At 42.9% G+C, this 576716-nt stretch overlaps 4 protein-coding genes and 4 long non-coding RNA genes across 16 annotated transcripts in view; 4 read left to right on the top strand and 4 right to left on the bottom strand.

Annotated features, from left to right (window-relative positions):
* Positions 1-35057: 35057 nt before the first annotated feature.
* On the top strand, positions 35058-102590 carry CD82 (CD82 molecule). Of its 4 annotated transcripts, none has more exons than XM_083752746.1 (10): positions 35211-35378; positions 47365-47432; positions 68081-68162; positions 80801-80873; positions 82788-82912; positions 84327-84401; positions 94243-94350; positions 97999-98187; positions 99038-99121; positions 100464-102590. In XM_083752746.1, exons 3-10 carry the CDS (start codon positions 68100-68102, stop codon positions 100539-100541), a joined length of 795 nt encoding a protein of 264 aa, XP_083608872.1. In that variant the 5' UTR covers positions 35211-35378; positions 47365-47432; positions 68081-68099; the 3' UTR covers positions 100542-102590. The 4 variants fall into 4 exon arrangements, with proteins under 4 accessions (XP_083608871.1, XP_083608872.1, XP_083608873.1 ...); XM_083752747.1 differs by having other exon boundaries at positions 35244-35378; positions 47365-47444; XM_083752745.1 differs by lacking the exon at positions 47365-47432 and having other exon boundaries at positions 35058-35378.
* An 11339-nt stretch (positions 102591-113929) lies between these two features.
* On the bottom strand, positions 113930-114815 carry LOC310846179. The gene is made up of 2 exons (XR_014565182.1): positions 114782-114815; positions 113930-114379 (listed from the first exon to the last, which is right to left on the bottom strand). It is a non-coding gene; the product is annotated as an uncharacterized lncRNA (long non-coding RNA).
* Positions 114816-202320: 87505 nt separating this feature from the next.
* On the top strand, positions 202321-376401 carry TSPAN18 (tetraspanin 18). 4 transcript variants are annotated; one of them, XM_083752865.1, is made up of 11 exons: positions 202321-202455; positions 240854-240941; positions 299359-299442; positions 340906-340983; positions 348205-348297; positions 349488-349682; positions 353113-353187; positions 362774-362872; positions 364303-364482; positions 366407-366490; positions 367710-376401. In XM_083752865.1, the coding sequence occupies exons 5-11, from the start codon at positions 348235-348237 to the stop codon at positions 367755-367757; spliced, it is 744 nt and encodes a 247-aa protein (XP_083608991.1). In that variant the 5' UTR covers positions 202321-202455; positions 240854-240941; positions 299359-299442; positions 340906-340983; positions 348205-348234; the 3' UTR covers positions 367758-376401. The 4 variants fall into 4 exon arrangements, with proteins under 4 accessions (XP_083608991.1, XP_083608993.1, XP_083608994.1 ...); XM_083752867.1 differs by having other exon boundaries at positions 240854-241100; XM_083752866.1 differs by lacking the exon at positions 202321-202455 and adding an exon at positions 203408-203426.
* TP53I11 (tumor protein p53 inducible protein 11) lies at positions 374428-425024 on the bottom strand. Of its 2 annotated transcripts, none has more exons than XM_083752944.1 (7): positions 424706-425024; positions 388341-388504; positions 382865-382923; positions 381557-381605; positions 380818-380914; positions 378503-378604; positions 374428-377184 (listed from the first exon to the last, which is right to left on the bottom strand). In XM_083752944.1, exons 2-7 carry the CDS (start codon positions 388467-388469, stop codon positions 377051-377053), a joined length of 570 nt encoding a protein of 189 aa, XP_083609070.1. In that variant the 5' UTR covers positions 388470-388504; positions 424706-425024; the 3' UTR covers positions 374428-377050. The 2 variants fall into 2 exon arrangements, with proteins under 2 accessions (XP_083609070.1, XP_083609071.1); XM_083752945.1 differs by having other exon boundaries at positions 424502-424963.
* A 4123-nt stretch (positions 425025-429147) lies between these two features.
* Positions 429148-446951, bottom strand: LOC310851377. The gene is made up of 3 exons (XR_014567734.1): positions 446904-446951; positions 433230-433337; positions 429148-429218 (listed from the first exon to the last, which is right to left on the bottom strand). It is a non-coding gene; the product is annotated as an uncharacterized lncRNA (long non-coding RNA).
* LOC310851366 lies at positions 431286-442575 on the top strand. The gene is made up of 3 exons (XR_014567727.1): positions 431286-431417; positions 437137-437239; positions 442509-442575. It is a non-coding gene; the product is annotated as an uncharacterized lncRNA (long non-coding RNA).
* Positions 446952-483270: 36319 nt separating the features above from the next.
* Positions 483271-507862, bottom strand: LOC310851143. The gene is made up of 3 exons (XR_014567589.1): positions 507796-507862; positions 485784-485883; positions 483271-483518 (listed from the first exon to the last, which is right to left on the bottom strand). It is a non-coding gene; the product is annotated as an uncharacterized lncRNA (long non-coding RNA).
* Positions 507863-565230: 57368 nt separating this feature from the next.
* The window catches only part of PRDM11 (PR/SET domain 11), a 45722-nt gene continuing 34236 nt past the window's right edge, over positions 565231-576716 (top strand). Inside the window, exon 1 of one of the 2 annotated variants that reach the window (XM_083749623.1) lies at positions 565231-567139. The gene's annotated coding sequence lies outside the window, so the exon portion shown is untranslated. The remainder of the gene's footprint in view (positions 567140-576716) is intronic. The other variant, XM_083749624.1, reaches the window with a different exon arrangement.

Below are 576716 nucleotides of genomic sequence, written 5' to 3'. Positions count from 1 at the left end.
GATATAAACGCAATAAATTAAATGAAATTAAATTAAATGATCTGAAGTTTCCAGAATAAGGTTGCTGTTTATCTTACAGGGCCTATCCTGGAAATATAGCCAGCAGGAAAATGTGGAGAGAGCCTAGTACTGCTTTCTATTGGCTATGCTTCGTGAAATGTGATCAGTTCCAAGGCATTCCCGGAAGTGTAATCCCTGGAATGTTGTGGAGGGAACCAACCTTCCTTCCTTCCTTCCTTCCTTCCTTCCTTCCTTCCTTCCTTCCTTCCTGTATTTCATAAAATTTATCTGCAGAAAAAATTCAGAGGTTTACAAACCCCCCCTTTTCTGAATTTTGCAAACCCCCTTTTCTGAATTTTGTTAGAAAACCACGAACCAGTTCTGTTCACTGTTGTTGGTTCCCCTATTTGCTGCTTCTTCTTTGGGGCCCCTCATCCAACCCTTATGGCGATTGCTTCTTTCTAGTTTAGTCACAGTTAACGAGCTAATGTCATGAAGCTACTTAGCTAATAAAGAGTTGGTAACGCACGATGACATCACCAAAGCCTATTGAGAGAGAAGGCTACAAAGAGCAAGGCAAATGTAGTTAGGAATAGCTGGAATATTGTTGAAAGAGGAAAGGGCTTTTTGGCATTGCCAAAACGTTCCTGAAATACAATGTGTAAATTTGGCTCAGCCCTATTTTCAACTATTCACCTTTGTTTCAGCACAAATTTAAGTTCCTCTTGTGGTTTTCCACCCTAGTTTTACCCACCCCTTTTCTTCACTCTGCTCTGGGAACAATTCAAACAAGCGGTGGGAGGGGGGAAATGGGGCACCATTCATGAGCACGAGAGGAGACCACCCACATTAGCTTCTCTGGGCAAATCCTTGGCAGGATTCCTCCTTTATTGGGGGGAAACACACACATTTGGTTCCATTAATTGGTACCAAACCTTCTATTTGAATTTTAAATGAATCTCAAGATGTAATCAATGAAGATGTACATATATATGCAAGAACTGCATGAGTTTGGAAGTTCTGTTGTGTCTTTACATAGTTATTGTGGGAAGCAAAGTGCCTCCATGGCTGGAGATAAAATGATGAGGAAAGCTTCAATTTTTGTGCACTAGGCAGCTGTGCACTAGGGAAGCAGTTCAAAAGAGGGAAATGCCAAGTATATCCCCTCAGTTTCACAGTCATTCTTGCACCCAATCTAGTGCAGTGCAGTGATGTGCAGTGCAGATAGGACAAGTGACAGGAACTCATCCACTTCTCCAGTGGTGATGAGTAGGATGGAGAACTGGGGCCCTCAGATAAGTAGGCCGGGATGGGAGAGAAATTTGATTTTGTTTCCATAATAAGAATAAGAATAAGAATACATAATTTGCACTTCTTGACACAACAGAAAAAAACTGAAACACAGCTGTGTTTATTAGGAGACATTCACTCTAAAACACTCACATTTTCATGAGGATTTTTTTTATATATTAATTTTTTTTTCAAATTGTTGCAGATACGTGGAGAACTGAATTCAAGTTGGGAAAAATGAGAAATGCAAATTCACAGATCTGGTCCATTCCTTTAAGTGGGACAGATGAAAGAACTGCAGCTTCCCCCTTTTTTTACTTCCATTTCTCCCTGTCTGTCAAACTTCAAACCTTTAGCTAGTGGCTGCATAACTATGAAACACAACCAACCCCTGAAATCATTAGCAGGCAATTTTCACATTTAATGTACATCTTCATTCCAAATTCTTCCTTCACATGCTGCATGGTTGCAGACAGGAAATTCAGACAACATTTCAGAGAAGCATATTCCCACTCCAGATGAACACACATGCAAAAAGCAACACAAACCCATAAACTTTATGACATCAAGAATTCAAACTCATCAAAACGTTAACCATCCTGACAAAACAGCAGAACGGCTCCCTCCTCCACCAGATGCATATGAATCCTCTAATAATGGAGACATGTTTGCAAGCTGCTATTACAAGAAGTGTGCAGAATTCCATAATGATCTCCACTGTAGGAACCCATAAGATCAGTTCAGACAGGACACATCTTAACTGGCACCTCTTGCCTTTGGCATCTTTTCTGTTGAGTTTGATTTAGTGCTACACTGTTAAGTTGATTGTCGTGGAAGCTGCTACTAGTAAGAAGTTCCTCTGTAGATCAAACCAGAAGCTATTATATATCCAATTATAGGATTTTCCTGTTTGTTGCGAATACATCATATGAATGTTGACGTTCCTCAGGCTGGCCTAGTCTGAAAAGTTCTGATTTGCCTCCAGACTGACTTGAACATCCCAGGTAAACATTTTAGTTCAGGTTTCCCTCATGTCCTGGGAATTAACTGCACCACAATTCTTTCAGTTCCCGATCCATTTCCCAGATCCTGCTTGATCCTGTTATCTCTGTATCAATATATCCCTCCTGAACTTGAACTTCTTTATAAACTTATAAGCATTCTGAGCATGCCAAATTCTTATTCCTTCAGATCAGTCCTAAAAGCCAAGACTCAGACTGCCAGATCCCATCCTCAGAACTATATCTGGGAACACTCATGATTGCTTTGAAACAAATCCAAAGATTTTGAGGGGGGTGGGGAATGGAAAGCTGGCTTTAGGAGAACGTTCTATGATTTTCAACATTGAGGTGAAGAATAAGATTAGGACAAGGTTATTGAAGAGCATTTGACTTAGACAACTGCAAAAAAATGGCACTCTCAGGTCTGACAGGACATAAGTATGTTTTTGTCTAGCAGCCAAGAAAATTTAGGGCTGGATTCAACTTAACATTTGCGCTGGTGGAAGCCAGTTCAACAAGCACAATGGGGCCTCCCCTCCAATGCCCTTCCCCCAATTGTCTCTGTGGGGTCAGAAGAACCCATAGAATAGTGTGATGGGTGAGGATACAGACAAAATTATCCAGGGAGCTTGGAGTAGCAATGCAGAACACTGAATTTCTCTCATACACAAATAAGGACACAAATAGCAACAAAGTCAACTCTAGCGCCAAAAATTAATTCTTGGAAATATTCATGCTCTGAAGCTAGTATGTATAAATTAGAACTTTGGCTATAACATTTCATCCAGGTCAAAGTCTTAGTTTCTTATTCTAGAGTAGATCAAACAATGTCTTTCCTGCCAAATAATCACAATTCCTCTATTATTGTTATTATGAGATTTCTGATCTCCATGTAAGGGTTATAAATAATGGAACAGGACTTAGTAATTGGTCTCACCAGTTATTCTGTGTTAGCAAAGTTACTCAAATAACAAAGGAGAAAAGAAATCCTGATAAACCTGTATTTCGGAAAAGCTGAACAAAAATAGTGTATAATTTGGAAAGGAACAGAGAGGTGTCTTTCTTAGTTCAAGCTTTGCATTTAGCAGGGAGACATTCAACCAAACATACAGGGGTGGGGAGATATCCCACAGAACTGCACAGCCAATTAGGGCATGTGCCACTTCAGCAAAGATCGCCTTACTCTCCCTTGTTGCTACTCCAATTTTGGCTAGTTGACATAACCCTAGTGAATGAACCCTTTAATTGTGCACAGGGTGATCTTCTGCTGTTGCACTTCTGCTGTTGTGGGTGGGCTGTCCAGTTAATATCATAGAGCGCTAGAAAGCAATGCAACAAAAAGAGGGAGCAAGAAGTGCATGCCAGCCGGCTGTTGAATGAGCAGATTCCAGAAGCATTCTGCAAGAGCATCCAGTCCCTCTCTGGTGGAGGCTGAGGGACTTTAAACAGAGAATTTGCAGCATCTACCCAGATTATCTGGGAATCTGAATTCCTTAGGAAAAGCCATGACAGTTTTATAAAACCAATAATTGTATAATATGGGTATTAGGATATTCACATGCTTCAATGTGTGTATTTTGGGGTTCACGTGAGCCACAGATGGGTAACCAGAGTTATAATGTTAAATCTTAGAAAATATAGGGTTAAAGAATATTCAAAAGTGCCCCCCTTGGAGTCCTAAATCAAATAATCAGAGTCAGGGTTTAGAAAACTGCAGTTATTTTATTTCAGTTGATTTATACTTCATATTTCCTCGCCAAGGGAATCCAGGGCAGCTAACAAATCTGTAATTTTAATGATACAAAATAACAAAAAACCTTTAAATCCACTTTAAAACACCAATAAAAACACACATAACAACCATAATAAAACAGAACAAACTAGACTCTGCTATTTGCTTTGGGCTTGCCAATCTGAGACCTTTGTAGACAGAAGAGTGAGACCCAAAGGGCAATGGACCATCCTTATTTTTTCGTGGCTGCAGTTAACGCTGTTATTTGGCAGTGACAAGGCAAATCAGAATGGCAGTGCCCTTTTGCCACAGAGAAGACGCATCCCTGTGCTTCAGAATGCCTCTGTGTTAAGGGCCCTGGAGTTAATGTTTACCTGATGCTGCATACACTGCAGCAAGAGCAGCAGCAGCACACATGACACCCACATTGATGGCAGCCGAATCTCCAGCCGTCAATTTACCACACACATCATAAGTCAGGGAGACCTCCAGTGCGCTGCCCTCGGAGTGCTGGCTCCAAGCCGCATCTCTACTCGGTTTGCACCATAATCTGCATATTTAACAGTTCACTACAGAGCATAGCCAAGCCATAAATCCCTTGCTGGGAGCGGCACTAGGTTCATTTGGCATGCTGCACAGACAGCTTGAAGCACTTCTGCTGCCCCGGGCAGTTGGGAACTGCCTCTCCTTCCCATTTCTCAGTCACGTAGTTGCACATGAAGGAAGCAGACAGGCGACACTCCCTGTCCCTACTGTTTTGCTGTCACTTCTTCAGCAATTACTGCAGACCCATCCTATCTGGGCCAAAGCCATCGACCACACAGCATGGCCGCCGCTTTGTTTTTGTTCCTTTTTTGTGTGCCTTCAGGCGCTGACCACGTCAGACTCTGGAACTCTTCACAACAAATCTTTTTTAAACAGGAAGCACTCCCAACATCATCAGTCTGCCTTGGACCAAGACTTTCCCAGTTGCCAGAATAGTACAAGGTTTGCCATCAAATATATGGGTTCTGTATCAGTGCCTTTTAGCCGGCTGTGCTTCATGGTCTGTCTTTTGGTTAGAGGGCCAAAGGTTGGAAAGTACTTTTTTATGGGGTAGTTTCAGCTGATGGCTAACAGGAATTGCTTCATCTTCAACTTTGCTCATCCCAGCTTCTCTTTGGCTGTAAGTTCACATCAGCGCCAGTAAAAGGAAGGAGGAACAGAATATGAAAACCAGCTCAACAGCCCCAGTAGAAGACTCCATTGCTGTGCCACAAACCCACTCAATGTCTAGCTCTGCCTTCCATGACGCAACCCTGCTCTGGACTTTAGCTTTCCTCCTCACCCATTTATATGGCTACAGTATAGCCCTTGAGAGAAAAGCTTGGCCATATAGCAAAGAAAGAAAGAAAGAAAGAAAGAAAGAAAGAAAGAAAGAAAGAAAGAAAGAAAGTAAGTAAGTTAGTTTTCATGTCAGGGAAGATTTGACAAACCTTTGCTCTTGAGGTGCCCCCCAAATACTCACATTTTCCAGATGTCAAGAGAAGTTTCTGAGAGTCTTGTCTGAACCTTCTATGCCTAGTTTTCTTATCAATGACCCAATTGTCATAGGAACAGATGAAAGTTCCTTATACTGAGTCAGATTTGGTCTGTCCAGCTCAGTATTGTCTATACTGGCAGACAGCTCTCCAGAGTTTCAGGCAGGAATCCCTCCCAGCCCTAACCTGGGGATGCTGGGGATTGAATCTGGGACCTTTTGCATGCAAAGCAGATGCTCTGCCGCTGAACTACCACCCTTCCCCTGCTTCAGACGTTATTTTGCGCAGCTTACTTGCCCATTCAATTGCTGGTAGCAAGCGTGGCAAACCTTTGGTCCTCCAGATGTTGCTGGACTGTTCCCATAATTCCTGACTGTTGGCCATGTTGGCTGGGTCTGATGGGAGCTTGGTAGCTAATATAGCCAGTAACTGAGCAAAAGACTGGACAACCACATGTTGTGAGGTTAGATAAGCTGGGGGTACTGTGAATTAAACACTAGCTTCCTGCACCACTGGAGTTGCTAGTCAGAGAAAAGAACTACAAGCAGTTCCAGCAGGGACATTCGGACAGACCTGCTCTGGGAAATCATGTGACACTAGAGGACCAACCAAAGGATAACAAAACTGCTGGTTTCCCTCACTGTGGGTCATTTGTTGTTGATACCCAGATTCTTTCTCTGTGCCATCAGATTGTTGGTATTTGACCTGCCTGCCTCCCAAGATACCAACAAACTGGTGGCACAGAGGAAGAATCTGGGTATCAACAACAAATGCAGCGCTCAAACGATGGAGGTAGATGGGCGGGGAGCTCTAACTGCGCCCATTCCAGAGACTAGCAGAGAATGCCAGACCCCTTATCTTCATTCTTTAACACTTGATTTAACCACACACAAAAATTAAGCCCTGTGTAGATAGAAAAAAGATAAGATAGTGATGTCCCACTGGCTCACGATCTTAACAGACACACTGAAAAATAAATAGAAATAGTTCATCATTAATACACATATACAAGCATACAAACATACATTTCATACAATTTTTAAAAGTGTTCAAACATACTATGTGTATTAATAATGAAATATTTTAACAATAAAAACTTATTTAAAATAATAAAAAATAAAGAAAAATAAAGAAAAATAAATAGAAATAAAGAAAAGGGAGAGAAGAGAAAGGAAGAATAGGAGTGGCTGTTCTTCCACTGCCTGGTGGATGGTGACAAGCTGTCCCTTCCCCGCCATGATGCTGTTGGGATACTGCCAGGGAGACAAAGTCCATCATGCCCCCACACCGATGCCGGACGATCCATCAATCTCCCGTAGATACAGTATCAGTCAATTAGCGACACAAAGCCTCAGAAATAGCATGCCACATTCCAAGGCTGGTGCACGCTCTTTCAGCAGAGTTCGCACAGCGAAAGATGCACGCAGAAGAGCATTATTTACAACTTTATTCAGCGTTGGTCAGAACAAAGAAAAAAACATGACTGTCTGTTTCGATGTCTCAGGCACAGAGAGAAAACGAAAGCATATACAAAAGCATAAACTTCCTGTGAACAGGAAATACGCAGGCTGTGACACAACAACCTGCTCCCTTTTTAAGGTGGAACGGAAATATCCTAACAGATGCAGCCCCTCAATGTCTTGTTTCCCCTGGCTGGTGGCAGAGGCCAGAGCATATTTCCCTTGAGATCTGTAGTCCCAGGACTGTGCCTTACTTACCTCCAGGCAATACAGGACTGTGGTCATCGCAGTCCTGTGTTTTTTCTGTACGGTGGTACCTCAGGTTACAGATGCTTCAGGATACAGACTCCGCTAACCCAGAAATAGTACCTCGGGTTAAGAACTTTGCTTCAGGATGAGAACAGAAATCGTGCGGTGGCGGCGCAGCAACAGCGGGAGGCCCCATTAGCTAAAGTGGTACCTCATGTTAAGAACAGTTTTAGGTTAAGAACGGACCTCCAGAACGAATTAAGTTCTTAACCCAAGGTAGCACTGTATTTCATTTCCTTCTGAGTGTGCATTTGTGTGGAAATCTGATCCAATGTTTGTCAGCCATGAAGAACTAGATGGGCAGAGAGGCCGAAACTTGGAAGACTCTGAAGAGAGAAGAGGGAGGTGTTGTTTGTGAGGAGGTTGTCTGATACGTGTGTGCAGACCATCATGAGTGGTTTTACTCCTTTCCTAAAATACCAGATAGTAGCTTGAAGGTGCTCCTTGACCCAGCACATAGGTATTTATTATACTTTATTTGAAAATTTGTAACCCGCTCTATCCTAACATACACCGCAGCTTGCAACATATAAAATTTGACAAAATCATAATATACCGGTAAACATCTACAAGGTGCATTAATTTGATTTAAACTGATTTTGTAATGAATTGATTTTAGAATGCTGTATTATTTTACTGTTGTTAGCCGCTCTGAGCCCGGCTTAGGCTGGGGAGGGCGGGATATAAATAAAAAAATATTATTATTATTATTATTATTATTATTATTATTATTATTATTATTATGAACACCAGTACATACTGAATGGTGAAAAGAAAAAAATATATTATGAAAGCCCACCTAAGCAATACAGTTGTCAGAAAGATGTCTGAAAAGTGATGTTCCTCTACTGGTAGGGAAATATTTGTGTAAATATTTGTGTTCTTTTATCACATAGGTTCTCCATATCTTTCTTTCTTTCTTTCTTTCTTTCTTTCTTTCTTTCTTTCTGTCAGAGTCGCTGCTTCAAATTGAACATCGCAGTGATGACTTGCAGGGAATTATCCCATTATCCCAACCAAACCATATTTTTTTTCTGGCAGAAAATGCAGAATTTGTCAACAAATAACATTTCACGGGAGTGGGGGAAAGCCAGCCCCATATTTTCAACAATTCTTTTGGGTTGGCAAAAGAATCCAGTTAATTGAAACAAAATTTTAAATTGACCAAAAAGAGGGAAATTGATGAATGAAGGCGTCCTCATATGAACAATATCAGTGATTTATTGCTGAGGGGTAGAAGGGATGCTGAGCACATGTATCTTTGCTCCAGTTTAGGAAAATAACTCCTTTGTTCTCTTACATCAACGCTAATGAAAACTATTGTTAATTGTCAGATGTTTTCAAAAAGTTTAAAAATAAATTTTCGATCTGGGTGGCCTTTCAGAAGCCTTGGCTGCAATACCTAAATTGTGGCCTCTGAATTTAAAATAAAGGCCTAGGTTGCTGAGGCAAAAGGGGAGACTCCAAAAAATGCTAACAATGGAAACATATTTTCTTTAATAACTTAAAGGACTTTTGGTAACCAAAAATTGCATACATCCCAACAAAATGAATTAAGGGTGTTCAGCTGTCAAGTTTTAAAACCCCTGTAACTCAATCATAGTTATGTTACTTGGAAGTAATTTCTCTCTGCTTTCAGCTGGGTCACCAGGATGGTGAAAGTTGTGGAAACCAATCTTTATGAGGAATGGTGGAAAGAGTTGGGAGTTGGGCATGTTAAGGGGGGATATGATAGCATTCTACAAGCATCTGAATGGGTGTCATGCAGAAGACTTTTGGTCTCTGTTGCAGAGATTGAACCAAGGAGTGGGAATGGCAGGGAAGCAGATTTGGGCTAAATAGGAGCAGAAACATCAAAATAAGAAGTCCTCCTAGTGATGCACCAATAAAACTGCTAGCACATTTGCAGAGCTAAGCAGGGTCCTACATGGTTTCAAATTGGATGGGGGAATCACATGCTGAGATTCCTTCAATATTCTACAGTTTTATGATTCTAATAAATAGTAAACGATAATGGAACAGACTGCCTTGGGATGGGAGGTCAGCGGAATCTCCTTTGCTGGATGTATTTAAGCAGTCTACTGTAGTTACACGCACACCTTTTTATTATGGTCCAAAGACCCACCAAAACATGTTTGGAAGCAAAATACATCAGAAATACAGGGAGAAAGATTCCAAGGCAGTCACTATGTTTTATCCAGAGCACGTTCATTTCTATTTCTTATTACCTCTGAGAGAAATCTTGCCACGGCCAGGGTAATTAACATGTGACTTATCTTTGAAAAGATACTTGAAGATTTCAGTTGCACCCTGTATTGGAGACCTTGCTCTTTGCAGGGTGTCAGACTAAACAACTTCCAAGGTCCTTCCTAACTTTTTAATTCTATGGTTCTAAGCCCGGTGAGGCAATACTTCTCTGAACAACTGCCCACCGATCCTGTAATGTGCAATGATCCAATATGTACAGTGGCATATTTATAGTTAGAGCAGAGCAATATCAAAGGATATATGGAAGGCTGCAGATGAATTTGCAATAATAGCAACAGTGCATTTGCTAAATAAATAAATGTGAAATATCCACGAGGGATGCTGATGCAAAATGGCAGACTGAATATACATTGTAGTGTTAAATTGTGTGGATGTTCAGAAGTACAATAACATTAATGTGCACAGAGAAGAAGAAGAAGAAGAAGAAGAAGAAGAAGAAGAAGAAGAAGAAGAAGAAGAAGAAACACTTGATGCTGATTGCTTTATATTTATTTCTTTTATTAACTCTCACCCAGAGGAAACTAAACCTCCTGTAACTCATACATCTTTGGGGCATGGTTATTTAACTAAACACGCTGCTATGATTTTCTGCCTTATACATGTTATTTCACTTTGTAACTAATACCCATACCAATACCCATGATTTGTTGTTTGTCTTGTTTCTTCTGTTTCTTCTTAATAAAATTTATATTATTATTTTTTAACAACAACAATTTTATTTATACCCTGCTCATCTGACTGGGTTTCCCCATTCACTCTGAATTGCCTCTGTTAGCTTTGTCAGTTGTTAATCTCCTTCTTTATACTCTTTAGAAAAAGTATAAAACTCTCAAGAATCTTTTGATATAGGATATTGTAAAGACAAAGGACGGATTTTTGTGTGTGCTTTCATCCCATTCCCCTTGTTGGGGCCTTTCCAACATTGCAGCCACAATACAAAACACAATAATTCACACACAGTGGCCTGCCTCATTCTCGACAATGTCAAGGAATGCATCTTGCACACAATCCCGTTGTATGTGTGCAGAACATTTCCTGACATTTAAGAGAAAACAGCAGTAAGTATATACGGAGCACTGCTGCTGAACTGGGTGCTTGCTAAGCAAATGCACATGAAACTGCTTAGCACAAGTCAAACCAAATAGGACTGGGGGCTGATGAACTGCTTAAAGAAAATAAAAACCCAAGAGAAACTGATAAAGCAAATTCGGTGGAATATACCAGAATAACAGAACATCATCACTGTGAGGGTCATAAGGACTATGGTGATAAAATCCAGGGCCTTCTGAATAGCAGGTAGGACTGCAGAATCCGTCTTGCAAAACCACATAGCTTGCAACACCAACTCTCATATTTTCCAGCCCTAGCTAGTCCATCAAAGTGTGTGATGATGGTTGGGTGAATTTGTACATTTTGGTTTCCCTCAGTTTCTCATTTTTTTACAGTCCTAAGAAAACTTACTAACATTCTCACTTAAAAAAAAAAATGTCCTCATGAAAATGTGCCAGCAATTTAGTGTGCATTTCTTTTATGATACACTTTACAGTATATGTAATTTTGCCTAATACAGTACCGGTATCTACATTTTTGTATGCACTTCCCCTAATATATGCATTTTGCATGCTATTTTCACTAATGGATGCACAGATGTTTTGTTGGGAAACAACAGCAGTAAAATCGGAAAAGTGCAAATTTCAAAGGATAGGATTCCGCTCTCACAGTGTTTGCGTATCTTTCTGAAAAGAGCAGATTTACCAAGTGCTAACTAAACCAAGATATCCCTCATTCTTAGGGTCGCCATATTCCCAAAAGTGAAAATCCAGACAAAGTTGTTCAGCCTTTTTTTGGTGGGGGGCATCTCTCCCCCAAAAACAAGTCTTTGGTCTTTAGTGGGATTTTAAAAACATTTTTTTCTTTTAAAATCACCTTAGTTGACATTTTCTGGGTTTTCCTGGACATTTTGCCAATTTGGTGAAAATCTGCCGGGACGCCATTTTGACCGTCTGATTCCCGGACATGTTGGGGAAAACCCAGACATATGGTAGCCCTACTCATTTTTATTTGTGAGGTGGATTCCTAAACATTGCAGAGAATAAATGTGCATTATTATGTTTTGTGTTGGAAAGATCCTGAAAAGTGAGATGGATGGAAACAGCTCAAAGTATTCAATCCTACTGCACCAAAAGAACCTCTGGTCATTCACTGTCTAATCACAAAATTGGCTTTGCTGCCATGTTGTATGTAGCTTCTACTGGCGTGTATCACTGACAGAGCTTTGTTGAGATCTGCAGTCCTTCAAGTGGATTTTCAAGGTCTTAGAGATGAATAGAATGGAGATGGAACGCAGTGTTCCATTCAGCTCAATCAATGGAAAGTTGCTTTGTTTTATATTGTATTATTTTTATTGTATATTGTGCTTCATATATTATAACATCTCTTCTAGGGCCTTCTCGGTAGTAGCGCCCGCCCTGTGGAACACCCTCCCATCAAATGTCAAAGAAATAAACAACTATATGACATTTAGAAGACATCTGAAGGCAGCCCTGTTTAGGGAACTTTTTAATGACTGATGTTTTAATGTACTTTTAATCTTTTGCTGGAAGCCGCCCAGAGTGACTGGGGAAACCCAGCCAGATGGGTGGGGTAGAAATAATAATAATAATAATAATAATAATAATAATAATAATAATAATATATTATTATTATTATTATTAGTTGTGAACTGCCATGAGACATGTGGCTATAGGGTGGCGTACAAATTGAACAGATAATAAGACTGGCAGTGTAATGCTGAAAACACCTATTTGAGGGCTATGATGTGGACATGTCCTATTTTATTTCTGGTGAGAAATTACTATACATAACTGTGTTTTTGGCAAAATCCTTGACATTTGTGGATGTTCATTCACTCTTCAACTGTATTCCTGTGGTGTGGGGACTAATAGATGGATAACAAAAGTGGTTTCTCTGAGGCCTTATGGCAGCTGAGTGACTTATACTGCAAGGCTACAATATTCACCATCTAGCATCCAGTGGTTTGTGCACATGGCTTAGAATAATCAATTTCATTTCAAGACCTATTGGGACATTAGGGCTGCTATCTATATTAATTTATACATTTAAATCAGGATTGATGGGCTCTTTTTATAGTTTATGTCTTCTGGAAATGTTTTTTTTAAAATAATAATATAAACAAATACATTTTCAGTTGCTTCTTGACACCCACCACAACTGATACTGTCCAAATTTACCAAAAGTGGACAGTTCAGAGAAATCCTGCTTCTGTGATGATATAAGGTGACATAAGTCCATGGATTACAGTAGGATCAGCAGACTCTTCTCTGAAAATTGTAGTGATCAACTAGGTCTATACAGTGGAAGGCTGTCTGCCAAATATCCTGGTTCCAAGTTGTTTCAGTTCAGCAGCAGGACTCTGAACATGGCCCAGTTAGAGTGGCCAGCACAGTTCTTTCAGCACAGGTGAAATATTTGCATCACCGGGTGCCCCATTCAGCACCCAAACTGCTGGGTTCTGCACTAGCTGTGACGCCCAGACCAGGTACAAAGGGTAGCCAATGTGGGGGTGAGGCTGTGCCAGACTTGGGCTTCTTACAGCATAATGTGCCAAATATCTCAGGGATAGGAAAAGAAATAGTAACTGCGTTACTAAGACTGAAGAATGAAAACTAGGTGTGGACCTTTCTCACATGCCCCCCCTGGATGTTTATATTTTGTTTTTGCATGCGATGTACCTGGTTCTCCCCTTTTGCATTTTACTTCTGTGAGGTAAATTAGGCTGAGAGACAGTGACTGTTCCAACGTGACCCAGTTAGCTTTGTGGTGGAGTAGAGCTTTGAACCCTGGTCTCTCAGGTTCCAATCAGACACTTTAACCATCACACCAAAGCAGCTCTTCTCAGAAGGGTTAAATATGAGTCTTCTGTGCAAGTATGTCTATAGAAATAATGGGAGGGGAAGAGCAATCCAAAACACATGAAGTACATCAGCACAACTGACTCAGGAAGGGGAGAGAGCTTTGCATGTCAAAGTTTTCCACAAGGCGTCAGCTGTTCTTTAACCAGAGTGGCGCTTTACAGGCGTCATCCTAGTTTCTTTCCCACTGTGGGAACTGAGCCTTAAAAAAAAGAAAAAAACCTGTTTTGTCTGTAACCAAGGAATTAAGGAGATGGATGAAGGCAGCCAAAAAGTGTGACAATCTCCTAAAGACTCACAGATGGAGAGCAGGCTCTGTGAGCCGAACTACTCTGAATGTTCACTTTTGAATGAGGGATTCTACATGATCAATACACATTTGAAAACCCCAGATTTTACTACTATTTTCCCTTCCCTATTATGTTCTGCTCCCTTCCCCGACCTCAAAATGTTTGACTTTGGGAAAGGAAATAGTGCGTGGTTAAAGGCTCCTTTAACACACCAGACGACCCACACAGCCTCCTCCTTAGGAGCAACTGACATGCAGAACATCTCTTCCCACAGTGAATCATGGGACTTGACTACAAGTCCCATGATCTCTGACAGGAAACAATACTCTCTGTGTTATTCCCAGCGAATGAGAGATTGCATGGTGCCTTCTCTTGGGTAGCAGTTGACATGCGGAACATCATTTCCTGTTGGAGATCGTGGGGCTCATCCCAGGGATATGCACTGAAGGCACATGAGTTAACATCTTGCTTAAAGCTAAGCAGGTGCCAGTGTGGTTGGAGCCTGGATGGGTGACCAGCTGGAACCACACGTATGCCACCCAGATGCAAGAAATGTGAGATAGAGATCTATAACTGTGTACAATCAAATGGTATGTAATTTTTGCTAAATAAAAAGAAAACAAACCCTGCAAGGTTCATTCAATCCATTTCTGTAGAGGAGGAACCCTGTGGCAGCTGTCCTGTGTTGAGGAAATCTGCTGTTGGCTGTCCTCTCGACCTTTCTCAAGGTGAGGCTTGAGAAGTAGAAGGAATGGCAGGGAGAGTGGACTGTGAGCTCCAATTCTCTCATAGTAATAGCATTCCTGGTCATCCAATGGAGCTCAATGTTGGAAGATGCAGGACAGACAAAATAACATACTTCTTCATACAGTGCATAGCTTAACTATGGAATTCGCTCCCATGAGAGGTTGTGATGGCCCCCAATTCAAATAGCTTTAGAATATTAGACAAATTCATGGAGGGTAAGTCTTATCCATGACTAGTAGCCAAACACCCATTACTACCACCTTCACTGTTGGAGGCAGTATGCCTCTGAATACCAGTTGCTGGGAACTGAATGTTCAGAGAGTGCTGTTGTACTCAGGTCCTGCTTGCAGGCCTCCTGTAGACATCTGGTTGGCCACTGTGAGAAGAGGATGCTGGACTAGATAGGCTTTTGCACTGATCCAGCAGAGCTTAGAGGTGGGGCTGTGTCTTCCTCATACTGAAGCTGCTCAATAACAGAACATATTAGGGCCCCACCACACTTTGGGATATTCTCCAAGTACTTCCCCTCTGAATAATTGCTCTGTCCCTGGAGACCACATCTCCCATAGTTCCCAGGTCACTCAGATGAAGTATGCCTAATTACCTTGTAAGATGGGGAAAGCCTTCTTTGTGGTTACATCCCCCTCTCCCTTGAGCATTCAGCTCCAACTGAGCAGAATGTTTGCAGATCCAGTGTTGCATGTAATAGGCCTTTTCATGCTGTTCTCCTCCTCAAGGAGCCTCTGCTGGTGGCAAGGGAGATGGGAAGGCTGCAAATTGCCTCACCACATCTAAAGCCCCTTTCTTAGCAGCCTGGGCGAGATGAGGAGAAGTTAACAGCAGTTTATAATTGCTGGCATATTTGGAGTGTGTAAACACCAAGGAGGGGAGAGAGGATTGTTTAGGGTGGTCCAAGTGAGCAGAACTAGGGCAAAGGGAAGGGAAACCAAGAAGACAAACAACGCAGGCTGCATAAAGTGGACAGATTCTGCAAAGGGAGGTTGGCCATTTCAGACAATCCTTCATCACTTCTACAGCACCCAGGCACATCCGCTTTAGGCCTTTTGCAAGGAGGCTTGTGCAGATGAAGCCACCAAACAGGATACCTGGCAGCATCTATGCCAGCCTTCACCAGTCTGGTGCTGTCATTGTTTTCCAGACTACAACTCCCATCAGTCCCAGCCAGCATGGCTGTTATGTACTGAGCTGAATCCTAGAACAATAGGATCCAGAATACAGCAGTCTGATTGGTCCGCAGGAGCCACCCAATCCAGCTCTAGGTAGAAGTGAATCAGCAACCTGATTGGCCTACAGGAGCAGCCCGGAATTAGCCAATCACGCGGGGCCCATTGTGTAAATAATGCATATATAGCTAGATGTTATGAGCTGAATAAAGAGCATGAAATTCACACTCGACTCCGAGTATATTTCAATGGCCATGCTGGCAAGGGTTTCTGGGAGTTTTGGTCTAGCACATCTAGAGGACACCAGGTTGGCGAAGACTATAAAAGAGCCCAGCTGGATCAGGCCAAAGGCCCATCTAGTCCCGCGTCTAGTCCAACCCCATGCCTATGGGACAGGGGTGGTACATCCCCCGTTCGGGCTTGAGGCTTAATGGGGTTTGCTACCCTGCCACTGCCAATGCAACCTACCCTGCTGCCTCTGCCACCAGCACTGGAAACAATTTCAGGAGAGAATGTGCTGAAATTGTGCGAGATCGCACATGATCTGCAAGATCTCATTGGTACTGGCACCACTTCTCTGCCAGTGGGGCAGGGCCACTAGTGTGCTGCCTTGGGGGCTTTTGTCACCTGAGGGAACAGCCTCACTCCGCCTAATGGCTGCACCAGCTCTGCTATGGGAAGCTCACAAGCAAGACATGAATGCCACAGCACTCTCCCTACTTGTGATTCGCAGCAACAGACATCCTGCCTCCAACATAACCATCATGGACAAAATTAGCTTCTAAAGAGGTTGACTGCGTCACCACCAAGCCTCTCGGGCTTGCCAACTGGAAGGTCGGTAGTTCAAATCCACACGACTGAGTGAGCTCCTGTTGCTTTGTCCCAGCTCCAGCCAACCTAGAAGTTCCAAAGCATACCAGTGCGAGTGGATAAATAGGTACCGTTGCGGCAAGAAGGTAAATGGTGTTTCCATGCGCTCTGGCACTTGTCATTGTGTTCTGTGCATTTAGTCATGCTGGCTACATGACCCAGAAAAGCTGTCTGCAGACAAACACCGACTCCCTTGGCCTGAAAGCGGAGATGAGTGCCACACTCCATAGTCAAATTTGACTGGACATAACCATCCAGGGATCCTTTACCTATACCTTTAACCTTGTAAATCCCATGGTGTGATAATATGAAATAACCACTAGATACAGCCTGAGTGGGTGGTGCTCCCTGGAAAATCCCAATAACTCATTCGAAGGTCAATAACCCACTGACCTGAGGAAAGAGTTCACTCACTCCAGAAAACGTAACACAGAATTTGATACTGTAAGCAATCACATTGTCTATAAGCATAGTCTCAACTGTTCCAGACCACAGTGCAACTCAAAGGTAAGTGTGCTTAAGACAATTGATTTCAAAGGACTAATGCGCTGGGTTGAACTGTGGGATTAGATCCTAGTTTGTCTCATGATTGTCTGACACTGAGAGGCCTTGCAGAGCATGTGCAAAGCATTTCTATTATCACTGAGTAAGCACATTCACATTTTGTGGAATTAGTGGCTTGGTCTTCCAAGTCAGAGATGGCTTCCAGCTTGAGCCCCGGCAGTTCTCTTTTTAGAAAAGAAATCTGCATTGTAAATTACAGTGGTACCTTGGGTTAAGTAATTAATTCGTTCTGGAGGTCCGTTCTTAACCTGAAACTGTTCTTAACCTGAAGCACCACTTTAGCTAATGAGGCCTCCTGCTGCCGCTGCATGATTTCTGTTCTTATCCTGAAGCAAAGTTCTTAACCCGAGGTACTATTTCTGGGTTAGCGGAGTCTGTAACCTGAAGCGTATGTAACCTGAAGCGTATGTAACCCGAGGTACCACTGTACGTGGGAGGATAGAATATACAGGCAGTGACTGATTTTCATGGTGTTTACATTCCAGACCCCCATGCATGTTGGCGGGACCCACATAGAGCCACCCTCCATCGTTCCACCCCTACTCCATTCTGCCCCCTTTTGTGACATTTTTAGGTCACTTTGGGGTTCAGCACAATGTGTGTGTGTGTGTGTGTGTGTGTGGCCGTGCACATATCGGTTGCATTTAAAATGGTTGCTGCCTGTAATTTAAAGCAGCTCATATGTTTGGTATCCTTACCCTTTGGATAACCAGAGGTTTGGATAAACAAAGTATTTTCAAAGCATCACATTGTCATCATTGATTGTTGATGGCTTTGACTGAATATTGGATAGCTTTGATTGAATGTTGGGTAACAGAGCCGTTAACTTACTGGCCCATGTCTGCCTCGGAGCTTCTTATGCCATATTTACTCCAAAAGTTGTCAATCAACCTTGTGGTTTTCATCACCTGGATGAATGAATTGGCTCCAAGGAAAATGGGGAATGAGAAAACTGCTTAGCATCTGACTGAATTTCAAATTGCCATGTCTGTTACCATTTTCCTATTCGTGGAACTTGACCTGACCAGGAACCTCTCTCATAGGTTTACAGCTGTATTGGATTGAAGCTGAGCAGCTGAATCTTGATATTTTGCAGAGTGTTATCCAACAACAGGCTTCTCCTTTCAGCAACTTCTCTATCAGCACCGGGTCTCCCTATCTGTGACTCTCTTACGTTAGACAAATGATTATTGCTGGATGAAAGGACGTGGGCAGTGTGGAAAGCAGTTAGATGGGTGGGATACAAATAAAAAAAATATTTTTATTAAATAAACATGTACAAAAATGGAGTGGTATTCCTGACTGAGGTCTCTATATGCCTACAAAACATTGCACACATAGAAACATTTTGGTTTTTCTATAGGGTATACATAGCTTGAGGAGGGTACTTTCTACCATGAGGCCTACATACATTTCTCTTACGGAGAAAGCTAGATGAAATATAGGAGGCCGTTCTTGAGATTAAAAAATAAAAACCCCATTCCTGAAAGTCATATTTCAACAACTGACTGTGGAATCTCATAAAGGAAAGTCAACTTAGTGGCAAGATAGTTTAAATGCTTGTTCCTCAAGGAGCTCAGTGCAGTGTTTTACATATATGCGATTCATTCTGTCCTCTGACAGAAACCATGATAGGATATGTGTGAGAGAATATCTTGCCAAAACCCAGTCAGCTTCCCACAGGCATCTGGTTGGCTACTGTCAGAGCAGGATCTTGGACTAGATGGGCCATTGACTTGATCTAGCAGGGCTTTTCTTACGTTGATGTTTTCTTATGACAGTGATGTTTTAGGACCTGATTCAAAAATTGGAATCAATAGCATTCATTTTGCTCCTGTTCTTCACAGAGTTAGGCCTGAACCTAAGCACTTTGTGTTTAGTTTGTTGTTTGTTCCAATGTTTTTAACATCCCCCCCTTGTAAGTTGACTTTTGAGGGCTTGCCTGAAAAGGCACAATAGAAATATGGAAGGAGAGACTAAACCACAGAGATTTCATCTCAACATCTTAACAAGGCCTTCTTTCTTCAGATATTCTCCATTGGCAAAGTCACCACTTCCATAGTTGCATCTGAATCATCCCTCCCCTTGCTGAGGCAGCCCCCTACTACTTCAGTTCATAATTTTGGCACCACAAAAATACAGCAGTTCCTCTTGATCAGCACAGCAAAAACTATAGTTCATACTCCAGTCACCTCCCTCATCTTCTCCGCCCTCTGGCCTTCAATTATCACACCCCTTTGCTCCCACATCTATCCATAATTTTATCACAAAAAAATCATTCACCCATTTCCTATAATTCAGACCATGCTATGTCCTGCTCTCAATCTCTGGTGTGCTTTTGAACTGCTAGGTTGGCAAGAGCTGGAACAGAGCAATGGGAGCTCACCCCATCGCAGGGATTCAAACTACCGACTTTCTGATCAGCAAGCCCAAGAGACTCAGTGGTTTAGACCACAGCACCACAGGTCCCTATTACCTTTACCTTACACAAGTAGACACAGGTTTAAAACACTATAAATAAGTCAGAAATTAAATCATTACAACAAAAGAGAGAAAAAAGCCTATGTAAAATTCCATTAAAATGCCTTTTTTTTTGCTCTCTGGCACCATCTGGTGTTTCATGTTCATAATGCATATAAAACGTATTATTGTGACACATGTCACTACAGGTGAGTCCCTATCCAATATATTCCTTTCTCTGGCCTTCACTTTGCTAATTCTCCCACTGACACAACTGCCAGAAGGTCTGTTAAAACCTCAGTGGCTGACTTGGGGGTCTCAACTTTCAGCAGTGCCCTTTGTGACCCAAAAATTTGGCACGCACCCCTGCCTCTCACACTCTGTTCTACAGCACTGTGGTGGCACCCTCTGTGGCGCAGAACCCAGTTCTGCCACACTGATCTCTCCATCCTAAAACTGCCTCTGATAACTCCATTGCTTCCACTTATGTACAGAATGCCCTCCAAAAGCACCTGTGCTATTCCAAATTTCTTCCCTCATATCTTCCCAAGTCCGCCTCTTCTGTGAATCCTTAGCCTCAAATCCTCAGTTCTCAGCTCCTACTGAAACTCTACCAATCTCCCATACTTTCCCTCAGTTGTGTCCCTCTCTATCAAATTATAGATTGCAAATTCTTTGGGGCAAGAGCTTCACTCCATAAAGTGCTGTCCATGTTGATGGTCCACTACCACTGCAGTAAAATATACCGTACATTTTGTGATGGTCTTGGCCTGAAGTTTCTTGTTGTGGTGGTGGTGGTTATAAATTTGAAGTTCATTCTCATCTTGGTAAGAATATCCCACAATTAGACTCAGAGCAGGATGGATTATTATAAAACTTAGAGGGTTATTTTAATACAGTAACAAAATTATTTAGCTTTCATCCAGCCAGCTGTCTTCACTAGCAAGCCATCAATTTAAAATAAAATCCAAGACTAAAGGCTGACACCAGCTGGCCATTTGGTAGATTACACCTATTGGTTTTATTTTATCTGCCAGGTTTCCCCCCCAAATACAGCACAGATTTCATTTAAAGATGATAACGTAATGAACAACAACACAGCCAGGGATCAAAACTGATAGGGAAGCCTCAGACTTTGTGCCCTGGACAATTTGGCTTGCGGTGTTAGAGATCCATAAGACACTGAAATATTGTTATATTTAGATATATGAGAGGAAATATAAAAATTTCAGCCTGGGACTGCAATATGCAGTTATTTGGCTACTTAGAGAAATGATTATTAGTACTTTCTCCTAACCTAATCTCCAGAGCTCAGTCAGTAGAGCATCATCAGACGCTTAATTTCAGGGTCAGGGGTTCATGCCCCACACTGGGCAAAAATATTCCTGCATTGCAGGGGGTTGGACCAACTCTACAACTCTATGGCTCTATGATGTTCAGCTTAACATGCATGCAGGTTTAGATATGACCAGAAGGTGGCATATGTTTACTAACTTGAAAGAGCACAAAAACACGCTTTTCATTTATGTTGTGGCACAAACACAAGTTCATCCTGTGCCCCTCACTGGGATCCACTGAGATGAAGGATGGGCTATATATCCTCTTAATAAAATGCACACATTTCCATAGCTTCCAGACAACTTCAGCAGCCAGCATTCTCTGCTGCCGCTTCTCCTCTCCCTTGCCTTGTTTTCTTCATTACCATCACTTGTTCTGCTTCCACCATCATAGAATCATAGAACTGGCATCCAGCTGGCCTTTGTGAGAACAGGCTTCTGGACTAGAGGTCGGCTGTGTATTTTATTTGTGTTTATTGATTTACTTATAAAAGTTTATGTAAGGCTCGGCTTCTTGTTGCTGTCAAATGATGCTCGCCGACTCAGAACGCGACCAATGGTGCTCCTGAGCTTGATCGCAGTGATTGAGCTGGGATAGAATAATAGAATCCTAGAGCTGGAAGGGACCCAAGGGTCATCTAGTCCAACCCCCTGCAGTGCAGGAATCTCAGCTAAAGCACCAATCCAACCTCTGTTTAAAAACCTCCGAGGAAGGAGAGTCCACCACCTCTCATGGGAGTCTGTTCCGGGTTCAGACAGACACTTATTGCCTGATCCAATGGGCTTTTCTTATGTTTATTTTATTTATTAATTGAATTTATATCCTGCCCTATACCCGGCAGCGGCGTAGCTAGCCGCTTGGGTGCCAGGTGCGGCACACATGTCCTGCAGCCGGGGGCAGGTCAAGCCACCCATGGGGGAGGTGCTGCATGGAACCTCTTCGCCGCCTCCCCCTCAGCTGTAGGGCAGCTGAGGTAGAGGCGGTGGGCAGACACAAACCCTGTCAGGAGTTCAGCCTACACTTGAGTAGGACCCTGGCAGAGACACATGCCCAACTGGCATTTTCTGTCCCTCCTGGTTGATCGTTTGGGAGCTTCATAAACTTTCTTCAGCCCGAACATCACAGCGACCGATGCCAACAGACACCGGCACACTTAGGGATCCACAGAGTTTGTGCACCTTGCATGACAGACCTCAGCAACTCAACATAATCTACTTTATTTACAGCAACTCAACATAATCTATTTTATTTACATATAAACACACACAGAGCACTGCAACATGGCTCCCTCTCTCTCTAGCATCAGACAGCAAAGAGAAAAGGACAAAGGACAATAGCCCCACTCCACGGAACACAGCAACACAAACATCCTGTCTCCGTCACCTCCCACTCTGTGGAGTCAAAACACATACTATCATGTGAAAGACAAAAATCCTATGACTGCAGCCATAGATCAGGAATTCTAACACACCCCACGCTGCCATTTCAGGCAGCGCGGAGCCTGCAGGCGCCTAAGCCACCACGTCACTCCCAGGAGAGACTGGGGCACGCTGCAGGCAATGTGGCGCCCAGTGCCAGCCGCGTTTTGTTACATTTCTTGACTGAACTAAAATGTTTCATGAGGCCATTTTTTTTTAAAAAAAAACCCTCCTCATATTTTTGTCATTTTGTCACCCCCCTCAGTGATGACACCCGGGGCAGCCCACACACACACCTTCCTCCGCCACTGATATCCAGAGGTCACACCTGCTCTACACTATCTGTTCTTTCTACCCATTTTTAAATCATGGTCTTGATTCTCCTTTACCACTAATTTTCTCTCCCTCTACGTTTAGTCTGCTAAGCAGCTCTAAACAAATGTTAATATCTGCCCTCATAGTTCACAGTCTCCCTCTTAGTTCAGCTTTCTTTTTGTTCAAATAACTGCACAACTTTGTAGCCTAGAACCAAATTATCAATTTTCCGCCTTAACTCCCTAATTACCCCCTCCTTTCCCCTTATATAAAAATGTGTATGTGTGTGTGTACACAAATGCACACACGTACACACACACAGAAAATCATGGACCAAGAATTATAATTTTAAAGGAGACTCATGAAATAAAATGCGGATTTCATACTTATACAGTTTTAACGCAGAAACCTTGACAGCTTTTGGAATGCAAGCCATACATAAAATACTTAGTGATGGTTAGCTAAGCCAAAGAAAACAATTTGATTCCCAGAACTGTGGCTATCTTGGGATGTTTTGAAACATTATCTCATTGCAACATGGTTTTTGATATCTAGTGATAAGGCCATAATGTCAAACAATGCAAGAAACAAAATGCATAGCTGTGCGTTTGTTGATTTGCTAGTCAATATCCTAAAAAGGTTTCTACATCTTTAAGAAATGGATAGGCTCGTGTGCAGTTTCTCCCATTATTGCAGTGGTGCGATGGGAAAGCTTACATTGCATTTTTGGAACTACAAATTCATCATCCCACGTGCAAGAATGTAAGAATAACTTAATATATCATAAAGTTTGTAACAAGAAGAGACAACCTGGCAGCTCTGTCTAGCAGATTCTCTGATGAATATTTAGCTCTTTGTTCACACTCTCTTCACATTATATCCACTTCACCTCAGCAAGCTTGGTGCCACATTGAATCATGTTCTCCACACTTGCATACTGACTGTCTCCAGCAGTGTACAATCAGGGATGCATAGAGCCTTCCTTCTTAATTTGCATCACTGGAGTCAGGGGTGGAAGTCCAGCCAATAGCTGAAATTGTTGGCATGCAAATAAATCTGTTAAACTGTAGACAGGAAAATCTGTCAATTTTGGTATCTCTTATTTTTCCAATCCACACATTTTTGCATCAGTTTCCTTTAAAAAAAGTCTGCACAAAAATTCATCAGCATTTTAGTGCTTACCTCTTAATATGCACATTTTAAATTCTGCCTACTATGCATATTTTTGCAAGCAATCTTCCCTAGTGTAAGGCATTTCTTCTATTTTATTTCCACTAATCTGCTTTTTCATTCACACTCTCCTCAAAATGTACACATTGGTTGGAGAACTGCATTACAAAATTCAGAGAAGAGTGAATTTTGAAGGAAAGCTGTATTTTAGTTTTTGTATTGCTCAAGTGTGAATTAAGTATGAAATCAAAATCTCTCCTATTCCTAGCTTTAAATCACAATACATTACTGTAAAATACCACATAATACAGGAGGGGGAAATTGCGCCAGTAATAAATCATGCTTTTGAAGGCCAAAGATAGCCATTGAATTAATATTAATATTTGCATCTCTTACCAGCCTCTGTCAGGGGACGCGGGTGGCGCTGTGGGTAAAACCTCAGCGCCTAGGACTTGCCGATCGTCAGGTCGGCAGTTTGAATCCCCATGGTGGGGTGCGCTCCCGTTGCTCGGTCCCAGCGCCTGCCAACCTAGCAGTTCGAAAGCACCCCCGGGTGCAAGTAGATAAATAGGGACCGCTTACTAGCGGGAAGGTAAACTGCGTTTCCGTGTGCTGTGCTGGCTCACCAGATGCAGCTTCGTCACGCTGGCCACATGACCGGAAGTGTCTTCAGACAGCGCTGGCCCCCGGCCTCTTAAGCGAGATGGGCGCGCAACCACAGAGTCGGACACGACTGGTCCGTATGGGCAGGGGTACCTTTACCTTTACCAGCCTCTGCCAGTCCTGCCACCAAGGCTCATTATAGGCAGCTTTTAAAGGAGGCACAGAGACACACCAGAGCTAGGAACGAGACCACATAACACGGTCCTGAAAGACCTACATTGGCTCCCAGTACGTTTCCGGGCACAATTCAAAGTGTTGGTGTTGACCTTTAAAGCCCTAAATGGCCTCAGTCCAGTATACCTGAAGGAGCATCTCCACCCCCATCCTTCAACCCAGACACTGAGATCCAGCGCCAAGGGCCTTCTGGTGTTTACCTCACTACGAGAAGTGAAGTTACAGGGAACTTGGCAGAGGGCCTTCTTGGTAGTGGCACCCGCCCTGTGGAACGCCCTCCCATCAGATGTCAAGGAAATAACTTTTAGAAGACATCTGAAGGCAGCCCTGTTTAGGGAAGCTTTTAATACTGGATGAATCATTGTATTTTAATATTCTGCTGGAAACTGTCCAGAGTGGCTGGGGAAACCCAGTCAGATGGGCAGGGTATTAATAATAATAATAATAATAATAATAATAATAATAAGGTCCCAGCCAATGGACAGCCTAGATAGGTGGAGCCACTCCAAAACCTGAAGATACTACCCAGAAGATGATGAAGTTCTAATAGACTGAAGTCTCCCAGCTCTAGCCCTGGCAGGTCCTGACACCAACTTCAATGTTCCCTAGTTTAAGGGCATGTCTTCACAGGTTTCTAACATGGGGCTCTGTGACAGATCAGAAGAGGAACTCCCCCCAGCAGTTTTCAAGAGTTCTTCCAACGAGAATTGTGATCATCAGGACTCATCTAGGCATCTTGGCACCTGGGATAAACAACATGAACCCCCCCCCCCCCCATAACCCTGTATTTTATGATGCAGAAAAGGAACAACAGTTGTAATAAAATGATAAGCATGAGTGAAGCTGTTTTGTTTTAATATAAGTTCTTGAATGCCTTTGTACACGGCAGACATATTTGCCCATTCTCATATCCTTGGCCTCTGGCATTTTTAATATTGATGTCATCCTGTTTTAATACGTGATTTTGTCCTCTAAACCGCTGCCTGTTTTCTATATTGTTTCAATGAACTCTGCAAAACTTTCCTCAGTCAAAATGTTTCTAGTATCAACAGGGACATAATCTGATGCATTTGTTTGTGGTGAGAAATGTCTGGAGTATAATAAAATAGCAATGGAAAATTACTTTTTTTTAATCCTAGAATTCAGCTCACCACAAACATTTCCCCCAATAATTCAAGACATTCATTTCATACTTTATGTGGCACTTTTTATGATTTAACAAATAATTTTTAACTTCACTATCGTAATGACTAATCAGTACAATGAGATTTAGAAGAATCCTGTATTAGGACTGCTAAAAATCTCTATAGCCTCTAAGAGCAGAATAATGTCCAAAATAACCTTCAGAATGTGCAGCCACTTCTCTTTTTCTGTCTGAATTGCCTTTTGTAAGGAATCATAAATAAGTCCAACACTTTCCCTTTTTCTATTCCAAGTTCTTCCGTTTATAAAAAAAAATATTGGTGGCCTGATACATTTTCATGATCATTAATTTGACTGAAATGCTTCTTCCAGTCACTGAAAGCCTTTGATTTACTGCGAATATTTGTATATGTTTCAGAGATGTTTGTTGCAAATTTACAAGGAAAGCAAAATAATGTCTTAGAAATTTTTTTGAATATGTTTTGATCAACATATTTGTCATTAAGAATCGTATTTAAAAACCAGTTACCAAAAAAATTGCAACAGTCCTCTGATGCAGATTCTGAAAAATCAACATCTTCAAATTGTTGGGGTCCATGTTCAATTATTATAAATCTTAAATTGTCCATATTGAACTGAAAGAAAGGCAAGACCCAAATCGAGCTCATATGCACACAGGACTATGAACATTGTAAGTTTACTAGGAACAATGTTTGTATATGATACTGTGTGTTGGTTGGGCTTTGTTTTGCTGCAAACATGCTCTTGCTTGTCACACACGTACATAAGAATGTAATATGAGCCTTCTGAATCAGCCCAATGCCCCATCAATCCAGCATCCTGTTCTTAGAGTAGCCAACCAGATGCCTGTGGAAAACCTGCAAGAAGAACATGAGTGCAATAACACTCTGCCCACCTGCATTTCCCAGCAACTGGTGTTCAGAGGCACACTGCATTTGACAGTGGAGGCAGAACAATAGCATCAGGGCTAGTAGCCATTTTTCAGCTGTTGATGTATACTGAGAGCAGGAGTAACTGTGGCTGTATCTCCTGCTTGCTACCCAGTTTCTGAAATCTTTGTGCAGTTACCAACCACCAGACTTTACACGTTGTTTTTGCTGCTGCTGCTGCTGCTAATTGAGTTTATATACAGTGGTACCTCGGGTTAAGAACTTAATTCATTCTGGAGGTCCATTCTTAACCTGAAACTGTTCTTAACCTGGGATACTACTTTAGCTAATAGGGCCTCCCGCTGTTGCTGCACCACTGCCGCACGATTTCTGTTCTCATCCTGAAGCAACGTTCTTAACACGAGGTTACTATTTCTGGGTTAGCAGAGTCTGTAACCTGAAGTGTCTGTAACCCAAGGTACCACTGTACTGCCCTATACCCAGAGGTCTCAGGGCGGTTCACAGAAAAGATCACAACATATATAATCAGAATAAAAACAACAACCCAATAATATCCATAACCCGCCCCCCTTAGAAAAGAGCCACATTTTTAAGAGGGCATAGGATGTTAATCAAATCATCCAAAGGCCTGGTTAAAAGGGAACATTTTTGCCTGGCGCCTAAAGGTGTATAATGAAGGCGCCTGGCAAACTTACCTGGGGAGAGCATTCCACAGACAGGGAGCCGCTGCAGAGAAGGCCCGTTCTCGTGTTGCCACCCTCCAGACCTCTCGAGGAGGAGGCACACGAAGGAGGGCCTCAGAAGTGAATCTCATATGAGAAGAGGTGGTCCTTGAGGTATTGCAGTCCTGTGCCATTTAAGGCTTTTGTTATTGCTGCATCTCCCCACCATAACATTCCTTACTATCCATTTCCAATGATCTCACCTCACATAGAATAAAAGTGAGCAAGTTTTGTTCTTGTAAATAATGTGTATAATGTTTGTCTTCATTTGGGTGCCCCTTGGAGTGTCTAGGCTGTCTGAGTAATGGGTGGCGGTTCTAAGCTGAACTGAAAAGGGCCCTTCCCTTAAGCCCAGCTCTAGGAATAATGAAGGGGTGGGGGTGGGAAGAGGGTGCTTTAGATTTACTTGACTGAAGGCTAGAGGATGTCAGATCTTAGAGAACTGAGAATAGAAAGCATAGCTTAACCATCACATGGCATGTGGGGAAGATTTCAGAGAGAAAAATATAAGAGAAAAGCCTTTTAAAATCAGCGAGTCCAAATATTGAAGCATGTAGAATTTTAGTTGGGGGGAAAGGAAGGAAATGGGAAGGCAACTCTAACACAACACAAACAGCTTTGCATATATGTATATGTATATGTCATTCAGCAAAATTTCTTTTTGCCTGCTTGAACAGACGCTCAAATTTCAGAGCACATGCAGAGATGCAGAGTTTCACACAGAAGAAAGGTTTGGAGAGAAAGAGCATCTTTGTTTTTAATTATGTTCCATATTGATAAACTGTTATATTTGTTTGCAGCTATATTTTGAATTGTTATAGGTAATGCAATTTTGTTATGCACTTTGTCATTTCTGTGGATTATGTTCAGGAATGTGGAAAGGCAGTATATCAGTCTAAAAAGAAATTAAACCTTTGGTCACCTGGTTGGATAGTTTCCAGGGAGCCTCACATATTTAGGAAACTGAGACAATTAAAAGTCGGCCTCTTTATAGAGCTAGATCAGTGCTTGGGCCAATGACAAGAAGAGCTCAATCTCGGATGTAAATGGTCTTAATGATCAATCAATTAAGAGGCTGCTCCCACCTCATTACTGTAATGTTTTCAGACTTGCCTTATAAAAGAGATGTTGAGTTTTCACCAGAGGTGTTATTGGGGGAAAGGGGATTAAAACAGAATGTCAAATGAAGATGAAAGTGAAGATATTTGGTTACAGTATCTGGTATTCTGGGTTCACCACAAGGGTGCAAAATCACAAGACACTCAAGGGGGAGCTCTTAGCCTACATCAGGGTTCTCCACAGGCTCTCATACAAGGGCACTTGATTCCTGCAAGCTTTAAAAGTAGGGTGGCCAACGTTTAAAACCAACTTCTGTAGCTGTGTCTAAGAGTAGCCTGATGGGCAGACATTAACAGGTGTCATGGTAATCTCAATGCTGTTAGATGCTTAATCTTCTAATTTCTGTATAAGGTAAAGGTAAAGGTACCCCTGACCGTTAGGTTCAGTTGTGGCCGACTCTGGGATTGTGGTGCTCATCTCGCTTTACTGGCCAAGGGAGCTGGCGTACAGCCGGGCCATGTGGCCAGCATGACTAAGCTGCTTCTGGCGAACCAAACCAGTGCACGGAAACGCCGTTTAAATTCCCGCCGGAGTGGTACCTATTTATCTACTTGCACTTTGATGTGCTTTTGAACTGCTAGGTTGGCAGAAGCAGGGACTGAGCAACAGGAGCTCACGCTGTTGCAGGGAGTTGAACCGCCGACCTTCTGGATGGCAAGCCCTAGGCTTTGTGGTTTAGACCACAGCACCATATCAAACTGCAATTAGAAGCAAAAGAGCAGGCCAGGCCTTTTTTTCTGATCAGTTGACAACCCTAGTATCAAACAAAGAATGCAGGAGTTCTTCATGCACACATATTTTTTATATTCAAACCTTAGGGGGAGATTCTATTTATATGCATTCATAGCCTGCCTTCATTATGTGGTCTCAGGACTCTGTATGGCTCTGTATGGCTCTGTACAAACATGAAGGTTATGATAGTAAATAGATGTTTGCAAGTGTTAACAGGAGTTAGGACATCAAGATATCCCACCCCATCCCCCAAATGAGAGGGAGAGCCAAAATTATTTTCAATGTACATGTCCTAAGGCTTTTGAAATTTCTGCGGCAAGTATTAATGCACTAGTTTACACCCAAAAGTTTACCACACATCCAGTTGGCTCTGTATATTTAATGCAAAATGTGTGGTGAAAATCAAATATGAAATGCATTTGAAGGCTTAAAATATTTTATGCAAATATTTAACTACAAGCCTCAGCAAAGGACAAATCCCACATACATTAAACACCAAGCACTTTTTATTAGTACCACACCAATGCCAAGCACGTTTGTTTACAAGGGGAAGGTTTCCATTCTGCGAAATCTTTGTCTTTCATGTTAAAAGGCGACTTTGTTATTAATCCTGACATGTTCTGAACGTTCACCTTAAGGGAATTCTCACAAGTTCAAGTGAGGACGTAAACCCGTTTTCTGGATTGCAGCGTTTCAAAGTGCCACAGGTAGGAGATTAAATAGGGTATTTAAAGGAGGCAGGGGAAAACTTTATCAAACAGATGATCAGTGTCTTCAGTCTATCTTCCTCCGCCAGTCTGCACAGTTCAGGGCGGATTCTCCCAACTATAAAGGTCACTACTTTTCCCCAGTACTGTACTCATAGTCCAGAGAGGGCCCAGACATTCTGGATACAGATTGCCTCATGGACAGGGCCAGCCCACCATGGGTGTAGCCAGGATCTGGGGGGGGGGGGGCGGCGCGGCAGCATTCTCTGTCTGGTTCTTGTCTAGCAGATATAAAATGTCTCAACAATTGTTTTAGATTACTTTCTTTGGACAGAAAAACCTGTTAAAATCTTTCTATGATTTCCACTTTTAGTTAAGTATTTATTTATTTATTTACTTGATTGGGGAGGGGGCAGCTGCCCCACGCCCAACTCTCTGGCTACTCCCATGAAGCCCACCCATCAGATAAGGTGAGGCGATCACCTCAGGTGTCAAGATCTTCAGTAGTTCCCAATGTAGATCTTTTTTTTGTGGTAGATCTTCACTCACCGGCTTCTTCTGTCATTTTGTGGTTTGCTTCAAGTGCCAAAATGTATTGGACCAGCCGTGCTCATGGATACAAACTTACAGGAATTTGCATCTTTCTAAGCCAGACTTTCTGAGTGGGCTGGGACCCACCAGTAGGCCTTGGAATAGTTTAAAATCATGTCTGGAGAGTTACACTGTATGTATCTCTATCTTGTTTGTGTTTACTTGGGAAGTAAAGTTCTATTAGTCTTCAGCAGATCCTCTTCTTACCCAGTAAGTGTGTACAGGATTCTGTCTTTATTGTCCCTCTCAGTGAAAACAATCTCTGGAAGAGACCAGTCAGATTCCTTATCATTTACTCTGTAGTAATTCCTTTCAGATAAACAAGCCTACTTTGGAATAAGAGATTCAAGGGCCAATGCCTTAACACCACAAGCATTAAGCAGCTTTGGAGTGAGAGAAGACCAAGAGGCAACACTTAACAATGGCTTTAAAGCAGGAAATGGAATATAAGTATTACAGCCAAATAAGGAGGGAAGATGGAAAATAAAGATTTGTGTTTGAATTTGGCAAAAACATTAAGTTTGGCTTTATATCCTCTCCAAACAACTGGTTTAACTCAACTGTTTCCTCGATCTTTTTATGAGACATCCCAGACACGTATTATTAGCATTCCTGTTATAAATTTTAATAAGCAATTGACATCCTAATAATAACCCCAGTTATATCAAAGGAGAAAGTTATGCACACATTAACTTCTCTTATATTGCATGGGATTTAAAAACACTTAAGCATTGCTGGATTGTACCAAGTTTCTGTTTGGCTGCAATAGCCAAATCATTTTTACTCCAGCAGAGGGTAAGGCTTAATTAAATCTGCTCAAAGGCAAGTTCTATAGTGGAGTTAAACTCTCAGGTAGGCATTGTAATCTTGCAATCTGATCCCATGATTTTTTATTCAAATTTATTTCTATTGATTTCAATGGAGCGTACCCCCTGATAAGTATGCGTAGGATCGCAGCCTTAAAAATACTGGAACAATTCTGGAGTAAATGAGGTAGGTCTCTAGCTCTTATTAGAAGAAGGGTAGCAAAGAGTCCTCAGATAAAGCAGAAAACCTAGCCCATTTTAGCAGTTTCCCTCTGTTTATTAGTAGGCACACTAATACGGTGAACACAACAGGAAGTGAAGAAAGTAATTAAGTAATCTTACAAACCCAAGCATTTAATCATTATAATAAACACTCAGTTAATGACAGTTATATTCAGGGCATTTTTTCAGCTGGAGCTCACCATTCAAAGAGAAAGAGTTCATAATGTTCATAGTGAGTTACAGTACCTCATTTTCTAGAAAAATAGCACTTGTTAAAAGAGGTTACCATGGCCAGGTGTGCAGAAACATTTAGACATACAGGTTTTGCTCAACAAACAAACATTCAATTCCAACATATTTCTTCCAAGCCAAATTACCCTCAATCTGAGGAATGTGCTTTGCACATCAAGCTTTAGAGCTGGAACACGCAAATTGTCTATGCCTAGAGGAAACTAAGAATACTCCCACAGGCTTGGAGAACATGGGTTGTATCCAGTGCTGCATGAGCAGAGTACTGTTCATGCAATGGGAGCTTTCCCTTCCTCTCCCTGGGTGCCCCCCAAATCTGCTCCAAATTGTCCTCCCCCAATCCTCTCTAGGGCAGATTTTGGGGGTGTGCAGGGGAGATTCTGTTCCCAGCCACTGCACGCAGCAACAGGATATGTCCCTTCTGTTCTCCCACCACCCCCTTCCAGCACCCAAAACTGTGCACGTGTCAGCAGTCCTGACCCCATGCAAGTGGGGAGTTGCCTGTAAGCTCTTTATCCAAAGTTCCCAGGGCAGGGTACAACATTAAGAACATAGTTTATGGAGCATAATATTAATAAATGCAATACAGAGCACAATAATAGTCAGCATAATGATAAAATAATCACATTTAACAGGCCATAGATTAATGGCTTAAGGCCTGGATAATGAGGAATGTTTTTGCCTGGCACCTAAAGATATGTAATGATGGTGGCAGGCAAGCCTCTCTGGGGACAGCATTACACAAGCAGGGAGCCACCACAGAAAAGGCCCATTCTCGTACAGTGGTACCTTGGGTTAAGAACTTTATTTGTTCCGGAGGTCCATTCTTAACCCGAAACTGTTCTTAACCTGAAGCACCACTTTAGCTAATGGGGCCTCCTGCTGCCGCCGTGCCGCCGTCATGCTATTTCTGTTCTCTTCCTGAAGCAAAGTTCTTAACCCGAGGTACTATTTCTGGGTTGGCAGAGTCTGTAACCTGAAGCATCTGTAACCTGAAGTGTACGTAACCTGAGGTACCACTGTATTGTCCCTCCAAGCCTCTCAGGGAGTGGAGACACAAAGAGGGGCCTGACGACAGGGTCCAGTTTGGTTCTTATGTGGGGAGGTGGTCCTTAAGTTACTGAGGTCCTGAGCCATGTGAGGCTTTATAGGTCAACAGCAGCACTATTGAATTGGGTACAAAAACTAATTGGCAACCAGGATTTTATATATATATATAATAATATTTATTAAAGTTTCAAAAAAGTTACAAAAATGAGAAAGAAAAAATGAGAAAAAATAAAAAAACAAAGAGTATAAAATACAGAAAAATAAAAGCAATTAAAAACATTTCCCTCTTTCCATGTCTTATCTTTCATTTACTTATTTCCCTGACCTCCTCACACCTCCCTTTTTTGTATTCTAGTTCAATTAAATATTCCAGCAAATCCTTTCCAACTTGGTTTTTATCCTAATAGTTTATCCTAATATAGTATAATTTTACATTCTCGTCTTTCAATAGTTAAAAAATTAATTTTTACCTAATCTTTTGTATCATTTCTGCTAATACCACATTACTTCATTCCAACATCCTTCTAACATTCCTGAATTTTACAATGTTTCTGTAGATAAACTTTAAATTTTCTCCAATCTTCTTCCACCAACTCTTCACCTTGGTCTCGGATTCTGCCAGTCATCTCTGCCAGTTCCATATAGTCTATCACTTTCATCTGCCATTCTTCCCGGGTGGGTAAATCTTGTGTCTTCCAATACTTTGCGATGAGTATTCTTGCTGCTGTTGTTGCATACATAAAAAAAGTTCTATCCTTCTTTGGCACCAATTGGCCGACCATGCCCAGGAGAAAGGCCTCTGGTTTCTTCTGGCAACCAGGATTAAACCAAGAAGAAACCTTGGTTAAATAAAGCGAGATGAGTCACGACTGGACCTAATGGTCAGGGGTCTCTTTACCTTTACCTTTATGTGTCCCAGCAATGTTGGCAAACCTTGTTGGGGTGGGGGTGGGGAACACACCAAAAATTGGATTCATTTTGGAGTCTGAGGGGTGTTCATTCTAAGAACTTCGTGGGAGTGGAGGCCTTGCCACTGAATGTGAGGTGATAAATGATCTTTCTTTTTTCTCACAGCCCACTGAGGGCCAGATTCCACTCAGGGGTTTTTCACATGCCGATCCCAAATGCACAGATCATCTCCAATATGGGTTTGTTTGTTTGAACATGTTCCACTGCTGCTGTTTGAGGATTCGTTCTCTCTTTTCTTTGCTTAATTTTGCTTTTCGTTTCTGCGAAAAGCTTGCTGTTGGTTCCCCGCCTCCGGCGCTGACTTTGCACTTCTCCTTGAACAGAACTGATGTTTGATGCGCTCCAATTCTCACACGATGCTGTTTCTTTGTGGGCTGGGTGCTGCTGGGGCTGGGGTGTGTGTCTCTCTGTCTCTTTCTGATTTGCTGACCCCCCCACCCCTAAATTCTGCTGCAGATGGACTGGGGTTTTTTTTTGGGGGGGGGGGAGTTCCTTCCGATGTGTCTTGGGTGCCACTTGGCTTTCCTCGCTTATTTTCCTTTCCGTTGACGCGGAGATGTGGGTGATTTTGGCTTTTTCCACTGCTGCCTCCGCTGGTCTCCACTGTCCCTCGCCCACTCATTTTCCTTCCTGCATGTGCGTGTGGGGAGTTCTCCTAGCTTCCCGCATCTCGTGCTCCCTGCCTGAGCTTGCCCCGAGGCTTCGTTGTGCTGCTTGCTTTCCACCTTCTGCGACGAGCAAGCTTGCAGGTAATCGCCCTGTGTCTTGAGGAACACCCCGATACTAGATCCTGACTTTCCTTCCGCGTGCTTATTATGCGCTCCTTTGTTCTCACCCTCCTTGTGCTCAGCTCTGACTAGTCAGCACTTTCCCAGAAAGGTGCACTTGGCAACCCTGCGGCAGGAATCGGGGAGCCTGGCTCCTCTGCATGGCACGGCGCCCCCCTTGCTCTCAAGGTTCCGCGCAGGCCCCTCCGGCCTCGCTCTCACCGAGGCTGCAGAAGCACATTCCCGGCGAGGTGCACCTGGCAGCCTTCCCTGTGCAAAGGCAATTGGGCAGCCTGAGCCAGTGCGGCTGGCATGCTGCTCTCAGTCCTCATTCCAGCCAGCCCACCACCCACCTCCCCAGCCTTGCTGCACAGGAGCTTGCAGAAGGCCCGGGAAGCCCAAGGTGAAAGGAGAATTCCCTTCCTCGCAGGATGGGCGGTGCTGCTGCTTCTGCCTGCTTCCCTCGGGCGAGCAGAGGGTTAAGTGTGAGAGGCGTCTCTGGGCTGCCCCAGGGGGTTGGCCGTTGCCGCCGCCGCCGCTGACTCCTCCTGATCAGGAGGACTGGAAGCAGCTGGGGCGGAGAAGAGAAGCCAAGTCTCGCCGAAGCCACATCGCCTTGCATTTTCCGCGGCACGCGAGGCTGGGCAGGCGCTGCGCGTCGCTTCTTGTACGTCTCCTGTTGCAGGTAATCGGGATTCGGCTCCTTCCTGGCGGTTCTTTACGACCAGATTGCAGGAGTCTGTGAGAGGGGTGTGCGCGCGGGGCGTGGGGCTGCTCTGCGGTGGGTAGCTAACGCGCTACATTGAGGAGCGAGGCGGGGGAGGGTCGTTGCTCCTTTCCCTTCATTATCAGGAGGAGGAAACGTCTTTCCCCCTCTTCCGGATCTTTTGCTTGTTGGGGATACTTCTCCTTAGTGTTATTCTCTTCCCTCCCCCCACCACTGTCCTCTCGAAATATTAGTTTTTGGACACGGCGATCCCACTGGGTTGATCGCCCCTCTGGGGTTCCCACGTGACGGGGTTCCTTCCCGCGTCGAGTTGTTATTAAGGGTTGATCCGCTTTGTGTGGGCACCTGAGGATAAGGTTGGCGCTATTGATTTGGGGGTGGGGGTGGGAAGAGGGGCCACGTCGTCACAGCGGAGAGCCAGCTTTGAGAAGTAATATTAAAACAGGAGTCGTCCGCCTCAACGATCGCTTCATTCCCCCCTTTGCCTTCCTCCCCTTAATTCTACGCTAATGATTAATCTTTTCTGTTCCATTTCCTGTTGGCAGTGGTAGGTTTGCTGGGGGCATAAAGCAGTGGGAGGGGAAAGCTCTGGGTTGTGGGTAGATCTGCTACTGATTTCTGGCAGAGTTCCTGCTCCTTTGAACGGCAGGTAGAAGTTCAATAGGTGAAGACTTCCTCCTTTCACTGAGGCAGTGCTGGGAAATGTTTCCCTTGAGAGTGAAAGGGACTTTCCACTTCAAGGCTGTGTTTTTTTGTCTAAAGCCAGCTGGTTTCAGAGCAGCCAGCACCTATCTGGAATCAAAGTTCAGAGTCCCCCGCCCACATGAAGCCAGGCTGAGTTTCTTTTCAGTCCTACAGCCCCTTTCTTGATCCGAGTCGCATTCTGGCTGAAATTGCCCTGTTAATCTAGAAGATTGAGAAGGTGGCATGTCCAGCTGTTAGAAAGCACCTCTTGCCGCATGGCATACCCCCAAATGTTGTGTTTTAGCTAGAAGGCAGAAGTTCAATATATGGCCATACTCCTGAGATGAATGAAAAGACACCAGCTTGATGTGAGATGCGAGCAGCAGTGACGCAGCTGTGTGTCAGGCATGAGCATGAAGTGGTGGTGTCCTTAGACCTCAGAGTGGAAGAACTAGCTGTGGGCATGGAGTATGACTGGGGTGACAGCTGGCTTCATGGAAATTTTTGAGTTGGCTTTTTTTTTTGCAAGGGAAGTGATCTCAAAAATAGTCACTTTGGGGATTCATTGATAGAGGCTGGAGAGCAAAAGTTGACAAATCAGACTGTCTTGGAAGCAGTCAGAGCACCCCTTTTGCAAAGGCTGCCAGCATGTGGCACTTAAGATGGACAGAGCTGCTGGTGCTGGGTGGACACAGTGATGGATTGTGTTATCTGTAAAACGATACCTTGGTCATCTATAGGCTCCCTTGAGAGCAAGCTCCTGTGGCAGTTGTGCTTAGCTTGGGGTGTGTGTATGTGTGTGTGCGCGCGCCATTTGTGTTTGGAGGGATGTGTGTGCAGGCATGACTCACCCAAGGAACTTGGGGTTTCTCGGAGTGTAATCAGAAACGTGTATTGTAAATAGAGGTGAACTGTTGAGAAGCCTTTCTGGTGTCGACTGCAGCTGTTGCATTCCAATGCGCTGCCAAGTCTTTAGCACAGAGCTGTATTCTGGGCATGTCGGCTCTGCTGTGTTGCCATTGTATCGGAGAAGGAGAGAGCTTCTGAGCCCCTCTGCTGCCAGGATGTGATTTTGACTTATTGTGTTCTACAGTGGAGGATGTCAAAGTGACTGTGCTGTGGATGGATCTGGCCAAAGTAATTGACCTGTTGGTTGGATGTTCAAGCATGATTTGCAAACATCACCCTTCCAGTTCCTTCTGAGATGGTACCATGTGTGCTGTAGCTTGGGAACTGGGACACTGTGGTACTGGCATACTTGAGGAAATTCTTGGGCAGGGCTGGGGAATCTCTGGACTATGGGCTAATCTTGCCCTGCCTGATAATGGCAGGGCTTCAGTGGGTAGCTTGAAATGGGCTCCCAATTGTTCCTTTGTTGGGGCAAGGAATGCTCTTGCTTCCCCTTCAGCTGATGGCCAGGAGGAGTGTGCCTTGCTGAAGGAGGAGGAAGCAGTTTTCCTTGAATGGAGACTGCTTCTCCCTCTCTGTGCTGCTCTTTGAAGCGGCCCCTTTCAACTTCCAAAACCAGGAGTCGAAAGGAGCAGCTTGCATAGCACCCAGCTTGGCACACACAGCCAACGAAAGCAGCTCATTTTGGAAGCGGTTGCATTTTGGAAGGGCCGACTGTGCATGGGAATCCTCCTGCAGACAGCTGGTCCATCCAAAAGGAATAAAAAAAAAATCCCAGAGGCTGAAACAGGAGCAGGGGCTGCGTGGGTGTCTGAAAGCCCATTGCAAACCGCAAAACGCTTTCAAACAGCCTTGGAAGTCCTAACAATTGGGGCTTCAAAGTGCAGCATCACCTGATGTCATAGTGATGTCAGGTGATTGACAGGTGCGCAACCTGGCCACCTGTTACATTTGGCCTACATAGCAGTGGGGAGACAACCAAAAATGCTCCTTGGACCCTGCCCCTGTTCTATAAGTGCTTCACATGGATTTGGGATGGCAAATGATTTTTCCGTCAAGAAGACTGATGTTTTTGAATGCTGGTTAATAATATAGGGTGGTTGCTTGCACAAGGAAATTTCTGAAGTTCAGTATGCCTCATCCATCCTGATCTCTGCTTGAGGCATACAGCAGTCTTGATGGGGCATGAATATGATGAGTAAAACTTGGTCATGGAAGTCTGTGTCTTGTATGAGAGGAAACATCTCCATATAAACTAAGTTTCCTAAAGGCATCTGGCTGGTCAAAGGATGCTGGACTAGATGGGTCTTTGGCCTGATCTGGCAGGGCTCCTCCTCTTCAGAAGTCCACTGAACATCTTACTTCCTTGCTCGGTTACATACATTCTCCTAATATGCGGGATCATGTGTTTTGGGTTTTTTTTTATTTCCCCAGCCCTGGTACATACCAGGTTTTATCTTTCTCTTCCAGTGAACCCATGCCTTTCATTTGTGGCTGTACTCAAATCTCCATATGTTTTTTACTTGCTATGCTCTGGTGCCAGGGACTGAATTATCTCCTATGAATGTAGTGGTGGCTTGAACTGGATGATGATGAATCTTCTCTGCCTCTCATATGGTTGCTCTTGTAGTCTTGGGTGCTTCTTGGCTGAGAGGTCCAGTGTGCCACGGAATCATAAAGCTGAAGTGGAAACTTCAGGAACTAATGGCTGGCTGCGCTGTTTTATGGACAGACTTGGGCACTGGCCAGTGCTGGATGCTTCCAAGGAAAGTAACTGCTGCATGTACATCACGCAAGGCAGAACTGTACTATAAAAGCCCATGCAAGGCTTCCAGACTACAGAAACTGTTACTAGATGCTGCCTGGTGAACCTGCTGTTTCAGGTGGCCTGCATGGGCTCCTGGTGTTTGATGGCATGCAGGACTCTGCATTAGCAAGAGGGGTACTACATGAATAAGCACTCCTCCTTTACTCAAGCATTCCTATTGAGATACCCAGTTATTTTGGAAACATCCCACACTCCTGTGCATACTAGTGTCACTATTTTCAGTTTGCACTGAAATAAATGGAAATGTGTTTCCTGCAATGCATGTGTCAAATAAAAGTTATAGTATTTGCTGTAATCTTGCTGAGGAGGAGTTCCAGACATCTGCACCGAATACAGTGTACCTAAACGGGACACACATACACCGTGCTTAAATTGCTTCATTCTCTTACAGCAGAATATATTACTCCTAAATGGAGGAATTGGAGCTGCACTCTGCAGCATTTTGAACTCCAAAGCTGCTGCATTTTTTAAATAAAAAAAAAACCCGGAAGTAGCGCAAAAGTGAAAAATAACGCTGCAGTGTCTTTACTGATATTAAATGTAGCCTCAAATTGATCCAGTGTCCAAATGTAAGAGAGATCCCAAGTGACTTAATCTGCAGTTTGTTTAAGCCCATCTGTTTTTGAGTAAAGAGATCCTTAGCACTTCTGCAGTGCTGTATGCTATCAAATGGAAAGCGAGTTCTCTCCAGTTCTGCTCCCCCCCCCCCCATTGCAGCAGCCTGGATCTCTATGCAAGCACAGATTTGTCTGCGACGTGCACTTGACCAGAGAAGGGAGGGAATAATAAACTGCCTAACTTCAAGAGTTCACATTAACATGAAGGTAGCTGAGAGATTCTGGAAAGTTTTTATATTCGTCTACTGTGTAATTTACCTTTATGCCTATTGTGTGTAAGGAAATCTAGGGGGGAGGAGAGGGGGTCTGCATACCTCAAAAGGGTTTGAGATCTCACAACATTGCTTATGAACAATGGTGAGCTAAATTACCTGTATGAGAAATTGTGTGAACAAGTCCTTAGTAGATTTGGCATAGGTCCTAACTGCTGCCAAGTATTAGGTCTTTACAAAGCTTCAAAGTCCCAGGTGAACCCCTGGCATCCTTCTTGATCGATTCAGCACAGTGATTGGCATTCTGATTCCAAGAGTGAGCAAGGCTGCTGCCTGTGGCCTCAATTTCTCCCTATGTATTGTTGAAAGATTCATGGACCTTATTGTATCATCTTTACCTTCTTTACCGTGCCCGGTCCCTTCTTCCAGTCAAGGGATCCTGGAAAAGAAACAGTGAAGTACCATGACGGAGAGGTTCTGCTTAATGTTCATTCTCTTCCAGTAGGTGTTGCTTTAAATAGAATGAGAATTCTCTCATCTTTTTACCAGCCGGGGTAAGCTGGTAAAAAAAAAGAAAAAAAAGATTTGTACTGTAGGAGGTGACAAGTGAAGAACCACAGGACTGTTGTGCAGTGCAATATTAGATTATGATGCCCAACTGGACCTTGTCAATGGGGGAAAAAACTGCTTATGCCTCTTTCCACAGCATGGCGCCCTTGATGTTGTACTAAAAATTCCACCAATTTTTCCATTGTCCATGCTAGCTTGGACTGATTGAAGTTCAAAGCATCTAGAGGACATCAGGCTGGGGAAGGTTTGCCTGCGTTGCATTAGCAGCATTCCACAGAAGAATAGTTAAATGTTTCCTCAAACTGTGTGTGTTCTTTGCCTCTCCCATTCCTGTGTTTCAAGGATGGTAAAGGTCTAACTTCCACTACATGGAAAAACTATCCTGGGAATGAAGCGAGAGATCATCTCGGCCCCTTTAGGGTCAGAGCTCAAGCTGACTTTGGCTGTTCCCCTGACTATTGTGTGCTGAGCCCTCTGAAGGCCAGCCAAGGCCGTACCTAATAAAATCTATAAACATTTCCTGTGTATGCAGTTCTCTGGCTTAAATGAGGACTGTTGGATTGACATGGGGTGGGGACATTTTATTTTGAGCAAGGTGGTTGTTGTGTAGATCTGGAAGAAGCTTTTGCTTAATCCTTTGGGCCTTATGTCTAGAGATGCAAAGGCCCTCCATATCTAAAGATACTAAAATGATTTCTAAGCACTTGCCCCTTTCTTTGCATACCACCTGTTTAAAGGTAAATTGTGACCAGCTTGGAGCAGGGACCAGTCTTCTTGCTTACACACAAAGAATTAATTTGGATCCTGTCTTATTTCAATAATAATAAATCATACTTGAGTCAGCCTTTCCCAACCTTCCAGATGTTGTTGGACTACAACTTCCATCAGCCCTAGTACTGCCTACATGGACTAGCAGTGGCTCTCTTAAGTTTTCAGAAAGGGGGCGTTTCCAACCCTACCTGGAAATGTCAAGGCTTAATCCCAGCTCCTTCGGCGCACATGGCGTGTGCTCTGCCACTGAGCTACAGCCCTTTCCCATTGAGTTTAAAGCCTTGGCTTGCAGTAGTTCTTCAGGCTGGTGTCATTCCTATCACTTGCTTCCTGGCCTGTTTTCAACAGGAGCTGCTGGGGAGTAAACTGAGGACCACTTGCATGTATGACTGTTTAATGCCTGCTTGCAGTCTCCTATGAACATTTTGTAAAACAGCTTAGCAGTCTTGTGGTTGGCTGTAGCCATTCCTATAATATGCTTCAAGAAAACTCAACCCTTATTTGAAACACCATGTAAACTGCAAATGGTTGAAGTTGCGGAATTATCGTTCAGCTTTTGCAGAGCCAGAATTAGCATACATACAAACAAAGGAGCAAGGAAGGAGATGAGATATAGCATGACCTGGGGGTGCCAATTTGAATAAAATATTGGTGGGTGGCCAGGAAAGCCCCACTCTACATAATTGATCGTATGACACAGTGCACACACACCATTTGAATGGCAATGCCCACTAGCTTTGAGGGGATCTGGACCCCTCAAATATTTTATTGAGGCTGAAGTGACCTTGGCCCCATGGAGTTGGCTCCTATGGCATGCCCCATTCACATGTGCCTACAAGGCAATGTGGAAAGGTGTTGAAATCTGCAGGAACAGTGTCATGATCTCACCATTTGTTTACAAGAACTTGCACTGGCTGGTCCTAAACCTTCCCATCAACCTGGTGCCCTCCACATGTTTTGGACACCTAACTCTCACCAGTACCATCCAGCATGACTACTAGTCAGGGATGGTGAGACTTTTGTCTTTCAGATGTTTTGGTTACCATGCTGGCTGAAATACGTTTACGCAGGAGTGTGCTGTCTGGGCCTGTATTCTGAGATTTAACATCTCCAAGCCCTTCCATACCCATCTCTTCCTTGTTAAGCCTAACCACTCATGGGAAGGCGAAGTGAATTCAGAAGTCTGTTCACTTCCCACCAGAAAACTTTTTGAGTTTTTGTGGCTATAGAACTTAAATGGAAATACAGTGGTACCTCGGGTTAAGTACTTAATTCATTCTGGAGGGCCGTTCGTAACCTGAAACTGTTCTTAACCTGAGGTACCACGTTAGCTAATGGGGCCTCCTGCTGCCGCCGCGCCACTGCTGTGCGATTTCTGTTCTTATCCTGAAGCAAAGTTCTTAACCCGAGGTACTATTTCTGGGTTAGCGGAGTCTGCAACCTGAAGCGTATGTAACCTGAAGCGTATGTAACCCGAGGTACCACTGTACAAGTGTTCAGAGCTGTGTTAAGAACTTGTCTAAGCAACTTGGATTGCTTCAGAATTCATCAGTGCTAACTTAAGCCCAAAGCACCTACTGAATAAGTTTTAAAGAGAAGAATGCAATAGATCACGAGAGACGCATCAACGGATGAAGGATTTGCCCATGGATGATGAGAAACACCTGTGCATAATCTGCATGTGCTCATTTAGGAATCTTGGGTTGTTTTCTTTGTCCATAATTACTAGTATGATAGTTGGGGCTGTGGGCAAAATAGTGTTAAAGTCCTGTTATGGAAAGCTTCAGCACTTGCCGCATGCAGGGAAGGGAGCTTCATATGGCAATAATTAAAAGATGCATGTGTGAAAGACAGTTGGCTGTGCAAAACTTCCCTCTTCCCCTGCAGGGGAACAGTAAGGAACCATTTTAGCCTCCGCTAATTGTCTAATAACTCCCAGAACTTTTGGCTAGCTTGTAAATATTTTCCAAATGAGAGTTAAAGCAGCAGCAATGAGGAACTGTAGTGAGCTATGTTGCTAATGTTGATTTTAGCAGAGACACTTAAGTCAGACAACATTGTGAGACAACTCAGATGTCTCAAGGTAGGGTCACCACTATAATTATTAAATTCCAGATTTTGCACCCCTCTCCTCCAAAACAGAGGAGTGGGGTGCAGAGGATCGGGGTGGGAGAAGGCTGGAAAGGGGGGAAAAATGCTGGAAAAAGAATTGGCCAGCACAGGAAACCTCATTCTGCCTAGACTAAGTTGTGTAGATCATTAGCAGACGGGAGCTCTCTGAGAGTGAGCAGTGGGGCAGAAACAGGGAGGGAGAGATTTTCCTCCTGCACTATTTAGCATGTGGGTTTTCTTTTGGGCTTCTTTGAAACTGCTGAAGAATGCAACGTCCCCTATGCCTTCCATTCTTTGCTTTAGCCCTTTGCTTCCTGCATTCACCAGTATGAATTAACAATGTATTTTAATTCAATATTAAAATTAAGCTAAATGGTTTGCAAGAATTTCTGAGAATTTGTCTTTTTTCCCCTACCACCCCAAATCTGTTGGAGAATTCCACCCCCCCCCCCACCTCAGAGACTTTTTGGAAGATATGCCTCTCCCTCCCCAATTTTGCTTCCTAAAAATGGAATGGATAATTTCTGGGAAGCCATTTTGGTACACACACACACACGTGTGCTATAATGCTATACATATTGTATATATACCATACATTCAATATACAGCACTAATGTATAGTGTTGCATATGGGTGCGTGTATAGTATTCTATATTGTGCTGTTTTGGCACCATCATAATATAGCTTTCCTTTTCCTCTGTCTCTCCCTCTCTTCCCTTTCAATCTTTCTTCTTTCCTTCCACACATATAGGGCTGCATGAAGAAAGGGAAAGCCTGGCTCAGGTCTCCGAATAGTCCTGCCATTTTTTTCTCCCCGCTCCCTGACCTGTCATCAGGAAAATTGTCTGGTGTCAAACATTACTTTATGGAGAATGCAATACTCATTTGTCTGCACTATATACAGTCGTACTTCGGAAGTTGAACAGAATCCATTTTGGAAGTCCATTCGACTTCAAAAACGTTCGGAAACCAAGGTGCAGCTTCTGATTGGCTGCAGGAAGCTCCTGCAGCCAATTGGAAGCTGCAGAATCCCCATTGGAAGTTGGGTTGAAAAAATAGTTCGCAAAGCAGAACAATCACTTCCAGGTTTGCGGCATTCGGGAGCCAAAACGTCCAAGAACTAAGCTGTTCAAAACCAAGGTACGACTGTATTTCACAACCTTGTAATGTTGGCTATAGACTAAATTTGCTCCATCCTTTTCAAAACGTCTCTCTTAACGTGCAAGTTCAGTTGCCCGTTTCATAGCCATCTCATCTTAAGGAAACAAATTCTGAATATAGCAGCTCTTGTTCCACTTTCATGGGGTGATGAGTGTTTCTGAGAGTGGGGATTTCTGGCAAAGTCTCAAGTGCAGGCATCCTTATAGTGCCATCAGTTGTGAGGCAGAACAGTGGTGGGGCTCTGGGCATTGAGTCTGGGGTGGGAACAGTGGCAGCCAGCAGCTAATTAATACTAGAACTGAGGGGAGGAAGGTTTGCTTGGCTGAGAGATCTTTATAAACTGGTTTGAGCTCCAAAAAACCTCCCCTCCTCCATGTTTCAAAGGGGTGCAGAGTGTTCCCTGGATGGGAGTATGCCTTTGCAATGAACCACTGCAACTGAGTTTATATCTTCTTTCTTGTTTTGGTGTGTCCCCCATTGCTCAGTGGCAAGGGCTAGGAGCATTGACTCGAATACCAAAGTGTATTTTCCCCACCCACAAATTCCTAGTAAAGGCAATTTATTTGCACTGGTGATATCCTATAGCAAAATCTGAAGAACTGATTGGATGTTTAGCATTACCAAAGCTGAAAGCTAAAAAGGGACATTTATTAACTTCAGCTGTTTAAAAGTACAAAACACGGACTACACAGAGGTATTTTTTGTGCTCCCCAAAGTCCCCTTCTTACTCTGGAAAAAAAATATATCATGGGTGAAAATTGATGCAGCTGTGAATATAGTTTCATTGGTATTACAACATGCTCCTTTAACAACAAATGTGTTGCACATGCTCTTATATTACTGCTGTTCAAGGTAACCTTTGCCTGCGTTAAATTCAACACTTGGAATGTTATAAAACTGCTATATCCGGCTAGCTAGTAGCTTGCTGTCTTTAATAGGGCCCATTTCATATCTACATCTCCTAATGCAAGCCTGCTCAAATCACATGTTCTTGTCCCAGTCTTCACTCAGACCACTTCGTTTGACTGAACCGAACATGCTGGCTGAAAAGGGTTAGGTTCAGCTGCATGTAGTATGATCAGGGTCGTGTCCCAAAGCTCCCTTCGGCCCCATACAGCATGGCCAGTGGCCAGTGTGGATGGGAGTTGGCCTCTTACATCTGGAGTGCTGCAGGTTAGCCACCCACAGCGAGACAAAGCGCCCACCATGATACTGTTTCTACTGGCCAGTTACCATGATAGTAAAGGTGTGCGCCGGTCACTCTATGGCCAAATTATTTCTTTCCTCTGTCTTTGAACAATTAGAAACTTCAGTTTGCTCATAGCTGCAGTTAAGTATCACACGTTCCTTTTTGTACTTAGAGGGGAAGACCTGGGCCAGGGAGCTTGTGCAGCCTGCTTCTGAGGAGACCAGCACTCACCTGGAATGTGTTCTGTTTTGCCTTGTGTGTTTACTTGTTTTGGCTTGAGCTTAAATAGTAAACTGCCCAGAATGCCCTGGCAGAAAGGCAGTAAATGCCGTTAGTAAGTAAATAGGATTGGGCTATAGACGTGTTGCCTGTAACAATTGCTCTCATTAATCCTCCCACCTGACCACAGCACCCTGGGTGATGCTATTCCTGCTACGTTGTTGGTCCTCTGCCACATTGTCTGCTGAATGGAACTCTAGACTACAAAGTACAGTTGTACCTTGGTTGACGAACGCCTTGCGACTCAAATGTTTTGGCTCCCGAACGCCACAAATCTGAAAGTGAGTGTTCCAGTTTGCAAATGTTATTTGGAACCCAAACGTCTGACACGACTTCTGATTGGTTGCAGGAGCTTCCTGCAGCCAATCGGAAGCTGTGCCTTGGTTTCCAAATGTTTTGGAAGTCGAACGGACTTCTGGAACAGATTCCGTTTGACATCCGAGGTACCACTGTACATGGGGTCTCTGTGTGTGTGAACTTAAGCAGGGAGAAGTCAACTGCTGTGGATATGAAATAGCTTTAATGAAGTTCAGAGAACAAGAATACACGGGTTAAAAATGGAACTTGTCCCATAAGGAACATTTGACAGAAGAACATGATGCAAATTTAACAAAGGAATAAATATGAAGATACCTAACTTACCACTTTCTAGTTTGTAACGTCCCAGAACCAAAGTTAGCAGTGCCTGTCATTTGTTGGCAACAAATGCTCTGAGACTGGCACTGGGGGGCGTTGTGATGGGGTCCCCATTCTAAGTGTGACTTCTGGAGTGTCTTGCTTTCTGTATGGGTTGTTGGGATGTTCAAGACAGTTATAAGGGGTATGGATAGATGGACTTTTGTGCATCCATGGAAGAAGCATATTCTCCAAGACTTCCTTGCTTGTTCATCTAACCATAAATGCACCTGAACGCCTGTAGTCTTATATCTATCTCTAGAGCCCGTGAATGATCCCTTCGACCTAACTAATTATAAATCTGGCAGGCAATTCTCTGGGTGTGGGTAAAATGATGAGCCCAGCCCTTAACTTTCCCTTGTACTTGTGCACTGAATATCTTCTTCAGAGCTTGTTGACATTATTGTACCCTGCCCTCTGGCAAAAAGGTAATTTCTTCCCTGACCCCTGTTGAACTGGATCTAAAGTTTGTTGTGAGCCTCTCACTGAGGCTGGAGGACGTATTGGCATTCAAGTCTAAAGCTTTACAGTATATGCCTTGCCAGAAGCTTCTGAGTTGGGTTGAAGGAGCCAGCTCTCCTTTTCTGGATGTTGAATCAGCCCTGATTAACAGCTAGCAACATGCTTCAAGCCAATTTTTAACATGCATGTTTTCCTACACAAAGCACTGCCCACCCTGTTGTGCTGATGATCAAAATTGAAAATGGAAGCTGGGCTGAAATAGCACATGCATATATATTGCATATATATTTTTAAACCATTAATTCTGTGAGCCACCCTGAGATCTCTGGGTATAGGGTGGAATATTAAACAAATAAAAACTAGGTGATGTATTTTTATGTTTTTATATTGCTGCCCTGTGATCCTCAGTTAAAGGGTGGTATAGAAATTTAATAACAAATAAAAAAAATAACCAACCTAGTTATCCTATCCACAGGTATCCTAGCTCACTCTGCCACAGTTTCCTTCATCTGTCCCACTCGGCTCTGCAGTGAAGTGGATCAGGTTAGTGCAAAGGTTGGCCACTTCTCTCTCCCTGTGTCTATGCACACACCAGTGCTGATGCATTGACATACTCTTTTCAAAAGCGACCCCTAGTTTTCCCATTATTGGTGAAACTGGCCATGTTTCTTCTCTCCATTCCACCCCTCCCGCTCCAAAGTACACTTACATGCAGGGCGAAGGGGAGTAAACAGAGTAGAACACTGAAAATGCTCTTCAGTGTTGTTTGTAAGCGTTGCAAATCCAGAAAGACTGAAAGGGGGTTGTAAAGCCCCCTTTTGGCATGGCCAACCGGTGGATTAAAAAAAAATCCAATGCACAGGAATTTAATCTGCATTCAAACCTGCATCTCTCTCTCTCTTTGGCATGTGCACCAACAGTGGGGGAGAGTCTCAAAAGCATTTTAAGTGGAATTGTGGAATCTGTCTCAATGCCTTTCAAATGGCTGTGTTTCTTCATAAATCGCTCCCTGGCTGCCTTTTCCACTTGGCTCAGTCCAAGGGGTTTTTCCTTTTCCTTACTGTACTGAGGCACCATCCTAGATAGGGATAAGTAAAGAGGATTCCATGATGTCTAAGAGGGACAACTTAATCCTTGGCAAGTAACCTCTCTTCCTCTTTCAGACAATGACAATAACAGCTTTCATTAAAAGGGGGAAGGGATTATATTTGTCCTAAAGTTTACAGCTTGAGCTTTTAGGAAGTAGCATTGCACTCTTCAAACAACCCGGCCCATCCTTCTGGCTAATATCCTAGAATGTGCAAGAGGGAGAGGTGGGATCTTTGCAAATGGCAACAATCTTGCTTTTGAGAATTCCCTTCTGTTAATGGTCTCATTCAAATCCTGCTAGAAAGCCTTCCCTTTTTCTTCAGGCACTGAATAAAATAAATGTCTTTTTCTTTGTAATAATAATGTTCCTCTTGGCCGGGATCTTGGGTTGCATTTTTCGCCTGTCATTTCTAGCACTGTTCCTGGAAGCGGTGCTGGCACAGAACTCGATGGCAGGCTGCAGAATGAGCGCCCCCCCCCCCCACATCCCACCCCACTTAAGATGCAAGCTGTGGTGTTTTGCAGCTCTGCAGCCTTCTTCTTTCCTGGTTCTGCTATTGCCATTAAGACCCTGAGAAACAGGCCTTGAATGGAAACTCTGGGAATCTGAGAAGCAGAGAAGAATTGGAGTTGCTGAGAACAATTGTGGTGTGAGGCAGAGTGGGTGAAGAACAAAGGAACAGCAGCTAGGAAATGCCGAGACCCTGTCCAGGCAGATCCAGCCCTCTGAAAGCAAGCCTCTGTCCTTTGGGGATCACAAAAGCAGCTTCTGCCTTCATAACAATAGTGCAGGATGCAGCCTGGAGTTGAGGTGGCTGTTAATTCGTGCATGACGGAGAGGGGGCCAGGGGAGTCAAATGGCTCCAGCTATTCACACGGCACAACGGTAATTCCTGGAGGGGGAAAGTTTGTGTACTCAGAGAAACTAGTGTGAAAGAGGATTGAAGGCAAATATATATATATATATATCTAGAAATAAAAGAACTTTAAATCTCAAATATGTGAGCTTTGCTTCAGTCTCCTTTCCATCCCCTTTAGCTTTTAAAATGATGCTATGGAGAATTAGGAGTAAGGGAAGGCTAACTGTGCTGCGGCAGATTTTAGCAGTGTTGGTGCAGATTGCGCCTGCCAGTATTGGACCTAAAGTGTTCACGTTTGTGGTCCTTTATGAGATCAGGTCTCAGTGCTCACAAAATGCTCAAAGGCAAAGAAGACTCGTGAAGACTCATTTTAACCTCCTTTCCAGCTACACACCTTGTTTCGGTTTTTTTTTTTACCTCCCCATTTTGTTTCCTTTGTTTTAAGTCTTAATACACATTAGGAAACCAAATGTTCATGAAAATTAACAAGGGCAAGCCTGTTGAGTTTTCTGCAGTGACTTTCTGTTCATGTGCAAGGGGTAGTTAACTGCCCTTTTAATGTGTGTTTTCAGTAGTGTTTACAAGAAAGCCGTCCCCTTATGGTATGTTAAATGGCAGCAGCAAACCCTCTAGGTAAGCCATTAAGGTTTGTGTCCTAGAGCAAACATTGGCAAAGGTGAATGCATCACTCAAGCCCTGTGGAGCAACAGCTTTGGCCCTGTCTCTGCCAACACTAGGGACAGCGGGAGTTGTATTTTTAACTTTGGGTGAAAGCCAAAATGTGACAGGGCAGTGCAAACATTGAATGTGGTGTTCAGGAGTTTGACTCCGGCTGCTTTTTGCCTGAAAAATTGCTTATAGGTCTGTCTTATCACAAGGTAAATTGGATTACTTGCTACACTTAATATGCTTTCCCTTTATATAAGGCTCCTGGGGAATCTCACAGCTAGGCAGCTTAATACCAGAGGGACAAATCAAGGATGCAGGGCCTACGAGAGCTATGTTTGGGGAGAGATGAATATGGTGTGAGAATAGTCAAATTAAACATAGTTTAATTTTCAGTTTGCTTGCTGATACCCAACCATTTTGCAGAATGACTTTATTATACTGCCACCATAATGGCAAAACATCTTGGGCTGATCCTAAAGGGTGGACTGTAGAAAGCATTTCCAAATAAATAGCCGTTCATGCTCCTTCATGGCTTGTTACATTTTCTTGCAGTAGCTACATCTTCCTGAAGCTTTTTGCAGACACCTTCCAGGTGTGATCCAATTAGTGCCCTTGCATTCACAGGCAGATCATTGATCCAGCAGAGGTGCCCCACTAGTGGAAGTGGAAGGTTGTCATGTGAAACGAAACCCCCAACTTTCTGGAGCTGATTCAGGGTCTGCTGTGATGAGGGGAAATTGGCAAAAATTGCATCCCCTTGTCTCCTGTTAGTGGATGCTTCTGCTAGTTAAAAAGCCCCTCTATCAATGTAGGGGCAGAAGTTGATTGCACCCTCTGTGTCAAACAATCTTATGTGCTTTAATTCCATGCTTGATTGCAGTCTCTTGATAGTAATTTATGCACAGCAAATTCTGAAGTCTCTGGCAAATGATGTATAAATTTGGGGAAAGGGGCTTCTGATTTGGGCCCCATGCTTCCTGTGGATATATGTTTCTTTCTTCAACAAAAAGGGAAAATTTCTTAGTGCAGATTGCAAGAGTCTCTAAAGACAGAGGTTTCTAAAGTTGTGTAGTTAACACAACTGCATAGATTTAGGCAATCCCTTTGATGCAGAAATCCCGGTGATTAATTCAGGTGCAATATTAACCTTGCCCATCCCCTTTGGATCACTATTCGAACCTGTAGTGAGGCCACACTAGGAATGCTGTGTACAGCACTGGTTGCACTGCCATCAAAAGGTTATTGTAGAGCTGGAAAGTGGTCAACATGGGGGAACCAGAATGATTACGGGGTAGGAGCAAGTTCCCTATGAGGAAAGGTTACCACATATGGTGCTTTTTGGATTAGCGAAAAGGCCCATAAGATGTGGTCAGGGGAAAGTCCCCCCCTATTGTAATACCAGAACTTGGGTCTGTCCAATAAAGCTGAATATTGGAAGGTTCAGAACAGACAAAATGAAGTATTTCACAGAGTACTTAGTTAAATGATGGATTTTGTTTACACAAGTAGTAGTGAAAGCCACCAACTTGGATGGCTTTAAAGAAGACCAGATAGATTCATGGAGGATAAGGATGTCAGTGACTACTAGTGAAGATGGCTGTGTTGTGCCCCTATTGTCAGAGCCCCTATGCTTTTGATTGCCGGTTACTGGCAATCTCAAGTGGGAAGAGTGCTGTTGCACTGAAATTCTGCTTGCAGGCTTCTCATAGGAATCTGGCTGGCCATTGTGAGAACAGGATGCTGGACCCATGGGCATTTGGCTTGATTCAGCAGGGCTGTTAGGTTCTTACTATGTCTTTAAGGAATGGTGGTGCAGGACCTGTCAAGCAGGTAATAAGCAAGCCACATATGCTTGAAATTCCTGTTGTGTAGCTGAGGATCACTTAAGATGTGACTCTGTTGCCTTACAATGCGTGTTGGCCATCCTTTTATGTTCGTAGAGATTAAATGTTATTGTGTAAAGATCCCGTTTTTGTTGTTTTTTACAGAGTTAGGGTGGTTAATCTGATTTGGAATGAACTTGGAATAAACCCTGTATCTTTTTGTTTCCTAGAGAGTGCATATCCTTGTAAGCCACTTTGAGATGCATCTTAATTAAGCATTATATACTGTATTTTTTGCCCTATAGGACGCACTTTCCCCCCTCCAAAAATGAAGGGGAAATGTGTGTGCGTCCTATGGCGCGAATGCAAGCTTCAGGAGAGCCCCAGTGCCAGCCCCACAAGGTCGGGGGACAGCAGGGAGGCGGAACGCCGCCATCCCGCTGTCTCCCGATGTGGTTTGGAGGCTGACGGCGGGGAGACACGTGCTTCTCCCCACCGCCAGCCTCGCAAGCTCCGGGGACAGCGGGGAGGCGAAGCGCGTCTTCCCACTGACCTCAGACCTGGTCTGCAGGCGGGCGGCGGGGAGAAGAGCTCTTCTCCCCGCTGCCGGCCCCACAAGCGCCTGGGGGGGGGGAAATAAAAATTTTCTTCTTTATTTCCCCCCAAAAAAACTTGGTGCGTCCTATGGGGCGAAAAATACGGTAAATTGTTTAAATAAATAAAATAAAAACATAACCTTATCCATTCCTGCTGACTACATAGTCAAAGATTGCATTGAAGACCCTTCTCTGCTTCCCACTGCCCTGCCACAGAGCAGGTTCAGTGATTCTTGTGCTCATTTCTCCAGACACTTTCAAATTGGTATCATCAATGCATTCTTTTGTTTTCCTAAGCACAAACCTTTTCTTAAGGCAGAACAAACCTTTTCCTTCTGCAACTTGAGCTAGATCAGCCTTTCTCAACCTTTGGTCTCCAGATGTTCTTGAACTACAACTTACATCATCACTAGGAATGATGGGAGTTGTAGTCCAACAACATATAGGGACCCAAGGTTGAGAAAGTTTGAGCTAGAGGATGGAAAGTCTATTTTTCCAGGCAGTCTCCAGGCATTCCATGCTTTCCCTTTGCCATCTACTGGATGGCAGCTCTTCCCTTGTAGGACTCAAGTGCTCCTCCTATTCCATAGTTTGGAGCTCCAAATAAGGGATAATACTGAAGGCACTTCTATGCCACTTGACTATGAATGGTGGAGCAGAAGAAAGCAGATTATGGACTCTTGAACTTCAGTGCAATTAGATTCTTGCTCTCTCCTCCAGAGGCTTTGACCTGCTGCCCATATTTGCTTATTTTGAGACAAACTGCAAAAGGAGCTGAGAAATCCAGATCCTCATAGAGCTCTCTTGTTGACTAAGACAGGGACCAGTTCAAGGTAATAGGGCAGAGGATGTAAAGGTTTTGAATGAGCCCTTGAATAGTGGCTTGCATCTTTAAGTTTCTCATAAAGGCCAGCTACTACCTGGAGTCCCGTGGATTTTGTGTGTTCTCCATGATGTTCTAAGTTCGCATACATCTTCTCCACGATGTGAGCTTGGAATGTAAAGACAACTCAGCAACTGAAAGAGGCCACCCAGCTGGCCTTTGTTTCTGGTTAACCTATTTCCAGACTTATCGGTTGCTGAAACAGACTGCCAAATGTGAAATGTGAAAGTCTGGAGACTTCGGAATCTCCTCCTGTGTTTTCTCCCCCCTCCCCCCCTGAAACAAATCCAGTTCTCTTTCCCTGTTCTTCAGCTGCCAAATTCCTATGGAACGTATCCCATGTGTGTGTTCTCCCCCTGCCCCTAACGTGGCTTGTAGCAGCCTTGCCAGAACTCCTTCTGCACGGACTCTTCTGGTCAAAGTGATGAATTAGCTTTCTCATGGCTGTTTGATCACAGCGTGGAGAATGGGAAGGGTGGGGAGGGTGGAGTGATGCAAATAGTAAGTGGCAGGCCTCAGTGTGAGGCTTGGCAGGTCTGTAAATGACTAATGTCCTCATGTTGCTCTACTTAATTCCAGTAGAATCAGCTACCTACCTGGGAAATGTGCACAGTTTCTGCCCTTAATCCCAGGCATAGTACGAACCTGCAAAGTCTTTTATGTTGAAACAGTCTCTGCTGAAGAAAACGTTCTAAACAATTTGACTTGCCATGTCCTCATTTTGATCAAAAGAATTGAAACTTGCTATATAGTCAGAATTTGTATAGCTTTCAGCCAAGAGAACATTTTGTCTTCAGAATAACTATGGTAGGCATAATTTACACAGATTTTCCAAATATGAAGACTTTAGGCCAGAAGTTGGATTATTCCATGTATGGCAGTAAGAAACTGGAAAAATGGGTTGAGGTTAGGATGGAGAGCAGCAGAGGGTAGTTGGACAGAAGCAATAAGCAACGGATAGAACAAATTAGTTATTTCCAAATTCGAATGCTCTGACCACATCTAAGCCTTTAGCAGATGTTTTAAACTAACAAGGGACACTGGTGGCACTGTGTTTCCCAACCTTGGGCCTCCAGCAGTTTTGGACTACAACTCCCACCATCCCTAGCTAGTAAGACCAGTGGTCAGGGATGATGGGAATTGTAGTTCAAAAACAACTGGAGGCCCAAGGTTGGGAAACACTGATCTAAACCACTGAGCCTCTTGGGCTTGCCATTCAGAAGGTCGGTGGATTGAATCCCCATGACAAGGTGAGCTCCTGTTGCTCTGTCCCAGCTTCTGCCAACCTAGCAGTTTGAAAGCATGCCAGTACAAGTAGATAAATAGGTACCGTTGCGGCGCGAAGGTAAACAGCATTTCCATGCACTCTGGTTTCTGTCACGGTGTTCCGTTGTGCCAGAAGCGGTTTAGTCATGCTGGCCACATGATCTGGAAAGCTGTCTGTGGATGAACATTGGCTCCCTCGGCCTGAAAACAAGATGAGCTGCACAACCCCATGGTTGCCTTTGACTGAACTTAACCGTCCAGGGGTCCTTTACCTTTTTTTTTTACTTTAAACTAACAGTCCTGCACTGGTCTCATGTCGTCTCAAGCCATGAAGTTAACTTGTTGAATTATCTAGACTGAATTACCTAGGCTGTGCAGGATAGAAAGTCTCCTTTACTTCTGTCCTTGGTTGGACTTAAACCCCTGTCTTCTGCAGTAGCACCTCTAGAGGTTTGTGTTGCGGTTTGTCTATTTCAGTGACAGGACGCCAGAGTATGTGCAAATACTATAACCACATTGAGCAACTAACAGGGCTGGCATTTAATGTGCAGCTTTAAACTTTACAGTACAATTTGTGTCATGTGGAGACGCTCTGGAGCCTTGAACACTGAACTGGCGGCAGAAGCACATTGTGTACTGTTAAGGATGCCAGATGTCCCATTTTTAGTTTTAAAGAAGGAATAAATGGAGAAGCCAGGAGCAAATCTAGGAAAGGCTGCTCTTATTTGGCTTTTATACCGTATTGTCCATTGGTTTATAATCTCTTCTCATAAAGACATCTCAAAGCATTTTAACAATGAAAAATGCCCGCAATATTTATTATAGGTGAATCAAATCTCCTAGAGAATATAGCATAGATAACTTTGTGGCTTGTGTTGTGGTCTGACATTTTCTCTAGAGAAGAAAGCAGGGGCTTGCATTTCTAGATTCTTATGGCTTATTTGACTCTGTTCCACTGGGCTTGCAAATCTGCCTCTAGGAAAAGTGACTGTCATCAGTCAAGCTACCATATATCAAAATCTCCCCCCACTTTTTATTCTAGCCTGCCTCTTTTCTCCTCAATTATATATATTCACTCTACACTATTCTGGAGAATTCCGCTGTGTCTGCCTCTCTTTCACATGGTCTATTTTAATATAGTGAAGCTGGCACCACCTTGTTATAACCCAATATACCATAGGGGTAGATGAGTTACAGAGTGATATTGCCTTCCCAAAAATTGGCAGTCTGTTGTCTTTCTTTGCCAGAATGATGAGAATGAGCAGAAAGTATGAGAACACATATTCACACTATACATTTTAAGCACTATGATACCACTTCAGTCATGGCTTTCCCCCAAATAATTCTTGAAAATGTAGTTTAAGGGTTCTCAGAGTTGTTAGGAGACACCTATCCTCCCACAGCTCCAATTCCCAGGGTGACTTAGCAATCAACCCCTCTTCTTAGGGAACTCTGGGAATTGTAGTTCAGGAATGAGAATAAAGATCCTCTAACAACTCCCAGTACCATTAGTTTGCTACCATTAGCAAACTACAGCTCCCAGAATTCTTGGGTGGGTGGAAACCATGACTGATTATGTGTGGTGCTAATGTACAGTAGCTAAAGTACACATGAAGAATCACTGCTTTGATACCAAGTGAAACAGAGCAACACTTTAAGATGCCTCATTTGAAATTTGGTAGGGACACTGGGGACCAGATAGAGTTCCTTTGGGATCTGTGCTATTTGGCTATCCCTGGTTCAATGGAAAGAAGGTTGTGGCATCTGTTGTTCAAGACTAATGGCTCTGGAATGTCTTTTTATTTGCTCTGCATATGTGTAACCAGGTGACTTGCTAGCATGCAGTGTTAGGGGATAACAGGTTTTTTGAGTGTGGGTGGATTTCAGTCTTCGGCAGGATATCTCAAGTGCGCTTGTACATAACTTCGTAAGGAGCAGGCTGGGTTGAACAAGAAGACATTTGTCTCTGCGTGGCGCTGACTTCCTTTTCCCCATTGGAGACTGAGCTGCCCTGGTGTTCTGTGATTGACGGCAGATAGCATGCTATAAAATCATTGCTCCCCCGCCCCCTGCATTCTATATTGAAACCAATTCCACCAAGATGACTTCAGTAGTATTCCTTTTATGCATGTAAACTGAGATCTGTATAAATTTATGCTGGCCCTTCTCATGATGAAACTTTCTGAAAGAATTGCTGCTGAAATGAGTAGACCACATGGCACTTTGCCCTCCAGTCCGAACAGGAGAACAGACTTGTAATAACCCATAAAGGCAACATTTAAGGGACCTGAACTGCAGTGCCAAAATAGATGTGATAGGAACAAATCTTTGAATCTATATGACACTTCTGTTAGGCTGCACCTTTTCAGAAATGTGCTTCCTTTGCACTAAAAAAATGTTCATTAATGACTATTTGGAAGTGACAGTTTTTTGAGATGTTAAAACATAGTTTCCAGTTTTGAATCTCCCAATCACACTGAACTAGTTGGTGAATGTTCCTCTTAAACTGCTAGCTGTATTTTGACACTTCCACATCTTTTGTTCTTAATTCAGAGACAAAAAGAAGCAAAAAAATAAAAAAGCACCTTGCAAAATTGCTGTATGCCAAAGCAGTTGTGTAACCGATTCAATTTACCTCAAGTCTGACTTTACTAGTGCCTGAAAAGGTTGCAAAGTAGAGTTTGTTAGGCTCTGGTGAGTGGCAATTTGTAAATACAATACTTGTTACATTTAACAAACATGTTTTACTAGGTAGTGAAGCTAGTCTGTAATAACAGCATTCTGACAGCCAGTTCACACAGTTAAATCACTTTGGATTTATGCAGCCCTAGGGTTGCATGAAGAATATGTGTGAAACAAGAGGTTTACAGGTGATCGCTGTGACAGGGGAAGGTCAAAGCTGTCCCAAGTTGGTTTCACCAAGAGAGGTAAACTGGGTGAATAATCCCTGAAAAGGGCCTGAGTTATGCAGTGAGATGACAAAATAAGTTTTTGTGTAAGGCTATTGGATAAATAACAAATGAGACACCCTGCAGCAGCTGCAATCTGAAATAATCCCAGGATTAACCACTTGGGCTGGTCTTTTACCTTTTCTTCTATGTATCATTAGTGCTGGCAGGAAATTCTGATTTTAGAAACTAAAACCTATTGCCCCAGTAGGTTAGTAAAAAAGCTCTCCTAGAGAAGATTTACATTCTTATTAGAAAAGTCTCCTGCTTCATAATTGTCAAGAGCTGCCTCAGTCTTTGTAGCCTTACAGTTCTGCTTTGCAGCTAACTTCGCAAGCTAGGCCTTGTTGTGCTCTTGGGTTGGTAGGTGATGAAATAACCGTGTCAGGGCACACTTTTAATTACAAAACAGCAATGTGCTGCAGCTGCATAAATCCATCGCCCTTAGATAATGTTAACGTTGACCCTGCACACCCAGTTGAGTATAGGTGACAAACTTAACCTGATCGCTAGCTGGAGTCTTCACGAAAGATGGCCTCTAGGGAATGTGCTGACTGCTGTTAGTAAACAAAAGGGTCATTAATTCTGCCACTGCTCATTAGCTCCCTGCAGGTAATAGGAAGGTGTAGCATGCTTATGAAACAGAGCAGCATACCTCTCCCTCTGGTGCTTTCTCTACAGTAGTTCTTTGAAAAAAATGTCTTCCTGTTGCAGCACTTGGAGGTGAAATAGCAGTGCTAAGTCACTTAATATGCCTCAGCACCATTAGCTGCTTCTTATTTATCCCCTTGCTCTTTATCTCTAGCTTACTCATAATGAAATAGCTCCCTAGTGTAGGATCAACTTACAGTACAATCTCTAATGCCTGTTTCCTGGGAGTAAGCTTCCATGAATGCAAATGGCACCTGCTCCCAAGCAAAGTGTGGATGGGACTGCAAGTCTTTATTGATGCCATTATCACTTGGCCAGGGGTCAGCAGGGGGTTGGTCCACTGTCCCTCAGACCTTGTGGGTGGCTGGACTATATATTTTTTTATTGGGGGGGGGGAATATGAACAAATTCCTATGCCGCATAAGTAACCCAGAGATGCATTTTAAATAAAAGAACACATTCTACTCATGTAAAAACATGCTGATTCCCAGACCGCCTGCGGGCTGGATTTAAAAGGTGATTGGGCCGGAACTGGCCCCTGGGCCTTAGTTTGCCTACCCATGACTTGGACAATCAGCCTAAACTTGCAGTTCTTAGATGAAGTATGCATACGTTGCCACTGGCAAGTTAGATCAGGGTTATCAAGAGTTGTATTTGCTCAGGGGTAGTTTGCTAGAGCCTGAGCAAAAGGTGGAGGGGGCTCCCTCCTCTCTTTCTGCCACCCACTTTCTACAATCTGTTCCTTGCTACCTGCATGAAATTAGGCCAAGGGGTCCAGGTTGGGCACCCTTGCCTTAGAGGCACCCCCTCCTATGTAGGTGAGAGAAGGTGGTTGGGATGTCTCATCTAAAATGGTATTGCAGTTTTTCTAAGCTTTTAAAAACACACCCAAACATAGATTGCTGTCTTATCTGACCTGTTGATTTGACTCAACATTTCTATTGGTTGGCTGAACAGTGTTAGAAATTAGTCAGGCACCAGACACGTTTTGCAACTGGTGTGGATCCAGTTGAGACCACGTGGAGATCTCTGGGTGCCAGGTAGGTGATTGTGGAAAGTAAAGTGTCATCGAGAGAAGGATCTGAAGTATTTTCTTTGAAGCTTGAATTTGTTTAATTCTGGGTTGTTTCGTTTGATGTTTGTTTTTAAAAATATAAAGTAACAACCTCCATTGCAAAAAAAAAAGGCATCTAGAATTCCATTTTGGCAACCATGACCCAGGTTTGAGGTGCCATTGGCAATTAGATTAGATCAAATATCTGAGTTTCTAACGCTGGTTGACTATAATAGGATACATGACTGAACAAATCTGTATTGGCTTCCTACCTCAATGGGGGAACCTCCAATGGTTTTCACCTCATTTAATCCGTTTAACCCAGGAACAAGACTTGCTCCATTTCTTAAAACATATGGAACTTGCTCTGTTGGAATGAGAAAGGCATTCTGTGGTTATTCCACATACATCTATTGAACAGTTGTTGCTGGGGATCATGAACAGGAGAATGCTATTGCACTCAAATCGGTATTTAGTTGGTCACAGTGTGTCTAGTTGGCTACTGTGAGAACAGAATGCTGGGCTAGATAGGCCTCTAGCTGATCTAGCGTGGCTTTCCTTAGGCTTTTACAAGGTGAATGTGAGGCAGAGATCTCAATGGGGATTATCCATCAGCTTCTAACGTCTCTGGCCTCAAAGCCTGTGGGTTGGCCACCATATTGGCCACCCCTTGTTATGATGAAGTGTACCCACAAAACTGTGCCTGTGTTGGCCTGAGAGAAATAGGGCAGTGAATAAGAGGGCACTTGAGAGACTGTTCAATTTGTTTACATGGCAGGTAAATTCTCATGGCTCCATCACCAGGTGCATAATGCTGGGACCATACATCAGCCTTTGTGACATTTTCTAGTACTGTATAGAAAGCAGGAAGCAGCTGTTGGAGATTTTCCTTTGCCTTCCTCTTACCTACCTCCCGCCTGACTAACCTTCTGTAACTGTGCGTGCAGACATTAGTCACTCTTTGAGAGTAGCTCCAGCCCAGAAAATGACAAACCTGCAAGAAAGCAAAGAGAGCCACAAATTCTGAGCAGTGGAGCAGGGAAGGCACAACCCATGTTTTCTTCCTCTTGCTGCTTGACAAAGCATGAGGTATTAGCAATGATGAACAAAAAAGGCTGCTGTTGTCTGTATTGTCACATGGGAGACGTTCCGTTGAATCAGGTGGAAGTTCTGTGCAAAAACAAGCATAGGGTAAGACTGGGTGCTTGAGGTGCATGGAAGAAGCAGGAGACACGGGGAAAAGATGAGCAATGGATGGTTATCATGTTGGTCAGCCTGCCCCCCCCCCAACAATGCTACATGCTCACAGTAAACTAATGTGGCTCCAACAGGGGCAGTTCTATAACCATGTCTCTGATCCAGTTTGAAGTTGTTCTCCATTTCAGCAAAGGAAGGAGGCCGGAAGTCTGTTTTCAAAGGATACTATTTCTGCTACTAGATCTTGGCAATAAGCCCGTACAAACCTGTGCGTTGCTCTTGACTCATTTTGCCACTGTCAGACCCAGTACGGGCACAGCAGTGCTACAAGGTGAAGAAGCTCTGTGTCACTATGAGCACTTTTGAAATTATAGCTACGTTCGGGTGAATATACCTTGAACCACCCAAGTCTCTGAGGAATGCTAACAGGAATGCAGTAAATGTTGTTAGACCTGAACCTCAGAATGGCATCACATGCTGCATTCTCTGTTATTGTAGCCGTGTTATGCCGGCTTCCTAAAATAACGTTGCGTATTGTCTGACTAGGCCAGAATATCTAGTCAGGGGTGACAAGCTGTGAAGGTTGAGACTTGGGCCTACACATGTACCTTATATGAATCAAATCAAATAAATAAATACCAAAATTAATAATAACTAAAAACAGGTAAAATTCTATATGGGACAGGGTAGATTTTTTTGGATGATTTCTATAAATTTAGGGTGATACCCATTGGTGCCAGCCACTCATATAACAGCCATTCTACTAGCAGAAGCTTCATTCTTAGCATAGCACCACTTATCAGCTGTAGACTAGAGGTCATGTGTGTTGGTCATGGAAATACTGACTCCTTCAGGCCTTTAACTCTATTAGCGCGAGGTTTATGCTCATGAAAGTGAACTGAACCCTAGTGATATACCATGTGCGGCAGTTCTTGCAAAACAGGGTGTGTATGTGAAGCTCAAAAATTGGGCTTTCCTATTTGTGTGTGTTGAAGGAGTTGGGGGTTGTCAATTAACGCTCCAAACAGAAGATGGGAATACTGATTGGAGCTTGTTGTCGCTTTGTTTAATAGGTTTCCCCAGAGGTGGTTTGTAAGGAGGAGAGTCAGAAGAGGCTTTTGAAAATCACACATCATCCTTTTCCTAGTGAGAAGAGAAGCAGTGAATTTCGTCACAGCTTTCTTTCTCTTTTCCATAGTATCTTTTTACAGCTCTTTCCCTTGTGTAGGTTTTTTTGGGCTGGGGGAAGAAGTAGGATAGTGGAATGTGGCGTACCAGCCTTTATTCAGGTATCTTTCGGCCAAAGGGAAGGCTACTTAAGCTCATGTTACAGGGCTCTGCTGAATGACTACTTGGGGTCACATTACAGAACTATACTAAATGAGTCACAAGTTTTCCTCCTGCTGCCCTTAACAAGAAGACCACTGTTTAGGAAGACCTAAGACAGAGGTTTTCAACCTTTTTGAGTCCACGGCTCCCTTGACCAACTACATTCTTTCTGTGGCACCCCTGTGGGGCTCAGGAGCCCAGTGATGTCTCCCCTTGCCTGCAGTACCTATTTCAAACTCCCTCCCTTGTGGAGTATTCCCTCAGCCTCCTCTCCTCTCCCCTCTTATTGGGAGTCCTCCGGGCAGTCACTGCTGCCGCCCCTGGTCTCTGAGCAGCCCCAAAGAGAGGGGCCACCTCACACTGCACCACAGGGGCCTGGGAAGAAGATGCCCACAGCCCGCCCAACGGAGACTGGCCAAAGGTGAATGTGAGGCCAGCACCTTACCTTGGGAGGCAGCAGTGGCAGCAGCAGGTGCTGTTAAGCCTGCATGATGGAAAGGCTCCCCTTCAGCACTCAGGCAGGCCTTGCACACAGCAAGCACAAGAAAGGCCAGTGCAGCACCTGCCGGCCTGCCTGCCCAGCCTCCCACTTGTTCGTCCATTCCCAACATCAGAGGCTGGTGGACTAGCTGACTGGGTTCCCTCGCCCACTTGCTTGCTTACTCTGAGGCCGCCTCAGCTCCTGGCAACCAGCACCCCTTGGCCAGGGTGGAATCCTTTAAATGACCTTTTCACTGTTCCAGGCAAAGTAGTCTGTTGCCATCTTCCTTTCTGCTTCTTCATGGTGGATTCTGGAATCTGGGGCCAGCAAAGTCTGCTTAGTTTATCAAGATTCCTTATTTATTTCTATCTCTACAACTGACTTGCCAAAACGCCTTCCGAGCAGTTTACAAGTATAAAACCAATTATAAAAACATAGCTGCACATAGTTAAAACGCACAGCAAAACAATTTCATCACATCATTTGAAAAATACTCCCAACTCTACAATTCTAAGAAATCCATAATTAAAATGTACAATAAACAAGTCTGTTAAAACAGGTTCAAGTCAGGAACCTCAAGTAATCTTGCTTTTATAAATAGCACTCCCTTGGTTGCACTACGTACCAGCCTTGCTAGGAAGAAGAAGTTATCCAAGTTGCGCTTCTTTCCCCTCTTATTTAACTTCTTGGATGAAAGAAGATGTGCTTTTTGAAATGCCGGCAATTAGAAAATACCTGTACTGGCAAGGCAGGCTGGCTGACTACTCCAAGAACTTATCTGTACCTATCAGAATTCACAAGGCTAAAAAAAAAAATTCTTAACTGATCTGAGATCAAAGCTTTATTCATCTGCTTCAAACCTGTCAATTGTTTTTAATTGATTGCCAGTAGGCTGCACAGACACAATGGCTCCTTCCTCCTTCTGCCAAGTTTGATTAGGAGAGGGAAAATCCTTAGCTGATGCTCTGCCTTTCCAGGTGAAGTATCTTTGGTGCTGCTTCCAGTTAGAAGAATTGTGGGCATATGAAGGCAATGCTGGTTAGCTGAAATGAAATAAATATGCCTCTTAAAACTGGTTTCTCTCGCCAAAACAGCTCTGGAATTACTGTAACATTGATGATGATGATGATGATGATGATAATTTATACCCTGCCCATCTGGCTGGGTTTCCCCAACCACTCTGGGCAGCTCCCAACAGAATCTTAATAATAATAACAAAAAGCGATAAAACATCAAATATGAAAAACTTCCCTAAACAGGGTTGCCTTCAGATGTCTTCTAAAAGTCAGATAGCTGTTTATTTCCTTGACATCTGATGGGAGGGCGTTCCACAGGGCAGGCGCCACTACCGAGAAGGCCCTCTGCCTGAAGGAACCTCACTTCTCATAGGGAGGGAACCAACAGAAGGCCCTTGGAGCTGAACCTCAGTGTCTGAGCTAAATGATAGTGGTGGAGATGCTCCTTCAGGTAGCACTTTATTTTCCCAATCTTTAAACTGATAGATGAAATTTTATTAGTGCTTCCTTCCCCCTCCCAATCTAATTGTACTACTTACTTTTGGTTTACTAAATTTTTGCTTATTGCTTCAAATCTGAGAATGGACAAAAGAGCTGAGCATCTGCTTTGCATGCAAAAAGGGTACTGGGTTCAATCCTTGATCTTTCCAGGTAGCACTAGGAATACCCTCTGCCTCTAACCCTGGAGAGCCACTGCCAATCACTGTAGACCAGCCTTCTCTAACCTGGTGCCCTTCAGATGTTTTGGACCACACCCTCCCCCAACCAATCAAGCATGATGGGGGGGGGGCTGATGGGGGGAGTGGCCATTCAAAGCAACTGGAGGGCATCAGGTTGGCAAAAGTTGGTGTAGGCAAGCCTCACCAATGGTCTCACTTAGCATAAAGTAGCTTCCTGTAGCCCCCTAGGATTTTGGATGTATGCTGCTCTCTCAAATCTTCTCCCCTAAATAGGCACATCACTGCCTATATGGACATGGAATTCTTAGGCTATGACTGATCTTTGTTCAATGATTGCAGGGAAATTTCACCCAGCTCTAATAATGTGTTTGAAACCTTGTGAATAGACTCTTTTTGTTCTTAGATTTAAAAAACAAAACAAAGGGAAGCCTGTTTTCTAAGAGAATGTTCTGCATGTATATCTCTCCTAAACCTTCCTCCTCTCTCTTAAACGTGACGGTGTATATTTTAGTTTTATGACTATATCCCCTCGGCAAGAAAATAATGCTCAGTAGCTACCGTACATCATAGCACTGGAGAGCTGTAGGAAAAACCTTTTTTCTGTTTAGAGAAGGAATAAGGTGAGGGTGGGTAAACACTTGAAGAAAGGACCATTCTCAAAGTGTAAAAGATGTCTGGAGTTACCACTTGTAACTGTCTGTGAGCCTGGCCCCAAAGATCTAGCTCTAATCCTTGTGTTTGGTAAAGAAAGTTCCTGAAGGGAAAAACTGATCAACTACGTTTGCTCGGATCTGAATGCCAATTCTGAGGATAGCACCCATGCCTTTCCCACTCTGGCAATTTCTCATAGGAAGAAAAGCATGTTCTCTGAATATCTGTAGCTTGTCAGTGTAAATTGAATTTTGTATTTGTCTGCTTCTCGCGCGTAACTTTTGTTTATTTATTTTAAGCCTTTTTGCCCCATCCTTTAGCCAGAAGGCTACCGGAGCGGGCTTAACATACGATCAATGAAAATGAACAGTCACACAAGGAAAAAAGGGGTGAGGAGAGAAGAGGGGTAAAGGCAAACTTGAGCATCAATAGTCAGGTAGATTGGCAACCGTTCAGAGGGAAGAGGAGCCAAATCTATCTGTTGTTTCAGCAGAACCAATGGAATGGTCTTCCTTCCCATCTCTCCCTCTGCTGCAGTCTGCTGGAATAGCTTCTGTTTGGTGACATCCATATGTGTAACATACAAATAAATGCAGTTTTTTTTGTTAACCCTGCCACACAGTCATGGCATGCAATTGAGAATAGGGCTGTTTAGGCATGTGCTTGAACAATGAAAGGGTGCTTTCAGTGTTGTGATGTACACCATATTGATCCGATATGGGACTACCTTTTTCAGCAAGCCAAGAGTCTTGCCTTCCACCCCTACTCCACAGTGGAGGTATTTCCCGAATAATAGCTTCCAGCAAGTGCACCTGGGGCAGTCTTGAACTGACTTCCATGTTGCTTTTGATGGATGACCCTTCTACTTTTGAAGAGAATCTCTTGATAGATTCTGCAGCTCAGTAGTACAGTCCAGATCAGATCCTCTGGTGCAGCGGTTCTCAACCTGTGGGTCCCCAGATGTTGTTGGACTACAACTCCCATCAACCCTGAGCTCTGGCCTTTCTAGCTAGGAATGATGGGAGTTGTGGTCCAACAACATCTGGGGACCCACAGGTTGAGAAAGGCTGCTCTGGTGCACCCTTGGTTAAAAAGGTTTCGGTAGGAGGTGGTTGCGGAAAGATATCTGCCTCCCATAAAGAGCAGATAATATTGGGCTAGATGGACAAATAGTTTGACTGAGGTCTAAGGTAGCTTTCTTTGTTCCCAAGTGCTGAAGTCAGCTTCTTAATATCCTATTGAGTTAAGGGTGACTCTCAGTAGGCTTGTGAGGTCCTGGGGCTTCCGCTCAGGACATGATGGAAGAACGGGCACACATTCCTCACAGTTTCAGGACCAAACATCCATTTTCTAACATCAGTTTTCCAAAGAAAGCAGCATCTCTTCTCCCCTGCAGAGCTGATAATTTTTTGAGAACTGCTGCTGGTTGGCGAGAGCTATCCGTTTAGAATGATGCTCCACTTCCACCCTGATCTCAGTACTGACCTAAATATCCTAATAAGATTAAAAGCAGGCTTTAGGCTGGAAACAGAATAACTTGCTCTGTTCTGTTGCCCTTTGCTGAATGCAATCCCACTGTGATGAAGCTCTGAGCAGATCTTCTGCAGGCAGCTCTTAAGTCTGTCCAACCTATTTCCTGTTGCATTGTGAGATAAGATCATTAAGGATGTTGTCAAATGCTATTTATTCGACACTAGTTTTTATGAGAATTGTCACCTTGCTTCCTGTATTGGAGGAGGCAACAACTCATTGAGGAAAGTGAAAGTCTCCACTAGGATAGGTGAGGCAAGCACACAATATCTCTTTGGCTCCCCCTACCCACCAAGTCTTGTTCCTACCTGAAAGTATTGACATAAGATACTGCCCTTCCAGCAGATGTCAAAGCGATAAACAACTACCTGACATTCAGAAGACATCTTAAGGCAGCCCTGTTCAGGGAAGCTTTTAACGTGTGATATTTTACTGTATTTTTGGTTTTTATGGAAGCCGCCCAGAGTGGCTGGGGAGGCCCAGCCAGATGGGTGGGGTATAAATAAATTATTATTATTATTATTATTATTATTATTATTATTATTATACCATCAATTCTGCCATGTCCTAAAAAGCTTTCTCTTTCTGCATATTCATGTCCAGACATATCTGCTTATATTGGTGATGGTAAAGTACAGCAGGCCAGAACAGGGCAAAGCAGAATTCTTTTTTTGGACTTCTGTCCAAAGTGGAACATTTCCAAGGCTTTTCTGTCTTCGCAGCACTATTAATGCTCCCTTTTGAATTGCACACCTGGTGTTTAAATATCTCTTGTCTTATTAAAATGTGCGCACATAGTTTGCATATTGAGAATTAGCTCCAGGTGTTAAACTAGACAGTGGCTTCTACACTGGATTTCTGCTGAATTCCCAATTCCCCTCTGCTAAATATGGGTAACTCTGGTAAAGAATCTTGGGTGATATTGTCATTCAGAAGCTTTTAGCCACCAGAGATGTAACCCCAGGTGAAATATCTGCTGTTTCATAGCATGGGACTGGGGGGGGGGCAGGCACAGGACTGACACGATTGGTCAGTTAGTTAAGTATTTCTGTTGTTTTACATGATTGGGGGGGGAGCTGCCTCCCGCCCCCCCCCGGCTATGCCTATGTTTCATATACCCGTGTTTAATGGTGAGCAAAAGGCTGACTAGCTTGTGATTGCTGTCAAATATAGTTTTCTTGAGGCTGCCACTGCTATTTCTTCTATGGAATCATGTAAACAGTAGTGTGTGTGTGCGCGCGCGCTACATGAAGGACCATATATGAGACCCAATACTGGTGGCTTCCAGATGTGGCTAGCATAGAGGCACATGGTTGGTGCTTATCTGCCACAAGCCTTGTACCTAAAATGGGTCTTGTACTTAAATGGGCACTGCCCCTTTCTCTAGGACTTAATGTTGAGGGGAAAGATGGCTTCATTTAGGCCATTATCTGAGGGATAAAGGGATTAAGGACTCCCTGCTGCTGCAGTCCCAAGATTAAGGACCTTGCTGGTGGCTGCAATTTAGGTGACAGAAACTGACTGAAAGGCAATGCCACCTTGAAGGGAAAAGGTTAAACTGTGAGTTCACTCCTATACAAGAATGACAGACCATAGATAAAGGAAATGGCTAGAATGACTAATACAGAAAATGCTGTCCACCTGAAAATCTGCGGGGTTGCTTCACTATGCCTGATCTACGCTTGGGAAGATTGCACAGCTGTGTGTTTGTGTGTGAGTGAAGTTGTTTTTTTTTCTGAGTTCCTAAAAGAAACAGAAAGTAAAGGGAGAAAATATGGGAGGAAGGTGATTTCACGATGGTGTCCTGCCAGTGTCCTGAAAAAAGTAGTGAACAGAGCATGGGGTTCCAAACATTCCACCGTAAATGCCTCATGTGGAAGTATCCTTAATCTCCGGCGTCTCCAATATAAGGAGATTTCTGAACTGGCTCTGAAATATCTGTACCTGAGGTGCAGATGGTGCTTCACTGAAAAGATCAGAAGAGCCCTGGTGCTCCAGGCCAAAGGCTCCTTTTGACCAACATTTTGTTCTTTCAGCAGCCAACCAACCAGATGGAAAGTGGTTCCTTTGATGGATGGGGCTAGTTTGGTGAACTACAGACTCGAACTGGCAAAAACAGTTAATAAGACAAAGCTATACGTATATATTTCCTCAGTGTGGTTTTTCTAGAAAAAGAGGTGCCGGAACTCACAATGAACGCTTCACTTGTTCTCTTATAATGGCAATGGTGCACACTTGAGATGTCCTGGAACTGAGTTCTGCCTGAACCCCCCCCCCCCCCCCCGTATGATCTCCCCTGCTAAGGAAACAGCTCGTCAGAAAAGTATTCTGTTGAAATGCTTTGCTTTCTGAGGGGGTGGTGTGGGAGGGGAGATTCTGGTAAAATATTTCTTAAAATTTCCAGACCACAGTCAAGTTGTGATGCTGTAAAGGATATATGCTCATATGGCTGTCTGTTTTCCACCCAGGTTCTATAAAAAAGAGAAGATGGGGTCTGGCTGCCTGAAAGTCACAAAGTACTTCCTTTTCCTCTTCAACCTCCTTTTCTTTGTAAGTATTTGGATTCAGAATCTGGGGGATCTGTTTTTTAAGTTGAGTGCGGGCGGGAGCAACTGTATCCTAACAGCAGAACTGGCATCTAATATTTCAGAAAGCATATAACAAGAACCCTTTTTATAAAGACTGTTCTACCTCTCTCCAAAGATATCCCAAACTCGATTGTCATGTTAATTCTATTTCTAAGATAACAACCCTTTATTGCATCAAAACCGTATTGAATCTGAATCACTTAATCTGCTTCCCACAACTGTACCAGGTGGTAGCTGGTAGCTCTACCAAAGGCGTAGAGGAAGACATTGGTTTACAGCTGAAATCTGAACAAACTCAGAGCCCGCTGTACAGTGGGATGGGGTGCTTCTTTCTGCTGCAGTGCTCAACCCAAATAACCATGTGTGCACAAGACTTTGCAGACTACAGAAATGCCCCGATTGGACTAGCTAAGTGGTACCTATGATCAAGATGTCTGTTGGATGACTAAACTTTCCTGATACTCCTGCAAGGGTTCTTTGCTTTATTAAAATCGGAGTCTTGGGCACTTGGAGAAACTACTCATTTAATTATTTAACCCTCCTTGGGTGTAATTAAAGTCTGTCTTGACCTGTTTGCCTGTATAGTACTAGCAAATGCTAAAAAAGTAGAAACAGTGAGAGGCTGGGGAAATGCAACTAATTGTATAGTGTGATTCCATTAAGTGCTTTTGGGTATTGTGTGCTCCCTATTTGAGACAAGCTGAGCCAAATTACCGGCTAGCCAATTTTTAATCAAGTCCTTGGCTGTTCTCTGCAATAATTGCAGTTTGACATCCAGCCACAACATGTGTGGTTATAATCAGTGCACTGCTGAATGGATTTTTTCCTGTGAGTCAATGTGTTTCTATTTGCAGGATGCAACAGATTAGTGCCAAGGGGAGCAGCAATTTTATTTTATTTATTATTTTATTTATGACAATCTTTATATGCCACGAATTCATAAAGAAAATATCAAAGTGGTTCGCAACAACTGCACATAAAACTGTGCAATGGAAACCGTATAAAAAAAGTTAAAATCAGATGGCTTTTATGGAAAGATGTATTCTTAATAAGCCTGATAGAATAGAAGTGTTTTCAGTAGGCATTTATTAGTTGAAGCAGAAGGTGCCTGCTGAATCTCTATGGCCAGAGTGTTCCACTATACTGGGCTGATGACACTGAGGCTCAGTTACTTCTAGCAGAGAAGTACAGACTTAAAGAACAAGCTTTGCAGTCAGCCTGTGCTAACCTGTTTTCAGGATCAGCAAAGCCCTGGTACAGTTCTCTCATTAAACATATTGATTCCTTCCTTCCTTCCTTTCTGCTAAGAGTATATCTGGTGTCAGATGGACATCTAAGACAAACTTACAACATCTTTATAATCTTATATTTAGCAGAGAACGGGAGCCCGTTTTTTGTCCTTATCTACATAAATGACTGTATACACAGCTGATTTTAGATTAAAGCCCAACAAATTCATCCTGTGTTTAAAATAAAGTTTGCCCATTACACTAACTTAAATTATAATACTGCTGTACACAATCATGGGAAAAATCTAGCAGTGAGCTAGATAAGGCCGGATAAAAATCTCCTGGGCAAACAGGCAATTTTTTCATTTCCTGCTTGTTTCGTGATAAACAGAGTGTAGAAAGTTGATTCAACAACAGATTGGCTGATCAGTCTCACTTGGGCTACGCTTCATAAACTATAATCCTTTACCAACAAGTTAAATTTACAAAGGAGGAATGTGTGTTTATGATCACCTAACAAATACTAACTATGCCATAATTAAGTGATCATACATATCTTTAAGTTCCTTGAAGGAGCAGACCAAAAGCTACAGAGTCCCAGGACTGCTTGCAATAATTCCAGCGCTAAGTCTGCTAGAAACAGTCTACCTTCTACACACCCTTGGTATACTTAACCACCATAGTAGAACACGTTGCTGATAACACCAAGGTTGCAGGTTTGATTCCCATATGGGACAGCTGCATATACTCGCATTGCAGAGGGTTGGACTAGAGCAGGCATGGCCAAACTAGGCCCTCCAGATGTTTTGGGACTACAATTCCCATCATCCCCCACCACTGGTCCTGTTAGCTAGGGATGATGGGAGTTGTAGTCCCAAAACATCTGGAGGGCCAAGTTTGGCCATGCCTGGGCTAGACGATCCTCAGGGTTCCTTCCAACTCTACAATTCTATAATTTGTTGACAAACAGTACCCAAATATATTCGTATTAGTTCTCAAACATTTTGGCTCCCGAACGCCGCAATTGAGTGTTCCGGTTTGTGAACTATTTTTGGAAGCCGAACGTCTGATGGGTTCTTCAGTGGATTCCGAAGCTGTGCTTTGGTTTCCGAATGTTTTGGAAGTAAAACAGACTTCCAGAACAGATTCCATTTGACTTCCGAAGTACGACTGTATTTGAAGGGCCAAGATAACATGGTAAGGGGTACTTTGGGGTTCCAGAATACCAGGGAAACATGGATGGAAAATTCTAAAAATATCTCTCTCTCTCTCTCTCTCTCTCTCTCTCTCTCTCTCTCTCTCTCACACACACACACACACACACACACACACACACAGTCTCTATTAAAACCCAAAATTTTGTAATGGAAACTATTAAGTTAGACATCTGTTAGTTAACGTGGGCCTGGAAATGTGGGCTGCTGCATCTTTCCTGGCTAGCAGGAGGGGAGCAGTTGTTAGTGGGCTTTTGCCCCACCCAATAATTTTTCCTGCAGTCAGTTAAGTAACGTCTCTTGAATTGATGTGGCACATATACTTGGGAACCCAGATGAGAAAAAAACAATTGGAGGAGGGAGTCTTCTGCATTGGTTATCATAGGGTGTGCATGCAAACACTCCTTGCAGTGCAGAAGGAGGAGCCTAGGTTCCCAGAGCAGTGTTTGCTAGACATGTGGGCATATCAGTTGTTTAGTTCTGTAATGTGAAGAAAAAGGCGACTATAGGATTGCAGCGCTCATCTCGCTTTCAGGCTGAGGGAGCCAGCGTTTGTCCACAGACAGCTTCCTGGGTCATGTGGCCAGGATGACTAAACCGTTTCTGGCGCAACAAAACATCATGACAGAAGCCAGAGCACACGGAAACTCTGTTTACTTTCCCGCCACAGTGGTACCTATTTATCTACTTGCACTGTTGTGCTTTCGAACTGCTAGGTTGGCAGAAGCTGGGACAGAGCAACAGGAGCTCAGCCCATTACACAGATACAAACTGCTGACCTTCCAATCGGCAAACCCAAGAGGTTCAGTGGTTTAGACCACAGTGCCACCTGCTCCCAATAGTAGTATTAGTAGCTAGCTGTAGCCCCTACCAAGACAAGAACTGTTCTTATAACATTTTCCCCAAAGCAAAATATATCCCAAACCTCCATGAAGGATTGAAATGCACATGATCTTCCTGAGTACAGATCACTTGTGTAATCTTTTTTTTTTGGGGGGGGTATTTTATTAATTGCTAATAACTCAGAGTTTGTGAGGAGTACCAAGTTTTTGCTGCAAGTATTCTCACAGCTGCTAAACATAAAAAGTGTTAGTTTGTAATTTCTATGGAACTCATGTATTGTAGACTCTGAAAGACTATTTTTCCTCTTATTGCATCTTGAATAACTTTTTTCACTAAGGCTCAAAACTACTTAATCTCACTACATGACCACTAAGCATGCATCAAATACCCAGGCTTCAATTTACACCACTGAAACAGTATTTTAAGCCATTTTCCGTTAACCCACCTAGGTGTGTAATCCTTTCAGTACATAATTTTATAGAAATTCTGTTTAGTGACCATGTTCAAAGCAATAGAGGGATGTTGGGTACATAGATATTCCAGCTTTTTTTGTTGTTGCAAAAAAAGAAAAAAAAGAAGAAAGGCCAGTCATTGGGCACTCTCAACTTCCTCTCTTCCTACAGAGGACCCTACATATGTTTTTAGAAAATGGATCTTTACTCAATTGCCGCTTGATCAATGTATTTTTCAAAAGTTACTGGTTTCCATTCCTTCTGCTCTTATAAACCAAATTCCCGATTGCGTAGATTAGTGGGGGATGGGAGTAGGATTTGTCCTTGGTAACCTAATTCTTGCAGTATTCAAAGATAAGTCTTATGCATTAAACAAATCACTAATGGTTCTATCTACCGTAAAACCTTTCCCTCATATATCACAGATGAAATGATAGATTATCTTTGTGACAAATGTTTCCCCCCTTCCCGCTCCCACACTTCAGATAATTCTTGATTTTTACCTCTTTTTTTCCTTCACATTTTTTATCCGTTTATTCTTTCCCCCCAGAACAGCCATTCTCTCAGCAGGGTGTTAATGTCAAAATGTTCAGCTGACCTTTCTCCTGGCTTCATTCCCTGTCTTTTGTCAATATTCAATACTGCTTCGTGACAGTGTTGTATCTGAGGCCACTCCACCTTTTGATCTTGGTTATTGGATGGTTTATACAATTCTTTGGGTAAATGAATTGGTCGGGAAAGAAGTCTGTATTGTGTTCAATAACATTTGAAGAATATGCATAGCCAAGGTCAAGGAAATCAACTTTGACAAGGGCCTCATCTTAATAACTGATTCTTCTCATTGAGCTAAACCGTATCTATTTTTAGTGTAGCAAACTTATTTTGCAACACATATTCCAATTAATATGGACACCTCCCATTTTCCCCTTCTATTCTTTTTTTCTGGTGTCTTGTTTATTATTATTTTTTATAGATATGGAGCATCTGGTCTTTGTAACAAGAAATAATAATAGCAGGTACTGGTCACTTTCAGAAGCCTATTACCTGGAAGCCCAGAGGCTTGAAGAACTCAAATTATTTGTAAATTTAAATAATAAACTGATATGATTCACATCTTCCAGACTGATGTGCCGATTGGAACTTGGTTAATCATCAGAGTTTGCACATCCTGAATATTCTGGCAGGTTTTGACTCAAAATGTATCAAATGATGATTTTTTGAAATGCATATTTTGGGAGAAATATTTCTAAGCTATAATCCCTATCCTTTTTAAAAATTGCAAATTAATGCGGAAACATCCATACTTGGCAGTTCCGTTAAGACATGATTGCCAATTGTAGCAATTTAATTGGCAGCTGTAAGATGCCAAATCCTTGTGTTTTTAAAGTCTGCGGTGCTCAAAATACCAAGTCCCTTATAGTTTCTCTTTACTCCCATGCATACTGCATCTTGCAGCAATATTTTAATGATTTGACATCCAAAGAACCCCAAAAGTGATCTGCTTCAGTGGGAGAATGCATTTAATGTTGTGCAATATATTCAAAGGACACAATCTCCCAATCTAGAGTTAATTCCAGACTGACAGTGAACTGTCACAAGTTTCTTCTTGGGCACTTCCTATTTGTAAACTGACTGGTGACTTGGTGAGCTGTATTTGGAAATGTTTCAACTTTGAGGAAATGCTGTGTTGAAAGGAACTGGGGTTTTGAACTCAAAAAGACTCTTCCCTTTGTACAGATGGTGTTCTTATTCTCCAACTTTTATCTGCAACGTTTAACACCTAGTGTTACTCCTTATCAACAAAACCCAACTGCTTCTTTTGGAGAACTGCTGCTCTAGTTCTCTTTTGCATCTGGAGCATCTGCTGAGTCTTTTACTCTGGTGGAGGTATAAATGTAGATGCTAACTGGAATCTTCCACCTTCCTCTGAATGGATCAACTCCAAAGAACCATAGTTGAAGGCACCTGGTCCAGCGAGAAGACAATGGGGTGTAGGGTATACAGTTGTACATGAGCTTCTCTTAAAGGCCTCAAGTTCACTGCTTCCTTATCTGGGTTAGAGCATAGGAGTTGCTCCTGGCTTAACTTGTTTGGCCTTACTTCTGAAATTTGGTTTAGGAGCACCACTATCAATGAGATACAGTCCTTATTTCTTGAACCAAACTTAGAAGAAGCCTTCACACAACTAGGAGAGCCAGTGTGGTGTAGTGGTTAAGAGCAGTAGTCTTGTAATCTGGTGAACTGGGTTCGCGTCCCTGCTCTTCCACTTGCAGCTGCTGGGTGACCTTGGGCCAGTCAAACTTCTCTGAAGTCTCTCGGCCCCACTCACCTCACAGAGTGTTTGTTGTGGGGGAGGAAGGGAAAGGAGAATGTTAGCCGCTTTGAGACTCCTTAGGGTAGTGATAAAGTAGGATATCAAATCCAAACTCTTCTTCTCTTCTTCTTCTTCACACTTGCATGCTCCACCCTTAGACTTGGAGTGTTGTAGAACATACCCTTTTTCTTTCATCCATGAGACTCTCTTCGTTCCTTATTTTCTTTCCTCTAGGGTTAAAAAGAGAAGTAGATTACACCAGACAAAATATCTTTCCTTGACAGTTACGGTGTATTCTTGGGCAGCCACCCCTCCCAGTGAAATGTAAGAACCCATCACTCTGTGTTTCACCTGAAGATTAAGCTGTGTGTTAGCTTGGTGCTTCTACCACTTTAGGGTGACTTCAGATCCTAAAAAAGAAAGCAGCAGCAGAGAGACTCTCATTCTGACATGTGTGGAGGGTGCCTCAAGATGCGAGTGCCGAATCCATGTGAAACCTGTGCACAAGAGAGGTGCGCATGTTTCCCCTGGCATCTAAAGCAATGTCAGTGATACAAACTGCAGTGCCCTTGTTAGACATTCCAGGATGTTCACAGGTTGTGTTTAAATCATCACTAAGGTTCTTGCTTTCTCAAACAGTTGTGAATCTGAGTTCCCCTCCCTCTGCCACTCTTTCACCATGTGCCATGTAGAAACTGCAAGCAGGAAGGCTTGCCCAGATGTCACATCTGGAACTGGTTTTCAATTTGCTCTCTCCGCTAGCCCCCACCCCCCCAGCTGCATGCGTCGTTTCCATCTCCGAGCAATCGGCTTTCCAGTTAAGGCTGCCAGGGACCAAAGGTCGTGGATGGTTTTAGCATGCAGAGGAAGACTCTTTTAAGATCTAGTTCTACAGTGAGGTGGGGCTAAGTCTTTAAACACACAGTTAAAGATGCAGAACCCATTGAATACTAGTCTGGCTTCATCTTCAGAATTTGTTGGGGGACTGAGTGGGGGTGAATTGGATAGCAGAGCTAGAACTACAGGGTGCAATATGCTATCTGTTATTCCATAGCAGCATCACTTCATACTGGGTCTACAAGAGACAGTGTTCCATCCATTTTTGACTGTCGGAAATGATAGCTCAGTTGGTAGAGCATGAGACTCTTAATCTCAGGGTCGTGGGTTCGAGCCCCACCTTGGGCAAAAAGATTCCTGCATTGCATGGAGTTGAAGTGGATAACCTTCGTGGTCCCTTCCAGCTTTACAGTTCTATTTCTGTTGGCTCAAAGAGTATTTGTAATTATTGGCCCCTTGATGTTAAAGACTGTTTCTGCCCTTTCTGAAATGGGATACAAGCAGGGGAAAGGAAGTGGCTTTTTGCATGCTTGAATTCTTCTAGCATTACTCGAGTACTTGCAGCTGGTATTTGAGGTGGGATGTTGGTTGGCTCCCAGGGATGGAAGACATTCCAGTACGAATACTAAGGTATTTGAAGCTATGTTGGCACAAGTTTCTGGGGTTTCTGGGCCACTGCCTGGTCTGTGTGCAATCCGTTAAACTATTTTGGTGGTGCTAAATAGAGTTTCTCATTTCCCCCTTCCTTCTGTGCTTCATTGGCATCCACTAGCAAAGGGGGCGGGGGCGGGGGAAATGATGTGTACCATGTTTCATTCCAAGCGTCTTCCTGGGGAAACAAGTGGTTGTATTCAAAGCAGTTCCTTGTGCAAGCAGAATGCGTTCCACTTGCAAAGCAAGGCTTCCCCTCCTCACCCCGCATGACTTCTGTGTTTCTTTTGGGGGGTTCCCACAACCCTCTGAAGTAGATTTGGGTGTGAGGTGTGCATGGGAGAGTGGGGGAGGGGGAGTCCCATGCATGGTGTTCCTTGGTGGAATACCATCCAGGCAGGACATGAAGGTTGGCAGTGGCAAAACACCATCTGAATCGCAGCTTCTTCCCTGAATGAAGTTGAAGAGGGTGAATGGGAAGAATGATTGCACTGTCCAATAATTGTCCCCATTAAACTGTGCTCCTTTGGCAAGAGCAGGCGATACACACATCTCATGATAATAGAACTATGCAGATAAATATATTTGTGCCATGTTTTGCAGTGTTTTTGACGTGTGTCGGTGTGCAGCAAACATACTTGCTGCATAAAGTGTGAATTAGCCTTGATTTGAGACTTCAGGTGACTTGATCTGGCCCTGTCAAGAGTGCAGGTTAACTGTCTCTATAGCAACTTTTTCAGGGAAGAAGACAAAGGGCGAGAGGCTCTAAAGGGAACTTAATCTGAGTGGTGGCGGCGGCGAATCTATGCATCTACAATGGGCTGCGGAAAAGCTTTGCCCTGCAGTAACCCTGCTCGCCTCCCTGTTGCCACAGCACTTCAGCAAAGTGGATATTTTCACTCTTCCTCCGATTCCAGGCTTTCCACATCCCCCTCCTCTTCCCGCTCTGCAGCCTGTAAAGCCAAGTTATGTTCTTGGAGCCCTGATGAGATGGCTCTTAGCTGACAGGAGGCGGATCCAAGCTGCTTGGCTTGAATAAATCCAGATCTGAGAGGCAAAGTATTTTCCCACATTTTGCACAGAAAGAAGTGGAAAGTCTCTCGAGGGAGATGGCAGGCTGAAGCAAATGTCGCTCAGAGGGGTAGATAGTTGGAATTCTCTCCCAGTAGACTTTTCTGGACTTCCTCTGGCAAGGCCACAGGTGACAGGAAGCATCTGTTCTTCAAGACTCCTCTAACCCTCCTTTGTTTCTACTACCTTTTGCCTCAGGGGAAAGAGCTGCTTTTTCTGCAGTTCTATGGCATCTGAACCTTTGGGAACCTAAAGTTCAACCTGTGCATAAATGGCAGGCCAAACAAGGTTAGGCTATTCTCACATGTATAAAACTTGGTGGCTTTTGTAATAGGATGCCCACATGGTTCCCTAATAAGCTTTCTGTTTTTACCAGCGCTGGCACCAAGCTCTCCCTTTGGAATATGTTTTTTCCTAGGAGGAGCTTGCACTGCATGGAGATCTGCTCCACAGAAAACTATTCACTATGTAAACAGCTGCTACCTGGTGGTCATAATTCACTTGCCAGAGCTAAGATAGTACAAGAGGGAAAGCAAGACTGCTGCTACAATGTCTTATTGGCAAAGAGAACTAAATTTTAAGTATGAGCAGGTTGGTTTTATCCCTAGGCTTCTCCCTGTGTTTACTATAGCAAGGGGAGTTACAGATAGGTAGCCGTGTTGGTCTGCCATAGTCAAAACAAAACAAAATTCCTTCCAGTAGCACCTTAAAGACCAACTAAGTTAGTTCTTGGTATGAGCTTTCGTGTGCATGCACACTTCTTCAGATACCATGCACACGAAAGCTCATACCAAGAACTAACTTAGTTGGTCTTTAAGGTGCTACTGGAAGGAATTTTGTTTTGTTTTGACTATAGCAAGGGGAGTCCATTTTGCCAGTGCCACCTTGTCACTGTGAGCTAACTTCACAGAGACTGCATCTTCTCCACAGCTCCCTTGGAGGCAGGTGAACTATATTGGCAGTTCTTTGAATGGAACCATCACTTTTCCACTTTGTCTGGCTTTCTGTACTTTGTAGCAACAACATGGAGGCAGTGGGAGAAAATTCAGCATTTCTGCTGACAATGTTAATGATCCTTTCATGACTGATGCGAGGCCCTGACAGAATACAGTCTGTTTCACATAAGCGGGTATAATAAACATCCTGTGTACCAGATTATTCTCAAAACACTCTAAAGTTCTGGAGGAGGTTTTGAATTACTGGCCTCTAGCCAGCAAATAGGTCTGCATGCTGTGTACTGTTAGATTATTTTGTTCTTCAATGTTTACTATAGGAGCTATTTATATTCAAGTGTGCCATGGAAGTCTCACTTAATTGTTAAGTATAAAGTGTTCGGCATGCGCTTGTTTTCCTTTACTGCTGACCAGGTGGAAAGCAACCTGTAAGACACAGAAGTCCTGTCTGTGAAAGTTTCATTGTATAATAAAAATATCTGGACGTTCTAGTGCACAGCAGGGGGGCGGGGGACCTTTTCCACTCCGTATTTCCTGTGGTGCTGTGGGTTAAACCACAGAGCCTAGGACTTGCTGATCAGAAGGTTGGCAGTTCGAATCCCTGTGAAGGGGTGAGCTCCCTTTGCTTGGTCCCTGCTCCTGCCAACCTAGCAGTTCGAAAGCACGTCAAAGTGCAAGTAGATAAATAGGCACTGCACCAGCGGGAAGGTAAACGGTGTTTCCGTGCGCTGCTCTGGTTCGCCAGAAACGGCTTAGTCATGCTGGCCACATGATCCGGAAGCTGTCTGCGGACAAACACCGGCTCTCTCGGCCAATAAAGCGAGATGAGCGCTGCAACCCCAGAGTCGGCCATGACTGGACCTCAGGGGTCCCTTTGCCTTTACCTTTAACCTTTTGGGACCCACATGCCAATGTTGCGCAGGGCCAGAATCCGACCTGAGCAGAGCAACCAACGTAAATTTTATCTCTGTACTGCTGACTCGTTTCTCCTCTCTGTCCTCCACCCAGGCAGGCAAGTGGTATTCCAGCCAGGCAAAAGTACTTCCAGCCAGGGCAAAAGCAGGGCTGGTAAGAGATGTGGTCTGGAGATAGCCGAGTGGGAATATAGCCTGGCTAGCCAGCCAGTGTGGTGTAGTGGCTAGAGTTTGGGACTAGGATCTGAGAGACCAGCTTTTGAATCCTTACTCGGCCATGCAACTGAGTGACCTTGGGCCAGTCACTGTCTCTCAGGCTAGCCTTGAAGGAAAAGGTGGGCTATAAAGACAATAAATAAGAGTCTCAAGGGCCAAATAGAGGGTCTTGAAGGGGTGCATTTGCCCCCTGGGTCTGAGGTTTCCTACTCCTTGTTGTAGAACTTGGGGAAAGGCAAGTCCCTGCCCTGACCATTTGAATTCAGCCTTGGCAGAGGGGTCTGCAGAGATTTTCTAGACCTATCCTCCTTGCCCCAGGTTGGCTTTGTGATTTGCTAGATCAAATCTGCATTATGGCCCTGAAATGATTGTCCCATTCTCATCCGAGGATGAGGGCTGCCAGTTGGCTCCCACTGACGGAACACTGTTGGACTGCGACGTGTTTGCAGCTCGCTTGCCAACTGATGGCTCTGTGCCTTAGGTTTTGCTGCCATATGACTGTTGCACGACTCGTGGCTTCACTTAATTCTGGTTTGTAGGCAAATTTTTAGCCTGCGTGTTTATCACAGGAGGATGCACAGCAGAACAGGCTTCCTGTTTCTCTATTAAAGTGTGATCATATGTAAAAAAAAAGAAAAAGGTCTGATACAAGCCCTTATTCAGCTGTTTCCTTGTATTCTTTCTGCTTATGCCAAGACACACTGGTCCTATTGTGCTCTTCGCTACAGGCATCCTAACAGGGGTCTTGGTGGCCTGTTAGCAGCAGAAATAGATGTTATAATACACCTTAACCTGAGTGGTATGGCAAGCTACCTTCCAATTATTCTGCCTTTTTAAAAGCAGCTGTCTCTGGCAAGTCGGACTGGGACCTACTGCTTCATACTTCATGTGGAGGCCTGCATGATTAAGTGCTCCTCTCCAACTGTGTTTTAGCCTAGCCTTCTCCCTGACATTTAGCTCTCTATGCGGAGTGATTTTAGTTTATTTTTTGGTATGGAAAAACATTCAATCTTGTCAGACCCCACAGTCAGTTTGAAGCAATAAACCTTAAGCAGGTTAACCACTTCAGTGGGAATGATGTCCAGGTTGCTAGCTTTCGAGCCATCCTTTTTTAGATAGCTTTTATGAATTTTATTGAAGCAGTGTTTTGAAGACTGCTTAGTTTAGCTCTTTTGTCTTTCCACTTTGCTTGACTTGTGATCACAAAGCAAAATAAAAACAAACAAACCAGGCTATATAATAAAGATAACTTGCTTTTTGTTCTAAATTAACTGTAGCAAAGATGCTTGGTGCTTTGCTTTAAGTAGACCATTCTTTGTTCTAGGCAACTCATGCCTAACATATACACTATGAGCGAATCTGCTGTGTGCTGGCAGGACTCTTAACACTGTTTAGAAATGGGGGACTTAAAAGAACTGCTGTTTGATGCTGGGGGACCTGGCTACCCAGATGTTGGACTCCAATTCCTACCAGCCCCAGCCAGCATGACCAGTGGTGACAGATGATGAGCCCATCAACATCTGGAGAGCCACAGATTCCCCACCACTGCTTTAGTTTGATTGACAGCTTCACATAGCTCAAGGCTCCTGGATTACTTATATCTAGCTGGAACCTATATCTAAGTTGGAGGTAGATAATATTTCAGTAATGGATAGGAGGAAATACCCAGAAAAATAGAAGTGGATAAAACTTGTTTGCTTAAACACTAGGGCCAGTTGGGATGGATTTTATCTTTGTACTTTGCTCATAGGAGCATCAATGTGACCCTTTCAGAAAAATATGTTTGTACTAGAGGGAACTTGTGCTATTGCATAAAGTGCTTTTGAAGATTCTTCTAGTGTAAAAGTAGCATAAGAAATACACCTTTTGTACAATCTTTTTTCAGTAACCAAAACTTGTTTTCCAGATCTTGGGTGCTGTGATCCTGGGCTTCGGAATATGGATTTTGGTTGACAAGAATAGCTTCATTTCAGTTTTGCGTAAGACTGCTTTTATTATCTTTGCATTTGTTCCTTGGGTGTTTATCTGTCAAGAGAGAACACCATGTTGTGCTTACTAAATTATAAAGGGAAGCCCATCTGAACAGCAGCCCCCCTTCAGATCATAGTCCAAAGCAAAGGTGGCTTCCTGCTAGATTTAGAAGAGCTTTCTATTGCCAATCAGCCTTTTCTTTCTTGGAAGGCTATGTCAGGTCAGACAGAAAGCATTAGCCTTAAAGTTCTCCAAGGCTTGGTAACTTTGGTTCACCTCAGCAAAAGTCTAAGGGACAGATTTGGTAAAGGGGAACTGCCAAGCTAATGCATTTCCTTAAAAAAAAAACTCCCTGTGCAGTTGTGCATGCTATTTCCACTTTCCATGTTCTTTATCTGGGTCAGTGCTGCAGTGTTACTCACAAGGGAGAAATAACAAGAAAGGGCTATGCTGAAAAGTGTGTTTTAAACCAAGTCCCCCCCCCTTTTTAAAACAAATGCTTGCAGCCATTTTTAGACTGCAGAATCCTTTGAGGCTTTGCCTTGTGACCTAGTTTTCTCCCTGTGGTCTAGAACCAAAACTAATAGCTGCATGAACTGAGCAGCTCAAAAGGAGTTTTGCCCACACTGAGCCTATGGACTGATTTTGCTTGCCAAGGACTTGAAGTGTTCTGTATACGGGCTCCTTTCCTGCCCCAGCCCTGTTCCTTTCTTGCTTGTAATCTCACTGCATGCATGCAGTATTTTTTCTGCTTCCTTCCTTGAGATCCCAGATGAAGCCCTTTCCCTCCCTTTTCTCATTTCTTCCCCCCTTTTTATTTTTTTATTTTTGCTTTGGTAACCTTAACAAAGTCTGGGAAGGAACTTTACACAGCAGGGCATTCCAATCCATTGCCAGAGAGGCCTCCCCCCCCCCCCCTTGTGCTTATCTGGCTTTTTTCCCAGAAACGAGGAAAAAGATGGCGCAACAGGGAATATAAACTGTGAGCCTTTTGCCAACAAGGTTTGAGGAGCTTTCCTCCAAAATCCAAGACGTGCTGCAGGCTGTAGACTGAGCCCAGGCTGTGCCTTTCTGCTACAGTCTCTTTTTTTCCAAGGCTTTGTCTCAGTGCCTATCTATACCAGCGTTCACCAAGGTAGAGCCCTCTAGATGTTTTTTGGACTGCAGCTTCCAGTGTCCCTGGCCAGTGGCCACACTGACTGGGTCTGATTGGAATTGGAGTCTGGCAACATCTGAAGGGCACACCATTGACAACCCGTGCCCTGTACGTTTGGAAAGGCAGCCAGGTTGGGTCCATCAAATGAGTTAGTTGCCACTGCCCCATATGAGAAGTTTTGCATAACCATCAGTGGAAGTGTCTTGTGATCCCACAGTAAGATGCAACATGCAAACTCTCTCACACCCCACCCAGTAAGCTAATATTAACACCACCAGCACTACTGTTTGGCAAGGAAACAGTTCCCTTTCCTTACCTTTTTAAGGGTGTTTGCTGAACTGGGTTAGAGGGGGATAACTGGGGTTTGGTGGCTGCATATTAGAAGATGTGCATCCTTCAAAGGCCAATTCTACCTTGCAACTTAGCAGTTGTCTCAGAGGAACCTTTTGGGAGCAGCTAACTAGACTCTGGGAGTAGAGTGAATGGAGACAGGATAAAGTCTTCTTTTGTGCTCCTCTTGCTTGCCTAGTCATCAGTTCCTATTATGCAGCCTTCTCTCCTTCATCGCCCCACTTCACTTCTCTGACTGCCTATTTGTGGATCCCTCCATCACAAGCAACCTTCACATGGCCTTTGATTATCTAGGCCTGAAGTTCTTAGCTCTCTGAAACGCATGTGGCTCTGAGCAGTCTTGTTTTTCTGGAGCTAACCAATGTTAAAAGAATCCTCCTTCACTTTGTGTCCTTTTCTCTTCTGGTTTCCACAGAGACCTCATCGTCGTCACTGAAGATTGGGGCATACATTCTCATTGGAGTCGGTGCCGTGACTATGTTGATGGGGTTCCTGGGCTGCATTGGAGCAGTCAATGAGATCCGCTGTCTCTTGGGTCTGGTGGGTGAAAAGAGATAAATGCTACTTTAAGTGACTTGCTGGTACTGCCTGAGCGCTGCAGTTGAACTAGAGACCAAGGCATGCAGGAATATTGACTACAGTTGATAGGGAAGTACAGTACTTCGGAATTCTAAGCGAGACATTCCTGGCTTCACAGAAAACTGAGGCATCTAGAGAAGGGCCTCCAAAGTTAAGCAGGTGGCAACTTAAGTCTCTTTGCCTGTCCTGTCCCTTTCCCAGGGAAAACACACCTGATGCCTGTTATGTTTCTTTGATGTCCATGCAAAGCCCTTTTCAGACAAGGAATAGTGATTGCTAGCTCCTTCATTTGATTATCATGTTGCTATTTTGTTGGATAAGGTGGTGGTTTCTTTTAAAAATAAATCAGTAACCTATAATTAATCTAAATAAGGACATGTGAAAATGGAATGATATTGGGTTGCTAATAGGTAAAAAATAGGTGTGACCAGGTTTTTGAATATTGGGGTGTGTGTGTGTGTGTGTGTGTGTGAGAGAGAGAGAGAGAGAGAGAGAGAGATGCATGGATGTGAAATAATTTGTGTGTATACATATGTTTGTATAAATATTATGTATTACCCCAGGTTTCAGTTTGCACTTGACATTATGGGAACTTTTCTCCCCTGTAGGTGAGGAAAATTATGGATGGGATTAACCCAAGAAGCCTTGTCAGTGGAAGCTCTGTGCAAGGACTTCCGCTGTGCAGTGGGCTTCCCTTCTCCTACTGTGATTTTGCCCCCCTCCCATGCCCCTCAGTTGGCTCTGGAAGTGGGGGACGGGAGAGCCCCCAGAACAGGGCTTAGACAAATGAAGTTTCTGTAATAGTGTATTGTTGAATTCTACCATTTATTTTTGATTCTGATATGTATCATGAAATCCAAGTGTTACATGAGACCTTTCTGAATTTTCTGGGATGCTGTGAGCCCCAAAAGTTGTCTCGACATCTGTTGTCCTTTGTATGCTGTACTCAGCCTGGCAGCTGAACTGTCTTCCTTTTTTGCATCGTGAAAAGTGATACTCCTGTATATCGGGCGAAGCTTTTGAGCTATGCGACAATGAGTACCAGGCAGGTAGGGGGAGACTCTTGAACTGCTTCCAACTTGGGCAACTACCCTGTGTACACCCTGGCCAAGTTCTTGTTGGAACACCTGGAAGGAGCCAATTTATGAGCTTATTGCACTTGAAGAGTAGGCAAAAATGGGGGGAAATGCTTTTATTGGCTGTGTTGCATGGGAAATATCCTTATGCACTCCTAAAAAGAAAACGGGCTATCTCAAAAACCATTCTTCTTAGGCCCAACTCTGTTCCATAGGCTGTTGAAGAGTTTTTCCTGAGGTTGCTGTCTATAGTAATGGCCATGCCAAACAAGTGATGTTGTGCTATTTCTTTTTTTCAGTACTTCACCTGCCTGTTGTTGATCCTCATAGCCCAGATAGCGGCTGGCGTGCTCATCTACCTCCAGCGGGATAGAGTAAGTGACTCCTTTCCTCTCCACCTGCTTTCTTCCATGGTAACTGTGATTTTGTACCCTGTGCTTTCACCATCTGCTCCTGGTTTCTGATGCAGAACTTAGATTTGCCATTCCTCTCTGGGAAAATGCTTAAATCTGGCTCTTGCAGATTTAAGAGCTAGTCCTTGGGCAAATGCCCCTGAGGTCACATTTCCTTTCAAAATACTTCTCTTGATTGTTGTGTTCCCACACATACAATATCATGAGGTTGAGCTAAACAAAACATATGCCTGGATAGCTTAGTTGGTTAGAGCATGGTGCTGATAACGCCAAAATTGCAGGTTTCATCCCCATATGGGACAGCTTAATGTTCCTGCATTGCAGTGGGTTGGACTGAATTTCTCTGCAATTCTATGATTCTATGTACAAAAGCAGATGGTTTATGCCAAATGAACACAGTAGGCCGAATAAAATGCTTCCCTAGTGGACTTCTGCTAGCGCCATGGACTTCACCTTTCTTCCTCCCCGGGGGCAGATTTGGGGAACTGGAGGAGAGGAAGGCAAATTCCAAGTGTGCAAGTCAGCACTGGATACAACCCATAGCATTTACTCTATATTTCAGGGGTATAGGATGGTTTGTGTTGAATTTGCTTTTTGCTGTTAACATAATTAGGTTAGTGAAGAGTCTAGATAATAAATTAATTGCTCAAAGGTCAACTCATAAAACTGGGGTGCAGTCTACTTTGGGGGATTTTTTTAGAAGGCTGGGAAATTATAAACCCTTATTCCCTGCTGACACATTATGCCATGCAGACTTGGTGCTCAGTAGTAGCCTCCTGCCTCAGAAGTGGTGGTACAATTTTTTAGAATCTGGGTGAGAACCAATGTAAATAAAACTGGCATGATTTAATTTGGGGGTAGAGGAGCTCTGATTCTGTGCTGGTAATTGAATACAAACTCCCATCTGCTCCAGACAGCATGGCCAATGGTCAGAGTTTATGATAGTTCTAATCCAGCAACATCTGGAGGGCCACAAGTTCCTGGTCCATAGCCTAGTTAAAAACGAAATAGCAGCTGGGAGAAAGTTACTCTAACCACTTCCCTGCTTGAGTGCTTCCTCTTAGGTGCATGTGTTCCAACTGTGTCTATAAACCTGGAACAGTCCCTATTTGCCATCTGTCATGCACTCCTTGTTTCGTTGCTATTTTAGTGTCCTAGAGCTACCACAGGTGGCCTCCAAAAACTAAATTCTTATCTATTTTGTGAACCGCCCTGTGATCTTCTGATTATAGGAATGGTAAAAAATTAATAAATAACTGTAATAAAATTCTGAAAGGGTAGGGTTGCCCAGACATGGCATTATTTATTTCATTCTGGCATGTGGATAGACTGCCACTTCACACCTCAGCTGTATTTATTTCTGAGCTGTATTTTGAGACAAAGATGTAATTCTAGTATATAGTTTACCAAAAGGACCAGCACTGTTTTAGCTTTGGAACCAATGCAGAATAGGCCAATACTGATTATATGAATGCAGCATGTGGACTAGAACTTTTCTGGGTGGTGGTGTGTGTGAAAGAGAAAGTGGGCTCTTTGCCATCCTTGGTATGAGAATTGGGACATTTCCTTTGTATAGTGTGGGTCTGAAGCAGGGTGGTAAAAATTATGTAAAATTTGGCTTTACATAATTGCCAAATTGACATGCTTGAGCCCCTTCCTACAGTTAGTGTCCAACCGGAAGGAGTAAAGCCTTTTCTGTTTGTATGGAATTTTTAAAAATGTCTCTTCTGTGACCTTTTAATGATCTCCTGCAGTGGTTGAACCTGTTCTGTGCTTTTAACTGGCTGTTTTACATTGTAAAATAGGCAGTTAAAACTGCAGAACAAGCTCAACAACAATATTCAGGATCTCGTCTCCTGCAACCTCTTTCACTTCAGCTGAGGTTGCTGTTGCGCTAAGAGAAAAAGTCTACAAGAGATCTTTTCCCTGATGCCAAAGAAAAAGACCCCTGGCTAGGTATAATGTATAAAGATTGCAATAGCCACCTCCTTCCTTCTTCAGGCATGTTATTCCATGAAGCTCCAGCAATTTTTTCCACAGAACTCTTCTGCTGCTACCAGTCTTTGATTGAGGGGGTTTTTGTTCCCTCAAAGTCTGGTTTTCTGAGATATTTTTCTCCCTTTGATGCCTTTTTCCCTTTTTCTCCCTTAGATGTTTTGGGTTTGGCTTGTCATATTTTTCTCCACATTATAAAGATGGAGGCCTCTGTGTGGAGAAGTTGCTTGCAGGGTTGCTCTAGCAACGGAGGTTGGTCCCGAAGCCCCATTTTTCTTCTGCTTCATAATGGTGGGGAGGCATCTTTGGAAACATCACAGAACTCTTCTTGGCAGGAAGAGTCTGGCACACCAGTCTCCTCTCCCCTCATGTTGTTTGATAAAGGTGGGCCTACTTCCAGCTAGAATCTGGCTGCCAGGAGGCAAAGCCGGCAGGCCTCCATCTTCTCCCGCTCTCATCCAGTGGTCTGGGCCACAATGTTGCTGAGTGTTTCATTTTGTGCAAAGGAGAACTTTCTTTTGGTTAAATTTTAGCTTTCATATGTGTCCTGGGACCAGGGCAATTTTGCAGGTGGGATTCAGTTGCATATCAGCAAATTCAGGTTTTGCAGTTGAAAGTGGATTTGGAGCTCTTGTGCAACAAGCGCTCTTTCTCTCCTCAGACTTTTTCCCAGAAGGAAAGTGGCAAGAAAATGCTCTGGCAAGTGTTGGGGAGGATAATTGCTTGAAGCAAGGTCTTATGGGCTCAATAAACAGGTTATCTGGAAGTAAACCAGGCCTACCCAGTACACGCTGCTCCTGTCAGGAATTCCTGTTGCACTTGGGTCCTTCTTCCAGGCTTCTCATAGGCATCTGGTTAGTCACAGCGTGATATGAGAAGGTTGAACAACATGGGCCTTTTGTCTCATCCAGCAAGGATGCTCTCATGATCTCACTTTCAGTCCAGATGATGCTGGACTTCAGTTCCTATTATCTCCAGCAAACATGAGCCATGGCCAGGGATGATGGGAGTTGGAGTACAGCAATGTCTGAGGACGCCGTGTTGGCTACCCAATAATCTGAGGCAGATTATAGCGGCAAGAAGGACAGAACTGGGTGTACCACATGGTCTGCACATCTTATGTTGGCCCACTGTCCTCAGGTGCATTGGAGGATGCTGTCTCACCGCCTGTGTTGAAGTACAACTCTGTCCATACAGCTGGCTTCTGTCAATGGAATGGGGGCAGGGTGCCATCTTTGCCTCAGGTAGCAAAATGTCTTAGACCAGCCCTGCCTTTGCCTTGCCTCTTCTCAAAGATACTTTCCCCTCAACTCTCATTTACTTTGGGCCAAGCAAGGCACAATATTAAAATGCATGTCTGCATTTAATGTGCACTATATGGAAATTATTGGGAGCCCACTCAGGCAGAAACGGAGGGTGGAAGAGCCTCTGTTTCTGGAATTTGACTTGCAGTCAGTGAGGTAGTACTAAATGGAAACTTTTGACCTCTCTTGCTTTTCCATGGTATGTATGCAAACTCTCATCAAGGGGAAATTGTGAAACATTTCATTGTTCCTGTCTGATCTCATAACTGGGGCTGCCAGACAGTAACCCAGACGCCTGTACCATACATAGCTCGGGATGTGAGCTTGTGCTTCACCTACTTGACACTTGCTGGGCTCGTGCCTCAGGAGTCCTCCCCAATGATTCAGTGACACAAACGGGCCAAAGAAAAGCTGGCTGACTTCTTCTTCCAAAACCTCCAGCTGTTGGCAGTACCCTGTAGAAACTCTGTACTAGAAGAAAGGGCTTGCTCTCGATTGCTGTCCCTTTCTGTATATTCTTGACCGAGATCACCCTCCTGTGACAAGCAGGTACCCTTTTTTAGGGTTAGAATATACACCGTTAGCATGACTGTGTTCTTTGTGCCATTGGACCAGTCAGGTGTTCCTGCTCTGCTCTCAAGATTAGTTTTGTGCTTTCCTCCCCTTTTTGGTTTCTGTTCCCTCGCGTCTCCTTTCTTTGCTCCACATCCCACACAGATCCACACTTGTGACCCTTCACTCTTTCAAAGCTGTTCTCTGAATGGTATCCTGCTGAGGGTGACACACACAAAACCCTGAGATGTCATGCACATTTCTTGCTGTGACATCTTGTCCCTGGGGAAATTGCAAATATGGAAATAGAGGGAGGAGGGGAACCTGTGGTCATGAAGCTCAGTGATGCAACACAGCAAGCCATTGTTCAGGTGGAATGTCCTTGTGTTTTGTTAGGTAGCTGTGGATTCATTTTTTTAACAGATTAAGTGTGGGCTCAACATGCTAATAATCTGATTTAATATCCAGGCTATTTTAAACAAGAGATGAATGTTATTTTCTTTTTTTAAATAAATGTTTTATACTGTATCACACACAGAAGCAACTAGTGCAAAAGATATGCTTGGTGAGTGTGTGTGTGTGTTACTGTGTTATTTGGGGGACTTGGGGGGAAGACATTGAATTCCTTTGTGGCTTGTTCTTCTTTGGAGAGGAAGTCATGTCTTAACCAGGAATGACTTTTGGAGAGGGGATGCGGAGCTACAGACTGTAGTTGCATGACAAGGAAAAGGCACAGTACACATACATGTACATTGAACTAATCCATGCATTTCTAATCTCATTCACACATGACACTAAAAACTGATTCTGGGGCTAAGGTCTGGTGAGTCCACACCTAGGCAAAGAGTACAGTGCATCATGCCCACATCATTTGGGTGGGAAAGCATCACTTGCCACCGACAATCTTGAAACTCAGACCTTTTCGGTTTTCCACATTTTGAGTCTGTAGCGTGTAAAAGCGGCCTTCTCTTTTTAACACAGCAGAGGGGAGGGACAACGAAAACCCACAGGCTCCTTGCCTTCGTGCCATCTATGACTGAGGACAAAGGCAGCCAGGACCAATTGCATTAGCGGCAGGAACCAGGTCAAGTTGCTTTCCTCCTCATCCCTCCTTTCCTCCCTGGGAGGAGTTGGGGCGAGAGGCAGGGGGCTTGGCCATGTAAACTGAGTAACAGAGGGCCAGACATCAGCTGGGAGTGATTGTATGATTCTCTTCCATCTGACTGCATGGCCAGGAGGAATATATGAGCAGATGCAGCCTCCTTCGGAGCCGCTTTGCTCGGAGGCAGTCTGTATGCAGCCACCACTGAGAACAGCCTTGCTCGGTTGTATGTCTGAGGAGAGTGCGAGCTTCATTGGGGCTGAGCGGGGCTGCCATATGGAGATCTATTTGACTGGCTGCCCTGTGGAAATTTGACCTAGTTCTGAAAGCCCATTACAAATGCTTCAAGTGCCAGCTTTGTCCCCAGCGTGACACTCTCAAGCTTGTGCAGTCGAGTGCTGGGTACTTTGTGCTTGCAGAATTCGGAAGAGGAGCTTTATTTAAAAGAGCTTGACAGGGACAGGCTGGCAGTGTGGTTAAGCGCAGTAACTGGGCCATCCCGCTTAAGTGAGCTCATGAACTGGTGCAAGCTGCAGTCAGAGAGATCTCCCGCTTTACTGGCCTAGACAGGCACAGTAATCAGATCTGGGGGGGGGGGGGGAGAGAAACCTGTGACCCAGTTGCATTGCCGTCAGAGGGAATTTGCTTCATTTGCAGATCTGGAGGTTCACTAATACACATCTATTGATCATCTATCTGTCTATCATCTATCTATTTTTATTGACTTATAGAAATGTGTACAAACTTACACAAAACCATACAAACAACAACAAAACCATACACAGAGCATATTCAATGTAAAAACAAAATAAAGAGATGCAGTTACATATGGCCACATTTTTAAGATGAATTTATATAGCCCAACCGCAATGAGGAGTGAGTCATGGGAGGGGTACGTCTATGACTCTCCCTATTTATATAATAAAAATATGGGTACCAGTGTGCGTCAAAAATGTCTCATTTGGCTTTGCTCCAGACTACACATTTTTGTCTGACCAGGCGTTCAGATAAAGCAATGTTCCATATATTAGTAAATCATGCCTCCCACATAGGAAGTTTTGATGATTTCTTGTATTGGGCTATTGCCAGTTTGGCTGACAATAGTAACGTAAGCATTAGGTTTTCATAAGTTGCAGGAAAATTGACATTGTTCTCTAAAGAAAGAAGGGCTATGGAGGCACATTAGCTGCTCTGATTGGAAAAACCCAGCTTCAGAACGGTTGAATCTCCTCACATTCCCACCGCTAATACGCTAATTTTTAGTTAACATCCTCTGGGAGGATCCTGACCTGAACTGGTCTCCTTTAGCTATGATTCTTATGGCATAAACCAAAGGTGGGGAGCCCCGGGAGTGGGGGGGGGGGTGTGTGAGAGGCGGAGTGCAAAAAATGAGAGTTGAGCAGAAGATGTTCAAGATGTTTTCAAGCTGAGGCAGCCAACTGACCACTCTCTCTACAGAGCCTTCCCTCAGGAAAGGAAGCAGGAGGGGGGAGGGGAAGGATGTTTTAGGTGCTTGACCCAGTATGGTGCCCACCCAGCCCTTCAGAAAATGATGATTTGTCTGAAGAGGAGATGATCTAGGGACTTAGCCAGTCCATCCAGAAACAGTAAACCCTTGCTTGTTATGAAGCTCTGGAGTGTGTGTGTGTGTGTGTGTGTGTGTGTATATATATATATATATATATATATGCAGGTTTTGGTGTCCTCGGGTGTCTTCCCGTGTAAAAGTTGGGGTGTCTAGGCGACGTTTCGACGAGGTCTCACTCATCATCTTCAGGCGTTTCTCGTAGGTTCTTGTCAGCTGGAAGGTTTCCTCCCCGTAGAGGTAAGATATTTGCTTTCGTAGATTTTCACGGGTACAGGAATGCAGGTTTTGGTGTCCTCGGGTGTCTTCCCGTGTAAAAGTTGGGGTGTCTAGGCGACGTTTCGACGAGGTCTCACTCGTCATCTTCAGGCGTTTCTCGTAGGTTCTTGTCAGCTGGAAGGTTTCCTCCCCGTAGAGGTAAGATATTTGCTTTCGTAGATTTTCACGGGTACAGGAATGCAGGTTTTGGTGTCCTCGGGTGTCTTCCCGTGTAAAAGTTGGGGTGTCTAGGCGACGTTTCGACGAGGTCTCACTCGTCATCTTCAGGCGAAACGTCGCCTAGACCAGTGTTTCCCAACCTTTTTTGGGCAAAGGCACACTTGTTTCATGAAAAAAATCTCGAGGCACACCACCATTAGAAAATGTTTAAAAAATTAACTCTGTGCCTATATTGACTATATATAAAGTAACTCTCTTTAATAGGAATCAAATAAACACAAAGAAAGTATTTTATAATTACTTTATTATGAAATAGTAAGTAAACAGAAATATGAAAAATTATAAAATACTTTATTCAGTGCGCAACCTGGGCCTGTTTGGCTGAACACAAAGCTGCAGAATTCTGCAAGCAGAATAAATTCCACAGCCCCGATGCATTGGCACCTCGTGCCGTTTGAGTTGCAGAATTTATTCAGCACACAGAAAATGGCCTTTTGGGGGGTGAATGTGGATGAAGCAGGAAGAGAACTTAAAAAAAAAAGGCATGCATGAAATCTAGCCCCAAACACACACACGCACACTTTCCCCAAAGTGGTTGATGACGCAGGATATTTCCACATGCTTCAAAAATGCACATTAAATAAAATGAGAGAGAGGAGTGCACGCACTCACCTGCCAGCCTCGGAGCTGTGGAATGCAGCGACATGAAGCAGTCTGTGTCCTTCCAGGCGCCAACTCAGACCTGCCGCGCTGTTTCGTTCCCCCGGCGTCGCTGCCTTCATCCAGCCGGATGCCTCTCCTGCCCAAGGGACGTGTCAGCAGCCACCCGGCGCAGGACGGCCCCACTTCCTGCTGCCCACAAGGCTTTGGGGTGAGAAACACGGAGGGGCAGGAGAGTGGAGGTTCCCTTAATTGGAAAAAGCAGGGAGGCAGGCTGCTTGATGCCTGCTGAAGGGAATCCCGAAGGCGCGATCGCGCACGCGCAGGCCCAGTAGCGAGCGGCGATGGGATGTGGTAGCAGCGGCGGCACACGAAGTCCCCCAGGCAGCGGAGCAGCTCGCCCGTCGAAGCCTGCACGATCACCCGCCGCGGGGAGCCGGGGGCGGTGGCGCGGTTGCCGGGCAGCGGCGGGGGTGGTGGTGGCGGTCGCTGCTTGCTGCCCTCCTGGGCGGAGGTGGGCACGGTGGGCACCGGCACGGCCAAGGGCCCCTGCTTGGTGCCGTCGGATGTGGGAGCTCGCTCGCTCGCCGCCCCGCGTGTGCTCGCCGAGCATGCGCAGGCCCAGTAGCGAGCGGCGTTAGGATGTAGCGAGCGGCGATGGGGCTAACCGGAGAGGGCGAGCCCCCTCCGCTCCGGCCCTAAAAAGGGCAAGCCACGCCCCCTCCAGCCAGCCGATTGCCTGGCCAGGAGGCGTGGCCGGATGGGATTCCCCTGCTCTCGCGGGGGCTGAGATGGGATTCCCCGCTCACGTGGGGGCGGAAGAGAATCCCCGCTCATGTGGGGAAGGGCGTGATGCCCGCAACCCCACCTCCTGGGGCAGGCCCAGTAGCGAGCGGATGCGCAGGCCCAGTAGCGAGCGGCAATGGGATGTGGGAGCTCGCTCGCTCGCCGCACCGCGTGTGCTCGCCGCCGCCGCCCCGCCTCTCACTGCCCGACTCGCCCGCCTCCACGGAACACAAGGCAAAGTTCCACGGCACACTAGTGTGCCGCGGAACACCGGTTGGGAAACACTGGCCTAGACACCCCAACTTTTACACGGGAAGACACCCGAGGACACCAAAACCTGCATTCCTGTACCCGTGAAAATCTACGAAAGCAAATATCTTACCTCTACGGGGAGGAAACCTTCCAGCTGACAAGAACCTACGAGAAACGCCTGAAGATGACGAGTGAGACCTCGTCGAAACGTCGCCTAGACACCCCAACTTTTACACGGGAAGACACCCGAGGACACCAAAACCTGCATTCCTGTACCCGTGAAAATCTACGAAAGCAAATATCTTACCTCTACGGGGAGGAAACCTTCCAGCTGACAAGAACCTACGAGAAACGCCTGAAGATGACGAGTGAGACCTCGTCGAAACGTCGCCTAGACACCCCAACTTTTACACGGGAAGACACCCGAGGACACCAAAACCTGCATTCCTGTACCCGTGAAAATCTACGAAAGCATATATATATATATATATATATATATATATATATATGCAGGTTTTGGTGTCCTGCATTCCTGTACCCGTGAAAATCTACGAAAGCATATATATATATATATATATATATATATATATATAATTGGTTGTGCCTTTTAACTGAACCTAATACTGTATGAGGGACGCAGGTGGCACTGTGGACCAAACCAGTGAGCCTCTTGGGCTTGCTGATCGGAAGGTCAGCGGTTCAAATCTGTGCAACTGGGTGAGCTCCCGTTGCTCTGCCCCAGCTCCTGCCAACCTAGCAGTTCAAAAGCACACCAGTGCAAGTAGATAAATAGGTACCACTTTGGCAGGAAGGTAAACACCATTTGCGTGCACTCTGGCTTCCATCACGGTGTCCCGTTGCACCAGAAGCGGTTTAGTCATGCTGGCCACGTGACCCAGAAAGCTGTCTGTGGACAAACGCTGGCTCCCTTGGCCTGAAAGCGAGATGACCGCCAACCCCATAGTGGCCTTTGACTGGACATAACTGTCCAGGGATCCTTTACCTTTACCTTTAATACTGTATGGTTATCTGCACATGTTCAACATGGGCTAAATGACTTTTTGAAATCTGTCGGACAAAGAGTGAGTGATCAATACTTAACCCCCCCCCTCTTTTTTTATTCACCAGCTCAGGAAAGAACTGGATATGATTGCTGGCAACCTCATTCAGAATTACAATCCCTATGACGACAAGAATAGGACCCTTGAGAATGCGTGGGACTATGTCCAGTTGCAGGTGAGTGGTCATGCAAGAGTTGATCAGACCAGGGGGAAAGGCTGGCTAATATTCAGTGCTGTGAGGGAGCTGTTATGGGCAGTCTCTGCAGAGATACTGTTGTCCAGCCACTAGGGATTTGGACACAAATTAATTCATAAACAGTTCTGTTTGAAGGCAGCAAACTGATATAAGTTGGAGGAGGGAGTCCTTTGGGGTGGTCTTTTGCCACCCAGCACACTCGCTGTGGGTTAAAGCCTCAGCGCCTAGGACTTGCCGATCGAAAGGTCGGCGGTTCGAATCCCTGCGGCGGGGTGCGCTCCCGCTGCTCGGTCCCAGTGCCTGCCAACCTAGCAGTTCGAAAGCACCTCCGGGTGCAAGTAGATAAATAGGGACCGCTTACCAGCGGGAAGGTAAACGGCGTTTCCGTGTGCGGCTCTGGCTCGCCAGAGCAGCGATGTCACGCTGGCCACGTGACCCGGAAGTGTCTCCGGACAGCGCTGGCCCCTGGCCTCTTGAGTGAGATGGGCGCACAACCCCAGAGTCTGTCAAGACTGGCCCGTACGGGCAGGGGTACCTTTACCTTTACCTTACACTCCCTACCATATTCTCTGTGTGGCCCCTCTGGGGGATGTGCAGAAGGGTGGCCAGCTGAGAACAGTCAGATGCAACATTATTATAGCTTGATCAAAGTACTGGAGGCAGTAGCCTCATTACACTATTATTTGCTCATCTTTCTTTACTGCTATGAGCTTATGGAAAGGCACAAGCAAGAGCCACGTCACTCAGGAGTTATTTTACATGGGCTTGGGGGGGGTGAGGGAGAGAAATGTGTTTGCACGGAACACGAAGCCATGGTTTATTTTAACCAGTGCTATTTTTCTAGAAAAATAGGTGCAGGAACTCACCATGAACGCCTCCCTCGTTCTCTTATAATGGCAATGGCGCCCACCTGAGAGGTGCCGGAACTGAGTTCTGGCGAGTTTAGGCTGAAAAAAAGCCCTGATTTTAACCGTGGTTTGTTCAACAAATCAAGTGTTGCCTCACACAATGAACAAGCAAGCTTTGGCTTTGCTTGGATCACATTCCACTGAGCCCCAGAAACTTGTGATTGCATGAACCTATGACTGTTGAATTTGTGACTGCCATGGTTTGCATCCTCATAATGACTCGCTTTGAGCCACCTTGGGTTTGCAAACGATGGCAGCAATCTGCACCCCTCTCAGCTCAGTGGTGGTGCTATGCCTCCAGCTGACTGGCGTGTGTTGTCCCCAGATCAATATTAAGTGACACACATGTGAAGCAGGGGTGTGTGTGTGTGTGTGTTGCTGAAGACAGAACTTTCCTGGTATGTGATTTAATTCCATGGGATATTTCTAGATGCAGTGGAGGTACAAGTGTGTGTGTTATTTTAAAGCAAATCCTTTCAGGAATCTTGAAACTCTTTTCTTTTGTCAATTATTATATAAATAGCTAAACCTCTTGCTTTGGGGACAAGAAGGCCGAAACCCTTCTGACTTCCATCTGGTGTGTGCCTGTGTGTGTGTGTGTGTGTGTGTGTGTGTGTGTGTGTGTTTCTTGGCAAACGCTTTGCATACATCAGGCTTGCACAACTCGGGACTTGCCAGGCTGAACTTGGCTCGCCAGCCATGCAGTATAAGATCTGCCAGATGTTTGGTACCTCTCTGTGTGCTTTCAGGCCCTGGCAGGCAGAACACAATGCGTGGCTGGTGGGAAACAGCAAAAAAGAAAAACGGGATGCGTTTCGGTTATCATACTTGGCTAGTGAGCAGCAGTTGGCAGACCTGGTAGGTCACAAGTTGTGCCAGCCTGGCTTGGAGCATTGTGGCAGACAGGTCAGTAGGCTAAAGTTCTTAAGGCTTTATATAAGCATTGCATTGGAACAAACGGTTAGGTTCACATAGAGGTTGCTTCCTTTCTGCTCACCCTTCAGCCTTCACTCTTGTGTGTGTGTTCTGGGTAAGTGCTTCCATGCTCATTGAGCTACAAGTGAGCCTTCGGTCTCTTATACAAGAATATGAAAAACTGAGCATAAGTTTTTGAACTTGTGGCTCTCTTTTTTTAAATCTAGGTGCTCAGTAATATACTGGCTCTGAAACTTCATGCCCATAGTCATAATAACAAACAGCTCAACTGTTTTCCATGTTGTGCGCATACACCCCCCCACCCCCCCACCGTATTTTTTGCTCTATAAGACTCACTTTTTCCCTCCTAAAAAGTAAGGGGAGATGTTTGTGTGTCTTATGGAGCGAATGCTGGCTGCACAGCTATCCCAGAAGCCAGAACAGCAAGAGGGATTGCTGCTTTCACTGCACAGAGATCCCTCTTGCTGTTCTGGCTTCTGAGATTCGGAATATATTTTTTCTTGTTTTCCTCCTCCAAAAACTAGGTGCGTCCTGTGGTCTGGTGCGTCTTACAGAGCGAAAAATACGGTATATATACACTTACACACACACACACACACACCCTCACCCTCCAATGCAACTAAACATTCAGAGCCCCATTTGGCTCTGCAGATTTAAGTCCCAGCTCAGACATAGACATAGGCAACAAATCATGTCTTGGCCATTGTGAATAGGATTTGCTCCCTGGGCTTTCTTTCCCCCTAGGATACTAGGATTTGTTTCCTTGCTCAAGCAAACCATTGGTTGCACCAGAAATGTCTTTCTCTTGCTGCTGCTGCCCCACAATAAATCTGGCTGAATCAAGACCTCCAATCAAATATTTGGGGCAGATGGACTCAGATATTTATCTTGAGACTAATCTGACCTTTAAAGGCCAAAGGTTCCCCACCCTGCCAATAGGCTGTGGGCTAAGACAGCCTTCCCCAAGCATGCTGGCCAGGGCTGAGAGGAATTGCAGTCCAACACATTTGGAGGGTTGGGGAAAGCTGAACTAAGATTTGTCTGTCTGATAGTAGTTTGCTTTTAATATCTTCCTCCCCCTTCTCCACAGCTGGTCTTGTTTAATTTGTTGGTGATGAGGAGAGAGTAGGTGACAAGCGCCATCTTCTGGTGACTTGCTGTCTTAACAATTGGCATTCTGGTTTGAGGTGGCATGTACGAATGGAGCTGAGCTGTTGTCTTATCTTTAAATTACTAGCACTCTGAAAATTCAGAACTCTGGGTTGGATCCAGAGGCGCGAGAGCAGAATTAATTCTGGGACTGCAATGTTCTATGAACTGATGTGCGAGAGGTTGCGGAAGACAACGTGGGTTTATTAAGCTTGTGTCTGTTTCTCATTTTTACAATCTTAAATTCATTAAATTAAATTTCTGCAGCAATTTGCAATATTTTTTTAAAAATCCTCATGAAAATTCTTCAGTATTTTAGTGTGCTTTTCTCCTTTTGTTCCGGACCAATGCACACATTTTTGCAAGCTGTTTCTCCTAATATACTACATTTACGTATATGTTATTTTTACCAATATATTCCTTTTTATGTGTGTACTGTTTCCTATATGCATTTATGTAAACATTGTTCGGCTGGAGAACCACATAACAAAATGCAGTGTGAATTTTGAAGGTGGCTGTGTTTTGGTTCTCAGATTGTTTTAGAGTTTGAATTTGATAGATTTGACTTCCGTGTGGACGGAATCGAATTCCTCCCCTACCTTTAAGACACAGTGATTTCTTTCTTCAATGGCAGCTGTCTTGCTGTGGCTGGGCTGCACCGGAAAATTGGAAAAACAACACTTTCCTCCAGGACGGAAACCAGACATCCTACCCTTGCTCTTGCGGCAATGACTCGACCAACTCCCTCCCAGAAACAGGCTTCTGCTCTTTGGGTACTGTTTCCAACACCACAACGGTTGAGGACTGGCCTGTAAGAAAGCAGGTGAGTGTGTCTGACAATGGACAATCTTAATCCCATTGCAGGAGGTTGTATAAGGGCAGGTGTAGCTAAGCCTCATTTTAGGGGCCTGATCTGCCAACTCAAGCAATTTTTCCTGGCCACCCAACACCCGACCAGTTTGGTGGCAGCACCAGAAAGGGGTGGAAACAGTTTTTTAAGTAGGTGCAACACTGGAATGGGCAGAGCACGGTGCCCAGTTGAAGAGGCAGTTGCAGATTGCTGCCTCCCCTATTGTCAGATTGATCATTTGAGTGGAGAGCATGCAATAGCCCCTCTCCCCCAACTGATCCATGCAGATCAGCTGAGGAAGGGAGGGGTGTGTGTACCTCTGCATGTTGCCATGTGGGTGTCCAGGGTGGCCACACCCAGGTTTGGCCAGTCCAACCCCTGTCATGAGGCTCCCAGCGGATTTATCAAGGGTGAATGTGGCCCTTGGTCAAGAAAGTGTATCTATCCCTGTATGAGTTTTCCTGACCTTAAAAAAAGATGGTAGGCTGGAATATGCCAACAAGGTGCAGGCTATGTCACTTCTTCTACTAAGATATTGCTGTTTTCTGTATGGACCTAATTTAACACAATGTCTGGGACAGAATCTCGAAATCACGCCCCCCCCCCCCCCAAGGAAAAAGACCTCTTCCTGAGACACAGAAGAGTTGCCACCAATCAGAGTAGATAATATGAAGCTGGGTGGACAATGGTATAAAGCCTTTTCCCATGCTCCTATCTGAACAAACCCCACCTTGCTAATAAATGGGGACGGGAAGTGAGGATTATTTTGCATGGCGTTAAATGCTTGGCAAGTCATTTTTCTTCTCCTTTGGTTTACCCCCAGGGCTGTAGGGAAGGTGTGCAGAACTGGCTACAGGAGAATCTTGGCATCATTCTTGGAGTCTGTGCAGGGGTTGCTGTCATTGAGGTAAGATTCCTCCCCCCGACACACATGCTGTTTAATAGAATGCATCCTGGACGGATGGATCTTGTACTTAGAAACAAGGGACACAAGGCATGTGAGCTCCACACACCAACATTGCTCATCTGGTTCCATCATTACATACAGTGTTATGCAGTTGTGGTGGCTTCTGAGTTGTAGGTGCTTCACCATCTCAGAGCAGCGTAAGTGTGTGCAGAGTCTGGACTGTAATTGTCTCGTGCTGACAACTCCTTTCCCATTTCTTACCCAAAACACTTGCTGGAAGTTAACACTTTTAAGATTGCGTTGCTTTCTTTCCCTTTGTTTTCTCTCATACAGGGGTCTTGCCAAAACAGCCAGCACTGCAATTAGATGTAAAAAATCTAGCCTTCCCTAATTAATGGAGTCTGCTGTCAGGGACTGTGCTGAGGAGGGCTGCACTGAGGAAGAATGGTGGGAGCCTCCCCCTCCCCCTGCTCCTGAATCTTCCCAGGAGCAGGAGGACAGTATAGATTTGGAACAGTGGTTTGCAGAGGGACATAGTTCAGAAGGCAGAAGCTGGGAAATACTGGATGGGGAACAGCTAGGAGAAGCACTGAGAAGGAGAGAGTGAACAGATTCACAGTCTCTGGACAGCATTCCTCCACCACCCGCCCCAAAGTCGAGAAGAACTCAGAAAGTGGCAGAACAGAAAGCTCAGAGGGTGCAAGCTCAGATTACAAAACGTAGAAGTGACGTAGATTAATAGGGACAGAAGGGGGTGGGCTCCTTAATTGGGAGCACCGCCATTATTAGTAGATGTGTTCTTTGTTCTCTTACTGTGATTATTAAAATTTGTAACCTGTAAGAAGACTCCTTTTCCTTTGTTCTGCTTATCTACTGCCGTGGGGGAGAAAACTGATTCCCTGAAGCCTGACATCTGCTACTTATGAACTGAACCTGCAATGCTAAGAGGCTTTCTTGCCCAGTTTCACTTTATTGCAGTGCTCAGCTTAACAATAAAAGCTTTTTTTAATGAATAAAGAGCGGGGGGACTACCGATTATTTTTTATCTTATTCCTTAAATGAATAGCTTGTCTTTCCTCCTGAAAGTGGGCCGAGGCAACAAACAAAAGATAAAACAATGTCTGGTGTGGTGCAGTGATTGCAGTATTGGACTGGTCTGTAGATGTCCAGGGTTGAAATCCCCACTCAGCCCTGAAACTCTTCCGGCCAGCAGCTGCCTCTTTCAGCCAAACCTACCTCACAGGGCGGGGAAATGGGAATTAGCACAGGGATCCCTCAACCCCAGGGTGCTTGCAACCTACTGTCTCTTTGACCAGCTTCATTTTTTGCTTACTCTTTGTAGCTCCTGGGGATGATTCTCTCGATCTGCCTCTGCAAGAACATACACACTGAAGACTACACCAAAGTGCCCAAGTACTGAGACTGCTGGCCTCAAGAGCTGTCCCGGAGCTAACGGGGCATTTCCTCCCTCGTACCCAGACTGTCTTCATCACTTACCATTCCTCCTGTGGCATCCAGCATTGCTATGGATCTATTAGGCTGCACCGCGGCTATGAATTCTCTGAGGGATCAGGGGCTTGGGCAGCCCCTCCTGTCTCTTGACTGTTCTTCCATGAAGCTGGCCATTTTAAAGTCTTTCTCCGCTCGTGTGATGCCCTGCACCTTTCCTGCCAGCAGCACGCTAAACAGCCTCTTTGTTTTTATCCACTTCTGCCCCGTTGTGACTAAGCGTAAAATGCTCCTTTTTCTTTTGCAGCTGTCTGCTACCATTGCTTTGTGTATTAATTTCCACTAGGAAGAACATTTGGGGGCTTTAGCTGTTGTCGGTGGTTTGGGGGTCTCTCCTAAAGAAATACATGCAGTAGAAAGGATAATCCTTTCTCTAACCTGACACCCTGGCCTTCCTTAAACTCGCTTCCTCAGATCTGTTGAATTGTGTCTCTTGAATAGTTTTGCATAGTTCTGCTATAGCCCCCCCCCCCACAAGAAATGTTCCCTTTTCACTTACTGCACCATCTTCAGTGACTTCAATCTGATGGAGGAGTGGCCCAGGCCCAGGCTTATGATGTCACCAGCTAGTAGTTACAGGGGTGTTGACTTGGGAGATTGGATTTTTGTACAAAACAAAACAAACCTTATCTTCTCTGCCACACTCTTCCTCCTTTCTGAATCTGGTTAGCTTGGAGGCACTTTAGAGACCACACCCTATAGCATACGTGAGTCTGCGCAGGCTCACTGGAATATGTTCTTTGGTTGCCAACTTTTTTTAGAGGCGATGCGTAATAATGTGTTGTGGTAAAAGAATATCTAGGATCGATGGCTTTTTCATACCAGTGATGGCAGGGGAGCATTTGCTCTGACCCTTAACTTGTGTAGCGACTCCTTCCTGTTAAACAGAGGTTTGGGTGCCATCTTTAATTCAGAGACTCTTTGTAGCAGGAAGCCTTTGTCTCGGTGTTTCACTAGGAAATATGTTTTGCATCCAACAGCCATACTAGATTCTGCTCCAGGACTGAGAGCAGGGAGGGCAATGCAATCCCATGAGGGGAATCCCTTGCTTTGGGGACAGCAAAACTCCGGTAAGGCCTGTGGAAAAAAGAGGGGCAGGTGGTAGTCTCATCCAGATTAAGTGATTGCTGCTGAGCCACACGGCACTCACTGACTGTTGCATGGAAGGCTTCCATTTTAGCACTAAGATGGCACTTAATGTAAACTTTCAAATTTGGACAAAGGATTTCCTCTTTTTTTTTCTTCATATGCTGAGAGTTCTTAATCTCCTTGAATGCACAGGCCAGCAGGGCGCATCCTAGCACAACACAGGAAGACTTGTGGAGGGGAGAGTCTACAGGAAGGCATGAACGATTGCCCTGTGTGGAGATTTTTTAACAGGCTTGAGGTGGTCTAAAGTACAAGTCCCAAACCTGAGAAGAGCCTCGCATATCTCCATGCACCCCAGAAAACATTTGCTCCTAGTTCTTTAATAATGACTGGTCGTGACAAATCCAAGAAAAAGCTATTAATAATTTGTTTTGTTTTGAGGGTAGAGTTGAGTGCAGGAAGAGCACCATCAAGGAATCCACCTGCCCCATGTTGAGTCCCTTCCTCATTTAAAAGCAAACAAAGCTTGCAAAAGGGATTTCCCTGGGAGTGATTGTTTTTGCTCTTCTCACCTCCAGCCTGGTCTTTCCTTTTCCTTTTTCCTTTTTTTTTTTTTTTTTTTTGGAATTGATTGTAAAGCTAGGTTTTATATTCACCTCTTGTGCTTCGATTGATAAGCCGCTTCGATTGATAAGCTGTTTATGCTATGGTTCTTCTCTTGGATTCAGCGCTGAGCGGAAGGAAAGCTGACCCCCTTCTGGATTTCTCCTTTTGTTTTTAGAAACCTCTTCCAAATGGAAGAAATGCATGTACAGATTTAAACAAGTAATGGGTGGGTATTTCAGTAATAAAAAGATTTGCTTAAAAAAAAGTGTCTTGTCGTTGTGTCAAATACTATTGAAGTGGCCTTAAATATGTTTAGGGTGCTAAGAGAAGAACGGGGATCTGTATTGTAGAATAGCGAGTGTCAACATTGCTTATGCTGATTAGTTTTCATTTCACAAACAGAACTCGTGAGTGTGTGTGTGTGTAGTTCATATACAGTGGTACCTCAGGTTACATACGCTTCAGGTTACAGACTCCGCTAACCCAGAAATAGTGCTTCAGGTTAAGAACTTTGCTTCAGGATGAGAATAGAAATCGTGCTCTGGCGGCACAGTGGCAGCAGAAGGCCCCATTAGCTAAAGTGGTGCTTCAGGTTCAGAACAGTTTCAGGTTAAGAATGGACCTCCGGAACGAATTAAGTACTTAACCCGAGGTACCACTATGTTAAGTAAATTTTTGAACAACGGGCTTGATAGGAATTGCAGAACGCTTAATAATTCAAACGGCACAAGACATAGGATTGCATTTGATAATGGTGGAAATGCTTGTTACCAAAATCCTTGGATAATAAGCATGAGCAGTCTGGTCACCTTACTCCTACGTAACTGTCAACCAGTAATCTTTAGCATGTGTTTAATAATACCATTTCCTACCCACTAGGGGGTGCTGGTGCTGTATGAAAATATAGTAATGTATAAGACAGCAGCCCTTCCTCAATTGTCTTGTTCTTGGCATTGAATTTGTTCACTTGGATGCATGTTAACTAGACTCTCCTACTTTAGACTATCAATTGGTGTACTTTCTCTGCCCTTTCCTAAGAATTGCTGGTGTTCTTTACACACTCCCCACTGAATTCTTAAGTGCCGCAGGCACTTATTTAGTAAATAAGCCTTTCTAGGAGTTAAGAGTCCAGAAATGGGATATTTCCTACTCCTGAGGTACATCTTCTGTACTGTAATTGTTCTTGGAGAGCAGAGGAGGGCGCTAGACCTTACAGCTAATACCTGAACAGTGTCAGTTTAGACAAAGAGGGTAAACACCCAAACTGAATATGGAAAAGTGCAAGATTTTAATGGTGCATAACAGTGCGCGACAAAGGAGTTGAGATGTCCTCTTAAGTAAACCCAATTTTGTGTGTGACTAGATGACACTGTTTGAAAGTTGTAGTCTGTGATTAGCTAATGCTATAGATCCATGTTAGGACAAACATGGATGATTAAGGGCTTATGCATGTCCTCTTTCTCCTTTTTTTAATTACTAGGAGGGGGCATAGCAACAGGCAAAAATAGTTGAGAACCTCATTCCCTCCACACTTCTCCATTCCTTTCTCCTACAGCAAGTTTGCTCTTGAGGGGTTTTAAAAAAAATTAAAAAATTGGAGAACTGACATTCACAATTTAGTGTAGTTTGCTTCTTAAGGACACGACAACAAAGAATTCTAAAGTTGATTCCACAGTGGCTATTACTTTGGAAATCACCATTCATCGTTCTCTCACCTTTTGAAGTCTCCATCCAAATCTCCATAAAATTCTGTGTTGTCTTTCTTCTCTCTCTTTCCACCCCTAGGACCTTATTGCTGGTTACTTTCTCCCCTGTTTAAATGCAATTGCAATACCAGCCTGTGTAGTGTGGAGGGCAAAACACTATGGAGGGCTACTGTGTCTTTTATTAGAACCTTCCTGTTTGTCATTACTAGTCCTGTGCTTTTATTTAGCAAAGGTAGGTCATTTCTAAAGAAATGCCCCCTAATAACTCATTTCCTATTGCAGACTTTAATTAACAGTCAACTCATTAACTTTTCTTTGTTTGTTGTGAAACTGTTACTTTGCGATTGAAAAAGATTGAGAGGAAACAGGAAAGCGTGGGCCATCAGCAATTTGGGGGGGACAGACGTTGTAAGGGGTAAATATAAAAAAGAAGTGTAATATATTGTCAAACATGCAGCCTTGATCCTCAGTGAAGACAAATAAGCCCTGACTGCACTCAACAGTTTCCTATCTATGATCTGAGATGGGCTGAAGTGCATTTGACAAATGTTCTGCGCATAAACACACACAAATCCCAGGGTGGTGGTCTCGTTTGAACACAGAGCAGTTAACGTTCTCATTCCTCAGGACGGATGCATTCCCTCACATTTTGAAATCGGCATGATAAATGGTTCTTTAATGGCCTGAGTCATTATGGAAGCGCATTGTGATTTCAGATTCCTGATTTATTTCAGAGCAAGCCTAATCGTGTAGAATAAATGCATCCAGATGATTGAGTGGGTTCAGCTTTGGTCACAGTGTCTACAGATGACATAATATCCCATTATGGCTCCAGAGTCAGGAGGAGGAGGGCTATGTTGCGCACACCATAAAATTCAGGGTGGTTTGAAGAAAAAGCAGGAGACTTTTTTCCCTAGGATTTTTGGTACGATCATTTTAAAAACAAAAGGTGTTTATGGCCTTGGCTCCGCTGCCTCGGTGTGACTATATTGGCCATGGCCTTGTTCTGTAATGTAGTGTCTCCAGCCAAAGTGGGTTCATGAGTTTCAGCGTGGGTGGGATCATCCCTCCAGAAACCTTTTTTTCTCTTCCCTCCCCTCTGCATTTACTAAAGTCCGGATGTAAATGGGCTAAAGTTGCCTTGCTTTGTGCCTGCAATCGTTTTAGCATGAAGGCCAAGTACGGTCTTTATAAAGAGCAAGGACTATCAGCTATCCTGCGCAGAAGCCACAGCCTATTCCCCCAGAAGGTCTGGCCAACATCTTCTAGCTTAGTGTGAGCCAAAGTTCCCATGTGATGGTTTGGCAGTTGTGGATGAGCTTTCTGGTCTTGCAAGGGTGCTGCGTGTGCTTGTTTGCATCTTTCAACAAACAGTACATGATTGCTTTTTTTAAAAAGGTGGGGAAGGCATGCAACTCCCAGGGAAATGTAGGAAAAGTTAAAAAGGAAAGCTGTCTTAGACCAAGTCAGACAGCTGGTGTATCTAACTCAGTATTGTCTGTTGACACCCTAAAATATAAAACAAAAGCACAATTAATAAAAGAAGAGGCAATTAAAAATACACAGGTAAAACAAACAAATGAAAACCAACATCAGGTACCTGACAGTGAAGTATTTATCACAGCGAGTCAATAGTCTGCCTAAACAAGAAGCCTTTCATTTGTTTTGAAATTATAAAGACCCAACTTCATTCCATATTTTCAATTTAAAACCAAGGAAGGAGCAACCATGTCTCTTCACGGATGTTGCCGGACTCCAACTCCCATCAGCCCTAACTACTAGCCTTGGTAGCTGGGGCTGATGGGACTTGCAGTTCCCCTAAACTAGGCTGAGCCTATGTGTTTAATGTGCAGGATTACACTCTTATCCGCACTGATTTTCATCCAGATTCTGACAAATGGGTGTTTGCTTAGGGGGCAGAGAGCCAATAACCACAGAGTCTGTATGGCTATATATCAGCAGGAAATAAGTGTTTCCAATTTCCCAGCTCTTTAAAAATATTCCCCTAAGCAATGTATGCCTCAGTTTTAGGAGTTGCACTTTGAACAATTAATTTGTTAGCCAGACACTTGGATGGTTAACAAGGAGTGACTATTCAAAGGAAATCTAACTTGTCTCCTCATACCCTTGTAACATTCAGTAAATGTGTGTCCCTATTTTCTAGGGACAGTCCCAGATTTACAATAGCCATCCCAGTTTCCGATTTGATCCTGAAATGTCCCGCTTTCCCTTAGGACGTCCCCATTTTCATTGGAGAAATGTTGGAGGGTATGGTGGGACGTCCCTATTTTCATCAGAGAAATGTTGGAGGTACGTCTTTGCTAGCCACCTCAGAAAACAGGCCTCAGGATGCATGGTAATAGCAGTAAGCCTTCCATTGTTGTAGAGGACATGACATTGCCAGATACTCCCAGAAGCTGTGCCAGTAATATTCAGAAGGAAAGGTTTCTGAACGGACACAATCACTAAACAGAACCATCATGTTTAGAGGCAGTATACTCTGGACAGCAAGAAGCGCACCAGGTGACTTTGGGCCAATCACAGACTCTCAGCTTAATTCACCTCACAAGATTGTTGTGAAGATAAATAGGGAGGTGAGAGGATCTTGTATGCTGCTTTGAGCTCCTTGGATGAATTTAATGCTAGAAACTTGGAGAGGGGTCTTGCCTTCATGGAGGTATCTGGCTAGATCTGCAATGGCTCCCAGCATATTTCTGAGCACAATTCAAAGTGTTGGTGCTGACCTTGAAAGCCCTAAACAGCCTTGGCCCAGTATAACTGAAGGAGCGTCTCCACCCCCATTGTTCTGCCCGGACACTGAGGTCCTCCTCCGAGGGCCTTCTGGTGGTTCCCTCACTGTGAAAAGTGAAGGTACCGGGAACCCGACAGAGGGCCTTCTCAGTAGTGGTACCTTCAGATGTCAAAGAAATAAACAACTATCAGAAGACATCTGAAGGGAGCCCTGTTTAGGGAAGTTTTTAATGTTTGATGTTTTATCATGTTTTTAATAGTCTGTTGGGAGCTGCCCAGAGTGGCTGGGGAAACCCAGCCAGATGGGTGGTGTATAAATAATAAATTATTATTATATAGCCATCACTGGAAGAGGTATACTGGGTTAGGTGAACTCTTGGTGTAATCTAGCCCACAGCTCTTCCTATTTTCTAACATACATTATTGTAGTGGTACGAAGCCCTCTGAGTGAAGAGGCTTAGGTTACCACAGTGTTTGAAATTAGTTCAGTTCACATGCTTAGCATGAATGATTAAATTTGTGCACACAAAGAGGAGATTTTGGCCACTTAGCTTCTCCTGGGTCATTTTGCTGCCATGCTTCACTGAGCTAAGCCATGATTTGGCTTAGCATGTTTAGATACAGGCATGTGGTCTAGCTCTCTCCAGATAAGCCACAACAGTTGTCCTATGGTTTACAGCTTGAGGTTTGTCTGGAAGAGTTAAACCACAATCCCAGGTTTGGATGACTCCCTAAGCCAAACCATGGTTTAGTTCAGCAAAGCACAGCAGCAAAAAGAGCAGGGTGGGGCCAAGCGGCTGCCATCTTGGAACGGCAGGTTTGTTCATTGGTGCTAAGCCATGGTTTAACTTAGCATTGTGTGTGAACAATGGAGAATTGCACCCTATTTAAGCATTAGGATGGAAATGAATCAAAATATTTCCTGTCCAGACCACATTGGAGACCAGATGCACTTAATTCTGTGAACCGCCCTGAGACCTCTGAGTATAGGGCGGTATATAAATTCAATAAATTATAAATAATAATAAAATAATTAATTTGTGCCTGGAATGTTTTTTGTGTGTGTGTTTCTGCTGCTCTTGTGTAAAATGTCTCGTGGCATTTTATTGTTGTCCATCCCCATCAAAAGTGGAAAGTTTGACAATTAAGTCTTTGGGTAGTCAGTGCTTTGTTGAAGTTTAAGACTTCCGGAAGTCCCAGAAAGAAGATGACATTTCCAAAACTCTTTCAGGAAGTTGCTTTGACAGGCCCAGCTCTGGACATTGTCCATTCTATCCTGATTCCTCAGGTCCTTGGATCATGCTGCACTGCTTTTTTCCCCATTCCAGAGTGCTTTCAGAGACTTATTTGAGTGGCATGGGAGGTGGGGCATTTCCTTGCTGCTCATCAAGAGGCAACCTAATCTCCATCTGGACCTCCAGCCAGCTTCTATGGTCCTTGAGTTCCCCATGTCATCACATCCTCTTACTCAAAGGTTTATGAACTTTAATGGCTCTTCTTGAATTCATCCTTGCTGCTCGAAGAGCCAGCTGCTCACCAGCTCTAGCCCAAACAATGTGAGGCCATAGGATATATCCTGACACCTGATCCTTGGCTTTTAAATGGGAAGCTGCCAAGCAGCTTTTGTTAAGATGTCTTGGTAGAGGTTGGGTGGGAGAGAGAAGAAAGATGTGCTGTGGGGATGGGCAAATGTACCCATTTCAGTTTCTCATTTTTCCAATCTTAAGTTGAGTTCTGCTACTCTTGATACCCTTGCTGTTTGTACAGGGGTATATGGGGAAAGAGACCAACCCTCATATTTTAAACAAATTGGGATTCAGTCTGTTTTCTTCACTGTCCTGCAACACACCATCCCCAATAGAGAGAGAAACAGGGCTGTTCCACTGCATGATGCTGAAAACTGAACCTGTTGAACTTCAGCTTCCGAAGGTGTAAAGGGCAATGCTGCCCGACGAGAAATAAAACAATTTTACAACAGCATCTCAAGTGCTGAAGTGTATGATGCTTTCTGTGTTTTGAGACAGCTTTAAAATTCTTTTGTTGTCGCTTTTTGATTATGTCATCTACTTAAAGGAGCAAGTTTCACTTACACAGAAAAGCATGTTTTTAAAATGAAAAGCCACACTGGAGGAAGGAATTTAGAGCAACAAAATGAAATGCACAAAGGGGTTAAGCACTCCCTCTTTCCCCCACTACTTCCCTGCTCTAAATTCTGCTCCCAAACATCTACAGTGGATTTTAAAATGAGAAACAACAAAGAAGTGTGCATGCACACGAAAGCTCATACCAAGAACTAACTTACTTGGGTCTTTAAGGTGCTACTGGAAGGAATTTTTTTTGTTTAAACAACAAAGAGTTAGAGCTCACTTAGAGCGCTTACAAACTGCCAGTACTTTGTGGGAGGGTTTCAGTGCATCATAGGAAATTTAAGTTCGGCAATTAAAGTGAATTAAAGCATCTGCCCTAGCACAACGCATCCACATTTAGAAAGAAATGGTTAGGAAAGTGACAAAGCGTGTTCTCCCTAACAGAGAGCACGTGTTGCGGTTGGGGGAACAGGCCACTGTGTTATGACTAGGCAAATTTGGGAACCCAAACCTGTAAAGGGTTAATTGGGTTGCTGGGGATTTTTGAGTGTTGCCAATTCGGAGGAGGGGTCAGAATCTATAAATATAGGAGCCAGACGTTGGGAAGTCCTCTTGGCTGTTTTGCAATGGATCATGTGGAGCACTTCTCCTTGTCTGGTTACATTTCTTTATTTCTTTATTTCCCCTTTCTTTTAATCCTCTTTAGTCCCTTAAATAATTTAATTCCCCCTTTTTCCTGTTCGATTTCCCACCCCACCCCTTACCCTGCCCTGTGGGAAGATTCTCCCTGTATCTGTGGCTTGCCTTTCCCAATAGGGAAAGAGCCCCCGTTAGGGGCTTTCTTTTGCAAAAGGTTTCCCCCATTTCTCTTGTTGAAATTGTGGGGCTAGTCAGGGCTGTTCCCAGCTTAGCTGGAATCACTTTCGTTTATAGTATCCCCATAGGTTGGCTTTATTTTGAGTGTGTGCAGCGCTGTTGGCCAAATTTTAAGCTAGCCTTGGGTGGGAGCACTAATTTGGTTTCCTTTAATATTGCTATGAGACTAAGATTCTCAAGAGCAGAAACAGGGAGGCCTATTTGGCCTGCACATTAACTTCCAAGCCTAAGTCTGCTACAGGTAGCAGTTAATTGTTAAGTCTCTGACGTGACTCATTCTAGCTATAGGAATGTATCTGCTTGCAGGCCCAGTTGCTGCTAATGTATATCTGAGGCAGACAGAGGGCCCTAGAGGCTCTCTGTGCCTCCAAGGACTACGAGCACTCTGTATATGCTCTTGAACTATGCCGTTTCTGAGCAAGTTTACTTTCTTTAAGTTTTTTGGTTTGTTTGTTTTTTGCCCTGTTAGTGGTGTCTGCCATTTTAGAGACAAGCCATTGTGGCTTAGTGGCTAAAGTGTAGGACTAGGACCTGGGAGACAGGGTTCATATCCCCCTCTTAGCCACTCTTATAACAAAACAAAACTAACTGCTCCTTTTGGGCTATTCTGTTGCTGGGTAGTTCTGCCCATTTGTGATAAAAGAACTTTGGGTTTCTTGAAGGGGTGCTTCCCCCTAAATAGGGCTAGCAGGGGTACCTGGACAAGCTGTGGGCTACCTCAACTCTGCTATTTCACTGGAAACATTTATGCCTGGCCTAGCAGGTGATACTTGGGCTTTGCCCTAGAATTCAATGGCCTGGAAGTGTTTCTGGCCTGAATAGTGTCCCCATGTTGACCACGAAGCATTGGTTTCACTGGGTCAGCGCATAGTGCCGGTAATGCCTAGGTTGCAGGATTGGTCCCTGTTTGGGACACCTGCATGCTCCCCCATTGCTCTACCTGGACACTTAGGTCCTTTTGGTGGTTACCTCACTGCGAGGGATGTAACGGGTGCCACGTTTGCAATATGCAAGTGGGAGAAAGCACCTTTGTGTGCCTGCATTGCAGTTTGCTCTGTGCGTTGCAGGGCACGGCGCTGCACGGGCTGCAATTGTATTGCATTGCATGAGAGATTTGCAGTTGCATTGCACGGAGGGTGTGTGTGCATTGCACGGAGTGTGTTGTTACATGGCACAGAGTGTGTTGTTGCATTGCACGGAAGGTGCGGTTGCATTGTACGGAAGGTGCGGTTGCATTGCACGGTGTGTGTGTGTGTGCATTTCATGGAATGTGTGCATTGCATGGAGGGTGTAGTTGCATTGCACAGAGTGTGTTTTTTGCATTGCACGGAGTGTGTAGTTGCATTCCACAGAGTGTTTTTTGCATTGCACGGAGTGTGTAGTTGCATTGCACGGAGTGTGTAGTTGCATTGTATAGAGTATAGTTGCATTGCACGGAGGGTTTGTTTGTGCATTGCATGGAATGTGTAGTTGCATTGCACAGAGCGTGTTTTTTGCATTGTAGGGAGTGTGTAGTTGCATTGCACGGAGTGTGTAGTTGCATTGAACGGAGTGTGTAGTTGCATTTGCTTGGAGGGTTTGTGTGTGCATTGCACGGAGTGTGTAGTTGTATTGCATGGAATGTGTAGTTGCATTGCACAGAGCGTGTGTCGGAAAAGGAAGCTGGCTCGGCGGCAGCTTTGTCAGGACTTCTTTAGGGGTTCTGGCCAGCGTCGGCCCTGTAAATTTACATTTCACGATGGCAGCACAAGATGCCCCCTGCCCAAGTGGGGGCTGGAAGCTGGCAAGCAATAGCTCAATACCTTTTGCCCATATTCCCATTTTATTTAGGGATCCAGTTGGATATCGTTGCTAAAACAAACCACTTGCCTATGGAGAAGCTGTCTGCCTTGAAGGAAGTTATTTTGTAATACTTCCTCTGTAGCAAGTGATGCTTCATCAGATCCGATCTTGCTGGGTCACTTAATTAATCTTCCCACTAGGCCAGGCTGCCTGCGGCCTGAGGTCCCCTTACCTTTGTGTACGCCTACCAAGTGTGGTGAAGGCAGATATCAGGCGATGGTAGCAATTCCTGAATGTATGCAATAGTAGTGCGCCAGGGTAGGATACCTTGAACCCGCACAGGGATTTTCAGGTTCATGCTGGTGCTGCTGGATCTTTGCCCTTTGGTTTTATTTCAAGGGCTGATGGTGTGCAAAGCTATGGCCTCAAGCCCGGTGTGGTGAGGCAATCATGTGACATAACTTTTCTTGAGTTTTTCCCCATTGTAGTAGCAGTTCACATGTGGCCCGAGGAGTTCAGTGACCATCGGATCTGCTTTTGGTCTGATAACCAGGTAGTGGTGAGCGTCTTGGCAAAACAGTCCTCACGCTACAGCAGATTCTCTGCCCCTCCGCTCACGCTTTCGAGCTGCGCCACTTAAGGTTTAATTGTGCTCTCTACTCTCCAAAATTACGGGATCCTTTAATGATGTTGCTGATACTCTATCCCATTTTCAGATGAAGCGCTTCAGATCCTGGGCTCCAGACTCAGCTGTTGCCAGATTTTTCCAGACCACCTGTGGCATTTTGACAACAATTAGTAATTACAGAGAGCAGCAGCTTCCAATTCCCCTTCTGCTTTTAGCTCTTATGGGAAGGCCTGGATGGATTTCTTAGCCTTAAGCTGGCAGTCCTCGGCCATTCAGATGAATTGGCCCCCATCCTCTGAGCATATCCTGCAGTATTTGGTCCACCTGCTGCAGATTGGGCGCGCTGTTATAACTTTCAGAATTCAGTCCGCTGCAATGTCTGTTACATTGAAGCTTTAATTTTCAGAGACCCTTGTATAAGGTTTGTAGTGCGCAGGGCCTTGGAAGGTTGGAATAGGCTTCAATCTCATAGGACAGCGGGCAGGAATTTGGTCAATTTTTACCTATGCAGTATCTGCAACAAGTTAAAACTTGTCTGCTGGTTAAAGATCAAGGCGAGACTCCTTTCAGTAGTCCATTGCATTTTCGCACTGAGGGTTGGGAAAATGGTTGTTGGTGCCAGCACGGGGCTGAGAGTCTGGAGGCTTATTGCTTCAGGACTTTTTCTTATCCTTTGGAGCTCGTCATTAGAGTCGGGAACTCAAAAACGGACTTAGTGGGCAGGAGTGCCACAATCAGGCTTCCCGCCACAGGTGAGGAGGGCCCTTGCCTGGTTATGGATAACAGAATATTTGGCTTTTCATTCCCTGGGGGCTGGCCCGCTCCTAGTGCATGAAAATGGGTTCCCGTTAGCCAGGCATCTATGTGCTTACGTTGTGCACCAGTTATTACAGCCTGCGGCTTGCTTACCGCTGAACACGCCTCATTCCTTACGATTAGGTGCTGCTGCAAAGGCTGCACACTGGGGGCCTGTCAGTAGACAGGATTGTGAATACGGGTCATTGGAAGTCTGACGCTGAGAAGGGTTATATCAAGAAGTGTCAATTGATGTCTGTGCTGATGCTTGTCTGTTATTTCCTTTTTTCCATAGGAGCAGCTGTGCACATTTGGGCCACAGCATTGTACACTGGGCTGGCAAGCGCGCTGACGAGTCTGGACTGGGGTGCCATCTCAGTCTTCCTGCCCATGTGAACATATACTGGATTTCCAGATGGGGAATGCTTTGGGAGGAGATCCTTCCTTTGGTGTGGTCGAGTGTGACCTGTGCAGGTCCTCCCGCAGTGCTGGTGGTACAGCTGGGCGAGAATGATTTTGCCATCTTCCTACAGCATGAGTTTGCATTCCTGCATGCAAGAGGACTTGGATTGAGTTGATGGCAGCTCTCCCTGGACTCATAATAATTTAAGGCATTGGTTCAAGGTGGTCTGGAGGGGGGGGGTTGGAGCACCTGTCCCCTCCAATGCGCAAATATATTCCATTAAGGGAATCCAAGGATTCGCTAGTCGGGAACCAATGCCTAGACAAACTACCATTGAGCAGGCCAGAAAGCATGTTAATAAGGCAGTGGACAATAGAATAAATAAAATAAAATAAAATAACAAGTAAAATAAAATAGGTCCTTGCTTTAGGTGGCTCTGTAATATTGCACCCTGCTATTTTCTTCAAGGCTGTTGCCCTCTTTAGGGCAGATGGGCTGCATCTTTCCCCTAAGGGGAACGACACCTGGCGGGATGCGATTGCCTTGGAATTCTTTGCTCCCCCACAATGTTTGCTGGTACTGACGATATGGTGGGGCCCAGTCGTCAGTGCTGCCCTGCTGAGGTCAGGTGCAGCTAGTCATGAACCAATGCCTAGACAAACTACCACCGAGAAGGCTGGAAAGCGTGTTAATAAGGCAGTGGAAATAAAATACAGGTTGTTGGAAATCGAATGCATGCAAAGGTTATGTTCGTTAACATTATTGGTGTCTTACAGTTTTGCTTGTTTTATCTTAGGTTTAGCAGCTGTCCGCATTTGGATGGTGGGGCACAGCATCATGCATTGAGCTGGCATCAGTGCACGGCAGTCCGGATTGGGACCGGGTCTCGGCCTTCCTCCACATGTGCAGTTGCCTTGGCTGTCCAGACTGGGAATGCGCCGGCCAGAATTCCTGCCGCTGATTCGGAGGCAGGTGCTGCTGGAAGGGCCGCCCACTGCTGTTGGGGTGCAGCTGGGTGAGAACGACCTGGTTTCCATGGACTGTTTTTTCACTATGTGCTGCAATTTTGGGTGACCTGGAGGAGCTGCGGGCAGTGGTGCCGACAGCAAAAATATTTTGGTCAAAGCTTTTGCAACGACGTGTTTGGAAGGGTAGTCGTTGCCCAGCTGCCACTGAAAGGGTCAGAAAGCGCATCAATTCTGCTGTGTCTAAAAAGATTTTTGAGCTGGGGGGAGATGTGATTTCCCATCCTGAGATTCTTTTTCAGGCTGCATCCTTTTTCAGAGCTGATGCCGTGCACCTTTTTGAGTTGGGTGGAGATGTGATTTCCCATCCTGAAACTGGTCGGAGCTCCTGCCTCGGATTCGGAGGCAGTTGCTATGGGAAGGACCCCCATCGGCCATTGTGGTGCAGCTGGGTGAGAACGACCTGGTTTCTATGGACTGTTTTTTCCTGCGTGCTGCAATGGAGACGCTGCGGGCAATGGTGCCAACAGCTAAAATTTTTTGGTCAAGGCTGCTACAACGGCGCGCTTGGAGGGGCAGTCGTTGCCCAGCCGCCACGGAGAGAGCCAGAAAACGCATTAACTCCGCAGTGTCGAAGATCGCGGAGCTGGGCGGAGATGTGATTTTTCATTCTGAGATTTCTTCTCAGAAGCCATCCTTTTTCCGAGTTGATGGCGTGCACCTCTGCTTCTGGTAATGAGGCATGGCTAGGTGCGGTGGTGTCCAAGCTGAGGTCTTGGCTGGGGCTGTGAGTGGTTTGGCGGTGAGCTGGAGTGCTCCTTGGCGGTTAGGCATTGGTTAATTGGTTCTTGGAGGGGTAAGTGCCTATCCCTCCAAATGATGCGGAAAGGGAATTCCGTTAAAGGAATCCAGGGGCTTGCCATTCTTTCGTCCTTGTCCGTGGTGCCGGACTTGGGCCGTGCAAGCCCCACCGGAACATGAGGGTGAGAAGTGTTGGACTGATTCCCGGCCTCATTTCTCTCCCAATACTTGTTTCCCATGCTGGCTTCCGGTGGTGTCCAGAAGGGACCAGCTCTGTCCTCTGGCTTCCGGTGGTGTCCGGAAGGGACCAGCTCTGTCCTTTGGGGGCAAGGACAGATAGTCAAACCAATGCCTAAGCAACCACTCACATTTTTTGTATTGAAATAAAGTTGTGGCCAAAATTATGCCAAAAACCTAAACAAAAATTGAAGTGTGAAGTGTGAATTTTTTGGGGGTGGCACTGTGGGACTCAACACGCAAAGCGTGTTCTCCCTAACAGAGAGCACGTGTTGCGGTTGGGGGAACAGGCCACTGTGTTATGACTAGGCAAATTTGGGAACCCAAACCTGTAAAGGGTTAATTGGGTTGCTGGGGATTTTTGAGTGTTGCCAATTCGGAGGAGGGGTCAGAATCTATAAATATAGGAGCCAGACGTTGGGAAGTCCTCTTGGCTGTTTTGCAATGGATCACCCGCCCCCCCTCCCTTTTATAGGGTGGTTCTTTGGTTCTCTTGACCTTGCTATGCCTGTCATGGGGTCGTTCGCCTTTGAGCGGGGGCCTGGTAGGAATTTTGCCATTTGGTTGATTGGCTGTTGCCATTTGGTTTTTGCCTACTGCGTAGCAAATCGTCACAACTTGTAAGGTTGGCGGTTAGGCATTGGTTAATTGGTTCTTGGAGGGGTAAGTGCCTATCCCTCCAAATGATGCGGAAAGGGAATTCCGTTAAAGGAATCCAGGGGCTTGCCATTCTTTCGTCCTTGTCCGTGGTGCCGGACTTGGGCCGTGCAAGCCCCACCAGAACATGAGGGTGAGAAGTGTTGGACTGATTCCCGGCCTCATTTCTCTCCCAATACTTGTTTCCCATGCTGGCTTCCGGTGGTGTCCGGAAGGGACCAGCTCTGTCCTCTGGCTTCCGGTGGTGTCCGGAAGGGACCAGCTCTGTCCTTTGGGGGCAAGGACAGATAGTCAAACCAATGCCTAAGCAACCACTCACATTTTTTGTATTGAAATAAAGTTGTGGCCAAAATTATGCCAAAAACCTAAACAAAAATTGAAGTGTGAAGTGTGAATTTTTTGGGGGTGGCACTGTGGGACTCAACACGCAACATGGAAATGCGTTGAAAAATGTGGAATGAACAAATGGTTAATAAGAATATGTACCCCCCCACAAACAAATCAGAACAGTTGCTCAATAAAGACCAGGTGCAATCTAACCTCTGCATAAACTTTGTGCAAGCAGATCGTGATGAATGCTCCATAAATAAGTCGCCTGCAGGAACCGTTATTCATATCAGTGTGTGGCATGCATTTATCCCCTGGGTTTCAGTTCTAAAATGTGGCTTCCTAGTTCTGTTTCTTGTCCCAGAGGATCAAGATGACTCTTTGTATAGTTAACAGTGAGAAACGGAGCTTGAGGAATTCACTCGCTTCAGAGAACTTCAGATAATGAGAACTGCTTGAGGAACAGGAGTGTGTGCCAAATCCCATTTATTCCTTCCAACTTAGTTCCATCTCCAGTGCAACATTAACACCATAGAACTTTTTTTTAAAATGTTTCCCAGGCACAGAATTACTAAATTATTCCAACTCAGGCACAGCCAAATCATTGCTGATTATTCTTATTAGTCTGTGTTGAGAAAATCCCCCCCCCCAAAGCCCTTTACTACAGATTTTTCCTTTAAATTGCACTCACAGGCTAAAGAATGGGGATTTTCTAGTTGTCCGCACCCAGTGGGTTCTGGTCTGGCTACTCTCACTATAATCCCTTCCTCTGACTTTCAGCTCAAGCTAAAAGCAGAATTATGGGGGAGAGGTGTAATTCTATTCATAAGGGTGCTGTCAAGTGCTGGAAACAATTATTTGAGATACAAATCACAGCTCTGTAGAACAGAAAGAAACTGAATCACATGTTCTGGTTCTTTCAAGACTCTTCTGAAAGCTGTTGCAAAACACCTTCAGCCAGAGGGAAGGTTTTCAGAGTGACTGTTGGTTCTACTGATGTGCTTAGGAATCACATCTCTCCAACTATTATTCAGACCCAGCGGAAAACAAGAGATCCTCAGTGGAACTGCATATGTGAAACTTAGCAGCTGGAAGCACAGAGCATTTGAAGTCAGAATGTAATGCTCCAGAACAGGAGTAGGGAGACTTGCTGGACTACAATTCCCAACAGCCCCAACTATTGACCATGCTGGATGAACTTGATGGGAGTCGGAGTCCAACAACATCCTGTGGGTGCTCCACCCCTGCTCTGGAAATTGTTTAGGCAATGAACAGCGACTCAGGAAAAACAAGGGTAGCAAAGGGATGGCAAGGAAGAGCAATGTTCAGGGCTGGACCAAGGCATTTGCTTCCTGAGGTATCAAATAGTTCACCCGCCCATATAAATAATGTTGCAGCAGCAACAACAGCCTGTTTGCTGGCCTTCCCTAATCTATTGGTTTTTCTGTAACAGACTCACATGGCCACACCACTGGAAATTACAAAATACAAATATACTGTGACTGGAAGCTGGGAGAGCAAGCAAAGCATCAGGGCATATTTTGGAGGAGCACCTGCTACCCCTTAGAGCCATTCCTCTAAGGCAACCAAGCGGGATGGAAAGCAAAGAGAAGGATGCTGGCAAGAACGCAACATCCAGCAGGCAGGCAGACTCCTGGCAACAACAACAGCGATAGTGAGGTTATATCCTGGATAGACTCTCTAATATGCTCTGGTAGGAACCCACATGCATCCTGGGGAAGGAAACAGCAGCTGAAGAAAGCCCAGAGAACCGACAAAACAGGAAAGGGAGAAAAGCTGAAGACCACAGCAAGTGAGGGGGGCCTTCAGTCAACAGCATCATTACCTGGAGCCCTCCAGCCTCTGATCCTTCCTTCTCCCCTTCCTGTTTGTCTGTTGCGCATCTCAGCTTTTGCCAGTAGGTGTCCCCAATCTCTTGACACAAAGGCTCCACTCCCTACAGCGCTTTCCTTTCTTGAGGGGACCATGAGCAAAACATAACATGTGAATGGGCAGATTTCATAGCAAGATCAGATAATATGTAGTGTTAAGCTGGAGATGCCTTTTATTTTTCTTTAAAGGAAGGAGAGAAGAAGTAACTGCAGCAGTTGCATATGTTAAAACCGACTTCCAGTGCTAATAATAAGGTAAAGGTAAAGGTACCCCTGCCCGTACGGGCCAGTCTTGACAGACTCTGGGGTTGTGCGCCCATCTCACTCAAGAGGCCAGGGGCCAGCGCTGTCCGGAGACACTTCCGGGTCACGTGGCCAGCGTGACATCGCTGCTCTGGCGAGCCAGAGCCGCACACGGAAACGCCGTTTACCTTCCCGCTGGTAAGCGGTCCCTATTTATCTACTTGCACCCGGAGGTGCTTTCGAACTGCTAGGTTGGCAGGCGCTGGGACCGAGCAGCGGGAGCGCACCCCGCCGCAGGGATTCGAACCGCCGACCTTTCGATCGGCAAGTCCTAGGCGCTGAGGCTTTAACCCACAGCGCCACCTGCGTCCCTACAGTGCTAATAATAGCTTTGCACTTATCACCTGTTTGTGTAACGCAGGCTCTATACGCTGTAAAACAATGCAACCAACAACCTGAGAAAATGGGGGTCTCTGGAGATCCTTGAGTGCAGGCTTTTTCTTTTAAAAATTGCCAGTGTGTGGCCCTGATCCAGACCTGTACCCTCGTGTGGGCATATGCCGGTTCTCTCGGCCTGAAGCAAGATGAGTGCTGCACCCCATAGTCACCTTTGACTGGAATTAACCATCCAGGGGTTCTTTACCTCAGTGGGGTCTCTCACTGAGTGATGGGCCCTGGCAGGTGCATAACAAGAACAACCCTGCCTGCCGTTCCTAAGCCTTTTACAGAAATTAAGTAGCTAAAACTTGGCATAAAGTTCAACTCAAAGGGAAAAGCTTCACTCACTTAATTTGTGATGTTTGAAGCTCAGGAGCACAGGCTGATAAGAAAAGGTGGCGACCCTAACAGTGGGAGAGGAGGCAAGGAAGGAACATGGTTGCACGTGACCTCCTGAGTTATGAACTGAGTTGCTAATTTCTAGTGCTAACTAGTTCCTACATTTCCCTGTTGGACGGGAAAGATTTAGCAAGCTGCCACAGTGCTTGAAAATGTTGACATCCGTCTAAAACAAGGGTGGCTTCCAAGGACAGGAAGTATCGCAGGTCAGTAACTCTGTAAAGCTGTCCTATGACCTTTGGAGATACCGAGCATCAGCAGATTATTTGTTTTTCTGGCTGGTTATTGAGTTCCTCTCGCCTTAACTCCACCTCATCTGCTCTGCTGAGAGAGCATCTCCTTCTGGCTCCTCCTCTCCCTGAACTATTTCTCTCCCAGCCGCTCCTTGTAGAAGAACACTGTAACTTTTAAGAAAGGTTCTTGAGTTTGCTTCACCCATGCCTTCCTTCCTTTCTTCCTATCCCTTTTCCCCTTTGTGTCATGTCCTTTAGATGATGAGCCTGAGATCAAATCAGGGGCAGCCTTGGTATCTATCTATCTATCATCTATCTATCTATCATCTATCTATCTATCTATCTATCTATCTATCTATCTATCTATCTATCTATCTATCTATATCTATCTATCTATCTATCTATCTATCTATCTATCTATCTATCATCTATCTATCTATCATCTATCTATCTATCTATCTATCTATCTATCTATCATCTATCTATATCTATCATCTATCTATCATCTATCTATCTATCATCTATCTATCTATCTATCTATCTATCTATCTATCTATCATCTATCATCTATCTATATCTATCTATCTATCTATCTATCTATCTATCTATCTATCATCTATCATCTATCTATATCTATCTATCTATCTATCTATCTATCTATCTATCTATCTATCTATCTATCTATATCTATCTATCTATCTATCTATCTATCTATCTATCTATCTATCTATCTATCATATCTCTCTCTCTCTCTCTCTCTCTTTCTCTCATCTATCTATCTATCTATCTATCTATCTATCTATCTATCTATCTATCATCTATCTATCTATCTATCTATCTATCATCTATCTATCTATCATCTATCTATCTACCACTCCAGGAGCCTTTTCAGTTGCTACACTTTAAAATAAATAAATCCAAAATCTAAAATTTATTTAAAATAAATAAATCCAAAAATGCTGTTTTGGCTTGCATGGTGGGTGAAAATTCCTGTCCTGTTTCCTGATCTGTATTACTCTCTTCCTTGTGCTTTCTGTCACATCCCTCCCTATGTCTGGAGTGGTTTCCTCCTTTGTATGTCCACAAATTAAAGATTTTAAAATAGACATTTGATTCAGTTCTGGAGCATGAAACGGGTGGCTGGTGGTCATGGTGTGTGTTTGCCAATTTGACCCTTTCCAGGTTTCTTAGCTTCTCAGTGAGGAAGGAGGCCGACTGCTTCTTCTGTTCACCAAAGGCCAATGCCACAGTCGCCATGGCAAGCATGGCAAGTGAGATTTTTGAAGACTGGCTATTATGGGGAATTCAGCTGCTGCTGCTGCTGCTGGTGCACTGCAGTGTTTTAGACCTGGTTTGTGGCAATTTTCCTGACTCTGAATACAGTAACATCAACCCTAGTGTTCACTACTGGCTGTCAATAGACCTTTGATGAAATGGACAGGGGAGTTGCCTTTGGGGTGGCTGAAAATGCCATTGGCAATGCCTTGCTGCATTGCTTGCCCTGATTTTCCTTGTTCTGCCACCCACATTGAGATCTGCTACACAATCCATGCCACCATAGCTAGAATTTTGCTTTTAAATAATCTCCCTTCATGTTTACACTAAATTGTGAGCATACCAACATATTTTAAATCTGTTTTGCAGCAATGTACAACTATTCCTCTTTTTGTTTCAAAGAGAAAGAAGGGCTAATTTCAATAATGCTGGTGCCCAGAATGAGTGCAGGAAACAATTTAATAATAATAATAATAATAATAATAATAATAATAATAATTTATACCCTGCCTTTTCCCCTGATGGGACTTAAAGAGCCATGTTTGGCAAAGTTCTTCCCCTTTCAGAGTGGTTTAAAATAGCTCTTGCTTTTGCAGTCTAACAAAAATTTTTAAATAGTCATTTCCTGAACTATTTCCCAGAAAGAACTTTTTCAGGAAATAACTAATTAAAGGGCCAGTCTCTGGGACAAGCAGACGATGGAGAAGCCTTTGCTGATTGAAGGCAGCAATCCTCAATGCACTTTATAAAATACTTCTCTTCACATTGCTCTAATTGTGTGGATGTGATTTAACTTCTGCATATTTTGATTGAAGATAGTAGGAGCAAGTGGGACAGCGGGCAGCGTTGGAGCAGAGATGGATGGGGAGGAGGCTGGTGTTGAATGTTCGTTAAGCTCATTATCAGTGAGGCGGGAGTGAGGCACGAGCACAAAACAGATGAGAACCAGCCAAAGGGAAAGCTAACAGCTGAATGTTAAAGTGAAAAACAACTCCATATAAGGTACAAAGAGGGCTCTCATATGAAATGGATTGAGCAAGCTGTGTTTCAAGGACTGTGGTTGGATGAGAGATGGTAGGGCAATGGAGTGACTGAAGGTGGTTTAACAGGTGATAAAACAACCAAGGTGATGTCTGTTTTGCTTCTATAGAATGTGTCCTAATGGAAAGCTCTTGCACACCCTTTGGACTCTGTCCAGTAATGCATTTCTGGAAAATTATTATTATTATTATTATTATTATTATTATTATTATTATTATTATTATTCTGGTACCTCTCAGATGGGCACCATTGCCATTATAAGAGAACAAGGGAGGCGTTCATGGTGAGTTCCGGCACCTCTTTTTCTAGAAACATAGCAACAACAACAACAACATATTACTTATAACCTGCCCATCTAAATGGGTTTTCCCAGCCACTCTGAGTGGCTTCCAACATATTTAAGAATGCAGAAAAAAACAGACATTAAAAACTTCCCAATACAGGGAGGTCTTCAGATGCCTTCAGAAAGTTGTGTGGTTGTTTATCTGTTTGACATATGATGGGAGGGGAGGCTCCACAGAGCATGCACCACTACAGAGAAGTGCTGACCAATTGAAAAATTGGCATGAGCCTCTGTACTTGAACCCCAAAGGGTTTTTTTTTCTCCCCCAAGGGAGAGATTAATTCTTCTGCCCTTGCTTTGGTCCTGGTTGCCTCCCCTTCTGCTGAAGCTGCTATTTGCACTAGGCAGCAAGCCACTTGGCAATGCAGCTTCAAGCGGGGGCTTTTTGTCAGGGCTACGGGACCGCCTCTCCTGGTATGCCCCACAGAGAAACCTACAGTCTGCAAATAATAACACCCTCAAGGTCCCAGGCCTCAGAGAGGTTAGGCTGGCCTCAACTAGAGCCAGGGCCTTCTCGGCTTCGGCTCCAATCTGGTGGAACGCTCTGTCACAAGAGACTAGGGCCCTGCGGGACCTGACATCCTTCCGCAGGGCCTGCAAGACAGAGCTGTTCCACCAGGCCTTTGGTCAGGGCGCAGCCTGACTCCCTCCTCTGGCAACCTGTACAGAATCTTGCTTAATCGGTTGCCATTAATTTGATTTTAACTAATTTTTATAATGAAATATTTTGAATGTGTGACTATTTGATTGTTTGATTATTTGATTATTGTTAGCCGCCCTGAGCCCGGCTTCGGCTGGGGAGGGCGGGATATAAATAAAATTTATTATTATTATTATTATTACGGTAAAGGAAGAAAGGGTTAACCCAGCTCCTGACATTATCTCCCTTGACTATTATTTTCAATACATTTAAAATGTCCCTGGTAATTGCATCTAGTTTGGCCTAAACTCTGTGGAGCAGCATGGGATTTATTTCAGTACAAACTTACTTAGAAACCAGCCCCTAGGGTTGGGCATTGCAGGATTGTCATGGGCCACATGAAAGCACAGCTTAGAGCCATGTTTTTAATTGCATTTCCACCTAATTTCATAAAGAGAAATGCCTCAGCCAAGCTGATGGGACTGTTGCCTTTGAGCAGAGATGGGGAACCTGTGGCCCTATATACTACAACCTCTACAATCCTTGACCGTATGCCACAGTTGCTTGGGCTGGTGGGAACTGGAGTTCAGCAACATCTGGAGGACCACAGGTCCCTCATCCTTGCTTTAGAAAACCACACTAAAATGTCATTTATAATGCTGATTAGCCCTGATGCTCTTTCCGTTTGGTCCAGCTGCATTGAAATGAACTGGGTTTTCACATCACTGTGTTGCCATGCAACTTCCGCGTAGTACAGTTTGGCCTGTCTATGCCACTGTTTTCCTTGCTGAGCTTCTACAGCTTGTCATCACTTCAAGGAGCGAAGCTTTTCTTGCCATCTCATCTCATGGACAAACCTTACATGTTGAATTTCTGCCTGCCACAGAGCTGTTAAAAATGGAAGCCCCACTGCTGCTGAGTGCTATTCCAACTGGCAGATGATGGCAGTTCACACTTGGCTGTCTGCTCCCTGTTCATTGGTTCGGATTCCCCCTCCCCCTTCCCTGGAGCTGCTTTTGATTCTTCTCCCCAGACTGTGCAGGTTTCCTCTAGCAACAACTTTCCCCCTCTTGTACAGTTTAGGCTTTGCTTCTCATTTAACTGAAATGGTGGGTTCATTATCGTCCCAGTTTGCTACTCCCCACCCACCGAGGTCTCTTTACAGCTGGCCTAATGTTACATGTCAAAAGTTCTCCTTTCCTAGGTGTGCAGAGTGGGAATAATAACTGCACACAAGCAGCGTGAAATGAAGCCTTTGTTCAAACTTGGCAAGCAGGCTGGTTTACCAGATTTGCTGACAGAGAAGCAGGTGAGTGGCTCCAAACGAAAGCAAAAGAGCAGCCCAGCAAAGACAGCGAGGCAAGTACAGTGGTACCTTGGTTTTCGAACAGCTTAGTTCTCAAATTGTCTGGAACGGATTAATCCATTTTACATTACTTTCTATGGGAAAGCACCCCTTGGTTTTGGAACCCTTAGGTTTGGGAACAGACTTCCAAAATGGATTAAGTTTGAGAACCAAGGTGCCACTGTACAGAAAATGGAAAGGGAGGAACCAATCCAACCAGAACTTTCACAGTCACAGTGATACGAACCTAAGAAGAGCCTGTTGGATCAGGCCAATCGTCAAGCATCCTGCTCTCACAGTGGTAAGCCAGATTCCTGTGAAAAACCCACAAGCAGGATTCCTGCAATTGGTACAGTCCTACTTTAGTTGACAAATGCCTTGCAACTTGAACATTTTGGCTCCCGAATGCCGCAAACCCAGCAATGAGTGTTCCAGTTTGCGAATGTTCTTTGGAACATGAGCATCTGACATGGCTTCTGCGGCTTCCAATTGGCTGTAGGATCTTCCTGCAGCCAATCAGAAGCTGCACCTTGGTTTCAAAACATTTTGGAAGTCGAACAGACTTCTGGAACGGATTTTGTTCAACTTCCAAGGTACCACTGTATTGAGAAGCATTGCTGTCTCCAACTGCGGAGGTAGAGGATAACCATAATGGCTATTGGCCATTGATAGCCCTCTCCCCTTTGAATTTGTCTAATCTTCAGCAGGAGGGTCTCTCTTGCTTTATGGATGCTGATAATAAGATTGCCACCTTTTCCCTAGCCCTACTCCTCTTCTTATAACAGTAGCCTGATATGCAGAACATTTCTATGGCATCTCTCTGCCCTGCCTTCCTCGATGTCTTTGTGGCAGGCTGCAGTTGAGGGCTCAGGTGCAGAGTCGGTACAGAATTAGACTTTAAAGTCTAATTACAATGAGGGAGGAGCAGTTTTGGCATTTGCAACTTGTGAGGTAAGGGTTAACCTTTCCATGGTTTCTCCAGTTTGCTAAAACAGGCTCCCAAGGCTGGCTGTGAATGCACCATTCTGGACCGCTTTCCTCCTCTCCACTAGCATGCAGAAGAAGAAGGAAAAATCAATAATGCCTGGTTTATGTCCAAAGCGGGGATAATGGTTTGCTTCACTCAAATAAACTACAATCTGCAGACAAGGTTTGTTCTTGGCTTACTGGTTTATTTGATCAAAACAAACCACGATCCCCGGTTCGGACACAATGCTAAACTAGGGATTACTGGCTTGGTCCTGCATGCTATCAGGGAAGAGCAATTTGGCCCAGATTGGTGCGCTCCTAGTAAGCCACATAAACTATGGCTTATGAATGAACTTCAGTACTGACATACAGTGGCTTTCTGGGGTTTCAAACAGGAGTCATTCCAGGCCATACATAGGGATGGCAGAGGCTGAACCTGGGTCATTTTGCAACCAAAGCAAATGCCAACTGACCCACTTCCACTGAGCTACAGCTCCTGTTCCCCTATAAAGATGCCAAGATTGCAACCTTAACTCCAAGTAATTATACCACACTGCTATGTGTATTGTGCCCCTTGCCATTATGATTTCTAAAGTACAGAAATGTATCTGCTTAGTTTCCCCCCACCCAAAGCTAGTGCTTTATCTTGCCACACCTGCAAATCAAGAACCACAAGGACAGCTGTACAGTTTGAAACCTCTCCCAACAAGAACAGCCTTGAACTCATACAACATCCATCTCTACTGCAATTACTGAAAACAGCTGTTTTTGAACCACGCTAGGCCACAAGAGGTCAGATTAAGCAACTTTCTAGCACAGGAGGTACAGTAGAAATACTGCTAATTTTTGAGGCGTAAACCCAAGGTAATTACCTGGGAAATGTTTTACAAGAAATATTTATTTGAAGCTCCTCCGGGCCTTAGTTTATCTTGAGTGATCTAAAGGCCCACTTCTCCAGCTGCTCCATACAATTGTTGAATGCTCTCCCCAGGTAGGGAAGTTTTTAATGTTTGATTTTATTTTTAGTATTCTGTTGGGAGCTGCTCAGAATGGCTGGAGAAACCCAGCCAGATGGGTGGGGAATGAATGAATGAATGAATGAATAAAAGGCTCGCCTTTAGGTGCTGTGGATACAGTGCAATCAAACCAACAATGCATGTTTGCTAGATAAGTCCATGATGGGAGCTGAAGTACACAGAGTTTTGCTGTTAGTTTGCTAGAGAGGACTGTGTGAGAGGGTGTGTTCTCCTTCATGGAGAGCATGTGTTGCAGTGGGGTCTAACAAGTCATCCCACTGTTGCTGGGCGGTTAAGTTTAGATGGCCACAAATGCGATTGGGCTCCTCTATGTTGTTGGGGAGATTTTAATCTTGCTAATTTTGATTGACAGCCTAGAAGCTTTACATTCCCTGCACGCAGTGTTGAGCTTCCTCTTTTCACTGCGCGCATCGGATCACCCGCCCACACTCCCTATATTTAGGGTTTGTACTGACCTTGCTTATGCCTGTTATGGGGTCGCCTGCTTTTGGGGCAAGGCCCTGGTAGGAATTTAGTCACAACCAGTGCCTAAGCAACCACTCACATTTTGTATTTTAATAAAGTTGTGGCCAAAATTATGCCAAAAACCTTAAACAAAAATTCTGTGTGAATTGTGTTTATTTAAGGGTGGCTTGGGGACCTCAACATGCAAACGAGGGTGTAGCCATATCTAATTTCCTCACCTGGCTGGTCACTTCCTCTTTGCCCTTTGCCCTCCTTCCAGCAATTTTGAGAACATCTGCACGTTTGAGCTCCAATGCTCAGGCACCATTTTAAACTAGGTCTTTGTAACTGCATTGCCGGAAAAAAGCTGCTGTCTTCAACAAGTAGTCTGAGTGAGTAAATGTTATTTTTACCTTTTACAAGACTGTTTGTGTGCTTATTGTTTTAAGGAGGGAAATACGAGGAGAATCCAGTCTGACTTAAAGCATCCTGGATTAGTTGAACTAAAAGGCTAAAACTAGCCTATCTAAGCTTCCCATTTAAGCTGCAGAGGGATGGCACTCTGCTGAAATCACAAATGGAAGGAAGGAAGGATAAAATCTAATAAATACAGTGCTTTTTTCTAAGAGAATGTTTAGGGGTACTCTCATTTTGACTCAAGAAAACCACCATTTAATAGTTCAAATTGGGAAAAATAAATACAGTAAATGGACAAAAGTACAAAGATTCACAAAATGTTTAGGGGTATGCATACCCCTCTGTCCCCCCCCTCCAGAAAAAAAACCTGAATAAATATATCCTCTCCTAGCATCTATACACATCTCTACAGGTGCCAGGCAAAAAATGTTCCTCTTCAATTTCCTGTATCCTTTTAAATGTGCTTGTGAAGAGGTTATTGGCTTGTTTTGTTCTTGTTTTCAGTATGCATTCTGAGTTTTATCTTTTTTACACCGTGAATGCCAGATCTTTGGATGTAGGGCAGTATACAAATGTAATAAATAAAAACAATTGAAAAATAAAGGCTTGTGGCAGGAGCAGCTGACTGGGAACAGCAGCCTTGCTGGCATCACTGTGGTGGGAAGAGGCAAGCAGGGGCTAGAAAGCCACACACTGGGAGAGCCAATATGGTGCTCCTGCTGGTGCATCTAAACAGTGCTGACCTGTTTCCCCCACCCCTAATGGTAAGGCACAGTGTCAGGAGGCCAGGTAAGCACCACTGCCCCTCCCCACAGTTGTTCCTGCCTTGTGGCTTGCATGATGGATTATCTTCTGGGAAGGCAGATTCCATAGTAGTTTAGGGGGTGGGGTAGAGGCAGCTGGCGGTGGGGGTAGCAAGAGGTATTGTAAGGAACCTGCTGGCCATTGATTGATGCCTATGCATGCAGGCTGACCCTAAGCACACCCAAAAGGTTTTCCCCTCAGTAACCTTCCCTCTTTTTTCTCCACAGTACTTTTTCCATTCCAAAAACCAAAGAAAGCTTTGCCTGTTGGGGTTTCTACATGGAAGCGCTACCAGAAAATAATTGTTAATGCAAAGTGTGAGGCCTGGATGTTGACAGCCAAGGTTATGGGAATGAAGATGGGACTGAATGGGGCTCAGGGCAAAAAAGGGCAGCTGTGAGCAGGACAGCCAAAGGGCACCAGGTGCTCACATAAATATGGCGGTAAATTGTTGTGTTGCAGTATTTTTTACTTAATTGTGAGAAATATCTGCTGAGGAAGGGCATCTCTCTAGGGTGACTAGGCCAGGGATTGCCAATGGGGATGTTGTGGTTTTTTAATTGCCTTCAAATTTCCTTTTCTGCATATATTGTAATGTTTTGCTGTTGCTATGGCCATTGGCTAATGCGAATGAAGTTTTATCTATCTTTTTAATTGCCTTGTTTTATTGTAAATTCTAATTATGGAAGTTTTTAAACTATTTTGATAGGATTGTTTTATTGTGTGTTTTAATTGTATATGGATTTTGCCATTTGTTTTACACTTGTAAATTGCTTAGAAGCCATTCTGGCACATAAGTGGTCTATAAATGTATTACTACTACTACTACTACTACTGTTATTAAGGCAAAATGAACCAAAGGCAATGACTTGAGAGGAAAGTGTCTTTCACCATGGAAGAGAAGCAAAAATGAGACAGCTTCAATTACAATTATTCATACTTCCTTCTTTCTTTAACACTTGAGGATTGGTAACAAGGACCTCGCCTTCTCACATCATTGTACAGTATTTATACTTTCTTGGTATTTTGTGTGTGAAGGAGATGGAACTGCTCTCCTCAACAAACAGAGGCTTGTATCCAGATATGCCATTCCATTCATACATGGATCTCTGGTTGTGCAATGTAACCTTTCCACCCTTTCTCCCTGTGTGAGGATTAGGGGAGCCCCTGGGGAGGGGGTGCAGGGTGGTAGGAAAAGGAGGGGTAGTTCATTACACAAGTAGAAGTCCTTCTATAAATGCAATGACTTTGTCAAACATAAGCCAGAGATCTCTTCCACCTTCCTAAAATTTAAAGTGTATCTTTTTACAAAATTCAAGCTGTGAAAAAGACAAAAATCCACATCCCATTTGCCTTTGTTTTTTCAAGAATGCTGTTTGATAAGTGCATTGCTATTTTCTCAAAAAAGCAAACAGAGAAACAAAGCATAGTGGTCTGTGTTTCTGCCTTTTTTTGCCATCTCTGCTCTACAATCTGAAATGGCTCTGCTGGGTAATAGCAGTTTTTTAATCGCTATTAATGCACTAGTAACATGTTTTCCATTTCTGTGTCTGATAATTAAAAGAAAACAATGTGGCTGGATACCTAGAATATATTTAATGCCACAAAGCCTCTTGATGTCTTGCTTGTTCTGTCCAACAAAATGGCTGGTTAGCCCATAATTTACGGGGTTAAAATCTTAATGGAGGAGATTGTCAAATAAAAGCACTTCAGACTCTCAGGATCTCTTTGGTAAGTGACCGGAACCCTGACAACAGAATCTATATCCCAAGTGGCTATCTCTCCCCCCCCCCCCCCGTCGAGGGCCAAATTCCCTTGGAGGGGGCCAAAGCCATTGGGTGGGATCACCCCCTTCTCTCTTCCTGCAACCTCTCTTTTCTCTTTCTGGCTCCCTCTTATACTTCTTTTCCTCCTCACACAGAGGGCAGCCATTCTAGAAAAATGTTGCCAGCTAATTTTTTTCCGCTGGTTGTGCTCCTGTTAAAGGTATAGTGGTCCTGTCAGCACCATTAAAAAGGGAATTAAGTACTGCGATATGGCTTTCCTTTCATAGGGCACACTAAAAAAAAAAATCTAAAAAGAGGCAAGATCGTTCTTGATGAAAAATACATTTCATGGAGAAATCATAGTCCAGAATAAGGTAGCTCCCTTAAAAAAATACAAAAAACTTGAGATCATCTGGTATCGGTACCACCCACTCTCTGTCCATCTGTCCCTGTCATGTTCAAATTCTGCATTTTTCTAGCTCAGGCCCTGCCTTCTGCTTCTTCTAGGGTAACAGTAGGGAACCTTTGTGGGTCTCCTGATGTTTGACTACAGCTCCCATCATTCCTGACCACTGACCATTCAGGCTGCAGCTGATAGAAGTTGGAATCCAACATCTGGAGGGCCACAGTGTCCCCCATCTAAGGTGTCATTTCTTGTCTTTATGTTTATCTGATTAAAAAAAACAAAAACCAGGAGAGTCAGGCAGAAGAAAGAGAAGTGGCACAAGGCGTAAGTAGCTAATTAGCTAATTAGTAAACCATTTCCTATGTTTAAACTTTGGAGATTAGAAGGAAAGAGGAGAAGCTGACAATTAGCCTGTTGTCAATATACTCTCAGCAACAGTTAGAGAACCAGGAGGAGCAGGCGGGGAAAGGAATGCAGGAGCCGGAGGAAGTCTAAACATCTTTGAATCTCCATTACCCTTAGCAGCCTAATCCTCAGATCCCTTAAAGTAGAGACCCAGGTTTCACACCAATCTCTTTTCCCCTCCCTTCAGTGGGAACAAACATAATAGAATTTTGTGGCTCCGTTGATGACTTGCTTTCAGTGCTTATATTTCATGGCTGTATGGCTGCCAAAGTGACAATCTGGATAATTGCTTCTGCCTTTCATTCAGCAGATGTGGCCAACAAAGTGGGGTGTGAAAGAGCGCTTGGTGACGGCTACCCCATTTGTTGTAGAATTCCCATGCTTTGTTCACCCACCTTTTACAGGGCACCCACAGGATGCTATGATCATATTGTTGTCCTCTGACTTCCCCCTCCTGCTTCTTCCGTTTTCTGGAAAGGAGGCAGAACATTTGGCCAGGGTGTATGGCACCTCAACAGGGCTTTGGAAGCAGATCTTGCTGCAGTACAGGAATATTGAAATGAATCCAGGCTTGTATTCATCTTCGCCACATGCCTCTGTCATGCCCACTAGTGCGGACAAAACACCATGCTAAGATTTGATGTCCTGGAAGCATCTCCTGCCCCTTCTGTAAGGCATGTCCTGCGAGGGGGTGGGTAGCAGCATTCTCTATGGGGATGCTGATGTCAGAAACCCATTGAAGACACTGCTTCTGAATGAAAGCATTTATTTGAGTGATGAACACCCTATATGACTGTTCCCTGAGCTGAAGAAATTGAGAAACTGATTTATTCTAGGAAAACAGTCCATAACAAGTGGGATGCAGGCTAGACTGCTTCTTTCCAGGGTTCCAGCCGGTCACGCTCTTTCATAGGAAGCCCTATTCAACCCCCCTCCCCTTTCTTTCCATGGTTCTTCTCAATACCATATTCATAGCTGTCAACTTTTCCCTTTTTTTGTGAGGAATCCTATTCGGAATAAGGGAATTTCCCTTTTAAAAAGGGAAACCTTGACAGCTATGACCATATTACAGCCAGTATTTGCTACCATTGAGCATGCTCAGTCTGCATTCTGCTGTTCATATTTTGTGCTGCTTCAAACTTTTGGGCTTCTCCAAGCTTGCTGTTATCTTCCTCTTGTGTATGTATGATACCCTTTTGCCTATATTATGATTCATAGACAGATAATGAGTTCACTATTAGTATAAGATTATCTGAATTAAGGCTGGTGTACACACTGAACTTATCTTACTTGCTTGTAAGTCAGCATGTATATAAAGGAATGTTCTAGGAAGTGTATCTATCACTTTAGGAGAAAGACATTTCTACAAACATGGGGGGGGGGACAATTAGAAAACAACAGAATAGGGAGCTGCAAGCAAGGGCAAATGACTATAACTTTATTCAATAAAGTTATGTTTGTGTTTCAGACAGGGTATGATTTTAATTGGCAAGGAAAAACACTGATTTTTAAAACTCTGATTTAAATCAAGTTTCCCGTGGACGCTACTACGTATATTTTCTAGTCAATGGTGCAGATCTGACCACTAAAACTTGTTTATTCACAACTAAACAGGGTATTGGTTCCACTGTTGTTTCATTCCTAAAACCAAGCCTTGTTTGCATCACTTTGTTGCACTTTATACATTTTGAATGCAAGTGTAAGTATTCAGACTGGTTCTTCATTTACATAGAAAAACCTCATTGGCCGCAATGTCTCTTAGAAGCATTGCCTCAGTGTAGCAATTAACTGTAGGGCTAATGTGCTAATATCCAAAAGATTAAAATTAGGCCAGTTATTTTAAAGAGAAAAATGAGGTGGCATCTAACTAAACAGTGCTGCTAAAGCAAGGTCTTTTAAGCTGTGCAATGGAATTTCGCCACCTCCTCCCGGCACCCCCTAGAAATTTGCTGGTCATGAACATATTGAGAGGTCATGTAAGGGAGCTTGTGCTAATGGAACTGTTTAGTTGGATATCGGCCATAACATTTATCACTCAAAATAAATGAATGAATAACTTTTAAATCCAAAACAATTTAAAAACAAAACAAGCAGATGCTATTTATTTATTTATCCACCCTGGTTTAAATTACTAATAGTGTCTTAAGGATGCAAAGTTGTTGGAGATAAGCAGTGTCCAGTGCACAGCGGAATGATGAAAAGTACGTGCCAACATGCTCTATATTACTTTATTTACACTTCAAAGCTGGTAATTTACAGAAAAACATTTTCCCTCTGCCGGAGCAGAGAAAGGCATCCTCTCTCCTCTAAAGCACGGAGAGAATCAACACTGAACTGCAAAGAACAGTGAAAAACAGGAAAACAGTGTACGTCACATCCAGTCTCCTTTCCCGTGAGAAAACCCAACAGCACTTGACTGCGGAATGTAAACATTGTCTTGTGACAAGCACTTCGCTGCTCAGTGAAGGAAGCAGAAACCAACATCCTCCCCCTTTCTGTGAACATCACTGGGCAGCGTGTTTGTACAATATCAGCACAAACCCAACTTCTGCACATAGGTACAGTGTTGATCCCTTGATACAATCTTGGACAATACATCAGCAGGAATTTCATTACCTGGCATATAGGACACCGTTACGAGTCCCTTTTGAATACGTTCCCTAGCATGTTGCAACTTTAATTGCAAGTGCTTCGTGCTTTGCTTACAACCTTCAGAATTCAGCAAAGCCAAACATGCTTTGTTGTCCTGGTAAACCTGGATTGGACATTTGACAGGAATTTTCATGTCTTTGCACAATTGTAACAACCATTCACAATCCTTAAGTGAATAAGACAGTGCATGCAGTTCAGCTTGACAAGTACTTAAGCTAACTGTTGTTTGCTTCTTGCATGACCAATCAAATAGACCCTGATTGTACTTATAGCAAACTCCAGACGTACTTTTCCTGTCTGTAGTGTCACTTCCAAAACTTGCATCTGCAAATATCTCAAGACCACCAGACTTCTGATTGTTAAATCTCAGTCTGTAATGCATAGTGCCTTTCAAATACCGCGCTATGCGTTTCAGAGCTTTCCAATCCTTAACAGTAGGATTGTTGACTTGTCTGCTTAGCAAATTACAGCTAACAGCAATGTCAGGTCTTGAACATCTGGCAATGAAGTTTAGCTTGCCTAGCACACTTCTGTACAGTGTAGTATCAGAAAATGCTTCTCCAGTGTCATCTACCTGATAACCTGTTGTCATCGGTGTGTCTACAGGGTTAGCATCCATCAGGTTTAGTTTGCTTAACACATCAGCAATTTTACGTGACTGGTGTACTAGAATGTTACCATCTTGATCTCTCTCTATTTCCAGAGATAGGTAGTTGTTTACCTCACCAAGATCTTTCATGTCAAAGTGCTCTTTCAATTGAGCTAGGGCATTATTGTACATTGTGACATCCTTCCAAAAGAATAAAAGATCATCAACATAAAACAAACAATACAGTTTCTTTTGCCCCTCCTCTTTGACAAATACACATGGATCAGCTTTCCCTAGCTTAAAACCTAGAGAAAACAATACTTCAGTGAGTTTTGTGTGCCAACACCGTGCACTTTGTTTGAGACCATAAAGGGACTTCTTCAGAGCACAAACAAATCCCTGTTTTACCTGTACGCCATCAGGTGGAAGCATATAAAGTGATTCATCTAGAGATCCGTACAGAAAAGCTGTATTCACATCATGGTGACTAATGTGTAGATTCTCTTCTGCAGCTAGCTTGAGCATAAGCCTAATGCTCTCATACCTCACGGTGGGTGAGTAGGTCTCGTGATAGTCTTCACCTGGTACCTGTGCAAAACCTCTGGCTACCAATCTGGCTTTGTGTCTGACTATCTTGCCATTTTGATCTGTCTTCGCTTTGAAGACCCATTTGCTTCCAAGCAGTTTCATTCCTGGAACTACTGGAACAAGATCCCATGTTTTGTTCCTTTCCAAGGAATCAAGCTCAGCCTTCATGGCATTTAACCATGGCTCAGCTTCCTTTGAATCCAAATCCTGGATTTCTTGGAAACTTGAAGGTTCAAACACCTTCTTGGAGCTTTTAACAGCTGTTACTGCTATCTTAGCAAATTCATCAGCAAATCTCTTTGGAGGTCTGCCTTTTGTTGCTCTCTGTGACCTGCGAATTAGCCTTAAGTCTTCAACACTCTCCTCTTCCTTCTTAGGAGAAAAGTGACCTATTGTGAACAATGGTTCCTCCAATTCTTGATCAGAGCTTTCAGAGGGTCGCATAGAGGCTTTCGCACTCTTGAAATCCTCTGAATCACCCGATTCAGTTTCAGACTCAGAATCAGAACCTTCATCAGTGGGTGTGGGTTGTTGTGGTTGCTTTTGACTATCCTCAGTTTCATCACTGTCATCAGGATAACATTGGAAAATTCCCACATTCTCCCCCCACTTGGCATTGTACTCAACACTTCTTGTGAGCTTAATTGTCTTAGAGTCAGTCATCATTATTCTGTAAGACCCTTTCTGATAACCTAGAAAGATACCATGCAATCCACGCTTGTCTAACTTGGAGCTTTGTGGTGAGTGAACCCACATGTCAGAACCAAAAATTTTCATGTGTTTGATGTATGGCTTCTTGCCAAACATCTTCTCATAGGGGGTACAACCAATCGCTGAAGATAACCTGCGATTATAACTGTAAGTGAAACATGAGAGAGCTTCGGCCCAATAACTCTCTGGAAGATTGGCATCATGCAGCAAGGTTTTTAACCCTTGAAGCAATGTCCGATTTGCTCGTTCCGCAAGTCCATTCTGCCATGGCGAGCGAGGACTAGACAAATCGTGTTGAATTCCTTTCTCAGTCAGAAAAGCTTCAAACTGCTGAGAAGTGAATTCTCCCCCGCGATCACTGAAAAGAGTCTTTACCTTCTTACTATGCACATTTTCCAACCAAGCACAGAATTCCTTGAACCTTGGAAAAGCCTCTGATTTCTGCTTGAGATTGTACACATAAATATACCTGGAAAATGCATCAATGAGAACCATGAAGTACCTGTTTCCACCCAAAGAGGGCGCTAGTGGTCCAACCAAATCAGCATGAACAACCTGGTATGGTTCTGTAGCTTGCCTACTAGACACCTTACCTTTCGCAGCCATTTTTACTTTGTTTGCTGCGCATGCCTTGCACTTCATGTGGTACCTGCAGGGTTTAATAGTCATACCTTCAACCAAGGCAGGCATTTTAGATACTGCCTCAAAATGCAAATGACCAAATTTCCTGTGAAAATCATGAATACATTCTGCATGCAAACTTTTGTTAGAACCTGCAATGCAACAAGTGTCATCCTGCACAACATCATCAAAATACAAAACATACAAACGATCAACATATTCAGCATGCAATACATAATCATTTTTCTTTGTGATGATGCACCTTTTGTTCTTAAAGGAAACGTCAATTTTCCGCTCATTCAGCTGTCCAACGCTGAGCAGATTATGTTTGGCATCTGGCACATAAAGCACATCCTGTATCGATAAGTCCAAACTGTGAAGAACAACAGTTCCGTAGCCTTTACTGGGAATTGTGTGGTCATCCGCCTGGTGAATCGCACCTTCCTGCGGTGTAAAAGACATGAACAGTCGCTTATCGTTGCACATGTGGTGGGTCGCCGCTGAATCAACAACGAAGAAAGATCTAGACGTCTTCTGGACCTCTGCAACCTTTGGAGTGAAGCGTGAGACCATTGCCTTGTGCTGCGTTGTCCTGGACACCGGACCTTTGCCTTTGCCTCGGCCTTTTCCACGCGATGAGCTTTCGCTGCGCTGCTCTGTCTTGGCCCTGGGATATCTGCATTCCCTCTTCATATGGCCTAGACGTCCACACGTGTAGCATTTCACTGCCTTCAAAGCTTTGGCGCCATCTGGTGGTTCCACTGCACTATGGGATGACGTCTGTGAAGTCTCCCCCTTGCCCATGCAGCTATCACCCTGGCGGTCTGCTTCATTCTGAATCATGGCAGTATCACTGGCTACTGTGAGTTGAGCATTTGGCTGATTGGCATCAAATTCCCCATTTGCCTCATCCAGCCTTCTGCAGCTAGCCATCATGACTCTGGCATTAGCCTTCTGCGTCATCTCTGCTGCTTTAAATCAAGCTGCTTTATACAAGCTGCGTCTGTGTACAACTGCAGCTGCTTCATTCCAAAAGCAAGTTCAAAAGTACTTTCGATTTCCAGCCTCTGCCTTGTGAACCTGTGCCTTTCTGCTTAACTGCTTTGCTTATCTGCAGCTGCTTCAAACCGCATTCCAAAGGCAAGTTCAAAAGTGAAAGTTCTCTCTGCTGTCTTAAATTCATGCTGCGACACTGCTGCAGCTGCTTTACTTTCGATTTCCCCCAGCATAGGAAAAATTTATCCTTCTAGCCTTTTGCCTGTGCCACGGCAAAACCGGCTATAAAAGTTCAAAGTCCAGCCATAAAGCCATTAATTAGAAGCTGGCAGGCTGCCCGGAGCTGTAGCACATACCTCATCAAATCATCTTGACGCGCAGAGATATCGTCCGATCCGGCCCTCTGCATTCCGATCCTTTGCCGGCACTCCAATTCTTTGCTCCTTTGTTCCTTTGCCAGGAGCCCGACTTCTGGAGTCCATTCTCAAAACACTGCGTTTTTCTGGGCCCGGAACCAAATGTTGGAGATAAGCAGTGTCCAGTGCACAGCGGAATGATGAAAAGTACGTGCCAACATGCTCTATATTACTTTATTTACACTTCAAAGCTGGTAATTTACAGAAAAACATTTTCCCTCTGCCGGAGCAGAGAAAGGCATCCTCTCTCCTCTAAAGCACGGAGAGAATCAACACTGAACTGCAAAGAACAGTGAAAAACAGGAAAACAGTGTACGTCACATCCAGTCTCCTTTCCCGTGAGAAAACCCAACAGCACTTGACTGCGGAATGTAAACATTGTCTTGTGACAAGCACTTCGCTGCTCAGTGAAGGAAGCAGAAACCAACAATGCTATTCCAGAGAGGCAGATAATAGGGAATGGGGGGGGGGGCAGGATTTCTTCTTCATATGCTGAACTTTGTCTTTCACCAAAGGTAATGCTGGGTTGCATTAACTCAACAAAATAAGCCCCTGGCCCAACCTCTGCAGACATCAAGTTTCCATCCTGCCAAAGCTTAATGTAAACTTAGTTGCACTTGGGATAACATTTCTGGTTGAGCGTCCATTTGGGGCTGTCTTTCTGCCCGGGAGGATCTGCTGTTTGTAAGAAGTGCTATCAGCAAACAAAAACCACAGACGTGCGGTTAGAAGAAATGGTCTTGTTGACAAGAGTTCCTCAAAACCAATGTGCAAAACCACAAGTGAAGTCTGTGCTAGCTGAGAGAGGTTCAAATGAATGCATTTAAACAAAGTGTCTGTGTGATAATGGAAACTTAGGATCACATATCTTAGCCAGTTTAAATCCATGTGGAGCCAAAAACATCTTCCTTCACTTCTTTGTTCAAAGGCCATGCGCCAGCCTCTGTGGTTTTTGCACCTAAGCTGAAAAGTCAAGAGGACACCCTTTCCATTTAACAAATGTGGAAGGAAGCCTGAGTTATCAGTGAGAGGAAGCATAAACTCACCTCTCACTTTTTAGAGCCTGTTTTAGTTTTTAATAATATATTGACTTGCTCCCCAAAGCCCAATATTCAAATAGGGGTGGGCAAATCTGTCCATGCTACTGTCCATGTTACAGTTTCTTGTTTTTCCAATTTACATTCAGCTCTACACATTTTTGCAGCAGTTATTCTTTAAAGAAAACACCCAAGAACATTTTAGTGTAAATAAACACAATTTTGTAGGCAGTTTTAACTAATATATACATTTACGCAAGCATTTTCTCATATGTGATAACATATTTGTATCTTATTTTTCACCAACAATTGTATTTTTAAGCATCCTGTTCCTTAATATGTACACATCGTCTGGGTGGCACACATTCTTTGGCATTTTGAGATTTGGAGAAGAGTGGATTTCGAAGGATAGCTATATATTCCATTTGTGCATTAGTTCGGGAACTGTGACTTATGTAGCTTCTGATAAAAAGGTAAACAAAATCAAAATCCCCCCTCAAAATTCCCTAGTTACAAGAAGAGCAGGAGGCTTAACAAACATCAATTCCTAATTTTGAACTGTTAATTGAAAACAGGCATTTTAAAGTTTTAAAAACACACTTTCTAACATGTGTGTGTTCCTGCGTATGTTTCCCAGTTTTGCCAGAGAAAATCCCATTCCATAAATGCTTCAGTTTTGAAAAGCACGCTCCTTTGAGAGAGTCACTGATCCCAAGCAGTGAACACCCACTACTGCAGAGGTGGGAAACCTTAGACTGACTCCTCTCTCTCTCTCTCTCTCTCTCTCTCTCTCTCTCTCTCTCTCTCTGTGAGTGTGTGTGTGTGTGTAGAAGCTCCTGGGGCCAGCCCTTTTGTCCCCCCATATTTTTGGGGTAGGGGTGCCTCCCAATGCCCCAAAAGCATGGAGCCAAGGTGCAGAGGCAAATGCAGCCTGCCTCCAGCAGCTGGCTCCTTCTCCTCCTGCCATGGAGGGGAAGGAAGGTCGAACCAGCCTCCTGCCGGTGTTGGCGCCAAGAGGGGGAAGAGGAGCCGCTGGCCATTGAGCCATGCAGCCACCGAGTTTGGCTCCACTTCTGGCTGGCTCCTCCTGACATCTTGTTTTCAACCAAGCAATATTGACTTCCCCACCCAATCGCCCTCCCAAGCTGGTGTCTCTGACTGGAAGGTAGCCTACTGCACAAGGGCAAGAGGCTCATCCATCGCTCCATGTCTTCATGCTTATGCGCCCGCCCACCAGTGGCATGAATCTTCCAGCAGGTACCTCCTGATAAATGTAATCCTCAGGCTGGAAAATGTTGCCCACACTATTCCTACTGCTTTCGGAATGAAAAACAATGGCCCTTCTTTAAGTCACCCGGAAAGGACCCCATAACATTTCAGTGATGTGTGGTCCTGGCTTCCTGTTTATGGACAGGAGGATATCCCACATAGCTTCCTGGTTCTTTCATATGAATGTATGTCGTCCAGGCCCAGCAGCTGCTGGTCTGTTTCCTGTGCAGAAGATCTCTGCTTCCAGCTCACTTTCCCTCTCCATGTCAGGATTAAGGGCATGAAGCCAGGTTTTCCCAAACTGGAGATTCACAGGGGATGCATTGATTCCACGGACGTAGGATGGGCTTTTGGCCTGTGCTGATAATTATTGCCTGTCTTGTAAGCCTGATATGTTTCCTCTAACGGAAATAAGCCAGCAGCTCCTTTTACAATTACCAGCCATGACTCTACAAATATGCCTTCCCCTGTGTCTCTTTTATCAAGTGAAGGTGATGAAAATAAGAGCCATAAATGCTTACTTCAGACTCTACATGCTTTTTGACCTCCTCTACTGTAGCTTTCTCACTGGATTAGCAACTGCACATTGGCTGAAGAATACCACTGAGATCAAGCAGGTGCCTTCACTGTACACTTTTTTGACGCATGCAAAAAAAAAAGCATTCTTGTTTCGACAAGCCCACCAAGATGCTTAGAAAGTTCAGGTAATTTTGCTGTTTCTAGCTGAAACACTTTGCATTCCATTGTTTTTTGGGGGCGGGGGGAGGAAGAATGGCATTTAAATAATCTGATTCTTGCAACAGTGCACAGTTTGTAATCCAATTAACCTGAGGCTGTTTTAAACAATACAATTTCTCTGTGCATGAAAGGTAGGTATTTTATAACACAGGTAGTGTGGCTACACGTGCAGAGGCAGGAATCCAACAGGTTGCCAGTCTTTCTAGGCCAGTGAGAAACTGTAATGGGCACCACACACACACCACAACCAAGTGCACACCACCTCTTCTATTGGCTGTAATAGAATGAATTGGACGGGGGGAGAGACCCTGTGGGTGCTGGGGAAGACCTCCGTGGGATCCTATGCACCCATGAGCTGTGAGTTGGTGACTCCTGCCCTAATCTATGGAACTGCTGTGGAGAAAGAACACTTGTACTATATTATTATTATTATTATTATTATTATTATTATTATTATTATTATTTGCTATTTTCATAAAAGTGACTCAAAACAACACAAGAACATATCACAATTGCTGCTCTGCCCTTTCTAAAGAGCACATGAGAGAGCAGGGTTACTATCAGCCTGGTCATAGAGCATTCCTTATTTATTGCTGGCTTTTGGGTTTATGTTCTGAACATCGAAGCTAGTCCACTTCAGTCATTGTTTGTAGCTGAAGTGTCCCAATAAATGTACTGTGCCATCTTAAGTCTTGGGTAAGGAGGTTTATGGCTCAGTCTGTGTGATAGTGATTGGTTGGTTGTACTTTTTAGTTTGCCCTTCTCTAAATATGTCACAAAAAATATGACAGCTACAACAAGTACAATTTAAAAAATTAAAACCACAAAAGCAGCCCATGTGAGAATAAGAAGACAGCAGCACAGAACAGCACTGCACAGCAGGATAGGGTGCAATATTGTCAGACACTGAAGTACTTCTGAAGCTGCAAAAAGTTCGGAGATGACTCTTTAGGGTGGAGAGGAATAAGGGGGCATGGTTTAGCATGGTTTTCTTTTCTCCTGACAAGTGGATTCCTAGGGTTAACATTGAAACACATTTTCATGCTTGTGCTATTCAACTATTCCTGTCTGGGATTCCAACAGGCTTCATAATCTTCAAGACTGCGCCCATAGGGTTTTTGGCTTCCTTCTTCATCAATTTCATGTAGGGTGAATATCTTTAAAGAAGACACACCACGGTGTGTTTTTGCAGTATGAACCTAGCTTTTTCCCCTGCCCTTCCAGTGCATTGGACAGATGAACTTAATTGCATCAGCTCTGGAATTTATGCGACATATCTTGCTTATGTTTTAGGTAGAGTGTCCAGCTTTTAAACAAATGCTATGCACTGTTTGGATATTTACTCTTTCAACAGTGTATCATCCCCTTAGGTTAAAACAACACAGAAAATCAATTTTAAAAGACTTGCTCCAGTACTTGGGAGAAGGATGTACTTTTTGCATCACAGCAGCTAGTCAAATGTACAGGCAGCTTCTGCTGCAAATGGACAGAACTTGGTTTCCCAGGTTTAGTCTGAAAGAGGGAATTTCTGAACACCACGAAGTGCTTTTAAGTAGCATGGCCATACAGATGATATATATGTTTTGTCTGCATTATCATCTGAGCTGTAAACTCTCTGGTATCCCTTGCCAGGGGACTTGGCTCAGGGTCAGAGTCTGCAAGTTCAGAAGTGAACCCTTGGCAATCAAGCCGCCTTTCCATTATTGATAGTGGAGACAAAAGTGCTATCACTTTTTCCCTTCTTTTTCTCCCAGGATAGAAAGACCAGACTCTGCCAAAGCATCACTTAAAGGAAGCCAACAAAATCGGTGATGTCCTTTGCGTAATGTGATCAATCTCAGGAGCACCAACTAATGCATCCCCTCTGAGCAGTGTCTTTCCTGTTTTAAGATCTCAGGAATATAAGTTTTAATAGTTTATATCCTTGGATAAGCCATCTAATGGGTGGCACATTTTTCTCCTCACCTGTAATTGTAGGTGTGACAACATACTTACGGCCCATGAACCATTCCTGTGGTTTTAGATTGGGCTGTTGTGGTTTACCACAGTAGCTGTGTATTTGTTCATGAGATGCTGCTATAAAGCATGTCCTTGGACAAATGTATCATGCCAGTGCAGCCGTAGGAAACCACATAGGTTTCTGTTAAGTAAATTGACAAAGGTTCTGATGGAAACAGATACGGTGTAGCGATGACTTAAAATGCACCTATGTGTATAGCATTTGCATCTAATAGGACCCTGGGGAATCCAGTAATCCATGATTTTAACTGCATGCCACAGATTAAAGCTGAACCTACAGTTAGAAATTATGTGTTACAAATGTTAAAACTTTGCAAGAGACCAATGGAAGTGAGAAGAAGATGGAGTTGGACAAGTAAACAAAAAGCTTGGAACTAACAGAGGATTTTAGCATCTCTAAGTGGTCAAGTGAGAGCACCAGGAAAGCTGTGCAGATTTTTCTGTGCTAGCAGACAGAGGTTTTATAAGCTTCTCGGCCTTTTTCAGCTTGTTTGTGTGCATTCACTGTTAGCAGATGGGTTTCATTGGACCACCTGATAGATAGGAACCTCTGAAAAGGTTCAAGGTTCTAGTCTGGCCTGGTGGTCCTTCAGCTTGGTGCTGAAAGACAAAAGAGGGCTTCTGCTATCCCTGAACTCTACAATGCTTGCAACAGATGCTTTGCGATAAAAAGGATATTGGCTGGAAAGAGACTGCCAAAGAATTTGCTATAGCTGATGCTGCTGTACTGAGATGCAGGGAACGCAAGCAGCAGCCTGGCCTTGAATGGCTGAGCTGGTCTTTCGGAAGGAAAAGGAGGCAGCAGAGGTGAATGGGTTGTTTAAACAGCTGCGGTGAATCAGCAGCTCCCTTTCCCCTCCCCCTGCTTGCATAGCAGCAGCCTCCTCCATGCCAAGGCAAACAGAGCAATTCCAAAATGTAAGCTACCACAATGCTGCCATATTGCGTGGCAGGAGGGAACCAGAACACCAGCTGGGGAGGAAGGAAAGCAGTGTTTGTAGATGAGCTGGGGAGACGATGGCACAAATACATGCAAGGAAAAGCTATTGCCCCAGTAATACGGAGAGACAATTAGGTTACTGCTGTGGTGCAGGCTCATAGGGCTTATGTTTCCCTTAACTGCGGATGCACTGGAAGAGAGTTGTATAGTTCAAAGCAGGAGGTTGGCTTCTGCCAAAAAAGGCACTCCCCAGGCTTTCTCCATGCTATGATTTTCTCCTCTCTTCCCTCCCAAGTATTGGGGATTTTTCAATGTCCAATCTTGGTTAAAACAAAACAAAACAGAGGGACACAAAATTTGTACCATACTCAGCAGGTGTCCTGGGGAAAAATGGGACAACCTGTATTATCCCATGAGAGCACAGCTGCCATTTGGGGTACTGTGATATCACATGCTTTTGTGTTGAGATTTCGGCCTCAAAAAGTGCTTTTTTTGAGGCCATGATCTCACATAGTACCCCCAAATGTGTGTTTTGGGGCACTGTGAGAGCATGGCCCTGAAAAAAAGTGATCTTGCACAGGTTGTGTGATTGCATGGGAGCATGGACAGAAACATGCATGTCCTGGTTTGGGGCACTCAACATGTTGGAGGGTATGTTGTACATGTCTGTTTCTCATTACGAGATGAGTACATTTCAGCAGCACTTCAGTGCAACATGTTGCTACCCACATTTCCCAATGTAATAAAGTGGCACACTTGGGGCTAGACCCAGAAGCAGATGGGCACAGTTCCACAAAGAATTGCATCTTTTGTACCTAGAGCTTTCCAGTCACCTAAGTCTCAGACCCTGAGTTTCAGGGAACATAGCCTGGCTGAGAGCTTAAGGGTGATGCCCTTTTGGACTCAGGAGATCTCAAGGCTTTTAAAACTGATTTCATGTGTGGATTATTTCCCGCTTTCTTGTGTTTTTCTTATGGATATTTTTAATAGATGCATTAGTGTCTGCCTCTCAGTTGCATTCGCCTACAGAAAAAGAGAGGGGGATGAATTCAACACTGATACTGGATGAACATGTAGGAAGAACGTGCCTTGGATTAGCAATAGAATTAGGAGAACCCAGAGGGTAGGTCCCTTGGAAAATGGCTTGCTCCCTGGCTTCTCTGAGTTTAACCCCAGGAATGAAGCTAAAATTCCCAAACTTCAGAACATGCCCTGAAACCTTGCAAACCTTAATCAAAGAGTCCTCCCTATACCCGTAGTTCAGTATCAATAGACAGGCAGCAGGCTTGCATCATGGTTCTTTTTTATACCAGATGCAGCAGACAGTCAAAATAAAAGCAAGACAATGTATAAGAGTGGTCCTACACTAAAATCAAAATGATCAGATATGGAGTTAACTTAGAGTGTCTGGTGCCATCCTTTTTCGTATTGTGTTTGGTTTTAAACACAGAAATTGGGAGTTGCCTGTATGTGACTTGCTGAGAGCCACTCGGTGATTCTTGAATCAAAATCTCAATGGGGCACCACTTTCCCCATGGCCATATTGGCCAGCAGGCCAACATTTGCTCAATGAAAACAGGTAGATACTGCCAGTGCTGTTTTCTAGAAAAAGAGGTGCTGGAACTCACCATGAACACCTCCCTCGTTCTCTAAAAATGGCAGTGGAGCCCACCGGAGAGGTGCCAGACTGAAGAAAAGCCCTGGATACCTCATTAAATAAGCAGGCATCTTACACCAAGATAAATGAGCAAGCTACATCCAGGAAAACCAAATGACATTATATTGTATCTCAAGAAATTTCACAATGTTACCTTATGGAGTTCTGTTCTGTTGCAACAACAGCAACGGTACTAGTAATGGATCAAGACTCAGAGGAACATTCAAGGGCAGGCAGCTCCCATTTTGTCCCAGGGCAGGAATGGTTGCAGCAAACAGCAGGATAAGGACCTACTTACTTGATCATTAAAGAGACACACTTGGAAGGTCAGCAAAGAGGGGAAATGACTTTAGAATAGGTGCCACAGTGTTTGCTTGGATCAATTGTGCCAATGTGCACTGAGTTTGTTTGTTCTTGGAAACAGGTTTCCAGCTGTCTCTGTTATAGTTTGTCATATCCAATTTGGCATGTTGATAAGCATTGTTTTGACTGTATTATGTCACCTTTTTAAGAAGGTGTACCTACTAAGCATATACTAAAGAACCTAATATTATCAATTCTATTTTTAAAATTGTGGGACTTTACAGCCATCACCATTTACTTGCTGTCGTTCAGCCGACCCCTTGCTTGCATAAGATAGGAACTGAAACTGTAAAACAATGCACGGATAGCGACTTCCCTTTGTCAAATGTGGTCAGGCATTTGTTCACAGAGCCGTTTGTCGAGATTACAACTCAGACTCTTAGGCAGACCAGGCCCAGTTTAGCGTTGTGATTACGGCGGGTGCAGTTAGAGCCCTTTTAATTGCTCAGCTGATGGTATAATGGTCTCTCTGAGGGTTCCGCCCAGGCCTGGTAATGACACAGCTGGCCTGCCTCACCCAAAGGGATCATTTCCACTTTATTATAACTGTGATTTCCAGTTCGGTAATTCCAGAATATTTTTATCCACTTAGGGGGTAAATACTTGCTGAGCATGCCGAGTTATCAGCTGCCAGGAAAGAAAATGTTTAAGGAAATTCAAAGATAGTTCCTTCTGTCAAACTTTGCCTGGACATGACCTGAGAAAGTTGTTTCTTCTTCTTCTTCTTCTTCAAAAAGGAAGTTAGAAGCATCAAAAATGCATACCAACAAAATACCTATTACAGTGGTACCTCAGGTTACATACACTTCAGGTTACAGACTCTGCTAACCCAGAAATATTACCTCAGGTTAAGAACTTTGCTTCAGGATAAGAACAGAAATCATGCTCCGGCGGTGCAGCAGCAGCAGGAGGCCCCATTAGCTAAAGTGGTGCTTCAGGTTAAGAACAGTTTCAGGTTAAGAACGGACCTCCAGAACGAATTAAGTACTTAACCCGAGGTACCACTGCATTTTCCACAGGCAATATTTATGTGGAGGAAAGGGGTCTGCTATATTGAAGATATGTCTGAATGACTGTTTGGAGCAGAGAATGCAGCCATTGTGTCTTTGGAAGAAGAAATGTCTCTTTCCCTAGAGGGAGTCTAGTTTTGGGGAACTGCTGTTGGGCCCCATGGCATTTGGTTTAGGGAATTCTATAATTCTGTCTTATCCCCTATGCTTTTTAAAAACATTTACAAGAAACTGGTAGGAAACTTTTCCCAAATTTTAGGGTGTTCTACTTCCACTGATTTCAGGAATGCTGTGTGGGTCCTGAACCAGTGTCTGAAATCAGTGGATGCAGATTAATATGAGTTTGGGGGTGCCAGACCCCCTTAAATTCATGGGTCTAGTAAGTGTTAGAATTTAATCAAGGCTTGGGGAGTTAAACCAGACTCCTAATTTCTGGACCCAGCTTCCTGTGCTCAGGAGCTCACCTGGAGATGGGCCATTAAGCGAACAAAAGGGAAAGTAACGGGCCATTAAGAAAGCAAAGGCTCTGGGACTGACGGAAAATTGGTGGGGCCCCTCCTCCAGCTTTGAGGATCAAAAGCCTGAGTATTTTAATGTGAACCTACCTAAGTCACAATGTCTAAAACATATGTGAACCCAAATCCAACTGTCCTTTGAAATTTGCTCTTCTCCAAAAATTGTGATCTAATTTTTTTAAAACAAATGCATATGTATTGGGAATATGTGCATTTTAGTGAAAGTGGCATCTAACATTAAAAATGCATTATATTAGGTAGAATCGCTTGCAGAAATCACTACATTATGCAAAATTGCCTGCAAAAAAAGTGGATGTTGGGGAAAACAGATTATTAAAATGCTCGCAAATTTTCATGAGGACCCCACCACCTCAAAACAATCACAAACTCATGTGGAATCGTGATGAAATGAAGATTGGAAAAATGATAAACGTAAATTGACAGATTCCTCCATCCTTAATCATGTCATTCAGAAATTACATCAGTTACACTAGTTCCCGCTTTGTTTCCAGCCCGAAGTCAAGGTATTGATTATTAAAAGCCCTAAATGGTCTGGGAGCAGCATATCTGACTGTGTCCACATGACCCTGCCTGCACTCTGAGGTAATTTCATCTGGCCCACACACTCACATAACTTCAGAAATGCCACAACATCTGACGCTCTCAGAAGACTCAATGTGGTAGGTCAGCATATGTATTTCAAATGTAAAACCTATATCGGCTAATTAATTCCATTTAAAACATGGTTCTCTGTGGCTTTTTGTTTCACATTAACAACATTCGCACATGCCTACAACTAGCACAAGGCCATTTTACCTTCATGAGTTGAAATTTGAGCGTTACAGGGTGGGACGGCACATTCATAAAGAAACACTGGGGAGCCTAACCCCATGTTGCCCTTGTAATACTAGTGCAGGGTCTCATTTGCAAGAGGGACCAGCAGGCAGAGAGGGATGCTTTTAACTTTTTCTTCCCTCACAATCCCCCCCTCCTCCAAATGCATTTGAATTGAAGAACTTGTGGAGGGCCAGGGAGAGCTAGTTCTATCAACCAATCCTACCTTGCAAATGCTTCACACCCATTGCCCCTATCTTTGTTCTAACTGTAAAACATATTTTCCTAAATGTGTGTTGGCTGGTGTATATAAAGTCTACAGAAAGCTCCAAGACAGAGCAGAAAGAGTTAGTGGCTGTACTTGGACAGGCTGCCACAAACCTTGGCATGTCCCATATGCGGCCACAGCCCTGCCATTTTTCCTTGATTCAGTTCTCAAGTGGCTTTCCCCACTTCACTCTCCAACAGACAGCCTCATCCTCACCAAGTTTGCTTACTCTAACTCCCATAAAACAAACATTTGTTTAAAGACACTTCCTCCAAAAGACTCTTTTCCTTTTGCTGTTAACCTCTTTCTGCCTCATCTCTTGTTTACTTTTCTCCCTCCCCAACACTTATTTTTTAAAGAAAACCTCTGCAGGTTTCCTTTTAATTGGCCTTTTCCTTCATTTTTAAGACCAGCTGGATATATCCAGCTGTTTTTCTCCACAAGCAGCTTCGGAAATGAGGTGACAACCTCAGTCCTCATTGAGCCTTGAGGTTAATTGGGTGGGACCTGGGGGTGGGGGTTAAATTAATAGCCCACAAACCATGCGAACAAGCCCTACATGATGCCAGCAGCCTTTGCTCAAATAGTGACCTGCTTGAAATAATCATATCTTAATAAGCTGAAATATGACTGGGCAGCCCCAGCCCCAGCCCCTTTTCATATCATGAGCAATCAAGAAAGGAAGTCTCTAATTAACCATAGTTCCCCCATTTTATTCAAATGGTTACCAGCTTCGGAACAAGCCAGGATATTAAACTACTGGTTGAGGTTGATTTCATATCCTGGCTTCTTCTGAAGCTGATAACTGGGAGCAGGAGTCAACGAATGAGCCCTGTGGAAGCCCTGCACTGCACAAGGACTTCTGCAATAGGGCTTCTCCACCTCCCCTAAGTCCCCCTCAATTCACTTGGGTCAGGAGTACTCCCGGAACAGCAAGTGGGGGGATCATGCCATCTGGCAAGCTCAAATGCTTGCCCTGATGGAATGATCACCTTAATGTGTTGAATTCCTCTCCCTATTTTCCCAGACAGGATGTGATGGGGAACTATACTTAGAGACTTCCTGTGTTGATTGTTGCCAGTGGAAGAAGTGAAATGCCTTACATGTGTGGACGAAAGGTTTATTCATATCTCAGTTAAGACGGCTAGTGTCTCCCCATGAATGATGCTAGGCTGCAAGCCCTGTGGCACTTCCATGCTCTTGCAGTACTTGTGTAGGATTGCTAGATCTGAAATGGACCACTCTTCCCCCTCCCCACGATTATTATTATGGGTATTCATGGGTTTTATTATGTGTATTCAGGAAATGTTTTCTTCTGCATTTTAACCAAATGTCTCACCAATCTATATTAAGTCTCAGCAGAGGATGTAGTAATTTCCATTCAAATATATATATTTAGCATATTGCTCTAAAATTATATAGAAAGGTAATAAGCACAGCACATACATGCTAAGTGAAAGCATGGAGGAAAAACTGGTTCAGTGAGAGCCAGAATTTTCCAAGGTTGGGACCTGAACTCTGAATAGTTTAATAAATTGACACTAAGAATAGTACTTAATTTCTCATATTAATCAGTTTTTCTCAGAAATTCTATGAACCATATTGATGTAAAATGCCTCCCTTCTCTTTGTTCACCATACTAACAACCATTAGGAAGCATGATGCTTGTTACTGAAGGTTCAGAAAAGGGCAACTAAAATGATCATGGGCTGGAGAGACTTCCCTATGAGAAAAGGCTATAAAATGAAAAGCTTTGATATACAGTGGTGTCTCAGTTATCAAATGTAATCCATTCTGGAAGACGGTACAACTTCCGAAATGTTCGACAACTGAGGCACAAAGGGAGAATTTCAATTTCAATTTCAATGGTGAAAATTGAAAAACACGCAGCGGAAGCCATTCGAATTCTGAGGCGTGTTTGAAAATGGAAGCAATTACTTCTGGGTTTTTGGCGTTTGAAAATCAAAACGTTTGGCTTCCGTGATGCTCAAAAACCAAGGTTCCACTGTATATGTGTGTGTTTGTGATAAAAGAGGATGTCATAGAGGGGCAGGCACAATTTGAGTATCATAAACCAGCACTCTTCCTCATTTCAGTAAATGATAGTTTCTTTAACTGGCATAATGATTAATTTAGCATGCTCCACCCTATTTCTGCAACATGGTATTTAACATTATTACTGTAAACATAACTTGGAATAATAAAAAAAATGAAATTATTGTTGGAACAATAATATAATACACTTCAAAACTGGATAATCATCCAGCCCTGCCTTCATTTTTACATAAGTTATTTCAGAGGCTCCCATGGGTCTTGGATAAATCCAGGGGAATGTTTTCCTGTGAAAAGTTCTGCTTGCCATATCTAGTAGGTGTATTTGAAAATTACGCACATTTGTTAGGCATGCAAGTCAATGCAGGAGGGAGATATAGAGGCAGAATGTGTGCATGCACAATGTCTAGGTGGAAAATATTATTTCCATAGCCTCCTTAATGTGATCGACATGATTTAGCTCTCTCAGTTGCATTGTCACACCATAAAGTGTATGAACCACAACTGTATCCAAAAGCACTTGTCAAGTGCACTGATAGAGCATGGCAGCACTGGAGTTCTTCATCTGAATATGATTCAAGACTATGTTCCACTTGGATGAGCATAGAATGCCTGAGAGGGGAATCTTGACAGATAGCCATAAAGGAAGAAAACTGTATCAAGCTGAATGACAGGGAGAACTCCAGCAGGAAATCAGCGAGGGTGGGAAGAGGACAAGTTCTGCTCAGGTGCAGCTTGATTCATGCTGGTAGAAAGCCAACAACCGAGAGCTGCTCACTAGAGTAAAATCCCGGGGGTCTGTAAGCCATGTCAACAGATCACATTCTACAGCCAAGTCAGGAACAGCAGTGATGTTTCTGCATAATGAATTTTACAGGGGGTTATATACAATGGGATCCTGGCATTTGAGTTCAATTCAGCATTGGAAATCTAGTGCCGGCACAAATTTATACACACTTGTTGTTGTCCCAAGACTGGAGAATTTATCCTGCAGAGAGATGACTGCTTATTGTCTATATCCTAAAGCCATGGTGGGGAGCTTCCAGCCCCAGAAGCTGACTGTTGCTCCTCCAGGCCTTTTGTCCGGCCCTCAGCACTGTCCCCAGGCCACACATCTCACCAGCCATCCTCCCTGTGAGCTTTTGCCTAGCTGAAATGTGTCCTTCAACTTCGATAATGCCTCTTGATGTTCTGCATGGAGGGTAGAGTGGTGTGTGTAGGAACTAGCCTACAGTACAAATGTAACATTTGGTTCAGTGGTCTGCTCACATTTTCCTCTGTCCTCACCCACCACTGACATGTGGATCAGAAGGGAAGGTGACCCTCAGACAGAGAGAGGTTCTCCACCCCATCCTAAAGTGTCAACAGAGTCAGCCCTCTAGTTGGTACTTGACGGGGACTCACCTCTTCATCTTCTTTCTTCACCTTCTTTGTCTGGGTCTACTCTCTGTCCTCTACCAAGTTGTTTTCTCCTCCAGTCACCTGTCTACTTCTGAAATTATTCAGGCTCGAATAGCACCAAATCCCCCAATAAAAGAAAGTTTCTACAATTGCAGAACAGAGACAAGAGTCCAATAACTGCCACTGTTCTTGCCTCCTGTCGCCCACATGCGCATGTTATGAGGTACATGGCTAATTGAAATTGCATTATTGCTATGACTTCATTACAGCTGAGCAAGATGCTGGCTGCAGTGGCACTCCCAGTGGGATCGGAATCAGCTGCAATTGAAAATTTATAAAGTACTGTGGATCTCTTCAGCGTTGAGTAAGGAAGACACAGAGTTATTCATTATTAAGGCTTTATGCTTTCTCAGCATAAAAGTGCAAGTCTTGGCTGAGGCAGGTTGTATATGGGGTAAAGGTTGGAGTCTCAGCTATGTTCCATTAGGAGCCATTCAAGATCGTAGATGCTGGATTTCTCTTGAACTTTCCTTCCCTGACAATGTTCAAGTCTGCCCTGGTACTCCATAGATGCTTATAATTGCTTGCTTTAATTTATTATAAAAGTAATGCAAAAATAATACGTGACCATTAAAGGATCTTAAAAACTAGCTGCAAACCTGAATTGATGGAGACTACTCAAAAACTACTGTGGTACCTTGGTTCTCAAACACTTTGGTACTCAAACAACTTGGAACCCAAACACTGCAAACCCGGAAGTGTGTGTTCTGGTTTGTGAACTTTTTTCGGAAGTCAAACATGCTCCGTTTTGAGTGTTATGCTTCTGCTTTGAGTTCCACACTTCTGTTTTGAGTGTAACGCTTCCAATTTGAGTGCCACACTTCCGTTTTGAGTGTTATGCTGAAGATTTGAGTGTTGCGCTTCTTATTTGAGTGCCACACTTCCATTTTCTGTGTTACGCTGGGGTCTGGCTGTTTTTGCTATTTATTTTGCGTTTTTGTTTTTGCAGCTCTTTTTTTTGTTTTTGTGACTGTGTGGAACGCAGTTCAGCTACTGACTGATTGATTGATTGTGTGACTGAGGTACATTTTTTATTGCTTTCATTTTATCTCGTTAGATAGTAAAATTCATGTTAAATTGCTGTTTTAGGGGTTGTTTTTAAAAGTCTGGAATGGATTAATCCATTTTAATAATAATAATAATAATATAATAATAATATATTTATTGTCATTGCCCCCTCTCAGGGACAACGAAATTACTTGGCTGCTCCATCCACCCAGATAGGGCATTACTTTCTATGGGAAAGCATGCCTTGGTTATGGAACACTTTGGTTTTGGAACGGACTTCTGGAACGGATTACGTTTGAGAAGCAAGGTACTACTGTACTTATTTTCTAGTTCTCAACAAACACTTTCTAATGTTCTGCCTTTCCCCCCAGAACTTAGTCACAGTTAAAAGCAGCCACCTTCTCTTCCTGTATTTTGTGGCTGTGGATTGGAGTTGTTCTTCACCAGTGGCATTAGAAGAGAAGATCCCAGTACTATACACTGGGGGATGGGAGATGCTTCTGAATTATTGTTAAGAAGACAAGGTAGCCTATGCAGATGGTCCCACAAGAGGAACCAATTAGTTCTGCCTACTTGATTGGAAATCTATGGAGTGTTTATTAGCCTATGATCACATGACACAGGCAAATTATTATTATTATTATTATTATTATTATTATTATTATTATTATTGGATTCCAAAACGATTTATACCTTTCTGTGCAGTTAGAGGGGGATAGCAAAAGAAAACTCTTCAAGAAACTGTAGAGGCAGGAGCAAAAGGGCAGGAGCAAAAGAGTTCATACTTGTACTCTCCAATTTAATCTACTTAATAGGCAAGTTTATTGCTAAATGTATACTTAATATTGAATATATGTTCTCCGAATGTGCTATATTGGCTTGTAAAACACCCGGTTTCTTGCTGCAGTGCCAGTCTGAACAATTCATCCTGTATACAGAGTTCTGAAAATTACAGCATTTGAGAAATGAGATTTTCATAACTGTCTGAAAAGATTGTGGGGTGATGTCTAATGTCAAAATGCAGACTTTCTAGATGGCAGAGAAATGGACTATTTGAAGGCAAAGGTAGGGGTTGCCATGTCCGGATTAGAAGTGTTATATTTAAAAAGAATTTAAGGCAGGGTTACTCACTTTTGTAGACTGAGAACAAGAGGGTGTTTGTTGATGAACAGATTAACACATCAGTGCATAGGAAAATGAAAGCTAAAGAATCTTAGTCCAAACCCATGATAAATGGAGATAGTGTTTTACTCTATCATAGTGGTTCCTAGGGGGTCCACGTAATCCACCCAGGGGGGCTGTGGCATACCCATCCTGCTGGGACATCCTGCTTTGTGGGGCTGTACTCTCATGTGAGGTCACAGTACCCAAAGATGCACAATATCATGGCATCCAAAATTGTGCATTTTGGGCCACCGTGCTCTTGCACAGGTCACATTACTCTGTGGGAGTATGACACAGGAGATGCACATCCCGGTTTTGCGCTGGGACATGTTGGAGGATCTGGTGGCACAGTTCACATAACAAAATCACCACAGAGATATTTCTTGGCTTTTGAAAAACAGGGTCTGTTTTTCTTAGCTAATTGGGAACCACTGCACATCCCTACCCACAACCTTGCATGCCCTTAATTCAAAACCCATACATAGTCCTTTGAACAGTGAGAAGCCCTCTGTTCTCTCACTAAATAACAATCCTCCTCAGAAATAGACTTCTCCTCTAGCTGGTAGGATATCTATCCATCGCTGGAGTCTCTGTCTTCCTGACTGGCAGAGTATAAGAATGGCCCCAAATTACTTCCTAGAGAATGCTGGGGAGGGGGGGCTTTACCTCTTTCCCCCATGCCACTGCCCTGATGGAGATAACCTCTTGAAGCTGCTATGAGAGAGGATTCCATTGGTGCCATTAGCAGCTGGGGAAAATCTTTATATGGACTGGAGAATTAATTAATTAATTAATTAATTAATTAATTGTTTAAACAGGGGTCAGCAAACTTTTTCAGCAGGGTGCCGGTCCACTGTCCCTCAGACCTTCTGGGGGGGGGGGCAGACTATATTTTGGGAAGAAAAAAAAATGAACAAATTCCTATACCCCACAAATAACCCTGAAATGCATTTTAAATAAAGGCACACATTCTACTCATGTAAAACACCAGGCAGGCCCCACAAATAACCCAGAGATGCATTTTAAATAAAAGCACACATTTCACTCATGTAAAAACATGCTGATTCCCGGACCTTCTGCAGGCTGGATTTAGAAGGCAATGGGGCCTGATCCGGTTTAAAGAAAAGGTTTTTAAGGAAAGGGTTGAAGCTACTTTCCCCACATATTCAAGTTCCACTTCTGATTCCCCCCCCCCTCCCCCAGCTTGGCTACTATTTAAAACACAAAAGCCAGGCTTGTTAAACACATGCATGCATTTAATGCAGTGTCTGTTTGGTCCAAAGATTCTGTCAAGTGAGGAACAACCACCTAGACTTCAAAGGCATAGTTTGGTCTCACACTCTTTGTCCCTGCAGCCATCATGAACTACTTTCTCGTGCAATATATATGTGTGTCTGTATTTACCTGACAGGTTGTAGAAACTGTGATAATTTGAGCAGGCATTTCTCTGTGACTAGATCAGCCAAAACTTAGACCTGTATTAAAGTCAGGTCTTAATTCTTAATTATGTTAATATAAGGTAATATTACAAGTTAAGATTGGTTGTCAGATGGGCAGGATGTCACCACCACCACCACCATCATCAATACTTCTCTCTATTAAAACAATACAGTACAACTTTATTACACAATGGAGCTAGTCCAACAACATTATTATTGAGTTACGCATAAGCAAAAGAGATCACCTTACAATTTAAGGCCACTGCCTGAAATAACAACACCCATTTTTTGCTGTCCTGCTGCTTCCCTATAAGGTTCAAAAAGAAATGGCATGAGGTCACCTCCTACTACTAGAAAATCTGCCTTCTTACAGTAGAATTAAAGAACAATAACTTTTTCCAGAGAGTTACAGAAATATACTTGTCCAGAGCTGAAATTTTCAGAACTTGGTATACAAATCCAAACTAGTTCAGTTGTACTGTGTACCTTTAAACATCTCAGTCATTTGCCAAATATCACTTCAATATTTTTAGGTTAATTGGTGACCTCTGGCCTCTACACTTTGGTCCCTTAGCTAATCTATCATTGTTGGATGGGCTGAGAGATCAAAGAGCCTTAAGCAAGGTCAACATTGGTCTCCCTTACCACCTGTCCACAAAGTGATCCCAGATGGTCTCTTATCAGTGCAACCCATCATCAAAGGAACTTTCTCATCTCTCTCTACATATTTTCCTCTCCCCAAATACATGAAAGTGTGAAATCTCACTGGTATTTTATGGCCTTTTTGATCCAATACTAGGTATCTCTTCCCTTCAGCTGTACTTCTTCTTTGAAACTGATAGAATTATCAAAGACACCTCAGTAGGGTATGTGAGTTTTACTTGGTGAAATTCACTTGGAATGTGTTCAGCAAGAGCACTGTGACGACATGACTCTTGCTGTCGAAATGCTTTGCAATGAAACCCACCAGGAAACTGTACTCAATCTCTGGAAGATCAGAGTCAAACAAAAACCTGTTAGCCAATAGCTACTGTGAACCTCAGAGAACCACACAATATGGCAAAGCTGTTGCAGCACAAGCTGTCTATGGTATATTCAGTGACCTTAACAGACTGTGCTGCCCAGCATCTATTTTTCTGTCACTTGATCTAATGAGTCATCCATCCTCCCTACGCCCCTCTTTCTCTTAAGATAGAATATGTCCATGTGAAATAAAATTGGCACATGAGGTAGGGTTAATAAAGCCCATTGTGGTGCGCTCTGTCTTGCTTTCTCGGCTATGGTTAATGCAGCTGGGGCACAAGCCCTCTCTCCCAGATCCACCTTTTTTCAGCTGCTCTCGGTGCCAAGTGCAATGTTTTGTTCCATTGCTTTTTGTAAACAAAATCCTGCCTAGTCTCTTTTTATTTAATGGCATAATAGCTCCTCTTCCGCATGCTTGCCAAGCCAATTACCTTAGAACGCTAGCTATCCTGCCTGTTTTTCTCACCTAGCCTGCCTGTCTTCACAGCCAGCTCTCTTTCTCTCTGCTTTTTTTATCAGCAAATGGAGCTTATGCTGGCCTGGCTCTTCTTTTCTCTTCCTTCCTTCCCTCCCATCCCCATCCTATTGTTTTAATTGGAATTAAAGAGGTTTGAGCTCATGATCCTCCTTCCCGTTATGTGTACCACTCAATGTGTCTTCATCCCTGACTGATTTAAATGCTTTTCTTAGGCGACTTATGTTTTTCAAATTACCTTCACCTTTCCAGCTTCATTTCCAGTTTCCACTTTTCTCCTCTAATTGCTTAAACATAGTATTGAAATAAGCAGAGCCAAGGAAATTATTTATAGCTGTCATATAGACTCACCAAGAGTCTGAAGACCACACTTACTCTTTACCACCCACTCTGCCTGAATGCCTTTGTAAGAAACCACGGCAGTCCTCGGTGAAATCGTCAGTGGGGGCAAATGGGTGGAGAAATCTTACAGTAAGCAAATCCCACCTGTATGACATTACTTCCAGGGACAGTTCTGATGTGGCGGAGATGTGATGAAGCCATTATAGCTCTAGCTTTTGGTGTAGTAATTGGTGTAGCAATTAGTTTGGAATATTCCAAACATATGTTGATATCACGGCAGAACAGTTTTTTCAGGATTTTGTTCAGGGTAGAATTAATGTAGGCAGGAGGTCAATATAACAGACTCTGCTACATGACGTATATAACTCATTAAGCTGCTTGAACAGAGTCTCCACATGTCAACCTATTATTATTATTATTATTATTATTATTATTATTATTATTATTATTATAATGTATTTTTAATAAACAGATTTCTTCAGTATGAGGTCCCAGGGCAGGTTATAATTAAAAAAACAAAATATTAAGAGCAGTTAAAACAGATTATAATCAAGAGCATAGAGTAACGAGATGTAAATTCAGCACCCTATAAAGACCACCCAATGTAGGTACCAGACTCGCCTCTGTGGAGCAGCAATTCCACAGCTTAGGGGCTGCCATAGAGGATGCCCTCTGCTAGGCTACCACCTCCTGAATTTATGAGAGTGGTGAAACTACCAAAAGGGCTCCTTCTGATGATCTTAACACCCAAGAGGGTCTGTAGAGAAGGAGGGTGAATGCAGTAGATGAATCAATGTAGGTTGGAGGTGGAGCCTTGCACCATGCACCTAAAGTGGGCTGGGAGATGCTGGAGATGTTGGTGGACCTAGAAGGCATATGCAAGGGACATGCTGGAATAAGCCAGGAGGAGCTAGCTTATTTCAAGCTGGACAGAATGCAGCAGGGGAAACCTGAAATGTATACATGATTTTTTTGTGTGTGTGTGAAACTAGCAAATTAGCTTATTTTATCCTAATATCATAGTCTGCACTAATCATGCTCCAGTGAAATCTGTATCTCAGGTTTGTCATCATAAACATGACAGTCAATGGCCACTAAGTGACCATTAAAGAAGATGGAAAACAGCTGGGAAGTTGCTTATAGAAATACATTAAAAGCTCAGTACAAATCTATGTTTGTATAGGGTGCTATAAATGGGTCCAGAGGGAGAAGCAGGCCAAAACAGTGATTCTCAATCAAGCAACCACGAGAGCAGAACTAATCATGTAGGTCTTTCCTGCTTGATCATTACCCTTCCACTTTAGATGCCAAGCAGGGGGTTGGACGAGATGACCCTTAAAATCTCTTCCAGCCCTACAATTCTATGATTGCATGATTCACTCGTACTACTGAGGAGGCATGGAGATGTTTCACGAGAAGTTAATTTGAAAGGAGACCCAGATTTGCTGAAATTGAAAGGATCCAGAGGTATCTCAACCTCTTGGCCATTCTTCTTCCAGATTACATGACCGTGGACTCAGCTGTGTAGAAGAGGAATGAATATGCAGCATTGCCACCATTTGGCATTATCGCCATGTACTCTTGGCCTCTGCTCATGTCTTTGAATCAGAATAGTCTGTTCTTCCACACTCCTGTAATTCAGATACAGGCATGGCATGTGTTTCCCATAAAGTTGCTGCCTATTAAGCATAAACATTAGTCACACTTTATGATCATTGTACAAATAAAACATTGACCACAATAAGCAAATGGCACATCAGAAGATGCTAATCGAAACACATGTGCCACCTCCCAGTGTTACGTCTCAAGCGATGAGGCATAAAGCCAATGCACACAACCATCAGATTTTTATATTGTCCAGAGTGCACTGAGCTCTAGCCAATACGCCGCCTGACTTACGTGCATGAGCTGAAGGTTTTCATAATAGCTGTCCCCCGACACCTGGAACACCTTATACCAATTGTGTGAACCACACAAGACATACCCATATTCAAATGTGTAGTTACAAATAGATTCCCCTTTTGTAACTAGGCTGTACAGCTTTCTACTGTAGGGAAAAACATTTCCCTGACCTAGTAGTATTCGGTCCCTTTAAAATCCTTGTCACACAAGGGCTAGGTAGGTGAAGCATTAGGAGGAAGCATTTTGCAGAACTCATTCCTTTCTGATATTGTATAAGTAGAGCTGGTTGACCATCTGTCAGGAACAATTTGGACAAAGAGGTTACTGTTTTCAGCCAGAAATCTATTTTTGATGATTCACATGTTCTCTCTACCTCTAGAAGAATATCCTACTGCAGTGGCAGAAGTTTCCTTCCCCTCCCATCTCTCTGCCTCGTATTTTACGTATTCCTTCCTGCTGAAATGCTGTGAAGGCCAGAGAAGGTCAGTTCATATCATCCGCATTCTCTCAGTCACAATCAAGGAAGAGATGAGAATAAGGCAACAGAAAGCAGAAGTGATCTATCAAGCTGTGGCTTGAAATACTGGGTTGTGGTTTTGAGAGGCAAGGTTTGTGGTTCATTCAACAGGACTTGCTTTTGATTACAGAACCAAATCGTGTGGCCTGCTAGTGAGTGCATTTGGTAATCTCCAGAAGCTTTTAATTATTCATAGAATCATAGAATTGTAGAGTTAAAGGGAGCCCTAGTTTTATCTAGTCCCAACTCTCTGCAGCGTAACTAGATCATACAGGACACACGGCTATCCAACCCCTGCTTAAAAACCACAAGAAAGGAGAGTCCACAACCTTCTGAGGGAGACTGTTCCACTGTCTAACAGTGTTCTTCCTGATGTTTAGTCAGAATCTCCTTTCTTGTAACTTGAATCCATTGGTTTGGGTCCTACGCTCCAGAGCAGGAGAAAACAAGCTTGCTCCATCTTCCATGTAACAGCAGTTTAGATATTTGAGGAAGGTGATCATATCTCCTCTCAGCTTCCTTTTTACTAGGTTAAACAAACCCCATTCTCTCAACTGTTCCTCATAAGGCTTGGTTTCCAGACCCTGGATAATCTTGGATGCCCTCTTCTGCACTCATTCCAACTTGTCAAAATCCTTCTTAAATTGTGGTGCCCAGAACAGGACAAAATACATTTTGGTAGTCTAACCAAGGCAGAATAGAGTGCTACTATTACTTCTCTTGACTGGACACCATTCTTCTGTTGGCGCAGCTTAGAATAGCATTAGCTTTCTTTGCTGCTGCCTCACACTGTTGACTCACGTTAAACTTGGGATCTACTAAGATTTGTTTCAATTCTCTTTATTCCAGGATATGACAAAAGTGAAAGATGCATTGGTCTGCAATCCAGGACAGAGACACACACAAACCTTTTGAAATCAATAGATTGGCCTTCCTATCCTTATGTCTTCCAATTCTTTTGAACTAATAATAATAATAATAATAATAATAATAATAATGATAGTTATTGTTTATAACCGGCCCAACACATATAAAAACATAATAAAACGTCAAACATTAAAAACTTCCCGATAAAGGGGAACTAAAACACCCATCAGCCTCAGATTTAAGCATACCAAACTACATTGGATTGTGGCTTTTGAAGTTGAAACAAGCCAGCCCAAATGCAGTTTTTATTTGTTTATTACACTGCAGTGAATTTTATCCATATTCCTTGTTCTTAAGTGGCTGGGTTTGGGGGCTTTGTTTCCATATAATGCCAAGCTACCTAATTTGCAGTTTCTGAAACAATATAGGAACCAAACCACAGTCTTTTAATGCTCTGTGTTGCAATCGTGCAGCCAAAAACATTACATTAGAGAAAACTGCAAGCAAAAATATATATATTAGGTAAAATTGAATGCCAAAATGTGTATACTAGGAGAAATGTGCACTAAAATGCTCATGGATTTTCATGAGGTATTTTTCTCTGATGCAAATTGACGTGGAAACATGACGTGCTGAACAAAAGATGGACAAAATGAGAAAGTGGGTGAAATTGGAATTGACAGATTTGTCCATCTTTACTCATAAGGAATGAATGTCTGTTGCCCTGCTCAGTAGCCTTGATGCCGTTAAGTATTTTCTTGTCACTTTCTCCTGGAGTTCTGTATGACTACAGATAAAACAAAAGCCCATCACATCACAGTGCCATTTGTTCCTCTTCACCATTCTCTTATTTATTTACCATAAGTTTATCTCCTACCCTGCCCTAATGGGCTCAGCAGGAGTATCCGCAATTGCCACAAAAACACATGTTTCTTTTCTCAAAGAGCTCGTATTCAAGACCGTTGAAGTAATTAAAGGGCTCAGGGAATAATTTGGAGTGAAAACTAATAACAATAATGATCCAGAAAATTTAAAAAATGCATTTTATAGTGAGAGAAATCAATCCTTTCTTTACTTGTTTGGTGCTGGTTTAGGATTGCTATCCTTTGTTCTCTGTTTTTGTTCTTTGTTTTTCTGAGATGCCTGGACTCAAGTCGGTGCCCAACTGCTTATCACTGTGCTTTCTGAACACCTCCCTTTACTCTGCCAGTCCTGAGCTGTGATAACTTTTTTTTTAAGTTAAAAAGGAATTGTGGTTCTAGTACAAGTGAGGCCTTTTTGTGATTGTAAATATGTTGCAAAATTTAATGAGCAATTGCTCCAGCTACAAAGAGGAAACCAGTAATTAAAGTCCACTATGACCATTCAGGAAAAAGGAACTGATTAATTAAGAGCCAATTCCAATATGCCGTTGGCTCACATGTCAGCAGGAAAAAACTAATTAAAATGGCAGAAGCCATGCATTAGACATGCATTAGAATTGCACTTTTAGTTTGTTTTACCTGCTTATTTGTTTATTCATTGATGTTGTACTGTGTTGTGGTGATCTCATTGTTAGCTGTTTATCTTGGTAGAATCTGCCTTGTAAATTCACTGAATTAAAATGTGAGATGTAAATGACTCCAATAAACATATCCTGAATACTGCTGCAGCACTATTCCGACTTGCTCAGGTGTTAAAAAGTTTCACCCTTCTCCTGCTTCTCAGGATGAAAAATGAATGGAGCCAAACAAATCTAGAACCCTTTACCCTGTAATGCATTGCTCCTTAACTGATGGGTCAGGAAGCAGGACCACGTTGCCAGCTGATGGGCCACGATAGCAGCACTGCCACTCTACAAATGCACAGCAAGAAATGGGGCATGTTTGGGTTAAAGGAGGGCTTGGGTATGGAAAACGTTCTGCTGTAACAAACACTTTCCGAATTATGGTTATATTGGCACACTTGGTTCATCCTTGTTTTCTCTTAGGAAAGGGGGACCAGGGCCAGTTTCCACATTACATTTTGCACCGTGGTGCAGATATCTCTATAAAATATCTGAAAGGCGCCCATGTGAAAAATCTGGCAGTGCACTTCTTTTAAAGGGCTCAGCAGCAGCAGTGACCTGTAAAGGATCGGATATCCCCTTACGAGCATTTTAATGGGACACACACTGCACCCTCCAGATTTGATGCGAGGCACATGTTGCTTTTTGTACTTGAGCATCTGTGAAGTTGGAATTGGCCTGGCATCCCAGCTGGAACAACGACAGCGGCAGCAGCAACAGTTCTCCAAATCTCTTAAACGGAAACAAATGTACTGGACCACATTGACTCCAGTCCCTTTCATACAGGAAAACTATAAGACCGATTAGGAAGCAGGTAGCGTGCTCCCAAATAACACTGCAAAACACCTGTGACCCCTTCAACGAGCCTTGCCATTGCTCACCACCCTTTGGCCTCCCCAAATATGATAGCTATGAATTAAAGGGATGCACACAGAGTGGGATGTGAGGCTTGGTTAGAATCAGACTTGGTGGACAATAATGGCAGGCGATAGACAAAGGTGTTCTGTCCTCCAAGAGAAGGGGATGTTTCCTCCGCATAGTAAGCATATTCCTTTGTGAATTTCCTGATGTGCTAGCCATCTCCTCCTCCCCTCTCCTCTGCACCCCTTCTTTGGCATCTGGGGATGGTGTAATGAGCTGTGTGCAGCAGCACTGTGTTGATAACTGTTTGCTGGAAAGGTGCCATCGCTGATGAATCTCTGTTCGTGGTAATCGTTTCTGTAATGCCTGTAACGCTGCTGGGAGCATGGTGATTGGGATATTTATGGAGGAAAATAGCAAACTTCTTCAGCTTTTCCCTGATTTGCTGAGAGATGGACGTAAAGAGAGAATATTCCTCTTGCTTCGCCTTCGCATTTAATGCGAAGTTATGCTAGTGGGTCTGTTAAGATGAGTGTCTTGTCACCAGCTGCTTTGTTGGGGCTATCCGTGATTACAGGCTCTTGGTAATCATGCATGGAAGCCATCAAACCTGACTTTTTTCTTCCTCTATTTTGCATTTCCCACACTGAAGCCCAAGTGAGTTCAGATGTTGAGATTTATCATTATTTTTTAGACCTTTGCTATCATACACGCTCAGTGTGTATGATTTGGATTTTGGAAATTTGGTAATTTCATCTTGTATGTTCCCTAAACAGCAAACCTAAAGATTAATCTAGTTCTTATACCAACAGTGGCTAACCAGAAATTGTACAAGCAGTGTGTAAAGACGGTAGCCCCACTCTTCCCAAAGCTAGCCCAATACATTTTGCTGCCTGAGCACAATAGAAAATGGTGCATAATGCTAAATTAATTTGGTATCTGAGACATAAAATCTCACAAGCACCTCTATACTCTATGCTCTCTATACTCTATACAAGCTGCTATACTCTACCCCGCAATTTGCCTCTAACATGTGCTCCTCCATCTCCGAATGTAGAGGCTCCAAGACTATTTATATACCTGAAGGAACGTGTGCATCTGTCCATGCACAGAGATTGTTTTCACAGGCTGACCAGGGGGTCACTGATACTTTATATAAAGTGGTTGGTGACCACAAAAGAGGGCCTTCTCAATTGTGGCACCCCAGTTATGGAATTTGTTTCTCAGACAGGGTCACTAGGCACCAACATTACTATGATTTATCATACCATCATTACCAGGCAAAGAGAGGTTTATTTTCCCAAGGGTTTAAATGTATTTGTATTTGAACATGTCACCATTGATTATTACTATTTTATCATGACTTTGTAAACCTCCACGGAAGCACTGCTAAAGGACAGTACTGTATGATATCTTTCTCTTCTCTTCTCTTCTCTTCTCTTCTCTTCTCTTCTCTTCTCTTCTCTTCTCTTTTCTTTTCTTTCTAAAAGGTGTTTGAGAATTTTCGCTCCATCACCAGGCAATGGGTTCAACTCTCCTCACAGTTAGTACATACCATAGGTAGGTTTAGATGTAGAACTGAAACACAAAAATTGCCGGATAACTGATTGGCAGTAGCAGGAACCATTATGGCTTGCACTTAGAAGGATTTTCATGGGGTGATGTTAGATCTGTGGTGTCAGAGAGTATGGCAGGTCACTCCTTCTTTTGGAAAAATTAACACAACAATTAAGGGTGGCCTGTGGGCAGACAAAGGACATTTTCAAATCAGTTTGGTTCCCGTTTATTAACTTTGCTAATGTAGTAGAACACAGTTGCTCACCGCCGTCAGCATATGCCCGCCTTTGGGCACATCAACTGATTTTTGCTACTCTTTGATATCATTATGCACCTAAATGGAAGAAAAAGAGAAAAGGACTAATATATATATATTAGCAGTACAGCTGCGCTGAACGCTGAGAAAATGTATTTTCACTTCTCTAAGCACTTGCTTTCCATTTACTTGCAACTTAACCTTAATTGTCTGTATGCTTCTGGTGCTTCCCTCCCAATTATAGTAAAATAGGGAAGATGTAACATAATTAATGGAACTGAAATTAGGGACAAAGGGGAGCTCTTTCTGGGTGAACAATTCCAAGCCTCACTCTGGACACAGCTTTCATCTTCAATAAAGCTTTGTTGGAGGCCTGTCTTGTGCTTTATCTTTTGCAACATAAACACACACTTTCCCCATAATTTCAGCAGTAAGGTTGTGCTATATTATCACACGTAGATAATTTGTTCATTAGATGCAAGCTGGCGTATTCACAAGTTTGGCTGCAAGTTGTTTTAAGATGTGGGGTTGGGGAGACAAAACCAAACAACTTGGGGGAATCCAATCATTCTGGAAAAAATGGAATGGGCCCTCAAAAGTGGAAAATGGGCTAGGGCAGGTAAAGGTAAAGGGACCCCTGACCATTAGGTCCAGTCGTGACCGACTCTGGGGTTGCGCGCTCATCTCACTTTGTTGGCTGAGGGAGCCGGTGTTTGTCCGCAGACAGCTTCCGGGTCATGTGGCCAGCATGACTAAGCCGCTTCTGGTGAACCAGAGCAGCACACGGAAATGCCGTTTACCTTCCCACTGGAGAGGTACCTATTTATCTACTTGCACTTTGTGCTTTCAAACTGCTAGGTTGGCAGAAGCTGGGACCGAACAATGGGAGCTCACCCCGTTGCGAGGATTCGAACCGCGACCTTCTGATCGGCAAGTCCTAAGCTCTGTGGTTTAACCCACAGCACCACCCGCGTCAGGTAGAAAGACGTATTTTTGCCATATACAAACACCCCCACTTTCGCACACCCACATGAATCTACCATAACCACCAACAACTGCTTCTGCCTTCACTGTCACCCCACATGTTAGAAAGAAGCTCACACTCAGCCTTTGACCACTCTTGAATGTGAGGAAAGGGGCAGAGGGAGGGATAAAATGTGTGTGAAAGGATAATCAATCACCATTAAGTGATCTCGAGCATACAGTCTTACACCGAAGATGTTTAAAGAGAGACAAACTTGGCCATCTGCCACTCAGCACTAGGAATGGGTATCTCTCAGCAAAAAGGACGCACCGAGAAATTTGTTGTTCCATTTGGCACGCTTCTATAAACTTCTGCTGTGCAGGGGGGTGCTTCCTCTGGTCCCCCCCCCCCAGGCTGAAGCAAGCTTGCTGCACTTGGCCTTATAAGTACATTTGCTGAGGTTGTATGCTTGTAATCCAAGAAGCAGAACAAAAGTCATTTAAAGTCGAAGAAATGAGATTTTTCACTGTGACTAACAAGAGGCAGAAGACAATAAGTATTTTAGCGTTTCAGAGACTAGCTGTTTTCCTGTGATATGACCCTTCACAGGCAACACTCTACTTCCAACAGACACACAAAGGAGGGTGTTGATCCAGATTCACAGAAAGGGCAAACACTCTGGATGTTGACCGAAGGACTTGGTTTGGGGTCATGAAATCCCCCATGTGGAACAGAAAATATTATTGTAAAAGTTAAATATTCCAGGCGTGGCATTAAACCCAGTACTTAAAACAGTCAATTTTTAGTGTAAATAAACATAAAGACAGGAACACACATTTTAGCTAGAATTATCAGCTCCTTGTTTGAAGACACTGCCCACACTCTTAAGTTGTTGTTGTTTAGTCGTTTAGTCGTGTCCAACTCTTCATGACCCCATGGACCAGAGCACGCCAGGCAATCCTGTCTTCCACTGCCTCCCGCAGTTTGGTCAAACTCATGTTGGTAGCTTCAAGAACACTGTCCAACCATCTCATCCTCTGTCATCCCCTTCCCCTTGTGCCCTCAATCTTTCCCAACATCAGGGTCTTTTCCAGGGAGCCTTCTCTTCTCATGAGGTGGCCAAAGTATTGGAGCCTCAGCTCCAGGATCTGTCCTTCCAGTGAGCACTCAGAGCTGATTTCCTGAAGAATGGATAGGGTTGATCTTCTTGCAGTCCATGGGACTCTCAAGAGTCTCCTCCAGCACCATAATTCAAAAGCATCAATTCTTTGGCAATCAGCCTTCTTTATGGTCCAGCTCTCACTTCCATACATCACTACTGGGAAAACCATAGCTTTAACTATACAGGCCTTTGTCAACAAGGTGATGTCTTTGCTTTTTAAGATTCTGTCTAGCACCCTCTTCAGACTACAACCCTATACATGTTTACCTGAGAGTTTATTCCTTTGAAGTTGATGGAGCTTTGAGAATTGTGCAGCTGCAGGTTGCAGTCACAGGTAATCTCACCCTGATCTTCCATATGTCCATTCAGCCCCTGTGTTCCCTAAGCTGTACTGTCAGAAATGAACTGGTCTGGAAATGAACCACTTTATCCATTTTCAAATGAGGGTTATATGAGTTATAAATGGAACCTCAGCTGCTGAATCTGGCTGCTGAATTTTGAAGTTGAAGTTTCTGAGTCCTAATCAAGGGCACCCCAAGTGCATTGGAATAATGAAGTCTGGAAATTACTAGTGCATGGGGTGCACTTACCTAGCCATCTCATCTAAAATGAGCCACAGCTGAGGATCCATGGCTGGAAATAGGCACTCTTGGTCACCGAGGCCATCTGAGCCTACTGTTGGACCCAGAAGTACCCCCAAACTGTGGGCCTGCTCCTTCCAGGGGCACTTCAACTGTTAAGATGAAACAGGGAGATAAAACTGGGTGTTATCAGCATATTGTTGTCACCTTGCTCCAAGTTTCTTGATGACAACTCCTAGTGACTTCAGGTAGATGTTAAATAGCATGGGAAGCAAGATGGAACCCTGTGGAATACCACAGGACAGCTCCCATGGTGCCAAACAGTGCCCCCAGTAACTGCTTTCTGAAAATGATCCTGGAGGTAGAAGCAGAACCACTGAAGTACAAGGCACCCAGTCCCCACCCCCCTGAGCTGCTCCAGAAGTATACTGTGGTCAACAGTATCAAAAGCCACAGAGATGTCAAGGAGAAAAAGCAGTGTTGCACTGCCCCCCACTCAGTGTCATCAACTGGGGCAACCCTGCAGCAGACAGGAGCGAAAAATCAAGAAAGGAAACAGCTCGAGGAAAAAGTGATTGGCATCTTGTTTCATGTTTTGACTGAAGGTCTAAACACCATCCATCTCTAGTCAAGGACTAGGCAACCCTGTCTATGGCCTGTCTCCCATGCAATCAGACTCTCAATTCTCTGAAGGAGGTTGGTCTGTTGCACTCCCATTGTGTGCATGTCTCCATTTGTTTAGCCTTTTTAAACATTTCAGCAATCACAAAAACACACAGAGGTTTCCGTGGGAGGAAAGATAGCAACAAATGTGGGAGTGAAAGAGACTTTCTTGAACCAGGGCTTTGCTGCCTTGACTTTAAACACTAGAAGAATGGGAGGAAGCAGCCTCAGAGACCATAGAAGGTAAACGTCTATTAATAGCACATTTTATGTGATCCCAAGGCATTGTTGAGAGAGCAAGGAATTCCTATGAGCAGAGTTGAATCTTAAGGTCTTTTCATTTCAGATTTTATCAGCACTGACCAGCCAGCAGGCAGAATTCCTCACTGCATGTGCCTCCTGCCTTAAGGCTGTTCCAGGCTTGCTTGAACGGGACATGAATTGGTTCTCATTCGAGACACCTGCCATGCACATCTGTGCAACATGATTTGCTCTGACAGTATCCAGAGTGTTGGGGAACTGAAAATTGGCCCCCTGCTGCCTTTAACCCAAAAGCCCTATATAGCTTGGAGCATGGGTGTCTGAAGGACTCCTACTTCAACATAAATCTGCCTAATAGATCAAGATCTCAGGCCTTTTCCTGGGTGCCCCCTGTCACCAGAGATTAGGTAATGGGCATCAACAACCACCAAATGCAATGATCTTTAGGCTCTGGACAGAGGTCTTTTCATTTACTCTGACCTTTTAAAAAAACCTTTAACCCTTAATTCTGATGTTGCTGACATTGGGTGATTTATTGTCTTCAACCTGCTCTGTTGTTTTAGCATTGTGCTGTATTCTTAAGATAAAGGGAGGAATACAGCATAGAGCTATGGCAAACATACTGTCTATGCAAGCATTTCAGCTTGCCAAATCACCTTTCCTCCTCCTGCCCACTCCATGCACAGTGAGCACACTAAGCGAATGCTCACAAGGTCTCAATCCTTTGTGAGCATTCACATAAAATGCTCACAAAGGCTTAGCCCTTTGAAGACCAAGCAGTGGGATACTTACAGAATCATAGAACTGTGGAGTTGGACGGGACCCTGAGGGTCATCTTTTCCAACCCCCTGAAATGCAGGAATCTCAGCTAAAGCATCCATGACAGATGGCCATCCAACCTCTGCATCAAAACCTCAGAGGAAGGAGAGTCCAGCACTTTCCGAGGGAGTCCGTTCCACGGTTGAGCAGCTCTTACTGTCAGAAAGTTCTTCCTGATGTTTTGTTGGAATCTCCTTTCTTGTAACTTGAATGCATCGGTTTGGGTCCTACCTTCCAGAGCAGGAAAAAATGAGCTCGTTTCATCTCCTACGTGACAGGCCTTTAGATATTAGAAGATGGCTATCATATCTCCTCTCAGTCTCCTCTAAACATACCCAACTCCTTCAACCGTTCCTCATAAGGCTTGGTTTCCAGACCTTTGATCATCTTGGTCGCCCTCCTTGTGCATCCTTGCTGCACAAGTGATTCCTTATATGGAATCAGGCCATGTGTCCACATAGTTCAGCATTGTCTGTGGCATCCAGATGATGTTAGACTGTGATTCCCAAAAGCCCTAACCACTGGCTACGCTGGCTGGGGCTGATGGAGTTGCAGTCAAACAACTTCTGTATAGCACCGTGTTGGCTAGCTCTGGTTTACAATGACAATCCTGACTTCACAGTAAGACTAGAAGGGTCCAGGTCTACCTGGATATGTCAGGAATTGAGAATGGGGCCATTAGCATTGAAAACATTTGCTCTACCATCAAGCTACATCCCTTCCCCAGCACACCTGTATGTGAGTGGAGAAAGTGGGAAGCATTTGGTGTAGCATTTATTGATGCTGATGCTGCAAAGGGAGGGATGGCTACAAGTTTTGTCCTAGTTCTTAATCTTGATGTTATATTTTATTAACAGTTGCTCTCTGGATGAAGCTAAATGTGCAATGACATGCATGTGGCAGAACGCCTCAAATTTGAACAACTCCCATAGTCACAGAGGCCTTTCAGTCTTTCTGCATTAGCATAGTTACATTTAAAGGCAGCCTATTTCCCCTCAACCTATGGAGTAACGCACTGTATAATTTAAGAGAAAGCAACACTGCAGAAGATAAACTTCCATGTTTAAAAAAAAAAAAAAAAACAGGAGGAGGAGGAGAGGTAAAAGGGGCGAGCAAGAAAAGCTTTTAACTAGCTAAAGAAATAAGAGAAGCCGCAAACTCCTCAGACTGTTCTCAATCTGAACCAGCTGCTGTGTTTAGACTGAATTTCACCGTGTAAGCAAAACAGTAAAATGGCCCGTGTGCACACATGCCACATCTATGCCAGATCTCCATCTGACAGACTCTTTTCTTCCACCCCATTGGGCCCTGTAGCTTATTGTGCCCCAAGAGTGGGGTGGCAAGGCCTGTGTGTGCTTTAAAATGGAATTTTGTGCTGAGGAAGTTCTGTCAGTTTATGAAGGAGTGTCTCCACCCCCATCGTTCTGCCTGGACACTGAGGTCCAGCACCGAGGGCGTGGCGGTTCCTTCACTGCAAGAAGTGAGGTTGCAGGGAACCAGGCAGAGGGTCTTCTCGGTAGTGGTGCCTGCCCTGTGGAACACCCTTCCATCATATGTAAAGGAAATAAACAAGTATCTGACTTTCAGAAGACATCTGAAGGCAGCCCTGTTTAGGGAAGTTTTTAATGTTTGATGTTTTACCATGTTTTTAATACTTTGTTGGGAGCTGCCCAGAGTGGCTGAGGAAACCCAGCCAGATGGGTGGGGTATAAATAATAAATAATAAATTATTATTTATTATTATTATGCTGAAGTCCGTCTGTTCTAGGCAAGGTGTTACACATGGTGGTGAATCCACATGCTTTCCCATTGAGTATCCTGGCTTCTGAGGGCTCACCACACATTGCTCCTCATATACTTTCAAGCCTAGTACTCAGCCAGAAGGGTGTCAGCTCTTGAACCAGGGTCCTTAGCTCCAACAGTCAGTTCCTGAGCTGCCAAGACATGCCAAAAGGACTCTGCCTTCCATTCCTGGGCCTCTTAGTCCTGGGTCATGCACTCAGTCATGGGACATGCACTTGGCACACAAAATATCCCAGGCTCAATCTCTGGTGTCTCCAGGTAGGGCTGGGAAAGAGAACTGTCTGAAGCCCTGGAAAGCTTCTGCCACTCAGTGTCAACAATAAGGACCTAGTCATCAGATTTGGTATAAGTCAGCTTCCCCCCAAAAAACCCCACACCAAAAATCATATGACAGTAATGTAGAAATTGGGATAGTTCCACCGTGAATCAGGGCTTCTTCCCCACTCACTTGGAAAGTGCAATAACATCCTACATTGTCCAAGAGTAATAACATATTTCCCTTTAAATGATGCCAGATAAACACTAGGTTGTAATCAAAGCTCAAAAATTAAAATCTGGGGGGAAAACAAAGAAGAGCCTTTAGTAACGGGAAGTTCTTCATGGGCTAAAAGATGCTCTGATTGCCTACGTTGCTGTGCTTTAATGTTCTCAATGTTAATAGTTCACTATTGTCTACAATGATTCGCAGCAACTCTCCAGGATTTCAGACAGGTGTATCTCTCTCTACCTGGAGATGCTGGGGATTGAACCTGGAATCTTCTGCATGCAAAGGAGATGCTCTGTCACTGAGCTACAGTTCTTCTCCCCTAGCACCAGCTTGTTACAAAGGCCACACATTTGCTGGTCCATAAGAATGCTTTTGTTATTAACATACACCTGTATTAAAAAAAAAGCTTGTGTCGAATTAGCTGCCCAGAAGTTGAAGAATGAAAGCTCAACTCTGCCCCAAAACTGAGATACATTCAGATGTGGGGGTTAGTTTTCCTGGTTATAATGGTGGCACTGCTGTCCCAGTTTCTAACATTCCTTTCACACTGCATTACATGTTGCTTTATGGGAAGATGGCAATTTCTTCAATATGCCGCCATGTCATGCCAAATTTCATTCACACCAAGTGGGCAGTGTGTGACACAACAAAGGACCACCCCACCACCCTTGTGTGTGTGTGTGTGTGTGTGTGTGTGTGTGCGTGCTCTTCTTTTCCCCAATGATTCCGCCATGAAAATGGTGGGAAATAACTGCATGCCAAGATGACATCCCAAATTTCTTCCCACAGTTTTCTAGGTTAGAAGGGTTGTAAATAGATTTCTTCTGGAAGCAATGAACATGGACATTAAACTTCCACTAGGTTTCTGGAAGTGGCTTTTATATTGTGTGAAAGATCACAGAAAACATGAAACAGGAAATGCTGGGAAAGTGGAATTAAGGGCTATCTGAATGCAGCCTTGCTTTCTTGGGGGTAATTCTTCCTTATCAGAGGTGACCAGGCTAGTGGCTATTTAAGTGCCTATATTGTTCTCAGATGTCCAGTTAATTTCACATTTAAGCTAGAGTTGGCATGGACTTTGTCTGTATTCACAGTGATGGATCATCAATTTTTAAACTGAGGTTTAAAGTAGTACCTCCCTCCCTCCAGATCAGTTCAGTCAACTGCCAGAGATAGTCACAAATGCATCATAACTTTTCATATCTTGTAATCCTCCTTCAGACAGTATTGTTCCCCTGGTCTTGGCATGGCTCCATCCTGTTTTCCAGAAACCATTGCACAGACAAAAAATAGTCTGGATTACTGGCCAAGTGTTGAACAAGAAGAAAAATCAGGAGGTCTATTGTTCATATTATTGATATTGTCTTAGAGTGATGGAGTAAATACAGCAGAATCAGCCCTGTAATTCTGGAGCAATCAAAACAGTCATTAAGTCTCAGTAAAGTTGAGTGACTCATCCTGTGCTGTAAATATTTGCGGATAATGATTCTCCTTTCAATTCCAGCTTATTCTAAATATAGCAATTACAGAGAATCACTGGGGAGGTGAGGGCTTTATCTCTCACGGGGTGTCCTCCATCGGAAATTAGTTTCCCAAAATTTGTTGTTGAAGACTGTTTTCCTAAGACACTGTGGCTTTCATGGTTCCTTGTGTTCGTTATGTTCATTATGTTAGTGTAGCCTCAAACCTAAATCCACCAGAGCAGTACATACAACTCTGTTAAATGGGGAACTGTTCTGAATGATGCCTGGAATTAAGAAGCCACCCTAGTTGCTAATCTGTTGGACTCCAGCTGTCACCAGCCCCAGCCAGCATGGTCAATGGTCAGGGTTGATATGAGTTGTATCTGAAGGACCACAGGATAGCCACACCGCTTGAGTCTTTTGCCCTTAAACACTAAACTTTGTTGTTGTTTCAATTTATATACCAGCCAAGGCGGTTGAAATGCACTAGATGTTGGTCATGCTGTTTAGCTAAATTCCATTTTTATTATTAGCAGCCCAGGCAGTCAGATATAAAAATCAGCTAAATGCAAGGCAGCTCCCTGATTTATTCTCTCTGGCAGGTGTTCGCTTTCGAATTTGGACAAATACTTGCAATGGCTTTGCGCCTAGGAAGCTCTATGGTTGTACACCTCCACTCTCTGGAGCAGCAGATGGTGACTTTGGCTGGTATGCTTTGCACAGAGTTTGGCTGTTTTAGGCTGCCTCATGGGCTTCCTTAACCCTTTACTTTAACTCATCAAATTTGTTTCTGAATGCCTTTCACTTTAGATTAGGTCAACTGAGAAAGAGCAAGGGCACTTCCAGACCTGCATTGGTTTTTCTTTTGCGGGGGGTGTTCAATGGCAAATTTGAACAAGGCAAATACTGGCAAATTTACCTTGCACAATTTAATTTTGCTTGATACTCTTATGCAATGAACCTGCTTCCCCCCAAATTTGGACTCTGTGATAAGGAAAGAGATGGGGAAATGCACTGGAAAGTATCATCTAGCGTCCCTGCAAACAAATCACGACAAATGCTCCTTAAGCAGAACAGCTGGAAGCACTCTGAATCTTAAAGCCACTGCCTTTTCCAAAGTCCCCTTTTTTCAGCTCTGTACCTCCAATCCTTTGCATGCTTCAGATTTTTCTGAGGTAATATGTTGATTTACTTGTGCTCTTCAAATGGTTAGGAGGAGACTCTTTTGCGGCATCTCAAGAGATTTATTTATGATTCCTAAAGTATATTATTGTTTGTTTTACCTAATGAACCAGCCCTACCATTAGGCAAAGTGGGGTGGTTGCCTCAGGCAGCTGTGTTTGGGTTGACATGGGAAAACACAGGAATTGTTAGTTTGTAAAATTTATTGTGATTGGATTCTCAGACTCAGGAAGATACATATGTGGGACTTTCTGCCTCAGGTGCCAAAATAACTTTCTCAGTAGTGTTGAGTACTATGCAGCTGACAGCAACACGAGCATTTTTTGTTCTGCCCTGGGCAACAAAATGTTTTGGGATAGTTCTTTGCTTTATAACAAGTAAAACATAGCTGCATGCACAACATACATTTAAAGCATAAGGCTTACTCCATAGAGTTCTGGGAAATGTAGTTATAATTCCCAGCACCCTTAGCAAATGAAAGTTCCAAGGATTCTTTGGAGAAAGTAATGTGCTGTAAATGTGTTTTAAATGTATGCTGTGTACGCAGCCCCTTGTTTTCACCCTGAGGGCTCAAAGTCTAAATACATAAGAAAAGGTGGAGGCTGAGAGGGTTTCTTCTGATTTTTGATTTGCTGACAAGCACTGGCTTAGCGACTGGGGAGATACACATTCATGTAAGCACAGAATTAAGTCTTCTAAAGTCTCCTTTCTCCAAAGTCTGGCTCTTTGACTACACTACCAACGTGTGACTTCTCCCAGTTCCTTCGCGTTAAAACAAAACAAGATGTAAATGCTTTAAAACTTATATAACACTGATATCATTTTGCAGTGTAGAAAGATCCTGTGCGAACCAAAATGGTTTAAGTCATTTAAACCTAAAAACACCTTTCTCCTTGCCAGGCCTTCTATGCTGTTTGAGTCAGCAGGTGAGTACAATAGTGAAAGTCACAGCTCAAGGGTGAAGGACAATGTAATATTATTAGGGGTTGAGCTGGATGTGTTTGTGGCCCCTTTCAGCCCTGTGACCTTGATTGTAAGCAGTAGGACTGCTGGAGATTACCTTGATGGTCTTGGCAAGTGATCAAGTATTCTTCCTTTGTTATGGAGATAGTTCACTGGATATAATTATAGAGATGGTTTCTTATAGAGAAAGTTCACTGGGTAGTATGTTTATGGTAGACTTTTGGATCTAGTGTGGTGGGACCATTACATGAAGAAAAGTGAGCTAGATCTTACTGAAAAAGCATGGGGGGGGGGAAGAGATGTTTCCATAGGAGCCAATTTCTAGGGGCTGAGGTTCTCCCCTCCCATTTGAGGGGGCCACCTCCCAAGTTGATGGACATTACCATTCAAATAGTGTGTGTGCACCATGTCATGTGATCAATTATGTGGGGCAGGGCTTATCTCTCCCGCAATATTTTATTCAAGTTGGCACCCCTGGCTGTTTCCAAGAGTGAAGAAGCATGTGTCTTAGCTGTTCATCCCTTGACCAACAAACCCTCTGGTGGGCTTATGTGCTTCCAGATATTGTGTAATAATTTTGCTGTTCTTGCTGATCTTCACATCACATTGACTTTGGAGTGAGAATTGAGAGTGGAAGGCATGGATCAGGGGGCTTTCATCACACCCTACCCCCAGGACTACACCGCAATGTAAATACACCAAATACCATAAAACAGCAGATCTCCAATAACCTCATTCCAAGGAAACCCAAACCCGAGGAAGTGCTGGAGCCTCACAACCTGGAGAATTGAGGCGTACATAAGAACACTGTTTTAGAAGCAGCAAGCATGGTTTGACTTTCACTCTGATTGGTATATCCCCCCCCCCTCCCGCTGTTCAGGGTTGAATTTGTTAAGCATGCTTCTCTGCCAAAACTGACTGGAGTGTGGTTAAATCAGGCATTCATTTGATTGTCTTGCAGTTCATAGTTTCTCTTTTGTGTCTCTTACACACATTTGTTCACACACCCTTTTCCATGTCCAACACACTGTCGTTTCCAGCATTGTACCTTCATTCACTCTTCTCCTCAAATAGGTTTTTAATGTCCATACTTTAAGGAACGGTTTACTTTGATCTATGTGCCTTCTTCTTGCTGATTTTAACATGCTGTTTGTTCATTATCTGGGCACTAGTATGAGCAGCAGCATTTGCAAACTTCCAGAGATTATGGATCTTCTTGATATATTGGGGTTGGGGGGGGAAAGAGAACAGGTGCAGAGCAAATTGAATGAAAAATATGAACATCTTTCTGAGGTTGCCAGAGCAGATGGCCCCCAGCACAGTTGCAATTGTGTTGGGTTAGTGCTGTCTAGAAATCAAGGGCTTTAAATGGAAGTACAAAAGGGGGAAGAAGCATAATTGCTCCTCTGGTAGTGATCCAAAAGAAGAAGTCCCTGTTATGGTAAACTCAACCAGGAGCTGATATTAACACCACCCCTATGAAGACACCTGAATGGAGTCCATATGCTGGAAATGAAATGCCCCAGGCTGTTCTAGGACAGGACACGTGTACAGGTAGTTGTGTTGAATATTTTGAAAAACTTGGCAGGGGAAAGGAAGCAGGTGATACTTGCTGGTAAATTATTAACTGGAGCAAGACTGCATCTTGGAAGAAAAGAAGTAAGACTTGAAATAAGACTTTAAAAATAATAATAATAAAGCCAGAAGTGAAAGAATATACTGATAATGTGAAAATTGAAGGCCATTGTCAAGACACTGCATGGCAGTGATAATTGCAATGACTTATTTTGTGGATAAAAATATTAATCAAATATTGGCATAGAAAACTCTTTTAGGAAAGAAATTCTCACAAAGTGTAATGGAAGGTTGAAAAATACAAAGGGTCCTTGTTTTAATTTACACATTGTATAACTGACCTACTTGTAATTTCTGTATCTTCTAAATGTGTTTCAAAAGAAAAGAATGGCTAGCCAAGATTAATAGGAATTCTTTGAGTCACACAATGTGGATACCCACGGAAATGTTCACCTCCTTTTTTGGATCACAGCTTCTGTCCACCACAGACCCCTTGGTGGATCCTGAAGAATTATTTGACGTATTCATATGGTAACAATTCTAACATCCTGCTATGCATGCATTTGCCAGGCATCCTATTTTCATCTTCTTTTGAGTTAATTGAAGTTCTTTTGCTTTACCAGATTTCCAGCAAGCCAGTTCAACTGAACCAGCTGACCCCAACCTGGTGCCCTCCAGATGTTTTGGGCCACAGCTCCCACAGCGTATTTCTTTAAACTGCATCACTATTACTTAAAGAATATTATATTTGTTCCATCCAAAGCTGCATAGATCGAACTCACTGGAGATCTTCCCTCTGATTGCTTTCATTAAAGTACAAGAGATGGAAGGCGAGGGGAAATACCTTTCTGTCCCTTCCAACTTTTCTTTCAAGGACTTTCAAGATCTATAAGCTTGAAGAGTCCCATTTAAGTCTCTCGCTTTCACTATCTCTGTGTTAAGCACCAAGAAAAACAACTAGCCCCTTTTCTGAAACATGTGAGCTCTCTGAATGAAAAGTTGCTGCTTGTCAAAACCCAACATTTTAATTCTGATTAAAATTTTGGTTGATCCTGTGTATGTTTTATCATGCTTTGAGAAGCTAGGTGCAAATGAATGGACCATCGTTCCAGATACAGAATGACTGCACCAGGAAACATTTTCGAGTGCTATCCAAACAGCGCTGGATTTAGGGCTGTGCAGGCAGTTCCACAGCACAGGGTGCCACGCCAATGGGGATAATAATAATAATAATAATAATAATAATAATAATAATATCCATTGAAAAGCAATTGTACCAAAAGGATTTGTGGTGAAAATAAGAAATATTGTGGTGGGGAGGGGGAGAGATTTTGCTCTCACTCAGGACACCATATTACCAAAGTCCACCCCAATCAAACATTAGTTTTATGCTACAAAGATAGGCTGCTCATTCAAGGTGAAACACCTGATTTTCACCAATTTACCCTACCTACTGTAGCCCCCACAACAGCTTTTGAGAGTCAGGGGACCCTCTAGAACAGTTTAGGATATGGTGTGGAGGGCTACAATAGAAAGGGGTTATGACAAAGTCAGTATCCTTGCCGTGCACAACCAGAAACACTTTCAGCTAGCACAATGCCACTCTTAAATGTAACCCATTGTATTATTTGTCTGTTACTTACATCCTGACAGTCCTATAAATAGCAAAAATACAGAACAAGATACGTACATATGAGAAGGGACTCCAACTCAACTGCAACTCATGTTTTGCGTATGGGACCCTTTGTTTCATCGATTAAGTGCATCATTGTGAGTTTGGTAATTAATCATCATCTCAGACTGGGACTGGAACAAGTCTAGCTACCTTCCTAACATTGCAGTGAGCATAGCTGTGAAGTGATTGGGGAATACTTGAAGTGGTTTATTCAAGCCTGATTAAAGCCATTTTGAGATTTCTCTTGTCAAGGAGGCACCAGCATCACTGGCTATTATTAACCACTTGAAGCTCTTTCTTTGCTGTGATGGGAAAGGGGAGGATACAAAATGAAGCAGCTCTTCTATCCAAGTGAAGTGGAGAAAATCAGAGATCAGAGACAGAAGGCATCACTCAGAAAGAATGGTGCATGGAAGCAATGGGCCCATCTCCTAGACTGGTGTCTTTCTGCTTCCCTCTTGATGGGTTCACTTGAGTTCCCCCCTCATTGTTGGGGGAAAAAAACCACCTACTGCCCCCCAAACACTTTACTGACAACCAGAACTATCTACATTTTAGATTCCCTTTGAGATAGGTGACATATAACCACCTAAGCAAACTAGGCATGTGTTGCTATTCAGCTTTACCTTTGGCAAGAGGAGTAAAACACATGTCTGTTATCTTCTACAATGATCTGTTTGCTTGTTGCAAACCAGCAGGATTTTATGCAAGAACACTATTGCACTTGCCAGTGAATGAAGAGTTGTATATTTCTATAATCCAGCCATGTTAGAATCCACTTTCTCTCCTTGACAAAACTTGTTTCATTTTCACCAGGAAATGACATTTAGGTAGGCAAGAGAGATTCTGGACAAGAATCGTAGATGATTTCAACATTCAGGTAAAGGCTGCCATTGGATCAGCTCAGGATTGAATGGTATTGTTTAGATGGGTCTTGACACTATGATTTTTTTCTTTCTAACCAATATTTTATTGTTGTTCTTACTGATACTTTTACTGATTTTATTATAATCTTGTATGTTGTATATTGCCTGGCGTGCTCTGGTCCATGGGGTCATGAGGATTCTGACACGACTAAACGACTAAACAACAACAATACTTGTATGAAAGTGAAGATTCTGAATACTTCAGTAAATAAAAATAAAACTGTAGTGGGGATAAAATGCATAGGGAGAGAAGGGAACCATGTAGGCTACCCTGAGCTCACAAAGAGAAAAAGTTATGCTCCTCACAGATATTTCCAGTAAGGAATCTGTATCCTGGAGTGCAGAAGCTACAATGTGCATTTACCTCAGGGTGGGAGAAAGGTGAACAATACCTCGGATCCTTCTTCCTTCCTGACCATTGTTCCATTTTTAATTTTCCTTTTAGAACCTGATTGTTATTACACACTTATTGAGGGGGGAGGGTTAACAAAATCCCTGGGAATTTTTCTCTGAAATCTTCCACCTCACCATCAAGTATACACTTTCTCTTTAGATGATCTCTGGAGGTTTGACCAGAACAGTGTGTAATATTCAGGATGTTGAATTACTATGTGACATATTCTCTTGACTTACTATTAGAGATGGAGAAAAAAAAATCAACTAAATTCATATTTAAAGGTGAACCTCCCTAAAATGCTGGTGAATTTTCATGATTTTTTTAATTTTAAAAATTGCAAAAGGAATGTAGAAATGTGGAGAACTGAACTTAAAAGATTGGAAAAATGAGGAAGTGGGAGAAATCAAAACTGACAATCTTCCCTTCTTACTATTATGTTACCCAGAGGGAAGAGTAGACAGGACTCCTGCACCTTTAATAGTTAAGTGGAATGCCTTTTCTTGTGAATAAAGCATTAAGTGGTGCTGAGATACCACCTTACATTCTGCTGCACAGCTACACGGTTAAGAGGAGATCTTCATTAAGCTGTTCACAGTCCTCCTGGGATTTTATCACCCTGAATTGTTTTGGTGGCTTCTGAAAACTTGACTGCCTCACTGTGTACTTCCGACTCAAAATCCTTAATAAACATGTTAATTAGCACCAGTCCCAGTGCAGATCCTGGGGGGGCGGGGGGGGGGAAACTAGACAGCTTTCTTTCCTTTTAAACACATTGCCTAAATTGTTTATCATCATAATGTCATCAGTACTCTTTACGGGGAGAGAGCTGACTTTAAAATTTAGATTTCTTAAATCACATATATATGAATAATGATTAGTGCATTAATTAGCAACTCACATTTCAGCCCTACATTGATTGCCCCTGCTTGTTGTGATCCAGCCCCTGAAAATGCTAACACAATTCAGAAAAGGATGATTTATGCTTCCTGTCAAATCCCATCACACTACATAACTGATAAATACTGATAAAAACTGACTAATACTGATAAATACTGGCACGGATATAAGGAAAGCACAAGGGAATAGTGATAGACTGCAGTCCTAAGCATACTTTAATTTGCTGGGTGGCTCTGCAACAGAATGGCAGATTATTCAAGCATAAAAGCAATCTGTCCCTTCTGGTTTCTCTCTGTTTCTGATTTCCCCCCCACTCTTAAATTCATTTGCCACATTTTCACATCAGTTTGCGACTTACATTTTTAAAAAAATGTTCTTATTAAAATTCATCCACATTTTGGTGCTTTCTCCTGATATGCATATTTTACATGCGTTTTTGTATAATATACACATTTTTTTCAAAGCAATTTGTCCCTATTTTTGTGACTATTATTTATCCCAATATATGCATTTTAATGCACGCTTTTGTATATGCATTATTTTTACCCATCGCTTAGCTGGAGAACTGCATTGCAAAATTCAGAGGTGTGAACATTTTGAAGGATGACTGCTTCCGTTTGTGGATTTCCCCCCCAGAAAGTGTAATTTAGGTAGCTTTGCCCTTAAATGCAAACTGAATTGACTTTCTCCCCACATCCCTATACAGCATGCTGCTGGAAGTCTTTCCATGGGCTCAAGGCCTGCAACTGCATGGATGAGGCCAGCTGCATGGGTCTTTCCATTGAACTAAAAATTGAGAACCCACAAACATAACACCCGCCAATAGAAAAGGGCCTCTCATAGCATTGCTACAATATTTAAGCAGGAACTCAATCACCTGCCTTATTGGGTCGCACACTGTCTTGGAAGGATATGAAAATACAGATTGACTCTTATTCAGGAAGCTAATGAAGACTAATCTGAGCATAACTACACTAGGTGCAGTACTAAAGGTGAAGTGAATCATTGGCATCCTTTTCATCTTAGTCTATGCGAGCAACCAAGTCTATTAATTTCCTGGGACCTCGCTGATTCCTGATTCTCACTGCTTGTTTAAACTGAAGAGTTCTCCACACACTGCCTCGGCAATTGCTCCTAAAATGTATAGTGACCTCAACTAAGAAAAAGTGGAAACAGCTGGGGATAGCTATCAGGAGATATCAGGACTGAGAGTTTGCCCTTGTCTTCCTGTGTTTGCTTGACCTACTTACTGTCTCCTCTTAGGACCTTCAGCTAATGGAAGTTACTTCCCTGAGTAGGAATGGGGGGAAACCCACAGCAGCACCACTCCTGAAGCCTTAGAAACTATGCTTCCCATGCTGGCCTCCTATTGGTTCCTGTTTGCAGGTTCGGAAGCAGAGCGAGCTAAAATGGTGACACGCCCACAGAAGTAAGTGTCCGCAAAAGACTGGTGCTAACTTGGCAGGCAGTCTTCATGATAAAGCGGTTGGAAAGAGAATTTGTTCCTGCCGTGTCTGAGCTGTTGACTGGTGTATGAAATATCCTCTCTTCCCCAGGAGCCCCCATTCCCATAAAGGCAGTGACATATTAGCTAAGAGGAAGCAATGAATCACAGATCCATTGTTTGTATTGAACATAGTACTAGAGTCTGCGGCAGCCAGGTCTCTGGGACTTCAGGTTTCTTCTTCTGCTTAGCTGGGAGGATTAATGCAGTGGCCCTGAGGGGGTTCTGCTTCAATTCCCAGCTCCATCATCTCTCTAATTTCTTCCATTTGTGTTTGTGCAAGGCTGCATGTCAGCCCAGGTCGGCAGGTGGCATAATGACCTCTTGGTTTACCAGATGTTGCAGGAATGAACTAAGCAGGCAGCCGTATGGAGAATGTAAACATCCAGTAACCTGGACAGTCTAACTCTCTGCTGTGAGTGAAAGGGTATCACTTTTTCATTCTTCTCCCTCTCCCCTCCCGCTTTGTGTCATGAGAGTTGAATTCTTGGCACAGTGACATAGTGAAAAGTAGGAAAGCTTGCGATTCACAGGTAATCCCTGTACATTTCTTAAAGGGTTTAAAACTTAATGTCAATCTGGTGCCCTTTGGATGTTTTGGAGTGTGGCTCCCATCAGCTCAAGGGGCTAATGGAAACTGTGGTCCAAACACCCAGAGGGCACCAGGTTGGGGAAAGTGGCTTGAGAAGGAACAGCAAACACATTGTTGCAGGATATTTATAAATGTGCTATTTTTTGGAAGGCGGGTGAGGATGAGATACAAATACTGAGATGCAAATTGGGTATGTGTAAGTGGACTTCTTGATTGGAGATTGCACCAGCAGTCTTGTAAATATTCTCAGTGTTTCTTGGGAAGAGGGATTGACTATTCAATCACTCTGAAAATTGTAGCTATGTGAGGAGATTGGGGGTCTCCTATCAACTCTCCCTTAACAAACTACAGTTCTCAGACTTCTTTGGAGGAGGTTAGGAGTATTTAAAGTGATATGATACTGCTTTAAATGTAAAATGCAGATGGGGCCTAGCGTTCAACTGCAGGTCTAGTAATCTTCTGTATGTAGGATGGTGTGGAGAAGCCATTTCCTCTTCTACCTCAGACAGCAAAATGTCTTGGACCAGCCCCATCCCTGGATAAAATGCTATTGCTGATATAATCAATGCTTTTAAAAGGAAGGAAGGGAGGAAAAGTTTAGATCAGGGATAGGAAACCTGTGGCCCTCCAAGTTCTATTGGATTCCAACTCCTATTGGCCTCAGCTAGCATGCCCAGAGGTCAGGAATGCTGAGAATTTGTAGTGATATCTGGATGGCCAATACCCCAGTTTAGGTACCTAGAAGGAGCTGATTGTTCAGTGTAACCAGTTACCAAACTCTGAGGACAAACAATCTCTATCATGCCCTACTTGTGAGTCATTATGGAACTTGATAGTCCTTGGCCTCTTGCAACAAGGCAGCTCATATGCTTTTAAACGAACAATGCAAAACATTAACACAGACGAGAGACACAACAGCCTAGACACCATAGTGGCAAGATGAATACTGGGCATGGGAGCAAAAGCTATACTCATTCATTGTGTGTGTGTGTGTGGGGGGGAATCAATAGAGAAATCCTTTCATTTGTCTGCTGGAAATTGCCGCAGGCTAATTTGAAGGGCAAAATCAGCAGCACTGCCACGTGGTTCTGAGGGAGGATGTTTTATCTGTCCCAGTAAAACCCCCCCTCTCTTTTAAATATCCTGACTAGCTTCAGGCAAGGCCAGCTTCCCCTACATAGACAACATAGAGCAAGCTTGACACCTTGTCCTATAGGAGAGAAGCAGTGTGAGGAATCACAGGGAGTCCCTAATTGCTTCTCCATAATGGAAAGACATGATTGCTTTGACAGGGTCTGGGACTGAATATGGCAAAATTAGCCCCATCTCCCTGCCCTCATGAAGCTGGCTGGAGATATCTCACATTGGCCCTTGCAATTTGAAAAAGAGAGAAATAGAAATAGAGAAGCAGGGTGCCATGCATGCAAGTGACAATTGACTGCATCAGAAGTTGGCTGTCGTTCCTTAAATTAGGTCATCTTTATGGGCAGCACTGAAGAGTAAGGCAGATCCCCCTGAAGCGGGCCCAATTTTTCACAGGTCGCTTCTGCTCTTTGTGCAAGAATGACTTATGGACGCATGCTGGTTGGGATAGAATGCCATATGGTATCAACAAGACTTGGAGCAATTGGGCTGCCATGCAGGGGCTAAAGACTCTCTTGATGTGATAGATTTTTGTCTTGCAAAGGAAATCCCGGGATGCAGTAACCCACTGCATTTTGAGGATTACAGAATTGCAGTCACAGCCATTGTAAAGTCAGATGGGGATGGTTTTTCAAAAGCAATACTTCAAAACGTGGCACTTTTCAACACAAAATACGGGATATTTCTAAAGGTGTGTTATAATTTCACAGGAGATCAGAAATACATGAGCCTCGCCTTCTATACTGGTACAGTCCCTGATTGTCTCTGCCGTGTTATTCACAGAGCATCTGTGCAGAATAAGGGTCCATCTGTATCTGGCATCAGTAATGCTGGAGTTAGTTCAATGACAGATTCTCTGGCCACTTATTTTCTTAATTTTGCAAAAGCAAGTAGAAAGGGTTTGAGAGAGATCTCAGAAGTCCACAACACTAATCCTTGTCGTCTTCTGTCTCAAAGGGAGGGCCCAGTGTGTATAGCCTTCCTGCTGTTGTCTCAACTGCAAACCTGGCACCCCTCCCATGTTATATATGGAATTATATGTATACTGAATGAGCTGTCCAGACAGACCCCTCTCTCTTCTCCCTCTGTTTGCTTTTAATGCATACAATATTTCAATGGCAAAACAAAATATTTTGTAAAAGTGGGGAGGGTGGGTGCTGTTCTCTCTAACCCATTCTCTTCTTTCCCCACCTTTTCTGGCCTTCCTAGAGTTTCCTAGACAGGGGTCCTCTTTATAGGTTACTTGCGTATAGACAGTAAGCATGTTGAATGGGGACTGGGGGCTGCACATCTCACCAAGCTGCTCCTCCATGAACAGAGAAAGCTCCCCGCTGCAGACATGCTCAGCATGACAGCTCCAAAATCACAAGAACACAAGAAGAGCCTGCTGGATCAGGCCAATGACCCATCTCATTCAGCAACTTGTTCTCACAGTGGCCAAGCAGATGTCTATTCCTACATGTGGAGACACTGTCTCCAACAATGGAGGCATAGCCTAGCCATTGTGGCTAGTAGCCATTGATAGCCTTATCTTCCATGAATTTGTCTAATCCTTTTTTAAGCCATCCATCTTGGTGGTCATCACTACCTTGTGTGGAAGTGAATTTCATAGCTTAACAATGCACTATGTCATGTGTATTTGACAATTGTATTTGACAATTATCAGGTTCTTCAGAATTCCTGGAATCCCAGAATTGTAGAGTTGGAAGGGACCCTGAAGGTCATCTTGTCCAACTCCCTGCAATGCAGGAATCTCAAAGCATCCCTGACAGATGGCCATTCAGCCTCTGTTTAAAAACATCAAAGGAAGGAGAATCCCCAAGCTCCCGAGGTAGAATGTTCCACTATCAACCTGCTCTTACCATCAGAAAATTCCTCCTGATGTTTAATTGGAATCTCCTTTCTTGTAACTTGAACCCGTTGGTTGAGGTCCTACCCTCCAGAGCAGGAGAAAACAAGCTTGCTCCATCTTCCACATGACAGCCCTTAAGATATTTGAAGATGGCTATCATATCTCCTCTCATTCTCCTCTTTACCAGGCTAAATATACCCAACTTCCTCAACTGTTCCTCCTAAGGCTTGGTTCTCAGATCCTTGATCATCTTGATCGCCCTACTCTGTACATGTTCAAGCTTCTTATTTCCAAAGGACGTTGTCAATAAAAATATCAATTATTTCAACAGTTGAAAATGTGCATTTTCCTTCAATCAAATCATCTGCATAAGGTGATTCAGATCCCTTCCTATGGAGATTCTCTGGGACTGGCAGTACCAGTTCATTGTTTACTGTGACACTGAGGCAGATGGAATGGGATAACTTTTTCATTTTCTTACATATTGTGGGTGTAGCAATACAGAACATGTACTGGGATGTCATCCCCCCCATTGTTGTGAGTCCATTAGATGCCTCTGTTTATGGGAGGCATTGGTGGCACAGTCCCTAAATGGTGGCCTGTGGCAAAGTTTCCATGCCCACAATAGGCCTCCACTGCTTCTGGTCACGTCCACACCATATATTTAAAGCACTCTTATACTACTTTAACAGTCATGACATCTCCCAAAGAAGCCTGGCAACTGTAGTTTGTTAAGGGTGTTGACCTCACAGGTCAAGTGTATGATCACTTTTTATTACATTCCAGCGCACTCATTTTTTATATTATACTTCTCTGTATTGTTGTATGCCTCTCTGCGTCCTTTGTGGTCTAAGGAAATGAATAAAGAAAGAGGATGGTGGTGATGATTGCTGGAGAACCCAAGTGCAATGGAGATCTTTTGTGTTCACCAAGCTCTGGGTGTCTTTTGCTTCTTTTCTGCTACATCCATTTGGACCATCATGATCTTTTGACTCGAGCACGTCTTTGCTGCAGTGCCTCCCTCCCTCTCTCCCTCCCACCCACCCACCAACACTATCTCCACCCTGGATTCCTGGAACATTCTTACTGCATGCTGTCAAAAGACAAAACATCATTTGCACAACTGGGAGAAATTCCAAACTACAACCACACAAGTAGAGCAATAGTCACAAAGACAAAAATGTACACACACAAAACAGAGACTTACCCAAACATCTCTGAGAGCCTGCAATCTGTTGCTTGCTTTCAGAGATGAGTAAGACTGTCAGCTAATTTTTATTTTGTCGATGTATTAATTTAAGGTCCATCAGTTCGAGTCTACAGGGAGACGTGGATTTGTCGCTGAGCACTGCTGCTAAAAGTGAATTATTTATTGAGAAATGCTGAGGAAGATTTGTCTTCGAACCTAGCTCTGGGTTGGTGGCCTGCCTACTGCTTAAAAGCTTCTTCCTAACTTATTCTATATGCCGTGCCCATTCTTCTGACTGCCTGGGGCAGAACATTTCAGAAACTTGGGAGAGGAAATATAGATATATTTCACAAAGTTAATCTTGTGTAGAAAAGCAGCCAGTAATATTTTGTATTATATGTTGTGTTGTCTCCTGTGTGTAATTAAAATTCAATTGAAGATTATATTTATGCACACAAAACCACACACACACACACACACACACACACACACACATATATATATATGATTTTTTTTTTTCAAATTCTTCTTGCTATTCCTTCCTCCTTCCTACCCTGCTGCTTCTTCTCTCAAGGGGCCATTAGGCTTCACTCTTAATAGCTTGCCTCCCTCCTTTCTCTGTAGGCCTCGATGCACAGACGACTCTGCTTTTACTGACCAATGAAGGGTGAAACCTCTTCAGTGAGCCCTCAGATAGAGGCTGCAATTTTCACTGGCTCAAAGCAACGAGGAAAGCTTCTCCTTGGCCTGATGCACTTGGGTGCAGTGTGATGATGAAGAGTTCATTTCCTGCATGGTTATGTCCCTCACTGTAACACAATGAGATCTCTCTAGGAAAAGATCAGGCTGTACACCAAAAGATAGTTGCACAAGCTTTGGTCCTACATTCATCCTGATTTCCATGTGGTGTGGTCTTCCTGCTAATCAGTTGGTCACCCCACACATATCCATGCATTTCCCCATCACTTTCTAAGCCTTGAAAGTTTTGGGTTTTTTTAAAAGCCGATTTGTTTATCCACTTTAACTGTGCTAACCTGAAGTTCTGGTGTGCAGTTTAATTTCTCCTGCAAAATAGTGGCAACCTGGAAGCATCCTGTGTCCTTCAAACCCATCTTAAAATGACAAATGCTATTCCTATTTCTGAATGTCCCGTGACAAGTGACTGACTGCTTTAGGAAATAGAATGTGGGAATAGCTCGAACTGAGTTTGATCCAGCAAGGCGGTTCTTAATATTCTTCTCTGATGCAGCTTAGCTCAAGTTTCAAATTTCCAGTGCGGCTGTTCTGTTTTCTGACAGGCTTATGGTGGCATCCCATGAGAATCTTGATTGCCAGTTTGTGAAACACTCAGAGTGGCTTAAGCAGTAAACTTAAGAGTTGGTAAGAAGTAAACCGTACACAAATCTAGAGTGGAGTCCGTAAGACAGTTGAAGGTATGTCTACTTCTGGCAACTCCTGCAGCCAATCTGGTGCCAAACATATTGCTCTGCTTTCCTTTGGACCACATCAGTGAGGCCAAGATGGGGGTGTTTTTGTCTGAGTAACCCAGGACCTCCATACACACTGCATAGGCTTGCACCCTGCGGGGGGTGCGTCACTTCAATTCTGCTAACACAGTGGCTAGACCTCACCCCCTTAGGGTCACTCCATTGTCTCTAGAGACAGACAGATACCAACAACAAAAGAGGGGCTTCACTGTTTTAGTCTTTTGGCTTCCATAGATTACACAGGAAGTTGCCTTATTCTAAGCTGGACCATGTCTATCTTGCTCAGTACCGCTCAGCTCCCTAGATGTTGGATAGGGGTTTCCCTGCTGTCCTTTGAGATGCTAGGGATTGAACCAGGAAGTTTCTGCATGCAAATCATGTGCACTGGCCCTGACGTATGGCTCATTCATCGCCTAAGGATTTTAGAGATGCTTGTTGTTGATTTTATATTCTTGTTGCTGGGTATTTTTCTTTTTGTAAACCAGAGCATCTTACAACATATGAAAAGTGGCATAAAAATGTGCTGAACAAAGAATATGCTCTTGTCTATGTCAGTATCTCATCTGTACCACTGTTTATAAGCACACAGAATGTAAACGAGACAAGGCAAATGAACAAAATAGTGCTACCTCCAACAGACACAAGGAAGGATGCAGTTCATATAGTGTGGTGTGTGTGTTTTTTGTAAATCTGTCTGTGGTTGGCTTGAGGCCTCCTACTGATGCTTCCATTCAAGTTGGCTGCCACCCATGGTGTTCTGTGAGTCTTGAAACTACAGGAGCAAAGAGGGTTGCTCTGATTTCCACATGAAGGTTAAAAGTAACCATAGCAACCTGGCAATAGTGGGAATGAAACACATCAAAGGCGGTGACAAGATCCCCAGAGCTATGGTTTTCCAGATACCAAAACTGATGTACGGTCCCCTGAATTTTCCTGTCATGAACCCTTTAAGAAGTGTATACTCAGTTATTTCAGGACCCAGGAAAGAACCATACTCTACCACAGAAAAGCTGCTGTTCTCTCATTCTTTATATCAACTCAAACACTGCAAAATAGGCATGACAGATGGCAAAGGATGACTGGCCAGTAGGAAATGGGGCAAATCAGAACAGTCATCCAGGACTACATGCCAGTGATTATTTCCAGGGTTTGGGTTTGGGTTTAGGTCCAAACCACAAGGAAAACAAATCACCAGGCAGGGTGGGCTGACTCAATAACTGGGCATGTTATGGGCCAACCTTCCTCCCCTGGTATCAGTGGCAGGCCTAGCCAGCCTTGGGCACCACCTGTGTTATACATTTAAAGCAGTATCACACCACTTTCATTTAAGAATCCCCTTCAAATGCTTTTCCATGATCACACCCCTCTCATTACATAAAGCTATATCTCACACGTCCCTTAACTATTTACTTGCGCTAGGTAGGCTGTTGGCCTGATCCGGCTGGGCTTTTCTTATGCTATTAGGCTTCCCACTGGAAGGCTTCCTATTTCTTAGCAAGTGTCTAGGGACTGGGACCAACATCAGCACAAATGGCCATGTTGACATAAATGGCTGGGGGAGAATCTCAGTGCTTTTATGATGAGACCTGAAGTTTTTCAACAGCTTTTTTCACCACAGCAGCTCTCATTTTCCCTGTGGGTAACAGAGTGCTTTGAGCTTTTATTTAATGTCGTTTACTGTCACAAACAGCTGTGGGGGGGGGGGAACTTGAATGTGTCTAACAAAATGCAATTTGGTTTGAAGCTTTTGAATGAGAGGTAGATTTAAAAGATAAGCTGCTTCTTTTTACTAAATGGGGTAGAAGTTACTCTAATGCTTTAAAAGTCAGCAACAATGGGATATTTTGTTGTCCTTTTATGGGATTGATGCAAAGCATAATACCAAAATATGGAAAAGGAAATGGTCTTATAGCAATGGCACTACATTGCAGATGAGAAGTTGACATCCCTAGTGGTCCTTATACTAGTCCTTCCATAGTCATCTTGACTTCGTGAATATTTATAGGTTTAATAACTCAGCTGTGTTACAGCAGGAGCACACATAACCTTGCTGTATATAGGATTAGGTAGTAGCTGCTGATGGAGTGATGAAGGGGGAGTGCCACTGCTTTCCTGGCTTCCAAACACAGTTGTTGCTGGAGCTTTCTGGAGGGAGAGTGGTGAGCTGAACAGTGCTCAGTGCAGTACAGTGCACTGGAGCCAATCCATCAGTCTTGCCATTATGCACCTGCACAATACTGAGCTCCCCAAGCCTCAAACCTCACTGCGCTCCAGCAAGTGGAGAGTAGCAAAACCTCACCTTTGCTTCTGTACCAGCCACTACTGGAATTTGGAGCCCCCTGGTCACTTTACATGGCATCCTATGGATCTTGGTTCATAGGACTCGGAATGGGATAGATTACTCTGTTTCCAATCTGTGTCATATTTGCACACATTCATTCATAAATCTGTTTACAGGAATAGCTGCATGAAAATTTACACTTAAGTATGCAATTAAACAGTACATCTTACCTTCAAGGATCCTGTACGTACTGGAAAAATATACTAATTTGTGCACAGCCCAGTCCAAAGTGAAAACAATCTGAATCAGCATTGTTAATGGGAATGGGAATGGGCTTCCATGGTTGCCTTTTCATAAACTCCACCTTTTTGCAATCTTTACTAGGACTTGTAGATACTGACTGGTCTACATCACCAGAGATGGATGGTCACCATTTCTCTATACTTGAAGATTTTAGATCCTGAAAAGAGGTGGGATAGGTAAGTCTGAAGTATACCTGATGCATGGTAGTCAACTCATAGGGGCTGAGGTCCCTTCAGCCCCCCCCAATAAAATATTTGAGGGGCCTGCCCCCCCAAGTTGATGGGCATTGCCATTCAAAAGGTGTGTGTGTGCGCTGTGTCATGGGATCGATTATGTGGGGCAGGGCTTATCTGGCCTCCCCCAAGATATTTTATTCAAGTTGGCACCTCTGAGTCCTGATGCCTGTGTAGGTGACACAGGAGTTGTCTAGGGTTGCTCCAGGATGGGTCTTGTCATTTTAATTTAGACAATTTGAAATCCTCTTGAACAGGAGCATACACATATTAAAAGTAGGTCAGAAAGGAAGCTGCAGAGTCAATCATTTGTTTTTCTAAATTTTACACTCTTTTTCCGCTTCTCGTTAATAAAACCAACTGGGTCAGCCTGTAGTATAATTATTTAGCAATTTTCTAATGAGGAAACACAGAAACTACTGTTAAAGTCAGGGGAAAACAAGGGATAGGCTTCTAACTGAATGAAAACCTATTATTCTTTTTAAGCTCAGCCTATATGAGATGCAGACTGTTCCCTGAGTTTCAGGGTTTCAGGATCAAGACATGATGGTCAGGCAGATGATAAAGCAGCTGTGTATCTTTCTGCTTTGGATGGAGTAAACAGGAGCAGAGCAGAGAACATTGTTTACAGTCGTACCTTGGTTCTCGAATGGAATCCATTCCGGAAGTCCATTCGACTTTTGAAAACCAAGGCGTGGCTTCCGATTGGCTACAGGAGCTTCCTGCACTCAATCAGAAGTTGCGGGTTCCAAAGAACATTTGCAAACTGGAACACTCACTTCTGGGTTTGCAGCGTTCAGGAGCCAAAACGTTCGAGTCGCAAGGCATTCGTCAACCAAAGTATGACTGTATATGAAAAAGCTCAGGATAATTTTCAGAATTCACTCATGCCTAATCTGCTGTTTCTCTGTATAGATGTATTCATTTTCATTATAGCATTAATATAGATAAAAATTGTTTCTGCAGCTCTGTACTGATTTAATTATCTCCTTGTGGTGTTGTTTATACTTTTTATTGTTGTGCCATTTTATTTTCGCTGTTGTAAACTGCCTCATGTTGACTTTGCAGAGAAGGGTGGGACATACATTTTATTATAAATCAATCCCAATTTGTTACTCTGGTCTGCACAGTGAATGATAAAGTGCTTCAGAAATTTCTAGAGATTAATTGTTATGCCACTCTTGTAATGCTACATTGTTTCCTTTGCTTAAGTCTCAAATGTTCTCTCTTTGTTTCTGGGACATCCGTTTCTTTGTCAGATTCTTTCATCTCACTAGTTCCTAACTTCAAAAGGAAGGAAAAGGAAAAACTAGGGGCAGGATTATTTCATAAAGATATAGAAACACATACAGCTATCTTTATTACCGTATGTTGTTGATATGCCATGCTTTTAGCACTGGATCTTCAAAAATAGTTGCTGCAGAATCTAGTCCATAACTATAAATTTAGCTTTTAACCAGCATGTTTACCTCCTGGTGGAGAAGGTCTTCACACATGCAGGGAGAGGCTCAGTGGTAGAGGATTTGCTTTGCATGCAAAACATCCCAGGTTTGATTCCTGTCATCTCTAGGGAGGGCTGGGTGAAAGCCCTTTCTAAAATCCTGGAGAGCCACTGCCAGTCAATGTAGACCAGAGCTTTCCAAACTTTTCAAGTTGGTGACACACTTTTTAGACACGCATCATTTCGTGACACAGTAATTCAGTTTTACTAGCAAGACAGAGGTTAAACTAACTCCTTTCCAGCCCCGGGAGGAGCACAGGGTGACACACCTATACACACTGCAGCTGACACACTAAGATGTCACGACACACAGTTCGGAAAGCTCTGGTGTAGACTAATGGTCTGATTCAGTATAGAGCAGCTTCCTAAATATGTTTAGACACATGGGAGCAATTTTAGCTACTGGAAAGAAATGGAATGGCATGCAGCACCATCTGAGATAATTCCTTCCTGCAATAATACTAGCTTAACAGAGCAATCTTCTACTTGGTGAAGAGGAAAACAAGAAAATTAAAACTGGCATAAGAATAACAAACATTACTCTGGAATGTCTACCTCAGACCACCAACCTATGTTTGGTGAAGTAGCAGCAACACATTAACAGCAAGGGGGTGGGCACTGGGGCTATCAATGGGACTGCCAAATCCTATTACCCCTCTGTGGATGTAACTCCAGTGTAGGAGTGCATCCAAAGAGCTCCCAGAGCCAGCCCTAAAAGCTAGGATTGTCAACCATGTGGGAATGTTTAGGGTAGCAGGAGAGGATATATTGTTTATTAATATCCTTCCTAACTTGTGCTAGCAAGTTCCTTTATGTAGCAGAGTTACAATCCCCCTTTTATATGTACAGCAGATAGCTGGTTGCAGGCTCGTGTAAGCCTCTCACTATTATACAATTCAATCTGTCTCAGAGTGAATTGTAAATTCCCTTGAATCCCTCTTAAAAGAATAAAGAGGTGACAATCTTATTCCAAGTCAATAAAAGAAGTTTACTTACATCAGTTCACAGTTGGATTCCTGAAGCAGACTTGGTTACAAATATGTACATGTGGCTCTACCCCATATGGGCAAATAATCCCAGTGCTTCTGCAAGCTGAGAGCTAGCAGAGCAGTCCTAGCTAGAAGCTGGTCAAATGAAGAAGGAAGTCAAAGAGAGGGATGTGCTATATGACTCGTCCTTTTGTTACCTGGACAGGTTAGGACACACCCACCTTCTATCACATGCAAAAGGAAGGATGCTCCAGCCAGGAGGAACAGGAAGTTTCGACTGGCTGGACCAAACGTTCCCTCACATGTCTTCTCTAGCATTACAAGGAATGTTGTACTTGACTGCCTCTCATAGATCCCACAAACCATCCATTATTTTACTGGTCCAACATGTACAGCTCCATTCTGGCAAGTAATCAGCATCAAGGTTTTACAAAATTCAGAAGCAGCCTGGCAACGATTGTATTGCTGCCAATTTAGTGATGAAGTTAGGAAATTTTAGACCTTAGACATAACAGTTTCATGAGAGTCTTCCTCTTTAGAGTCTTACTTTACTTACTGCAAAAGATGGTAAGCTGGTCCTGTTGTGTTTGGGGGTTCTCCAGCTCATTCTGCTGAGTGGACCCTAGAAGTCCTGCCCTGATGGTCCCTCTGCATTGAGCTCACCAGGTGCTGATTCTGCCTCTGACCTAGCCAGTTGCATTCCAGCCCCAGGCAAGGAAGGCAGTATTTTATATTTTGTTTTGTATTAACTCTGTATTAAGGAATGATGAGAACAAGGTTGAGAGCACAAAAAGTGCACCTGAGGAATCACTACAGCTAACTTAAGCTCAGGTAAAACAGTATTAGAAAGAAGTTAATGTGAGACTTAGGAGATTCAACATACACATATAGCTATGAGCAATTTAGTCTCAGATTCTCTCCAGCTGAACCTGGGAAAACAGAGCAAGAGGAGGGTGGCATCAAGGTTTAATTACAAATGTAATAGAATGAAGTTTTTAACAGCCTCCCTGCAACTTGTATATCAGGCACACTTCACTCTTATTTCCCGGAGTCTCTGATCTCTCTGCCAGGATCTGGATAAACTGTGTAGATTACTAATCAGCACAGCTACAGACAGGGCTGCTGGCACTTTGAAAATTAGGTCACTTAAGTGTTGCTTTAATGTGAGTTTAGATTCACAATTTAAAGGACTCGCCTTTGAAACACTGGGTTCAATTTTGAAGGAGGCATATCTAGGCGCTTCATGAAAATCGCAGCATAGATGTAAGCATAATGTTAACATAGTTGGTTTCCAAAGAACACAGATTGGTCCTGGATCACACATATTTCTGGAAAAAGGCAAGCATTTAGGTTCCAGCAAACAGCAGCACCCGGGGTGTTTCTTTCTGCCAATCTGCCCAGGCACTGGACTGTGTTAGCTGCAAGTGTGTGGAAAGGAACTGGAGCCAAACTACTCTCTGCTGTCAGGTCACTTGATACTTGGTCTCTTTAGAAAAGACATGAGTGAAAATAGCAGAGGGAAATAAAATGGGCAGGGAAGATGAATTTAACAATATGGGGAATGGTGGAAGGGGGAAGCACTGTAAGCAGTGGCCACAAAATAAGAAGAGGCCAGAAAGGGGGGAGGGTTTGGAAATATAGTACATCATATTCACATAGCAAAATGCCTCCCTAAGAGAGCCACCAGAAATGAACAATTACATTTATCATCTAATTTAATCATGCTTTTTTCCTGAGGAGGGATTAATTAATTAATGGGCAGCGATTATTCATGTAATCAGAATATCATATAAACAGAAAGGAAAGTAGTGGTTGTAGAACTGAGAATTCAATGGGCTTTCAAAAATCGTGAAGAGGAGGACATGAGTGATTTGTGATGGAAAAAATTAGCACTATGGAGCATCTCTCTTTATTGTGGTAAATTATTTTTATAAATAAGTAAAGGCACAGAATTTGTAATTGCAAAGAAAGAAAGGAAAATATATAAATGATAAAATAGTATTTCTCTCAAATCCTTGGAGAGAGATCGCAGTTTTTCATACTTTTAGATTTGTAGGGAGCTGAACAAAACCATTTGTATCTTTAGCTGTTGTCTTCATTGTTTCACTTTGTCTTCTAAAACTAACCTGTGGCCCATCAGGTGCTGTTGGACTAAAACTCCTACCATCCCTGGCTATTGGTGGACTCGTAATCTGGGGAACCGGGTTCGCGTCTCCGCTCCTCCACATGCAGCTGCTGGGTGACCTTGGGCCAGTCACACTTCTTTGAAGTCTCTCAGCCCCACTCACCTCACAGAGTGTTCGGGTAGTGATAAAGCGGGATATCAAATCCAAACTCTTCTTCTTCTTCTTCTTCTTCTATTGGCCATGCTGGCTGGGTCTGATGGGAGTTGGAGTCCAGCAATGTCTGGACAGCCACAGGTCCCCCACCCCTATTTGTTACAGAATGAATGGGATCTCTCTGCAGCCAAACATGCCCTGTTAGAAGATCCCAATGCAGCAGTGGCAGCCTTAGTCAACCTATCAGGACTCTGGCTTGATAAGCCCAATGGAAGGCAACTTAGCAGCTGGGTGTAAATGAGGAAAGGGGCAGATAAAAGAAATGGAGGCCAGAAAGGAGGAAAGACATAGGAAAACAGATTGGGCCAAACCAAGAAAAGAAGAGCAACCAGGAGAAGGAGAAGCACTGGCTCTTCCGGCAGGGAGAGGAGGTACTCCATAGGAAGAAGGAACTAATCCCAGTGTGAGACCAAGCAATGGGTGAGTTTCTTGCAGAAGGCACTCCAACTAGGGACGAGCTGTTGGGTTTCTGGAGAGCTTTTGGGCTGGAGCTCATGCCCAACACACATGTAGACATAGGTTGTTACTTGTAAATAAGAAAGAGTATTTATTCAGGCCAATAAATGGTACAGGCTTAGCAGCAGATATAAAGTACAGGAGTCATGATTCAGGAGTTCAGGAATCAGGCAAGATGATCAGAACTGGATGGAAGTGACAAGAATGCCCCAGTCATTTTCATGCTCCACTGCCAAGCTCTTAAATATAAGATGTAATGCACTCACCTGCGAGACTCGTTTGCTTTTAGAGAACAATACACTCTCCTCTGGTGTGGGAGGGTCTGCTCCCATCCTGTGGAGGTGGTTCTAGGCCAGGCATGTCCAAAGTCTGTTTTGAAGGCCTAATGTGGCCCGCTGGTCAGTTTAATCCGACCCTGTAACAGTTAATTTCCTGGGGTAAAATCCTATTGGTCGGCCCTCACGGCTCTTCACTTCATCAAATCTGGCCCTCTCTGAAAAAAGTTTGGGCACCACTGTTCTAGGCAATAGGACTTCTTTCCTAGAGAAACTTAAGGTACTTGGAGGAAGGGGAAAGAACCTGCTTACAATGACTGTAAAAATTTGTCCAGTGAAAAGTATCAATGGTACAGCTATAGAAGACATTGGTGTAATACTTCTGACTATACTGTTGTAGGATGTTCAGTGTAAAGTCCCCTCTTCTTCCCTGGGTGGGGTTTCCCACCATTTCATGGTTTGCCTCAGGAGCCAAAATGCAGACTGACCCTGAAATGTCTGTTCATTGTTCTAGAAATTCAGTCACTGGCATTTTGTGCCATGGACCCAGTGTAGAAACTAGCTATATAAAATAGGAGCACCTGATTTCCGTGTGGTACAAGAATTAAGTATTCACATAAGTGTCATTTGTGTATGTTTATCCTGAAAACATAAGACAATTGTGTTGATTTTATATGAATCTGTAATCAGGGGGAGATAACATGGTAAACTGTACTCAGTAAAATTTCACTGAGCTCAATGTGACTTTATTTGACTGTGATGGTGTATTGTGTTTTGGGTAGAAATGTTAAAAACTGAATGTATTCATGCATCGGAAATCAGAACCTCACCCTACATCTCAGCAATTTAATACATTTCTATAATAAATCATGCTAAGCCCTAATACCACCTTATCTATAACTTTCCCCCAACACCTACTGTCAAAATAAATTGCTACCAATGCTAGGAACTTAAGACTCTCAATCTTTTTTGATTATTAAAGTGCCACAAAAACTTTTGGGGAGCAACTTAGTATGGGTAGGAAGGGTTATTGAAGAACAAAGTTGAGGCATTCTGAGTCTGCAGGTTCCATGCAGGGCTGGTTCTCGGGGGAAGCCCATGGACAAGATGCTCTCAGTGGGTCCCTCTCTATGACTGCACTGACCTCCTCACCATGCATGCCTCTCCTTTCTACTGTATCTCTTTGCAACTTTTGATACGGTTAACCACAGTATTCTTCTGGAGTGTTTCAGGGAGGCAGGGTTGGGGGCACTGCATTCCAGTGGCTCTGATCCTACCCCTAGGAAAGTAGTTTCTGGAAAGTAGTTATGGGAGGCTACTGTTCAATGGACGTGGTTGGCTTTGTGGTCTAAACCACAGAGCCTAGGACTTGCCGATCAGAAGGTCGGCAGTTTGAATCCCAGTGACGAGGTGAGCTCCCGTTGTTCAGTCCCAGCTCCTGCCCACCTAGCAGTTCGAAAGCATGTCAAGTGCAAGTAGATAAATAGGTACCACTCCAGCGGTAAACGGCATTTCCGTGCGTTGCTCTGGTTTGCTAGAAGCGGCTTAGTCATACTGGCCACATGACCTGGAAGCTGTCTGCAGACAAACACCAGCTCCCTCGGCCTATAGAGCAAGATGAGCATGCAACCCCAGAGTCGTCCACGACTGGACCTAACCGTCAGGGGTACCTTTACCTTTACCTTTTACTGTTCAAGACCATGGGAGTTGCCCTGTGCTAAACAATAATAATTACCCAGAGGGGGAGAAAAAGCATGCAGGGGCTACTGCTCCTTCTTCTTACTTCTGCTCACTGCAGGTGAACAGGCAAGAAACAACAATAGGGGCAGGGGCTGAAGAAACTGGCAAATGGACCCCTACTGGGGTGTAGATCTTAGCGGATGCCAATTCCCTAGTGCCATCACTGTATCTAAGAAAAGGGGATCTTACAACCATACCATTGCAATGGATGTTCCTTTGCATCCTTGTACAATGAACGAGCACTGCCTGGTTCCATCTATGTGGTCTACCTTGGAGAACTGGACCAGCTTTGAGTTTGAGATGTTGCATGCAATCAGCACAAGCAGTGACGAAAGAGGTATGCTGATTGGGGGGCGGCGGCAAAGTGTTGAAACTTCATAGAATTTCCTGCTAGTGCTATACAGCCTCAATAATCCCTTCCAGCCTTAAAACTGCTGTCAGCTATAGCAATTTGTGCACATTGACTGATCTGCAACTTGTAGACCTGTTCCCAGCACCTTTGGTTTCTTTCCTCCCACACTGCTTGGCATAGTGATTGATAATGCACACAGATTTTTATGGGAAGCCAAACATTATTGCACATTCCTGTAAGCAAAGTACTAAATAATACACCCCACAGCAGGAAGAATCTGGAAACTCAATGTATGAAAGCTTCTTGAGGGTGGGTGGGTGAAGTTATATGATGAATGAGCTTGGGCTAATACTCCCCCCCCAAGCCTCTTCTCATTCTGGTTGCATCTGGATGCCAGATCAAATTTGCACAAGTAAGGGTAGTGCGGAGTTGCACTGCCCATGCCTGTCAAGTGAACCTAATTTGAACCTAAATTTTAAGTTGCCCTCTGCCCCTTATTACTCTCGCAGTCTCTTGATTCTCACCATGTGGTTCTTTTGGCTTTCCCTGCAATAGTGTCTAATGCAGATGGTGCTGCCTGTAAAACTTTGCAGCGAAAGGGGTCTATACTCAGCTGCTTTCCCTGCTCAGATCATTGCAGAACATGCAGTTCTTTCAGTCAACAAGCCCTTCCCTTGAACAAAATCCCACAATTTCCCATAGAGTATCTCTGAACTGCATTGTTCTGTAGGAAATCCTTATTATATGGCAGTATATTCCTGACTGTCCCTCATGGTAGAGAATGTCCAGGTGATTTTCCTGACCTAGGTTTGAGGTCATGAGGTGATTCAGGGGGCAACATATTGCCCCACAAATCCAGGAGCTGACTTCTGGAAGATGGGAATAGGAGGCACGTGCTGGTTGAGCAGAATCCTTGTGCAGGAATTTAGCTTCAGGAAACTTTCATTAGCTACCAGAGTTTGATCAGGAAGATCCTAGGAATATTCTCTGTCACCTCTTTACTATTCCTTGGAGCTTGGTCAGTTGACAGTGCAGTCAGAACAAATAGGATTATGATTGGAACAGGTTTTATTGCAGTTGAAAGATAAATGCACACAACTTTGCACAAGTATTAAAAGAATGCAATCATACAAGCATATAAAGAAGAAACAAGAAACATTTCTTACATAGTAGAGATGGTGATCTGTCAGCCCAGGATCCCATATTCTCCAATGCATAGCACATACTGTTGGTGGTCCAGGTCCAAAAGAATCACACCTGCCCACAAGCTTATATTCTTACTCCATTTTATACAGTTCTTGACCCTTGGATTCCATATAAGGTGGTCCACTTCAAATGCAGAACCACACCAGCTCTCTGACTACCCCATTTCTCCACATGTGACTTTGACTTACACCCCAGCATTCTGGTAGCCTTTGCCACCATGAGCTCATCCTGGTTACGTATTCACCTGATCTTGCTGATATCTTCAAAATTATGCTACTTCCCTTTTCATGCCAACCCAAAACAGCTGAGGTCCAGAAATCTAGATGTTCTGGTCAAAAACCACAACATTAGAGCATCCTCGTGTGCTCTATGTAGATCTGGAGAGTAAGTAGAGTTTCTCAACTACCGTAGCCCATGTTCCTCTTTCCTTACATGCCACTGTCACTTCCTTTTTCTTATTTTTAAAACAATAAGATGTCATATTCTAATGTCAGCTTGGTACTTTTCCACAGACAAATGACCCGCTAACCTGGATACTTGGTCATGCAACCTTGGACTTCATTTTAGCTAATGTCTTAGATGCACTTCTCAGTTTTTGGTAGCAAACATTAAATTTGGTGGTCTTTCTCCTTCACTTTTTTTGTCACAACTTGGCATTTAATGTGAGTAACCAGTTAAAAACACCTTTACTGCCTTTGATAAGCACTCTGAGGTACCACCAGTGGGGGTTATCTGGCTGAGTGACTCCTATTGCTGGACAGCTCAGGTGGATTGCTTGGTTTGATGCTCTTGGGTCTGGGGAGCTCAACCAGTTGAATACTAAGCAGAGAGGGGGGAGAGTGGATCAATGGGTACCTTTTCCACTCATCTTCATGGTGAGTAGGCAATGGAGGCTTCGCATCATTCTGCCAAGGGATACCGGTCATCAAGCCAGGATTGTGTTGCTCAGATTAAGAAGCAGAGGGCTTTGCCCATCTAGTATTATCAATTGTTTGGTTGCTTGCTTGAAGGTTTTATTTCCCTGTAGATCCGTATTCAAGATGTAGTTAATAAAGTTGTGACCTTTCTACCATAATTTTGTCGCATGTGTCTTCACTCCTGGGTGTGCTGGCAAAATTTGCACAAAGGTTACACAATGTCACTGTTTATTGAGCATCTGTTCCGATCTGCATGGAAGTTATATGATGTTACTATCACCTCACACTTTCAATGCATTTCTCCTGTCATTTTGTTGACTGCAAACATTATGTTGTTTGGGAAGAAGGAAGGGATCTGTAGCGCCAAATTCACTTCAAATGTGCCAGCCAAAGTTGCCAGTTTATCAAAATACTAAAAATAGATAATTTTGAAGTGGACTTTTGGGTCTCACCAGACTAGTGTCTTTTGTGGGTGTATTCTGCAACATCTTATTGATGCATAATAGTACATTCTTGGTAGATTTCTCCTGAAAGCATCCACATATAATTCCACTTTAACAGTTGTTTCACAATATTTCTCTGATGTTACCAGATTGTGACTATCTGTAGGGTCACTCTTGCGCTACAGCGCAGCAAAAATCAGACAAAAAAAACCAACAACCGCAGAACAATTGCGGTATAAAAAGGGTCCCAGTGGGAAGCTACAGGATGTACACTGATTGAAATGTTGGCAGGCACAAGCAATATTGAAACCTCATTCCCAGCATGTTTGCACTCCTGTCTCAGCAACATCTACACTGACTTGGTCATGTCCACAGAATGGGAGAGGACAGGGTCCCCAAAGACGTGCTCTACAGGCACCAGGCCAACTCTGCTTTACAAGGATGTCATCAAATGTGAAACGAAGGCTGGCAACATCAACCATTACATGGGAATTCCTTGCTGACAACCACAGAGTATGGAGACAGTCAGGCTGTGTATCCACAGTAGTGACCAGAGGGAAAATGACCAGTGAGAGGAGAGCAGGCAGAAGACCACAATGCACCTGGATGCCTTCATCTGCCCAACTGCAACAAAACATGTCTCACCCCCATCAGTCTCTACAGCCACAGCAGGTGCTATAACTATCCATCAGTTTGACTTCACCCCCACAGGCACACTCCTCCATTGTCTCCCGACAACAACCAGCATGAGCACTATCATGCTATACGTAAAAAGGACGCCTGGAGGTGCCCAAATGGCATTTTTTTTGTGGGTAGGAGAACCTGTCCTACTTTTGTTGCACTACAGTGCAAAAGTGCCCTTCCTGAATGCAATAATGCAGCAAGGTTTGGGAAGCATCGCAGAACAGCAAACAGAGTGGAATGATGCGTGTGGAGGATCTCGTCAAAATCCACCACTAAGGCACTATTATTGCATCAATGGCATGTTGAGCAACCTCTAATGCGTCCTCTGGGATACTACAGTGTACTCCCTGCTCGGTGTTTCCAATCCCCTCTTTCCCCCTCTTCCCAACTGCCGCTTCATAGATCTGGAAGGAGAGCTAAAAGTTTTCCGCGGGCGGGAGGCAGCCGAAGTCAGGAGCAGGGAACTTCATCAAGCTCTCCGGGAGCTCGAGCAACTGGTTGCCCGTGATCGGGGCAGGGCAAAGCCAAACAGAGGGAGAGAGAAGGGGTCCGAGGATATGCAAGAACCCAGGGCAGGAGGCGCGTGTGCCCGCAGAGCCGAGAGACGCGCCTGCTCCTCTGCACAGCGAGGGAACAATGCAGCGCGAGGAAGGGAAGGCACGGCGGCTGGGAGGGAAAGGGATGGCGGCAGGGGAGGGGGAGATAGGGAGGGGGCATGGGCTGGGAGGTGGAGCCGCGGCTGGCTGGAGCTGGCGACTCCAGCTCTCCCGGCTGCTGCGGGCAAAGGGATCTCGGCACACGCAGCGAGGGAGCGCCGAGCGGCGGCTGCAGCGTCCCAGCTCGCCGCACTGCCTCGCGCCGGGGAAGCTCGGGCTGCAACTTGGGCGCCGCCTGCGAAGAGGCGCTGGTGCTGCCGCCGGTCTCTCGGCTCCTGGGAAAGTTACCTCAGCTGCTCTGAAGAAGCTGCCGACGCCGAGTAAGGCGAGCCAGCGCGGCTGGGCTGCCTCCCGCTGCTCCGAGGGTAAGCCCGGGACTCCCGCTTGGCCCCGCCTCGAGCGCCTCGGCTCCGCGTGGCGGCGGCGGCGGCCGCGACTCGCCCCCCCCCCCCTCGCCCCGCCAACCCGCATGCCGAAAGCGCCCCCTTTAGAAGCCTCCACACGGCGGCAGGGCCAGTTTTGCCTCAGCTGCTGCTGCCCCGCCATTCAGCCTCCTCTCCGGCTCTGGGTCTTACGCCGCCCCTGAGGGGGTTGAAGAAGCCCTCATTTAAATGCCCATAGAGTTCCGGTAGCTTTATTGCTCATCCCCAAATGGTGGTTTGGGTGCTCCTGTTCGCCTCAGCTAGTCTTAAACACTCACTCGACGCACTCACTCAGGGTTTTGGCTCTTTCAGCGTTCCCAAGCGTTAGGATGCGGATTCCTTCTGCATTAAACGTCTTCAACTCCACACACAGACACATCTACACAGGGTTCCCCTTCGCCAGTGGACCATAGCATTCTGGTCACTGGGGGTGCTGTAGTCCTGGCTCTGAGGCTTTGGGCACCCTCTAAATACTGGGGTGCTTTCCCCTCACTTGGGGTCCCTTTATTGAAGAACCCCTCTTCCCCCTTCAAATGCCCTGCACTGCTGCTCTCCCCCAAGGGCTGCTTCCTCCTGCTTCCTTGATTCAGTTCCCTTCAGTGTCCCTGGATGCAGCGCATCTCTTGCGAAACTTCCCCAGATGTGAAGTTTGGTGCTGTGCCCTCCTAAGTCCTGCTTTGGGGGGAACAGCTTCTGTTCCTTTCAGTGCTCCCTTCTTTTTTATGCTTATGTCCATCATGAGGGTGTTCATCCATCTTGAACTCATGCTGGTCTTCCTTGTACCTTCTTTAGTCCTGTTATTTATTTATTTTTAAAGAAGGGGTGGAGCGGGCTCTACAGTTCGTTCCATCTCATCCATCCCAACAGAATCAGGAGGATGTTTACAACCTGTGCTAGGTGGAAAGTGGAAACAGGTGAGAAATGTGCTACTGTCCTCCTTCCCAGACAGTGAGTGTTGGGGGTGGGGGGAAGCAACAGAATACTCTATCCCTTGTCCTTTTGCATAGAAGGGAAGCTTTTTGGGATGTTGAATTACTGGACCATGCTGGGTGTCTCTCTCTCCTTCTGTCCCCCCCCCCCAATTCAGGTGTACGTGCCTTTTTCCAGTTAGCTTTCTGTCCCTGTGTTTGATGATAACAGAAAAGGTTTGTGCTGAAAGGTTTTAGGTAATCCAAGCCAAACTAAACTTGCAGATCATAGTAAAACATTTCCTCAAGACGACTATCTCAGTGGGTGATTGCCTGTCTCAAAGGAGACAAATTCATATCTGTGCTTAACTTAGTGCGTTGTCTTATCATCAAAGATCAGTTTAGTGGGTTGTCTCCTTTAATCCTCTCACTTTGCATTGCTTTCTTATTTTGCAAGAGAAGTAGCTGTATGCAGAGTTTTCTTATAGATTTACCAGGAGGATTTTGAACCCTTTGTTAATAAATATTCCTACTCTTAGTTCTGGGCACACTGTAACTTGGAAAATGTCCAATGATCCAGGCTGCTCAGTTGCCTAAATATCTGATACAAGTCATGTATCAAATGTGTTGTTTATCTTTTGCTAATATGCAAGAAATAACTAAAAAGAAAACTGATCTGTGCAGCAACCAAACCATTGTTTTAGCAAAGTATCCAGCTGACACTGCTTTATTTTAGAAAAATGTTATTCTAGTGCGATACATTTGTTTAAAGCTGGAATTTTTATTATCAGCTGTAGTTCACAAAACATTTCCTCTTTCTTTTAGCATATTGATTGTTCTCCTTTTAACTCTTGGAATCTGTTCTGATTCTACTGTATGTCACTGCATTTGTCATGATATCGCAATATTCTGAAACTATTATTCTTGGCACCTGCCACTGAGGTTAGAGGAACAGGCAAAGGTTAAACATCTGGAAAAATCCATTATAAGATTTGTTGGGCACTTGAGCAGTTTCTTCCTGGGGGGGGGGTGTATTGTATATCTTGCCTAAGAGCTTATTCAATTATGAAGAAACAGGTTTGGCTGAACCACTTCAGGCTGCAGGTGTCTATAAGTTTGAATGATCCCATATATGAAAAAGAGACTGTACACATGCCAAGGTTGGAATGCTGGAGAAAAGGAAGTTAGCCTAGCTTTCTCCCTTGCGGAATAGCTTCCCATGTATGAGGAAGATTGTTTAAAATTAAAATAGGAGGGTACTGACACCTTTTAATCTTTCCATTAGTCCAAAGTGGTAAAGTCCAGGAAGGGCATCACTGTTATCTGCTACTAAGTAATGGTTGCAGAATTATTGAAACATTGTACTTTGGGAAAGATGTTCATTTTCCATCCTTGGAGATTTTTAAAAGCTATGTTGGACTGACATCTCTCTGGGAGGTTGTCAGTTCTAGGGTACTTTGCCATCTGATGGTATTTCTCACTTGACAACTTATGGAAATGTATTAATATGTGATTCTGCTTTATAATACATTATTTTCTTGCTAGACTGAACATGTTTCATCATATGGCAAATGGCTTTGAAATGAATGGGCATTGATACAGACTTAGATGACTTTTAAATGCTTTCCTACATATTTATAAACTTATCAATCCTGTGCACACACAGCACTTAATAATGATTAATGCTAACTATAGTTGATGTTGCTATAACTACAGATGAAACTATGGTTTTGCATGCAGAGTTTAACCATTCCCTCAGTAGGGACATATAGGGAGAAATCTACTTCACACCTTGCAAGCAGAGAAGCTGGAGAGAAAAACTGTCTTAACTATGGTTTGCTTGATGCAGATATAATCCTTAACTATATGTAAACTTTAGTTTGGAAACCTATGTAAAACTAGGGTTTCACATCCTGTTTGCAGCTGCCCAGTCTAGACAAAATGGGAAATCATGGGTTCCCACTATAAATGAGCTTTGGCAAACACTGGGCTTTTACACTGTCCCCCACCTCTCTTTTGTGCATCAGAGGAGACTGTAAACTTCCTTTTCTAATTCTAAAGTAACTACAGTCATGTGTAAAGTCCAGATGTGGAGAATTGTGATTTTTTTGAAATTCTAATTAGTGAGAACAAGCATGAAACCATGGTTTGATCTTGGCTTGTTCTTGCTAACTATAATTTAATGTATACTTTATAAACTAGGAGTGGGCAAATCATTCATATTTTTTTCTTTCACAGATTGCATTCCCTTGGGTATAATCTGTCAGAGGCCAGTGGCAAGTGGGGGCAGAACCAAAAATGGCAAGGCCATCCACCCTTCCCTCTCTCCCTTTCTTCTCCCTCCCTCCCTTCTTCCTCATCCAGCTGCCTGCCAGAGGAAGGGCAGTTCACTCTTATCACAGTACCAAACTCATCAGTTGCTGGGGGTTTTCCCCCCCACACCTTCCATTGCTCCAGGCATCATGGCTTCCATCCTTCCTGGTTTTCTCCTCCTATTCTCTTATTCTCCCTCCTATGAAGTTCACGCAATGACCACTTGTGGTTCTTGAGCTGCAGGTTTTCCACCCCTGCTTTAAAGAAACGACAGCCCCCCCCCCCAAATTTAGATGTTATGCAAAGCTCTGGTAAAAGCTACTGATCTTCATTAAGTCTGCAAATGAGCAGAGGGCAGAGGAGCATAAAAGCCCACAGCTCATTCATATAGAGTTGTTGCAGTAATCAGGTCCTAATTGGTCCCAAGGTAGTCACATGATGGTTGTGGGATTGGCTTGGGATCTGACAGATCCTGGGGTGGCTCGGCCCCTCACCACACTATTTTTTCAGGGCTTATTGCTGGTTGCTACCTGTGGAGAGGGGCTGACAACATCACTTTCTCCCTCCTCTTTGGTGGGCAGAAGGGGGAGCTCAGTGTCAACAGAGGGCAATAGGGCTGGGTAGAGAAACATCACAGCTCAGTCCAAGCCTGCTACACACACCCCAGAGCAGTGCAAAGTGGAGGGATTGGATTGTGTCCCTATGGATGAAAGCAAGCTTGCATTGCTATAAATAAGAACTTTCAAATCTTTCTGCTGGAAACTGTACATTTTGCTGTAAAGATCTACTTTCTCCTTGGATTTCCTCAGAGTGCTTGTGCGTCCTTGATGATTATTCAAAATTTTGATGGTCCCTAGTGTTGGAGATAAGCAGTGTCCAGTGCACAGCGGAATGATGAAAAGTACGTGCCAACATGCTCTATATTACTTTATTTACACTTCAAAGCTGGTAATTTACAGAAAAACATCTTCCCTCTGCCGGAGCAGAGAAAGGCATCCTCTCTCCTCTAAAGCATGGAGAGAATCACACTGAACTGCAAAGAACAGTGAAAAACAGGAAACCAGTGTACGTCACATCCAGTCTCCTTTCCCGTGAGAAAACCCAACAGCATTTGACTGTGGAATGTAAACATTGTCTTGTGACAAGCACTTCGCTGCTCAGTGAAGGAAGCAGAAACCAACATCCTCCCCCTTTCTGTGAACATCACTGGGCAGCGTGTTCGTACAATATCAGTACAAACCCAACTTCTGCACATAGGTACAGTGTTGATCCCTTGATACAATCTTGGACAATACATCAGCAGGAATTTCATTACCTGGCATATAGGACACCGTTACGAGTCCCTTTTGAATACGTTCCCTAGCATGTTGCAACTTTAATTGCAAGTGCTTCGTGCTTTGCTTACAACCTTCAGAATTCAGCAAAGCCAAACATGCTTTGTTGTCCTGGTAAACCTGGATTGGACATTTGACAGGAATTTTTATGTCTTTGCACAATTGTAACAACCATTCACAATCCTTAAGTGAATAAGACAGTGCATTCAGTTCAGCTTCACAAGTACTTGAGCTAACTGTTGTTTGCTTCTTGCATGACCAATCAAATAGACCCTGATTGTACTTATAGCAAACTCCAGACGTACTTTTCCTGTCTGTAGTGTCACTTCCAAAACTTGCATCTGCAAATATCTCAAGACCACCAGACTTCTGATTGTTAAATCTCAGTCTGTAATGCATAGTGCCTTTCAAATACCGCGCTATGCGTTTCAGAGCTTTCCAATCCTTAACAGTAGGATTGTTGACTTGTCTGCTTAGCAAATTACAGCTAACAGCAATGTCAGGTCTTGAACATCTGGCAATGAAGTTTAGCTTGCCTAGCACACTTCTGTACAGTGTAGTATCAGAAAATGCTTCTCCAGTGTCATCTACCTGATAACCTGTTGTCATCGGTGTGTCTACAGGGTTAGCATCCATCAGGTTTAGTTTGCTTAACACATCAGCAATTTTACGTGACTGGTGTACTAGAATGTTACCATCTTGATCTCTCTCTATTTCCAGAGATAGGTAGTTGTTTACCTCACCAAGATCTTTCATGTCAAAGTGCTCTTTCAATTGAGCTAGGGCATTATTGTACATTGTGACATCCTTCCAAAAGAATAAAAGATCATCAACATAAAACAAACAATACAGTTTCTTTTGCCCCTCCTCTTTGACAAATACACATGGATCAGCTTTCCCTTGCTTAAAACCTAGAGAAAACAATACTTCAGTGAGTTTTGTGTGCCAACACCGTGCACTTTGTTTGAGACCATAAAGGGACTTCTTCAGAGCACAAACAAATCCCTGTTTTACCTGTACGCCATCAGGTGGAAGCATATAAAGTGATTCATCTAGAGATCCGTACAGAAAAGCTGTATTCACATCATGGTGACTAATGTGTAGATTCTCTTCTGCAGCTAGCTTGAGCATAAGCCTAATGCTCTCATACCTCACGGTGGGTGAGTAGGTCTCGTGATAGTCTTCACCTGGTACCTGTGCAAAACCTCTGGCTACCAATCTGGCTTTGTGTCTGACTATCTTGCCATTTTGATCAGTCTTCGCTTTGAAGACCCATTTGCTTCCAAGCAGTTTCATTCCTGGAACTACTGGAACAAGGTCCCATGTTTTGTTCCTTTCCAAGGAATCAAGCTCAGCCTTCATGGCATTTAACCATGGCTCAGCTTCCTTTGAATCCAAATCCTGGATTTCTTGGAAACTTGAAGGTTCAAACACCTTCTTGGAGCTTTTAACAGCTGTTACTGCTATCTTAGCAAACTCATCAGCAAATCTCTTTGGAGGTCTGCCTTTTGTGGCTCTCTGTGACCTGCGAATTAGCCTTAAGTCTTCAACACTCTCCTCTTCCTTCTTAGGAGAAAAGTGACCTATTGTGAACAATGGTTCCTCCAATTCTTGATCAGAGCTTTCAGAGGGTCGCATAGAGGCTTTCGCACTCTTGAAATCCTCTGAATCACCCGATTCAGTTTCAGACTCAGAATCAGAACCTTCATCAGTGGGTGTGGGTTGTTGCGGTTGCTTTTGACTATCCTCAGTTTCATCACTGTCATCAGGATAACATTGGAAAATTCCCACATTCTCCCCCCACTTGGCATTGTACTCAACACTTCTTGTGAGCTTAATTGTCTTAGAGTCAGTCATCATTATTCTGTAAGACCCTTTCTGATAACCTAGAAAGATACCATGCAATCCACGCTTGTCTAACTTGGAGTTTTGTGGTGAGTGAACCCACATGTCAGAACCAAAAATTTTCATGTGTTTGATGTATGGCTTCTTGCCAAACATCTTCTCATAGGGGGTACAACCAATCGCTGAAGATAACCTGCGATTATAACTGTAAGTGAAACATGAGAGAGCTTCGGCCCAATAACTCTCTGGAAGATTGGCATCATGCAGCAAGGTTTTTAACCCTTGAAGCAATGTCTGATTTGCTCGTTCCGCAAGTCCATTCTGCCATGGCGAGCGAGGACTAGACAAATCGTGTTGAATTCCTTTCTCAGTCAGAAAAGCTTCAAACTGCTGAGAAGTGAATTCTCCCCCGCGATCACTGAAAAGAGTCTTTACCTTCTTACCATGCACATTTCCCAACCAAGCACAGAATTCCTTGAACCTTGGAAAAGCCTCTGATTTCTGCTTGAGATTGTACACATAAATATACCTGGAAAATGCATCAATGAGAACCATGAAGTACCTGTTTCCACCCAAAGAGGGCGCTAGTGGTCCAACCAAATCAGCATGAACAACCTGGTATGGTTCTGTAGCTTGCCTACTAGACACCTTACCTTTCGCAGCCATTTTTACCTTGTTTGCTGCGCATGCCTTGCACTTCATGTGGTACCTGCAGGGTTTAATAGTCATACCTTCAACCAAGGCAGGCATTTTAGATACTGCCTCAAAATGCAAATGACCAAATTTTCGATGAAAATCGTGAATACATTCTGCATGCAAACTTTTGTTAGAACCTGCAATGCAACAAGTGTCATCCTGCACAACATCATCAAAATACAAAACATACAAACGATCAACATATTCAGCATGCAATACATAATCATTTTTCTTTGTGATGATGCACCTTTTGTTCTTAAAGGAAACGTCAATTTTCCGCTCATTCAGCTGTCCAACGCTGAGCAGATTATGCTTGGCATCTGGCACATAAAGCACATCCTGTATCGATAAGTCCAAACTGTGAAGAACAACAGTTCCGTAGCCTTTACTGGGAATTGTGTGGTCATCCGCCTGGTGAATCGCACCTTCCTGCGGTGTAAAAGACACGAACAGTCGCTTATCATTGCACATGTGATGCGTTGCAGCCGAATCAACAACGAAGAAAGATCTAGATGTCTTCTGGACCTCTGCAACCTTTGGAGTGAAGCGTGAGACCATTGCCTTGTGCTGCGTTGTCCTGGACACCGGACCTTTGCCTTTGCCTCGGCCTTTTCCACGCGATGAGCTTTCACTGCGCTGCTCTGTCTTGGCCCTGGGATATCTGCATTCCCTCTTCATATGGCCTAGACGTCCACACGTGTAGCATTTCACTGCCTTCAAAGCTTTGGCGCCATCTGGTGGTTCCACTGCACTATGGGATGACGTCTGTGAAGTCTCCCCCTTGTTGATGCAGCTAGCACCCCGGCGATCCGCTTCATTCAATATCACGGCAGTAACATAGTCCACTGTTAGCTGAGCAGTTGGCTGTACAGCAATCTGAGTCGCAACAGACTCCCAACCTGAACCCAAAGATTGTAGTATCATAAAGGAATACACTTCCTCTGGAAAGTTGAGTCCTCTCTGTTGCAGCTCATGTCTCAGATTCTGCATCTCCATCAGATGTATACGCACATCTCCACCTTCAGCAAGAGCCATATTATGCAGCTTGTTAAAGTAAAACATTGTGGACCCAGCTTCTGTCCTCAAGTGAGCCTCTCTCAAAGCGTCCCAAATTTCTCTGGCTGAGGTCTTATCACGCAACAGACAGAGCTCTTCTGGGGATACTATCAACGTAAGAGTTCCCCTTGCTTTGGAATCCATAGCTTTCCATTCATCTGTAACTGGAGCTGGGGGGGTCTCTGTAATAACTTTAAGCAGACCCTCTTTCCGCAGAATAGCCTCTGCATAGAAAACCCAGTCCGCATAGTTCTTCCTATTGAGCTTAGGAATCCCACAAGCATCCTGAAGGGCCATCATGACTTTGGCATTAGCCTTTAGCGTCATCTTTGCTGCTTTAAATCAGGCTGCTTTATACATGCTGCGTCTGTGTACAGCTGCTTCAATCCAAAAGCAAATTCAAAACAGCCTCTGCCTGTGAACCTGTGCCTTTCTGCTTAACTGCTTTGCTTATCTGCAGCTGCTTCAAACCGCATTCCAAAGGCAAGTTCAAAAGTGAAAGTTCTCTCTGCTGTCTTAAATTCATGCTGCGACACTGCTGCAGCTGCTTTACTTTCGATTTCCCCCAGCATAGGAAAAATTTATCCTTCTAGCCTTTTGCCTGTGCCACGGCAAAACCGGCTATAAAAGTTCAAAGTCCAGCCATAAAGCCATTAATTAGAAGCTGGCAGGCTGCCCGGAGCTGTAGCACATACCTCATTAAATCATCTTGACGCGCAGAGATATCGTCCGATCCGGCCCTCTGCATTCCGATCCTTTGCCGGCACTCCAATTCTTTGCTCCTTTGTTCCTTTGCCAGGAGCCCGACTTCTGGAGTCCATTCTCAAAACACTGCGTTTTTCTGGGCCCATAACCAAATGTTGGAGATAAGCAGTGTCCAGTGCACAGCGGAATGATGAAAAGTACGTGCCAACATGCTCTATATTACTTTATTTACACTTCAAAGCTGGTAATTTACAGAAAAACATCTTCCCTCTGCCGGAGCAGAGAAAGGCATCCTCTCTCCTCTAAAGCATGGAGAGAATCACACTGAACTGCAAAGAACAGTGAAAAACAGGAAACCAGTGTACGTCACATCCAGTCTCCTTTCCCGTGAGAAAACCCAACAGCATTTGACTGTGGAATGTAAACATTGTCTTGTGACAAGCACTTCGCTGCTCAGTGAAGGAAGCAGAAACCAACACCTAGAAGGCAGTTAATATTTTAGTATTTATTGCAGCCAAAGTGCTGTTTATGTTGTACATTGCTGATGTACTATACAACAAAATTACTTTAAAATATAAAAGCTATTTAATAGAAATGAAATGGGTGATTTGTGTACTGAACAGCACAATTACTATAAAATGAAACAGCTATTTAACAGAAATGAAATGGGTGAGGGGGAGGAGAAATCCTGATTTTATAAGATGATGTACTGTAAGACTTTTAATTTTGGTGGAATGTTTCTAGTTCGCAGAAAATTCAAGCCAGGGCTGAATGTTAATGCCTATATTTTCCACTTGAGGGGGAATAATTTATTGTCAAATGATTTCTGGCATTTCTAACAGATTTAATGAAGGACACAGGATGTGGATAAATAACGGGGTGCTACTGCATTTGGTATAGGGGGTGGTGAACCTGTGGTCCTCCAGATGCTGTCCAACACCCAACTCCTGTGTGCCTCACACAGTGTAGTCGGTAGTAAAGGATGAAGGGAGTTGCTGGTGTGACATGTCCTTCTGGCCACCTAAGAAAGAGGTGTGAGTGGGAAATGCATCCAGTTTCTTGATCTGCCTTTTATTACCTCCGAGTTTTCCTGCCATTAGCTTCACTGCCCATCATTCCACCAACCCCAGTGGGCACCAGTCCTCCACTTGCATGAGCCTCTTCAGTTGATACTAGGCGATACACAATGAAGGAACTAGAACAGACAGGAGGAAACATCTCTTGGTATATTCGCACACTCTCACATGCAGTGGCTATATGTCAGTTTGCTTGGGGGATTGTTTTGAGGGTGTCTGTGGGCAGAAGAAGAGGATCCTGCAAAGTAGCAGGGTAATAAGAGTCTTTGGTTTGTTACAAGGTCACTTGGCTCTATACAGCCAATATCATTCCATATATCGACTGATGCAGTGATGTATGACATTCCTGAATTTCAGGTGAGGGCATTCAAACCTCATGAGTCATATCATCATGCCATGTTTGGAGTGACAATTCTCTGTAAAGCATGGCATAAGCATATCGCTCCATTTGAGGGAAGGATCTTAAACAGAACATAGCTCACAACAATTATAGATTGGGGGGGGGGCACCAAAATCTGGAGACAGGTCATTGGGAGGGAATTAAAATGTTTCAGTTAAGGGTATAAATTCAAATATGGCAGCTGAAGACCTCCTATGTCCCACTCATTTTGTCATTATTGTAATTTTAAATGCCATGAGTAAAATATAACTTTTTAAAGAGCATACAAGGGCTGGTTCTAAGAGCCTCCTGTTTTTCTCTGCCTCTCTTACAACGTCTTTATCCCAGGATGATATCATGTTTGGCTTGTTGCTTAGTGTTACAGTTTTTGGGCTACGGAGAAGAGATTGGGGGGGGGGGTAATTGAGGCACGCTTATGAAACTGCTGATCAGTCCTAAACTTCCTGCCAAGTTCTATATCTGTATATGTTTAATTGAAAACATGATTTAATACACTTTGCTTTACCTCCGTTTTAAGCAACTGAAAAGGTATGTATGGAAAGGAGTGAAGCAGCTGAAAACAAGAGCAACATCTGCCTCTGTTACTTTAGTTAACTTGTTTTCTTTTGGGCCACTTCATTAGACAGTTTGGATTGTTACATTTTAACATATTGCAACAAACCTTCTGTTTAGTCTCCCCTGCTGAATTGTAATTGTATTAGATCAATAAGGTGCCCCCCCCCCTTTGCTCAGCTACTATAAGAGGTGAGTAGATAGCTGAGAAGGATTTAAAATAGGCTTATTCCATGGAACTGGTCCTAGTAAACAGATGATGATAGTTGGGTTGTGTATTTTTGTAGCTTAGTTCTGCCATTCAGCCTGCCAATTTACAGTTTTTCATGCATCAGAAAAAACTGGCTGTCTGGTTTTCCATCATAGCTATTCCTTAGAAAGCTTCTGGGTCCTTAGTCCTGCCAAAATTAGCTTGGTTCAACTTACCATGTTTTTTCCAGGATGTATATTGGATTTGTGGGAAGTGAAGTCACTCTATGCTTTTAAGTACATCAGTAAGCTGTGCAGTATCTGTGTTTTGATCATTCTTGAGATGATTTTATCAGGTATTGTGGATGTGAAACTTGCACCTCTCCATGCCTATTAAATGCTGAATATTTGCATTATTTATGCATGAATTGCATCTGTGGTGAGGTTTTGGAACTTCCTAGATTTGAGTTCATTTTAGGATATGAATGTGGCTGCATATAAGATTAGCAGTTTGCACACTATGCATGTAGATGCGCATGTAGAGCCAGAAGCCAATCCCATGTGTGTAAGTTATCTGCTGTATGTTTCCTGCTGGAACAACAGGATGAAAAAATGAAATAGCACATTGTATGGCTATTTCAAATCCCCGCGACGGGGTGAGCTCCCGTTGCTCAGTCCCAGCTCCTACCAACCTAGCACTTGGAAAGCACGTCAAAGTGCAAGTAGATAAATAGGTACTGCTCCGGCAGGAAGGTAAACAGTGTTTCTGTGTGCTGCTCTGGTTTCACCAGAAGCAGCTTAGTCATGCTGGCCACATGACCCGGAAAAACTGTCTGTGGACAAATGTCGGCTCCCTCGGCCAGTAAAGCGAGATGAGCGCCGCAGCCCCAGAGTCGTTTGCAACTGGACTTAACTGTCAGGGGTCCTTTACCTTTTTATGGCTATTTCTGTCAATGAATGTCTTCCTTTCCTTCTCTCATCAGCTTAATATCTAAGCATTCACATTGCCTTGTTGTGTGATACTGGATTATTTAATGGTGAAACCTGGTATGGCTTTCATTGTGGTAGCACTTTACTTAATATGAAAAAAGAACATGCTCTACCCGCCTTTCCTCTCCTCCCAGTTACTGGCACTTGGATGGATGACATTTTACCAGCAAATACTTGCCCAATTTAAAAACACATACACACATAGTTCGAAGACCATATGTGCAGATAATGAGTTTAAGCTGATAAATAGCTAACAGATTTCTATCAAATAAAGATCTCTCTACCAAGAATATCCATTTTACTTCAGATAAATAATCAGATTTGTCTATTTTATTTAATTTTCTCTAGTCCTGCCTTCTCTCAACCTGTTGTAGGAAAACTGGCAGAGCCACATCAGAGGACTGCTGGTTCTCCTCCATAGAAAGGATTGCAATTAGAGGTTTAACTATCCATCAGTAGAAAAATTGATCAATAGAAAAATATATCAGTCCAGTTTAGGGGGTAAATGCACACCAACAAAGCCATAAAAATAAAATACCTGCTGGATGGCATTAAGCATGACACATTAACACAATTGGCAGATAAAAAAAGGGAAATGAAACCTTTTCAGTAAAACAGTGAAGTTGCAAAGAAGTAACCAGGGTTAATAATAATAATAATTGTCAGGGACTCAAGAGCGGGAGCACAGGGAAGGGAGGAGATGGAGAGCGAGGGGGAGCAATCCGAGGGCAGCGTAGGAGAAGATGACAGTAGCCCGAGAGATTCCATGAGCCTCTCCAGCGAATCGGAAGATTCACAGAAGGGGGCGCCGGTGGCCAGGGCAAGGGGGGGCCCAAGGGGGACAATCCAGAAACAAGGGGCCAGCGGGGACTCCCAGAGCAGCAGTTGGAGATCAGGACCAGCTTCCCCACCAGAGCGTAGTGGGGGGGAGGAGTCCCAGGTATCGGGGCCAGCGTATTCACCACCAGGGAGAGAAGATGGGTCAGGGCTGACCACGCCTACATCGGAGAGTCAGGCAACGGAGGGGAGGTCACGTCCAGCCAGCTTCCAGAAGGAAGGAAGCAGTGATAGAAGCAGTGTAACGGTCAGGAGGAGGATCACGGGGTTGGCGCGAGAGCCAAGTTCAAATGTACAGGAGCGCGGGACAGCAGAGAACGAGGATTGGGAACCAGGTCCTAAAGCCCGCAGGAGACAGGGGGAGGAGTCAGGCGACTCAGCGTCAGAAGAGTCCAGAATGGTGAATGCCCCAGCGGGCAGGAGGACCCAGAGGAGGAGAGAGGAGAGGAAGAGGTGGAGCAGGGCTAGGATCTTAAACTGGTGTCAGAGGGGAGGAGATTCAGACGGAGCTTCGCCGGTCTAGGGTTTAAGACGTAGAGCTGCGTGCTGCGGCTTTGAAATGGAAACTGAACTTCAATAAAGACTTTTGTACATAACGACAGCCTGGCGTTGGTCCTCTGTGAGCTGGGACCTAGGGGCAGCTCTGATAATAATAATAATAATAATAATAATAATAATAATAATAATAATAATAATAATAAATGTACAAGAATGGTATCTGAGGGCTAATTGACCTTGCAGGTTCTTAAAAACATAAAGCAACATATTGTGCCATTAACATTCAACACCACTGTAACAGTTGTATAAAGCACAACAGTGCAATAATTATAGGTTGTTGACTTCATCACCAGTAATTATAAGCGTTATGAATTACCTGAAACAACTGTGGCAACAGCATAACTTAAAGCCATAGCACATGCCTCCTGAGCAGTCTGTAGGTACACATCTCAAAATTGTATCAGTTGGAGAGTTACATGAGCGTGTTGTTGCTGCAATTTTGTATCATTGTGTCTCTTGATGTTGGTAGTGACAAACCTTCCTAGTTCTGGGGCTATCTCTCCCAATATCCCAGGCAATGTCCCTAGACACATACCAGAGTTTGATCAACAATAAACCAAGGTCTGCTAGAAAGAGATGACACTTGGTTGGCCGCTCAACCACAAAAATGTGTTGCCGTATTTGGTGATTTTGGATGGCATGTACTGCCTTCAATTATATGATACTAATTCATCTGTTGTAATATTCTTACATTGTATAAAGAGGATTTTGTGGAGTCATTTTGATTCCTGCAACATTAAGATTTTTCAGTTTTCCAAGTCTTTCCATCAGGTTTTTTGTTTGTTTGTTTTTTTACCAACTAATTTTAGGATAGATCTCCTTAAACTCAGTATAGCAATTCACAACTCACTTTTTTCAGTGCTATCACAGTACATTTGAGATCATGGGCTAATGGCGGGGTTACATATTATTGCAATGAGTCTAAAACATTTGGAGGGCACCAAATTGGGGAGGCTACTCTAGAGCAGGGGATGGCAAATTTATTTAGCCGTGGGCCAGTCCACTGTCCCTTAGACCTCGTGGTGGGCCAGAGAAGTGGCTCCGGGGGGGGGGAGAGCTGTAAGAAGAGGTGAGGGGGGCAAGTAGTTCTCCCTAGCCCCAGCCGCTGTGCTTACCTTCCCAGGGGCTGCCGCCACCACCATCGCTGCCACCGCCGCTGCTTCTCATGGGTAGGCAGAGGAAGCTCATCCGCTCTGCTCTCTGGCCCACAGGAGTACCAGGGCAGTGGTGGAGGGAAGATGAGTGGCACAAAATGGCCCCTTCCTCCTCTGGGCAGGGTAGGGAGAAGCCAGGAGAAGGGAGGGAGGAATGGCGGGGGGGGGGGAATGGCGCCGCTTAAATGAACAGGATCCCCATGCCGATCCACGGACAGTCTGTGGACCGGATCCTGAAGGCAATTGGGCCTGATCCGGGCCCTGGGCCTTAGTTTGCTGACCCCTGCTCTAGACCAGTGTTTCCCAACCTTGGGCCTCCAGCTGTTTTTGGACTACAACTCCCATCATCCCTAGCTAGCAAGACCAGTGGTCAGGGATGATGGGAATTGTAGTTCAAAAACAGCTGGAGGCCCAAGGTTGGGAAACACTGCTCTAGACCATAACAAGTCTCTTATGCGTTACAGCACTCCCTGGACTCTGTATAAGTCCAACATATTTTCTCTTTCATAAGGCAAGTATGTATTTTAGAAGATCCGCATCTTTTTAGAAGGCAAGTAAAAACTTCCTGTTTAGGTATACAGTGGTACCTCGGTTTTTGAGCCGAACGTTTCCATTTTCGAATGCCGAAAACCCAGAAGTAATTGCTTCCATTTTCGAACGTGCCTTGGAAGTCGAACGGCTTCCGCTGCATGTTTTTCAATTTTTCCAATTGAACTTGCAGCCAGCCTTTAGCACCTCGGTTTTTGAACATTTCAGAAGTTGAACGGTCTTCCGGAATGGATTATGTTTGAGAACTGAGGTACCACTGTATTCTTTTTAAAGTTGATGTTTTATCTGAAAGGTGTTAAGCATTTTTTTAAAAACTTTTTAATGGCATCAAAGAGGTCTGGAGCTAAGCCAGCTAGATCTATTTGAACATGCACTAATCCTGCTGAATTTATAGGTGGTAATCTGTTAGCATTCAGCCTCTGAGTACATTTTGCCAAAAGGTCTCAGCCACTTAAGAATAACAAGATGGAGCTGATAATCTTCATCTAAGGAAGACAACCAGTATGTACATTGGCCATGAAGCCAATAGCACATTTTAATTTCTGTTCTTTGCCACAGAACACATATGTTACAGCTTAAACTGAGATGCCCTGAGAGAGTCACATTTCAGGAACTGGCATGTTGCCATTCTGTAAGCTTAGTATATTTTCCACAATAATAATATTATGTAGATACATTCAGGCACTGCAGCGTCTTTACTATTCACTTCTAAAATTCTTTTGGCACTTAACTGTCATACATCAAAACCCTTTCATAAAAAGCAAGTCCATAATAACTGTAAGAAGATACAAGGGTGTGTGAGTGTGAAGAGGACAGTTTTAAATTCTGCAGATAAACCAGGACTATAAAAATGTTGCGTATGGCAATAGGATCAAAACTGCCCTGCTTAAAACTGGGCATTATGCCACTTCAACTGCAGACCACTGCCTTTATTTCCAATATTCAGGCATGAGTGCCGCTGCTTATTTAGTAAAAATGGCAGCACAAAGACACAAGATAGGGAGGTTTCTGCACGCTTGGGGGAACTCCAGAGTTTACCGAAGTATGCAAATTCTTCAGAGAAAACACCCTGGGTGTGTGTGGATGAACCCACCTAAAGTCAAGTGAGGACTGAGCATGTTCATAGCCATGGAATGCTGCTGAGTGAGGGGTTGGGAAAACAGTAATGGGCAGAACAGGGAATGAATGGTATAGCTCTGAAGAGGGCATGGCTGGCTGGCTGAAATCCTGAACAGGAGCCCTATGCAATATTTTGTTGCAGGGCCCACAGGTACATTCTAGTGCAAAATGGACATGCTGCAGAAATCGTCAAAGCCCTGGTTTCATGTATTTTTGACTGCCATGTGTTAGGATTTATGATAGCAAGCAAATTACTTCAGCTTTTTGCACTTTGCCTTATTTAGCTACATGGGGCTTCATAACATTAAAAAAAACACCAAGCCTTTCATGTGGGTTTAAATGAGTCTACAGTGTATATTATTGGCTAAAAACTGGCTTCAAACTGAAATAACATTTCCAGGGTATCTTCTGTCCCTTGGCATTAGCTGTGCTGCTGGGATGTGCACTTCTTAGTCCATAGTAAAGTGAAGGAATCAGCAATGGAATGTTGATAAGCTGTACAGTTTCTGTTTTCTAAAAAGAATAACATGAAAGGTCATTATGTTTTTGAAAAATCTCTTGCAGATAAGAGGTGCTGTATGTTCTATAAACAGGAAAACTGCAGCAAGCCAGTCAGGGACACTGAGCGCTGGAAGGCTTAATGGGAAGATGATCTAGACATAAGAGGGGAAATGAATTGAAGGGGGCATTTGAATTAACAGGTTCAAAAAGAAAAATAGGCTAGTAAGGAACCTTACATAGGGCCAGAACAGTGTGATTTGAGGTTTCCTGTTCATATCTGCCTTAATGGAGGCAGCCCCCACAACATCGCAGGGATTGAAGAATGATAGAGGGTAAATCATTATTGGAAATTCCTCCCAGTGAAGGGAGGGTAAGGACTTCACCTGCAGTCCATTTCAGTACCTGGCTCTTGCTCTGGCATGAAATGTAGAGGTCAGGGAGACGCTGAGTGTAAAAGCACTTCACCTGGCGAAAACCCTCCTACGCCACCATTAAGAAGCAGCGGTTCTCCTGTTAGTTGGACTTTTAATTTTAATTCGCTTTAGAGTCAGGCACATTCCAAGAGAAGATGTTGTCATCAGAATTGTGGAATTACCCAGCTGCATTGATCTGAGGTTCGGAACTGAGAAAAAGATTTTATTTGGTGTGGGCAGCGGGCAGCGGAGAGGGGAGCCTCTGGTTTCCTTTTTCCTTTGAGTTTCTTTATTAATGAGTTGGCAACTGTCTCCAGGCACAAAATTTTAAAGATACAAAATGAGGTTGGATTGCAGCATGGAATTAAACTTATCTCATTTGTCTTCTTTCAGAGAAGGGCTTCTTCTTCTTCTTCTTCTTCTTCTCCTTCTTCTGCAATTTAGTTAGCTAGGCTCTTCAACCACTGACTAGTGATGCTTATTTGCTCCTGCAAATTATTAAGCTTTTATAGTTTTTGATCATTTCATTACACAAAATTTTAATGTAAACTGCTTTGAGAATATAGGTTGAGAAGTGGTATATCAGTGTTGTTAAAATCACTCTGCATAAGCTACAATTGCACAACAATTCTGGAGCAAGGGAAATATGCTTTGGGAGTGCTTTGAGTAGCATAGAAAATTTGCCCATGCCAAATGGTTATCTAAAAGTATTATTCGTTAAACTAGAGGTCATTTGTTTCTTGTTTTAAAAAGTACAGTCCACTTTTTTTCTTAGATCTTTTCCTCATAATAACACTGTACTGACTTACAAATCGGTTTCTAAACTAAAGCCAGCTTGGAGGATTGCCCCTCTTTAGAAAGTCACTTTTAATGTTCAAGCAAAATTGAGATGTCATTCTTAGGTAGATTCCTTATCTTAAATTGCTGCAGATGGTTCCCATTGTCAAAAGAAATGGCTGACTGTGGCACTTTAGTCTGGTAGCAGATCATCGTTTTTTTAAGATAGTTGGAAGTGAATTCAAAGAGGCTTTATTTCCTGTAATGTGAGCACACACTCACATGTTTCTTCTGTCCCGCAGCTCTGGTAATCAAAAACCCACCCCTCTGAAAGCGTAGAGTAACTTATAACACAGATATGTAGAAAATAATTGCATATACATTTCTGGACAATCCTGCTGTTATATCAGCAACCCACTAATTTGGCATAGTGTAGCTGGAATCTTATGCACTTCCAGCTGCAAAGTTGAAAGGAAAACAATTCCACTTTAAACCGCACAGAATATAGTGATGCTGGTGGACATTAGCTCAGCATCCACAACAGCTGGAGAAAATATTGTACATAAGAATGTATTAGTGACACACACACTCACACATGAGCGATGCATGGAAGGGACTGGGGGTATGGAAGGGTAATAGAGAAATACATTCCAAGTTCATCCAATCCCCTCCATGCCCCAAACACACGCAACACAGCCAATAGACACAATCTTCACCCACCTTTGCCCCAGTCACAGATGCATTCCAGTGATCCCTGCAGGTGGGATTCAAATCCCTTTATAATACAGACACATACTGCCTGCTTTTGATAAGCAGACACACAGGGAAGGAAGGGCTGATAGTCCAACCTGATGCTTAGTCAGCTCTGCTGCTCACTAGGGAGAAGGCATGTTTGGAGTAAAATCCAAGAAAAGGCTTCCTGTTCTACCTGGAGAACAATGATCCTCTGAGGAGAAATGTTTTTTGTCAGGAAAGAGTAAAGGAAGACAGTGGGCTAAGCAACAATGGGAACTGCAGTTGAGCTGTCACAGGGGGAAAGCCTGTGACCCCCCCCCCACTTGATAGTTTACCAGGATAATGAGAAATGGGAAAGGGGGAGAGTCAAATCCCACCAGAGGAAATTAAAACAAAACTCTCATTTTGCGTGCCCAGCCAGCAATGAACTAGGGCTGCCATAAGTCCGGACTGACATATCCAGAAGTTGTCAGTCGAAAATAGCGTTCAGGTGGTATTTCAAAAAAATTGGTGAGAATATCCAGAAAAACCCAGGTGTATGGCAACCCATGTCGGAAGTGTTATTTTTATGGCAAATTTCCTTTAAAAACCTCGGTTTTCAAACGTAATCCGTTCCGGAAGACTGTTCGACTTCCAAAACCAAAAATCAAAGGGCTGTTGTCAATTTCACTTGGAGTGGAGGAGAGAGAAATGCACCTCAGAAGCCATTTGAGTTCCACAAAACGTTTGAAAACGGGAACACTTACTTTTGGGTTTTTGGCATTCGGGAGTCGAGATTTGACTGTACAATGGTACCTCAGGTTACATATGCTTCAGGTTACATACACTTCAGGTTACAGACTCCGCTAACCCAGAAATAGTGCTTCAGGTAAAGAACTTTGCTTCAGGATAAGAACAGAAATCGTGCTCCGGTGGCGCGGCGGCAGCAGGAGGCCCCATTAGCTAAAGTGGTGCTTCGGGTTAAGAACAGTTTCAGGTTAAGAACAGACCTCCAGAACAAATTAAGTACTTAACCCGAGGTACTACTATAGCTCAAAAACTTCAATTGGGGGGGGGGGAATTTTGCAACAACTCAACAACTTTGCCAAAAAAGGTTCAACAACTTTAACCCTAAATGAACACAATGTGACAAAGACAACCAGAGAAGACAGAGAACACACTCACAGAGCAGCTCTGTGAAAGCAGCCATGAAAGCAGTGATGGGCACACATAGAGGGGACATCTGTAATCACCTTGTAGCCCAGACCAAAATTGTAAACATAAGAAGTAAGAACTGCATATGCTGATATGGCCTCGGACAACAGCACAGGCTTTAGATGCATGAGGATCCACAGACTAAATGTAGTATATTAGCTAAAAAAGGAAGGAGCACACCACAGTTCAATGGTACAACTATTTACAGGGAGTGGTTCATGGACCAATAACCTCATAAAGCTAATTGTTTTGCTCTTTTGTGCCTCAGTATGCTTTTCACTCTGCCCAGCATGCTTCATCTCACCCAAGAACAGAGGTCAGCAACCTTTTTCAGCCTCAGACCATGTGGTGAGCCAGACTATATTTTTTTTGGGGGGGGGGGGAGAGAATGAATGAATTCCTATGCCCCACAAATAATCCAGAGATGCATTTTAAATAAAAGCACACATTCTACTCATGTAAAAACACGCTGATTCCTGGACCGTCCATGGACCAGACTGAGGTGGTGATTGGGCCGCATCCGGCCCACGGGCCTTGGGTTGCCTACCCCTGCCCAAGAACATCCGTCTCATGTTCTATTTGCTTGGCTCTTCCTCCTGCTTACTGCAGGAGTCCAGCAGTCCTTATTATTGGTGCTCTCCTGAAACTTTCTCCCACTTCATTTTAATCAGTTACTGAGAATATAATTGCGTTCAAAAGTTATCAAAGGGGAGGCAATTTCTTTGTGAAATTTTCCTGGGCGGGGTGCAAGGTTGTGCCTCGCTTCCCTTTCAAGGAGGCTAGGGTGTGTTTGTGAACATGCTTTCTACAAGTCCAGATGCTTGCCTTTCCCAAAAAAACCCCACAACATCCTTGGTTGGGCTTTCCTGGAAGGCTTGGAGGCTGCCACCTGTGTTCCTTAATTTATTTATTTTTTTAATGCAAAGCCTTCTTTACTTTTAAAGAAATCAGTGTAGAAATACATTTTTAAAGGTAAAAAAAAAATTGCTTGCCTTAAAAATATATTGAGTGCTTCATGTGATAGCTCCTCCCATGGGGATTAGCGAGATTAGCGAGTACAGGATAAATACTTTAATTCCAACATGCATGTTTTCACACCAACAGGAACCAGGGGAATTGTGTGCTATTATTTCCCCCCACTCTTACTAGAACCCATGTGGCTAGAATATTGTCAAGATGCAGAACCTGAGTCTAGCCTGGATCCCCCTCTTTTGGCCCTATTCTGAGGCAGCTGAGGTAACTAGCAAATGGGGGTGGGAAGGACTCCTGCTTGCTAATTCCTTACTAACAGATGACCAGCAAATGTTAAACAAGAAAAAGAAAAAGAAAAGAAAAGAACAGCATATTGAAGGCGTAAAGTTCTTCTTTGTATGCAAGTCTGATTGATATAAAACCAGAGTCATGTAGACCTGTGGAGCACAACCTCTCATCTGAGTTGTTGTTGATTTCTTAACCACTCTCGGACTTAACCTGATAACTGCCATTTGTCCATTTGTCGGAATTAATTTTAAGATGTATTTTAATTAACTGATGACTGTTTTTATGTATACTGTGTTCTTTATATGATGTTAGCCACTCTGAGCCTGGCTCCAGCCGGGGAGGGCGGTGTAAAAATAAAATTTATTCTTATTCTTATTCTTATTTTGTGGCTCCCCTTCCACATATGTGTGCCAAGGTGATTTGCAGGCATATCCTTAAAAACAGCTAAAATAATTTTAAAAACAGTACAAGAACAACTGAGCATAGATTTAAAAAACAACACAAAGTTAACAACTAAGGCAGAGATCTTTTCATCTAGGTGTAAAAGCTTGTCCTATCCAGCTGGGTTGCCTGGCAGGATTTATATACACCGTAGGTATGCCTACAAAGCCAGTGAAGTCTGAAGTGTAGGTGTTTATGACATCAGGCCTTGTAGCCCAGGAAGCATGCTTAGAATTGTTTCAGAAACTGTTTGCGAGTATGCCTGTTAGCATTTTTTGTGAGAAAGAGATGCAGTTTTATTTCTTTATTTCTTTATTAATATGGGTATACTGCCCTTCTTCCGTATATCTCAAGGTGGTTCACAACAAATACAATATAAAAACACAAAATACATAATAAAAACAAGAACAACTTCCCCTTCCCCCTGTACAAACCAATAAACTCTCCTCCCGCCACAAGCATGTTTATAAAAGGGGTATAACTTGTTAATCCGCTAAAGACCTGGTTGAAGAATTATTGTTTAAATTGCACGATCAAAATTAATTAATGTTCCACAGCATTTTTGGATGTTTTTTTTAAATGGGCACCAGCATATTGAATTTTGTTTCATGAACATTTAAAACATCATTCTAATAATATTCCAAGTTAGTAGCCTATTAAATATGATACTTCTGCTTTCAAGTTGTATGACAGGGCATGCCAGTTGTGAGTGATGTCGTCTCAGGAGATTGAGAAGCATCAGTTTGAGAGGATTAAAAATTTTCCTCACTGTGGTGAGGAAAGGATTATAAACTTTCAAGGCTTCTTCTGTTTGGGAAACATGGTGTACTGGGAGGGATGAAAGGGTGCAGCAGAAATAACTTCTTTCTAAGAACATTTTTCTAACATTTCATCTGTAGGTAAATACTGGTTAATTTCTGGTTTGGCCCAGTTGATGCTATTCTAAATTACTTCACAGTCCTTATTTTTTTTACTAACCTAGGTTTTGTTGCAGGATTGTTTTGGTTTTTACAACCTGCCTTATAGCCACATTTTTCCTCACATCAATCATGCATTATCAGAAGTTCTTTCATTCCGTGGTCCAGCTGTGGGCATCTGCAGGAATGTTCCCTGAGGAGTAACACTTCATTTACATTTCATTATTTATTAATAACCAAATGAGCATAATTAGCATCAGAGAACTACCATTTTTGGTAGATCTGGTGACTGAGCAGCACTGAGGACTGAGTACACCTGGCCTCTGATAAAGGGGTTTATTGTTTCTCAACAGGTAGACATATTGTTCATGGACAGATCTGACATACAAAGCACTGTCCCTCCACCTACAGCTAAAATCCTAATTTCTTTTCTCCAACCCCCTCCAGCTCTTAATTGCACTGTGCTACAATCCGCTTTAAAGTACCTATATTTGTCTTATCATAGACTTAAATCCAGGCCCTTTTTTCAGCTGGAACTTGTCGGACCTCTCAGGTGGGTGCCATTGCTATTATAAGAAAATGATACATTAGTATACATGTACTATATAAGGTTATAATTCCTGGTCAACACTGTCTTCAGGTTCAGTCATGATTACAGGCAAAAGCTGTCCTCCTCCTAAACCAAATTTCTAGACCTCTAGTCAGAAAAGATGCTATCTGTTCCCATCATGTTATATGAGCAATACCATACTCAGCGCATTTGAACAATGTTAAGTATTCTGTTAAGAAGCAGCAAAAATAGGAAGGCCCGGGAGAGACCTGTGTCGTTACTTCTTTTTTTTTGTGCAGTCTTAGAAAATTTACAAGGATTCTTTTTAGTGGTGCTTTGAAAATGTCTTAGCATAGAGTGCATGTCTTACACTAAGGAGATATATTGTTCGCTTAAGCTCCCGGTGGGCTAGTCCTGTGTTTGTTCCTTTTTAGTTGCTCTTGCAACTGCTTCTTTTAAGTTCTGCTTCTTTTAAGTGGAGCAGAGGGGAATGCTGCCGCTTTCTACTTCCTGGCCAATAATGTATTCTGCTGACGTGAACAAGTCAGACTGTAGAACAAACTTATATATTCTCTTATTTTGCAGCAGCATTTTGCTCATAGATCACATGGGCTTCAGTGAACTAGCTTATAAATACAGTGGTACCTCGGGTTAAGTACTTAATTCATTCCGGAGGTCCGTTCTTAACCTGAAACTGTTCTTAACCTGAAGCACCACTTTAGCTAATGGAGCCTCCTGCTGCTGCCACACCGCCGGAGCACAATTTCTGTTCTCATCCTGAAGCAAAGTTCTTAACCCGAGGTGCTATTTCTGAGTTAGCGGAGTCTGTAATCTGAAGCATATGTAACCCGAGGTATCACTGTATGTTGTTGTTTGGCATTCAAGAGACAATGGAGTGTGCCTCTGGGGGTGAAGTATAACTGTTGCTTAGCAGCACCAAAGTGACCTCCCTGGAGTGCAGGCCTGAGGTCCTGGGCCGCCCAGATGACAAGACCCCCCCCCCGGCCTCCCTAATATGGTCCAAAGGAAAGCAGAGCTAGAGGGCTACAACACATTCAGCTACAACTGCTGTCGGACCCACTATTGATCTGGTCCACTCAATCTGCTAGAGCCTGTCTTTGCATGCAGGGGAAGTCCCTAACTCATCAAAGGTTTGAGACCCATCGGCTAGCCAGTTAAAGTCATTTGCCAGGGTATGGCTACTGTCACAATCTTCCATATAACCCAGTTTATAAATAAACAGGCAAGAAGTGAATTGAACTATCACATTAATCTGGAGCATATTTTTTATTTGTTGTTGTGAGACGCTTTGATTATATAATCAAAATTTGTTTGTTTTCTTGAGATAATGCTTCTAGGCTTTGGACTGATCTCACAGTTAAGACCCTCATGTAAAAAAAAAGGTTTCTGTTTAGGGATAAGGAAGACATTCAGTTTGGCCAAATTTGCACTTCCCCAAACAATGTTAAAATTGAAGGACAGCTACCCTTTGATGTTCATGCTTTTCCAGTTTTTATGATTCAGCCAAACAATGCATACTAGGGGAAAGTGAGTAAAAGTGCATATATTGGTAAAAAATAGCTATAAAACACATTATACTAGAGGAAATAGCTTGCAAAATGTGTATATTAGGAAAATATGTATATGTCAATATGCATTTTAGGAGAAAATACTGTTGCATTATCATAAGGAATTTTAAAAATAATTCACAGAAGTGATGAGGAAATGTGGGGCACTGACTTTAAGACTCAAAAAGAAAGGAAGAAACAAAGAAGCCAAAAGTGACAGATTTCTCTATCCCTAGTTTTGATTCCTCATGGGCATTATAGTATATGGCAATGCTTATTACATGGATCTTCTGCTCCACATGTTAAAGCTCCATATCCACTGCTGCTGGGAATGTACATCAACGTTGTGCATATCCTCTTTGCAGCAACCCCCATCTCTTTGAACAACATTGTATTTTATGTTGTATATCTGTTTTTATGATACTTTTATTATATTGATGTTGTGTTTTTGTGTAGCACTTAAATATTTTTAAATATTAAGTGGTTTAGAAATACTTTTAAAAAATGATAATGAATACAGAGTGAGAAATGTGAATAAGGCACTCCAGAATGTTTAACCTACAATGCTGATTCTCATTATGTTTCTCTACAGAACCTCACCAGTAGAGGTTACAACCCTAGTATTGTTTATTTGATTTTCTTATCTTCATTTAAGAGGAGAGAGAGAGCTGAGCTGAGCTGAGCGAACCTGATCTTGCCAGAGGTGAAGAAACTGCTTTATTTGCTGCCAGTGCACTTCAATAGGAGTCTGCAGTTTTTGGCTAGTGTTGGTTCCTCCCTGCTGCGGGCTGGATGGAGGCAAGCAAGCATTTCTGCCCCACAACAAAGGAATCTTCCAAACATTTCCTGCAGGAGGGGAGTAGCCAAGCTTCCACTGCAGATGTGCAGTGGAGTTCGGAACCCCACCACAAAGTAGTAGCTACAGGAGTACCCTCCCCACTGCTGCTCTTTCCTTCAGAAAAGTGGGGAGCATGTATTGGCTGCTGCTCAACAGAGGGAATCAATAGCTACAGGATCCTTTGCTCCTTTCTCCTGCAGAAAAGAGAGACAGGGAGCATTCATTCAACCCTCTGGCTTTCATCCTAGCTTTGGCACTGAGGAGGATGTGAGGATCATCACAAAACTGATGGGGTTATCTCCACTCACCCCTACAGCTTCAAATAAGAAAGAAAGGATTTTTACTCATGCTTCCCATAGAATGGCACCACACTCATAGGGGCAAGTGCAATTGTAAAAATCTCTACTTCTTTTTATTTGCTAATATTTTTGGAGGCTGATGTTTGTTAGAAAAGTAGCATGTAAAGGAGAGGACTTCTCTAGAATCCTGCTGCTTGATGTGCCAGTTTTCTGTGTGTGGGAAGCGCTGAGTTCCCACCCACAGTCCAGGAAAACCAGTGCCACTTAGTTTCTTTACCTGTGTAAGATTCAGTCTTACAGCTTTGTTCAGAGTCCAAGTACCAGGTTGACATAGTTTTCAAGTTTTTTTCTTTAAATATACTGCATGGTATGTGTCTCTGTGTGTACACATACACATATAGCCTTACATTGCAGCCACATTTAGTCTCTGCTCAACAGCTGAATTCACATAGATAGCTCATTACCTTTGGTGACTGGCCACATAGCACAAACAAACTTGTTGTACACTCATTATCATGTAGGATTATTGGGACAGAGCAAGGCTGGCTTTGTTACCTGAACACTCTCCATTGACAACTGACTTGCTGTTCAGATGCATCCACCATATGAATCTGCAACACCCAGATCCACCCTAACAATATTTCTTCAGTATGAAAGGCTAAGCAGGGTTTTGAATCCAAAGAGAACGGGAGAGTTCATCTTGAAGCAGTAGCAAGGAAAGTCAGGGTTTGAAGACATGTGCAGCTGCAAAAAGATCAATGACAACAACTAGGTTGGAAAAAGGGGCCTTAGGAAATGATCTAGACCAGCTGATGTTGATAGGGGAGGAAGAATGTGCCTTCAGAACCTAATGGGGTGGGGCATGTTTGGGTATGGACAGGAAAGGCAAGCCTGTAGACTGTCTCTTCTCATTTGCTTTTATGGCTGCTGCTTAGAAGAATCACTTAAGCAGCCCAGGAAAATTCATCTGACAACTGATGATGTTTGTGTCTAGACCACAGAAATTGGCTAGGGGTCTGTAAAATGAAAGTGGGAAATTAGTTCTTGGAACTGCATAAGGCTTGTGTTTGTGATGTGGGGAAAAGAGTTGAGGCATAGTTTAGTTTGGTTATAGCACTGTACTCTTTTGGGACTCCTGATTTTACAATGCAGCTTGCTTTTTTGTAGCAGCAGGATAAAAATGAGATCTGTTTGTTTATTATGATTATTGGGTTAAATTTAATTGTGTAGTTTCTTTCCACTGCACCCCCTCCAATTTATATAAGACTGGAAGGAAAGAATTAACTCTTTGTTTTCCAATAGATGGTTTTGCTCAAGCAGTATGTTTAACTGAATAGGCCTTACCCTATATCTCAGGGTAACCCTGAGAGTCATTGGATTGTTTTAATGATTCATGGGATCATTCATCCCAACCTCTGGTTTAAATGGCAGCCATTGCTGTGGCCAACTCTGAACATTTTAGTTGGCTCAGATGGATTCTTTCACATATAGTTTGTAATAAACCCGAAGCTGTACTGTGCACACTGGGCCTTTACTTGAGCTGTGCTTGGATCAAAATTCCACACACCCCTTTTTGGAACGATGAACAAAAATATGCCTGGTGGTTTCAAATTGCAGATTATAGGGGCTAAAACAAAACAGTCCTTTTAAAGACAAAGTATTTCAAGCTGTTGCTATGTAATTGAGTTAAGTAATAGCAATTCCAGTTTCTCTGTAGCAAAGTATATATAAAATATGGTTTGCTTTTGTTTTCAGAGGTTTTGTCATCATTATATTTTTCTATTTTTCTCGACTTGATTTCAGTACATGGTTCACAAATCCACATTTTAAAGCTTCAGCTAATGCCACTATCGCCTTCTTCACTTCATGGAACAAGCATGTATGCGAAAAACAGGCCCTGTGGACCCACCCCTCCCACAAATATTTGACAGATTGTGAATATGAACAGCATATATTGGCTGGTGCTCTCTGCAACACCAGACTCTTGTTTGCTCACGTGGCAAAGGTGTCTGGCAAGCATAGGACAAAAAGCAGAATTCTGAAGGTTTGTTTTCTATACCCATAAACCACCCATTTAACTTTAGGTTATTAGTCCTGCAAATTCTCAGTTCAGTGGCTCAAGCAACAGGTATTAGCTAAACCCAGTTCTCTTCCTATAGTCAGTATTACTGATGTAGGGAGTGTTCACTGATACCCTGTGCCCAAGAGCCCCCAGAAACCTGAAGCCAGTCCTGGCTGTATGCTTCACTGAGCTGTCTCTATGCTTTAAAGGGGGACTATTCCATTTTATGTCATTTGGGCTTATGGAGCATATTGTTGTCATGTTTTTCTTCTAAGGCCTAACAGTCTGAGAGCCCATAATGTTTATGCATTGTTGATGTTAAGTGTGGAGCATTTCTGGATAGGAGATTGCCTGGAAGCCCCATGCATCACACTAACTTTCCTGGGTTTCCCTAAAGAAACTGTTCATTTTCTACTCTTATCTGTCTTCCTGACTCGAGCATCTCTCTCTCTCTCTCTCTCTCTCTCTCTCTCTCTCTCTCTCTCTCTCTCCAGTTCAGAATTATGACTTGTAGTAAAAGTAGAATCTGTCTAGACTTTGAATTGCTTAGTAAGGAGGTGGTGAAACAGATGCATCAATTGTAAGCTGATGATACAGTAATTTTCTGGCTCATCCAATAACTCTCTAAATGCATTTCAAAGAGGATTCAATTTATTAGCAGCCTTTGTTGCTAGGTATAAACCCCTGGACGTAAATCAAAGCATGGCTGGAAGTAATGAAATGGCACAGTATGGCTAGGCAAATGTCTGATTAGGGATTGGAAGCTGTCATGTCCTACCCCTAGAAGAGAACCCCATCATTGGAGTCAATGTTTTGGAAGATGTAGTGCCCCCTGTGATGTAGTGCCCCCTTATTTAGAAATTGTCAGTTTATGGGACCATTTGTTTTTCTTCATCCATGGTGACTTACTTTCTTGATAGAATGTGGAGAGGGTAAAGGAGGCATCTGAACGAATCCCAGCCTGACTTCTAATTTTTGTGCACTGTTACAAATGCTTCTAAATTATTGAATGTAGTGACACACTAGGCGGGAAGCTTGGCTGGTGACTGAATACTCTGATGATTACTTCATCCCCTCCAGTAGTCAGACTGAGCCAGCTAAAAAACAACAACAACAACAAAGTCCCAGAAGTGACTGTGATGCTCAGCCCCCAAGCAGGATCTGCACTGCTCACTGGATGAAGGTGAACTGCAGCCTTTTTTTGAACATCAGGGAAAGAGCCAGGTGTTGCAACGAAATAGAAAAGATACATCAAGTCCCTTAAGGAAAGCTACATTGTTGGCTGTGCCACAGATGTGCTGCATGAGTTTTGTGCTTGCTTCCAAATCTCTTTGCCTCTTCTATTAGGCGAAGTCCAGTTCTCAGAGATGGTGCAGCTTTTCTCATCCTCTGTTGGCCATGTTGATAGGCTTGCATTGTACAGAAGTTAAAGGTAAAGGACCCCTGACAGTTAAGTCCAGTTGTGAACAACTCTGGGCTTGCGGTGCTCATCTCGCTTTACTGGCTGAGGGAGCCGATGTTTGTCTGCAGATAGTTTTTCTGCGTCATGTGGCCAGCATGACTAAGCCGCTTCTATCGAAACCAGAGCAGCACACGGAAACACCGTTTACCTTCCCGCTGGAGCGGTACCTATTTATCTACTCTGGGAGTCATTTTGGACTCACAGCTGTCCATGGAGGCACAGGTCAAATCTGTGTCCAGGGCAGCTGTTTACCAGCTCCATCTGGTACGTAGGCTGAGACCCTATCTGCCTGCGGACTGTCTCGCCAGAGTGGTGCATGCTCTGGTTATCTCCCGCTTGGACTACCGCAATGCACTCTACGTGGGGCTACCTTTGAAGGTGACTCGGAAACTACAACTAATCCAGAATGCGGCAGCTAGACTGGTGACTGGGAGCGGCCGCCGAGACCATATAACACCGGTCTTGAAAGACCTACATTGGCTCCCAGTATGTTTCCGAGCACAATTCAAAGTGTTGGTGCTGACCTTTAAAGCCCTAAACGGCCTCGGACCAGTATACCTGAAGGAGCGTCTCCACCCCCATCATTCTGCCCGGACGCTGAGGTCCAGCGGCGAGGGCCTTCTGGCGGTTCCCTCATTGCGAGAAGCAAAGCTACAGGGAACCAGGCAGAGGGCCTTCTCGGTAGTGGCGCCCACCCTGTGGAACGCCCTTCCAGCAGATGTCAAAGCGATAAACAACTACCTGACATTCAGAAGACATCTTAAGGCAGCCCTGTTCAGGGAAGTTTTTAACGTGTGATTTTACTGTATTTTTGGTTTTTATGGAAGCCGCCCAGAGTGGCTGGGGAGGCCCAGCCAGATGGGCGTGGTATAAATAATAAATTATTATTATTATTATTATTATTATTATTATTATTATTATCTACTTGCACTTTGACGTGCTTTCGAACTGCTTGGCTGGCAGGAGCAGAGACCGAGCAACGGGACCTCACCCTGTTGCGGGAATTCGAACTGCTGACCTTCCAATCGGCCGGCCACTAAGGTGGCCAGTCTGAAAACTGGGTGGAGCTCATAGCTTTACAGTACTTGCAAAGCAGGAAGCTTAACTCTCGGGAGCATGTGGGGCAGCAGAAGGGTAATGGGAGCAATGTGTAGTGGATCCCATCCTTCAGCTTGCATTTCATTGTGGCTACACCTCCATAAGCTGTAAGCTGTAAGGAGAAGTAACCACAGAGAGGGTAAGGACTCCCATGCATGCCAGGAGCCTTAATCTGCTTCCCAATATGTAAGAGGGAAAAGAGAATCATAGAATTGTAAAGTTGGAAGGGGCCCTGAGGACCAACCCCCTGCAATGCAGAAATATGCAGCTGTCCCATACAGGGATCAAACCTGCAACCTTGGCATTATCAGCACCACTGATATACTAAGCCTTTAGTGGCTGACTAGGTCAGATTTTTCTTTATTGAAGTGAAAAGGCAGTACAGTATGCAGATAAGGAAGATTGAATATTCTTTAACAAAGATCAAAAGCCTGTGTGAAGAGTCAAGTGTGTTTCTGTATACACATGCCTGTAACTAACCCTTCCCTAAAACTGTGTAATTCCACCCCCCCTTTTTGCATTCTGGCTGCTACCTAAAGGAGTGTCTCCCACAGAGTCATAGGCAAGGACAATTATCTGGGTCTCTCCCAGTAAGCGGAATTGCTACAAAATTGACTTGGTATCATACTGACAGGAGGGTTCTTCAGTTAGAACCTTAGCAGACAGGAACCAGAGATCATCTGACCCTTTCAGACATGGTTGCAGTGGCGTAGCGTGGGGGGGTGCAGGGGGGGCCGGCCGCACCGGGCGCAACATCTGGGGGTTAGGGTTAGGGGGCGCAAATCCAAGGGTTAGGGGGCGCAAATACTTGCCTTGCCCTGGGTGCTGACAACCCACGCTACGCCACTGCATGGTTGACAGCTTTTGAACATCTATTCCTATCTGCCTTTCCTTACGGGACTAGGGGAATACACTCAAACTTAACTGTAAATGTATTTTCTGACCGAATGATGGAAAACTTAGTCCTCTATTTGTTGTAATATGCTTGCTTACTTAGTCAAGACACTGCTTGACAGAGGTGCTATGATGGAGTGTTCTTTAATCAGCCAGTCTGAAGCTGAAAGCTGTTTTGGGAGCTGCGCTCCCAGGGGTACTGGGAGGGTTATGGGAGCTGAGTGGGCCAGTGGTACACATAATTTCCCAGGTGCTGGATGTAGTGCTGTGAACTAGTTACGAGTGATAAAAGAGGGGTGTATACCTAGCAGTGTAAGGGATGAATTTTTTCAATAAATTTGTGTGATGTTAAGTTGTATGCTTGGTTAAAAGAACTGACCACCCTGCAGATTTGGTTTTTGGAATGTGGTACATATGGGGTTTGCAAACACTAATGTGGCATCTCGGAATATCAGCTATAGACTGGTATGAAGAGATGTTAGCCATAAGCAATTGGCATGCATGGGAGAAGTATGAATTACTGTACTGAATGTAAGTATTCCTGGACAGAAAGCCGGTAAGAAGGAGCAAGTTCATTTCTCATAACATTATGCATCTTACTTCTCTGTTTCCATCAAGGAACGTAGGGAGATGCCTTCTATTGTGTCAGATCATTGGGCCATCTAGCTCAGTAATTCCTACACTGAATGGCAGCAGCTCATCAGCTTTTGAGGGCTTTGGCCAAGGTGGTTGAATTATCCTAAGTTGTCTGGTCAGAAGAATAAATATGTGCAGCCCAATGATATGCATGCATGTTTACTTGGAAGAATGCTCAATTGAATTTGGCCCAAGACTATAGCTGAAACTGTTTTAAAGCATGCACCAGGGACAGGAACTACCAGAATGTTCTCTAATTGTTATCTTCTGTATTTTTTTGCAGTCTGATTTCTAAGGCTGTTGTTTATTTCCCCAGACAAATATGCTGGCTGCATAGTAATACTGCAACTTTCCCTTCAAGTCAATAGCAGACATTATGGGGTTCATGAATTTCTATAGATGATCAAACTGTTGATAAGGACTTACATGTGGCAAGTGTTTTTGCTCTAAAAGGAGGCACCTTTTTCTGGAACTTTGCACACAAGGGTTGTGAGACTTCCAGCCATAGCAGCCCCCTGGAGCATTATGTGTGCTTATAAAGGTATTAAGGAATAGAAAGCTTGATAGCTGCCTCAAGCTGAGAAGGAAATGCTGTAAGAGACGGATTAATCTTAGGGCAATGAATTTTAAAGACTTACTTCTTTTATGTGTTGTGGAAAGCTATCAAAATGCTAATGGTCTACTGCCTTAACCTTCAACAGACACTTTTTATTTCTTAATATGTTCAGTGTTTTGTAAACAACTAATTTAATGGTGGACTGTTGGGAAGATAGTGGTTCCCTTGTACACATCATGGCATTAGTCATATTTGGAAGGTTTCTGCTGCTGTTTTCATGAGCTACAAAGTCAGTGAAAATGGGTGGGTGGTTTTTTAATGAATTGAATGTAGTTGCCTACCTGTCACACTGATGCTGCCTTGTCTATTCTCATGTCATGCCATTATTCTGGTTGTAGCTGCTTTGGCGTGTTCCAGGGCACCAGCGTATTGGTTTTGTGAGCTTCCAAGACACCATGACCAAATTTTCCATTGATTTACAATACTTTTACATAAATTCTGCAATACTTTGCATGTGAGGAGGAGACTGAAGTGCATCTGGAGCAATATGGACACCTAATATTATATACATGTGGAAGGCATAGAACTAATGCATTTTAAAATAACAGTTTTATTTGCTTTGAAAGTAATTTTATTATTATTATCCACTTTTAGGATGCAATCCACATTCACTTTGCTGAACTGGACCCCCCCCCCCCCCACCGCACATCCAAATCAGCTGAGGAGAGGGAGGAGATGTAATGTTCCCCTCCTGACAATATGTTGAATTGTTATTATTATTATTTATTAAACTAATTAAACAGCTCTGCCTCCAAATTAATTAGGGATAGGATCCACTGCTGGACTGGCCCAGGACCAACTTTTGGGGGGTGGGGGCGGAGCGTGGATCAGGGCCACAGGTTGCATGGGGTGGGGCAATACACATCCCTAATAAACACCTGCTCTGAAAGTGCTGCTTCTACAATCTTCAAGGCAGTCTCCTTGTCCTATTAAAAAGCACCCCCAAACCCAAGAACTAAAATTTCACAGGTTAATAGTTTGGACTTTACTGTCTTTAGAGTTGCAGACTTTGGGCACTTCCAGACTGTTTCTATTTTTAGATGGGATTCAGTCACATACTGGCAAATCCAGGTTCTATAATTATAGCTTAATGATTTGTACAACAAACCCACTTCTCCAAAAGTTCAGACTTTTGGTGATAAGGAAAGGGATGGGAAAGTGCTTTGATGCTTTGATGCAACTAACCCCTCAGCAAACAGATTAGGATGCATGATCAATAAATAGGTTGTCTAGAAACACCCCTCCTTGCTTAAGTGTGCCCTGGACCTTTGGAGAGACTTAAAATAATTATTTGAAGGGAAATGCACAGCTAATGTGGAACTTTCTGATTGACGACTTCATTAACAGTAGGCAACATTTGCACCCTTCTGATCCCTAATCATCTGAAATAATAAAAAGATTTTTTGAGAGTTAAAGGTAGCAAAGATAGATATCAAATGATGGTAACAGCTGACTTAAGCATGATGGTGCTGTGATTAAACCACAGAGTCTAGGGCTTGCCGATCAGAAGGTCGGTGGTTCGAATCCCCATGACTGGGTGAGCTCCTGTTGCTCGGTCCCTCCTCCTGCCAACCTAGCAGTTCAAAAGCATGAAGCGCTGCTCTGATTCGCCAGAAGCAGCTTAGTCATGCTGGCCACATGACCTGTACACCGGCTCCCTCAGCCAGTAAAGCGAGATGAGCGCCGCAACCCCAGAGTCGTTCGTGACTGGACCTAACGGTCAGGGGTCCCTTTACCTTTACTCTCCTACATGTTTATTACTTGTACAATTCCATGAACTTTTTGGCAGCTAGCTATTCTGAACCAGGTTCTGTTTGCTCTCTTTTCTTAAAAATATTACCATGCACTTGGCTGTTTGGAGATGCTTCGTGATGATGTTGTTGTTTGTTTAGTCGTTTAGTCGTGACCAACTCTTCGTGACCCCATGGACCAGAGCATGCCAGGCACTCCTGTCTTCCAATGCCTCCCACAGTTTGGTCCAACTCATGTTTGTAGCTTCGAGAACATGATACGTTTCATGATACGTTTATTTAAAAGATATTTTGGCTACCACGTCATAGCCGTAGGGATGGTTTGAGTTGTTTTATTTTATGTTTTGTATTTGATCGAAAACTTTGTATCTCAATAGTCTAAGTCAATATTTTGGATAGTGTGTTATCCACATGGTTTCTGTTGGCTAATATATGCAAGATAATTGACCATTTTGTTTATTTTGTTTCTAGTGAAATGAAATTTATTGTTTCTAGAACAAGAGGTGGGGAAAGAGATTTTGCTATATTGCATTTTGTAGGCAACATTGTACTTCAGTCATCTTTGAGATATCAACATCAGTCAGATTCTGGTAATAAATATCTGAGACAGACATCCCATTACCCTTCTGTGAAATATTCTGGAACAATGGAGCTGCCTGTACTTACATGTAATCATGACTACTGAGACATATTTTTTTCTGTCTGTGGGATGTTCTGTTTCATAGAACTGCAGGCTTGAGGGCTGCAGTCACCATTGGGCCCTCCAGTGAGCATTTTAAAAGTTATTTTTTACCACTGAACAGTATCTTTATAGCAGCTACTTTAATCTTTTTCTGCTGCTCCAGTCAACCACTCTTTGTTTTCTTACTTTTGATCGTTCTACTCTCAGACAAATTAAAAGGATACTGTGTCATTTTGCTCTAAAGTTTGTGGCAATCCAGGGTAGGGAGAAAGAGAGATGATTCAAAGCTTGGTCTTGGGGATCAAGTGGGTATATTTAAAGCACAACTATGGGAACAAAGATTCTTGGAATAATGTGGTGTTCATATTTGTTGCCACTTTCATCCTTGAGGATGAGAGCTGCAAAATGTGTAAAATTTTGATTGGTTCCATATCTCTTGGTGGAAACGGTTTGCCCTTAGCTTGGTTTGGCATCCCCCATCCCAAATATACCAATATACAGGCAATCTTTCTGTGGGCCACTGGCAGAGGAAGAAGAGTGTGGGGGGGGGAGCGCACCGCCCCCGGCAGCGCGATCCCGGTAGAGTGCCATTGCTGCTCCACCCCCCCCACGCGCTGGGTGCCACGTCCTTGCAGGCGGTGTGCCCCGCCCCGAGGATGCGCGCCAGCCCACCCCCCGGTGCTGGAACATGAGGCTTCGCCACTTCTGTGAGCTGTTCTTTGCCAGATTTGACCTGGGCAACTTTGTGTTGTTGTTGTTTTAAAAAACATATGAGCTGGATAAATCACCAGCAACAACCAAGGATTTATATGAGATTACAAATAACTCATACAGAAAGGACTGACTGGCAGTTTACACTGAGATTGAAGAAGTGATGACCAGCGAGCAGAGTGTTGGGTTTAGAGGAGAATTTAAATTGCGGGCAAGGCCTAAATGCAATTCATAGCCTTGGGCTTTTTCAGCTTTAGAACTTCATAAAATAAGAATACCATGGGTTTAATTTTCAGGATTGCTACAAAAAACTATGAGGGTGTTGTATGTTCACTGAGCCATAGGAATAGTGTGAATTAAAAATCCTCAGCCTTGTAGAGCTAAGAGGTTTTTCCCCATCACTCTTTGGAGTTGATAATGTCACTGAACTCTCACTTCCAGGTATGAGTTTCCAAGCAAAACCATTATAAATTAGGCAGGGCTTGCCCATCTCAAATGGTTGGGGGCAAAAATAAAATTCAAACTTTGGAAGTGTAGTGGGCAGAAGATATTTTTTAAAATATGCATGCATGTTGGCATCTGTCTGTCTCGAAAGACAATGGAGTATGCCTCCGGGGGTGAAGTCAAACTGCTGGAGAATCACAGTGCCTGCTGTGGCTGCAGAGGCTGGTAACTTGTAAATACTACCTCCTGCATTGCTTTTGCAGCACTTAAGTGACCTCCCCTGTGCAGTGTGTATGGAGGTTCACATGATGAGGAGTGGGGGGCCCCGCTATCTTGGGATAGTGCAGAAGCTGGTTATTACAGTACAGTTTATCTTTATTCACCAGCTTTCCTGAAAGCATGACTTATATCTTCCATTATTCATTTCTTACAAAAGCAAACTTACTCTCTTGCCTTATGCCCTGCTCGGTCTGCCTCAAAACCTGGGATTGCTGCAGTTTGTTGCCATCTCCTCCTCTCTTTGCATTGCTCTAGCAGCCACAGTCAGGATTTATTTCTCACACATGCCGGAGGTTTAGCATCTAGCATTTATGACATGGATCATGGCATACAGTGGAATATGGGTGCAGTCAAAATCCATATGCGCTTGGCTTTTCCTGAATAATGCAGATTTGATTCAATGGGAATTAGGATTAATACTGGATTTAAGTTTCTCATAGTTGGCTGGCAATAACCTAATCTTCTTAAGGGTTGCAGACAGGCAACATTTCTCTGAATGTGTTTAACATTTTTAAAACCGATAAGAAATTGAAATTTGATACTGAGGGACTTCAACCCCAGAGCCATCGAAAATGCAGCACTTTACACTGCTATCTTTAAGGCAGTCTTTTAATTTCCTTAATATATGACATTCACCTAGGTTCCTATACTAGGTTCCTAGTACACACTTAACAGTAATATTTGTTCACTTTACTTTGTTGGAGTCTAGTGCCTGTGATGACTTTCAGAATCTGAATGGATTACATTTTTCAACTTGACAAAATGTAATCTTCAGATGCAGACAAATGCTTGCATCAGGGCAGTGAATGCCTGGGTGTTACTCTTTTTGATTGGTTGTTTCTGTAGCTCCTGGGATTGTTAATGGCCCTTAGTACAGAAAGATAGTTCCATGTGAATCTGGGTCTGGCATGCACACACAATGAGTGGAACAATTCAGTTCTCCTCCCCCATCGTTCTGCCCGGACACTGAGGTCCAGCTCCAAGAGCCTTCTGGCGGTTCCCTCACTGCGAGAGGCCAAGTTACAGGGAACCAGGCAGAGGGCCTTCTCGGTAGTGGCACCCGCCCTGTGGAATGCCCTCCCATCAGATGTCAAAGCGATAAACAACTACCTGACATTCAGAAGACATCTGAAGGCAGCCCTGTTCAGGGAAGTTTTTAATATGTGACATTTTAGTGTATTTTTCATCTCTGTTGGAAGCCGCCCAGAGTGGCTGGGGAAACCCAGCCAGATGGGCGGGGTACAAATAATAAATTATTATTATATTATTATTACTCTTTTAGTTTTTCTAAAGTTTCTCAGTTTGGTCTTGATCCATCTGGTCATGGCTTGGAGACTGTGCCTAAGTAAACAGGGTCTGAGGGCTAGTGTGGAAAGCATCCTGGATTAAAGTTATTATTTTTAAAAGTTTACAAAATTTTGCTTCAGAAAATACAGTACCGTTCAGGATTTGATGCTCTATATGTATCATATGTACAAGACAAGTATTTTTGTGTGCATAATTCTACCTGTAACTAGTTAGACTTTTGGAGGAAAAGCTAATAATACACAGGCAGCTTGGACATTAGTGGACACTCGGTGTTTTAATTCCATTCAAAGCAGATTACTCCTCCATGAGGAAGGGTAGGAGAGGAACTGGACTACCACAATTATTTTAGCAAATAAATAAAGTAACAACTTGATTAAGATTTGAGAGCTACCAACTTCCAGTACGCTCCTGGTGTTAATCTGACTCGGTCTCTATACTGCCAGCATCCACTCCTTGTTTAATATGACCAGGAAAGTGCTAATCATGTCCAGTTGATTTGGATTCAAGCAGAGGTGCCCCAAGTAAAGCTTGGTCTGGGAAGAAAAAGCACATTTGGAGCTGCTGATTAAAGCAAAGGAAATCTAATCACGTTGTTTCTTTCTCTTTTTTAATCCTGGTCCACAGAAATTAGTTGTGAGAAAAGATCGAGGGGGAAATAGGAAGATAACTGCAATTCCAGTGGAAGGAAAGGAAGTCATCACCAGGACACAAGGTTTGCCTATCTTAATTTACAGCAGTTGTCTTCAACTGGTCCAGACTTGAGACCCACCTCAGACACCCAACTTACAACATGAGACCAACTTTCACATTTTCATCAGGCCTGAAATCCAGTGTACAGAAAATAAATCTGCAGAACATCCATTTCCCTTAGGTAGCAGTTGTTCTTTGTTAGATGCTGTAGTTTTTGGGTGTTTATAGGTGGGCAGATTCTCCTATTCTGAAGCAAAACAAAAAGTATGCCCCTCTTTCATTTTGCAATGCCTTTCCATTTTATGCATTCGTTTCATTAATAACTAAATAAAAACTGGTTAGTTTTCTCTCCAAACTCACATTGAAATACTAAGGTTGTAGTCATGTGAACTTACTTGAGAGTAAGTTTTGTTAAAATGGGGGGGGGGGGAGAAGCCACACCAAGGCTTTCCCCACTCTATGCCCCACCCTTCTTCCCCCCATTGCAACTGCTAAGCCCTTTTTCACACACACACACACACACACACACACACACACACACATTATGAAGCACCCAGCTTCTCTTTTTCTTCAGCCTCATCTGTACCTAGGGTATCACTTTCACTTATATTCCCACACTGCTTCCTTCCCTCTACTTTTCTGCCAACCCCTTGCCCAAAAAACCTTGCAAGGCTCCCTATGTGAAAAAGAGGCTCCTCTGAACATGTGCAGAGTGTCTATCTCTTCCCCCCAATCTTCTTGATATTCTCAATTTTCCTTTCCCCATGCCCTCCCCCAGGATTCCCCTTTTGGCACACACTCACCATTTGCCTGTTGGGGGTTCTTCTTTCCCCAGTTCCTCCTTTGGTACATGCCCATTAGGCCCCCCCCCATGGTTTTATGTCCTTGGTACAGCCCACTTTCCCTTTTCTCGCCCTTTCTCCCTCCCCTTCTGGTAAACCCTACTTCCCACCCACCTTTAAATACCTATGATTTAGAGGATTTGGTTTTATTTGTTCGAAGAGCTAGGCTGGATCTAGACACATCAAAGAAGCGTTTCAGTTAGACGTTTTGTAAATCTAAACAGGGAAAACAGATAGAGAAAAACGGGATTCCATAGTGCCATCTGGTGGCACAACGTTATATTGCATATAAATCACTTTTTCTTTACCAGTTTAGCTGAGTCCCTAGTTAGCACTCACCAGGAGTAGTGTACTTGTGATTCTGACATGCTTTTGGGGCTGCAATCTCAAGTGAGTAGAAAAATGTTTCAGTGATTAAAGTTCTGAGATCTGGTAACCTAGACATACATTTCCTATTTGGAAATTGATCAGGCATGTTCAGTGCGTATAATTCATAGCTGGATTTTATGTTAATTTCACAGGATGGATTAGGATGTGAACAAGTCAATGCAGTGTAAGTAGTGCACATTTCCCCACAGAAAGTGTCACCTAATCAATACCAAACAAATTAGAATTCAGCTTCCCTATTGATCCAGTAATAAATTATTATAATGAAAACCTTTCGGGAAAGAAAACATTTTTTGGGACAAGTTTTAGACTCAAACTATAATACTATGTTGAATGAGGGAAAAAATGGATTACAAGCAAAACACGTAAAGATTCCACTACTGTTTTCTATTGGAACAATTGGTTAATAACTATGTGACACAGCAGACACAGCATTTGTTGATTTTTGTTGCTGCTAATAGGCTGTAGGCAAAACGGATACAACATTGTATTGTGGAGCAGAGAATTGTGGAGTATTTTCAAAATAAATTGAGGATAATTCTTGACATACCTAGATGTTTCCATATGTATTTCTAGTGACCAGAAACTGATAAAATATCTGGCAAATCTATTATCATTAGCAGAACTTTCAGTTACTGGTTAGGCTGCAATCCAGCATCTGCCCCTCTCCTCCTTACATCAGGCTGTGTGTGGTTTGGATTGAGCAGGGACACCCCTCCAACTGTGTCTGCCGGCCCAGCTCTCCTGCAGGACATGTACGGAGATGGAAGGCCTGCTGATGGTATCCCTGTCAGTGGAATCTGGTGGAAAGTCATAACATGGGTCATTCCAACAGAGGGGATGCCACCAGTGGGCCAGCCGGGGATCTGCTGGATTCTGAGCTGATCTCACAGCTAGTGTTGACCTGGAGATGGCCTGATCTGCTTCCCCCCACCTGTGGCTGCCTTGAGCGGCTGTGGATGCATTGGAGGCTCAGTTGCTTTGCAGAGTCTTAGTGGCAGCAGCAGGGAAGGCTTTTACATTCAACTACTCGATTAGCTAAACTGTGTTTCTTGGAGCAAATTGGAGTCAAGTTGTCAAAAGGTTCCAATTGGCTCCAAAGTGTAGTTCATGAAGCTCAGCATTATGGCTTTTCTCTGGCGTTTCCTCGCTCTTTGAACCCTCTTGCAAGCAAACAGATTTTCAGTACCTGGGTTTGTAATGTCTGTTTTTATGTGCCATCACAAGTAATAAGATAGCCACTTAGTATGCAGTGATGTAGGGGGAATTTTCCCTTAGTGGCTGGAGTCTAAGAGAAGAAGAACACTTGCAGAGGAGAAAAAGCAGTTTATTGAGTATTCAGGTGGGGTGCAAGGAAGCACAGGCCACACACACACACACACAAAAAAAAACCACGTCTGCAAGATGTTCTGCACAGGGTAGTCAATCACAATACAATTATTATCATAAAGAAACTCCCCCACCCAATAAGTTTCTACTTTGTTTCTTACACCTGTGCAATAAGCCTATTTACTTCATAATTTCATTGTGCTTAAACAAGCAAATAGTTAGCAAGTGACTACTTATTTTTGGCTACTACTTTTTCATGGCTGAACATGCTGATTATAACATCTATGGGTTAGAACAATGCTGAATATATGCCTTTTCGTTAGAAAAACAGAAATAACCTAATGATCCGTTTTTGCTCTCCACCCACATTGATTAAATATAAATTTGAATTTGAAACTTATTACTAATCCTGCTCTTAGAAATGCCCTAATTCATCCAAAGATGCAACGGGTGCCAACTGCAGGACTTTTTCTTTCTTTTTGTAAGGAAAATGCCTTATCACTTCAGACTCTGCCCTCATGGCAGTGATTCTGCACAAGATGTACCTTATTACTCATTTTTGTACTGCTTACAAAATTCTCAAATTCACCTCTTGAGGTAAAAACTCCAGTTGGTCTGAACTGAAGAAAAATTGATTTTCTGCTGGCTCCTTGCAACAGTGTGACTCAGCAGTAGTGCAAAGGATTTGCCTTGGTAGCTTCGAAAGTGTCACCTAATCTCCTGCCATCTCAGTAGCATGATGAATAAGTAAGACATTATTGCTATTGTGAATATTCTTTTTAAACTGTAATTGCTATTCCACATTTTGTTTTTTGTTGTGACCCATGGCTGAAACAATAACAAATGACTGGCTGATTGGCCTGTTTGGCTGAGGCTGATAGGAATTTAAGACCAACATCTTTCCCAGGTTTGGTCAAAGGCCAATCATAGACAATTTTAGGATTATGTTCTGTGAACATTAGATTTGGGAGCTAGAAATATGTTTTTCTCATGTTTCTATGTCTTTAGGTTTATTTTCTTACTAATTACACCTGACAAACAAGTGTGCGATTTGAAGCAAAACCTTCAATATAAAAGATGCGGTCAGTGAACCCATGTGCTTAGTTTGTGGAAAACTTTTTTCTCTCTTGATAAAAACCCTTCTGCTTCCCACAGCAATGTAATGACACATTTTGCTTAAGTTGCAATCATAATCCTGTTTGTAGCAAGCCATAGCTGACACCACAGGAAGTGTTATCATTATCACAGAGTGTGGAGATTCCATTGTTCTTTTACTCAGGGAAAAGGACCAGAGACAGGAGAATGAGAGGAAACTTGTTAACTTCTTAACTGCCTTTCTGGATATGATTTCAGTGGAGCAGGGTAAAGGGGAAGTATGGTTTTCCTGCAACAAATCAGATATCATACAGTTAATTTTTGTTGAATAATCAGATCTTCATAAAGCAGGTGGTTCTTAGTCATTTTTCTACAACACATATTCCCTTTGGTTCAACAGTCCTTTCCTAAAGTTTGGAACCTCTTATCATCACTTTTAATTTGTATACCGCCTTTCTATCTTACAATACAAGGTGGTTTACAAGGTAAAGAAACAAAGAATGTACACCTTATAACAATCTAATGCAATACAAAAATGTGACAATAAAACATAGCTTTAAAATAAACAGCCTACATCAAATAAAGTAACATTCAACAATCATTAGAATAGTATAGAATAATAATATCAGCATATAAGAATTTAACAGAATTCCCCTCTTAACAATTACAACAAGTTATTTCTAAACTACAATCAATAAAATAGATGGCAAACCACAGTGCATAAAATAATACAATACAAATTGAGAAGTAGGGAAGTAACACACTCCGTTACTTCCGGGTTGCCGCGGAGCGCAACTCGAACGCGCTCAACTCGAAGTGTATTCAACCCGAGGTATGACTGTATACTGAACACAGTTCGGGGGAAGGAAGATTCTGTATAATTTACATCTAACTAGTACGTAAGTACCAATATTTATACCATAATAAATGTATATGTGATAAAATGCCTGAGGATATTTGTTTCTAGTTGCTACTTTAATTAAAAAATGACATAACCAGGATGAGATAAGCATCTCAGTGGTTGCTTTTTACTCCCACCCCCTGGAGATACTTTAACTAGGAAATGTAGCATGATTGACAATTCTTGCAGACTTCAAAGACCCAACAATCAGGGGCTTCACAGGAATACTACATCTGTTTAAAGTAAAGTTGAAGGAAGGAGCTTTTTCACCCATCAAATTACTTCAGAAAACACCTTGTTTGACAGTGCCTAAGTTTGCTTTGCATATAAGCATTTCAATAGCAGGGACAGATTTATATTATGACACTGAGGCAGTGATCTAAGGGTAGAGGAGTGGAATGCAGGGTGCAGGATTTCTCCCCGCCCCGCATTCCAAATTTATGTTAGACACCAGGCAAAAGGCTCCTGTCACTTATTTCTGAGTTGGGAGTTCCTGCAAAGGTTTTAGTTAAATTAGTTGTTTAAGAATTGTGGGTTCTCTAACATTATTTTATCTCCTGATAAAGACCTTTTAGACAAAAAAACCTGAAACGTAAATGCTTTCTCCTGCGTACATCTAGGGCAGTGGTTCCTAAACTCCCCCATCCCTCTGCAACCACTTGAAAACTGCTGATGGTTTTGGCAGACCACTTAATGATTTCCCCCCCTGCCTTTCGTAGCAGTTGTAATATTGCTGTGCTAGATGCTGTATGATCTTTAATTGTATTTTTATTGCTGCTTTTATTTCTTACATATTGTATTTTATTGCACGTTGAATTCAAATTCAGATACAACAAAACACAATATAAAAAATTAAAGGAACAATAAAAGTTAATTAAAAATCAATATGAATATTTAAAGCAATGGATATGCCATTTCCTGTCTTCAATCACAAATCCACAGACCACCTGAATTACAGACTGAAGTTTGGGAACCCATGACCTAGGTTGTTTTTGTTCACTAATGCTGCCTGAATGGCTTTCCTGCAATTGCTCGCAGAGGGCTTTTATTAGTTATCAGAGAAACTGCTCCTGCAATGACCCAGAAACAAGTGGACAGAGCTGAACAGGCCTAAACTAAGTGCAGTTAGTTTATCATTCTTTGGAAAGATTAGATTTATGAAGTTAAATATCAAGTGTTCCTAAGTGAGTACAGTGATACCTCGGGTTAAGTACTTAATTCCGGAGGTCCGTTCTTAACATGAAACTGTTCTTAACCTGAAGCACCACTTTAGCTAATGGGACTTTATAAACATAAGAGAAGGGTTGTAAATAGACTAGGTGTCCCATTCCTCAGACTATGTGAATACAGTAATTGTCTCCTCCTGAATTGTTGCATACTTTTTCAACTCTTGAGGACCAAACTTTTTTTTGTCACAGGAAGACTAAGAAATCAAGAAGAGAGATGTTTTAATATAGAATGAGCAAAATTTATTGACTATCTGAAGAATTATTGTAAACAGCGAGAATGACCTAAATAGAACATAAAGGATGAGTAGTAAATAGTAAATAGATATGAACTGGATATGCTGTGGGGAAAGATATAACATAAGTAGCTGCAGAAAGGGTGGGGTGGGGTTGATGATTGGATACCTTAATTGCATGTGTAAATTTAGATTTGTGATTCAACTGTAAAATGTGAAAATGAAAAATAAAATATGAAATAGGACTGGGGCATGGGGGGGGGGGGCGCGACAGGAAGCTTGGATCCTTTCTGACTGCCTCAGTTCTGATCATTCCCCCAAACACAGCTTGTTATTTGCAGTGGTAGGAAAAGATTCAATTGAAGGTTTCTTCCTACTGTGAAAAGCAAGTGTGGAAGGGGTGGGTTGAAGACTGATGCCGACTGGAACCATGCTCTGAGCTAAGCATTGAACCTTTGTCCTCCCCAAGTCTATGGTCCCAATCCAGTTCAATTGCTGCACCCAGCCGTTTGTTTGAGCCGTGCAACGAAAAATGCCATGTCTAGTTTTGCTCTCAGTATTTCTGAAAGGCATCCCTTTTCTCGTTTCATTCCCCTGCCCTGGAAACCTCTGATAATTGTAGTTCTGTGAGGAGGGGGGATGCTCGGGATCTCTGAGACTGCAGCACCCTCATCAAACTACAGTCCCTTAAAAAATGAATAATTGTATTTAAAAACAGGTGTGAGGGGAGTGTTATCTGTCTTGTCAGTGTTACAGTTATGCAGGCAAGTTATACAGCTTGGAGCCCACCAAACTTTGCAACCAGCTTGGTTCAGGGGTTGAAAGCATTTTCTGCAATCATGATTTGCAATGGAATAAGCTTGTAAATAAATAAGAGGGAGCACCCTGGCTCCTGCTCTTGCTAAGCTGTTTAGGCTTCATCTGAATAAATGTTTACTCTAGCCATATAAGTCTGGTGCTAATGAACCTAAATTCAAAATGCAAGGGATTCTGCTGAACGACTAATCCAAAGGGGCTCTAGAATCCTTCCTCTCAATAAATAAATAAAGCCCCATATATTAAAAAGTTTCTGGCCAAATAAATAACTGCTGTTTGTTCAAACAAGTGAAGCAGAATAGTAATAGCAGGCTTTTTTGTTTTTTAAAAAGTTGTGCTTGCTTTGTTAATGTATTTTAATAGGATTCTTCAATAAGATATGATGTAAAGCTCATGATAATTATTAATTCACTAGACAGTCAGACTGCTGCAAGAATAAAATGCACCTCTGTCTTCTGGCCTTCCTGATTGGCAAGGGCTAGATGTTACATTTGCTTTTAATGTTTCTTTTGCACTTGTCATAGTCAAAGGTTGCTGTTGTAGTTAGACCTGATTTTAGGGATGCAAGGTATTTGTATTTCTGAAAAGCTGGAGCTTCTGCTCCTACTTAAACTAACAGACACATAGCCAGACATCTTTGGATTTGTAGAATATTTTATTTTATTAACTCTGACCCATGGTACACCAAAAGTTAAATGGGGCTCGCTAGAAGAGCATTTGCTCTCATGCTATGTTAAGTTTCCTAATACCCCGGCCATAATAGGTGGCGACTTTAACGCCCGCACAGCAGCAAACTGGGACTCGCTGACCAAAGCCAAATGGTGGGTTACTCCAAACCTTGATAATTATGATCTGGAACATATCATGAGGAGAACTTCTAAAGACCACAGAGCAAATGAGGCTGGAGTACTCCTCTATCAAATGGCCATCCGTTTAAATCTGGTCCCATTAAATGGCACATGCCTCCCTGATATTCCTGGGGATTTTACCCATCTGGGCGTTAAATCAAACAGCGTCCTCGATTACCTGTTGGTTTCCAGGGATCTACTTAAGTGTATTTCCACCTTTAAGATCGAGAATGTACAATCTAGTGATCATCTTCCCCTTGTAGCCAAGCTTTCCCTGAACTGGCAGTCGGAGGCTCAAAGGTATCAGGAATTCTTTCAAAAAGAAATCCTTGGGCCCCATCCCAACATAGGCTCTGCCTCAGACGAGCATAGCATAGTGTTGAAATGCTTCCACCGTCTTACGACTGACCTTACGTCCTTCTTCAGGTTACCACCCAAAATATTAAATCGGAATGAATATACTTATGGTGCCCCCTGGTATAATTCTCAGTGCAAACAAGCAAGACAGCGCCTCCGTGCTATATATAATGTATATAAGACCTCCGGTGCATCTACTCTGCCAGCTAGTTATGCACAAGCCAAGCTAGTTTACAAACACACGCAGAAAATTGCCAAACGTGAGTGGCAACACAATCGCTGGCAGGCTTTGATTACTGCTTCAAAATCACACAGATCCAGGGAATTCTGGTCTTTGATCAACAGAAGGGTGAGGAAATACCCAAGGACAGTCATCCCCGCACCGACATGGGAATTGTTCCTGAAGAAATGCTTCTCACAGGCGGATGCTCCCTCTGCCCACCTGACGCATCTGTTTACCCACTTACCTATTTGGCCTCCCACCGATCCCGATGAAATAGCCAAGCTAATAGCTCAGCTGAAACCGGGTAAAGCCCCAGGGTCCGATCTGATCCCTGCTGAAGCCATTAAACTACACCCAAAATGGTGGGCTGGCATCTTGGCCAAAACCTTTGATGTAATCAACACTTCTGGCCTCATCCCCAAAATATGGAAGGAGGCCATTATAGTACCAATTCATAAAAAAGGTTCTCCAACGGAGCCGGAAAACTACCGTAACATCAGCCTCCTTTCGATCATAGGGAAAATTTATGCCAGCTTTTTGCTGACTAAACTATCGCGATGGGTAGATGAGACTAATCAGATTGGCCACGAACAAGCAGGGTTCAGAACTAAACGCTCTACAACCGATCATGCGATAGTTCTTTATCATCTTGCACGGAAGTACTCCTCTCCTCCCCGGGGCTACCTCTGTGCTGCCTTCTTAGACCTAAAGGCAGCCTTTGACAGCGTTCCTAGAAATATCCTATGGGAGAAACTTGCGAAACAGGGCATTGATAGAAGACTCTTATGGCTTATAAGTCAGCTCCACGAAGGTACCCTTGCCAGAGTGAGACTTACTCCTGTGGGCGACCTCACAAATTCGATACCAATAAACAAGGGAGTGTGCCAAGGATGTATATTGGCTCCCTGTCTATTCAACCTATTCATCAGCGACATGCGAGCACCCCTAGTTAACTCATCTCTAAGTACACACGCGCCTAGACTAGCGGACTACCGCTGCCCACTCCTTTTATATGCGGACGACGCGGTAATTCTATCTTACACATGTGTTGGACTAACCAGAGCTTTGAAGATCTTTGCCACGTACTGTCAACTCAACCAATTAACCATTAACCACGTTAAATCCAAGATTCTGATTTTCTCCAGAAGCCGGAGACTATACAAATGGAAGCTTGGTGGAGCAAAAATAGAGCAAGTTCTAAAATTTCAATACCTAGGAGTTATTTTTCAATACAATTTGGGGTGGAAAGCTCAAATTCAACACCTACTTAACAAGGCCAAAACTCTGTCATATGCGCTCCTCCGATTCTTTTTTTCGGATGGAGCTTTGCATGTTCCCTCGGCCCTAAAGGTGTTCAAGGCAAAAGTGGTTGCCGTGCTTGCTTACGCTGCCCCGCTTTGGGCTGTGATGACAGATCTTGCTCCTCTTGAGACGCTGCAAAATCAATTCCTACGCCGGCTCCTAATGCTCCCCCTGTGCGTAAGCAATGCAGCCATGCGACTAGAATTGAAGATCGCATCCTTAGAAACTTGCCTGTGGAAGCAAGTCTTCAATTATTGGTTATCATTGTGGCATAGATTACCAAACCACTACCTTGTCCAATGCTTATGGCGAGATGAATTCTCTAGCCTTTGGACTAGTAGAATTCATGCCAAACTCAAAACTAGACCAAATTACTGCTCAAAGACTGATCCGCCAAAGACTGGATGACATCGATCTACATCGAAATTATATGCTGGGGAGAGGTGTTTGTTCGCCCCAGAACATCGGGATCACTTTAACTTACTGCATTCCATCATACCTCTCCTCCCTTTTGTCTGTTGCCCATAGACTGGCCTTCACCAAAGCGAGGTTCAACGTTTTTCCCTCCAACGTCCTGAGACATAGATTCTCAAAGGGCCAAGCCCCCGCCATGTGTGAATGTGATAAGGAGACACTGGAGTCGCTCCAGCACATTATGTTCACTTGCCCCCTGTTCAATGTGCCACGGGCAAATTTGTTGGGACCAATCATACAGAAACTAGAGGGTACCCCACCAAAATTCCACCTTGCCCAAATCTTGCAGGATAAGGATACTCATACGACCCTGAAAGTGGCAAGGTTCCTGGTCGCTGTCCTTACCCAAAAGAGACGCCAAGGAGCACTACAAGCTAACTAAGGCGTAGTATGCCATTCTATCGTATTGTATTTTATTGTTATAGTGGTGTTTTAGCGGCTGTTTTTCCCACGTGCACAAGTTGTTATTTATGTGTTGTTTTAATTGTATGGGCCTACGGCCGTAAATAAATTTTGATTTGATTTGAGCAATCAAAGATCCTTCCTATGATGTCAACAAAGGCATTGTTTCCCAGAAATACAAATAAGGGTGTACTTTTAGTAACATCATCCAGGAAAATGGATATGCGAGACACCTAGAAATCAAAGCCATCAGAGCCCTATAACTTCCAAAGTCCTCCTAGAGAAAAGTAATAGATCTATGTGTGCAGAATCAATCCCCATGCTCTCCAGTTAAAAGCCATTGGATGGCTTGCCTTAGATTTTGTGGAGCCCCTTTTAGAGAGAGAGAGAAAAAACGTGTATCCAGACTTATTCCAATTTCAAAAAGTAAAATATAAGGTAATACTGGAAAAGTTCCCAAAGAACATAGGTTTAGGTGTAAAATGCCATCTTTTTAAAGTAGTGTTACCTGGTTTCTGAAATGCAGTCAGCATCTGAGGCCTTTCTTCGGGTTGCCTGTCCATGAAAGGTCTGGATGGTGTCATCATGAGAGTAGGCCTTTTTTCCCAGTTGCTCCCCATTTGTGGAATGCTTTCTCCAAGGAGGCTCATCTTTCACATATCTTTAGGCACCAGGTGAAAACGTTCCTCTATAACCAGGCCTTTGGCTGATTAAACAATCTATGAGCTTTTAAACGTATTTGTGAGAGGAGATTGTTGGGTTTTGTTTTGTTTCTTTATTTGTTTTGCTGTTATTTATGTGTTTTCTCTCTTCACTTTCAGAGGTCATCAATTTTTTTATATTTTTATTCTGTAAAGTGCCCAGTGATCATCAGATGAAGTGCAGCATATAAATTTAAATAATAATAATAATAAATTGATACTAGGGTGATGAATTTTCCACACTGCACTCTTTCTGCAGTAGTCCATTGAAATATTTAAACATTTCCAGCTGTTGCTGTTATAATGCACTTTCCACCTCCTATATCAGAAGTCAGTTGTCTTATGGCTGCATTTATAAAAAGGTATTTTTGGCAGTTGTTAGCCCTTAATGTTCTTCCACATTTTAATTATAAATGTGTGTATATTAAAATAACATTATTATATATCAATCTGAAAGTGTAGCACTCACTGTTTCTCTCATCCAACTTTTGTATCAAAGGTCTGGCTCTGTCCTTTATTAACAATAGCTATTTAAAAATGAAGTCTTTCTAATTGCATTTTTGCTTCTGCTGTTGTAGCGATTCCAAACTCTTCCCAAGGTGACTGCCTCTCTTTCCTGTGGTGCAGACTAGGTATTAATGTGGTTTGCTAAATAACTACAGGCTGAGTTACTAAAGGCATTTTTATTTTATAGTATAAAATCAGCTATTTTTTCCATAGCCATTAATTTCCTTTAAGTGCCCAGCAGTCCTTTCTTTGTATGGAGCTTTACAAAAATTATCTATTAATTTTCCATTTAACCTCTCTACTACAGAGGGGATAGTACTAGAGTCTATTGTCTGTGTATTCAGAAGTAAATCTCAATGAGACCAATGGAGATAACTCTCAGCTAAGTAAGTCCAGGATTGAAATATGAATAAATCTCATCCGTTCCTCAAACCTACAACAGAAGCAGGACTAGGGCTTCTAAATTTCACCAGTTCCTACACATCTGCTCTTGAATTTATTTATTTTTGGGGGGAGGGGTCAGCAAAATAGTCAAGTGGCACACTTAAGAAAGCAAGTGTTAGGATTTTCATTTTTCCCAAATTCTGTCTTATTTCACTCGGCTTTTAATTTGAGAGCGTTCTAGAGAATGAGTAGAAAACCTGCACAATCAGCTACTGTATTGACCTGAATATAAGCCTCACTTTCCCCCCAAATTCCAACCATGAAAAGTTAAAGTGCAGCTTATATTCATGACCTTATAGTATGCAGCCAGGAGTGCGGGGAAGCAGTGCCTGCCCCACATGGAGTCCCCCGTCCTCTCCCCCAAGGCCGGGAAAGGGGAGACTGAGGAAGGGAAAAGGCTATCGGCCATGCAGCGCAGCCCCCCCCCCCCTGCTCAGTATGCAGCCAGGAGCAGCGAGGAATGGAGTGGCTTAAATGTTGAATGGTCACTTTAAAATATGAAGGTTCATTATTGCTTCACAAGTTGTGTATGTCTTTATGGGCCAGGCCCAAGGCAAATAATGAGACCCAGTCTTACAGCTGTGAAACATAGCAGGGGCTGCTGAGTTTTGTTAATCAAGCTGTGTCAGCAATTGGGTACAGTATATAAGGAGCAGCACCTAGCTCTCCCATTACCCTGGGGGATGGGTTGGTGGTTGGGTCTGGTTTGTTGTTGATGTATTTAGTGTATAAGGAGTTTTTGTTTTTGTTATTAAAACCTTTAAGTTATTTTTGAGTCCCTTTTTAATGCATGGTCTCCCCAGCAAGCTTTCTGCAGCGCTGCTAAACTGCAAATAGCCAACATTATATTGGGTATTTTTTCTTTCTCTCTCTCTCTCTCTCTCTCTCCCCCCCCCCCCATTTTAAAGGTGCAGCTTATATTTGGGTGTGGCTTATATTTGGGCCAATATAGTATATCACGTGAACTATTTGTTGCTTGTTTGTACCACTTCAGATAGCATTGGGGGAATCAGATGTTTGACTGTTCATCCATACTATATAATTTTTTTAAAGTTTTTGCAGAAGTAGAAAAAGTTTCTACTCTAGCTTTCTTCCTTGCATGCTAGTTTTGTATACAGCATCAATTTTTAAATGGGCAGGCATTTGAGAGGGCTGTCTCCACTGGTAATCTGAAGTGATCCAGTCGTCATCTGAGGCTGCTGTTCATGTGGTGCAGCTCCCAGAAAGGTTACAGTCTTGTTGATAGTTCAGCTGTCAGAGGAGTCAGGACCTCCAAATCCTTATGAACCTGACTTCTAACATTGAAAAGTCATGTCCAAAACACTTGAAATATAAAGTTAGAAGGGTTTAGTTAGGGTACTCTGGTTTAAAAGTTATGGAAGCATAGAATTCACCCGTTATTTGGGGGAGGGGGTTGATTTAAATCATGATATCTTACAGGTACAGCATTCAATGGGGTTTTCTTTCTTTCTGGCTTCTCTTAAAAAAATTGAAAATATATGTCTTCACACACTCTTAGTAAAATAAACACATGTGCAGGGCTTCACAAATGATCCAGTGCAGGAAAAATATAGAATATGAAGCTGTCCATATCTTTGATTTCTTCCTGTACAGTTATAAGAAATAGGTTCTGATTCATGTAACCTTTTAACACCCAGTACCAGAGTGGTTATAAAAGAGACAGAGAGGAATACACATGGGCAGTCAGTTTGCTACATTCTTTGAAGCTGCATTGAAATTTCTCAGTGGCACAGCTCTAACAGCACAATTGTGAGAAAACTGAGCAGAAGTTTAGTAGTCTGCAAGTGGCTGGAGATACTTTCATTGCTTCTGCCAGCTTCTGTACAAAGATTTACCAGACTCTATTAGTGAGTGAACAGAAGGTTATCAAAGACTTCTCAGGTCTAAAATGTCACTAGGGAGTCCCTCCATGTATTTGAGGAGAAATGTGACATTAGTGAGACATTCGTCTGTCAGGAATGATCTGAGAGTGTGTCTCTCTGTTTCTCCTGGCTCCAGAAACTTTCCTGCCCCCCACCCCCTTGGGCACAGCAGTGAGAGATTTAGAGATCATCAAATGTTTTTTTCCATCTTGCTGTGAACCATTCTGTTTAGTGAAGAGGATGAATGACCAAGTTGCAGTGGCAGCAGAAGCCATCAGTCTTGCTAAATAATAATTCGCAGAGGCGTTGTGTCTAAGATTTATTTGCAAGGTCTGCTTCTTATCCAGAAGGGAAATGCAACAGTTGTAAAGCCTGCAAATGAAAGAATGAGAGGAAGGGGGAAATGTGCATTTAAGAGGCCTGGTCGTTTCATCCAGGGAGACAAAGGGGGGTGGTAGAAGAAAGGAAAAGTGGGAGAGACAAGATGAGCCCAGGTTTATAGAAGAGGCTCCTAGCTAGGTTTAAGCAAATAGTGTGGGAAGGCATGTGTCATTGGAATGTGATTGAACTGATTGTAGTATCCTAAAACCTGCTGCCACCTTAGGTGGGTGGAACCCCTCCAATCAGACTGCTGTTTGTGCGCTCTACGTGGGGCTACCTTTGAAGGTGACCCAGAAACTACAACTAATCCAGAATGCGTCAGCTAGACTAGTGATTGGGGGTGGCCGCCGTGACCATATAACACGGGTCTTGAAAGACCTACGTTGGCTCTCAGTACATTTCCGAGCACAATTCAAAGTGTTGGTGTTGACCTTTAAAGTCCTAAACAGCCTCGGCCCAGTATACCTGAAGGACCGTCTCCACCCGCATCGTTCTGCCTGGACACTGAGGTCCAGCCCCGATGGCCTTCTGGTGGTTCCCTCATTGCAAGAAGCAAAGCTACAGGGAACCAAGCAGGGAGCCTTCTCGGTAGCGGCGCCTGCCCTGTGGAACGCCCTCCCATCAGATGTCAAAGAGATAAACAACTACCTGACATTTAGAAGACATCTGAAGGTTCAGGGAAGTTTTTAATGTGTGACATCTTAATGTATTTTCAATCCTTGTTGGAAGCCACCTAGAGTGGCTGGCGAAACCCCGCCAGATGGGCGGGGTACAAATTATTATTATTGCTGCTGCTGCTATTGTTATTATTATATTCAATGATGCAGCCATTGCTCCCCCTGCTCTACAGGTTGTTTATCTGGTTTTGGCAGTGGTGTGGCTGTAGGAGCCGAGCTTCCCCTTGGCTCTTGACTATTGGCAGCAGGTGGGCAAAATAACACCTGCACACAACAGTATCAGTGGTGTTTTGGTGGATAGTTAACTTCCTTCACCTGGTGCTGACAAAGCCATTCTCTGTTACTTGCACTCTCCCCCTGATTATCAGCTTACCCAGTGGAGGCTGCATAGCTGGGTACTCCCTGCTTAGAGCTCCAAAAATACAGGGCATTTCGTTTTGAGGATTTAAGATGGCAGCTCCCTGTGCCTCTCAGTTTTAGTAGGTTGGAGATGGTGGGTAGGCAGGTGAGTGTTCAATTACATTTTGCAATCTGGCATCTACTTCAAGCGGCTCAGTGTGGCCAGACCTGGAACAGGTTTATGAGTGTTTACCCTTTGGGGGCATTTACCAAGCTGTTTCATGACATACAACATTGCATACAGCAATGGCAAATTATAGTTGGAGAAGAATGGCATCAGGTTATTGTCAAGTAGGTAGCCCTGTCCACCTGTTATAATAGCCCATGAGAAGTGGGATCCTGCTGGCTGGCTCCTGTTCCCCCATCCCTGTATTCATACGTATCCCCCTTTTCAAGAAGGTCTAGGTATTGTGAGGGTGAGAAAAGTATACAAGGCCATATTCTTTATTCTGGACTTCCTGTACCCAAATACTCTAGTCACCACACCATCTTAATTTCCTCCCCAAGAACACTTTTTCACAATCACTTTTATGTCATTGAAATAGCTAGCATAAACTTGCAGCTAACTGTTGAAACCATTTCTAGTTTTTCAAGCTTTTTAGTACAGCTTTTCACTGACAATGGAAATTAGAAATTGGAAACAAGGTCAATGGTCTTTGCATATTTGTTTCTTTCATACAAATTCAGCTGTGTATGAAAAGCATTGGCTCCTTTTGCAGAAGTAACAGATTCACCAGCAATTTTTCAGTCACAGTTTATTGTTAAATCCATAGGCCATGCCAAATCGCTTGCTGTTTGGGAAACCAAATGAGGAAAAATGCACACAGCTCTTTTTACATGTAGAGATACAAATATAATTCAGCCTGTGGGTAGAAAAGTTCAGAAGAGAAGTGAAAAACAAACTATAAGATCTCCTTTCCATGCTGAAAGCCAAATATGCCCAGAGGAATTATCTTTAATACAGAGAATGCCAATAACTTAGATTTGGACATTGGGACGGTTGAATATACAAACTGCTGGCCAATCCTTATAATTTCTGCTTCTGCTTACAAACTCATTTCTTTTCTCTTAAATTCCAGTACTAGGAGAATGTATGTTAGCTGGAAAGCTATAAAGCTCCGTTCACACCATTTCATGTGACACTAAGCAGATCCTATTGTGACACTTCAGTAAGCTTCAACTTGAAATTCCTCTGATCTAACTACTCACTGAGTTGCCTGAGTAATGATTACTTATCTCTGGGAGACTCAGTATACCCTGGATATTTAAAGATTATTTGTTGTTCAGAGATGTAGGAATTTGGAACCATGGGGATTAAATTTATTTGAAGTCAGTGGCGTGTGGTTGCCTCTTAAGCTCTGCGTTTGCCTGCTGTTCCTAACCCCGCATCATCTGAAATGTTTCATTTTTCTGTATCTCTTTCAAGGTGTTTGGTTGTATTGCAGAGTATAGTAGCTAATTATTAGCCAATTGCTTGGTGGGGTTGGGGAGATCCTATCAGGCTTGCATGGGATCAAAAGCACCAGTATCCTGGTGTCATTTGAGCTTTCAGAGTAGAGGACAGTTAGGACAACTAGAAATTTGAGGAGGGTGTGAGGAGAAAGAGACGAGTCCTCAGAAATATTTATATACATGTCTTTTGTAGTTAAGGAGGGAAGGTAACATAACATAAATTAGAGAACGGTGGTTAACCTCCACCTCAATTTTGCTTTAATTCTCTGCTTGGCTTCCTGTTCAGTTCCTAATGCACATGGCGGCATATATAAAGCAGCTGGATGAGGAGTAGCAGCAGGCAGAGACTAGAGAAAGGACTGTGAGTGGGATGTGTGTGTCCTTTTTGTATCCTTGGGCCTGGGAAATGGACCAAACCTGGAAATGGGTGTGTGGAGAGTGCAGCTGGATGGGACACAGCTGTGGGCAGCCTGAGGAAGCTCCAGCCACCTTTTTGCCTGCCCATAAAAAGCAAGCATACAGTGAGAGACCATGGTTATGTCAGCAGTTTCCAGAAACATTCTTTGTTGCAGCATTTTGTGGGTGAGCTGTTTCTTTGAATGTTGCGACTCAGGAAGGGTGGAGTCTCCTGCATCAGAGCCAGGAGGTCGAGACAGAAAGAATTACATACATTTACTTTACTATATTCATTATTCATTTGTATTACTGTAGCACTTGTATATGTTAGTGTTTATTTTGCATTTGTTGTTTAAGTTGTCTGCTGTTGCCTTAGCTTTCTGTACACCGCTTAGAGATTTTTATTTATTAAGTGGCATAGAAATGGTGGTGGAGTTGTTGTTAAGAGCGAAGCAAGAGCTTGACTAGCTGTGTGACTGTACAGGTGGCTGTTTGAATAAGTAAGTAGCTTGTTTTTACTTCATTGTGGTTGCTGTGCGGTACTACATATAGGAAATATCTTTTTTTTAAAAAAAAATTATTAACAGACCAATCAAATCAAATCACATAAATACCGAATTACAAAGCCTAATTTTAAATTTTTGTTGGGGGTACCCATATTTCAAGTTCCAAAAGGGATCCATTCCTCTTGTTGCTGCTGCTTTAAAAGTCCACAAATGTGTCCAAATAATGTTCACAATTCTGTCCAGTCCTTTCTTGCTGTTTTCCACTTCTCTTCTAGTTGTTTTCATATATTTTTTCCTTTCTCTTTGTCTTTGTGGCCTCTGATTGTCTCCATAAGTAGGTTCAAACAAATTTGTATTCCTGTGTGGATTTTTCTGTTCGTCCAAGAGTCAAATTTCAGACAGCAGCCGTTTTCCATCGCTTCCATAAAGAAAAACTTTCTTGCTGTCTACTCATTAGCTTTTCACAGGTCTGCCCCTCTTTCTCAGTCCTCGAGGAGGTTCTACCAGGAATCCAATATGAAAACAAAGCTTCCTCCTCCCGATCATGAATCTTTCGACAGGACCTGTCAAAATGGTGGTTCCCTTTTTGTTGCTGTGCCATCAAAAGCCCTTGTTCTTTTTCTTGATCTCACAAGCCAAACTTTTGGTAGTAAATCATTTCCACACAGTTTTTAATCATCCTGCTTAGGTCGGTTATGCCACGGCTCTTTTTGAGGAGGGGTTATTGATTAATCACATAGAAAAGAAAAAAATGTTTCCCCCCCCCCCATCCAGTCCCGCTCCGGCATACTGAACCTGGTGTATTTTCTTCATGTTGTATTCCATTAAGTCCAACCCGTTGTTCTCGTTTCACAGAGGTCACTTCAGTTAGCAGTCTTCACTCCCGTTCTTCACTTGAAATGTGTGCATTTGCTTCATTTCCAATTATATATATATCGAGCTGATGCAAACCAGTGCACGATCAGAGACAGCGTCCGGGAGAGCCGGATCCACCTGAGGGCTTTGTGTCTAGTGCCCTCACCCCATTCTTTTGAATCCTGGGGTGAATTAGCAGGCAAGGCAGCGTTCCCCATACCCTTGGGGCAACGAAGGGAGGCTGCATACTCCCATATCAGCCTCTTAATTACCTTGTGTGGGTCGGAGAGGTGTTATTGTCGGCCATCTTCCAATGCGCCCCCTGGTGGCCCCCCATATAGGAGAATATCAAGATGACTGGATGTAGAACAGGCCTTAGCAAAGCCTTTCCAAAATAAGGGCATGCCCTAACCTGGACATAAGTCTGCAAAGCTGGGCAAACATAAAGGTCTGCCACTAGATAGCAGCAGGACAAACATCTGGCACAGGAACCCTTTTCGGAAAGCAGTGGTGGTGGAGACAGCCTGCATAGAGCTGAGGCATATGTTTTCAATAACTGAATTGAAATATATTTAAAAAGAAGTAGCTGCATCCTCATCCCATTTTTGGGATACAGTAGAGCCAGGTCATTCTGCTCAAATAATGCAACTTCATTCGAGATAAAACACATTTCAGTGAATGAATGTGGACAAAAGGTGCTCCCCATGTATCACTGTGAAGGCTTTATGGGGAAACAAATATGAAACTACAGTATTCTCCATTTTTATCAGGTAGTTCTGGGCTGCTATGTTTTCCTGGTATACAGACATTGAGAATTATATGTTTCCGAGAATTAGGGCCGTTATTACGTGGCAGGTGCTGCTAATAATTTCCTGCAACATGTGAGGTGAGTTGTACTTTGATTTGTTTTTCTTTTCCAAATGCTGCACAGCTGTGGCAATGTTTTGCTGAAAAAGACTTGAGACTAATTGCCTCATATTTTTAATTAATAACTGATGGATTCTGTCAGTCAAAAAGCCTTTAGAACATCAGTCTGGATCCTTAGTGATTTAAAACCTGGAAGTCCTACTTCTAATTAAGAAGCAGGCTATTGGAAACCTATTCCATTATGATTAATTATGGCTATATATTGTTTCTTCCTGTTTGTTCTCACAGTGCCTAGAAACTAACACTTTTCATGAAAGAGGATATGAAATGTTACGTTATAATGTGGTATTTGGGTATATTTGTCCACTTTTCTCCTTCCAAGTCCATCAGTTTGAGCATTTTGTGGAAGTGGATTAGTACCCCCCAAGGAAGGCAGCAACAGCCTTCTGCAGAATAGATGGCTTCAAAATATCCCCCTCCTTTTTTTCTGACTGCTGCATGTCTTCACAGACTTGAGGCAGGCTCCAAGACTTCAGAGTAGAGGATACTGTGTCTTTAAGCTGTACAGTTCTGAAATGTTATGACAGAGCATCTCACAGGGGGATGCGGTTTCCATGGCAACCCCACACTGTAAGATAAGCAAGCAGCATTTATTTTATTTTTTTTAAGGTTCAGGAGTAGAGCAAGAGTGAGGTGATCTGTCAGCAGGCAATACTTTGAACAGAGAAAGCCATTTCTATTAATCCCATGGCCCCAGCTGCTTTTTGTTTTAATTAGTGGGCACTATTAAGACTTGAAGGAGTGGGTGCCTTTTACTATGAACATTTTTTTAAAAAAAAATCTTGGCAAGAATCTCTTCAGTTAAAGGAATAGGGTTGGTGGGAAGGTACAGTGCTTGCTTCTCCTGTAAACATGCATCTTTAGTGAGATTCAGGGAAACAGCAACCTATTTGGGCCTCAGGTAGTTTTCCTTGGCTGTATGCAGGAATTCCATGTGGAACAAAGTGATCTCATGCTGCAGCTTCTGTGTTCACGCAATCCCAGGATGCTCCCATGTTGCAGAAATTCCCTCTCTGGCTTTCCTAGAAATTGAGATGCCATTGGAAAAGTACTCATGGGGTTCAGCCATTGTCCTCCAAATTGCTATAGGGAGATATTTTGTACAGTGGTACCTTGGTTCTCAAACTTAATCCATTCCAGAAGTCAGTTCCAAAACGAAGGTGTGCTTTCCTATAGAAAGTAATGCAAAACAGATTAATACGTTCCAGACTTTTAAAAACAACCCCCAAAATGGCAATTTAACATGAATTTTACTATCTAATGAGACCATTGACCCATAAAATAACAGCAATAATCAATGTACTGTACTACAAAATAAATAAGACAGTATTGTAGATGATAAAAATAAAATAATTTTTTTACCTGTATTGATGATAGTCATTCTTTGGATGGGAGACTTTTATCCATTTCTGCAATCAATCAATCAGTAGCTGAACTGGGTTCCACATAGTCACAAAAACAAATTAACCAAAAAACCCTCAAAAACAAAAATGCAAAATAGCAAAAACAAAAGCACCAAACTTAATCCGTTCCAGAAGTCTGTTTGACTTCGGAAATGTTTGAAAACCAAGGTGCTGCTTCTGATTAGTGCAGGTGTCCCGGAAACAATAGCCGACAGCCACATCGGACTTTCAGCTTCCAAAAAAACATTTGAAAACCGGAACACTTACTTCCGGGCTTTTGTTGTTGAGGACCAAGGCGTTCGAGAACCAAGGTACCACTGTAAATGTAGCTGCTTGGGAGTGAGAAAGGGTGAGACAGATAGGTAAAAGAGGCCCTTGTAGTATGTTAATACTCTGGAGTGACTTCAGCTCAAAATGAAAGGCTATTGGCAAAATTAGAGAAATTCTTCAGTAGCAGTTAATCTGCCAGTCTCAGATGAAACTGTTACTGGTGTCTTGTAAACACTGCTTGTGTAGGAGTTCTGTTACAGGCAATGTTTTGACAAGATTTGCTACTGTCAAACATTCCTGTGTGTCAGCAGAAGAAATCAATGTATTAAAAGCAGCAATATACTGTTTCTTTGCAACCATTTTCTGAATCTTTTCAAGTATTGAGGAGCTTGTCATGTTCAATGTAAATTAATAATAATAATACTTAAAAGGAATTGAGCAGCTGAGGAAATTGTTGGTCTTTTGGCCAAAAATATGTTACACATAAAAATTCCCATATATTCAGCAATTTGCCACAAACACAAAAAAGCAAACTCATGGCAATATCAAAACAAAATAAAAAAATTCCTTCCAGCAGCACCTTAAAGACCAACTAAGTTAGTTCTTGGTATGAGCTTTCGTGTGCGTGCACACTTCTTCAGATACCAATATATTCTTCAGATGGCAATATATTACTACAAATGTTTCTGGGTGGATAGAGGATTGGAAAGAGAGAAAGCATGAATTACTGCTTATGTATTTCACTTCAGGAGAGATGTGCAATACTCACTTTGCACATTATAGAAGTGTGGGTGGGTTAAATACAAGCCAGTTGCTCTTGTTTCCTCTTGTTCTCTCTTGTGCAGAGCTAAGTCCAGGCCACTTAAGACATTGCAATTATTTCCTGATGTTCTGATCATTCCCGTATGGTAGTATGATTGCAACACTGTCCCGGCTATGTGACACACATTGGGGCAAGACATTCTTACTTTACATTTATGCTTATGGGTACTATACTGGGAGCGACTGGAAAGGAGCAAGACCTTGGCAGTCATAGTGGATGGCTACCCAGTGTGTGAAAAAGGAGAATTCCATGATAGAGACTGTTAAGAAAGGCATTGAACATGAAACTTTCTATATGATAATGCTGCTATACAAATATGTTGCGCCACCGCACCTGGAATACTGTGTACAGTTCTGGTTGCCACAACTAAAAAAATGATGTTGTATTAAAGTTGGAAAAGGTTCATTTTGGTTTCCTTTTTCTGGACAAGTGGCTGGAGCAACTCCCCTATGAGGAGGGACGCAGTGATGGTCACTGAGCTGGATGGCTCTAGAAGGGGTTTGAACAAATTCATGGGGGCTGAGGCCAGCAACGGCTATTGCACTTTCCCCAGTAGTTCTTCAGTAGTTAGGAGTTGTTAGGCCTCTGAATACTAGTTGTTGGGGAACACGAGTGAGGAGAGTGCTGTTGCATGTGTGTCCTGTTTGTGTGTTTCCCATAGGCATCTGGCGAGAGTAGGATGCTGGATTAGATGGGCCATTGGCCTAATCCAGCAGGGCTCTTCGTGTGTTCTTCAGGTTTGAGATTCAACATTTCCTATGTACTGTACCCTCCCTGTGGTTCCCCTTGCCTCGGTATGTTTTGGGAAGGGTGGTTGGGAGCATAGCTGAAAGAAAATGGGCCCAGGGTCATTACTGATATGAAACAGGGCTGGTTTTAAATCCTTCTTAATTTAAATGCCCTACATGATGTTGTTGTTGTTTAGTCGTTTAGTCGTGTCCGACTCTTTGTGACACCATGGACCAGAGTATGCCAGGCACTTCTGTCTTCCACTGCCTCCTGCAGTTTGGTCAAACTCATGCTGGTAGCTTCGAGAACACTATCCAACCATCTCATCCTCTGTCGTCCCCTTCTCTTTGTGCCCTCTCTCTTTCCCAACATCAGGGTCTTTTCCAGGGAGTCTTCTCTTCTCATGAGGTGGACAGAGTCATGGAGCCTCAGCTTCAGGATCTGTCCTTCCAGTGAGGACTCAGGGCTGATTTCCTGAAGAATGGATAGGTTTGATCTTCTTGCAGTCCATGGGACTCTCAAGAGTCTCCTCCAGCACCATAATTCAAAAGCATCAATTCTTCAGCGATCAGCCTTCTTTATGGTCCAGCTCTCACTTCCATACATCACTACTGGGAAAATCATAGCTTTTACTATACGGACCTTTGTTGGCAAGGTGATGTCTCTACTTTTAAAGATGATGTCTAGGTTTGTCATTGCTTTTCTCCCAAGAAGCAGGCGTTTTTTAATTTCGTGGCTGCTCTCACCATCTGCAGTGATCATGGAGCCCAAGAAAGTAAAATCTCTCACTGCCTCCATTTCTTCCCCTTCTATTTGCCAGGAGGTGATGGGACCAGTAGCCATGATCTTCATGTTACTACATGTTACTCTGATTCAAAACAACTACCAGGGGTGGCCCAGAGTAACATGGTCAACATGGCCCTACATGTTACTCTGATTCAAAACAACTACCAGGGGTGGCCCATCCCTGAGGCAAAATGGGAATGTGTGTCTCCTTGACCCCTTCGCCCCCCCACCACTTCCACTGCTGCTGGAATGCCCTCCTCTCACCAAACTTGGCAAGAGTTGGAGTTTTCCACAAAGCATTGTTTCTTGTTGGGACAGCTCCCTTTCAGCTGTGAGTGAGGAGAGTTCATGTGGAGGGTGGGGCGCTGCCTCTCGTGCTTCCACCATCTGAAGTGGGTTCTTTATCCCCGCCTCATTGGTGGGCATGCTCTGACAACTACATTCTGAATTGGGCATCCATCAATCTTTATTCATCCTCCCCTCCTTTTCCATATTATGTTACTTTTATTCCAAATTTGAAAACAGAATAGTTTTTATTATCTTGGGGCCTTTCAGATTAAAGCTTATGACTCTATTCAGTGAAAACCATGCCTGCCTGGGTTGTATTTGTAAAAAACATCATTTGTTGGAGACCTAATCCTTTACAGAAATTTCTTTTATGGCCTTGCAATAATAATTTGTATATCCATACTAAGTGGAATTATTGTCCTCCACTATGTGACTCCTGTTAGTTTATAAAGCAACCCAAAAGCCCCAGTTAAACTATTTATTACATTAATTAGTTTGTTTGTTTGAACTACAAAGATGGAAGATTTTGTTTCACATTTTAATATTATTTGTGGAAACCTTAGTCAGCAGTGTTTTCATATCTCTAATAGGGTTGTGATTACAACTGGCTTACATTCATATTTTCATCAGAAGCTGAAGAAACAGGCGGCCTTTGCATTTGCTCATTTCTGTCTTTTAAGTACTTTCTGTTCAGCAGAAAGTAAACAAACAAAATTTCCTTCAGTTTAAAGGGATGCAAGATATTCTGCACTCCAGGCAGAAATCCAGCAGTTAGGAAAATTAAAAGCCTGAGGCCTTAGCAAATGCTCTGACCTATATCTGCACTGTTCATTGTAGTTAGCTGTATCTTTTGACCCAGTTCACAACCCATTCTAGATTTTGGGTGGGTTCTGATATAATGTTCCCATAGGGGTTTTTAAATAAAAATCAATCATAAGCCTCCACACGCCTGTCTCATCTTTACTCCTCCGCTTGAATGCCCAATTTTGGAGATTTCATGGTGCATTAAAACACATTTCACCTGTGATGTTCAGTTAGAAAAACTGTTTTTTTGTGCTTCCTGCAAACCAAAATTGATCCTCATTTCACGTATGATGGGAAACTGTGGTTTATCTAAACAGGGAATCTCCTCAAAAGCAGGGTACTCAAGAAGAGGAAGGAGTGTTTGCCCAATTGTTCATTCCCACGCTGAGCCACCATGGTTTGTTGGCCTGAGAACTGAGCCTTGTGTGTTAAAAATTATTCATTGGATAGCTGCATCCACTGCAAAATTTGTTCTTGCACCAGCTAAAAAGGAGTTAAAACCCTAGATTAGCAAACATGGTTGCTGACTGCATGCTGTGTGTACTCCGTGGCTGTGTATGGCAAGTGTACCATAATAGCAACAGAGAGGCAAACAACTGCAGGTGAAGACTTAAGAAATAACAGTTGCCAAAGTGGTAAAACTTTGAATGGATTTGTTTTACTATTTTAGGATGGGCGTGGCTAATCAGCAGCCTGTAAAAAAGGTAAAGGTAAAGGTACCCCTGCCCGTACGGGCCAGTCTTGACAGACTCTGGGGTTGTGCGCCCATCTCACTTAAGAGGCCAGGGGCCAGCGCTGTCCGGAGACACTTCCGGGTCACGTGGCCAGCGTGACAAAGCTGCATCTGGCGAGCCAGAGCCGCACACGGAAACGCCGTTTACCTTCCCGCTGGTAAGCGGTCCCTATTTATCTACTTGCACCTGGAGGTGCTTTCGAACTGCTAGGTTGGCAGGCGCTGGGACCGAGCAGCGGGAGCGCACCCCGCCGCAGGGATTCGAACCGCCGACCTTTCGATTGGCAAGTCCTAGGCTCTGAGGCTTTAACCCACAGCGCCACCTGCGTCCCAATATCAGCAGCCTGTACATGCCTCCAAACATTTTTGTGTGGTCACTTCCTGGAGATGAGTGCCTCTCTAGTGCTTGCAACCCTCCTTATTATTGGGAGAGATTGTATCAGAACCATCAGACACAAGCAAAGGGGAGAGTGATGTAGGGTGATGTAACAGAACCAGCCAAGGGAAGTGGTCACATCAAAACAACATGAGCTGGAGGAGGGAGCAGAGTTGCCCTCTATTATGGGCCTTTGGCCCGATCTGGCAAGTGTTTTCTTATGTTATTCCTGTAGATATGGTTGGTGTGTTGTATCAGTTAACTTAGGTGGGTTCAGATCCCTGCTCAATCATAAAGAAAGGCTGACCTTAGGTTAGTCACTCATGACATCTTCAAATAACCTTACCTCACAGAGTTGCTTTGAGTAGAAATGGGAAATGACTGTGACTGCTGCTCTGAGTTCCCAAGAGAAGGCGTGAAATACAGTAGCAGTAAATTAATAGGCCAAACTGTGTTCATGGACGTATTTTGAACAGGGTGTCCAGCTCTCCCCATTTCGTCATCCGCATGTGTTTGGTTATTAGTATGCTTGCCCACACTTGGAGTTCTTGCATTTTGAATTGATGTGTTATGTAGCTTACAGCCAGGTCTTTATTAATAACTCAGAGCTAAAAAATACATCTTGGTCTGGCCTTTTGTTCTACAGCACATAAGCATTAGAGAGACAAAACTGCCCTGAGCTGGTCTCAGCCAATTAGGATCAGAAGAGTTTAGTCCATTTGCCCATAGCGTGTAATGGGAATGTGCAGCTGGGTAGCATTAGGCTCTGCTCTCATTATCACTCATGCTGTTTCCAAGGTCCCATCCCTATATTTTTAATTGATTCTTGCTGAGAAATCATCACCATAATCAGCTGGGTCTTTTGTTTTTGCTTTCCTATCCTCTTCCTTTTTTATTCTAGGGGGTAATGAATTATTTGTGCATTTAAACTGCTTCTCTCTAGGTAAATCACATTACCTGCATTTAGCTATTATTGTCAATACACCACACATATGTCTGACACTCTTTCTGTATTTTCTGTGTGCCCTCCACGTAGCTGCTAGGTTCATTTATAGTGAATTAAAGATTTATTTATTTTTAACTGCCAATATAAGTGAAAAGAAACTGGGAAAATTATCTTGTTTATCCTACAGGCAGCTCACATCCTAAATTGCTTTAGACAAAGCCTTCTGGAAAAGTTTGGATAAAGTAGATAAATGTAAGGCATGTGCTGCAGTTTTTGTCTTCCTTTGGATTTCTCTGCTGATTCTGTTATCTGTCTGTACATGCTTGCCACTGGCTATAGCATTATCTTCAAAGATAACCCAATAAATTTTGCCCATCACATCAAAATAATCTGGTTTTTGATTATAAACTCTTTGGATAGATAATACACTTCATATATTTTGTATATGTATTATACAGCAAAAAGTATTACCTTACAATATATTGTAGACAATTAAAGTGGTCCACAAGGGTCATTCAGTGCATCAATAATGCACAAAAAACTAGTATGCCAATTATGTTATATCATCTCTAGAGGCTGTGAACTAATTGCTCAAGATCTGTGAGTGATTCTTGGCCATGCCCACTGCAAAAATAAAACATAACAAAATCACATGCTTGTTGGTGTTATAAGCAAATAGATAAGTTTGAAATCTGCAGGCAATTCAGCCATTTTGGCCAGTGATACTGAGACTGAGCTTCTTTCACCATGGTTTCACATTGCAAATATGTAAAGGAGGAGGAAGTTCCTTTTATTTCCCCTCACACCCAGAGCTGGGCTGGAGGGAAAGGCTATTTTCTGCAAGGCATAGAAATAGCCCCAAGCAGCAATACAACCTAGGGTTTTTCAGGAGGTTCATTTTGACTGGTAGCAACTGATCATGATTCTTTTTTTTTATTTTAAGTGACCCTTACAAAATGAAGGTCTACCAGCAGGAAAAGATTCCTTCCAACTCTATCACAAATAAGAAAAATTAAATAAAGAGTGGAATTTGGGGTCTTGACTCCTTGTATTCTCTTGCTATTCAATGTCTATCGATATGAATTCCAAAATGGCCTCATCTTTCAGTAACCTAGGTTTAGTAGGCAGTTCTCTCAGAGTTGTACATATTCAGGATCTTGTAAGCTTGTGCTATCCAAGAGTGAGAGGTTCTTTCTATGCCATATTCAAATCACACATTTAAGGCACATAACTTTATGCAAACTTTGTTTTAGCTCTCACAGAGCTAATATTCCCACTACCCTTAACAAACTACAGTTCCCAGGCTTCTTTTGGGTAAGCCATGTGCATGGGTGTGACCCTGGTCTCATTATTGCAGCTGCAACAATGGTCAGTGTAAAATGAAGTGATTTTAGAAACCTGATGCTCTTGTCAGGTTCTTGTGTTCTCTCTCTCCTGTCTACCATGTTCAGGCTTCAAAGACACGCAGGAAATGTTTGGTTAGTTTCCCACCCTTATTTTTAGAATACTGAATTATAGTGAATTATAGCTTGGAAGAAATAGATGCTTTGTGCCAGGTATTTTGTCTCTGAATCCTCCAACTTTCATTTGCCGAAAAATATATATGCCCAAGTAATTGAAGGTCATTTGTTCCAGTTGCTGAACATCTGTGGGCCTTTTAAATTGGAGACAGTTATGTTCAAGAGCTATAATCTTAATTTCAGAAGCCTAGTTACTCAAAATGTCCTGAACAAATGACCCATGACCCTTGGTATGTACTAAAAGAACCACAGCTCTATATATCACATATGAGTTTTGTATATATTGAATCTGAAGTATTGAAGAACCTGTGTTCAAATATTTTCTAATTCTTCACTGATTCTTTACTGATAGAACGTAAATATTTGGATCCAGAAACCTCTGAGCAGTCATTTTATGAATCTTTACTAGGAATACATGATCCTGTATGCAGTAGATAAATACAAGGCATGTGCTGCAGTATTTGTAGTCCTCTTAGTTTCTCTGCCAATTCTGGTATCTATCTGTGCATTCTCATCACTGGCTGTGGCATTCTCTTCCTCTGAAATAGCTCAGATGGATAGAGCATGGTGCTGATAATGCCAGTGTTTCAGGTTCAGTCCCCATATGGAACAGCTGCACATTCCTGCATTGCAGGCAGTTGGACTAGATGATCGTCAGGGTCCTTTCCAATTCCACAGTTCCATGATTCCTTCTACAGCACATGCAGAAACTTCCTTCTTGACCATTGGACCCACTATTGTTCTTGTCCACTCAATCCATCAGAGCCTGTCTTCACATGCAGGGGATGTCCCTAACTCATGAGGGTTTGATACCCATTGGCCACCATCACCTGGCTTAGCTGGCCAGGCAAAGCTGTTCCTGGGGTGTGGTCATTGTCACATGCTGAAAGCTTCTAGGAGCCACAGGTGAGAACTGAGTGCAGGGTGGGGACCAAAGGTGGACAAACTACCACATAAGGAGCATGATGTGTCCCCCACCAGAAGTACCTCCTCTCCCCTAACACCCCATAGACCCCACAACCATTCAGCATCTCCTTTATTCTGCACATAATGCCAGAAGAGTCAAATCATGTGGAAAGGGAACTATCGCCTTATCTCAGGGGTCAGCAAACTTTTTCAGCAGGGGGCCAATCCACTGTACCTCAGACCTTGTGGGAGGCCGGACTATATTTTTTTTTGCAGGGGGGGGGGGGAATGAATGAGTTCCTATGCTCCACAAATAACCCAGAGATGCATTTTAAATAAAAGGACACATTCAACTCATGTAAAAACACGCTGATTCCCAGACCATCCGTGGGCCGGATTTAGAAGGTGATTGGGCTGGATCTGGCCCCCAGGGCTTAGTTTGCCTACCCATGCCTTATCTGCTGGCCACCTGTCATTAAGTGTGTTTGGCTTGGCTAGAAAGTTTAAATCAACGGGAATTGATTACTACAGTGGTACCTTGGGTTACAAACTTAATTCGTTCCAGAAGTCCGTTCTTAACCAGAAGCGTTCTTAACCCGAGGCGCGCATTCCCTACATAGGCCTCCTGCGGCCCTGGAAGAGGAATTGTGTTCATATTCCAGGACAAAGTTTGCAACCCGGGACCTACTTCCGGGTTTGTGGAGTTTGTAACCCAAAGCGTTCGTAACCTGAGGTACCACTGTACACAAGAGAACAGAACACATCTAGGAAAGGATACAACTCTCATAAACTATGGTTGTTCAGGAGTTAATTTTGTTGCTGCTTACAAACAATCTGGGACAACTACACAAGCCCCATCATGCATTCCTTGGTGGGCTGTATTTGCGTTTGTAAAGATTGCCCTATTTACATATCACAGATGCGTGCTTTGCCCTTGGGGCATATATGCCTTTCCTAGGTTTCTATGTAAGGGGAAGGAGCAAGGCTGTTCTTCCGTTAATTACAGAAGAGATGCTTCATCTAATAAGTGCACGCCACACAGGTGTAGGAAATCCCAGCTCCAAATGCTTCATAATGAACTGAGATGGGACTACGAGTATTTGTAGTGGGGATACTTGTCTCTTGATAAAATGAATATTGGTCGCCACCTTCGTCTCTTGTTCTTTCTTGCCTTCTTAATCTCTCTACGTTGGGAAAACTTGTTTGTGAAAAACTCTCAGTGGTTTCTCTCTCTCTTGTTGCTGTCCTGATTCAACTAATGACAATGACCCTCTAGATCAGTGTTTCCCAACCTTTGGTCTCTAGCTGTTTTTGGACTACACTTCCCATCATCCCTGACCACTGGTCTTGCTCGCTAAGTATGATGGGAGTTGTAGTCCAAAAACAGCTGGAGACCCAAGGTTGGGAAACACTGCTCTAGATGACTTGTTTATTGAATATTCATCCCGATTTTCTTGCACAAAGCTTAATTGGAGCATGGATTATATCTGGTCTTTATTCAATATTAATTCTGATTTGTTTGTGGAGCAGAGGAGGAGGAAGAAAACTTTCTCTTTTTCCTGCTTACTGTAACATATATGGTTAAAGGGATCTGGTTTGGATCCATGGGAAAGAGTAAACATACCTGTTTCCCCCTCCCCCAAAAACCCTGTTTTGTATTAGGTTTTTATGGTGATGTTTGTTTCTGCCTTTTGGTACTCCTTTTCCTTTCCTTTCTTCTCCCTTTAACTAATGGAAAATCAGGTCAGGTTCATGTCAGCCTTCTTTTAAGCAGATAATACTTAAACTATTCTTCTGAAATCTTTTCTTGTTGGTTACTGTGACAATGTTTGCTTCTTTCCAGTTCTCTTGAGGCTGTTGCAACTCAATTGCATTAGTGTCAGCTTGTATTGAACTTACCTCAGTTAAGATTGTAGTAGACCCAATAGTTTCTTTTCTCATTACATGGCTTAACTGAGTTTATTAATCACTTAGCACATGCTTTCTGGACCCAGTTCCTACTGCACTATCTCCCTTTCAACAAATAAGATTTTTGTAGATATACAGTGCTCTGTTTTCTCTCCAAACCCAATTTCTCCATCCTTTTTTTTTTCTTTGAAATAAGTTACAATTACTGGCAAGGATTTGCATGAATCTAGGTTAAGAAGTGCTTGAAACTGGGTTTATTTAGTTACCAGGGCAATTTGAACAGTTGTTCTGCTTATATCTGTTGGGTGGCAGAACTGCTGTCGACATCTGCAGAAAACAAAATTACTGCTAGTGCTTATATCTGAGCTAGGCTCCATACCATCAGGTGATTTTCTTAAGGATCTTCTCTGGAAGCATATAAAACAGCTTGTGGCGTTTGTTTGTTATTTGAGCATGATTAAACTGCAGTGGAAAGCATGTCAATTTTTGAGCTTGCACCATTCTCACTGGATGCTGCGTTCCTTTCCATAGTGCAAGCTGGAGATACAGTTTTCAAACTGTATCTTGTAAGGTAATGACTGGTTTATTTGTGAGTGTTCATTCCTAGCGACTTCTTCTCTGTTCCCTGCTGAATAGCACACTCTGATCCCACAATATGAGGTAGACTCCTTCCTTGGAGGTTTTTAAAGCAGGGTTTGGGTGGCCAACAGTCATGCATTACAGTGGTACCTCGGGTTACATATGCTTCAGGTTAAATACGCTTCAGGTTACAGACTCGGCTAACCCAGAAATAGTGCTTCAGGTTAAGAACTTTACTTCAGGATGAGAACAGAAATCGTGTTCTGGCGGCGTGGCGGCAGCAGGAGGCCCCATTAGCTTAAGTGCTTCAGGTTAAGAACAGTTTCAGGTTAAGAACGCACCTCTGGAACGAATTAAGTACTTAACCCGAGGTACCACTGTATTTAGTTGAGATTCCTGCATTGCCATTAGCTGACCTTTGGGGTCCCTTCCAACTCTACCATTCTATGATCTATGAAGGTCCATTTACTTTCACATGTGTGTCCTGAGCAGGGACTGCTGGTTAGCTTTTATACAACTTCAGGCTCTTGCCAGTTTTAAGATCTGCTATCTGTAAACTCCAGTTTGATCTCTGGTTTTCAGGTAGCAAAATGCGAAGTGTGAAAGAGACAAAAGAGGTAATTTGGCAGAAATGAAAAGACCTGATGTGATTATTTGAGAGGTTAACTCTGGAAAAGAGTACATTCCATGTCTCAGGTCTCATACTCTTGTCTGAGTTCCTAATCTAAATTTACAAAGGTATGACATGTAGGGCTATTTACTAGACCTTTCCTATACGCATCTTTAACAAATGAAGGAAAATTTCTGTTTTAAATTTCTGTCTTCTATCTCTCTACGTCATGGCTGTTTTGAATTGTAAAATTATATGCTACTACATAGAGAAAGGGACGCGGGTGGCGCTGTGGGTAAAACCTCAGCGCCTAGGACTTGCCGATTGTCAGGTTGTCGGTTTGAATCCCTGCGGCGGGGTGCGCTCCCGTTGCTCAGTCCCAGCGCCTGCCAACCTAGCAGTTCGAAAGCACCCCCGGGTGCAAGTAGATAAATAGGGACCGCTTACCAGCGGGAAGGTAAATGGCGTTCCGTGTGCTGCGCTGGCTCGCCTGATGCAGCTTGTCACGCTGGCCACGTGACCTGGAAGTGTCTGCGGACAGCGCTGGCCCCCGGCCTCTTAAGTGAGATGGACGCACAACTCTAGAGTCTGTCAAGACTGGCCCGTACGGGCAGGGGTACCTTTACCTTACGTAGAGGAAGGTGTGTGGCATGTGTGGGGACTTAACCTTTTGAAATACCAGTACTTCTTTTGCCGAGTTTGAGCTCAAGAGGATAATTCCTCCTTGTGTTAAGGTACATGGCTGAGTAATTAATCCCCAGCCCTGACATTTATTAAGTTCACTATCTCTAAACAATAGGGAAATTCTTATCAAATTATCAGATTAAAAACGTTTGGCCCTGATATGGGTGTGTCTTTTTGAATAAAGAGAGTGAAAAAAGAAAATATTTTCTGGTTTAGAACTGTAAATGTGTTGGCACTGGGATTTCATTATGAGTTTCTTTCTCCCTATTCTTTTCAGTAGAGCAAGAGTTAAAATACAGGCTTTGTTTTACATGTGGATAGTGGGTAGGTTTTCTGAAGTTATTTCATATGCTCAACAGTCAGTATTTGCTAAAATACTTGTCTGATTCAAGGCCTATGTCATAGATTGCTGAACAGGCCAAGTAACATTTTGTTTGTTGAGCCCATAAATAAGATAAGGCACTATACATTTAAAGCACCATCATACCACTTTAAACAGTCATGGCTTCCTCCCAAAGAACCCTGTGAAATCTAGTTTGTTGAGGGTTCTGAGAATTGTTACGATACCTCTGATCCCCTCACAAAGTTACAATTCTCATATAGTTTCAACAATCCCTCTTCTCAGGGGTACCCTGGGAATTCTAGCTTGGAGTAGGGGTTTTCTAGCAACTCTCAGCTCCCTTAACAAACTACAGTTCCCAGGATTATTGGGAGAAGAAGCTCTGACTGTTTAAAATGGTATGATGCTGCTTTAAATGTGCAGTGCAGATAGGGCCCAAGAGATTCTGGAATCAAATTCTAGGAACAGTTAATAAACTCCTAAGAGGAAATTACCGTATTTTTCGCTCTATAACACGCACCTGACCATAACACGCATGCAGTTTTTAGAGGAGGAAAACAAGAAAAAAATATTCTAAACGAAACAGTGGATGTATGATTTTTGTGGTTCATGCTGTGGCCACAGACATGCGATCTGACGGTGAGTTTGGGGTAGCCCAATGCAAAAATCCTGAGGATCCATGTGGATCCGTGCTTTGTAACCACGTTTTAAGTGGGGAGGGAAGGAAAAACACTCAAGGGACAAGGAGCACACGTGGGGGGTGTGGAGAAGGATGCTGCTAATAATGCAGGAGAGGCTCCTCTCCGGCTTTGCTCCTTTAGAACAAGCAGGCTCTGCTTCTCTCCCTCCTCCCCGGCAAGAAAACCACGATAGTAACCACTCTGAGACAAATCAAGAAAAATTGCGACCAACAATCTCCCCCAACAAGCGCAGTGAGGTCAAAACACACACACACACACACACAGAGAACTGGCCCTAAAGTCGCAGGGCGCTGGGAGAGCGCAGGGGCGCAGGGAGAGTGAATGGAAGCAAGAGAAGGAGAAGGAGCCCTCACACACACACAGACACACAGTGTCAATCCTAAAGTCGCAGGGGCACGCAGGGGCGCTGGGAGAGTGAACGGGAAGCAAGAGAAGGAGAACGATGCCTCACACACACACAGACACACACACAGAGTGTCAATCCTAAAGTAGCAGGGGTGCAGGGAGAGTGAAGGGGAAGCAGGAGGAGGAGAACGATAGCTCAAGCGCGCACACACACACAGCCCCTACAGTGGCTCATCCAAAATCGGACAGCAAAAAACTGCAGGCAGGGACAGAGAACACGGGGTTGTTTTAAAGCAGCCAACTCCCGCTCTGCTTCTCTCCCTCCTCCCCGGCTCCGCTAGCTGACAGGAGCTGCTTACACCCGCTTTGCTGTTTCAAAGCGAGCCACGGACTGCTCACGACTGCAGCAAATTCCCCCGCCATCTGTAGGCATTCGCTCCATAACACGCACAGACATTTTCCCTTACTTTCTAGGAGAAAAAAACTGTGTGTTATGGAGCGAAATTTACGGTATGTCCTGATCCTGATATCTTTCTGTTAACATACCTTAAAGGTCAGGTAGTGAAGGATAGAGAGACACTACGGGCTGGATTCAGCTAATGATTCCTGCTAATGGAAGCCCACTAGTGCAACAGGGCTTCACTCCTCCTCCCCCCCTGCACTCCTGGTTGTCCCCCCCCCAATTGGCTCAGGGGCTTCAGGAAAACCCCAGGGAGGGAGGAGGGATAGAATGATTGCCGTAGCATTATGTTGAATTTATCCCTTCTTTTCCGCGTGATCATAGCAGCTAGAGACTTGCAAATGCTAAGTATTGGAAAGCAAATGTGATAACAAGATTAAAGGATCTGTATGTGAAATTATAGGAAATAGCAACTCAAAACAAATTAACCTAGGTTATTTGAGTGAGGAGCAAACATAGCAAGGCAGTGGGGCTCAGATGGGTGGGAATATGAATGTTTAACTGTTCTTTCAATCTTTTATATTAAGAGCTGCTTAAGCCATTCCTTGTTTTCATGACAACTTTATATCAGATTCTCATTTCGTCTTCCTGCATTGCTTAAAAAGCTAAAGCGGTGAGGTCTCTTGTCATTTCAGAAAGCACACTATAGGTCTTTTTTGAAGCAGAGCAGTCTGTAACAGTTAATATAATAGCAGGTGGTTTTAGCTAATGTACAGCTTCTCTTTTGCCCACACATGTTCATGATTAAAAGCAGGTTTGTAGGTGCTGCTTTGTAGAATTATACTCTTGTTAGGCCAAAGCAGTCCAGGATTTCAGTCACATCCCCCTCTGCCTCTTCCCCCATTTTCATGCTAGATTGAGTTTGGTCTGTATTGAATTTGGTTCGCCACTGCTGCCAACATTTGAAAGTGCAAGTGTTTCAATCAGACGCAGAAGTGTTTTTGTTGACTTAGTTAAAGCATGAACAGTGAGAAATGGGACGGGTAATTTCCATGGGATATTCAGTGCCTTTTTACAGCGGTACAAGGAAATGTCCTGGAACAGATAGTTCAGCAGTTGGTCTGTGAGCACACACGAAAGATAGCACACATAAGAAATTTATACCATTAGACTCGGTCCCTTGGTCCATCGCTCTCAGTATTCTCTACAGTGGCTCTCTAGGTTTTCAGGTGAATGAAGAGGTGAGGAGAAGGGCAAGCATCTTCTCCGCCCACCCCACCAGCATTGGTACAATGTGCAACTGCGCATTGAAGCTGCTTGCCTGGGTCTTCCATTCTCTGAGTGGCTACCAAAGTTGCTTCCTGCTGCAGTCATTTCAGGTGCGGGAATCTGTCCATTCCTCTAGGTCAGGAAGCCTGGAGCTCAGAGCTGTCTGAGCAAGTTTTCCCATGTGCTTCCCCCAGTGTAAAATAATAATGTGTAGATGTTCTAGCCAAATTCTGGGCTGCAGTATTCCACCCTAACTGCAATTTCTGAACGAGCCTCAAGGGTAGCCCCACGTAGAACATATTACAGTAGTTTAGTCTATGGAAATAAGCACCACAAGGCACTGCAGTAAATTGAAAGGCTGTCATATGATTATTCTGAAAAATCTGGGAATAAAGGGGCAGAAGCGGTGCTATTCCTATGCGTCGTGTGGCTCATGGGCAACCAAGAAACAGCAGTATTGCAAAATAACACTAATGTGGTCTGGACCGGATAAATAAAATTACAGAAACAGTAACAGAATATCTACAATGTTGTGCCTGGCATTCTGATTAAGTTGCTGTCTCCTAGTCGTGACATTGAGTTTTGGTTTCTTGGGATGTCATGTATGCATGACACAATGCAGAGAGAGGCTCATTGCATGAACATTCATCACATCTTCCAGTGTGGTTGATTAGGTTAGGTTAATTGAACTTACGTATCAGCTCCCACAGCAAAAGATTCAAAGCAACATAAAGTGAATAAAATTAACAATAAAAATATACAAGCATATTAAAAACATTCAGAAGAAAAGTATCCAATCATTGGTAAAGAAAAGGTAAAGGGACCCCTAACCCAGTCGTGACCGACTCTGGGGTTGTGGTGCTCATCTTGCTTTATTGGCCAAGGTAGCCGGCATATAGCATGACTAAGTCACTTCTGGCGAACCAAAGCAGCGCACGGAAATGCCGTTTACCTTCCCACTGAAGTGGTACCTATTTATCTACTTGCACTTTGCCATGCTTTCAAACTGCTAGGTTGGCAGGAGCAGGGACCGAGCAACGGGAGCTCACCCCATCACGTGGATTTGAACCGCCGACCTTCTGATCGGCAAGTCCTAGGCTCTGTGGTTTAACCCACAGCACCACCTTCATCCCTTTCCAATCATTGGTACTGCCCAACAAATGCCAGGAAAATAAAAAACATCTTTGCTTGGCAACATTTGGCCCCAGGTAGACCATGGAAGAGCATTCCATGGACAGGAAGCTGCTACAGAAAAGGCCTATTCTCTTGTTGCTGCCCTCTGGAGCTGCCTCTGAGTGAAGGGCCTCAAAAGACAATCTCAGGGTCTTGGTTCATTTGAGAAAATGTGGTTCTTTAAGTATAGGGGTTCTCAGCCATGTAAGGCTTCACTAGTTTAAACCAGTTCTTTGAATTGGGCTCAGACTCAAATTGGAGCTGGCTTTCATCTGAATAAATAGTTGCTTTGATGATGCAACAAGCAGATGAATAAAGAGACAATTTGCTTCAAATTCTGCGAAGACTCTTTAAGCATCAGATACAAACAATTAAAATTCATGGCTTTTGTATGAAATATTTTAAAATATTAGATAATATGGTTCAGAAAGGAATGGAGACATTAAAATATGTAAACAATCCTGTGCCAACATTTGGCCAAGTCTGGCTAGTGGATTCCTATTCTTTCATTGTCTCAAAGCAAGACATGTATGCTAGTGAATGGCTTGGGAAGAGAGATTTCTCTAACCTTTCAAGAGTTGTGTCAATTTGGTTTAATCATCCAGTAGCAAATGGAGACTGAAAGAATCCACAAGGGAATAAAGTCCAAAGCAGAAAGAATACTACACACTTGGATTAAGTACAATCCCTGTTAATCTCTCCCTCTCTGTCTACATAATATAAAGGTTATTAACCTGACGGCAAAAGAACCCACTGGGAAATTCAATACCGTGTGGAGAGGATTATCACATTTTGAAAAGAATGTATGATAGTGACCATGACGTAATAAATGCATTAGGTGCCCCTTTATATCTTTGGGGAGTTGTACAGAAGCACCAATCACTCTGCACAAGGGAGGGGTAAAGGGGCTCAGTTTTGATGTTTAAAGATCAGGCAGGAAGTGAGAGCTCAAAGTCACTAATGAAAGCAGCTTATATGTTTTCATTATTCATTTTGCTTCCTTAAAGAGGCCAACTGGGAGTTAGATTAACAGCAAGAATTGTTCCAGCATCTTCACATTTCCACTGTGCAGAGTCATCTGGGGATGAGAGGAATTCATTTCGAAATCTATTTCACTATTCCTTCCCTACCAACTTTTAATTTTTGTTCCCATTTTGGCTAGGACTCCAGGTGAACTCGTGACCTTAACCTGAAGTTCCATACTATATAGGGCTCAAGGAGAACCAAGGGACTTAGCTGTGTCTGGGCTCCCCCTTCATATCAGCTGTTTCCTTGGATGATTGCAGAAAAAAGAACCACAACTTCTTGTTTAAACCTAGCCAATGGAAGTCCTAAGAAATAACCCATTCAAGTCCTGGTGCAAAGGGCAATCTCGTAGTTTACAGAATACCCGCTGAATAAGAGTTCCGTCTTGCCTAGTTTCCCCATTTCCTTCCTATGTCCATAGCTTTAACCAAATAATTGCCTGTCCAACGTGTGTTTACACTGCCTATTTTTGTAATAAAACACCCATACAAGTATTGAATAAACTCTGGCTTGTTTTCTCATTGCGTCTCCTGAAAACAGAATGTTTTGCTGTGGCATGCTGTGACTCTAGATAAGAAGTCCCAGCATGTGTTCCTTGAGTGTATGTGTGAAGTTGTATGCACAAGTAAACAAGGACATGTGGTAACAATATGGACAAAATAAAGGTGTTGCTGAAAGAAATGCTGGTGTATTTGGTAGAAATAGAATCCTAAGATTGGAGCCTTAGAGTGTTGGTAAGACAGCAATGTTTGAGGTACAGTAGGAAGTCTAGATTAATCTTGAAGTCATTTAAGGTTTTGAATTAGGTGCTTGGTACAAGCATTTTCAGCTTACTTCCAGCATATTCCTATAACTTGTGCATTACTAACAAGTTTTTTTGTGTGTGGCTACAATTTAAAGAATAGATCAAGGGGAACTAAATGTCAGCTCTACAGTACCTGCAAATCCTTAAGCGTTCAATATATATATTCAAGGGCCGTGAGTGTGGATTCACCCCTCAAATGTGGGAGAATATGGAGGAAAGATAGCAAGAAGTTACTTTGGGGTTCATTTTCTCAACTCTTCACTAAAGGATGAGTGGCACTTGCTTGTCATGGTTTTGGAAAGTGAAGGTACATTGTGAGATACAGCATGCAAAGAAACTCAACATACCAGATAATTTGTTAAACATTCAGTTGTCATGTGTTGCAAGATCTTCAGAACTGTATGGTGGCCCATTATTTGTGGTCTTGATGAAATTATGGCAATTCTTTTTGCTTTAGTTTTACCATCTGTGTAAGAATGCTACTTGAGAAAGCGTGTTCTCCAATAAATGAGAGCATGTGTTGCGGTGTGGGCCACTGGGCCAGACCTCTTGTTGCCAGGCAGGTTAATAGTTGTTGCCTGGCATTGTGATTGGATAACCGGGTTGCTGGGGCAAATTGTATGTTGCAAATTGGGTGGGTGGGACCATGGTCTTTAAATATTGGTGCACTCTGGTTTCTCTTTCTCTTTGCAGAGTGCATCGGATCACCCGCCCGCCCGCCCTCTTTTCCGGTTGACCTTGCTTTGCCTGTCATGGGGTCGTCTGCCTTGGCGCAGGGGCCTAGTAGGAATTTTGCCATTTGGTGATTGGCTGTGCCATTTGGTTTTTTCCTACTACTTAGCAATTCATCACAACTTGTAAGGTTGCGGTTAGGCATTGGTTATAATATACTGGTGGTGGAGGGGTCAGGCTGGGCCTGCCCCTCCCATTGCGCTGAAGGGAATTCCGCTAAAGGAATCCTGGGGCTTGCCATGATTTCGTCCAATCCCTGTCATGGGACCAGGGCCGCCCAATCCCTGTCATGGGAATCCTTGTCATAGGATCTGGGCTGGCAAGCTTTCGGGGAGCTGCTGGGGTGAGCGGCGTGGGTCCGACTCTTAGCTCAAATGACCCCCAGTTTGACTTTCTCTTCTACTGGCTACCGATCAGACCTCGGGATGTCAGTTCTGTCCCAGGCGGGGGGACAGATAGTCATAACCAATGTCTAAACAACCACTCACTGATTTTGTATTTTAATAAAGTTGTGGCCAAAATAGTGCCCAAAAACCAAAACTAAATTACATGTTATGTGTGAAGTTATTTGAGGGGTGGCCTGGGGACCTACACACGCAAACTAAACAGCACACTTGCTTTTCTGGATAAGCTATGGCTGGAACACTTTCAGAAGGAAACAACACATGGTTTCGGGGAGTCTGAAAATGTTCTTCTGACAGTACCCTTGGGACTGGCGAGACAGCCTTTTAAGAAAGTTTTCAAGAGTGGAAAGTTTGCAGCTAAATATTATATAGCAGATGGGTTACAAATCCAGAGTGAAGGAAAGAATAAAAGTTACAAAGAAGGAAACTCAAGACAATTTCTCTTGCTGTGAAGGAAAAACAGCTTAATTGTGTCTCCTTGAATCTTCTAACCCTCTTCTACAAGTGTGGGAAGTCATCTGTGAGATGATGTCCCTCTCCTGTCCTGAAGATTTCTATTTAAATAAAACTTCAAAGGAGATGACCATTGTCTGTGTCACCTTTGATTGGTGACCCCAACAGGAAGAGAGAAATCTATCCCAAATGTGCAGCTAAGCACACAGTGTAATATGAGTGCTCTTAACTAGTGTGGCCACATGAGAGCCCTTTCCAATCCACTGAGATCTGCATTCCCAGTGCAGTATTTGCAGACTCTCCCTGGTCCTTTTCAATTATTTCTCCTTTCTTTCAATTCCAGAGGCATTAGTCTCATTTGCTCACTTCATTATCCCAGACTTATATCCTTGTGAAGAACTATGTAACCCATCCTTCCCAATACATTCCCCTTCCCACTAGTTGGTACAGGTTAAGGGGAGGGTGCCATCCATGGGAAGGAAATAAATAATCAGTGGTGGTGGTGGTGGTTGTTTTAAGCAATTTAGGGTAAGGTTTCCTGCCTGGTTCTTCATGGCTATTACGTTACCTCTGAAAGCAATATTACATTTAAGATTACATGCCAGGGTAATGGCTGCCCTTTCCTAACCGGGAGAGGGAAGCTACGCTGGAAAAGGGTCGTCCGCTACGGCGAAGCGGAGACCCATTCTGGAAAACCGCAGGCAGCGGAAGCCTGCGGTCTCGGGACCCGGCGGGCGCCAGGAGCTACCCCCGAAACGTTGAGGGAACCCCGTAAGGGGCTCCGGATCGCAGAGGGGGTAGCGGCGCTGTGGGTCTATGCGCATTCAGCGGAGCGAAGCCGCGTTGCCGTTGCCGGTGAGCGCCGACCTTTCTTCCTTCAACACAAGATTCCAAAACGTAACAACCCGTGAGTAATTGAGGACTTTACTAAATTTCGGGACTAAAATATTGAAAATAAGCTGAAAGCGGAGAGACGAGGAAAAGGAAGTCCGTCCTCCGCAGCCATTGATTTTTAAAGCAAAGAGCAGGAGGAGTGGAGGCATAGAGAGAACTTTTGACAGCTCAGATTGAGCACCCGCAGAAATTACTTTTCCTTTTAAAGACTGTAAGCAATTGATTTTTGGACTTTTATTAGGACTTATATATTCCTTTCTTTGTGGATTACAATTCTGTTTAAGAAGCCCAGGTGTCAGAACTGCCTGAGCAGTAGAACTGTCAGACTGCAAATTTGGATACATTCTATTTAAACTTGGAGACAGTCTGAGGGAGTTCAGAATGGTTACGTTCTTGCATTCTGGAACTCCAGTAAGCACAACTTGAAATATTGTGGCAAACCTAAAACCAACTCTGCTAAAACTACTTTTGTGAAGATCCCTAAGAATTGGTTTAGATTTTGTATGTGGAATGGACTCTTCTTCCTAGGACATTTTATGCTCCCCCTAGAGGATTGAGGACTTACAACAAAAACATTGTTTTACTTTCTATTTCCCGGCCCTCTGTTTGATTGCTACCATCTGGGCCGTAGCTTTCCCATGGGAATAACTCAGCTTGACCTTGACTGCTAGATATTTTTGGAATGAGTGGCGCAAAAAGAAAGGGATTAAGAACCAGACAAACAACTCTGACAACCGTAACTGCAGCCTCACAAGCACGCAGATCATCTGTGCCCACTTTGCCCTCGGAGGAAAAAGTTACCTCCCTGTCACAGGCAGGGGAGGAAGAAACTGAGGATTTACAACTAGAAGAGATGGCCTCAGGAGGATCTGGTTCTGTATTAGAGAGAATTCTTGAGAAATTGGAGTCTTTGGAGAGGAAAGTTGACCAACAAACTGCGAAAATTGACCTTAATACAGAAACTTTAAACAAATTATCTGGGCAAGTTGCACAGAATGCACAAGCAATCGGACAACTGAAGGAGGCTGCAGGTGAAAATCAGAAACTGGCCGAAGAGACCAGTCAAAGAGTGGGAGAGTTGGAAAAAGAAGTAAGGCCGCTCAGTAAGCAGGTCGGAGAACATCAGACCTATCTCTCTATGTTGGAACTTCGGAACAGGGAGATTAATTTAAGGATAAGATCGATACCAGAAGTGGAAGAAGGTAATCTAGCTGAGTTTCTGACCAAAGAATTCTCCAAGTTCTGGGGTTTAGAGGAGGAAGATTTTAAAATTGTGTCAGCCTTCAGACTTGGAAGACTTACAAAGAGAGAAAGGCCCAGAGACTGTTTGATTACGTTGAGATCAAAGGAGGAAAGGGACAAGATTTTGGGCCTGCACTACGGAAGCTCTTTGAACATTTCGGACAAAAGAATTGAGATTTTTAAGGACATTCCTAAACAGCTGTTGGATCTTAGATCTGAATATTTGGACTTAGTAAAACTGCTGAGAAGCAACTCAATCATCTTTAGGTGGGACTTTCCCCAAGGACTATCTTTTACCTTTAGAGGGAAGAAGATCAAAATTAGAACTTTGGAAGATAGGGATAAGTTTTTGACTGCCTACGGTGAGGACCTTCATAAAGGACTTGAACTACCCTCAGGGTCTGAACCACCACAGGTGCCTGTACCTCAGAACCCTGAAGACTCACAGAACAAAATACCATCCCAAGGAAACTAAACAGATCTATCCAGGATGTCTCTGCAACTTTTAAGTTGGAATATAAATGGCTGCAACAGCCCGGAAAAAAGGAAGAAAATCTTTCACTTATTAAAAAAGGAGCAACTAGACATTACTTGTTTACAAGAAACACATGTGACTAGGCTCCACAGAAAAATATTGGTAAATAAAAGGATAGGCCAAGAATTTATATCTTCGGATTTAGTTAAGAAGAGAGGAGTGGTGATATATGCAAAGGAGAGCCTCTCACCAAAATTTCTATTTAAAGATGAACATGGAAGAATTTTGGCAATTGAAATACAGCACCAAGGAGAGAAAATTTTGATATTAGGAATCTACGCTCCAAATGAAGGGAAATCAGAATTCTACAAGAAGTTGCATGAGATTATGCTGGATTATCTGGACTATGATAACATCATTATGATGGGAGATATGAATGGGATCGTTTCTACAAACATGGATAGGTCACAAAGCCAAAAGGTTACTAAAGAAGGCAGACTACCAAAGACCTTTTTTGAAATGACAGACAACATGGACTGGATTGATATATGGAGGACAAAGAACCCCTTAGGGAAAGAAGGAACATTTTTCTCTGAAGCCCAACTGACTTGGACAAGAATTGACCAAATATGGATTTCTAGAGGTCTGGCTCCTAAGGTGAAGAAAGTGGAAATCTGCCCAAAGACCTGCTCCGATCATAACGCGTTGAAAATGGACATGACATTATTACCAACCGGCTCCTTTAGATGGAAGATGAATGACAACTTGTTTAGAGATCAGGAGATTATCAAGAAGGCCCAAAAAACAATAAAGGACTATTTTGAGATAAATTTGAACACTGCTGTGGAAAAAAGAACAATCTGGGATGCAAGCAAAGCTGTGATGAGAGGGTTCTTGATACAACAGAACGCCATAAAGAAAAGACTACAAAATGAGAAAAAGGACAAGATTTTGGGGAAAATTAAAGAGTTAGAGAAGAAACTAAGAGTAAACCCGAAGTCACAGCCGATTTTGAGAGAAATTAAACTTCATCAGGCACAATATTCCAAACTGATAAATCAGGAAATAGAATGGAAGATTAAATCAATGAAACAAAAAACATTTGAATCGGCTAATAAATGTGGGAAACTGCTGGCTTGGCAGTTGAAGAAGAGACAAAAGCTGAACATAGTAACAAATTTGGAAATAGAAGGAAGGAATATTCAGAACCCGGTGGAAATTAGAAAATGTTTCCAGAAATATTTCAAGAAATTATACACTCAAGGGCCACAAAAGGAGGAAGAGATTGCAAAATTTTTGGAGAAAAATGGACTTAAAAAACTATCACAAGAAAATAGATCACTCCTGAATAGTAAAATAACACGACTAGAGATAGAACAGGCCATTCAGAATATGAAGTTGGGCAAGTCTCCAGGGCCAGATGGCTTGACCTCCAAGTACTATAAGACATTAAGTGACTATTTGATTCAACCACTGCTGGAGGTCAGCAATGAAATTATGGAGGGAAAGAAGGCGCCTGAATCGTGGAAGGAAGCTTTCATCACATTGATACCAAAATCAGAAACTGAAAAGACACAACTTAAGAACTACCGCCCCATTTCCCTTTTAAATGTGGATTACAAAATATTTGCTGACGTTTTGGCAGGAAGATTCAAAAGAGTTTTAAATGAGATAATTCATAAAGACCAGGCAGGCTTTCTCCCAGGAAGACATTTATTTGCTAATACAAGGAACATTATTGACATTTTGGAACTCTTGCAAACAAATATTAACACTAAAGCAGTTCTAATTTTTATAGACGCGGAGAAGGCCTTTGATAATATTTCTTGGAAATTTATGAAGGGGAATTTAAAAGAAATGGGAGTGGGGCGGGGTTTTGAAAATGGGATTGACGCGATTTACTCAGAACAAAAGGCAACTGATAGTTAACAATGTGGTTACAGAAGAGTTTAAGATTGAAAAAGGGACACGACAAGGCTGCCCGATTTCCCCCTTGCTGTTTATTTCTGTCCTGGAGGTGCTCTTGAACTTGATTAGAGGGGACCGGTTGGTGCAAGGGATTCAGATCGGAGTGAAACAATATAAACTTAAAGCTTTTGCAGATGACCTTGTTTTGACATTGCAAGAGCCAGAATCTAGTACAAAAAGAGTGTTACAATTGATTCAGGACTTTGGTCGGGTAGCGGGCTTTAAACTAAACAAACAGAAAACTAAGGTGTTGGGAAAAAACTTGACAGATGCAGAGTCAGAACGGTTTCAGAGAGAAACAGAACTAACTGTGGTTAAAAAAGTAAAGTACCTAGGGGTAAACATAACAGCAAAAAATCTGAGTCTATTTAAGGATAATTATGAAAAATGTTGGTCTGAAATTAAGAGAGACTTGGACAGTTGGTCAAAATTGAAGCTTTCTTTGTTAGGCCGAATTGCTGCTATTAAGATGAATGTATTGCCTAAGATGTTGTTTTTATTTCAAACTTTGCAAATTGTGGATAAGACGGAGTGCTTCAGGAAGTGGCAGAGAGATATTTCTAAATTTGTCTGGCAGGGCAAAAAGCCCAGAATTAAGTTTAAGATATTAACTGATGCGAAAGAAAGAGGGGGCTTTGCCCTGCCAGACTTAAGGTTGTACTACGAAGCCGCAGCTTTCTGCTGGCTAAAAGACTGGCTACTTCTAGAGGACACTGATGTGTTAGATTTAGAAGGTTTTAACAATGCATTTGGCTGGCATGCATACTTATGGTATGACAAAGTTAAGATCAATAAGGCCTTTAAGAACCATATTGTCAGGAAAGCAGTGTTTAATGTCTGGACAAAATACAAAGACCTATTGGAAAATAAAACTCCAAGATGGCTATCACCTCTGGAGGCTAAGGCCCGAAAAAGACCCAATATGGAGGCCAAATGGCCGAAATATTGGGAAATAATAGAGAAAGAGGGTAACAATTGGAAATTGCAGAGTTTGGAAAAAATGAAAGATAAAGTGCGAGACTGGTTACATTACGCTCAGATTCAAGAAATTTTTAAAAAGGATAAAAAGTTAGGATTCCAGGTGGAGAAATCGAAGTTGGAAACAGAATTGTTAGAACCTAAGACTAAAGTACTTTCAAGAATGTATAACTTGCTGTTGAAATGGAATACACAAGATGAAATGGTTAAGTCGGCCATGATAAAGTGGGCACAGGATATTGGGCATAATATTATGTTTGAGGATTGGGAAAGGTTGTGGACCACGGGGATGAACTTCACGGCATGTAATGCTCTGAAGGAAAATGTAATGAAAATGATTTATAGGTGGTACATGACCCCAGTTAAACTAGCCAAAATATGCCATGTGCCAGACAACAAATGCTGGAAATGTAAGGAAAATGAAGGAACATTCTTTCACCTCTGGTGGACTTGTCCCAGGGTGAAGGTCTTCTGGGAAATGATATATAATGAGCTGAAAAAGGTATTTAAGTATACCTTCCTTAAGAAACCAGAGGCCTTCCTCCTGGGCATTGTCGGCCAGATGGTGCCAAAGAAGGACCGAACATTCTTTTTGTACGCAACAGCAGCAGCAAGGATACTTATCGCCAAGAAGTGGAAAACTCAAGATCTACCCACTCTGGAAGAATGGCAGATGCAGCTGATGGACTATATGCAACTGGCCGAGATGACTGGCAGAATTCGAGACCTGGGAGAAGAGAGGGTTGAAGAAGATTGGAGGAAATTTAAGATTTATTTACAAAAATATTGTGATTTGGCGGAAAGTTAAGTAGGATGTTTGATCATAAATAATTGGCCACCACAAAATCGGATCGAAATGGGATGTAAAGTGAGATTAAGAGAAACTAATTTACAGAGGATTATATTTAAATGAGTGGTTATAAAATTTGCAAATTAGATGATAAATTGCTGGGAAAAATTTATGATGATGAAAATGGCAGCGGGAGATGTGAGGAAGTCCAAAGAAGTTATGAAACTTTGTTGAGATAAAAGAAAGGTTGTTTATTTCTGTACTTTATTTTGTAAAAACCCCTAATAAAAATTTATTAAAAAAAAAAAAAAAGTTGCTGTTGCTTAACTTTGCTTTAAAAATATTATGTAAGGTTACTATGTCTAGGTTTTCTCCCAACCCCCTAACAAGCTTCATATAAACCTAATTAATCTCTAAAATGTCAATGCGCAGGATGGATGGATCCTTTAAACAGGAAACTGGAATGGATCTTCCCCATTGGTAGATTATTGTGCTAATGGATCTTGAAAGGAAACAGACCACCATTTTTCCTTGCTCTCATAAATTAAGCCCATGTTGTTTACTCGGCAGATCTGAGATAGATCTGTCGAGTGAGCAGATCCCCTGTGTAGCAGGAAACTTGTAATTTCAGTCAAGTCAGGGAATATAAAGCTTTCTGGATAAAAACAAAGCACAGGAATCACTCACAAGGCTGCATCATTATGAAAACAAAGAAGTTCATGAACCAAACAAATCCAAGCCAATGAGGTTACAGTTCCCCTTGAAGTAACTCCAGCTTCTTCCTTGAGAAACTAAAAACATTCAGTCTGGAGGAAAATTGGTGTTTTGCCATTCTTTTTGGCATTTAGCAACAGGATGTCTAGAACAGGATACTTTAGCAAAATGTGAAGAAAAAAATTCCTTTCAGCGTACTTCCAAAAGTAGTGTTTAACACAAAACCTTACATTCAGAGTGCTGACCTTTGAGCCAATTGCTGCCAGTTCAGATAAATTAACAGTACCAGCATTGATGGCACAGCTACCATCATGCCAAAAGTAGCTTTAGGTCTAAGCCCCTGAAATGGGAAGTGCCACCTCTTTCATCTATATCCAGGTTTGTCTCTTGTCCTGCAAGTCCATTGTGTTTGCAATGATTTAAGAATCTTGGTACTATATAACATTAGAAGCTTCTTAACTTAATTTGCCATTAAACATATTTTGTGTTTCATTTTACGCAGGACTTGTAGACCTACAAGCAGGAAAACATCAGCATATTCAGTGTTTTTCTCCGGGCTGTATCAACTTCACCAGTATAAATAAATGAATTTCTTCATAGTCGTCTAAGTCAGGAGTTCCCTAATGGTGGTCTGCGGACCAATAGTGGTCCACAACCAACATCCAGATGGTCTGTGCAAAAATACAATTTAAAATCATGCCACACCCAGCACAGTGCAGTACTATTGCTACAACAGGCAGAATAACCATTGAGTTGTTCACCAAGACCTTCAGCAATTTTCAAGTAGTTGGGCTGCGGGGGAAGGGGTTTGGGAACCATTGACTTAAGTTATTACCATCTTTGGCAAGAGGTCATCAGCTTTTTTATGAACTAGTTCATATAGTGAAGATTAACAGGGATGTCCATTGCACTACTCCTAGCAGTAGTACTCCAGGAGCTCATGAACTGGGCTAGTAAACAGGGATGTTTGTGAGGGGCATTGAGCAGGGGCATTCGGGGGGGGAGGTGTCACCCAGAGTGCTGTGTCACCATGTACATAGGACCAGGAGACATGAACGGCAAGGGAGCTACAGCAACATTGGTGCCATGTTTGTTTCCCTGACTGAAAATGTGCAACGTATACCTGCAGCAAGGGTAAGCTGGTTGACTTTTTGGAAGAAAAATACAACACCTTGGCTTATCCACACTTTTAGTCATTAGGGATCATGCAGAATTTCTGGACAGAGCAGAACAGACTGTCCTGGAAGAGTGGCACATGGGGGATGCCTCTAGGAAAGAGGAAGATCACCAAATGCAGGAGGCAAACATTTGGAAGAACGTGGCTTGCAGAAGCAGTGCTGTCAGGAACCACACTGTGCCTTTGGAGCTGCACAGTTGATTCTAGGCACTCCCCACGATACATCTTGCAATCTCTGGCACCTTTTCTAGGTACAACAGGAGTGTCATGGAATGTTTCTGCCATTCAGAGTAGACAGGACTCATTCATGATCTGATCATATATGGATTTCTTAGTATTTTCTTGATTATTTTGTTACATTTTACAGTGAGGTGGTTCATTAAATCAAACTATGGTTTATCACAAGTCTGCAGGTTCTTGGAGGGGAGATTCTGACCACTGCTTTCCTCCTCCAGTCCTTTTGCTACTGTGAGCTTGAGCCATAGTTTTGCACGGGGTGTTGTTCAAATCCAGGCTCATGGTTTGCCTCACTCTAGGCAAACCACAAACTGTAGCCAAGGTTTGCCCTTGGGTTTACATGGTTTGGCTTAGCATGAAGTCCGAATCAGCTGAATATGTATAAAAGATTTTGAGCTTTTAGACTATAATCAAAATAGGATTAAAGTTGTAATCCTGTACATAGGAGTGGGCTCCATTAAAACCAATGAGTTTTACTGTGGGGCAGACTTTTATAGGATCACACTGTTAAGTTCCCCCCCTTCCATCATGAATCTTAGAATATCAGGGTGTGGAGAGAAAGCAGGGTATTGACATCAATCATTATGTAAGATACTGAAAAGTATTTTAATAAAAAACTCCCAACAAGACAAAAGATGGATGGCATAATAGTATTGTCAACAGAAAAATGGATTGTTTTCAAATGCAAAGGCAAGTATTGTTTGTTATGAACAGCTGCACAGGACTCACAAAGCCACAGCCTAAGTACATATATTGTTTTTAGCAGAAAATATAGTTGCTTTGAAAATTAGCATTTTGAGCAAAATTAGGAAAACAGATTTTTTCAGTCTGAATTGTAACAGCCTCTTGAGAAGTTTTAATTGATAGATATGCAGTGAGCAAAAGCAAGATTTGGTGTGAGATGTGGTGTTACCATTGCAAGTAAAAAGTAAGTAAACACACAAGAAACCTCAGGACTTTATAGCTTCTTTGGGGGGGTGGGAATCTGATTTGGAAACTACCATTGGAATCCATAGTTAAGATGTAAGCAGATGGAATAGGAAAAGATTGGTACAGTTGAGGTTTTTCCATGGAATGAAACAGGAATATTTATCTTACATGGTGCCTTTGGAAATGGTTTCCCTTTCTACTTGGCATTCACATTTTGTGCACTGACCACAAAATTCATTAGCCTGAAGCTGTGAACCCTTTTGTGGTGGCAGTGAGCCAAGTCCTAGATGCCTGGAACTTGATGATAATGCCAAGACACACAATATGCAATAGCTGTGTTTATTGTGGTCATGAGTGTATAGATTGCATCCAAGTGATTGGAATTTAATTTCACCAGCTTTGACTCTTCATTTCTAGGGGATTTTAGGACAGCTCTCAATGCTTCTTCAGAAATGCTTACTGATGTCTGTAGGCTCCCTTGTGATTAGCTCTTCTTCAAATATCATTGCTAAGTCTTTCAAAATTAGTATTCTTTTATTTTAAAGTAAAATAATTACATTTTAGGGATATATTCCTTGTGGTTGAAAACAGGAGATTGTTTACTGAAAAAGTAATACGTAGGAGATGGGGATCAGGGATATATACTCCTTGGACTGAACTTTGCATTTGAGACAAAGTGAATCAGGAGCCACAAGTTTAGAAATCCCTCCTGCTTGCATACCAGTTCATTTTTCACTTTCATGCCTTTTCAGCTACTGAAGAAGCAAATTCGCAGGCTGGATATTTTTTGTAAAGGTTTCTAAGATGTTGAAAAAATGCTTATTCTATCGAAGTTGTAGAATTTACAGCTCCGTTAAAGTAAACTCTCTTCTTAGGTATTCACATATCAGTCCAGAGATCCACAAGGCATACTATGTGGCAGCAGTTTTTAAGGCCCTTTCCAAATGTAGCTTTATTCAATACTCAATCTATTGCTGTAATTTGCACAAGCTTCAGCAGAGATTTTAAGCACAGAGCTTGGAATTGCAATTTGCAGGTGTTGTCAAAGTCAGGAAGAGTTGGTTGTACAAGATCAAAATGCATACTTTATCTGTACAGGGTTAGAAACCTGAAATAATCACAGAGGATAGATGTGAGAGTGGGAACAAAAAGGAGGTGGAGAACATTGAAAAATTAAGACTATACAACAGTTGGCTATTGGAAATTTATTGAGCGACGTCACTTAAATGTGAGGTTTCCTTTGCTATTCCTTATGATTTGAAGGAATTCTTTGCACTTGCCTGAGACAATGAAAGCAAAAAAGGAAGGAGATGTATAGAAAATGTTTTGGGCAGGACTGGGGAAGCTTTGGCGGTCCAGATGTTTGTGAACTACACTTGCCATTAGCCTTAGCAAAGATAATGGCCAAAGATGATGAGAGTTGTACTTCAGCAACATCTGGAGGGATAAAGGTTTCCCACACCCAGTTTATGCTGTTCACTGATCTACTATTTGTTACTGATGATTAAACATTTGGAATTGAGTTAGTCAATTAATTGGTTTTGAATGTGAGCAAATACACATATGAGCATAGGTTTATTCAGCAGGTGAGATGATTTTTTAAAAAAAACAGTGTCCAGTTGGTAAGAAATATCATATATCATTTTTTCCCCTCATTCCTCATGACAGTAGCACAGAAGAACCAAAATAGCCTCAAAACATTTCCTCCAGGCCAAATTTCCATGGGTTGGATTTTCGTATAAAAATGCTGAAGTTTTTTAAATTTTTTTTTAAAGAAACTAAATAGTTCTAGACCTGCACTAGAATAATAAGCATGATCTTAACTCACAGTCCTTCCAATTAAAATTAGCCTCTACCAATTAATCAGCTAAAGGTTAGTTAATCTACTAGTTTAGCCAATTAAAATTTACAGCCACAGCCATTGCATACTAATATTATGATAAGCTTTAGCTTCCCAGACAAGCAAAAGGAAATTTCATCAAAAATGAAAGGTTTATATGGAGACAATTGTGTTTGCTGTTTATATAGCTTAGACTGGCGGGGGCGGGATGGGAGCAGCAGCAATGCTGGTCTAAGGAAAAGCAATGCAAAGTGATTTGGAACTTTGCCATTCATTATCCAGAGACTCTGTTATGGAACCGGCATCTTCAGATAGCATAATTCTATCACTCTGGAAGTGCTGTCAATTTCTCCCCTCCTCCATTCCATCTTTGGGGCCAGGAGGGTGTTAGGATTAATGAGAGGCAGCGATCGAAGAAAAATATCCCATTATCCCTACCCTTTGGCAAGCATGGATAATTAGTGGAACCTTTTGCAAGAAATATCATTTGTTTCAATGTAATTGCAAAATAATTATCTCATATGGTAGGAGTATTAACTGTGTTGATTGATAACATGCAGGTAATATATGAAACATCTGCTTCAGGAAGACATGAGCCACAACACAGTTTTAATTGGTCAGGTCAGCATTAATGTCCTGCAATTAAGTGTATCAAGCACTGCATTGAATGTTGGAAGTGCTTGTCATACACACTCTTGTTGATGTGACATGAATAAAATGGATTCTCCTGGGAGCCTTCTGCTTGGAAGATGAGAATCTTTCATATCTGCCCTTTTCAAAGAATTTGTGATTGGACTTTTGAGCCTTTCTAATTAATTATATAGACCGTGATGCATATCTAATAGAATTTCTGAAGGAAACATTGGGCAGAGAAAGGGGAGTGGGAGAAAGAGAAGATTCTTCATGGAGTTGCTCATCTTTATTGAGGAATTGCTTAGACTCGCTCATGCTCTGACTCTTCTTGACAGAATGAGGCCTCTTTGGGTTTGTGGAGGTATATCATTGACTGAGAAATGGCAAGTATTATTGTTCTGTCCCAGCTGGGCATTGTGTTGCATATATTGCTCCCTAATTGCTGTGTTTAGAACTCCTTTCATTTTCACTATGTAGACTGTTGGCAACTGATCAAGTCTTGGTATCTGATACCTTGCATTGATTAGTTGTACTTTATCTAGCTGTAAGCTGCCTTGAGTCCCTGTTAGGGAAAAGGCTAGGATATAAATAAATATAATAAGAATAATAGTTTATATGTTTAGACCAGTATCCTCAGAAGAAAGCCTTATTCTCTGTTGCTCTGAGTCGCAGCCTGTAGGGTCTGTCCTCTCATTGTCTTTTATCACCACTACTTATTAATTTATATATCTCTTAAAGATAAGATGATTTCTAAGCAGTCTACAAAGCATAAAAACCAGGAGAACAAAAAGGGCAGCATATTCTCTTTTATATGTCAGCCATCAGGGTGGTCAAGGCCATTTCCAAATCATAACCAGACCTGAAGTTAGACCAAAATGGATACAAATAATCAGCATCCCTGAAGACTGTCCAGAGTTTCATATTGTTTTATTTATGTGTCTGTCTTAAGCTCTATGACATGGAAGCACTTCCCATTTGTTGTGAATGATTCTCACAAGTGCTCTGTTTTAGGCTATTGAGAAAGGGTAGCTACTGTAATCTGTTTCCTGCCCCTGATGTTATTGGACAGGATCTCCCATCATCCTTGACCATTGCAAATTCTTCTGCTTCTAGTCTGTGTGTGACTTCCTTTATTGCTCATTACTAGCCTGATAAAAAGATAATTCATTAGCTACTTAATTATAATCCTCTTCTCTTGTTAAAGAAGGTCTCCCTTCATGGACACAGAACTGTGTTTGACTTTTGCTTAGGAGACTTTATTGAGATTTGTATCACAGGTTTAAAGAACGTGTGCTTTTCCTAAGAAGACTGCAATGCCTTCAGCTTTAGTTGTGTAAAAGGTGTGGTACCTTTGTCCTTACTATGTGCGCAGTTTTGTCTACCCAGTACTAGAAGCTACTTTCCAATGGAATTTACCTGGCTGGTCAAACACAGACCATTAACTTTAAAAGTCATAAGGTCCCCCCTTTTTTTACTTGAATGCCACCAAATTCTGCATACAACCATGTAAGCTCTGAGCAAGCCTCACCCACAAATCTAAAAAAAAGTGTGTTATCATGGGATCGGTCATAATGGGAAAATGTCTCCCAAATATTATTTTCCCCATGGAAACAGGATCATATGAGTTTACTAGTATGCAAATTACTGGTTTATGAAATGCTTCATGTTTAGGCTGTGAGATGTTAGATGCTGGCATAGTTCATGGTGACGATGGTTTGCCAGTATATTAGACTCAGGAAAATTATGACTGCTTCCAATCATAGTGTGACTACAAAGTGGAAAAAAGGAACACAGCCCTAGTCACGTGTTACTTGCGTGTAACAGCCTCCACATGATTGTGCAATTCTGCTGATCGTGCAGTTGGCTCTACATGTGATCAGGAGGCTGAATGCTGGGCTTTCTCTTCAGACAGTTTCAGAAAATGTGATGTGGACACTGGCAGAATGCTACGCTAAAATGCAGCTCTGCTCCAAGTAATCACTGTAACTCCAAAATAGCTCCTGCTGTGATCTGTGTAATGTGTGAATAAGACTAGTTTAAAGTGGGTTTCTGATCATTGTAGTTACTCTACACCAGAAAGTGAAGGAGGGAAGTTTCACATGTGTGGAAGGGGAGACGTTGCGCGTAAGCCGTGATCACTTTCCTGACAGCAAAATCATGGTTTGACTGCAGTGTCTCAGCTGAGCAGCTGCTGAAGTAAATTACTTCACTGCCATAAATATGAATACTTCATTCAGTAAATATGAAGCCTTTGTTTAGCAAATGTGAAACAGGCATACCTGTCAAGTACTGGTATGCGATGAAGCTGTGTGCAAATAGCATCTCAAAATTCTTCATCCTGTTAGTGAGTAGAGAAATTGGGGGTGGGGTGTCCCCCATTTTCTCTAGGGATAGAATATACTCTTGAACAATTTTTTGGTAATAGTGTTCATCTTTATTTGCATCAACCTCTAGCCATAGCAATAAAATAAAATACAATGTACTGAAGATAAAGGTAAAAACTTAACTATACAAAATACATTCTGGAGTGTTCCTCATCAGCAGTGGCTTCAGGACTTCTTATCCTGATCCCTCACCAACACTGAAGGTTACCTGTTGTTATTCCTCAGAAGCAGCTATATGTGATCAGCTACCTTGACTTTAAATAACTAACTGTGTCTGTATATTAGGAAGGCATCCCACAATCACCATGCATCATGGACTTAAAAAAAAATTCAGTCACCTACTGATTTCCCCCCCTCACCCCTGAAATCTGGAATGGCATCCCTGTTGTCTGTTCCACACAGTTTGTCAGGTCAAACCTCTCATGTATGCCTTCACCTTTCATAGAACTAGTAAGCTACGTCTGTAAATAAACATATCGAACAGCAAGCCTTCTGCTCTTTTAAAACACACAAAGCTGAAATTATGAGTCCTAGTGGGCTTATCTCAGAGCCTGTCAAATTAGTGCTGTATCTGTAGCTGTATTTAGCTTCATTTGATCTACTGAGATGTATGTACACTGTGGTTGATGTAAAATGAACCAGTTCGTCATTATTTTTACATTTCTTTATTGCTGCTCATGACTCACAAGAAGCTCAATTTAAGTGTTAGTCTCATTCCATCCTATTGTTGTCTCTTTGTATACATACAGCCAGAATCTCTTCCTTTTCCCTCTTCCATACTACACACAAGCTCATTTTTCCTTCTATGCCTGGCTAACTCAGTTCATATGACTATGAATATCATTTTAGGAGGCATGTGAGGCACATGGAAAGGAGTGCTTAGAAAACATATTAGAATGAGAAATGTTCCTTCTCATCAACAAAGTACTGAGACAAAGAACATAGTAAGTGATCCAAATGAGCTAAAATCCTCTCTATCTAGTGCTCAGCCCATTGCCCTCAGCAGCTTGGATGATGTGACAGTTACCCTATCCAGATTATTTCACAGAGAGCTTGCATGTGACTGCATTTATAGACACAAATGCTGTGCTAAGAGTTTGGTTGTCATCCTGATTGGAATATTGTAGAAAAAAACCTGTGGCGATCACACACAGGGCCCCCCGGACGTTTGATGGTCTATTGACCCTGTGCCGCCACTGCGATTACTTTTTCCACTGTACCAGAACAAATGTTATGTGGGATGTGAATGGTGTAATGACAAGTTATTAAATGTTTATTTGCATATAAGATGTAATGCTGATTGATCAGGAAAATAACTAGGTTAAGTTATCCCTCCTGAGTCAATCTTCTTAAGGGGGGAGGAATGTGGCGTTTGCCTCCTAGGATGGGTCATAATGAAAGGGTTAAAATAGGTGTGATGTGATTGGCCAGTGAGAATGCAAGGGGGGAATAAAAGTTAGAGTGGGAGGTTTTGAAAGGCAGTTGAGTTGAGGTTTGAGAGTTGAGGTTTGGGAGTTGAAGAAGGAAGAGGGAGGAATAGGCAGTGGGTTGGTCGAGTTGTATTGTGAGCGAGTGAGAGGAGTTGTTGGGTGGAGTCAGATAAATAGTTGGGAGTGGTCAGTTTGAAGTTGTTAGGCACTAAGATTAAAAAACTGTCAAGAAAAATTAACTGAAACCATAAGCTTGTTCCTGCATTTAAAAATAAACTTGATTATTTGTTTATGTTAACAACTGTCTGGACTCCGTGTCACCCCGTGAGGTGGCAGCGGAAAAAGCAATCGCAGTGGCGGCACGGGATCAATAGACCGCCAAACGTCTGGGGGCCCTGAGTGTGATCGCCACAAAACCGAATATATCCTGCAATAGTATCTAGGAGAGTATGGGACCACAGTTATTGTTAATGAATGAGGGGGTGCAACTGGACAATGGTTGCTTTTGTTTTGTGTCACCTCCAGGAACCATCTGTAGCATATAGCTGGAGTTCAGATGCATGACAACCTGGAGGATATATTCTGAATCACACTAGGTGTCACAGGCCTAAGAGTGCTGTAGGCTTGGTTTCTACTTCTTCAACCCATGACACCTGTTGTTGTTGTTGTTGTTTTTAAAAAAACAGCATGTTCAGTAATTATTTATACACACACTTAGTTTTTTGCCCTGTGGAGGGTTAGGGTGGCATTACACACCCACCCATGTGAATATAGATGTGAATGATTGATTGTGGGAGCTTCCTTGATTCTAATCAAGTACAGGTAAGATGAACAAGGAAAGGTCTGGGTAGACCAGACTCCCAGTCCTGAATTTTTTCCTTGGGAGAATCCAAGATAGGAATAACACCCACACTCTTGGAAATGGGCGGAACAAAACTCATGAAAATAGAGAAGTGAGCCGTGATTTATTGACCATTATTAAAGGCTGTGAAAACTCACTTTTACAACTTCTGACTACTATACTAGGCAGAATATAATAGATGGTACATAACATAAACTTTCTCCTCTGAGTGCTTGCCTTTGCTATTCAGAAAGTTCCATTAGTGACCTTAATTACAGTGGTGCATCAGTTAAAAGAGTGACAGACTATGGACAGTTTTATATAAAAAACACATTGTTCCTTTTTAATGGAAAGGAAAAATGCCCACTGTCACTGAATTCACTCTCTCCCCCACCACCAAATGAATATTTCTGGGGAGAGTGTTTCACATCTTTCCCTTGCTACCTAATGCTGAGAGTGAGTGAGTGAGCAAACCATCCTTTTAGGCAGGACTTTTTTTCTGGGGGAACTCTTAGGAACTCAGTTCTGACACCTCTTTTTCTAGAAAAATAGCACTGCTTTCAGCCCCTTCCAAGGACAGTTTTCTTGTTAATGGTTGTTTCTGGGAGATGTGCAGGCAAAAATAGTTTAAAGGGTTCCCTCAGTTTACAGCGGTGGACCCTCTTGGGTTCCTGGCATTGGCTTCATCAAATTGCATGCTGGTGTTGTATCTGTTACTTTTTTCAGACAATCTCCAAACTATGATTTGGAGGATTAAGAACTATCCACTTCCTTCCTTCTTCGCTTCCTTCTCCCTTTATACGTTGCGCTTTATGTTACTTCCTGGTCTAATCAAACCATAAAGGTAAAAGTACCCCTGCCCGTACGGGCCAGTCGTGTCCGACTCTAGGGTTGTGCGCCCATCTCACTTAAGAGGCCGGGAGCCAGCGCTGTCCGCAGACACTTCTGGGTCATGTGGCCAGCATGACGAAGCTGCTCTGGCGAGCCAGCACCAGCGCAGCACATGGAAGCGCCGTTTACCTTCCCACTATAAAGCGGTACCTATTTATCTACTAGCACTTAGGGGTGCTTTCGAACTGCTAGGTGGGCAGGAGCTGGGACCGAAAGATGGAAGCTCAGCCCGCCGCGGGGATTCGAACCGCCGACCATACGATTGGCAAGTCCTAGGCACTGAGGTTTTACCCCCAGCGCCACCTGCGTCCCAATCAAACCATAGTTTAACGTAAACTCTGCAAACTAGAAGAGGAAGATGTTGAACTGGGAAGACCTAATATTCTTCTGGCTTTTGGGCATTCTAATGTATTCTCTTACTACTTACTCCCCACAGGTCACTGAATGCACATGTTGCTGTAGGTTGCTGGTGTTTCATCCTCCTGTTCAAGCCTGATAGCCCCCACTAAACAAAACTAAGGTAAGGAATGGCAAGTGAGTGTGTGCCTATTATTTATTTATTTTATTAATTATACCCTGCATTTTCCCCTGAAGTGACTCAGTGCACCTCTAAGTCAGGAATAGGGTGAGTGGTACTTCCTATTGCGATACACTGTCTTGTTGTATTTGTCCAAAATGCTTCCTCTGCCTTTCCCTAGAAAAGCTTTGCCTCTTATATGTTCACAGGACTTTACATTGTTCTAACAGTTGTTTAAAAAGATGAAAGCCATTCAAGACAAACTACTAGCACCTAATGGTATCCTCTGCCATGCATTGCAGAGGCTTATTTGAAACAATGGGGATTTCTGCCTCTTTTGCTTTGAAAGGATATCCCACATTCTAATAAGATAAATCTGACAGATTTCTTAAAGCCTGCATTTCTTCAATTGCAACTAATATAAGATGAGAGAAGGATTCCAGTTCTTGCTTTGTTGTACTACACCTTCACATCCACATTGTAAACCACTCTGTGAACTTTGAATGACCCCCGAATCCTTGGTACATGGATCAGATAATGTAGGGTTGCTGCTGGATTGTGTTTTGTGACTATCCTAAAGGAAGATCCAGTGCAGTTGAAGATAATGTGGAAAATTCCAGGGAAATTAGTAAAGCTTCATTTATCTATACTGCTTTTTATCATTTGTACTGTTTCTCTCTCTCTCTCTCTCTGTTTTTGGTGCTTCCTCCTATGGTAATGATACATTTACATGAGAAGTCTTCATTCACATGCACAAGGTGGCTGCATTATTTGTTCCCTGTTTTCCCCTGGAGTTTTCTGCTGTGTACTTTCTCTGTAGATAAACATACCATTTGCGCCCAGTGTGGAAACATTAACACTTCTGTTTTCATCCGAAAGAGAGAGATGCTTCAATCTGATGTTTACATGAAGCTACAGATGCTTATGCACAGAATTTGTAATAGATGGTTCAGTGTTAAAATTGTAGTCCTTTTAATATGCAAGCCCAGTTTAAAATGCCTGAAGGAAGGGCCATATCACTAGACACTAAACAGAGTATTTTCTGACGTGCTCCCACTGGAGACGCTGGAGCAGTTTTATCTTTAGCAGAGAGTAAAATCTCATTCACTTTCATTATTATATCTATGGTAGCTAGCTTTTTAAAGCTAGTGTTTTCACATCTTTTTCTACATTGTTAAAAAATATTTGTGCCTGTTCATATGCTGGTTTCAGTTGAATGCTAAAGGAACTTGGCAAGAGAGGCATTTAACCCCAGAAAAATGAGGCAACTTTAGAAGTTTAGAAAGGACCATGATGTCCTACTGATTTGTTCAGTAAAGAGCCCAGGAGCTTGTCTGGAAATGTCACTGATAACGCTGGAAAATGTGGGAGAGTTGGGCACATGCTAAAATAGCTTTGGATGGATCAAGCCCTCTGATCCTGATTGCTGTTTGGTCCTGACCCTCTCCAAACCACAGTTAGGAGCTGACATAAGGTTCCTTTTATGTAACTTCACATGACACCAAATATTCCACTGAAGGAGAGCTGACAGCATAGTACATATTAGAACCTTGGCTCGTTCCCTTGCATTGAATATATGGCATACATTTTATAGTTACATCTGCATCACAGTGGTTGTGAATGTCATCTTGACATATCTTACCATGGAAAAGAGGGCAGCAAACAATATATTCCTTGAAGAGGCAGTTACCATATATTATATGACCGTATATTCATGTAGCATATGTAAGGGTTGGCCAGATAGTGAACACCATCTGTGTGTCTGATGAAAAAAGTCTGTAGAACCTCAACGGATTCTTTTCATTCTGCTTTGAGTTGCCATCCTGTGCAGTGAGCACTTTCAAGCAGGTCTAATCAAGCAGGGTTTAGATAAAAATTGGAAACTTTTTATGGGCTTCTGTAGGAAGGAAACTGTTTACACAGGTTTATGAATTTTATATGACCTCAATAGATAAATTTGCAAAGTGAGTTGGGTCTTAACAGCAGATTAAACATACATTTGTTGAGTTAAAATTAGCAACTTTTAATAAGTGAAAATAAGACTCTCCTGGGACTATTGAAAAGATTAACCAAGTCATATCAGTGAATGCCTGCTTGAGTAAGCTCTAAGTAATAGAAAGCATTATGGCTCGGGTTCTCTATTAAGAGCAAGTACAAAGCTTGCACAGTCAACTTTCTGACATTGTGCTTTTATCTTGTACGGATCAATCTTTAAATTCCTGCTTGTGTTAAGGCGATCAGCAAATAGCAGGATGGATGAACCAAGTAACCTGGTGTGTCATTTCTTCTTCTTTTTACCCGTCTCCCATTCTGACATACTGAAACAACCAACATTTTCTGCAGTAGTGGATGCTGCCAGTTTGGAATGAATTGAAAGTTGCACACTGAAGGTTGCTAAGTCTGAAATTGGAATCATGAGAATATTTGATTCCACACTGCCATCTCCACTAGGGATTGCAAATTAAGATAAGATGGGTGTTTCATAATAACAAAATGTGTATTGAACCCTGTTCCCAGCACTGGTGAGTGCTAGAATATTCACTGGCATATCAGACAGAATGCTTTGTCTGCTACAGGAAACATGACAGGGTGGAATAGATGGGTATAAGCCAGGTTATTGCATGGATCCATCTTTTTTCACAAACATGCCTGCCTATTGTTCCGTTCTGGTGGTGAAAAGTCCAGCGTATGAGTCAAAGATGTACAAATATCTTGGCGTTGAAGCAGTTTATATATTTGTAAAACAAATAAATGCATTAACTATCCCTCAGAATGTGGTTCTGCCAAACCTCCATTCCCTGCTACCAGAAGGTGGATAGTGTTAAACTAAATAGATGTAACTAAATATCTTGAAAACACAGGAAGCCAGCCCTTTTTTTTAAAAGTACTGAAAATTGTCCTCTCCACCCCCACCTTTCTTTATCTTAATCTACAATTGGAGACAGAAGCTCTTAAATGGTGCAGCTTGGTATCTGATGTCAATGCCAGTTGCCTAATTGCCTGAAGATTCTGTACCATTCTTCTTGGATATGAGGGGTCTTGCTCCACCAGTACGAATCAGCCCATCCTGCGTCTTTCTGCCACTTCCCCTCCCTTTGAAGCCAGGCTGCTGAAGTGTTTGAACACAGCGTTGAAATCATTAAATTCAGTGACATTTTAACCACAGTTGCTTGTCTAGCTTGAAATAAGCAATTTGAAAGGCGGAGAAGGACTTAGGGTGTCGGAAAAGGAGATAGATAAATCAATGGAGGCCAAGGACTTTTACATTCAAAGTGGTGGTCATGGAGAGGGCTGTTGAGGCAGTATCTGGTGGGGGGAAATATCCCTTTCATTGGTGTGTGTTGTTTATATCCCAGCATATAGCTATTAATGGTTAGCTGTAAAGAAATCCTTCACTAAAAAAATATTACCTAGTTATACAAGACTAAACCTAAACTGTGTAGTCTGAGGCTATGCAGAGAGAATATCAAATCAAAAACTGGTGCTTATGAGAGTGACCTTTAGGCTAGTGAACTTGCTTCTCACCTTCCCCCTCCTTTTTTCTCCTTACACACTGAGAATAGGAATATCTGTTCTGTGTTTTCAGCAAACCATAGTTTGCTGTTTCATCCAAGCCTCACAAACATATGCTTTGTGCAAACCATATACAAAGTGCGTAATTCCTACTCTATCCAGACACTTACCTGTTACTTCATGAGGTGTGACCTATTCTTTTTCTTTTATTATTATAACTGTCACAGTCACCGTGTTTAGTTCAGAAATGTTTAGCGTCCCATGTTCCCACCATATAGAAAAAGAATTGTGGAATCATAGAGTTGGAGGGGGTCTTGCACAATCTGGACCAATTCCCTGCTTGATACAGGATACCCAGGACTTGAGCATTCCCAGTAAATAGCTGCCTATCTTTTGCTTGAACGCCTCCAGCGAGTGTCCACCCTTCTAATTTATTGGTTCCATTATTCAACTGCTCACACCGGCGGGACTCGAAAGGGACTTGCTTCAACCCCATTTTTTCTGTGTTTCCAATCACCCACCTTGAGTTTTTCCTTTCCCAGTGATGGGGCTCCCTTCACGGCAGGGGAGTCAGGCCAGGCCTCTTTCCTTCCCCTTTCACTCGCTTCGGAAGATTACTCAGCTCCTCAGCATCAAATGCACGGCGGGGGGTGCGGCAAGGCAGCAAGGCTGAAGCTCGAATCAGGTGATAAAACAATAAAACAATAAAATGCTAATAAGGAAAGCGAAGGAGATAATGCAGCCACTAAATCATTAGAATTGAGAGATAAAACCCCTTAGGGGTTTAAAAAACTACTTAAAACTACTTAAAACTTAATCTAAAGGCAGACAAAGTTAACTAGGCTGCTACCTTCGTCGCCATCTTGTCTCTTTCTTCAAACGATCTCTGCATCGCAAATGGCAACGTTACTCCCTTGTCCTCGCAGCAGTTAACGTGCATCTCTTCCCGGGGAACCAGTGTTGTCGACTACATTCTATTGACGCCGGAGCTATTCTCAATCTCTACAAAAATGGAAGTGGCTGAATATTTTGGTGGTGACCACCTTCCATTGACTCTATTGTTAAACCTAATAGAGCCATTTTCAGCCCCCTCAAACTATAGTTCCACGGCACAAAGCTACCCTGTATACAAAACAAAGAAATGGACAAGCCTCAGCTCCTCTCTTGCCCTGGACATACAAAAATCATTTGATATGTCTGCAGTTCTCTCTGACCCAATTCTGCCCGCTGACCAATACCGGAAATTAATTGATGCTTTTTCAACAACTTACATAACCACCACCTCGCCTACCCACCAACGCTTCTTCTCCGAATCACCTTGGTTTGACAAGGAATGTAAAGCCCTAAGAAGGTGAATAAGAAAAATAGTCAGAATCATCAAATTTTCCAACGACCCCCAAACCCGTGCAGAGCTTTTAGATATTAAAAGGACATACAGAAACATGATTCATTGCAAGAAACAGCAACACATCCTCGAGGCTTGGTCCACTCTTCGTTCGGCTGTAGAGAGGCATGACTCCCGCTCCTTCTGGCGCTTAGTTAGGCCTTCGGCTCCATTCAATTCAGCTACCCTGATTTCCGCTGACGAATGGATCGCCTATTATTCAGCCAGCTTCGCTTCTCCAAATCATCTTACAGATCACCTTCAATCCCCGCTGGACCTCTGTTCCTGTTCTCTTAGTTCCTCCTCCTCAGTAAACTTCACCTCAACTCGCATCTTCAACATCATAATGTCCATGCGAAGGAATAAGGCCCCCGGCCCAGACATGGTCCCGTTGGACCTCTTCCTGACTGATCCTCTTTGGTGGAGTGAACAGCTGACTCCTGTATTCACCGCTATCTCCTCCGCCCTAGACATCCCCGACTCCTGGAGAGAAGCTACAATAGTCCCGATTTTCAAAGGCGGCCAGCCAAACATCCCTAGGAACTATCGCCCCATCAGTTTATTATCTATTCCGGGGAAAATATTTACCGCTGTTTTACTGGAAGAACTTCTTTCATAGGTCCATGAGAGGAACATTCTACCGCCAGAACAGATTGGCTTCCGAAAGTCAGCATCAACCATGGACCACTGTCTAACTCTCTATCACCTTGCCAGTAAATACACTGCACCAAGGCAAGGCCACCTGTTTGCCGCTTTCATGGACCTGGAGGCCGCCTTTGATTCCATTCCTAGGCAGAGATTATGGTCCAAACTTGCCCATCTGGGAATTGATCCGCACCTCCTTTCCCTATTTCCCTTTATTCAAACACCACAGCTCGCGTCCGAATCGGCCCCAATGGCTCCCTTACCACTCCATTCCCAACGGCCAGGGGCGTCCGACAAGGTTGTCTCTTGGCCCCTTTACTGTTTAATCTTTATCTTCATGATGCTCTTTCCCCTTTGAAGCTAGCAACTAAGTATCCTCCTCACTTAGCAGGCCACCCCGTTGCTTCCCTTTTCTATGCAGATGATGCCGTCATCTTATCCAGAACAGCTGCAGACCTAGCAAATGCAATTAATGCATTTATCGCCTATTGTAAGGCGGAAGCTCTTAATATTAACTATAAAAAATCGAAAGTCCTCCACTTCACTCGTTCCCGCAAACTCAAGATGGAGCCGCTTAAGATCACAGGTGGCTACTTAGAAAAGGTAAAAGCCTTTAAATATCTAGGCTTAATATTTACTTATAATCTCTCCTGGACCACCCATCTACAATCTGCCTCTCTTGCTGCAACCACGACCTCTAATGCCATTGTCCGATTTTATCACCAGAAAGGCGGCAAACACCTTCCAGCAGCAATTCAAATATTTAATGCCAAAGTTGTCCCTAAATTATTATATGGCTGCGAAGTATGGACTACAGCAATATCAGGTAACTTGGATCGCCCACTTCACATGTTTCTGAGATCTCTTTCCGGCGTCCCGAGATGTGTCTCAGGTGCAGCCCTACGACTTGAGTTCACCCAGCCCTCAATCGAAAAACGAGCATGGAGTCGAGCCATTTCCTATAGCTCCCACCTATTAGCATCGGATGCTCGAATTAGAGGTGGTTTCTCCAATCTGATTTTAAGAGATATTCATGATTCTCTCTGGAAAACTACAATTAATCTCAAATTCCACTCCCTTCTCAACTTGAACCGCAAAACTATTTTTAACTTAGAGTGTATTAGCCCGGCGGCCCTACCTCCAATCAAAAAGAAACTACAGCAACTTGACTTCTCTAACACAGCTTCCCATGCAAGAGGGCCGTGTTCAGGCTTAGCCCTAGCTATTCCACCCCCTGAAGGGATCCCTCTATACTGCTTCACAATTCCTTCGGAGGCTAAGCGAAGGGCCTTTACCTGTGCCCGTCTCAACTGTTTTCCTACAGCAGTTCTGTCGGGTCATTACTCCAGAGTTTCCATCGCAAATAGAACATGCACCTGCAATGACACGGCTCTGGAGACTGTGGAACATGTAATGCTCTTCTGTCCCAACTGGACAGATGAAAGATCTCGGTTTCTAACTCCTCTCGTGAACAAGCTTCATCTCCCAATCCAGCCTTGGATAGTGTCCCTTCTTCTGCAGGATTCTGACTGTTGGATTACCGAGATGACAGCTAACTTCCTGCTTAGTGTGATGAAGAGGAAAGCGGCACCAACTTCTTCTTTAATACCACAGCTGTAGTCGATACGCCGCACAATCGAACCTGTTTTTGTATTCTCTGTCACTCGATGTTTTAAATCCCCTGTTACTTTTGTTATCCCCATTTTTTCAAAGTATTCGCCCAGGACGACATCTCCTTTTACCTCCCCACCCCCATTTTATGTTGTTATTTCTATGTATATTATGCTATGGCCACACGGCTAATGCAATAAATCGATTATATATTCAACTGCTCTTAGAGAGTTTCTCCAAATGTTCAACTGATATCTACCCTCCTGGAACTTAAGCCCTAGCTAGATTAAGTCTAGCCCTGGTGTCTTGGATAGCAGTGAACAGTTATTGGTCTTTTTCTAAGTTATAATATATCAGGTATTTCAGAAGGCTATACCATCCTCCTCTTCTCCAGGGCATATATACCCAGTTCCATCAACTTTTTTCAATTGGATTTGTTTTTCATACAGCTAACCATCTTTGTTATGGTCCTCTAAATATTTTCCGAGCAGAACTGAATGCTGCTCCAAATGTGGCATCACTGGCGCAGGATAATGTGGAAATATTAATTCCCATGACTTGGAAACTATGGTTCTATTAACATATTAGCTGAAAATTGCATTAGCCTTTTTTTTGCAGCCACATCACATTGCTGACTCATGTTCCGCTTGTGACGGATTTCAGTTTGTGTTCAAGCTACTGTATGTTGTAAAGCATGGAACAATGTAAAAAGTTACACTCCTAAATTAGGTTGGGGGAAAAAGTTACCATGTTAAGATAAAATGGTCAGAGGTAGCTGGATGAGAGGTTTGGCTAGACTAGGGACTCAGCTGCATTTGCAAATAAAAAGTGCTTTACAGTGGTACCTCGGGTTAAGTACTTAATTCGTTCTGGAGGTCCGTTCTTAACCTGAAACTGTTCTTAACCTGAAGCACCACTTTAGCTAATGGGGCCTCTCGCTGTTGCCGCACAGCTGGAGCACAATTTCTGTTCTCTTCCTGAAGCAAAGTTCTTAACCTGAAGCACTATTTCTGGGTTAGCGGAGTCTGTAACCTGAACATATGTAACCTGAAGCGTATGTAACCCGAGGTACCACTGTATATGTGTTGTTTATGCATTCTAACACTGTGACACCAGATGGTGTTGTGGAGTTCCATTTTTGCTAACCCGATTTCTCATACAAAGTTTGCAACGCATTTAACTGAAACGCTTCTTTGATGTGTCTAGATCCAGCCTAGAGCGCAAAGCACAGATCAACACACATGGCTGAGTATGGAGACTTACCTAGGACTGCTCTCTTTCACCACACGCCCCCCCCCCTTTTTTAGAATGGGTGTTTGGGAAATGTGATTTTAACATTTCCCAGATGCATTCAGAAGTGACATCAGCTGTTGCTAAAATCCACCTCCACTTCCACTCAGTTATAAGTGCATTGCATAGACCACCTCCTCTAGATCGTTTTGAAACCAGATATATTAATGTTATGTTTGTGGTGCTGGTAAAGGAATGTGCTGCTGGTAGTACTAATGGAGGGCACATCCAGACTTCTGTTTATCTTGCCACTTTCCCCTGGGGAAACCCAATCTTTACCGGTGAATTTGAGCAAACATCAATCTGGAGCGAGTTTTCCAGGGGAAAGAGTAGGGCAAAGACAAAAGCGCTTAGACCCATGCCTTAAAACCATTGGGAGAAGCAGAAAAGTGGTTGGAGCATGCTTTCTAGGCACTGAACAAGTGGAAGTGTGGGCAAGCCCATAGGCATGCCACTTTTGCTGTTGGTTACAAGTTTTATCGAAGAGCTTCTTCCTCTTTGTCCATCGCAGCCAGCCTCCTCTGTTGCCACATCATTGCTTGTTCAAAGGAAATTCTGGGCATGCCTTTCTTGTAGTGTTTTTTCTTCTTCCTTTTTAAAAAGAAATATAGGAAGGGGATACAATTTACAGCTAGGAAGTTGCTTATCAGTAAAGGATAATGTTTCCAACATGCAATCATTAATAAACTCCTGCTATATATGATTATCTCCTGTACAAATTACTTTGACAAGTGAAAATAGGCTTGCACAAAATGACAGATGGGGAGAGTAGAGCAGCCTTTCATCAAGGTGTAGATTCCTGGGGCAAGCTATAGAGCTGATGTCGCTCAAAGGAGATAATAAAGGCATTGGATTCCTTATTTTGATTGCTGCACAGGCTGCTGTCTTGTTCTTTTGTGAGTTTTAAACACCCCAAGTGGGAGAGGTGAGCTTGTCTCAATTACATCTTAAGATTTACTGTCGCTCTTTCACTTTAGTGATTCTGCAAGAGACTGCAAAGGCGGGGTTTTGTATGTATCAAAATAAGGCTTATGTCTGAGATATGGGAAGATTGATTCTCAGAAAAAGAGTCCTTAAATTCAAGATTTAACTCTTTAAATCTGCAGTGGTTTGCTGATTTGCTACCGGACTAGGTTCAAGGTGTTCTCAAAGCTGTGTTGACCAAACTGTGGGAGGCAGCGGAAGGCAGGAGTGCCTGGCGTGCTCTGGTCCATGGGGTCACGAAGAGTCAGACATGACTAAATGACTAAACAACAACAACAACAAGAGAACATCATGCATTTTCTGCCAAAGCAGCACTAGGATCGAAGAGCTGCAAAGGTGCTTCTTGTAACTTAGATGCAACCCAAGACACAATGTAAGCATAGCAGCTGCACAGTGCTTTCTACCTGTGTTGCTCCAGTAAAGGGAGTCCCTTGACTTTTAAAGCCCCTTGTACGTTATTTTGCCCTGAGTTGTTGGTCCACTGGCTGAGTTGGCGAAATGTTATGGAAGTTAGAAAATCTGAAGCCATTATTATCAGAAGATCACAATTAGGCATCACTGGGTCAGGCTGATATTTAGTGTGTGCCTGGTTTACGTGCCTACAACTGAAGGCTAGCTTGCAGTACTTAACAAGAAGTGGAAAACTAAGCACACCAGGAATCTCATAATATATGAAATATATCTAAGGCTGCCTCACGAACATTTGATCAATGTGCTTCAAAAGAAAGACAGCAGGGTGATCTCTGGGATTTATACTTAGTTTTCAAGCCCACTGGAAAACGGTGTCTGCCAAAGCGCCTTGCTGGCTCACACGTGTTTAGAAACACAATTTACATTCCAGGCTGGAGAAATGGAGCACTCATGGAAATGGCACTCAGTTCACAATGCTACATTGAAGGTAGCTTTAGTGATAGCACAGGTAATCAGAACTTAAGAGATACTACTTTCTGTCATGTACATAGTAGTTTATTAGAGCCACATTTGTTTGTAGTAATTGATTTATTTTGCTTGGTGTATATATGCTTTGTGTTCTCACTCAGTTCAGATTTGTGATCTGTACAGACTATTATTTGGTTTGGTTTTGCTATTGTTTGACCCATGTTGTTTCTGCACTTGTATCTATACAAGGAACTCTATCCCCCTCTATAGAGTAGGGCAATGAAAGAATGTGTCAGAAGAGGTGAAGAAACAGGCCCAATGATATTGTAAGAGAGCCCATTGCCAAGATGAATAAATCATGAGACTTGGTCAAAACACAAAAAAAGATAATAAACAAGTGTCTTCTCTATTTTTCTTATAAACTGGTTCAGTAAAGGACAAAGTTTCATTCAAAGGCATTTGGAAGAGTTGTGCTAATTGGGAGATATTGTGGTAGTTCCAGCTGGAGCAAAGCCCAACCTGTCTGCACACACTATTAATTTTAAGATAATTTTATCTTCAGGCAACTGGAATAAAGGCATACATGAGGAATGGAGGCTCCATTCGTCCACCCCCATTTTGTCAAGAAACACCACTACATTTGTTTCCAGATTATGTGTCTCTTAAATGTCCTAAAGAGAGAGAGAGAGAAGTCCCCCCCCTTTCTCTCATAATACTAGACCCCTGGCTCTTCAAATGAAACTAAATGGTGAGAGTTTTCAGAGAGACAAATGCAAGTACGGTGTGTAGTTAAAGTATGGAATTCACTACCACAAAATGCAGTGATCGCCACCAACTTGGAAAGCTTTTAAAAGAGGATTAAACAAATTAACGAATGATAAAATATCCGTGGCTTCTTGTATGTCCCAAAATACCCATTGTTGAGGAGCAACAGCAGGAGAGGCTGTTGCACTCATGTCCTGCTTTGGGCCTCCAACATGCATGTGGCTATCTTCCATGAGAACAGAATGCTGGACTAGATAAGCCTTTTGGTCGATCCAGCAGAACGCCTCTTACCTTCTTAACATATCCTACAGCTTAAGTATTTGTGTACGTAAATGTCTTGCGAGTTTCGCATTTCTGTTCCATGTATCTTCCTTTTATAGAACAGCTGCTAGTAAATATTACAATCAATTCTGTACTGGTTCCTCTGTAGAAAGTAAAGGATTGACATATTTAACATTAGAATATCTTTAGAGATTTGTAATCACTCTTTTTTCATTATACCTGATTTACAGAGATCTTCCTCCTCCTTCCTCCTCTATTTACTCCCCCCCCCCAGAGGGAAATTAATGTACAGAGTGATGGAGATCTTTGCTTATAGAGAAACATGGAGCTACATGATGGTTTATTCCTGCTGATTCTTTAGTCTAATTTATTTTCAATCTAAGGTTATAAGGAGATCTGTTTCACTGCTGCTGGTTTTGTTCCTCCTGTTTTCCTTCCAGTAAGAGACTCTCAACTCCCACTCACAACGTTAGGCTCAAGTTATATAGTACTTATTAAATGTCGTCACTGGTAATTTTTCCTCTTCTTTCTTTAAATGGCTTTCGTTTCCTAGGGATAGGAGTGCAATATTTTCTTTCCAGTTGAGATAAAATAACAACCTTGAAGGCTGTAGAGGTTTTTTTTTTTTAAGATCTCCTTTAATGATATCATTCATTACCTTGCTTCTTTTGCCTTTATCCTTAATCTAATACATTTTATCATAGGAGCAGCCCTCAGTGTTGGTGATACTATCTCACGAGAATGCTGGGCAGATATAATGTTATATGCAAGTAGTTACTCACACATACTATAAGCCCTTCCCATCTTATTTGTAACAAGAGAGCTTATCATGATTTATAGGGAGAAGTTGGTGGAAAGAAATGCTGTTTTCAAGCAAGGAGTTGTAAGTTTCACTTCTTCAGGGTGTTTGGGAGAGCTTTTGCAAATGTTTTCCTATGATGCACCAGTGCTGATATACCCAGACACATCAGCTTATGCTTTCTGTGAACATAGGCTGCCAGAAAAACATAACTGTTGTATTCCTGTCTTTGGGCAGATCCACACCATACTTTTAAGGGACAATCTTTTGACTTCCTCAACTATTTGGTTTCATAATTGTTATGCAGTAACTAGCCCTAGGTGAAGGGTCGACTTGAAGTGACTCAGCAGTCCCTAGATGCTGCAGGGTATCTTGACAATACAAAACAAAGGGTCAGGTCATTATTTGGAAACAGAAGCTTTATTATCGAAGCAGTAGGAGAACACATAATTATCTCCCCCCTGCCACCCCACCCTACCCACAAAGGCTAAGGAGTAATCCCTACATAAATACAGAATGGAGTCCCTAAGATGGTTGGATGGTGTTTTGCCTTCTGGCAACCCCTGCAGCCAAGATGGTGCCAAATGTATTGACCTGCTTTCCTTTGGACCACAGCAGTGAGGCAGAGGGCTGGGGGGTCTTGCCATCTGGGCAGCTTAGGATCTCCATACACACTGCCCAGGCTTGCACCCCAGGGAGGTTACTTCGGTGTTGCTGTTGCAGCAAAGAGGAGTCCCCAACCTTCCTGGCTGGATGTTTAAAAAGACTGACTGGAAAGGTGTAGGATCTGGCACATAGTTAGCCAACCCCGTTATCACCTAGCCCTGGCGTTCACCCCTGGAGCCCTAACAGCCAGGACTGTGTCGTCCTTTACTCGGACGACACGGAGCGCGCCACCATTGCCTCCACAGCATACCGGAAGTAAATAACAATTTTTGAGGGGTGGAGAGATATTGGGAAATAAAAATAAAAATTTCTAACTATATCTTGTTCCTGAATAGAGTGTGTGTGTGTTGTTTTCATTTGTCACAACATATATGCATATTTCTTTGCACTAGGAAACAATAATGGAAAGACTCAAAAATAGCTTTCATCTATAATTGATTCCAAGTGTGTATATTAGTGGGGTTTATGTAGATTTCCATGTGTAATTTCTGCTGCAGAAGGGGTTTCAAACGGAGCCTGTAGATGCCCCAACATGTTCAAAACCAGAGACACTTGCATTCCTTCTTCTATAAAATACATACCATGTTGCTGCTAAGTGTTAGCATATTGCTCTTAGTGCTTCAATATGCGTCCATGTGGGATTGTGTGGGGACAGCTTTCTGAATGTGGCCACATGTTCAGCAATTAGGACTGGGATAATGAAGAAATCCATTTGTATGAAAAAATGGTCGCATGAGTTCTCCCCAAATACATTTAAATCTATATTCTAGAACAATGGAGTTGTGGATTATGCTGAAAATTAAGACAGTGCCACTGTTGTTTTAAGAACATTGCAGGAATTATTTTTCATGCTCTCAGATGTTGCATGACTCTTTAGCTGTTTTGCCATCTGTATCCATTCACATAGAAATAAGTTCCATTGAGCTCAGCAGGACTTGCCACTGTTTGAATTACTGGCAATGCATTCTATATGGGCCAGCCTTTGGAAGATGTTCAGAAACGTCAGGAGGTCCAAGATGCTGTGGCCAGATTGTTAACTGGATTGGCGTTTCTTCTGATTCAGTTATAAACCATGGGTTTTCCTGGGGGGAGCAGTGAGCAAATGAAAAATAACTCGGATCCATGTATAGAACGCCTGTGACAAGCAGAAGTGTGGATGAGCCCTTAGAGAACTTTTCTACCATCTGATCCTTTTTACTGAAGCAATGAAACCTGGAATTGATAAGGATTGCATCTGGGACACTCTGCACAGAAAAGTAGGTGCTCTACCACTTGAACAATGGTTTAGAAAAAACACAACCAAGGGAAGTTATTTTGAATAGTCTGTTAAAAAATGACTTTTCTGTACTCCCATTTCTACTTACTTTCAAAGGCCTAAGGCTACATTGACACCTGGTTTTTCAAACAGTGACCTGCCTTTACATTAACTCCAGCAGTAATGTTTTGCTTTTTGTGTGGGCTGCATTGTTACTTCAGTTAAATTGTTGCTCTACTCATCCTCTTACCTGCATGCTAAAATGCACGATGGCTTTCAGGTAACCCCTTCTTTTTGGGGAAATGGGCATGAAGGTCACTACTTCTAAGTTATATTTGTGTTGAAGAACGGAAGCAACTATATTCTTCAGAGCAGTCTTCTCCAGTATAATCCCTTAAAGTTCTTGAAACCGGCAAATTTTCAAGTAATGAAATTTGTTCAAGTGCACATATTATACTGGCAATGAGTATGTCCAATGGTGAATCCACTGCAAATGAGTGGCAATCATTTAGTAGCATAAAGGAAGTTCCAATGCACGTGAATAGTATGAGGCAGAAAAATATTGAAAAAGCAGGGCTATCTATAAAATGCACTTTAATGTAAGTATGGGTTGTCAAATTGATAAACAGGTTTGTTTTATTAATCAGAAATGGATAAGGGAACAGCTAGCTGAAGAAAAATGTAGAATTGTCAAAGATCGTCTTCATATAACTTGGATCTCAAAGAAGTACCAAACATTTCATGAAACAGAATATTCCAAAAAGTATATTTGCATTCAGATGTGTCAAAGTGAAGAGTTTGGTTATTTCATTTGAAGACAAAACAGAGAAAGTGATGTGCATATATGTTTTAATTGAGAAAATCAAAATGAAGCCTTACATTGAAACAGAATGAAAATAAGAGATTTGTGATGTCGGTTCAAGTGAATTTTTTTTTTATGGCAATACATTTTTTGAGAAGTAATTAATTTCCTGGAAGTCAACATTTTTCTATAGATACACCTAAAGAATTAATATTGTTCCTTTGAAGATGGGCAGTCTAATGCAGCAATAGCAAGCTGCAAATGGAAATGGGTTTCTATAGGCAGAGGAAATATAGCAAATGTGTAGAAGGCTGTTGTATGCTGCAAATAAAACTGCATAAGGCAGTAGTGCTTTTTTGCATAGTAATCTGAAAAAGCAATCATTTGTTTTAATGCGTGTTTGCGTGTGTTGTTAACATAGTTATTATATATGTGTGGTACTTGTTTGTTTTACAAAGAAGTATCTTTATATATTTGCATTTTTAAAGGTTTATTTCTACAAGGTTCAGGGGAAGGCTGGGGAATAAAATCAACCCATGACAAAACCAGTGGAAAATGTTATCTACCCATTTTTTCAGTAACTTACAACTTTCCAGTTGTCTACCACACCTGTGCAGGTTCATCTCAAGTATTTTATATGTATGTATGTAAATGATGCTCTACAACAATAACTGTGGAATCTTTAGTGATTTGTGGTTGGGAAAGCAGAGTTTGTTCCAGAAGCGCTGGAGGGTTCACTTTATTTCTGTGCTATCTGCAAACATCTCCCTTCCTTCAGAACTGCAGAAAAACTATCCTAGCTCATCCTAAAGGGTATTGAAAATACTGTGCAAGGCATTCAGCACAGCTGTTGCTTGGATACGGTGTGCCTTGCTCTACCCCCTCCCCCTGCAGCAATGTATGCAAGAACTATCTGTGGCTGATTTAAGTGAAATGCACCTGCAGGCAGGAGCATAAAACCCACCTGATGTAGCTTGTAAGCTTGGGGTTTCCTTTTATTCAGCAATTATTATCCCTCCCCCCCCCACCCTTCCTCCCAGCTCTTCAAGACAAATGAGTGCCCTTGCTACTCTGTGCCATATTTGAAAGATTCCTGTGAGGAGAAACACTTTTCTTTGCCTTGAAACCCAGACAGTGGTCTCCCTTGCATTAAGCCTTTTATTTCAGATGCCATTTCTGAGGCTCCTGCTGCTGCCAGCAGCCACCCTAATTGCTGAAAAGCAAGCTTGCTCATGAGTGCGGTCAATCTGGCACCAGACCACAGCCTGAGAATCGCCCTTAGTCTGAGATACTGTCAGAACAATGCAAGGAAGAGATGCTGAATATTTAAAGCATAATGTTTTCCACTTAGATATGAAAACACTCTTTCCACTTCATGGGCTTGCAGTTGCAGATGACAGCAACCGTTCGGTGCATAAAATAATCAGATTTTGACTGATTTTTATCTTGGCTCTTTCATTGGAAGAAACTTCCTTGCTTTTTTATAATGGGCTCATTTAGCAAATTTTAGATTTCGATTAAAGAAGGTTGTAGGTACACAACAAATAACTATTAACAAATTCAACTTGTAGAGCAGATGAAGTATTTTAACTATAGACTCTGAATCAGAGAAGTTGTGGTAGCAAAGATTTAACGTATTTAAGGAAATAATATGGCAGCTTTGTTGCCTGGTACCAGGAATAATTTATTCCCACAGCCAGATCTTTATCCTCATTCTTTTTGCACAATGGAAGCTACTGTCAGTAGAGAGAGAATACTGGAGAAAAACCCGATAAACCTTCTCTTCAGAAAACACAGCTAATTATTTTTGTTTTTATTGATTCACATTTTAGTTTGGGAACCAGTTTTCTGATATATGTGTGTCCAGTGCTTTTTTCCCCTAGAAAAAAGGTGCCAGTACTCACTGCCCAGAAATGGTCAGAGGAGGGAAAACCAAGCAGGCAAAAGAGAGAAGCACTCTGCACATGCTCAGGAAAGGAGGCAGCAGGACTCCATGATCTTACAGAACCTCATGCCTCATCCCACAAGCCCAGGAAGCACTTTCCCAGTTTAGGGAACGAGGTGTACCCCCCTCAAAAAAAAGCACACTGTGTATCACACCCACTCTTACTCTGATTTGTAACTTGGTGAATTTCCTTTAGTCGTTAGAACCAGGGGTCAGCAAACTTTTTCAGCAGGGGGCCGGTCCACTGTCCTTCAGACCTTGTGGGGGGCCGGACTATATTTTGAAAAAAAAAATATGAATGAATTTCTATGCCCCACAAATAACTCAGAGATGCATTTTAAATAAAAAGACACATTCTACTCATGTAAAAACACTGATTCCTGGACCATCCGCGGGTTGGATTTAGAAGACAATTGGGCCAGATCTGGCCCCCAGACCTTAGTTTGCCTACCCATTCTTTACATTCTGCAAGTGGGCACTGTGAGGATTGCTTTATCACTTCATCAAGGGTGGCCAGTATGCCTTCCAGATGTGGTAATGTGGTTCCCATCATCCCTGGCCATTGACCATCCTGGCTGGGTCAATGATGCCACTTAAGACGATGGCATAATGCAAGGCAGAATCTTGCCAGATATCTTAGGAGACCAGAAAGCATTTTGGACATGGCTTTAAAGATTACCAACCCACCAGAAGACATTGCAGATTAAATAGCAACACAGTTGTGTGATCTAAGTAGCAGCTCCCCATTAGCAGTCTGACAGCAATTCTCTGAACCAGCTGTAGTTTATAAACAGTATCAAAAGACAGCCACAGCCCCATTTATATATCACACTGCAATAGTCCAACCTGGGTGGAATAAAAGCACCTGCCATAGTGGCTAGATATGCCTTCTTCAGTGTTTCCAGGGTGGGGCAGCCTTACTTTTGGGCAGTCTGTCCTTTTGACTGACAAAAAGGGCTTCCAATAGCATCCATTCTGTGAAGGGTAATGGCTATGATAAAGTTAACTGTCCTCCACTTGACTGATCACTCCCTGAAGCCCTGATCTTGCCTAATTGTTGGTGAGAATGTGCTGTGGAATAAACCATAGTATCAAAAGCAAAATCACCAATGTGCTTTTATAACAAGTTTGTTAGGGCAGAGAGTATTTCTTCACATGTCAATAAAACACTTAGTGCTCACAGGTTGTAGCTTTATATCACATTTGTGTCAGCAATCCGCCTGCCTCCACTTTAATGAGGCTGTATGTGCCAATATGCTTTCAAAGAGAGCATATTCTGCTACAATGTTTTAGTAAAGCATCTCTCCCACAGAGATCTTTCTTTCTTAAAAAGAGCTTTATCTAACATACGATAAAGTGAAATATCGGATTTAGGCAGGTTGGAAAAGGAGAGTGCCAGTATTTGGAATCTGGCACGCTGATTCTTTTGTGACAGCTGCTGTAGCACAAGTGTTTGCCTGGAAAGCAGGGCTGAATTATTTTTCGGAAAGTTATCCTCTTCCCTTTCCTTGCTATTAAATATGGGTAGTGCAAAGTTAAAATGTCCCATTCCTCCTCAAGACCCATAGGAGATAATCAGAAAGGAGGGGACACTGGGCAACATACTACATTATCTTAAATATTACATTAAAAATAACCAAAATCTTAATTAAGATGCACCATAACTTTCAGGCACCACCAAAATGCTTATTTACAATAGTTATAATACATAACTATTCCCCATTGCTGAGATGTTTCTGGTCAATCAGCTGGGTGTGGAACAGGGTCATGGTAAGGGGGGGAGGGTTAAGTCCCCTTATGTGGAATCTCTCTCTCTTTTGCTCTCTTTCACACACAAATGCACTGTTCAGCTGATTGGAGGCAAACCATTACTAGCAAGGGAAAGAGGGCAGGACCTGGAGGGGTGCAGGCCAGAGGCAGCCCCCTGCTGCTGTCATAGAAGTTGACCAATAAGCAATGTTTATGTATGTTGTCCAACTATTTAAACAGTTCATATGGTGCTGCTGTGAACTAAATTTCATAGGCAGCACTTTTTCTAATGTCTCAGGCAAAAGGTTGGACAGCAACTAAACACTGCCCACATTAAACAGAATTCCACAATGGCTTCTGCCCTATTGCCTGCACTCTGCTATTGCTAGTGTGGCTCCCTAGGCTTGTTCTAAGGTTTGTCTGTCAGCATGCCTCTTCTTCCTGTAGCCTCCATGAATATCTCCTTCCACCCGTGTCTGACAGCTTCCCTATATGCCTGCTGTCTGGGTCCTCATCCTAGGCTCTAGCTGCAATAAGAGACTCCTGAGCACAGACTCTGATCTGTATTGACTCTGGCATTTTTGACAGATTGGAAAGGATTCCCCTAGTGGTGGACTCCCCTTTTTGTGTAAGGATTACACAGGAAAGAATTGCAGTGGGCTGTCACCTTGACTAGCTAGCAAGCTGCGGGTGGTGGGTGTTCTAAACCCTACTGACAGGAACCCCTCTCTCCAGCATAGTGCAGAAAAGAGCTTTAGATTTCTTTTTCCGAGATCCAGGGGATACTGAACCAAACAAAACCTTGTGAGTTATCCTTGGAAAATACTCGGCATATATACAATTTATTTTATTTTTTTGCTAAAACACAAAAAAGAGAAGGCCATATAACTTTCTTTTATGTCCAACTTACGTTTTTTAAACCCAACAAGCTCACCATGAACTGGAAACTAGTATACGTGACCCATGAAAATATATGGTTTGAGGCATAACTTAAGCATTAGCCTCTGGTCAGTAAAAGGAAATTCTTATGTTCTGCTTGATTGACTGTAACTAAATGATGTTATGGTCCTTCATAAGCAGAAGCAGTTTTCTGACTGACTATTGTTAGGTGAGGGGAAAGGGTCATAGTGAATCTGTACTGACGCATATCTCTTTGTGTGTTGAGCTAATGCAAGATGAGCACTGTTAATTTCATTTAAAAGAAAATTTCTGCTTGGTGCTAAGAAAAATACAGTGAAAGCATGATAATTTTGCTTTTATTTGCATTTAGCAGTGTTGTGTCTGAATAACTATGCTTGAACGCAACCTATCATTTCAAAACTTCAGTAAATTATCTACAATGGCCTTTTTGGGGGGAGGGGAGGTAAGGAGGTGTAAAAAAGTGTTTCCCCCCCCTTAATTAACACAACAGTTCACTGGCTGACCAAGCAATGAAATGGCTGTGTTGTGGATGTCTTTAAATTTTTCAGCTCATGGTTTTCATATCTTACTGACTTCCCAAAGCACTGCTAAATAGGAATCTTGGATTGGAAATGTCATGTTTGCTAAGGTAACAGGGGTGGCTAATCTTTGCTTCTTCATATGTCATGGGGTGTCTGCCTCAGTGCACATGTATCAGTGGTCCTGTGATACAGACAGTTCATCTGCAGGGCCACAAATTAGCCACCCTTGTCTTAAAAATTCTGCTAGATAACTCAGTGTTATGAAAACATGGTGTTCTTTTCAGGTCATACTCAAAAATATCTAGTAACTTTGAGCTTCCCATATGCATCTTGGTTGGTCGTCGTGAGAACAGAATTCTGGATTAGATGGTCCTTTGGTCTGCTATAGCAGGGCTCCTCTGATAATTTTATTTTCTTAGGTTTTGAAATATTTGAAAAATATGTGTGTGAGTAGACAAAATTGAAATAAGTATATCTACACTTGAAAATTTCAGTGTGCTCTGCCATTGCAAACATGCATGCAGAATCTTGGGGTGTGGGTTGTGAGGTTAAGATGGGACCTGGAGTGAGGAATTTGATGAGTGGGGAAACCATAAGCATAACTCTAGTCCTGATTGGTCCACTCCAAAGTGCTCTGCTTTATTACAGAGGATTAACATTTTTCCTCCATGAAGAATATATGTGTGTTGTCCCTGGCCCTTACAATAACTGGACATAGGTGTTGTACTGCATAACTCAAAATTGAGGTGAGGACAGATCCACTATGTTGGCGGAGTCCTTTTATTGGAAACATTTAAATATCAGCATTGAATTGTGTTCTGCAGAAGAAGGTACTGCATAACTGAAACAGCCACGTGGGCTTTTCTGTAACAGATTGATGCAGTTGCATGTAATGATAGCTATCAAGTGATGAAAATCACTTTGGTAGTCCCAAGGAGAGCCACACCACTAGATAACCAGTTTATTTTACGCCCTTGAGCCCAGAATGATTTAGGGTCCAGTTTTCCTAATAAACCCCAGCCCTCAAAAATATTACTAGAATTATATTCAAGAGCTCTGTGTCATATTTGGCAAAGAGTTTTCAACATCATAAGATTTCCTCAAAATAATACCTATATCTCATTCAGAGAACAACAGTGCTTTTGTCCTCTTCCCTGAGGCGTTGGAATTACTTTCTCAACTTACACCAGTTTGCAAGCCTGCTCAGCTCCAGAATTGCAAGAGCTTCATGGAAATTCTCTGTTTGTGATGGAATAAGAAAGCACAGAGATGGAGGGGGGAGGGGGGAGTGAAACCGAGAAGCAGACTTTGTGCTAATAAGTGACCCCTGGCTAGAAGCTGTCTGTTAATGCTCTTAAATGAACTACTGCTGTGGAACTCAAGGCTGGAGCCAGAAGCCTAATAAAAGGTACATTATTACTGCTGTTCAGATAAAACCAGATAATTTTGCTGCTCTAAATTCAAAGATTTAATGGTTTGTTAATAAAATCTGATTTGGGAACACAACAGCCTATCAACTGGGGAGGTTGTATAATGGCATTAATAAAGCTAATAGAAGTTGTTGCCGTAATCTTGTTTATTTCCCTGTTTGTTAATTGAAAAATAACTTACTTTTCATATGTGCTGGAGAAAGTGCTGTTTATTTTTATGCCATTCTGTATTTCCATACATGTACATGGATTAAGAGCTATGTCAATATGGGTTGATGCAGAGATCAATAAGGTATGATGCAGGATATATATTGGTGTGATGCTGGCATTCCGATCCCTAAATAAAAAAATTGGAGATAAGTTGTATTAATTTTGAAGTACGTTCTGAGTACATTTCAGATTGTAGGCCTCAACTTGGGAAAGCTGATCGCCTCTCAGTAAGAGATTGATTTCAATGCAGGTGGGATGAAATAGGTCACAGAGACTTATAAAGTACTGACTATTTAACCTTGAGGATGCAAACATATCATCTATTCGTCCATCAGTATCCACACATAATGGCCATTGACATTAATTATAGACAGCTGTGCATGTAACTCCTCTTAACCCTAATTAGAGTAAATGGGAGAGATGCAATGGATGCTAATGGTACAAGAGACAGCCAAGTTTTCACTTTCGAGTTCAAAGAGCCAGTGGCTTCTCTTAATCACCTCTGACACCCTGTAATCACATAATCACCCACTGCACATGCACTCTTGACTCCAGTTTGTTGTGTTGCACATGCATAAAGTGGTGTTATTTTGGGAAACAAAGAGCAAACAACGTTTTATACGTGATTTCAGTTGCCCTTATTAATGTCATTTTGTCGTCTTTACTGCTTGTTAGATTGCATGCTGTACTCTTGAATCAGAACCAGTTAAGAAATCATTAGCTACACGTTTGCTGCTGCTTAATTTCCCCCCAGTGTTTTATTTGAACACTAGATGAAGCAATGCACCCTTTATTGACCTTTTATTAATACTGTCAGACTCATATGTACGCACTGAGAGCATCCATTTTGCCCCGAAGATTGAGAAGGACCCCAATTAAAATCCACAGTGCCTGCAAAATGTACATGGTGTCGGTTTAATCTAGCTACTATTAGCACATAATTTTATAGTAATATTCTTACTATGAACAACACTTTGTGAGTCAGTTTATTTCAGATGCATAACAATTCCTGCACAAGTTTTTGAAGAATGCATGTGCATATGCAACTTAACACTATTGTCACTTGTCATTGCAATTTTGCCCTGCATTATGCAGGAACAAATATTTCTATTCTTCTTCTTCTTCTTCTTCTTAATAATAATAATAATAATAATAATAATAATAATAAATCATTTAGACACCACCCAACTGATTGGGTTGCCCCAACTACTCTGGGCGGCTTGCAACAAATCAAAACAAACACAGTAAAACAGCAAACATTAAAAACCTCCCTATACTTTAGATGTCCCTATACTTCCCTGTCTTTAGATGTCTTCTAAACGTCAAATATTTATTTATTTCCTTGACATCTGCAAGACATGGTACTGCAAGATTAGGTAGGGTTTTTGCTTTCCCCTTTCCTGCTACCTATATTGCTATGTGTATTTCCAGGCTAATTGAAAACTTAACTAGATAAATATTTTAGCTGGTACTCATAGATACAGAAATAACTATAGACCAGTGTTTCAAATGCATTAGTCCTTCTCATAATCTATTTGCAGTTCAAGACTGCTGAATTAATGACTTGGGCACTGTCCACCTGCTGATTTTCTCTGTAGACCACTGGCACCAGTTGGTTAGTCTGATAGTGCCTATGTTTAAAAATCCAGTGATTCGGTAATTTTCTTGCTTGTTTTGTTTGACTTTATACACAGTGCAAGGCCTACATCACAGTTGTCAGTTTAATTCATGAAAAGAGCTGGTGTACCTTGTGAGCTGTGGGTTCAACTTTCTTACACGTTCTCTATGCTGAAAATGTTATTGTTCCAATCCTTTCACTGAAAGAGCAAAGTGTTTTTTGTGTTTGTAACATGATTAATTTGCTCTTTTTGAAACCCTTTTGAAATTTTAAAAAACACTTGATTAACTGAAATGAAATGAAATGAAAAGAAAAGCAGTGTTTATCTAAATCTGTTGTGTTAGCTTGTGCAGAACTGAGGTAGCTGGTGTGTTGTCCCTGCAGAATGAGAGCAATTCTTTTGTCTTTGCTTTTGATCTGAGAGGCAAAATGATGTATGTTCCAATGTTATGTTTGTGTGTCTTTCCATTGTGTATGAACTAATTGAGGGAAAGAACTAACCTGATTTATTTAATTTATTTAATGCACTTAAGCTTTCATATTGGGAGAAAGCTGTTCTGAAAGGAGGCACAAACCAAGTAATATCAGGCTGTAATATGTGCTGTCTAGATCTCTGAGTTAGTTCAAGAGCACCACCAGCTTGCATTACACTGGCAAGTTATGTTTACTGTCATTCAACTGGGAGGTGGAAAGTTCCCTCTTAAACTCCTGAGCAGCCCCCAAAAGCCTTTCGAGTCCTTCATAGGGCTCAGTTTTATTTAAAAACCCTCAGTTTTCTGCCATCTTTGCCACTTATTTTAATACATCACTGGGGACACCAGCATCCCACATATAAAAGGAAACCAAAAGAGCCCCAGTAATGTTTTGGAGCAGAACTGTAGTAGCACATGACCAATGCAACCATTGCTGAGTGGTGCATAAAAAGACCAAAGGCATAGATTATAATTATAATGAAAAATTGAAATGGATTTAAAGAAATCAGAATTGGCAAATGCTAAAAATTCATTTCTGCCATTTGCATCTGGTAATTTTGTCCCAGGATATCTATGCATGAGTATTAAAGGATGAGGGGATGCCCATCTATAGATTATTTGTTTGATTCAGCAAAGAGAAGTAACATGGGAGTGCCATTGGGTTTGTAGCCAAAAGTGTGGAAATACCCATAGAAGCAAGTTAATGAATGATCAGAATATTACCCAGGCTGTGCTCAACCACAGTCCCAATGCTATTTGGATCTATTAAAATACATATCCATGCACATGAAAACTGTTATGTGGCTTTGACACATTTTTTTAAAAAAAGTTCACGAGAAGCATCTCTCAATCTAGCACTTCTGGTTTCGAACTCAGAAAGAAATTGTAAGCTGTAAGTTTTAAATGTATTCTTGTTATGGTATTGGGCATGTGAAATACCCTCTTGGGCAGATATTGTCAGCTCCTCTGAGGTTAAGCCTTCCTTGCCCCAGGCAAATGTCCTTACTCTGGGGGAGAAACGTCACAGCTAGGCTTTAAAATATTTCAAACAGGAAACTGTCTTAGGTTCCAAAGTGATCAATCTTCAGAATTATGCCAGTCTGGTTTAATAAACCTAAGTCTTTTCATTCTTCAAGCTATGAGAATTCCTCCAGGTTAAAGTACATATAAAACATGCAAAGCGTTTTGAAGAGTTTAACTTTTAATTTTAAAAAGTGCTTTACAAGTGAAGATCTTACATATCTTCCTTCTCTGTGAGTGACAAGAAGATTGTTTCATTGCTGTCTAACTTCTACTTAGTGTAGACCCATGGAAACCAAAAGTAATCAGATTTTTAAAGAAACATAGCCTTGTGGGCTCAACCGTACCTTATAAATTGTGATATGGGCTTTAAAGCAGAGATTATGGTTTCCTCCCAGAACAAAACATGAAGGGGTCTTTTCATGTTGCTGTTTGAATTCCCCAAAGAGGCTACATGAATTGATGCAGTGCACAGAATATAGTGTTGCAACATAGAATTAATGACTGCACTGCTAAAAGTCAGAAGCAAAAGGGATGGCCTGAATCAGCAAGTAAGTCAAGAGAGTTTTTATCATTTGAGATCCCAAACTTGGAGTTGATGGAGAAATAGGAAAAAACAACACCCTCATGACCAAGCTTTTGTAACTAAGCAAAGCATCAGTGAAGAGCACGCTCCACTTTCGCCAGCTGCAATGCTCCCCTTAGAAACATTGCATCTCTTCATTCTTCAGTGCACTTGGGGCTCATCAAACTGACAGAGGGAAAATTGACTTTGTCACCTACACATGTTCAGCTGCAGTGAGTAAAAGCACTTAGAAGCAGAAATGGTCAAAGTGCAGCCTGCAGGTGACATGTGCCCCAGTTTTACAATACAGCTCAGCTAAAATGGGTGATTGGTTATAAATTGTGTATATTAGGAATTTTGAAAAATTATAGTAATCTATGGTTGTGAAAAATCCACAGTGCACAGCCTTTCATTCCTGTGATTTCTTATGTTTTGCCATTTATAGTAGCAACTCCTTTTGTTACCACTGTTTCGAAGGCTGTGGTGACGTCAAAATGTGTAATAAAGATGTTGCTATATGACATGACACATATAGGACACACATACATATGTGTATGTTTGTGTAGTGGGCCAATTTGACTCAAAGCACTTTGGACATGACATTTTTTTAAAAAAATCCAAACCAGAAGCTTGCTTCAGAAAATCTGAGATGTTGTATATCTCTGGATTGATTTACATGGGGGAATCAATGAAAGAGCTGTGCAATTATTTTAAAAATATATAAAACCACTTTGATAGAATTTGATGAAATTTTAATGCATACTTGGAATGAAGCCTTGCAAATTTCAGACCAGTGTGTGCGCAAATATCTCTTTATAAAGTTTTTGAGGATGGGAAATTGCATTTGCTTATTCCCACTCACACATTATTTTCATACAAATTCTCCCCAAAATACAATCTATCATAGAGATTGTCTCCAAGTAACCTGCTGCATTTCAAGATGATAGGTGCAGAGGTTAGTTACAATGAATGAAAAACAGTGGAGGCTTTTGTTTTGTTTTCTGATAAGTTCACAGCTGCTGCTTAGTTCCAAAAGCAATGCGGTTGGATGTAAAAAAGGAGAGCCCTGGTAAAGTTGTTTCCTATTTGAACAGAGTTGCCCACAAAATTACACTAAACTCCTCTTCTTCTTCCTTGTCAGTCATTTTCCTTTTGAAGGGGAAATGCAACAATATCTTTGTTGTGATTGAAGAAGAAATTCTTCCTTGACATAAACAGGTGTAGAGTCAATAAATGATACTAGATTAAACAAATGACAACTGGTCTGATGGTCATTCCAAAAGCTTCAGAACTGGAGAATAGTTATTTCTCCCCCCCTTTCCCTGTACAGCTCCAATATTCCTCCAATTTTCCCAGAGGGTAATCCTCTCTGAACAGTCAGGCTTTGTCATATAGAGTTGCAGTGGGAGAGGGGAGATGAACCAAGATCTCTCTCGGCAGAGAGATCTTGTACCAGCTGAGCTCCAAGTGGAGAAAGATTCCTCTGCCCAACTTCAGACAGTCCCTCCCCACTGTAGCCCCCACTAAAGAGGGGTAAAGCCTGAAAGAGGTTTTTGGGGAGGTTCAGGGGCTTCAGTGAGAAGAGAAATCTGTTTTTTCAAACAACACTGCATGCTTATATGTCGCAAGTTCAAACAAGATTCTGTCAAGAAATAAATAGTACATAACAGATAACTTTCTCAACTAAATGCAATGATTGTTCTGACACTGCTGTGATAGGCCATGTGCACATTAGTGGCTTAGAACAAATCCGCTCCACTTCCCAGTGGGGAGGAGTTGCGGTGGACCGCGTGGCCACCCACTCCCAACAGGGGTGGGGGACTTTGTCCCTCGTTGCCTGGGGGATCCCGGCTATGTCAAAGCCCGCCCAGCCAATCCACTGGCTGGGGGGGGGGGCATGGCCAGGGCCTTTTAAACTGAGGAGCGAGCCAGAGGACAAGGTTGGTCACCTTGGTTGTCCGAGGGGCCTGTTAGGAATTTTTCCACTTGGAAAATTGGCACTGGCCACTTGGTTTTCGCCTACCTCGTAGCAATCGTCACAACTTTGTTAGTGCTGCGGTTTGGCATTGTTTGACCTTGTGGGGGAGGGGAGGTGTGGCCATCACCTGCCCCTCCATGCTTAAGGGTATTCCGTTAAATGAATCCAGGGGTGTTAATCTAGTCTGAAGCCCCGCTGGGGGCTAAGGCCTTGACACGACCCCGACGGGAGCACCAGGGGGAGCTTGAGTTGGTTCGCATCGACAGGGCTCCCCCAACCGGTGGCTTAGCCTTACTGGACTTCCTGCACAATGGACAGGAGTCAGATATAGTCAGCTCCAATCAATGCCTAAGCCAATACCGCTCACATTCTGTAATTTCAATAAAGTTGTGGCCAAAATTTGCCCAATAACATAAACCTAATATCTGTGTCCTTGTGTGAGTTATTTCCCACGAGGGGGTGGTTGCGGGGTCTCGGCACGCAAAGTGAGGTTGTCCCCCCCCCACTTTCACTTTCACTTGCTGTACACACTAGAGAGGGGGCTTTGGTGTATTTGCCTGATGTGCAGTACCTGCTTTGTTTCCCTGTACATGCAAAAAGATCCTCTTGCCTATTCATGGAAGCTGTTATCTGCGCAGGTGCAACGGCTGTCTGAACTGTATGCATAACTGCAGCTTACGTTTTCACATCAGATGGAAGCCAGTTAGAGGAGGAACACATCACACAGGATACAGGATACATATGGATTCTGGTGAATGTCCTGTGCACTCAACTTTAAACAGCTGCAGTGGAGCCAGAGTAAATGGTGATGTGTACACAGTCACAGAGCTATTCTAAAGGAATATGTCTCTATGGGAAGACTTGTAAGGATTGGATCACTATCCTTACAGGAACGGAATCAAACAAGATGATGGCAGGGAAACAGATTGTTCTTTCTTTGTTTTGCAGGGCTGACTGAGCCCCTCTGAGTAAAGAAGAGTTAAGGTGCATTCAAACAGTTAATCATATTGGCGAATTGAAGAGTACATTTTTAAGCCCAAATAAAGAAATATCCTATCAGGATAGACTTTTGTCCCAAGCCAAAAGGCACATGCAAGCAGCCAATTGAACTTTAATTCTTGCTGAGCAAAGAATGTTTTCCTTTTGCAGACACTAATTGTCCCCCAGTCTTGCCAGAGATTTTTCAAGAGTGAACTGCTCCATCAACAAAATTTAGGTCTAAAGGAAGCTGGCTTCTGCCAATGATTCTAGAGGGAGTATTGTCTCGTGGATGCAAGATGACACTGACCTATTGTATTTCATCACATAAGTTACATGGCAGTCATGTGACAGTGTGGAGCAGAGGGAAACTAATGCCTGGGGAGAGGGTTACGTGTTCATTTACATGTCTTTGTTGTCCATTTTGTATGACTTTATTAAAATCCATAAAACACATTCAGAAATGAAAAGAAACCCAGACCAATGCCAGCACTCTTCCATCAGCAAGCAATATTAAAATTTCTAAGAAGTCAGTAGACGCACAAGGGCTCTAAAAGTACTCAGGGTTAAATATATATTGACATTTTTAAAAGATTGTGGCATCGTTGTTCTTTAAAAAAGTGGAGTTTGCAGTTGTTCTCTTCAAGAACTATGGACGTGCCACTTAGCCTAACCAAAAAAAGCATTTTTTTCTATTTTTTTCTCTTTCTCTTTCTCTCTCCCCCTCTCCTTCTCCCTCTCTCAATATATATTTATATATTTCAGATTATGAAAGCAGGACTGTCTTCATAAGTTAATCAGCAATGCAGATTTCCCTTCTAATTCAGATCTTAATTGTTACATTTAGTGAAAACCAATGAGAACTATTCTTATTTACTCATTTATTTGGCTCCAATATGTAAGAAGTGGGCATCTGCTTCAGACAAAGCCTGAACTGAAAACTGATGTGGATTTTTTAAAGAGCAATTTGGGCTTTGTGTGATGTGAAACAGAGCTGGTTCAGAGTTAACTGTACGGCTCCCAGAACCTCAGATCTGCCTTGGAGAGTCAGAAAATGTAGATAAGCAGTCTCTGAGTGCTAAATAATTTCCTTACTTTTGTTATTTTTAATGGCTTTTATATCTTATGGTGACTGTTTCAGGGTTTTGGCTATCTCTTTGGAGTTCCATGATGGATTTTTTTGGGGGGAGGGGGGATTTTGTGGAAAAGAAAAATAGTGTTCTAATAAATGGGCTGAGAATCCTCTTCATGAGAGCTGAAACTATCACCACTCATTTTAAAAAAAAGAGATACACCTAGCAAGTTGGGTTATAGCAGTGATCTCCTTACAAGGCCTCCAGAAATCTTGAAAGTATGAAACAGAATCCTAGAAAATATGTCTGAGCATTTGAAGGTATATACAGTTTGTTCTCTTTAAGTAGTGCCACTCTGTTGCTGAAAATACATTACGAAGACCAAATAGAGCAGATGGCTCTTTGAGCCCTGAGGACTAAGCTTTGCAGAGGGATAATAACAAAGGGAGCCCTATGTTCATTTTGACATTCACCACTGGATTTATGGAGGTCTAGTCTAGAGCTTTGTCATTCCACTTCATAAATGTGGTCAAGGCTCTTGTGGGAACAACTTAATTAGACCTCTTTCATTGCCTAATTCCTAGAAGCACTATGCTCAACTGGGCTTGATGGTAACAAGAATCCCCGTTAATTTTGTGCTCCAAAAAGTGGAGACGAATTTGTTACCATGGTATTCTAAGATGCCTCCAAAATCCACAGCCCCTGTCAGCTGAATGGGCTCTCAGCAGCACATCCGAATTGCCATTGTGCAAGCAACAAAACAATGATCACAGATTTTCCCGCAAATACTATAATCAATAGGAACATCCCTTGCCTTTTAATATGCACTGAACAACTTCATTTGTAAGCTTATTACAACTTCAGTGAGAGACGCTGTTAGACTGATCATTAGGTGTCTGTGAAAATAACAGAAGAAACTAGGATACGTTCCAAAATAATTTCAGGACCATTAAAAAAAAAATACTTTTAAAGAACATCCGTACTTATTTTACTGCTGCAGTTGATGTGGAAGTACCTGGAACAAAACCACATGGAAAATGTAAAGAACTGAGATTCAAAATTAGGAAAAGCAGGGTGTGTGCATGCAGAAAATGGCATGTTCTAAAAGCATCAAATTAGTTTGATTAAGACTAATAATAATAATAATAATAATAATAATAATAATAATATATTATTTATACCCCGCCCATCTGGCTGGGTTTCCCCAGCCACTCTGGGCGGCTCCCAACAGAATTTTAAAAACACATTAAAACATCAAACATTAAAAATTTCCCTAAACAGGGCTGCCTTCAGATGTCTTCTAAAAGTCAGATAGTTGTTTATTTCCTTGACATCTGATAGGAGGGCATTCCACAGGGTGGATGCCACTACCAAGAAGGCCCTCTGCCTGGTTCCCTGTAACCCTACTTCTCACAGTGAAGGAACCGCCAGACATAGCTGTCAACTTTTCCCTTTTCTTGCAAGGAATCCTATTCAGAATAAGGGAATTGCCCTTTAAAAAAAGGAAACATTGACAGCTATGCCACCAGAAGACCCTCTGAGGAGGAGGAGGTGGAGATGCACAAAGGGCATATATGCTGAGTTTGCTCCCCCCCCCCCTTCTGTTATCTACATAGGTAGCTGGGAAAAAAAATTCCTTTCAGAAATCAAGTTGGGGTAATGGGAGAATTCCTACACAGTGATGACATCTAGATAAATGGGACTTGTCTATTAACTTCCATTTTCTTTTTTACTGAAAATTTCTAAAATAGCTCTGAACTTCAGTCATGGTTATCAGGGTATTTCCCACATTGGCTAGAGCTGGGAATATCTGCAGTAAATCCTGCTGCTGCTGGAAGTTATACCCTTCTAATTCATACCAGCTGACTAGAATCAATTTCAGTTGACTTTTTAAGACCTCTGTCACCTCCTTTTCATTGTGGAGAAGGTTAAGAGGCCTGTTTACATTGACATTGATTCTTCCATGCTTGGATGTAAACAACCATAATTGTGTCTCCCCTTTTGTTCAGATACTATTGATCACTTTCTGTATTGTTTGTGACCAGTCCCTCATGATTCAAAGGGTTATTTGTAAATCTATCACCCTTTTTATATTCATAGTAAAAATAAAAAATCATCTTGTTATGAATCCTTTCTCAAGCATTTGGCAATGAGTAATTTATTTGAGTGTGTACTTTGAATCATTTCCAAACGTAAGCTCCGTAGACATGTATGCATTAAGTTCTCTTCAGTTCCTTGGGACTTATGTCTGTGTAATTAAGTGCAGGATATCAGCCTTGAAGCACAAACTGTATCTATTCCTTCTTTCCCCAGTGCTATATACTCTCTCATCTAATTTTAGATTGCACACTCCACTTCATAAATGCAGTCAAGGCAGTTGCAAAATCAGCTTAATGAGCCACCCCATTTTATTCCTTTGATGATAACTTTCTTACCTTCTGTCTGTAAGCTGCAATATGTATATATGCTGGACGTTGATTTTAGCATCCATTAGATGCTAAAATAAATACATAGTTGTTATACTGTTATACTGTTTATTACTGTGAAGTTAGTGGTGGGACTGTTTCTAAATAACCATTGCAGTAAATTTGCAATATTACAGCTAATAATATTTATTACAACTGAAATTCTGTCTGTGCCAGGCTTGTTATATCCTCCTCATAGTTGCTGTGTTGCATTTCAGTTAACCTTGCCTCTGAGAGGGTGTTAACATGCCTACTCAGGTACATTTGTGTCCGAACCCGATTCCACATCCCAGTTGCTGCTCCTTTAGGAACAACTGATGTTTGAGAAATTATTCTGGTATTATGGGAGCCACTTCCCTCTGCTGTCCCCAGCTGTATTCTCATTGGAGGGTGGACTACTATCAGTCCAGAAGAGCTGGCTTAGAAAACTAGTACCTCAGCCAAATTAACAGGAGCTAGTGGACGCAGGTGGCGCTGTGGGTTAAAGCCTCAGCGCCTAGGACTTGCCGATCGAAAGGTCGGTGGTTCGAATCCCTGCGGCGGGGTGCGCTCCCGCTGCTCAGTCCCAGCGCCTGCCAACCTAGCAGTTCGAAAGCACCTCCGGGTGCAAGTAGATAAATAGGGACCGCTTACTGGCGGGAAGGTAAATGGCGTTTCCGTGTGCGGCTCTGGCTCGCCAGATGCAGCTTTGTCACGCTGGCCACGTGACCCGGACAGCGCTGGCCCCTGGCCTCTTGAGTGAGATGGGCGCACAACCCCAGAGTCTGTCAAGACTGGCCCGTACGGGCAGGGGTACCTTTACCTTTACCTTAGTGTGTATCACTTAGAACCAGTGGTCTGGATCAGCAGAAGCTGTGGTCCTCCAGTTGTTGCTGCACTGCAGCTCCTATAATCCCTAACCATTTTCCATGCTGGCTGGGGTTGATGGGAACTGGAGTCTAACAACATCTGGAGAGTCACAGGTTCCTCATCCATGGTCTCAGTATTTGAGTGCCACAATAACCTTTGAAGGAAGGAAAGGCAGAGGAAAAACTTCAGGTCTTAACCAAGAAAAGGGAGTTTATTAGGAAAGGGACAAAAGAAACAGCAATGCTTGGAACTATCAATAAAATCTTCAGCCTAGGTCATTGGCTGTTAAATGATCTATGGCATTTTAAATGTGTTGGGGGTGTTACTGTTTTCTTGCTGTTATGTTATGCATTTTGTATTTTTATGTTGAAACTCCCATGTGATCTTTGAATGAAGGGTGGTATATAAATTTAATAAATAATAGAAAATTATGATGTTAAGATGACGTGTTATAGCTACTGAAATTATTTGGGATAAGCTCCAGGCCTTAACACACAGTCCTGGCCATTCTAGTCCCCTTCTTCATTAGCTGCCTAGAATGAAAAGACAGAGAATCCTTTTATAAATACTTGATGCACGGAGAATATTATTTTTGTTTTGTTTTAAAGACTGAAAAGTGTATTAGCTCACCCATTAACAAACCCAATACTAAAGTACTGTCTCCATCTTTCTTGGCAATCTCTACTGCTTTTTGGATAATAATTGCAAATGCATATAAATCTGCTTAATTTTTAAGTGTCCCGTCATTACTAATTTACTTGGCAATTTCAGAAAACATTTATTGATTTTTATATGCAATGCATTCAGTGCTTTTGTTGGTGGCCCAGGTTGTGTCCTACTCCACTCCAAAAAGTCTTTGTGCAGTTAGAATCTTTCATTTCCTCTTTCATTATATTTATTATTATTATAGTCATAAGAATTGGCTGGGTCCAAGAAATCCCCACCCCCACCCCAGTCTTCTGCAGCTATGTTGATGTTAATGGAAAAACTTCATTGGAAAGGGTAACTTTAAAAAATCCTGACATCAGAAAATGAACCGGGGAATGCTGTTATGAAGTACTTTCCAATAAGCAATACATGGGTTTTTAGAGTAATCTTTAATTATCAGTTTTGACTTCAGGCCTCCAAAAATTCAGAATTAGGATTCAGGCCCTGATTCTCATTAATGAAATAGCATTCTGGCATTTCCAGGAATACATTAGGAACTGTTTGAAGTTGTATGGTAATGTGATATTTCTAGTCAGCATAAAGTGTCTTCCATATAGATACATAACAGATCCCTGGCCTCTGAGTGACAACAAAATCAAAGCCAAGAATGTTTGGTTAGCTTGGCAAGAGTATCACTTTTCATCTTTGGAATTAATTTGAGTTTGGAAAACTGAGCTGCTATTAATAATAATTCTATACATAAAGAAATTAACATCTTCCTATTAGAGAGGGACACTCGGAGCACATTCCAAAGACGGAAGGGGAAAAAAACCTTTTGAGAGTCTTTGGCTTTCCCACATTTTGTTTGGCAATTCTTCTGGGTTGCAAAAACTGCTTTTTGCAATTCCAACTCACAGCCTCACAAATGACTCCAAGGAATGTTCAGCATATTAAGAGCAGAACTCATCAGTTACTAGTTAGCGTACAAAATTTCCCTGTGGAGTGCTGATGTTGTTGCCAAGGCAGCTAAACATATGAGGATAACTTTGTATTGATTTGTTCTAGTTGTATAAACGCTAATAGTCTCATGCTAACTGTAGAGACAGTTGTTGTTTTTTTCTGGTTGTGGGGAGGATAATAGTGTCCCCCATTTCCCCAGAGGTTTTTGATGTTTTTTAATAAAATGACAGAGATGTTGGACTCTAATGCTATATCAGTTTATATAAACATAAGAAGACCCTGCCACATCAGTCCAGCATTCCAAGCCCAATGACTTGTTTCCAGTAGTGGGCCTCTAGATGTTCTGTGAAGTCTAGAAGTGGTACTGGGACATGAAGGCCATTGCTGTCCCAATGTTTCTCTCCAGACTCTGGTATTCCATCTCATAAACCATATGAGGAACAGCGAATGCCTTTTTGTGTTCCATGTTTTATAAGCGATAACATGATGGTAATGTTCTGAATAAGAGCATGAAAGCTAAATGGAAGACTTGGTTGTTTTTTAAGGGTGCGTTGTAATGGGTAACCCATTATAATTTAATCGGAATTGTTTGCATAGATGCAATTGTTTTTATATATAACCTTTTTATATATGAAACTCTTTTGCATATGGTTTGTTATTGTCTAGTGAAATCACTTTGAGAGGTTTCATAGGAAGCGATTCATAAATTAAACAAACAAATAAATAATGGGCATTTCAGGCAGATGAATTTGTGGCTCTGTAGCTTGTTTTTTTCACTTTAAAACAATTTCTTCTCTCCTTCAGAATCCGTATGTTCTGTAACATATCAGATAGCTCATTAAAATATTGAAACAAGTGCTTTGTGGAATCCAAGGTTACTGCAATAACTGACCAGTTGAAAGTTGGGGAAGACTGTTGCCTGCTTTGAACAGACATCAAAAGTTGCATCCAACATTAGTCCTACTCAGAGGTGACCTGTTGAAATCAATTAACATGCCCAACATAGTTTCAATGTGTCTGAGTAGGACTTAGTTGGACTTTTTATACCAAGTGTGCCACAAGAGTACTATGACATGAAACCCGCTAACTAGGCTTTGGGAAAGAGGTGAGAAGACTCTAGGACCTTCTTAGAGCCCTCACACCTCCTTCCCAAAGCCCAATGCCTTACTTACCCAGCTTTGGGAAGGCAGTGTGAGGGCTGGGGGAGGGGTGTAAAAAGCCACCAAAAAGCCCTTGAGTGCTGCAATCTTCCCTTTGGGACTCTGCCTTTTCTAATGAAAGAAGCAAAACAAGAACCTTCTGAAGTTAAAATATGCTGGGCACATCCAGGAGGGAAGAACTGAGAGAGCTAATTTTGCTTAGAACCATGTGCAAAGCTGATGGGTTGTTTAATATTAACAAGGAGCTGGTGGGGTTAGTATTTTAAGGTTTCAATGTGCTCCTAGGGACCTTGCAAAGAAAGCTATGCTGAGCAGTTAAACGCAATCAGGCAATGCAATAAGTTACCTTGGCTTCTACATTACAAGCCAAATAAGTTGTTCCTGGCAAATGGGCCCTCTGTTGCAGGAGCATTAGCATTTTAATGCAACTAAAGAGAAGTTGGATTGACTGTAATTTAGTATATAGATCCCTGACCTTATGCAGTCCCTTCTCCAGTGTTCTTTGGGGACCAACTGCAGTTACACAGTTCACTTTGGAATCTAATTGAATTTACACACAGTAATATAGTCTTCTCACAGCAAGTTTGTAGTGTAAAAAGTAAAGGTAAAGGTACCCCTGCCCGTACGGGCCAGTCGTGTCCGACTCTAGGGTTGTGCGCCCATCTCACTTAAGAGGCCGGGGGCCAGCGCTGTCCAGAGACACTTCCAGGTCACATGGCCAGCATGACGAAGCTGCTCTCGCGAGCCTGCACCAGCGCAGCACACGGAAACGCCGTTTACCTTCCCGCTAGAAAGCGGTACCTATTTATCTACTTGCACTTAGGGGTGCTTTTGAAATGCTAGGTGGGCAGGAGCTGGGACAGAAAGACGGGAGCTCACACCGCCGTGGGGATTCGAACCACCGACCATGCAATCGGCAAGCCCTAGGCGCTGAGGTTTTACCCACAGCGCCATTCGCGTCCCCAGTTTGTAGTGTAGTCACTACAAAAGTCCTGCTCAATTACTTTATATGTGTACAAAAACTACAATTAAAAAGCTACATAACATGTAGAACTGGCAACCTCCTCAGAGCTCTGGGTTGTATCAATTGGCTCAGTTCGCTTCTTAATACCAGTTGCTGGGAATTGCACATGGGCAGAAGGCTGTTGCGTTCATGTTCTCCTTGCAGGCTTCCCACAGACATATGTTTGGCTACTGTGAGAATTGGATGGTGGACTACAGAGACCATTGGCCTAATCTTCTTACTTTACCCTTCAGAACAGCATAGGAAGCAATGCCTGGAGCAGGGAGAATTGCCATAAAATAACTCCCCTGTCCATTCCACTGAAAGAAGCTTCAGATGGATTGGAAAAACTTTGAAAACACTTAGAACCATTCAGGGACATAGTACGTTGCAGGTTCAGGGGAAACTGTCCTTGCCCACAAAGTATAATTTCCCAAATCACCCCAGCTCTTCCTCTCCTCCTCCAAAACAAATCTGCCTTCTAAATTACATTGGGGTGGGGAGATTCTTTTTCTGAAAGACAGTCACAACCTGGCCTACTTGATGGCAGGGAAGTGGAGAGCTGTATGCACAACACTGCTCTAGAGGCTAAGATTTTAAATTATTTGTAAAAGATAATTTGTGTGAGAGCAGGAAACCATCAGTGCAGGCACTGGAAACAAGCTAGGAACAGGAGGCAGCTGTTTGGAATGTAAAAAAGAACCATCACCCTGATCTTTGATTCACCCTGTTTAGCAACTTCACCCCTGAAAGAGATTAAATGAAACTTTGCCTACGTCCTTGCTTAGCAAGGACAAGACTTTTGATAAGACTTTACAGCAGAAAGACACATTTTCAAAGACAAGGCCAATACCTAGAGCCAAAGAGTCGTCACACAGAAACAGGCAAAAGCCTCAGTTCCTTCACACTTGTGTTTGTTAATTCAAATGCACTTTTTTAAAAAAATGCAATTTAAATTGGTTGGTATCAGTTGGCTGTGATCCAAATTGCAGGTAGCTATATTGTCAGACATACTGACGACATTTTTAAAAGAGTGAACAAGGGAAGCTGAAGATTGTCTTTGGACCCTTCCAAAGGCATTCATGATAAATAGGTTTTGCAACCCAGTGAACCCAGGAAACCAACACCCCTCCCCTGCACCAGGCTAGGAGGCGTGAGGTTGGATTGCGCAGGTATCCATTGGCCAAGTCAGCCTTCTGCCAACCACCGCCAATGGAATAACACACAGAGCAGGCCGAGTCGCTTTGCCAGCTCCAGGGCTGCGAATAGGGAGGTGACCTTGCTGCTCTACAAAGCCTCACCAGTCAGCATTGGTGTTTGGATTGCAGGTCAAATATTTATTGTTGTTGTTGTTGTTGTTGTTACCAAATAGCTGTTTCTGTAATTACAAAAGTAGTTTGGAGGATTTAGGTTTAAAGACAGCTTGAGAGAGAGTCTGAATGAGTAAGAGGAGGTCAAATGCTGGTTCAGAGCCAAGAGAGGGAATGTCACTGGGGTTAATAGTTGTGGGGGAGGCCTGATCACCTTGGGCATCTCCTGCAACATCTTGTGTTTCCACTTGAGATTGTAATTAAGGAAAGCAACAGAGTTGACAATTAGGAAAAGTAGTTTGGTTCGTTTTCTTGTTCCCCTTAATGACTAAATCATAGTTCTTCATTCAAAAAGAAGCCAATCCTTTTGGCAAAAGTTTCTCCTCAGCTTGATCCTCAGAGAGAGAGTAACTGATCTTGTGCACCATCATCAGAGGATTCCTGTCATCTCCTCAGCTGACACAGCACCTGCTGCTTGGTGCAGCACTGAAGTTTCTTCCTCTCAGAAGTGCGGTAAATCCTTCAAAATATTGTGAGCTAAGAGAAAACATTTTTTTCACTCCCACATGCACCTCTGAGTACTGGTAGCGATATAATTATAGGCACTTTCTCTCTCACACACAGCAGGAACAAGAATCCTATCAGTCTCTTTATACCCCTAATAGTAGGTTTATGTGAAGCAGTTACATTTCTGTTGGAAAAAATTAACCTATTTTTTAAACAGCACCTTTTTCTGTGCTTGTGATGTTGCAGTAAATGAAACTTGATTCAGCCAATTAAACAATGAAACTTAAAGTCTTGAGTTACTGGTATGTAAACAAAAGGAGATTAGTGAGGTGGGTCACTCCTTTACTGAGAATATCTTCTTAGAATCATAGAATTGGAAGGGATCCCAAGGGTCATCTAGACCAACCCCCTGCAGTAATATCAACTAAAGCATCCATGACAGACGGCCTCTTGTGGGAGTGTTCCACTGTCGAACAGCTCTTACCATCAGAAAGCTCTTCCTGTTGTTCAGTTGGAATCTCCTTTCTTGTAACTTGAAGCCATTAACAAGCCCTAGCAATCCTCAACAAGCCCTACTCAGTGGCGTAGTGTGGGGGGTGCAGGGGGGGCCGGCCGCACCAGGTGCAACATCTGGGGGGGGCGCGGAAGAGACTCGAGTGCTAAAATCCACGGGTTAGGGGGCACAAATTACTTGCCTTGCCCCGGGTGCTGACAACCCACGCTACGCCACTGGCCCTACTGCAACTGATGGGAGTTGTAGAAGACCAGAGTCAGGACAGGTTTGTTTTTCTATTTTATCTGCATTACTTCCTTCAATGCTATATCATAAATAGCTTGTGCAGTCCAGTCTGCATTTACCCCTTGAACAGGAAATATTCTCCTTCTAGGGTTGTTGTTAAAGTTAGTGTCTTTTTAGAGAAGCATTTTACAATATACTTCACGTTGGCTGTTTTGTTGCCACTTTTCTTAATGCTGGGTCTGTGTATGCAGAATATTTTATTCTGGAATCCATGGAGACTTGAGTACTACTTTTTCTACAACTGTTGTATTTTTTTGCCTCTGAAAAGTGATTCTTGAGAAACTTCCATAAAGGAAAGCTCTTTGAAGATTCATTCTGCAATACAGTACAGTCATACCTCGGGATAAATGTGCTCCAGGTTGAGCGTTTTCAGGTTATGCTCCACAGTGACCTGGAAGTAACAGAGCGCGTTACTTCCAGATTTCGCCACGTGCGCAGACGCTCAAAATGACATCACGCGCATGCGCAGTAGTGGCGAATCGCAAATCGCGACCCGCAGATGCGCAGTCGCGGGTTACACTCCACTCAGGATGCGAACAGGGCTCTGGAATGGATCCTGTTCGCATCCAGAGGTACCACTGTACACCATACTGTGTCCATTTGAAATTGGAGGAAAACAGATGTAGGTGGTTCTGGCAATGAGGAAGGTGGCCGGGTTGTATCCACACAAATAATGTTGGTGGGCATATACCGAGATCACAATCACACTTCTTCATTTGCTGGGGGCATGTGGAAGGAGGAAAAGGTGTTGAAACCTAATCAAGGGGGTAGTTTAACTACACCAGGGGTCTGCAACCTTTAAGACAAAAAGAGCCACTTGGACCCGTTTCCGAATAAAAAAAACCTGGGAACCGCAAAACTCATCATTATAAAAATAAGTTTTTTTAAAAAAATAATTCTTTGTTTGACCCCTCAGAATTACTCCTCCTCATAGAAATAAACGTTAAATTAACAAGTTACCTTTTTTTGTGTGTGTGTTCTTCACTCCCCTTCAAAACAGTGACCAGCGTACATGCCCCTTACAATGTAGCGGGCGGGCGGGCAGGAAGGTGACGTCGGGACGGTGCGTGACTAATGCACGCACCGCCCCCATGCGACATCACAGCCAGTACAGCGCCCGCCACAGTGGGGAGTGTCGGGGCGCACAATGCGCCTCCTCCCCTCGCTAGTATCCGCCCCAGAGCCGCGGCAAAGGTGTAAAAGAGCCACATGCAGCTCCGGTTGCCGACCCCTGAACTACACCCACCTTTGTGGGCAGCAGGATTTAAAACCAGTCTATATTGAAAGCAGCATGTTGAGGATTGAGCATGAATGATTCTGGATTGAGGGAAGCGACATTTTTGTGCTATAGATAGGTATGCGGTTTTATAGAGAAGAACAAAACAGGCAGAGAAGTGACTTTTGACATCAATTGTTATTCACGAAGCATCAAAAATGCATTTTAATAAATTAATTCAACCTAAAACAAGCCAACACAGCCAGTGTTCTTGAAAGGAGGGAATGTGAACACATCAAATATTCAATCTCTGTTACCCCTCCCACAGATCAACCTTTCAGATGCTGATATAGGACCCAATCATGGTTTCCAGATAGTTTTAAGCTTATAAAGCTTCTAGGACAGAAAAACATGGATGTTTTCAGACATAATAAGATAGGATCATAAATTGTCTTAATAGATTGTTTGCAGTCAAGCAGTGCAGATTTAGAACAATCACATAGTAAAAAGGTAAATTAATAATAATTGGTATATGATTAGTTTTATGATTATGTCATTAATGGAACCACTCCAAGCAATGCCTAAGTAATTTACGTTTTGCAAATTTAGTTGAAAACTACAGTAAGTATAGTCGGTTAGATGAGACAAACGAAGGTGAAAATGTAATTATTATAAAGCATGCATGATTATATGCTTCTCTAGATGTATAGCTTCCATTCCTTTCTGGTGAATTGCGCTTGTTTTATAGTGCTTGCTACTTATGTAGAGTTTCTAATATTTAGCATGTTTTACAGTTTATTGGCACAGCCCATTTCAGATACATGAAGTTCTCAAGCATTTTAATAGTGTGTGCATAACACAAATTCCTGGTAGACTACAACTTGTATTTGTAAAGCTATTTATGTCTCTTTCAATTTCCGAGTAAATGGGTAGGTTCTTGCGAAATGTCAAAATGTGGCTTGGGATGTATGTCAGAAGGAACGTGAACCAACCCAAAGGTTGATGAGCCGGGTTATGAGGAATAGGATGCTTCAGTGGGTGCTAAAAGCTTTTCATTAGTGCTAATGTACACCAAATTAAGCATGCAATTAGACTAAGTGTATTCATCAGGGTGGTGTGTTTTAATAAATGGTTTATTTAATGTGATTGTGTTTTATTGACTTGTGCATTAATTGAATATTTCTTTCTTATAGGACAAGCTTGGCCAATAAAATATACATGGGACGTATAAAACATTAAAGGTCAAAAGAAACATTCCAAGAGCTGAATAGGTGAGAGTTTTGAATTTGTCAAAGAGTATTTTCTTATTTCCTCCCCTAACAGTAAGTGAACTGTTTCCCGTTAAGCAAGTATCCCCACAAAAGCCATAATTCCTACAGGAGCATTATGAGGAAAACAGTGTACAGATGTGTTGCTTTCCAAGCATTTTGCTGTCATCAACATGTTATCCAGTGGTGGGTTAGAAAGTCCTGTCCCCCTTCCCCCATGTGGAATTTGTTAATTTGGTTCAAACAAGAATGCTAGTCTCAAAGGGCCATCAGAATTAGCAGCCTGAGAAATGGTGAAGGTCTCATGATTCTAACACACATCTATCTGGCTTTTACAAACTTGACTTTAATCGTGAAGCAATACCTTCCTAATGTTGTACCATAGACCATTGCCGTGAAATAGATGAAATACAATTTCCTGCTGAATCAAATGATCAGATTTTTTTTATCATGTTATGTCTCCTATGGCCCACTTTAACCTAACAGATATAATGATAAAGAAGGCAAATGTTTGCCATCGTACCTTGTGCTGCATTTGCATAGCCTTCATAGGAAAGTCACGCTCCTGTGTTAAAAGAGGGAGCCTCTTCATTTCCCCCCTGCTGTATATTTCTGCAGAATAGAAGTCATAACATTCTTGTATGAAGTTGGGGTGAACAATATCTAAATTGGTCTTTATATTCAGTAGCAGCTCTGGGTAGTGTGGACGCAGAGATCAAAACTGCTTTCTGGGACCCTTTCTCCTACACCTAGTGCAGTGTGAGTTCAAGGCAGTATCTGGCCCATCAATATCCAATTTCTCCAAAATGTTTAAACTGCAGTGGAGAAAATATTTGGAGTATTGCATTCATGACATGTAATAAGCACCACCACAGAGGCCTAGTTAGAATCATGGGAATAGGGTAGGGTGCAAGGGGGTTGAAATTGATTACATTTGGGGATTATGTTTGCAGGATGCTTCTGCAAATAAAATATGTGTGAATTGCCTCCATCTGTCTCCCTGAAGACCTAATTAACTGCCTGACTTTGGGAGGGACAAGAAAGCATGCTTTGATCCCACTTCAATTGGTGTAAAATCAGTCTAATTCAAATGACCATTGTTACATCAAGCCATAGTCTTCAGTTAATTTCTACTGAAAAACACAACTTTCATTAGTGTCCAGCAACTACAGGTACAGAAAACATAGTAGATCCTCAGGGGTTTTTTTTTTTTTGGGGGGGGGGGGACTAAAGCAAAGAGCTGTTTTGCTTTGCCTAGGCAAAGGAGTGGTGGTGTAGAGATCACATGATCATGTGGTCATGTGGTGAGAAACATTACCATAGTTCAGGTCCAGCAACTAGACTAGCTGGACCTGAACTATGAATACCAATTTTACCATTTATGCTCTCCCTAATTAGCTCGAATCAATCTATGTAAAGTATATTGATGACTTAGCTTTATAGCAATTAACTCAGAGATTTAATAACTGATTTGAAAAGTTAAGAGGGGCCTGGGTGTGGGTAAAGGAGAGAGAAAGGAGTACACAGCCCTTGCACATTGTCGGTTTGCACAAATACCCCTTGAAACATGTATACATTATTTTTGCATCTTGTCATGGAGAAGACTTCCTATGTCTGCTTCGGTAAATCTATAGGACCTTTGTATCGCTGTTGCTTACTGAACCTTCACAAAATACCATCATTGTTTAATGAGGGGGAAATACAGTAGATCATTTTTACCTTTTATTTCATAGCAGTGTAAGGTTTGGCTGCAATCTTTCTTTGCAGAACTGTTCCATGTGTAAAGCCAGGTGGATCTGAGACCCTCCTGCGGTAGCTTATTGAGAGCCAAAAAGCAGCACCAGCTCTTGGGGGCCTGATGCTTTAGGCAAACTGGAAAACATCCACCTGTCATAGCTCTGTCAGCAAACAGTTTGGATGCCTTAGGCAACTTCCTGGTTTAGTGAATCTCAGTGGTCCTCACAAGTCTGAGTAACACAGTTCCACCTCTGGGAAAAATTTAATCTGCTGCAGCAAAAACAACAAAAGAGTTTTGTGGCAACTTAAATTCTACTTATTGTGGCATAAGCATTGGTCTAAAACCCGCTTTATCAGATACAGTCAGATATAATTCATGCATAGCACTCTACACAGCAGAAAGAGCCATATCCCTTTGGTTCTCTTCTTTCCACCAGCTTTCCAGACTCAATCAAAACTTTATTAGCAAAGCCAACAGGCCACAGCTATACAAGAATTAAAAATAGAAATAAGGATAAAAGGGAGAAAAGAACAAGCAAAAGGAGGTCCGTCAGATGAACAAGTCTGTCACTCAGATGGTGGCCCTCAATTTCATAGCTCTTTCGATGTACCTCGCGACCTTCTCTGTTATCTGACTATCCGTATCAGATAAGAGGAAATACAGTGTGATGTCTGGTGAACGGCCGGGGATGGAGAGAATGAGTGGAGTAATAATCTCATTCCTTAGGTCTTTGTAAAGGGGGCAGGATAGGAAGACGTGGGACACTGTTTCCGTGTTACCATCTCCACATGGGCAGAGTCGTTTTTCAAATGGAGTCTTTTGGTAGCGACCTTCGAGTACGGCAGAAGGGAGAACATCCCATCTAGCCAATGTAAAGGCACGTCTGTATTTTGGGATGGTTAATTTAAACAAATATGAAGCTGGAGAGTCAAAATGAGAAGGGGGAAAGTAGGTATACCATGGGCACAGTTTCTTTAAGATAGTCAGGTTGTTTTGCCGTTCAATGTCTTTCAGGCGCTGGCCTATTAGACTCTTTGCTTTAATGAGGCCCATTGATAGTAGGGACTGTGAATGCAGACCGCATGTAAGAAGTTTTTGATGCACAGTTTTGAACCACTTGCTTTTGTGGGGGTCTTGCATTACTAGAGGCAGCACCAGCTTTCCTTCATGCCTACTGTAACAATGTTCTGCTTCAAACTAAGCTCTCCATCTCCCCAACGTTTCATATTAGGTTGTCCCATAAAGATTATGGTTGATCTCAAATTGATTTTAGGTTAAAGTAGAATAATAATAATAATAATAATAATAATAATAATAATAATAATAATATCAACACAAATCACAAACTTGGATGGCTTTAGAGAGGATTTAACAAATTCAGGGAAGATGTTATGAATGGCTACTGGCATGGCTCTGAATACTAGATTGTGCTGTGAAACAACAACAGGAGAAGACTATTGGTTTCATGTCCTGTTTGTGGGATTCTAGGTGGCAAAATTGCTTAACAGCCATTGCTTGCACAACCACATTCACTGCAGTTTCTGTATACATTATTCAAAACAGCCTTTACCCAACCTTGGTTCCCCAGATGTTGTTGAACCACAGTTCCCATCAGCCCCAGTAAGCATGGCCAATAGTTGGGGATGATGGGAATTATAGTCCAGTAGCATCTGAGGTAAAGGAATTTTGATAGAGCTGCCTTATTAAAGAATTAATCAATTAATTAATTATTAGTTTAATTAAATCTAAACATATGTACATATTAAGTAAAAAGCTACAATGGGATTTTTTGCTTTTGATGAATCAGAATATGCTGTAGAATGCATGATCTTGTAAGAGGCTCTCTATCCTGTGCATTAGAAATGAGGGATGTCTCTTCACAGTGTCGTAGTGGGTGCCTCTTCAGTCTATTTGCTTTAACAGTGCATTCCTAAACGTCAACATTCTCCCACTTTCCCCCTCTCCCCATGGTTCTTGAAAATACTTCCGGCTTCATTCTCTCAACACTTTATTAAAGCTTCTGTTCCTCCAAGTCTATAATGATGACCCATTCTATTGGGAGTCACAAAGGATGCTTTTGAGGCTTGTGAGAGTGGAGACATACAGCAGCATCTGTCTCTATTCCTCTTCCTTGTCCCTGAAGCCTTCACACACAAGGAGAAATCTTGTTGGAATAGTTTGCTTTCCATAAAAAACAACCCTTTGTTGTTTTTCCACATGCACTCGAGGTGGATTTCCGTAATGCAGTTATGCGTGCAGTAAGAAAATTCTCTAGTGTAGCAAAGAAGTATCACTGTCTTTTCCATACAGCATGCAGAGTCCAACACAATTTGTGGCTCCCTGCCACTTTCTTCCCAGCAAAGACATATTCTTTCTGGAATGGGAAAAGGGTGTTTGTGTTTGTGAGCAGCTGTGGTGCTGTGTTCACTTGTCTGCTTCCAAAATCCCTGGTCTCTCTCTGCTCTGTTTCTTACCCCCCAACCCCCAATGCATGCACACAAACACACAAGGGTCAAGTCTAATTTTCAAACTAGCTAGATGCTGTGCATCAAACAAAATACTCTGTGGAGCTGTAACTGTTTACCTGCGGCTTCCGCCACCTACCCACCACTGTGCTTCTTCCCATGCAGTGACCACTACTGGCTGCCAAAGGCTTCGTCAAGAAGCATAACTAAAGCAGATCAGTTACCATGGTCACACTGGGAAGAGCTGTGGTGCTGATATACAGCAGCTCCAAATTCTTTGGATTAGGAAAAATAACGAGAGTGAAAGGAAAGGATTTATCACTCAGCCTGTGAAAAATTCTCTGCAACCCCTTAGACAATTTGTGTATTTGCTTTTAGCAGCATCAGATGTATTTTCCTATCACAGCATGCAAAATTTGGGAGTTACAAAGAGCTGGAGTGCCTGAGAGCCACTTTTCCAGCTTTGGGCATTCTTTACCAAGCCCAATGGACACTTCTTTTTGTTTTGTTTATAAATTGATCTCCCATCTTTCCAAATTTTCCAACGAAATAAAAGCAAAAACTAGCTTTAAATAACAACCTCCTAACTAAAAAGACATAACGCTGAAGACGAGGAACACTACAAAACCACATGGAAGGGACAAGTTTTGTTTTTTTTAAAAAATAATAACAAGAATTGTAAAGATTTGAACCTTATTTGGGTGTCTTATCAATTATCTCGGGATAATTGCAGTAAAGACACCTCTTCTTGCTGTAGAGGTTCTCATTTCACATAGAATGAGCACATGAAAAAGAGTTTCCCTAGCTGCAAATGTGTGCTTTAGAGTACCGTACTATCCCACCTAATTTTCCATAGAGAGTAAGAATGGCTAACAAATCAGAAGCAAAACAATATACAGAACACTCCCCAAATTAAGCCCACTCACAAAATCAAAATAGAACTAAGAACATAGAATGGTACCAAACAGCAATAAAAATAAATGCAAAACTAAGCTAGCAGAAATGATAGTCATCCAAAGACCCTTTTAAAGAGCCACATCTTTACGAACCACCTGACTCACTTCACTTAACAAGGTATTTGATAGGGTGGGCACCATAACAGAAAAAGCCCTAGTCCCAGCAGGGCCTCAGATAATGGATGGAGCATGCAGAGAGGAACATACAGAAAAAGAAAGTCATTAGGGTACCCTGGTGCCAAGCCAGTAAGTTGTTTTAAAGGTTAACACCAGCGCCTTGACTTGAGCCAGGAAACTAATTGGCAACCAGTGCAGATCACATAGCACCAGTGTGATGGAATCAAATTGTGTTACATTCCAATTTGCAGGCTTTCTAGACTTTTCTGGTCTTGCACATTTGGAATATTTCACAACACTTTAGGTCTTAAAGAATTGCTTTATAAATAAAAGAATGTTTTAAAAAGCCCCACATCATCTGCTGATGCTATCCTGCTGCTCTCAGAAAGCTGCTGTGCTGTGGTGGTTAAGAATCAGAATTATTAGTTAGAACTTGGGAGTCCTTTGTTCAAATGTCAATTCAATTGCCTGTTCATTAGCTGGCCTTAGGCAAGCTTACCATCTCCCCTGCCATCTGTAATATGGGAATACAGCACTAGTTTATCTTACATTTTTGTAAGTTAGAATTTATTACATTCTTTGACACTTTGGAAAATGGCTGTTAGGTATAAATCTGGCAAATATTTCCTTGCATCCGTAGCTGTTTTAAATGTTTCCATGTACATTGACTAATACATATGCAAGGATTTCCACCCCTACCCCAGGGTAGGTTATCAATTTCCCCCCAGTATCAGTCATCCCAGGGAATGTAAATGGGAAGTTACACTCTAACGTGCCTTTTTGTTTGGAGTGAGCAGGAAGCTTTCTATTAAAACCAGGTTTTAGATTGTAGTTCTTTAGGTGGGCAACTATTCCTTCCTAGGTGTTTGTAAGTTGGCAGAGAATGACTTTAGGTGCCAGAGGAAGAATATGTGGTAGTTTCTCAGCATTTGTTGTAGACGAATCTACACACTTCTCTCATAACACCGTAGAATCTTGCATTATTATGATCTGCTACATATTTTGGAAATTTATCCATTGGCTATGCATTTGCATGATGGTTCCTGAGATCAATGAGCAAGTGTTTGGATAAAATTGGATGCCATTTTGAATCAAGGTGGCAAACTGAACCTTTCAAATGCAAAAAGAAAAAAAAAGTTTCTTCGAATTCCCGAACAATGCCAAGTATGAGGCTGCTAGTACTAACTAAAGATTGAACTTTCTCCTCAACCAATTAACTGTATCAGAATAGGAGAGAGAGGTTAGATTGCAGGTCACAGGGCAGCATCTGTGTGAGCTTGTATGCTTGACTATTCCTTGCCAGACCTTCCAAATTTTACTGTTGTTCCTCAGATATATCCTAATCTGTTTTCATTCCCTGCACAGTATTTGGGTGTAAAGCATGTATACATTATGCTAAACTTAAGGTGATAATCAGGTATAGAAGCATGACAGAAAGCCATTTACTGAGTTTAGTCATTGCTCCTTCTTTGCTGTTCTGTGCCTAAGACTGAACCAAAAACTGAACCAGCAACATTTCAGCAAAGAGAACTTAAGGAGAATACTGGAATAGTGTCCCATGTGTCAGGACAAAGCTAGCCTAACTCTTCTGTACAATTCTGATTTGTTTCACTACACATATGCAGCTTTGCATGGTGCTTAGAGATTGCTGGAGAGCTTTATAATTCATGAAATAATGAATCTTCGGTTTTTAACTTTGGAACAAGATGGTGAGTCATTTAGCCTTTTCTCATTAACCTTTCATTCCAAGTCCTGACGCACGAGGGAGAAAATGGGATGGCAATTGGAGGTGATCATTACTGCCTATTAACCTGTGTTATCCTACCTCATTGAGATATGAAATTCGTACTTTCTGTGTAATGAATTCCACAGGGGCCTGAAAGAAAGATACCAGAAAGGCTACACTGATGAGTGAAGGGAATGTTAAAGGGTTGTTGGTGTTTTGCAGGATTAATTGGATTGTGTAGCCTGTACAACCATGGAAGGAGATTGTTTGAGCTGCATGAAGTATCTGATGTTTGTCTTCAATTTCTTCATTTTTGTAAGTATCCTTGGATTTTCTGTCACATACCACCTCTTTCATATCTCTGCTTGCGAGGTCAGTGCTGGCTATACTGTGATAGACTTTCTTCAATACAGAATTGCCCTTCAGTTTCATATATAACAGCATCTGAAACATACGTAACACCTCTCATCATAAGCTGGCAGGACACTTAACACCCCCATGGCTTGGTATCACTGATAAGGGGAGTAGATACTGTTCTTGTAACAATTAGTAAGACAATTAGAACAAGACTAATTGTTCTTGTAACAATTAGTAAGTAATTCTTGTAACAATTAGTAAGAACAGATCTCTAGACCAGATTTTCAAGCATTTATCCAATCACTGGGTAAATTGGCACTGTATAGTTTATTAAAGTATGGAATATAATTGCATTGTGTCTTAGTACTTCTTCTTCCAACAACCATAAAGTTGCATAAAGAGTATGCTAACCCTTTTGTTGATCATTTCTAAGCCAAACTAACTAACACTATTAGAATGGTCAACGTAGCAATAGTAACAATAAACCAGTGTCATATGGTGTCAAGAGTTTCATGCTATGAAGAAAATTGCTCAAGTTCAGCTTCCTGTGATGGTTGTGTTTTTTGTTAAAGAATGCACCTCTGGAAATAAACCTAGAATAATAATAATATATTGTGTATCTGTACGGTTTGTATAGTACAGGTGAATCATTTTGGCGGACAGGGGAAGCTTATTATGTAAGATTTAATAACATGGGATAAAGAATGTATTATACAGGTAAGGGATAATCTAGCAGCCCTGCCAAGCCCCTTTTTATATCTCAAAATGAATGAAACCTTTGCAAAGATGGGGCCTATGTCTCTGATGGCCCCGAGGTTGTCCGATTGCTTCTTCCATGGATTTTACACAGGAAATAACTACACAGGAAGAGCTGTGCTATAAAGCAAAAATGGGTGCTTCCTTGCTATAAATAGCCCAAATAATGAAGAGAGAGAGAGAGAGAGAGAGAGAGAGAGAGAGAGAGAGAGTATTGGTGGGGGAAATTATAGGAAATGCACACTGTGAAAAAAGTAAGCTTGCATGGCAGAAAGCTAGCTTAGTCATGCAGCTATTGTGTTGGTTAGATCTCTTAGCTGAGGATGAACTCACTGAAGGGAATCTAGAAAGGAATTGAATGTCTTTATCTGAAATATTTCCCTTTTTGGCAGCTGGGTGGTACATCTCTACTGGGAGTTGGAATATGGGTCATAGTGGATCCCACTGGATTCCGAGAGATAGTGGCTAGTAATCCTCTGCTCTTCACGGGGGCATACATCATGCTGGCGATGGGAGCAATGCTCTTCCTGCTGGGGTTCCTTGGCTGCTGTGGAGCCATCCGTGAGAACAAATGCCTCCTTCTCTTTGTAAGTACTGTTGGCTCTTTCATATGTGGTTTTCTTTTGTATCTGCCTGCGTGGTATGGATAGCTGATTAGGTAATACCAGTACAGATTGTTTTGCACATCCAATTGTTTGCAAACTGTGGTTTTTGCACAGTTGACAACTAAAGGCATTTCATCCTAATCTGCATGCAAGTTCTGCTGTACAGCTAATGAATTGCTTGTTGCGATCACTTATAAGTAATAATCATAACTACTTGAAAATAAACACTGCACCTATCTTGGCACAACTACCAAGGAGTAGAATTTAATGTGTTCATAAGCTAGTACTGTTACATGTACAAGAAGAACATGCAGATATTTTGAGCATGGAGAGCTAGTAGCATTTTGCTGCCTACATAGGTAGATCTTTTAGGTTAACTTTGTGTGTAAGCCATTTCAAATTAAAACTCTGAAGAAGGTGACGAAATAGCAGGAAAATGTAAAGAGATCTGTAGTGTGCTTAATTTTTGTTCGTTTGTTTCTTTTTACTTTTGGTTTGTTTTTAAGTGTAGTGTTTTAAATGTTTCAATTGCATTTTTAATCGTTATGAGCAGCTTTGAGGATTCTAGTAAAAAATAAACATTGCAGAACTCCCGTTGAGTAGATATGAATATGGGCTCCAGAGTCCAATTGTAGCCTGATAAATAACATTTAATCTCAAATATTGAATGTTATTTGGGAGGGGGAAATTGTGCCTGCAGCTATGAATAGTGCTATAGGATGGTTCAGGCTTCTAACAAGCTACAGTTCCCAAAGCACAGATGTAGTAGGGAATTGTGATTTGCTTAAGAGTAGATGCAGAAACATCTGATCTCCTCATTGCAGCTACAAAAAAGGAGACAATAAAAAGCACACAATAAAAAACTTTGCTGCAACTCATTCATATAGTGGGAAATCTTAGCTTCTTGTCCTGTAAGTTTCTGGTCCTGTAAGTACTTTAGTACAAAGGGACATAAAAAGAGCCCTCCTGGATCAGATCAAATGACTGTCTCTTCTGGCAGTCTCTTCTCACAGTGGCCAACCAGTTACAAGACATCTCACTCATGCTTCCCATCCACTTCTGTTCAGGGGCATAACATCTAGCCCAGTTGGTTAGAGCATGGGGCTGATTATGGCAAGGTCCCATTTGGGCTACCTGTATATTCCTACATTGCAGGGGGTTGAATTAGATGGCCAATGCCTTCCAATTGTACAATTCAATGATCTCTGATAGCACGTCACCATTGATAGCCCTATTCTCTATATTTTACCCCTATAAAACCACCTGTATTTTTATCAAGCGTGCATACACAAGTGCTCCCATAAGAACTTTATACCTTATCTGCACCCCCATTTTTCCCATATATTCATCAGCATGCACTATTTAATCAGCCCTAGAGTCAAGAGTATGAAATCCCCCTTTGTCAGCCTTCTTCAAACTGCAAGTGAACTCCAAAAAAGTAATCAATTAGTTTCTAAGAAGTCCTTAAGGCACAAAATTCTAGTGTGGTTGCAGCCCACAAAGTTTGCCATATCACATTTGGGTACATTTGGAAAGAAAAACCTAAAGGTGTGGATGTGTGTATGTGCGCATGTGTGCACACCATCTGGATCGAGTAGATTTGGGTTTCATTATAATGTACATTATAGCGATGCCATACATAATGAAAGGAAGCCTTTGATTGAAGTGGAAAGCTGCAACATTTTTCTTGTCCTAGTTCCCCACCCAGCCACCCTTCAATTTGCCTGTTATCCTATATACCTGAGGGTGTGCGTAATGGCTAAACTTTTCATTTGGTACGTCATTTTATTCGTTATGAAATGGGATGGAAAGAGTTATGTAAGAGTTTCCCCCCAGGAAAAAGGACTTCCCAAACGGAGGTTTCTTCCAAAGAGGGAGTGATGGGAAAGAATTGACTATGCAAAGCGATTTAGTGTGTGACTTGTGGAAATATTGGCCTGGCGAGATTTTCATATTTCTTCAGGAAGTTCAAATGAAGTGGCTGTTAACTGTAGCTGGGGTTGTGGGAGAAGTGTTACTTTCATGGCCTGATCAAAATCCAAGTCCTCATATGAAGTTTTCAAAAATAGATGAGCCAGAGGCTTCCTGAGAGAGATTTTGCAGTGATACATAATGAATGCCTAAAGCTTTTAGCTCAAGTGTAAACTCAAGGCAAGCGTACAGCATGGATAAGAGACAAGAGAGAAACATGCATCCCAAGGGAAGTTCTCAAGCTTCTTTCTGCGTAGAGATTATTTTTCATGTTATATTTTTATAAGAAATGTTGCAGTTGAATCTGATATGTTGCATCAAGCGTCAGGCTGTGTTGTGCTTCACAGCCCCCAAAGCTGTTGTTCTAGCAGTTGATCTTTGCAAGGTTGTGTTTTAAAAAAACACAAAAAAAACCACTGCACACTGCTTGGAAGACTTAGAAATGAGCTTGCTGTGAAATACCCCTAAAGCCATTTCACTTGCTGCTTGATAAAATAGTGGGGTCTGTGGTGTATATTTGAATTTTGGAAGGCTACAAAAGAGTATAAATCAGTCTTGGTGTACCCATAAGAAATTCCTTTGTATCTGTCCCTTCCTCTTTCTCCACCCACGTTGCAACAAAGGTAAGGGGGGGGGGGGGAGAGAACTAAGTACTGCTTGATCTAATTTTTACTGAGGACCAAACTGGCACCAGGGGGAACTTTCCTTTCATTGAGGTGGTTAATGCACTTATCCCCCAGGCCGCAGTCCCAGTCCTGTTTCTCCAAGCCAGCAGCTAGAGAATGGCAAGCTACATGATGAGTTTCATGTTTAGTTTGACCCTCAAAACATTCCAGTATGCAAGTCACGGTATTATTTGTGGATACAGATGGGGAAATGGGGCTGAGAAAGAGTCTTCTCCCATACATTTGGATAATGAAACTGTGGATGGTCTTTTTCTCCATGTGGGAGTGTGGTTATTGTTATTGTTTATTACTATGTTATGTTTTGTGTGTTTTTGTGTTTTTATATTGTAAACCGCCCTGTGATCCTCGGATGAAGGACAGTATAGACATTAAAGAAATAATAATAATAATTTGCCCAATGACTCTGGGGCAGAAAATCTATGTCAAAGTGATGGGGGCAGGGAGGCCTTGGCAGGGAGGCCAGAGAGTGGAGGATTTTAAGTGAGTTGGTATGCTCAACAGTGAATCCATATGATCAGCAGAATGGTTTGTAAAGTAAAGCCTTGCAGTTTTGCAGTCTGGCGTGTCCCTGGATGTTTTGTTGATCTATGGATTTGGAAGATTTCTTCCAGTGTAGCTGTAGATTTCCTTTGCATGGCGAGGACAAATTCCTCACTCAGCTTGATTTATCGTTTTGATTATTTTGAGAGATTCTGTCCCAGCTGTTTGCTGTAGATGTACAGTGATTTGTCTGCCTTTCTTTTTCTCTCTTTCAGTTCTTCATGTTTATTTTGCTAATCTTCCTGGCAGAACTCTCAGCTGCAATCCTGGCTTTTATCTTTAGAGAAAATGTAAGTATTACAATGTCAGCATGGTGCCCTGCAGATTTTGGTTCAGGTGGACTTCAAGTTAGAAGGTTATAAGCTTCCTGAGTTGATATCTGTTAGGATGGCAGTGGACCAATATTCCTATTATTACTCCTGGTCTGAACATCATGCAGTCACCTGTTGAATGCTAGCAAAAGAAACTTGTGTCAAGTAGATGGTTTATGTGTAGAGGAGATAACATCCCCCCCCCCCCCAGGTTTCCAGAGTTAAGGAGCTTATGCAGGCTCATACTTTTAAAAAAATCATCCTCATTAAAATTGAATTAGCTTTAGTTTCATAGATCAGAGACAAAATTAATAACAGTTTGAGAGGTTAAAAGAACATAGCACAGCAGGATAGAAAGAAGTAAATTCATCATAAGTTATTTCATTGTGCCAGTATGAAGAATCTGTCACATGCATGCTTTTCCAAGTCTGCAGCGCAATGCTTATCTGTCCAGTGCCACCTGTACTGAAAACAGAGCTTTAAATCAGCTCAGATAGACCAAACATTCCTTTAATAAAACTGCTATCATATTTAGGCTGCCATTTTCCTCTTGTCTAGAGGATGGACTAAGCTGAAGCCCTATCACAAGTCCATTCCGTCTTTATTTGTGTGAGTTTTTCAAAAGAATGCACAAAAAAATTTACATTTGAAATGTATGCATTTCTTATGTAAAACACATGCTTTTTACTTATATGTATTTTCAATGCATTTTCCTCATAAAATATGTATACTTATTGTCCATAAAACCCTTATTTTTGTGCATACCTTCTGCTTACTAAAGCTGAATTGCAAAATCTAACTGCAAGCAAGTTCAGGAGTGCAGATTTACCCACAATTCTCTGTGATGCAAAACAAAATACAAAAAAACACAACTACACATTCCTAAACAAAGGGATTGGGTTTTTTGCTTTTACATTGGGGGGGGGGGGTCCTCGGTTGGGGGGTGGGAGACTTGGAGCAATGCCCAAAGCTTCCTAGGAACACCCACTTCCTTAGGAACTCTACTGTAAGTGTTGACTTGCAATACAGTGGTACCTCGGGTTAAGTACTTAATTCATTCTGGAGGTCCATTCTTAACCTGAAGCACCACTTTAGCTAATGGGGCCTCCTGCTGCCGCCGCGCCGCCAGAGCCCGATTTCTGTTTTTATCCTGAAGGAAAGTTCTTAACCTGAAGCACTATTTCTGGGTTAGCGGAGTGTGTAACCTGAAGCGTATGTAACCTGAAGCGTATGTAACCCGAGATACCACTGTATAGGCAAACATGAGCTACTTCTCCTTTTTTTGCTTTCACTTGTTTTCTTGTTGCATTTGTGAACACAGGAAACCAACATTTACACCTTACATAGCCAAAGTTAGCTGGTGTGTCCTGGTGTGACTTCAGTTGCTTTTGTCCATTGTTCTGTTTGGCAAATTCAATTTCCTGCTAAATTTTTGCTTTGCTTTTGTATTTTGCTTTGTATTTATTTGGCTGTTTTCTGGCACAAATCTGCAGCCTCATTTCTGTGTGTTTGGGTTTTTTGTTTTAAAATAGAAGAGCTAAGGATAGAGACATTTAGCAAATAAACCTTTGGGAATGGCAGAAAAACAAAGTATTCACTAATAGGGTGAGAATGAGAATGACACAAAGGAGCCTGTGGACAGAAACTTTGGCATTTTGTAACTCAATGCTCTATAAACACAGGGCTTGCTTTTAATTCCCCCATGTTTAAGGAAGTAGGTGGTTAGATTTTTAAAAACATTGCAAGCCCCAAGAGCCCATTGTGTTCTGTAGTAAGCTGCAATGTAAGCTTCCATGGGGCATTTTGGTTCACCGCTGTGGGAGCTTGAATAATGGTGTGTCTGAAACATATACCTTTCACTTGAGGTACAAGAAAACGTAAGATTTTTCCCTGTCCATGTAGAAACATACATACCAGCATATATAATTTTGTTAGTATGCTACCTTTCTGCAGTTCAAACCACGCTCAAGGTTGCTTACCACATGAAAAAATTACACAACGACAACATAAACAACATAACAAAAGTAGTCATAATAAATGAAACATTTTTTAAAAAATGCACAACTAAGCCAAACCATTTCCACATAAATCACAAGGGCTAAAATAAAGATACAAAAAATCAGCAGCAATAACCCCCAACCACAACAGCCTCTGCCAAACAGCACTGTAGCCTAAGAGTCTGTGCAGCAACCTCAGCTTTTGTAGTTGGAGTCAGTCAAGACCCCGTCCTCCCAGGCCAGATGGGAAAAGGCCTGTGTGAGTATTAAACTTTCCATTCTAGTCACTTCATTTTTCTCTGGCTTTTCTGATATCAACTGTATGATTCACAGTGTTTCCAATGAGCTCATTCTCCTGTTCCTTTATTCTGCCCATATCACCTATCCCTGCCTCCCTCTTAGATTCTTTCCTTCCAAGATACAAGTTTTGGCCCATCTCTTTCTCAAGGACTTTGCAAATTCTGCAGCTCCCTGTTGCTAATTTATTTGCTTTCTTAACACCCTTTGTGCTGGCTAAATAATTGCTAATAATAATAATGACACATAGTAACATTGTTACTAAGCTTTCTACCATCAGTTTGGTGCTTTTTTAATATATGCAGATTTAGGAAGCTGTTGTTGCAGGTTTGTGTGACTGATTAAACACATAAATTTGGGAAGACTCAGTGGTAAAGCAACTACAGAAAGTCCCAGTTTCAGTCCTTGGTATCTCTAGGTAGAAGTAGACATTCCTGCTTGAATCCCTGAAAAGTTGCTGGTCTGACTCAGTGTAAGGCTGCTTCCTATGTTTCTATGGGCTGTGGAACTGAATTGCACACATTACTTACGTTGTACAGTGGTCACAATGAAATCCAGTAGCTTGATCTTGTGCAAAAAATTAAGATTGTCGTGTTGCATCCTCAACAGGGCTCAGATATGTACCTTTATTTCATTTTGAAGTTGGAACCCACTTCCAATATTCAATACTTCCCATTGTTTGTCAGAACAGCCCTGAGAACCTTGCACTTACTCCCCACCCACAAATATTCCCACTTCTTTGTTCCATCTGGCAAGTTTTCTCTTGATGTCCATAATCTCTCCTGTCCTCCAGCTGTGCATTGCTCTGAGGCTTCTCTTGACCCTCCAGAGTATATTGGGGAGGACATGGAAAGAAAGGGGCTCATTGCACTAGTGAGAATCGTTGAGCTGGCTTCCGCTAGCACAATAATTTAGCTGAACAAGAACCCTAGGGGCTTTTTTACCCCAAAGTAGAGTTCACATTCTATTGCTTATATCCTCTTGTTATTAATACAACCCACCATGTCTCTAGGCTCATGATCTTGGAAAGTGTGCTTCTGTTCATAAAATGTGTAGACACTTGTGTTTGGGTGTCCATGCTATCAGGGACATATGTTATTACTTCTGTTTCCATGGCTTTATTTCCTTAAACAATATGTACTTTGCTTTGTGACTTAGAGGAAAATGTATTTTCTTTCCTTTAAAGATCTTCAAGATCTTTACCTGTAGTAATATATTGCAGTATTTCAGTTGGTTGCTCCCGTTAATGAATCTGTTGAAAGCAGAACAATCATCTTTTTTTTCTTTTTTTAAAAAAAAGCCTTTTACTGGTTTGACAGGACTAATTGTAGTGTGTGTTTTATACAGAAGAAATTAATGAGGGAGCAAGTATAGAGTAACCTTGCAGCAGACTTAACAAGGATTTAACATCGGTTTAATTTTTCCTAAAGAGGCTATGTTTTCACCATTATTATTTTTTTTAGAAAAAAGAAAAGACCTTAAAATAAGTAAAGAAGTGAGGTTTAGAAAGTCAATGCTGAAAGAGTCATATCTGTCCAAACGTTAGAAGGAAATAATGTCTCTCTTCTCAGCTGGATTTCTCTGCAATTGAACAGAAGGGAAAGAACTGCACTTTGTAAGGAGTTTTAGATACCCCATTTCAAGTAGCACAGGCAGGGAGAAAGCGTAATTGTGTCTTGGTGGCAACAGCTATTGCTCTATAAATAGCGACCACTTCCTGGGGATCTGTTGGGGTCTGGTCAATACAGCTCTTGTTTTCTGAATTTGTTGAACTCTTTCAGGACAGCGCAAATAGAAGACCTCACACATAGTAGAGGAAAACCACACACTTACACAAGCTGTTACACTACACATTTAGGTATCAGCAGTCCAGGTGTGCATGTTTTTCTTTCCTTGTGCCTATGAACAATGGGGATATGCTTTCCTGTGATTGTACAGTGTTTTTGAGCATGTTGCAGCATTAAGGGAGGGAAACCAAAAGAATAGACTATGGGTGTGGCTGTGCAAACTATCCTTCAGGCACAAGCAGCATTCATTTCTTGCATCCAGCTCACCTAGTGACCTCACAACTCACAAAGTTTTCAACATATGCCTGAACTTGGCTGGGTGGGTGTGACACTTTATGGCTGCAAGGAGCCTCTCTGAGCATTCTGAGAAGCATATTCTAGAATCATTGCATTTTACAATGGCTATTCCGGCACCCTTAGTGGGTCTTTCTGATATTAGCGCTGTGGCCCAAGCATCTTCTGCAACTTTGCAAGGGACTATGGAGTGCACCACTTAGATCACATAGTCTCCACTGACTCTCCTAAATGTATTGCTGCCCCAAGTAGTGTTCTTTGTGTTCCTACTGTAGTTGAGCCAGCCCAGTCTGCCATATTAGCAGGGACGCTAGCAGGACAAGTAGGACATGTGCTGCCCATGCTATTCTTAAAGGTAAAGGGACAACTCTGGGGTTGTGGCACTCATCTCACTTTACTGGCTGAGGGAGCCAGCGTACAGCTTCTGGGTCATGTGGCCAGCATGACTAAGCCACTTCTGGCGAACCAGAGCAGCGCATGGAAATGCCATTTACCTTCCCAACGGAGCGGTACCTATTTATCTGCTTGCACCGCATGCTTTCAAACCGCTTGGTTGGCAGGAGCTGGGACCAAACAACGAGAGCTCACCCCATTGTGGGGATTCGAACCACAGACCTTCTGAACGGCAAGCTCAGTGGTTTAGACCACAGCGCCACCCAAAATATAGGTCTCTACTTGGCTATAAAAGGGGTACCATATCAGGCTGTGTTCAGGTAGGGGGAACCTGGAGAAGAGACTCTGCAGAAGTTGCATATGATCATAGGAAGCTACCTCATATAGAGTAAGACTCTTGGTCCATCTATCTCAGTATCGTCTACAGTTTAGAATCTATACTGAGTGGCAGCAGCTTTCCAGGATTTCAGACAGGGGAGTCTGCTTGGAGATGCTGGGGGTTGAGCCAGAAAACTATCACATGTAAAGGTGTGGCCCTTCCCCATCAGATGTTGTGGGCTACAAGTCCCATCAGCTCCAGCCAGCGTGGCCACTGGTTGGGGTTGATAGGAGTAGTAGTTCACAACACCTGGAGGGAACCACGTGAGCTATCCCTCACCTAGTGACAATATCTTGGTGCACAATGCTTCCTTAAAAGCCAGCATAAACCTGTGAGGTGGGAAGGTTTGTTTGGAGGGCGGGGGTGGCCAGTTGGCCCAGAATTACCACTTGAACACAGCTGTGTGCCATGTATACCATCCCTTTGGTTCAGTGTCAAGTGCTAAATCAACTAAGTGGGTGGAGAAATATTTCCTAAGATAAATATTTAGAGTGGTGGTGAAGAGCTAATGTAATATGTTTTGGCCTACTGTTACTTCAGGCAGCCGAGCCACAATATGGTGATGGAGGTAGAAAGTTGAAGGTAATTAGTTGTGCTGATGTAACAGATCAGAGTGAAAGGATATTAAATATCCTGGCAAGTGTGGAAATTATTTCTTTGAGTGCTGTACCATTCAGTATAGATGCAGTCTCTCCACACTTCCTTATTCACTTATTGGCTTGTGAGGTGGTATTTTGCTTAATGCTCTGCATAGCCCGTCTCCCTCTTGAGACAGATGTAATTGATAGACACTTCACTGTCTGCCTTATGGTGCAACACAACTTTTCCTTGTACAACATCTTGTGTCCAAAGCTCTCATAGCACTGTATGGGGTTAAATTATATAGTTAGAGGTAAATAATTAATAGCAGAGGGGAAAGAAGAAATTAAGAACCACAACAAGGCTTAAGAGAGATGTTATCTGCTGAGATTTGAAGTAGGGCAGATAGCAGTGAAGCAGACAGGCAAGGAATCAGTTTCAAATGGCTGAAGCTGTTAGAGGAGAAGAGCCTTCCCTTGAATAAAGCTCTGAGGGCTGGAGAAGAGAACTGAGAGGGGAGCAGCGAGGGAGAGTCAGCAACAGTTGAGAAGAGCTCACAGTTTAGAGGTTTAAAACAATGTTAAAAACAAAGTGGTTTTCAAAGTGAAAGAGCAAAAACCACTATTAGAAGTTTAGAACTTGAGTCTTATTAAAAATGAAATGAATGGTGAGGCTGAAGACTTGTTGATACACCACCACCACCACCACAGAAAGTGATGTTTTCTCCTCTAAAGCGATCACGGGCAAGTCTCATAGTAAGAGACAGGTGAAAGGTTGTTCTCTTACAAGTGACAGCACTACAACAATTGCTGCTAGGTGCTATTTGTCATGTGTGAGGCTCATCGAGTAGCAGCTGGAGGCTGCTTTTCATCAATAACTGCCACAACTTACTAAAATACCTCATTAGGAAGATCAGCATATTAAGGTGGTGGATGTGCTCTCAAGTGGAAGAAGATAAACAAGCTTTGTAGTAGCTGTGGCAGAATCCATTCTTCCTACTCTGCTTAGATCAGTCTGGATCCTTTTGAGAGAAATGACCTTCCCCACATCATGTGCCAAATGCTGCCTTTCAGAAAGCTCACAATAATAGCTATATGGCAGGGCGATGCTACTCCCAATTCATTTCAGCTTTCATAGCAGTAGCAATACCTGCTGAATAACTTTCCTGCTGTTTAAGAATTACAGGCATAGATGCGCCCTTCAGCGCCTGAGGTCAAGTTCATATTGGGACTGGCAGTAGTTCTTTTTTTCTTGTAATTTCAGAATTTACCTGTTGGGAGAGAAGCTGCTTTCTTTATCACCTCCTCTTCTCTCCTCACCCCCTTCCTTCCTTCTATAATGTAGGAGCATCCCAAGCAAAAGGGGAGTTTGGGGAGGGGGAGGGAATGAGAAGATGGGGAGGAAGGTTTTTCTCCCTGCTGCAGCAGCAGGCAGTTAAGGAGGTGGGTGGGGGACCCCATTTTCTCCCTGGGCCCCCAAGCAGTTGTTCTTCAGGTCAGCTTGCATTCCAACCTGGAGGGAGGTCTGCTTAGAATAAAAGTACACATTCCAAGAGTGCCAAATTTGTATGCTGACATAGGTAATTATGAGACTCAGCAGCAGCACTACAGAATACTGCATCTATTAATTCAAGTATTTTTATGCAGCGAGGATAGGACACAGAGAGACCTTCGTAGCCCAGCACAAACCTCTAATAAAAGACAGAAACAGTGCTTGGTCAGTACTACTGACTTTAGACTGCTTTGTTTTATAGATTTCTTTTAACACTGAAAATAAGCCGTGTGACTTATGTTATTAACTTCCTCCCGCCCCCACCTTTGTCCAGATACTTGGAACAAAGTAAAATGTTATACTAGTGAAAGGAAGGAGTTTCTTTTCTGGCCAATAAGCACAATCCCAGCGCTGGGCTTTGTTTTAGGTCAAATCTCATAAAAATCACAAACACAAACCTCAAACATTTCCTTTGGGATCACGCCTGTCAAAATAAAGGTTTCACTTTATATTCAAATGACTCTTTTGTTTCAGAACTGGTCAAAGGAAGCCAATTGGGACTACTACAACTGTAATATTAGTTTCAAAGTCTGCACTTAGGAAATAGACAAGCATCAATAAAAAGTCTGGGCGGCTGTCTCCGCAGGATGGGAGCCTGGGCGGGTAAATTATGCAAAAGAAGGGAAGGGAAACACAATGCTGAAGCACATGGAGTGGCACCTTCTAACCCCGAGGCCCCTGACGGTGCTGCGTTATTTCCCGGGGGAGAATCTCCATCCGGTCTGACTAATAGGCATTTCCACTCCAAGGGAACATGGCCTCTTCACATTGGAGTTGCTGGAGGTGTAGCTTCAACAAGCCCTCTGTGACTTCTGTGAGATCTGCAGGATTTCCATTCATTTTAGTAATAAAGTTCCAGGGAAAACAATATAAAAAGTAAAATGACCCCCCAGTGTGTTGGTAGCACACGTTGTATTACTGAGAACTTGTTAAGTCTTAACTGTTAAGTGCTCATTCTGCTTAAATGATGAAGCGTCAGAATACTATATGTGTGTGTGCGTGTGTTTTCACCTACCTGGTTAAAATTTGTTCTGCTATACTTCTGGCATGACTGAGGGCTCATCCACACTTTGAACTGCTTCTTCTCCCCCGTGAAAACCTGTGGTTTAGTGCTCAGAAAAGACGAGTTTTTTGCAGATTGCCGTTGGTTCCGATTTAGCACTAAAGACTGAGTTTGCCATGGGAAAGTAGCAGGGCTAAGGCAAAAATGCTTGGACCCTTGGCTAGAAGGCACAAGACAGACAGAAAACTCCTTGGGTCCATGCTTTCACGGGTGAATGAGTGCTAAGAGGGATCTAGAAAGATGGTTCTAGCAGTGACCACGAAGGGTACTCTTATGAGCAAGCGGCTTTCAGTAAATTGCCATCATTTCAATTGAGATTCTTCTCAGTTTATTCCCAGCCTTTATAGGAGGGAAGTGGCCTGAACTGGTATTTAATTTTCTGTTTTTATTTGCAGTTGTCATTCACCATGACAGTTGAAGATGCAATTAACAAAAGTTTATGAGCATTGAACATGTACAGTGTTAAAGTATAATTACTGCCTATAAAACTGGAGAAGCAGTGGAATGAGACAACACTAGGGTTGTTCACACACAGTCCTAAACCATGGTGTAGCACTGCATGAATGAGACAGCATACCTGAGCAAAGCATAGAGTTCACATCCTTGCCCCTTTTCTCTCCTCCTTCTGAGTGGCTGGGAGGAATGCTTCTGTCTAGTTCATATGTACTTTTAAAGAACCTTCATTTACAGTTTTGACCAGGCCCCCTGGTTCAAATGCAGCACTAAAGCTGAGATTACTTTAAACTGAAACAAAACTTGACAGATGTCTCCCTCTTGGCTTTGCAGGAAGAGATGGGAGTGCATGAGAAAAGTACAGTATTTCTCCAGGGTTTCCGAACCTCACCTAGGACCTTTGCATGCAGAGCATAACCTCCACCACTGAACTGAAGTCTTTTCTCTCAAATTATTAGGTGGGAGGAGTGTCTTGAGCAAACTTCAAGGGAATATGAAGTCCCCTCATGCCATGGCCTTTTCTATCCCAGCTCCGAATAAAGGATATGGGTCACCTATTAATTTATCAGCAAGCATCTCTCGTGCTGGCTATCCTGGACCCAGGTGGAATTAGCACCCCGTCTCAATCACAAAAATTAGACGACCTTGTAAGGTTAATCTGTGATGTGCTCAGAGCACTGGCAGCATCTAAGCACCGCTAGCCACTATATTTCTGCACTTTGAATAGCAGGCATGAATCATTTCTCATTTTGCTTCATTCTGTATGTTGCAGTTGACCAGAGAGTTTTTTACAAAGGAACTGAAGAAGCACTATCAAGGCAACAATGACTCTGACGTCTTCTCTTCCACCTGGAACTCGGTCATGATCACAGTGAGTAGTAGCTTGCCTAGTGCATCACTGCAGATGGACCCTGAGCCCTAATGAATTGTCACTAGTCCCCTTTAAGTAGCCTTACAAAGCCTAGACAGATATGTATGGTTATGATACAATGGCCAATAAGTAAAATGTAATGACTGCCATCCATTTGTTGGGGAGAAAACGGATGGCAGACAAAACACCACTCCCAATTTCTTCACAAACAGCTGGCTGGTATTTCTTTTACACACATGCAGCTGCATCAGCCTGGTGGATTGTCTGCAATCAAGCCTGATTCCATGCCCTATCTCAGGGGTAAGGAACGTGGCTCTTGAGACATCATTGGGCTTCAACTCCCATAAGACCCAGCCAGCATGGCTAATGGTCAGGGATTATGGGAATTGTAGTCCAGCAACACCTGGAGGGCAACAGGTTGCCCACCCCTGCTCTTCCTGGATCATGGTGAATGTCCTCTGTAATAGTTCTCTGTAACTGATGTGACAATTGGTTGTGATGGCTTTCATTTTAGCATTATATTATTAAGAAGACAGGGAGAGACTAACCATAATGCTTGTCCATTAGTTCTGAAGATAGTCAAATATTAATCTCATCTTCCCATCAGTCAGGCACCGACAATATTTAATTACTTAAAATAAAAATAAACCGAGAGTCCTTCTGTACATTACGTTTGGCCGTGCCAATGGAGCATCAGCTACAGGAAGATTTGGGCAGATAGGCAGGCAGGAGAGGATGTCTTATTCTACTGGATAAATGACATTGGCCATTATCCATAAAACTAATTACAACAGCGAAAAACACTTTCATTCTGTGTTAAGGCAGGCTTTGTAGTTTTCCTTTCTATCTGTCTTAAACTCCCAGAGAAGCTGTTCCACTGTATTAAAAGCAATATTGAGATGTGTGTATATTCTATGTCGAGGCAACCTACATTCTGCACCAAGAAAGGCTGAATTATGCAGTAGAAACCATGTAGATTTTACATACACACGTATGCTTATTTTGCAGAATTACTTTGTGTTGCTTAATTATGAGAAAGAGCAAATAACTATCCAGGGCACTAAAGACTGAGCACTGGAAACTCCCCTGAGCCAACTTTGATCTTTGAAGATCTCGCCATATGTTACACCCACAGTTTCCAGCTTGCCTTCGCAATCCTAATGGCTAGTCACAAGCTTTTTTAAAAAGGGTGGGTGGGGAGGAAAGAGGGGGGAAATGAAGCATGGAAAGCTTTGAGAGAATCTAGAATTGTGTGTTGTTTGTATGTCTGCAGAAGCCACACAGCCTGCCATACTGAATCCATTTGAATATGGATGGTTCCTATGCATCTTCTGTCATTCAGGTTTCATATTATTTTCAATGGCTCTGTGATGCCTCTTGTCCTGCAGAGAGACAGTATCCACTATTTAATCACCTTTCCTGTCTGCTAGTTTGGCTGCTGTGGTGTCAATGGTCCAGAAGATTTTGAAATTGACCCTCATCTTCGTCCCCTGTATTCACATGATGCAATTCCTGAAGCTTGTTGCCGACGGGAACTCCAATCTCGTAATGGAGCATTCATCAACAAAGAAGAGTGTCTCAGGGGTAATGATATGTATCAAAACCAACAGGTAAGGGCAACACAGAAATGGGATTTTAAACTATTGGGGGCAAAATGTACGTATGGTGTGTGCAAGCACGCATCTTAAAGTCCCTTTTAAAACTTATTTTTGCCAAAATTGATGTAGACTTTGCCCCTTTCTTTTTTGATTAACACTGTGGAACAAAAGTGTTCAATGATCTTTCATGATACTTTCCACAATCCTTCAATGTGATTTACTGTTGCCCACATTTTTCAGATGAGGAACTGAGATTGAGATGTGGTAACTTTCACAACACCACACAGTATGCCTATAGAACAGGAGAGAAAGTTGAACCCAAGGATCTGTGACGGCTTTCACAATTGCAAACCATCCGCCATACCGAATTGAAACCTGTTTTGTGTTTCTTATAACTGGCAGAAGTAGTGAAGGCAGTCCCTGCCCAGCTCTTTTGGGCAGCATATTTGTTCCAATAGTTGCAAGAAATATTCCCTTCTTTCTAGTGCCATCTAGTCAAAATCTCTGCTTCTCAAGTTCAGCAGAAGCAAAGAGGCTAAGTGGTCCATGTAATAATGTACAAGGGGAGAGTGAGTAGTCCTGTGGGCAGGTGTGGTGTGTGTGGTGAACAAGAGATTATTTTGGAGTAAAGTGCCAAAACATGAGGAAACATGGGCAGGAAATTGAGGGACCCAGAATGGTTGATACAGCGTGGCAACTTGCAGATCCAAGAGCGATGCCATTGGCTTGAGGACTCAGTATTATCGGCATGTAATTTTGTTATTTACCTACCCTGATTTGATGTTATAAATTATATCCAAGGCAAGCTGGAGTAGATGCACGCAGAGCAATCCAAACACAGTCTAGTGGGGCAGGTGTGTGGATGGAATAGAGGTGTCCCTTCTCTTAACTTTGGCGGTTAAACCAGCCTGCTGCCAAACATGCTGTGGGCAGGACGCCCACTGACATTTCCTCCACCAGTGGTGGCCAGCGGTAAGTCCTTACACGTTCTAAGGGCAGGGAGAGTGTGGCACTGAGTTGGACCTTAAGATGTGGTCTCACAGCTGCTATGCGTTGGGCCTGGCCTGAAGCTAAGAGCTGTGCCAGCCCAGAGCTGGCAAAGGGATCAGGCCCTGCCATCCTGCCTATGTTTTGCTGTTGCTGCTGAGGCTGTGGATACAGTGGTGGCCCAACCTCTGCAGAGCCCTGGTGGTGCACCCTTAAAAGGGATAGATTTTGCAAAATGTTTGAAAACTTGAGATCTTGCCACGCCAGAGAGATGACGTGAACTTCTTCTAAAGGTGGCAGGTTTTGCGATTTTCATTGCCATAGAATGGAGATGTTGCAGTTCCGCTTCATCAACAACAACATCATAATTTATTTATACCCCACCCATCTGGCTGGGTTTCCCCAGCCACTCTGGGCAACTCCCAACAGAATATTAAAAACAGGATAAAACATCAAACATTTAAAACTTCCCTAAACAGGCCGCCTTCAGATGTCTTCTAAAAGTCAAGATGGTAGCACCTCAGAAAAAACATACTAGTTGACCTAGACTCATTCAGTATTGTAAAACTAATTAATGACTGTGTCTGGAATTCAAGAAGTTGCATCTCCAGAGCTGGGTTGAAAAAGAAAATTTAAGTCAGCTTGTTGAACTCTTTTCCTTTGCAACACAATGTGTTTGTTCACCTGTTTACGTTTCTATGCATCCTGTAGAACAAATGGGGTCTCTGTAGTTTCTGTCAGCCTTGCTGTAACTCCTGGATTATGCTTAGCTGATCAGCTTTTGTGTCCCTATGGACTATGCTGTCAAAATGAACTTTTAATGGACGCGCCTTCCTCCAGGGATGCTTGAAGAGGGTCCTTGTCATTTCATGTCTTACCAGGTCATAAAAAATGACCCCTGAAACAGTTTGACTATAAGTTTGGTTCATGACAGTTTCTTTCTTCCTAGGGCTGCTACACTGTGATACTTAACTCCTTTGAGACGTACGTGTACCTTGCAGGAGCTCTTGCCATTGGCGTATTAGCCATCGAGGTATAGTGGAAGGTTTCATTATTACTTTTTAATAGAATTTGCATACCTTTTAATTGTAAATTAAACCTCAAAGCAGTTTGAGTTGGTACGCTAAACACCATAAATCATGTGGTTTCCTTTTTGTAGCTTCCCACCACATCTTCCTGTCTAATTTAGTTGTATATTATCTGTAGTAGTTTAAAAGTGGAAGAATTTATTTGAAGGGAGAAAATATAACCAGACACTGCCCTCTGCTGTTGGGCATAGTGTAAACAAGATATGCATCAGACATGACGAATTTGCTCATTCTGAATTCGTATCTAAAATGAATTCAAGGGGTTTTATTTATCTGAAATTGTAAAATCAAATTAGATACATTTAATTATTAATTTTGAAATTATTCATATGTTTGATACTTTGCCAGCAAAGAGGGCTTTTAAATGTATTTTTTTTAATAAGCCAGTGATATTGGCCAATGCTGTACAGTTCAATAGAACAAAGGATATTGACTGTTTGCATATAATGCTAAAGCCAAGCTCCGTTGTTTGCTTTAAATTCCATATACCAAGCAATGTACTGATACACACATAATAATAATAATAATAATAATAATAAGAAGAAGAAGAAGAAGAAGAAGAAGAAGAAGAATACCCCGCCCATCTGGCTGGGTTTCCGTAGCCACTCTGGGTGGCTTACAGCTTGAATAATCTCACTTCATTCCTCCATTAGCTAATTGGGAAATAAACCACAGAGGGCTGAATTAGCATTGCAACCAAGCTAATGTTCTATGATTTGTTTCTCCTAAACAGACTATGGAGCATTACCTTGGTCTGTTTCTCCCAAACAAACCATGGTTGGGAAGTCAGTAACAAACCTAGTTTGTTTATGGTTTGTTTGCAGGCAGAGAAATCACATGCACAGCTTCAGATGCAAACCTAAGCCAACCATTCCATAGCTTGTCCCTTTTTCCAGCTAGGGTAGCAGAGTAGGTGCACTTAAACTGCAAGTGCACATTAGTTCAAAAAACCCTACAGCTTGGCTTAATGTTACACATATACACATTTGTGTTGTGTTCAGAATTCCCCAGTTAGGGGGCTCTTTTGGGGCATATTTGACTTTGTGCCCTTCATGCTTGTTTTGTGCTGTGATGTGCTTGCTTTGAGAGCTGGACCACAGCTGAGTCTGGTCAAGTCTTTCTATTTTAATGGGCTGTTTTGTCTCATTTCTAACTTCTTCTCAGCTGTTTGCCATGATCTTTGCCATGTGCCTCTTTCGGGGGATCCAGTAGAAAGCTTTCCATGACCAGCTGAGCATATTCCGACTACACACTTTGAAGAAAGGAAAGAGAGAAGATGAACTTTTGTTTTTTGGCTAACAAAGTGGGGGTGGGGAAGGACTGTAATATATGAATGACCAAAAGGATTGTACTTCAGGGGCTGGAACTTTGAGGTGCTGTGCACTATGTTGTCGTTTCCCAGGACCGTCATTCATCAGAAGCCACACACACTGGGTTGCACTAGGGGCCTACGAGACAGGAAAGGAGTGAGTTCTGGTGGTCTCCATGAAGCTGGATGCCGCGTGGGACTCACATCTTTAACATGATTGTGCTACATCAATTGGTGAGAAAGTGAAGGATGCCTCCCCCCAAATATAAGTAGGATCAGGATTCAGCATCCAAAGGGAACTTCTCAGCCAAAGCATTGTGACGGACACAGGTCAGGCCAGTTTTAAACAACAGTCCTCAGTCAAGATGGACAGAAAACTATCACCTGAAATATCAAGATGCTTCAAGCTTTCTTGTGTCGTGAGGAATTGATAAATTCCTTCACCTGGAAACATATAGGAGGAGCTGAGCCTGCTGTGTTGGACAATAGCAGAAGAGGCATCCTTTTCAAGTCCAGGAGGAGGATGGAATGAAATCAGAAACTTAGTGCATACCTTTTCTTTGTCATAATGGATTTTCTGTTCAGTATTCTGTGAGGGGGGGGGGGGAGGCAAAGGCAGTTCTACAGCAGACTCCCTCACCATTGTTTAATTAAAAAAAAATGTTCTCATCCGTAATTGTTGGTGCTGTCTCCCTTAAGGAGAAATAATTATTTGTTTTGTTTTTAAAGCTTTTGAATGTTTTGTCACCACCATGTTACGTGCAAATTATGTTGCCTAGTTTGGCCTTTTGTAGCAACTGATTAGCTTGTTGTCTTCATGTTTCAGTGTGTGCCTTTCAGCTGTGTGGAAAAAAAATATATCTTCCCAAACGGCAATGAAAGCAGTGAGAAACCTTTGCAGTTGTCCTTTGCACAGTTTCATTTGTGACTCTTGTACATTGCTTATGTTCTGAGCAATTCTCACTCAGTACTTCCCATGAGTTACGAAAAACCTAAATGGAATGGCATATGCCCTGACCTGAATCTCTCCCATGTGTGCTGCCAGAGATGCTGGTGAGTTGTTAAGACCATAGTGAAAGTAATATGCTGAACAAGTGGCTTATGGAGACACAAACTGGCAAAGAAATATATGCGGCACCCAGAAGCAGCACTAGGCAACTGGCCAAAGGACTGGGATATGGTGATACCACATGGCATGAGAGTTTGAGAAAGGCAACTTGTGAGGTATACTGGGAAGCACATCAATGAGCATTTATCTCAGAAACAGTGGAGGTTGCCCCACTTGAGGCAAGCAATGAGAAAATGCTTTTAAAACTATATAATGCATCTCTGCCTAACAAATGACTTCAAATGCTGACTTGAATCTTCGTGTGATCCTTCACAATCTCTCCCATAAAAGGTATGGTTTTCATTTGAATTTAGTTGAGTTCTGCAAGTTGTAGAGTGAGGGAAATGCGCAGCACAACTGAAAAAATGGATGTTACATTGCTGTTTGCTCCAGCTGGCGCCAGCTACCCAAAAACCCTTTAAGGATTTGTCTCCTCTGACCTTTAAAGTGAGCATGGCCACACTTTAAATGGCAATCATGGCAGACAAGGCAAAAACTTCTTAAGCTATACCCAGGAAGAGGTTGCAGTGCCAAGTGGGCGACTCCACTGCTCCTGACCTCTCACTTGGGTCTGAAGAGGAGATGGTGAGCATGTTTCGCTGAACACCTTTTGCAGTCCTCCCAAACCCTCTGGAACGGTGTGTTTTCAGCATTCCTAATCACCAAGAGAGCTGAATGTTCAACAGAACATGCTTACGATCCCTGCTCCAGAGTTATTTACTCACTGTGGAAAGATGTTTGGGGTGAAGGTGACAATGTGCACAACCCCACACCCTCTCTGTCAATGAGCTTAAGGACACCTGCAGAGAGCTTGTGGCAGCTTGAGTCTAGGTTCCTGACATCACTGTCCTCTTTCAAAAGTTCTGCTGCTGTGGCCTGTGTTCTCCCTTGTGGGAGACGTTTTCTATCTCTCGCTGGCATTTGGTTTTCTCTTGCCTGCTTTCTTCAGTTTCCATCTACCTGCTTCATCTTCCCTGTTTCTTTAAATCAGACATGTGCACAGCCATCATTTTTGGTAAAGATAACACAAACAGCTTCAGAGCATTGTGGAAACTGTTGCTGAGATGGCCCCTGCCTGTGTACCTAAATGACTAGTACTTCAGTAGTATCTGTCCAAAGTGTAGGCATCTGTGGCAACTGCGGAACACCACCAAGGGCTCACCCAGACTTCCTTTTGTGCTGCTTTTCTAGGCATAGCTCTGCACTTGAAAGCTCTGTGTCAGAACACTTTATTATTTCCCCCTAGTGCTTTCCCTGTGAAAACCTGCTCTTTACAGCTGAAACAGAGCAAACAGCAATCTGCTGAAAACCTGAATTGCCATTTGTTCCGAAGCAGAATAAAGAGTGGGGAAACCGGGGCAAAGAAAAAGTGCTGGGACATGGAGCTTGAAAGTGCAGATTTGTACCTACAAAGCACGGAGCAAAAGGTCAGTGGGAATGAGCCCCAACACTGGGAAGGAACCATTTGAGGGGTAAGGAAATGTTATGTTCATTTACTTGAACACAAGATTTCAAATAATAAATATTTGTACCTTCATGGTCTAAAAGGAACAATCCTTTATCTGGTTGATTTTGTGGCTCTTGGGGAACCCAGCCATAGCCCCCTCCTGCAGGTTATTTACTTGCTACCTGGGCTGTGTTATGGAAAAGAACTCTCTTACCCAAATCTCTAATGACACTTGGAAGAAGCTCTGTTAACTCCATTGCAACTGACTTCCTCCATTTTAGTGTTGGGGGGTTAGTTAGGCTGCAAGCTTGAATACCAGTGGCGTGCAGTGAATTTTTTTTGCAGGGAATGTTTAGGGCCAGAGGCTCCAGCTTGCAAGGACAATTGGGGGAACCAATGTCCTGATGTCACTGTGAGCATCACTCCATCCTCCTTAAGCTGCACAGAAGCTTCCCGGGCTTCAGGAAGGATGTACCAGGGAAACATTTAGGCGACTAACCCAGTCACCCTAGTCCACACAACTGCTGAATACAGAAATTGAAAGCCTAACACTGGATTCCCAGTGCTGTGCAAGCAGAGACCAGCACTGACTGGGTCCATCTAGCTGTTTCAGAGGAAGGGACACACTCCAGCATAAAGCTCTCAAGCAAGTCCTACTGAAATGACTCTGAGCAGTTGAGGTATTGCACAACTCCCAAGCTTTGAAATGGAACTTGCAAAGAGAGAGAGAGCTTCACCCTCAAGTTTATGTCTGCAATCTGTTTTTGTGAACCTAGATCCACTCGGTTCCCCCCGCCCCCATCTGTTGTCACTGTTGCAAGTGCCTGGAAAATGGGCCACTTGAAGTAAATGTTGAAATCTATTTTAAATGTTCCTTTTATTAGAAACCTAGAGCTAATTTAACTTGTATTCCCTATTGTAATGCTTTTTATATTGAAAGGGTTTTTGTAACATAAAACAGAACACTACGCCGAAGCAATTCTGCACAGTTTCCAAGTGCATTTCTTTAGGAAAATGAAAATAAAAAGACAAAAATAAAGACACTATGATACCAAAAATGGCTTCACTTTTTACATTTTAAAAAAACAACCTGCTATCTCTTTCTCACAGGAGTGATAAAACTTTGTGACAGTGGTTTTTCCTAAAGCCCAAACAGTGAACACTAGTTCTAGCTAGGAGGGTCTATATGTCAATCATGAAAAATGCAAGTATTTTCCAAGCCTCTACTGACTTTCAGGAAGCCTTTTTTATTTTCATGGGTGACTCTAGATGCAGTATGTTACAGGAAGAATTAAAGTCAGGTTGCTCACTGGGATAAGCAGCTTTGAGCATATTACACTGATCCTGACCTGACTGCACTGGTTGTTGGTTAGTTTCTGGGTCTAATTGCTTTTGACCTATAAAGCCTTAAATGTCTCAGGATCGCAATACCTCGAGGACCCCAGATATACCAATCTGGACTTGATGTGATCCTCTTCTGAGTCCCGTCATGTACCTCCCCCATGAGAGGTCTGGAGGGTGGTGCCACATAAATGGGCCTTTTTTTGTGGGGGCTTCCTGTCTGTGGAATGCTCACCCCAAGGAGGCTTGCTTGGCACCTTCATTATGTATCTTTAGGCAGCAGGTGAAAATATTTGTCTTCAACCAAGCCTAAGGCTGATTAACTTTTGTGGTTTTTAAATTGTGTCTGTGGGAGGGGGCTTATTGGTTTCTTTTGCTTTTATTATCTCTTTTCTCTTTGTAGTTTTTATGTTGTAAACAGCCCAGTGATCTTTGGCTGAAGGGTGGTATACAAATATAATAGCTAACAAACTAAACTAATAAAGTCCATAATGGAACTTTAGGGCTGCACAATTAGTGGGTTATAGAATTCTGTTGCCCTGGTGCAATAAATCCACCCCTTTTAAAAAAAAAAAAACACTTTTTGTTGTTTGGCAAGTGGCATGGTAATGCCTTGGAAAGTGTGGGATGACTGACTGACTAATGGGGAATATGTATAAATTCACCAAACAGATCACCTCAAAGGCTTCAATAGCTTTGGAAAGAGTTTAGGTACTTCTGTTACTTTGCAAACACTGCTTTGCTAATCTGTTCCTATTGTAATAGGAATGCAGCTGGGCTACTGTCACCATTCCTTATTTACCTGCTCCTGGTCATCAGTCCTGTTGAACTTCATCAGGCTTATTTCTGAGATACATCGCAGGATTGCACTGTAAGTAACTATGTAGAAGACATTCAGAATGCTGGGTGTTAAGAGGTACAAGGTGAATGATGAATAATATTTGATTGGGAATCCCCCTCCCTCCCACAGATATATATACCTAGAAGAATGTTCAGGTCCAGGATTCATAACGAAGGCTCTGTGATAAGCCATTCGTAAATTTGGACCGATTCCTAAAAAAATAAATAAATGTGTGCACAATTACAAAGTCATGTTTGATTTTGAGAAAGGTAGGATGAACACTAACCATGTGCATTTTATGTATAGGATAACTGGTGAAATGAGACTTGTGCAGTGACATGCAAGCAGTATGTGGCTGCAGCTGCGTTGGTTCTCTGTCTTGTGCATCCAGTCTTGGCTAGTCTTACATTAGCAACAACAGCCTACCACTGCTATCAACTTAGGTTTGATGCCACTGGCATCCACCTCAAATACTGCATGGCAGCAGCGGTTAAAAGCCACATTATTAGAGCGAGTACCATAATCCCATACAACCATGTCTTTTTAGTTCTCACTCTTGTTTGCAAAAAGAGTGCAAAATTTTTTTAAGGGGTCAGCTGTTGAGGTGTGGGTTGGGAAAGAGGGACACACCCCTATTGCTGAGGTAGAATGAAATAAACTGGATATGCATCTGAATGGACAAAGAAATGCCCTGTGCATTAATGGCATTAGCATGGGGATAATCATTCTTCAATATGGAATATGGAATCCCAGCTAGTCATGCTGGGTAATAGAGCCCCCACTAGTACTGGGCAAAGCAGTGACCACTGGACTGGGGAAATGTTCCCACCCTGCTTTTGTTGGCTGGGGACATGGCACTACATGATTCCCACATGGCTGAGATCATGTAGGGAAGAAGCCCTTTCAAGTTTAAAAACAGCACTAAAGCTACAACTGATCAGAGGAACAATAGCAGGGAACATATGTGGAAACCATGCAAGTGAAACCACATTTCCGCAAATGATTAAAAGAAGCCCCCACAAAAAAACCCACTTTAGTAGCAGCAAATTAATCCTCACAGGGCAAAGCTATACAAAGGTTAATAAAAGGGAGTTTATGGGAGATCCCAGATTGAGAGAGCTGCTACCATTCAAGGGAGTACATAAAGGGAGCTCCTTGCACCCCATGCCTGAGTCACAGTGGCTTCAAAGTAGCTGCCTTGCTGTGTGCAAAGTCTCTTAACACTTCTGGGATTGCTTTGCCTGCTTTTCTCTAAAACAGAGATCAAGGCCAGTTGCATGAGGGAGGGAGGTAGCATGTGCTATGAAAAACAACAGCATGAGCAACAGGATTCCATGGGGGGGGGATCTCTTGTGTTATGGTGGCCTCATGTAAATAGTGTGCTCTACTACTGAGCAATGGTCTCTTCTCTTCTGTATGAAACTCATACCCATGCCTGTTGCAGCCACAAATACAAGAACATGCCTCAGGTAACAGCCCTACAAGGCCAGGTATCCACTATCGGTGTGACTTGTTGACTATCCCAAGGTGAATTTTGGTCAAAGTGAAAGCAGATGTGACTTTACTGATGATTTTGTTTTTTTCAAATGCCGATTGTATAAACATTGGGACCAGAAAGTAGACAAAAAAGTTGCAATTTAGAAGCAGTTATGGTTCCTCCTTCCCCCATTCCCCCAGCTCAACTCATGATTTTTGGACATCAGGTGAAAGAAACTCTGAAAAGGCTCCTCTTACTCTGAAAAGGCTCCTCTTTCTGCAGTCCAGTCATCATCAAAATAGGCCCAGCCCCAGCCCCAGACCCTCCTTGATGCAAAATGCTCAAAGCCAGGCAGCAACTGCTGAAAACCGTACTTGTTTCACAAAGTGTACATACAGACGAAAAAACTGAGAGTGACACTTAAAACTAGCATTAACAAAATTGCTCAGGTTGGAGGAGTTAAACCTCACGCTTGACCACTAGGCACCATTACCCTGGGATTCTAAAGTCTACACTTGCATGATCAACATGGATATTCAGTTCAAATAGTTTTTGAGGACCCACTTGATGCGGCCTGGAACTGCAACATACATGGTAGTCCAAGTTCATGCAGACGTTTTATGCCAAAAGAAGGTAAAGAAAGTCTTCGGGAGACCACTGCAGGCAAAAGACCGTGCATGTTGCCAACAGTCCATGAAGGGTTTGTGTGACTTTCTGAGTACATTTTCTTCTTGCTGCTGAAGGTGTAAGGATGTTGTCTCAGCTCAAAAGGGTAAAGTGTGTGCTGGTCCCGTGTAGGTACTGCAGTCCTGGCACAAAGGTGGAGACACAGGCAGCTGTCCTAGATTTGCTGCATCCACTTCAAAATGGCTGGTTCATCTCGACACACCTGTCCTGACAAACAGCCTTTGAATCCACAACCAATACAGAATTCCTCCTGCCTCAGTTCAAGGGGAGTACAAAATGCAAAGACTATACTGTGAGGTGTATCTATGGAGGACTGAGATTTGAAACTTCATTGCATTTATCAAAAGCTTTAAAAATGGGAAAATGCTAGAACAGAGCCCAAAGTAATAAATAAGACTGTGGTCTGTAGGAGGATGGTAAACACTTCCCAATTATATTTGAAATTCCAACAAGGGTAGGGGGTGAGGGGAAGAGAAGGAGAGATTTCAAACTTTGGTCTGTTTGCCTATTTGGGAACAATTCATTGGCACACTGAGAGAAACATCCTTCAACATCAAAACTATACTAGTCATTCCAACATTATTCACACTGAGATTGAGGCAGGAGATATCAATGAAATATATTCATTGCTTTAATTTTGGTTAAGAATGAAATGGCATTTGTCAGAATGCCTCAGATGTTTGGGATGGGTTGTCCATCACTACTGACAAACATTACAGAGGCCATCAAACCTAGAGAGCATCACTGATCCCACTCTCTAGCACAGCCAGTGAGTTCAGGAGACTTTGCAGCCCTATGGCAGCCTCTTCCTCACACCAAGCAGGCAACTGATCTGCAAACATGCCTCTGGGCCCAGACTCATATCCAAAACTCACAATATGGTAAAAGTAAGCAATTCAGTTGGGGTATAATCCTGTGGAAAGTGACAGAGGAATCAGATGTACACAGCCTCTTGCACTGCTAATCTATTTCACAGAAGGCTAGAAGGACCACCACAATCGGGGAGTGGGGGGTAAAGGCTAATACACATGTCATTCCAGCATATGCATTGAACTAGTCTAGCAAGTACATGCAACCACTTTCTATCATGGCCTTTTCCTGCAGTTTTCTTGGTTACTCAATTTAGGAATGTGTTTCCACAAAACTATAGTATTTTCCTTTTGAAAGGGCTGGTGCCTGGCAGCAATTAAACCATATAGTGCAGAAGTGGCTAATCCCTGGGCCTTCCAGATGTGGCTGGACTACAGCTTACACTATCCCTCATGGTTGGCCATGCTGGCAGAGGCTGGCTGCAGCTGAAGCTCCAACATAATCTATCTGGAGGGCCACATCTTGCCCACTTCTGTTCAAGTGTATTACTGTGTGTTGCCATTTTTTTGTAAACAAAGAGATTGTGTGAACTCGCGGTTTCCTTATTGGTCCCCTGCCCCATTTCCTTTCTAACAGACTCCATCCAGAATCATCTGAAGGCATTTTTGTAACATTTAGAACTAAAAAGGCCAACAGAATAAACCAACAGGAAGAGGGGTGGTAGGGTTGAGGGTGGGGGGAGAGATACCCCACAAAACAAAGAGGCAGCAATAGCCAAATCTGATATTTTCACAAGAACTCCTCAAATCAGGTGGAATCATTTCTTAAAATTACTACAGCAAATGCTCTTAAAAAAAAAAAGAATAGGTTGCATTCATAGCAAGGACATCACTACCTAAGGAATCTCTGACTTCCAAGGTCCTAGAAGATGAGGAAAATATGGCCATAGAACTTCCTTTTGAGCCCTTTATATGGCAAGTCCCCAAGCACACATTTCAGCCAAAGGGAATGCTACCAAAAGCCCCAACAGCAGATTGCTAGTTGTAGAGAGAAGATTCCCAATCCGTCCCCTGTACACAGAGCTGATATCACTTTCTTTGCCCTTTGAATGTCGTTTTGATATGATACTCTGTTTCCACGAGTGTGTATTTTGATCATGTGCCACTGCCTAGATTCACAGAGGAGAATGGCTACGAATAGCTGATCTTGCCCACCCACATCCCTGAATCTGCCGCCTTATCTCTGTTTTCCTGGCCTCTTCCCATAGGCACCATGGAGTCATCTTGAACTCTCCTCTTCCACATCCAGTGTGGTGGCAACAACAGCACTGGATTTATTTATACATTGATGCATGCCGTAAGGATGTCTGGTTGTTGTTTCTTTTAAGAAAGAAAGAAAGGGAAAAAAGCCCCACAAAAATGAGCGAAAGGAATGCAGTAATTATGACAGGCCCTTCTCTGCACCAGCCCTCAGCAGTCCAGGAGGTTAGACTTTCTTGGGTCTGCGTCCAAGTTGGTAATAATAATAAAAGCTGATAAGTACAAAGAGGACCCGACTGATGAGGAGCAATGTGGCTCCCGTGGACCCCCGGCCGCTCTCAACCAGGGTGATGCTGGTGACTGAAAGAGAGAGAAAAGTCAGGTTGGAATAAAAGAAAGCCGTTTTCAAAACCCTCTAGAACACCTCTTGAGAAAACAAAAAAGGTCACTTCATGCCTACTCTGGCAGAACATGGATGCTTTGGTTGCAAGTTAGCACTGCAGTCCATTGCTTCTATGAAGCAGTGTCTATTTGGTTCTGAGTGCTGCTGCCCTCAGGCCCCGCTTGCAGGCTTCCCAAAGGTTGGCTGCTGTGAGAGCAGGATGCCAGTGGCTGAATCCAGCAGGCTCTTCCTACGTTTAACAAAGAAACAGAGCTGGGGTGCTTGGTTTTGGTGAGAGACGGGTGCTGGAGTAGGTAAGACCTTGCTGAATGACACATCCCACTTCACATGAGCTACTGATGCCACAGAAAGGCATTCTGTGGTGTGGGTTCCCTGCAGCAGCAGCAGCCTTAAGAGTGCAACCTATGACACATGTCTTCAACGTGTTTCACCTTTAAAAAATCAGGCATGCAATCGAAGCAGCTACGAGATTTTACTTGGCACTCAAGGGCCAAGTTGCGCTCTGGCAAGTAGAATCTAATTGCATACCAGCAAATTCAGGTTCCACAATTAAACTGGATTTAGCACCCTTACTTCCCCCTCCCTCCCCAAATGTACTGTTTGCAGCAAGTGAATCCCAATTTGTTTTCTTTCCACGTGCTTCCATGGCACAGTTTTATTGGTTTTGCATTGCATTTTTGTTTTAATGATATTGTTTGTTTTTATATTGTGCACCGTTTAAGAGATTCTTAAAATATCAAGTAGTTTATAAACGCTTCTAAATAATGCAGCTGAGAGGTCCAAGAAAACAAACTGGGGGAAAGACTTGCAATTCAGAAAAGCCTTAATACAGAGGCATCCAAGGAGACACATGTCAGCAGCATTCACCGTTCCCTGTTTTTGCTTGTTACAGGATCTCTAACCTGGGTCCTTGGTATGCATTTGTCTGAATACACCCCACCTTTTGTGTGTTATGACTGAGGGTTAGTGTGCTAAGTTGAGCTATTGCTTCATTCCTATTTCTATTCACCTCTTTCTAGGGTTTCTCTCTTCTGAAGGACAAGAAATATTCCAGTTTCATAATATTGATTTTTAGGAACAAAAGCTTTGAACTTTGATGTTTGGCCTGAATGTTTAGTCCTTGTATCCTTGCATTCTCCTTTTGCAAAGAAAGGCCTGTGTGTCTTGGGCCTGATTAACCTCAGCATGACACCGCACCCCGTGTATCGAAGTTTCCCTTCCATGATAAAAGCAAAGGGAGAGCACGTGCCTGTGACCATAAAGAGGCATATTTACCCAAGAACTGTACTCCAAAGTAACATGCTTCTGTCAGCAGAGTCCAACGCATTATGATCTTCTCAGCTGTGTACAAAGCATTCCACATGATGAGGGAGATACCTAAAGATGATTGGAGGGATAGGGATGACACATGTAGAAAGACATAGCCTTCTAAGAAGTGCTGTTGATACAAACACATTAATATGCTCCTTAAAATCTTGCTATCATCATCATCAAATGGAAGTTATAGTGAAATCTCTTAAAACTGACCTAACAATATCAAATCATAAAGTGATATGAAAGTTTTGAAATAAGATTTAAGTTTCCAAAGCTTGCCTGGCATCTGTTGTGATCGTGTGCATTTTACACCCAGAAACAGAAACACACACACACAATTTCCTCTTGAACTCTCCCGTCATAGAGGACCTTCTCTCATCAATAGGAGCACTACACATGCAATACCAAAGGCAAAGGAAGGAAGCCAACCCCTCCCCACCCTTAATGAGACTGGCAGATGCATTCATCCACTTCCACCAGGACATTTATAGCCCTCCTGCAGCCTTTCATTTTCTGCAACCCATGGAAGAAGCACAAGAACCAAAAGCAGCCTGGCAAAAAGGTCTAGGGAAGATAACACTGTATCTCATCGGGAGCAAAAGTCTGCTTGCATATTTCAAAAACAGAGTACCAAGGCAAAGCTAATGCCCTACACTACCTGCTGAGGAAGAGCAAGATGCTTTAGCTATTTCTGTCCCCTTCTTTGGCTCCGTACACATTAAAAGACAGATGTGTTTTACCCGTTCAACTCTAGGCAAGAGGAAATACACAAACATGATGGGTATGGGGAGGGGAAAGTACAGTACTGGGAGATGTACCACACCATACATCTAAAGGACTAGGATGCCATTTTAAACAGTAATGGCTTCCCACAAATAATTCTGGGAGCTGTAGTTCGTTCAGGGCTCAGAGAGCTGTTAGGAGAGCCCTATTCCTATCAGAGAACTACAATTCCAGAGTTCCCTGTGAAGGGGGATTGACTGTTAAACCACTCTGGAAATAGGAGTCTTAGCACCCTTAACAAACAGAGCCTCTTAGAATCCTTTTTTTTTTAAGGGGAGAGCATGACTGTTTAAAATTGTGGCATAGTGCTTTTTTACACGAGTGCTGTGAATATAGCCACCGAGGAACACAAAACTGCTGCATGCCCACTTGCTACCACTAGGCGATGCTACAGGCTTACAGGATAAGTCAATAAAGAGTTTTCCAGCTGCACTAGAATTGCCTCTGACTACCAGACATAAGCCTGCAATTATAAGAAGAATGCATTGCCTTGCTTCTTACGTAGTTGTGCCCAGCACAAGCTGGCTTTGTCTCAAAATATCTTCCAGAAAAAGCAAGAGGAATGTGGCGCTATGGATACTGCAATAGTTCCTAAAGCAGCTAGCCAGATAACAGGTAATGCTTCTCCACCGGCAGGGGTGGGGCCGGGAGAGAGATCCCCTGAACTTACAAAACTAGCTGACTGGTTGCTGGCATCCAGCTGTGTCACGTTGCAGTGGAGGAGTGTGCCTTTTGGGGTATACGGAAATACTAGCTGGCTTCTCCCTAAACCTAGTTTTCCAGATATATAAAGTTTGTTGTTTTATGGAGAAACATTCTATGGTGCTTGTTAACACCCACCTGCACTGTAGAGGGTTCAATCTAGAAACAGTTTTACAAACTCTTCCAATGCTCATCTCAAAATAGCTTTTGGTATCTAGTGTTTGGGAGCAAAGCCACCACAACCAATCATTCGACTATTCCAGCTCCACAAGACACACAACATAATATTGCATCTCGGCTTACTGGCACAATTGCTACAAGTTTATGAAATCTGCGGTGAGCACCATTCTCACCCCATTGTTTTGCCACAGCATTGAAGTGACCAGCTGCTGTAATGACCAGGGCAAAATGATTTCCCCTTCACACGCCACAAGACTTAACAGCCAGCTGTCCCAATGCTCCCTGCACCTCTTGAAGTATTTGCCACATAAGGTAGTTACCAAACTCTACCTATTAGTACAAAATATCCACAAAATATTGTGGATTCACCCAATGTCGCTGGTCATCTCAGCAGTTAATCTGAATATCTTTAGAGATATCAGGCCCTTTAACTTTTCAAAAGGGAGCTTGTGGTCACACCATATTTGACACCTGCTCCATAGAAGTGAACTGTGCATATTGTAGTGGCAGGGCATAACCCCCACCCAGGAAATCCACCCCCATTTCTGTAGCATACACCCAGCTATCATCACGAGATGAGCAATTGGTTAGCCAAGCAGCAATGCACTCACTTAGTAAAGCTCCTCCATACAGACGGATAGGTGTCTTACTGTTGACCGACTCTTCCTCAAAGACAGCATCGTAGAGCTGTTCGGGAAAGGCGAGAGCCTATAGGAAAGAAAGAAACTTCAATGGAGAAAGCTTACGGTGCTTCACCCTGCTTTACTCAGAAAAATTGTCCTCAAGTGAAGGGAGAGATGAGCATTCATGGCTAGGGAAAGAATAAATGCATGCAGACGGAAGCTGGAGCCCTGGTTAGGAAGAGGAGCAGCACAGCCACCCATTGCAAATGTAAAGGCCAATGAGGTGTAGAGCAAGAAAGAGGAGAAAGGGAAATGCTCATTTTAGGGTACCAAGTATGACTGGTTTATAGACTAGGATGGATAAATTTGTCAATTTTAGATGCTCATTTCCCCCCATCTTAATTTCAGTTCTCCACCCTTCAGCATTTATTTTTTTTAATGTCCTCATAAAAAAATTGTCTGCATTTCATTGCGCATTTTGCCTAAATGTGCACATTTCTGCAAACAATTTCCCTGAACAGAACGTATTTTGTATGTTGTTTTCACTCATGTATCCATTTTTATGCACGCTTTCCCCCAATACATGCATCGAATTCAGAAAACTACAAGTATCAAAGGAAAGCTGTATTTTGGTTTGTATGTTATCCCATAAAGTACAACATGTAAAATTGAACCAAATTCCCACCCAAGCTCAACTTGAGATTGCACCTTAGAGCAGGTCACTTACCATGATGGCAACCCCAGAAAACATGACAGCTGTCACAAACTGCCAAACCCTGCAAGAAAGGTCAAATGGGAACATCTAAGCTTTTAACAGTCTAAAGAGAACATTCTCCCCCAGTCAGTTTTATATACAAAGTGGCCACTTTTGTTTCTCTAAGGAAAGACATGAGGACAGGAATGGAGGGAAGGAATGACCTGTGGCTCTCCAGATGATGTTGACGGCAATGCCCATCATCCCCGGCCTTGCTGGAGAGGTTTCCCAATCCTGAATTAAGATCATCTCTGTTGACTTAAGCTAGAAACAAAGAGTTTGTGAAAGTAAACGGAGGTGGGGCGGGGGGGGGGGGGGAGAGACTGGACTTGTCTTAAACAAGGGTTGCTCATGAGAACAGGAGGTGTGAAATATCCTAGGCGCATCGACAAAAACCTCCCAGTCTTTCAAAGACACCTCTGCAACTTGGACCTACACACAATTAGGGTTTCTATAGGCTCTATTCAGACAGGCCTTCTCCATTTGGACAGCTACAAATGTAGGCATGGATCACATCTTGAAGCACCACCCAAACTGTCCCTCTGCTTGCAGGAAGCAGATGGCTTACTTTTCCCCCAGACCCTCAATTTAGTGTCCTTTAAAAGTGCTCACAGATGCCTAAAATCTGCATCAAATATTCTGAGCTAGGACATCACTGCAATTGCAAGAAGTATGTTCTTCCAGAAACTGCTTTCTAGAAGCCCAGAATTTATTGTAAGAGGGCTCTTGCACCCATAAGCAGAACTAGGAAGTTCTATTCCCTCTTTTGAACCCCTTTTCCTTACAGCCATTCTCCCATGTGCCAAAGCATTCATCTTTAAAAGTTACTGTGGCAGCACTGAAAATCCAGTACTGAGATGCACTAAACAGAGCAATATCCTAAGTTTCCAAGTGAACTTTGTGAAGAACTATTCAGTTGGTTAATACCTGGCGCACAAAAAACTCAGGTGAGGGACACAGTACTGCTTTTGGTGAAACATAAGCATTTGCCTCCCACATCTTGTACTGGTACCTGCCTGCTCCTCTTGGAAATTGCACAGGTGGGAAATTTCCTTTAAAATCCATGGTGCAAGGAGATATGTGCCAAATGCAACAACCTAATATACTTCACACCAAGTTGGAAAAATTCTCCACTTAAGTCTCTGCTATTCTTAAAGTCATTAACAACAATGAAGAAACAGCCTATATGCAGAAGTTCAGTGCCAATATTGCAGCCCTTCCTTCAGCTCATTTTGCCCCTGGCTAGTAGTCTGAGCACAGAGATTCTGCCTGCAAACTTACCTGAGCCCTAAGGGTTCCTTCACAGCAAACTTGATTTCATTGCCCAAGACTTGGCTGATCTGAAATTCAAAGGAAAGAGTAAGGTAACTGACTCAGACTCAGCCTGCAAAAACATTGTCTGGAAGGGGTAGGGGTGGTATAGAATCCTAGACTTACCACCCACATATTTTCCTACAGAGAATGAAGTGCAATGTATACTTTGCTCTACAGATCTCAATTTGCAGAATTAGTCTGCAATGATTATAAGAACCACAGGGTGAAATTATGGCAGCTTAAATATTTTTCTGACATTCTAAACCAGAGATTGGAAGCCTGTGGCTCCCCAGATATTGTTAGACTACAACCACCATTGTTCCTGACCATTAGCCATGCTGGCTCTGAACACATGGGGGGCAGTTTCTATAGTCAGTCATAGGCCACACACTGTGAGTGACTCAAACCACACATCTGCAACCTCTGCAGACTCCAGAATTGTGCATAGCATTGGTAACACAGCACAGACTACAAGCTCTCCTTAGGATCTGAACTGTCACTAAGCAATAGCGTAGGCAAAGCCACTATAAAGAAAAGGGGCAGACCATTTCAACTCTAGAAAGTCTAGGTTTGAGCAGGGAACAAACATCCATACCTTCTGTTTGAAGCAGATGATGCTGCCTTCTAATCGGGCCATCAGTCAATTTAGCTGCTTGACTTCACAACGCTCTGGTTAGGGCGTTTTTAATCTAATACATCCAATTGGTGAAGGCTGGTCTATGCTAACTGGCAGTGGCCCTCCAGGAATCTTTCCCAGCCCCACCTGGAGATGACGTCTGCATGCAATACATATGTTCGACCACTGCATGTTGGGGCAGGCTTGGGTTGTGCAGGTTAAGGACCTGAGAGCCAGAACATAAAAGTTATCTGGTTGGCCACTGTGATAAGAGAATGCTAGAATAGATAGACCTTTGGCCTGAGGCAGCAGGGTTCCACTTTGTCCTTCAGATGAACCATATAAAAAGGGCAGAAAGCTGTAGACAACCAAAGAAAGTGAGGAGAATTGGATTCTTTACTAATACAGTACACAGCTTTGGTTCCAAAAGAGAGACAGACAGACAAACAAACAGACAGAGGCTAACAAATAAAATTTTGAATCCAGCAGTAGAGAGAAACTGAAACTGGAAAGGTGAGGTTCAGCACCTTCTCAAGAGTCCCATTCAGTCTTTACTTGATGCAAAAGTAAAGAACAAAAGCCCTTCTTTGATTATTATTTTTTGTAAGTAAAAGGAACTGAGCAGTGAAGTTAAAGATGTATTTTTTACCCTGTTGTAGAGATGCTCCATCCTGCAAAGTGAAGGGTCACAAGAATGATGGGAATTTTAGTCCAGCAACATCTAGGAAGGCCAAAAGTCAGCCACCCCAATACTAAAGAATGGATCACAGCAGCAAAGTCTCTAGATACTCAACAAGAAGTACAAGTCACAGGAAAGAAAGGGCCGTTTTAGAAGGAAATGAGTACAAAGGGAATTTAAACAGGCTTTGGTTGCTTCCTGCCCATCTCCAGCTTCTCATTGCCAGCTGGGGAGAAAAATACAGTTTGCACATGCCATTCTTCGTTATTTCCTGCATTCAGTAAGTGACACAAAGGGAAATATGAAAACTGGCAAGTTGTGTGCACACAGAGAGAAAACTTAGCATCGCTTCCTCTGGTTCATCTCCTGAGCCTTCAAGGAGGGGCCAAGACGACACAGCTGATTTGTGGTGGTGAGGTGGGCTGAGAGCAGTGGCGTAGCGTGGGTTGTCAGCACCCGGGGCAAGGCAAGTAATTTGCACCCCCTAACCCGTGGATTTGCACCCCCTAACCCCCAGATGTTGCGCCCGGTGCGGCCGGCCCCCCCTGCACCCCCCACGCTACGCAACTGGCTGAGAGAAGGATTAGTACTTCTAAAATATAATGAGGAAAACATGGGTTTTCTCCAGGCCTGGTCTTTGACATGGTGCTGAGTTTCCTCTTCAAGCTGATGCATGCAAATACTTCTGATGAGATGGATTCAGACCAAGTTGATTGGCAATTTCAATAAGTCTTACAACTCTCATGTTTGTGAGGAGGAGACCTGTAGTCTGGAGACACATTTAGTTTAGTGCATGACTGTGTAGCAAGGTTGACTCAGGTAGACTTCCCCAGAACTATAGCAAGTTCAAAATGGCCATGTCTGGGGTTTTGCCAAATTTAATACAGCTCTAACTCCAGGCTCTAGGGAAGTAAAACAACCCTTTTTGCCTAAAGCTACTTTTAGAGCTGCAAGTTCTGAGTGTTAATAGTTAGGGTCCTAGTTTTCTTTTAAAGCTCATAGTCCTCAGAGGTGTTTTGAAAGCATGATGGGGGGGGGAGGGAGGGAGAGAGAGAGAATGGCAAGAAAACATGAAAATCCAAAAAGTGCTAAATTATTTCTCCAGAAGCTGCCATGACGTCTACATCCATTTATGAGGAATTTTACACACACACACACACACACACACACACACACACACACTGCTTCCAGGAAAACTTGTCTCCTTAAACATATTTATTAAGAGGCAGAAACAATTTTAGAATAGGTTACTGCGTTATCTACCATCTGTACGACTAAAAGATAACAGCTTTAAAAGTCACAGAATAGCTGTCATTATAAATAAGTTGCTTAGCAACCACTAGGATTCAGTGACAAAAAGGTCAATCCATTAATAAAAAAAGCCGTGTGTAAAAATCAGAGTGCGCACAGAGCAATGGGCATGAGTCACGTGGGCGCACAAGCCCTCAAATCCCCTGCCTTACCAAAGTCACCAGAGAGCTCTCCTGACATGGCAAAGTTGACTAAAAGCTGCAGCAGAAGCAGAGAACTACATGTTGCTGTGAATAGAGGAGAGAGAGATCCCAGGCAGAACCATATGATGGAGTTTCCATACACTTCTATCTCCGATCCTCTGGCACCACTGACACAAAGCATACTAACACAGAGAGGAGCAAACGCCTTCCTACCATTGTACAAAACCCCAGAGCTGAGTTTGCATTGTTATTCTTTCCCTTAAACAATCGGTATTTTTGAGTTTCCCCCTAAGAGTTATGGCTCTACTTATTTTTGTAAACAAGCAAAGTTAAAAAGAAGAAGAGACCTAGCAAGAGTGCCTCAGAACTTTCCCTTTGGGGTCCTGTGAAAGCACATTCGTTCAATGATTAATCAACACCAGCAACTTCTTGCTGAGTTCTAGGCTGTTACGGTTTCCTTCTATTTTTTCCCTCATTTGTTTCTTTTACAACTTTCTTTCAAGGCCCTAACAGCCTTAGGATAAGCGCTTAAAAGAGAAATAAAATTCTAGTACGAACTCTCTGCACTAGAAGTCATTAGCAAACAGGACACCCACACTCCCTTCAATTTGGAAGACGTAATACCTGCATTTTTTCTGCACATACCTTTCCAGTTTTGTTTCTTCTCTAGCCTGCTTAAATTACCAAGAAGTTACACCTGCTGCTTCAGGTGATGTGTTTGGATCCTATTCGTAACCTAAGAGTAGTCAACGGGCTAGATATTTCATGGCTACAATTTCCAACCACCCACCAGATCGTTGACCAAAGAGATGTACGCCTGAAGGAATTTAGGCTTGCCAAAGGATTGGGTGTGTGTGTGTCCTGGATAAAGAGAGAATTCAAACCAGGGATATAAGCCTACACCAGGGGTAGGCAACCGGGGGCGGGATGTGGCCCTATCGCCTTCTCAATCTGGCCCGCAGATGGTCTGGGAATCAGCAGGTTTTTACATTAGTAGGATGTGTGCTTTTATTTAAAATGCATCTCTCGGTTATTTGCGGGGCATAGGAATTTGTTCATATTTTTCCTTCAAAATATAGTCCGGCCCATCACATGGTCTGAGGGATGGTGAACCAGCCCACGGTTGAAAAAGGTTGCTGACCCCTGGCCTACACCATAAAAAGGAAGGGAGGGAAGCAAACCAGCACTAACTTCTTGTTAATTTCACCACAGTCATCAAGTGGAAATCCCACCCCCTCTGGCTGCCTTTGGTTTGTGCAATATTTCAGGAGGTTTCAGTTAGATATTTGCCTTTAAGTGCAAACTGAACCGAATTTCTCCTGCATCCCTAGTTCTAGCAGGGGATAGATTTAAAAACACCACCCCCATTATTCCTGGGTCATCAGACAATGAGAGCCCCTACCGGCTATCACTACCTGCTACATATTCCGAAGTTGTTTTTGCATTCCTAAATATTGCGCCCAGGAGCAGAAACTGCAACCAAATCTACACTATACATCTTTATATTGGTTTTATATAAATTTTAAGTTATCACAGATTCCCTGCAAAGAATTGTAATTTGTTGAGGCTGCTGAGAGCTCTCAGCTCAAGATCTCCAGACTCCCACACAGAACTGCAGCACCTAGGGGAAAGTTAAAGAATATTACACCAGTTCAAGTCTGTATTGCAGTTATGGCTTGCGCACAAAGTGGTAAAGAACAAAAACCCCGTCTCTCAACACACAAAAGAGCTCCGATAGCTCGAGAGGATATATTAAGCTCCTAACTTGAGTCCGTGACAAATTACACACTTTTTGTAGAACGGCTTTTGGACAGTCTGCATTTTGAAGCACAGCTTTGATCTGGGATATGTGGAAAATGCCCAGAGAGAAAGATTGGTTTTGCAGATGCAGGAAAAAGAAGAAGTGATGATGTATGGCCGCAGCACTGAAGGAAAAGAACATAAGAAGATCCCTGATGGATCTGGCCAAAGGCCCACCTAAACCCTGCATTCTTTTCTTACAGTGACCAACCACATACTTGTAGAATGAGGACTGTGTATGCAGAAGGTATATAGGAATCAAACTTCTCTATTCATGGGGGGAATAGAAACACTTTACAGAGAATATTCCTACATCTACAAAGACACGTCTCTAATGAGGTCTCTAATGAGGTGAGAACTGCAGCTTTAACTAGCCACCCCCATAGGACTTGTAATTCAACCCACGACTGTGAATCTATCATCTCCCGCACTAGATTTTGCAATTAATTGAGACACACAAGAGCTCTGTTTGTCAGGTACAACACACAACTGTTGTACAATTGATTAGAAAGCAGGTTGAACAAGATAATAATTGTAGGGCAAACTGAACAAAAGTCTGGAATATCAAATTCCTTCATCTCTCCTCTGCTTGGCTTCCTATATAGCCTTATCACTGCTGATACTCTTGAGGAGCTGCAATTATTTCTTAGCTTAAACAAAAGGTCTTCCCCCTTTGCTACTAACTTTAGCATGAACTATTTAGTCATTCCATGGAGCAATAACCTGCCTAAGGGCTGAGACAGATCCTAAAGACCTCCAACTTAATTGTGGGTGATAGTTTGTTAAAGGTATTCCCATTGCTGGGCAGTAGCCAGCATTGCAGCCCTTTGCTGAATGCCAACCTCCCCAACCTTCAGATAACCAGAGCGGTGTGAAAACTGAAATGTTTGTTACCTTTGACCTATGAACTTCTCCATCATCATCCTCCCCTCCAACCCCTAGGATCTTGCGTGTCTTCAGGCGGCTCACAAGGTCTGTCTGGCTGTGCTTCTTCATCAGAGGGGGAGGTTGCTTGGTTGCCATGGTGACTCACAGGTAGTCGCTGGCTTGGGCAGAAGCTGAAATGAGAAAGACTAGAGGTTAGAGAAAAGCAGGATCAAATCCAGCCACAAATTCAAGGAGGAGATGCATTTAGTTTTAATGCAAAAACGATTTGACACAATGATGTATTGCATCCCAAACCAACTGTGTTCTTCGGCCATGGAAGAATTGGCATTCATTCAGTCCTATGCTTACAAAATTTAGAGATCCTCCTCAATTTATCTTGTGTATGTCAAGGATGAACCTGTGGGTTTAGATGCTTAGCCAGTTGGATAGGTGCATCCTTATTTACAAAACACACAGTAACTAAACGCTTGTTCCACTGCTAACGTCACCACCTTCCAAGGAGCTCACAACATCAAATGGGGCTCTACCCCAAGTTTACCCTATAAACACTCTTGTAAGTCAGAGAGAGGTTGGCTGGCCAAGGTCAACCAGTGCGAGTCATGATAAAGTAGGAACTGAAACCAAGGTTCTCCCTACCCCAGTCCTTGCCTACCTCTCTGACTAGTTCACCACACTGATCACCCTGCTGAAAACATTGGGCAGCAGAGCAGAAGCAGCCCTGAAACCTACCCAGTTCCTCTCCTTGTGGGTTGATATTTTTGAGAGTTTGCAATTTCTTCCAGTTCCGAAGCCAAACACGGCTGGAATGGAAATTCACTGAAGGCAGCTGCAGAATAAACTTTCTTCTCACAGCATCTCCCAGATAAACTTCTGCTCTATGTGCTTTTATCTCATTAATTATAGCGGGTGGGAGAGCTTTGTTATCAGCCATGAGTCTGCCTTTGCTTCGGCTGGCAGAAAAGTGGGGAGGCTTGTGAATTCAAGGGGGGTCGGTTATACTAGGATAGCCATTTCTGGTTCTATTAAAAAGGCAAGAATGTGATTTCATTTAGTCGTGCTAGTGTGTGCTCATATGGCCAAGGCAGAGAAAGAGATAGCACAAGTTAGGAGGAGGAGTTGCGGTGATGGTGGTAGCAGCAGTCCATTTGCAAGGCACCTACAAGATACAGTGGTGGTGCAAGAAGAAGAAAAATAGGGAAGAACACAGCACACTTTAGGGAAGGGGAAACTTTGCCCTATATGCTAGATTCCTGGAAGAGAAATAACAACATATGTTTCATGTTAGTGCTCTCGTCCAAAAATCTTATTTTCTCAGAATATGTCCTATTGATTTTTATGGAGTTGGCCTTCAAGTAAACATGCTCAACATGCAATGCTTCTTCTGAAATGTCACATTTTTGATTCAGTTATAATATGTATGCTGAAAGTGCTTCTCTTCCTTGTAACCCCAGGGGTCCACACAATGTGGTCAGGCACAGCTACTTGAGGATGCAGGAGCATGCAGGAGTTCTTACCGCCTATGGCAAGAGGGCACTAAAAGCCACATCAAACCAGCCAGCCTCATTTCAGACATTTTGTTTTCCTCCCATGGTTCTCTCACACAGTTTCAAACATTAAGAAACCCTTCCTGGGCAGGCAGGGAGGGAAGCTTTCAGTGCTGGGATCAAGTTAGAAGTGGACTTCGTTGCTCTGGAACATCTACAAATGTGTGCCTCTCTAGCAAAATAAACCAGCTATTCTAAGTTAAATCACATGTTCAGTTCCTGCACACCTTAAAAGAAGAACATCCCATCCACTTCCTATTAAAATAGTTCTAGAGCAGGGAAGGGGAAGCCCTCCAGATGTTGTGGGACTATAGCTCCCATCATCCATTACCTCTATCCATGCTGCCCAGGACTGATGGGAGCGGGAGCCCAAAAACATCAAGAGCCACAAAGTCCCCAGCCCTGCTCTAGAGTTCATTGCCTTCTGGTTTTTTCTTTTAAATTGTACTGTCAAGCGGCGTTGTTGTTGTTTAATACGTGTTGCTGGTTTCTTTTTGCAGTGTTTAACACAAGGCTGACTCCCCTTGGGCATTTTGAAATTTGATGTAGTGCAGTAAACTAAGGCAACTAGAGATTTAGCCAATGGGATGGAAAGAAGATCAATCTGCCCAATACATATACAGTTCCCTTTTCTAAAAATAGCTCACGCGATCTCAAAACACGCTTGACATACTAAATAACAGCAGAAGTGCTGGTATTTGGTCTACACAAATTGTATTCTAGATAGCTATTTTATCTATTTTTGTTAAGTGAAAAGAGAGAGCGGAAGTAAGTGCATAAGTATAATGAACCTGATCCAAGTATCAAAGCAAAGCCAAAATGCTAACATGCTCTAAAGCAGGGATAGAGAACCGGTAGGCCTCCAGACGTTTGGGGCATTGATTCCCATCAATCCAACCCAGCACAGCCATTGTTTTAGTTAAATACGTTGTTTAAATTGTTATTAAGGAAATTATTATTTTTATCCTTCCAATAAAGTACAGCAGAAAACTGTAAAAACTACTCTGAAAATTTATTATTCCAAAAATGAAACCTTCATCTGATTGTAAATATTGGGGTTGTAAATATTATGATTATACCAGCAAGAATTAGATTTTAAATCAAGCCTTACTGACTAGTGATTTAAATCAAGTCTTACTGACTAGTGATTTAAATTGATTTGATTTAAATCAAATCCACCCTGATCCTATACCTAACTAAGGGCCTTGCTTGCTTTTTCATCTCTGTAGGAGAGACACACCAATACGTCTCCCCCACCAAGGGAAGAGGAGCAGGAGGAAGGAAGGAAGTAGGAAGTGAGATCAGCAACTCTCAGAGCATCAGTCCAGCACCTGATGTAAGGTCAGCACAGATTAAGTCAGAAAGTAGTGAAGGAGTGGAGACCAGAGGTCCACTTTGGAGAGCCAGGCTGGAGCCATTTTATAATCCAAAAACACCATTTTAAAAGGAGCAAGCTAAAAAGGCTAAAAGCTATCTCTCTTCTGTTTGCAAAAGCATTCTTTGCAAATGCAGCATGTGTGATCAGAACATTTCACACCTGTAGCTAGCTGCTGACCAAAATTCTGGTAAACACCGAGGAGAGAGCAAGAAGCAGGATGTTTAGCTCACCACAGAGTTCTAGAAGCGGATTTAAGCCGAGCAACCTGTTAAAACCACAGAAAGAGGTGGGGGTCAAGGAGCATTTACGGGAATTGCAAATAGGTCAAGAGGATTATAAGCCATCAGTGCCACCTAGTGGATAATGCAGCCTGGAACCGAAGGGCCACCATCAATTCTTTAATTGGTTGAGTTTCAATGAATATGCATAAAGGGGAATGTTTGAGGGCTGGGTCAAGGGCTGAACCATTGCTTTGCCTTAGAGCATAAAAGTTGTCTGCATCTGACTGACGGGGGGCATTCTCTCATTTTTCCTGAATGCACCCCTTTTTGATTTTGTCTGACAAAACCAAATTGAATAAAATAATTTCTTAAAGAAATATTGCTGCCTGGAGTTTTTTCCATTCTGGTCTGTATTCTGAAGTCTCTAACAGTAGTGTCTAAGAAAGTGGGATGTTCGTCTCCCTGTGCTCTCTTACCCATGCAGACACGTCAGCCTACAATGCAAGCCGAGATGCATACCAACATTTCCAGAACAACCTTCCTCTAACATACCTAGAAGTATCAAAGAATTGACTCATTTCCTGCTGTGAAAAGCAAAAACTTTTACAAAATAGAACAATACAAACTATGAGCAAAAAGCTGTTGGGCTTGTTTCACACCAACATATACAAAAGGCAAAGTTGAAAGTCTATATGCTGCCTTTTTTTCTTAACTGGGGTTCAAGGTGGTTCACAGATCAAACAGAAAAAAAGTTAAAACATAGAAAAGATAGTAATTAAAAAGCAATTTAGCACTAACAGAATTAAAACAATATTTAAAGGATCTATTAAAAATACAGACAACAGCAGCAACAAACATCACAGCATTTGCCCTTTCCAGTCAGTTCCTAAAGGCCTGGTGGAATAAAGAGCTCTCCACTTGTTGGTAGAAGGACAACAAGAAGTGTGGAATGGAAGGAAGGAAGGAAAGTTTTGGAGGGATTGATTAAAGGAGTTGTTGAATGTTAAAGGAAGCACAGGTGTCTCAAGCAGCAGAGTTATAACCAGTGCTTTCTTTCTTTAAAAAAATGTTTAGGGGTACTCTCATTTTGACTCAAGAAAATCACCATTTTATAGTTCAAATTGGGAAAAATAAATACAGTAAATGGACAAAAGTACAAATATTCACAAAATGTTTAGGGGTATGAGTACCCCCAGAAAAAGCAATAGACATAACTACTTCACCATCTTTCCCCCATCAAAGCATGAGACACATAATAAGAGCCATATAGGATCAGACCAAAGGTTATCTAGTTCAACATCCTGTTATCAAAGTGGCCATCCAGGTGAAGCCCACATGAAGCACAAGAGACCAAGAGCATTCCCCCCAAATACAACCAAGTTAGCAAACTCCTTGATTTAGCACACACACACAAACCTGTACCACAATTGAGTTCTAGTTGGCGACCCAACAAAACAGCACTAGCAAATATTGTCATCATACTTATACGAGGTCCAGGTGTTGCTTGCACTGCAGAGGCATGCTAAACAAAGCTCAGTCTAGCAACTTCCTTGGTTGTTGTGTACTAGTGTAGAAAAGCCTCTGGAGGCCATGAGCAGATATTCTGAGTCTTGCTTTAACATCCATTTATGAACCAAACACACCCTGAGAAAAACTCTGGGAAGGTCTGCTTCACAACTTCAACTGCTGCTCCAGAAGAGTGATGATTCCATATCCTGGATCATTACACTTTCGAGTTTCAAGATTTATATTCAACAAGTTCAAATTGCTTGGAGTGCGGCATGAGACGTTTGTGTATGGGACTACTGACTCAATCACTAGCACAGATTAATGAGCATTAAATTTATGTTCAAGGTGCCCAACTCTTGATCTCTAAACAAGGAATGCTGAATGATATATTTTCCTCACATGCCAATACTTTTTTCCATTTGAATGCATCATTGATTAGACTAGATGAAGGCATTTTGTTAGACTGTCCAGAGTGTGTGCCCAGAATGTGTATCCAAAAGGTTGTGCTTTTTGTTTGTTTGTTTGTTTGTTTCACCTTACTCCCACTGAAATACGCATTTTGCTGCAGGACCCGATTCTGCCATTCCTCTTGAATATGCCAGATTGTAGGGAATTTTTCTAAAGTCGCTGGAGCAGAACAGCTGAGAGCCGTCAGGCCCCATCAACGCAGGCATTCGGTAAAGCCGTGAAGCCTCATTTGTTTTCATGGCTTGCTGTTAGAATGATTTTGCCTGAAGCTGGTCTTACTTGGTTAATTTTTGTACCTGGGTGGTGTGTACTTCTGGTTTTTTATTAATTTCATTGGAGATTGTAACAGTAATTGCATTGTGTTACACAATGTGAGCCACCTTGGGAGGATTTCTTACCTTTAAGAGGATTTCTTGCCCTTCAGAGGTGGCCCAAAAAATCTATTTTAAATACAGTGGTACCTCGGGTTAAGTACTTAATTCATTCCGGAGGTCTGTTCTTAACCTGAAACTGTTCTTAACCTGAAGCACCACTTTAGCTAATGGGGCCTCCCGCTGCTGCCGAGCCGCCGGAGCACGATTTCTGTTCTCATCCTGAAGCAAAGTTCTTAACCTGAAGCACTATTTCTGGGTTAGCAGAGGCTGTAACCTGAAGCGTATGTAACCTGAAGCATATGTAACCCAAGGTACCACTGTAAAGGGAACTTATGAGAAGTGGCCAGAACAGCAAATGCCCCAAAATAGTCAAATAGCACATTGCTTAGGCACTGCTGCTTCCCACGCTGACCATGTCAGTGAAACTCACAGAGACACTGACCCTTCACCAAACCTTGGGAAGCTGGGCTAAGCAGGAATGGGGAGGAGACAGAGTGCATTGTACTGTATAGCCCAACTGCACAGAGACATGAGAAGGCAAGGCATGGCTGTGGCTTCCTTGCCATTGTTAAGAATCCAGCTTTAGTTGTGTGGTCAGCAAACTCTGATTGGGAATCACAGGCTTCTTCATTTGTAATCTAACTCTCTCCCGGATAATTCCCACGCCCCCCCCCCCGACAATTTACTCTGTTAATATTTCATTTTATTTAGATAGCGGGTCCCCCCATATTAATCGTTACCAGCCATTCACAGAGTTTCAATTCCTTCTCTTTGTTTTATGCAAAGGCAAGCATGGGGTCAAAACAAAGATATGCAGCCCCCCACAATCTTGTGGAAGATCCAGACTCCATGGAAATTAAAGGTTGGAGGAATAAAGTACCATGTGGTTGCTGCTCTGGATAAACATGTTATTTCCACAAACATGACCTTCAGGCAAACTTTGAACCATCTAGCAAAATCATATGCCCTCTGAGCAAGTCTGAAGAAACCCGTGACATTCATGAAGTCTCACACATCTCTACTCGACACGGAAAGAAGAAGCCTACTAATGTATTTAGGTGGAGCAAAGCGTTTTTTTGTCTCCCCCCCCCCCCAACACTTTCATGGGACATTTGCAATCATCCTAGGATGAAATATCATGCTAACTGCCCTATGAGACCCAAATCTCAATATTAGCTCCGTATACACCAAAGATTCTGACTCATGATTGAACCATGAGATACATAAAACAGATTTCTTGAGAGTCCCAACAGGAAAACGTCAATAACAGCTGCAGAGAATAGCTGGATAATTCACTTATCCAAATACAGAGAAATTTAACGTGGTGTCATCTTCTTGTTACAGAAGCGTTAGGAACAGGCTGTATTAAGTTGCCACAGAATTAAAAGCAACCCTCTTAGAATCATACTTGTGTAAAGCTGCCTTGGTCTGGTAAAATGGCAGGATATAAATAATATCATCACCATCATCATCGGTGGCCAGGAGACCCATAGCCACTACCTGTTCCCGAGTTGTATTTCTGACAATCCAGGACCCTGGGAAATCATCACGAATGTTCCTCTTCAATCCCCATTACAGCAAGTCTGACCAAGCCTAGCCCTGCAGTCAAACCTTGCCAGACCTTGTTAAAACAAGGTTTTGAGACAAGCCGACCCAGGCATGTAAAATGTTGATGCATGTTTTGGTTTATTGCTGATTTTTAAAAAATGTTTTATATCATTGTTTTCAACTGTCTTTGCTGCTTATTTTATTTTCTTTGTAACCTATTTTGAGGGTTGTGTGGTGGTTGTTTTTTTGAACAAATGTGCATACATTTTTTGAACAAATGTGTATACATTTTATAAAATACAGTAAAAAGAAAAAATACAGAGAGACACCTCAGCCCCTCAGTCTACCCTTCCAGCTTAAAAAACTAATCACTTTGGAGCCCCCAAGATTAGCTTCCAAACAGAAATACAGCCAATTGGGAGTCCACAAATCTTGGCTGGCCTGAGTACCCCTCCACTTGTTGTGGGATTTTGACTCTCATTTAAATCCTCTGGCACACTGAGATCACATGTGTGAATGTAGGTATTGGTTTCACCCTTGGCTGAAAGACATTCAAATATTGCAAGAATCTATCGCATAAAATAAAAGACTGACAAACTCAGACAAGAACCCAGCTACAGTGGTACCTTGGGTTACATATGCTTCAGGTTACGCACGCTTCAGGTTACAGACTCCGCTAACCCGAGAATATTACCTCGGGTTAAGAACTTTGCTTTAGGATGAGAACAGAAATTGTGCAACGGTGGCGCAGCGGCAGCAGCAGCAGGAAGCCCCATTAGCTAAAGTGGTGTTTCAGGTTAAGAACAGACCTTCGGAACGAATTAAGTACTTAACCCGAGGTACCACTGTATTCCTTTACTTTGGGCCAAACTCTGGAGACTCCAAAACTTTGATATCTTCCCCACTTCCGAGTGAGTCCAAGCAGGGCATTTGGTGAGACAGCCCCTTCCCCCTCCCGCTCCTAAGCTCTCCCGCCCAGTGAAAGTTCTCCATGGACTATGAGAAATGCAGGGGAGGGGTTTTCTTTTGCTGCTCCTCAAAGGCTGTTGTCAGGAAGAGGTCCAGTGTCCACAGCTTGAAATCTTCAGCCTGCAGCTATCAAAAGAGACAGTTTCTGCTTACTGAATTCCACCCGGCCTCTCCTGCAAAGCAGGGATGGGGTGGGGTGCTTTTATTTCTGGCCTGAGAGATGCAGCCGCTTGCTATGAATTTTTCAAGTTAAGCAAATGAACCATAAACTGCCCGCCTAGGCCCTTTAGGGCAATGTTAAGCTTTAGGATTCACATTTTGCTTTCAGTCTGAATGCAACATTATTATTTAATTTCTTCTAAAGGCACATTAAAACACAGTTTCAATATTTCATATACCCCAATTAAACTGTTCAAATGTTTTGGCAAAACTATTAACTAAGACGCCAATTTTGAAATGTATTTCCATTTTTGTTTCAGAAAACAAATCTGTACTGCAGTCCTTCGATTCTGCTATTTCAAATACAAAGAGTTTCCAAGGCTATTCTATTTACCAAAGCTTCTATTGATCAGTGTTCATTTTCATTATGCTTATGTTAGTACAGTGGTACCTCAGGTTAAGTACTTAATTTGTTCCAGAGGTCCATTCTTAACCTGAAACTGTTCTTAACCTGAAGCACCACTTTAGCTAATGAGGCCTCCTCTGCCGCCGAAGCACAATTTCTGTTCTCATCCTGAAGAAAAGTTCTTAACCCGAGATACTATTTCTGGGTTAGCGGAGTCTGTAACCTGCAGCGTATGTAACCCGAGGTACCATTGTACTATTAGTTTTAGGATGCTTTCATTTTTGTGATTTTTACTGTTTGTTGAAATCTGCCTTGGAGTCTTTAGACTAGAAGAAGAAGAAGAGTTTGGATTTGATATCCCGCCTTTCACTCCCCTTCAGGAGTCTCAAAGCGGCTAACATTCTCCTTTCCCTTCCTCCCCCACAACAAACACTCTGTGAGGTAAGTGGGGCTGAGAGACTTCAAAGAAGTGTGACTAGCCCAAGGTCACCCAGCAGCTGCATGTGGAGGAGCGGAGACTCGAACCCGGTTCCCCAGATCACAAGACTACCGCTCCTAACCACTACACCACACTGGCTCTCGAAAAGATAAATAAAATAGACAAGGCAAAAGCTACTAGTTCCATCTTTCTCTAGTTTTGGGTTTTATTTTTGTGGTGGGGGGTGGCAGAGAAGAAGGGACAAGAGGATTCTGAACTCATGACTCCACTTCCCTTCATCATTTGTTCTGCTGAAAACCATTGCTAATTCAAAAATGATTTGCCACAATGCTGCCATGAGACTTCTACAATGGATATAAGAGAAATAAAAAGAAATTAAGAGCCATGAAAATACAAATACTTAAAAGGCAAAGCTATTTATTTTGCAGTGACTATTTACCTGCAAAAAGCTACAGAGTTCAGCATTGACACAGCCATTCTCTCAAGGTACTGTGAATTCAGCAGCTTTACAGTCACACAAGCACAGGGTAAAAAAAGGTTTGTGCATTCCAAACTATGCAGTGGTTATACCAGAACATCTACTTAAAATGTTCCAAATCTTTGATTGGCTCCTTATCTGGACCCTTCGTGCTTTGCAAACATGAAGGTTCCAGTTAAGATGCCTGTTACTTCCAATTTTGTTCAGCTGCTGCTTTAGTTGTTTTTTAAAAAAGAGTAAGTTAGCGAGTGGTAGATTTCTGCTGGAGAACTGCACCCAGTCAATACAGAAAATAATGGCCTGATCAAGTATAGGCAGCTTCCTATATTCCCTATAAGATTTCCTGCCCCACCCCTGGTTCGTCCACCAAGAAAAACAACCTGTGTGTAGGTCAGTCAGTCTGTGTTTATATAAAACCTAAATATATTCATCAATAGTTGAGTATATAGAACACCCTTCCCATTGAACTTCACCCGAGGACAGCATTCTCAGTTGATGCCAGAAGACAGAGAATCTTTCTTTCCCTCCAGCCCATTTGAATATTTCAACTGTACAGTAATATGACAGCTGATGGGATTGAATTGTAAATTTTATTATGTTTTTGATGGCTTGATATAATGGTAAATGCTTTGACCTATCCTATGGGTCTGTAGATATGGAATGTTTGTGTTGGAGCAGGGAAGGGCACCTTGTACTTTCAAAGTGTCTTGGAAGCATAAAAGACCTCAACTGGAGATATGGGGCAGCTCAGATACAGTGGTACCTCGGGTTAAGAACTTAATTCGTTCTGAAGGTCTGTTCTTAACCTGAAACTGTTCTTAACCTGAGGTACCACTTTAGCTGCCGCCGCGCCCCCAGTGCGTGATTTCTATTCTCATCCTGAAGCAAAGTTCTTAACCCGAGGTACTAATTCTGGGTTAACGGAGTCTGTACAGTGAAGCGTCTGTAACCCGAGGTACCACTGTACACTGAAAGCCTCCGGGGGCTGTATGGGGCCTCTGAGCCACAAATTGATTACATGTGGTTTACATGAAGATTGCGAAGTTGATGAAACTAACCTACACTTCTGTTTTGTGCTGAAAGTCTAGAGCAGGGTTTCCCAAACTAGGGTCTTACATCTGGGTTTTTTTATACTACAACTCCCATCATCCCTAAGCTAGCAGGACCAGTGGTCAGGGGTGATAGAACTTGTAGTGCAAGAACACATAGAGACTCAAGTTTGGGAAACCCTGCTCTGGAGGGAGCTTTACTGCAGAGATGACGAACACTTAATGGCACACTAAGTCAAGGGGGGGTGGCACTGGCACCGCTGCTATATTTCATTTTCAGCTGGTGCTAATCCATTGTTTCTAGTTTCTTCTTTTCAGATTCTCTTCAGCAGAGACAAACTACAAGCCCTACAACTTCTAAACAGTTATCGGCGGTTCGAATCCCCGCGGCGGGGTGCGCTCCCGTTGCTCGGTCCCAGCGCCTGCCAACCTAGCAGTTCGAAAGTACCCCCGGGTGCAAGTAGATAAATAGGGACCGCTTACTAGCGGGAAGGTAAACGGCGTTTCCGTGTGCAGCTCTGGCTCGCCAGAGCAGCGATGTCACGCTGGCCACGTGACCCGGAAGTGTCTCCGGACAGCGCTGGCCTCTTGAGTGAGATGGGCGCACAACCCCAGAGTCGGACACGACTGGCCCGTACGGGCAGGGGTACCTTTACCTTTACCTTTTACCAGAAGCAAAATCTGGGTCAGCGGCCATATATTTGACAGCTGCTGGTTTCCTATCTAGTTAACATCTAATAAAATTTATATTTATTAAATTCATACTTTATGCACAACATTAATATACACTTTTTATTTTTAATTTTTATGTCTGATACCTTACTCAGCCCTTAAAGTCTACTTATGATTCATTGCCACCATGGAAGAGAGAGAGGCATACTTGAGAGTTGGCTTCCCTTCAGACCCACAGCCTGGCCTCAGGATGGGAGATACTTTGAGTTCCAATTATTGTTTTAGTTTCAGAGCTCCCATGAGAATAATTTTTGATCAGACATTAACAACACAGTCATGCTCCCCCCCCCCAAGTTAAAGGAAGCAAACTGCCACACCTTCCTTTTATTCTTTGATAACATAGTATTATGAAAGGGGATTGTTTTTATATTTTAGTTTAGGCTATTATTTTCTAAGTCAACACCAATACAGGGCCCCCATAAAAAAAAAAAAGCAACTCACAGAAATTCAGCCAGGGACAAGTTATTCAGAAAAGATTAGCGTCAGATTAAGTCCACTGCAAAGACAGAATAGAGAGTGTTGTATAATGGGGGGGGGGGGGGTGACATTACTTGTCCTGCAGTTTCATTCCCCCACATATTATGGGAAACTGAAGATTACTCTGTATTCATCTCTTCCACTGAGACTTCTGGTGTTTTGATGGTCACAGGAAGTGGAGCCAAACCCAGATGGAAAAATAATAAGAATGGAATGAGAATTCAGCCTTTTGAAGTAATTGCACCTAGTATTTCAACTGCTCCAGTGAGCCCTGCTGATGCAGATCAATCTCGTGCATGCCCAGTGTGGATCTGCAATGCAAACTTGGCACATCTAGCCTGAACCATAATAATGGCATCCCTGGAAATGAAAAGAATCCCACAGAAAGCTGACAGGAGCAACTCATTCTCCCCCCCCCCAAAAAAAAGTACCCCAGCAGAGATTGACAGTGGGGATGAATGAAACATTCACCGCCGCCGCCCCCCCAACTCTTGGAGCAGGGGAAGGTGTGTGTGTAAAAGAAATTTAATGAAATCCCTCCTTCAAGTTGCTATTTGCTTCCCATACAAATATGCTTCTTATTCCATTTTTATCTTTTAAAAAAAGAACAATACTTCTTCCTGATCCCAGGGACTATGCAAGCAGTGATGAAGATGTTATCAGGCAACCTGATCTGGTTACATGAGTTTCCCAAAAGCTAGGTTAATACATTTCCTGCCCTAATGTAATGGGTCAAAGGCTTCTGTCCATTTCACAGTCCACTCAAAACAATTACTGAAACAGAGAAGCATTTCATGTGCAGGAAGTGGGGGAGAATGAGTTTCTTTTAATTCCCTCCCTGCTCTTCCATTCAAGCTTAGTCTTACCTGCCAGCATTATAGACCTGCTCTTCTAATATGCAAAACAGTTCTCTCATTCTAAGTTTTTTTTTAGTATTTATTTATATGATTTTTTTACCTGGCCTTTGTCCCAGGGTGGGCTATAACAAAACAGTTTACAGTTATAAAAAAGATAAAATCATTACACTTATAAAATAAATTAAAAACCATTTCCAGGTGGAACAAAACAGCATAAATGCAGAAAAAGGTGGGTCCAAGGCTAGTGTAAAGAGATGGATCTTCAGTATATAGCAAAAGCTGTACAATGAATAAGCTAAATGCACCGGGGGGGGGGCGGAGATCCACTATTTAAGGGCTAGCATTGGATGGCAGGGGGCTGAAGCATTTTAAGTTATGTGGGTTCTCAAGCTGTGGTGTAAGCTCAGTTTCTTCACAATTTTGTCTGACCAGCAAGTCAAACACTGGGCTACTACCCCACCAAGCACATGTCTCAGGCAGATGGCCCGTTTCCTTTTTTAAAATAAATGGTATAACCTGTAATTTTTAACACTATGTTTAGCTTTCCCAAATGGAAGGATTTTAAGTATATATGCAAAAATAAATAAATAAAATATATTACTGACAGTAGTCTTAGGACAGTCGATCCTAATGTGCAACACGTGAGACATGAAAATTTGTTGTTGTTGTTTAGTCATGTGTGACTCTTCGTGACCCCATGGACCAGAGCACACCAGGCACTTCTGTCTTCCACTGCCTCCCGCACTTTGGTCAAACTCATGTTAGTGGCTTCAAGAACACTGTCCAACCATCTCGTCCTCTGTCGTCCCCTTCTCTTTGTACCCTCAATCTTTCCCAACATCAGGGTCTTTTCCAGGGAGTCTTCTCTTCTCATTAGGTGGCCAAAGTATTGGAGCCTCAGCATCACGATCTGTCCTTCCAGTGAGCACTCAGGGCTGATTTCCTTAAGAATGGATAGGTTTGATCTTCTTGCTGTCCATGGGACTCCCAAGAGTCTCCTCCAGCACCATAATTCAGAACATGGAAGTTTACCTCATGACAAAAAGCAAACAAACCCAAATGACTTTCTAGCCTCCGCAAAGCCAAGACAGAATGTCAGGCTGGAAACTCTATTGCCTATTCAAGCTTGAATGAGGGCAGGAGGTGCCCTTGATGTGCAAGCTTACGTTCACTATCTTAGGTAGCACAGACTGCAGCCAGACTGGACAGGTTCCCAGGGACACAAGGTTGGCAGACAGTCCATGGCTGCAGGCAGGGATGGTGAAACTGGATGCAGACATCCGTCCCTCAAAGTCTACTTGTTTCAAAACTTACTGCATTAAGAGTCCTCAGCTTTTAAATAAAATTTGGTTTCTCTCTTCATGGAAAAATGAAACATCTCAATTATTTTATTAGGCTCCCTAGGTGTCTGCTATAATTAAACACAACACCCACGCTGTTACATGGCTGGTAATTGCACCCTGCAAGGAAGCGACAAGCCTTCCAAATGTACAGAAGGCATCGGCATTCTGTCTTGAAAATAAGGGCATGGGGGAGAGCAAACATTTCTGTTGCACTTATCTGATGGGTTATGTTTTCTGCTTCATGCTAAGCATGCTGTGCCACACATTCCCTGTGGTCTGCCACGGGGTTCAGTCTCCACTATACAGTGGTACCTCGGTTTAAGTACTTAATTCATTCCGGAGGTCCGTTCTTAACGTGAAACTGTTCTTAACCTGAAGCACCACTTTAGTTAATGGGGCTTCCTGCTGCTGCCGTGCCGCCGGAGCACGATTTCTGTTCCCATCCTGAAGCAAAGTTCTTAACCTGAAGCACTATTTCTGGATTAGCAGAGTCTGTAACCTGAAGCATATGTAACCCAAGGTACCACTCACCTTTTGAAGGATGTAAAAGGCATGCACAGGCTTACCAGGGTGTATATAGCTTCCATGCATTTTGTGACATCTGCTTTAGTAACAGAAGACCTTCTGCAGGAAATAAAATGGACATCACTTGGGGGGGGGGATTTTCCCCCTCCCATGCCAAAGAGTTATAAATGAATTTAGAGTTCCCAGTCATAATTAGAGAGTCCCCACACTGTACATATACAGCTGTGGTCAGTAGAGAAGGGAAGGAGGCTTATCTTCCCCTTCTCCCCAGTACCTAGAACATTGTCACATCATCATTCCAGGCCCCAGTAGCCTCGGAACAAGGAATTTTATCCACCCAGCATCAGGCACCATGGGAAAGTTTTGTATCTCATGTTGGCTGGCATGTTCCTGTTGACAGTGTTTCAAGCACCAGAGAATAGCAGGAAAAATGGGGGAAGGAGGGAGGGAGCCAACTATCCCAACTACGGGGGAATGTATATGCTATCACAGCTTCTGCTTCATTACCTCCAGTGAAGGACAGTGCATGAAAGCAGCCCATTCCACTGTTGAACAATCCTTAGCAAATGGCTGTATAGCTGAAATCTGTTTTCCTGACATTTTTACCCATTGGTTCTAGTCCAGCTGCCCTCTGGATCAACAGAAAACAAGCCTGCTACATATTCTCTAGAGATATTTCAAAAACCACTGTCATATCCCCACCACCTTCGTCTTCTTTTCTGCTGGCTAAACACACCCAGCTTTTCCATTCCCCATACAACTCAGCTCCCAGACACCTCACCATCCTGGGTACTCTCCTCTGGACACGTGCCAGTTTAACCAATCAGCGTCCTCCTAAAAATGTGGCATCCTAAAAAAAGGACACAGCACTCCAGGTGCAGCCTGATAAACACAGAATTGAATGGACCTATTATTACTCCCTGTGATCTGGACACTGTACTTCAGTTTATGCATTAAGGCTGCATTAGCTGTTTAAAGTGGCCACATTGCATTGCTGCCCTGTGTTCAGTTTATGAGTTTATCAGTGAAGACACTTCACATGCAAAGCTGCTAATCCATGTGTCCCTCCATACCTTTGATGCTCTGCTTTCTATGACAGTAAATCCATTTTAGGCACCTGAACAGGGCTTAATGAATCCAATGGGGGGTGGAGAGTCTGCTGCTTCTCCTCCCCAATGCAAGAGGGCAAAAGTACCGTATTTTTCGCTCTATAACACGCACCTGACCATAACACGCACATTGTTTTTAGAGGAGGAAAACAAGGGAAAAAACATTCTGAATGAAACAGTGGATGTATCATTTTTGGGCTTCATGCTGTGGCCACAGACATGTGATTTGGGGTGACCCAATGCCAAAATCCTGAGAATTCCTGTGGATCCATGCTTTGTAACCACGTTTTTGCACCATTGCAGCCCCAGGCAACAGTGGGTGCATGATTTTTTTGGTGCAGGCTGTAGCCATGGACATGCTATGTGATCTGATGGTGAATTTGGGGTGACCCAATGCAAAGATCCTGAGGATCCATGTGGATCCATGCTTTTTAACCACGTTTTTGCACCATTGCAGCCCCAGGCAACAGTGGGTGCGTGATTTGGGGGGGGGGCAGGCTGTAGCCATGGACATGCTATGTGATCTGATGGTGAATTTGGGGTGACCCAATGCAAAGATCCTGAGGATCTATGCTTTGTAACCACATTTTAAGTGGGGAGGGAAGGAAAAACACAGAAGGGACAAGGAGCAGGAGAGGGGTGTGCAGAGAAGCAGCTGGCTAAGAATGCAGGAGAGGGGTAGGGAGGAAAGGAAGGCAAAAGTTTTCCCCCACCCAAGCCAGCCAGCCATCTCTTCTCTCTCTCTCTCTCTCTCTCTCTCTCTCTCTCTCTCTCTCTCTCCCTCCCTCCCTCCCTCCCTCCCCCCTCTCTCTCTCCCTCCCTCCCCCTCCCCCCCTCTCTCTCTCCCTTCCCCCCTCTCTCTCCCTCTCCCCCAGCAGCACCGGAGCTTGCCTGGAGGGGAGGGGCTTTCCCTGCTCTTTGTTCCGTTTCAGCAAGCACAGCAAGGAAACAGGAGGGTGGGCAGTAAGACCCTGAGGCAGAATGCAGGAAAGCAGCCGCTTCCTCTTTTCAGGTTTCGCTTCTCCGTGCAGCGTGCAGCCCCGCGATTTGATTTTTGCTTGATTTTTCGGCTCCAGGGACCACACATTCGCTCTATAACACGCACAGACATTTCCCCTTCCTTTTTAGGAGAAAAAATCTGCGTGTTATAGAGGGAAAAATACGGTAGATACAACACCATTCGCAACAATTAGAACCTGATACCATTGAAATCTGGCCGGGAGTGTTTAAATGCTTGTTCTCCTACTGCAATCCCAATCTGCATCCCATACCTGCTGCTTATTCTCATGCCACCATTCAGTTACTAACTGTGTGGATGGCATCACTTCACGTTTGGCATTACAATGTCACAGGAGTTTCCTACTTGCAAAATAATAGATGTGGAAAGTGAGAAGGAGCCTGCCATCACAATACTGCACTTTCCCCTCATTGAGCCTGTTCAGACACCTAAGGCCCACTTGAAATGGCTAAAAGTTACAGAAATAATTTAACTGTTATCATTATTAAAATATATATACTGCCCTTCATTCGAAGATCTCAGGGCAGTTCACAAGATAAAAAATTACAAGCAATGACCAGCCTACATTTAATATACGTATACACAGAAAACAGAATATACGAGGCACTTTTAACAAAGTGTACATGTCAACGGATAGATGTCTTGAAAAGAAAAGTAAGTCAGGCAATAACTTGAGGAGGGCCCTCCACTCCTGAGGGGACCAGGTCCTCCTCAGTCATCAAGATACCTGTGGCTAAATGACTCAGACTAAGGGCTAGAGGTGCCGAGTTCCGCATGACATTTCAGGGGCTTGTCACATGGCATGACATCACATGTGCGACACATTGGGGGTGGGCTCAACTCATCCAGCATGGGGGGGGGGGGGCTGAGCTGTCCTCAGCCACATAGACTTGGTGCCTATGCTAAGGCCTTGTCCACACTTCTGGTTCTTTTCCAGATTAATGTTTGCTTTGATTTAGAGCTAAGGAGTGGGTTTCCCCTGGGAAAGGAGTGGGGCAAGGGGGAAACTGCTTGGACTTGTGCCTAGAAAGCACAGGTCAAGCAGAAAACCACTCTGACTTGCGCCTTCTAGGCATGGGACAAGCGGAAGTGTGGACAAGCCCTAATCCACTTTATGATATTGCAATGATACACCTGTGTTTGCCTCACTCTGATTTTTCCTACAGTTCCACCAATACCTTTCTGTTACAGAACACATATCAAGAGGCACCAGGTGCAATTGGCTAGTTTGGCAGTTTCAGTCATAAAGTTCTATTTATTAAGTAAAATGCTCCCTTCCATTCTTCTCTGATAATGTGGCAGTTCTTAGCTTCAAGCGGACTGCCTCAATTTGTCATTGCAGCAACCATGACTCAGTCAACGACACTTTCCAGTCTCAAAGCTCCACTGCAATCCAGTGAATAATTGATTGGGCTGCTGAACATGTCATGGATACCTGCCTGCCTGTCTCCACCAAGCCGGCACCATCTCCCTTCATAGAGATGGATCCAAATCTCTGCAGCAATACTGCTATCACGGTTTCCTTTGATCAATCACAAATTGTAGACTGAATAAGAAAAATTTTATGAGAAAACTTTGGGCTTGCTTACAGCTCAGAGGCATCAGAGACAAATGTTACAAAAGAAAGCAGGATTGATAAATACATTCCAAAAGCTACGTTCCACTAAGAGGTGACAACAAATACATACATTTCCCTGATAGATCTGTGGCTGTATAAATTAACATTTCAGCTCAAAGGAGAATTAGAGGAGAACAAAAAATAGCATGAGTGTTGTGAAATGTTTTTCCTGCTGAAATATGGGAGGCTACACTGGAAACGGGTGGTGCTGTGGTCTAAACCACAGAGCCTAGGACTTGCCAATCAGAAGGTCAGCAGTCCGAATCCCTGTGATGGAGTGAGCTCCCGTTGCTCAGTCCCTGCTCCTGCCAACCTAGCAGTTTGAAAGCACATCAAAGTGCAAGCAGATAAATAGGTACCGCTCTGGCAGGAAGGTGAACAGCTTATCTGTGCACTGCTCTGGTTCACCAGAAGCAGTTAGTCATGCTGGCCACATGACCCGGAAGCTGTCTGTGGACAAACACTGGCTCCCTTGGCCAGTAAAGAGAGATAAACGCTGCAACCCCAGAGTTGTCCGCAACTGGACTTAATGGTCAGGGTCCCTTTACCTTACATTGGTACTAGCATTCTTGAAGACACTCCCATTTCAACAGGCATTTCCCAGATTTCTTGACTTGAGTCTCCTGCTTTGATTGTTGTTTTCAACTGTTTTAACCATCACACTGTTTAAATGGGCTTGTTTATTATATAGTGTTATGTGGGGACAGATTCCCCTAACTAAAAGTCCTAGGTACCATATTCACGCAAACAATGTAAATTCTAGTAGTAGAGTTAGTAAATGTAGGAGATTACTAAATGCATGAAGTTTTCACCTAGGTGCGAGACAGCTTAAAGGTAAAGGTAAAGGTACCCCTGCCCGTACGGGCCAGTCTTGACAGACTCTGGGGTTGTGCGCCCATCTCACTCAAGAGGCCAGGGGCCAGCGCTGTCCGGGTCACGTGGCCAGCGTGACAAAGCTGCATCTGGCGAGCCAGAGCCGCACACGGAAACGCCATTTACCTTCCCGCCAGTAAGCGGTCCCTATTTATCTACTTGCACCCGGAGGTGCTTTCGAACTGCTAGGTTGGCAGGCACTGGGACCGAGCAGCGGGAGCGCACCCCGCCGCAGGGATTCGAACCGCCGACCTTTCGATCGGCAAGTCCTAGGCGCTGAGGTTTTAACCCACAGCGCCACCTGCGTCCCTGCGAGACAGCTTAGCAGTGTAAAAATGCAGGCTGAATCCATTTCCTTGCCAGGAATAGCCTGGGGAGAAGAACCATCATGTACTACAAAGGAAGGTAATGGGTGACTGACAAAAACAGTTCTCTTGTGCTGGGCAACAGAGGAGTGTGATCCCCTCCTTTCATGAGTGGCTGGTAAGCAGAGACAAAGGTCAAGGTTTAGGATTTCATTGTCTGATTATGTAAACTGGGAGAGGGAGTTCCAGGTGGGCAGTGACATAGGTGGAAGGGAAAATTGTCTTGGTTTTCACCTATTAGACCCTATTGTGCCATTTTGATTTTGTATTGGAGACACTTCAGATTAGGGCTGTATTTGAACTTTCAGAACTTGGCTCAAATTGCACCCATATTGTTTCAAAGTAGAAGAGTTTGGCAGCAAACAAAACTACAGTCACAGCAAGACATGCTTGCTATATAAATACCAAACTACATTTAGATTTCGCTCTCTGAGTCTCTCTTTCTCGCTCTCTGATCTCATCATAAGATTGAACTGCAAGAGCCTGGGTGATTTAAATTCTGTGCCTCCTCCACTAATGCAGTACCATCATTCTCTCCATCTCCCATCTGTAGAAACTACGCACACACGGCATGATGAAGCACTATGATCCACAAAAGCACAGCACATGGGGATAGCCTCATACAAGAGCAGTGCTTTTTATTATTAAAAGGCTGCCCAAACTAAGCATTGTTGGTGGCAGCTGAACACTTAAAAAGCAAAAGCAAAAAATAAAAAATGCAGCTTTGACATCACATTCAGATGTGTGTGTATTTTGTACGTGCTTTACCCAACAGATGAACTGGTACATGTTTCTTAATTTACCTATCCTGTTTCTCTCCAAGACTGCTCCTCCCGTGGTTTAGAAATTCACCTGCATTTTTTCTGCCAATCAGCAACACATTATATCCGAACTAGTAAAAGTGCTTTATAGACAAGATATGCTTTAGATGAGATGGGTGCATGTTTAGAATTCTCATGCTACCTTCTTGAGTTTAAAAAAGGGGTGTGAACTCTGTTTCAGTATCACAGAACTGTGAAGATCCAAAGGTCATCTAATCTGACCCTCTGCCCTAAAGCAGAATTCTCCTGATCTGGAATTCTATCAAATTAAAATAGCCTACTCGTAAATAGAGCCACTAAATGTGGATAACAAACGAAACTACTATACAGCACATATCAAGACATTACCTTCAACAGACAGAGTGTGGCACCATCTTTAGACTCACAAGGTGAATTGACCCATAAAGTAAATCAGAAGGAAACTGTTAAATTGTTACATTATCTTCATTATTAGGCTGTGCACTGACTGTGTACTTCCAAAAGTACAATTCAGATAAGGGCATTTCAGTCAAGGTTTTCACATGCCCATGTTGGATGGAGCAGTTAACAAGGTGTTTTGAGTCGAATTGGGGGCTCCCAAAATCCCCTCCCTGAGTAATATTGTGGGCTCAGGTGCCTCCAAAGCACTGCATTTTAAAAGTGGCCACTAGGGATGCAGGAGAAATTGGATTCAGTTCTCATTTAAAGCTGAATTTATCAAATTGTCACTTTCTGAAAATATGTAAGAACTGAAACATAGTGATACTAATCTGTTCTCCAACCATCTATGAGAATAACATACAAAAGTGAATTATATTAGGAAAAATTCCTTGTAAACATGTTTATATTAGCCAATCCATCCTAAAACAGTAAAATCTATCCTTGCAGGAGAATCAATGAAGGTATTATTCTGACATTTGGCAGATTTTGCTGCCTCCAAAGAGGCAATATTCAGCTATGTCCTACTCACAGTAGACCCACTGAAATTAATGAACCTAAATTAACCATGTACAGTAACTTTGATAGGTCTACTCCAAGTAGTGCTGAATACAATCCAAGGTTTCTTTGGGGGGAAGGAAGAGATGATGCATGTGTACCAGTAGTCTTCCGGACACAAAAGAGATTTCTGAAGCCAGGGAAAATGATGTGGGGGGGGGGGTCACAAGGAATGAAGAGGGTCAGGACATAGCTAAGGGACCTGGACTCTGACGGGTCAAAGAAAAATGACCTTTGCATCTTATACTCCGAGTTTGTGCATTTCCCCAAAGTCACATATATCACTTTTAAGAGCCAAATTATATAATCCAAACAAATATATAAAATAGAGAAATATGAGAAAAGTCATGTCTGCATCTGCCAGACTGATACTGACCAAGTCTTGTCTGTGCATCCGCAGTTTGTGATGAGCCAACTCTATACTGAGAGTCAGGCAATCTACGGCTATGACTCTGTGTCTAAAGCAAGCAAACAAACATTATGAACTTATGCTGCAGAACTTTGTGCATGCAGAAGAAAAAGAAAAAATATAAGATTTGGGTGGGTAGGTGTATATGTGTATATATGTCTCTCTCTCTCTCTCTGTGTGTGTGTGTGTGTGTGTGTGTGTGTGTGTATGCCTGTCAGCTGCTGAGCAAAAAACAAAGTTACTTGGATGGGGAGAAAAGGAGTCTACCAGGTGCAAACCCTGTAATTGACAGAGCAATCAGTGGTGTCAAACATGATCCTTTACTCTAGTTTGCAACCTTATAGTGTTCCTGATGGCTGGCTGCAAAATCCAGGCATGTTCTGAAGAGTCTCAAGAAAGTGTTACACTTTCTGTACTGGCCAAGAATGATTAAAAAGTCTCTCTCACTCTCATAATATAATAACAGTTTATTACTTGTACCCCACCCATCTGACACACACAGATCATCTTGAAATATGGAACTAGAGATGCTATTGAGCCTTCCCAGCTGATGAGAACCTTGTCCCTAAAAGCTATGACATCATGTTGGTTTCTATGGCAACAAGCTCATTCCAGACAGATTATTATTAGTTTTAGGTGTAGAATTCCCCTGCTTGCATAAGAAAGAAAAAGAATACAATTAGAAGTAATGAAGATTTTCAGAAGAGCAAGAATGTACAGATTTATGTGAAAGATAAAATATGACAAAAGTCAGAGGAAAGGAGGAGGACATGGAGGCAGATGAAGTAGTGTTTCATAATTCACGGTGATTAGGAAGGAGCGGGAAAGAAATGGAATTGCTTCAGAGGAACTACTAGGCACGTGTTTAATGGGGTCATATGTTGCAGATGAACATTTCTACGCAAAACAGAAAAATTACACCAGTATTCAAAAGATGAGGAAGAAACGGCATGCAACAATGCTCTTTTGATTTGACGACAGCATCACTTGGAAGGACTTCAAAACATTGAGGCTGAAGTCTCTTGCTTTTTGCCATGCTGAGAACAACTCATTTAGCCCCCACACTACTTTCTTCAAAGACCACAGATACCCATCCCAGAGAGAGATCACCCCTTTGCACAGACATGTTTCCTATCCATTCATGAACACATGGTTTGAAAGGCCAATGGGCATATTTCCAGTTCCCCATCAACCACACAGAGATATTTAGTTTTAGAATATCAGCAAAAGACTGTAGTTGCATACAATACAATGTAGTAGGAGAACAATGTTTAAAATATTTATTGTATTATACAAAGCAAGTACAGTGGTACCTCGGGTTAAGTACTTAATTCGTTCCGGAGGTCCGTACTTAACCTGAAACTGTTCTTAACCTGAAGCACCACTTTAGCTAATGGGGCCTCCTGCTGCTGTCGTGCTGCCAGAGCACGATTTCTGTTCTCATCCTGAAGCAAAGTTCTTAACCTGAAGCACTATTTCTGGGTTAGCAGAGGCTGTAGCCTGAAGCGTATGTAACCTGAAGCGTATGTAACCCAAGGTACCACTGTAAATGAATTGTTCCTTGTGGGAGATAACCTTTGTGCCCCACGTAGAGAGATGAGCAGGTTTAACAGGCATTGAACCAATTAGAGAAAGCTGTAACATCCACTCTCTAAATACCTAGAGTGTGATGTGACAGAGAGAACGTCTTCTTGTCAGCATTCCATTTATGTGCTACAAAAAGAATAAGCTTTCCCACAGGTAAAACAGTGAGCAGAAACACCTAGAATATAGTCAGCATTGTGCTAGCAAGAACATGTTCACTCTTAATTTACAGGTGAAATGTTCTCCCTCCACCCCGCTATTCAATTTGAAAGATCCCAAAGAGTCCACATCCAGCATCCCTTTCAAAAAAATGAACTTTAATTTTATTTGCTTTTATTTTGTGCACACCCCATTTACACAGTTGATCACTTTAGGATTTCATTCTCACAAAGAGAGAGTTTCCTAGTTGCTGCATCATCAGGCAATTTTTGTCAGTCAAAGAAAGTAAACGGGAAGACATGTACGCATGCTGTTTATATACAAAGGGCATCTCCATGTCTTAAGTCCATTTAAAGAATACTAGGAAAAGGAAGACTTGGAAGTTGAGCATGATAGGGGAATAATCACTCAACTGGAGATGACAACTTAAAAAAGGAGCTAGAAATGACTATTTTAAGAAGTACCTTGGACCCTTTAATAAAAATATAGTTTCAGAGAAGCTTAGAAAACTTTTCCCCCTTCCCCCCCCCTTTACAAGCCTCCTTTCTTCCAAGCAACTCACAGAGGTGTAAAGGGTTCTTCCACCACCCATTTTAACTTGTCAACCCTGTGAGTTAGTAGGTTAGTTTGAGAGATTGTGATGGACCCACAGTCATTCATGGCTTGACAGAGATTTGGACCCGAGTCTTCTTAGTCTCTGTCCAACATTCTAACCCTAGGGTAGCCAACATAGTGCCTCCAGATGTTGCTGGACTACAAACACCATAATTCCTGACCATTGTCCATGCTAGCAGGGGCACATGCGATTTTGTAGTCCAAAAGTATCTAGAGGGTACCATGTTAGCAACTGCTTGCTCTAACTACTACCTCACAACGAAATAAGAAACCCAGGAGAGATGTGTTTTGTTGCAGGTGAAGTAATGAAATAACCAAATGTTAAAAGCTAAAAGGGGAAATGCCAATTATGCTAGCATCAAGAATTTGACACAGTGCAGTTTGAAGGAAGCCAGAAAGTTTTAAAACAGCTTTAAAAGTATTTTGAAGTGCTCTAGCCCTGGGATAGCGAACATAATGTCCCCCGCCTCCCCTGTTGCTGCACTGAAGCAATCACCCTTGACCACTGGCCATGCTGGCTGACTACTGCTCTGTCAGTTCTTTTTTTATATTTAAAATCCTGCCAACTTTACACCTTTCATTTATTCATCTTGATGAAGTTGGGAATTTCCACCAGCACTATTTATTCACTTAACTCCAGGGGCAGATATGCAGGTCCCACAGAAAACTATACTTTTGACCCAATGTATGGCTTATGTCTTCTGCTGCCTATACACCCAGAAGGTCTTTGGAATTTATAAGCCCCAAATTCCATTACTACCATCTGTCTTTGTCTGCACCCCAGTCTATACATTAGGAGCAAGGACTTCGGCTCAGGGACCAAATGGGGCTCTCCAAGTGAAACTGGCCCTTGAGACTCTCTTCCCAGGCTGTCTGACAGCCTCTTCAGATGCTTTTGCCTGGCTGGAATGTGTCTCTAAACTATGCCAATACATGTTGATTTCCTGTATAGGGATGTGCATGTAGGAACTATTACGACTTTTGTGTAGCTGGAATACAACTTACTGCACAAAAGGTAAGAGTCACACCTGTTGCTCCACTCGCTTTTACCTCTGACACTATTGGCATGTGGTCCTGAGAAGGTTGTCTGCAAGTAAATGTAGCACTTGAGCTGAAAAGGGTTTCCCATCTCTGCCACACACATTTTTTTAAAAAAACAACAACACAGAGATAAAATTACTTTTTGGCAGACTATGGGCAGATACTTGGATTTTCATCAAATTCTTATTCCGTATATAGTGTAGCTCTTGAGAAACTGGGCAAAGATCTAAATCAGACCTCAAGGACAAAGTCTGGGTGCCCTTCAGTTGTTAAGTATCTCCCATAGCAACTTATGTTGCAAATATATATATACAGACTTCTTGGGAAACGGAAGCTGCAAACTTCTGGCTATCACTAACTAAACTGCTTGAGCTGTCATCAGCACTAGTTCTAGAATGATTTATTTGGAGTAGGGTTGCCAAATCCTATAGTAAGTTCATTTAAGGTAATGGACTTTAGGTTAGTCGTTGTCTTCAATTTCAATGAGTCTACTCTGTGTAGGATTGACACAGGATACAACTCTGAATCTTGACACATGGTCCTTCTTTCCAAAGAGTATAAACCCAAAGAACAAAGCCATAGTTACTTCCAAAATGTGATGAAGGTCCAACACTATATTATTGCAATTAGTCACAGAAGTGTGTAGTGCCCATAACTGCATTGCTTATATTCTTAATCAACATGTGTTTATATTTGCTTGTTTTAACATAGCAGAGGGAAGGGATGGTTTGTTATCCCCAATATATCAGATGCAGCTTTTAACTGGAAACCTAATAAACAATTCCATTCACTCCTTTCTTTTCTTCTGCCCTTCTTCCTAGTCAACATTAATTCATCCGATTTTCTACTGGTCCCTCTTCAGGACAAACTTCTAAAGAAGTTCTATAGCTGATTAACTGACAGGATACAAGAGAAGGCCACTATTGGTTAGTACCTGTGACATCATTACCTGGAAGGAGCAAAATTTTCTTCCATTTTGACTAAACTGTGTCACATTTTAGAGGCTGAACAGTTGTCTGCTGTATTACTTTAAGTGTTCCAGAAATCTGTTAGTTTGCAAACATTTTTGCCATCATGCTACATGAGGAAGTATATGTGTGCAAATGCACAAATCCAACTGCTGTTTTAATACAATAATAACAGGAAGAAACTATATTGGACATAATTTCTAAAGACTGACCAGCAGTGCTTTTTCCAGGGGGTACTCAAGAGTACACAGTACTGGAACCTCTTGTGTGGTTGTTAAAAAGTGTGGCACTTACTGTAACAACTTCATGGTGAGTACCGGCACTATTTTTCTAGAAGAAGAAGAAAAACCACTGCTGACCAGCATTCCTTTAAAAAAAGGGGGGATTAACCAAGAAGGCAACAAAACAGGCAATTCTTTTGTGCAGTATGCAAGTTATCACTTACATAGCAAGACGTCTTTCCTTTCCGTTTCCATCTACTTCTCAACCTCATGTTTCCTGTAAATGTTCCAGAGCAATTTCCCAATCCCTGTCTGACTACCCCAGGAGGTCATAAAGTAGCTACTGCATCCTTCCTGATTCTACCTATTCATGCAGCACTTCGTTCAAATTGCCAGTACAAGTTGCCCCAACCCAACTGGCTTTTTCATGAGGCTTGTTTCCTCCAGTTTTAATTATAAAATGTCCCCAAGCTTTCCTTATCAGAAGGGCACAACTCTAGGGCCAAGGACATTCAGATTTTCAAATTCAGCTCTAGGTGAAAGTTATGATAAGGTAAACTTCCTTGTTTGTTTGTTTGTTTTTAGTTCTCTTAACCAACACATGCCTGGACACCACGGAGACTGATATACAGTCTTTTGGCCCTGAATACAGCTTTGGAAAACAAGCGCAATCGAAAGCATGTTTACTGGAAAGTAACTTGCATTGACTTCATTGGGGATTTATTCCAAACCTAAGGCTGCAATCCTAAAACCACTTACTTAGGAGAAAGTCCACTGAACTCAATAAGGCTTGCTTCTGAGTTGACATGCATAGGTTTGCACTATTGCCTTTTAGAACCCAATAAGCATAGCGGCACAAATCATGTCTCTCTTTTTAAAGTCTGGTTTTTATACTGATTTAGGTTTTTAATTTCTTTAATATAAACCATTTTTTCTCTTTTATTGTATTACTGTACATACAGATTTGCAACCTTCTATAAGTATTGTGGGTTTAGAGCAGAAAGTGGCTAACCTGTGGCCCTCCAGATGCTGCTGGACTCCCAACTCTCATCATCCCTGACTGCTGACCATTCTGGCTGGGGCTGATGGGAGTTGGAATCCAACATCTGGAGGGCCATGGATGCTCCAACCCTCCTCAATACCTACCAAGACTCCATGCACTCACACTAATGACGAGCTGATAACTTTGGATTTTTTAAATATGAGAACTTAAACACCTCCATATACCTGAATGGAAGTTATTGTGTTAACATTCAGCACCCACTTGGAGCCTTATTAATACTGGGATGAGTATTCTTCATGGAGTAGGGAGATGAAATGCTGGCTGTGCACGAGGAATGAAAGTAGATCAACTGGGATGAAGCAAGATGACTAAACACTGAAATGAACTGTGACAAGTGTGCTGATGTCAATTCAGCCACAGAACGGCAGCTCCAGCAACACAGCACAAACTGCAGGGCTATGGTGGTTCATTGATTTAAGTTTCTGCTTGCAGGAGAAAGTTGCCAGAAGCAGACATGCCAATACAACTGCCTGGAGACCTGCAAATTTCCTTGGAGACCTCCTATGCTTCGGCTGCCCATGTGTCATTAAGCTCTGTTTGTACGACTTGACAGCTTTACAGTATGAAAAATTTGTGTGGCTTGTGAAAACTCACTCGTTCCCTTGACAGTCATTGAAACACGGCTCAGTACCCACAGAGGTCCTCCACTCCACTGCTCTGGGTCACAGAGTTTAATGCACCTTTTTTATTTTTAATAGGATAAAAGACTTCACTGGGTTTAGCTACAGAACAGACAGCAGTGAGAGGAATTGCACTTGATCTCTGTCTCTTAATTTAGGGCACCTTAAGACAACTTTCTTCGGTGACCTGTTCACAATACTAAATTCAAAAATCGATAAACCACTACTGTGGACTGTTCTCTACTGGTACTTGTCCTATTTGTCAGCATATGAACTGAGAGCATGAGTATGAATAAGGCTGATTGGGTAGCACAGTACAGAACTATTTCAACCAGAGTGTTATTTTGACCACCACCACAGTGTGCAATAGTTAACCCTTCCATTACAACATGTTAGGACTGAATGAAAATCGCATTCTCCCTGCTCATCAGCCAGATCAGCACATATTAGCTGAAAGAAGTCCATCTTCTTCCCAATCATGTCTTGCAGGATGAGGTTTAACCCCCACTACCCACCCAGTGTGCCATCATTATTATTACCCATCTTTTTCCCTGACAGGAACTCAAGATGGCTTACAACTAAAACAGAAACAACTAAAAACATTGGGGGGGGAGCAATAATTAGAAAACCATAAAAGGTTTAAAAGAATAAGTATGCTCTATTAAAACATACAGATAATTACAACAGAAACATCACAGCACAAGCCCTTTCCTTAAAAGAAATTCCCATGAAAAATGGCCTGATTGGCTGAAGATCCGGAATGATGTGTTTTATATCTCCGGCTTGTTTTGTGTCAGGTCAAAGGAGAGGTGCATTGTAGACTGGGGAAGAGTACTGGGAGCAGAATTAAAACTACAGTCCAGAGTTTCCCCCATCTGCAATACATAAACAATGAAAAATTCACAGGAAAGAAAAAATCATTCCTTTAAAGAAACCCACCCCCCGATACATAAACTTCATTCAATGAAAAGAATGGGAGAACCTAAAGCAATATATGGTGAAGATCAAAGAGAAGTGGGTCATATAGTAAACATAATTTTTAAATAAAACAATACACTTTACCACTGGTGTTGTGCCATTTCATTCAAAGTTGAACTATGAATCTATTTTAAAATCACTTCCTCCAATTTGCCTCTCAAAACCCAGAACACTAGAACTGACCCTGGTAAATAAGCACCACTGTAGGAAAATGGAATACATAATTCTGTTCCTGGTCAGAGACCATCCAGAGCTCATCTTTCCTAAGCATCCAACAATCTGTGGTGCAAAGTCTGTGGACTACAGGGAGTCCTGGGCCAATGAGCTTCTCCCAGTTCAATTAAAATGTGACATCTGCTGATGGGTGTTATGTTTAAACAGAAGAGCCATGTGCTGCTTCCTTAACCTCTTTATAAAATTTTTTTCCCAAGGAATGGTTGGGAAATCCAGTCTTGTATCTTCTGCTAACCTTTCAAACTGTTTTCAAGAGATACAGATTACAGGTCTGTATTTATAAATGTAAAAAAATAAAAAGGAGATTTATAAAAATAACATTCCCATGGTTCAAGCTTCACTAGACATTTCCCATTTGCCTTTAAACCCCAAATAGAACACCAACACAGTTTTAGTGATCCCCCCCCCATCTGAAATTATATGCCATCTGACTCAAAATGCATCATGTCACAGGAGGCATCACAGAACACATTTCTCAGAAAGCATTCTTTGAATACCACAAGAAGAGCCATAAGGAGAACCAGAATGCCATAGTGCTAAGCTAAGTGTTGAGTGTGGTATGGCAAATGAAGTGCCAGAGTTGGACCAGAGATATTTTAGCTCAGGGTCACCCAGTGTCCTTCATAGCTGACCAGTGTCATGCACTCACCACTTTCTCAGCCTTTTACAGAGACAATAGGGCTGCCCTTGCATACCATCCTGAGTTCCTTAAAGGAAATGCAAAACACTGGGGTGGGGGTGTAAATCAGTTAGGGGCTAAACAGAGATTTGGATCCAAGTATTCAAGCATCAGTTCATACATACAAATTCAGAGCTGCTTGCATGTGGCTTTAGTAACTGTACAAACGGTTTCAAATTACTATCCTACACTGCTCTGAAAAAGGAAAGAGAAAGCAAGGAGAACTTTAACTGTGGACCTCCAGATGCTAGTGGACTGCAACTTCCATCATCCTTGACCATCAGCCATGCTGGCAGGAGTATCTGGAAGACCACAGCTTCCCCACCCCTGAAATAAATAAAAAACTAAACTAGTAAGCACGTTTTGAACTATAGTGGATTCAACATGTAGATCAAGCATAATGTTCTGGTGTATATTTAACCAAAAAGAGAAAAAGGTCTCTTGTTTTAAAATGGTGTAAGCAGAACATGCTGTGGGCTAAGTTTATTTTTCCTTGGCAGTCTCTTAAGCACAACATGCTTGTACAGCACTCCCCTCCCCACCCTCCCACACCTGTATATTCAGACTGTGCTCTGCTTACGAGCTGCGGATATGCTGTAAGTAAGCTGCATTGCAATGCTAAACATTCTAAAGATTTAAAGAAAAGGAAATGGCTCATTTATTAAACACAGCACACAGCAGCAGAGAATAACCATTAGAAACACATGAAGTGTTCTTTGGCAAAAACTGGCACAATAAAATATAATGAAGTGCACTTGTGTAAAAATTGACTAATGAAATAAAACTGGCACAAGGTTTGAAGCTGGACCGAAAAGAAATGCTTTCTTCAGGCATGTCTGCAAGGATCATGGACAGAACACTTCAACATGGTCTTTCAAGTCGCAGAGTATCCGCAGTCATCTGCACAGCTTGTTATTTTGGAGTTCAGCTGGGAAATCACAAATAGGACACTTCCATATCCAATTTTGCATTAGCACCTTGATGTGCAGAAAGCACATCAACAGATGTGCAGAAAGTTTCCCTAGAAATCTCCTAACCTTCAGAGTCACCACCTGGCTTTATTGCAAGTGGGGTTGGTAAGAGACTACTGTACATCCTTCCTTTGTAAACTTTGTGCAAGCAACTTTGTTACTCTGTATATATGTTAAGTTGGGGGGGGGGAATAAGTTCCTGAAGAAAGGCACTTTAACGTGTTGTTACAATGGAAGGATGAGCTTCCTTTTGAGACATGTACATCAGGGATGTGGAACCTGAAACCCTACAGTCTTCCAGGACTCCCTATCACACCCCTGAGACTCTCCCAAGTCATGCCCATTCTGTAGTCCACATCTCAAAATGGCTCTGCTCTGCACCTTCCAGAGGCTGGAAGGTGTCCTTGAATTGTGATAATGACTTGTTTCCCTAAATTGAAGAGAGAGGTATGTGTATATAGAAACCTCTCAGTTGTGCATGGCTAGCATGCAGTCTATTGTATAGAGACAAGAATGGCATTGTTTTCCCTCCTCACTTTTGATCTGACCCACACCCACCATGTGGGCCCCAGAAGGTCCCCTATGAGGAAATGCTGAAAAGGGTCCCCTGCTCCTCATACAAGCAAATGCCATAATATTGTTGTGGTGTGACATACTCGCCCTCACCAGCAGCCACGCTCTGTGTAGCAATTCAAAACATGATTGACATCATAGCACAAGATAAGTGAACCTACATGTTATTATCCTGTAGTTCACTTTAGTTTTGTGAGAGTATAATGTTGAGTTGGGGATGGACTGCAGGGAAATTATAGAATAAGTGAGAGAGAATGGATGGAATGGCACGTGCTCTGGTAGAAAAGGCAAGTGGGACTTTTGAAGACACAATGAAAGTAGCAGACTGCAGCATCCTGGAAAAGGAAGACTGCCACACACCAATGCCACAAAACAACAATATGACGTGAGAACTAGACGCAGGGCTTTATCTCATAAAGTTTTCCCAAAACAAGGCTTTTCATATGCTGCACCATCATTCAACTCACACTGCTGGTTGTGCCAAAATTATCAGCCTTCTCTGTCCAGTTTATTTCTATCAGCTATCACTCATCTTCAGATCTATGTTCTCTCCCTCCTGTCAGGTCCATGACACTAGTTGAAAGCAATTTCTGAACCAATCCCTCAATCAAGATCTAGCAGGACAACACATGCTCTTATGAAATAAAGCCATTTCTCTGTCTCTCTTGTCCACTGCTTGATGTAATCTTCTTCAATATACAGCACTTTTTAACAGGCTCTGTGTTAACAACATTAAGGCACATCATCAAATTAAATTAAATACAAGTTAATAATCAAGACTGATCTTGCAACAATGCCAACTGAGGAAAAAATCCAGCTTGTTTGGATAAAGTGTGGCACCTCTCTTTGGTTTTAAAATGGCACGTGTGCAAATGGAAAGATCTACAGATGGGACTCAGAAGAGTAGACTAAGATTTTCACCCAGTCATGATTCTTTCACGTACGATAGAAATCATAAGATAGATTTGGATGCATAGATAGTTATCAATCTACCAGGAAATGGGAGTAGGCCTGTGATTGATTAGGTTCTTATCTTTTATCTATTTGCTACATGCAGTGCTGCCCATTCTTCAACAAGTAACTCTAGTGCAATGCTAATCAAATAATCTTCTAAGGCACTTTCTCATCGCCTTTTTAAAATGGAAGTCTATGAACTATGCCCCCAACAGGCTCACTGTTAGCTGTCTCACTTTTTCTTCTACTGAATAATGAAATAAGCATCTAACAAAGTGATATATAGTATAAAACGGGGGTGATTTTCCAAAAGTCATTAGACTGCAATTCCCATAATCTCTGACCACTGGCCATGTTGACTGGGGCTGATGGGAGTCCAACACCACCTGGATGGCCACAGGCTCCCCATCTCTTATATAAAACAGAATTAACAAGGAACAGCCTTACAATCTTCAAATTTGTACACATTATGGCTTACTCTGGTTCCAATGTGTTCCCACCATTGCAGCTTGAAGCTGAGCACACATGTTAGCCACAATCTATGTGCATCCTGTAGTTTCTTGAGAAATACTCCTGTCTGATGTGTTTCCCCTCTAACCAGCTTTCATTCAACTTGAAGATGCAAACAACCATTAAGCTGAGGTGTGTACAGTTCAGACAGCTGTTGTACATGTGCAGATGACAGGGGTTGCCAGCATGGACAAACAAATTAGGTAATGCATATCAGGTGCATATAGAAATTGCAAATGTGACTTGAGATGCGGGGAGGGAGAAACGGCCTTGCTGCGTTTTAAGCCACTAAAGCGCACATACTCTTCTATTGGATTAGATGACCCTCATAGTTCCTTCCAACTCTACAGTTCTATGACTCTATGGCTATTCGGCAATATTAGAGGAGGAACTGACAAATTTCAGCCATCCAGTTCTGTGTTCACTGTTCAGATGGAGTCTGTAATGAGCTTTCTACATCCCATTTCAGTCTACAATATGTAAACATGAAATATGTGTGCATCCTCTTCATATACATTAAAAGCACCTTTAACACCTCTTACTATTGTGTGCTCAACTGTGGGTCTTTTCTATTGTAGCACCCCAGCTTGTGGAAGTCCCTCCCAGGAGAAGTTTAGTTGGCCTTCTCATTAAAGCTACATATGAGCAGCTAAGATCTTATTCTGCTACAGCTCCAGTATGGGGATAAAATTCCATCTCTATGCTAAATTGTTCTGTTCTGCTCTTGATTTTAATGTATGAAATTGATTTTTCTTTCCAACTGTTCTACTGTGTTTTCTGTAACTTACTTATTCTGCTAGTTGCTCTGAGTTTATTTTAGAATAAAGTGCTTTTTTAAACAGAAGAAGAAGAGGCTTTTAAAATAAAATATCCTTTGTTTGAAACACAAGTTTTTCATTTACAGTACAGAGGCAGAAATAGACTCTGCTGTCATTTGAGTTGCAATTCAAATCCACTTCTGGAAAACACCCGGATGTTGAAGGCTAGACTAAAGCTGGACTGTCCCACTGTTTAGGAACTACAACTGAACTGATACAGGATAAGATGCTACCTGCCTCGTGATGGTTGTGGGTAGGTGATGCAGCTGATCTGAAATATCTGCAATGGTTCCTTGTTCATTTACAGACCAAATTCAAAGTGCTGGTTTTTATGGTCTGGGTCTCATGTGCCCAGGGAGTGCCTTTTACCAAAAGACTCTGCTCTAGATTCCATCTGTTGGGGTGGTAAGTGTGCTATGCACCCAAACAAAGAACAGTATCTTTTTGTAGCTGTTTCAGAGTTACGAGATGTGTCCGGCCCAATAATGTCAGGGATAGAAGAAGACATTACTCCACCAGGCTTCTGGGGATTCGTTCTTTTTATATGGTTTTCAAACTGGATCTCCTACTTGTATCTTTTGGGGGGTAGGGCAAGCCACTTTCTGAAAATATTTGTCGAAAAGTGGTCATGAAACACTGTAAACAAAGAGCACTTTTAGTGCTGCCTGGAAAGATTCCTTGTATTTTGCAATCATCTGTCCTATTTTTGCAGACTGTATAATAACAATATCAACAGGACTGCTAAGAATTTGAATACATCAAGTGCTTTTAGTGGCTGCGGTGAGAGCATTCTAAGAACCTCCCTATAAAGCAGAACAAAGTTTTCACCATCATGTTTGTCACGAACAGTTAGAGAAAAAGGCAAAGATCATAGAAGTACAAATTTGAACTACTTCTCAGCTCATTCTCTTAATGGTACAGAAGGCTGTTTTCGCATGACGACTGTAGCTTGGAGGGTTCTAGATTCCTGCACATGTGCGGGGACTCCCATTGTTCACAAACTGAACTTTAAAATTAAGTACATATATTGCAAGGCAAAGAGAGTGAGAAGTTAGGATCACCATATTTCAAAAAGTGAAAATCTAGACACAAATCCCGGCTACGTTCAGGAAATTCTGGACATATGGCAGCCCTAGATAAGTAGCATTAGTGCAACACTCACTTACAGAGGCTACAGCACAGCTGGGCAACCTGCAGTGCTCTAGCTCTCTTTGGCCTATTAAGTCTTACAGACGCTTCCCATTAGTCATTCTGGCTGGGGCTGATGGGAGTTCTGAGTCCAACAAAAGGAAGACCTCAGGTTCACTACCCTGCCTTAGATCCAGTAGCAAAGGGCACCAAGAGAAACTTTGCATTAGTAAAATCAAATGGATCTTGCAAAATGACAAAAGATAGCTGGCTGCATTCCTCAGGCAAGAGAGAGAACATTATTAAGAGAGCAGTTGTGAATTCTCAAATACTCTGCTCTGAGGAACCCAACCAGCAGAGATATATATATATTTTTAAAAAACAGCTGAAAGGAATGGGGTGGGTGTGTTCCCTTCAGTTTTAGAAAGCTGGATGACATGTTGAGAGGTCTGACTGTGCAGCACTGCTGTAGCTCTTACAATTGCTTCAGGGGGAAAAGCACAGGGAGGAAACAGACAAAGGAATCCCCCCCTCCCTTCCCTCCTAGCTGTTTATACAGATCCTTGCACAATGAAGATGCCCCTTAAGGTGCTGCATGAAGCACAAAGCCATACAGTATGCATGCATTCAGAGACATGTTGACACCCATGCAATGCTTAAATTGAAGAGGAAGGAAGGGGTGGGCGGGGCAACGCCCCTTGGGTATTGGTGGGTTTTGGTTTGATTTTTGTTTTAAGAAGGGGGGGTGGCACAATGTGGGTAATATAAGGAGAAATCAGGGGTGTGGCTTGCAGATGTTCACACCCATACCAACCAATAATTCAGGGTACTATGTGCCAGCGCCTTCATTTTCTTAATCCTTTTTTGTGGCAAATCCACCCACGTATATTTAAATACCTTGTCTGCCCCCCTCCCTCTCCCCGCACCACCACAAAAAAATCAAATTCAGCATCATTGCCTGGGTTGAATGAGGTAAAAAGAAACAAATACCCACAAACTTGTGAGCAATTTCTGCAGCATTTCATAACGCAGCCCACAAGGCTCTTAAAACAAAGAGGTGTCAAGAAATGTTCACCGTTACAACTGGCTCCCCTCCCTCCTTTTTTTCAAGCCTTAAAAACAGGAAGTGGCTTTCTTTGCCAAACTATACACTGATTTTTATTTTTAATTTTTTTGGCTCTTCACCAAACTCCAGAAAGGCAACACCAACGCTGGGGGAAGGAGCGGGGGCGTGTGAGGAGCAATTAATTATTAGTATTAGTAGTAATGGGCTGGGCTGCCTCATCCACTCTCCCAACATAGAAGGGAGCAAAAAAAAGTCATGGGACAGTCCTGAGGGACTGCTATTTCTTCACCCGCCGGTGCCCGTGAATTCAAGCGGGCTTACTTTCTTCGCAAGTTTGTTTCGCCTCAGGATACACCAGCTGCTCCCGGACTCCGTCTACGACCCCCGACGACCCCCGGGGCAGTTTCGGCCAGCAGCTATTCTTAGCTAGCGAGGCCAACCGAGGGCTTTTCTGAGGGGAGAAAGCCCAGGCGGGGAAGCTGGCAGCCTGCCTCGCGAAAAGTCAACGCGCCGAAAACAACTCACAGTTTTAAAGCATGTTCCGCCCACAGAAAAGGTCGCTGGCTCCAGAGAGAAGCTGCTGCTGCTGCTGAAGAAGAAGAAGAAGATGAAGATGAAAAAGAAGAGTAACAATCCGCACAGCCGGCCTACGGGAGGCGGTCACATCTCCGAGGGTCCCTCGCAGAGCCGCCGCCAGAGACAGGCGAGCCGGCACAATCAGACACTTTTGGACAACCTGCGCGTTTCCCCCCGCAAACCGCGGAGGGCGCTTTAGCCCCGCCTCCGTATTACCATATTCAATCAATCACACGTCGCGCGGCGAGGCAAAAGACGGCCCCGCCCCCGCGCACACGCCCTGCCCGCCGCTTTGTTGCCGCTCGCCCACACGCTGCGCCGCTTAGCTGGAGAGCGACACCTGCAGGGAGCGAGAGGCGGCGCAGGGAGCAGACTTAAGCGCCTCCCGGAGAGGATCTATTGTTTTTACAGTGAATTAAAGGTTGCACGACGCGAGCATCGCGCCCCCACACCCTCGGAGTCCCCTGGCAGCACGAGCGCGCGTATCCTCGGTGGCAGGTTTGACGGGCTGGTTTATGAATCCGAGTTAACATGCCCCAAGGAGAGGAGAAACTTCGGGTGTTTAAGTTTAGAGCTGAGTTATTAGGTCCCTTTTGTGCATAGCTGTCATCTTTTCCCTTTTCTTGCGAGGAATCCTATTCGGAATAAGGAAATTTCCCTTTAAAAAGGGGGAAAGTTGACAGCTATGCTTTTGTGGTCGGACAGCATTTCATTTTGCGGTGTCAAACCTGTGGAAGAAACCCCAGATGGATTTTTTCACCTGTGTATGTGCAATGGGCACTTGCACCCTTAAATGCCTGGCTGAGGTGCATTGCCATCGAGTCAGGTGTTTTTCCAGGTGTGCCACCAAAAAACAATAACCAACCATCCCGACCCTCAACAGGGGAAATCCCCATCCGTGGGATTCACAGGACTGAGAAATTCAGTTCCCCCAGTAGAATACAAAAAGGTCACCAAACCACAACAAACATGAATGAAATGCATTATACTAGCAACACAGTCATTCAAAAACACTTTAAAGCATAAATACAGAGGCAGATTTAAGGGAACGCAACTCGTTCATCCACACTGGGTGCTGCAGGGGCACCACAACAATGATGAACAATGAAAGGTGAGAGGCAGGGGGTTGCCAATTCTGGCATCGCACAGGGTGCCACTGAGATTTTAAAGCCCAAAGTCTGCCACTGATTATAAAATCATAATATTCACACACACCAAAAAAAGCCCCACCAGCCCAGAAGAGCTACAGAAACCTTTGGGAAGGAAAAATAAATAATGTTGGAGATCATCAACTTTTAAAAATACATTAAAGGCATGGTGTCTTTGTCAGGGATGGGTCTGGGGCATGTGGCAACAATATTTTGTAATTTTTAATATCCTCATCTACAGTTGCCATGTCCTTATCCTAGTCCTCCAAGTCACAAAGGACAATGCTACTGTTCCTTCCAGAATCAATGCCCTTTCACTGCCAAAGGAGTAGGGTGGAAAAGGATACAAAGTTGGAAGCATAGCAGCTGCTGCTTTTCTTAGAGCAGGTGTGGAGATGCTTTGGCCTCCTTGTGTTGCTGAACTACAAGTCCCATCATGCCTGGTCATGCTTGCTAGGGCCGATGGGAGTTGCAGTTTAGCAACAGCTGGAGGGCCAAAGATTCTCAACACCTGCCTTAGAGCATTTCAAAAAATGAGTAGAGAGCGTTTGGTCCTCCAGATTTTGGACTCCCACCTAACTTAGAATTTAAATTTCACTTCAAGTGTTCAAGGCACTGTGTAGTCAGTGATGATTAAATCTGCACTGTAAGGTTGCATTAAATTTTTTTTTGTATGCTTCTAAACTTGTTGAAAGCCACCTAGACATTGACCGCTATTAGGCAATGAACCAATTAAATAAATAATAACTATTACCCCACATTTCAGAGTGGGGACTGTACCTGGTGGTTTAATTAAGACCACTTGCTCGTTCAAAGCTTGGGTTTTGGCTCACAACTGACTTACGTAGGTTGTGGACACATTATTAACAGAACACACAGGGATCAAAGCTGCTTTGGTTTGGGCTGGTGGGGAATATCAAAACACAGCCTTTCCTAAGAAATGACAGGATACACACAGAAAGGAGATGAATTATATATGGCTAACATTGTGTGAACACTGCTTCCCAAACCAATGGTGGGATGGATGCAGTGCTGGATGCAGAGTGAATGGAAGTGTGTATGCATCTTACTATGCAATCCTGTGTATGTACTTTGAAGCAAGACACTTTGAGTTCAGTGGGACTGGCTCCCATAGGATTGCAGGTTGCACTTACCTGGGGTTAAGTGTCATTTAACTTAATAGGGCTTACTTCTGAGTAGACATGCATTAGAATGCTGCTGTTAGCCAATATGTCAGCACATTGAGTTCATGGTAAAGGAGATTTTCAAACTGGGAAGTTCTAGCTTTTAGCACCCACACTATGTGACACTAGCTTTCAGAGAATTCAATTTCACTGTTTCTATGAAAGTCATGAAAATGTTATTTCTTGATAGTCCTTACTTTGGAAATATTTTCTTTCTTTCTTTCTTGGTCAATCTCTCTAAATTCTTAAACGTGAAGGGACTGGTGTGTGTCAGTATGAAAAGAGGTGAATGTAGATGAGCACATTGCATCTGAAATCCCAGCAGAATTCAGGCAACCTCCAGAGAAACATACAACCCCATTGTTCCTTTCCCAGCCTTTAATTAACATGGAAATTGGTTTGGGTTTTTTGTTGTTTTTTACTTCTCTGATCATGGATTATTTATGATTCCAGATAAGCCAGCCATGAACAAAGAAATGTATCTAAAGCACTAACAACATAAAGGGGAGGGGAATAAAGGAACGTAAAGAACATATGCTTTCTTTGTTTCATTTTTTTGTTAGTGTTAAAAATAAAACAAGGCAGACTCGTGAGCATAATCATAATCTTTTCCCAGAGGAATTGATTAAAGGTCAACTGACTGAAGGTTTTTCTTTGTCAAACAAACCTTATGTGCTATGGGCAAATGAACCACATAGTGCAGAATCTATGAGTCTCCTGATGCTGTTGGACTAGATCTACCACTGCCCCTCACCATTGGTCACACTGGCTGGAGGTGGGGTGAGCTAGGGTCTGACAGCATCTGGCATCCCCCAAATTCCCCACCACTGGCATAGGTCAAACAGTATCAAGGACATCACCCTATAGTGTATAACAGGTCAGACTAGGGAGAATTGCTGCCACTTGACGTAAGTGGGAATGTAGTGAGGGTACCCTTTATTAGTCACATCCATGTGTTGTGCCACTTCAGAACACATGCTTGTTTTTTGTTGTTCCTGTGCATGCTTTTGGACATCTTCCTCCACTCAGTAAAGAATTACATCCACCTCACTTGAGGCATCATAGCTACAAAACCCTCTACTTATATTAACATGGATTGCAGCTTTTCAGGCCTCTGAGCATATGCAGAGTACATTTGTCTCACTTTTCAATAACCAAGTCAGGTGCCCCTCCAGCAAATCACTAGTTGAATGTATCACTTGGGCCTTTATTTTTGGTAAATTGTATCCAGCAACATTGATTTCTTTCTGAAAGGCGAATTTCTCTGTTGTCATTTTACTGAAGTCTCCCATTTTATGCATCGCTTATATTTCTATCAGACAACGCAGCCAGCAGTACTGCTGTAGTAGCAATTGCACTCCATGAAGCCCCAAGCAAAACAAAAAAAACAGCTTCCTTCTATTCTGCAAGCATAGAATCATCCCTTCTTTTGCTACTCTTTAGCTGCCCAGATATGTTCAAAAAGGTGATTAAGCTACAAATACCTACCGCTAGTAAAAAAAGAGAAGAAAGCAAAGAGAAAAGGTAAAATTACATGTTTGACCATCAACAAGAAAAGGGCAGAACTCGTTAAAAAGCAGGTGGGACTGACAACAGAATATTGTTGTACAGTCAAACTTCTGTTGTCGAATGTAATCATTCCAGAAGACCAAAACGTTCAACAACCGAAAACTGACAGCGGAAGCCTCAATGTAATAGGGAAGCTCAAAACGGAAGCAGCATAGCACATTCAGCATCTGAAAATTGTTCGAAAACTGGAGCAGTTACTTCCTGGTTTTCAGCGTTCGGGAGCTGAAACATTCCAAAATGGAGGCATTGGGAACTGAGATTTGACTGTACTTTGGCTGATGATACTCCATTTCATCACTCCTCTCCCTCCTAATGTTCCATGAGGAGGGCGCAAACGTGGCTCCCCCCCAAACCTACTGATTTGAGCAGCAGCACTCACTTCTGAACATCAGAAATACTGTAGAAACAGTTATTTCTTTATCAGGATGGAAGTTTACCAGTCTTGGCAGGTGAGCCTTTTTACTTGAGTTGTACAGAACTTTTTCTTCAGGCAGCGTGTATTTTTAAAAATGTTTCTGGAAGATGTCACAGCACTTAACCAAGTCTGCAGTCTGTCTCAGTCTGAAAATGACAGAAGAAAAACTTCTTGCAGCAGATTAATTCAGAACTGTGCTTTTTAAATGCATTCTAGGCCTTCTTGAACAGATTTTTGTCTGGGCAGCTCTCCAAAACTATTTACATAAAATACCAGTAAATAACATAATAATAAATCGACCCTTGGCAACAACAAGAAAGAGGGGAGGGGAAATGTAAGAGTTTCTTTTTAAAAATGAAAGATCAGTACAATATTCACTTGTACCAAAGGACTCCAATTATTTTTGAAGAAATCTTTCATCAGAGAAGCATCACGCCTATGCCAAAGCAAGTGCATTAATTTTAACCAGGCTTATTATCAGGTTAAGCATGGCCTCAGAATCCCCGTTTGGAAATAAAAAACCTTGCAGTTATTCAAATCCGGGTGCTTCCAGGCACGTGTTTATTGTGGGATTGGTACTCATCCTACATACAAACGTTTTGCAGCATCCACATGCATCTTCAGAAAGGAGCAGAAGGCTACTAACTAGAACATTCTTTTTAAAAAGGTTTTGTTTCTCTTCCGAAGTAGGAGTTTAGTTGAAATATAGGAAAATCAACTTTACATAACTTGTTAAAAACTAATGGATGACATATTTTCCTTTTTAACTATTGTGAAGTATTATATCTACATTTAAAATAGTATTCCCCCCTGCAAGCTATGCCCCACATTTCTACCCCAAAGTAGCACACACCAAGTGAGAACATTAACAACTTTGAACTGACATAGCATTATGGGCATGAGAATGGAAAGGAGTGTAACACAAAGCATCATCAGCAGGTGATTTGCCTTTGAATGTGATCTGATTCACCCTCTCATTTTTGTTTAAAAGTCATAAAAAGGTAAAGGACACCTAACAGTTAAGTCCAGTCACGAACGACTCTGGGGTTGTGGCACTCATCTTACTTTACTGGCCGAGGGAGCCGGCATTTGTCCGCAAACAGTTTTTCCAGGTCACGTGGCCAGCATGACTAAGACGCTTCTGGTGAAACCAGAGCAGTGCACGGAAATGCCATTTACCTTCCCGCCGGAGCGGTACCTATTTATCTACTTGCACTTTAATGTGCTTTCGAACTGCTAGGTTGGCAGGAGCAGGGACCAAACAACGGGAGCTCACCCTGTCGTGGGGATTCGAACCGCCAACCTTCTGATTGGCAAGCCCTAGGCTCAGTGGTTTAGACCACAGCACCACTGCATAATCCCATTTGGGGGAGAGAGCATAATACCTTCTTCTCATGCACTTGTTGAAACTTCTATCAAACATATGGTGTATATATATATTATTTATACACTTCTCCTTGCATTTGAAACCTTGGCCTTATTTGAAAATCTCCAGACAATATAGACTTGTTAAATGGGATGGATCTAAAATGTTTCCAGCTCACAGAAATTAACAGGTTGTCCCCCCGCCACCCTACCGTCAAGTGTCATTATTATAAATGTCTTCAAAAAATATGTGTGCATGTCTGAAAATAATTTACATGCCAAAGCATTTGGTATGAAAAATGTTCAGGCTCCAAATGAACTCAGGTTCCTAGAGATTAATCACATAGCAAATAGGAAAACAGTCAAGAAGGAGCAGCCATGTCAGGCTGATGGAGCAAAAACATGAAAGAGCCTTGCAGCATCACCACGACTAAAAAAATTATTGTGGCCTCAGCTTTGGTGAGCCACCATCCATATCATCAGATGCATGAAGTGGTCATCTAAGTGGGAAAAGATATGTTTCCTGAATACAGAGATAAGATGTTTTCAATTTATTTATTTATTTGTTTATTTATTTCAAAATAAGGCTGAAAACTCAAACATCATAAAAACCCAGGTATGTTTGTGTCATAAATGAATATATTTTTAAATTACTATAATTGTTATCATTATCATTTTTACAGCAGCTGTAAATTTTACAGCAGCCTCTCCAGGGCTGTCAGAGCAACACAACAAACACATCCAAGCATATCCAGAAGTCTCCGTTGCTCTTGAGAAGGCAAGGAACTCAAGGATGAGACCTCTGCCACTGTCTCTCTTGCTGCTGTTTTCTCTACGTCAGGGTTAGCCAGTGTAGTGCCCTTTAGATGTTTTGGACTCCAATTCCCATCATCCTTGGCTCAGCTGAGGCTGATGGGAATTGGAGTCAAATATATCTGTAGGGTACCACTTTGGCTATCCTTGCTGTACTTCCTCAAAATGTAAGTTTCTGGCATGGATGTGGTGGGGGAGGGGTAGAAGAAGAGAACTATGGGGGAATCTCCAAGTTTTACGTGAGACACCAAGCCAATTATGACCAAGCAAATTGGTCGTAACTCTTCTGTCGGTGGCCAAAATGGATAGTGGACAAAAAAGACAAATAGCTAAGGTGCTGGTATAGAAATAATTGGAAACACTTGACTCTGCACTGGGGGGATTCCCAGTAATATAGGGGAACGGTCAGTTGGAAAGAGAGAATTGCAGTAAATGGAAGATACTAAATATTGTGTCTCAAATGAAAGATCATATTAAGATACTATTTTCTATATTAGTCTAAGAGAGAAGAGAAGTTTTGTGAAAAATTTACGTACTGTACTTTGTGTTTTAAGAAAAAATAGACAACCTATGTACAAATACCTGTGATAGATAGATGAGAGAAAGATATATAGATAGACAGAGAAATAGGAAGCTAATAGTTTGCAAGAAAACATCCTTTGCTAACATTCTTCAGATGCTGGGTGGTGGGATCAGGGCCAGCTCATCCATGAGGCAAGGTGAAGCGACTGCCTCAGGCAGCAGGATCCTGTGGGACAGCAGATCTTGTTGTTGATCTTTGTTCCCCACCCCCTATTCTTCATACTGTACTGTATAGATCTTCCTTCACCTCTCCTTCCTTGGCAAGGAGGGGGGTGCCATTTTGGGGTCCGCCTCATGCAGTGGTGGAGCTTTATGCTCCGGCACCGGGGGGGTGGAGAGCAGGTGGGGGCGTGGCTCCCAGCACAGGCGGGGGGCAGCCTCGATGGCACCCCACCGGGATCGCGCTGCCAGGGGTGGTGCGCTCCCCCCGCACTCCTCTTCCTCCGCCAGTGACCTCATGTGCCAAAATGTATTGGTTGGGATTTTATTTTCATATGGAATGAAAAGGGAATAAAAAGTGAAAGAACGGACAGCTTACATATGCCAAAAGGTTCATCCACAAAACAAGTCGGGTAGACCTAAACAAAAAGCCCTTTGTGTATCAATTCTTGACAATAGTCGTGTTGGATGAATGCTGCAATGGCTGCTCCTACTGACTGCTCAGTACAATTGGAAATGTAATGGTAACAACAATAATAGGGGTAATTTAGAAGCACACAGTTCAACACAGGCATGGTATCTTAATTTCTTGTGTATAACAAAACAACACAAACAATGCTTCCCTCAAGAACTGTTTTGCAACTCAATTCCACAGGGCAGACGATCGACTTCTTATCTTGTATTTACAGGAGCAAAAATGCTCGGGGTTTGGATCCTCTTAAAAAAAACGGAGGGCACATCCCAGGGAGTTTCCATCTGTGGTGCAGTCTTTCCAAAGGAATTGGTTCCCTTCCATGCAAAACATAAAGAGGCATTTGGGCAATTCTTAAATTATAAGTATTAAGGTAGGACCCCCAATGAAACCTGTAAGCCTTTCCCAACCCCAATTTCAGCCAGATCTTCAGCCGCTTCTCTCAGTTGCCTTCTTAACACAATAGAGTTCCAACCAAATGTATGCCCTGGGAGTTGCGACATCAGGCCACTGGGATACTTATAAAATGGTGGGCAGTTTACAAAGGGTAACACTGCAAGCTGCCAGCCAGTTTAAATTTCAGTATAACCTGAAACCAGGTGAAAATCCTCATCGACCAGGATAGCGAAGCTGATGCAGAGTATAAACAAGGCATGGACCAGAGAGATCTGAGGTTTTTGGAAATCAGGAGTGTGAATTGGATATAAGATTAAACAAGGAGTTGCTACTGAAAGCAACAAGGGATATTTGAGTTTCAGCATCCCACCTTGTAACTGGAGCTGTCATCCTTTTTATAGGCTAACATTTGTATGAAGTGCAGTCTTCAGGGAACTTCTGACGTTCTTTGTTCACAGAACTTAGGAGGAATTCATACCTGACAGAATCAAAAAGAGAATTTCTGAATGGCATATTTTTCTAGACTTTGCCCTCAATAGGTGCATCATCAATGCAGTAGGTCTTTTAGGTTTTCCCAGCATGGGATATATTCAGTGTGTTGTGAACTCTTTCCCAATAGGTATTCATCTTCACACACAACCACTGTAGGTGAGGAGAATGCCCTTTTAGCGAGCACCCACAGTCCCAAACATGCTTTCTGTTTGTGTTTAATCCTCATCTAATCCCTTAAAAAAAAAAAAACCTGTGCAAAAGATGATGAAGACATCATGCAGTCTCTCTGTGATTCCTGCAGAGGCTAGCAAGAGAGCAACACAGAATTTTATATAATACTTCACTCATTTGACTGATTCCACCTTGGAATTCTTTGTTCCAACTCTGCCAGAGTTGGATTTTCTATCATCCACCCCCAATAGTAGCATTTTTCACCCCTTTCCAGTGATAAAATGGGAGAGGCATTGGCTTGAAGAAATTATTAATGTGGCACCATTTGCTTTCTTATTCTCGAGCCCCTGAGAAGCCCAGATGAAGATGGATGCTTTTTGTTTGTTCGCCATACAAATGCCTCTTGATTGCCTTGGGTTTCAGAGTGACTTTAGATTAGGGCATTCAACTGATTAAAGATTTTTAGCTGGCTAATTACCTGGCAATGGCATTTAACTGATAGATTAATGTATTGATGACGTTTAAAAAACTGGACATACTGCAAAGCTTCTGTCAGTGTGCCTTGGAGGAAAAGGAGGCGTTGTCTTAGTGAAAGATGAACAAAATGTGATAAGCAAAATCTAGTATTCATTGCTAGAAGGAAAAGGCATTGGAAACATTTCCTCTCTTTTTCATCATGAATACTTTATCAAGCTTTGACAATAGTATATCCCAGCTCTGTCAGTGAGATCATCTGAAGGAGAACTGCTAGTTGTCCCCTGTGCTGCAGAGGCCTTTCTGGCCTCCACTAGAAGTTGGGCATTCGCTGTCACCAGCCCCATGCTGTGGAATATTCATCACATTTGAGCTTCAGGAATCTCTTGGAAACCTAAGTATGTTGACAGGCCTATACAGTTGTCCAAAATTTCCCCAGTCATTTTAATAACAGCCTCACCTTGCCTCATATGTGGGCTAGCCCTGATCACAAGTTCTCTAGTGTAACTTATTAAAATGCCATTAACAAACAAATAAATCCCAAGATCTATCAGTATTGTTGGAGATGCAAGTGTATTGGACCACTTCAGTTGCCTATGATTCTGACTCTTAGATCTTGCCTTTCAGAATGGCTTTTGTTCTGTGTCAGCTCTGGATACAAACAGGAAGGAAAAGCCATTGTCAGTTTTCTTTTGCATCAAGAAAGAGAGAAAGGAGCTGATGCATGCACACCGCCGACATGGTGGCAGACCTTGAACAACCCTACATCCCTAAAGTTACTGCCTGTTGTGCCCTTAACTAATTAATCTGGGGGTGGGTTTTAATTTGTGGCCACAACAATGTGTAATTAAAAAAAGCTTTCGGCAATCCTCTTAACACCGCTCAGTAGACCCTGGGTGAACAGCTGAATCTTACAACTCGGTAGCTTTCCAACGTGTCCGTTTTCCAATTAAACAGATTCAAGGAATCCCTGGCTGCATTCAGATACATCAACTGCATGCAGTGCTGCAGCTACTGGTGTTTCTGCTGCACTCTCTCATTTATATGTCTCACCCTATAATTTCTCCCATATTAGTAGACTTTACTGCAGTATCTCAGCTGCCTAATGTTCAGATCTACCACTCAAATGAGATTGTGCAATTTGAAGCAGTGTCAGTCACAGGTACATGGTGCTCTCTGAAGTGTAGGCCAGTGGGCACCTCTCCTTCCCTGCTAGGGCCAACACTTAAAAGAAAAAGAAAAAAGGGCTTCCTGCAGTACTCAGACATTTCCAGACATCCAGCCCTGCTTAATGCTTCCACAAGATGGCTTGCCCTGTTGCGCGCACAGCCCTGATTTTAAGGGAAGAGAGGAAAGGCAGGGCAGTCTTGTGCTCGCCAGTGCCAAACCCAGACACCTCGCCACCTGAGGCAAAGTGCAAGATGCAGCAGTCTGAATTAGGGAACACAGGTCTGAGACTTCAGCTGCAGCAGCATCTGCCTAGGAAGCCATTTCACTCTGTCTAATGATAGGGTCAGCCCTGGTGTACAGTACAGTATATCTTCCAAGTCTCCCTCCACAAAGAATGGGCTCGTTTACATTTTGTGATTCCATGGATACAGACTGTTTTGCTAAACTGAAAGATGAAGGAACCCAAAGTTGTGTAAGAAATGACACCTGTGCTGGTGGTTTCTTCCAGCAATTCTATCCACCCAGCCCTAGTAGATAGGATTCCTGACCTTTTAATTTAAAATAATACAGATAACCTAGGTGCCGTAGCCAAGGCTAGACAAAGATGGTAAGGCCGGACCTTGAGTGTTCTTATTCACTTCAGGCATACCTCCCAATGAATCTGCGATTATGAAAACACACGTCTGCTTTGTGTGGTCTAGCTTGTGACTGAAGCCCTGAAAACCATGCCACTCACTCATATGTTGACTTGCTGACAATGCTGCTAGGCCCTGCCCCAGCTTGTGAATCAAAGCGTGTACCTCAATATCAGCAATTTCAAGCAGAAATCATACAGATAAGTGTTGCTCTAGCAGTAAAAACAAGCTTGGCTGTATGATCCCAGCTGAAATCGATAATAAGTTTTTCCAGTGAGAAGGAAGCAATAGAGAATGTTCTATGTTTTGAATATAACTTTAGAACAGGAGCAGGGCAGAGGTGCAAGTGGAAGGTTTGCAGAAAATATTAACACACATCCATTTATATTCCAACTAACATGTACTGGAACTAAGGTCTGGCTTAAATTAAATGTCATCTGTCATAAAAAAATTTAGAATCTCAGGTTCCAACTCTCCAACCCACAAAAAGCGAGTGATTTTCTGCTTCTGTATATGAAGGCAGGCACTGTATGTACCCTTCCAGCCCAATTTGCAGAGGTGCATATAAAATCCTTCTGCACACCTCCCTATCTTTGCCTAGACTTGCTAACTTGATGTCTGACATTTCCCCACTAAGTGTTTTTAGGGATTTTTAAAATGAAACTGAAAGCAATGTCTTGGAGACTCGAGGCAGGCATTCTCGCATTACAGTGGTACCTCGGGTTAAGTACTTAATTCGTTCCGGAGGTCAGTACTTAACCTGAAACTGTTCTTAACCTGAAGCACCACTAAATGGGGCCTCCTGCTGCTGCCACGCCGCTGGAGCATTATTTCTGTTCTCATCCTGAAGCAAAGTTCTTAACCCGAGTCTGTGACCTGAAGCGCATGTAACCTGAAGCGAATGTAACCCGAGGTACCACTGTACTTAAAAATAGCAAAAACAAACACAGTGCAAATTTAAATAATGGCTTCATGCAGATAGTTAATACTTTATCCTGACCAATAAATGCCTGACTTCCCAAGCAGTGAATCTGTTCACACATTGCTGAAAACTCTTCTCTACATGCTCTTGAAGTTTAAAACTGTGATGTACAGATGGTATTGTTCGTGTGGCCACTCTGATACCTCCGAGGGATTTCAATGAGGTGATATTTGGATGTAGAAATCTGTCTGTAGCCAAACAGGTTGCATGTCTTGAAAATGTATAGGGAGTGTGGAATCCTCTGCAATTTTATATTTATATGCCATTGTGCTTGCTAACCACTCTCTCTTTTATTTTTAACATTCAACGTTTCGGTTCACATTTTAATTACGTGGCCCTGTTCTATTCCTCAGACAATACAGCTGTCACCTTGAGGGCTTCATTGCCTGTCCACACACACCTTTTGCCGCAGGAAGCGCTGATGTGCACGAGAAGCGTGACTTGCGTAAGTCACGGGTAGGTGAGCTGTAGTCCAATGTGCTACAGAACAAGTCAAACATCAGGTTGTATTTGTGAAACGATGCTGACATATATAGGACACCCACGCTGGATCTGCAACTTAGTTATTTTACTAGCTCACTGCTTCAGGTGCTAAACAGCAATGAGGAAGGACTTGGCTACCAGCTGAAAACAAAATGTATCACAAGTGTGGCTATCTTATTTTTGTGATCCTGAATAAAACAGGGAAATAGGGAGGTGCCATACTGTGCTGGGCCCAAGGGTAACCCAAGAACTGTGGTCCAGGTCCGGTCCAGAATCTGTAGGTTCCACTAGGAGTCAGTCTAACGGGGTCAAGACAGGATCTCAGGCGAGGCCTGGCATACAGCAATGTTGCTCCCGCAACCTGGGGCGGGGTCTGACAGCCTTTTATGTTTGTCAGGGTAATGGCTGGTCCTGATCCCCCGATGACTCACCTCCCTGTTTCGCCCGGAGGCAAGCACTTCTCCTGCGAGTACTCAGCTCTCCCCTTCTCTCAGACCTTAGTCTCTGCAGCTTGGGAGACGTCAGTGGGCTACTAGACCCAGGGGCTGCCTCAGCCTCCCCTGACCAAACTGGTAATGGAGCAGCTATAAGTGAGGGCCCAGCTGAAGGCAACAAGGTAATCCCTGCATCTGGAGCCAGGGCAAGCTCAGGCCCCTGACTCGGCCCAGCTGGGGTTTGTTGCAGGGGATCCCGTGCAGACTGGAATTCTTCAGGACCAGGCCCAGACTTGGTTCAGATGATGCCTGAGGCAAAGGATCCAGTGCAGACTGAGACTCCTCTGGTTCTGAGTCCGAGCCCGAGTCCCAGGCCATCACACTTACACTGAGTCAGACTAAGTCCATGTAGTACAGTACAGTCGTACCTTGGTTTTTGAACAGCTTAGTTCTTGAACATTTTGGCTCCCAAACGCTGCAACCCCGGAAGTGACTGTTCCGGTTTGCAAACTATTTTTGGAAGCTGAACATCCAACAGGACTTCCAATTGGCTGCAGGAGCTTTCGAACGTTTTGGGAGTCAAACAGACTTCCAGAAGGGATTCCATTTGACTTCCAAGGTACAACTATTGTCTACATGGCTTGGCAGTGGCTCTTCAGGGTTTCAGGCAGGATAGCCTCCTAAGGCCTGGGACCTTCCAAATGCTCTATCACTGAGCTACAATACCATAGGAAGATTATAAGCCCAGAATGGACTATAAGCTTATAGTGAAAGCCGCCCAGAGTGGCTGGGGAAACTCAGCCAGATGGGTGGGGTAGAAATAATAAATTATTATTATTATTATTATTATTATTATTATTATTATTATTAATGTGACACCAAAACAGAGAAAGTCCATCTAGCTCCTTATTGTCTACACTGATCAGTGGCACCTCTTCAGGCAGGAAAGTTTCTCAGTCTGACCTGGAGATTCCAGGGATTGAACCTATGACCCTCCACATGCACTGCCACTTTGCTACAGCCCTTCTCCAATAAAGGTCATGTTTCTGGTGCATCTTCTTTTGGGTATTTTCCTATTGGTGGTCCACTTCTGTCAGAATCCATCTCAAAGTGCTTACAGAGCAGTCTTACACAGATCTACTCAGAAGCAATCCCCACTGAGTTCACTGTGGCTTGCTTAGAAGCATAGAATCTTACAGTTGAAAGGCACCCAGAGGGTCATTGAGTCTAACCCCCAACAATGCAGAAATCTCATCCATGACAGAGGGATTAAAAACCTCCAATGCAGAGGAGTCCACAGCCTGCTGAGGAAGTCTGTTCCACTGTCGAACAGCTCATACTGAAGACAGGGAAGTTTTAAATGGTTTATTATGTTTCTGTATATGCTGAAAGCCGCTCAGAGTGACTGAGGCAACCCAGTCAGATGGGTGGGGCACAAATGTTGTTGTTGTCGTCGTCAGAACATTCCTCCCAGGTAAGTGACTACAGGAATGTAGTGAAGAAGAAGAAATGAGATTGATTAGAAATTCAATCATCTTGGACAATCCTGTCGAAGTCCATCCTATTTTCCCATTTCTCCCCTCAAAAAAGTTCAACTAGAAGTGGCCTTAAATGTGAGGCTGCAGTGAGCAGCGAGAGTGCCCTTTTTTGTAGTGTAAACAGCAGCAAGTTCAAAGGGGCTGGATGAGTTAAAGTTTAATCCTTGCCTTCCACTGGAGTCCCAGCCAAAATTGCCACACAAAGTTGTTGTTTGTATTGGGAAGGAGCCTCCTACCCCCCCCCACCCCCGCCCACGCCAGGCTTACCTCCTTATGCAAACATCAGTTTCAGGCAAGTGATTTCCAGTGGAAGGACTGTAGTGGGTGGGGTGAGAGAGTTGAAGCTTAACCATTAAAGGAGGTAGAGAAGGAGTCTTTAATGCCCTCCCCACCCCACCCCACCCCAAAGCCTACTTGCTTGTAAAATGCTTGCACATAATTAACGCCACATCCAGTTTGGTCCTATGTCTAATTATTCAGTCTACCACATGCGGTCTCCTGGCAGCATATTTCAAATGGGTGAATTTAGGCTCCCAAAGATCTGCCTTCACTGGCAGGTTCCAGAGGGTTTCTGGTTTATTTCTCTCCCCCCACCCCAATTTATTACTTTATCATGGATTCCCAGTAGCCAATGCTGAATTCATTTGGAAATGTAAGAAGAAACACCTTTAAGCAAAGAGTACCGCTTGCTGGAGCACAGATTCATAGAGCTGCCCTTTCCTCAGGTGTTATATATCAGCTAGTAGGTGCGAAATGTCAGCATTGATATGAAAGGGACTTGTAATTTGTCTTGAAAATGAAATGCCGAAAAGTTTGTACATGACCTCATTTTGAACAGATGGAAACAGTAGCTCAGTTGGGGAGATTTGGAGCCATACAAGCCAAAAACATGGTTGTAGGACAGCAACAATGCAGTATGTGACCCACCATAATTTTGGGTGCTATTTTTTTTTTGACACTGGAGAATTCTATGAGCAGAGCGATCCCAAGATGGGGAGGTCTATTTAGCAAGGCTCTGCCCAACTGGGATAGACCTTTGGAAGGATATTACTTGTATAACCTAACCCCTCAAATAGTCAACATTCTGGGGGTTAAGACTGCTCTATTAGAGCACCCTGCTGCAGAACTTGCTCCTAGGAGAGTGTTTTGAATTCCTCCCTTAGAGTCCTCTTCTGAAGAAAATGACATGTTTGAAAGTGAAAGTATAATTAAGGTTTCTATGTTGTAAACTAAATCTGCCCTTTTCCCCTTATGAGGTATCTAATAGCCCATATAGAGTCCTTATGTAGGTTCCTATTGGTAGGAGAAAATAACAGAGGCCAACCAGAGAATATTGACAAGCAAAGCAGCTAGTAAGCCTGATCTTTATTGATCTGTTGCAGCAGGGTGCTCCCTCACACACAGGAAAGGAGGAGGAACCCCGAACAACGGTGTGTCTGCCCTTATATAGACATTTTAAATTCCCTGCCCTGGAGCTCAAGACCACTGCTCCATACATCATACATACATCACAGAAGGGGTGTAACCTAAGACCACCCCCCAAATACATCATCTGAAATCTGAGTGTGTCGTTTATCTCGTCTGACAGGTTACCTGTTAATGCTTACTTGATTGGATACCCTGGGGAGTCTGGCAAGTCTTTTGTAATGATAAATACTTAGTTCCTGAGCCAGGTCACAGGCTCACCCTATTCATACACAGACATACCCTTAAGACAGGATTTGTGAAGGAAAAGACAATGGGGAGGCTTTTCCATTTTCCTTTGACCTTGCAGAGAAAGCATTTGGTCAGTTTGGGAGCCAAAAATGGTTTCATGTCGGTCTTCCTGTGCTGATCTATATACGTGCTTGGTTGGTACATTTATGAACATTTATTATATATCTAAGACCTTAAATTCTTATCACATCAATTAGAAGAATCTAACTGATATGTGACTTGTAGGGTAGCCTCTTGAAGGCTTCCAGTCTTAGGAAAAGGTATATGGAGCTAGTTAACTTCTTCAGATACTCTGAGTTTTCAGCACATAAACTTACTGACCTGTATTTTTTTCTATATTTAGTTTTATTTGTCTATCATGTATTACACTTTTTTTTTTGAGTTTGAGTTTGAAAGTATTTGTGTATTTTGTCTTGATATGGTGTGCAAACAATATCAATGAATTCCATTTATTCATAGAACCTTTGGCTGACCTCCAGGATTCCATCCCTAACTCCCTCCTACAGTATTTCTTGCAGCCCACGCCTTGTGTGTGCCACATGCAATCTGTTACATGCCCCAGCTGAAGCCACAAGAAAACAGAGAGGGTAGTGTTATAAGAATTCTAAGGTCTCAAATAGAGAATAAACATTCATAAATGTACACGTATTGAAACCAATCTGATAGAACCATGTTTCTTAGCATTCTAGATAGAATTTAAGGCATCTTTGGGTGCTTGCCTGAACATTCAAATGCTCAAGGTGTGGAAAGAGACAGGTGTGCATATGCAAGCCCTGTCCCAATGTCCCCAGGCACACCACCCCAATGCTTAGCCCCTGACCTTTTTATTGCATAAGGTAGGTCTGCATGAGGCATCCAAAAGTATTCACTTGAACTTGAGTTGAGTCGTTTGCATGATCCTGCTTTATGAGGGTCCCCAGTTGTCCTCAGTTGATTGGAGGGTCCTACTCACATCCCAATGAACATGAGTAGAAGCCCCATAAAATATGTCCCTGGCAACATGGAAACATCAGGGAAAGCCCAGGTGAAAAGAACACACATGAGCTGTGATTGCAGGGGGGTTGGACTAGATGCTCATTTGGGTGCCCTCTCCTCTGACTCTACAATTCTATGATTCTATGAGGACATTGTGCATTGGGATTGTGTGTGCATCCCTGTCCACACTTGAAACACTTGTACGTTCAGATAAATGCCTGAACATACATTTCCTAAATATGCACACCTTTCCTAACCTGACCATGCATTTCCTAAATATGCACACCTTTCCTAATTACTCTGCTTGGGGTTAACCTTGACTGTTACAGATTGGGTTTGGTTAGCTTTTGGTATTTATATGGAAGCTCTAGTATAGCTCAATTGGTAGACCATAAGACTCCTAATCTCAGAATTGTGGATTCGAGCCCCATGTTGGGCAGAAGATTCCTGCATTGCAGGAGGTTGAACTAGATGATCCTAGTGGTCCCTTCCAACTCTGTAAATCTATGGTTCTATGATCTTATGGGTCTCTGGGTCCAATGCTCCAGTAAAGAGTCATGCGTTTCCTATTTTTCTTAGGAAATCAAGAATTCCACACCAAAAGTTCTCTAATTACTCTCAAGTGGATGCTACCTGAACTAAAAGGTAAAGGTAAATGTACCCCTGCCTGTACGGGCCAGTCTTGACAGACTCTAGGGTTGTGCACTAATCTCGCTCAAGAGGCCGGGAGCCAGCGCTGTCCGCAGACACTTCCGGGTCACGTGGCCAGCATGAAGAAGCTGCTCCGGCGAACCGGCACCAGAGCAGCACACAGAAACACCGTTTACCTTCCCGCTATAAAGCGGTACCTATTAATCTACTTGCACTTAAGTGTGCTTTCGAACTGCTAGGTGGGCAGGAGCTGGGACTGAACGACGGGAGCTCACCCCGCCGTGGGGATTCGAACCGCCGACCATGCAATCGGGTTTTACCTACAGTGCCACCCTTGCAAAAAAAATAAGTTATATATTAGCCCAATAACTTCATCTCTTGTCACCTCTATTTGACTTAGATATTTTGGATACTGAATCCTGCTTGACCTACCAGTCTGCCAAAATTGTGTGAGTTGCCTAACAAATGAAATTCCAAAATATTATTCTTCCCCAACATGGTTTTGGGGTGTCAGCCTCAGCTCTTCACAGCCTGGCTCATTGGTAGATGCATGTGCTTCTTTTGTTTTCATACTCTCTCTTCAATCCCATTTGTCCTCTCCCAAGAGGTCCCTACTGTTTCATCCGCTCCCCAGTCTAATAAGGAGAATTTTATTTTGTTTAACAGGAATCAATATGGGAGGGAAAGTGCTAAACAGTGAGTTGAACTGTGTATGCTTCATCTGTTGGAAAACAGGAAAAGAAGGATTACTCATAAGGATCTAAGATTTTACAACTGAATAAACGAAAACACCCGTTCTTTCTCAGTCTGACGCTTAGCATCCCGCTAAGTCACTTCTCCATTCCAGTCTGAGAAAGGTCAAACAACAAGGTCCTTCACAGTTATTTAAACTATTGAGAGTATAAAGACAACACAGTTTGGAGAAAATATGCCAGGTTGCCATATGCCAAGGACCTGTGATCAAGCATTTCCTCCAATAAATTTTTCAGTGCTTCTGTAGCCTAAGAGTACATGTTGTTAGTGCCTTGAAATGGGAGATGTTTGCCCAGTCTAACCTGGAAGAGCTGTAGTTCAGCAGTAGATGGGGCTGACCCGATCGTTAGGTAGACTGAGACAGTCACTTCAGGCAGTAAGAGAGGCAGTGGCAGCTGGGGTTGTCAGAGAATTATGTTGTAAATCAGGCTTCCTCAATGAAATATACTCGGAGTTGAGAGTGGATTTCATGCTCTTTATTCCGCTCATAGTGGTGAGGAGGAATGGAAGTTCCCCCAGAATGTCTGCTTTGTATACATTATTTATACAATGGGCCCCACGTGATTGGCTAATTCCGGGATTCTCCTGTAGGCCAATCAGGTTGCGGATTCACTTCCACCTGGAGCTGGATTGGGTGGCTCCTATGGACCAATCAGATTGCTGAATTCTGAATCCTATTGTTCTAGGACCAATCAGACTGCTGCATTTTGGATCCTATTCAACTCAGTACATAACACTCAACTTCGGCCCTCCAGATGTTTTTGGCCTACAACTCCTATGATCCCTAGCTAGCAGGACCAGTGGTCAGGGATGATGGGAATTGTAGCCTCAAAACATCTGGAGGGCCGAGGTTGAGCCTGTTGTAAATAAATCCAAAAGCTGAAATTGCTGTGGTTTGCATATTCATCTATGGTCAGGAATCAGTCAAAGCAATACCCATCACAACATTGTTGTTACTGCTGTTGTTTTAAATAAAATCCTGCAAATTATACATAATGGCATTGTTTTTTAAATTGCTTTGACATTTCCTTTGCATTGTAATGGCTTTCTTCAGGGTTGAGTAGAAGAACTCGTGCATGCATCCATCAAAGCAGGATTTAGCCCACCCACCAGCTGAAATGAAATGGAATGAAACAGCGCTGATTATGGTGACTATAGGTCAGAATGGAAATTGCTGCTTTTGTATATCCCTAGTGGCAGCTAGGGATGGATGGGCCCATTACAGTCCCAATTCTACATGGGGACAGTGCTAAGTAAGTATCATATCATTTCCATGCAGGTTTTCAAATTCTGCATGGAAATGAATTAAACGGCAATACTTCTGAGGTAGTCCAAGTTCTGCAGTCCCAGCACTGTGCTCTATTCTACCCCTTTTACAAGCTTCAGACATCAACCTCCTGCTCACAGCTTAAAGTGGCTTGTTGCCACATGCTTTGAGCAAAATAGGGCAGGGTTCCCCAAACTTGGGTCTCCAGCTGTTTGGGGACTACAACTCACATCATCCCTAGCTAGAAGGACCATTGGTTAGGGAGGATGGAAACTGTAGTCCAAAAAGAGCTGGACACCCAAGATTGGAAAACGCTGGACTACAGCTAGTCCTTCCTGGGAATGACAGCACCTGATGACATTTGGGGGGCAGCAGCTGTCCCCAGCTCCAGACTGTGAGCATCTGGGTGACTCCTGGAGCTTTGTGAAGCATTTTGTTGTTGTGCATTAAATGGATAGAGGAAACACACTAGCCCTCTGACCACCTCATAGTGTGATCTGCAGGATTGCAGATTCTAAAGTGGACTATACAGTGGGCTCATGACTCAGTCCAGTTCTTGATCTGCCAGGCATGAACTGTGTGAGTCCACTTTGAAATCCGAGTTCTGTGGATTCCTTCTCCTGCATCCCTTATGGCAGCAGATCTAGGGGCCATTCCCATGCAGAGATACATGGTGCCTAAACTAGCCTGTTGTCCTCTGGTGGGGTGGAGAATACTGTCCTACAAGATTCAGTTGCTAGGTTGGCCAGCTTCTGTACATTAAATAGGGGTGAGCAGGGCTCTGTTTGTTTTTCAGTGGGAACTCAATGGAACTCAGTTCCAGCACCTCTCAGGTGGGCACCATTGCCATTCTGAGAGAACAAAGGAGGCATTCATAGTGAGTTCTGGCACCTCTTTTTCTAGAAAAATAGCACTGGGGGTGAGGCACTATTTTGTCCATCACCTCAGGCAGCAAAATGTATTTGGCTGTTCCTGGCAATAGAATCATAGAACTGGGAGCACAGGCTCCACTTGCAAAGATCCCAGGCCTCTCCTGGAAAAGAATTTGAAAGAACAAAGTTCTCTTATTTTCAGTAAGGGGGTTGTGATATAGGCATTGACTTCACAAAATTACTAGTGTCTGTCAGGAACTATACCAAACGGTATGTCTGCAGGGACCCATAGGACGGCTCACACCACCATGGTGTTGCTTTATCACATTTTCTTTTAAACACAGCTGGAGTAAACACTTTGCCTGCATCCTATATATATATATATATATATATATATATATATATATATATTTGCTTTCGTAGATTTTCACGGGTACAGGAATGCAGGTTTTGGTGTCCTCGGGTGTCTTCCCGTGTAAAAGTTGGGGTATTTATAGGAACTCAAACATTGAGATCCCGCTCTGTTCCAGTAACAAGAAGCCGAAAGCACCAGCCTGAAGATGACGAGTGAGACCTCGTCGAAACGTCGCCTAGACACCCCAACTTTTACACGGGAAGACACCCGAGGACACCAAAACCTGCATATATATATATATATATACACACACACACACACACACACACACATCAATGTCTGCTTTTTGCCATATTAGCTTCTTCTTTCATTTTCAAGTTGATAGGCCACTTTGTTCTTTTCCCTGCTATCCAGAGGCCCTGATGCGAGAGAGTAAGATTGGTATGGGCTGTCTTCCCCCCTCCCCCCCCCATGCCTTAAGATGCTTCTCTGCACATATGAGCATCATCAACATAATAAGCATAAAAGGCTCAGTTGGAATTGAATGCCAGGCAGTAATGTATTAATTAAGATCATTGTTATATTTCTTGGATTAGAATATCCTCCCTACCCTGCCCTGGATAACCATATGAATAGTTATTTTTTCATATTCTGCAATTTATTTATTTATTTATTTTTGCAAAGGATGCATTATGCAAGGGAAACCAGATTGCCTGAAAGAGCTTATAAAGTGAATTTTCCCCTCAGAGAAAACTGCCAACGTTCCTTGCAAGGAACAAGTGATGCAGAAGAAACCCAGAGCTTACTAAGAGAAAGGACACTCCTCTTTACCTCTTCATTTGGCTTTGCTTAATGTGAGTTTGCTGTCATTTTTAATCCACTGGGAATGGGGGAATCCAACAGAAATAAAACTTCTCATTTAAACTTTTTCATAGTTTAAGGTTCTACTCTCATCAGTTTAATAGCTGAATCAAAATAGCTGGGCAACTAATATACATCCAAGCTACAAAAGTAGCTGCCAGCATTCAAAGAACCCTTTGTAGAATCCTGAAATGTTTTCTGAGGACAGTACTTACCCAGAAAGCAACCCAAAACCTCTCCAACCTCAGGAAATAGCAGTTGTCAACAAACTTGAATATTGCCATCCAAAAAGGCACTAAAAATAATACCTCAAAACCCAAAGGAAATTACTTAGCCTGGTACAGAATGACCTGTCAACCAAGCAATATAGTTGAATGTTTATTATGATGCACTTCTCTTGTGATGGCTGAAGGAAAATGCCAGGGGGGCGGAAATCTGCAGAGCCGGTTTAGTAGGCAAAATAGATAGCATACTCTGAATATGCTTATCTAGATCATGATAATGAGGTGACTGCAGAATAATCGCTTGAAACACATCCACATTTACCATTTACCCTTCACTTTCTAGGCACAAGTCCACGCTTTAAAGTGCTGCGTTTGAGTGCTTTTCTTTTTTTTCTTTTTTTAACCTGGCAATTTCCCTGCAAAATCTCACTCTTTAATGCTGAATTGGAACAAACAGCAATTCAGTGGGTTTTGGGGGGAGAAAGCACTATGGCAAAATATTTTTTTAAAAAAAGTACTCAGATACAGTGCTTTAAAATGTGGCCAGTGCCCAAAAACATGGCACAAAAGGAAGTCTGGATGAGCCCTTAATCATGTTGTAGCAGATGTGCAAGTCTCAGAGCAGGAAGCATTACAGCATCAATGATTGAAGAAGGTAGCCTACCTGCTGGGATGTGATGAGAGAGGAATACATCTGTCAATTTTGTTTTCTCTCAGATACTTATTTTTCCATTCTTAAGTTTAGTTCTCAAATTTTGTTTTAAAAAGTGAAACTTCATCAGCATCTTAGTGCAATTTTCTCCAAATACACACATTTTTCAATGCAATTTTTCCTAATGTACACATTTTTGGAAAGCAATTTCCCATAATATAATGCACTTTTGTAAATTTTTTTACTAATATATGCATTTTATGCACATTTTGTTTATATGTGTGTGTGTATGTATGTATGTATGTACTGTATATGCACTTTTGTACTTGATATTTGTCTGGAGAACTGCATTGCAAAATTTGAAGAAGTGCAAATTCCAAAGGATGGCTGAGTTTCCGTTAGGTAGGGTTGTCTTTAAATGAAAATAGAATTGAATTCCTCTTCCATCCCTAGATGTGTCTAGCACATAATAAATGTCAATTTTTGCTGTTAGGTTCCCTTAGCCCAAAGTTTGGAGACTGCTGTTCAAGAGCAGGTGAAAACAAGCATGCTCCCTCTTCCATGTGACAGCTCTTGAGATATTTGAAGATGGCTATCACATCTCCTCTTTTCAAGGCAAAACATACCCAGCTCCTTCAACTGTTTCTCATAAGGTTTGGTTTCCAGACCCTTGATCATCTTGGTTGCCCTCCTCTGCACACATCCCAGCTTGTCAAAATCCTTCTTAAATGGCAGTACACTAGCAATTCCTTCATCAATTTTTGGTGGCTGATGGTGGAGCTGCTAAAATGTTGTATCTGATACTATTTTGTCTTTCCAAGCAAAACAGAATGTCGTGAAGATTCAGCTCACCTTTAGATGACCTGCTTATTGAGCATCCATCCTGATTTGGTTTCCCAAAGCTTAAGCAGAGGTTAGACTATATTTAGACTATATCCAGACTTTATTAAGCATCCATTCTGATTTGCTTGTGGCAAGGTTATAATAGAATGAGCTTTCTTCCACCTTTGCTTGCATGGTGTTTGCATGACTTCATATTAATTGTTCAGTCATCCCATACTTTTCAGTGTGTTTGTTCACCACTTTCCTAACTGCAAAATGTCTGTTTCCTCCCGTTAAGAGGATTTGTTTTGCCAAGACAGTGGAGTACTTTAACCCACTTTAATTACACGAACCTAAAGTTCCAGTATCTGCTTGAATCCCTCTCACAAAACACGGGCAGTCAAGAGACTTTAAAAAAAAAAAAAAAAAAACCATCATCCACGCTGCCTTTCTCAGTTATAAATAATTCTGTTAGTGCTCTTATAATTTTTTAATGATGAAAAAATTTTCTTTGCCAGCTCCCATATTTTCCAGCATGTTGAGCTGCTTGTATATTTTGCCACTCTACTAAACTTGTTTTCAGTCCCATTAGGATAAATAAAGGGCTTTCTGCATCTGGCCTCTTGGTGTCTCTGAGTATGTTCTGTCAAATGAAATGTGTTTGATAATCCAATTCCAAGAGGAACTATTCCAATAGGCCCCTCTGTTTTAACAGAGGACACAGAAGAGAAACAGCAACACAATTGTATCCACATCTCCTCATGAACAAAATCCCAATGAGGTCAATGAGACCTATTCTGAGGTAATTTTGTATAGGATTGTTGACTATGAGGTCAGAGATCTTTAAAAAAAGAAGCACAATCAATGATAGGCCACCATGAAAATATTTTCAGAAGGGGAAAAAAATATGCGAGAGGAATAATTTAATTTTAATAGTTTCACAAGCTTCTCTTCTGCTGAGCCGAAAGGTTTTATTTGCCCCAGTTAATTTAAAAATCTCTCACAAACTGCAGGAAATCCCCAGAGACATTGCATCAAAAGAAACTAGAAAAGAACCCAACAGAGGTCAAATTCAAATACAGACCAAACAAGAAGGAAATTGTCCTCTGTATGTAATCCAGGGCAATTTCCACCAGGGTTTATGTGAGGCATTTAAGTAAATGAATTTCATATAGTTCCAGGCCTGATAGACCAAAATAAAAACTGACAAATTGCTAGCTCCAGATGGTGCCCACCTGAGAGTTCTCAAAGAACTCAAATGTGAAACTGTTGATCTTCCAACAAAAATATATAATTTGTCCCTCAGATCAGCCTCTGTACCTGAGTACTGGAAAGTGCCCAATGTACCAGCAATTGTAAAAAAAAGGGGGGTCTAGGGGCGATCCTGCTAATTATAGGCTGGTTAGCTAAACATCTGCCCCAGGAAACTGCATTATTAAAATAGCCAAGCATATTCAGAGGCAAAAATGGATAGAACCAAAGGCAAAAGAAGTCTGAGCAACAAATGTGATTTTTTTACCTTTGTGCAATTAGCTACATTACAATTACACAAAAGCCAGAGGATTCACATACACACATCACTATGCTGTGAGGGAAATACCTACCCAACATTCATTGCTGGTCGATTCCCTGTACTCAACATAACCAATGGTTGAGGCCAGTCTTGATCAATCAAACCCCAGTTTTACTTCCCACTCAAGTATGGAAAGGTACAATAAACCACCAACATGGAAAGCTGGTTTAACACACACACACACACAGGCTGAACCCCAGGGGAGACCTTTTATACCTGTTCAACAGAACTATAGGGCATTAGTCCTGCAGGCAAGATGTGGGGAGTTTCTCATCAATCCACAGCTGCCATCTCTCTTCTTCAAGGACACTCATCTCACTACAAACTGTAAATCTCCACTTTCTAGGAACCAGAGCTTATCTACTCATACACACAGGGCCGGATTTAGGTTTGATGAGGCCCTAAGCCACTGAAGGTAATGGGACCCTTTATATGTCCAGATGTCCTTTGTCAACAACAAATTGTCGCTGGTTTTTTGTGTTGAATATATGCTATATAGTAATTTATTAATTTATGGGCACCCTATATATAGAAATGAGCAAACCAGTGATATTTTAGGGAGCAGGCTAGCAGGCAGGGCCCATTACTCACAATAGGAGCCTATGCAACACAAAACATTGTTGCTGTATGTAGGTTTTATTTTATTTGGTTTTTTATCTTATATTTTGGAAATGTACATCCAGTTTTTTCCCTTTAATTTTTTTGGGGGCCCCCAAGAGAGTGGGGCCCTAAGCTATAGCTTGTTTAACTTATACAGTGGTAACTCGGGTTGAGTACTTAATTCATTCCGGATGTCCGTTCTTAACCTAAAACTGTTCATCACCTGAAGCACCACTTTAGCTAATGGGGCCTCCTGCTGCTGCTGCACCGCCGGAGCACGATTTCTCTTCTCATCCTAAAGCAAAGTTCTTAACCCGAGGTAATATTTCTGGGTTAGACGAGTCTGTAACCTGAAGCATATGTAACCTGAAGCGTATGTAACCCGAGGTACCACTGTACATAAATCTGGTACTGCATACACACACATCTCTGCTTTCTCCTTCCTGGTCAACAAGAAGCAGGATCACAGTTCAAGAGCACATTCCAGTTTGGCCAAAGCCCTTGAGGAGAACACAGAAGGGGGCTGCTGATGGTCATGGCCTGGAGGTGAGAGAGTCTTGAGGATGAGGTATCTTGTAGCAGAACTAGGGTGGGCTCAAGCCCTGACACCTGGATATAAAAGCAATACATGACCACCCCTGGCTTTCTCGTCTTGTCTTTTTGCTGCAGCCTACTTCAGATGGCTGATGCCCATTGGAAGCCTCTTCCCTGATGGTTTCAACAAGGGCAACACCAAGACCAAGGAGGAGGAAGCTGTAGGCAGTCCCGCCTCTGGGACTGGTTGTCAACAAGAAGGCAGACAGGTGAGGGCTGAGGGCAGGTAAAGTTAGTGAGGCAGTGCCCCATTCACCCTCATGGACCAGCCTCTACTGGCCATACCATATAAGGTCTGTTCCTTTCTCTTCAAGAATCAATTTTCATAACTTAAAACGTGCCATCTGGCAACCAGGATATGACCTTCTATAGGAGTTAGAAGGATCTCTGGGAATCAACAACGGGCTCATTAGGTTAATTTAAACTAGTCCAAGAACAGATGGGAGTGTCAAGTGCCATCAGGACATGTTATCAGCTGTTTGTCTGAATAACATAAAAGGATATTACTCAGGGGCCCTAAAAAAAGACGGTGAAGTCAGGTAGTCAAGGAGACAACCAGCAGGAAATTAAAATGGGTTCCTTGCAGGAACTATGGGTTGCAATTGAGAGGTGATGCAAATTAATAATTAAGAACTTCCAGGAAGGAAGGATAATCTAAAAAATAATAAGTCCTGGCTGACTTTCTAACTCTTTTATATTTTGTAATATAATTACAAGGTATGTCTTTCTTGTGGTTAATATCTTGGTCTTTCAAAGAAAAGAAAAGAAGTCCCCCCCCCCATGCGCCTCAGCTCTAGAAACTGAGATATTTCTTCTCCTATTCATGCTAGTCTTTCTGCCCCCACATGAACCAGTGCTTTATTTATTTATACAACTTATACCCCTCTTTTCTGTATAACAAAAACTCAAAGTGGCTTAAAAAAAACAATGACAAGATGCATAAAACACAGTACAAAACAGTTCAAATTACAGACAGTACAATCTTATACCAGAATATTCAAAATTAAGTCTCATTGAATTCAGAGGAGCTTACTCCCAGGTAAGTTTCAATTTTATACCTACTACGTCCAAGATAACCTTTTCATATTGGGCTATTTGTGTCAGAATTGGCATATTGAAGAGAATAGTCTGGAGAGCATACTCAGTTCCCCCAGGGCACTGGTTAAACAAGCACATCCTTACAGCATGTGTATATGCATTTAAAATATTCATATTCTTCCTACCAACCAAGATTTCTCAAGTAGCTTAAAATATATAAATGTACAATAAAGAACACAATTAAATAAATTTAAACACCAAGTATATTAGAAACAATTCAGCTTCAACTGTCAGCTTAAATAATAAATATTCATTAAGTTTATACATCACCCTCCATCCAAAGATCTTAGGGTGGTTCACACGATAAATAAAAACAGAAGCAGTTTAAGCCCCAAATAACTGAGTAATCAATAATATTTTAAACTGGCTTTGAAAATTTGTAAGAGAAAGTGACAGGCAGATGTGGAGAAGGAGCCCCAAAGATGAGATACCACCACAAGGAAGGCCCTGTCATTTCACAGGTTGGATGCTTCCAAAGCCAGGCCTCCAATGAAGCTCTGAAGAACCAGCCTATTTCATATGGGAGTGTCTGGGCCACCGTGGTGTTGCGGTTAAGAGCGGTGGACTTGTAATCTGGTGAACCGGGTTCGCTTCCCCGCTCCTCCACATGCAGCTGCTGGGTGACCTTGGGCCAGTCACACTTCTCTGAAGTCTCTCAGCTTCACTCACCTCACAGAGTGTTTGTTGTGGGGGAGGAAGGGAAAGGAAATTGTTAGCCGCTTTGAGACTCCTTAGGGTAGTAATAAAGTGGGATATCAAATCCAAACTCTTCCGTTCTTCTTCTTCTTCTTCTTCTTCTTCTTCTTCTTCTTCTTCTTCTTCCTGCCTAGGTCAGGTCTAGCACCTTGAATTGTGCCCTAAAAGGAACTAGAGGAACCATTAAAGTTCTTTGTTCTGCATTCCTTCCTTCCTGCCTTTCAACAGTTTCACAGCTGCATTCTGGACTAATTATGATTTCTAAACAGCATTCACAGGGAGAAATAAAAAACATTTTATTAATGGAAGAAAAGAAGAAACCAATAACCCAGTGCCTGAACTAGAAACTGTCACTGGGGCAATTAAGAAAGGCTATTACAAGAGGAAATCAGTAGGCTTCCCTCATTAGGAAGCAATAAAATGGGTCAAATCTACAAGGGGAAAACTTTTAATTAACATTGCTGGGAACCTGTGATAAATGGGACTTATGAGTAAGCATTGCAGGAGGATCTTAGCCATGGGGAAAGGACCTAACGCAATCAAATGTGCTGGTCTCAGAGAGCATGATTGTGCTAGGACAAAGCATTTCATAGTTGTCCAATGTTGTGGGGGGGGGATTCTTTTTAAGATAATGATCACACCATCAGATGGGACTCGTTGCAATATGTCTCCAGCACCAGCCATCAGGTGAATGCCATTATTGTTGAAGACGAGCAACGCTCATCACTAACAAAAGTTGGTTGCACACGGCAGGTTTATAATGTAAAAAACAACAACTGCTGCCGAAATAAGCTTATGTTGATCCATCCTTGAAGAATGCTGAATATCTACCATTCTTAGAATCATTAATTTGTTATTAGTTTCCTGCTGATAAATTGCAGCCTGAGGAGCAATATTGAAGCTGTTTTCCCTGCACTGCAGTTTAGAAACAGCCTGCCTTCTGTCTGTTGTCAATACAGATATTAAAAAGCATCATCCTCTATGAATGCTAATTGTGATTTGAGTCTTCCCATGCCCATGGTTATGTAGCCAGAACAGAACCACCAGTGCACAAGAGAAACCAGCAAGTTCAGGGCCATCTTTACCCAGGGGTGCAAAGGGTGTGGTGCACCCGGGTGCCAAATTCTGGAGGGTGCCAAATGTATCGGTGGCAGTGAAAAGCAATGGAGCGAAAGTCCCCACCCCTCTCATCCGTCGCTCTGTTACTCCATAGCCTCAAATATTCCTGATGAGTCAGGAAACAAAAGCAACTATTTGGGGGCAGCCAGACAAAATTTAAAGATAGCCCTGAGCAGGTTCAAGGGCTTCATAGTTCTAATGCTGTGGAACTTTCGATCCATTTCTCAGGGACTCCGATAGGCTAGAGTTATTCAAAGGGATTTTTTTAAAAAAAGGAGGTTCAGAGGGGGTGCCCTGCCCTCCTGAAGTCACTCCTACTGGGATCTATTATTTAGAAACATTTTTTAAACCCTAGATAATTTCCTATATAGCATTATAAATTTAAAAGTTATGTAGCTGGGACTGAGCACAAGCATTCCACCCGACTTCATTTCCCCCAAATCCATCCACTGGTTTCAAAGGAGAATACATCGGCATGAGCTTTATCACTCCCATTGAATTACACAAGAGTTAAAACAGTTTAACTCTGGATGGACTGTGCCTTTGAAGTGTACATACTTGCTGGGCTAATTGTCACAAAAAGGTTTTTTTAGACTGAGATTCCCCACTCTACTACCATCATGGCAGACATGTGATGATACATTTGAAGAGGTTTCTCTTATCTAATTTATGTCTGACACCGAGAAATGGCCATGCTCCTGGCAGAGCCAAAAGTAGCTTAGACACTCCTTAATGTCTGGCATGCAAATTGTTCTTAATTATAACATTTTAGTTAAAACCACTGACCGTCTCCTTCCAGCAGAGCTGATAAAGCATTAGGAGTAGAACATTAGAAAACCAATCAAGATCAGAAAGCATATTTGAAAAACTCTCAGACCAACATAGCCTCTTTTGAAGAACTCTCAGTCACTCTTGGTTATGGTCTAAAGAAGAAACATTGCCAAAGTTATGGGTCCATTTCTTGTTTTCCTAGGATGGCATTTACACGGGCTGATAATATTACTGTAATAAAGAGAAATAAGAGTCTGCCTTGTGATACTGACCTGCTTTTAGTTTCAACAGAAAGTGTTTTTGCTGCTGCTGTGTTCTAAATGTTTTCCTTTAATGTCACTGGGCTTGCCTGCTGCGCTTTAAACTCCCCTAGAAATACATTTGCTTTAATTTGAGGTGTAGGATCACTATTGCTAGAACAATGCAGTAGAGAAGCATGAATGTGTTCATTCAAGTGTGCCTTACTGTTCATGCCTGCGAAAGATTTATGTCCACTATGTTGGTTTGTTTATAGAGCAGGAGTCATAAGGGAATACAACATCCAGGTTTTTTTTTTTAAAAAAGTATAATAATGTGGCACAGTATGGCTCCACAGTGATAACCTGACCCCCTGCCATGAGAGCTCCTTATTAATACATTTTGCCTAGCACCTCTATGGAACATAAATAATCGATATGAGGGAAAGAAAGCAGGCAAGAAAGGAGGAAGGACCTGGCAGGGGAAAGGCAAAACAGCTCAGGCTTGCCACAAACTCTCTGTGTTGCCAGATTATCAGTCTAGCTGTAAAATCCTCACTTTTTAGCTTACATGGGGAGCAAGGAGGGAGGGAAAATTTTGGCCTCAATGTAACATGGGAATTCAGCAACCAGAATGGCATACCTATCTTTATTTTTCAAAAAGCACTTGTGAGAGAAGAGCCCATTTTGAGGCATGGGGCATGGGGAGAAGTCTGACTCATTGCTCTTGAGTCCAATCCCCTCCCCCTTTAAATTGCTTCCCTTCACAATGCTAGTGATTCAGATTAACTGCAAAGAATTAACTGCCCCCCTACGCCCCACCCCCAAAACAGACTCTTCATTCTAAATCAGAGTCTTCCGCCTTTTGTACAATAAAGCGGGTACAGGAATTCAAGTCATGGAATCCCCATATCAGAACCTATGATGGTCTATTGTATAATTCACCTGACAGGATTGTGGTTGTTTGGTTTTTTAATACAAAGCAGAAGTGGCAGTTGCAAAGGAAAATTGGAAGAGGAGCATGTAGGGAGGCTGCTAATCCATTTCTCTCCCTGTTGTTTGTCTGATCAAAATTGCCCTCACAGGTTACTTGCTTTCTTAGCTGTGAAAGCAGTTGGGGGGCAACTCTGAGTGACAGATGCTCAACGGAAGGGAAAGGAACATTAGAAGGTTTCAGACCACTGATCCATCTAGCTTAGGGCTTGTCAACACTTCCACTTGCCCCATGCCTAGGAAGCATGTTTCCCGCTTGTCACGTGCTTTCTAGGCTTGGCTCTGAGCGGTTTTGCGTTTGCTCCCCAGCTTTCCCCTGAAAAACTGCTGATTCAGAACAAACGGCATTCTATGTTAAACCTGGTTGAAGTTTGGTCTGATTCAGCAGCAACCCACAGGTTTTCCAGTGGGAAAGCAGTGGGGCAAAAGATGAGGATGAGCCCTTAGTGTTGTCTACACTGACTAGCAGTTGCCACTCCAGGGTTGAAACTATTCCACCTAGAGATCTGAAGTAGGAAACCAGCTAGAGCATCAACTGGACCTTTGGACAACAAGGGAGGGAGCTGAAGGTTTGATGCAGGAGGAAAAGAAGATTGCCAGGCCAGGTTCAAGGTTCCGTTGTCAATAGACAAATCCCTGATCAACTTGGGTCCAGGATACCTTAGCCCTTATCCAGGGCCGTCTTAAGCATATGCGGCGCTGGGGTGCAAAGATCCGCCCGGTGGCCCGCCCCCAGGTTGCCCAGAATTGTCAACGTTTTTTTTAGGGAGGGAACCCCAAAGTTGTTGACCTTTTTCTAGGGCGGGCCATCTCAGCAGCAACAGCACCCAAGGCGGTGGCAGCAGCAGCAGAGCAAGGCCAGGGCCGGGCACCTGGGGGGGGGGGCAAGCAGAGCCCAGCACAACAACAGTCGAGCCCGAGGCTTGTGTGAGCAGCATGCACTGGGCAGGCCTCTCGACGGCCCGCCAATCCCAGGCACGCAGGAGGGAGGAGCCAGTCAGCTGCCTCAGCGCCTTCCTCGCCCACAGCAGAAGAGCTGTGGTGCTCCGACGGGCTCTGCTCTGCTCGGCAGTGGCTGTTGGCTCTTCCCAATCCCCGGATTCCAAATCTCGGCCCCAGACTCTCTGCCTGGCATCCTTGAGAGCCTGGTGCCCTGGTGCCCTGCACCTCTAGTGCCTATGGGTAAGACGGCCCTGCCCTTATCCATCCCAGCTTGATCACTGAGAAAATCCAGATGAGTGCTGTTCGTTGTCTCCCACATTGCAGAGGCCCAGTCAGCCTGAAGTTGGGCATTTACTGTTCACCAGTCCTCTGCTTGTGGAACTGTCTTCCAGCAGAGATTTGGCAAGCATCCTCGCTTCTGACGTTCAGGGATCCCTTGAAGACCTTTTCATGGCAACAAGCCTATGCAGCTGTTTAATTTTAATTTTTGATTAAACAGTCACCTTCACCTTAAACATTTCTATTTTTAAATGGTTGTGTTTTAACACTGTACACTACCCTGATACATCTGATATGACAGCACAGAAAGGTTTTTTTAAATAAAATAATTTAAAATGCCCCATCTTTCTGTGGCTGCAGTCTGGCAACCAAAGACCTTCCTTGCAATGTAAGTTGATGTGCTTTGTTCAGACAGCTGGGTAAAGATTGCCTGGTGTCTCCGTTGCTTCCATTTTATTGCTGGAATTTGAGAAGTAAGTGCTGGCAGCTTCGTAGGGAGGCCAGTAAAAAGGTTTGAAAACAGTTTGATGATTCAGGAAAGAGTTACTCTGCAAATCATAATAACAATGCCATTTGTTGCTGGTGCAGAATAGGCGTAATGTGCTTGAATTCTATTGAGCTGGTATGAATCAGCCTCCCTAAATGAGTCTAAATTAATTTGGGCAACAGTCTATAGATGAAGAGCCTGGTTAATGAATCCCAGTGCCACATCCAGGATAGGAGAGGAGGCGCAGAAAAGAGAAAGTCTAGGCTATATTTGTTTCAGTCTTTGTATAATGGCCTGTTGGAGTTTTGTTCTCTGCAAAAACATTTTTATTTTGCCCAACCCAGGTAGGACGCGTATGAGAAGTGAAACAGAAAATAGCTTGCAATATCCCTATCCAACATAAAGGAGCCAGCTGCTACTCAATGGAGTCCTTTCTGTATGGAATACAGGGTTTATTTAAATGAAGGCAGGCTTCAGCCAGCAGGCATAAGGACATTGCAGGGAGATCCAGTCCTCTAATCTTTGGTGCCAGTTCTGCTAAACATGCTGGTGATGCCATTGGTTTCCTTATAATTTATTTCTGAAGGCTGTGGGAAAAGAGTCCTTGCAATAATGTAAATTTTAACACTGTATTCTCAGATCTGAATCACTAATTTACAGGGCAAAAAGGCAGCTTGCACTCCTCTAGCCGAACCCCCATTCCCCCCATTCATTGTAGATTGTACAGGTGCTTAAAGTGCTAAAATAAGTAAATGTTGAAAGCAATAAATAGCCCATTATTAAATGGGCTTATTGTAAACAAAGGTAAATGATAAGGCAAAGTAAGCAATAACAATAAAAATGTCTCTGAAAATGGATGGTAGGATTTCTGTCCTTCATTCTGCCCTGAGTCCCTTGTGAATATAGCAATAAAATCACAGAGGCAATGGATTTAGAAGGAGAAAAATAAGACATAATTCTTGGCATTTTCAGATATCCTGGGAGTACAAACGCTGCCTGACACATTACAGATGATCGTCTATCTAAAAATAAAACAGAAAATAAAAATAACCCCCACACTGCCTTCCCACGGACATAAGCTAAAGAAAACAAACATCCCAAAGAGTGTCTTTCTTTGTGATCTGCATGCATCAGTTATGGCAGCGGTCTCTGGCTGATTACCACTGGTGTTTGCATCACCAAGCAGGATGTTGCCAGAAGTATTGACTGCAAGGCATCACTATGTCTCCACGATATTGATTCCACATTGAGAAAGCTGGACTGATGCTTATGTATATCCCTGGGGAAAGACAATTCCTCATCTAAGGAATGCTGTCTTTTGCCTGGAATGGAATGTTCCATCTCTAACATAGCCTGTCTAGACCTGTCTTTGCACTGGTCAGCTGTTGCAAACGGCACCAACATTCCTTGAGCCTTGAGCTGGTTTCACAGAGTACAGAGGTGCATGAAATAGTCTCTGGGGCCAGATGCAAGTCTCCATTTTGACAGTGCATTAAGCCCTGCTCTGCACATTCAACATGATCATGTTTTGCTATCCAAAGGTAGTATAACAGACTGGACCAATTCAGACTGCAGGTAGATGATCACATTTATGAATGATCCTGCACATTGAAAACTCCCTTAATGAAAACTGGCATATCAGGGAAAGGAGTGGTCTGGAACCTTTCTCCCTAGAGTGCTAATTTTCTGTTTCAGTTGAGTTTTGTATAGGGTTGCCAGACATCCAGGTTTTCCTTGACATTAATGGGATTTCAATGGTGGAAGTGATGTGTGTGTTTGGCGCTTTCCTAAAAAGAGGCTCAACAACTTTGGTTCAACAATTTGTGTCCAGATTTTCACTTCTTGAAATATGGCAACCCTAGTTTTGTAGATACAAATAGTTAGAGTCATAGATATAGAGAGATATAGATATGTGGTCAAAAGTGGAATGTCCCACCTGTAGCTGAACTGACATAGCACCTTCCACCACCCCAGTCTTCCACCATCTAATAGTTCAACTTTATTATTTCAGCCATCAAACAACATACAGTACAGCACAAGGGGTTGGTAGAGCAAATTGCTTACTTAAAGCCCTAAAGGGTAAGCTCTCCATAGCATGATTTCTAACACGATGGCAAACAAATCCAGAACAAATACATTTTTTAAAAAACCTTTTTTTAAAAAAGCAAGCCAATTTTCAGTCTTTTAATATATCTGGGATATAGCTTCTGCTCATTCTCTGAGACAGGGGACAGCTAAGCAAACAGTGTGCAACCCTAGATTTACTTGGCTCCACTGCTAACAAAGTCTAAGGGTGTCCCAAACCCCTAATAATCCTTTGATTTGTCTCGTTCCACCCCGGTGGCTTCTTTCCTTTGGGAATCTGACTAAGCATGAAAATATGTGTGGCATGAAAGCAGGCAGTGTAGCATGAATAGCCTTACAAGTTTTTCTCCTCCCCATAGAACTCATTCACTTATTAACACCATTGCACCTGGCCACTGCTGTGGGAGAGGTGGGGCAGGACCACCCATTCCCTCAGCTCAGCTGGAGGGTCAAACTGCACATTGGGTTTCTTGTGTAATGTGCAGCTACATCTCTCATTTTTCTTTACTTAGTTACACCTGTAAGCATGTTTGTTACTGGATGGAGGGAAGATCCATGGTACAAGCAGAAGTCCTTGCTGCTTGCTATAATTCAGCAGTAAAAATAGGTTTTCCCAGGTAAAGCACTAAGACCGAAAAATAAAAACAAAAAACCCTGTTTGGACCTGGACCCATGCCTAGAAATGCTCCATAAGGAAGAAATGGATGAGCCCTGACTGAACTCACCAGTTGAATCCCACCCATTGCATGTAGATATGTTAATGTAAATAAACTACATTTTGGGGTGCATGGGGAACATGTGATGCTCCTTCTGGGGTAGTTTGTTCACCTTTGGTCCCCACCCTTCACTCAGCTCTCACCTGTGACTCCTCAAAGCTGTCAGAGTGTGAAAGCAGCCGCAGCCCAGGAAACAGCTTTGACTGGCCAGCTAAACCACGTGAGGGTCTCAAACCCTCCATGAGTTAGGGGCTTCTCCTGCGTACAAAGACCAGCAGGCTGAGTGGACGAGACCAATAATGGATCCAATGATCAAGAAGGTGGTTTGTGCACGTGCTGTAGAGGGAAGTGAGGGGCAGATGGGGCTCATCAAAGTGGGAAGGTAGCCCATCTAGGAGAAGGAAAACTCTTATCTTAAACCTCATCTGCATTGTGGGATACCTTTTGGAGAAGACAAGGCTAAGGAGCAAACCCTACACAGAACCAGAGTAGAGTCCTAAGACAGTTGGATGGCACCTTGTACACTTCTTTCCAGCAACTCCTGCAGCCACGCTGGTGCCAAACATATTGCTCTGCTATCCTTTGGACCATATCAGTGAGACCGAGAGGGGGGGTTTTGTCATCGGGGCAGCCCAGGACCTTCATACACACTGCCAAGGCTTGCGCTCCAGGGCAGTCGCTTCAATGCTGCTAACGCAGCCATTTTACTCACCCCAGGAGGTGCACACCATTGTCTCTTGAGACAGATGGATGCCAAAAACTACATTTAAAACTGAATTTAGCTATCTGAAATCAAATCACATTCCAGAGCGTCCTTTGGACCACCACAAATTTATCATCTAAGCCTGGATTTTGATACCTGAGGTTGCAAAATTTTAAACTGCCTTACTCCAAAGCATGAACTTGGTCTTTAACATTTGTTTTATCTCATCTCCCCAGTGTACAGAGGAAAGCAGAACTGGAACTTTTAAAAGCGTGGGTGTTAGAAACCAAATATCTGTTGCAGACGATGTTTAATCCCAGTGTTTCAGTTGATAGCTCATTTTCTCTTGGCATTGTGTTCCCATTTTTTTATTGACTGACGTGGGAAATTAGCATGCAATTTTTGTTGCCATTACAGTCAAAGCTGAGCAGCTAGTTCTTTGCCATTTGCTTCCTATCATTTTAAAAAAGACTTAGACTAGCATTTAATGAAATAACAAACCATGGGGGAGCATCACTCAGCTCGGGGGCTCACAATGCGGGCCACCACTGTTCTGGCATATAAACAATTGCCAGCTACCCTTCCCTCTGACAACAGAAAACTCTCAAGAGTCTGGAAAAGGGGTAGAATCTGTGCTCTCCTCTTTTCAGATGCTTTTAATTATCCACCTGGCTGCTGCAATAATGGAGGAAGCTCCAAGCAAAACAGAGAAAAATGTAGTGTGATGCACATTGTGTGACCTACATGAAGGAGATGAAAACAACATCACTACTGTTGGAAATCTCTGTAGAAGGCCTATGGAGCATGGATGTTCCATCAACTTTGTAAGGTAGGCATTAATGTTAACGTACTAAGGCCAAACAGATAGAGTAGCCCTACTATGAAGCAGGACTGAAAACCATGACAACCGCAGTAGATATAGCCAGAGCAGCATTGTGCTGTGAAAATACCTTTGAATTGGGGGACACTGCTGTAGGCCCAACTAGGACCCCAGAGTTCATCTGGGGTGATCACAGAGGCAGACACAAGTTTATGCTCAATCCATTTGACTTTGCATGCTTGTGATGGCTGCTGCATGTGGCAGGCCATTCATAGGCTGTCACTGACCACTGCAGATTAGCTTCCATTGGGTAGTTTTTGTTGTAATATTCAGTTACTTTGCAATGAAACAAAGTGCTTTTCTTTTTAAGTCGTACAGAACCTTTATTTGTTTTACTGCCATGATAGATCCTTGTTTACTGCAACATCTAAAAACTCTGTGAGTAAAACATTCACTTACTTGCAAAGCTAAGTATCTTTGATTTATTGTAGCATAAGTATTTTTGTGGGGAATGTTTGTTTAGAGTTGGAAGAAGGCATATGCAAACCTAATCAAGATTTAACATGCTTGGAGCAATTGCCTTTGAGCTTAGCTCTGCTACAAGAGAGTAAGAGGTCTTCCAAACCTGTCTCTCCAACAGTTTTCTCCACAGCCTGTTTTGTGTGACAGCATGGAGACAATACACCCCTTGGTATGGGCCAATCCATGAGCCAAACTCCTGCAGAGACTGCTTGGAGCAGCTGCCACAAGGGGAAGGGCTGTGGCTCAGTGATAGAACACATCATTTGTATGAGAATGCTCTACCTGGTATGTCCAGAGTAGAGCTGGAAGAAATTACTGTCTGAAGTCCTAGGTAACTGCTGTCAGTAGTGCAGACAATACTGAGCTAGGTGGACCAGTGGTATTTCTCAGTACAGTATAAGGCAGATTCCTACATTTCCATGTTATGTATGAGTACGTTTCAGGCATTCAGTTCTTCATATGTAGCAGGCTCTATCAGGAGGGAGCAAATGCTGAGTTGTCTTTTTTTTTAAAAGTGTTAATTAAAGTGTGTTGCAAGTTTAATGGTTGCCCTTTGGATTTTCTTCTTGATCTAATACAGGCTTCCTCAACCTCGGCCCTCCAGATGTTTTTGGCTTGCAACTCCCATGATCCCTAGCTAGCAGGACCAGTGGTCAGGGACGATGGGAATTGTAGTCTCAAAACATTTGGAGGGCCGAGGTTGAGGAAGCCTGATCTAATATATACATGGTGATGCATCAGTCAACAGCGCTCTTCCTTTACTGCATGGGAATTTTCATGCACACATCAGTATGGTATAGGAATGTGGGGAAGCTCCTGCAGAAGCTGTTTTCTTCATGGGGTTCTCTTCATTGTAATATAATATATAATTCTGAGGGAAGTTTTGAGGAGGAATGAATTCACATAGGAGCCCTGGAGGAAGTATTTGTAGCATGACTGTTCCTAGATGCTGCTGCAAAATTTAATCACCATTACAGACTCTGCCTGATCTGCTTGATTATTATTCTGATAAAGGAGAAGCAAGAAGGCTCTGATCACGTGGTCAAGGGTGAACTGAGAAAATGAGTGACTTAAGTTTCCAATTTAAATGTTTTTAGTCAAAGGGGCCCCTGGGCTAACAGTTTTCTTTTGCAAAAATGTCAGATCTTAAATCATAGCTTCAAAGACTATGCTCTGCATAGTCTACACTATCCAGGAAGAGCAATCTGTAAATGAAACATGTTGCTGGATATGAACTTCAAATAATGATGATGATGATGATGATGATGATGATGATGTAAGGGCCAAGTGAGAATTTTTTTATTTCTGCAATGTGTCCATTTTTACCCAAGAATCTGTACTTATTCCTGATAGTAGGACAGCAGCTCTCTCCAATGTTCAAAACAGTCTCAATGCTCTTCTCTTGATTTCTCAATGGTGTGAACATATCTGTAAACATCTGTTCCATTTTTCTTCCCCAGAAGAGAACTCAAAATGTTCAGAGACCTTTAACCCCTTACTTTAGTCAGAAAATGGCCCTCTTTTCATGTTCATCTCAACTTTCCCAAGAAAAAAATCTAGAGAGCAAAAAGACCTTTATAACAGCCTTTGTTATGGCTATAATGAATGAGTAACAACTTTGTATCCCCAGAATTCATCCTGGATGGTTAATTGGTGCTATTTTTGTCCACCTGCCCACAAAGCGCTTGCCACCATCTCTGCCCTTCCCTCTTCTTCTGAGTGAACACAGCCAAAATATGTGTGTGGGATTGAGTTTTGAAGCTGAAATTCAATTTATGTCAGACGGCTTACAGAGGTTTCTTTTCTTCTCTAGTCCCTGAGCATCCAACATTAGCTTGTTAAAGGAAGCATTTTCTCCAGGATCTACCGTGCATTTGCTGTCATTCAGTCTCATTTTTTTGCACATGATTTAGAAAAGGTCAGACATCATGCTCAGAGACAAAGGTGCCAGGCTGGGAAAGCGATAGCTCACAGATCATTTAGGGATTTAATCCATGTAATTCACACAGGAGAGAAATCTACAAGGTAGCTGTAGGGTTTAATTTCTGATTGTGCAGCATGCACAAAAGCCAAAGAGTGGGAAGGCAGACATGCTCTGATTAGGCAGCATTTTAACATTTCCTTTGCCTGAATGAGGAAAAGAAGCATAGGGGAATCAAAGGCAAGCATCTCACAGGCTCAGACAAATTCATGGAGGAGAGGGCTATTGATGACTACTACCCATGAGGGCTATGCTCTGCCTCCAAAGTTGGAGGCAGCAGTGCTTCTGAATACCAATTGCTGGAAACCACAAGAGGGGAGAGTGTTTCTGTGCTTGAATCCTGCTTGCTGGTTTTCCACGGGCATCTGGTTGGTCCCTGTGGGAACAGGAAGCTAGACTAGATGGGCCATGGGCCTGATCCAGCAGGCTGTACTCTATATTCTTACATGCTACAATGAGGCAAATTTAAGCTCAGGATTTATTTGTTTACATGGACAGGAATACACACACACCCTACCTCTAGCATGACCACAGCTAGGATTTAGTTTCACAAAGGGCACAGAACATGGTCCAGTGATGCATCTCACAGTACAGTTGGATTGGGATCTGGTCAAGCACCACATTTCCTTCTGAGCTTCTTCTTTTTCTTCTTTGGTGATCACTCGTAGCCAAGTAAGATTGTCTTCCATAAACACGGTTTTAACAATGAGTCCGTAAGTGACTGTGGAGGCCAGTTCTGGATCCACACGTCCTTCCACAGTGGGAACATTGGTTTCTGAGTGGGAGTTGATCACGGTGTGGATTTGCCAAGCGTGCCTTCCTCCTAGCACGTTTCTCCCTTGTGTCCTGAGTTTGCGTTTCTTCAAAGCCCATGACACCTTTGGTAAAGGCTGTTCTCCAATTGGAGCGCTCACAGGCAAGTGTTTCCCAATTGTTGCTGTTTATACCACATTTTAAAAGATTTGCCTTGAGACAGTCTTTAAACCTCTTTTGTTGACCACCAGCATTATGCTTCCCATTTTTAAGTTCAGAATAGAGTAGTTGCTTTGGAAGACAATAATCTGGCATCCAAACTACATGATCAGTCCAACGAAGTTGATGTTGCAGAATCATTGCTTCAATACTGGTGATCTTTGCTTCTTCCAGTATACTGGTATTCTGAGCAACATTCTGAGGGCTATATGCTAGGGGTGGGTGAGGCCACAGTCAAAAGTGGGCAGAGCAACAAATGTAACTTTTACCTTTATACAACAGGTTGGTTTCTACTTGTACACTCTGTTATGCATTCAGTGGTCTGTGTTTGCCCGAGCTTGAGTCTGGACTAAGGATTCTGAGCCCCCGTGTTCTGATTCGATACATGATATCCAGTCACAGAACATTTCAGTATTCAGGCCTCTGCCATTGGCCCTTAAACTCTGAGTCATGATTCGCAGCTTGGACGCTTAGACAACCAATCATGTTGGGGGTGGGAGTGGCCCAGGCCTTCATAAATGTATATAAGCAGTTGCTTTGTCCCTGTCGCCCAGTTTTGTTAGTTCAATAAAGGTTCTTGCTGTTATCACTGTGTCCTGCCTCATGGGAACCCATCTACACTTCACACTCGCATGGCTTTTCTCTTGCAAGAGGCAATAAGGCAAGGTTACCAGAAAGCCAGTGTGGTGTAGTGGTTAAGAGCGGTAGACTCGTAATCTGGGGAACGGGGTTGGTGTCCCCGCTCCTCCACATGGAGCTGCTGGGTGACCTTGGGCTACTCACACTTCTCTGAAGTCGCTCAGCCCCACTGGGTGTTTGTTGTGGGGGAGGAAGGGAAAGGAGAATGTTAGCCACTTTGAGACTCCTTCGGGTAGTGATAAAGCTGGATATCAAATCCAAACTACTACTCCTCCTCCTCCTCCTCCTCCTCCTCCTCTTCTTCTTCTTCTTCTTCTTCTTCTTCTTCTTCTTCTCTGATATTGAACTCAGGTGGTGAGTGCTGATAAATATGTAGGGCGATAGAAACAAGAGGGGGATATCAGCAAGCTGGTGAGAACTCCAGGGTGTGCAGAACCATAAAAAGACACCTTAAGTAACTGACAGTGAGCATGCTCAGTAGTATCATTGGGGTATCATTGAGTATCATTGGGGATGCTGGAAAAGAGGGGTGGTGGAATGGAGTGCTCGGGAGAAGGGCACAGTTGGCTGGAAGGAACTCTCAACAGAAATACCCTGCGACATTTTGCTGCAGTTGTCTAATTTATACTCATTCCAGTCGTGTGACCTTTTTAGGCTGAGATTAGTGCTTTTATACTGGATATCTCAGTTAGTTAGAGCATGGTGCTGATAACACCAAGGTTGCAGGTTCGATCTCCATATGGGACAGCTGCATATTTAGGGCTGCCATACGTCCAGAATTTCCTGGACACAGCCGGGATCCGGCAGTGGAAACCAGAGTCCTGGGGGAACTCTGGACATATGGGTGTTGAGATTTCTATTCCACCTTAAGGAACAGACATGTGGAATTGTTGCGTGTCACATGTCTGTTTACATTCCAGCACAGTATGCTGGGAACTTCCGTTGTGTACAGCTTTTGTTTTTTCCCATTCTCTCTGAGACGACACAAGAGACAGACCACATGTTTCTTTGTCCTGATTTATGATTAATAAATCTGTAGTTGTAGTATGCTTCCACAAGCCTCACGCCTATTTTGTGTGCACAGTTTTCTCTGCTGATAGCGTGCCCTGGCTTTGAAGCCCGGGTCACTGATTTATGTCAGAGCACGGACCGATGGAAGGAGATGGCACAGCTGGGGCTTCCCAGCTGGCCTCCTGGCCCTCTGCATATCGACAATGGGAACCCATGTTGGACGTGTAGTTTTTGGTGAATTTCCTTGAAAATAGCTCAAAACTAAAAGAAACCTCAACAACTTTGGGGAGGGGGGAAGCTTTGTGCTCAGATTTTCACTTTCTGAAATATGGCAACCCTAGATGATCCTCAGGGTCCCTTCCAACTCTATGATTCTATGTAATGACTAAGTGGGATTTGGAACTTGGGGCCATATCTCCCATGCCTAAATCATACCCTTAGGGTGGCCTGTTTTAGCCATTTCAAACAGTTGCATCTTGGTCTGAAATGGCTGGGTTCACCTATGCAGTTGTTCTCCTTCCCTTTTTTTTTAATTTTGAGAAATGTTCTCTGTAAACGTCTGCTGCTGCTTGTTCTGAAATAGCTCCTGTGAAAGGGATTCATGTCTTTTGGTGTGCAATGGTAATTGTACATATTCTCAACTTCTGCTTCACCACAATTGTTAGGTATTTAAAACCAGATTTTTTTAAAAAAACTATTGTAAGAGATAATTTTGTCTTGGGTTTTCTTCTTTCACTGTCTGTTTCTTTCTCATGAATTACCTCAGGTCACAAAGAAGTTGGTTTTATATCCGAGTTTCTAAAGCAGAGCAGTAAGCTGGAAGCAGGCCAAAGAGCATCTGTGAATAAAATACCCCACTTAACCTTGGTGAAATCTTAATTTCATGGGGCGACTGGCCAGGAATGAAACCCTGGAGCCACAGTGAATAGCTTGATGAAGATGAAGATCCACTGTGCAGCACCTGTGAAAAGGCAAATTCTACAATCAGGAAGGCAATTGAAAATATAACTGCCAATGTCATACTGCCATTATACAATCTAATGGTGTGACTGCACTTGGAATATTGTGTACAGTTTGGTCGCTTCACCTCAAAAAGGCTGTTATAGAGCTGGAAAATGTTCAGGAAATGGAAACTAAAAGGACCAGGCGGATGGAGCAGCTCCTTTATGAGGAAAGGGTACATTTTGAGCTTTTTAATTTACAGGAAGAGTCAGCAAGAGAATACGTTATAGATGAGTACAGAACTCTGCATTGTGTGGAGAAAATGGATGAGGAAAAGTTTTTCTCCCTCTCACAAAACACTACAGCTCAGGGGATGTTGGAAGATACAGTGCAGACAAAATCATAGAACCTTGGAATTGTAGAGTTGGAAGAGATTCCAAGGAAAATCTACTCCAACCCCCTGGAATGCAGGAATCTTTTGTCCAATGTGGGGCTCAAATCCACAACCCTGAGCTTAAGAGTTTTATGCTCTACCAACTAAGCTATCCCAGAAGTTTAAAGTATGTATTTTAAAGTACACAGTGCAACTATGGAAATTGTGACAGTCACCATCTTGGTGACCATTGTTAAATAACAAACCCATTGTTGTTTTGGAAAAATGTTTAACAGGGCCAGTTTCGGAGAAAGGGCAATTTCTGATCACTGTGAAAGACAACTGAAAAGTTATCCCTTGGCATCAGAGTTAATACTGTCTATCTATTGTGCTTGCAATGATCCCTTCTAGGCATCATAATAACATCAGTGTGGTGTAGTGGTTAAGAGCGGTAGTCTCATAATCTGGTGAACCGGGTTAGCGTCCCTGCTCCTCCACATGCAGCTGCTGGGTGACCTTGGGCTAGTCACACTTCTTTGAAATCTCTCAGCCTCACTCACCTTACAGAGTGTTTGTTGTGGGGGAGGAAGAGAAAGGAGAATGTTAGCCGCTTTGAGACTCCTTAGGGTGGTGATAAAGCAGGATATCGAATCTAAACTCTTCATCATCATCATAATGTGTGCAGAGGAGGGCAACCAAGATGATCAAGGGTCTGGAAACAAAGCCTTATGAGGAACAGTTGAAGGAGCAGGATATGTTTAGCCTGGAAAAGAGGAGAGGGAGAGGAGATATGATAGCCATCTTCTAATATCTCAAGAGCTGTCACATGGAAGAGGGAGCTTGCTTGTTTTCTCCTGCTCTTGAGGGTAGGACTTGAGACAATGGCTTCAAGTTACAAGAAAGGAAACAAAACATTCAGAAAAACTTTCTGACAGTAAGAGCTGTTCACCACGAGAGGTGGTTCACTCTCCCTCCTTGGAGGTTTTTAAGCAGAGGTTGGATGGCCACCTGTCATTGATGCTTTAGCTGAGATTCCTGAATTGCAGGGGGTTGGACTAGATGAGCCTTGGGGTCCCTTCTATGATCTATTTCTAACTGAAAGTCAAGATGCCTACAGCACGCCTTGCACTGGATACCTATGGGGCACTCCAGTGGAATTTCTTCTAATAATACATCCACATCCATTGCACTTGTGTATCTTCAGAAGTAGGAGGTGCAATAATGGATGGCTTGTTTCTCTTTTGGCAGCACAAAATGTTCCTCTGGGCTTCAAGGGCCATGGAAACCAATTTCCACAGGACTAGCTGTGCTAGTAGTTTGCAGATACTACAAAGAATCTTGTGGCACCTTACAGATTAACAAGTTTATCCTGGCATAAGCTTTAATGAAATGTAAAACCTTCAACAGTAGAGGAGATAAGTCAGCACTCCACACAGAACAACAGCTTTCCTTAAGGCTGAAGAATGTGTGTGTGTGTGTGCACGCTCCACTTCCTGAACACCCAGAATGGAATGGCAAGGCAAGTTTTAGAATGTAGACTTCTGTAAAAGCCCCTCCACTTTCCTGGTTGTCACATTGAGAGCTCTTCAATTCCACAAACTGGCTGTGACTCCCCTCTGAATCAAAGCTCTTTATTTAACAGTTCACAAGTGGGATCTGCAAGGAAAAATTGTTATGTGGAATGCACTGCTTTCCAGTCAGTCAGCCACACAGTCTTCCAGAATACGCCATTGCATTTTCCCTCCTCTGTCTGCTCTCTCTTCACCCTTCAACATGCAGCCAGCATTCTATACCCACTGAACGTATCCACTTCTCATTCGGCTATTTCCCCCCCCCCCCATTAGGCTCTTCTTTTTCCTAAAGAGTGTTGGAGCTTTTGCAAACTTTGTAATCCCTTCAAGTCTGCTGATACCCCACATTTGCTTGCGCATTAATGGCATTCTCTTTGGCTACATAAGGATCTCCATTCCTGGAGAGTGAATTTCCCATTACTGCCCTTCCAGATGACCTGTTTATTGATCTTTCATCCTGATTTGCTTGCACAAAAGTTGCCTGGAGGTTGCATTATATCCTGTCTTTATTGAGCATTTTACCTGATTTGGTTGTGGGGCAGTTACAAGGCAATGGGCATTGCCCTGCATTTATCCTTATTTGCTTATTGGATGCTTAAAATGTCTTCACAGTCAATCATTCGTTTATCCCACACTTTTCAGTGCACCCCCATCACTTTCCAACTTGCAAGAAGTCTGGTTTTTGGTTTTTTAAAAAGAAATTGGATATGTTGTGCTAGGGCAACAGAGCCCTTTGATCCATGTTCAACGTACAAACCTTTAAGTTCTGATAGAATTGCTTGAACCCCTGCCACAAAACCGTGGCAGTCTGGAGACATTCTTAGAATACACGATTGTGGCACAATGCACCCAGAGAACGAAACTAAGCAGCCTTTTGAAGCTGCCTGGCCATTACCAGGGCACTATTAATTCTGCACATAAAAAGCAACAACCCACAACCTGATTGTAGTAAAACATATACTTCATAGAAATAATAGCAGCATGCAAATTGTGCTTATGGTAAACAGAAAGGAAATTGATCTTACTTCTGTTTTATTGGCTGCTATATAAAAAATATATATTGGTGGAAATAGTTAAATAAGGTCCAGAGCATAGTGGGGATCTTAAATTGGATGTGCACTATTAAATTCAGACAAAGATGAATCATGATAATAGATAATTGCATTGAATGAGTTTGCAATATGTTGAAATTTGCAATATACTTAATGGAAATAGTTGTATTAGGAAGAAATTTGTGTGGGAATTCTATTTTGATTAATAGTAATGCAAAATGGTAAATTGTAAAAATAACTGGGAGGAATTCAGCGTTGTGCTGAAACAAACATCCTGTCAGAGCAAGGGTTTTTGCTTCTCTGATGAAATGACCTCCCTTTTCTTCCCCCCATGCACTGTTCTCCTTGATTTGGGGGGCAGGTGGTAGAGAGGGGTAGAAAGGCCCCCTTGTGCTAGTGGAGCCTTTGTACCAGCTCCCACTAGCAGACCTCCTTAACTGAATCCAGCCATAGTGACAATTTTTAAAATTAAAAAAGAAGGATGAAATGTTCAACCTTCAATTTGTAAGTAAGATTCATTATACAAAGACATGAAAATTTACTAGTCTGCTTAAAATGCAAGGTATGGCCTGATTTACAATTATTTGAGAGCTTATATTGGCGAAATGTGTGAGAGAGACTTTGGTTTTATTAGGTAGAATGGGAAAATGGGATTCATGAAACTGCAGGGAAAACCATAATGGTGTGAATGGTATTCTAGAAAATTGCAACAGACGCAACCCCTCTAGATTTGAAGCCTTCAGATAGTAGCTCGTACTTCATGGTGAGCAAAAAGTCATCTGGTGAAAATAGATGTTCTCAGTGTTTTTACCTCAGATTCTGAATAAACGGTCAAATCCCATTATTTTGGATGTGGTCATTCATCTAGATTTCCTGCTAACACCTGCACATTAAGTTGCACATCCTCGTGTGTGATGGAACTGAGATGTTACAGCAATTTCCTTTCCTTTCCTACTGCAATCCATCAGGAAGATGTAGCATTGGGTTAGGTGCGCTTCTGTATATTGTATATGGTATATACAGTAGTGTACTCGGCATCTGGGTCATAGGCAGCCGCATTATTAATAGAGACTTTCACAGCATGCAATGTTTCCTTACAGAGACTGGCTGCGCACCAAGAGGACAGTTTGTTTGTGCTCTTTTTTCTTACACACCATCTGCAGCATGAGATTTCATTTTTTGTTTAAATTATGTGCACAAAATCCAGTTAAGATAACTCCTGCTGCAGCATCAAAGATAGGAAATAAATAAATGATGGAAAATCCTTATCATAATGTGACTGAGAGGCTCTGTTCCAGCCCTGTATGATTGTTCTGTGTTAGAAACAAGGGAATGGTTATGAGAACCAAGGGAATGGTTATGAGAATGTTGGCTGTTGGTTAAGAAGAATGAGATGTTTTTACAGGAGGGGCTAGAGAAAGGGAGATGGTTCCACAAAGGCTTGCAGAAGGAGATACCCTTACAGATACTTGTATAATTATGTTGGCAGATATATTCAAAATTTGACACTGAAGGATTGAGCAACAACAGAGTCTTGTGACATCTTAAAGGCTAAATATTTATTATGGCATAAGCTTGTTAGTCTTTAAGATTCCACAAGACCCTTTGTTGATTTTGATGCAAGAGACTAACAAGGCTACCTTTCTGTATATGCTTTATCGTTGACTTGATAAAACAATATACAAAGTATAAAAGGGTTTGAACAGAGCTCACAATGTGATAGCATAGCACAGAGTAGCCCAAAAGCACCACTTGATGAAATACTGTTTACAATTAATAAGAGCTCAAACTGCAAACTATAGGGCAGGCTTAAAACCTGAAGTCTGCTGATACAGAAGGCCATGAGAGTTCAACATATAACCTGGAAAAATACAGAGGCTGACGGCTTGCTTGTCACTTAGCCCCTTCATGGAATCTTCATCCCTTTCTGTTAAAATGTCAGCTAAAACACTTCACAGACAGATGTATGCAGGCAGGCACAACACGTATGCCAAGAGCTTCTAATTTGTTCGCAAAGGGCATTCTGCAATTAAACACTTTTAAAACTTGAAAGCCAGAATACCAAGTATCTTCAGGAGACCTTTTGCATAAATTCACTTTACTTTCTTAAGGATCAAACACTTCCAGGGGTTTCTGGTCCTTTTGCAAACTGAATATTGTGGTTCTCAAGCACAAGTTTTAAACCACTGGTAGGGATAGATTAATCTTCTCCCTTTTTAGCCCTTTTAAAGTTGTGAATTGTATTTCATCAGCTGCTGCTTTCCAGCTGCTAGGTTAACATTCTGTACCCCCTTTCATGGGCATTAACCTTTTCCATAATAACACCTCCCTAATGTGCTAGTTTTCTTTGTGGAAGGAAATGCTTTCTTCGAAAGAACATTGGATCACATGAGTCCCCATCTGTGATCTGAAGTGGTCCAGCTCAAGCCCAGATTTTTCTGCCTGGGTGGAGACTACACCAAAGTGTCAGCTCCTTCTTTAAATGACCTTGCTCTGAAATGGATGCAGTCACAAAGTGGTTGCAGAATTGCTGTTAAACGATGTATTGATTTCCACTAGACAGCTCCATTCACACACCTGATTGCGCTTTCTTTCTTTCTTTCTTTGCAGTTAAAGGTTTGGCCTGAAGATGTAAGTCACAAAGCTATGGGAATAAATAGTCAATGAACAGATTAGCCTTGTTTAAAACGTTGCTCCGTGGAAGTGTGGACAAGTTCAAAAAGGCAGTAAATTAAGTGAGCCATCGGAGACAAAATAGAAGCGTTTGGAACATCATCCTCCACAATGGCAATACAGTGGTCCTATCTGACTTGCAAGAAGAGACACATTGTCCTTGCCTTTAAGGTTTTAAGTCAATACAATGTGAGAGCTCTACCGCTTTTAATATGTGGAACAGTACTAGAAATTGAGTAGCCCACAATGAACAGTTTGTGCTCCTTGACTGCATGCACACTGAGCATCCAAAACACAGGTAAAATACACAGACTGTTCCTATACAGCTGGGGGGGGGGCACTGAAGGTGAAACAGGGCTATGAAAGCCACCCGACATGGATTACCCACAAGGTGTCATTTTCAACCCTTACCTTCTCGCTTTGCCCCCACAGGGACTTTCCCCCAACCTCTGTTGGAACTAATGGATCCCCTAAAATGTTGGGAGCAAACCTGGTGGTTTGGGTTGAAGGCCATCACTCCCATAGGTCAAGAAAAGACAAGCGAGGATATGGGCATGAGGCACAGTTGCTTCATACTTCTCTACAGCTCTTGGAAAAAGAAAGAAAAAAGGCTGGAACACCAAGTTGTGGTCCAGCAATCCTGGCTGTCACTAAAATCAGGGATATTCTTTTGGAAGTAGATGATGATTAAGGTCTCCAGGTGTGCAAGAGAAGACAGAGGCCCCTGCACCTTTAATAGTTACGCAGAAGAGGGAATTGTAACAACTGACTACTTATGATTATGTATTACATCTGGATGCGGGTGGCACTGTGGACTTAACCACTGAGCCTAGAGTTTGCCGATCGGAAGGTCGGCAGTTTGAATCCCCGCAAAAGATTGAGCTCCTGTTGCTTGGTCCCAGCTCCTGCCAACCTACCAGTTCAAAAGCACGTCAAGGTGCAATTAGATAAATATTTTTCGCTCCATAAGATGCACTTTTTTCCTCCTAAAAAGTAAAGGGAAATGTCTGTGTGTCTTATGGAGTGAATGTGTGATCGATCACTAGATCCCTTTCTGGCCCCGCCCCCTCACCCAGGCCTCCATTGTTAAATGTTCTGCAGATGGAGGCTGTTTGTTTCCCCAGCGACATGTGACTGGCTAATTAGATTACCTGTCTGGAAACTGTAGAAAGGGCTCCCTTTCCTTTCCTAAAGAAGCTGCAGAACTGTGAGCTGAACCCCATAAAAACAGGGTTTTTTCCCTTTGCAAAGTAAGTTCAACAACTGATCCTCAAAAAAAGGGGCATTTCCCCTTTGCAAAAGAAGCTGCACAACTGTGAGCTGATCCCCCCCAAAAATGGGGCTTTCCCCCTTTCCTTCTCTAAAAACTAGGTGCGTCTTATGGTCAAGTGCATCTTATGGAGTGAAAAACATGGTAGGTACTGCTCCAGTGGGAAGGTAAACAGAGTTTCTGTGCGCTGCTCTTGTTTCACCAGAAGCGGCTTAGTCATGCTGGCCACATGACCCAGAAAAACTGTCTGTGGACAAACGTCGGCTCCCTCAGCCAGTAAAGCAAGATGAGCGCCGCAACCCAGAGTCATTTGCGACTGGACTTAACTGTCAGGGGTCCTTTACCTTTACCTTTTATTACATCTGTTAGTTGCTTTATCCAGAATTTCTAGCATGCTAGTGAAAGAAGGGTGTAGCCTCGCCTTCTTTCAAACATCTGTAAAAAGATTTGTGTGTGTGCATGGAGGATCATTCCACCATTGAGATGTCACTTGCATTTTGATGTGCTACAAGTCAAAATCAGGTTTTCATCTTGATGAGAACTGGGCCGCTACAAACATTAGCAATAGCACCAGAAACAGATATTAAGATAGCCATATTATCTGCAGAAGATTAAAGCAGTTGCTGTCTTTGTTTTCCCACAAGTGTCACCTTAGCACTTATTCATTTAATGTGTCATCAGTGTCCAATAAGTATTGCAATTTTACCACCCAGAATGCCAGACAATATGACAACAGTATGCAACTGTGCTGCCATAACGAGCAGCATTCCCTGCCTACAGCTTTTGTTAAGCTCAAAGGCTCCCAGACATGAAAATGTAATGATATAGCCATTGGTGTCAGAAATAATTATATCTTCACATTAGTAGCAAATATCTGAAGAAGCAAAGAGGCTCTTTCCCTCCCACCCCTTGAAAAAAATCCTAAGAATTGCAGTTATCTTTTGTTAAGGTAGGGCTGTCATACGTCCAGATTTCCCCAGATATTACCAGGATTTCAAAGGCGGAATTGATGTCCAGGGGGAAATTCCAAAAGGTAGCACTTTGTTTTGGATGTTAGGCAAGTTAATCAAAAAATTTTTGGGTTTTTTGGGCGTAAGCCCAACAATTTTGGGGCCTTCCTAAAAAAATGCTCAGCAACTTTCGGGGTGTGCTGAAATATGGCAAATTACAACTGATTTTTTTTACTTTTACTCTGCATGTCTGTTTCCCTCAATAAACTCAGCATGGAAGTTTTCCTCAGCAGTACTGTTGTAGGTAAGAAATAAAAAACTGGAACTGCCATGTGTGTGTTTATAACTTGTTTTTTTATTCTTATTATTATGCACTGCAGAAGTGTTTGTTATGGCAAACATACTTAACTAAAAGCACTTATTGTGCTGTAAACCAGTTAATAGCCACGTGCGCCTCAAAACTATCAAATGATACTCCGGGGAAGGACTGTACTGCTATGTGTGTTATACACCAAAGCAATTTCACATAAACTCCCTTCTATTCTCTTTTAATTAATTCTGAATAATTGCCTCCCCTTTTTGTGTACTCACTATAATGCCAGTTCTCCACTTGCCAAGGAACCTAAGGATGGAGACAGGAAATCCAGATGTTACCCAGGCCTGTTTCCATACATAGTGTGTCAACTATTGAATGCTCCTCTTTCCCAGCAGGCACTGGTGCAATCTGCATAGTATCTAACAGAGCCTTGCTGCAAAAGTGGCTTGCTGAGTTGGGTGCAACCTCTATGATCGCTTCCTGACTGGTGGGTTGTGGTTGCTTACTGGGATGGAGAGGGGGGGTGTCAGGGAGGTTGGCATGGTGCAGGCATACTAGTAGAACCAATCTGGCTACTGTGTCCACACCACAACAAACTTCCTGCCACCTCACACCTCTCCCTCTCATTAAGCAACAGTGACCCGGCTGTTGGGAAAGTAGTGTAGCAGCACCATGGCCCCCAGTGAGCCACTTTGGTTTGAAGGTCTGTTTTCTCTTCCCACACTCAGGGTCGGTCTAAGACATATTGAGGCCTGAGGTGAAGGTCAAGATGGCAGCCTTTCCCCATTCCACATACAGAAGCTGACAGGGCAACTGAGGAAGGGGAGACAGGTCTTCAACCTGACCAGGGTGTGGAATTCTTTGTAATGTTTTATTGACAGGAGTTCTGCTTTTATTATTACTCTGCTCTGTTACTCTAGTGGTGTCCAAAATTTTTTCAAAGAGGGCCAGATTTGAGGAAATGAAGGGCCATGAGGGCTGACCAGAGTTGTTGAGCTTTTTTTAGGGTTGAAGTTGAGGGTTTTTTAGGATTTTATCCCAGAGGGGATTTTACCCCACAGGGGCCATATTAAACCAACCAGCGAGACGAATTAGGCCCCCGAAACAGACTTTGGACATGCCTACTCTAGAAGAATTGTGTGGTGCTCTGTTTCTTCAGATTAGTCTCAAAACTTTACACCGAGAGTAGCCAACAGGCTGGTGTTGCTGCAATGCAACTCCTATCATCCCTTACCATCCCTGGCTGGTTGGGGCTGATGGCAGCTGTAATCCACAACATCTGGTGAACACAATATTGACCACTGCTGAGCAGCTCCTACCCATCATTAAACAGCAGGTGCAGCTGTAGATTGTTAAGCTTTAATAATATTAATGTTGCTCCCTATAATGAACAGTTTTAATTAATTTAGCCTTTAATCATCACTTTTAATCCCACACTTGCGGGAGGGGGGAAATCCATGCGAAAGGGATTTTACTTCTTTCTTTCACTGCCTCAGCTCTAATCATTCGAGTGGGGTTTTTAGATAGCATTTCTTAGCTCGTCACACAGCTTAATGCAGTTTATCCGCTTTTTGCTTCAAGTTCTGATTATAACAATCCTTCATTATTTGCTTTCTCAATCTGTTGCTTATTTTGATCAGGTTAAGACCGACCCCTTCCTTTTCCTTTGATTGTTTTGGAAACAGTACATTAACTTGGCTGGGAAGCATTTCCTCAGAGAGATTTTTCTAAAGTGCTCTGCAGTAAAATCTGTACCATCTTGTATCCTGCACAAACAAGGACAGATTTTTGTCCTCCTCCTCTCTTATCCCACTTGGCAGATTTCCCACAGCTGATGTGACTGTCTTGTAAAGGGTGCCAAAATCTTCCTATTCTCTGCTCTTCCCTTTATCATACTTGTATCAATCTTTCAAGAAACAAACAGATGAGGTGAGATGTGATGCAGCATTTTAATTGACATCACTCCAAGGCTTTTTGAGAGGTGTGTGCCAGGCAGAAATTCAACAGATTAATCCTTTTCCAGCATTACATCTCCAAACAAGCAATGGTTGAATCTTAAATTTCTGCCTAGTCCTCCAGGTGCTCTGCCAGGAAAAATAAAATGAGAAAACATAAAAGAAACAAGGGTGAGATCCCCATGTTATATAATACTCAGAGCTGGCACAGGCTCCTTCATCATGCTATGGGGTGTGTGTTCTAGGGCCTTATGAACTCTTGCTTCTGCTGCTGCCACTGTCAAGTAAGTTTGAGGGGAAATGGCAGTGGGCCCATTACAAGTCTGGTAAAAGCTTACCTTTTTGCTCAAGCTTTCCCTTACCCCCTAATATCAGACTTTTTATGCCTTTGAATCTCCTGGGCCTCTATTTTATTTGTTTTTATATGCTTTTAATGCACCCCAAAATGACCACAGGCGCGCTTTCTTGTAAGCAAGGTAGAGAATGTTCTAAGCAAATATTAATGGGACCAACTCAATGTTGTGGAAAGAGCAGAATGTCGTCTGGATGGCAGAGCTGGATTTAGGGCAGCTCAACTGGTTCTGCCACACGGGACGCCGAGACTAGGGGCCATGGCACAGTGTCACAACTATGTAATGAATTGAGCAGAACAGTGTTCATATAAGCCAAAAGGTTAGCAGTGATAAATCCAGTCAAGGATCAGGGGCCAAGGTTCAGGTCTTCAAGATCAGTTACAAGGGGTTCAAGACTGCTTGGGAACTGTGAAGTTGTTTCAACGGGTTGAACACAAACTGAAGATGCAGGTGTGCAGTTTCTGCTTTGGTCCCAGGTTCCATCATCAACCCTCCCATCTTGTTTGCTATGGTCAACATGGGAGTCCAGTTTACTAGAGCAGGTGAGAAATGAGATGGATCCTTGCAAAGACTGTTGAAAGGAAAATAGTGGAATCTACCAAAGCTCTCCTTCCGGACAACAATTGCAGTATGGAGATGAAATCACCAACTGGTTGCATCATGAGGTTCTATTTGCCATTTTTCATTCTCCATTTCTTTTAGCTATGCTTGTTCCACACAATAGGTGAGTGCAGTGCAGTAACACTTGGCATGAGGCCAGATTTGTTAGGAAATCAATGTTCTGTGTATCAAAGTAAGTCAACTGAGACATGTGACAAAAGGCCCACTGAAATGAAAACAAGGTGAGCAAAACCAAATTGGATGGAAAGGGTGACCTCCCAGTGAACCAAAATGTAAGCGTTAAAGAACTAGAGCAGGATGACTTGCTAAGGAAGAGCATACACTGAGGACATGCAACAACCTGTGCATGTTGTCCTGTTGGCAATAAGGCCATCTTAGACCGTGCTTGTACAAACAGATTCTGTATGGAGGGCAGGTATCTGAGTTTATAAAAGATCTACTTGAACATCAACAACACAGAAGCAATGGTTGTGTCAAGTAGCCCCACCCTAGACCTTGCATGATTCTCCCCAGATATCTGCACAAGCATCAGTAGGATTTGTGGTATGTATATGTGGAGGTTTACCTGGATCCTTGCTCATTCAGGTAAGTCTATACGCATACTTCCATAAATGCTGTATATGTAGACATCTGGGGAGGAACATTCTCTGTTGCAGGGTGAGGCAGGCTACTTGCTCCCATGTCAGCATGGCTCCACTCCTTGCTCCCAGGTTGTTGAACACGGGAGCTAATAACCCCAGCACAAGGCTATGGCCAACAATAGATTTTAAAGCTACTGTCATGAAGCTGGATACTTTCTCTTATTCCTCCTTACCTCACAAGGAACTGTTTCTGGAAAATGCTGGGGGAAATTATGGAAGAAACCAACGGAAGGAATTGCTAGATATTTCTTGGTTTGAGACTGGACCTATCTTCCTGCGGCAAGCAAGACCCAAATAACAGAGGCTGGTGTAGGATTTGATTGAAAATGAGTGAAACCCTCTTGGTTCCCCTCGGATTGGCTCAGGATTTCCCCAAACTTCCCCAAGCCAGTTCACAAACACAGAAAAGTGTTCTCTGCAATGGTAAGAGCCTTTGGAAGAAATCTAGCACGTAAAGTTCTTCATGTTGTTCGAATTGTTGCAAGTGGAATCCCTGATCTGGACCTTGTGCAGAGTAGAAATGAATTTGCTCTCCAACACAAGAATGAGTTTCAAAGGTTTACTGGAAGCAGTCTTAAAATGCTTACAGATAAATACTACAAATTACAAGGTAACATGGCTCTTAAACAAGCAAGCAATGGGATCTAGTCTTCTTTTTAGTTCTTAATACAGTTCAACAATCTTTCCTCTCTCTGGTTCCAGAGGGCGAGAGATCCTATGCAACTTACTTGTTCAGCAACACTGAGCTAAGTTCCTATCACTGCCGCTGGCTCCATCAACAGCTTTCACCTTCCTGCTGTCAGAAATTGTGCAGGTTTCCAGTGATGAGTCATCAATTAACCTACTCCAGCCTTTCCTTGCTGCATTTGCCTAGAGTTTAACCTCCCTTGCCTAATACAAACTTATCTACAGACACAATCTTTCAAGCACAATGCATACAAACATTGCATATTAAACTCATATCCTTAACACATGCTTCACCACGCTATTAGCCAGGATGACAAGGGTGGGAAGAAACCCTTCCCCATTTTCCTTTCCTGTTGTGGCCTCTACTGTCAAATGAGAAAAGGTGTGTGTTTTGGGTGGTGGTGGCAGCAGCAAAGGCAGCTTTGGAAGATGAAGCAGGATGATGGAAGAAAGGTAGCGGGGGGGGGCGTGATCAGAATTCTCCCCCCTCTTTTATTTTGAGCAAGCAGAGCAAGAATTCCAAAGCTTGTAAACCTTCTCATTCAGCAATGTGAGGGTGAGTAGTTTATGTGCTCCTGGAGTTTGTCTTCAGGTCCCTGCTAGGTGAACCTCACTGACATCTTTAATCCTTTCCGAAAGCATTGAGACAAGTAAGTGGCAAGGGCTACCTAGTGTGATGGTTAATGAACTCAAACCAATGGATTTTCAATGAATAAATAATTAAACGGAGAGAGAGAGAAAACAGCTATGAAGTTTAGTTACCATTAATGAATGGAAATATATTCTTCTTTTCTTTCTGGGGAGTGGGGGGAGGGGTGGAAATCCTTAACATAATCAGGAGAATAAGAAGATCAGACGATAATAGGATTGCTCCCCCCCCCCCCTTTATCAGAATGGCAAATTCATGATGAGTGTTATATTATTCATTTATTTGGCTGATTTCTCTTGCACTTTCAATTTTGGGAGAGGAGGGGAATCTCTAAGTGGTTTACAGCATAACTTAAAATATTAAATACAGTATCACAGACTGTCTGAATAGGACATTACATATGAACAAAAATGAAATGCAACAATAGAATAAAGAGCCACATTTACAGCAGGATCTTTAACAAAAAAATAAATAAATCAAAATATCCCCCTAAATGTCAAAAAGTTAGAGGTAGAAATCAAATTTGAAAATGCAATAAAAATTCCACATATGGAAGCATTGTTACTGGCTAAACACAGCAGCAGCAGCAGCAACAACAACAACAACAACAACAACAAATTTGAGTTATATCCTGCACTCCCTGGCCAGGACCGGGCTCAGGGCGGCTAACATCAAAATATATGATACATTAAAACATTACACTTACAGTTTCGGCAACTCTGTCCACTCCAATTAAATAAAACCAAACAAATCTAACTGAGGCAGAAACTGCACCCGCCTTCGCTTCACAAAGTAACATCTCCCCAACACCTCCTTAGCACTTTCACACACACAAACCCTCACTCTCAGTCATTCCCAGCTGCCATACTCATAAAACAGTCACCAGCCAGCCATTTGTCAAAAAGCAAACATCTGGTCTACAAACAATCCACATCAACATTAAGTTCAACATACAACCAGCTCATTCACCCACCTCCATCTGGGGCAATACAGTTTGACATGCAAATATTAACATAGCCACTCCCTCCCTATCTCCCACTCAGGTAGCATCTTACTCTGTACTGGTTCATACTGAGTGGTATTGAGCCACTTTATAACACAAAAAACCTTATAACCCAGACTCTCATCCTTGGCAGCAAAAAACAAACAAATAAAAAACATTATTCCAGTTACTATCCAAAAATGCACCACTCACTTTCTCCTCCTGGATACTAAAGTCAACAATGCAAACTTCAGTAAGCCTTCATGATGGCATCATATGTAGCCTTATAAGAAGTTTGCAACCCTGTTTATAAATGCCGACGAGTGAGTGCACACACAGGTATTCAACAAGAAAGGCAACCATTTTCTGGTATTTTGTTACATAGAGGCAAAGCTTTACAAGAAAGGTGTTAGCTTATAGTCAGATTTTCATGGTGACATGCTTTGAACAACTGTCAAAGATTAAACCCCCAGATGGGATTAATAAAACTATGCCAACCACACAGGAATGCTTATGCAACAAAATGTGGAGCTGATTGACATATGCATGCCCATCAGTTGTTGCTTCATCATCACTAGATGACTGGCAGCTGAATGTGTAATGTACCAACCATTGAAAATGGGAAATGATCTGATAGCTCTCTGGTGGATATTTCATAATGCCAGGATTCACTTGATGTTGCTGTCACTGAGTGATAAGCATGTAGTCTGTGTGAATTCACTCTCCACAGGAGAATGACGATAGTCAGAGTCAGCGCATGGTAACCTTTTCTTGTCAACAAAAAGAGAGAGACTGGAAGAGAAAGCGAGTATTCTCTGTAACACAAGGTTAACTATTCAGGATTGCAATCTAGATATTTACGGTATATCATCATCAATCAAACTTTACAGCAATTGTAACTAGGGATGCCAGAGAATTCCACCAGAGGCAGAATAGGGAATGGAAATTCCCACAATTCATCTGTTCATCCGAGGTCAGGAACAGAAACCACACAAGCAAAATACATGCAGTATTTGCTGTTATATTTTTTATTTTTTATTACTTCACAAATGCTGTGTAAATAATTACACTATTTTCTGCAGCATTTTTTACGTCTCTTCTATTGAAATTGATGCCTTCTCTGATGGAAAAATCCTGGCTGGATCTCAGTGTCCGGGGTGAAAGATGGGGGTCGAGACGCTCCTTTAGGTATTCTTCTTCAGCTGCTGGCAAAAAGCCATGGCATGTTCCCAGATACCAGTATTTTGATTTCAGAGAACTCTGTTTTTGGAGAAAGGAACATAACAATGACTTCTCCTGAGACCATCAGCCTAAAAATGTCTTGCTAGGCAGCTTCCAAGTCCTTAAAAAGACTGAAAGTCAAACACTCATCTCCTTTGTGACTCCTGCCTGCTAAAAGAATACACTGAATCATCCAATATATTTCTTTTTCCTCCCCTTTTGTTTCAAATTTTCACTGCTTCTTTTTGTTGTTGCCCCCGTCAAAATAGAGGCGACCCCAAAGCAATGTCTTGGAAGCTTTAATTTTTTCTCTCTGTTCTTGTTCCCATGGATACACTCATTGGAATATTATCTGAGGATTACTGGGGCATGATACCAGTTCAAAAAGAAAACACATGTCCGCCTGCTCTTGCTCCCTCTTCTTCCCCATCGCAAACCCAGTAGATTTAGATGCACAGGCCGCGTTGCACCCAGGTCATCTTCTCTCACACCATATTTGTAGGACACTGCTCTCACTGTTTACACTGAAGGTCTTTCCACCCATGATTCTCTCTCATTGTCGTTGCAAACAGTTGCTAGCATGATGTGTTTAATTGCATAAGCCTAATCATTGCAAGGTGGCTTTAGCAGGCTACTTATAACATCAGTGGATGTACTTCCCATGTAATATATGAAAATGTAAGGAAAACCTGGTGGATCAGCCAATGAACCATTTATTCCTGCTTCCTGTTCTCCCAGAGGCCAACCAGATCCCCTCCTGTGGTTGATGGAAACCACAGGAGGGAAAATTGCTGTTGTGCACACACACAGGCAGGAGCTGTGCACAACAGCAATCTTCCCTCCTATAGTTTCCATTAACTGATACAATGTGATTAAAAACAACTGGCAAATAGCCCTTCCAAATAAAAATTAGTCGTATGCGTTATGTATTCAGTGGTCTGTGTTTGCCTGAGCTTGTGTCTGGACTAAGGATTCTGAGCCCCTGTGTTCTGATTCAATACATGATATCCAATCACAGAACATTTCAGGATTTGGGCCTCCGCCACTGGCTCTTAAACTCTGCCTTATGATTCACAGCTTGGAAGTTTAGAAAGCCAATCACGTTGAGAGTGGGAGTGGCCCAGGCCTCCAGGAATGTATATCAGCAGTTGCTTTGCCCCTGTTGTCCAGTTATGTAGTTCAATAAAGGTTCTTGCTGTTATCACTGTGTCTTGCCTCGTGGGAACCCACCTACACTTCAGTAAGATGGCCCTGAAAAGAACAAGTGTTCAACCTAGAATATATTTGTGGTGTTTGCTTGTTTGTTTGAAAAATGTCTGCACAGGGGCAGAGAAAGGGTTAATATGTAAACCAATAGGAAAGCCAGAGGCGGAGCCTACCTGTATATAAAAGGGCTTAGCCCAAGGTTTGAGTTGGTTGTTGGTGGGTAGTTGGTTGGTTTTAGTGGGTTGGTTGGTTGGGAAAGACAGTTGGAAAAGCAGTTGGCAGGCAGTTGGAAATAGAGAGACAGTAGGTGCAGTGGGTTCTTGTGTGAGGGGAGGTAGAAGAGATAGAGACAGGATAAAATAAGACTAAGAAGGTAAAGAGTAACAACGTCTGGAATGCAGTTAAAGTTTGTTTGTTTCTGAAATAAACTACACTCTTTGTTAACTTGAGAACCTGACTGAGACTAAGTGATTTAGTGGGGAGGACCTGGTTGGTGGCAGTGGATTAGTAGTGTATGGGTCAATAGTCCATGAGATGACCAGGGGCTCCTAACAAATGCCACAATACTGCTTAGTCAACCACTGAACCATCAGTAAAAACTTAGAGAGCCTAGCTGGATCTGACCAAAGGCCCAGCTAATTCAGCCTCTTGTTCCCTAGAGAATAGTCCTCTCTTGCTGTTTCCTAGTAGCTGATATGTAATGCCTATCAACCATATTAACTCCATATTGCTATCATGACTGGGAAGCCATAGACACACCATCCATGAATTTGTGTAACCCCCCCTTCCCTCACTGCCCATGCTAATGACCAACTGCAAATCTTGTGGTGATGAGCAAAATAGGGTGGGCAAAGAAAGAGCGAAGTAAATCCTGTGATAGACTGAGTGTCAAAACTACATGCTATTAAACTGAGAGGCCTCCCACAAGAGGCCTTCCTCATCATGACCAGCATTTTGCTAGTACAGTACATGTGCTCTGTACTGAGCAGAGAGATCATCACAGCACCTCTTTCCATGGCACGCATGCAGCACGATCTGCAGCCCAGCATTATCTAGATCTGTTTTTAAGCCTTCATTTAGCATCATCGAAGCAGGCACCTGTATTTTCCTGGGCAAATCACAGAACTATGTCAGCTCATTTCAATCTCAAAAGGTTTGCTGTGTTTTCCTCCCAATTGGAAGCTGCAGCTGGTACAGGCTGTGAAGGAAACATAAATAATAGAGTATTTTTAAAGCTGTAGGATTTGGTGGTGGAGGAGGAATATGTGTGGCAGGGGAGGCATCCATGTTTAGAGGAGGAGAATGGTGCTCTCGGGAGGAACACCTTGGCCCAGATCCGTAACTTAGGATGTAGCAACACCACTTCAGCTTCCTTGTTTCAATAGGTTTGTGGTGGTGGGAATAATATATATGTCACCCTTGTGGGGTAATTAGTAAAAGAATTGGCTGGATCCCTAGGTCCAAAGCACAGGGCTAAACACACACTCCAGCAACAGAGAGCCCCCGGTAGAGTTTAGAAGTCACCATTTTTTCCCTAGAAGCAAAGCACTGCTCAGTTTCTCATATCCACTTAAATGGAAGTCCAAGATGGCGGCGCGCAGAGACGCTGCGGCTCAGTGCTCTCCTTTTGTTTTTTATTTTTACTTGTTCTTTGTTTTTTATTTTTACTTGTTCTGAGTATGTTTGGCCGGGCAAGAAAGATTTATAGCAGGCAGGAACTCCTGAAGGTCGGGTTACAGTGTGAACAAGCTGTGAGAGCTGATTATTTTCGCCCAGATAACGCTCCTGTGGGAGTAGCCAGGCCACCGGGTTCTCCATGGATTACTATGCCGCCAGGGAGGAGGCGAAGGCGGCGTAGAGACAGGAGGCAAAGGCGGGGTTGTCGGGCCGGCGTCCTGGTAAGATTGCAGAGGAGTCCATCTAAACCACCACTCCCTAGCATATTTCTTGCTAATGTGAGATCTCTTGCCAACAAGATGGATGAATTGAGGCTGCTGGCGGCAAAGAACAGTCTTGTAAAAGATTGCTGCGTTTTATTTGTCATTGAGACATGGCTTCAACCGTCCGTACCAGACACGGCTATTCAGTTGGAAGGCTGTGTGGTACATCGTCATGACCGAGGTATGGACTTCGGAAAAACCAGAGGAGGGGGGCTGTGTGTATATGTGAACAAATGCTGGTCCAATAATTCTAAGACCGTTGGCAGTTACTGTTCACCGGATTTGGAATATGTGGCTGTTAAATGTAGACCAGCCTATCTCCCTAGGGAGTTTACAGCTGTTATGCTAACTGGTGTGTACGTACCACCAGATGCCAATGCCAACTTGGCGCTGGGATGCCTGCAGAGCCTTATCAGCAGCCAGCAAGACAAGCATCCTGAAGCTGTGCACATCATTGCGGGAGACTTCAATCATGTTGAACTTAAAACAGTGCTCCCAACGCTCTATCAGCATGTGAAATGTCCCACAAGAGGGGACAAGACACTGGACAAAGTTTATTCGAATGTAAATCACGGCTATAGGGCTTTACAGCTGCCACATTTGGGCCAGTCCGACCATATGTCTCTGTTCCTGGTACCAGCATATATCCCACTCAGGAAACGGGCTCCCACAATATCAAGGACTGTTAAAATCTGGCCTGAAGGTGCTATCCATCAGCTGCAGGACTGTTTTGAGAGAACCAATTGGGACATTTTCGATCGTTCAGACCTGGAGGAGCACACGGCGGCAGTTCTGTGCTATATCAATCACTGCACAGACACTGTCACAGCAAATAAATCCATCCGGTTTTACCCCAATCAGAAACCCTGGATGAATAGAGAGGTCCAGTGCCTGTTGCGGGAAAGGAACAGGGCTTTTAGGTCGGGCGAGGTGCAGCTTTACAGTGTGGCAAGAGCAAACTTGAAGAGGGGTATTCGACGGGCAAAACTGGTCTATAGGCAGAGGATTGAGGATAATTTAAGGAGTAACAACACAAGACAGATGTGGCAGGGGATTCAGCATATTACCAACTACAAACCTAACCTTGGTGCTGTCGACGGGGACCCTTTGCTGGCGGAGGAGCTTAACTTCTTCTTTGCTCGCTTCGAGAAGGAGCCACCTGAGACGCCGGTATTACAGCCACCAGCCCATAGGGGCCCCTCATTCACTGTAGAGGAGCATGAGGTGAGACAGGTATTGAGGATGGTGAATCCGAGGAAGGCTGCTGGACCTGATGGCATCACGGGAAAGGTGTTGAAGGGCTGTGCGGATCAGCTGGCGAGGGTCTTTACTAAGATCTTCAACAAGTCCTTACACCAGTCTATTGTCCCACCCTGCCTGAAGTCGTCAACTATTGTTCCTCTGCCTAAAAAATCCACAATCAGTAGTCTGAACGACTACAGACCAGTTGCACTGACTCCAATCATCATGAAGTGTTTTGAGAAACTGGTGCGCCGTCACATTATTTCCTGTCTTCCATCAACTTTTGACAACTACCAGTTTGCATACAGGGCAAATAGATCCACGGAAGACGCTATCACTACCACTCTCCATGCTGCTCTGTTCCATCTGGAGCAGCCGGGGAGTTATGTGAGGCTGCTGTTTGTGGATTTTAGCTCTGCTTTTAACACTATCCTCCCCCATAGACTGGTGTCCAAGCTAGAGGCGATTGGACTCTCCAACTCCACCTGTCTCTGGGTTTTGGACTTTTTGTCAGAACGTTCTCAGAGGGTTAGAGTAGGGTCACATATGTCCACAGCCCTTAGCCTTAACACCGGCTCACCACAGGGTTGTGTGTTGAGTCCCCTGCTCTATACTCTCTATACGTATGATTGTACAGCCATTTATTCCAGCAACAAAATCATCAAGTTTGCTGATGACACTACGGTGGTGGGGCTCATTTCAGGAGGGGATGAGTCCGCCTATCGGGACGAGGTGGAGCGGCTTTGTGCTTGGTGTGGAGAGAACAATCTGGCTCTTAATACGACTAAGACCAAGGAATTGGTGGTGGATTACAGGAAAAAAAAGGCGGACATTCAGCCCTTGTATATCAACGGGGAACGGGTGGAGAGGGTGGCGGAATTCAGGTTTTTGGGAGTGACTATCGATCAGGGCATGACTTGGAGCGCAAATACCACTGCTCTGGTGAAGAAGGCCCAGCAGAGAATTTATTTCCTCAGACTTTTAAAGAAGAACAATCTGAGTGAGAGACTGCTGGTGTCCTTCTACCGAGGCTCCATAGAGAGCATTCTCACATACTGTATTTGTGCCTGGTTCTCCAGCTGTACAGCTAGGAAGAGGAAGGTGCTCCAGAAGGTCATAACCACAGCCCAAAGGATTATTGGTCATCCCCTCCCATCTTTGGAAGAACTGTACGGTTCCCGTTGTCTTAGGAAAGCAAACAATATCCTGCAGGATGCATCTCACCCGGGACACAGTCTGTTTGTACTACTGCCTTCTGGCAGGAGATACAGAAACATCAAGTCAAGGACAAATAGACTGAAAAATAGTTTCTATCCAAGAGCTGTGGCCTTCTTAAATGCAGTAACTCGATAGTGTGACCTGGGAGTTTGATGGGTGTGGGTGTGGGTGTGGCTGGAATGTGGTTTGTTTGGTTGTTGTTGTTGTTTTGTTTTTGTTGTTTTTAAGGGATGGCATCCAATTTCGTTGCACTTGTGCAATGTTGCACTTGTGTAATGACAATAAAGAATCTATCTATCTATCTATATTCAACCATAAATTCAGTTCACCTCATTTCTTCAGCAACCTGCATTTTTTAAATAAAAAAACTCCTCAAAATACAACAGCATTTGAATGCAAATTTCTCATAATGAACACAATTTTGTAGGCAGCTTTGGCTAATGCACACATTTTTGCAAGCAATTACCCTCATTGTGCATCTTTTTGTGCTATTTTGTACACACTGCTTTGTTGGATAACTGCACTGCAAGATTCAGAAAAGTGCCCATTTAAATGATAACTGTGTTTTGGTTTGCATATCAGTTCAAGAAGTGTAAACTGGACAGCTTCTCATTAAAATGCAAATAAAACTGAATTTCTCCCCCAATCCCTTATTCTGAGCATTTATTTACATTAATATTCCTAGACTACTTTTCCTCTGATATGTCTTCAAAGTGGCTAGCAAAGTTTTATAAAATCTAGTCAAACTATCAACAAATGAGGACACTACAGGGGGAAAACAGTTTGCACAACAAACCACATAAACAAATCCATCAATAGCAAAGACCCAGCTAAATAAAACTGTTTCTTCCAGGAGAACTGGCAACTAAGGCATGACTCAAGAGTGATGCCACTTCCGAAGCCACCATTTCTTTTCCTCCTCAGCATATACAATTGCTTAGACATCCTTGTCAAATACAGTATCCTTCATACTCCCTCACTCATTCTGAGGCTCTGTGGTGTACCACTTTCCAGGAATCATAAAACTTGTGCTAAAATAAGGAGGACTTAACAACAGGAATGATTTGTAGTGTGAGGACAAAACAAAAAGTGGTTCTGGCGAATGTTCTGACAGGAATAGAATTCGAAGTTATGACCTTGAGGAAGTAGAGGCCAGATGAAATACAACCGGTAGGACAGCACATTTCTTCAGCCAGTACTATAAGCCAGAATTCCTGAGATCCCTTGCCCCGTTGCTTTAGCAAGTCCCCCTCTGCACACGATAGACCCATGGTATGGATGCAACCTGTACTAGCCAGCCAGGCATTCCTCACCTAACTTCCCAATGCCAAGTGCCCCTGCCAGACCCTGAGAGGAAGAGGGATGAGGCCACCCTGCTCTTGTCCCCCCTCCCACCCCATGGACTTCTTCCAGTTTTTCCGTCCCGAACGTTCACTGTGTGTGTTGGAACTTTCTTTTGTTGTCTTTCCAGACCAAGGCTGCATTGCATACACGTATCACAGAATCCCAATCCCAATCCCAAAGAAGGGCAGTGCTAAGGAATGCTCCAACTACCACACAATTGCACTCATTTCACACGCTAGCAAGGTTATGCTTAAAATTCTACAAGGAAGGCTCAAGCAGTATGTGGACCGAGAACTCCCAGAAGTGCAAGCTGGATTTAGAAGAGGCAGAGGAACCAGAGACCAAATTGCAAACGTGCGCTGGATTATGGAGAAAGCTAGAGAGTTCCAGAAAGACATCTACTTCTGCTTCATTGACTATGCAAAAGCCTTTGACTGTGTCGACCACAGCAAACTATGGCAAGTTCTTAAAGAAATGGGAGTGCCTGATCACCTCATCTGTCTCCTGAGAAATCTCTATGTGGGACAAGAAGCTACAGTTAGAACTGGATATGGATTGGTTCAAAATTGGGAAAGGAGTACAACAAGGCAGTATATTGTCTCCCTGGTTATTTAACTTATATGCAGAATTCATCATGCAAAAGGCTGGGCTGGATGAATCCCTAGCCAGAATTAAGATTGCTGGAAGAAATATCAACAACCTCAGATATGCAGATGACATAACCTTGATGGCAGAAAGTGAGGAGGAATTAAAGAACCTTTTATTGAGGGTGAAAGAAGAGAGCGCAAAATATGGTCTGAAGCTCAACATCAAAAAAACGAAGATCATGGCCACTGGTCCCATCACCTCCTGGCAAATAGAAGGGGAAGAAATGGAGGTAGTGAGAGATTTTACTTTCTTGGGCTCAATGATCACTGCAGATGGTGACAGCAGCCACGAAATTAAGAGACGCCTGCTTCTTGGGAGGAAAGCAATGACCAACCTAGACAGCATCTTAAAAAGTAGAGACATCACCTTGCCAACAAAGGTCCGTATAGTAAAAGCTATGGCTTTCCCAGTAGTGATGTATGGAAGTGAGAGCTGGACCATAAAGAAGGCTGATCGCCGAAGAATTGATGCTTTTGAATTATGGTGCTGGAGGAGACTCTTGAGAGTCCCATGGACTGCAAGAAGATCAAACCTATCCATTCTGAAGGAACTCAGCCCTGAGTGCTCACTGGAAGGACAGATCATGAAGCTGAGGCTCCAATACTTTGGCCACCTCATGAGAAGAGAAGACTCCCTGGAAAAGACCCTGATGTTGGGAAAGATGGAGGGCACAAGGAGAAGGGGACGACAGAGGATGAGATGGTTGGATAGTGTCTTCGAAGCTACAAACATGAGTCTGACCAAACTGCGGGAGGCAGTGGAAGACAGAAGTGCCTGGCGTGCTCTGGTCCATGGGGTCACGAAGAGTCAGACACGACTAAACGACTAAACAACAACAAGAATCACAGAATCCTGGGAACCTCAGCTTGCCCCTCACAGATTTACAATTCCAAGCACCCTTATCTAACTACAGTTCCCATGATTCTTTGGGCAAAGCCATGTGTTTCTAAAAATTTATTTATATTTTATTAAGAAACTTTCAGTCATGGAAAATTACCGTAAGTGCTTTAAATGTATGGTGTATGTGCAGCCCATGATTTCATCTCTAGCTTGTCTGTCACAGTGGAGACCTGTCAGCTTTTCTTTGTTTATTTCTCCAAAGGACATCAGTGCTCATTGTTCCCTAGGCAGATGAGGCTGATGCACATGATGTGTCAGTCTGTGTCTCCTGCCTTCCCGAAGCCAAGCTGGAAACTCAGTGGGAAAAGTTCGGCTCCAGTTTAACATAATCTAAACCCTCTGAGGAAGCTTTAATGTCACTATCTTCTCAGAATGGCAGTTAAGGATCTTTCATCAGCTTCAAGTGTTTTAACACCATAAATGTTTACACCAAGTTCTTATTCAGTCACTACATATTCTATCACTTATGAACGTGGATCATATCCACTGAAAGTGTTAGAAACATGCTATAAATACTTAAAAGTCACTTGGGGCTAGGATTGTACAGATGAATCTATTTCTGGTCCTCGACAATTTTGTTAGTAAGTCCATTTAACCATCTTTCTACAAATCCACATATTTTTTAAAAATCGTATTTAAATACAGATTGAAATACATACTAAAATATTTGTTTCACCACACACACACACAAACATGCATACATACATTAGAAGACAGAATCGGGATTCAAGATGACCTTAACAAATTGGAGAACTGGGCCCAAGATAACAAAATGAATTTCCGTAGGGACGAATGTATGATTCTACACTTAGATAGGAAGAATCAGATGCATAAATATAAGATGGGGGACACCTGGCTTACTAGCAGTACATGTGAAAAGGATCTAGGGGACGTGGTGGACCACAAGCTTAACATGAGTCAACAGTGTGATGCAGCACCAAAAAAAAGCTAACGTTATTCTAGGCTGCATCAACAGAAGTCTAGAGTCCAAGAGCAGTAATAGGTAAAAGGTAAAGGTACCCCTGCCCGTACGGGCCAGTCTTGACAGACTCTGGGGTTGTGTGCCCATCTCACTTAAGAGGCCAGGGGCCAGCGCTGTCCGGAGACACTTCCGGGTCACGTGGCCAGCGTGACATCGCTGCTCTGGCGAGCCAGAGCCGCACACGGAAACACCGTTTACCTTCCCGCTGGGTGCTTCCCGGAGGTGCTTTCGAACTGCTAGGTTGGCAGGCGCTGGGACCGAGCAGCAGGAGCGCACCCCGCCGCAGGGATTCGAACCGCCGACCTTTCGATCGGCAAGTCCTAGGCGTTGAGGCTTTAACCCATAGCGCCACCTGCCTCCCTAAGAGCAGTAATAGTACCACTTTATTCTGCCTTGGTCAGACCACACCTGTGTCCAGTTAGAATCATAGAATCATAGAGTTGGAAGAGACCACAAGGGCCATCGAGTCCAACCCCCTGCCAAGCAGGAAACACCATCAGAGCACTCCTGACATATGGTTGTCAAGCCTCTGCTTAAAGACCTCCAAAGAAGGAGACTCCACCACACTCCTTGGCAGCAAATTCCACTGTTGAACAGCTCTTACTGTCAGGAAGTTCTTCCTAATGTTTAGGTGGAATCTTCTTTCTTGTAGTTTGGAACCATTGCTCCGTGTCCGCTTCTCTGGAGCAGCAGAAAATTTCGAATTTCGTTGCACTTGTGCAATGTTGCACTTGTGTAATGACAATAAAGAATCTATCTATCTATCTAAAAACAACCTTTCTCCCTCCTCTATGTGACATCCTTTTATATATTTGAACGTGGCTATCATATCACCCCTTAACCTCCTCTTCTCCAGGCTAAACATGCCCAGCTCCCTTAGCCGTTCCTCATAAGGCATCGTTTCCAGGCCTTTGACCATTTTGGTTGCCCTCCTCTGGACATGTTCCAGTTTGTCAGTGTCCTTCTTGAACTGTGCTGCCCAGTTCTGGGTGCCACAATTTAAGTAGGATGTTGACAAGATGGAATGTGTTCAGAAGATGGCAACCAAGATGATTAAGGGTCTGGAAACATATGAGGAACAGTTGAAGGAGCTGGGTATGTTTGATCTACAAAAGAGGAGACAGAGGAGATGTGATAGACATCTTCAAATATCTCAAGGGAAGAGGGAACAAGCTTGTTTTCTCCTGCTCTTGAGGGTAGGACTCAAATCAAACCAATGGCTTCAAGCTAGAAGAAAGGAAATTCTGACTAAACATCAGGAAAAACATTCTGACAGAACTGTTTGACAGTGGAACAGACTTCCTTGGAAGGTGGTCAACTCTCCTTTTTTGGAGGTTTTCAAGCAGAGGTTGGATGGTCATCTGTCATGGATGCTTTAGTTGAGATTCCCGCATTCCAGCGGGTTGAACTGAGAGACCCAAGAGAGTGCAAAATTTATCAGTTTGCTTTAGAACATGGGGCAGATTTCTTGGGTCTATGTTAGCTATCCCTGAATGCTCTGGGATGAGTTAAATGTGCAGTCCTGTGGAATGGGAGTCTTTTTCTGCTACAAATCTATTAGCATAGGCACTTTGGAATGCTTCCTAAGGGCACAGTCTAATGTTTTATTTATTTTATTTCCTTATAAAGAAGGGCTCAGAAATAAGGGCCATAACATACAAAAAGATTAAAAATACGCACAATAATGAAACAGAGCAGCAGGCCAAGAGAGAAAAACAAGTTAAGATAGTGGGGAGGGGAATCATTAAAGCCCCATTATAAAGCTTCCCAAGAGAGCATCAAAGGCTGGGTGGTAAAGTCAGGCATTAAAAATCTTTTCACAAAGAAAAGCTTTAAGCTCACTGCAGAAAGGCAATAAGGAGGGGGCAAAGAGGCCTCCTTGGGAAGGCAGTTCCAGAATCTGGGTGCAGCAACGGGTAGGTGCCAATTCCTTCTTCCCATCAAATGTGAGCTTGTAACTGAGAGGAGGTGTTCTTTAACTATTTTATTATTTCCTGATGTGTGGGCAGATTCACTGGAGAAGAGTCGGTGCTTCAGATGCCCTAGCCCTGAGCTGCATAGTGCTTTAAATGTCATTTTACTGCATACTGGGGTAATAAGGTATGTACGGGGGGGGGGGGGGAATCACATGTGCTGCTGGGAGTTCTTTCACAATATGTATCAAAGTGCATCTGTTTAATTTCAATGAGACTGACATAGTTTGATTTTGTTATTGATATCTGCATTTTTCTTTCTCACCCTTTCTTCCTCTCTCTCATTCTATTTTGTGGTCATTTCAATGACGACGATTATATTAAGACTGTACGATCACTTTGCAGTGTTCAAGATTTCAAACTTTTTTTTTTTTTTTTGCTGGTGTGGAAAAAGTTCAAGAGCTAAAGAAATATATTCATCCACACCAAAAGCTAAACTTTGAATTGTGCCCAGAAAAAACAGGAACACTAACTAATGCACATACATGAAAACATACATACTAGTGCAAAATGTAAGCTAGCCAGGCAACCTTTTCATAGGCAAAATTCAAGATTCACAGGATAACCCAAAGCAGACATGGGGTTTTTCTCTCAGTTTCTCTTCCCTACCATTTGTGGCTTTGATTCCTGCTGTGAACAGATTCTGAAGCTCTGAGTTAACTAAAACTGTCTGTCTTTCCTACATACATCTCTTTCTGGCACAGTGAATGACAGAGGCATTGTCTAAGAACCATCCACCAGTTTATATTTAGCAGGGTTTTTTTCTGATTAAGTTTTGTCGCAAAGGAACAAATTGTGTTGCTCATCAGCATGTGCTCTACCCCCCCTACAAAAAAAAACACATTTTAAACAAAGGAGGTATAAGTGCTGTAATTACATAACTTGCAAATAATCAAATCACATCAAACTATTAGCAAAAACAATTAGTGCTAAATTACAGAAGTTTGACAATTAGTGACAGGTGCAAATTCTTTGGCATCCACCCCCTTTCACTTATAATTGTCCTCCTCCATGTTACACTGTGTTCTCCTTTGTCTGCAGAGGGACTGAAATGTCGAAGTGCATCTCTAAGTAATGGGTATGGCTTATTCCTGGGGAACTGTGGGAATTGTAGTTTTGTGCAGGGTAAGGAGCCAAAGGGTTTCTGATACAGAGTTTGAGCATTTCACCAGACTATAATTTGCAGCTTTGGGTGATGTGAAACTGAAATGGCATAAGACAAGTGTGTGTAGATGTTCTGTATCACAGAGGTGAGCAGAAGGCACATGACTCCCACCTGTCTTCCATATTTTACTGGTGAAACAAAGAAAACTTGGTGTAGCTAGCATATCACCCAAGTGTCCTGATTTTCCAGCAACAGTTCAGCAACCCAAAACAGACATGGGATTTTTCTCTCAGTTTCTCTTCCCTATACCATTTCTGGCTTTGATTCCTGCTGTGAACAGACTCTAAAGCTCTAAGTTGACTAAAACTGTCTGTCTTTCATACTGTACATCGGGGAGACTGGGCAGGTGGGATGTTGGGGGGGGGATCCCGCTTTGCCCTCCTGAAATGTTGGAGGGTGTGACACAGCAGGCTGCCTTCATATTATTTCTGCAGAGGGCTGCACCTTGTTCAGTCAATTCCATCCCATGGATAATGAATGGAAAGGGGCATAGCTCCCCCCACTGCAAACCTCTGTACAGGAGCCTGCTTTCTGGGTATAAACAGTGCAGAGAGAGCACTTTGGAACCTGTGCACAGAACCTAGTGCATGCAGTATGAGGGTGGAGACAGCAGGAATGAGCTCAAGCCACTGATCCAAACCCTTGGTATGTTCATTGTCCAGGGAATTTGCTGGCTATGTTTCAGTTCATACAAAATAACATTTGCTCCCTTGGTTTTTTCTATTGCTCCATCTGTTTGCCGGTTGTATATCTTGCTGCATACGCAGGGCCTTCCATAAGTAAATCTGAAAAATCTGTCAAGATCATATCGCCCATTGGAGATCACAAATAACGTTCCTTGCAGTTCCTGTTACTATTCATATCAAGACTTGTCATGGGGAAAGCGAGAGCAGAGAATGAGAGAACAGACAGAAAGGCAAACACTGACTTACAAAACTAAGATCTGCTTGCCTGACAAAACTAACACATCATTTTAAACCCAATGTCATCTCTTAGCCCCAGATCAATAGCAACCAACATGGTAGAAGCATATTTGAGGACTAGAAAAGAACCCATGGTAGAAAGGCAGCCTGCAACCCCCTTTCCACAAAAGTGGATAGATTTGCTCATGCGCTAACCTAAAATGTAACGTGTCTGCTGATTTGGGGCACTGGTTTGTTGAATGCGCAAATGTTTCAAGCAGCTGGTTCTCTATATTTGATTAAAAGTTTATAATTACCTGAGTTTGTTATTAAGCAGTTGCCATGGAGTACAGCTTGCTTTTCCAACTGTCCCAGTGTCTGATTTGGGTGTTGTTTTTATACAACTGTGTTCTACATTGCCCTGGTAAGACAACAGCATCTGTTGGCATCTGTGCCCACACAGAAGCATCCGTTCGTAGCTGATGTTGAGTTGTACTACATCCACAATATAAGGCAGTAATGTTTGTTAAATAAAGGGAGTCACAGACTAAGAAGGAGTAAAAACCTTCCTCCTCCAAGCCCTGAGAGGGCTGCAGCTAATGACGTAGAAAGGGGAAATTAAGCAACAAAAACGTCCTTTCCAGTCTGACTCTCCAAAATAGAACTAGAAACCATGGAGCAGATTTGTAGATAGGTTTGAAAGACAGTAACTTGCCTGAGGCTACTTAATTTGTAGTGCAGCTGGGATTTGAACTCACATCAAAATTAACAACATTTCCATCAAATCACAGTGAAAGGACTAAATAGGTGTATAAAAGAAGATGAAAGATAAATTTAGCAGATGTCAGGAGAGTAATCTGCTCAGGCTAAGCTTGTTTACAGCTGTAATGAGGCAAGGTGAATATCCAAATGAGTCTGAGAAACACTGGCCTGTGAGTGCTCCAGTTGGAGAACAGCCTTTACCAAAGGTGTCATGGGCTTTGAAGACACTCGAACTCAGGACCCAAGGGAGAAACGTGCTAAGAGGAAGGCATGCCTGGCAAATCCACACCATGATCAACTCCCGCCCGAGAATCAATGTCCCCACTGTGGAAGGACGTGTGGATCCAGAATTGGCCTCCACAGTCACTTACAGACTCATTGTTAAAACCGTGTTTATGGAAGGCAATCTTACTCAGCTATGAGTGATCACCAAAGAAGAATCCAAATGAGTAAGATTGAAAGTTAATCATTTGCAGTTTCACACAAGCCCTGCTAAGGTTTTTTGTCTTCACACATTCTCCATTGTGCAAGGCTGGTCCTGAGAGCCCAGTCCTGCCATCCTCCTTGGCTTGGGGCTGACCTTCTGAAGTGGAGAGGCTCTCTCCCTGCATATTGAGGATTCATGGTGAGCAGTCTCCCCAGCTGTGAAAGTTCAGCTCCACCACATGGACTGAGGTGGGGCAATAATATTCCACTGCCACCTAGCTTGTGTGGTAGAGCCAAAACAGCAGCAGCTACCTACCAGCAGCAGCAAGTTACACAACAGAGAGACAGAGCAAAATGGCACCATTTGATACTTAGGTATTGAGCTGGAAGCTCCCTGATGGCAGGTAAGACAACAACAACAACAACAACAACAACAACAACAACAATAATAATAATAATAATAATAATAATAATAATTTATTATTTGTACCCCGCCCATCTGGCTGGGTTTCCCCAGCCACTCTGGGCGGCTTCCATAGAAACAAAAAATACACTAAAATATCACAAATTAAAAACTTCCCTGAACAGGGCTGCCTTAAGATGTCTTCTGAATGTCAGGTACTTATTTATCACTTTGACATCTGATGGGAGGGCGTTCCACAGGGTGGGCGCCACTACCGAGAAGACCCTCTGCCTGGTTCCCTGTAGTTTTGCTTCTCACAATGAGGGAACCGCCAGAAGGCCCTCGGCGCTGGACCTCAGTGTCCGGGCAGAACGATGGGGGTGGAGATGCTCCTTCAGGTATACTGGGCCGAGGCCGTTTAGGGCTTTAAAGGTCAACACCAGCACTTTGAATTGTGCTCGGAAACTTACTGGGAGCCAATGTAGGTCTTTCAAGACCGGTGTTATGTGGTCTCGGCGGCCGCCCCCAGTCACCAGTCTAGCTGCCACATTCTGGATTAGTTGCAGTTTCCGAGTCACCTTCAAAGGTAGCCCCACGTAGAATGCATTGCAGTAGTCCAAGCGGGAGATAACTAGAGCATGCACCACTCTGGCGAGACAGTCCGTGGGCAGGTAGAGTCTCAGCCTGCGTACCAGATGGAGTTGGTAGACAGCTGCCCTGGATACAGAATTTACCTGCGCCTCCATGGATAGCTGTGAGTCCAAAATGACTCCCAGGCTGCGCACCTGGTCCTTCAGGGGCACAGTTACCCAATCAGGACCAGGGAGTCCTCCACACCATCCCGCCTCCTGTCCCCCAAAAACAGTACTTCTGTCTTGTCAGGATTCAACTTCAATCCATTAGCCGCCATCCATCCTCCAACCGCCTCCAGGCACTCACACAGGACCTTCACTGCCTTCACTGGTTCTGATTTGAAAAAGAGGTAGAGCTGGGTATCATCTGCATATTGATGGACACCCAGTCCAAACCCCCTGATGATCTCTCCCAGCGGCTTCATATAGATGTTAAAAAGCATGGGGGAGAGGACGGAACCCTGAGCCACCCCACAAGTGAGGGCCCAGGGGTCTGAACACTCATCCCCCACCACCACTTTCTGAACACGGCCCAGGAGGAAGGAGCAAAACCACTGTATAACAGTGCCCCCAGCTCCCAGCCCCTCTAGACGGTCCAGAAGGATGTTATGGTCGATTGTATCAAAGGCCACTGAGAGATCCAGCAGAACTAGGAAACAACTCTCACCTTTGTCCCTAGCTCACCGGAGATGATCAACCAGCGTGACCAAGGCAGTTTCAGTCCCATGATGAGGCCTGAATCCCGATTGGAAGGGATCCAAGTGGTCCGCATCCTCCAGGCGTGCCTGGAGTTGTTCAGCAACCACGCGCTCAATCACCTTGCCCAAGAATGGGAGATTTGAGACTGGGCGATAGTTGGCCATACTGCCCGGGTCTAAAGATGGTTTTTTAAGAAGCGGTTTAATGACCGCCTCTTTCAGCGAATCTGGGAATGTTCCCTCACAGAGGGAAGCATTCACCACCCCGCAGAGGCCATCGCCCAGCCCTTCCCGGCTTGCTTTTATTAGCCAGGATGGGCAAGGATCAAGGAGACAGGTGGTTGGTTTCACGCGTCCAAGCAGCCTGTCCAAATCCTTGGGGGTAACGGATTGAAATTGATTCCATGCAACTTGACCAGACAGAGCTCTAGCACTCTCCCGCCCCAGCCCTGCTCCCACGGTGGTGTCTAGCTCCTTCCGAATATGAGTGATTTTATCTGCAAAAAACTTTGCAAAATCGTTGCAGGAGATCTTGGGGTCTTTACAAGGCCCCGGTGGTAAAGGTGGTTAAATTGCGAACCACCTGAAAGAGTCTCCTGCTACTATTTTCTGCAGATGCAATAGAGGTGGCGAAGAAAGTCTTCTTCGCCGTCGCTATCACCACTTGGTAGGCTCGACGTTGAGCTCTAACCTGTGTCTGGTCAGATTTGGAGTGAGTTTTCTGCCACCGACGCTCTAGCCATCTCACGATTGTTTGATCACCCTCAGCTCCAAAGAAAACCATGGGGCTGTCCGGGCTCCATGCAATTGGAGAGGGCGCTTCAGAGCCAGACAGTCGATAGCCCTGGTTAACTCCGCATTCCAGCGGGCCACCAGGGAATCAGCTGAAAGGCCATCAACATGGGATAAAGCATCCCCTACCACTCTCCGGAAACCATTTGGATCTATTAAGTGGCGGGGGCGGACCATCCGAATTGGTCCCACCTCCCTGCAGAGGGGACGGGTCGCGGAGAAGTCCATTTGCATCAGGAAGTGATCTGACCATGGCACTTCTTTTGTTTCACTTTTACTTAGTGTCAGATCACCCACGTCACTAGAGGTGAACACCAGGTCTACGGCATGTCCATGACTATGAGTTGGGCCAAACTTATTCAGGGACAGCCCCATGGAGGCCATGCTTTCCACGAAGTCCCGAGCAGCCCCTTGTAAGGTCGTGTCGGCATGGATGTTAAAATCCCCTAGGACAACCAAACTAGGTGTCTCCAGGAGAAAATCCGCCACGACCTAAAGCAGCTCGGACAGGGAATCCTTGGTGCTGTGGGGAGGTCGGTACACCAAAAGGAATCCTGTACTGCCCTTATTGCCCAACTTCCAGAACATGCACTCAGAAAACTGGAACTTCCCAGTAGGACGCCCGGTGCAAGCTAGTGACTTCCTAAAAATCACTGCAACCCCCCCTCCCCGCCCACATGACCTGGGTTACTGTGCGTAAGAGAAACCTGGTGGGCAAGCAGCAGCAAGGACAGGCCCATCTGCTTCCTCCAACCAGGTCTCTGTCACACATGCCAGGTCAAATCCTCCATCCACAATCAGGTTGTGGATGGCAGTGGTTTTATTCATCATTGACCTGGCATTGCACAGCAACACCTTCAGGTCATGTGGGTTTCCCCTGTTGATTCCAGTATCCATCTGGTCAAGGCCAGACCCGGAAGCAGGGATAGTCTTCAAACAATGACTAAACCTGCCTCCTTGGTAATGATCCCGCCCCTTAAAACAAAACACAAACTATACAGAACCAATAAAACAACAACAACAACAAAAGAACAGAACAATTATACTAAAATTAATCCCCAACCAAATATCCATCCCACCCACCCACCCCCAACAAAGGAAAAAAGGAAAAAAAGAAATAAAAATTTAAATTGCCACCGACTGCTTGAGGACATTTTAAAGCACATTAACCACCTGGAACAGGGAAGCAATGGCAGAACAATTACCACACTTCCCCAAAAGTTTGTTCCAAATAAGGGCCTGGGCCACGCCCCCTGGGCCAGTTGGAAAAGGCCTTGGAAGGGAGCAGGCCCTGCAGTCCTCACCCAGCCGATGGTCCGAGACCTCACCGCAGCAGGAGTCCCTTTATAGCTGGGAGAGAGGGCCTGGGCCACGCCCCCTGGGCCAGTTGGAAAAGGCCCTGGAAGGGAGCAGGCCCTGCAGTCCTCACCCAGCCGACGGACTATAGGTCTAGCCAGCCCAACATTATTTTTAAAGGGTACAAAGGTTTATTTCATTGCATGGTCTAAATTCTTTTTTTCAGAATAGCCTGTCACTGAACAAATACCCTCTTATCCTTCTGCAAAGGTGCTGCTTTGCTGCACTGAGCTGGCAACATATCTTGAATATTAGGATTTGAATGGATCTCTACAGTTCAAACATCCCATGGATTATTTTTGCTGAAAAGGGATTCGGACGAAAGCTTATTTTATGTTCTCTAAATGATACAAATTGCCTACAAATGTTGTCGAGGGTTTTTTTGGGGGGGGCACTATGTGAAGGGATTTCTACTAATCCTCAATAATTTTTCTGGCAAATTACTGGTAGATCAAAGGCTTTTGTAAGTCCTTTAATGAAATGGCAACACTATGTAACGTTTCCATGGCTTGGGACTGCAATCTATTATAGCTGTGGAGAGCACCACATTGTCTATCTCTGGACTAACTACTCTATTCCGAACTTAACAATGGAAAGCATAATGTCAGGGGGCTGCCATTAAGGGAGGGGGAGAGGTAGGAATGTACAGACAGCCTCCCCCTTTGTTGAGCAGCTGTAGCTCGTCAGAGTCTGGTGAAGGCGAGGGCTCAGGAGAAACAGATGAAGAGAGAAGGGGGGGGGTGATGCAAAGGCTCACTCAGGCTGAGATGAGCCACGACACCGCTCCTAAGGAGTATGAAGTGCCACTTCCATCGCATAGTTTTCGCCAGCAAATTAAACGTAAGGAAAAGAGGTGGAGAGGGGTTTTCCTGGGCTTTTGTGCTGGAGGGCAAACTGGAAGAAACCACTTCCGGAATCTGCTAGTGATTGAGGCAGACATGGATTTTGGACTTCTGCACTGTACATAGTTTTTGCACTCAATAAAACCTGTAAAAGACAGGTCGGAGTCCTGGCTGTTATCTTCGTGAGCAACCACACACACATTCCTCACACGTAATGCTGGTGGTCAACAAAAGAGGTTTAAAGACTCTCTCAAGGCAAATCTTTAAAAAATGTAATATAAACATAGACAACAGGGAAACACTGGCCTGCGAGCCGTCCAGTTGAAGAACAGCCTCGACCAGCCTCTGTCATGTACTTTGAAGATGCTCAAACTCAGGACGAAAGGGAAAAATGCGCTAAGAAGGCGGCACGTTTGGCAAACTCTCACCATGATCAACTCCCACCCGGAAACCTATGCCCCCACTGTGGAAGGATGTGTGGATTCAGAACTGGCCTCCACAGTCACCAATGGACACACTATTAAGACTGTGTTCATGGGAGAAAATTTTACTCAGCTATGAGTGATTGCCAAGGAAGAAGAATGCCACAATATATTTATCAGTCTTTGTCAAGGCTCTTTGTTGTAACTGAGGAGGAGAAAGAAGACAAAAGAGTTAACAAATAATTGGGTGAAGGTTTCAAAGGATGGGATTTAAAATTATTACGTTGGGCAATCTACTGCCACAGTGGAGAGGTGAAGATGAAAGAAAAACATGAAACAATTATGTAGATATCCATAAACAGCATTTATTAATATCTGGAGAATGTGAAACTCCTTGAACCTGACAACGTGATAATAAAGACTGAATGCTCTGTGGATGCTATGATCATGAGTCACTGTCTGAATGTTGCTTCTGAAATATTGACAAGATGTGAACACTATTCCAGAAACTGCCCCTTTGTGTAGGAAAATTCACGCACATTAAAATTCTGGTGTATCTGCCTTGAATTAATCTATTTCAGTTCTTGGGTGGAACACAAAGCTGTTTACTAAGAGCCATTGTGTCTGCAAAACTCCTGTGGTTCTCTCAGGCTCTAACAGGATTTGACTTGCAAGAAATCATAGCCAGAGTATATTTACTTCACTTCGGGGGAGGGGGGCAGCGGCACAAGCTGCATAAAATACTTAGTAGGTCTCAGCATGGGACGGCAAAGGATTGTGTTGAATCTCTAACTGGACTCTGAAAATGATGATGAAGTGATGCTTCCCTTTAAAAGATCAGGCAGCTGAGATGAAAAAGCTTTTCCTCATCACACATCCAAAAAGCAAACAGGTGGCTCGTTAAAAAAAAAGAAGAAGCGCTTTCAGGATGATCATGGCTTGTTTGTTTAATTCTCTGCACTAGAGACAGGCCATCAGGAAGAAGCATGCATTCTATTCCCATTTTGAATGAGGCTCTTGGTAGCATTTCTTAGTAGGAGTTCTCCCTCTGGCTAACCACCTGCTTCATTGCTTGCATGTTGCCTTTTATCCTCAGTCTGATCCCCAGTCCTCCTGTGAGAAGGCCTCTTGTCCACTCTGGCCATGGCCAGCTCATGTAAGTCCCTTAGAGCTATATGCTCAGGTTACTCCACATGTTTATGTATGTAAATAACGTACATGCACAGAGAGAGACTGCTGCGAACTGGGATGCACATGCAACTTCTTATATGTACAGCCCAGTTCACAGTAGTGTTGCTGGCAGACATTTCTCTGGCTTCTTCTTTGCCAGGAAGTGATGGAGAATATGGCTTCCAGCTCACACTTGTTTCCCTCCATCTGATCATTTACCTGGGCATGTAATCATGTGAAGAAACTTATCAGTATGATCTGACCTTTAAGTCTATATCCTTCTACTGCATCCCTTGAAAACAGCTCTCTGTTCAGATCATCTATTTTAGTAAAGAAGAAGGAAAACACACTGGCTCTGAAACGTGGCTGATTGCACAAATTCTATCTTTGCCTTTTATCCATAAGGACCTAAGATGAGCCCTGCTGGATCAGGCCAATGGCTCATCTGTTCCAGCATCCTGTTCTCACAGTGGCCATCTCAGTGTTTGAAAAAGAAAAGGTTCTGACCTCCTTTTTACTCCTTTGCTTAGTCCTCAGACCTTAAAAAGGTAAAGGGACCTCTGACCATTAGATCCAGTCGTGACCGACTCTGGGGTTGCGGTGCTCATCTCACTTTATTGGCTGAAGGAGCCAGCGTACAGCTTCTGGGTCATGTGGCCAGCATGACTAAGCCTCTTCTGGCAAACCAGAGCAGCACACGGAAATGCCGTTTACCTTCCCGCCGGAGCGGTACCTATTTATCTACTTGTACTTTGACATGCTTTCGAACTGCTAGGTTAGCAGGAGCAGGGACCGAGCAACGGGAGCTCACCCCGTTGCAGGGATTCGAACCGCTGACCTTCTGATCAGCAAGTCCTAGGCTCTGTGGCTTAACCCACAGCGCCACCCATGTCCCAACTAAGGTCCCTCAGACCTTAGTTGGCACAAAAGAGTCTTTGAGAGAGAGTATTCTTGCAGAGTATTGCTGCTTTTATTCTTAAAAAATCTTCTTCTCCAACCACGACCGACAGCTTTTACACACACCAAACACAACCAGCTTTCTACCATCCAACCAATCCACACCCAACACTAACATTGACCACTCTATATATACAGGTACAATTTGGTGAAAGGTTGCATGAGTCATTGTAGGCCGCTGACTCATGCTGACTTAGTTCTTTTAGCATTAAAAAAACAGCGGCCAATTTTTAGCGGTGACAAGCCACCCAGATGCCTGTGGGAAACCCACAAGCACGGCCTGAATGACAAATAATGTCCATAAGGTAAGTAGCCAAATGAGCATTGCTGTACTAATTGCAAATATTAAACTAGTATTTGTATCACAACACAATGTGTATCACACAACTTTTTTGTATTCGCACAGTGTTCACTTATGAAAATACACAAATAGGACGAGTCTGCACTTTCATAATGTCAAAGTGCAGAAATGGGTGTTTGGATAGAGTTGGAAAAACTTGCAAATGCTCAGCTTACAGCATATGTTCTGTGATTCAGAATTGTGTGTGCATTGAATGCATGTTAAGGATGACATAAAACAATTTTCATCCCACTTCTCATGATGTTTATGCTGTTAAAAGTTTCAGCTGCTGATATCTGCTCCCCCACCCAGCTGCAACTGAAGGCGTAAGAGCAAGCCAGGCTAAGCTGTTTTGTCTGCTAGATCTAGTAGCTGCTCTTATAGTATGTCTTTAGCAAGTCAAGATTTGTGCAAAGAGGAGTTTTTGGGTCTTCCGGATAACAATGTACTCTCCTGCACAATCTGAAAACTGTGACTTCAGCTGGATGCTAGAACAGGCTAAATATAGCCCATACGCTGTATGTGAAACTGCACATCTGCCTATGCATCCTTCCTACATTTTAGCACATCTGAGACTCAAGCCAGAATGCTGCTGGTCTACAGGCATAACCAGGGAGACTAAAGGCAGCCTCCCCCTGGCCAAGCCAGCAGGATTTGTGCTATAATGATCTCATTGAAGGTCATTTGTGACTTGCTTAAAGGCCATCCAATTTGAAGTCCATGCGTATTAGCAGGACAGTGAGCAATCCTTGAAAATTATCCATCACTCAACTGCCACAAACTCTAGTTGCACACATTAGGGGCAATCACAGTGAGTGATGAATTTCAACAGGATGTTCCGAAGCAATTTGGGCCCCTGTATGGAAGCAGGATGCAGGTGCCTGGACCCCTGAAGAGCTCAGGAAGGGCTGTGCGTAGCTATGCACAGGGGGGCCAGCTGTCCACCTCCAGATACAAAGAAGTAATTACTCGCAAACGGCACAATAATTAGCACAAATATCAAGATCTGACAGTATTTCCGGAATCCTTCCCAACTCCGGTGGATGGATCACTATGTAAATGCTACCAAATTGTTGATTCAAGGTCTAGTGGGAGTTTTCCCCCCTCCTCGGGATGGAAAGGAAAGAGAACTAGGGAGAAGACTTGTCTGAACCAAACTCCACCAGAAATCCAAATCTCCAGCAGTTTCCCAGCAGCATTTATTTTTATTTGGTTTGTCCAGCACCTGATATCAGTCAACAACAAGTGCCAAAAGCCCACACAAAAGCTGTTTCCTTCATAGCCAGCCAAGGAGCGAGATAAAAGTTTTTCTTTTTTAATAACTACATTTTATTTTCCTTTTTTCTCTCTCCTGAAAAGGTACACAAGGTTTTCACTTCAAAGTACAGAAATCTTAACTACACCGAGAGCTGGTGATCATATTGCATTATTAAGGGAAAGGGAAAGAGCAGGTCAGACTTGCAAAGAGCTGCACATATGAATTAAGAATCCCTTGGCTACTTGGTGGATAAGTTGTTTGAAAGGTCTGGTCTCAAGTGAAGGATTTATTGTGTTTCAGAAAGAGAGAGCAGCATGGATCAAAGCACTGTGACTTTTCACAGAAGAAAATAGCATGATCATGGAAGGAACAGATTTTCCTGACTTCCCTTTAGCAGTCTTTCACAGTAAACTCACACTAGCATTTATAAGAACCAATTATCAAATCCAGAACTGCACCTTGCCCACAACAGTGGCCTGTAAGATAATACTTAGCAATATATAGAGCTTGCAGTTGTTCTAAGCATTACATGTCTATTATTATAGTTGCACGACGACCCTGTGAGGTAGGGGTGGAGAACCTCAGGCTCAGGGACCAAATGTGGCCCTCCAGTTTTCTCTTGCTGGCCCTCAGGACTCTCCCAGGCCACACAAACCGTGGGTCCTGCTCTATGGGCTCCCTGAGTGCTTTTGCGTAGCTGAAATGTTCCCTTGAGCTTTGACCATTCCTCTTGCTTACCTGGATGTAGAGGGGCCAGGGGTGTAGAAGCTTCAGATTTCAGAAACCTCATGTTGCCTACTGTAGAAAGGGAAGAGCTGCAGCTATTGCTCCACCTACTTTTGCTTCTGGTCCTGCCCACCATTGGCAAGTGTTCTCTGGAATATTGCCCATGGGGGAATGTGGCCCTCAGACTGAAAAAGGATCCCTGCCCAGCCTGCTGGTAAGATGTTGTTGCTGGGAAAAATACATTGAAGTCACTTGTAAGCTGCCTTGAAAGGATTCATAGTGTGAATGATATAAATCCCTGTAATAAATAAGTAATAATATGCTGTGTATATTATCTATAAGGCCCGAAAGTGAGCATTTGCAAGCATGGTTGGCTTGCATCAAGTAGAGTGGTACCTCAGTTTTCAAACGTCTCCATTGACAAACCTTTCAGTTTTCCAACACTGTAAACCCAGAAGTAAATGCTTCCGTTTTTGAACGCACCTTGGAAGTCAAACGGCTTCCGTTGAGTGTATATGTTATTTTTCTCAATTTTCTCTATTAAATTTGCAAATCGCCCTTTGCGCCTTGGTTGTTAAACATTTTGGAACTTCAACGGTCTTCCGGAATGGATTACATTCGAAAACCGAGGTACCACTGTAATTGTTTCATTACAAACTGGAATAAGCAAAATCCATCTTCCCAACCTTCTCCATACAAATGACGATTTCTGTTTTGGGAATTGCTGTGAAAAACAGAAGAGAAATGCATGTCTTCTAATCTCACTGTAATGAAAGCTTTTATTAAGATAAGGGGGTGAGGGGACGACTGGCTGTGATCTTGGCTGTGATTTGCAGGATTGGAAAAACACAGACCATTGTCTAAAAATATCCAGTGATTGTTTGAAAACTGGTGAGTATCTACATTGAGTTTCTGCCAATGCAAAGCAGGTTGATGTGAACATGTATTCACAGCTTATCAAAAGAGATGGGATAAAGAGGAATGCACTGGCTGATACACCATAGGTTTCCACTTCATATCTTGGACAAAGAATTGTGTAAAATGACACATCATTTTAGGGATGGATAATACTGCTGAATTAAAAGGTCCCAGCACCTTGCAAAATAGATTATTGCAACATTTCTCTGGTCACACCAGGCCACACAAGAACTGCTCTGAAGTTCATAGACCCTGCTGCAAATAATTGATTTAACTGTTGTGTTTCACAAGTCTCTTGATTCAGGCTGCAGCACTTCAGACATCCCTATCCATTCACCTCCATGATTCCTGCGCAGGAGTTTAGAGGACCACAGAAGGTTTGGAGACCCATTGTGTTATATTCAACGTAGCACTGAGCAAAATGTTCCATCTGTGCAAGGACTTTTCCTTGTGTATCGTAATGTTCTGCCCACGGCTTTTTTTCAGCCAGAACTTGATGGAACTCAGTTCTGACACCTTTCAGGTGGGTGCCATTGCCATTCTAAGAGAACAAGGTGAGTTACGGCACCTCTTTTTACAGAAAAATAGCACTGGTTCTCTCCTCCCTCCATGCATCTCCCTCTCTTCTGCTGGCTTGTCCCTGTAATCGAGGGGACTGGGGCCGTGCAACATGCACACACCATGCTGACATTGTGCACGTCACTCACCACTGAGAAAGGCCTGTTTGGGCCGAAATGCATTGGGCATAAATAAAAGCTGCATTATTCTTCAGCATCTTGAGAATGGTTCTCCTTTTTGTTGCCTTTTCCACATGATGCTTTCCATTTTGGGGTTGTGTGCTTGTGGCGAAAGGAGAAACTTGATTATGCATTAGCTACACATCTGTGTCCCTAACTACCAGATTATTAATTGTTGTTTTTTACACAAATTGCTAGTTTATAATTTGCTAGCATGGGGAGGTTGTTTTAAGCTTTGCCTTCGCCGTGGCCCTTTTCCAGATTCCCCTCTGCATTGGCAATTTCTGTAAAATGGCAACCACCACCCTGAGCTTAAGAGCTAGTGGTGGCGGAGCTTAGGGTCTCATATTTCAGTAGCACCCTGTGGAACACCAAAATTTGGTGCTCCCCACCTCTTGCCTTCCATTCTACATAATAGTTGCAGCACCCGCGAGGAGCCCAATGCAACTGAACTAGTTTTGCTCTCCTAAATCCTCCTCTGCTGCTGGTCTGATTGGCTTCTGGGTGTGCAATGGTCAGCAAAATGTCTTTGGTTTGTCCTGGATTAGCCACCCTACTCAGTGATGGAACCACATAGTAAGCAAATCATTTTGCCTGGTCCTAGGTTAGCTAATGGACAAATAAACCCTGAACATATGGGCACTATTTCTACACTGTTGCAACAAGTACGGGGGCTGGGGATGGGAAGCTATAGAAGTGATCGTTGAAGCTAAAGGGGGAAATTGGCAGAGGAGGCAATGTTCTTTTTAAGTTCTTAAAAGGCTGTTACAGCAAACTAGAAAATTAAAAATGATTAAACAAGGGCTACGGGGGACCCTTGAAAACCATTCATGAAGAGATTTCTCCCCCCTTGCAGGTCGCTGTTGAGAATAAAATGGAGGATGAGAGCACATGGTAGAAGTCCCTTATTAAGGATGAGGCATAAGGTGCTTAAGAAAATCTCTTTTGGGGATCGAGAATGAAAGCTTCCTGTTAGAATTTTGAAACTGCTTAGAATTCCTAATCGCAGCAAAGAACAAATAGGGTTCTTTCTCCTCCTCTGTCTTCTCCATGCCTCTCTGAAGGACAACCAGAGAGAAAAGTAATAGCTGTCTGCTTTAAACTCTTCCACACACTGGCGGAGGAAAGGGGGCACGGGAGGACTACCTCCCCTTCGGGTGCCACAGGGTTGCACAAGGCTTCCACAATATATTTAGAAGTTAGGCTTCAATCGGTTTAGCTTAAACCAGTGGGGCTGCAACAAAATGTTGCCAGATGGAGTCCATCCAATGGACTGTATCTGTTCCAGGGGCCGGCCAGCCAGTCTTGCCCTTTTCCAGGATAATCCATTGAACCTCCACCTGACACTCAATGCTCACTCCTCCTCATTGGCTGTTTGGGCTTCCCCCTTCCCTCCTGGGTATTTTTTCTAAACTTTTGTACTTCAGCACATTTGGGGCTTCCTGAAAGCCTGCTGATATCTCTCTGACATGTGCGGAAGAAGTTGCATTGTCTATGTGATGATCCACATGAGCAGAATGAGTTCACTATTAGTATACCCGATTGCCTCAGCACAAATGTTAAATTTATCTTGATATTTAGAACATTCATCCATGACAGAACTGCCAAGGTTTATTTAAGCATCACAAGTGAAATGCCAAGGGTGGAATTCAACACAGTGCTGTGACAAATCAGGGCCGACCCAAGACACTTTAGTACTTGAGGTAAACCACAAAATGGCGCCCTCTCTCCTCTCCAGAGAAGGAATGAGTGAAAATCTACATCAGGAATGGGGGGCTGGGGGGAGGGCAAAGATCTACATCAGGATTTGCTGCTTCTGTGGATTCTGCTATATGAGGAGTTCTGATGGCAGATGTGTGGGCCAGCCCTGTAACAAATGTTTTCAGCTCGCCAGAGTAATTCCCTGCTCTCCTCCTCTTACCACTGTCCAGGGGGTTCTTCTCTGGGGTTTGTGCAGCAGGAGGAGGAGATGTGGGGAAGCAGAAGCCTTTGTGTAGGGCTTACCCTGCTAGGCTTCATTACATGACTACTGCCCCCCTATACTACTTTGCAATATCAGATAATATGTTTGCGGTGCTTATACGGTGACTGTTCCCGGATACTGACTTCAGTAACCAAACAAGGAACAAAGGGAGTGACTGGACTAACACAGATCAATGGTTCACCTTGTTTGTTGATAACATGCCACATGTTCCAGGAAAGGGGCATGTACGCTCCCTGTTGCCTATCACAGCAATGTTGTGCAGCCAGCAATACAGAGGCTGCTTGGTCTTCTCAGAAAGCTGATTCAGCACCGATATCCACCCACATATGCCTTTCAGTCAATAAAAATAATGGCATGCTGATAGAGATCCAATCCGTCACAATCCTCCCAACAAAATCACTCAGCCAGAAACAAGCACAAAAAGCAGATTCTAATCCTATTAGTCATTCCCCTAGAATAAGAGTCTTGTTTATTTAAAATACAGGTGTTCATTTCTTGAAAATGGCTTTAGCTTAGCAGCCTGCTTCCAAAAGTAGCTTTGTATGAGGCCTCAAACTGTTCATGCATCACTGTTAGCTGTTTTCTACATTGATTCTAGTGGAACGTTTATCTTCCTCATTATCAATAAACATGTTTCTCATTCTCATTTTATAAAGCTGAGAGCTGATGAAGCAGGATATTAGGGGGGTGTGTATGTTAGGGGTTATGTAAGATGTGAGTGGTTAATGTGCATAGAACTGGCCATTATGTAGATTATCTTTCCATAAACTGTGCACAAAGAAATGTGCGTATTGCATAGGAAGGAGTGAAGTTCTAGCTAAAGATTAACCTTTTTCTGCAGTCCAGGGCAAGGGCAATCACAGGCAGAGGAGAGCTTTAAACCTTACCTCCAGTGATCCTTAAGAAAAATGCCCCTGTCTCTGTGCACTGCTATTATGCTTAGGGAGGAAAGCAGCATGGGGTCAATCATCACTGGGACTTCAGGGGAAGAAGAGGTAACCAGCTTGAGATGGCATACACGGTTCTCTATCTCCCTGTTTTATTCTCACAACAACCCTGTGATGTAGGTTAGGGGGAGAGAATGTGACTGGCCAAGGAGGTGGGTGGCGCTGTGGTCTAAACCACTGAGCCTCCTGGGCTTGCTGATCAGAAGGTCGGCAGTTCAAATCTGCACAACGGGGTGAGCTCCCTTTGCTCTGCCCCAGCTCCTGCCAACCTAGCAGTTCAAAAGCACACCAGTACAAGTACAGTGGTACCTCGGCTTACAAATGCTTTAGGTTACAAACGCTTCAGGTTACAGACTCCGTTAACCCAGAAGTAGTACCTCGGGTTAAGAACTTTACCTCAGGATGAGAACAGAAATTGTGCAGCAGCGGGAGGCCCCATTAGCTAAAGTGGTACCTCAGGTTAAGAACAGTTTCAGGTTAAGAACGGACCTCTGGAACGAATTAAGTTCTTAACCAGAGGTACCACTGTAGATAAATAGGTACCACTGCAGTGGAAAGGTAAATGGCGTTTCCGTACGCTCTGGCTTCTGTCACAGTGTCCCATTGCACCAGAAGCGGTTTAGTCATGCTGGCCACATGACCTGGAAAGCTGTATGTGGATAAACGCTGGCTCCCTCAGCCTGAAGCGAGATGAGCGCTGCAACCCCATAGTCGCCTTTGACTGTCCTTAACAGTCCAGGGGTCCTTTACCTTTTACCTTTACACCAAATGAGCTTCATGGTCAATTGGGGACTAGAACCCCAGTCTCCCAGCTACATCACACTGGGTCTTGGGTTCCCCCATCTCTGAATTAGAGTTTACAAAAGATATACATATTGAAGTGATGTGTTTAGCATGAGCATTTGCCCACCCAAAACATGTTTGGAAATCTATTCAGCATTATAAAATTGGGGATGGATTTCTTTAACTCTAATGAAGACTCTGTGCCAATGAAGAAAATATGGCAAGAACTGCCACATAATGCAATGGCCACATAAACCTTGCGAAGCACTGATCTGGTGGCATTGCACTTCATGATGCCCTTAGATTGAACAAAGCAAAGTTCATGGGTTTCCAAGCAAAAATGAATGGCGATGGAATGCAGAGCCCGAGCCAAGGAAATTGCCCATTTACTTCTGCTCAATGCCTTATCGTATTATCCATTATTTTTGAACTTATTTTGTTTGGCCAGCCATTAACTGATAAGGCTTTGTTAACATAAAGAAAACTGTGCAGCAATCATTTCTGGTCACAAATGCCTCTTTCTGCTAAATGAAGCATTTGTTGTGTTTGAAACCAGGCTCCAGACAGCTACAGAGGCTACAGCTCTGTGATACCATTAGCAAATGGTTTCACGTGACTCAAAACAGGTTCAACCACGTTTGAATGCTGAGCCTCAGCCACAGGATGTAGGAAATTGGTAATCAAATTTCCTTTGGCTATGATCTTAAACATCATTTCTAGAGACTAGGCTTTCTTGAGGACAGTGGGACTTACCTCTGAGTAAACCAGCATAGGCTTGTGCTCTTACGCTGTAATCATATGCTCTCTTGCCTGGGAGTAAGCCTCATTGAACTTGGTGGAACTTATTTCTGAATGAACAAGCATTGAAAACCCTCCACAGATAAAAACTGGAACAGTTGTGTACTTGACCCTTGGGGTCCCTGTTTTTGTGCAGATTTGAGGGAGTAAAACAAAAAGATATATATAGGAGCACATTGGAATTAGTTATGAGCACCACCAGAAAAGAAATGGTAGCATTGAGGAGGTAGTGAGCATGGAAAGGCGAGTAGCAGAAAGGGATGATTATTCTACCCACCTCTAAACACCAAAACAAATAGTCTGCAACCCCGAGTGAAGCAGTTTGAAACCCAATCTTCCCCAGATTATTGCATTATCCCCAAATTGGGTAAACCCAAATCTACAAGGGGGAAACATTGAGACTGGTGTGTTTGAGGGTAACATCAGGTGGACGATGCATATATAATGGGAATGTAAACAGCTGCAGGCACACAGTAAACTCCAGTGTGGATGAAGCCTAGGTCTGAACTAGCACTGTGCTGAATGCTTGGAATAGACAGTGCTATTTTTCTAGAAAAAGAGGTGCCAGAACTCACCATGAATACTTCCCACATTCTCTTAGAATGGCAATGGTGTCCACCTAAGAAATGCTGGAACTGAGTTCCGGATGAGGAAAAAAGCTCTGGAAACAGAGATTTGTTAACTTCTGCCCCCAAAATCTACTCCAGGGGTAGAAGCAAATTTGGACAGAGCTGGGCAAGGACATTTTGCAGCTGAGAATGTTTTTGCCTCTCACCTTCCCTGCTCCCCGCTGATCACTATGACTCCTCCCCCAATGACTATGACTCCTACCCAACAATGATGATGAGAAACGGGAATTTCCACCCTCCCTTCCCCACAGGTGGGCGGGGTGTGTGACACCGAGTGGGGGCTTACCTGGACGGGTGCCTCCCACCTCCTTGGGTTGGCCTTTGACCCGCCCTTGGCCAGGGAGGACAACGGCCGGCCGGGGGGGGTGGCTAAGGCCCATTAAAAGAAGCTGACCCTTTCGACCAAGCCTCACTGGGTTTTCTTGGAGGCTGGCCAGGGGAGCAGAGGAGTCCGTGGCAGTGGAGGGGAGAGGAATTAGCAGTGGAAAAATCAAATTTGGGAAGTGGAGGAGGAGGAAAACGTAGGGGTGGAGGAGGAAGAGGCAGGCAGCAAGCAGCGCACTCCTCACAGATCCAGATCTGACCTCCTTCCCAAATGTCCTGAGCCTCACATCCTGAGACAGCTGCCTCACGGGCAGGCTGATCCTGGATTTGGGGGTGGCCCAGGAGAAATGAAGGGGAAATCCCATCATTTCTGCTTGCACATTAAATACTGCACTGTTGACTTCAGTGGGAATGCATTGCACCGTTTATTTCTGATTCTCTTACTATAAATTTTGAGAAGACAAATGATGCACCCAAAGAATCAAGTTATGGCACCTAATAGCATTCTTCTACACTTGTGCTATCACTTCATGAGATGAACTTTTCTCAGCAGTACAGCTCCATGCTGGCAAAGCAGCCCTGCGTTCTGTGGGTGCCACTTAACCTTTGGATGTGCTAATGTCCCACAATCCATCTCTGGTGGTGTTAAAACCTCCGTGACATTTCCCACATCTAGGTCAAACTCCCTTTGGACTCATGTCTTGTGGTGGCTCAATGGCATTAGTATATAGATTAATCAGTGGGTAATGGATGTGCTGCTGGGGGCACAGCAGAAACTCAAGTCAGTGGATCTGTTGCCAGCTTAAACAAGCTACTGGAGAAATAATTAGAATTATATACAGTTTTCATGCAGCAAATGTTTTTGTTTCCATATGCCTTAGTGGTTTGGGTGTGAACTTCTGTATCCCAGTTGCGGGCCCTAAATATTTCCCTGGTGTGAGCTGGCCCATACCATCTATGACCCATCTATGGTCTCTTTGCCTTTGACATGTACACCTCTTGCTCATATAATGTTGTTGTGTCCCGTCCCCCGCTCCCACTTACTGTAATCACTTGATTACATTGATGTAGTTCTCATAATGCTTTCTCATAAGGCGGTAGATCTAGCCCATTAATATTTTTTTCTTCTCTGCAGAGGCTACTTCCAGTATATCTGTTCGTTTATGAATGATGCTGCATTCAAATGGGAAATTTAATAATGGTTCTAAAAACAAATGATAATTTTTATTTAACTTTTTTATTAGGCAGTCAGAACAAACGGTGTCACCCTGTCCTCCCACTTTTTTGTGCAAGCTTCATGAGGGCGTCGGTGGCAGCATTACCTCCCAAGCAAATTCACATCCATCACTTTAAACCTCATCCCCAATGGAACATTAATGCACACTCACAACATTGAAATTGATGGAAACTGCATGAGGAGAGAGTGCTCTTGAGCTCAGCTTTTGCTTGTGGGTTTTCCACAAGCAGCTGGTTCTTCCTGCCTAAGTGCAGAACTTTACATTTGTCCTTATTGAAATTTATGTTGTTAGTTTTGGTCCATTTATCCAACGTTAAGGTCATCTTGAATCCTGATTCTGTTTTCCACAGCATTGGCTACCCCTCCCAGCTTGGTGTCATCTGCAAATAAGTTGAGCATCCCCTCAAGCCATTTATAAAAATGTTGAACAACGACGAGTCCAGGACAGAACCTTGTCATGTGGCACCCCACCTGTCACTTTTTTCCAGGATGATGAGGAACTGTTAGCGAGCACTCTTTGGGTTCGGCCAGTCAACCAGCTACAAAGTCACCCATCAGTTATCTCATCCAGTCCATATTTTACCAGCTTCTCTGCCAGAATGCAAAGGAGGACTGTCAAAAGCCTTGCTGAAATCAAGATACACTATGTCCACAGCATTCCCCTGATCCACCAAGCCTGTAACTTCTTGTTTTTGAGAAACCCATGTTGAGTCTTAGTAATAAGAGCATCCTTTTCTAAGTGCTCACAGTCCGACTGTTGAATTATCTGTTCTGGGACCTTCCCTGGTATCGATGTCAAGCTCACCGCTCAGTAGTTACCTGGATCTTCCTTTCCCCCCTTTTTGAAGATGGGGACATTTGCCCACCTCCAGTCTGTAGGGGCCTCACCTGTTCTCCAGGAATTCTCAAAGATAATAGACAAAGACTCTGAAATTACATCCACAAACTTCTTTGGTACCCTTGGATGCAGCTTATCAGGCCCTGGAGATTTGGATGCATTTAAAGTAGCTAGGGGTTCCCTCGCCACCTCTTTCTCTATATTGGATTTCAGCTAGATGGATTAGATGTGCCACTGGCCTGATCCAGCTGGCTCTTCTTATGTTCTCATGTCAAATAAATCAATTCTACATTATTGTGCGTGCACAATACAATATTTTCCTTGTTAAAGATTTACCTCCACCAGGGTCGACTGTATAATAAGGGTCGACTGTATAATTAGGCAGCAGGATGCAGCCTCGTTGCCGGGAAGCGAGAAGGGAGTGGTGAAGTACTGAAAGATGTAGCAGTAGGTATTATGCATGGCCTGCCTTCTGCCTCTTCAGCTAGCCTGCCACCACCAGGTGTGATGGAGGATGCCACCCCATCAGCAGTGTTGACTCAACTGCCAGTCCAGTTGACTTCTGCATTTGAAGCTGTGCCATCCTGCAGTTCTGCTCAAGTAGCAACATGTCAAAGTGTCTCGTCTCTTAGCAATAGCCCCAGGATAGTATTGTGAAATCCTGGAAGACCTTCAGTCTTAGAATTTGAATTGCTGGTGCACTAGGGTTTGGCAAAACTAGAATTATCCAAAGGGCAGAACTCAAGCAACTTGTCCCCCCACCCCCCATATGGGATGATTCCCCCTCCCCTCTATGAATATTGAGGCACACACTTGCTTGGTGCCATCACTCTATACAAATATCTGGCTCCTCTAAGACTTTATAGAACCTTCATTCTCAATACTGACGGAACTCACAGGTGGAGAATACTTTTATTTTTACACATCTTTATAAAGGGAATCTTTCTATGAGTTAATAATGCATTATCCCTTTGCTGTATCTTTGTACCTTTGTCCTTTCAGGCTATGACACATTATTTTTTACAGTTTTGATTTTTTGCTTTCTTTCTTTTTGTTATGTTTGCACTTTTAGGGGGGTTAACAAGTGAATAAAATATTATTTTATGGGGTGGGGTGGTGAAATATGTCTTGGGCTGGGCTTGGCCTTCAGATGTTCAGTGAAAGGTGTGGAAGGTATGTTGATAGTTACAGTATTCATTTATTTATTTGTGAGATGTCTTACCTGCCCAGGGTTGCCATATTTCAAAAAGTAAAATGCCTGACACCCGCAATTATTTTATATGCAATTATAAAAACAAAAGAAGCAGTTCCACACAAAGCATCAAGCAAAATACCTGAACTGTTGAAGAGTTCAGAATGTGGTGAAAGCTGTACAATGAAGCTGCTAGATCCTCTGGGAGGAGGGAGGTAATTAATTTCCTCACACGTACATCCTTCTGCTTTATCTGTTTGTCGGATATCTGAAATGAGGGAGTAACACTAATAGGTGCTGACAGCTAGTGGTGAATTGGAATCCAAAATGAAGGGAGTTCGGACACGGGATTCCTGGTGTCTTCCCCCTCCCCCATTCCATTTAGGACTGGGTGCAGGCCCCTCAAGGATATGGGCCTAATTCTAATTGGAGTCAGTCTGGCTCACCTCACTTCCACTACAGCACCCACATATGCCTCACCATCACCCCTTTCCCCCCTAACGTTCAGGGTTGGAATAGAGGGCTTGCATTAGACACTTTGACAGGCCTGCTGTGTGCCTGCTTGCAACATCATCCATTGAAGCTGGCAAGTCTAATGCAGGACCCAGCACAAACCCTCACCTCCATCCCAGCTAGTTAGGAGAAAGGCAGGTGACACAAAAGGCTAAATCCAGGTGCTGTGGTACTGACCAAGTGTGTGCAAGATTGTCCACATTTCCTTGTGATGGCTGGCAGTTCCCAACTTCGGAGGTGTTTGCAGAGCGTATCTGCAGAAACTGGCTCCTGTCTTGTCTCTTCTTTCTCATGCACCCTTGTCCTCTACCCAATTCAACTTCTAAATTGCTGTTTAGATTGTAGCAACACGTTCCAGAGCAGCTGCAGCTCCCTCCTTGCCTAGCTGTGCCAAGCCCTGTCTTGCATTCTGAGTTCCAACGTGATTATTGAATTTCTCAATGAGTTCAAACAAGCTTTACTGATTAACACCTTTGAAATCAGTATCCGCTTGAATGCATTGAGCAATGAATAGTAGAAGAAAGCTTCTTCTCATATATTCATGGAGAAAGAGACTCTGCCCAACCTGGTTAAGACGTGGTGTGTGTGTGTGTGTGTGTGTGTGAGAGAGAGAGAGAGAGAGAGAGAGAGAGAGAGAGAGAGAGAGAGAGATGGCTCTTCCAGGTAAGGATGGTTGAATCTGTCCATTTTGGTTTATCCCAGTTTCTCGTCTTTCAAACCTTAAGTTCAGTGCTCCCCATTTACCACAAAGGCACAGTGCACTCTCTTTCTTGCCTCTCCCTGTGGCAGATGCAAAGAACCTCTAAAGAGGTCATACAGCCCATGAGAAGATGCCATTCTCCACTTTTCTGCTACCAGAATTCGGGCAGCTTTGGTCACGTACATCCATAGAGTAATTTGATTTTTTGGGATTTCTGTTATTACCGTACTCCCAGAAGGAAAGCTTATGCTTTCTTGGGAAATGTTCTTCTATACATTTTCTGCAGTTTGCTATATGCCATCTCCCAAAATTATTTTATTATTCTACAAGACCACCATGAGTGATAAAATGTGCCAGTTGTTTCTTTGCGCTTTTGGCATAGGTCATCTTTAGATCTAGACATTTTGGCTAGTTTGCTTGATGTCAAGTACCACCTGTGGATCATTTTTAAGTAGTTCTCTTTTAGTCCATAACTAGCAGTGAATTTTAAGTTTATTTTCCACAATTGTTCCCACAGGTTCAAATCAATATTATGACCCACATCTTGTGCCTGTTTAATCATAGAAGATTTCACAAATTCTTGTTTCGTTTCCCAATCAAGTAATATTCTATACATCTTGGATAAATTTTTAATTCTAGATCTTAATATTTATTTTTCAAATTGTGGTAGTTTTTCTGCAAATCCCAATTTCTTATCTACCTTAAATTTTGAATTGATTCGATGATAATTTAGCCAGTCTGACATATATTCTTTAATCTCTTCAATGCTTTTCATTTTTGGTTCTCCTTCTGAGAAGTCTAACAATTCATTATAGGTACCCCAATTATCCCTCATATTATTTTTTTTCCTTGTCTCAGCTTCTGTTGTGGATAACCACCTGGGTGTTTGGTTTTCTAATAAGTTTTTGTATTTTTCCCATACCCTAATTAAGTTTTTTCTAATAACATGATTGGCAAAGCTTTTACGTATTCCAGTTTTGCCATACCAAATACAAGCATGCCAACCATATTTGGCATCATGGCCCTCCAAGTCTAGCAACTGTGTATTTTCTAGCAGTATCCACTCTTTTCTTCAGCACAGGCAGACAGCTTCAAAATACAATTTGAAGTCTGGGAGTGTTATGATTATTTACAGATAGCCACACTCCTAAGTTGAAGTGCTTTTTTCTCTATTTTCCAACCAGTTATTTCCCCTAATTTGTTTTTGGCTTGATTATCCATGATCTTGACTAACATTTTGGTTTTGTTCTTTATTTATTTTGAATCCCACCAGTTTTCCAAAATCAATTATCTCCTTTATTAGCTCTAATACACTTTCTAAAGGTTGTTCCAGAGTTGAGACAATATCATCTGCTAAGGCTTTTATTTGTTTGCCCATTTTTATCCCCCAAATTTTATTTTTGTTCCTTATATTTTGCAATAAATTTTCTAGGGTGGGGATAAATAATAGCTGAGAAAGTGGGCACCCTTGTCTTGTTCCTTTCATGATAATGCATTTTTCTGAAATGATGTCGTTTGCTATAATATTGTTTCTTATATAAAGCATTGATACCTCTTAAGAAGGCCTCACCTGGTTCCATTTTTTTAACACTTCCTTCACCAATAACCAGGAGGTGTTGTTAAATGCTTTTTCTGCATCGTGAAAATCAGGGCAGCCTGTTTTTTGATGTGTACCTCCAGATATTCTGTTATGTTTGTAACGTTTCTTACGTTGTTTTTCAGTTGCCTATCAGGGAGACATCCATAGCTGTCAACTTACAGATTTGAAAATAAGGGACCAGCAGCCTTGAAAATAAGGGACCAGCAGCCTTGAAAATAAGGGACCAGCAGCCTTGAAAATAAGGGACCTGCAGCCTCACCTGTTCCAGGCACTCCAGTCTTCCTGTCCTCCTGCAGTCTGGTCAAACTCATGCTGGATAGCTTCGAGAACACTGTCCAGCCAACTTTGTAACCAGAGGTTCAACTGAATAGAATCTGAATCACATGCACCACAAGGCCTTTGCAGCCTCAACTTAAGATGGCTCCCCGGTCTGGCTTTGCACTGCAAAGTTTGCAGCAGCATGTGCAACAAAATGGCGTCCAGCATTCAAAAAACCCCTCAGCTTGCATTAACTAGCCACACACAAGGCATGCAAGCTCCACCCCCCAGTCGTTCTTAGACTTCTTATTGGGTGAGCAACACAGCCAAGCAACACAGTTGGAGCTTCCCTCCTACCTGGCCGGCAGGGAGGGAGGGAGAGGAGCTGCTTCCTTTGAAATTTAAGGGACATCATTTAAGGGATATTTAAGAGACATCCATCAATGAGGGACAGCAGTGGGACATGGCGCTAGAATAAGGGACACTTGACAGCTATGGAGACATCCCGCTTGGTCAAAATGGACCAGCTCATTCAACACATTTTAAGCCTGTTTCCTAATATAGGTGTAAATAATGTGTAATCACAATTTAAAAGTGATTTTGGTCAGTAGTTTTCTGGTTTTAGTTGGTCTTTGTCCTCTTTTGGAATTAGGGTGATATATGCCGCCTTCCATGATTCTGGAATTTGTCCTGAAATTAACACTCTATTCATGATTTCTTTCAGTAGTAATACTAGCTCGTCTTGGAATTTCTTATAATAGATGGCAAGAAGTCCATTTGGACCCAGGGCTTTGCTGAGTTTTGTTTGGTTAAGAGCCTGTTGGACTTCCGCCATTGTAATTGGGCCATTTAATGTATTTGCTTTTCCCCCTGGGATTTTGGCCACCTTACAACCCTCCAGATAACCCACTATTAATTTTTGATCTTCTTTTTCTCTCCTATATAGATTAGAATAAAAAGTCACAAATCCATGTCTTGTTTCTTTTAGGTTACTTATATAAGCTCCGTTTTTAGTTATTCCATTCACCACTCTCTGTTTGTTTTCTGAGTTGCCATACTAGTAACTTTCCTGGTTTATTTGCAAACTCAAAGTTCTTTTGCCTCAGTCCTTTTATTTTCCTCTCTATTACAGGATTAACCAATACAGAATGTTGTGTTTGTAATATTTTAATTTCTTGTAATATTTCTTTGTTTCCAGGTTTTTGTATTAAGTCTTTTTCTAGGAAACTGGTGGAAACTGGGGTGGGGGAGACAAGTTTACATAACCCAACTTCAACACAAAGGGTTAAAAACATCAGGAAATGGATGTTTTTATCCCCTTGTGCTGAAGTTGGGCTGTGTAAAGTTTTTTTCCTCTCTCTTTTTAATAGAGGGAGATACACACACACACACACACACACACACACTTGTAGGCTATACATCCTTGCATCATTAGGATTAAATAACATGTCCTTTTGTATTTCCAGCAGAGGCAGTGACTGGCCGTTGCATCCCCTGGGGCTGTGGGATCAGCCTTTTTTGTGTGGGTGGACTGCATCTTGGTGAGAGAGGTCAGAACCTCCTCCATCAAGAAATATGCCTCCTCCAATTCCACAATTGCTAGTGTCTGTGCCGTTGCCCACCCACGCACAGCTTGCACTCAGCTGTGTGCAGGAGAAGAGATTCCTTCCCTTATTCTTAACTCTCTTGTGACCAAAACACAGTCTTTCCTCTGAGAGAATCTTACTAATGAATGAGAGTTACAGTAAACAGTCTGTAACCAAGAATGTTCCAGGGAAAGCTAGTTAGGTGCCAGTTTACATTGTGCGTGGCAACTGTGCATGCTGGTTGCTGACACATGTTCTTAATTTCAGGGGTCTGGTGCATGCTCTTATCATAAGAAGCAAGACCAGCATGAAAAAGCCCTCCATGCGATCATGGCCTAGTCTGAGACAGCCAGATGTGAATTGTCAGGAGTCCCGGTTCCTGTCTTGATAACACAGCAAGCGTAGTTAATTAAAAAGGAAGATTTATTGCAAAAACAAAGTTCGCTGGACGGCTCTAACAAGCTGCCAGCCACATCAATCATGATGACCCTTCTGAAGACTGCTTCCCACGAGACCAGAAGCAACTGAACTTTTGCTTCTGATGCCTCTTGTTTTGCTTCCGGTCTTGGAGCCCTCCCATTTGCCGAGACCTTGGACTGAGAGGGTCAGCTCCCACCTCTTCCCCATTCTCTGAGGAGCTGTCTCTTAGCTCTTTCCTGCCTGATAAACTGCTTCCTTCTCTGTTTGTGGCATTTTGCACTTTTTGAGAGGGTTGGCAGGGTTTTGGCTTGCTTCCAGTTATTTCCTTATCAACTCGCATTCCAAGGGGCAGGGGAGTTGACACTAGCTGATGCTCATCCTGCCTGACAGTTAACCCTCTCTGTTCCTGGCTGCTTCCTTCAGCTGGTTGCAAACCTTCCCTGGGGACTGGTTCGTTCATGACATGAATCATAGAACTTCCAATGGGAAGGGACCCCAAGGGTTATTTGGTCCAATACCCAAACATAGGATGCATGCATGGTTTTGCACTATTCAAATTGCCCATATCTGGTTTAATGATCAAAGCATTTTGATACCTGTGCATATTTTTTTTTTAAAAAAAAATCTTATGAAGTGTGCAAGACCAATTGTTTCTAGTTTTTGTTACTATGATTCACAATGAACAAAACAGAGGGTGCAATACCCATTTATACTCATGCTTTTAACAAGAGTAAGAAGAGCCTTCTGGATCAGGTCACTGGCTCATTTAGTTCAGTGGCTAATCAGAAGCCTGTGAGAAACCAAGCATGTGAAAGCGCTCCCCTCCTGTGATTCCCAGCAACTGATGGAACAATAATTTATTTCATAAATTTATATGCCGCTGATAATAAGAAAAAACCCCAAGACAGTTAAAAACCTCAAAATGGTTACCATAGCCCTCATACCTAGTAGACACTGATAGATGTATTTTCCATGAATTTGTCTAATACTCTTTCAAAGCCATCTGGTTTGGTGGCCATCCCTGCCTCCTGAGAGGGGGGGGGGGATGAGTTCCATAGATCAACTGTGCACTTTGTGAAGTACTTTCTGTTATCTGCCTGAATTTTCCAACATTCATCTTCATTGACTGTCCATGAATACCAGTGTTATAAGAAATGGATAAATACTTTTCTCTATCCACTCTTTCCATGCCATGCCTAATTTGATAAACTTCAATCTCCCTTGCCTTTTCTCTAAACTGACCTTAAGATGCCCACCTGGCAGCTGGCACAACTACTGAATTGCATCCAACGCTTTCCATTCCCTTTCAACTATCCCTTGAATGGAACAGATAATAGTGCCGCACTTGATCTGACGGCATTCCATCACCACCCTAGTGCCTCATACTGCCGCAATGAAATACCCAAGAGCTCAGCCTTTGCCTCAGATGCTCTTCTCTTGTCCCCATAATGAATGGCACTGGCCTCCCTGCTTTATTTGCCCTGCCCAGTTGCTCAGCCTGCAATTTGCAAGAGAATGTTCATCAGAAATAAGTAGAGAAGGGAACACTGAATGCAGCTAATTGTATATAATTATGCATGCAGTCCTCTTGTTATTCTATGCTTGCTTCTGTTTACAGGGCAATTAGGCAGCAGATAGGACACAATTAAAGTGATTTGCTCCAGAGGGCGGCACTTTCAGTTTCATGTGCATATCTCCATGTGGGAACATCACCCTTCTGCCGGATTTTGCCTAAGAGATAGTGGACATCATTTGTTCCTTTTAGCCATAAAAGAACTCCAGTCGTGTAGATCTAGCACTATTACTGATTTGTTTTCATATTCTAACATAATACAAGGGATGTAAGGAAAGGGTAGAGAAAAACTGCAAGTGGTGGAGTGCCTATTTGCTGCTTTTTCTTGTTTTGAATTAAACAGTTTATGTGCTCTGCTACTGGAATGGTGCAGGTGGCCCATAAAAAGGTAAAAAGGTAAAGGATCCCTGGATGGTTAAGTCCAGTCAAAGGCTAGTATGGGGTTGCAGCGCTCATCTCACTTTCAAGCTGAGGGAGCTGGCATTTGTCCACAGACAGCTTTCCGGGTCATATGGTCAGCATGACTAAACCACTTCTGGTACAATGGGACACCGTGACGGAAGCCAGAGCGCATACCTTCCTACCACAGTGGTACCTATTTATCTACTTGCACTGGTGTGCTTTCGAACTGCTACATTGGCAGAAGCTGGGACAGGAGCTCACCCCATCGCACATATTTGAACCATCAACCTTCTGATTGGCAAGCACAAGAGGCTCAGTTCAATATAGGTGTCTGGGTTGCATGAAAATGGGTACTGCTGCATATTTATTACTTGGCATATGGAAAGGCTAGTTATGAATCATCACAATCTGCTTACCCAGTTCTCCTATGTTTTGAAAATGCATATTGCATTTTCCTTTAGTCACTGTAATCTTTCCTATTTATATTTTCGGAGTCTCATTATAGGGTATCTCATATGAATCACCACCCTTATTTTCATTGTTGAGACTTTGCTGCAGGACTGGTGAGCCAATTTTCCAGAATTTTGCCACCTGTCTTAATTAAGAGCTAGCTCTGATGGTTTCTGTTTAGGGAGATGTATAATTATGCAGGGCATAATACTGTGCGATACTGTGTGATCTTATTTTGTTTAATTGTGAATTGTTGCTGTGGCTGTTAAGCCCCCAGAAATGATGTTATTTAGGCATAATACTAATGCTAATAATATCTATCTGATGATAAAGAGAGAGACAGGAAGCTCCTAAAAACAAATTGAGGCACTAAGATGATGCAAGGTGATGTTATTCCAACAGGGATAAATTACAAATAAGAACTGAAGTAAGAAAGGAGGAAGCAGTTTCTGTTACAAGGCAGTTAATTCCTTCCTGACCTTCCCAGAGCCTTTGGGCAGGGGATGAAAAGAGAGGGAAAGCCCAGTTGTACTAATCCTTGCACAAGAAGGACTCAATAGTTGAACCCAGCCCTTTTTAGTTAACCACTTTTTGCTTGCTATTAAGCTTTTCTGTTGATCTTATTAGCCCATGTTTGTTTTGATTTGTGTTTTGCCATAGGATTAGTCTGCTTCTTCAGGATAGGTCAGCTGTGCAGTAACCCGTGTGAGCGGCCCCCATGAGCTGCTTAGCTGCAATTTCTCTTCCCTTGCTTCAACAGGATATGACTGGGAATGTTCTGGCCCTCTCACACCCCACACTTAGCTTTCCTCCATGCTTTCTAGGCATTCATTCATTGAATTTATATCCTGCCCTATAGCTGGAGGTCTCAGGAATGGTTCACATTCTAAAGATCTGTGTCCGAGTGCTCTCTCTTTGCTCCAGAGCTCTCCCTGAGAAAACCTGTTCTTTAAAGCTGAATTCGGTGCTGGAGGAGACTCTTGAGAGTCCCATGGACTGCAAGAAGATCAAGCCTATCCATTCTTAAGGAAATCAGCCCTGAGTGCTCACTGGAAGGACATATCCTGAAGCTGAGGCTCCAGTTCTTTGGCCACCACATAAGAAGAGAAGACTCCCTGGAAAAGACCCTGATGTTGGGAAAGATGGAGGTCACAAGGAGAAGGGGACGACAGAGGACAAGATGGTTGGACAGTGTTCTCAAAGCTACCAGCATGAGTTTGACCAAACTGTGGGAGGCAGTTGAAAACAGGAGTGCCTGGCGTGCTCTGGTCCATGGGGTCACGAAGAGTCGGACACGACTAAATGACTAAACAACAACAACAAAGCTGAATCGGAGCAAACAGCAATCCACGAAAACCCGAATTGCTCTTCAAATTGCCTCAGCTTTAAAAAGTGGGTTCTTATGGGGAAAGGTCTGGGGTAAAAAAGAGAGGGGGGCATGTTCTGACACAGAGCTTTAAAGGGCAGACCTATGCCTGGAAATAGTGGGGCAAAAGGTAATGGATAAGTCCATACCCACATGATGCTACTATATATGGGCACTAACTGTGAGTTTTCTTCCTTGTGGCTTTTGTTACAGATGGTTCTCTCTCAAGCACTCTAGAAGCAAAAATGTATATTCTGCAACATTTGCTTAGCAGCATACACTGGCCAGGATCATCAGCTGTGTAGGCTGAACATTGCTTCCACAATTTTAGAACATCATTTGCAGAGCTCAGGTGCAGCTGTATGTTTCTGATTTCTGCCTGGGAAAGAGGTCTTTACCTACATTTATCTGCAACAGGCGCTGCCCAGATAAATGGAGTCCTTTTGCCAAGTCAGTGGGAAATTGTCTAAGGACACATTCTATTTATGTAAAAACACGCTGATTCCCGGACCGTCCATGGGCTGTATTGAGAAGGCAATGGGGCCACATCCGGCCCACAGGCCTTAGGTTGCCTACCCCTGCTCTAACCTGAGAAAGATCTCAGAGGACTAGAATCCCATTTATGTTCCTTTGTAAAGCTGAATTTAGGAAAGGATTTATTCTTCAAAGCTTTCAAAGCTTTTCTCTTCCATTCTTCTGAAACTGCTGTGCTGTATTTTTTTATCAGTTTTATTGTGTGTTATTGTAAAAAAACCTAAAAAAACCTTAAAGTCATTAAACAAAAAAATAATCCTATTAATAAATTATTAAGATTGTTTAACCACTTTGGGGTTTCTTTGTTTTTCTTTTAGAGCCAAGCAGTATATAAATTGTATGAAATACGTGAATTGTATATTAATTATGGGTGTATATATTTTTATGTTTGTGAAACTGGTTTTATACTTTGCATACTGCACTAAGCAGTGCGTTTGTGTGTGTGCAATGATTATGAATGGAAAGAACAGAAGTCTTGAGATCTGCCCAACTAATTAAAAAGTCACTTTTCAATCTAGAATTCTGGGCATCTAGTTTAGTAAAGCAGAATCAGCTCTGTGACAGTGATTTGGATTGAGAAGAAACCATGTATACATAGAAAATCAATAAGCTGCAGGCGCCATTTTAATGATTCAATTGATGGCTCATTACAAAACTAGGTAAGTGTGAAAGCCAAGTGCTAATTAAAACCAGAAGTTTGGGGTTAAATGTTGTTTAATATATGGCTGTATAAGAAAATGTGCTTTAGGCATACCAGGATTGGTGGCTATGATATGGGTGTTGCTCTTCTTTATGGATATGTCTAATTAAAGAAAGAAAAAGCGGGAGGGACAAGTGAGAGGCTTACAAGCAGCCAAGGAATCCATAAGCACTCCTGAGTGTGTTCTGTTTTGCAGGAGCTTGACCCCGTGGCCTCTGAAGGAGGAGCCATATTCGGCCTATAGGCCCCATGTCTCCTCCAGAGGAGATGCTCATGATGAGATCTTGGCTGTTCCAGGCAAGCTTTCCCTCCACCATAGAGGTGGAGGTGGAGAACTATGCTCTATTGATGTGCCAACAGCACTTAGAAACAAACACACAAAAACATTGTTCTCCCTCCTATGACTCCACACATATTCATCCCTGCACCCACCACCACTGCACTAGGACACTTGTCCATGTCCCCTCCTGTTTGGAGTGAATGTTGTTAATATCAATACTAGTTTGGAAACACCCATAGACCATTCTGTTCTATTTATTTAGTCAAATGTATCCATGGCCAGCACAGGATTGTTCCTTAGAGTACGGTAAATCATTATTTTGATATGATAACATAAGAAGAAGGATACTTCCATTTACGTATTGGGAGTTTGAGCATTCTAGCAAATTGTGTATCAACTGTAAGAAGCCTTCAGGTTGGCAATTGTTTCCAAATTCAGGAATGTACCAGACACAAAGCTGTATCATCTTATCCAGGAAATTTCATCTGCTGGCCCTGAGTTTTCTGGATCAGTTCTCTGTTGCATTTTTTTTCTTGGCTCAGATTGAAACGATTTAGCAAGGCTCAGGCCAGATAAAGGAGCCTTTAATGAAATACAAGAGCCACATTCCAGAAATATAGCCCAGTCAGGACTTCCACAGCCTTCTGAAATAGTTACTGGGGAGGACATTTCAACCAGTAAAGGCCTTGTGCCTCTGTGCAGTTCGTATTGTTGAGGTGGGGAAATGCCCTGGCAAACTGGGAATATCCCCTCACTCGCCCAAGTTTAGGATATTCCACCATTCTTCAGCAGAGTTTCTTTTTCTCTGAGAAAAGTAAGAGGCTCTCATAAATGTAAACAAGCTTTAATAATAAACTGAGAGAAAACTAACAAAATAGCATAATGTCTGAGAGAAACTAAAGCAATATCATGAGGCAAGTCTGAGACAAGAAAGAAGAGGCAGTTGGTCGCTCTTAACCGACATTCTTAACGGAACACACCCTGAAGGGAGGGGCTGATTCCGGAGCATAGCACACAAGCCCTGCCCACCAGATACCAAGCACACTACTATTCAAATTAGGCCCCAGTGTTTTTCTTACAGTTCAACCACAAGTTCAAACAGCTGAGTTTTCCACATCCTTTCCTCTGGGGTACATCTCAAGGAGTCATGCATGAGGACAACATCCAATTTCTGTTGGTTGATTAGATTCTAGTGATCCTCTTTTGCTCTTAGCTTTAAACGTATGTTTATTTAAATTTTGGATTTTAATTGTATAATGGTTTGTATTTTCCTGTAAGCTGCTCTGCTGCCCTTTATTGGGACGGAAACGGGCGCATAAATACCTAAACAAACAAACTTTGGAGAAAATGAGTGGGTTTAATAATCCTTAATTAACAGGGGGGAAAGAGAGTGAGTTTGGATCGTAATCAGAAGTGTGTAATGAACTTGCTTTGCACAGTTGCGGAGGCAAGCAGCATCCTCTATTTGAAAACAAGACATGTGCAATGTGATTAATTCACCTATTTTGGGGGAAAGGCAGATCAGCAGCAGTGGGAAAGGCAGAACAGAAAAGGTTTGCATGCTAAGTAGCTCTTGGCTATCTGATGTGACACCCACCTATCTGTTCATGGCTCAAGGGGAGAGATGTGATGCTGGTGATCTCATAATGCCATCCCTTTTGCCTGGTACTGCATAAAGTCAGGAAGAAGATGAAGGAAGGGGAGCTGCAGTGTACACACATTCTTCATCATAAAATGTCTATGCCCAAAATTAAGAAGGCTGGTTTTGACTTGGAAACTTGCACCATCATGCTAATTTCTGTTCCCAAATCTGGGTAGGATCGTAGCTGCAAAGAGAATGGTGGGTTCAGCTGATCTTCCTCAGTAAGTGGGCTTCAGTTCAAGTGGCTCAATGCACCACACAAGCTTCCTTGGCTCTCGTCATGTTTGTGAAACTGAATTTTATGCTGAGAATGATACTGAAACAAGGAACAGCCTTTGGCCCCATGCTACCAATTTACTTCCTCTGCTTCAAAAGGCATAAAGGCAGCACGTCTCTTTCCCAAGGAAAGCTTAACTGCCTAAATAGTTCTCATAAATGCTTTGAAGACTAGTGCTGCCTGAAAGACGATGATATCCTGAAGGTATATATTCGTCAAAAAGCAGATAAGAGTGCTTAATAAGGAGAACTCAACAGAACTAGCAGCAGGATCCTCTGGCAGAATGGCTACCTCTGTAAATTTCTTTCTACAGTGCTTCTGAGGTAACTGAGATGTTGTATAAGTATCAGACCTAGGCTGTCTCCCCAGGCCACACACTTCAGTGGCTCTGCTTCCCACCCAAAGTAGTTTTGTCTTACTAGAACCTGTCCTTGAATTCTGATAATGCTGCTTGCTTGTCAGGGTAGATGATTTAGAGGGCAAGTGGCCCTCAGAGAGTTGGCCAGAAGGGAATGCTCCCCTCATGCTGAAAAATGTTGTTTATTTTTCATTTATTAATGTTCTATACCGCCCTTCAGGGGACGCGGGTGGCACTGTGGTCTAAACCACAGAGCATAGGGCTTGCTGATCAGAAGGTCAGCGGTTTGAATCCCCACAACACGGTGAGCTCCCGTTGTTCGGTCCCAGCTCCTGCCTACCTAGCAGTTCGAAAGCACATCAAAGTGCAAGTAGATAAATAGGTACTGCTCCAGCAGGAAGGTAAACAGCATTTCTGTGCACTGCTCTGGTTCACCAGAAGCGGCTTAGTCAAGCTGGCCACATGACCCGGAAGATGTCTGCGGACAAACGCTGGCTCCCTCAGCCTACAGAGCAAGATGAGCGCCGCAACCCCAGAGTCATCCGCGACTGGACCTAACGTTCAGGGGTACCTTTACCTTTTATACCACCCTTCATTCCAGGATCACAGGGCAGTGTACAATATAAAGATACCAAAAGACATACCATAGTAACAAACAAACTTGCTCTGGAGGGGAGGACTCAAACTAATGGCTTCAAGTTGCAAGAAAGTAGATTCCGGCTAAACATTCAGAAAAACTTTCTGATAGTCAGAGCTGTTCAGCAGTGGAACAGACTCCCACGAGAGGTGGTGGACTCTCCTTCCTTGGAGGTTATTAAACAAAGGTTGGATGGCCATCTGCCATGGATGCTTTAGCTGAGATTCCTGCATTGCAGGGGGTTGGACTAGATGACCATTGGGTCCCATTCCAACTCTTATGATTCAGTGAAACCCACACTTTAAAAGGCCATAGGCCAAAGACAAAAACCTGGGAGAAGAGGAATATTTTAGCCTGGCACCTAAAGATATGTAATGAAGGCACCGGGGGAGAGAGCATTCCACAAGTGAGGAGCCACCACAGACAAGGCCCACACTCATGTTGCCACCTTCTGGACCTGTTGTGGAGGAGGCACATGAAGAAGGGCCTCGGAATATGATTTCAGGGTCTGGGTCAGTTCATACGGGGAGAGGTGGTCCTTGAGGTAGTGCAGACCTGAACCATTTAAAGTTTTATAGGTCAGAGCCAGCACTTTGAATTGGGGCCAGAAAATGATTGGCAGTCAGTGCAGTCAGGCCAAGATTGGTGTTATATGCTTAAACTATCTTGCCCCAGTGAGCAACCCAGGCACTGAATTCTGCACCAGCTGAAGTTTCCAAACTGTCTTCAGAGGCAGCTCCACATATAACCCACTTCACTAATCTAGTACCCTAAATCCTCCCCTTTAATATCCCCCCCCCCATGTTTCTTATTACACCCATCAGTTTTGCCATTTTGGCATAATCCATGAATTTAATCAGCCACTCTTCCTTAGTTGGTGTAGCATCTTCTTTCCACCTCTGGGCAAACACCATTCTTGCTGTGCTTGTGGCATACAAGAACAAATTTTTAAGGTCCGTTGGAATCGCTGTATTCACTATCCCTAAAAGAAAAGCTTCTGGGGTTTTTTACTAAAAACATTTTCTTCAATTCATTATAAATAATTTCCCAGAAGGCTTTTGATCTCTTACAGGACCACCACATACGATAAAAGGTGCCTTCCTTTTCTTTACGATTCCAGCATGAGTTTGATTTTGATTTATACATTTTTGCAAGTCTACTACGAGATAAATACCATCTGTATATCATTTTCATGGAGTTTTCCTTCAATGTATAAAGGTAAAGGTAAAGGTACCCCTGCCCGTACGGGCCAGTCTTGACAGACTCTGGGGTTGTGCGCCCATCTCACTTAAGAGGCCAGGGGCCAGCGCTGTCCAGAGACACTTCCGGGTCACGTGGCCAGCGTGACATCGCTGCTCTGGCGAGCCAGAGCCGCACATGGAAACGCCGTTTACCTTCCCGCTGGTAAGCGGTCCCTATTTATCTACTTGCACCCGGAGGTGCTTTCGAACTGCTAGGTTGGCAGGTGCTGGGACCGAGCAGCGGGAGCGCACCCCGCCGCAGGGATTCGAACCGCCGACCTTTTGATCGGCAAGTCCTAGGCGCTGAGGCTTTAACCCACAGCGCCACCTGTGTCCCCTTCAATGTATAACAGGATGCAAATTTTAAATCTCCATTCCACAACTTCTCCCATGCAGCCATTTCAATATTATAACCAATATCTCTTGCCCAAGCAGGAGAGAATTCTGTGCCTTTACCTTTTCTCTTGTGCGTAATTAGCGTGTGGCTCATTCCAGGGCTGTGTGCACCATCACCTCCCAATTATCCCTGCTGCCTTGATCTGCTTCTCATCCCATAATGGAAGGCTTCATAACCACCAACTTTACCTTTCTGCTTTGAAGCCTTTAGAAAGGAAAAGCTTTCCAGCTGCCTTTGGCCATACAGCTAATAAATATTTTACAAGATTCTTGCAGTTGATGCACTTGGTCTTTTAAGATGAGGCTGTTGTCCGGGTGCTCCCTGCTTAGCACTTTTTCAAGCTTTTTGTCTGATCCCTTTGCAATATTCTTTCTTGGAATGAGGGAAAGAAGCAAGGGACACATTATCAAGCTCAACACTATAGCGATTCAAAATATCAATTTTGGGTCAGATCCCAAGAACCGTAAGAGCAAAGGAAAGAGCAATTGCCACTGTTCTGTGAACAAGAGCTATCCATGTGCACTAAAGCTTTTTGCGTTCATTCTCAAGCTTGTGCAAGCTCTTGTAAGAGCATAAGGACCTCATTCAATTTTAGAATTTAAGGCAGCCTGCTGGATCACATCAATGGTCCAGCTATTCCAGCATCCTATTCTCACAGTCGTCACCCAGATCCATGTGGGAAGCCTGCAAGCTGGATATGAGTGCATGAGCACTCATTCCTCCTGCAGTTTCTGGCAACTGGTATTCAGAGGCACAATGAGCCAGTAGTGAATCATAGCCATCCAAAGTGGGGGGCCCTCACCACCAAATATTGTCACGATTTGGACTTGAAGACCTGCATTTAAATCAGGGATAGCCAATGTGTGCCCAGATCTTGTTTGACTCCATCTCCCATCAGCCCCAGCCACTGCTGTAAATAGTGGCTGGGGAAACCCAGCCAGATGGGTGGGCTATAAATGAATTATTATTATTATTATTATTATTATTATTATTATTATTATTATTATTATTATTATTATATATTATGGGATTTGTGTAGAGTAACTGTGACATTGTTGGGAACAGGTGATTAAGAGAACAGTATATGTTCCAGAAAGCTATGTGGAAGGCCTATTGTATTAGTGCCTCATTTTATTATAAAACATTTTTCCATCTCTTGTAGACAGCACAATAGTAATGTTTGTACTTGCCATCCAGGCACCTTCCACATGTTCTGGACTACAATTTCATTCAACCCATTATGCTAGTTGGGGCTGATGGGAACTGTAGTCCAAAACGTCTGGAGGGTGCCAGGTTGAGAAAGCCAGGTCTGTCTGTTTCTGTAGCATTTTCAAGTGGCTGTCCTTTCTTTTCTGCTTTCCATTTTTGAGAACCTGTTTTCTTTCCCCTTGCCTTACCTACTGAAATACGTTGACATCACATCATAAAAGGTAGCATGACATAGCAAGTTATTTAATGAATAAGTTTCAGCAAATCTGTTTTCAAGCACAATGGAGTGGAGCTCTGGCTCAATAAAGACACCAAACATTTCTTGGATCATGCAAAATTTTCTCCTGACATTATTAAGGCAGAGGTGCTGAATGAACAGCTCCATCAAAACACCATGTATCCAAAGTCTAATGGAACTACACCAGAATCCTTGGAAATCTTTTAAATTTAGGGATTGTTTTTTTAAAACCAACCTGAATATTATACCAGACATTACAGGGAGCGGAAAGAAACACACACCAGAAAATGTCTGCCAACCCCCCCCCCCTTTCCATAATGAATGAGCTGTCCATGCCCCCTTTGTGCAACTATCAGCCCAGTCCTTGATCAACCTGCACCTTTTGTCTTCTTTGTGTATAGAGACCTACATAGGTGAAGTCAATACTGCCATGCCCTGCATAGGGAGCCAGTGAAACTACACCAGAGCCAGATATCCTGCTTTTTGTTTTTTAAAAAGTCAAAACCCAATGGATCCTCTTGTGAATTTGCCCCACACTGATTTGCAGAGAGCAAAGATAACAATAATGCAGAGACTCAGAGTTCCTTGCCACTGACAAAAGAAAGGAGGCAGTGATCACTGTCAACTTGGGTGGTTTTCAAAGAGGATTAGACAGATATTTGGAGGATAATGCTATCAATGTCTGCTTAGGAAGACCTGTCATTTCCCTACAATCAGTCGGTATGCAGCCCAGTAATGGAGCAGCTATATCTGAGGAATAAAAATGGTTAACTAGTCCAAGCACCATATCCCTCAAGGATTCAGAATGCATCATATGGAATATAGAGTTGATGAGAGAATGAGGGCCATAAAATGGGCAAGGTTATTCTTTCCGCCAGAAACAGCCTGTGATGATTTAAAAGGAATGGGCACTTTCAAGTTGCAGAAGAAGAGAAAAGTGGCAAATTTTCAGTTGCATACAGAACAAGTCATTTTGTAAATTATTATACCTATGCTATCTGTGCAATCAGGCAGAGAGTGGCTTATTCAGAACTATTTAGCACATCAAATGCATATAATGCAGAGCAAAAAGAATCCAAGAAGTCATTGATTGCAATAGAATCATAGAATTGTAGAGTTGAATAGGATTCCAAGGGTCATCTTTTCCAAACCCCTGCAATGCAGGGATCCTGCCCATAGCTATCCCTGGATGGGCTCAAACAAACAACCTTCTGGCTAACACTGGCCCATTGCACCACAGAGCTATCATCTTGAAAGAGGTATTACTCTCATCTTGGAGAAATATCTGTACAGTGGTACCTCAAGTTAAGTACTTAATTCGTTCCGGAGGTCCGTTCTTAAGCTGAAACTGTTCTTAACCTGAGGTACCACTTTAGCTAATGGGGCCTCCTGCTGCTGCCGAGCCGCCGGAGCACGATTTCTGTTCTCATCCTGAAGCAAAGTTCTTAACCTGAAGCACTATTTCTGGGTTAGCAGAGTCTGTAACGTGAAGCGTATGTAACCCGAGGTACCACTGTATTTGACTTTTTCATTTTGCTCTAAAAGAAAACTTATACAATAACTTTAGAAGACTTGCATTGGAATGAATTATCACTTTACTGAATGCAAAATGCTGAAGAACATTCCAGTCCATCCAGACCTCTGTGACTCACTACTGACTACTAAACTATACCTCTTTGATGATAGGATAGATATTTCATTACGAAGCAACAGTCTACTTAAAATGATTAGAAATATTGGTGTTAGGAAGTCAGGATGTTCTCATAGACGTTTGTTAATTAACTTTCCACTTTACTTCAAAAGTTCACTGTAACTTTTCCCTCCAACAGAACTCAGTAAGGTGAATCACTAACATACATCATCTTCGTCATCATTATTATGTATTAAATTTCTGTGCAGCCCTTCATATGAGAATCACAGGACAGATTACAATGTAATAACACAAAAATGAATAACAGTCACAAACAAAAACAATTACATTAACATTCCCACTGACTGTGGTTGCAAAAGTTACCTTGGTAAGGTACTGTATCCTAAGGCATGGCAGAAGTTCAGTCATGCACACTTTGCTTCCATGCCTAAAGGGACATCTATGGTTCTTTCATGGGGGATTAAATATGCAGAGGAATGTGGCAGCGCTTCTGAGGGACATCATATGGGTCTTTGGTAGGAAAAGGCACCTTCTGGCCCGGGCTACAGTCCCTGCAGCTGTGTAAAAGCTGAAAGCATCTGCCTAAGGGACATATTCTAATCCCTAAGTGACAGCAATGGACATGTTGCTTCAGAAAGCAGCAGAGGAGACGGATATTTCAGGGACTGTGTTTCCTGTGACTTGGAAGTAGTAGCAGAAGCAAAATATCAGGTATGCACGCTCCTCAGAGCTAACACACTGTGCTCCCCAAGGCAACTGATTCATAGGCCACTTTGTTTATGAGTAAGTCCCTTTGGGGCTTCCATTTAATTGTTCCATGTTCTGAAACAGTTCCTGGCTCTTGCATTATCTGCCTGCACAGTTGCAAAGCTGCCATCATCGCTAAGCAATCATTTCATTAACTGAGTTTCCTTTCTCTGCAATGTCTCGTAATGCAGTTAAATCTATTTTCCCATCAAGTCACACATTGCTCCACCATTTTAGGGTCTAATCCTATCAATAAGCCCACCTGGCCAATGTGGAAGGCTGAATCGTTCTGTGGGGTCATGGGAAAACTTGGTAGGGAGCACCGGGTTCCCAATTCAAGGATCCTGCTCAGGTCTCAGATCAAGAAGAGTAGAAAGGAATAGGATGCAGACATTGCACTTTGTATCCCCTCCTCGCATTGGCTCTTCCTCAACTTGCTGATTTTTCTGGTGCCATATAACTTCACAATGAAATCACATTTTCCTCCCTTCAAATAATCCATGGCAGGAGCTCATTACAATTATTCATTCCAACTGACTGCAGGTGGCTTTTTAATCTCCCTTATTAACCCTGACATGCAAATCTTCAGGGCCTCACCAACTGCCACAGAATTCCCAGTGAAAAATGCTGATCTGTGTTACAGCACAAACCATTCCACTGGATGATGATGATGATGATGATTATTATTATTATTTTGCATTCCCCCAACAAGTGTATGTTTTATCTCCCTTCCCAACATCCCCACCCCAGGGGCTAGGGGCTGAGCAGGCTCTTCTGCAAAAAGCTGGAGTATCTGGGAAGGGGGAAAGAGCTATTTTTCATGTTGCCATCAGTTTCCAGACTCAACAGATCTTGCTGTGTTCTGAGATGTTGCATTGATTTAAAGCCCCACAGAGGTCTCAATCAATAGGCTGTTTACGGAATGTGGTGTGATGTCTTACCACCACCGTCACCAACACGTAATGCCATGAGCACTATCTCAGCAAGCAGGCTGCTTTGGTTTTTAAATTACTCTGAGAGAGCAGTCTCCCCCTCAGGATACATTAGAAGATATCACCTCACATTTCTAGCATCAGGTTGCCAGTGGCAGCAGCTGAGAGGATAAGCCAGGACTGATCGATGACAATGCTTAAGAGTGACAGATGATTCATGCACATGGCATGGGAGCCAGCAAAGAAGACGCATGTCATTAAACTGTCCCTGGGATTACATTGCACACATTACATTAAACATATAGCCATGAATAGAGGACAGCTTAAACATTCCCCCCCGACCCATAACCCCCCTGCTACAAACACATGCTCACATCCCTGATATTTAATGACAAGACATATCTCTTTTTGCCAGTCTTCTGGCTCAGAAGTCGCTTTGGTGAGGCTGTTTTAACTTGTAAAAGTATTTCTAATTTGTATGCATCTAATGGGCAGTATCCAATTCACTTGTTCTGTTGTTGTTGTTGTTTAGTTGTTTAGTCGTGTCTGACTCTTCATGACCCCATGGACCAGAGCACGCCAGGCACTCCTGTCTTCCACTGCCTCCCGCAGTTTGGTCCCACGGTTTGTTCTGTTAGCACAAGGATTTACTCTTGCACAACAGAACCTTTCCTTCTCCCTGCCAAATGCACCTTGCCCCTTCCCCAAATATATTCCAGAGGGATGGGTGGAACCCCTAGGACAGATTTAGAGGGGAGTTGCAGGGGGAAAGAGGGGAAAGTGATTCATAAATGAAATAAATTGTTGTTAATTTACTGTTGCTGTTGTTGTTCAAATAAAAGAAACAACAGAGTTGATAGTTACAAGCAGTGTGGCATCAGCTTTGAACGCTTGTGCAAAGGGAATTATAGCCACATGGCTGAACCAGCCATGGCGAAGACTGAGCACACTCTTGTCCTCTAGGATGCATATAGTATTAAGTATGGTTTTGTAAAGTAGTAAAAAGCAAAGCAAGGACATGCTTAATTCAGCGATGAGCTTGGCTCACACGACAGGCAAATTACAATACTTCCTAGGCTCTGGATGCTTCAAAGCAGAAGATGGGTTTTTCCTGTGTGCTCTACCTTGATAGAAGTCTCTCCCCAACCCCACTCTTGGTAGAACCCATCGTCCCTTCCTGGCATGAACTGGAAAGGATTCCTCTTTCCTCCTTTCTTGTTATGTTAACTGTAGAGGAGGCAGGGAGACGGTTGGCAGAGGAATTTATGGCAAGAAAGAAAGCAGAGGTCACAGTGTCGTTGAAATCCTACTTAATTTTGATCCAGAGCAGAACTCCAATGTATAGTTAGCAGAGTAACAACTTAAACATGTTTCAGGATTCCTAAAAAAAATAGATCAGAGGCCATTATATTTCAACCAGCAGAGCTTTACTGCTACTGAAGGAAAATGAGCATAATGGTCACAAATCCAATACATCGGGATTGGCACTGTCCATAAGAAATCTAGTTGCAGCAGACTTAATTTAAACTTACAATAACTTATAATAAGTCTAAACCTTAACACTAAGCATACTATGTACAGGACACCACACCAGAAGGAAAAAAGATAGAAAGAGAAAGATGAACCCAGGCTCCTTTACTTTTACAGTCAGCATGACCTTGACAAAAAAATAGAAGCGAACCAGTTTAAACCAGCTCTACACAGCTTCTCTGAAGGAATAACCCAAACATCACAAACTTTCTGCTTGTTTCTTTCACACAGAGAAGCTTCCAGAGCCTTCTTGAATTAAGTAGAATAGGAAAGATATCTATACATCAGATCAATACTTTCTGCACAAAGAAATGCAAACTGACACACAGCACTACTCCTGCCTGTGTTGGATGTGAACGGAAAAGTCCCAACTGTCAAATTCCTACTCAGCCATGTAGTGCACTGGGTGGTCTTTTTAAAAATATTTTTTTATTGGGTTTTTTCATAATTTTATACATTTTAACATAACCATTTCAAACATTAAAGTACAAGGTTCTTTGAACTTTCAGGCCTCCTTCCCTCCCTCCATGGGTTCCATCCATGTTTAACGGTTTACAATGGTCTTTTAAGTTATTTACAAATTTACGCCAGTCTTTAGAAAATACTTTATCTTCCTGGTTTCGGATCTTCCCCATCAGTTTTGCCATCTCTGCATACTCCATCAGTTTCATCTGCCATTCTTCTTTAGTTGGTACTTCTCCTTTCTTCCATCTCTGGGCTAGTAGCATTCTCACTGCTGTCATTGCATACAGAAAAAGTCTTGTGTCTTCCCTTGGTAGCTCTTCACCTATTATACCTAGTAGAAAGGCTTCTGGTTTTTTTTTTAACAAATGTATTTTTAAACATTTTATTTAGTTCGTTATATAGCATTTCCCAGAAAGCTTTACCAATGTACATGTCAACCACATATGGTAAAAAGTACCCTCCTTCTCTGTGCACTGGGTGGTCTTTTAGGCAAACCCAGCGACTCTTGCCGCCTATCATCCTTGGCCATTGGCCATGCTGTGTGGAAGTCCAACAACATCTGGAGGGCATCATATTGTGCTACCCTTTGTCTAACCTACCTTGGTGATAAAATGGGCTAACCCCATTTGCACTGCACCGAAAACCTTAGCATAAGGGTGGGTTTCAAAAGTTGTAAGTTTCTGTGGCCTAACAGAAGGGGAGCACCTCACATTTCCCCTTACAGACTGATGTTATTTCCCCTCCACCTAACAGTGCTGAAACTGTTGTGAGATCAGCCCACATGCCTTCCCAATCTTCCTCATTCTGTCATTGGAGCACAGATCACCCGCTCTGATTCTCAGAGAATGGTTGACGGAGAGCAGCTGGTAATATGTCTGCTGATGAATACAGAGAGAAGAGGGAACAATGAGCAAGGAATCACGAGGTGGTGAAGCAGCTATCAAAACCCTGCTAGGATGGATGTGTAATCACAGGCCCAGCGGGGCTCAATCTACTTTGACTAGCAATCTGAGATTCCCCCCCCCCCAAAAAAAACACTTTTCCTTGAAATTGCTAGTCAATGTTCTTTTCAAAGCAGATGGAAACATCACTGTATTCTCTCACACATACATGAGGTTGAATGGCTTTGAAAATATGAAATCATGTCTGGATGGCTCAGTAACAGTTTTCTTTGCCATTCAGAAAGCAACATCTCCTGCCTTTGTTTCCTACCCAGATGAAATAGATTATGCAGTCTGAGCACACAGCAGCCCTCAAAGCTATTTCCCACCTGGGAAAGCCTTTGGACTACCTTTCAGGGGATATACGTTCTCCTTAAGAAGCAGCTACTGATGGGAAAGGTTATTGTGGCTAGGGTTGGGGATTTGTTTTGGGTTTTTTGCCTCATCAAACTTTTGACAATGGGAGTGAAGTGACTGAAGTCATACTGGGATTTGAAATCCCAGGTCTGAAGGCAGCAAAGCTCTCTCGGGAGGATATCGTCATTGGAGGTTTTTAAGCAGAGGTTAGATGGCCATCTGCCAATGGCTGCTTTAATTGAGATTCCTACATTGCAGAAGGTTTGACTAGATGATGCTTGGGGTCCCTTCCAACTCTATCATTCTGTGATCACGCCAAGTGAGCAGTTCACTTGACAAAGAGCCTTTTAACCCTCAGGCACCCTCTTCCAAGAACCAAGAACCAAGAAGCACCCTCTTCCAGGCTCCATCCTCTTGTGGTTAGAGTCTTACAGGGCCAATCTCTCTGGGCTGAAAAGGAGGCTCTCCTCTGTTCTGCCCTAGTAGGCAGAAAAAAAAACCTCCTGGTGTTTTTGCTGTGCTGCTGGTAGAGTAGGAAGCACTGGATTCCTCAGGCTCACGGGAAAGTGCTCATGGCTCTGGCCCTACAGACCCTCATGGTATGAATTTTGCTCTGTAGGCTCCTGTCTGTCTGCCCCAGCCTCAGTGGCCTCCTGTGGAGAGCCAGTGTGGTGTAGTGGTTAAGAGTGGTAGATTCATAATCTGGGGAACCGGGTTCACGTCTCTGCTCCTCCACATGCAGCTGCTGGGTGACCTTGGACCAGTCACACTTCTCTGAAGTCTCTCAGCCTCACTCACCTCACAGAGTGCTTCTTGTGGGGGAGGAAGGGAAAGGAGAATGTTAGCCACTTTGAGACTCCTTTGGGTAGTGATAAAGCAGGATATCAAATCCAAACTCTTCTTCTTGGCAATCTTTACAAGACTTTAGTTTATGGTTGCCATTAATTTTGATTTTAATTCATTTTTATAATGTTTTATAATGTTGTACTGTTTTAATGTTGTTAGCCGCCCTGAGCCCGGCTTCGGCTGGGGAGGGCGGGATATAAATAAAATTTATTATTATTATTATTATTATTATTATTCCTGATCTCCCTGGGGTCATTCCACAGATTACATAATGGGCCATGAGTGTGCAACTCACACATATTGAAGTTTTAGTATATGTCTTCTTTATCTAATAGCAAGCTTGGATGGCCTGCTTGTTCATAAAAAAAAGTGGCCACACAAAAGTAAGGTGGGGATTTTTGAGAGCTTCCTAGGTATGTAAAAGTATATAACTATGTAAATTTGAAGAAAAATGCTTTTTTTGCTTGTGTGTGTTGAACAGCCCTAAAATCTCCACATGAGTTTCCAGAACTTATGGAGTGTTGAGAACAAAGAAATAAGAAGATTTCAGAGTAACTCACTGCATTGTCTGGAGATGGGATTTTTGAGTTTCTTGCTGAGCATCAAAGACAAGAACTTCTGACCATGTTGCTGCCTTATATTTGCATGCACAACATATGCAAGTTAATTGATGCGTATAAGTTATTTTAAATAACAAAAGGGAAAATGTCTTCACAAGAATATGCCCCTCACCCTCCTGGTACCATTGATTGTTCAGGGCAGTTCATTATAAGCTGAAAAAACAGAAATGAGGAAAACAGAGGAGGGGGGTTAGACTAACTGAAGGGGTCATGGGCAATTAAAGTTGGGGCTACAAATCATGAAACACTCGTCTCCTGTCTTTATTACCCACTATCAGACCAGGTTGTTGTAGGCTTGTAAGGACTCTGACCACAGTGGAGCAAAGAAAGAAATTTGGATCAACAGGAAAGCATTTCTTCTAAATAATTACCTCACAAAGGCAGTGCTAAGTTCATAATTATTTGTTGTTGTTGTTTAGTCATTTAGTCGTGTCCGACTCTTCGTGACCCCATGGACCAGAGAACGCCAGGCACCTCTGTCCTCCACTGCCTCCCGCAGTTTGGTCAAACTCATGCTGGTAACCTCGAAAACACTATCCAACCATCTCTTCCTCTGCCGTCCCCTTCTCCTTGTGCCCTCCATCTTTCCCAACATCAGGGTCTTCTCCAGGGAGTCTTCTCTTCTCATGAGGTGGCCAAAGTACTGGAGCCTCAGCTTCACAATCTGTCCTTCCAGTGAGCACTCAGGGTTGATTTCCTTCAGTATGGAGAGGTTTGATCTTCTTGCAGTCCATGGGACTCTCAAGAGTCTCCTCCAGCACCATAATTCAAAAGCATCAATTCTTCGGTGATCAACCTTCTTTATGGTCCAGCTCTCACTTCCATACATCACTACTGGGAAAAGCATAGCTTTAACTATATGAACCTTACATAATTATTTAGCTAGATTCAAGTTCCTCAAATGATCTCATCCCTTCTGTTATCTGCTAAGTCATCACTTAGACAACACTACATAGGCTTAATTATTTCCCTGTCCCTCAGAATCATTTGCTAAATTATTTGAGAATATTTTTATGGTAACAGGGAACTCAAAAAATAAACAACCATCCACTTCTCAGATGGCATCCTTTCAATTCCACTAACATCAGTAGACATATTCCTATCAGCTGAACCAGTACTGCAAGTTAACGTAAGAGACATATCAGATATTTCAGAGCTGGGTAATCATTCGCACGTTGATGGAGTAAATATCACAGAGCTACTGTCAGCTGCATAGTCCAATTTGTAGATAACAAATAAATTACCCTTTGATTTTACATTTTATAAGAGAGAAAACTGGAAAACTATGGGTGGAATGCAGTGTCATGCTGTAGTGAATGCCGTGTCAGAGAAAGCAGTGTAGCCTGCCAGATAAATGATCCCTCCTCTAATCCCCTCATGGTGTTCTGAGGGTACTCCCAAGTCCTTCAGAGTCCATCTTGGGGTTGCTGGAGGGGGGCAAGACCTCATTGAACAAGTGGAAGCCCTCATGTAGGGCTTGCACTGATGGGACTCTTTAAGTGAATCCTAGTCAATGGCCTTGGCCCAGTATTCCTGAAGGAGCATCTCCACCCCCCATTGTTCAGCCCAGACACTGAGGTCCAGCACCGAGGGCCTTCTGGTGGTTCCCTCACTGCGAGAAGTGAGGATACAGGGAACCAGGCAGAGGGCCTTCTGGGTAGTGGAGCCTGCCTTGTGGAACGCCCTCCCATCAGATGTCAAGGAAATAAACTACTATCCGACTTTTAGAGGACATCTGAAGGCAGCCCTGTTTAGGAAAGTTTTTAATAACTGATGTTTTAATGTATTTTTAATCTCCTGTTGGAAGCCACACAGAGTGGCTGGGGAAACCCAGCCAGATGGGCAGGGTATGTATGTATGTATGTATGTATGTATGTATGTATGTATGTATGTATAAATAAATAAATAAATAAATATTATTTCTAACTCAGAAGCTATAGAAATATTGGAGATTACTTTCTGTTAGTGCATGGGTGACATAGTAAGAATGTGTAATGGGTTTAGGGTGATATTTAATTAAGTTTTACTGAGAGTAGACGCAGTGAAATTAATGAACCTAACTTAACTCATGCTCATTTGTTTTAATGGGTCTACCACCCTTAATTTCCAAGCCCAGAAACGCTGGATTTTCCATAACCAACTCCAAAGTATTACTGGGAATTCAAAACTCATCTAGTTCTATGTTTGACTTTCTTATTATTTTCTCATTTGTTCAGTTTAATTTATATTCTGAAAGTTGGGCCTTTCGTTTCTGTTTGTGATTGCACTGTGCTATTGGCTTTCTTAGACTGAAGCTGTCTACAAATCCCCCTGATCACGACAACAGTGTATCTTGCTCAAGGCCACTCTCATTTTGGAGCCTTAAAGTACATATTCTTCTCAGTTGAGATGAAAAATAAGTGAACTGTGAATGCATTTTCTTAGGACACAAGGCAACATAATATGACTGTATTGAGTAGTTTGGTAGAAAAGTTTCAAATACCACAGGAATGCTTATATAGTTCGATAAAACAGGGTGCTTGTTACTGTGGGACTGAAATCACCAAAAGTACCGTATTTTTCACTCTATAAGATGCACCAGACCATAAGATGCACCTAGTTTTTGGAGGAGGAAAACAAGAAAAAAAAATTCTGAATCCCAGCGATCCCTCTTGCTGTTCTGGCTTCTGGGATAGCTGCGCAGCCTGTATTCGCTCCATAAGACGCACAAACATTTCCCCTTACTTTTTAGGAGGGGGAAAATGAGTCTTATAGAGCAAAAAATACGGTAACTTCTCCTCCACCCCATGGGCTAATTGTCCTGCTAGGCCATTTCAGCCAAGCCACACTCAATTTTCCTGCACGTGATGTCATATAGGGTGTCAGATGTGAGACAGGTAAGGGAGGGGCTCAGCCAAAGCGGCTTTGCAGGCATTGCAGATTGCCAGTGCACCCAAAGCCCAAGCACCCAACAACCAGCTGGTGCTTCAGAAGCACTGCACAAAATGCTTTTCAGGCCCTGTGCTCAGTGCTTCCCAAGTGTCAAGCATAGGGCCTGCAAAGCACCTTGAGGAACGCTTCCCAAACACCCAATAACCAGCTGGTTGTCAGGTGTCTGGGAAGTGCTGCACAAAACAGTGCATTTTGACAGGTGGCAAATAACATGAGATGTTTGACTGGTGGGTGTTGGTCAAAGTTGGCCCACGTGAGGTGGGGGGGGGGGAGATGAAGTTCTGACCCACTGGACCAAAATGGTACCCCACTCCTGGTGTAAGGCTTCCTACATTTTCAGGACAGTATTCCAAATGAGCAGAACTACAATATTAAACCTAGATGCAGCAATAACCCTATGCCCTGCTATAAAACCCTGAAATTGAAGGCACATGATGCCACCTCCTTGCTGAAGCAAAGCAGGTCTGGATCTGATCAATCTATGGATAGGTGACCACCTAGGAAGCATATGTGGAAGAAGAAAAGCAAGGTAAAAATGGTACCCCCCTCCTGGTGTAAGGCTTCCTACATTTTCAGGACAGGTAAAAATATATTCATTCATTTAATTAATTGTACACCCAAAAATTCGTGCATAATTGTGTAGCCGATGGAAGTTTTGGACAATAGAAATAAATGCTTTGAATGAGAGCTTTTTGCTGCATTAAGAAGAAGCACATTATGGTACTCCTTTTGGGGTGCCTCTCCTTAAACACTTTTGCTTAATGACTCAAATAAACCCCACAGCTGTGTGTATTCAAGAGGCTGATCAGCATTCAGGAATGTAAACCTTCCGCCAGCAAATAGCTTGAAGACTAATTCAGCTAGTGCAAGAAGAAATTGTATTCATTCTGGGGAGAACAGAAATGGGTAAGGCCAGCAAAACATAAGAACAGCCCTGCTGGATCAGGTCCATAGCAGGACCTGAGAGCAATAGTGTGCTACCTACTTGTGCTCCAGAACAAATGGCACTCAGAGGCAAATGTATCCATCAAGACTAGGAGGCAGTGGCGTAGCGTGGGTTGTCAGCACCCGGGGCAAGGCAAGTAATTTGTGCCCCCTAACCCGTGGATTTGCGCCCTCTAACCCGTGGATTTGCACCCCCTAACCCTAACCCCCAGATGTTGCGCCTGGTGCGGCCGCCCCCCCTGCACCCCCCACGCTACGCCACTGCTAGGAGGTACTGAAAGCTGTCTCCTGCACAAATTTGTCTAATCTCCTTTTAAGCTGATGACCACCACTCATAGCTGTCAACGTTTCCCTTTTTTTAAAAGGGAAATTCCCTTATTCCAAATAGGATTCCTTACAAGAAAAGGGAAAAGTTGACAGCTATGCCACCACTACTGACCAAACTCCATAATTTAACTATGCTCTGTATTAAGAAGTTTTTTTCTCAGCCTGAATTCCCCACCATCCAGCTTCACTAGATGACATCAGGTTATAGTATTCTGCAGAGGGGGCCACTCTCTATCCACTTTCTCCCCATCCCACATAATATTATAAACCTTTATTGGGTTCCCCCTTCATTTGCTTCCCCCCCTTAAACTGCAAGTGGAATTGAACATCACACTAACACAATTATTCTTTCAGTGTAAGCATTTCTGTTTGTTAGGTGGAACAATCTTTCCCCTCCTCCGCTGTGGGCTGCTTTGGAATTTCCCCTTTTCACAGCTGCCACATTTTAAATTAGTTAATTGTTATTATTATTAAGTTATCCACAGCAAAGCCAAGATCTCTGTCCTGGTCAGTCATCACCAGCTCAATCTATATGTGAAACTGAGGGGGTAGGTTGCCCCACAATTTATCACTTCATGCATACTTACATTTACCATTTTATTGTCCATCCATTCAATTTGGAGAGATCCTTTTGTAAGTTTTTCTTAATCCCTTTTTGTTTTTATCACTTTGAATAATTTGGTATCCTCTTGCAAAGTTGGTCATTTCTCTGCTTAGCACTAACTCCAGATCATTTATAAAAAGCACCAGTCCCAAAAAAGAATCATTGGGGAAAGCTACTTCTTACATATTTCACAACGGACCTGCCCGGTTATTCCAGCTCTTCGCTTCTTGTCCTCTTATCCCATAACTGCTAGATTTGGTAAGGAGCTTTAATGAGCATCTTCACCAAAAGCTTCTTTAAAAGTCCAAGTACACAATGTCTCAAAGAACTTTAAATGGTCACTGTGACCTGAGCTCTTTTGCAGAAGCCATTTTGACTCATCTTCAAGAAGGCTTGTCCTTCTGTATGCTTGACAATTTTGTCTTTAATCATGTAACATCTCCTTGTCACCTAAAGTCCATAATGATGGTCAACCCTAAAAGGCTGATGGAGTGAAAGAAAACTCTGGTATTCCTGGAGGTATTTGTTCTCTTTGGAATGAGGGGTCATGGTATAAAAGAATCAAGCAAAGGGTAGAATTATGGGGAAAATCGGACATTGATGCAGAAGAGGCCAGGAGTGAAAGGTTGGAGCCATGCTTTGTGGATCATTTACTGATACAGCTGTGTTTCCTTCTCACAAAGATGACTAGTGTCAGATGCAAGCCTGTGCAATTCTTGGCTATGATTGAGTCATAATACAACGTGCTTTTTGAAGGTGAGACTGATCCATAGCTGGAATGTGTCCGTCACTGTATAAAAACCTACCGGTTCTTCTAACTAACCAGAAATACATTCACGACAATAAAACAGCATCAAAATGGCGTATGTTGATAAATGGGGAGGGGGGGGGAATTGATGGTCTGAAGGGCCTTTCCTCTCTGTCGAGACCTACATCTCAGCCAGCCTCTCTTGCTCGTTAGCATCTCAGAGCCGCATACATGACTATTCTGATTAACATGGGAAAGAAGCGCATCCCATCTGGATTAATTTCCATTTCAACAGAACCAATCTCCTCCAATCTGCCACTCCAGTCTGATGGAAAAAAAGACTGTGCCTCTCTCTTAAGAAAAGACAACTGCACCTGCCATCTCCACATGTATATGATTTCTTTCTTCCAGTTGTCAGCCTCAGACAGTATTTGTCAGTGGTTGGTTAAAACCGATGGTTAATAACTTCAGCCAGTTACACTTGTGTTATACTGGGTCTGGCAGACTTTGCAATAGAACAGAATCTGTCCTGGATGGTGACTCTCCCAGCAATTAGGTACAGCAGGGGGAAAAGTGTCAGTAATATTGTAAGTAACCTTTTCTTTCTACTGAACTCAAACGCTGCAGGGTGCCCTGCTGTGTGATGTCTCCTCTTACAGATGTCTTGTAAAAAAAAAAAGTAGAAGAAGAAGAGCTGAGGATCATAATGACCCATTTGCAGAAGGCTTAAAGGAGGATGCACGGTTAAATCTCCAGCAGCACTTGAAAAATCCCTAGCAATACCTTCTTCATTCATTCATCAAATAGATACTGGGCTTGTTTTCTTCTTCTTCTTCTTCTTCTTTTAAAAAATCCCAACAAGTGTATTGTTTGAAATCCAACCCATGGAATTACACACACACCCCATTTCTCAATCTATGGAAGGTTTTTATTTGTTACATGCCTTGCAATGTTGAACAAATGTCGTTAGATTGATTATATACCTGTATTGCCTTGGTGTGATGTGGAAAGGAGTCACAGAGTCCTGGGAAATAGATGCATGCAAAGGTTAAAATGAAGCCCTCTCTGCTGAAGGTGAATTGCCTTCTTACCACACATAACCTCATAATGAGAAGAGTCGCTATCCCTGGGCTGAGTCTCCAGCCCCAAAAACAAGCTCCAAAATTTCCTGGGCATCATTAATTTGACAGCATCCTCAAGAGAGATTGGCATGGGATCAGAGGTGCAAGGGTAACCCCCTTTAAATTTGCATGGCTGCAGAAAAGGCACAACTGCCTTGGACTTCAAATGAATATCCAGATTAATTGATACCCAAGCAAACTAAGGGTGGATCTACACACATGGGGGGGTGCTATGAATAAGTCATAAATTAAAAAGTTATAACAAAAGAAAAATTGCTATGTAAATTCACATAGAAAAGTTTTTTGCTCTACAGCACCATCTGGTGTTGAATTTTTATAACACATTTTTTTACTAATGTAGCCGAGTCCTAAGATTCATTCAGTGGGAGGAAAGGACTCCAAGGATAACATGCTGCCACTCTGTCAAAGGGCAAACTAGGTGCAGAAGCAGATTTCTGCATACAAATAGTCCCCACTGCAATCTGAGGTTGTTGGTAAGGGAGTGAGAACTCCCCACATCCAAGATTCAGGTTGGATACTGTTCCTGCCATAAACCAAGGATAACATGCCTTTGGCCCTTCAGGAGTTGTTGGACTCCAATTCCCATCAGCCTCAGCGCGCCTGGCAAATAGTCAGGGATGATGACAGGTCCACCACCCCTTTGATAAACCATAGTGCAGCCGGTTTGGCTAATAATAAATGTACTGCACTGCCTGTTTCTCCCACCAGCCACCACCGTGAAGCAAAATCAATGCAGAACTTCCAACAGTGGTGGGGAATGAGTTGGTTTGGATCACAGCATATTAAAAATTACTGCTCCTGGTATGACTTTTCTTATTAGACACCTGCTGGTTATCCAGCATGTTTTTTTTTTTTTTTCTTTTAGAACCATGGACAGCACACCAACTCTCCTCAGCCCTTTTCTTCTCAAGCAAAAAGAGCTACACAAGTGACATCTGTGGTTAAAATTTCACCACACATACATCCCACTGTAGTTGTTTACAGTACCAGGTCAGTCTCAATGAATGCAATCTCCCACTGTAGTTCTGACAACTGTGTTCCTTCAGTGTGAATGCTGGGGGCTATGATATAGTCTCTCAGCTCCACACAATGCCACTGTGTTTTCCTTCATTAAGAAATATCTATCCCTACAAATTGTATGTATTGCCTTTTTATGCCAGCCTTCCTCCAAGGAAGTCAGGGTGGCATACCATGACTTTCCACCCATTTTATCCCCACAAAAACGCTGGGAGGTAAGTGAGGCTAGGGTTAGTGACTGGCCCAAGGTCACTCAGTAATTTTCATGGTTGAAAGGGGTCCTGGTTCTGTGCTCTAACCATGCTGGCTCCTCACACGCCAATAGAAACCAAATATCCAACTTGGAACTATTACTCTTGTTTCTTTTTTCTTTTCACATTATCCAGTTATTTTAATACAGTGGTACCTCAGGTTACATACGCTTCAGGTTACATATGCTTCAGGTTACAGACTCCGCTAACCCAGAAATATTACCTCGGGTTAAGAACTTTGCTTCAGGATGAGAACAGAAATTGTGCTCCAGCGGCACGGCAGCAGCGGGAGGCCCAATTAGCTAAAGTGGTCTTCAGGTTAAGAACAGTTTCAGGTTAAGAATGGACCTCCGGAATGAATTAAGTACTTAACCTGAGGTACCACTGTATTATGTTGCCATGAGAAACTCCTACCATTAACTCTAATTGTTGATTAAAAATTACGATTATATTGAGGTCTACTGATAATATCCTCCAACTTCATGTTCAACACTTTCTTTCATCCCTATTGTCTGGTTTTCTCCCTCTCCTCCTCTAAATTTTTCCAGGCAACCTTCCTTTTCTGCCTATCACATCACTTTCTCTTGCCTGCTTTTCCTCAGTTTTCTAGTTTCAGTCTATGTGCTGCCTAACAGTGATCTTATCTTCAGTTGAAAGACCAGGATGTTGCTGTAATTTGATAATGCTAGTTTTACTCTGAAGGTCAGACTTGTGTTTTGCTTTCAGAGAATGGGAAGCTAATTACTTGGGGAAATAGATCTAGCACTGTGCTAATCACACAAGATTTCAGAAACTAATACTGCAACTAAACAGACAAAAATATCATTTTTATTCTTCCAGTGACTGAATTCATGTATTTTTGTGTCCTTGAAAAATATATTTTTATATATAGATAACGGAGTTCTATCCTGTTTCATTCTATATTAAGCCAAATCCATGCGCTTTTGGAGGAAACTGGTTTTCTAGATCCATCTCATTATTTGAGGTCTCGGCTCGATGTTGGCACAGAAGCTGCTTTGGTCACCCTGTATGATGACCTCTGTCAGGAAAGAGGCAGGGGAAATGTGTCCCTGTTAATTCTCCTTGGCTTTTGATTCTATCAACCATGGTATCCTTTGGGGACGGCTGTCTGAGTTGGGAATGGGTGGCACTGCTTTGCTGTGGTTTCAGTGCTGCTTGGTCGTTTCTCAGGGTGATGCTTGGTGAGTGCTATTCAACCCTATAGAGCAGAGGTCAGCAAACTTTTTCAGCAGGGGGCCAGTCCACTGTCCCTCAGACCTTGTGGGGGGCGGCAGACTATATTTTTGGGGGGGGAAATGATGCAAGAGCACCATGAAGATTATAACTTCAAAATATTCAGGCTAAACTGAGTTGCTGGCTGCTTATTAACCAGTAAAATGAGGTAAATGAAATTCAGATTTAAAGGAAGGCTGCAATTTTGTATTGGGTTACTGCTTCCATAAACTGTGTTTTAAGTAAAAACAATAGCAAAGATGGTATAGATCAGGGGTCAGCAAACTTTTTCAGCAGGTAGCCGGTCCACTGTCCCTCAGACCTTGTAGGGGGGCAGACAATTTTTTTTGGGGGGGGAGAATGAATTCCTATGCCCCACAAATCAACCAGAAATGCATTTTAAATAAAAGGACACATTCTACTCATGTAAAAACATGCTGGTTCCCGGACCATCTGCGGGCTGGATTTAGAAGGCGATTGGGCTGGATCTGGCCCCTGGGCCTTAGTTTGCCTAACCATGCTGTGGAGCCTTCATTGTGGGGTTCCTCATGGTTTGATTTTATCCCTCTTGCTGTTTAACATCTACATGAAACCTCTGAGTTTCTCTGAGAAACCTCTTCTGGAGCTTTGGAGTACATTGTCAGCAATATGCTAATGGCACACAGCTCTACTTTCCATCTGCAGGTGGATGTGCTGCACCATTGTCTTGCCTCAGTGATGGACGGGATGAGAGCCAAGAAACTGAGGCTCCAACTAGATAAGACAGAGGCACTGTCCGTGACAAGTGTCTATATTGATTTAATGCCTTTGGTATGAGGCCTTGGGATAGAAAGTCAAGGCTGATGGACAAAACCATTTCGTATGCTCAGATATTACGAAAGCTGGCCTTGGAACACTGTGGAATAGTTTTGTGAACGGTTCAAAATCCAAGACACAATTAGCACAATTTTCAGGACATTCGGTACCCTACTGAATACATGTTTCTATAATTTACAATGTTTCAATGGGTCTGGCCATGTTTCAGTGATTGGCCTAGGACATATGGGGGGAGGCGGTGATTAAAGCATCCTAAGACTAAGTTGTTTAGGGCAAAACACGAAAATGTAGGTTTTAGTGGAAGTATAATCATCATTATTTTTTAACAGACTCAAGATGCCTCCAGACTGTCACCATGTCATGGGAGTGATTCAAGTGGATTCTAGAAATGTAGGTGTGTTCACTGAAAGTTGATTGAAGCCCTCTGTCACAACAAATCTACTTTTTTAAATAACAATAATAATAATATACTTTTGCAGTTAGGAGAGTGACAAGAAAATGCACTGAAAAGTATGGGATGAATGCATGTTTAAAGGGGAGGTGTGTTAACACCCCAAAAGCAAATCAGGATGAATCCTCATTGCTGTAGAAATGCCTCAAACTCAACTTCTGTGTGACACAAATTCCTACCTGAACAATGGGGACAGTCAATTTTTGGAGAACATGGAATCAATCTTTCTTTAATACTCGTAATAAAAATTCATTCGCTATTTGGAGATAGGAAATGGTGAACACTGTATCCCATAACATTTGATTTGCAACTAGCTTTACTACCCTCCACTGGGCAGTTTTGGTAATTTCTATCCACTTCGAGAAAATAGCTGCAGCTGATACAGCACTGCCTTTTGTTCTCTAGCCTCAAAAGATGAGACCTTTTCCTCTTCCTTATGCCTGGTATTAGTGAATATTCACATAAGCCTTTGCAGGCAATTGCAGGGGGCTGCCAGAAATGTTATGGATGCTGACTAGGCAGTATTGTTGATAAACCCATAAACAGTCCTTAGGAGAATATTGATATAGCTATTAGCCAAGCAAACAAGCAAGGGAAAACAGAAAATCTGGTTTTAGGCTATATTCTCCAGAGCTGCCAAATTCAATAGGACTTCCTTCTGAGTAGAAATGGGCCCCAGCTGCACTATACATTTGAAGCAGTATCATACCATTTAACCTGTGGGTTTAAATTTTTTGTGTTGTCATGTTTTTTAAAAAATAAAGTGGTGAAAGGTATGCCTGGGAAGAGAGGAGCTGGGGAGAGGGGAGGGCAAATCGCCATGGTTCAGGGTAGGGGGGAGGTATGGTGTGGGAGGTGGGGCAGGCCGGGTAAGGGGCATGCCATGTGCCAGCCCTTCCTCGAACCTGGGGGATTCCCTAGCCCCAGATCTAGGGCTGCTGTTGCTGAATGCCAGATCAGCTCTGAATAAGACCTCCCTCATCCAGGATCTGAGTAAGGATGAGGAGGCTGATCTAGGCTGTATCACTGAGACCTGGGTAAATGAGCAGGGTGGTGTTGGTCTCACCCAGCTGTTCCCACCTGGATACTCAGTGCACCGTGGTATCCTTCTGGAGCAGCTGCCCAAGTTAAGGATAGTTGGCACCACTTTGCAGTGGTTCCGATCCTACTTGGAGGGTCATTTCCAGAGGGTGATGCTTGAGGAGAGCTATTCGGCCCTGTGGAACCTTATCCCCTATGTTATTTAGCATCTGTGTGAATCCACTGAGTGGCATTATCCAGAGGTTTGGAGTACGTTGCCAGCAAAATGCTGGTGACACACAGCTCTAGCAAAGAAGTGGACTATATGACGGTCAACAAACTGAGACTCAATTCAGATAATGAGGCACTGTTAGTAGGCAGTTCCCCAGATTGGATGGGAGTGGCTACACAGCTTGGGCACACTCCTGGATCCTTTGCTGTTGCCTGAGGCTCAGGTAACCTCAGTGGCACAGAGTTACCTGACAACACCCCCCCCATCATTTTCTTTAAAAAGAGCACCCTCTTAAAGGAGGAATTTTCTGAGATAAACATGTATGTGTACATCGGATTTGTTTTAACACTTCTTGTTTCAGAAATATTGCTATATAAAGCGATCCACATTCCAGTTTTGCTAAGAACGGGAAAATTATCTGATGAAACAGTGAGTTTGGGAGCAGGGTTGGGAATCCTGCTTCTAAGCCAAAGACCTTCTATGCCCCCTGGTGGAGAAATATTAAAACAACAAAGTGTTGCCTTGGGATTCTCTTGACAGAATAGAACTTTACGTGCTAAGTTGCAGCCAAGTGAGGTGCTCGTTTAAGCAGAGAACTGCACTGCTGGGATGCCTCTGCCGATGCTATCAGAGTGTGGCAGCTTCTGCAATCTTAGGCAATTAACCTTAATAATAAAGACATGCAATCGTGCACCACGTAACAAAAATCAAAATAATTTGCTGAAATAGCAGTGGCATGCTAACTTCAGATTACAGGGTTGAAAAGGACTCCAATGAATCGATTTATTTCAGTCACTGACCAGAGTGCAACATATACAACAGCAGAGAGCATACAAACATAAATAGATTGAAATTAAACTCTATAAGCTAATACACACTAAATAATTCAGACATAAAACAGCTAAAATATATGTTAAAACCATAATTGCTAATTTAAAACATATTAAGAGATTCGCTGTTAGATTCATTCAAAGCTTGTCTCCTTAATTTCAAAGCAGAAGCACAGAATTTAGCCATTTTTAAGGTGATCTCTGGTTCCCTGTCCTCTATTAAGTATTTTAAGTAATAATCATCAGTTCTGCTTGGGGTTTGCTGCATGACTGGAGTGATAAATATAAAACGTATAACCTTGTAGTAATAACAATGTAGTAGAGCTCGAGTAGCCGTTTCAACTTCCTTCAAACCACAAAGGCATGTTCGCTCTGAATATGGTTTGCTTTCAGATCTACTCTGCAGTGATGCTGATGGAAGGACATTAAATCTGGCAAGGGTCAAAGCTCTTCTAAAATTTGGTATTTCTATTTTGGATAAATACCTCGCTGGAGTAAACCCCTTCCCATTATCTTTAATGACTTTCTCATATCCCCCGGTTATCAAACCCTCGGCTTCTCAGTTTCTCTTGCAGTGAAGATTTCCATTTTGTTTGACATGTGTCTATTAAGGTTAAGGGTACCAGACCTACCAGGAAGAAAATTAGTCTTAGCCAATAATGGATCTTCAGAATTCATATTGAGGACATAACTGGGATTTGTCCAACCACCAGGGAAACTGCTACATTTGGAGACTCAGGAAGGAATCCCCAGCAGAGAACAGATTTTGTTTGTAGAATTTCAAAAGGGGCAGTGTTTTGATCATTGCAAACCTGGGAGCCATATGTCTGTTGTGATATAACCTTTGCTGCAAATACCTGGGTGGCTGCAGGAATATATGAACCTCCTTTCTCATAAAAGAACCTTGTGATTGCATTGATGGTTCTTTGGGCATCCAGGGGTCACCTAACCCAACCCCCCTGCAATGAAGGAATCATAGCTAAAGAAATCCCTGATCATGCTTGTTCTATGAAAGGAAACAGAAATGTGTTTGTATAATGTTAAAGCCTAGCTACTGGGTGGTGCTGTGGTCTAAACCACTGAGTCTAGGGCTTGCCGATTGGAGGTCAGCAGTTTGAATCCCCGTGATGGGGTGAACTCCTGTTGCTAAGTCCCTGCTCCTGCCAACCTAGCAGTTCGAAAGCACAACAGTGCAAGTAGATAAATAGGTACCGCTCCGACAGGAAGGTAAACAGTGTTTCCGTGCGCTGCTCTGGTTCGCCAGAAGCAGCTTAGCCATGCTGGCCACATGCTAGCTGTACGCTAGCTCACTCGGCCAGTAAAGCGAGATGAGTGCAGCAACCCAGAGTCGTTTGTGACTGGACTTAACTGTCAGGGGTCCTTTACCTTTACCCATATTATAGGACACTTGATTATTTAAGCTGGTTTTGTTGTTTGTGTGCTCCACCTAGATGGTATCAGCACCTCTTAATATAGCCCGGCTTTAATTATTTATTATATTTATACACTGCCCTTCATCCAAGCATCACAGGATGGTTTACAGTATAGCATCAAAAATTATGATGAACCTGTCATTACAGATAGCAATCAATAACAATATCACACACTAATAAAACTGAAATGTAAATTTAGCCACAAAACGCACTAAGTCTCTAATTAAAGGGATAAATCTGAGGCTCTGGCACCAAAGCGTGTACCGTTACATGGTCATAAAAATGTTAGCTCCTTTCCTCTATGCTGAAAGCTCGAACGCTGCATTGATACTTGCAATATGTTAGTGTATCCGCTGCAGTGTGTAGGTGTGTCACACTAACACTCCCTGTGCTCCTCCTGGGGCTGCAAAGGGGTTAGTTTATCCTCTGGTTTGCTGGTAAAACTCAATTACTGCGTCGCAAAATGTTGCCTTGTCTAAAAAGAGTGTCACCAACGTGAAAAGTTTGGAAAGCTCTGCCCTAGAGGGTAGTATAGGTTGGTTTGGGCAGGTGGGTTGGCTGGCACGTCAGATAACTGCTGGTGTCAGGCTTCATGGAATCTGATCCTCCCCCATGGCAGGCTGACAAACAAGGTGCTCTTACCAAGTCTTTTATTCAATATTCACAGAGAGAGGCTTAGAAATGCTGCATCTTGAAGGAATGGCGTTGCTCCGAATAAGCTCCACTCCCCTTCCCTTCTCAGTCATCAACAGCACACCCCTCCCCTATGGTGGCTGCTTAAGGTCAATTGCCTCTTAGCTCTTTGCTCTCCTAATTTCACTGCTCGCCAGGTTCTGGGATAAGGGGAGTCTGGAATGCTTTCTAGTGATAACATGTCAGCCAGCTGCTCTGGCTCTGCTTCTCCCACTCCTCTTCTCCCATTATCTCCCAGTTTTGCCCCTCCTCTATCTCTGAGTCATGACCTTCAGCAAACCACTGTTGTAAATCTATACTGTCTTCCTCTTCTCTGGAGGGGGAAGAGGAGAGGGAGGCAGTCTCCACCATTCGTCCTCTGTTCATTCCCTGATAGCTGAATGGACAGCAGCTGCTCATTTTTGAATTTCATACCTCCTTTGTCCTTTACATGGGGGTGGGGGGGACCTACTTTTCCATTAACAGCTTCTGCATATCTGAGGAGAAGGTTTAAATGTCCCAATGAGGTGGGCTCCAGCTAATCATCAGTAAGAGAGAATAGAATAGAATAGAATAGAATAGAATAGAATAGAATAGAATAGAATAGAATTTATTATTTATACCCCACCCATCTGGCTGGGTTTCCCCAGGCACTCTGGGCGGCTTCCAACAGAGTATTAAAATACAGTTTTCTCTTAAATATTAAAAGCTTCCCTAAAGAGGGCTGCCTTCAGATGTCTTCTAAAAGTTCTTCTCTTTGACATCTGGTGGGAGGGCCGTTCCAGAGGGCGGGTGCCACTACCGAGAAGGCCCTCTGCCTGGTTCCCTGTAACTTGACTTCTTGCAGTGAGGGAACCGCCAGAAGGCCCTCAGCACTGGACCTCTGCACCTCTGCACTCTACATAGGGCTTCTACATGAAGCCCTGTGTAGAGTGCATTGCAGTAGTCCAGTCTCGAAGTTACCAACGCCTGAATCACAGTGGTCAAGCTGAGCTAGTCCAGGAACAGCCTCAGTTGTCCAATCAGCTGAAGCGCACAGTGACAAAGCTGGATTGAGGAGCACCCCAAGGCTGCATACCTGCTCCTTCAGGGGGAGTGCAACCCCACCCAGGGCAGGTAATCAGCTGACTTCTCAGACATGAGAACTGCTCACAAAGCCTGTGTCTTGCTGGGATTCAAGCTTAGCTTATTTTACCTCATCCAACCCACCACTGCATCTAGGCATCGGTCCGAGGCCCACACAGCCTCTTCTGATTCTTATGGGAAAGTACAGTTGGGTGTCATATAAACAGAGTGCTGGACTATTTATATTATTTATCAAATGTATATCCTGCCCTTCCTCCCAAAGGAGGAAACAACAAGCAATAAAACAACAAACACAGCTTACCGGTAATTGCAATACAGATTTCTCTAAGTTCTTACAAGTGTACATTCCTTTCCATTTGGCTGCCAAGCTGGTGAAACTAATTATCATTGATATGTTTTTGTAACAACTTGCCTATCATTGCAAAGAAGATGGTGACAAGAAAGTCACATATGGGATTAAAATATAGGACATAATTTCTTTGGTAACTGTGTGACCCTGATAAGATACAAGTTCTTCCTCCTCCTCCTCCTTCTTTTGGTGTTGTTTTTCATTCTTTTCCCTTTTTAGGGAGAATATAATGTTTTGTATTTTTGATTGCAGATTAGGTTATTATGTATACATCCTTGTAATTTTGTTTTTGCATTTTCTTCCGTTTTTTGTTCCTTTTATTCAATGCTTGTTTGTGTGATGTATAAGTAAAAATATTTTTTTTAAAAAAAAAAGATGTAAACCAAGTTTTCTACCACCACAAAAAAAGAGAAGATACAAGTTCTCCTGCAAGAAAGCATCCCAATTCCATTGAAACATCCAAAAACTCTATGATCATTAACAAAAGAAACATAAAAACAAATATTCCCAAAACTAGGATTTATTTCCTTTGTTTTTCATATGTGATGCGGCATGTTGAGGGTGAGCAGCAAGATTATTGGCTTCAGGGGCTTAGGAAGGGTGAGGTGGGGTGTGTGGTCTTCCCCGGGTCTCATCCTTGAGGAGGGGTGACATGGCACACCGTGGGGGGCGGCACTTACCGTGAGGCCTGGCCTGCAGTGCGCTCAAGCACACATCTCTCCTGGGAGTGACGCAGTGGCTCAGGGCCCCACACTGCCTGAGACAGCAGCATGGGGCTAGCGTCCGCTGCTCTAGGTGCTGGAGCAGCTAGCCTGCCCCTGACTGGCTTGCTAAAAGCTGAAAGAGTCATTTTACTTACTAGCTTTACTCACTAACTGACGTACCTTAAACGGAATTCTGCTTTATATTTATGTCCACACAAAAAATCAATATTTCTTATAGCCCGTGCCCCATGATATTAATTTAATTCAATTCAATTCACCCGTATTAATTTGGATATAAATAATATGCACCCACAGGGTTGGCCATCATTAGAATAATGATTTATTTATTTATAGCACATAAAAGGCCGCTTTCCACCTGGCCTAGGGGGCGGGGCCCAGACTCACCAGCTCTACTAAAGAGGTGCCTTAACTTTGTTTGTGTTAAATATGTATTCTGTAGTTGATCTCCTTTATAATGTTTTATTTTGAAATCTTTAAGATAATATTTTAGTTTTCTGTTAATTATGTTGCTTTGACTATATACTCTATATTTGACTTTCTTTAGAAATGTTTGATTCTGAATTATTTCATTGATGTTTTAATATGCTGTAAACCGCTTTGATATTTTTCTTAAAAATATAAAGCAGTATAGAAATGAAATAATAATAATAATAATATAATAATAATAATAATAATAATAATAATAATAATATAATAATAATAATAATAATAATAATAATAATAATAATAATAGGAGACATGTTACATTTGTGCCACTGCCTATGACCCAAATTACTGCCACTAAGCTTGCCAAGGAATACTAACACAGCAAACCCAATGCTGCTTTTTCAAATATGAGTCTGTTCCAAGCAAACAATTAATATAATCTTTGATAGAATATCAACTCAGATCAATGCCAAAATTGAGAGTACCAGAATCCTAAATGAATATCTTGTCTTTTTAAATGGCCAACAGATAATGCAAATGAGTAATTCTGCCAGTTTGGCTCTTAAGTATTCTGATGACTTAGACTCTGTAACATTTACTTTGGAACTTTAGGTATTTAAAAACAAGCTCAATTTTAATGTGGAAATACTGCACAAAGTCATTGGAATTGTTGCACCTAATTAACAGAAACTATTTACAGGATGCATTTCCCAATTTCTGCATTGCTCTGAGAATTTACACAACCCTTTCAACGACCTCTGAAAAAAGCTTCAGTAAAATGAAGTTAATTTTAAAAAACCAAGTATTTAAGATCAATGATGAGTCAAGAACGACTAACAAGCCTGGCAATCTTATTTAATGTGAATGATGTAGCCAATAAAATAAACGGTGATGATGCCATAGTTTTGCAGAAAGAAAGGCCAGAAAAGTTAAATTATAATGTTTACTTATCAAACATTAATCCCAAAGTTTACATCAAAGTTTACGCAAAACACCAAAAACGAAGTATCCAAATGTACACAAACATTGAAACTATTTTTGTTACAAATTAGATCAATCATTCTTTCACATAAAATAAATGCCTGTGAACTGCAAAATGGAATTTCCTGCATTATATTTGTCTCTTGGAGTTCTCAATCAGGGAGCAGGAGGCAGCAGTGCAGACTTTTGCCTCCTTCTGCAAAATTTCTTGATCCATCCCAATTTCTATGCTAGTTTCAGAAGACCAGTTCAGTTAGATATGCCTTTAAAACAAGACATACATATAAGCAAGACAGCAGCCAGAGAAAAGAAAACCCATACATATTGGTCCTTGCTCCTCCCCATTCTGATATCCTTGGAAAATGAAGATACCACATCACAAAACAGCCTGGCACCATCAGTTTAAGATTCCTGCTAGGGAGAGCACAGTCACACTGCATGTGAAAGCCATGTGTGGCTGAGGGCTGTGAGCAGTGTGGGCTGCTGGGTGTCAATGACTGGATTTGTGCGTGTCAAGCTTGGCAGCCAGCAGTTCAGGGTATAATCTGATGAACATGGTTTCATCCTCTTGTTTGAGACTGTGATTCTTAGCACACACACATGTGAAAGTATGGTTCGTGAAAATAATCCATGACACACTCTAGTAAATAGTTTTTTAAAAAAAGAGAGAGAGTGAAAGAAATCAGGTTGAAAACCAAATGAACACATTTGGGTGTGCAAAGCTAGGCATGTGGTTAATATCTCCTGTATGCTTGGCTGTTTTATAAAGCTTAGGGATTCTGCCTATGTGACAAACTACCATAATGTGCACAGCAGTGTATCTAAGGTTGCAATCTCTTACGCACTAACTTGGGCATTTTACTTCACTCAATGGGACTTTCTTTCGAATGAACATACAGAGGATGCATGCATGGCTGATACACCAAGAATTTATTCCACATCTGCTATGCAGCAGAGTAAATTTACAAAAACAACAAATCTTCATAAAAGCTATTCTCAACAGCTCTCATTCTCTGCTAGTGTATTTTATTTTATTTTATTTTACATTTTATGGCATTTGCTTGCCACTTATTACCTAAATGTTTTCTGGGCATCTTAAGATAAATAAGTAGAAAACAATTGAATTACAAAGACATAATACCATAAAATCCAAAAATACATTCGCTGCACTCCCAAAGTTAAAATAAAGATTTAGGAACTGAGCTCAGGCTAGATAGGTTACTTGAAAGGTTTGGGTGATGAGAAAGTTCTTCAAATGGTGCCAAAAAGAGCACGAAGGTGGTGCTTCCCTGGAAAGCCTGTTTGATAATCAGGTGCCACTGCCCAAAAGGCCCTGTCCCTGGTGCTTACCCAAGTCACTTCATTTGGCAGGAACACCTAGAGCAGAGCCTGCAAAGAGGCTCTTAAAAGTTGGGTAGGTACGTATGGAAGAAAGCAGTATTTCAGGTAACTTTGTTCCAAATTAATTTGCACTAAAATCCCATCATCTTTGCTCAGAAGAAAGCCTCATTCAGTTCCTTTGCACTTACTCTCATGTATAAGATTGCAGCCTTCAATAACTAACCACACCCTATATTCACACATGAGGCTTCACACCTGTCTCAAGTGCGAACAATGCATGGGTAGCTTGCAGCAATACAATTTACCAGTCTATTTTATTAGCCAGAAGAGTGTGTCCTTAAAGAAAACACCCTGCCAAGTTCCTCCAAAGAGGAATGTGCTATAAGCATCTAATTGTGTTGACACTTATTACTATGGAAAGCATTTTTTAACATTGTTTTCTCCTTACCAAGTCTGTCTTGTTTTGCTAATAGGCTTCTCTTTCCTAGTTCAGATCTGTGTTCCAAGGGGAGCATACAGCAAATGAAGAATGACTTTGAATAATTTGTTTTTTTTGTGCTGCAGCAAAATCACAAACGGCTCAAGTGAGGGCACACAGTCACACGGGGGGAACTGCTGGTGAAATTCAGTGCACACTGCATCAATTAAAGTATGTATTTAAAAACTGGATCCTCAACAAGGCATGGCTAATTTATTTGATGTTGTTTTTAATCATTTATTTATTGCTTGCTGAGATTATTAAAACAAGACCCAGACTTATGTAACCGCTTGGGGATGGGATCAAGAACTAAAGATGATCAGAAATTATTCATAAAACAAACTGGGGTCATAGTAAGGAAAAAAGTATTAGAGGGTCTAGCTTTTTAAAAAGTATGTCAGGAAAGTGGTAGACACAGGATGCAATTCAGCAGTGCTTTTCTCTGGAGGGACGCATGGGGTACGCATTTGTGTTTGGAGGGAGCCCACAGAGAGGGTGGGGGAAAGTCCCATTGCAAGTACTGTTGGATGTACCTGTGATCTGCTTGGTAGGTGGGTCATGCCCAAAGGGTCTAATGCAAGTATTAATTGGATGTCATCCAAAGTTATGAAGTCAAGATTTAAAACTATAGACACTTTGCCCTTGCAAAGACACCATTCAGATCAATGGAACTTAAGCAGGAGAGCTTCCTAGTACAGGGATGGGGGACTTGTTTGCCCTGACCCCGGACTATGCTAGCTGGAGTTGATGGGAGTCTACCTGGAGAGGCAAGGCTTCCCCATCAGTGATCTAATCTCTATGGCTGTCTCCAAGAGGCCTACTGGGACTTTTAAGCTGGGTCAAATATTGAACATTTTGAAGCATCTAATTATTGACAAAGTGGACCTTAAATGGACCAAATCTTCAGAAAGTGTGTGTGCACGCCGCCCCCCACAGACACAGAGAGAAGATGAAGGAGAAAAACACAATCAAGTCTTATTTTAGAGCCATAATTGCCATAAGTCAATAATATATTTCACCAGTAAAAAAGCTAATTGGTAATTGACAGCCTATGACTGGCAAGAGCTGCCTGACCACCAAGGGGGGAAAAATATCCAAATAGTGCCACCAGGCACTGTGGCATTTCTAAGAATGGCATACAATGAACATACATTATTATTATTTAATTTTTATTTCTGCTTTTCAAGTTTATACATTTCACTAATTTTATACATTTCACTAATTTTATACATTTTAATAATTTTACAACCATTTTGACATTTCAAAACTTGACTTCCTTCCTCCTCTTTCTGCGGTTCCTTAAATTTAATTCTAATATCTTCTGCATATCCAAATTAACCTAATTTGCTCATTTATTAATCTTCTTTAAATATATACTCTTATGAAACTGCAGGTTATTACAATAATCCTGTCAATGTATGAACACAAATTATGGTGGTTACAAAAGGAAAGTGCCAGTCACACACTGAAGCATTCCCCAAGCAAAGTTGCATCAATCACATACACAGCAGGCAATCTTCTTTTATAGAATTCATCCTATCTATTGGTATATAAATACAACTCATCACATTATTCAACGAATCTTTTCTTCCCCATGGGGAAGGGACATCTCTACCTTGGCATCATTTCATAGGCCACAGCGCGCCATTACAGAAGCAGAGACAGTAAACTTGTGGCAACAAAATGTTCCAGCTTTGGAAATGTCAACATAACAAGAATCCCAGATTTTATAACTTTGGAAAGCATGGAATGTGCTACTGAACTCGGCGAACTAAAATCTACTCTACACATTGTGGTGGCAGTCTGACAGCATCATCCCAACCATGTCTAATGATCAGAAATAAGACCTATTGAATTAATTGGGACTAATATGTGGGGTTAGTATTGCAGCCGGAAATTGTAGAATGCTGGACTTTACCACCTTGGACATCAAAAGGTCCTTTAAAGAAAATGCAATCCTTTTTTAAAATAAACACACCAAAACATCATTCTCTCTCACTACAAATTAGTTTATAAGAGATAAATTTACCATAGCCTTCTCCCCAATATGCAACTTTTCTTTTCCAATGGGGGTAGCATTCAAAATTACAATGCCTGCCCACCTGGGATGCATTCTGAAGTGGCACAGTCCAGGTTTCTACTACTGTATTTCTATCTGCACAATATGCGGAATGCATAGGATCATGAAGGGTTGTAGCTCAGTGGTCAAGAATCTGCTTTCCATACAGAAGGTGCCAGGTTTAATCCTGGCATCTTCAACTTGGGCTAGGTATGTCCCCTATGTGAAACTCCAGAGAGCTGCTGGCAGTCAGTGTAGACAACACTGAGCTAGATGAACCAATTGTCTGACTTGGTAGAAGGCAGCTCCCTGTGTCCCTGGGATGCAAATTGACAAAACACAAAAGGAAATTCCCTGGTGCATAGTTACAAACTGTGAAATTCACTGCCACAAGCCATTTGTCTAGATGGGTTTCTAATGACAAATACATGAATAGAACTTTCAATAGCTATTAGCCTTTAGTACCCAAATCAAACCTCTATGTCCAAAGGTTATATATACACCATTGAGTACTGGATACATTGTTGCCAAACAGATAATGTCCACTGTGTTCACCTGATGCTTCTGAGCATCCAGAGGTCAATGGCAGGCTGTGCCAAAAGAATCAAATGAATTGTGGCCTGGTTCAGCTGTGCAACACATATGCTCTCAGTAAATCTTCCCCAGAAAAGTCTTCTTAAGACTCAAGTTGTTGTTTTCCCCCAGCCCCTTTCCCCTGTATGACTTCTAATCCACTGAACAGATAATTCAAATAAATCAGTACTATGTGGCATCAATATGCTCTCTCAACTAATTACTATTGATCATTTCAGCACAAGAGGCATGGCACACCTGCAAGTCCCACAAGTGATATGTTTTTGCTTTCATATGATAAATGCTATTAAATAAACCTTATTACTAAACAGGAGTCTCCCTGCAAATGCTTAAAACGCTAAGAATGGCGAGTTCTTTGCAGATAGTTCACTGCAGACCGAGGGTTCAAGCTCCGCAGGCTGGTTTAAAAACAAGCAAAGATCCTGTAGATAGCAGGAAACGTTATAACGCTGGTCCATGTAGTTTAGTATTGGCTACAATATACAGTACTAACTAGCAGCAGCTCTCCAGGATTTTATTTGGAAGTCCTATTAAGTTCACTGGGATTTCCCGCACGTATAGGATAGCAGGTTTACATGCACGTCAAAGCCAGTTTGACGGGACCTGCTTCATTAGAATAGAGACGTCAGTGTTTAAATCGCTGCACGTTACGCATAGCGTTACTAATATACTGTAACGGGAGCTTCCACAGGCTCCTTTGCTTTCCTTTTCAGAAAGGTCATCATAGGATCAAAATCAAAACGGGATAGGCCAAACAAAACAGTTGCGATTGTAAGGTGACAGGTTAAAAGGAGAAAAAACCGCCACCAGTAATGGAAACAGAACGACCTGCGACCTTGTATTTCAGGAGAGCGAGTCCGATTAATCTCACTTACGCCTACTCCCGGGAAAACATGCATTGGATCGGGCCGCGATCCTTTACAGTAGAGGAAATACTTTTTGGGTAGTGGGTCGAGATTTGGGTGCGGGAAGATACTTCCCAGTAAACTTGCATGGGATGCTATCCGCATTTACAGGAGAGTAAGTCCCTTCCGAACCCTAGGAGCGCGACTTCCGAGGAAACACGCAAAGGATCGGGCTGTTACAATGTCAAAAAAGAGGCAACTCTGGTCAGGCGGCCGTCAACTTTTCTCTGCTTTGGGGGAGGTGGGCTGCAAAGAGCGAACGCGCAATGCTGCAGCAGCAGTAGAGAGGGGAAAGCCCGCACAAAATGCGAGCGCAGGTTGCTGCTCGGATCGCGTTGCATTTGCCGCGGAGGCTGCTCTGCTTCGGGGGAGGACTCGCGCGGCTGCTGCAGGCATCGGAGGAGCATGGCGGGGGTGTTTGCCTGCCAGGCGGGCTGGCGAGCGAAGGAGAGGAGAAGCGAGGGGGGCGGGCGGGCGAGCAAGGCGGCATTTCGGGGCGTGCGTGCCTGTGTGCAGGGCTCCCCCAGCAGCGGCGAGGAGGCCGGGCCTCGACGCCAGCCAGCCCGCGTCGCTTCCCTCCTCCTCCTCCCGGTTCGGGGGGTCCCCGGGCTCGGCCCCCGAACGCCCCTCTCTTCCGTTCGCCATGTCATTTCCTGTGCTAATAAGATGGTGGTCACGGCCGGGAGGGAGGGAGCCGCCGCCGCCGCCTCCTTCTCCGCCGCCAAGCCCGGCCCGCCCGGGGGACCCGTCCTCGCCTGGGACTAGCGCGCCAGGCTGGGCTGGCCGGGCCGGCGCCGAAGGAGGGGGACGGCGACGAGGCAGCGGGCGCCGCGGAGGGCCGCCGCCGCCGCGGGCAGAGCCGGGCTGCCCCCAGACGACGAGCCAGGGCCCCGCAGCGACGAGGTGAGTCAGCCCTTCGGTAGCCAAGGTGGCCACGGAAAATGGCTGCGGAGCGAGCGAGGGGAGGGCTGCGGGCGGGCGGGCGCCGGCCGGGGGAGCCGCGGACGGAGCGCTCGCTGAGGACGGGGGCGACTGTGGAGGGGGGGCGCCTCTTTGCACGACGCTCGCCCGAGGGCGCGGCTGGGCGGGCAGGTAAGTAAGTAGCCGCCTCGCTTCCCTCTCCCCCCTCCTCCTTCTCTGTTGGGGCGAGCGCTGTGCTCGGCCCCTTCCTCTCCCTCCCCTTCCAGCGCCTCCTTCTCTTCCCTGCCTGTCTGCCCGCTCGCTCTTTTTTCTTTCCCTCCACCCCTCCCCGTTTCATTAAATCCGGTGAGTGACGCGGCCGCGGCCCAATGGGCGGTCGCAGAGGACGGCGAGCATTCGGGGATGGAACGTAGGGGCGGGCCGCCAAAGAACGGAATGACTTTGGAAGCGCCGTCGCGGGGAAGGAGGAGGGGAGGCCAGGCAGGCGGGAGGGTCGCGTCTGTGTCTTCTCGCCTTCCGTTCTTTTCGCCCTGTGCAAGGGAACGGAGGGAGAGCCGCGCGGTCCGCAACCGGTTGCAGCTTAAGCTTGCCGTGCAACAACATGCACGGGGGGGGGGGGGGGAGAAAGCGGCGCAGCGGTCACGAGGGCGTTGCACTGGGAGGCCTGTCTTTGGGATGGGGCCGGGCGGACGCGTGGGACTGGAAGGGGCTCCAAGGGAAGGTGGCTGCGCGACTTGTGCCTATCAGCGCTTGGTGCGGGTACGTGGACGACAGGGAGGTATATGGACGTTTGGTTTGCAGGACGCGTCCACGATGCCTTTCCGGGCAGGAAGTAACCCAACAGTCGGCACTGCGTGGGTCCTCGTTTTTGCGTGCGTTCCTGCTCCCCTAGATAAGTGTGCGGTGGATGTTGCAAACATATTCTTCAGCTATACATATATCTCCCCAACACAAATCATCAGAAACTGATCTCTCTCCCCTACCCCCCACAAATGATCAGCAACGGGCAAGTCCAGAGGTTTTTTAGCTTAGTGAAAAAAGCAAGTGGGTGAGGGGAACATGAAAGTCAAATGATGTCTCGTTCCTATAAATTCTGATTGTTGTTGTTACAGAAGACCTTTTGCTTAATTACTTGTGGTCCCCAATCTAAGGAATAATGATTAGTAGACATCATTTCATATCTGTAAAGATTTAATAATTTTGGCATGTATGCTTTGACACAACTTTGTTAATCTATTCAGAAACATTTATCTGTGTGTTCATTGCTGCTTTGCTTTTGTTTTTAACTATATAATTGTTGCACGTCATATGCTCTAATGTAAACAAAGATACATCTCAATGCAACCATGTTTAAAGATGAAAATGAATAAAACTAAGTTAGAAAAAATGATGTCTTGTGTGGTGAAAATGAGTAGGGAGAAACGTCTCAAAACCTAGGGTCATCCAGGGAAGCTGAATGATTGCAGATTCAGGGCATACAAAGGAAATAATTTCTTCACACAACATGTAAATTAGGCTTCACCTGCATTGTAAATCTAAAGCACTTGCCTATAGGACTTTAAGCAGTTCAGCCTTCTCTCAAAGAATCCTGGGAACTGTAGTTTGTTGAGAGTGCTCAGTGTTGTTGAGAGACCTGTGTTTCACCTCAGAATTTTTCAAGTTCCATGGGAAGAGTGATTGGTTCTTAAAGCCTTCTAGGAATTGTAGCTTCATGAGGGGAATAGGGTGTTTCCCAAAGGACTCTTAACAAACTACAGTTCCTGGGATCTTGTGCAGGGTGTGTGTGTGTGTGTAGAGAAACATGACTGTTTAAAGTGCTTTAAATGTATACTGCAGATGGGGCCTCAAACTGTGAAGTCTCTTACCGGCTGTGATGGCTCTGAAATGGGATTAGGTGTAATCATGAAGGATAAGTCTCAATGGCTACTAGTCAAGATGACTGCTACCTCCAGGATCAGACACAGCATGCCCCTGAATAGCAGTTGCTAAGGAGAAACAGCAGGAGAGGGCAGTTGTGCTTGTGTCCTGCTTTGGGCCTCTCAAATGCATCTGGTTTGCTCTCCTGAGAACAGAACACTGGACCAGATAAGCATTTGGTTTGATCCAGCAGGGCTCTTTGCCTGATTCCTTTTCATTGGCTATAATAAGAATATCCATATTGGTCCAGGTCAACTTTATGCTGCTGAAGTGATTCTTCCTTTATGACCTATACTGTAGTTTAAACAAATCTTCATCAGACTGACTACTTGAGTCTAAGCCACACTGGAAAAGGGTGTGCGTAGAACTGTAGCCCCTGAAGGAGTTGAAATACTGTATAAAGGACAGATCCAAAAATGAAGTACACATGTAGCCCTAAGTAGTTGGATGAACTTGTCTGACTATGATGTGTGTATGAATGAATTGGCATTACCAGCTATATGGAAAGGGAATATACATGCTTAAGTTAGAATTAATTCTGTATTGGTGGTCAAGGAATTTGATTTATCCAGATTTGCAGAGAAAACGTGGCAACCAGAATTGAATTTTTTTTGTTCTGTGCTTGCTCAGACATATTCTCCATCATTTTTTAGGTTACATTTGTGCAGTAAATGCAAATCATCCTAACACCAAACAAATGTTTACTATGTTTTTGACACTTTCCGGTTCATTTCTAGAATTAAGTTGATAGCTTGTTGGTTCATATTTGAATTAAAAATAATAGTTAAGCATGCTACCATTTGCCATCTGTAGTGTAGTATGAAAATACATGCAATGGCATATGAAGAAGTGAATTGCTGTTTGGCATGGAATGCTTTTTTATTAGATGATTTTGAGGGATTTTGTGTTAAGGCTGTTGCAGAAGAAACAAGATCAGCATGTTTCATGTTGCAGTGATAAATACTTGGGAGACTGATTTTTATTCAGTGTTTATTAAGGTTGGGATCCTGTGCAGTTTACCCTCCCAGAACAAATCCCAAATAAAGCATTTGAGTAGTGGGAGCTTTTTGGCTGGAGTGGATGGGTGGGCAGTTCTATCCTAGTTGTGTATTTTCCACTCCACTCACTTCTCCATCTATATATAATCTCTGTGGGTGGGAAGGTGGTTGAGTGAGTGGTCTCTCTTGGCAGCTTAATCCACACCTGGACACCAGTTCTCTGCACTGCGGATCTGTATTCTAAACTGAGCATGACACTGAGAGCCCTGCTAGATCACCAATATTCTGTTCTCACAGTGGCTGACCAGATGCCTAAGAGACCTGAGTGCAACAGCGCTCTTCCCACTTGCGATTCCCAGCACTTGCTATTCAGAGGCACACTTCCTCTGAAATTGTAGGTAGAACATAGCCATCATGGCCAACTTTATTGAGACTGCCATAATCTCAATCAGATTAGAGATTAATAAAAAGAACTGTACCCAATCAATCTTGTTAATCTTTCTATGGTCTTTGTTAGTGTTGACCATGGCATGTTTACTAGCATACTAACAGTTTACGAACAGTCCATACAATGGACTGTGGGACATTGTTACAGTTTGTGGATGATAAAGCCCTTGGTGTACAGTGTAAAACTTGAAAGTAGCATTTCTGACCAGCTGATGGGACAGTAGCCAAATACTGTGTCCCGTCATAGCAAGGATTTATACTTTTGCATCTGGAGTTCTCTTTCTCTCATTCAAGCCCCGTACCCTCTCCAAATCTGCTCCAGAGGATTGGGGGAACCATGAACAAATTTAGGGGGCAGGTAGGGGAGGAGACGAGCTGATTGTATTGTGCAAGCAGGAATCTGTACACTGAGACAACATTCCTATAGTACTAGGTTGGATATATTCCTTAGTGTCTGTTGTAGAATGCAGTCTTAAAATGTGGAAAGTTGCCGCTGGTCTGCTGCTGGCAAGTCATGAATGTGTCCTCCAGTTTCACTAAGCCAAGTGGGACAGATTGTGCAGAGTCTCGTGTCTCTGCTGAGGCTTTGTCAATACTGCTGAGGCTTTGTCAATACTGAGCCACTTGGGCTTGCTGATCAGAAGGTTGGCGGTTTAAATCCCTGCGACAGGGTGAGCTCCCATTGCTCTGTTCAAGTTTCTGCCAACCTAGCAGTTCAAGAGCTTACCAGTGCGAGTGGATACCTTCCCACTGTGGTGGGAAAGTAAACGGTGTTTTCATGCCCTCTGGTTTCCGTCACGGTATTCCGTTGCACCAGAAGCAGCTTAGTCGTGCTGGCCACATGACCCAGAAAACTGTCTGTGGACAAACGCTGGCTCCCTCGGCCTGAAGCGAGATGAGCGCCACAACCCCATAGTCACCTTTGACTGGACTTGACCATCCGGGGGTCCTGTACCTTTACCTGTGTGTTTCAAAGTAGCAGAAAAGAGGAAGTGTTGGCTATTTAAATCCTAGACATAAATACACTTTTGCTATTGCTTACTTTACTTTTTCCACTTTTTCAGTGGAACTTTTCACTTTTCACTTTTTCACTTTACTTTTGTTACATTTTCAGTAACAATCACATAGTGTCTTTAACTTAGGGCTGGGCGATACCTGGTTTTCAACATTGTGATACACTACCAGCTAAACACCGCAATATACCGATATATCATGAAGTCTGAAATAAAAGTGGAGGTATGTTAGAGGCATTGGCTAGTTTCACAGTTTTCCCCAGATTGTGATTTTTGCATGATTCACAATATATTGCTAGGTCAAAAATTATGAAACTGATATCACAATATGGAATTCAAACTAGTTTTGGACAATATATTACCCAGCCCTAACACACATCTTGGTTTGTGATATATTGTCAGGTCAAATCAATATAACGATATGGACTTCAAAACTGTTTTGGATGCCCAGGCCTATTAACCATTCTAGTCCACTTTAGAACAGAAAAAGAAACTGACTGAGCGAGGCAGGTATACTTGTTTGCTAAACTGCGGGTCTGAGATAGGTATGAGGTAAGAAGGCAGTGCAGGCAATTTCTGAAAAGATGTAGAGCAGGTCTGAACTGAAAAACACTAGCATAGTAATAGCTTTAATGTATTACACTCAACATGCAGTACTTACCTATAAAATAAATATACAAGAGAGCTGCCATCTGGCCAGTTTTAAACCAGTCTGACAGCTTTTCTTGGCATTTTAAACATATGCTTAAGAGACACCCCCCCCCCCCATTACAAGAGAAGAGAATGGTGGCAAGATCTGATAATTATAAATTACTGCATTGACTGTTTTGAAGCATTTTTATGAAATTGACAGACAAAACAGTAAATTTGACCATCTCCTTTAGTTTCAGATGTGACACCTTTCTTTGAACAGGGTTATAACAACTTGCTGGTGTTAAGCATAAATCGTTGTGCTATTAGTAGGGGAATATACACACAACTCTGTAAACCAGATATAGCATGCAGTTGCTGGTGCAGAGTCCTGTATTGTAATAAAAAGTGTGGAAAACTTGCTACTACAATGCATCCAGTGACTGCTATTACAGCTACATCCCACTATTCCTCCAAGGAGCTCCAAGTGGTGTGTGTAGTTGTTAGAACTAATTTAAACTTTTGAATTCTCACATGTAATTCATTTTTTTTTAATCCAGTGGCATTTTAAATGCATTTGGGGCCTCAGAACTTGTGGAAAACTTACATTGAAATAGGAAGTGCAATGAGAAAAATCTGGGGGCAAGGTTTTTCAATTCCAGAGGAAAAAAGCATTGTTAAAAAACATGATGTGTAAGAAGGGCCTCCGAAAGTGCTCAATATGGGAAGGCCTCGGGGCATTGTCTGAAGGGGCTTGATGGTGGCCCCTGTGTGGAAACCAACTGTCAGGATCAAAGTTGCCTGCGAATGCATGCATGAATAGCCATGTGACCCTCTCTATTTGGAATATGTTTTCGTAAAGCCACCCATACAGTGGTACCTCGGGTTAAGTACTTAACTCGTTCCGGAGGTCCGTTCTTAACCTGAAACTGTTCTTAACCTGAAGCACCACTTTAGCTAATGGGGCCTCCTGCTGCTGCTGCACTGCCGGAGCACAATTTCTGTTCTCATCCTGAAGCAAAGTTCTTTTTTTAAAAAAAATAATATTTATTAAAGTTTTAAAAGTTACAAAAGGAAAAGAAAGAGAATTAAACATAACAATACAATACAATACAAAAACAAAGATACTACATAAACATAACAAAAACATTTAAGAAAACACATCCAATACTTTCAATGTTGTTATCTTTCATTTACTTGTTTCAGCGACTTCCTCACACCTCCCTTTTTTGTATTCCACTTCAATTAATTGTTTCAGCAAATCCTTTCCATCTTCCTCAATTTTCTGTCCTATAATTTATCTTAATACATTCTAACCTTATTTTTCCCTTTAATCCATTTACAATCTATTGTACTTAATTCTTTATAGCATTTCTGCTAAAGCCATGTAACTTCATTCCAACATCTTTCTAACATTCATTAATTTTACAATATTTCTGTAAGTAATCTTTAAATTTCTTCCAATCTTCTTCCACCGACTCTTCTCCCTGGTCTCGGATTCTGCCAGTCATTTCCGCCAATTCCATGTAGTCCATCAACTTCATCTACCATTCTTCCCGGGTGGGTAAATCTTGTGTCTTCCAATACTTTGCGATGAGTATTCTTGCTGCTGTTGTTGCATACATAAAGAAAGTTCTATCCTTCTCATCCTGAAGCAAAGTTCTTAACCCGAGGTACTATTTCTGGGTTAGCGGAGTCTGTAACCTGAAGCGTATGTAACCTGAAGCATCTGTAACCTGAGGTACCACTGTACTTTTTAGTACTGTCATGCTATTGATTTATCTGATTTATCACTTGTATTTCTGTTTGATGCTTTTTCATCAAAGGCAGCCCTGGAGTTTCTTGATGGTTTGGGACTGACCAGTCCCAGCAATCTGCATGGTAGATTGCTAGCATGGGAACTCTGTGTGCACTGCCATTGGAGTTCCATGAAATAAGTGTGGGATATAAATGAGAACACAGCAAGATGTAGACTGCTTCAAAAGTAATGGGGGAGTATAGCAGGAGACTTAGATCCTTGTTTTTCCACCCTATTCCAGGCTCTGTTTTAACTGATTTGAGAGCAGGGAGCATTCCAATCAGTTACCATATTGCTAATGTACTCTACAATGCATTTGTAGCATGATGGAGCTTCAATAAATATGATACTAAGGCACGAGGAAGGGAGTTGGCATGGTGCATTGTGCTTATTTGCAACCAACTACGGTATTTTGTTTTACACGGATGATGCTAACTACAAGTTGAGGGATATTCTGAAAAACAGTATATCCATATAAGATATAAACCAAATACTGCAAAAGGCATCAATATTATTTTGATTGGAAGCTTTGCAGCAAGCCTCAAGGCCCATGTAATCATGGTTGCAGAATTAACCTAGTCTTCTTTATCCCGCTGTCTCCATATCTCTTCAGCTTATTGAATAGCTTGGATTCTCAGATACCCAGGACCTGAGTAAGACAGGATTCCTGTAAGTTTAAAACCAGCAGCTTCAGTTAAACCTAGAAATAATTTATGATCAGCACTGATTCCCTGTTGAGTGCATGGCAAGACTTTAGGTAGGGTGCCCAGTTAAGCAAGCAAGAAGCTTAGATAAAGCACTTGCAACTGGATTAACACCTGGAGTTGCAAAAGCTGCCCATCTCAGTCAGATGAGCCAGGCAGAAGTATGCTGCAAGAAGACCAACAAAACTTTCTGAAGACACCAATGTTCTGTTAGTGCTACACACCACCCCAAAAGATTCCAGGGGTACCAGGCACACTTACCAGGGTCTCTATTTCCTTTTGGAAAAATCAGGCACAGCGGAGACTATGATGACATACAGTATGCTTTATTTACACATATATACAACCTGAAGCCTAGGTAGAGGAGAATCCTAGCATTCCCCCTATTATAGAGGGACTCCCTTGCTCTTCCTATAGATGCACATGGTAGGCTTGGCTTTAAAAGCAGAGAAATCAGCCATGCTCTGTGTCTCTTTGTTACAGCCCATCACATGGTGTCCTTGCTAGCTACCAGCAACATACAAACCAATATAAGTAACTGTTTGTGAGGTTTGGTTCATCAGTTGATTGCTGTGGTCTGTGATAACAGAAATATGACACATGAGCTGGAATTAATAAACTTGTGTAACTTAGTCTGCAAAGTTACCCTTCCCTCCCAACCTTTTTCTTGACGCACTTGCTCATGTATACCAATGTTATTTTTACAAGCCTGGTATAAATACTTTTTGGGTTTGGTGCAGATCACTCTCATGTTCTTGGCACTGGCAAAGGCTTAAGAGAAAAGCAGAAAAGAAAACAACGTGTGTTCATTCACTTTAAGTATCATATAGAGCTGCACATGGGAATCTATAACAGAAATGTGTTGGGCATCAGGCTCCCCCACTGCCATTGCTGGTTGGTTCCTCATTGGAGACTGACTGACCTTTAAGCCTTTTTAATAGTAGCTGGAAGAGTTGATGAAATTGGGAGTTCTTATGCTGGGGAGCACCTCACTTCCCAAACAGAGGTGCCTCCTCACCCCCCCCCCACAAGGGCCTGGGAAGAGGATGCCGCCATCCTTAGTGGTGAATGTGAGCCTAGCACCTTGGCAGCAGTGGGTGCCGCTGGGCCTGCATGACTAAAAGGCTCCCCTTTGGCACTGGGCACTCAGCTCCCAGGCAGGCCTTGCACACAGCAAGCACAAGAAAGACCAGTGTCCTGCCTGCCTGCCCAGCCTCCTGTTTCCCCATCCATTCCCACCAGCAAGGGCTGTGGGGCTGGGCTCCCTCGCTCACTTGCTTGCTTACTCCGAGGCTGCCTTAGCTCCTGGCAACCAGCACATCCCGGTCAGCCCAAGAGGCACCATTCACTTGGGGAGCGTGTAGCCAGGGCTGCTGCAACAAACAGCTGTGCAAGCCTTTGGGAGGCAGACATGAGAGGGCAGCAGAGGAAGGGAGGAAGGAAAGAGGGATGGAGGCCAGTGTTGCCCACGGCACCCCTGACCATCATTCAAGGCACCCCAGGGTGCCACGACATACTGGTTGAAAACTACACCAAGGGTTTGAGACTCATCGGCTAACCTCACCTGGTTTACCTCTCTCTGACACCTGCAAGGCCTAGCAATAATAATAAAAAATAATAAATTTAATTTATATCCCGCCCTCCCCAGCCGAAGCCGGGCTCAGGGCGGCTAACAACACTAAAACAGTGTTGAGTAATATTAAGGTCTTGAGGTATGTATTGTTCGTAATAAATTTATTTATGACAGCCCAAATAGGAATATGATGCCAAAAAGAATAATTAACAAAAGTTCGACAAGTTGCAGGAATGGAGACATCAGTGTTTTAAATGAGCGTGAGAGAGGAGGACATAACCGTTTGGCAGGCCTTTCCGGAAAAGATACATTTATAGATACTGGAACGGGAAAGATTTTGTTCCCGTATTAGACCATACCTTCAGTGTTGCATAAACTATTCTGTTAAGTTCTCGGTAAACTAAATGTATGGCTTACCTTTTTAAAAGGTGTTTTTTCTCTGCATAGCTATTTTTGGAATATAGTTTACCTTTGCTTCA

The sequence above is a fragment of the Podarcis gaigeae genome, assembly GCF_964106915.1.
Source record: "Podarcis gaigeae genome assembly, chromosome: 1".
NCBI lineage: Eukaryota > Metazoa > Chordata > Lepidosauria > Squamata > Lacertidae > Podarcis > Podarcis gaigeae.
Note: the sequence above shows the minus strand (reverse complement) of the source record. Positions and strands in the feature narration are given on the sequence as shown.

What these genes read in the sequence shown, in the direction of transcription:
- CD82 (XM_083752745.1), top strand. Translation starts at nt 68,100, where the DNA reads ATGGGGTCTGGCTGCCTGAAAGTCACAAAGTACTTCCTTTTCCTCTTC. An exon ending in TCCGCTGTCTCTTGGGTCTG is followed by an intron (nt 82,913 to 84,326) that starts GTGGGTGAAAAG and finishes TCTTTTTTTCAG; the next exon opens with TACTTCACCTGCCTGTTGTT. An exon ending in ACTGGCCTGTAAGAAAGCAG is followed by an intron (nt 98,188 to 99,037) that starts GTGAGTGTGTCT and finishes GTTTACCCCCAG; the next exon opens with GGCTGTAGGGAAGGTGTGCA.
- TP53I11 (XM_083752944.1), bottom strand. Translation starts at nt 388,469, where the DNA reads ATGGCAACCAAGCAACCTCCCCCTCTGATGAAGAAGCACAGCCAGACA. An exon ending in GAGAAGTTCATAGGTCAAAG is followed by an intron (nt 382,924 to 388,340) that starts GTAACAAACATT and finishes TTTGAATTTCAG; the next exon opens with ATCAGCCAAGTCTTGGGCAA. An exon ending in TTTCTGGGGTTGCCATCATG is followed by an intron (nt 380,915 to 381,556) that starts GTAAGTGACCTG and finishes TCTTTCCTATAG; the next exon opens with GCTCTCGCCTTTCCCGAACA.
- TSPAN18 (XM_083752865.1), top strand. Translation starts at nt 348,235, where the DNA reads ATGGAAGGAGATTGTTTGAGCTGCATGAAGTATCTGATGTTTGTCTTC. An exon ending in ACAAATGCCTCCTTCTCTTT is followed by an intron (nt 349,683 to 353,112) that starts GTAAGTACTGTT and finishes TCTCTCTTTCAG; the next exon opens with TTCTTCATGTTTATTTTGCT. An exon ending in CTTTTATCTTTAGAGAAAAT is followed by an intron (nt 353,188 to 362,773) that starts GTAAGTATTACA and finishes TGTATGTTGCAG; the next exon opens with TTGACCAGAGAGTTTTTTAC.